This window comes from Schistocerca americana, chromosome 2, assembly GCF_021461395.2.
Source record: "Schistocerca americana isolate TAMUIC-IGC-003095 chromosome 2, iqSchAmer2.1, whole genome shotgun sequence".
Lineage (NCBI taxonomy): Eukaryota > Metazoa > Arthropoda > Insecta > Orthoptera > Acrididae > Schistocerca > Schistocerca americana.
In genome coordinates, this window is record NC_060120.1 from 585,164,459 (window position 1) to 585,741,174 (window position 576,716).

A 576,716-nucleotide genomic window follows, 5' to 3' on the forward strand; every position below is an offset into this window, starting at 1 on the left:
CACTACAAGCAAAACTAGGTCAGGGTGGAAGAGTATTTTGCAAATCTTTATCAAATCAGTGGGCATTAAAATCCGATACTTTTCCTAGTGGCACGGGTACTTTACTTAACGCACAATATCGCAAACAAATCAAATCGTTATGGGGGTGCACAAGAAACTTCACTTAAATGCTGTTCAACCCACATGGCCAAGTTTCAGTAGCCAACATAAACCCAGAAAAATATGGACACACACGATTATTTCTTCCCTATTTTACACTCGCTCACTATCATATGATTATTCATCGTGTACAATATATTTTCAGACCGAAACTACAATTTATCAATGCGGCGGTTGCTCCAACCGACACGTGGCGCGAAAGCAAATTCACAAAGAAAACATACGGAAAATAAATAAAAATCCCCAAAGTATTACTGTAAATGGAAGAGCAGATTAAAATACGTTGAATGAGTGAATTTCAGTTAAGCACAGAGCAATAATGTGACCGTGAGCTTAAGGCACATGGTGCGTTGCCTGAACAAGGCACTAACGTAAGGTCTACCGAAATTCGAGTAAATTGAGAAAATCAATTCCCTTGTGGGGTTCAGTGGTAATTTCGCACCTGATTTCAACATCTGGACTTCATTACAGAGCAGATTTCAGACAATCGAATACCTATGTTAACATTACCAAAACGAGTGCTGCGTCTCCATGTCTGTCCAGCACCACGACCCAGGAACAAGTGCTCTTCCAACCGAATTCGCCTAACCGTTCCGCTTACAAACGTGGTGGGGGTGGCGCGCCAACCTGACAGAGCCAATACGCGCGCCTACGTGTCATCTTTGCCCTGACCTGCAAACTTGGTTTCTGCTAAACTTGTTCACGCTTGGGGGTTGGTACTACCCTACCCCAGAACGACCATTCACGCAGTGTTACAATCTGTGCCTAAAGCTTTCTGCAAGTTCACACACTCATTCATTTCTACCGTCCAGGCCGCACGAAGGAAAGGAAAATGGGAAACGTGGTACACAACAGAAAAAATTCAATAAATAACATTGTTTAGTCCATTCTCTCCTTTTGGACACCAGCTGAGGTATCACCTGCAAGAGAAGAAACTCTTGCTAATAATTTCTGTGTGCTAGCAATTTAATAAAACATTGGAACGGTACAACAAGTTCCGTTTCACTAGTAACGTTTGCAGTGATAATTACAAATTGGAAGTGAGGCTTTCTGTCATTCTTACGGAAGCCTTTTGCAGGATCTGTTGAGCAATTTCAAAAGGTTTTCGACTGCTCCAAGTGTATAAGAGAATGTTGTAAAAGTGTATAAGAGAATGTTGCTAGTTATATAGCATAACTACAGCGGAAACGAGATCAGTATACGGTAAAGGTAGGGGTTCGAATCCTGGCATAGCTAACACGTTTAATCTTTCAGGAAGTAAAAGGACATGCAAGGCAATACATGCAGGCGTTGGCTGTCTTTGCGTCATGCAAGTTGTAAGCGACAAGTCTCGTTAAAAATATTTATTGTGTTTGAATCATTGTCTTCGAAAATCAGAAACCAGAAATTCAAAACTATCAGTCACATTTCCTTACGTTGGGAGAATATTATCTTGAATGCTCGCTCATTTCACAGTCACTCAGTTTTTTAATATTTAAAACACCTGTTAATGTTTTTGTTTATGCTACATATTCGTTGATGCAGGGAACGCAAGGTGCAAGGGACGCATCCTTGCAAGTAGCATCTCCTGATAGTATTTCCTGGTTTCGACGACAGTTGCCCCACGTCTACGACCTGCAGAATACTTCCCATCTATGGCGCGGCAACTGGTGTAGGAGACCCACGAATAGAGAAGAAACATTTTTGCGTGGCGAATTTCTGTTCTTCTCAAACGTCGTATAACCGATGAATACCAAAGAGGCGCCCGCCGTTCTCTCTTCTTGCACTATTCCCAGCCAATTTGCGAACTCGCGTAAGAGTCTGTATTACATCCTGTGCCCTGCGGGAGAACAAGAGATGTTTACACATTGTCTGTTCTCAGTTCCGAAGACTATACAGCTGCAAAAAATACGCAACATGTAATAACAAATATTCTTTGCTGAATAAAACTTATCTCAGGAAACACTGCGTTGGAAATGGAAGTCGTTGCACGCCAGGTCGAGACGCTGTCAATAGAACGCCAGTAGACGTCACACTAGAGCAGAGTCTCAAAGGAACTTCGCAATGGCGACACAGGAAGAGCACTTATTTGTTTCTCCAGCTCTGAAAGGAACAGGTTCTTTTTCAGGCAGTTCAGTTAAACGGATACATCAACGCGCCGCCGACATTCGAGGTCATCAGATGGTAAAACCTTGCCGTCTAAAGGACGGCAGAAATCTTCGCATCGATCTCATCAGATATCTTCCAGTGTCTATAATATATCATTGGCAAATTCCTTACATATGAGCGCAGCTACCAATCAACATAGAAGAATACAATGCAAATTTGTTCGAAATCATTGGTGGTCGGAACATCGATGAAAGTGCTGAAACCTTCTGCAGAGATAATGTAACAACAACCCTTAATCCCACATCTAACGGTTTTAGTGGCACCTTCCGGTAACATGGAATCGTGTCAACAGTTTTTCATCAAGTGTGGCCAACTTTCCGCTCATGTGGCCACGTCTCCCTCAGAACTGGCGGTCATACAAAATGCCCTGCACCGTGTGTGCACCCTGTCGGGTCTACCTGGCCAACTCCTTCCTCTCTCCCTGGAAAAAATAGCAACTGCTTCCACGTGCACTGATGAGCAAAAACATAATGGCCACTTATGTAAATTGCAAGGGGAGTAGGAAGAAAGGGAAGGATTTAATGATATTAGCTGCATCGGGACTTTGTGCTTACTCAGCGGCGACGTAAGAAAATGTATGCCAGACCGGGACTCAAACCTGGGAACTCCTGCTTTTTTTTTTTTAAGTAACCATCCCGCGCCGAAAAGGAGGAGGGGGGTCAAAATAGGCAGGTTCAAATGGTTCAAATGGCTCTGAGTACTATGGGACTTGAAATATGAGGTCATCAGTCCCCTACACTTAGAACTACGTAAATCTAACTAACCTAAGGACATCACACACATCCATGCCCGAGACAGGATTGGAACCTGCGACCGTAGCAGCCGCGTGGTTCCGGACTGAAGCGCCTAGATCCGCTCGGCCACCGCGGCCGGCCGAAGTGGACAGGGATCGCAATCCGAGGCCTTGGTCCCACGTCCCGTTACCACCCTACAGGAACTAAGGAAAGCGTAGGGAACGTGGAACAGAGGTATAATGAACATCGTTTATTTATTTATTTTCCTCTTTTGTCAGCATTAATACCACCGAGAATAACAGTAAACCGACGTCGAGAGGAGTAGGGCGCAGCAAGACGTCAGCCTCATTGCGACTATCAGCGTATAGTTTTTCCGAGAAGAACATTTCGATGACGGGAGAATATATCGGTTCTATGTGTGAAAGAGGTGGTGATCGACTCCTCAAGACAGGAAGACCCCAGCTCATGTTTTGGGGTTAAAGAAGACACTGCAAGGGAAATTGGAGAAAAATTGTCTGTATTTTGGATTGCTGACAACTGCACAATGGCCTTCATTGAGGAACTGCCAAAAATCAAGGATACTTTCCTCGCCATCAGAAAACAAGTAGTGAGCTGCGTGTCCACAAATCCACCTCACAGAGTTCGTCTTCGCCTGCGCGAAGTATCCCGCGTCCGGGAAGAGGAGCAGTTGAGTAGGTATCTGATGAGGAGTCTTACGGGTAATCAAGGACAACATCTGTCATACCCAGACATCTTTTTCCGATCTGCACACCAGGCAGTGCTCCTCTGTGTCCAAAACATCACCCGCTACACACAGCGGGGTGCCAGCGAGATGCATCCTGTGAAGGCGCGATCGGCATACTTGCTTCCCATTGACAGTAAGGAACCATGCAGACTGGTCGTCAGTGTCAAGATAACGAGCGCATACCGATCGTCAAGCGGCACGACGGTCGACGTGTGGCCGGCCCCTGTGACAGAGCGGTTCTTGGCGATTCAGGCCGGAATCGCGCTGCTGCTATGGCACAGGTTCGAATCCTGCATCGGCCGTGGATGTGTGTGATGTCCTTAGGTTAGTTAGGTTTAAGTAGTTCTAAATCTAGGGGGCCGATGACCTCAGATGTTTTTTTTTTTTTTTTTTTTTTTTTTTTTTTTTTTTTTTTTTTTTCCAACGTGGGGAAGCTTCCCTTCACCCACATTCGGTGTCCTATGCTACTGAAGGAAACCATAGATCGCCTTGGTGGATGTCAAGTGCACAGTACGGACGTAGGTCAGTTCGAGCAAAAAGTGAAAGAAGGGCGGCGGAACTTCTGAAAGCTGGATAGGTGCTGAGAGAGTAGCGCAAAGGCATCAATCAATAGGGTGGTAAGGCACATAGGACAACAGCGCCACAACGCAATGTGAGAACCAATGAAAAGGCCTTCTGCTCTGTCAGGCACATAATACAGACGTAAACCGCCCCTGCACCACGGGAGGGTGACGATCTCGTACCTTATCTTGAACAGCAGGCCGTGGCAAACAAATTCCGCTAGCATGCGTCTGGCCATTGTTGGCGGAATAGGAACTGTCCGTGCCACGTGGAGTACATGACAAATGGTTCAAATGGCTCTAAGCACTATGGGACTTAACATCTGAGGTCATCAGTCCCCTAGACTTAGAACTACTTAAACCTAATTAACCTAAGGACATCACACACAACCATGCACGAGGGAGCTCATGGCACCAAATATTCATTTACATATTGTGTCCTATGCAGAAGATCAAGTGCTCCTAAACGGTGATCTAAGAGCCCAGCTCGTCGTTGGGAAAGAAGGCGTCGGCGGTTCAGAGCAATAGTTCGCCGCGGATCGCTTGCGAAATCGAGTCCTAAGAATCGGATACTATCAGCTACACGCAAAGGAGCAGCACTGTCCGCAGGAAGCTCCGCACCTATAGCCACGGCGCGGATGTTAAGGCAGCTACCAGAAGCTTCGCCGTAGGTGGAACACATGGCAGTAGCTCCCTGACCTCAGCACCGCTACGAAGAACGATGTTCGAGATTCTCTGCATAAATAGTGCAGCTGAATACATGGTCACTGAGAGACACCGCAGAAAGGTGTTGACGAAGTCCGCAATGCAGCGGTCTCATGGCAAAAGCATACAACAGTGAAGAGAGCCGGCAGCCTTGACAAACTGATCGACAGATCGAGAAGTGAGACGGCCATTGCAGAGTACACGAGACGTAGCTTCAGAAGGGGACGCAGTACGGCGTCGAAGGTAGTACCCGACCGATAGCCTGGCCGAACTCAAGATCTGCTCTGAAGTCCAGCCATACGATGAGCGTGAGCAAGCGCGATTATGTCCCCACAGCGACCGAGGGCAGTGCTGATGTTATTGGATCCACCCGAAGAAATTTGATAGGGGGCAACCACGTACCGAGATGTCCGTTTATCCCGCGCAACCAACAGCCGGGTAAAGATCTTTGTGTTGCTGTTGAGTAACGTCAAGGGGCGGTAATAGGATACCAACGAGATTCCCCCGAAGCTTGTAGATGTGAATGAGGAAACCATGGAGGACGCCGTCTGGTGACATAATGTCCTGACTAATTTCCGTCCACAGTGAGGCCAGAAGGGGACGAAACGTCCTATAAAACTCCAGTGGGAGGCCGTCAGGATTGGGCGACCTGTTTGTACAACCCACCTGGATAGCGTCATCGACTTTGTCATCCATGACGTTAGCAATCAGATCCATGATCGCATCCACAGGAACCGAGCTAAAGGAGAGTCTGGAGACCGCCGTAACTGTGGCACGATTGTGACGTTGTTCAGAGTACAGCATAACATAATGTGATGATATACAGGACATAAAATCCGCCGGCCGAAGTGGCCGTGCGGTTAAAGGCGCTGCAGTCTGGAACCGCAAGACCGCTACGGTCGCAGGTTCGAATCCTGCCTCGGGCATGGATGTTTGTGATGTCCTTAGGTTAGTTAGGTTTAACTAGTTCTAAGTTCTAGGGGACTAATGACCTCAGCAGTTGAGTCCCATAGTGCTCAGAGCCATTTTTGAACATAAAATCCCGTCTGAGGCCTGCGATCATTTTTGTGTAAATAATTGGCATCCAATGCTGTACAATCGCAATAAAGTCATGAGATATTCAATTGACTCTTTTATTAGAACATGTTACGCGTTTCGGGATTACACCCATCTTCAGACATCACGAACTTCAATTCCTTCCTAACCAACTAGGCGTACAGCCTTGACAGCTCAAAGAAAGTGTGCAATAACATATGACTGTAACTGCGACACAAGCAGTTTTGAAGCAGAGCGATACCACCACATGGAAAATATAGCGGTCACATCAAAGAAGGTACGGCAGTACTAGTATCGATAAACACTGCTGCTTCCACTGCCGGAGGCAAATGAGTAACTCGTTCAGATAGTAACTGAGGGAGCAATAAGGCGCCACTCGATGGTGAGAAAATGCCAAAAAGAAAAAAAAAACGGCATCAGTGCGAGCCGGCCACGGCTCAACCTTAGGCCACTGGCATTGTCGAGGGAGATTCCGAATTGACTAAATCGGCTGAGGTCGTTGAGAGGGAACCCCGGCGTTGCTTCAGATGCGGTAGCACGGCTCATTTGGTGCGCTCTTGCGTTCAACCCCGCACTCCTAGAGCCAATAAATGGGCTGGCCAGCGACCTCAGGATCGAGCCTTTAAACCTTGGTGTACCAGTGTTGTCGCTCCCTCATCACCACCCTTGCCTTATATTTGTTCTCGAGTAGGTGGGGAACCCATCTGCGCTCTTGGATTCTGGTAGCTCCCTTTCACTATTAAGCTTCGAATGGTTTCTTGAATTTGGGCATCTTATGAAACTTTGGTCGGTCCCTTCTCCAGTGCAGAGATGTCGGGTGGCCAGTAGCCAGATGTTGCCTCCGCATGGTTGGGTCCAGGGGGGTATATCAGATGGGGATTTTTCCTGGCCTTTATCATTAGCCTTGGTCGAGAAGTTGCCTTTTGATTTCATCGATAAAACTGGGTTAGTCTTGGATTATTCTGGGCGCACCTTCTTCTTTAAGTCTGCTCCTGCGGAGCAGTTTGGTTTTCGTGAATGCGCTAAACGTTCTGTGCGTCGAGATGTCGGCATCCTAGCTGTTGAGGTTGTGACTAATGAGTTGGATCTCGCCCATCCCTCCCCACATCACGCCTCTGAGTTACAGGATTTGCTACAGAGGTTCCCGGAGCTTTTTGTGATAGCTTGGGGGTTGCCAATGTTCTTAATTACCATATCCGTCTATCTGACGGTATTCCTGTTAGGCAGTCCCCATATCGCCTCTCACCACCTAAGGTCAAGATACTGTGAGCTAAAATATCCAAAATGCTTGCGCAAGGGGTTATTAGGCCTTCGACATCTGCCTATGCTTCTCCAATATTCCTTGTCCCTAAGAATCAGGGGCGGGATTTCAGGCCTGTTGTTGACTACCGGCGCCTGAAAGCTAAGGTTGTCCTCGAGTCTGTTCCTCTGCCTGATCTTCATAACCCCTTTACTTGGTTTGCCGGTGCTAGTTGGTTTACAGTTCTTGGTTTGAACCATGCCCATTATCAGATTCTATTAGCCGAAGAATGTAAACATGTTACTGCATTTCGTACTGATTGGAATCTATTTGAGTTTAACAGGGTTCCCTTTGGTTTGGCTACTGGTGCAGCAGTTCTTACTCGTTTGCTGGATAATATCATTGGGAACTTGAAATTAGTGAGTGTGTATAATTATTTGGACGACTTGGTTATTTATAGCCATTCGTTTCAGGACCATTTGGAGAATATCCAGCAAGGTTTTTTTTTTTTTTTTTTTTTTTTTTTTTTTTGAGATTACAGGGAGCCGGGTTAACTGTTAAACACAGTAAATTGACGTTAGCCAGGCAGAAAGTGTTCTTCTTAAGTCACCTAGTGTCACGTCAGAGTATTCTCATCGACCAGGAGCGAACTAAAGTATTACGAGCTCTGCCTCCACCCACTAATTAACTTGGAATTGCTAGGTTCATAGGCATGGCCAACTATTTTAGGCGTTTTGTCCCTAATTTTGCTCAGTTGGCGGTCCCCTTAAACTAATTGCGCCGGAAAGGAGTGCGTTTTCAATGGGGACCTGCCCAAGAAGCCGCGTTTGCGCACATTAAGGCTGCTATAGCCAACCCTCCTGTTCTCGGAGTACTGGACTTTAATAAAAAGTTTATTGTTCAAACTTACGCATCTAATGCCGGTATTTCGGCTGTCCTCCTCCAGGAGTTCGAGGGTCAGAGGCAGCCATTAGCCTACGCGCCTCGTCGGTTAACGGGTGCCGAACTTAAATATTCGGTCTATGAGTGCGAGGCTTTGGCCGTTTTGTCCGCAATGGAGAAGTACCGCTGCTACCTTGAGCATCGGTTATTTCAGCTAGAAACCGACAATCAGGCATTGAGCTGGGTGTTAGCCAGGCCACGTAAAACTGGCCTTATCAGCAGGTGGGCAGTACGCATTTCTGCATTCAATTTGAAGTTAAACACGTGAAAGACACTGAAAATGTCCTTGCGGATGTCCTCAGTCGTATGTTCACTGAATCTACACCTAGTGAGCACATCCTGCGGACAGAGGGAGGCAGTCTTAGTTGCAGCGTGTTAGGTGAGATTCCTCTTCTATTTGATGATGTTGCTCAGCATCAGGATCAGAACCCTACTTGGACACCCGTTAAGCAACGCCTCTTAGCTGGGGAACTGTCGGATGAGTACGTTATTAAGAAGGGCATTTTGTGTAAAAGGGTGGGACGTGCTAAGCACTTCAAGATCTGTTTGCCAGTAGCTCTGGTGCACCCGGTTTTTCCGTTATTTTCATGATTCACTGGTGAGTGGGCACTTAGAAACTTATAAGACCTTACAAAAAATTAAAGAGCATCTGACTTGGCCCTCCATGGACCGTGACGTGAGAGAGATGGTTTCTCGGTGTCGCACGTGTAATGTAGCCAAACCTAAGAATGCTCTTCAACAGGGTCTGTTGAGATCTGAACGCGAATCCTGTCCTATGCACAAACTCTATATCGATTTTGTAGGGCCCTTACCTCGTACTAAGAGAGGTAATCAGTACGTATTGGTTATTATCGATGCGTTTTCGAGATTTACCTGCCTCCTTTCGAGCTGTAGTGTGACTGCTAACACTACTATTTCGATGTATCTAATGTTTTCAGTGTTTTTGGACCCCCCAAACAAATAGTGATAACGCACCCACCTTCCTTTCGGCTCCCTTCAAGGCATTCTGTTTTCAGAATGAAGTTAACCATATCACTACTACGCCGTATAATCCACAGGGATCTGTTGCGGAGAGGGTCAATCGAAAGCTTAAATTCGCTTTGATTATTTACCATCAGAATACGCCTAGTCAATGGGATTCTAGTTTGCCTTGGCTTAGTTTTTCTTTCAATACCGCCAATCATGAGGCCTTAAATCTACTCCCGCCTCCTTGATCCTTGCCTATTCTGTTAAGATTTGATTCGGACGGATAACACCCCTCAAGTCGTCAGAGAAAACTGGAACCATGCCAGACATAATATAGTCAGGGCCCATAATAAACAAGCTGAGCGCTATAATCGTAATCGGCGAGCCTTTAGGGGAAGGCCAGGAGATCAGATCCATGTCCATAATTTTCCGGGGAGGAGGGTGCGAGTCGGAAATCTTAGTAAATTAACTCCCCGGTTTTTGGGGCCTTGCACCATTGTGCGTATTTGCGGCCTGGTGAATCTGCTAGTTAAGGATAACCGCACTGGTAAGCAGTACTGGGTCCACCTTAGCCAAGTTAAATCTGGTTAGTCCTATTGTCGAGTTAACCCCCCCCCCCTCGCCCAGGGGTTGGTGTTTGAGGGGGGCAGGTTGAGCCGTGACCGGCTATCGCTGATGCCGTTTTTTCTTTTTGGCATTTTCTCACCATCGAGTGGCGCCTTATTGCTCCCTCAGTTACTACCTGAACAAGTTGCTCACTCGCCTCCGTCAGTGGCAGCAGCAGCGTTTATCGATACTAGTACTGCCGTACCATCTTTGGTGTGACCACTATATTTTCCGTGTGGTGGTGTGTGTGAGGAGTCAGTCGGTTGCGAGAGAGCAGGGGGAAGTCACCACAGCATGTGGTCAGGCCGGGGCCGCTGGTGGCGTGCACGCGCGGTCAGACTTGTGAGACACTAGCTGTGGGAGCTGCAAGTTTCGTCGTCCACTGAACCTGCATACTGGAGTTGAGTAACCAGTTAGCCTGTTACTAAACCTCAACTGCTGCGACATCTCTTCGTTCATTGCCAGTTGTTGCTTCCTGGGTCATTCCTGCAAGCAGCAACATTTGGTGTGCTGGAGTCGGCAAATTTTGTAGCCGTCTTCCTGTATAGTCTTTAACTATTGGGATGATTCTAACTTATTAGTGAAGTGCACTAGCGGTATCTTCTGCCTTGTGGCCGTTAACGTTCCGGTTACCTGCCCTGGTCGTTAGCGTAGTTTTCTGGCAGTGCGTTTTCCTCGACATGTTGATGCTGCCTGGCATGGCATGTAGTTCGACAGCTTGATATTGCTTTCCTTTTTTTTTTCTTTGAGTGGTTATTGTGCCTTGAGTGTGTTTAGATGCCTATCATCAAGACGTAGTGCTGCTGCGATCTCCGTCCTCGCTGATATTTTCGGTTGTCGTGCTGTTGGTTGGGTGGAAGGGAATTGATTAGGTTGTTGGTTGTTTCTTCAGCCGTCCTTACGTCGTGCTGCCACCCGATTGTTTAGTGTTATGTTTGGCTGCCTGTCTGACTTATCCTGTTATTAGAATTTCCTCTCCAGGCCGACCCTGGGAACTCTTCTGAGCACCATTGTTCTGTTATTTGGGATTGTGTCCTTCTTTTGTCTCAAGTACTGTGCAAGGCCTTCAGCCATGTATTAATTTAGTTCGTGTTAATGTTCAGTATGTGGCATTCAGCCTAAACTTATGTAAAATATTTTAAGATACGGCCTTCAGCCGTCTGAAGTAAAAAAGAAAAAAAAGAATCATCGTTTGAAAATTTTCTCACTATCTTAATTTATTATCCAGGCCTTACGTCTCGACTCGTTCTGTGTTCAGTATATGGCCTTCAGCCGGACTTTATATCAAGTACTTTAAGATACGGCCTTCAGCCCGCAAAGAAAAATCATTTGGAATTTCAAACTTTTCGTCTCTATCTCAATTTGTTATCCATGTCTTAAGCCTTGAGTTGTTCGTTGTTCAGTATATGGCCTTCATCCGAACCTTATGTATAATATTTTAGGATTAGGCCTTCAGCCTACTTAAATTAAAATTTGAAAGATCTTTGTCGAAAACATTTTAAAATTTCGTTACTGGAGTTCTTGTTATCCAGGCCTTAAGCCCTCAGTTCTTCTACTTCGTAACTAAGGCCTTCAGCCGTGTATATTCCTTAACGCAATGTTAATAACTTGTGTTCTGGCCTTCACTTGTATTGTTTCTGAATTCTTTTAAGGGCATGTGTGATTAAGTGTTTTTAGCAAATAAAGTCTGTATGTTTGTGTAACTAGCGGCAACTGATTTGAGCCCCTTTCCACAACAAGATCCGCTCTGTCCTGCTAAACCAGATTTCACACAGTCCATGTTCAACCATAGAAAAATTGTACATTGGACTTCTCTTAATGAAGTATTCGGCTTACCATCACAGGTATTCGTTCTTTCCATTTCTCTGACTCGTCGCTAGTGCCAGCCTGTGTTTGTTTTTCTGCATTCCAACACTGTTAAACACAACCATATAAAGTAGCGTAGTCTGTCATAGATTTAAGAAAGTTTTGGAAAACATAGCTGAGAAAGCAAATTTTTTCATGTGAAAATTCTCAGAGCTTTTTAAACTAAAAAACATTCTACATCTTTATTCTTCATGTCTCCATATTTTTCTCTCAACATAGTAACCCTGGAGAATAATAATTTCTCCCAACGAGAGGCCCATTTGCCGATACCGTCAGTATTGAATGTTTGAATTTGTTGACGGTGCTACAACCTCACCTATGGCTGCACCGCCTCATCACTATCAAAGTGAAGTCCTCGAGGGTGTTCTCTAAGTTGTGGCAACAGATGAAAATCGGATGGGGCCAACTTGGGATTGTATGGAGGAAGATCAATGACAGTGAGTCTAAGGCTTGGGATTGTTGCAAATGTCGCAGCCCTCGCATGTGATCTAGGATTGACATGCTGAAGGAAAGGGTGCCCCACGTCTGGACGAACTTTTCGAATTCGAAACTCTATTACAGCACGCTACTTCTCACGCACCGTCATAGTTCCGTCACGCACTGCAATGTGATATTACACGCTACAGTTCGGAGCCTTTAGCGGCATAGGGCTGCAAATATGTAAACGTGAAGAGTAAAGTTTTTCTTAAGCATGCTTATTTGCGATTGTAATCTTACCTTCCCACACGTCACCATTCAATTTCTCTGTTTCTAAAAGTTTCGAAAGCTTCAAGAGGCGTAAGATATACAAAAGAAAAACTTTTTACTTACCTTCATTTTCTTTTCAGGTTGTTGAGTGCAGTTAGTTCATCCAGGGGTACATTCTTGCGGCTGAAAGCATGATTTAACGTTGTGGGTTGCAGATGACTAAATAACTGATGAAGTACTATCTGTTGCTATGATTTTCTTTTATTTTATCCCATTCTTTTATATCACACTGATTTCATTATCTCCATTTTCATAGAACCATCAATTACATTCTTGTAGACAAAATAAAAAAAACACGTCTGATTCTGCTAGTAACTACTTTCTACGGTACTCACAATATTCCAAAGAGTTTACAAAACAAAGGAGTTTACAAACTTTCTTGACAAAAGAAGAATCATCACCAAGATATAACATTATTTTATAAATGAATCCAGAAATAAACTTGATAATTTAGCGTTAGATTGTGCTATCAATAATATGAATCTACAATATACAAGATATTCAGTAATTTCAAATATTTTTAAAGGAAGATACTTTTAACTGTACGTACAGAATACTATCAAACTGATTTATTTTTACGTATTTTAGCCCGAAACATAACTCATCGTATACAAAATCATACGAAGTTCATTCACTTATACAAGAATCGATAGTATACATGGTATCGCCGCGCGGGGTAGCCGGGCGGTCTGGACGCTTTGTCACGATCCGTCGTCTGCTACCATGGCCCATTAACGCCATATTTAGCCGCGTTTTTCTAGCGGATATCTCCGCGGTACACTTTAAACGCGGAATCATAGTTGGAGGTAGACGCATGGAACATTCCATTTCGAAAATCGTCAGGGAACTCAATATTCTGAGATCCACAATGTCAAGAGTGTGCTGAGAATACCGATGTTCAGGCATTACCTTCCACCACAGACAACGCAGTGGCCGACGGCCTTCGCATAAAGACCGAGACCAGCGGTGCATATGTGGAACTGTCAGTGCTAACAGAGAAGCAACGCTGCGTCAAATAACTGCAGAAATAAATGTGGGACGTACCACGAAGGTATCCGTTAAGACAGTGCGACGAAATATGGCGTTAGTGGGCTATTGCAGGAGACGAACCGACGCGACTATCTTTGCTGTCAGCACGACATCCATTTGAGCGCCTCTTCTGGGCTCGAGATCGTATCGGTTGGACTCTTGCACATTGACTGCCTCGTGAGTTAAGTATAACTCACAGGAAGTTTTCTCTTCGGGCCACGTGAAGTAAATACAATTTCCATTTAAAGCTAAGTGGTGCAGTTGTAACTCACAAGAGCGTGCTGTGACTCGGTGTTATAGTAGGATATGGCCCCAGTAACAAATCACGTTCGTGGCCTACGGTTTTCAAGAGCTCAGGAATAGTTATTGACATTTGAATTCGTGTGTTATATATGGGAGAGCCAGTCCTGACAAAACTCTACCATCTGGTGAGCAAGATGTATGAAACAGGCGAATTACCCTCAGACTTCAAGAAGAATATAATAATTCCAATCCCAAAGAAAGCAGGTGTTGACAGATGTGAAAATTACCGAACTATCAGTTTAATAAGTCACAGCTGCAAAATACTAACACGAATTCTTTACAGACGAATGGAAAAACTAGTAGAAGCCAACCTCTGGGAAGATCAGTTTGGATTCCGTAGAAACACTGGAACACGTGAGGCAATACTGACCTTACGACTTATCTTAGAAGAAAGATTAAGGAAAGGCAAACCTACGTTTCTAGCATTTGTAGACTTAGAGAAAGCTTTTGACAATGTTGACTGGAATACTCTCTTTCAAATTCTAAAGGTGGCAGGGGTAAAATACAGGGAGCGAAAGGCTATTTACAATTTGTACAGAAACCAGATGGCAGTTATAAGAGTCGAGGGACATGAAAGGGAAGCAGTGGTTGGGAAGGGAGTGAGACAGGGTTGTAGCCTCTCCCCGATGTTGTTCAATCTGTATATTGAGCAAGCAGTAAAGGAAACAAAAGAAAAATTCGGAGTAGGTATTAAAATTCATGGAGAAGAAATAAAAACTTTGAGGTTCGCCGATGACATTGTAATTCTGTCAGAGACAGCAAAGGACTTGGAAGAGCAGTTGAATGGAATCGACAGTGTCTTGAAAGGAGGATATAAGATGAACATCAACAAAAGCAAAACAAGGATAATGGAATGTAGTCTAATTAAGTCGGGTGATGCTGAGGGGATTAGATTAGGAAATGAGACACTTAAAGTAGTAAAGGAGTTTTGCTATTTGGGGAGCAAAATAACTGATGATTTTCGAAGTAGAGAGGATATAAAATGTAGACTGGCAATGGCAAGGAAAGCGTTTCTGAAGAAGAGAAATTTGTTAACATCGAGTATAGATTTAAGTGTCAGGAAGTCATTTCTGAAAGTATTTGTATGGAGTGTAGCCATGTATGGAAGTGAAACATGGACGATAAATAGTTTGGACAACAAGAGAATAGAAGCTTTCGAAATGTGGTGCTACAGAAGAATGCTGAAGATTAGATGGGTAGATCACATAACTAATGAGGAAGTATTGAATAGGATTGGGGAGAAGAGAAGTTTGTAGCACAACTTGACCAGAAGAAGGGATCGGATGGTAGGACATGTTCTGAGGCATCAAGGGATCACCAATTTAGTATTGGAGGGCAGTGTGGAGGGTAAAAATCGTTGAGGGAGACCAAGAGATGAATACAGTAAGCAGATTCAGAAGGATGTAGGTTGCAGTAGGTACTGGGAGATGAAGGAGCTTGCACAGGATAGAGTAGCATGGAGAGTTGCATCAAACCAGTCTCAGGACTGAAGACCACAACAACAACATATGACTCACATGGCTCAGTCGTATTGGACTTTTCTTCTTTTTATTATTTATTTATTATTTAGTTTGACATATTACTTACACAGTAGATTGCAAATCACATAGACTTAGTTTTATTTACATTCTGTAACTCTAATTGCAACAACAATGAAACTGAAAAATTTGGGTCATTCCACTTTGTTTCTCTAACACCTGTATGCAACGTGCTTTATTAAAAACTCTCTACGCAAAAATATGTGCCACAATTCTTACATTTCCATGCAGTTTGTTTGCATTTCTTGACAGCTTGCTCTCGTCCAAATTCATTCTTACTTTTTTCGTAGCACACTGTTCATCTAAGTCTGGCTGCTCCCATGCAGGTAACGCGGTGGCTTTGGTGAGAGATGTGTCAGGCTCATCGGTATCTTCTGTATGGAGTAGTCTCAAAGTCACTTCCTCTTTGAATTCTGTCATTGAGACCTTTCTGTTGTTGATGCATCGGTAAATCACATGAGCGTTTACCAGTGCTGACCCTGTCAACAATTCAATTGCAAGCCTCCTGTACCATTTCACACCCCGCCTTAGACAATGCGAGTAAGACTTATCTATAAAAGACTTTGACTGATTATAGTCAATTATCATTGCTGGTTTTTTCTTTGTGCCCTTCCTGGTTTGATCTTCTGCTTCTTCTTCTCCATGAACAGTACTCAGCATCAGAACATCCCTCTTATCTTTCCATTTCAGTACTACTACACCTGTAGTACTTTCCTTTTCTCTGTGTTCCCCCTTCTTCAGTTTTGTCTGTACAACATCTTGAGGATTCAGTTTACCGTTTGATCTTAGAGTGCCAACTAAATGTGTTGATTGTTCAAGAAGCTGGTGTGCTTGATGAACACTTATGTGAAAATTGTCTGTATATAAGATTCTGCTCTCAGTTAGTAATCCACTCATCAGGCTTATAACAACAGAAGTGGAAAGAAGAACACCAGGAGTCCCACAGTAAACTTTCATATTCCAGGTGTAACCACCCTTTAGACAAAGTTTGAACAACTTAATTCCGAATTTATGGCGCTTATTCTCTATATACTGAATGAAATTTAGTCTTCCTCGAAATGGCACAAGTGTTGCACTTTGAAATCTCTGCAGTAATTTATCAATAAGAGGTTGAATTTTGAATAAGCGGTTTCCCGGTGGGCACTGGTTGTTATCGAAAAATGCGACATACGTAAAAGCAGTTCAAAACGATTGCGTGACATAACATTTCTTACATTGTTGAGATAGAGCATATTTCTTGAGCAATAATTTGGAATCCTTGGTTTTACATTTAGTGACATCCATAACAAAAATCCTAAAAATTGTTCAATTTCAACTTTGCTGACATCAGCCCTCTTTTTCAGTCGTGAATTAACAGTTACTGAATGACTTTCTAAGACTTGTTTTGCTTTCAGATTAGTTTGTTGAGTCATATATTCTAAAATTTCATCAGTTACTAAATATTTGAAGAAATCGTATGGTGTCTTGCTTTTGAGAGTTAGTGCAACAGAAGCATTTACACCAGAACTTGAATGAATAAATGTATAAGTTTTTCATATTTTTACCCATAACTGGCCACCAGACAATCTCATTAGAATTTGTTCTAAGTGTGCCATTTTCATCTCGTCCGCCCCCAGTAGCTGAGTGCTAGCCTGCACGGTAGCTCAGTTCAGTTCCGTTTCAGCCGCGCTCGCGAGTGGCCGCTGTTAACTGTTGCGCTGCACTTCAGTGTTTACATCGCTGTACTTGTGCTTCGCCGAGTGCCGTCCGTCCGTTAATCTCCGTGTTCGTTCCTGTTTCTTGTGATCTGATCGCTCTTTCTCGTCTTGCTGCTGCTACTTGGAATTTCGGTTGTTTAACCGAAATTGCTTCGCTGGATTAACTATGGCAACAAACCTCAGGAAGAATACTCTGGTATTTGCTTTTGACAAGGAATCCCGTCCTGTTCAGCCAACATCCCTGGAAATAGATGACTGGATTACACAGGTAATTGGTCTAAATTCTGAAACCATTCATACCTGGCAACTGGATCAGGAAAAATACTGTGTTTTTGTCAAGTTAATCAGTGCTTCGACTGTTGATAAAATGTTACGAAAGTGGGGCTATGAAGTAGATTTTGTGCATAGAAATGGTTATAAAAGTAAGGTTTCCATCTATAGAGCGGACATTCATTGCAAAACCGTTCGTGTCTTGAATCTTCCCATTGAAATTGAAAATGATAAGATTAAGGAAGCTCTTTCAAACTACGGAGACGTTAAATCAATTGCAAATGAAAGATGGTCGCCTCGCTTTAAACTGCAGTGTTTTAACTGGGTCCGCTGTGTAGAGATGGACGTTAAGACGAACATTCCGTCTCACATAACTGTTTGTGGGTATAAGGCACAAATTGTTTATACAGGTCAGGAAGCTACATGTCATATATGTAACGAAACCGGCCACTTCAGACAGGAATGTCCGCGGCGAACTGTTGTTCTTAAAAGTAATTTGATACAGCGTCAGAAGCTTACCTTAAATGATCTGTTACCAAAGAATAGCCCGTAACAACTGGTTAAGGATGTTAACGCAGCGGGCCAAGCTGATGTCTCCCTTCACGATAAGTCAATTTCCCCCGTTAACAACAAAAGGAAACCCTGTTGCCACTACTCGTGAAACTGAAACGCAACCGAAAAAACGACCTCTGGAGATAACTGATAGTTGTACAGAGGACGAGCTGTCTTGTCCCGCTCACTCACTTCGCAAGCAAAAACAGTGCGATGAGGAGGCAGAGGAACCTGAAGGCAAAATGCGAATGGAAACTAATGAACAGAAAGATAATACACATACGGTACCAGAAAATGAAGAGGGTGTAAGCAGCATTAATTTGCAAGAAACAACACGTGCAGTTGCCGATTGCAAAGATCAGAATTTATCTGTTAATAATCAAATTCAGGGAGAGGTTGCAAAACTGCATTCTCCATTTGTTTCCCTCGATCAGAAAGTGATTGAAATTAATAAAGAACGAGGAAGTGGTGGCCAAACTGAAATCACGGTCAACACCTCAGGGCAGGCGCCGGCAACCGAAATTGCGAAAGCGTCTGCTGCTGCTCCAGATAAGCCGCGAAGTAAAATACCGACGCAACCAAATGAGAATGTAGCTCGTAACCAAGGGAAGGGAAAATCCGGTAGGGACGACCCAAGCCCAAAGAATGTTCGGTCCGAAACGGTCGTATACGAATCACTGGAGGAAAAATCAGAAAGTTTACCAGGAAATCAGTCTGCTTGCGTTACAAGAGAAAACATCAGAAGTAGAAAAAAACGGGACAGTAACTAATAAACTGATTAAAGTGTTATTCCATGTTCAGCCTTCCGAGAAAACTGTTACAGCTTAACTGAATCCTGAACCACAGGAAACTAAATTAGTTCATCAAAACAACTACATAGTGACAGCACAATGACGCAGTCTTATTCTGTCACCACTATTAACATAAATAAAATCACGACCGGTTTGAAATTATCGGCCCTTAAGGAATTTTTGTACGAATCCGCGACTGATATTGCCCTGTTACAAGAAGTTCTAATTTCGGATTTGGTAATTCCCGGTTTTGTCAGTTACATAAATGTGTCTCCCGAAACAAGTGTTGGAACAGCTATTTTGGTGAGGGAAGGGATTACAGTAAGCGAGGTGGAACGACTGGAATCCGGAAGGGGAATAGGACTAAATATCTATGATGTCACTATCATCAACTTGTACGCCCCTTCAGGAAGTTCTCATCGAGCTGACAGGGCACGTTTCTTCAAAGATGGACTGTTAAGGAAATCGCCAAGACAGTTATTACTTGGAGGTGAATTTAATTGTGTTTTAAATCGAAAAGATCAGTTACCTAATTTTAATTTCTCAAGTGAACTAAAACAACTAGTTACTGGTTTAGAATTAAAGGATATATGGGAAATCAAATACCCCTCCACTGTTGAGTTCACTTAGGTCACGGCAACATCACGTAGCGGAATTGATAGACTATATATTTACAAAAATCTTGAAACTTCCGTGACAAAAGTAGAAACCATTCCTACGTACTTTTCAGACTATTCAAGTGTCTTAGCTTGCATAAATCTAACAAGACAGCCGGTTCGCCGATTCAAGAATCAGTGGAATTTGAACACTTCCTTGTTAGTAAATCATGATTTAGAAGATCTGATTAAAGAAACATGGGCAATATGCCTGCGAGCCCGTAGTAGATATGCCACTGCTATTGACTGGTGGGTTAAAATAGCAAAGTCAAAGTTGAGGAAAGTTCTTATTCAATACAGTGCCCAGAGCGCAAGGGAAATGAAATGCACTATAGAGTATTACTATTCTGTTTTGAGAGATCTATATGATCAAGTCTCTGCAGGTTCCTCACTTCGGATAGCAGACATCAAAAAAGTCAAAGCCAAGTTACTTAATATCAAGAGAAGTCAAATGGAAGGGTTGAAAATAAAATCGAAGGCAAATTCGGTGTCAGAAGATGAAACTACTTCCCTATATCATTTAGTGAAGCATACGAAAAACAGGAGAAGGACTTTTATTGATGAAATTCGAACAAAACACGGTACGATTTTCAGAACCCAGCAGGATATCATGGACGAGATTTATCGCTATTATTGCGAGCTATGTTCTGTACATCAAAGTAGAGATGCTTCCTTGGAAGAATTCCTTGACATCCTAGCCCCACAGCTGACAGAAGATGACAACGAAAATTTTCTCGAGGTTGTCAGTAAAGAAGACGTGTATTAGACTCTGTGCGCCTCACCACCAAAAAAATCCCCAGGACCGGATGGTCTGCCAGCAGAGTTTTACATCCGTTATTAGCCAATAGTAGGTGCGAAAATCACGGACATTGTAAATGAGGTTATTCAGGGTAAAATAATTCCGGTTGAGTTTAAGGAGAGTAAAATTGTTCTGGTGCCAAAAAATAATGGAAACAAAGATTTAAATAATTTTTGTCCAATTTCACTGCTGAATTCTGATTATAAATTAATAGCCAGAATAATAAACAAGAGAATTTCATGCCTTACAGATAAAATTATTTGTCAACATCAGAACTGTGCGCAAGGCAGAACCATTTTTCAAAATCTAGCGGAATTCAGAGATATCATTGCAATAACTTCTGTAACAAATATAAAGTGTGCCTTATTGTTTTTAGATTTTTATAAAGCTTTCGATGTAGTAAATCATGAATATCTTCTACAGACATTGAAGAAAATAGGTTTCAACGATAGGGTCATACAGTTGATTAACAACATAGCAACTGGAATAAATGCTAAAATAGCGGTGAATTGTCAACAATCCAGGCCGATGCAAATACAACGAGGTGTTCCTCAAGGAAGTCCTCTGTCCATGTCGCTCTTCGCCATTTCGCTGGAACCTTTCCTCCGACATGTCCACGCTAGATTAAAAGGCTTAACATTATCAGGAAATAAAACAGTTACAAGAGCCTATGCTGACGATATAGGGGTCATTATAAGGAATAATGACGAGGTAACCACGCTAGCAACAGTGATTGATTCGTACTGTAGAGCATCTGGAGCCAATGCAAACGAAAAAAAAAGTAAGATTTTAAATCTCAGAGGTTTTGATAATATCAACGTCGAGTGGGCAAAATTAGTCCGACAACATAAAACATTTGGGATCACCCTGACAGCATGCCCTATGAAAATGACGGCTTTAAATTGGAAAGTTGCAGCAGATAAAGTGCAAGGAGCCATTGTAGAGAATTTAACTCGATATATGAACCAAGTTCAAAGAACACAGTATATCAACTCATGCATCCTTGCTAAGGCTTATTACACTGCCCAGCTGTTTCCAATACCGAGAATGATAGCGAGGAGAATAATGTCCAAAATCACCAACTTTTTGTGGAGAGGTGAAGTGTTCAGAGTACCTGCTAAAGTAGCCACTTTAGATCCTAAAAATGGTGGACTAGGATTAACTGATATAACGGATAAAGCCTCTGCTCTTTTTATCAAAAGGCAAGTTGATTTAATAAGAGACTTGCGAGAAAGCATAACCAGCCAGCTTTTCGAGATCATTAAACCTCCAAGCCTGCTTCCCCCGATTAACGTGCAGAATATCAACAGTCGCTTACAGCACGTGAGGATTTTCTATGTTGAGTTTAGTTACGTCAGTGTCGAACTCAGGCAATCCCGACACTTAACATCGAGAGCCATAAGGCGGGAACGAAAGAAAAGCGAAGGAAGAAACAAAATAGAACGACAGTTTCCAAACTTTGAGTGGACTGAGATTTGGAAAAACATTAGTTCTAATGTGCTCACGTCTAATATAAAAACGTCATGGTACAGGACAGTTAATAACATAGTTAGCACCAATGAAAGATTGCACGCAATCGGACTCTGTGAAACAAATTTGTGTCAACAATGCCATCTAGTTGACACAGTAATTCATAGATATACTTGCAGTGGTCACATGAATAGTTGGAAGTGGAGCCGGGAGCAAATAGCTCTGATTACAAGAACATCCCCTGAGTATATATCGCTGTCATTGATACACAGGCCTGAAACACGCTATTTCCCAGAAGCAAAAAATAACGCTGTGTACTGGTTGCTGGAAAATTTTGTTAACTTCGTCCTTAACAAATTAGGATCCGATAGCATCATAGAGTTCAAGGTACACATGCTGTGTGCGTTCCACAAAATTAGAAGCTATTCGAATCATAAGAAAAAGTTCGGTAATATGTTAAAAATTGTATTTGAAAGAATGGGCATTGGTTAATATAAAAAAAAAGACTGTGTTGACAGTGATGTATTGTAGTTACCTTAAGGATACTATTTAAGATTTTACAGTATATTTATGATGTATGCCTTTTCTACTTCAGAGAGTGGTTTTTGAAATTTATAAGCTAATGTACAGAACTTATGTGATATTGAGGTTTAGTGTCTAATAGTGTCAAAACACAAAACATTAAAGGTGCATTATTGGCTCGTACTAGAAATTTGGAAATAGACAGTTTTTATAGAAATGTCCCTGTCGATTGGTTAAAACCATAAGATTCTATTTGATAAATGTAATATTCAATGGCTGGCACATTGCCCTGTTCATTTTTGCACTGTGATGTGTGAGTCAGTTTCGCAGTGAAAGACTGATTATATAGATCTGATCACTTCAGATACTTAAGGCTAGTCAACTTTATTATATATCTCCTTTCTGCCATTCTCAAGTATTTCAGAAATTGTCTAATATGATTATTAAATTGTTTAATATTTAAAATTATCCCACCAACTTGCTTACATCCATCTTAAAGAACTTATGCTTCTGTAAAGATTGCAGCTCATGTAATTCAAAGTGCAGATTTTACTTCTTCAGGTTGAAGTATGAATGTCTTTAAAAAAAAATTCTTGATGTTTAGCTTAATTCTTTCGGGTAATTAGTCAGTAACACAATCTTCTGTTGTCTTTCCTTAACGTCAGCGTAATTGAAATGATCAAACCGTTTTGTTTAAATAACTTCATGTATGTATAACTTAGTATGTATCTGGAATGTGTAACATTGTTTTCTTTTAATAAATGTTTTATTAAAAAAAAGCGTGTTCGGTCAGAGGGTTAGCTTCCTCTGTAATAAAAAAACTGAGTTAATCGATCAACAACGAACTTAAACGGATGTCTTACGACGTCCGCCCCGAGCAGATACAACGAACAAAATCGAACAAAATGAGATTTAATAAAAAAAATAAAAGTGGTCAGCGCGACGGACTGTCAACCCTAAGGACCCGGGTTTGATTCCCGGCTGGGTAGGAGATTTTCTCCGCTCAGGGACTGGTTGTTGTGTTGTGCTGATCATCATCATTTCATCCCCATCGACGCGCAAGTCGCCGAAGTGGCGTCAAATCGAATGACTTGCACCAGGCGAACGGCCTACCCGACGGGAGACCCTCGTCACACGCCATTATTATTATTTTCATCTTCAGAACTTTCTGATATTACACATACTTAACTGAACCTGAATCAACTGCAGTAGTTATGGCGCTAACACGGTTAGAGTTGCGTTGTTGCCTGGATTTTACAGCTGTGAAGTCCGGTTCTTTGATTATATGTGGACATAAAACTCTTCTTCCCACCTTCACTGATGTGATTCCATCATCAGAACTTCCGGTTTCGCTTCCGATCTCCTCTGGTAAAAATTTGTCTGGCCTATCACCAAATAAAGACACAGAACCTTCATCACTTATGTCCATAACTTCATCTAAAACTGCTGTACATGCCTTTGTTTATCTTCACAACTTGTGCTAGACTTTTCTTCTGCCACAATATCACTTGTTACGGAGCAAACAACACTGAATAAAGACTGTAGCAACAATGCGGGAAAGCAATAATGGAACTGTACACAAAAAATGCTGTGGAATGAAAAACTGACGAGAGTACAAACCTAAAATTATTAGCGACATAGCAAATGACACACCTGGTACCTTCACTCTGGGGCCATGTGAATCATATGTAACTCACACAAAAAATTTAAAAAAATGGTACTAAAATGCCATATTTTCATTTTATTTGCACTTAACAAGTTTACTTGGAGCAATCTAAAGCAGGATATTGAAAAAAAAAGTAAATGGTCCCTAGGGGTCGGCAGCCCAACTATATCATGGCAGTCAATGGGCTAGACTACTAAAAAACCGTGCCCGGCACACATGAGTTCCTATTTCAGTTGGTAAGAGGTGACGGCATGTTTCGAGAGCGGCTCAGATCCCATGGGCACAAGTTGTCAACAAGGCACTAAGCGAGCTGGTGGTGACTCCATAATGGCGTGGACTGTGTTTACATGAAATGGACAGGGTCCTCTGATCCAACTAAACTGATCGTTGGCTGGAAATGGTTATGCACCGCTACACGTTGTGCGGTCATAATCACGTCGGAAACCTTTTCACATGAATCTCCTGAGTACAAATGACAGCTCCGTAATTGTTCTGACATTTTTACATCTACATCTACATCGATACTCTGCAAATCACATTTAAATGCCTGACTGAGGGTTCTTCAAACCATCTACACAATTCTCTATTATTCCAATCTAATATAGCGCGTGGAAAGAATGAACTATATCTTTCCGTACGAACTCTGATTTCCCTTATTTTATCGTGGTGATCGTTGCTTGCTATGTAGGTCGGTGTCAACAAAATATTTTCACAGTCGGAGGAGAAAGCTGATTGGAATTTCGTGAGAAGATCCCGTCGCAACGTAAAACGCCTTTTTGAAAATGATTTCCAGCCCTAATCCCGTATCATTTCTGTGACACTCTCTTCCATATTTCGCGATAATGCAAAACGTGTTGCCTTTCTTTGAACTTTTTCGATGCACTGCGTCAGTCCTATCTGGTAAGAATCCCACACCGCGCAGCAGTATTCTAAAAAAGGACAGACAAGCGTAGTGTAGGCAGTCTCTTTAGTAGACCTGTTACATTTGCTAAGTGTCCTGCCAATAAAACGCAGCCTTTGGTTAGCCTTCCCCACAACATTTTCTATGTGTTCCTTCCAATTTAAGTTGTTCATAATTGTAATACCTAGGTATATGGTTGAATTTAAGGCTTTTACATTAGATTTGTTTAACGCGTAACCGAAGTTTAACGAGTTTCTTTTAGCACTCATGTGGATCACCTCACACTTTTCGTTATTTAGGGTTAACTGCCACTTTTCGCACGATTGAGATATTTTTTCTAAATCGTTTTGCAGTTTGTTTTGATCTTCTAATGACTTTATTAGTCGATAAACGACAGCGTCATCTGCAAACAACCGAAGACGGCTGCAGAGATTGTCTCTCAAATCGTTTATATAGATAAGGAACAGCAAATGGCCTATACCTTGGGGAACGCCTGAAATCACTTCAGTTTTAGTCGATGACTTTCCGTCAGTTACTACGAACTGTGACCTCTCTGACAAGAAATCGCAAATCCAGTCACATATCTGAGACGATATTCCATAAGCACGCAATTTCACTATGGGCCGCTTGTGTGGTACAGTGTCAAAAGCCTTCCGGAAATCCAGAAATATGGAATCGATCTGAAACCCCTTGTCAATAGCACTCAGCACTTCATGTGAATAAAGAGCTAGTTGTGTTTCACAAGAACGATGTTTTCTAAGCCCATGTTGACTGTGTGTCAATAGACCGTTTCCTTCGAGGTAATTCATAATGTTCGAACACAATATATGTTCTAAAATCCTGGCGCATATCGACGGTAACGGAATGGGGCTGTAATTTAGTGGATTACTCCTACTACCTTTCTTGAATATTGGGTGACCTGTGCAACTTTCCAGTCTTTGGGTACAGATCTTTCGTCGAGCGAACGGTTGTATATGATTGTTAAGCACGGAGCTAATGCATCAGCATCCTCAGAAAGGAACCTAATTGGTATACAGTCTGGACCAGAAGACTTGCTTTTATTAAGTGATTTGAGTTGCTTCACTACTCCGAGGGTATTTACTTCTACGTTACTCACGTTGGCAGCTGTTATCGGTTCGAAATCTGGAACATTTACTTCGTCTTCTTTTCTGTAGGCATTTCGGAAGGCTGTGTTTAGTAAATCTGCTTTGGCAGCACTGTCTTCGACAGTATCTCCATTGTTATGGTGCAGAGAATGCATTGATTGTTTCTTGCGGCTAACATACTTCACATACGACCAGAATCTCTTTTGATTTTCTGCCAAGTTTCGAGACAAAGTTATGTTGTGGAAACTGTTATAGGCATCTCGCATTGAAGTCCGCGCTAAATTTCAAGCTTCTGTAAAAGATCGCCAATCTTGGGGATTTTTCGTCTGTTTAAATTTGGCATGTCTGTTTTGTTGTTTCTGCAACAGTGTTCTAACAAGTTTTGTGTACCAAGGAGGATTAACTCCGTCGTTTGTTGGTTTATTTGGTACAAATCTCTCAATTGCTGCCGATACTATTTCTTTGAATCCAAGCAACATCTGGTCTACACTTATATTATTAATCTGGAATGAGTTAAGATTGTCTCTTAGGAAGGCGTCAAGTGAATTTTTATCTGCTTTTTTTAATAGGTATATTTTTCTCTTATTTTTCGAGGATTTGGGGATTACAATATTCAGTCTCGCTACGACAATCCGTCTTCACTAATCCCTATATCGATTTGATGCTCTTCATTAACTCAGGATTATTTGTTGCTAAGAGGTCAGGTGTGTCTTCACAACCGTTTACTCCTCGCCTGGGCTCATGAGCTCACTGCTCGAAATGATATTCAGAGAATGCGTTTAGCACAATTTCGGATGATCTTTTATGCGTACCTCCGGAATTAAACATGTATTTTCGCCAACATATTGAGGGTAAATTAAAGTCACCACCAACTATTATCGTATGAGTAGGGTACATGTTTGAAAAAAAACTCAAGTTTTCTTTGAACCTTTCAGCATCTGTATCATCTGAATTGGGAGGTCGGTAAAAGGATCTAATTATTATTTTATTCCGGTTGCCAACAATAACCCCTGCCATACTAACTCACAGGAGGTATCTACTTCAATTTCACGACAAGATAAACTACGTCTGACAGCAACAAACACGCCACCACCAACCGTGTTTAGCCTACCTTTTGGGAACACCGTTAGGTTCTTCGCAAAAATTTCGGCTGAGCTTATATCCGGCTTTAGCCAGCTTTCAGTGTCTATAACGATTTGAGCATCAGTGCTTTCTATTAGTGCTTGAAGCTCTGGTACTTTCACAACAAAGCTACGACAATTTACCACTGTTATACCAATGGTTCCTGTATCTACGTTCTTCCTGTGTTCATCCTGCACCCTTTGTGATTGAAGCCCTTCTTGTGTTTTTCTGAGACCCTCTAACCTAAAAAACCGTCCAGTCCACGCCACACAGCCCCTGCTACCCGTGTAGCGGCCTCCTGCGTATAGTGGACACCTGACCTATTCAGTGGAACCCGAAACCCAACCAGCCTTTGCCGCAAGTCGAGGAATCTGCAGCCTACACGGTCGCAGAACCGTCTGAGCCTCTGATTCAGACCCTCTACTCGGCTCTGTACCAGAGGTCCGCAGTCGGTCCTGTCGACTATGCTGCAAATAGTCAGCTCTGCTTTCATCTTGCAAGCAAGACTGACAGCCTTTACCACTTCTGTTAGCCGCTCGAAACCAGAGAGAATCTCTTCTGATACAAAGTGACACACATCAGTGGTACCGATGTGAGCAACCACCTGCAGTTGGCTGCATCCTGTGCTCTTCATGGCATCCGGGAGGACCCTTCCCACATCTGGAATGACCACCCGGTATGCACACGGAGTGCACATTGGTTTTCTTACCCACCTTGTCAGTCAAGTCCCTAAGGGGCCCCATAACGCGCCCAACGTTGGAGCTCCCAACTACCAATAATCCCACACTCTGCGATCGCCCGGATCTTGCAGGTTGAGTGGTTTCCTCTGAAACAGTCCCTGGCCATACGGCCAGTGTCGGTTGGTCACAGTCAGTGTGCTCCGTGCCGCCGTTGGATAAGCAGCTGCAGCAGCAAGTCTTATACTCCTAGCTCACTCATTTGCTACATAGTTTAATTCTTAATTTCTTTGCGTGTTTTTGATACTTGCATTGTCTAATTCATAAATTTCTGGCGTATTATAGTATTTGAGAGTTGTAGCATCGCGTTTTAGTACCTGAATAGTGTAAATTCGCGTAGTCGTTTGTCTTCTGTTTTTGTTTTGAACGGCCAGTGTCGGTTGGTCACAGTCAGTGTGCTCCCTGCCGCCGTTGGATAAGCAGCTGCAGCAGCAAGTCGTATACTCCTAGCTCACTCATTTGCTACATAGTTTAATTCTTAATTTCTTTGCGTGTTTTTGGTACTTGCATTGTCTAATTCATAAATTTCTGGCGTATTATAGTATTTGAGAGTTGTAGCATCGCGTTTTAGTACCTGAATAGTGTAAATTCGCGTAGTCGTTTGTCTTCTGTTTTTGTTTTGAACGGCCAGTGTCGGTTGGTCACAGTCAGTGTGCTCCCTGCCGCCGTTGGATAAGCAGCTGCAGCAGCAAGTCGTATACTCCTAGCTCACTCATTTGCTACATAGTTTAATTCTTAATTTCTTTGCGTGTTTTTGGTACTTGCATTGTCTAATTCATAAATTTCTGGCGTATTATAGTATTTGAGAGTTGTAGCATCGCGTTTTAGTACCTGAATAGTGTAAATTCGCGTAGTCGTTTGTCTTCTGTTTTTGTTTTGAACGGCCAGTGTCGGTTGGTCACAGTCAGTGTGCTCCCTGCCGCCGTTGGATAAGCAGCTGCAGCAGCAAGTCGTATACTCCTAGCTCACTCATTTGTTACATAGTTTAATTCTTAATTTCTTTGCGTGTTTTTGGTACTTGCATTGTCTAATTCATAAATTTCTGGCGTATTATAGTATTTGAGAGTTGTAGCATCGCGTTTTAGTACCTGAATAGTGTAAAATCGCGTAGTCTCCTTCCGCCGCCGAGCAGTGTGTCAGCAGTGCGCAAGTAGCAGCATTACTGCATTTACTAGGCAATCTTGTATTTTAATAACCGTTTAAATTTTGTGTCGATTTGTTTGCGCTCTCTGTAGATTAGTTCAGACGTTCTTTGCACAACAGTTTTTAGCATGGATAGGGACTGCAACTGCTGTGTTCGGATGCAGGCTGAGTTGGCATCCCTTCGCTCCCAGCTTCAGGCAGTGTTGGCTTCGGTCACACAGCTTGAGGCTGTTGCCAATGGGCATCACTGTGGGATTCCGGATGGGGGTTTGTCAGGGACGGCCAGCTCGTCCCACGCATCCACCGATCGGACTACGACTATGGTTGCCTGGGATGCTGCCCGCATTGAGGCTGATCCCTCACCTGTGGTAGAGTGGGAGGTCGTTTCAAGATGTGGCAGGGGGCGAAAGACATTCCGGAGGGCTGAACGGAAGGCCTCTCCAGTTTGTGTGACGAACCGGTTTCAGGCTCTGTCTCAGGCTGATATTGATCTTCGGCCTGACATGGCTGCTTGTCCTGTTCCAGAGGTTGCCCCTCAGTCTGCAACATCCGGGCGGTCGCAGAGGGTGGGCTTACTGGTAGTTGGGAGCTCCAACGTCAGGCGCGTAATGGGGACCCTTAGGGATATGGCAGCAAGAGAGGGGCAGAAAACCAATGTGCACTCCGTGTGCATACCGGGGAGAGTCATTCCAGATGTGGAAAGGGTCCTTCCGGATGCCATGAAGGGGACAGGGTGCACCCATCTGCAGGTGGTCACTCATGTCGGCACCAATGATGTGTGTCGCTATGGATCCGAGGAAATCCTCTCTGGCTTCCGACGGCTTACTGATTTGGTGAAGACTGCCAGTCTCGCTAGCGGGATGAAAGCAGAGCTCACCATCTGCAGCATCGTCGACAGGACTGACTGCGGACCTTTGGTACAGAGCCGAGGGGAGGGTCTGAATCAGAGGCTGAGACGGTTCTGCGACCGTGTGGGCTGCAGATTCCTCGACTTGCGCCATAGGGTGGTGGGGTTTCGGGCTCCGCTGGATAGGTCAGGAGTCCACTACACGCAACAAGCGGCTACACGGGTAGCAGGGGTTGTGTGGCGTGGGCTGGGCGGTTTTTTAGGTTAGATGGCCTTGGGCAAGTACAGAAAGGGCAACAGCCTCAACGGGTGCATGGTAAAGTCAGGACATGCGGGGACCAAGCAGCAATCGGTATTGTAATTGTAAACTGTCGAAGCTGCGTTGGTAAAGTACCGGAACTTCAAGCGCTGATAGAAAGCACCGAAGCCGAAATCGTTATAGGTACAGAAAGCTGGTTGAAGCCAGAGATAAATTCTGCCGAAATTTTTACAAAGGTACAACGTTGTTTAGAAAGGATAGATTGCATGCAACCGGTGGTGGAGTGTTCGTCGCTGTTAGTAGTAGTTTATCCTGTAGTGAAATAGAAGTGGATAATTCCTGTGAATTATTATGGGTGGAGGTTACACTCAACAACCGAGCTAGGTTAATAATTGGCTCCTTTTACCGACCTCCCGACTCAGCAGCATTAGTGGCAGAACAACTGAGAGAAAATTTGGAATACATTTCACATAAATTTTCTCAGCATGTTATAGTCTTAGGTGGAGATTTCAATTTACCAGATATAGACTGGGAGACTCAGATGTTTAGGACGGGTGGTAGGGACAGAGCATCGAGTGACATTATACTGAGTGCACTATCCGAAAATTACCTCGAGCAATTAAACAGAGAACCGACTCGTGGAGATAACATCTTGGACCTACTGATAACAAACAGACCCGAACTTTTCGACACTGTATGTTCAGAACAGGGAATCAGTGATCATAAGGCCGTTGAAGCATCCCTAAATATGGAAGTTAGTAGGAATATAAAAAAGGGAGGAAGGTTTATCTGTTTAGCAAGAGTAATAGAAGGCAGATTTCAGACTACCTAACAGATCAAAACGAAAATTTCTGTTCCGACACTGACAATGTTGAGTGTTTATGGAAAAAGTTCAAGGCAATCGTAAAATGCGTTTTAGAAAGGTACGTGCCGAGTAAAACTGTGAGGGACGGAAAAACCCACCGTGGTACAACAACAAAGTTAGGAAACTACTGCGAAAGCAAAGAGAGCTTCACTCTAAGTTTAAACGCAGCCAAAACCTCTCAGACAAACAGAAGCTAAACGATGTCAAAGTTAGCGTAAGGAGGGCTATGCGTGAAGCGTTCAGTGAATTCGAAAGTAAAGTTCTATGTACCGACTTGACAGAAAATCCAAGGAAGTTCTGGTCTTACGTTAAATCAGTAAGTGGCTCGAAACAGCATATCCCGACACTCCGGGATGATGATGGCATTCAAACAGAGGATGACACGCGTAAAGCTGAAATACTAAACACCTTTTTCCAAAACTGTTTCACAGAGGAAGACCGCACTGCAGTTCCTTCTCTAAATCCTCGCACAAACGAAAAAATGGCTGACATCGTAATAAGTGTCCAAGGAATAGAAAAGCAACTGGAATCACTCAACAGAGGAAAGTCCACTGGACCTGACGGGATACCAATTCGATTCTACACAGAGTACGCGAAAGAACTTGCCCCCTTCTGACAGCCGTGTACCGCAAGTCTCTAGAGGAACGGAAGGTTCCAAATGATTGGAAAAGAGCACAGGCAGTCCCAGTCTTGAAGAAGGTTCGTCGAGCAGATGCGCAAAACTATAGACCTATATCTCTGACGTCGATCTGTTGTAGAATTTTAGAACATGTTTTTTGCTCGAGTATCATGTCGTTTTTGGAAACCCAGAATCTACTATGTAGGAATCAACATGGATTCCGGAAACAGCGATCGTGTGAGACCCAACTCGCTTTATTTGTTCATGAGACCCAGAAAATATTAGATACAGGCTCCCAGGATGATGCTATTTTTCTCGACTTCCGGAAGGCGTTCGATACAGATCCGCACTGTGGCCTGATAAACAAAGTAAGAGCCTACGGAATATCAGACCAGCTGTGTGGCTGGATTGAAGAGTTTTTAGCAAACAGAACACAGCATGTTGTTATCAATGGAGAGACCTCTACAGACGTTAAAGTAACCTCTGGCGTGCCACAGGGGAGTGTTATGGGACCATTGCTTTTCACAATATATATAAATGACCTAGTAGATAGTGTCGGAAGTCCCATGCGGCTTTTCGCGGATGATGCTGTAGTATACAGAGAAGTTGCAGCATTAGAAAATTGTAGCGAAATGCAGGAAGATCTGCAGCGGATAGGCACTTGGTGCAGGGAGTGGCAACTGACCCTTAACATAGACAAATGTACGAGGTGTATTCAAGTTCTAAGGCCTCCGCTTTTTTTTCTAATTAACTACTCACCCGAAATCGATGAAACTGGCGTTACTTCTCGACGCAATCGCCCTGCAGACGTACACATTTTTCGCAACGCTGACGCCATGATTCCATGGCAGCGGCGAAGGCTTCTTTAGGAGTCTGTTTTGACCACTGGAAAATCGCTGAGACAATAGCAGCACGGCTGGTGAATGTGCGGCCACAGAGAGTGTCTTTCATTGTTGGAAAAAGGCAAAAGTCACTAGGAGCCAGGTCATGTGAGTAGGGAGCATGAGGAATCACTTCAAAGTTGTTATCACGAAGAAACTGTTGCGTAACGTTAGCTCGATGTGCGGGTGCGTTGTCTTGGTGAAACAGCACATGTGCAGCCCTTCCCGGACGTTTTTGTTGCAGTGCAGGAAGGAATTTGTTCTTCAAAACATTTTCGTAGGATGCACCTGTTACCGTAGAGCCCTTTGGAACGCAATGGGTAAGGATTACGCCCTTGCTGTCCCAGAACATGGACACCATCATTTTTTCAGCACTGGCAGTTACCCGAAATTTTTTTGGTGGCGGTGAATGTGTGTGCTTCCATTGAGCTGACTGGCGCTTTGTTTCTGGATTGAAAAATGGCATCCACGTCTCATCCATTGTCACAACCGACGAAGAGAAAGTCCCATTCGTGCTGTCGTTGCACGTCAACATTGCTTATCAACATGCCACACGGGCAGCCATTTGGTCGTCCGTTAGCATTCGTGGCACCCACCTGGATGACACTTTTCGCATTTTCAGGTCGTCATGCAGGATTGTGTGCACAGAACCCACAGAAATGCCAACTCTGGAGGCGATCTGTTCAACAGTCATTCGGCGATCCCCAAAAACAATTCTCTTCACTTTCTCGATCATGTCGTCAGACCGGCTTGTGCGAGCCCGAGGTTGTTTCAGTTTGTTGTCACACGATGTTCTGCCTTCATTAAACTATCCCACCCACGAACGCACTTTCGACACATCCATAACTCCATCACCACATGTCTCCTTCAACTGTTGATGAATTTCAATTGGTTTCACACCACGCAAATTCAGAAAACGAATGATTGCATGCTGTTCGAGTAAGGAAAACGCCGCCATTTTAAGTATTTAAAACAGTTCTCATTCTCGCCGCTCGCGGTAAAATTCCATCTGCCGTACAGTGCTGCCATCTCTGGGACGTATTGACAATGAACGCGGCCTCATTTTAAAACAATGCGCATGTTTCTATCTCAATCCAGTCTGGAGAAGAAGCATCGGAGGCCTTAGAACTTGAATGCACCTCGTAATGTATTGCGAATACATAGAAAGAAGGATCCTTTATTGTATGATTATATGATAGCGGAACAAACACTGGTAGCAGTTACTTCTGTAAAATATCTGGGAGTATGCGTGCGGAACGATTTGAAGTGGAGTGATCATATAAAATTAATTGCTGGTAAGGTGGGTGCCAGGTTGAGATTCATTGGGAGAGACCTTAGAAAATGTAGTCCATCAACAAAGGAGGTGGCTTACAAAACACTCGTTCGACCTATACTTGAGTATTGCTCATCAGTGTGGGTTCCGTACCAGATCGAGTTGACGGAGGAGATAGAGAAGATCCAAAGAAGAGCGGCGCGTTTCGTCACAGGGTTATTTGGTAACCGTGATAGCATTACGGAGATGTTTAACAAACTCAAGTGGCAGACTCTGCAAGAGAGGCGCTCTGCATCGCGGTGTAGCTTGCTCGCCAGGTTTCGAGAGGGTGCGTTTCTGGATGAGGTATCGAATATATTGCTTCCCCCTACTTATACCTCCCGAGGAGATCACGAATGTAAAATTAGAGAGATTCGAGTGCGCACGGAGGCTTTCAGACAGTCGTTCTTCGCGCGAACAATACGCGACTGGAACAGGAAAGGGAGGTAATGACAGTGGCACGTAAAGTGCCCTTCGCCACACACCGTTGGGTGGCTTGCGGAGTATAAATGTAGATGTAGATGTAGACCGTGGAAAACTAAACTATTCAGATAAACGGACGATTGGCACGTGCTGCGCAACTCTACTGTAGACCCTGACGAAAACGCACGAACTGCGTCTAGTAATACGCTGATATTCAAAAACCTAACTACCGAAGCACTCAAGTGAAACTAAATAATTTGCCCCTTATTAGGAACTTTTAATATGTCACAAAATCGGTTTACTTTCTGACGCAAACGAAAACGCGAGAACTGTGACTATTAGATGTTAAATTTACACGCAGAAACTCAAGAAACTAAACTATTAAAGCACACAGATGATACAATAAAATTCGCTCCTGGTTAGGAACTCGTAAATGACACAAAAGCGTTTACTTCGCTGTTGCTGCGTCTGTCTCGGTCGGCTACTGCTGCCTGACTCCACCTATGTAAGCGATACTACCGCCATCTAAGTATTCGCATATATCTATCCCACGACTTTTGGCACCTCAGTGTATATTCGTGACATGGATATTACTTTTAGTTTCAGATAAATGTAATATTATTTTTTTTTTTGTAATGGAGCCGCACGGGAAGTAATTACCTATTTTTGTCCAACCAAGCGAATCTGCAAAGACATCATTGTCGGTAGGACGTCTGTATATGGTATTTCAAAAATAACGTTACAACTCTAAAAATTCATATAAATTTATTGAAAAAAATATAGAGCTGGGTTTAGTATTACTCTGTAGGGAAACATATCAAGTTTTTTTTTTACCTTAAACTAGAGATGTAGGTGACTTCCGTTGTTTATCCTGCCGCCGGCCAGAGTTGCCGAGCGGTTCTAAGCGCTTCAGTCTGGAACTGCGCGACAGCTACGGTCGCAGGTTCGAATCTTGCCTCTGGCGTGGTGTGTGTGTCGTCCTTAGGTTAGTTAGATTGAAGTAGTTCTAAGTTATAGGGGACTGATGATCTCAGATGTTGAGTCCTATAATGCTCAGAGCCATTTGAACCATTTTTTGTGTATCCTGCACACATTCCACAGGAAGTCAATTTCTTCCCAAACTCGCTGTAGCATTGCATGTGTAACTTGCTCAGTGGCGGCGTAAATTCTTGCTCTAAGTTCAGGTAGGGAAGCCGACACGGGAAGCACAAACGTGATATCTTTGACGAATCCCCATAAGAAAAATCGAGTGCTGTCATGTCTGGGGAATGTGGGGACAACACAATTGGCGCAACACCGCCAATCCATTGACCTGGACGGCGGTCACTGGGAAAATCCCGAACGTCAGCCACGTAGTGGGGTGATGTACCATCTTGCTTGAAGTAAACATTTCGTTCTTGGTCATCGTCATCGATCTGTGGTATGAAAATTGTTGTAACATATCCAAGTACGCTATCCCATTGGTGGTTCTCTCACGGAAAAAAGGGACCATACACTTTGTTCTTGCTCAATGCACGCAAAACGTTCAGTTTAGAGCTATCACGAACGTGGTGCAATGTTCGATGTGAATTTTCACTGTCCCAAATCCTACAGTTATGTGTGTTAACCTTGCCACCTACGTGAAAGGTCGACTCGTCATAAAAGATGATTTTGTCCAAGAAGCTTTCATCCCCATGTAATCGATTTAACATATCGTCGCTGAAGTTCTTGGAGCAATTTTATCACTGTCTTTCATTGCTTGTGCGATTGTCAATCTGTACGGTTTCAACTGCAAACGGTGTCTCAACACCCGCCAAACTGTCGTATGTGGGATTTATAGTTCACCAGATGTACTTCGGATCGATTTCGTATGACTGTTGACAAAACGTTGTCTCACTCGCTCAACTACGTCGTCAGACGTGTTAGGACGACCAGATAATTTCCCATGTCTAACCGAGCACCCTGTGCTTTACAAAACATTTATGCGACTCATAAATTGTATGCCTATTAGGAGGATCTTTAGCGTACTTGGAACGGAAATTACGCTGAACTGTGTCACCGACATCGATTCTTCAAACCAAAACACAGAGCAATTACGCTCGGGTTCAGTGAAAGCAGATATCTTAAACTCAACTGCCGCTGGCCCTCCTTATGGTGTGATTCGGCACTAGCAAACTACTTGAGACCAAACTTGATGTATTCCCCTACAAATTGACACTACTATCACCTCTGTAGGTACTATGAATTAATTTATATGAATTTTCAAAGTTGTAAAGTCCTTTTTGAAACACCCTGTATTTAAGAGACGAAGCAGAAACTCGAACCGGTCATGAACGGGACTAAAAATACCCCGTGGCGTGATACTAGCAACTCTCATGACGTAATCTTGGTTCAGGGATATCAAAGAAAACCCAAACAAGAATTCCTACTTCGTCCCTACTGAATGTGACTTACGCAATTTTTTGGACCACCTCTGTCTGGACTTGTGGCCGGCTCATGGTTTCAACCTGTCTCGAGCGGACCTGGCATGGATACGAAGCTTGACCGTAAATGCAACGACGCAAAGAGAAGGTATCTGCTGCAATAATTTGTCGCTGAGGCGTTCTTTAAACAGTGGCCCTGTGACATGTCTCCGGGCTTCCAGACGGATATTACAGTCCTTTGGTGTTCTGTCCAGACAGAAATTTCCCTCTCCCCGCCCCCCCCCCCCACCAGTCTCTCTTTCTCTCTCTCTCTCTCGTGTTCTCCCTTCGTTCGCTCTCCTGCTTTGTGCCCGCTGCCCTGCAACCAGACCGACAGCAGTTCCCGTCGAAGAGCGCTGCGGCGAGACCTCTGTTTTTCTCTGCTTTTTATTCGAAAGCTTTGAATTTTTATAACGTCGATGTAACTCCAACGATTTTCTTCCTTTCACAGCCAAGGTGCATACGACCCATTTCAGCAAGCACGGAAGCGAAAAAAGAATGAGTCAATGAATTGTGATACCTCTGGAAAAAATACTCTAACAAACATACTTCTGGTATTATACCGCGGTTTTAAGTTTCCATCTTTTCAGCGAAAACATTCACTATGAAAAATCGCTGTAGGCAAGACAAAATTATAATTTCCCCGCAACTCTGGTTCTGTACATAATATTCTGCTTTCAGAGGACAACAGCGGTTTTCTTTCTGGAAAGCTGTGAACAAGCAACGGTTTTTCATTAGAGAAAATTAAGCTTGAAAGTTCATACTGAGTGAAAACTTATTAGACCCCATTATACTCAGACTGAAGACCTCCGTGGCGTTCACAAAGGAAAAAATACAGAACATTGAGTTTTATTGTAGCTTGGTAGTCCACGTCTAAACAGTCTCGATAATTAAATATTGTCACCTGTATTTTCCCGTCATTCGTTCGTATGAACAAATTCTGATGAACTGTGGGAAATTCACACTAGAGTATAAAGCGAAGTTATTTTTAAAATTTATGGAATTCGAAACAATATCTGATTCTAAAATTTTTCCTTAAATTATTACTGCGTTCGATCTAACAGAGCACTACCAGAAACGCTTGTCTTTGTAAACTGTTTAGCAGAACTTAAAAAAAAAAAAGGTTTGAATTCAGTCTAGGCACCATCAAGAAATGTAAAATCACAGTAGAACTGTGATAAATGTAAGTGGCACCCTGAATATTGGTGAGAATTATGTAGAAAACTAGATTAAAGTACAGGCTTTCATGTACAAATAAAATTGCTAAGAAAAATCTAGTTGTTTTATTTTTATTTGAAATGAATTCTTTCTTAAAAAACACGCCTCGTATGAAAAGCAGCATTGATCATAGATCAAAGTAATGTGCTATTTTCCGGTAGGTGGTATGTTAAGGATTCCGAGTTTTTAAGGTGAAATAATTTTTATAATAGTTACCAACCATTCGATTAATGACATATTTAATAACACTTTTCTAAAGAAACTTCCAAATGATGCTTTCTAAAATGACGCAAAACATACACCATCATCCAACAGAAGAAATATATGATGTTAATTTTTTAATAATAATCTACACGTCACATATTTTAAGTATAAGACCAATAATTCTACAACTGTGACCTTTTTATCGTAAGCACACGGAGCATAGTTTCATCCTGTTGTCTTTAACTTGAATTTATCGACGATTTTCATTTCCATTTCGCATGTTTTCCAGATTTAATTTCTTTTTCACTATGAACAGCAAGACACCGAAAACATACAGCAGGTAACTGTAATACGCCAATGTAAATATGAACAAAATTAAGGAAACTGGTATTGACCAACAATAACATGTACTAAAATGTCCAAAATATCGCATCCCAAGTATTGCGATCTATATACGAGCTGTTCTACGAAAAGGAACACAGAATTTAATAATGAAACAAATAAAGGATACCGTCCTGCGCCAATCACTGGTATATAGAATAAAATATGTGTTTTTTGTATAACCGTTCATTGTTCATTTTCTTTCGAGTTACATAAATGCGTTATTACTATTTAATCCGTGGAGTTACCAATATTTTACCCATACTCGATACTATATTTGCTATTTAAATTTACGAAAATTTGCATATTTTTTCTTACACACTTTTCTCAAAAGTGTATAATTTTTGTAATAATTCTTTATAAATCCATCCTTATTATTTATTGAAGTCATGAGCGAAGACAATACTTTTTCAGAAGTTTTTGTTAGTGTGATACTCCCGAAAAAACACAGGCACATGCAACGCCATTACGCGTTTCTCATACTCATAATGTGTATCAGTTTTCTTCTTTCTTGCCTTGCGCACTATACAATTTCTGGATGGAGTTTTCAGATGGGACTGGAGAGATAAACCTAAGAAAACTTGAAAACGGTTGCTTACAACTCGCAAAATATCGAAAGAAATCGCGTGTGTTATACACCACTTAACAGATCGATTTCTCAGATTTCCAATGCTATGTAACTTGTTATGCTATCTGTTAACAGAGAAGAAGAAACACTAAGAAGAAGCTGTAGCTGCTCGACCCGTTTCACGACCAGCATGGAAACAACAGACTTGAAACCTGCGGCCGAGCCAAAGGATTAAAGACCAAATACTACTCCCCTGAACGGTTGGAAGGAATCGGAAGATATATACCATCTTCAACACTGTACACTACTCTTAGGTGCATCCCACATTTCCCTTTATTCTGTTTTAAACAAAGACATTCCTTCCATGCTGTAGATCGCAGGATTTTGAAGAAGAAAACGCACAACACTCATGTAATGTTGGCTACATAGCTTCAGGCGAAATGTCTCACCAGGTCCTAGTACTTGGCAAGAGATACTATTGCTCTAGGTATTTTTATGTGCTCCCTGTGTGCTCAGAACTAAAAAGAGTGACGTAACGCGATCGACGGGCATACTAGAGACACTGTCCAACACACCTGTGCAAAACGTCATCGGATTTTCACTGTGGTTTCCATTTCGCGACGGATCGTTCCTTACTTTCCGAATAACCCTCGCAGTTTTATTTGGGTGAGAACGTTATTACCAGTTTTTAAATTGATTTGTTCTACTAAGGGGCCCATAAAATAACTTATTTGTTCTTTCTTGTATCTTTCATTTGCTTCCAGTAGTTTTTTTATTTTTTCCCTAAGTTTTTCTCATCTTTCTTCTGTCCATATTGCGCCTTCTTTCTCTTTATTTCATCTAGGAAGACCTTAATTTTTTTTTTTGGCTCTGAACTTTTCTCTTTCTCCTATTTCTCCTCCGTTATTTCAATTTCCTTCAAGTCTGCTTTAACTTCTTTGATCCACATCACTGTTATTTTCAAGATTATGTCAACAAGGTAAAAATTCTATTTGTTACTCTTTTTTATCTGGCCTTTTTAAGTGTCCATAAAAATAATTCTTCTTCACCTCATTGTGCTTGATATTCGTTTTATATTTTCATAGAGCTCTTTATTCCTTCTTGATATCCATTTGGCTATTGTCGTATTTTGGTCCCAAGATTTTACTGATTATTTTCCTTTCCTTCTTTTCTGTATTATCTATTTGTTTGTATTTAAAGAAAGAAATTAAGGGTACTCTGGTGCCTAATGATGGTGTTGTAGTGCCAGTATGTTGCTTTTCTGGAAATGGATTTCTTGTTATACAGGTTTTTTATTAATTGAAAAGCCATTTCCATTTTACTCGCTCTCTCTAAGTTACTTTATTTCCAAAGCATTTGGTTGTATTTTCTCACCTAGGTATTTAAATTCTTCAGCTCTTTTTATTCTGCCACAGTCAGTTTCCATGTATTGTGGTGCCTAGTTTGTATCTATCACATACCGGTACATTGTTTCTTCATAAGATATACATGTACCTGCTTTTGAAGCAGTCTCTTGTAGAAGATTTATCTGGATTGTTGCAGCTTCCATAGATTCAGATAAGAAGGAAATATCGTTTGCAAAAACAATTCTCAGATTATACCCTTTTCTCGCACTTGTGATTTTTAAAATTCCTTCTTTTTCCGTTCTTTTCCTCCATTTCCTAGTTACATGTGTAACATAGCGCTAAACGACTAAGCAGGGTACGATCATACTGAGTATTTTCGATTTCTTCGGGAATATTTGATTAATAGAAAGCAGTTTGCGGATGATATGTGCTTGGTAGTATCATCGTTGGGCGATCACAAAGAATTGCATACAGACAGACACATTTCCAAATTTTGTAATGAATGGTAGCTCTCTTTGAATATGCATACATGTAAAATAATGCCTACAACATAGAGAGAAATAGTATAGTAACTGATTACAAGATCTTCTTGAATATGTCATTTCGTGTAAGTATTTACTTGTGATACTAAGAAGCGATATGAAATGGGATGATCACGTAAAATAAGTATCAAGAAAGGTGCTCGGAAGACAGGCTTGTTGGACAGTTTCTGGAAAAATGCGGTGGGTATGTAAAGGACACTAGTCCAACCAATTCTTGAATACCGTCACATTGTCTGGTGACCGCATCAAGTAAGCGTGACAACAGACATAGAACAAATTTAGGGACGCGCTGCTGTCCACACGAAAGTGTAACGTAGATGGGAATCCTTGAAAGAAACACGATGTAGTCTTCGCGAAACTTTATTGGGTGATTTGATAGAAACCTATAGTCGAAGAAGACTCTGCTACCAATATGTTGCAGTCATCGAATATCTTGTGTAGCGATCAGGACAAAAAACGAGAGAGTAAGGTGCGTACGGAGGCATATATACAGACTTTTTGGACGGTAAATCATGCAAAATATTGTGAGACTGTAAACTGTAGTGACTAAAACGTGGAGTTCGTTCTGGTAGCGTACTGAAAATATACTACCTGACGAAGAAAGGCGAAACACCCAGAAGGAGAGGATAAACGAAATGAGACCTCTGTTTGAGAGCCTGTATAATGTTATTTCAGTGATTATACAACCGAGTCAGATTTGTAAAGAACGTGGCAGTATGGGTCCAGTTATCAGTATGATGTTGCACCCTGTCTGGCCTGGATTCATGCATTGAATCCTTTGGGAAGGATATCATAAAGACTCTGTATCTTCTCATGGCACACGTTGGCCCAGACCTGTTGTAATAATTGGAAATTGATATCATGGATACTGCTATTGGGATGGACTTCACGTAAGAGCTGGTCTCACACATGTTCTATGAGTGATCGAAGTGGGGTTTTTGCAGACCATGGGAGTACCTCAACACCTCGCAGACAGCTCGCAGAGACACATGTCATTTGTAAACGAGCATTGCGCTGTTGAAAAACGGCACCATGACTCTCTCGGTTAAGAGGTAAAACATTAGGACTAATGATATCCGTGACCTGCAGTCAGAGTTGCCTCAATCATTACTAGCTATGACCAGAAGTCGTAGCCGCTGGCTCATCACGACGTGACGTTAAGAGTCACATCACGCGACGCCATTCATCAGCAGCCTGTGCTTCCCAGTCACAGCACGACTCCCAGAACAGATGATGAATGGCAGCTGGCTCTAACTGTTGAAGAATGTGATTTAATGCGAATGAGTTGGAAGGACAAACCTGTGATCTCCAGATACAGTATTGCTAGTGTCTTGCTTGGCACAGTACACTCGTGCAAGTATTTGGGCGTAACGTTGCAAATCGATGTGAAGTGGAACTAGCACGCGAGAACTGTGGTAGGGAAGGCGAGTGGTCGACTGCGGTTTATTGGGAGAATTTTAGGAAAGAGCGGTTCGCCTGTAAAGGAGACCGCATGTAGGAAACTGGTGCGACCTATTCTTGAGTGCTGCTCGAGTGTTTGGGATTCGTACGAGGTTGAAGGAATACATAGAAGCAATTCAGACGTGGGCTGCTAGATTTGTTACCGGCAGGCTTCAACAACACGTAAATGTCACACAAATGCTTCGGGAACCCAAATTGGAATCTATGGAGGGAAGGCGACGTTCATTCGTTCATTATGAGAAACACTACTGACAAAATTTAGAGAACTGGTATTTGAAACTGACTACCAAACCATTCTACATTGTGCGTAAGGACAACAAAAATAAGATACGAGTAACGAGGGCTCGAACGGAGGCATATAGATAGTCGGTTTTCCCTCGTTCTGTTTTCGATAGTAACAGCAAGGAAATGACTGGTAGTGGTACAGCGTACCCTCGGCCACGCACCGTACGCTGTCTTGCGGAGTATCTATGTAGTTGTAGATGTAGATTTGTGTTGTCTTGTTAACAACATCCTAGTCCGATGCTGCTAGTCTCCGACAAGTTGTGAAAGATGGCTCAGAATACTGCAGGGAACTCAGTATTTGTTCTCGAATGGCTGGTGGAGATATGAAGGGATTACGATGTTCTTGGTGTACAATATGGCCGTCATTCCTTCTGGTGGTCAGACTTAGTCGATCGGAACCGTGATGACGAGTAGACTTGCCCTCACATTCCCATGCAGTTGGTCAACAGGCCGTTACCACATCCTAAAGCTCCCAGATCTGAACATTGCGTGATTCAATCACCGAGGCCCCTTACAAACTTTCTAAGATGCTACACCTTGCATCATAGTGTCCTTCACAGCTATCACTTAATATCTGACGCTCTTCAAGCTCTTTACATATCCTATCGGGTCTGGTAGCAACACTAAACAACACTAACGCTCTCATGCGGCCGTTCAACTGTTACAGAGAATCGCAGCTCTAATCATTACACTGACAGGTCTTCTGGGTCAGGCAGCGTATATAGGCCGCATTCTGCATTAAGTACAACATTCATAGACAGGTACAGAAGTATGTAGATACTTTCAACGCTCTAAATAACACTACCGTTTCTCACCAGCGACGAGACATAACCTCCCTGCTACAGCGCTGTCTGCCAAATAGGTAATAAATGTGTAGGTTACAAATACATTCAACGATGAAACGACGTAAAATTGTTGCAGTCCATCTGATTATGACGCCATGACCATCGAAACGCGTAGTGATATTGAAAATGAAAACAGAAGTTATCGAGCAACTTTATCTTTCTCTTGGTCAGTACATGAGTGGTATAGAAAAGAAAGTTGATAATGTTAGTATAAAACATCCACCGGCAAGTGCTGTACATTAGCTTGAGAAATACTTGTGTGGATGTAGATGCAGAAATGCATGTATACTATTAAGGCAATATTTCATGCGGAACTCAGTGGTGGCTCGTAATCACATTCTCAGTTATTTTGCAAATGGCTTGTTTTCGATTCCATTTCTTTTGGACCTTCAGCCATATATTAATTATGATTTTAAGAAGCGATACCTCAGGTATGATGAAATCGATAATATTAAAGCGAGTCAATTTTTGAAATTTAAAGAACGGTATGACTAGGCCACCAAAAGCTCCTGCAAAACATACCTCTTCAGGGACAAGTAGTTTCTGTCAAGCAACCGTATTCAAGTGACGTGTGTATTATAAAACCGTCTAAGAAACAGAAAACGTTAAATAATTACAGTGTATCATTATAAATAGCGGATATTCAAGGATTAACTTTACATTAGGTTAAAGGAAGGTTTCTACATCCACAGGCGCCCGCCATACGACATCCCCCTATACGGCGCGGATTCACCGGTTGCATAATCAGCAGGCGCGGCCATTCGACACGGCTGATAGCGAGCACCGTCTAAAGACGGCACCACAACCAATGGAACTACGCCGTGCAACACAAGTAAAGAACCACTTAAATCCCGTAAACGTCTCCCTTTCCGACTTATAAGTTCGAAATTTAGCTCAAAGATGCGAACTACCTTTCTCTGTAATGAGGCAAAAGCTTGGCGCCCTGCGACGTCACCTTCGGGCACGGCGGGAATTCAGACAGCAGCTGACGACACGTGCGAGAGAAAGGGCCAGAGCTCAGAAATTCATTCGAGAAGTAAAGTGAGTACAACCCAACAGTACAGTGGACCTCCAGGAAGCTATCTCGAAATACAACGTGGCGGACATGGACTCGTAAGATGAACAATCATATCTTAATTGCACTGTCAGGTTGCGGATTTAGTTGTTGGAAGCTACGTATTCTAAGAAGTTATTTGTGTTCAGTTACACCAGAGTTTTACGTTCCATTTGAGCGTTCTGTTAAATAGAGTTATGGTACTTTGATTATTTATTCGTGCAGTCATCATTGACACTACACTAGCCCAGTCGTAGTAAGATGAAGTGCTACTGAACGAACAGACAAGTCAGTGATTGTCTGTGGAGGAATGGCAGCCATTTTCTCACAAGGGCCAAAACCGGAGATGGTAATGATGATGGACCCAGGGGTCTGGAACGAAACTGACGTTCTAACCATCCCAAACGCGATTCATCGGATTCGGGTCGGGAGTCAGGCTTGGGTGTTCCGTTTAAGCAGTGTTATTGTCCACAAACCATTGACTTACGATTGCTGCTGTATGACAGGGTGCATCGTCATGCTGAAACAGTGAGCTTCACCGAAATGTTGCTCTACTGTACCCAGTACAAAAAACTGTGAAATATATTCATGCTCTTCCACATTTAGCGTTTTCTTAAGCGCAATAAGGGGAACTCACCCTAATAGTGAAAAACTGGAACTTCTTTATTTAAATAAGTGTGTCTGTACTTAAATTGCAGACTGACTGAGAAGATGAAACTTCTACGTTATTTGATTCTGAAACAGCTGAGTAAAACTGAACGTGCTGAGCCTACTTTCTCTTTACTTTCTCTTGTCATGTCAACACTGACCCCCAATAATCTAGCGCAACGCAATCTGATGCCTCAAAAGAATTAGAACCTGACTTCAAATAATTAATAAAAAAGAATGGCTCTGAATAAGAAGCAATCCTGACAATAAACTGTACACTTCATTAAGGACTTACCCCACAAAAATCTTCATTACGTGAACTACTGCAACAGAGTGAGCGTCAATACTACCAGCAAAATAGAAGATTCTAACTATTAAAGCCACTAAGTACTAATAGGCATGTGGTTAGCAAAGGAAAGATTTTGTTGCAAGCCAAATAATGTATTTTTTACCTTAATAATGTGACATCCATTTCAAACACGAATATAAATCGTCAGTGACATTCAGTAAAAAGATATATAATCATGAATAATTTTCAATCTCCAAGTCGGATACTGCCAGATCGTTAGCCTACGCTAACAGTTCAGACCTCTACCCTCCATCAATGGTAACTTCTCACATTTAATATCCATCACTGCTGGCTGTTCACCTCCAACTGCTCAACAGTACTTCCATCACTGCTGGCGACTAACTTCCAACTGCCAACACTACCGGCGATTAACTTCCAACAACGAGTCCGACCAGCCACAGAGTCTCTCACAAAGAAAGCGCAGTCAGAGATGCAACGCAAAGCGCTACACAGCGCTGCCAACACAGAAGCAGCCCACTTACAAAACACCCCCATAACATACTTGACTATTGAGACTTTACGTGATGCAGGCAACTTTCTCCAGGCATTCGCCCTTCTCCCGGACAGTCACAGGGTATATCGTGATTCATCGCTGCAAATCACTTATTTCGAGTAGGCCAGTGTCCAGTGGCGTATCTTTTTAGCCTGCCACAAGCGTCGCTTAGGTCTGTCTACGGATGTGTGTAGAATAGGAGGAGCTGCCCACCGTTGTACCACAATCTTGTTAATATACTGTGCACAGTCGTTGTGCTCGGCAGATTGCTGACAGCACTAGGGAACTCACAGTGATTCATTCCTATAATTTTAAGTGATGTTTAACAACCATCCTCTGCAATGTTTCACGGTTCGTCCCCATCAGTACATGAGATCTCTTTTGGTCTTGGTTTAGCCGTGATCGTTCCTCCGCGTTTCCACTTCACAGTCACATTACCATCAGTCATCTTAATCAGCTTTAGAGGTGTTGAAATGTACATGATGTATTTATTTCTCAGGTGACGTCCATGACCAGTTCTCGTTGGAGGTCACTGAGCTCTCGTGACAGACCCATTCTGCTGCTATTGCTTCTACACTGACAACACAACACTCCCCACGCCCTTTTATACTGACGGGTCCGCCTATTGTGACATCTAGAGGCCATACTCTTTTGATCAGATAATGTAATTATACACATTATAGATGTACACCTATCTAATATGCGCCGGCCGCGGTGGTCTAGCGGTTCTAGGCGCTCAGTCAGGAACCGCGCGACTGCTACGGTCGCAGGTTCGAATCCTGCCTCGGGCATGGATGTGTGTGATGTCCTTAGGTTAGTTAGGTTTAAGTAGTTCTACGTTCTAGGGGACTGATGACCATAGATGTTAAGTCCCATAGTGCTCAGAGCCATTTGAACCATCTAATATGCCTTTCACTTACACATGCATCCATTATCTTACACATTTTTCCGTTAGACACTAAGCGCTCAAATCGACAGTTCGCTTTCATATTGGAAAGAGTGTATTGCCTTGGCACAGTTTTCAGACTTTCGGTTCTAGCCGGCTCTGTATTAGGAGTGTAATAGACTGTATTTCGTTATTCTGTTTTTAAGAAATGGCTTCCACTTTTATGTGCTGCAGTCTTTTTCTGAAATTTCAGAAACTACTCCGAAAAATCAAGGTTTATCCAAACATAAAAACGTATTGCAAGTTACAACAGGGTCATGTGCCAAGGAAAAAATATTATACTGAAATTTAAAAGCAGTAAAATGTTGTCAGTACTGTATTCAGTTCTATATCTGTTACGCTGTTACTCTACCACACAACAATAAACAGTAAATGAAACCAAATTAAGCACAGGCAGTATCAACATCTTGCTACCAGTTAAATATATTTTGGAATTCAAGCTTTTGGAAACTAACACAAATTTTCATTTCAAGAGGGATAAAATTATTAAAACATTAATGAAACTCGTTTAACTTGTAGGTATCCCATGTTGCATGGTGAGACATTTTTTTAAACATACCAGACAATGCACGACTGATGACGTATGGCTTTACTATCCACAAGTTATACAACTAGTTTTAAAAAATATGTAGAATATTGCTTATAATAATATTATGTAACTGAAGAATTAACAATATCCCCCCAAGTAGCTTTAACATATAATACAGCACTTAAATTTGTAGAACTTTAAATATTTACAAATGCTGCGCAAACCACAACCTCGTAACTAGCAACAACAAAAACTGTCGACAATGCGGAAATTGTTTATGGCGGACTCTAGTGGGCATTTGTTCACGTGATTCTAAAATCAGTCACTAGACTGAACTACCGACCAAAAAACATCAACTATTTCTATGTGCACTATCCTCAAGAAACAATGCTCTCCACTACTATTTGTTGTAGATTTTTGTTGATTTGTAGATGACCTATAAATTGTCGCTTAACCGGAACTGGTTGTTTGTGAATAAACACTCCCTGTATCATGATGCTGTTCTTTCAGTACATGGAAGCTGTGCAGTTGAGTTTACGGAAAACAATTTTTCGAAACCTAAATGATTGATGCATCAGATACTCACAAGTGAAGGCCACGACGTTCGGATAATGAATTTATTTCAAACTTTGTGCATTTTCAGTAATGTATTAGGACAACATAAGGTACAAGTAGTAACGCGTACTGCTTAGGCAGTTTCGAGGAAATCGCAGGAGCAGATTCAAACTCTGCGGCTCTGGTCACGAGACGGCGGCGATCAAGCGGTTACCGTTCAAGTTCCATAATCGCCGGGTCACTAGATCGAGTCGCCCGCGTTTCTTTGCTTGTTTCTTAAATGTATACTTTTTCAACAGTGGTCATATTATTTCATGTAAATCAGATTTGAAAGTTTTTTTTTTTCAGCACTGGCCATATTATTTCGTGTATACGACATCTGACAGGTAATATAATGCAGAAACACGTTTATCTGTAAGAAATTTTATACTGTACTCTGTGGTAGAGATTTTCAAACCATTCGAACGTTGAGTATTCGTTCTTATTACATTATCAATGTTTCACCGCTAAGCAAGACAATTGCCGAATGAGGCGTGTCTGTGTGTCTGCAGGTGTAAGCGTCCAGATACAAAGCAGTTCTGCACACCTTAGTTCACTGTGCGTATAAGCGACTTCGTAAATCACAACAGGCATGCATGTTCGAGAAAAGTTTACGCGTTTGGTAGTTTACTTGTCGATAGTTAAAAAATATAATATTTTTTGTAATAACTAAAATTAGTAAGGAGCCGAATAACATGGAACTTAAATAAAAGTGCATGCAATACACGTTTTTTTTTTTTTTTGTTAAATTCGGTTTGGAATGTCATATACAGGCTAAACATTAATATAATCGACAAACTTCAGGGACGAATACCTGACTAGAAATGGAGGAAAAAAGGACTAGTGAACATGTATCCGGAAATGCATCATTGCCGCAGTAGATGGCACTGACGAATGACACTTCTTCTCACGACATGCCCTGTGTTCAGTGTATGTTGCAGGCTGTGTGATTGACGCATCGTACTGTAAGAAGCAGAATGGTCCGGTATTCATTAAGGAAACAAGCCGAAACGGCCGTGTACGTCGAAGCAGATGGAAACGGTCGAGAGGCAGCACGGCTTTACCAAATAAAGTATCCTAATAGACACCAACCACATCATACAGCATTTCAGGCCCTTTTTGGGCATTTGTGTGACAGTGGATCCTTTCAGACAAATGAAAGAGCAGGTAGACGGTGGACTGTGTGTACGCCAGAGTTAGAGGACCAGGTTCTAGATGATATTGAGACGAACCCTATTATAAGCTCCAACCAAAAACAAAAACAAATATCGTTCTCTACAGCAGAGAATCACTTCACGGCTTCTACCTCACCGTCAGAATCGCAACGCACTGCTGCATATTCAACAAGTAAATCTGCCCTTGCGATATTCTCGAAATTACCTAAGTTGTATGCCTTACTACTTGAGTATTATTTTGTCCTAAAGGAGTACTGAAAGTGTACAACGCTTGAAGTAAATCCGTGATCCGAACGTCGTGGCCTGCCCTTGCCGGTCGCAAGAAAGTCAGATTTGTATCCGAAGCTGTGGAGTTCGCAGGTGAATACAACTGCCGCCAACGACCGCCTTCTCTGTTTCGCAACTCCACTAGAGAGAAGTGCCGTCGCCCCACACCTCGACACGCCCCTTCCGTCGCCGCTGCCGCCGCGCCAAACCTCTCTCCGCCCTACAGCGGCGAGCGCGCCGCAGGGCGACGGCGGCGGCGACGACGACGACGTCGGCGGCAGAATCGTTTGCAATTTGCCTCACGTCACGAGGACGAGAGGCGACGCGGAATTTATGTGTAATGGCTAACTTCGCGAATCCCCGGAGCCGACGGCGACGAGCGGCGCGAACCAAGTTGAGCGCCGCAGAGGGAAGGCGAGGTAAGAGAGCAGCGGCGAAAGGTGAGAGGGAGGCCGGCCCGCTCGCGCACACGGCGCACGTCGCGGCAGAAGCAGTCGCGCCCTCCCCGCCAGCCGCGGGACATGCGTCTTGATATTAGCTTTGCTATCTGTGAAGTTTTACCCGCGCGCGAGCCGCCTTAATACCGACCGGCGCGACGCGGTGGCGTCCCGGGGACGCAATTGCGGAGAAGCCGGCATACAGCCAGCCAGCCAGCCAGCCAGCCGGCCCGCTAGAGCCGAGCTGCAGCCAGATAAGGCTGCCCCAGTGGCCACGTAATAGCCGAATATTAAACTCCCCGGGCGGCCCGGCCCGGCACCGCCAACGCCACGGAAACCGACTGGGCACTTTTCCTCTGCTGCACCGCTACAATAAAATTATATTACTTCGTCGCCGAAAGCGGCAAACCCCGTCTCCTCGCGAAAAGCCCGCAAGGGTTCCGAAGAAGCGGTCTCCTGGAACTGCTGCACTAAAGTTGTAATTTATGGGCCCAGAATGCAGTCCCTCTCTCTCCTTCACGCGCGCGTCGCTATTCTTACGCTGTTCTTTCGGGTAATGAAGGTGGGAAGGAGGCAGTAAGATTACGATCCTCACTGGTTGTTGAACTACTTGAAGCAAGTTCTGGTCTTATTGCTCCATCACGATCTAGAATAAGGCCACTTGCGCGGTATCGCCTTTTGACACTCTTGTCTCGAAGCAGTAGCAATAATGCACTGTTTAGAAATCTTCAATGCTGTTATCTCATTTTACAAACCCAGCACGAGGTATGCTAATTACAGCGCGCTTTTTTGAAACTTCCTGTCAGATTAAAACTATATGGCGGATCGGGATTCGACCACAACTTTGTTATCCAGTGATATCCAGTGACCTCCCTCAGTACCCGGAATTTGCCGATAGCTTTCAATTAGCCGAGCGGTCTAGGGCGCTGCAGCCATGGACTGTGCGGCTGGTCCCTGCGGAGGTTCGAGTCCTCCCTCCCTCGGGCATGGGTGTTTGTGTTTGTCATTAGGATAATTTAGGTTAAGTAGTGTGTAAGCTTAGGGACTGATTACCTTAGCAGTTAAGTCTCATAAGATTTCACACACATTATAACATTTGACAGCTTTCAGCTATTTTCCAAACTTCGCAGACGCTACAGTAAGAGAGCATTGCCTTCAACGGCAAGGGTCCGCGTTCAAGTATGTCCACCCCACAAAAAAAAAGTTCAAATGGCTCTGAGCACTATGGGACTTAACTTCTGAGGTCATCAGTCCCCTAGAACTTAGGTCTACTTAAAATTAACTAAGGACACTACCCACATCCATGCCCTAGGCAGGATTCGAACCTGCGACCGTAGCGGGCGCCCAATTCCAGACTGTAGCGCCTAGAACCTCTCGGCCACTCCGGCCAGCTGTCCACCCCACAGTTTTAATCCCTTACACTCCGGTTTTTTCTTTTTTTATTGTTATTTCATCCCCTTTACCCCATATAGGCGGGGCATGGGCTGCCAGTGGTACAAAGTGCCGCTCTTCAGCTTAAACCACTTAAAGACATTAATGAAGAACTGACAAACACATATTTATCGATGTAAAAATTTAGATATATTTTAAGATACATTGTAGAGATGATTACATACATACAGACTGGTTATCTTCCGTGAAAGTATAAAAAGGAAATAAAAATTCTGACAGGTAAAGGTAATATGACAAAGATGGACATTTAAAACCTTAGAACGCAAATGAAACGGCGACGTTCGTTAACAAGAAGCACAGCACTTTGTAGGATGAATAAATATCGAAGTGGACTGGATTTTATTACCTGCGAGAGGAAGTCGGTTGAAGTTGCATTCGGATAAGATGTGAAGTTTGCGTAGGCTTAGGGACGGTGGGGCGTGTCTGCGAAGGCGCGGCTGAATACCGGGTTTGGTGACCAGAGGCGACAGAATGGGGTTATTGGAATCCTACAATGTGCATATCTATATCTGTCTATATATTCAATACTGTGAAACAATGCTCTCTGTCCGTTTTTCTGTTTGAACATGCTAATATCGAAACCTCCGAGGTGAATCTCCATGGGGTTTCCTCGGGTAACTTGAGTGTGACTTGCGACAACGTATAGGTTTTATTTCATCAAAATCGGGTAATGGGTAAAAGATATCGTAATCTGCAGTTTTCTCTACAATCGTCTGCTCAGCTTGAAACTCTGAATTTTTGATCATCACGTTGTAGTACGCCAAAGAACCAACAGCTGACGATGTTAGTCTCATAGCAAACCAGAGAACCAACAGATCAAGCTGTTAGTCTTCTCATTTAACTCGGTGACAGATGCATTTTCGGAAGCGCCACAAGCTTATTTTAACGAATGAGGATTAACACTAGTATGTGGTTAAGATATACAGATTTACTGATTTCGCTTTGTGTATTGAAACCTTAATCACAACGATCTGCTTCTGTCGATAGGTTTCATACATTTTATTTGCTAGGAAAACGAATTTTTTAAGTTTCCATTACAAAAAATGGCTCTGAGCACTATGGGACTCAACTGCTGTGGTCATAAGTCCCCTAGAACTTAGAACTACTTAAACCTAACTAACCTAAGGACAGCACACAACACCCAGCCATCACGAGGCAGAGAAAATCCCTGACCCCGCCGGGAATCGAACCCGGGAACCCGGGCGTGGGAAGCTAGAACGCTACCGCACGACCACGAGATGCGGGCTTTCCATTACAATCTGGGCGCCTGTTCATTACATCTCGGTTTCGTTCTGTTTACCAATAAATGTGAAACTCGCTGTGGCTCTTAAACATCAGGCTTTATCTCGATCTTTGGAAACTTCTTCCGAAAGTGAGGAGCAATGTAACTTTGACCGAAAGTGTCATCCATTATGCCGCTTAATGTCCTTCATCGCCGGCCGCGGTGGTCTAGCGGTTCTAGGCGCTCAGTCCGGAGCCGCGCGACTGCTACGGTCGCAGGTTCGAATCCTGCCTCGGGCATGGATGTGTGTGATGTCATTAGGTTAGTTAGGTTTAAGTAGTTCTAAGTTCTAGGGACTGATGGCCATAGATGTTAAGTCCCATAGTGCTCAGAGCCATTTGAACCATTTTTTTTGTCCTTCATCGTGTTCGATCTTTTAGAAAAATAACGAAAACAATGAAAAACTGGAGCGGTTGCATATTTTTCTTTTTCATGATAATCGAGAATTTATCCTCAGTTTCAAGTGCATTTGTTTATATGAATATTTTTTGGTGATGATTGCATTTGTCGTTTCCTGCCTCTCTTGCACTGTATATGTCGTTTTTGAGTCTATAAGGTACTATGCCACCTCCATTACACAGAATGTCACACACAGAAATCATAACTTTCACTACTTGTTTTAGTAATCAAAACATGCATATTTTGGCAGTCTGCTCTTGGAAGTAATGTGGTGTAGAAGCCTTGTTTGCGTTCCACCAGTGGAGCTGCTCGTAAGCAGGTGTTTATTCCCTAGGTGTCGCAAGTTGTTAGGCAAACGTTCTAAATATGGCACATTGCGTTAGACAGGCTGCTATCAAAATCCTTTTTAACGGGATCACGCCCAACCACAAGCATAAGAGGCTGAGTGACTCCTATGAGATGATCTGTGTCTGGATCTTCTGGACACCAAGGGCATCAGTTTCTCAACTAAGACCAGCATCGTTCACATTAAGATGATAAATGCCAAGGTGTGCACAACTGTGGTGAACTAATTCAGGAATTCACTAAAGTTCAAACATTCGTATGGTCACATCAGGCAGTTACAGTGAACAATGCGGGTCTAGGCTTGTGCACTCTTAAGGTCTTTGACGTGTACAGTGGTGTCAGGCAGATGAAAATGGATTTGACAAAACATGTAACGTACTACCTGGTGATCTGCAGTTGCGGCAGTGACATACGATGGTCAACCGTGCACATGTTCTGGCTCTGGCAAGGAAGACCATATTAGGCTGGTGCGTATTCAATGGTGACTGATGCAAACTCGATCAAATAATGGATGTCACCAGCAACAGCGACGATCTTCCCCGTCACTTAGGTGGAAGTGTCGACTACAGCCCCTATGGACGATGAAATCACCAATCAGCTGTGGGTCCTGACGTCCTGCGAATCCAATGGGGAAATGACCCAGGTCACATTGTCTCCTCAGGTGACAACAACTATGCAACAAAACCAACCGACATCACTGGGTGAAAGTCAAGAAAAGTGGATGTCGACAACAAGGCCATGCCAATTTCTGTCTTCCTCACTGGTGGAATGACAGCTACCGAGCAACACCCAAAATTCAAAAGGGAAGCTCACTCCACAAACAACTAAAGTCTCGCAAACGTAAAAACCAACGGCGTGCGCCTTCCGGCGACTGCCTTCTCTGCACGAAAGAACAGGAAGGTAACAGCATCTTGGAAGACACGAAGGACACGCCCAACATAGGGACGAGCCGACCTGACATCTTCCACGCTCCTCCAGACCTGCTAGTCACAACGCCAAAAGAAGCTGACCCTCCATCAGCTGACCGTTAGAAAGACGTACGGGATCCGACCTATGGAACTGCAGCTGGAAACTTACTGTACGTGGTAGAAAAGGGAAGTAGATGTGGGTTATACCCAGTGTACCCATATCAGTCTGGCGACCAGGTAAGTGGCAGTGAGCCAGCGGCGCTTTAGTGACTATATCCCATTCCAGAATGAAATTTTCACTCTGCAGCGGAGTGTGCGCTGATGTGAAACTTCCTGGCTGATTAAAACTTTGTGCTGGACCGAGACTCGAAATAGTAATCTTTGCCTTTCGCAGCCCAGCGATCTACCACCTGAGCTGTCCACGAACGACTCGCGCCCCAGCTTTACTTCCGCCAGTACTTCGTCTCCTACCTTCCAAACTTCACAGAAGTTCTCCTGCGAACCTTGCAGAACTAGTCCTCCTGTAAGAAAGGATATTGCGGAGACATGACTTTACCACAGCCAGGGGATTTTTCCAGAATGAGATTTCCACTCTGCAGCAGTCCACTCATATGATACTTTCTGGCAAATTATAACTGTATGCCGGACAGAGACTTAAACTTGGAGCGTTTGCCGTTCACGGGAAAGTGCTCCGAAATATCCTTTCTTCCAGGAGTGCTAGTTCTACAAGGTTTGCAGGAGAACTTCTGTGAAGTTTGGAAGGTAGGAGACGAGGTACTGGAGGAACTAAAGCTGCGAGGACGCAGCGTGAGTCATGCTTGGGTAGCTCAGGCGGTGTAGCACTTGCCCTCGAAAGGCCGAGTTCGAGTCTCGGTCCAGCACACAGTTTTAATCTGCCAGGAAGTTTCATATTCCGTTCTACCGACGTCCATGACGACTCCGCCTGAGGCAGAGACAAGGCAACAAAGTTTTTGGCTGACAACAATCAACTTCAGTACTAGCAGAATGCGCCATAAATTCTTCATGCTGCATACATGCCTGGACATCGACATCACTGTCCTGCAAGATGTCCACGTAGCCAGGTTTCTTGCCCTATTCAGTTGCACAACTAAAGTCCCTCACGCTTTACCCAATGGCAGCGGCTTCGCCGTCCTATTTACATAGTGGCTGGTAGCCAATTACATTCGATATCTCCTCAACGCACAGGGCGTGGCCGCCAAGGAGAACAGAGTTCTACTCATCATGCTCATAGAGTGCAAAAATGCGACAATAGGTGCTGTTTCACGTTATCGGCATGGAGGACGGTACACATCTCAACACGCAAGGGGACAGCCGAGACTTTTCATGAACGTCATGCTCGACTGTATTCGGCGTGGCAACCAGATCCGGCAGTTATTGCAGACGTCTTATGGTGGATCAGTGGCACTGGAAGTGCAGTTAATAGAGGACGTGACAGAAAACGATGTGTCAGATACCATCGAAGGGGAGCGGCCAGCAAGATCCTGGGACCAGATAGACTCCGTTTGGAATGTCTTAGGGCCTTTAAGCACCTGATGGGTCTTGTTGGACAGAGATGTGTCAGGAACTGGTGTCTCCAGATTTACCATCACCCGTAACCTTCTTAGAAGGATTGATAGTGCTTATTCATAAATGTGATTGTGGTTCCCGTATCCATGATTACTGACCCCTGACGCTGTTGAATGATGACATGAAAATCTTCACCAGATTGATGGCTACGGATTTAGCAGGATCAAGCATCCTTGGGGGGCGGGGGGTTCCTCATAACTTACTCGCAGTTCCATGGCAATATAGAGACATGATAATGCTGGCAATGTTTTAGGACGGACCAGATGCGCTGGAATCCATCGACTTAAGTTCACCGAGTTGAGCACCGATTCTTGACTGCAGTTCTCTGGAACGCGCAGTACCCAAACCACTTCATCAAAGTGGTGACGCACTTATTTAACGATGCATCATCGAGGATGCTCGATAACGGCCGTTTAAGGGCACCCATCCAGATTCATCAGTCGATGCGGCAAGGTTGCCCATTATCAACACTATTACACACCTTGGCCCTAGAATCTTCGTTAGGTAGCCTGTGCCACAGACTGAGTGAAATGACGCTCGGCACTGTCACCTTCGGATGCACCGCATATACCGACGGTCTGATGCTTATTCTCTTTGGCGCTGATGATATGAAATTCGCCATGCAGTGCATCACGACCAACGCGGCAGCCTCAGGTAGCAGCATTAACGTCGAAAAGTCAGTCGCAATGTGTATCGGGGTAGGATTTCCACACGAAAGTGTCACCCCCTTTCGAGTAACCGACCAGATGACACGCTTGGGTTCAGACTGTGGTATCAACATTCGATACCACACTTGTTAGGGCCTGCAGATATCGACCGCTGTCCGTAATGGATATCGCTGGACCCGCGAGTCGCGACTAGCGCCGCTAGCGCCGTTCGGGGGCTTGTGACAGTATCTGGCGAGCTCTCGTCCTTTTTTGCTCAGGACGTCAACTAGGAATGTAGCATAGCCTTCAGCTGATAGGAAGCAACCTCTTAAAAGGTGCTTAGTCAGGTATGGCATAAGTAAAGCCTCTCTAGATATCGGTTTGTAATTATATGTATGCAGCATATGAAGAAGCCTGTAACACAAGTTAAGTACAATTCATTAATTTTTACCAACGACTACTAATTATTTCGGTCGTTGCAGATACAGACTACGCAGCTAGCTCTTTACCGACTTCACTGCCAAACCTGCAATATATGTTTCTATTTAGCATTGGCCGCCTGTCATCATAACTACTGAGGAAGAGAATCATAATACAGTGATGTACGCCGTATGACGATCCATAATTATAGGCGCCTCATGCACCAAATTAGAGCAGGTACAGCATATCACCAACTGTAGTCTTTTAACATCCTCCAGAAGACATACTATGCTAACGTCTGCCTAGCGTCGGCATCCCGCACATCGCACAGGCACTTCCCGTTACGAACCCAATGGCCCGCAATATTATGACGACTCTCGGCTACTTCGTTAGCACAGGAATGTTTTTCAAAGTTCGATATAAACCTCTCACCAACGGCAGGGGAGGACTAGGGCTAGTAAACGTTTACGACAGAGCCGTAGCCCTGTTTAACAGTTCACAGTTACGGTTACGGCATCGCTGCCCCACCAGCCGCACAAGGTCATCGCTGGAAGCACAAGCGCCAGCCTTCCTCGAGTCCCTAGTGTCTTCACAAACCATCCCGGCAGCATTATTCTACCTCATACCTGGGGCGTATCTACTTGCAACATAATTGCACAAGCGATACTTTCCTGGCTCCAGCCTTGACGACAGCGAAGGAGATCTATTGGGTCCTGTAACAGAGACGGTAACCGAATGTGGTGGAAACGAAATATCCCAGCATGCGATGGTATGTCGAGTGATGGACAGTCCACGCAGCTATGCTCGATTCTGACATTCAGTACACTTGGTATATGACAGTGAATAGAAAACAGGCCACACAGGAACGCCTGCATATAATCTACATGGTGGAGTCCCCCAGTTGCGTGCAATGTAATGTGACTTAAACGTATGAACACCGCCTTAGCTGCGGCGAGGCTGCGGGGGTCTGGTATTTCGTCAACCAAATGGTGCCTTTTATGCTGCGGGCACATGTCACCACCCAAACTCGTCTTGTTGGAGATGTACTATCCAAGGACCACGACCAACGTCATTATGTGGATCCGAGGCCATGTGGCTATTACTTATTCAGTGCCGGCCGCTGTGGCCGAGCGGTTCTAGGCGCTTCAGTCCGGAACCACACGGCTGCTACGGTCGCAGGTTCGAATCCTGCCTCGGGCATGGATGTGTGTGGTGTCCTTAGGTTAGTTAGGTTTAAGTAGTTCTAAGCCTAGGGGACTGATGACCTCAGATGTTAAGTCCCATAGTGCTCAGAGCTATTTCAACCATTTGAACGTATTCAGTGATAGTGCGTCGGATGTGCTTGATTTTAAGAACTACTTACAGGAACGGCATTGCATGATACCTAGGAACCCCAAGAACCCGAATATAGACAATATTTTCTGAACTACCTCTCGAGTTCGCTACACAACCTGCTGCGTAGCTGAATTATCCACGGCAAGAGACGATCAACATGTTGCAACGCAGAAGACTTACAACAAACAACGGTGACCCAACAAAAGGTACGAGAAGATACATTTGGATGATCTGGCAACGCGAGGACCCTAAGTACCACTTTCAAACGGAGGACGGAACCATCTTTTCTCTTCTATCTTCACGGCTCGACACGACGTCTTACACATCGACTGTAGAAAAAATCCTGCTTCTGGAACGCATTTTGTCTGTTCATTTCCTCCTCAACCCATATTTCCCTCCTTCTTCCCTTGAGTGAGAAGGGGGCACCATGGTCAGGCCATGACAGACGATTCCTGCCACTCTGCCACCTGACCCAATCTCAAAGAAAAAGTTGTCAGAGTGGCTGACTACCATACGAAGACCCCGGATTCAATTCTCCGTCTAGACAGGGAGTTTTCCTTTTGACTTTAACGGAGTCTACACAACCTCATGATGGCAACAGAGAAGTTACTTCAATGAGGTCTACATAGCCGACAACAGCAGGGAGAACCCCTCCATAGCGCACCCAAATGAGGCCATTGGCTACAAATGACACAACGGTCGGTCGACTGCGATTGGCTCATCTGAGGCCAAAACGGCAGAGTTTTACTGTTCTTTCTTTTCCTATACCTGTACGACTACGTGTACGGTCGACCAAGATTATGAAATTTATATTGCGGTAACTTACAGATCTAACATTGCGGGTCAAAGTTGGCTAATGTGTTATCATCATGGTGTGCTAGTGAAAAAAAGGAACGTTAGATTTTAACATCTCGTTGACTTCAAGCTCTTTATAAGCGAATAAAAGTCACACAATTAAGATAAATATTCAAGAAAACTGGCTTTGTGCCGAATTATCCCACCATTAAAAGACAAAGGAAAATCATGGGAATACTTAAATCTGGATCTCTGATAGGCCATTCCGTTCCCGATCTTCCTGAAAGGTAGTCCCTTGTACTAACTTCCATGCCACGTATATTTGTAGACTTTCAGGTCGAGAATAAATTTCTGTAAAATTCATTTTGTTGTACAGCCCAGAAAAATACTATGCCATCTTTTACGGTGTTGTTTTTTCTTTTGGCATTCTCACCTCAAAACCGATTGTAAGTCATAATATTAAGTATTTCTGTCTGATGCTACGGTTCGGCTTACCTTTAGACGAAGAGATGTCCGAAGAACGTGAATCGAATTCGTCCTCCGATATCGAAGTCGTTAAGCTGAACTTACAGCATCCTCACACGAAGGAAAGATCATCTAGACTTGCTGACCTGAGCGCAAGCTCCAGGCATCTTAGATAGTTGACATTTTCAGTTAGCTGCAATCTACATGACCATTCATTTCCTCGTTCCTCGTGAAACAGTAATTTTCATTCTGTACAACATCTGCCTACTGAATATGTTGCCTCCTCTTGTAGCACCACATTTCAAATGTTGCCATTATCTGCTATCTCGGTTTTTCAGTGATTAAAATTGTACTTCTCTACGTTACTGTGCACCAGGTGACTCTTTTAACAGACTCCCTCGTCATTCCAAAGTTATTATTCCTTATCATTCGACTACTATTCCCCCATGTTAATCTGCTTGTGATTGCACAGATCCTTCCGTTCTGCTTCTAGTAGTAGGTCTTCCGTTATTTGCATGTTTATCTGGTAGCTGTTCTCGTTTTATTATTATTCATCACCCTTGTTGTTACCTTCTTCTTGTATTCTTCTGAGCCCTAATTTTTTGCTGCCTAGCCTTATCATTCTGTTAAATAGCTCTTCAGTGCCTTCCTTACATACAGATACCATTAAAACTGCCCCCTTATATACCTACTGCTGTTGTGAAATTTTCGCTTCACATCCGTCATTGCTTCTTCAGTTGTCAAACTAATTAAGTGTCAATGAGCTGCAGTCTTGCAGTGAACACACTACTTTTTAATATTTATAATGATATTGGCGTTTACTCAACCGTAACTGCTGGGGTTTACAAACGGATATCGAACTTGCTTTTGACCCTACCACCACCTTAAAGAAGAAATTGATGCATGAAGTCTCCCAGCCAACAGAGAATCTTAGCAAAGAGGCACAATGCAACGTGCAGCCATTGCAGCAAGTAAAGCCAAATGGATACGAATTTCAGAATACTGTTTCCAAGAACTCAATGACTATTTCAGAATAAACAAACCTGCTACAGCAAGAAATATCAAACATCAGCAAAAACAGGGCACAATGTTACAATAGATTACGAGCTTTTCAGAGACGAACTTAAATATGACAGTTTATATGAAATGGAAATATTCATTCATAATCAAAACTGGAAAAATGAAGTGATAACTTACAAGAACTCACAGCTCTTCAATAACTTTGAGTGCTATTGCGTTATACAGTCAACTATGATCGACAGTATATTTGGGTCTACATTTTCAAAACACTATATGTTTGTCTTTGCATACAGCAAATAATTTATATTCTCTCCGATCCTCACACAATTTGCCTACCAGCAGCAAAGTCGTGTATAAGATGTTATATAAAGACATACATCACCAATAGCGAAACAAGCTATGTTTTCATCACGTCAACGTTGTTGTAAAGAACAATACACAGCATATTTTTAGTGTAATGTAGTAGATTTTAGTGTAATTGATGAGATTACGACAAAATACAGAGAGCCACAGTGACAGAAGAAGGAGGGTACACAGAAAGAGGACAACACATCCTAATTATATTTTACCTCAACGTGTGCTGTGGTCGGCTTATTGAACGAAAGTTAAACACGTCTGAGGCAGCGTTTTTTTCGTTGCCTGATCTCTCGTTAGTAAATATATAAGTATCAGTTACTTTGTTTTTATTACATGTATTACTGTGTTAACGACACGTTACCCGATCTGTCGTTGACACAGAAATATACTTAATCAAAACATAGTAACTGATTACATATATTTTTGTGTTACCGACAGATCAGATAACGAAACAAACGTTGTCTCAGACTTGTTAAACTTTCGTTCAGTCAGCAGGCCACAATAATACTAAAGTAAAATCTATGTATCAGCTAAGTTCTTGTAACTCCGTATTTCCCTATTGCTATATTTACCTAATCATGTGGTCTTATCTCCGAAGCATGTTGTTGTTGTTGTTGTTGTGGTCTTCAGTTTAGAGACTGGTTTGATGAAGCTCTCCATGCTACTCTATCTTGTGCAAGCTCCTTCATCTCCCAGTACCTAATGCAATCTACATCCTTCTGAATCTGCTTAGTGTATTCATCTTTTGGTCTCCCTCTACGATTTTTACCCTCCACGCTGCCCTCCAATACTAAATTGGTGATCCCTTGATGCCTCAGAACATGTCCTAACGACCGATCCCTTGTTCTAGTCAAGTTGTGCCACAAACTCCTCTTCTCCCCAATTCTATTCAATACCTCCTCATTATTTGTGTGCTCTACCCATCTATCTTCAGCATTCGTGTGTACCACCACATTTCGAAAGCTTCTACTCTCTTCTTGTCCAAACTATTCATCGTCAATGTTTCACTTCCATACTTGGCTACACTCCATACAAATACTTTCAGAAACGACTTCCTGACAAATCTATACTTGATGTTAACAAATATCTCTTCTTCAAAATGGTTCAAATGGCTCTGAGCACTATGGGACTTAACATCTGTGGTCATCAGTCCCCTAGAACTTAGAACTACTTAAACCTAACTAACCTAAGGACATCACACACATCCATGCCCGAGGCAGGATTCGAACCAGCAGCGTAGCAGTCGCGCGGTTCCGGACTGAGCGCCTAGAACCCCGAGACCACCGCGGCCGGCATCTCTTCTTCAGAAACTGTTTCCATGCCATTGCAAGTCTACATTTTATATACTCTCTCCTTCGACCATAATCAGTTATTTTGCCCCCCAAATAACAAAACTCCTTTACTACTTTAAGCGTCTCATTTCCTAATCTAATTCCCTCAGCATCTCCCGACTTAATTCGACTACTTTCCATTATCCTCGTTTTACTTTTTTTTATGTTGATCTTCATCTTCGTCATCCTCCTTTCAAGACACTGTCCATTCCTTTCAACTGCTCTTTCAGGTCCTTTGCTGTCTCTGACAGAATTACAATGTCATCGGCGAACCTCAAAGCTTTTATTTCTTCTCCATGGATTTCAATTGCTACCGCGAATTTTTCTTTTCTTTGCTTTATTGCTTGCTCAATATACATATTCAATAGCATCGGGGATAGGCTACAATCCTGTCTTACTTCCTTCGCAACCACTGCTTCCCTTTCATGACCCTCGACTCTCACAACTGCCATCTGGTTTCTGTACAAATTGTAAATAGCCTTTCGCTCCCTGTATTTTACCGCTGCCACCTTCAGAATTTCAAAGAGAGTATTTCAGTCAACATTGTCACAAGCTTCCTCCAAGTCCACGAATGCTAGAAACGTAGGTTTGCCTTTCTTTAATCTATCTTCTAAGATAAGTCGTAAGGTCAATATTTCCTCACATGTTCCAATTTTTCTAAGGAATCCAAACTGATCTTCCCCGAGGTAGGCTTCTACAAGTTTTTCCATTCGTCTGTAAAGAATTCGTTTTAGTATTTTGCAGCCATGACTTATTAAACTGATAGTTCGGTAATTTTCACTTCTGTCAACACCTGCTTTCTTTGGGATTGGAATTATTATACCAGTAAGCATGTTGTGAAAATAAAATGATTTAGGCAAGGTAACAAAGAGTTCTGAAGCCGTCTCAATAAAACATGTCAATAATCTAGTTGTTTGCCCTTATATTAATTCAAAGGATGTGTTGTATTTGTGTACTTTTTTGGTCTGTACGTCAGTTCTTCAACGTTATTCACTACAAAAACACATAGAGAATTAGGAAAACCAGTTCGAGTTTTAAATAATCTGATACAATAAAAATGTGAAGAAATGAAAAGATAAAATGTCGAGGATATTATGCCTCTTGTTCATAATTTGAACTGACTTGTGTACACCGTTCGCCAAAAATGGTATGTAATTGGAAAGCAAGAAATTTTGATCAATATAGGAGATACGTGTGTTTGCGTAAAATTTTGAATCCTATCATAATCACAGAAAGATAGCAACGCACACTGATCAGCCAGAACATTATGACCACCGACTTACTACCGATACAAACCCGTCCGGGCAATGGCAGCGTCACCTGGCGAGGAATGACTGCTAGTACAGATAGTAATGGCACGGAAGCTCGGCACAGGTATTTCGGAGATTGCAAGAGTTTTCGGGTGTTAGAAGAGTGCTCTGGTGAGTGTCTTCAACACGTGGCGAAACCAAGGTGAAACCACGTCCAGAAGTCGGGGTTGGTCGGCCAGCCCTCGTCACAAATGTCAGACGTCGCTGGTTGGGCGGACTGGTAAAACAGCACAGGCGAAGAACTAACAGCAGACTTAATTCTGGTCAGAGTGCAAGTGTGTATGAGCACAGAGGGCACTTAACACTTCTAATGATGGGCCTCCGCAGTCGATGAGCCACGCAAGTGCCAATGTAAACACCACGACATCGGCAACTACGATTGCAATGGGCACTGACCATCGGCACTGGACGTTGTCGCAGCGGCAGATCGTTGCAAGGTATGATGAATCCCAAGACCTTCTTCATCATGCCGATGGGAGGGCGCGAATCCGTCGTCTTCCAGGCGAACACCTCCTTGACACCTGTACTGCGGGACAGAGACAAGCTGGTGGCAGCTCAATTATCCTTTGGGGAACATTCACGTTGGCATCCAGTGGAGGTCATGCAAGGCACCACAACTGTCAAGGAGTATCGTACATGACCACCATGTTTCTCGACGGATGTGGCATTTTTCAGAAACATTATGCGCCGTGTCACAAGGGCAGGAATGTTATGAAGTGGTTCGAGGAACACAGAGGCGAGTTCCAATTGTTGGGCTGGCCCCCAAACTCACCAGATCTGAACCCAATCGAACACATCTGGGATGTGATTGAACTTGGCGTCAGAGCTTATTGGCCCCATTCCCCGTAATTTACGGGAATTAGATGATTGCTGTCTGCAGATGTGGTGCCAACTCACTCCATGCCACGAAGCGTCGCCCTTGTCATCCGTGACAAAGGTGAACCCGCTATTAAGAATTTGGTCATAATGTTCTGGCTGATCAGTGTACAAACACGTGTTAATGTCAGTAAAACAGTTTACTGCGTCAGTCACTTGTTTTTCTTTCCAACTATGCGTTTTGACCGTTCACAGCCTCAACTTCAGGTGGAGAATTGTGTTTTCAAAGCCCTTGAGTTTTACTTATATTTAACAACAGTCGCAGCCGTCACGAACCCATGCTTTGTGGGCATACGATCTAAGCACATGTTAGTGTAACACTGGCATGTGACGTAATTGTCTTCAAATTAATGTCGAGTACAGTTCATGTGTAGGAAATTATTATCACAGTTTGCTGTAAAACAACTTCGCACTTCATTCATCAGACACGCTGCTCATTTCCCATCAATGACCAGTCGGTGTGTGATCACCAACAGCTAAGTGTGGAACATCAGAAGGACTATTGTGCCTGTAACATCAGCCACATAAAATACTGAAATTTACGTTTTGTAGCCAGCCATGGACGGTGACGACTTCACGCAATGAGGGTGGTCGCCACTTGTCTCCAGCTCTGCCACAGACCATCGTCGGCTGCTTTACTCGAGTGACATGGAGGCATTAGCAGCTTTCAGAACCATGAAAAAAGGCACAGGATGAGGCGTGCCATACATCCATAATTTTTGTTCCATTGCAATCTTAGCGCAGATCACAAACATCAGTATTCACAGCTTAATAGCTCTAAACAAAGTTTTAGCATCCGTAACACCATCACTGTTCGTAATGATACTTCGGTGTTTACTTGTAGTATAACAGTTATGTCGTGTAATACCACTGGCCCGTATTATTATAGAAATTAAAATTCGTTTCGCATATTAATATTACAGCAATCATAGCAGAAAGTAGCACACAATGATAAGACTTTATTCACAATAATTGCGACATCAATGGGTGTCCATAACTATCATCATTCTTGCCATCTTCTGCCCTTTTCTTGGTCGTTGCACCACTTAGTTATAAACTGTGCCGGATACCACCTTTAGGGCCTTTCTGCGTTTGTATGTTACTCCATGTTTCCTAAGATACTGAACTATTATTTAATTAATGGACTATAATAATGGTTAAACTGCGCTACACAAAGCTAGTTTCATGTACAGCGAGATAATGTTTAGCAGAACGAATGTTCATCTACAGCCGCATTGCACAACTACAAGCAATCTGCATTTCATGTGACTTTCATCTTTTTTATTGCCTAAGTAGTGCTGTATTACTGACGTGACGTTTCTTTCTTGGCCTGATGGTCGCCTGAAACCATTGCAATAGCATTAACCAGGCGCTGGCACAAGCTCCTGGTTTGCGCGAGTGATTCTGTTTATTTTATGTTTAATTTTTTTCTGTCACTGATTCTACTGTTGTCTGCTCCCAAATCATTTTCTATTTATTTCGCCTTCATTATCCACATTTCTTCAATGAAAATTGCTTCCTGTCATACTCACCAACATTCACCCTGCGCTTCCTACATTCTTCTCGTTGCTAAAACTCATAGACGAATGAACTGTTAATACGACAGTGTTACTCTGAGTACAAACCGTGTACAGAATATCGTATCCGGTCGACGATAGTGGGAAAAATATGGAGTATTCCAGTTCTGAATAAAACCGACCTGCCTTAAAAACAAAGGTGTTACATTCCATATTGATCACCCCTCGTACATTAAAACCATAAACTATAAGCGTCCGTGAGGCATAGCTTCCACTTTATTATTAAATGAGGAAAATTCACTGATGCCAATATTTAGCAAACTTTGGGAAATATTCACCACATGACGAATATCAAATGGCTAAACTTTCATTAAATTCGGAATTTATGTCCGTTATCAATATCAGCACAGGGAATGGCTTCCACATGCACGAACACTTTTGTATCTTGAGAAATTTCTTGGCATACACGAAACACATGCTGCAGCAGTTGAAATAGATTGCTAGGATGGAGGCTGGTATGAAAGTATGCTTCTTCCCATTGCGTCCCAGATATGCACTGCCGATGTCAAATCAGGAGACCTCGTAGGCCGGGCTAGGGATTTGTAGTATCTAATGCCTTGCGAGGTTTTCCATTGTCCTGCTGGCACAGAGTGATTCCCTGATGAAGTTACAAACTTCAGCTAAGAGAGCATGGGACAGAAACGACAAAGACGAAAGTTATAAGCGAAAATCGTTATGATGCCTCCGATAGTGGACCTCTGCTACTACAAGCTCTTTGCTTTACACGTGGCAATATGGACCAAAACAAGAAGAAAAGTCTAGTAAAAACGGGCGCTGATATGCACACCTTAAGATCTACAGGTAGATTTTTCATCCTTGCTGCTGTGAAACAAAATTCTTCTGCTGAACAAACATTCATAGCTGTTAAGATATGCGTTTCAGGGCTCATCCTTACCACATATTTTTTTCTTCTATTGGTCCATACTACCTCCTTCCAAAATATGGAAAGCAAAGAGTCCGCAGTAGGGATATGTGAGTGGCTCGAAGACTTATTACCTGATAGAATCCAGTATGTTCTTCTCGACGGCAAGTGTTCATCGGCGAGTGTTCATCAGAGACAAGGGTATCGTCAGGAGTGCCCCAGGGAAGTAAGCCATTATTTTTTAAATACATAATTTATCTGGCCGAGAGGTAGGGCAGCAATTTGCGGTTTTTTGTTGACGATGTTGTAGTGTACGGAAAGGCGTCGAAGTTGAGTGAAGTAGGCTGGTACAAGATGACTTACACAAAACTTCTAGTTGGTTCGATGAATGGCACCTAGTTCCAAATGTAGAAAAATTAAATTAACGTGAATCAGTAGGAAAAACAAACCCGTTGTGTTCGGGTACTGCGTTAGTAGTGTCCTGCTTGAAAAAGTCACGTCGTTTAAATATCTAGGGGTAACGATGCAAAGCGATATGAAATTGAACGAGCATCTGAGGAATGTTGTAGGGAAGGTTAACGGCCGACTTAGGTTTATTGGGAGAATTTAGGGAAAGTGTGGTTCATTTATAAAAGAGACTGCATATAGGACGCTAGTCCGACCTGTTCTAGAGTACTGGTCTAGCTTTTGGGATCCATACAAGCTCGGATCAAAGGAAAACACCGAAGCAGTTCAGAGATGGACTGCTAGATTTGTTACGGGTCGGTTCGGTTCGAACAACACGCAGATATTACGGGGACGCTTCAGGAATTTAAATGGGAGTCTCTGGAGGGAACGCGATTTTATTTTTTATTTATTTATTTATTTATTTTTGGGGGGGGGGACACTGTCGACAAAATTAGAGAACCAGCATTTGAAGCTGATTGCAGAACGATTCTACTATCGCCAACACACATGTCGAAGACATGACACATTTCGAAGATAAGGTACGGGAAATTAGCTCTCGTACGGAGGCATATAGATAATCGCATTTCCATCGCTGTATTTGCGAGTGGAGTAGAGATAAAAATGACTAGTAGTGGTAAGGGTACCCTCCGCCACGCACCGTACGGTGGTTTGGGGATTATGTATGTAGATGTAGACGTAGGAGGTCCATTGTCAGACGAATCAAAACGACTTTTGCTAATAACTTGCGATTCAACCTTGGTGGGCCAGGGGTCCCTACCTGAAATTGATACTTCATTTCCTAGTCCATCGTCCCCGAAAGTTTGAAACATCATCGGGGAATGACGTGTATATGCTATTTAATACCCAGGTCATGAACTATGCGACAACAGAGTTACTATTCTTGCCACAAATTGGCGACACCCAGCCCCGTTTCAAAATTTACCAAGTCAGTCCTGGTGTCACATTCAGGAGCTCCCCTTGTTATTATTCGAGCAGCTGGCGAGAGACACTGCTTCGTGTGACCCACCAGCAGGTCGGCTGTCGACACGTTATTGCCACAAACAGAAACGTGACCACTGATGCCACTGGCTGTACCTAATGCAACTATATGTTGTGGTGTACTGCCAGCGGTAAATGATGCATGGGTACTTGAGATTTCAGTCCAGTTTCAGCAAACTGTTTCCAACGGTATGTAATGGCACTGTCTCTAACTTCTATCTGGAAATCAGTTGTTGTCACCCGTCTAACCCTCGTAGCCAGAACAGTCCTGCAGTCTTCTTGTGGAGTAGTATTTCCGGTAAGGCCTATGCTGACACTACTTGCCGCACTGCGTCCGTCTCGTCCCCATTTGCTATGCAGTCATTGCGTTACAGTCAGTTGTCTGTTTGATCTGTCAATATGATCCTTCAATGACTCTCGCGCCACTTACTGGACCTTTGCCCAAGTTCAAAAGACAGGGGTAAGCTGCAAGTGCAAGTCATTTGAACATGCTATGGTGCGATCTTCACACGAAACAATTAAGTAATCTTAGATACTCCCAATAGCCAACATGTATTCACATCACTCTTCATCTGTAGAAATGATCTTCTTACGTATGTACTTAAAATACTGAAAATTTGCTCGCATTAGTCAACATATCCCACAGGCACAGAAATAATGGAGCATTGGTTTGGTATGGGCAAGGTATTCACGGTGTAACTCCATTCCGTCAGTGTACGTCATTTCTAACAGTTCTCTTTCAGTCTTTCCCAGTGAAAATCAAATGAAATTGTATGGTTACAGAGAAAGTTTCAAATCTCAAACATGTATGAAGTATATAAGCAGACTGAAGAGACGAATGAAATTCGTACGAATCCACAGTCTCCTGCTCACTAGGCAGATGCACTAACCACTACACCACCTTGGCACAGTGGCTTTGCTCAACTGCACCGGCTACTCTAGCATCCCTCCCAACTCAGTCCAAGTTCTCCTTCAAGTCTCAGACCATTGGTTTCCCTTGGTGTATTGGAATAGCAAAATGGTTCAAATGGCTCTGAGCACTATGGGACTTAACTGCTGTGGTCATCAGTCCCCTAGAATTTAGAACTACTTAAACCTAACTAACCTAAGGACATCACACATATCCATGCCCGAGACAGGATTTGAACATGCGACCGTAGCGATCGCGTGGTTACAGACTGTAGCGCCTAGAACCGCTCGGCCATACCGGCCGGCTTGGAATAGCACATCAGCGTCGAACGAAATGGGAGATCCAGCCTGAAACCCAGGCATAGGAGCTTTCATCAAATGAAACTATGGTTCCAGAGACCTTTTCAAGTCTCAGGCATCTATGATTTATATATGCGGACCGAAGGGACGAATGAAAATTTGTGGCAAGACCGGGATTCGAACCTGGACATCCTGCTCTCTAGGCACAGGCGCTAACCCTGGCACATTGTAGGACTGAGCTGACTACCTTATCATGCTTCTCTCCTCATGCAAAAACTGGAAGAGAAATAGAAAAAGAAGATATTCAGTTTATGTTATTTTCTGTTTGCTTGACTTTACCTCCGTAGTTCACATGATGACCATGGCACTGCCATATAGAGGACCTGAGTTCAGTTCTCAATACTTCAGTACTACCAGGGTATTTTTCCTTTCGGGAGGGCTGAAATGGGGACTATTCATCCTCCCGATGCTGAGTGAGAAGTTACTCGAATGGGTTACTTGAATGAGAAGTAGCGGCTCTAAGGTCTGAAAAGCTGACTAGGGCTAACACAGCGCAGTTTTGACCCCAACCCGCCCCCCGCCCCCACTTACCCCCACAACAAATATAAATGACGCCATTGGCCGACGATGCATGTGGTCGATTGGGCCCTATTGGATTGTCTGGGGATACGATGGAAGAGCTTTTTGTACTTGCTTGACAATCAAGCTGAGCGACAATGTATAGTCATGCATTTGATCATTTGCAGCACCACCGATATGGCTGAGTTGCAAGAGACTAACAGGAGGATTGGTGGGAGAAATTATGAACTGCATTGTTCGTGGAAATAGCCATCTAGACGCCTGGAACCCAAGCATAGGTGTTTTAATCAAACGAAACTATACAGTTCGAGTGACTATTCCAAGTCTCAAACTTGTATATATGCAGCCTGAAGCGACGAATGAAAACTTTTAGGCTAAGGCATGAGTGGTAATTTCGATTCAGGAATGAGGTGTGCTAGGGTAGTCCGTGTAGTTGCGCGTAAGCCACTGTGCTAGGTTGGCGTAGTGGTAGGCTCTTCTGTTCACTGAGCAGGAGACCTGTGTTTGAATCCCGGACTTGGCATAAATTTTCATTTCTTTCTTAAGTCTGCATTCATGTCATACATACTTGAGACTTGAAAAGGTCTCCGGAACAATACAGTTTGCCGGCCGCTGTGGCCGAGCGGTTCTAGGCGCTTCAGTCCGGAACCGCGAGTCTGCTACTGTCGCAGGTTCGAACCCTGCCTCGGGCATGATGTGTTTGATGTCCTTAGGTTAGTTAGGTTTAAGTAGTTCTAAGTTCTAGGGGACTGATGACCTCAGATGTTAAGTCCCATAGTGCTCAGAGCCATTTGAACCATTTTTTGAACCATACAGTTTCATTTTTGTTTCAAGTAATCTTAGATATTCGCAGCTGCCATTATGAACTCAGTCCTCTTTTCATCTGTAGAAACGGTCTATTCAAGTATGTACTTGTTGTTGTTGTGGTCTTCAGTCCTGAGACTGGTCTGATGCAGCTCTCCATGCTACCCTATCCTGTGCATGTTTCTTCATCTCCCAGTACCTACTGCAACCTACATCCTTCTGAATCTGCTTAGTGTATTCATCTCTTGGTCTCCCTCTACGATTTTTACCCTCCACGGTGCCATCCAATGCTAAATTTGTGATCCCTTGATGCCTCAGAACATGTCCTACGAACCGATCCTTTCTTCTCGTCAAGTTGTGCCACAAACTCCTCTTCTCGTCAATTCTATTCAATACCTCCTCATTAGTTATGTGATCTTCCCATCTAACCTTCAGCATTCTTCTGTAGCACCACATTTCAAAAGCTTCTATTCTCTTCCTGCCCAAACTATTTATCGTCCATGTTTCACTTCCATATATGGCTACACTCCATACGAATACTTTCAGAAACGGCTTCCTGACACTTAAATCTATACTTGATGTTAACAAATTTCTCTTCTTCAGAAACGCTTTCCTTGCCACTGCCAGTCTACATTTTATATCTTCTCTACTTCGCCCATAATCAGTTATTTTGCTCCCCAAACAGCAAAACTCCTTTACTACTTTAAGTGTCTTATTTCCCAATCTAATTCCCTCAGCATCACCAGACTTAATTCGACTACATTCCATTATCCTTGTTTTGCTTTTGTTGATGTTCATCTTATACCCTCCTTTCAAGACACTGTCCATTCCTTTCAACTGCTCTTCCAAGTCCTTTGCTGTGTCTGACAGAATTACAATGTCATCGGCGAACCTCAAAGTTTTTATTTCCTCTCCATGGATTTTAATACCTACCCCGAATTTTTCTTTTCTTTCCTTCACTGCTTGCTCGATATACAGATTGAATAAAATCGGGGAGAGGCTACACCCCTGTCTCAATCCCTTCCCAACCACTGCTTCCCTTTCATGCCCCTCGACTCTTATAACTGCCATCTGGTTTCTGTACAAATTGTAAATAGCCTTTCGCTCCCTGTATTTTACCCTTGCCACCTTTAGAATTTGAAAGAAAGTATTCCAGTCAACATTGTCAAAAGCTTTCTCTAAGTCTACAAATGCTAGAAACGTAGGTTTGCCTTTCCTTAATCTTTTGTCTAAGATAAGTCGTAAGGTCAGTATTGCCTCACGTGTTCCAGTATTTCTACGGAATCCAAACTGATCTTCGCCGAGGTCGGCTTCCACCAGTTTTTCCATTCGTCTGTACAGAATTCGTGTTAATATTTTGCAGCCGTGACTTATTAAACTGATACTTCGGTAATTTTCAACACCTGCTTTCTTTGGGATTGGAATTATTATATTCTTCTTGAAGTCTAAGGGTATTTCGCCTGTCTCATACATCTTGCTCACCAGATGGTAGAGTTTTATCACGACTGGCTCTCCCAAGGCCGCCAGTAGTTCTAATGGAATGTTGTCTACTCCAGGGGCCTTGTTTCGACTTAGGTCTTTCAGTGCTCTGTCAAACTCTTCACGCAGTATCGTATCTACCATTTCATCTTCATCTACATTCTCTTCCATTTCCATAATATTGTCCTCAAGTACATCGTCCTTGTATAGACCCTCTATATACTCCTTCCACCTTTCTGCTTTCCCTTCTTTGGTTAGGACTGGGTTTCCATCTGAGCTCTTGATATTCATACAAGTGGTTCTCTTTTCTCCAAAGGTCTCTTTAATTTTCCTGTAGGCAGTATCTATCTTACCCCTACTGAGATAAGCCTCTACATCCTTACATTTGTCCTCTAGCCATCCCTGCTTAGCCATTTTGCACTTCTGTCGATCTCATTTTTGAGACGTTTGTATTCCTTTTTGCCTGCTTTATTTACTGCATTTTTATATTTTCTCCTTTCCCCCAGTGCTGTCAATTGTTCCCTTATGCTCTCCCTGAAACTCTGCACAACCTCTGGTTTAGTCAGTTTATCCAGGTCCCATCTCCTTAAATTCCCACCTTTTTGCAGGTTCTTCAGTATTAATCTACAGTTCATAACCAATAGATTGTGGTCTGAGTCCACATCTGCCCCTGGAAATGTCTTACAATTTAAAACCTGGTTCCTAAATCTCTGTCTTACCATTATATAATCTATCTGATCCCTTTTAGTATCTCCGGGATTCTTCCATGTGTACAACCTTCTTTTTTGATTCTTGAACCAAGTGTTAGCTATGATTAAGTTATGCTCTGTGCAGAATTCTACCAGACGGCCTACTCTTTCATTTCTTACCCCCAATCTATATTCATCTACTATGTTTCCTTCTCTCGGTGGTGGTGGTTAGTGTTTAACGTCCCGTCGACAACGAGGTCATTAGAGACGGAGCGCAAGCTCGGGTTAGGGAAGGATTGGGAAGGAAATCGGCCGTGCCCTTTCAAAGGAACCATCCCGGCATTTGCCTGAAACGATTTAGGGAAATCACGGAAAACCTAAATCAGGATGGCCGGAGACGGGATTGAACCGTCGTCCTCCCGAATGCGAGTCCAGTGTGCTAACCACTGCGCCACCTCGCTCGGTCCTTCTCTCCCTTTTCCTACTCTCCAATTCCAGTCACCCATGACTATTAAATTTTCGTCCCCCTTCACTACCTGAATAATTTCTTTTATCTCATTATACATTTCATCAATTTCTTCATCATCTGCAGAGCTAGTAGGCGTATAAACTTGTACTACTGTAGTATGCGTGGGCTTTGTGTCTTTCTTGGCCACAATAATGCGTTCACTATGCTGTTTGTAGTAGCTTACCCGTACTCCTATTTTTTTATTCATTATTAAACCTACTCCTGCATTACCCCTATTTGATTTTGTATTTACAACCCTGTATTCACCTGACCAAAAGTCTTGTTCCTCCTGCCACCGAACTTCACTAATTCCCACTATATCTAATTTTAACTTATCCATTTCCCTTTTTAAATTTTCTAACCTACCTACTCGATTAAGGGATCTGACATTCCACGCTCCGATACGTAGAACGCCAGTTTTCTTTCTCCTGATAACGACGTCCTCTTGAGTAGTCCCCGCCCGGAGATCCGAACGGGGGACTATTTTACCTCCGGTATATTTTACCCAAGAGGACGCCATCATCATTTAACCATACAGTAAAGCTGCATGCCCTCGGGAAAAATTACGGCTGTAATTTCCCCTTGCTTTCAGCCGTTCGCAGTACCAGCACAGCAAGGCCGTTTTGGTTATTGTTACAGGGCCAGATCAGTCAGTCATCCAAACTGTTGCCCCTCCAACTACTGAAAAGTCTGCTGCCCCTCTTCAGGAACCACACGTTTGTCTGGCCTCTCGACAGATACCCCTCCGTTGTGGTTGCACCTACAGTACTGCCATCTATATCGCTGAGGCACGCAAGCCTCCCCACCAACGGCAAGGTCCATGGTTCATGGGGGGGAGTATGTACTTAGAGTACTGAAAATTAACTCGCATGTGTATGAAATTTTAGTCAGCACATCCCACAAGCACAGAAATACTGGAGCATCAGTTTGGCACCGTAGCGTTCGATCAAAGTATTCATGGCGTAACTTCGTTCCATCAGTGTACTTCATCTCTAAGGGCGCTCTTTAAGGCTTTCCCAGCGAAGTCGATCGTTTCCTAGTTTCCAGGATTGCCGTCGAGTTAATGCTGTTATTTCCCTTCCATAATATTTCGTCGACTTCCTCAGTTGTCATCCGAACGTTTTTAGCGCAGATGTTGTTATATGCAGACGAAAAGAAATCGCAACACCAAGAAGGATGTGCGACGTACACGAAAGTTGGTAGAGGTGTTTCTGTATCTGTAAGATGACGTATATTCAAATTTCACTCCAATCGCATAACAGAATGGCGCTAGTAGTGCCGCTAAGAGGATACAAATCAAGTTTGCTTTAAATACACGCTGTCATGGTCGTGAGCGTTAGTTACCTTCGAGATTAGACGTGGTGAGTTGGTGTTAGTCAACAATGCCCTTAAGGCGCCGATGGCCCCATCATCAGTACCCTACTGAGTTCGAACGCAGTGATTAATACGCTCAACCCCGCATTGGGGAGCACGACGGTTCAAACCCGCGTCCGGCAATTCAGATTTAGGTGTTCCTTGATTTCCCTAAATCTCTGCGAGCAGGTGGCTGGATGGTTCCTTTGCAAGAACGAGACCGATTTCCTTCCCCAATCTTGACGCAATCCGAGCTTGTGCTCTGTCTCTAATGACCTCAATGTCGACGAGAAGTTAAACCCAATCTTCTTTCCTACTCTCTCTCTCTCTCTCTCTCTCTCTCTCTCTCTCTCTCTCTCTCTCCCTCTCCCTCTTTTATTTATTTACTTTTTAACCAATTCGTGTAATGGCTAAGAGAATAAGAGAAAGTGAATATTCCTTCTGCGGTACTGGAGAAAGACTTGGCAGGAATTCTCAAGAAAACCGGTCTTCAAAAGGCCACATGGTACTACCGAGAGGAAGGACCATCGTGTAAGGCGTGTGGCTCTCGCGCATAGTACAGCAGCTGCAGCAGCAATTTGAGCAGCAGTTGGCGCCGCAGTGACGAAACAAATTGCTGCAAATTACTTCAAGGACAGCTGCAAGGTAGACGTCCTGTAGCGTGCATTCCACTGGTCCCAAAACACCGCTATTTGCCACTTCAGTGGCGTCAAGCGAGAGATCACTGGACAGCACGATGGAAATCTGTTGTGTTTTCTGATGAAAGTTGGTTCTTGCCCGTGCCAGTCATGGCCGTGCGTTTCTTAGTAGGAGACAGCTGAGGGCCTGCAATCAACCTGACTTCGTGCTAGACACATGGGACCTACACCTGGAGTTACGGTTTGGGATGCGATTTCGTGTGACGGCAGGAGCACTATAGTGGTTATCACACGCATCCTGAGTGCAAATTTGCGCGTCAGTCTGGCGCTTCAAGCTATTGTGTTGCCATTCATGAACAGTATTCCAGGGGTGCTTCCCAACAAGATAACGCTCGCACACATACCGCTGCTGTAACCCAACATGTTCTACACAGAGTCGACAAGTTGCCTTTGCCTGTTCGATCACCAGGTCTGTCTCCAATCGAGCACGTATGGGACATCGTTCGACGAAAGCTCCAGCGTCATGCGTAAATAGCGTTAACCGTCCCTATATTGCCCGACCAGGTGCATCAGACATGGAACTCCATCCCACAAACTGACAACTGGAACCTTTACAAAACAATGTATTCACGTCTGCATGTTTGCATCTAACATTCTGGCTGTTCTTCCGGCTATTAATGTAGCAGCATTTTTTTTTTTCAATGACTTATCTCGCGCTTATATTAACCTGTGATCTTGCAATGTTAGTTACTTAAATAAACGTATTTCTGAACTTTCATAGGATCTTCCTGCTTTATTTCGCGCTCATAGATAAGGCTGTATTCGGCGGCTGGCAGCTGTGTCTCGTACTTCGATTCATTACATCTTTGCCTAATATATAATACTGTATGTCAAAAGCAATCTGGCAAAATGTGAAAGTCACGGCTAACGTGCTTGAAAAAGCAGACTCTACATAGCTCTGCAGCGGAGTGTGCGCTCATATGAAACTTCTTGGTAGATTAAAACTGTGTGCCGGACCGAGACTCGAACTCGGGACCTTTGCCTTTCGCGGACAAGTGCTCTACCAACTGAGCTACCCAAGCACGACTCACGCCCCGTCCTCACAGCTTCACTTCTGTCAGTTTTACATAGCCCTTTCCCTGCAGAAATGCACAGAGACCGATTATCTCTTTTAAGAACTTTCTATTTCGTCATCATAAACCTTCCCACTGATAAAATCAGTTACGCCCTTTTTTATAGCCACAATTTTCATCTCTTACATTCGCTGCTGTTTCATTAGTAGCGTGAACCCATATGTCATCATCAGTAAGAAATCGTCCCAAAAAGTAAGCTAAATTCTTTTCGAAATGGCCGAAACTTTGATATGCAATTCCGTTTTACATTAGTTCAGCGTTTACATATCCGGCACCTTCCTTACACAAAGATTTCGCTTAGTTCACTGTACATGTAACATCTACTGTACTTTTCCCTCTTACACACCTACGTTATTTGTTATTTCATGCATATCTAAACACTGATCGTCCAATACTGTACTGTCCACTTTCTAAGCGTTTTCGTATGTGGTTGTAATTTTGGGACCCCCTGTAAGTGAGTCGTTCGCTACAGAAGATTGACAACATTTCTCCTTCCGACTCGTACTTCACCGCAGTATATTTGAAAGTAGACTCCTTACATAAATCTTCACCCTCTTTGGATGTGTTTTCTGTTGCCGGACAATAGCCCTAAACTTTCCATACGTCGTCAACAATGTGTTTACACCCTGCACTCGTACATCCATTATGCATATTCCCGTTAGGCGTCGGCGGATAGGTGCGATATTGCAGTGCCTCTGTTGTTTCAGAAGTAAGATGCAATTGCACTGCGCTTCCGAGCAATACAGGCATTGCATTATCGTACAGTACTACAGTCTGAACAAAACTATTTCATTGATCCATTTCTCGAGAAATTTATTACCTTCTCTTATAAAAGAACTAATCGAATCGAGCTTTGTTTAACTGATTACGGATTTCTGTACACATGTTTCGTTCATTTAATTACTACAAGTGCCGTAATGAAGGTGAGTCTTCGTCCGATGTGGTACAGCCCAAAGTAGGCCTATACATTAACAGGCAGAAATAATCACTGTAAAGTATACTAAAAACCACTTTCGTCTCCTTCTCTTTGCTCACCTTGATTATCGTGGGAATTCCTTCCAGATTATGTTTTCTCCTAGTAGAAAAGCAGCTTATTTGAAAAAGACTTTACTCTTCGACTTACAGTTGCTGTGTTTACCTAATACTTCATCTCGAACATTTACTATACCTTACACAGACTGCAATCAGCGACCTATATATTGGTGAGACCTGTCTAACATGAACAGTTTTTTTAACCGTAATATACATCCTTGGCTCAATAAGCCGAGTGACTTGCAAAGTTCTCTTTTACTTTTGTTTGCAATATTTTAGGGTCTCTTATCTCGTGGCTGATGTCTGCTGCAACAATGTTAAAGACCTTTCCACAAAAAAAAGCTCTATTCTGAACCACAGACATGAGAACATAATTTATGTGGAAAGTATTTGTAGTTCTAATATTTTGGTTATCATTCACTCTAAATTCACTTTTCGGTCGCAGATTCGAATCCTGCCTCGGGAATGGATGTGTGTGACGTCCTTAGGTCAGTTAGGTTTAAATAGTTCTAAGTCTAGGGGACTTATGACGTCAAGTCCCATAGTGCTTAGAGCCATTTCAACAATTTTTTTAAATTCACATTTACTATTAACCACAAATGTTAATAGGCAGCAAATATATTAGCGCTTGAACATGTCCTTGCACACTGCAAGAAGTTCGGTGTTTTCCAAGTGGAGAGCATCCACATACTACTGCTACTACCATTTTTTTCCATCTGGATGCCTAGAAATTTCTCTCAGATTCATTTAATGTGTGCTCTTTTATCATTGTCCTGTTGCCTGGAAAATTCTTTCGTTAATTGGGAATTACATACTACGAAATTTTGTAAGATAAAGCGTTACCCTGTTTTGCTGTAAGTATGTTCCAGCATTCTCTTCGTTGTATATCGCATAGAAGTGTTTGGACCTAGTTTATTCGAATTATCAGCAAGCATCACAGTTTTGAAGAGACTTCCAATGTCTTTAAAAATCATTCACGTACGTCAAGAATAGGAGTGGTACAAGTGACAACCTTGAGTAATGCTGGATTAGTGGTGTCCCGCCGGAAATTTAGTTTTATTACTGTAGTAACATTTGTTAATTTGTCGTTCTGTGTTCAGTTATTGAGGTATGTCTCCAGTCATCGAAGGTTTATGTTTGTAATTCCATTTAAGGATGTATGTTAGCCTTTAAAAAGTTTTACCTGTCTTTAGTGAAAACATAATTACAAACCATCTTCAGTCTACACACAAACAGAAAACAGCGAAATTTCCTGCTCTTTTATCGTGCCAGCTGGCGCCAGCTGACTCCCAGTGTTTACTCATTTAAGCCAAATTGAGCCTCGCTGGTTTTTATCGTCCACATTGCTACATTTTTATTTATTTTTTGTTTTTATTGCAGAGATTAAAAACTCTAATTTAGACAAATCAGAAGATAACTGACTTTTTTCAGAAATCTGGATTAGAGTTAACTGCTGCAATCCGTTTATACCATTCGTTCCGGATCCCACTTCATAGCCCGTAAATCATGCCTGAATAACGACCCATTAATTAGTCGGCGATCATAGCATTAAGCGAAAATAAATGAACAACGAGTCTGTAAGTGACCGCAGAATTTATTAACCGTGCTGTTCGATGTTATCTGCTGCGGGAACAAACCCCTCTGGCAAATGCAGACACAGTGTGACGACATAATTATTGTCGCTTAAAACAATATAAAACATTCCGTCCCAGCAGTGCTGCAAATAAACGAAGCCCACTGAGTAGACTGAGAGCACGGTACACCGCTTTGTTATCTAGCAGGAGAGCAGCTTATGCCACGTTAACCTTCAGTCGACGCTGAGGTCGTTAGGATCGGTGCCTAAGCATGGACTGGACAAGAAAGGGAAAGGAAACTATCCGCTCTCTTTTGAAAGGAATCAGCCCAGCTTTCACCCAAAATAACTTATAAGAGCTAAAGAGCTACAGAAAAACTCATGACCAAACTGGAATGTCAATCACATACCTACGGAAGACCTGCAGGCCGAAAATTTTTAGTATAAGGATTCGCCTTTGTTCTGCCAACTGACTTCCCAAACAGGGCGGAGGAGCGAAGGATGTTTCAGACCTATCTCTTGTCCTTGGTGTGGGAAACTTCTCCTAAAAGGTGGAAGAATCAACAGTCAGTTATAAGTATGCTCAAGGCAATGAAAACCCCTGCATTGAAGACACATGAACTCTAACCACAGGGCATGTGGCCTGTAACTGACAAAGTATCAGGATGATATTTCCAGCGGCCAAATATTCCAGATTAATCCTCCATTCGGATCTCTGGCGGGGGATTGCCAAGGGGGAGGTGATCGTGAGAAAAAGAACGAATAACCAACGAAAATGTAACATTCTACGAGTCAGAACGTGAAGTGTCACAATAAAAACTGTTAAGACATCTTCCATGCTGCGCATTCGAATGGCACTTGTCTGCCTCTAAGATCTGTAGTCACTTATCCGTCTGCTGGGGTAGTACATCTCTGCTTTGGAACTGTAAGTTATATCTTATCAAATCGTACGAGCTTTGATGGGACTCATGCCAATAGGCAAAATTGGTGGCGAAATTGGTTCGTGGGGCTCAGTAGCTAGCAGATGAAGACACACACTTCTCTTCCAGCTGGCGTGACGAGGAACTCCTGTGTCTGCCTCGTAGTATAGACACTTAACATTGTGATAGTGAATTGGGAATATTCAACCGACTGTTTCTGGGTTATGGTGAGATGATTACTGGCTCGCACTCTTGCGCTACATTTACGTGATTGTACGTTATACGGCTTTCCAGGCTATAGTTCTTATCGTGATACATTCTGCAGTCGAGTTCAACATGGGAAATGTAAGGTCTTCGTTCACATTCTGCAGTCGACCTTAACATGGGAAATGTAAGGTCGTCGTTCACACTTCAAAGAAGACGTGCGATCAGCATACAATTTTATTAGAGTCATCTAACGCTTGAAGTGGTTTATCTCATTTCTCTTCGACTCGTTAAATAATATTTCGGCCGTTAATGAAGTCGTGCGGCGATTTTCTTCCGTCTGTTGTATCCGAATGGTAATGTAAAGACATATAAGCCATTGAAATGGACTTGTGTGTGAAATATGGTATCTTGTATTTAAGTATCGAACATCATAATACGTGTGAGCGTAATTTAGGATTTTTTCCAGTTTAATTTTTCAGTTAATAATGATTCAGACTTCCATATGTGTTTACTGATGAACTGCCTTACCGAAATGTGGTACGTTAGTTCTGGTTGCGCGTAAAGCCGTAAAGAAATAACCTGCATTAAAAAGAGATTACTGTTTTATTAAATTAAGTTGATAACACAGTTGAAATTCAAGTCGCCAGCCAGCGAAGACGTCGACATGATTTATGTTGCCACAATGGCTTAGGGTTTTTCAAAATGGAAGTTGTTGTTGAACACAGAAAACAAAAACATTCGAATAGCGAATAGCACGTATTGCATTTAAAGAGGCAATTATTTCACGTGAACAGTTAGCAGCTGCGTGAGGTTTAGTGTAAGGATTATTCACACTTCAAAAAAAAAAAAAAATATTAGCATCAATTCGTTTCCGAGAGTTCCGGAAACTGATGAGATTCTTGAAGTTTTCCCGGCGTATTGAATGATCGATGAGATTTCGGAAAAATCTTGGCCCCAGCGAAAACTTTCTGGGATTCTGTAATTAAAGAATCTGTGGAGATAGGCCTAGTGCAAAATCTTATAAATCGTGATGGCAGTTTTCAACTCGACAAGGCTTGGGACCCGGTGGTATCTCTAATTTCCTCTGAGAGAAGACATTTTATTCATAATGACACGTCTGGCGACATCTGACGTTTGTTTTTAGCGACGCAGGCGCAATCCGACAGAGGGCGGACATGTAGTTTTCACCTTTACGCATGCACCGGGGCGCCACAGCTTGAACAGTAGCTCCAGAGGACGCGGATTTCAATAGAGGACGCTCCTGTGACGCAGGCCAATGCGCATGCGTGTTCCCGCCAATTTTTTGCTATAAAGATGACTCCGGGAACTTGCAGTCTCCAGTGACGGACACTCACCTGAAGATGGCTGGACGATTGCCAGCCGAAATACCGTGGCAAGAAGTCTACATGGTTCAAATGGCTCTGAGCACTATGGGACTCAACTGCTGTGGTCGTAAGTCCCCTAGAACATAGAACTACTTAAACCTAACTAACCTAAGGACATCACACACATCCATGCCCGAGGCAGGATTCGAACCTGCGACCGTAGCGGTCGTGCGGTTCCAGACTGTAGCGCCTTTAACCGCTCGGCCACTCCGGCCGGCGAAGTCTACATGATCCGGCTGCAATCCCGAAATCTCATCGATCAGTTCCGGGAACCGTACATAAAATTGGAATAGAGGTCAGCATAAACATCATTTCCGACCTTTTTATTGCTCATGAAAACCGCATATTGCATGTTGTACCACCATACAACGAGACATTCAGAGTTGGTGGTCCAGATTGCTGTACACACCGGTACCTCTTATACCCAGTAGCACGTCCTCTTGCATTCACGCATGCCTGTATTCGTAATGACATACTATCCAAAAGTTCATCAAGGCTCTGTTGGTCCAGATTGTCCCACTCCTCAACGGCGATTCGGCGTAGATCCCTCAGAGTGATTGGTGGGTCACGTCGTCCATAAACGGCACTTTTCAATCTATCCCAGGCATGCTCGATAGGGTTCATGTCTAGAGAACACGCTGGCCACTTTAGAATAGCGATGTCGTTATCCTGGAGGAAGTCATTAAGAAGATGTGCACGATGGGCGCGTGAATTGGCGTCCATGAAGACGAATGCCTCGCCAATATGCTGCCGATATGGTTGCTCTATCGGTCGGAGGATAGCATTCACGCATCGCACAGCCGTTACGGCGCCTTCCATGACCACCAGAGACGTACGTCGGCCCCACATAATGCCACCCCAACACAGCAGGGAACCTCCACCTTGCTGCACTCGCTGGACAGTGTGTCAAAGGCGTTCAGCGTGACCGGGTTGCCTCCAAACACGTCTCCAACGATTGCCTGGTTGAAGGCATATGCATCAGTCGTCGGTGAAGAGAACGTGATGCCAATCCTAAGCAGTCCATTCGGCATGCTTTTGGGCCCATCTCTACCAGACTGCATGGCGTCTTGGTAGCAAAGATGGACCTCACCATGGACGTTGGGAGTGAAGTTGAGCATCATGAAGCCTATTGCGCACAGTTTTACTCGTTACACGACATCCTGTGGGTGCACGAAAAGTATTATTCAACATGGTCGCTGTCGGGGTTCCTCCAAGCAATAATCCGTAGGTAGCGGTCATCCACTGCAGTAATAGTCCTTGGGGGCCTGAGCGAGGCATGTCATCGACAATTCCTGTATCTCAGTATCTCCTCCATGTCCGAACAACATCGCTTTGGTTCACTCCGAGACGATTGGACCCTTCCCTTGCTGAGAGCCCTTCCTGGCACAAAGTAACAATGCGGACGTTATGGAACCGCGGTATTGACCGTCTAGGCATGGTTGAACTACAGACAACACGAGCCATGTACCTCCTTCCTGGTGGAATGACTGGAACCGATCGGCTGTCGGACCCACTCCGTCTAATAAGCGCTGCTCATGCATGGTTGTTTACATCTTTGGGCGGGTTTAGTGACATCTCTGAACAGTCATAGAGACTGTGTCTGTGATACACTATCCACAGTCAACGTATATCTTCAGGAGTTTCTGGAACCGGGATGATGCAAAACTTTCCTGATGTGTGTAGTTTACGTTTTGACATAGTTAAAGCTTGTGAAACTCTTTTTAAGTATTCCGTTGAGTTTTGCGAAAATTCTTGCCACTATGAAAGTTAAAATTGCTTTTATTCACACAAGAGGCCGATGTTGTACAAAAGAGTAATATTTCAGGGCATAAAAACTGGGTCATAGTCTCTTAAGAACTCAATGGTTAAAACAGAAAGTGGTGGTAGGCTTTCAACTGGCGTTCCCTTCCAGGATTTCTTACTTTCAAGTATCTTCTAATTTATTCTGGTGATTTTCCTTGTCTATTTTCACAGGACATTTTTTTTATTTTATGTAAATTCTGTTAGTGTATTGCTAAGATTAATACTTTGTCCCAGAATTCTGATTTTTCTTGATGTTCCTTACGTGTAACATCCATTATTTGTGGATGTTTCATTGCATGCAATCGTTATTTTGCTACGTAGTTGCTTCTTAACGCTTGTGAGATTAATACATGCATCAAACAGCTTCACTGAGAACAGAGTTAGTTACTTTTAACAGGGCTAACCATTCATATTTGCTTATTAATTAGTTTAATACCGAAATACCTCTAAGGTTTCTAGCTTATTTTTGGCATTTAGTGAAAGTGATGTGAGCTCTCTTTTTATACGTGTCATACTTCATATTTGTACACTGGATACTTTTCAAACAGAATTATGCAGTAGTCGATATGTTACACCACAGATGTTCTGAGTACAAGCAAAATGGTCTTTGGTTGTCAGTAGCATTGCCATTCTCAGTGAAGCATTCAGACAAAAGTAAGTGAGAGAGTCGGGTGTCGATTACGCTGCTGAGCGGCGTGGAAAAGGCTAACACAGAGGATGTTACTTTTATGGAAATATAATTTTGTAAAGACTGGTTTGAAAAGCGTGAAGATATTCAGGTGATGTCGTTACACTGCTTCCTGTGCATAATTTATCTTATGCTTGAGAAAGGCAAAACTTTAGCAATATTTTTCTTTATTGGTCTGAGTCAGTTATTTTGATTGTCGAGACGTGATTAAGCAAAGTCACGTGCTCACATAGCTTGGAATCAGAGTCACAAATTCACCCCTTCCTTCGCCGTTTCAGCAACGTATTATATATCAGAGTAATTTTAGATATAAAAAAGTGAATTTTATGAAGATGGTTGTTAACTGTTAAGGAATCAGAGTTTCACAATACAGTTTTTGAATGCTAGTCTCTTTTCAGTGATTCAGTAAGTTTAGTTTCTTCCACTGTCTCCTCACGAAAATGTGGTTTTATAATTGTATGTCGCCACATTGCACTGAGCAGAAGACAGTCACTTAAAACATAAAACATAACGTACACAGCATAGTTGCTTTTCCTTGCATTGCATTCGGCAAAGTTTTTCTTTAGCTGGTTTTCCGCTGAGCTATATTTTAATATTCATCACTTACGAACAGTACCGTGTTCCCATCGCCACAAGGAAAGTCATGAAATTTTGTTACGGCCAATTCAACATTAAAGTCAGGATGCAATAAGTTCATTTACAGGTGTGAGTTGTATTTCAAAATTATCATCAGTGTCAGTTTAGTTAAATTTTAGTTCAGATTTCATTTCTCTGTCAGCTTATCTTTTTCTTACAGTACAGTGTTACATGTCCGATGCGCACCATTAATGTCTGGAGTTTTACTTACTCAGCCTACAAACGTAAGATTTACTGGGTATTTCACAAAAGCATTTTGGACATTTATTCTTTCAAATTTCGGTTTGTAATTTTGTGTAGAATTTTTATTCTGTTAGTTTGTATGTTGGAATTATAAGATACTCACTATGACGTCACACACTGTAGCACTGCTCACTGCGCTGTACAACGTACACATTCACAGGATAGCTTATTTAGTGCAAAGTTTTAAGTTTCCAGTTACGAGTATTTTTGTAATAGCTCTATATGATACTGTCATATAGATTCAGATGAATTTGGCGACTTTTTTTATCAGATAGCTTTTACGTAGGCACATCACTTGCCTTGTTTATCTGCAATTTCTGTGATTACTGTACCTCAGTTGTGAAGCTACCATGAAATAAGGTTTGTGTATGTGTCTTCCATGTTCTCTCTATTGGATTACTGAATACAAGGAGGTTTCCTGAGTGTTTGCTGCAGTTTAACTACAGACTGGTATTGTCTCCCATAGAAGGTCAGCTGCAGTTTGAAAATCTTGAGTAGAGAAAAATTTTAAAAATCAGTAATATTTCAAAGCGGATTTTAACGCTTTTGTGCAAGTGAAATGATAACCTTGTAAATTTATTAACATTTTCGTAGTGGCAATATTACATGGGACTCAAATTAAAGCATTATGATTTAAGGGAGCAGTTAATTTCACTAAGGTTTCTATGAGAAAGTTGTGTGACTTTTTGCCGCCAGTTCTGCTTCAGATCAGCAAAATTTTTGGTTGGGTTGCCATCTTCTTTTCTTAGTACAGTGCTTATGTAATTGGAGTTTAAAGAATATCCTGAAAAAAACGTTTTTAATGCAACAGACTGCAGCCTATGAAATTTGTTATGTGTCATGTAACATGCAATGGTAATCTTTGCCTAGAAACATGTGAGACAGAATCCACGGATGGTAATTGTACAGTGTTAAAAAATATCTCTAGCCAGATACATTCAGTTTTTCTGTAAGACACGCCGGCCGTTGTGGCCGGAACCGCGCTGCTGCTACGGTCGCAGGTTCGAATCCTGCCTCGGTCATGGATGTGTGTGATGTCCTTAGGTTAGTTAGGTTTAAGTATTTCTAAGTCGAAGGGACTGATGACCGCAGATGTTAAGTCCCATAGTGCTCAGAGCCATTTGAACCATCTGTAAGGCAAATGACTGAAAGAAGGAAGTGCCGACTTCACCTTATCTTATTTTCTCTTATCTTGGGTATGGGAAGATGAATAGATGAGTTTCCGATCCGTATATTGTGTAAATCGTGCCGTTTACATATTTAACGAAGCAAGTCGAATCTTCAGATTTTTCTTGATGAAGTCTGGTTATACATAAGTTACCACTTTCGTGTGGGAATAATAGCAATCTTTTACACTATCAATTAGCCTTTAGCCAGTGACGAAGTGCAATAACCAACAGGGCTCGGAAATATCGTGAATAAAAGGAACTAAAATAATTAACATAGTTATTGCTTGACGTGCATTAGTTATCTAATTAGACAGTGCCAACGCATTTGCAGCGTGTCTTTCTCGAGGCAAACCGTTAATCATTGCATAATTTAGCAAGGTTTAAATATTTCTCTTATTTTTGATCTGCCAGGAGGAAATACGTTACAATCGGCAGCGCGCGACTGGGCGAATTGCATGCACATGTATTACGTATAATCTCTTTATTGCGTGAAATGCCTTGACGCAACGCCTAATAAGAGGAAAAACATGCAAATTAATCCTAGGAGACGAAATAATAAAAAAGGAATATCCATTTGTATTTCCTTGGAGAGAACATAATTTCAAAACAAGTAAATGGTTTTCCGGCAATCACCGCAAAAATATCAGGTAAGCACATCCTTGCTTTATCTCATCCGTTCACATACCAAGAATTTCAAGGTTCCACAGTGGACATATCAAATAACGTCAATAATTTTGCTAATGTGAAGTTCTGAGAATTTTAATTGCAACCTTTGTCGAACTATCGTGGATCGGGACATCAAGATTTCCGTTATTTCATTTCCTGCAGTTATAATGCCGGTACGATCTTGGTTTGCTTTGTAACGTGGCGTGCCTCTTCTCGAAAGTTCAGAAGGAATTTCATTATTGCCAACTACGTAACTACTTAAACTCACGCAAACCCAGCTTGAGTTACTAACATTAGTTTTGAAAACTATTAACTGTGTTATGACGAAAATCGGCAAATTGGACAATATAGATCCGTACAAGAAGCACTAAACTAAGAAAACCTGTAAAACGGCATTATGGAGGAGCCGAATGTTGAAATTACAGACGAGGCAGCAACTGAGACAGAAGTACAAGTACTTTTGCCCCCCCCCCCCCCCTAAACGAAGCAATTCAGAAATCACTTGCACATGCATGCTACATTAAATTAAAATAACTTCGCATAAGAGAAATCATGTCAAATTAAAACATTAGCCGAGCTATGTAGACAACAATAGTATCTAATGAAAAATAATTTTGAACGTTCAGAGCTCAGACTTGCAGATGAAAGAGAATTTTGATCAGTTCGTGAAGGAACAATCCGATCAGATCAACGCAAATTTCGCGAGAATGTGTCCCGACGTACGACCCTTAAAAGAAGGGTGTAAAAGTATCCCGCACACAAAAAACAACCATCAATGAAGTGGGTGCATTGAAGATGGCGAAAACCACGATGGAAACATCACAGCTTCAGCTCACAACTGAATTTCAGTGTTTAACTTTGGAGCAAGAGGGTAAGACGAAAGAAAATTTTGACAGGCAATACCAGGAACTTGCATATGGCTTTTTGTCCTCGTTAAGGTAGCAACAGACGCACATTAACTGAATAGCGTACTGCTGCACAAAGTGTAGGCCAAGAAGTGCGGTGCGAGTGTAGCGCCTATAGTGATACAGCAAAGAATGATTTAACACTAATAAAAACTGAGGTAAAGTGGTAAATAACGCTGTGGCGTGAAGAAGTAAACGCTCAGGTCAATAGCCTGCAGCGAGGAATAGCAGCGACAAAGTGCTGTGCAAACTTGTCACCCATAGGTAAATCCGCGAGTGATGCATTTGGAAATGCCCCTTTATATGATCAGCAGAGTAGAGAGGAGACGGAGTAGGTCAGTACCTACACGAATATTAAATTGATCATGTAGGGACAGGACCGACATTATCTTCTATGCTGCTAGAAGAATGTCTTTTAAAGTATAGATAGTTTCAAATGTTTGTACTACAGAAAATGTCACCTCACCCGGTTTTATTCAAAAGAGAGTTTAGGGGATGTGCAATCCCAAACACGAAATGATCAGCAAAAGAGTATATTCATCACAGCTTATTTACGAAGCCCTTACAAAGAATTCGAAAGAGGTTTCTTTAACAAGTATTCGTCAGTGTCTATAACAAGAAACACGACATTTTAAGAAAATACTTGAAGCATTATTTAAATAAAACGAGGTACTGGACAACCTGTTATGGAAATGCAGTACTCTTTTCCAAAAAACATGTTATAATTAAAGGACACAAATACAACATGATAGTATTCCCAAATGTTATATTGCTCATCTACTTACACCATCCCGTGAACGAAAAGATAAATGTGAAGGCGCAAATAGGAAAAAAATGCACTGGAAGGTGGCTGAGATATCGCTTTCACCATTAATAGTCCCTAACTGGCACTGGGTAAACCACATGCCCACTGTGAACTAAGGCCCCAATATACTATGTCAAATCATACAACAACGAATAATTAAATCCATTGCTCCAACTGCAACGAGAGGATGAGTCATGGGAACGAAAGATCAGGCAACCTGTGACTACACTGAAAGAATGTGTATAACAAAGAAAATGTAGCGGCACCACCGTGTAAGATAGGAAAAAGTTAGATTCGCTGCAATATTTCTGGTCGCACAAGTTACATCCAGGTGCAGGCCTGTTCACAATAACTTACGCTTACCAGAACCGCTGAAAAGAGTAAACGCATCATTTTGCATGGCGCAAGTGACAGGCAGTAGGGGCCCACTCGCCCAACCTAGGTGTTATGAGTACGTGACTCAAGCGGCAAGTTAGCAAAACAGAGGTGCACAGCCGCATATAAATAGGTGCCGGTTTTCTAAAGTGGGGTATTCAAGTGTGGCAGCTCTCCTGGTTCGACCCTCCTAAAATGTAAGATGAGATAGTGAGCTGTAGGAATTCGGTTTACTTTTGTAGTTAAATGTTTTGTTTCTGTGGGATTTTATAGGTTGAAATGGGACTAACTGGGAACAAAAGAAACAAAATGGCAGAGTCAGGGACGCGAGGTGTATCGGAACCAGAAGTGGTACCGATTTTTTTTGGAAAGGTGGCACAATTGACAGCGGACAATACACAGTTGAGAAGTGAATTATCATTTAGGAGTGAGCGGGTAACCACATCTGATCAGTCGTTGTTGCCTAGGGTGCCGCAGCAGGAGATTGATCCAGATGCCGTGAGTTTGATTATTCCATTTTCTGGCAAGGCATCTGAGGATGTGCGATCGTTTGTGGAGGACTTGGAAACTTCAGCTGTGATGAATGGTTGGTCTGATGAACAGTTGTTACATGTAGCCATGAATAGATTAACAGATGAAGCGAAGACTTATGTAAGATGTACTCAGACCTTAAGGAAGGCAGGACAGTCGAAGCAGTTGAAAGAGGGGCTTTTACAGAGGTACAAGAAACAGAATAGCGCTCGGTACTTTAGGGAGAGGTTGAGTACGATCACGAAGAGACAGGGGGAGACAGTAGAGAAATTTGTGGACAGAATAAGAGAAATTAACGCGTATACTTACGAGTTTGGACAGAGTGATGAAGCGAATGGTGTTTTGTTGCAGGAGGCCGAGCAAAGGACACTTGAAGTATTTTTGAAGGGGCTACCGGCGCATGTGCCGCGGAATGTGCGTGAACGGACTCCGAAAGATTTGTATTCGGCCATTCAGCTGGCAATCCAATATGAGGAAATAGACATGGCAACGGGGGTACATGATAGGCAAACAGTGTTTACAGCGGGTATAAAATGTTATGAGTGTGGTCATACATGATGTGTAGAGGCACTGTACCCAGTCACAAAGGAATAGAGGAAGGGGTGGAAATCAGCAGTGTGGAGGATGGAGAAATGGAGTTAGTAGAGGTGGACAACCGTTAAACGGCAGAGGGGGCCCAAGACCTACCTAAGGGAGCACCCATTTAATTTTAATGCTACAAATACGTATGCTGAGATGGAATGTTCAGTGGTAGAATCCATAGGAGCTAAGAAGTTCAAGATTTTGTTGGACCCAGGGGTGCAAGTGTCAGTGGCTACTAAGAGTTTAATGGGATGAAGGAAGTTAGACCAACCACATTATAGGTTGCATGGAGTGGGGGATAAGGAGGTCACACCTTTGGGGTCAGTGACGGGGAAAGTCAGATTTGATGCACGCTTGGAGGCTAGGGCTACAACATGATCCTAGGAGTAGATTTCTTGCACCAACATCATATCAAATTTGACCTTGGACAACGAATTGTGGAACTTGGTGGCATGTTATTTCAGCTAGGAGAAACTGTTGTCAATGCCGAGCTGTTGCGAGGGGCAGTCAACGTAATGAACAAACCAATTGAGCTGCGTGCATTAGCATTAAGGCTTAATTCGTATGAGTCTGTGTCTGTGTCGCTTTGGGCACGTGTATAGTCAGATCTACCTGTGGCTACGATATGTGTTACTGAACAATTTGAGGATAATGAAGTTTTGGATCCATTAGGTTGATTTGTGAAACGTATTGTACACGTACAAGAGGGAAACGATGGGCTAGTAGTCCCCGTGAACGTGGATAATTTTAGCGCTGTAGACGCGAATTTGGGAAAAGGAGTTCAAAAATGGCTCTGAGCACTATGGGAGTCAACTGCTGAGGTCATTAGTCCCCTAGAACTTAGAACTAGTTAAACCTAACTAACCTAAGGACATCACACATATCCATGCCCGAGGCAGGATTCGAACCTCTCGCGGTTCCAGGCTGCAGCGCCAGAACCGCGCGGCCACTTCGGCCGGCGGGAAAAGGAGTTTTAGTAGCGAATTTTGAAGTACCAGGTGACGAAGACTGGTGTTCTAGAAGTAAGCGTAGCGATCAGTCCCTAACTGTCGATAGAGCTGCATTGCATAACAAAGTTAAGCATCTGAAAGAAGCAGAAAAAAGCATGTGGAAGAAGTGTTTTGGGAATTTAACGATTTGTTTTTTCCGCGAGAGCCGTTAGCAGCAACTCTATTCGTTCAACATAGGATACCAACAGGAAACGAAACTCTTGTTTACCTTAAACCATAAAGAATACCGAGGTATTTGCAGCTGATTGTGGAGGATTTCATTGATCAGCAACTTGAGGACAGTATTATAGAGCATAGTCATTGTGCCTAAAATATCTATAGATGGAACTAAGAAATACAGGTTCTGTTTTGACTACCGATACCTCAATAACAAGACAGTAACGAATGCATACCCCATTCCAAACATATCGGAAACTTTGGATCACTTAGGGCAGTGCCAGTACTTTTCTACGATGGATTTGACAAGTGGTTATCATCAGTTAGAAGTGGCTCCAGAGGATCGTCTAAAAACTGCTTTCTCTGCTCCTGGAGGACATTAACAGTACATCAGAATGCCATTCGGTTTTAAAAATGCTCCAGCAACGTTTCAGAGGTTGCTAGACAGTGTGTTGAGGCGTTTGAAACCACGGCAGTGTCTTGTCTAGTTGGATGACATTATAGTGTTTTCAAGTAGTATGGAGCAGCATAGACAGCGGTTAACGGAAGTCTTCATGAGGTTAAGAGCAGCTCGTTTGACGTTGAGCCTGGCGAAGTGTCATTTTGCATTGGAAGAAGTGAAATATTTAGGTCATATCTTCAGTAAGGATGGAGTGCGATCAGATCAGAGGTTGGTAGAGGCTGTAAGGGGTTTTCGGGAGCCGAAAATAGTTAAGGAAGTGCAATCATTCGTCGGAATTTGCAATTTCTATAGAAAGTTCGTGAAGGGTTTTGCAGATTTAGCACAGCCATTGATGCGATTGGTACGGAGGGGTGTGAAGTTTGAGTGGACAGAAGAGAGTCAGAAAGCGTTTGACAAACTGAAAGAAGTGTTAGCATGAATTCCAGTTCTTGTGTTTCCAGAATTTCAAAAAGGAATTTATTCTAGCATGCAATGCATCGAATCAAGCATTAGGGTGTGTTCTTGGTCAGGAAATTGATGGGAAAGAACATCCTGTAGCCTATGTGTCTAGGCGGTTGAATGCATCAGAGAGGAATTACCCAACAACACTGAGGGAGATGCTTAACGTAATCTAAGGAATCACATATTTTAAATGTTATTTATATGGGAGAATATTTCGGGTACTGACAGGTCATTCTATGTTGAAGTGGTTGTTGGGGTTGAAGGATCCGTCCACTAGACTCGCTAGGTGGGCTCTGAGGCTTAGTGATTTCGATTACAAGGTGGTGCACAAGACTGGGAAGTAGCACGGATATGTGGATGCATTCAGTAGAAAGGTGGCAAAAGTAGAAATCATAGGTTATGACCTAGTAGTATGGTAAGAATTAGAGGACACTGAAAAATGATTGTAAATTGTATTGGACACAGCCACAATTTAATATGTATGATGGTCTTCTGTGCAGGGAAACGAAGATAGGGCCAAAGGTAGTAGTGCCAGCGAAGCTGACAGATGAGGTTTTAAAAGAAGCACATGATCACATGTTATTTGGTCATGGTGGGAGTAGAGCGATGAATAGGAGAGTGGTGGAGAAATAGGAAAGCAGATGTGGGTCAGTATGTCAAAAATTGTATACCATGTGCACAGAGATCAGATTTGAGTTGGAAACGTATACAGCTAGAACGATTGCCGGAGGCATTTTCTGTGTTGGGAATTGATGTCTTAGGACCTTTCGGTCAAACACTATCGGGGAACAGATTTGTTCTGACAATAATAGACCATTTTTCGAGAAATGTGGAGATGGTGGCTATGCCAAATCAATCAGTAACAATGGTCACGCAAGCACTAATAAACAACTGGATTTTGAAGTTTGGTGTACTGGAGGCAATAATTGCTGACCAAGGAACCTACTTCATATCGGAATTAATGAAGGAACTGTGTAAATTGTTGAATGTAAAGAAGTTGAGGACGTGCGCATTGCATGCACAGGCGAACGGAAGGACAGAATGGGTACACAGAACAATCGGGAAGATGCTCAGTTTTTATGTGGATTCACATCACTGTCAGTGGGACGAGTATTTGAAGCATATTGTATACGAATACAATCCAAAAATCCATACCAATACCAGTTTGTCTCCGTTTGAGGTAGTGTAGGGGCGAAATATGCCGTCACCATTTGATTTAGTGAAGTTACAGAAAGGAAGGTACAGTGAGTCGCTACGTCAATTCACGAGGACAATTCAGGATGTTTGGAAATAGGTACAAAAGGCGAATACGAAGGGTTTGGAAGCGTAGGAAGGTGCAGTAAAGCGGAAAGGAAGTTTCCCGCAGTATAGATTGGGGTAATGGGTAATGCTGTCCAGTGCCTATACGCAAAAAGGGATAACGAAGAAGTTCGTCACGAGGTATCAAGAGCCATACCAAGTAGTTGAAATCACATTCCCCATTAATGTTAAACTTCAGCTGCCAACTAGAACAACAATAGTACACATTGGGCGGTTGCAGTCATTTACGGGTTGCCCGGATGTGGTTCCAGGCGTGTCACAGGAAGGGAAGAGGAAGAAAGAGAGAGGGGGGAGAAGTGTTAAGCGCAGGTAGAACCAGGAAGATAGAGTACAGCATGATATACCATATACTTTGTGATCCAAATAGTAGTAGAGTATTTGTAGTTTTTTGTTTTCTTGTTATGTATCATTGGGTTTGTGTAGATTAATTAGGCATTGTATTTCATATGTTGTACTGTATGTGTTTTAGAGTATTGTGAGCCTGCTGGGGACAGCAGTCTTTTTGAAGAGGGAGGTAGGGTGATTGTGATCTCTGTCCTCAGGTCACTGAAAAGGGGAGCATTGAGCAGGTTTGTAGAAGTAAAAACTAAGGAGATATTGCTGTTCTCGGCAGTTAACAGCTGGTACACCAAGATGACAAGAGAGGAATTTCGGATCTGCCATAGAGGGAAGGTAACGGCATGTCAAGCCAGGGTGATAAGCACCAATCTGGACACATGCACGGTGCAGTTATTTTTAGCCAGGAGGAAGGAAATAGACTGTCCAAGGGACATCGTGGAGCCAAAATTGAGCTTGTAACAGGTTGGGATGCATTGGATCTTCTCCAGCTACGAAAATTTGATAGTAGTAAAAAATGTTCAAATGTGTATGAAATCTTATGGGACTGAACTGCTAAGGTCATCACTACTTAACCTAAATTATCCTAAGGACAAACACACACACTCATGCTCGAGGGAGGACTCGAACCTCCGCTGGGACCATGATAGTAGTAGCAAGTTGTTTTGAGCAGGGAATATTTGCAGAAGCAAAACGCATAGAGCTTGAGGGGAGCGGAATTTTAATCAATGAAACTGCGTGTAACATAATAGGATCAACCTTCCATCTGCCAGCATCAATTTCAGGAGCCACGCAATTGAATGTTACACAGCCACAGCTGTATTGGCGAGAAGTAACTTTATACTTTGCCAAGGCAGAATCTGACCTTGTCTAACGAAATTCTAGAGTCTGGTCTGCTGAGATCTCTAAACCATTTCAGAGCAAGAGAGGCGCATATCAGCCAAACAGCTTGTGGAGCAGGTCTCTCAATATAGGGAAAGGCAACGACAAGTAACGATCGTTTTGAGCACCTCTGTGCCAAGTGACATCGCAGCCTTCACTTCGTTATGTGCTGTTTTCATTCCGATCAGGTGAAGAGCCAATTCCAAGAGTGAACCAACGGTAGTCCAAATCCCAGTGGATTGGATACCGAGCGCATCAGATGGGTAGGTAAGGGGTTGATCGAGCATTAAGTGGAGTGGTCATCCAGTAAGGAATTTTTTACATTTTGTCCCATGTCATGTGTTTAAGAGGATAGACCACATGTAAGTTTTCTAAGAGTGGTAGTAAATATGTCATAAATACGTGCCACCCCAAACAATTTAAGAGTAGTTAGAAGTCAACCTGGGGACCAGGTCTTTCGAAAGAGGGGAACAATGTAGCAGCACCACCTTTTAAGATAGGAAAAAGTTAGATTCACTGCAATATTTCTGGGCGCAAAAGTTACAGCCAAGTGTGTGTCTGTTGACAATAAGTTACACTTACCAGCAGTTGCGAAGTAGAATAGAGGCCACAGGGGCGACAAACCACTGAAAAGAGTACACGCAGCAGTTTCCATGGCCCAGTCAGAAGAGGCCCACTTGCCCAACCTAGGTGTTAGGAGTACGTGATTTGGAGCAGAGCATTAGCAAAACACAGGTGCACAGCTGCGTATAAATATGTGCTGGTTATCTACCATGGGGCATTCAAGTGTGGCAGCTCTCCTGGATGGCGAGACATGTCACATCACCAGCTACATGCAGCAGTAGATGGGGCGCCAGCGCTCCAGTCCACGGCAGGTCACTGGTTCGACCCTCTGAGACTAACGTGGGATCCGTAGCGAGCCATCGGCGGGCCACTCGACGGCTCGCTACCACGGGCGGTCTTTTTGGCTCCTGACACATGCTGGAGGCATCCAAAGGCGAGGGCCGCAGATTTGGCTGTCAGATCGCAGGTGCTTGTTGTCGCCCATGATCTTAACCAAGATGGCAAAGAAGCATGCAGCGGGACGCCTTGCGGCTCCCAGCGAGCGGCCCTGAGGCGACGGGGATGAAGGTCGCTGAGTTGGCTGTTGGCGCATCCTGGCGTCGTCAAAACACTGCGACTGTACACGGCCAGAAAGTCGCAGTACGTTGCACGGGTTGCTAAGGTAGCTCTTCCACGCCAAGCTGTTTTGCAGACAGCGAAGTGGCGTCCTCGGCATTGCAGGACCCTGTGACGCAGACAGAGAGGAACGCAGCACTGTAGCTGAGAATAATAACACTTGAAGATCATGGCCGAGTTTTAACACGGTGCATCCCGACAGTTTAAATCCATTTCCTATATTTCTCCACCGCATGCCAACATCTACATTGCGATTACCACCAACAGTTATCCCACATTTCTGTGGGTAGTAGTAGGATAAAACGTGGAAAAATGGCCATGATTTTGTCAACTACCAGTATCGAACCCTGATACACAAAAAACATTGGAAATTTTCTTATATTGCTTTATATATTCTTGAAAAAAGTAAGACTTCGTTCACATAGTTGGAAATTTCAAACTAACCACGAACTTTTTAAAATTATGTAACATCTGGCTATATCGCCCATGTATCAGGGATAGATTATCAGCTGGCAAAACGCTTTTAAAACAAGGAGGAAGTCGCATATGAAGGGGTATCCAATAATTATAACATGTTTTTGTTGAACTGCTTGTTACAGGTAGGCTTTGTAGAGAATATCATGGGAAATCACACAAGTCGTTCCTCATTGGCTGAACCCAAATAGGAACATGGGCCGATTGCAGGTTTTGGATCAAACCAGATTTTTGTATTTCGCTCTAGAATTTTCTTTTAGTATTAAAACCTATAGATCCTTTTCTGACTGGATAACTGTAATTATTTACTTTGTTAGTAGCAATTTCGTGTTTTCCTTACTCCATCTTTCTTTAGCAGAACTAGTCTTGGGAACATACTTAGTTGGCATCTGAGAAAAAAGAATTCTCGTCAAAACTGAAAATTAAACAAAGCTTTACGGGTTGGCTAACTGTACCAAAGTTGGTATGGCCATCTCTCCCAGGCTGCAGGGAGCGTCATCAATATGGTGGACGAGGACTCAGAGAGAAATTACATGACGGTATGCAGCTATGTCAATATAGCTTTGAAATGTAAATTTCCGAAACTGCTCACAATCTAACTTCCGTGAAGCGGAAAAGTATTGATATGCTATATAATATCAAGGAGAGTGAAACCAATATCGTGAATAACACTTCCTTTCAGTTGAAATAAAGAGTAGAGGGAAGTATCAATGTCTCACTCGCGACAAAGACTCACTATCAGTTCACCGGGATCGCTGGAAACCGGGTAGTTGGAAAACCACGCAGCTATTGGCCTCCTCCCCCTATCACTGTGGATGCGCCTGTTTCACTCTATTATACTACTACAAAATTCTCCAAAATCGATGTTCGTCGTTATTGAACGTATTCTGCCAGAATTAAAAGAATTGTGTTAGTGAAATTCCAACCTTGTCGCCTCGTTGATACATCGTTAATCCATTAAATAACAGGAATTTCCTTCGCGGATGAACTAGTATTCTAGCTACCAGTTATCAAGTTAAATCTGCAAGGACGGACTCAAGCAAAGAACACTTACTTGCTGCTTCACGGGCCAACTTGACTATTTCGTTACCTAGCAGTCCGCTTGAGATTTGCAATTATGGAGTTGCGGTGCGCTAACTTTATTTGGCGTGTGCCTGCCGCCTGATGCGTATAACAGCGCTACATTTCTGAACCGCTCCGCCAACGCTCGTGAATGGCCGTTATTAAGCCAGGAGCTCTCGCACTCCGTCCATTAAAATGCCTCTGCTGTAAATTCTGCTCCCAGCAGTCGGAAACGAAGCAGCAGGCCATTATAGAGAGGAATACGCGACCACTTAAGTGAGCAGACACAGTCAGTATTTGCGCGTGGACCATCCTGAAGTTTGCGGTTTTGTATACGAGACTAGTGCTGTCCGAATTTATTGCGTCTAGTATGCCGGGTAATACCGATTAGTATGGGTCTCACAGAGTTCAAGGCAAAACTGTGGCACTATCAGTTCATTAAAAAATAGTTATAGACTAAAATATTCTGTCTGATTTAAATATCTGTAATATTGTGAGTGTCCTGTTCCCTTCTACACTGCACATATACTCATGGGGGTAGTATCGCGTAGAAAAGGTATAAAAGGACAGTGCATTGGCGGAGCTGTTACTTGCACTCCGGTGATTCATGTGAGAAGGATTTCGACGTGATTGTGGCCGCACGACAGGAATTAACAAACATTGAACGCGGAATAGTAGTTGGAGCTAGGTGCATGGGACATTCTATTTCAGATATCGTTAGGGAATTGGATATTTCAAGATCCACAGTTCCATAATGTGCCGAGAATACCAAATTTCAGGCTCTACCTCTCACCACCGACAACGCAGTCTTCACTTAACGACCGAGAGCAGCGCCGTAATCGTAAAGTTGTCAGCAGTAACAACACGCAACACTGCGTAAAATACCTGCAGAAATTAATGTGGGACGTACGACAAATGTATCTGCTAAGTCACTGCGGCAAAATTTGGCATTCGTGGGCTATGGCGGAAGACGACCGACGTGACTGCCTTTGCTAACAGCACGACATCGCCTGCTGCGCCTCTTCGGGACTCGCGACCATATCGGTTGAACCCTAAAGCACTCCGTCTTCAGGCCACAAGTGGCCCATCGGGACCATCCGACCGCCGTGTCGACCTCAGATGAGGATGCGGATAAGAGGGGCATATGGTCAGCATACCGCTCTCCCGGTAGTTATGATCATTTTCTTTGGCCGGAGCCGCTACCATTCGGTCAAGTAGCTCCTCAATTGGCATCACGAGGCTGAGTGCACCCCGAAAAATGCCAACAGCGCGTGGAGGCCCTGATGGTCACTCATCCATGTGCCGGCCACGCCCGGCAGTACTTAACTTTGGTGATCTGACGGCAACCGGTGTATCCACTGCGGCTAGGCCGTTGCTGTTGAACCCTAGGCTACTAGGAAACCGCGGCCTAGTCAGATGAGTTCCGAGTTTAGTTAGTTGTAGCTGATAGTAGGGCTCGAGAGTGGAGCAGCGAAGCCATGGACCCAAGTTGTCAACAAGGCATTGTGCAAGGTGATGGTGGCTCCATAATGATGCGAGCTGTGTTTACATGGAATGGACTGGGTCCTCTGGTCCAACTGAACAGATCATTGACTGGGAATGGTTACATTCGGATACTTGGAGACCATTTGCAGCCATTCGTGGACTTCATGTTCCCAAACAACGATGTCATGTCAAAGGGCCACAACTGTTCGCAAGTAGTTGGAAGAACATTTTAGACAATTTGAGCGAAAGATTTGGCCATCCAGATCGCCCGACATGAATCACATCGAACGTTTACGAGACATAATCGACAGGTGAGGTCGTGCACATCATCCCGCACATGCAACACTTTCGCTGTTATGGACGGCTACAGAGGCAGCATGGTTCCATATTTCTCCAGGGCATCTCCAGCGACTTGTTGATTCCACGTTACGTCGAGCTGCTGCACGCCGGCAAAAGGAGTTCCGACACGATATTTGAGGGTTTTCGGTGATTTTTGTCACCTCTTTAATGCAGATTTATTACAATATTGATTACGGATGATTTTATCCAGCTACTACCGAATTTCCGCTTCAAAATTTTGAAAGAAGCGGTCTCCGTTCTGCTCTGGCTTTCCAGAATTACTAATAGTTCTTATGCTGCAGGAAAGGAGAAAGAAAATTTGTTTCGATTGACGTCTAACTTGTACGTGAAATATCACTGTGAATGAGTTTTTTGCATGTGAGAATGTAAATACACGAAAGCAGTATGCTATGATGCAGTACCGTAACCTGAAATGAAGAAGTAAACGGTTGGCGCAATTGTGCCAATATGTACTGACAAATGACACGTATTAATGCGGTGTGTACGTAATGCAATCCTGCATCACTTACCAGTATTATTTTGCTCTGAATCATTACAGATGCTACACTTGTAGTAAACAGGGGGTGATTGTATGGAGGATGACCAGGAGTGGCACGGAAGCTTTGCAACCACAGGCCTGTCATTGCTAGACGGCAAAGCTGTCACTTCCACAGCAACTGGGGACTTCAGTTCGTCGTAGCGCAGCCAATTAGCATGAAAAATATGAAGATTTTACACACAAAGGTTCCTCGTGAATCACTCTACTTATTACTGAAAATTAGATAAAAAATCTTACAGTAGTTTTTGGGATTTTTGATAGATTACGAATGCAATGTAAATTTTCAATAACCATAAAAATTATATGCTATAAATAAAAGTTAAAAATTTTCGTATTTTGTTTTTCCTTTATTTGTAATGTGAAACCTAGCCTCTTGTCAAATTTCATGATTGTACGTCAATGGGAAGTATTTCTTAGGTTTTGATAAGTAAGTCAGCGAGTATAAAAAACTGAGAATATCTTCTTAGTGCATTTATTTAGAAACTTAAATTCCTTACACCACCAAGGAACGGTAGATCTTAACATGTGAAATAAATTTCAGCTTCATATATCTAACAGTTCCTGAGAAAAAGGGTCTTAACATTTGAACAGACGGACATACAGACTCACGGACAACGATGTAATCCTACACGAGTTCCGTTTTTACCGACTGAAGTACGGAACCCCTGAAAACCAGTGGATGATATCATGAAGCTAGTTCGAGCCTTTCGGGCTTTTACCTCCAACTTCTCAATAAATTTCGTTACAAAAAGTACAATTTTTAGCACAGTTAAGTCCAAGAAACGTCAGTTTTTGAATGTGGTACATATTTTAAAAATTTTAGAAAAACCTATGACACTCGTTTCCAATGAAATTGCTGATGGTTCGGGTGTGTAATACTATTAATGCGAAATGTCAGCGAAAAGCGTCAGACTACTTAAAAAATTTACGTACTGAATCGGAATACAATTGATCTGCTATTAACTTCTGTAGAAAATCTGTCACGAGATGCGTCTTTTGACTCAGAATAAACGTAGACAATTTCCAGCTTCATTACAACGTAAATATAAGAATATAGCGTCAATCGGAAACGTAGCGGTAAGAGGAATAACATTAGAAATTCGAAGATGGTGTACTTTTCATTTGATCTCGGTAGCTAAATTTAAGAGCTTGACCTCTGTATGTCGGAAAGATACTACTGAAATTTCACAATAAAAATCATTTTACTCACTGTATCTAAACGAAATGAACTGTAACGGAGAAAGAAATAACACTAAATTCGCACAGTTGTAACATAAAGCTTATCACTGTGAGGAACGGTGGGAGCCCGGTAGGTAAACAAAACTCTCTTTAAAAAGATGCAGGACTTGCAGTGACACCAACCCACTGTGTCTAGTCCGTTAGACGAAGAAGAAGATGCCAAAGAACGTTAACAATGTTGTCTCGTTATATCGACGCTGCAAGATCTTACGTTATGATGACGTACTCACACAAACTATTGCAAAGCAGCTGCCCCTCTCCGCACTCCCCTATTCCTTATAGCAAAACAGTTTCACAGACCGAAATCGTACCCCGCTCAGCCAAGCAGAAATACTTGTTAAGGCAGTATTATTGCGGAGAAAGCTAGAGCCCGTTAAGGATACTGACTATCAACACGCGTTCTTAAAGCTATACCTCGCGAAATCTTATTATTTCGGCGTTCACAACAAACTAATATGATTTCTCCGTCTGTCTATCTATCTCAAGTCCTCGGTACTCTTTTGTACACTACATCAAATCATCGGCTGATGTACTACTAGAAGATAAGCACGCGTAGTTAAGTATTGCCCGGAGAAGAATTAAAAATTTTCTTAAACGGAATGACATTGTTACTGAGGAACCATTCTTTACATTAAATTGTAAAACCTGTTATGACAAAGTGATATTCCTCTCCACTGGCAGTCATTCATTCATACTCGCTCTGTGATTTTGTAATAGACCTCTGACTATAAATAGCACAATAACCCCAAATATTTTGCGACATCATTGACTGAACAAGAATAAGATGTCTAGCGGTCTAAGCGGGCAAGCAGACAGCGCTCTAGATCAAGGCCTCTTTTAATCGATGCCACAGCCGTGGAAATTTTATTGTAAACGTTGGCGAGCTTACAAAGTTCTAGATATAAGCTGCTAGTATATTTTTGTAATACTTGACTATTTATTTATAGAGCATCAAACAATCAGGTCCATAAGAGACCTTGGAAATTTACAGTGGTGACACTGTGCGACGTTAACCATAACTGGACAACAGGGATACACGTGACGTACATCACATGCTAACAGGAGATCTTGTAGCTAAACTGCAGCAGTGTTTCTGGTCACACGTCGAGCGTGTAGAGGCACTTACCGCGAGAAGCGTTTGACTCGCAGTATTCGAGCAAAGAAATACGACACATTAAATGTATTTTGATAATGTGCTACAGCTACCTCTATATCAATAATGTTCGTGGCAGAGGGTACGATCGGATGTATTAGGTTGTCTTCACTTTTGGGTTGAGTGTGGAGTGCGCGTAGAGTGGCTGTTTAAATGCATTTGTGGGACCTGCAATTAACTCTTAAAGAGTGTGGCGGTGCACGTTTTTCAGCTGTGCGGTCTTCCGTTAGTGATACCTATGAACATCCGTGTTGCTCTTCGATGTACGGGTTGAACATCCACTGTTACTACTATTCAATACGGGTCTCGCACACGTGAGCAATGTCCTAGCACGGATCACGCAAGTGTTTTGTACGCAATCTCATTTGTAGCTCTCACTAACGAACCGCCATCCGTCACATGCTTTAATTACGATTAAGACTGGTGACCATTCCATTCCGTATATCCACAATTCATTATAAAAATGGCTATGAGCACTATGGGACTTAACATCTGTGGTCATCAGTCCCCTAGAACTTCGAACTACTTAAACCTAACTAACCTAAGGACATCACACACATCCATGCCCGAGGCAGGATTCGAACCTGCGACCGTAGCAGTCGCACGGTTCCGAACTGAGAGCCTTAACCGAGAGACCACCGCGGCCGGCAAATCATTATAATCAGGAATTTGTATGAGTAGACTGACTCTGGTTATGACTCGCTGATATTGTAGTCTTGAAATATTAGGTGTTTGCGTTTTGTGACGAGAACAATTTTAAATTTCCGAACATTTAAGCAATTTGCCAATCTTTACACCAACTTCAAATGTTATGAAGATCTGACTGGATATTTGTGTAGCTTTTATTTTTGAGATAGAACTTCAAAACAGTTAACTGCATCGTCTTCAAAATAAGATAAGTATCAAACTATAATATGTAAGATAAACAGCGCCTAACTGAATCACTGACAAATTAGAGGCCGTCCAAAGTCAGCGCAATGTGGGCCAACAGTTCAACGTCGACAGTAGTGCTATTTAAGGGGTGTAAAAAAACATTCATGATTCAGGAAGCATTGTGCAGCAAGATAGGTGAGGTCGACCATCAGCAACATATCTGAAACCGTCCAATCAGCATAGCACCTATCCTGGCGTGAGTACTCTTGGCAGACCCCGCGTCTCAAAAACAGGTTGTTATGTACATTCGCCGATCCACCCTGATGTATTCCTTTACCCAAAACACCGCGCGTCTGGATGAATGTGGTATTTTTCAGCGTAAGTAGTAACGACAGGTAAGCGTCCTGCGCATGTACCAGTTGTGTTTTAGGCAAGATAGTGATTGTCTCTGTTAGTCTGGCGCTTGCTTTGGACACGTTACAACCCTACCACTACTTAGGAAAAATGGCGATATTGCACTGAAGGTGTTTTCTTCTGAGGTGTCGTCATATTGTGAGCACGTCAGTTACAGATGCATGAAGGATGAATTAAATTAAAAATGACTAAATTACGGATTATTACCGGCAATGCCAAGTGCAGTTCGATACCGTGTGTGATTATGTGTTCGTTGTACGAGCTTGAATGTGTTGTGATGTTATTCTATTGAATCTTACACTCTTGTTGTAAGTTATAGTTCGATTGCTGTCTATTCTTAATCTATTTCTTCAGAAAGACGGTCCTTTGTACATCTTAACCTAAATTTTCTCTTAATATGATTTAGCTTGGATGTAATGTAACACATGCTTTTGGCTACCACATAAAATTGAAATCATCTGTCTCTTCCAATATCGCTCTTTTTACTAGTATTTATTAGAGTTCTTCGTGTGACTGAAGCTTTTATATTTCGTTTTGCTTTTTGAAAGTGTCCCCAGCATTAGTAACGCGTGAAAACCACATCTAATTCACAGTGACATAACAGATTCTGTTGGGCGCTAACTTCCATCAAGTAATTCTGCAAGCCAGGTATGTGAGCCCTGTTCAACTTGCTTTTAGACAGTTTCTTTGAAAAGTATTCTGAATTACACTACCAGTCAAAAGTTTTCAATCAGCCCTGATAAAAAGATAAGCTTTATTTCAGTATAGAAGCTCGTCGTAAACACAATATAGACCAACAAAATAAGTATGTTCTCTCTCTGTCATTAAATACAATGCAATATGGTTTATATTTTGCCGTTTTAATGTATGCACCTCTTTCCCCAGAAAAGCTGCAGAAACACTTGGAATTCTGGAGATAAGATTTTGTTCCGGTTTTTCAGTTATTGTAGCCCAACATGTCTGTAAATTATTCCGTAGATCTTCAACATTAGATGACCTCACTTTTTCTGACTTCCCTGTCAATTTCACCCCATAACAGTTTAATGGGATTTTAATTCAGGTGACTGATTTGGCCAGATCATGTTCAATTCACCACAATTCTCTTTCCTATTGAGGTAGGCTCCGCACAATTTAGAAGCATGTTTCCGATCAGTTTCCCGCTGCAGAAAATTTCCGCGACCAGTAAATCTTCCCAGATGGAACTGCTTCATTAACTTTTCTGTGACATCCTTCCTTCTTAAATTCCTATTGATTCTCACTGAATCACCGATATTATCACCTGCAAAACATTCTCCTGCCATGAACGATCCTGCAGCATCCTTCACCGTAGGCGTAACATACTTACTCTTACTACCCGAAGATGGTGTATAAATAATTCAGACGTAGATTCATCCGTGAATAATACCAATGCAGTTGCTGCACGTTCCAGCTTTTATGTTTCTGTACTCTTTTCAGTTTGTTCACCTTATTTCGTTTTCGTAATAGAGATTTTTGGACCGCTATGCACGCCTTTAAACCTTGTTGACGAAGAAGGCGTGGCGCGTACACTCATATCTCACGGACAGGAGTTTCAACACCGACGTTCAGGGCAAACAATCGACACGACATGGTATCCAGGCAGGAGTACCCCAAGGAAGCATCCTAGGGCCCGTACTGTTTAACCTCTACATCAACGACCTCCCAGCTACACACAACACGACGGTGGCAATCCACGCGGATGACACCACCATCCTTGCGCAAGATTGGAAGCCGTCTAGCATTAACTAACGACTACAGACTGCACTCGGAACGGTGGAGCCTTGGCTGGTGAAATGGCGTGTTAGAGTAAACGTCGACAAGTGCGAGGCCGTTCTGTTCACTAGAAGACCGAAGCAACTGCGCAAACATCAGCACTGCAACCCAATAACACTACACACACGCCCAATACGTTTCCGTGAGAAGGTCAAATACCTCGGTGTCTGGCTGGGCAGGACACAACTCTGGGGGGATCACATTCAACACGTGACAAACAAAGCAAACGCGAGGCTCAAACAACTCTACCCTACGCTTAACAGGCGTAGCACACTGAATAGGAGGGTGTCTAGGTCCATGTACGTGACACTTATTCGACCCCTGATGTACGCAGCCCCTGACTGGGGATACGCTGCGCCCACTCGCCTGCGCCGTCTGCAGCTCACACAGAACAAAGTACTCAAAATCATAAGCAACACTCTGCGTTACACACGCATCGCAGACCTTCGTCGGGAATACCGGCTAGATACCATCTTGCAGGTGTTCCAAAAACTCTCCACACGACTGTACAATAACACGAGACACTTGCGCAACCCGTTTATCCTTTCTCTGGGTAACTACGACCACAACCATAGATGGAAGCATAACAGACCAAAGACACTATTGGCTAGGAACTAAACATCTATGGTCCATAGCACGCTAACATGACAGTACTGGCGAGCCCCTGCAACACAGCTACTACTGGTAACCCCAGATGTTCGACCAGCCGAAAAACAGGCAACCGCAGGGAAACCGTATTGTACACAGCACGCAAACCAACCACACACACCCCCTACACTGTCTGTGAGCCGATGTATGACCGATCGCCCACTAATGCACAACGACCTTGAACAGCTGCATGGACGCAGCAACTGCAGAAATCCCCGCAACGAGCTCCAGCAACGACAAAGGTAACGATGAACGATACCTCGCACTAACATAACCACACCTGGCATGCGCTGTCGCAGATAGCAAGCCTCTACTGCCCTTACTACCAGTCCTACTGTCGCAGAGGTTTTTTTCCATTGGCGCTTGCCTTGGCACTTTTTGTCCTCTGCCCTTACAACCGCTACCCTTCGATCGCTTTCGTCCACTTTCTATCTCCTGATGGACCATGTTAATGAGTAATCTTACCCAGACGCATGGATAACATCACAGCCCGCATCGCCGGCCGGAGTGGCCGAGCGGTTCTAGGCGCTACAGTCTGGAACCGCGTGTCCGCTACGGTTGCAGGTTCGAATCCTGCCTCTGGCATGGACGTGTGTGATGTCCTTAGGTTACTTAGGTTTAAGTAGTTCTAAGTTCTAGAGGACTGATGACCTCAGCAGTTAAGTCCCACAGTGCTCAGAACCATTTGAACAGCCCGCATCCTGTGACTCCTGATTAAAAAACTAACATGTTATGCGGAGGTGACAGTAGAACTTTTGGTCTGGTCACCACGTTGATGTGGGCGTGGAGGGGCCCCATCCTTCATGAAGGCGTGGCACTGTTGTGACAGAGATTGGAGCTGCCTCCACAGTAATTACTTCCTCGCGAATTCCAGGCACGAATGCAAGTCCCCTAACGTTTAGTTTTTCTATATATGAACCGATATTCCCTGTATGATGTTACTCGGGGACTTCCAGGTCGGAAACACTTGAACAGGCACCAATTCGCTCGATCCGCTGCAATGTATACACAACTGTAGAGTGGGCTGCCTCAGCTTTTGTTGCTTTCGTCCCACTGCAATAACCTTCCTGATGCAAAGCTACGATTACAGCGCGTTTTTCAATTCCAAACTCTTGTTTAGTCCCGTTATGAGGTAGTATAGTATGACTCTAACCAGGCATACAAACACACTGCTAGATCTACACAGAAAGCTGAACGAATAAGGTCTATTGGAACGGAATAATCTCACGTAAAGGCACATCTGTGTTGTTGTGGATATTCATCAGCGCCTGTCTATGCGAACAGTCTGTCAAATACACAACAGAGGCGCTACTATTTACTTGTTTACACTTGTTTTGTCACCAGAACAGGGAGATGAAAGAATATTCAAAGAGAAATCTCTGTTTTAACCATAGATCCGTATTTCTGACAGGTGATGGGAAACGTTTGACTTGTAGCGTGTCTGAAATATGAGAGTCGACGCACAAGGTCTAAATATCTCGACACTAGTTTGTTTCGTTGAAAGGATAAGGCTGTAATCAATGTTAACAAATTAAAACAGCTATAAACATGCACCGGTAGCTTTCGAAATATTTTGTCCTGTAGTAAATATTCATTCTCCGCGTACCTTCCTACGTTTTGTTGAAACAAGATCTTTTTTTTTTTTTTACATAACGATGAATAGTGACTCACATTTCGATACGAAAATTGTACAATAAGGTCAACTCGGCACGCAACGTGTTTAACAGATAGTAGTTTGAAGTGCGGAACACACTCACTTCATCATGTACTCAGTGATATTTTGGGAATAAAGCTCCAGGTAATATCTTTTAGGTTGTTAGGCAGAAACATTTACCTCTCAATTTCTTCTTAACAATCGACGTTTCGAGCCCTCTGCTGAGATCTTCTTTAGGATGTTCAGGTGTTCGCGATTAGCTGTGCACTGTGTGAGAACGATTTTCTTCGATTTATGTGCATTACACGTAATTTCCTTACGATATGAGTCAGATACGTGCCTTTGTATCGAGCGCTGATAAACTTTACTAATCGTGCATTTCACAAAGGTTGCTTCACGTCACAGGAAGACAAAGGAGAACAGCATGCAGATGGGCGTCCTAGTAATGCCCCATCACAATCCCTTTTCATTGGTCCAACTCTAGGGATGTGTATATATGTGATCAGTCACGAAATAGAAACGAAAGTGAAAATCAAAAATGTGTAATTTGCAACATTTAGCTACACCTTCCAGATACTTCTCTACATAGTCGCCACTCACATTTAGACATCTGTCGTAGCGTGGTACCAACTTTCCACTATCCTCGTCATATAAGGTAGCCACTTCCCTACGCTAAACGTTGTCTGTGCCACAATGCTGTCGTCATAGCCAGCGATTCGTGTGAGTGAAGAGAGGGAGCCAAGACTGGGCTGTATGGTGGATGACGAAACACTCACTTGTAGTGAGCGACATGAAGGAGAAAACTCATGTCAGTTATGTTATGGGAGCTGCATGAAATCAGGCGAAACCCTTAGTAAACACTTAACATTTGGTGGGAGACACTACTGTCCTAGACATCTTTACGTGCTCACTGTGCACTCAGAATGAAAAGTGCGACGTGATAGGATTTTGAGCCTACTAGAGACACTGCGAAACGCAACTGCACAGAGTTTCACTGGATTTTCGTTGTTGTTTTAATTTCGTCACCTGTTGGGGGATGAAAAAATAATAGCCCTCATACATATATTGATATTATGGTAGCAATTTCAATGTTTCTATTTTTTTAGTCCTTTTATCTTCATGCCACTCCGGCTCAATCCATTTGTTATTATTTGCGTCCAAACTTAGCCAGAAATGTAATTTCGCAGCAGATTGAAATTGGGTGCTGGACCGGGAGTCGAAAGTGGGACCGTTGCCTTTTGAAACAATTGCTGTATCGAGTTAACTATCCAAACTCATTGTCCTTGAATAATATTTTGTTCCACTGAGTCATAAGAAAAAATGGCCTACAGCGCCATTGGATAGAAGATAAATATTCATTTGATTCCTAAGACACAGTAATAATGACGCATGGCTACTTTGCCACCTTAGCAATAACGTCACAAGCCACCACAATGAAGGAAGCCGCCTCAGCTGATGTTGGGCGTTTTAGAATCGTTGTGAAGAGTGTTCAGTTTCTTAGGCCAGTTACTAAAAGTGCGAATCTGATTATTCTATTCTATTAATTAGTACAGTGGCGACAGTGATTATGCTATGTTGTAGCGGAACAGAATACAGGGTGACAATTGTTGAACTATATGAAATAAAATCGTCATAATTTCAGAATGGTTTGCGTTAGACCGTTCAGACTGTACTGGTGCCGACGAGAAATGATGGGAATTAGTACGTGAATATGGTTTGGTTTAGCGACGAAGCCCACTTTCATTTGGATGGGTTCGTCAGTAAGCAAAATTGGAGCATTTGGGGGACTGGGAATCCGCATTTCGCGATCGACAAGTCTTTTCACCCTCAGCAGGTGACTCTGTGGTGTGCAGTGTCCAGTCATGGAATAATCGATGCGGTATTTCTTGACGGCACGGCGATTACCGAACGGTAGGTGAAGGTTTTGGAAGATGATTTCAAAATGGTTCAAATGGCTCTGAGCACTATGGGACTTAACTTCTATGGTCATCAGTCCCCTAGAACTTAGAGCTACTTAAACGTAAATAACCTAAGGACATCACACACTTCGATGCCCGAGGCAGGATTCGAACCTGCAACCGTAGCGGTGGCGCGGTTCCAGACTGTAGCGCCTAGAACCGCTCGCCCAACCCGGCCGGCTAGATGATTTCATCCCCAATATCCAAAGTGACTCTGATTTCGACAAGATATGGTTCATGCAAGACGGAGGTCGACCCCATCGAAGAAGGAGAGTGTTTGACGTCCTGGAAGAGCACTTTGGGGACCGTATTCCGGCTCTGTGGTACCCAGAGAGGCCACTGGCATGGGCCTCGATAGGCCACCATTTTCTTCGGATCTGATCACAAGCGCCTCCTTTTTGTGGGGCTATATTAAGGACAAGGTGTACAGCAATAACCCCAAAACCACTACTGTGTTGAAAACAGCCATTCAGGAGATCATCGACAGCATCGATGTTCCGACACTTCAGCGAGTAATGCAGAATTTCGCTGTTCGCCTACGCTGCATCATCGCCAATGATGGTAGGCATATCAACATATCAAAACCTAAATCCGAATATCTGTAGTGACGTTTACGTGTTAAATAAAGTGTGTGCACGCCGTAGTTTGTAACTAATTCACGTTTTTTTCGTATACTTCAATAATTGTCACCCTGTATCTTTGTTTTGTATTGAACTATGATAAACAAACTTTAATGAAGTTTCACTGCGGGTTTTAACCACTTAAAATCGTTTCAAACACAAAATGAAGCCGCAGACCTGTAGCTTTGGGCAGACAAACGAACGGGAATTGTGGACTTGAGAATATGCTGATGGGGTGTACGTCAGAGTGCGCGTGTAGGTGACGGCGTGACAGCAGGCCGCAAGAGGCGTCGGGACGCGTCTGGGCGCGCCGCGGCTCGTTAAACTCGAGACTGACGCCGAGTACGACGCCGAACTGACGCCGGCGCCGCGGCGCCGCGTCCCAGGCTTCTCGTTAGCCCAGACGGAGACGGAGACGGAGAATTGCGACCAGAATTGCTTCCTTTAACTTTTAATTAAACTCTCAGCTGTGCTGCCCTCAATCACAAATTGTTGCTGCGGGCACGGGTCCGTAATTGGTTGACTGCGCGTCGCACTTGCAGGCGCTGCGCGCCGCAGCACGGCACAGCACAGAACTGCAGCTCGCAGTCCGGGGAGCGAAGGCGAGGCACGGCGGCGGCGGCGGCGGCGGCCTTAACGTGTCTGCAGAAGGGGCGCGGGGCTGCAACTCCGCTTTAACGGCGCCCTCGCCGCGTCGATTGCCACCACTTGCCGCTAATTTGTCTGGATTGCCGGTAGAAAGCGAGCGTCTCTGTTTCAAACAGCCGCCCAAGAGCAGTATGCTCTCGCCTCGCACAATCAAATTTTACGAATACGTGAGCAAAGTAGGACAGAAAGAAAGACAAACTCATTCTCACCTCCACGTTAAATGTTTCTCGCGAAGAAGAAACAACACAGGTTTCAACATCAAACCGTTCAGGAACTTTGAATAAATTCCTTTTGCATATTGGGTGGCGTAATTTTCAGACTAAAACTGGCTGAAGCGTGGGTATTAAACAGTTGATTTTAGCGCATTCAGAAACTTATACTAGTCTTGACCACTACATTTATTTATTAGTTTTGTTATGTATCACGCGTTTCGGCCTTACGCCATTCAAATGGTTCAAACGGCTCGGATCACTATGGGACTTAACATCTGACGTCATCAGTCCCCTAGAACTTAGAACTATTTAAACCTAACTAACCTAAGGACATCACACACATCCATGCCCGAGCAGGATTCGAACCTGCGACCGTAGCGGTCGCGCGGTTCCAGACTGAAGCGCCTAGAACCGCTTGGCCACTCCAGCCGACCCTTACCCCGTCCTCAAACGTTCCACAACAGAAATGCATTAAAGGGTATCAGTGATAATACATTTATACAATTATATTAAAGGTACTTCGTACAAACGAAAGAAGCAAGCACTCAGTGAAAAACGTTGATAAAATACAAGGTATGCGCATCGTAAAAAACAAAGACTGGGACAACCCAACAAAATGTTCGTAACACACTCTTAGGTAAAACGAAACTGAATTTGTCAAACATGGATACAAAGTATCTTGTCTCAATCACCTGACGACATCTGAGTGTAAATTGACTCACTGTTGGTATCGAAGTATTAGATGAATAAGCCCCAGTTGGGAGTACTATAAGACGTGAATGAAAATTTTTTGTTTTAAAATACAGAAGTTCTGATACAACTGATCTGTACAGTCAAGTTTTATAAGACAAATAACGTTCTGTTACAACTATTACACAACCGATTTTATTATCTAAGAAATATCCATCTGGTGTAAGGAGACTGGCGAAAATTATCACAAGATGGCGTCAATGTACGAAAATGTGATTAAAATAAGTGAAGTCATAGCTGTTCATTAAATTAATAATAAATGACAAAAAGTGCGTAATTTAACTTCCATTAAGGCATACATACAAACTTTAAAATCCATGTATTGGTATTCCAGCCATAACATAAAACACAATTGACATAGTTACACGCAAGATTACAAATGGTTCAAATGACTGTAAACACTACGTGACTTAACATCTGAGGCCATCAGTCCCCTAGACTTAGAACTACTTAAACCTAACTACCTAAGGACATCACACACATCCATGCCCGAGGCAGGATTCGAACCTATGACCGTAGCGGTTCCGGACTGAAGCGCCTACAACCGCTCGGCCACCGGAAGAGCATTTGGTATCTAACAATTTTACAGAGATAAGCATCAATGTATAATGTAAAAAACAAAGTGTAATACATCTAAGGATAGGAAAATACCGGAAGAGTTTGTATTTAATATGCAACTTGCGGTTATAATTTTCGCAAGTCTCTTTACACCTTAGGGATATTTCTTACATAATAAACTGGATAATGTAATAGATATATTAGAATTTTATTTGTCATTATAACTAGACTATATTAATCAAATGTCTAGGTATTTCTATATTTAAGAATATAATATTTCCATTAACACCGTGTAGTACTGTCATTTGGCGGGTTCTCGAAGTATTACTTCGATGCTTGCAGTGACTTAGTTTGCACTCAGATGTCATGAAGTAATGTGGACCACATACTTTGAGTACATGTCTGACAAATTTAGTTACGTTTTACATGAGTGTGTGTTACGGTATTATAGTGAGCTGTACCTCTCTTGAGTTTATACGGTGTGCATTTCATGTTACTTTGTCAATATTTTTCACTGAGCGTTTGCTTCTTCCGTTTGTACGAAGTACCTTTTATGTAACTGTACCAATGTACACTGATACCCTTTCATGTATTTCCCTTTTAGACCCTTTGAGAATGGCGTGAGGCCGAGACGCGTAACACATTATAAAATTAATACTTAAATACAGTGGTCAACACTAATATCAGTTTTTCTGTGCACTACAGGATGGTCGCAACGTATTACGCGGCTTTTATGCATTTTCTGCTGAAGTCGTCTTTAGACTCAAGATAACTCTGCTTTGTATCCAAAACTATTTTTAGCAAATTGATATGTTTTTAATGCAGGACACGAACCTGTTTAATTGCCTTATTTTTCATCTTTTATTTGTGTTTCATTGTTATTATTATTGTTATTTTATTTGTTATAATAAAAGACAATTAAAAAGCTCTGTCTCATGCATTTAAAAAAAAATACGTAACAGCTGTTGACAGTCGCATTCAAAAAATTTTCAAATTCACACTAATCATGGAAACCTATGCACGTTATTCACCGAATGTTCAATATATTGAAACAAGCTTTTCTCAACCACTTTTTATTTCATGATTAGTGCATGTATGTTCTAACAACTGAAACAAAAAAGTAAGATTACATTTTTATCAAGTATTGACACTGAGACAAAAAACCGTCACCTCAAAAAGAAGTTACGCAAACTGGTCTCAAACTGGTATTAATACAGGTGTCGACGGAAAACACAAAATTGTAAAATTTGGATGAATGTGCAGTACTGCAGCGTAGTTTCACCGCGGAACAGTTTCACCAGGGAACACATTGTTACCAGGGTGCGACGTTTTAGCGAATTTCATTCCTTGTATTCACTTGCACAGTAAGTATGCCTCGTAGACAGTCGCCTGAACGATATACGCAGATGTGGATATTTGAGAGAGGACATATAGCTGAGCTCAAAGTAGACACTTGGACTAATGGGCGAATCGCTCGACATTAGAATAGGAGCGTTGTCACTATTGCATGATGTTGGTAGCAATATCTGAAACACGACCGAACACATCGTCGAGAGCCGGCCACTGTGGCCAAGCGGTTCTAGGCGTTTTAGTCCGGTCGCAGGTTCGAATCCTGCCTCGGGCATGGATGTGTGTGATGTCCTTAAGTTAGCTAGGTTTAGGTAGTTCTAAGTCTCGGGGACTGACGACCGCAGATGTTAAGTCCCATGGTGCTTAGAGCCATTTGAACCATTTTTGAACATCGTCGAGAAGGAAGCGGCCAGCCTACAGGGTCGATACAACTTGAGGACGGAACAGTCGTCAGATAGGCACTCAGAGCCCCGGATTCAACATTATCATCGATGCGACATGCAACTGGTGCTTCACTGACTGCAAGGACCATATTAATGGGCGGCTCACGGAAAGGAGGCTGGGATCACGAGCCCCTGAACTGATTACCAATTACCTCTGTACACCAACAAGCCCATTTGCAGCTGTGTCTGGCTCATTCGAGCTGGAAAGTAATTGACTGGAATAGAATTGTTTTCAGTGATGAGTCTCGATTTGAAGTGAGCCCCGATGACGAGAGAAGGCACGTTTGGAGACGCCTCGGACAGCTGCAGGATACCAGCCTGACTGTCGCCCGCCACACAGCTCCAAAACCAAGAGTGATGGTGCGGGGTGCCATTTTATGTCGTAGCAGGATCACTTTCGTTGTCATCCGTGGCATTCTTACTGCACAGTGGTACGTCGATGATCTTCTATGTCCCGCTTTGCTGTCCTTCATGGCAAGTCAGATGTTTCAAATGGCTCTAAGCACTATGGGACTTAACATCTGAGGTCATCAGTCGCCTAGACTTAGAACTGCCTAAACCTACGGACATCACACACATCCATGTCCAAGGCAGGATTAGAACCTGCGACCGCAGCAGCAGCGCGGTTCCGGACTGAAGCACCTAGAACCGCTCGGTCACAGCGGCCGCCCATGGCAAGTCATCCTGGACTTACATTTCAGTAAGATAATGCCCGCCCGCACACGGCGAGAGCAATCTATCGCTTTTCTTCGTTCTTACCGAACCCTACCTTGGCCAGAAAAGTAGGCGCATCTGTCCCAGGTTGAGAACGTTTGGAACATTAAGGATAGGACCCTCCAACCAGGTCGGAATTTTGACGAGCTAACGCGACATTTGGACATAATTTGGTACCAATCGATGCCTAGCCGAATAACTACTTGCTTAAGGGCCAGAGGTGGCCCACCACGTTATTCACTTGCTCAATTTGTGAAGCTCTTCCTCTTGAATAAATAATATCATTTTCCTGAAATTTTAATACGTAGTTGGGTTGGCTGTATACGTGCGTATCTATCGATTTCCGTCCCATTCGGATAATTCCTTCCATCGGCGTTTTTTCCTTATAGTGTATATTTTTAGTGGCACTCCATAGCAGTTGACTGTGTGCGGCAGAACGGATAATAATACAACTGTGCCTCATTGCACAAATATATGTACCCTATTTGACACACCGACTGCTGCATGCTGCCTTTTGATTCGCAATCTCCAGCGGTTAAATATTTCTCTCGTAGTCTAGCGGTGGTGTACATTCGTCGCTGTCGATCCAAATTAAACGTCAGTAGCAAATGTCCTTGTAAGCGCACGAAACAACTAATTCCAGAACCGTCATAGTTTGTTTACTGATAAAATTCTAGAAATTTTACTAATTGCTGAGTGTTGATCATAAAGTCCATATAAGGTGAAGGATCGTCACTAATAATCAAGAGTTTCTTAAGTGGGCATAATCAGAAAAAGTGTCAGCCTATAAACTGCATCGCACTTGCTGAAGTTCTAATTCTCATGCGGAAAATCGGCCAAATTCTGAGAAGACCAGCTGAGAGGAAAGGTGTGGACCTCCTACTATGCTTAAAATCATTTCACATACCCTTTCATAATTTTCTTTCCCTGCGCTATTACTGCTAACACACTGAAGCGCCAAAGAAACTGGTATAGGCATGCGTATTCAAATACAGAGATATGTAAACAGGCAGAATACGGTGCTGCGGTCGGCAAAGCCTATATAAGACAACAAGAGTCTGGCACAGTTGTTAGATCGGTTACTGCTGCTACAATGGCAGATTATCAAGTTTTAAGTGAGTTTGAACGCAATGTTATAGTTGGCGCACGAGCAATGAGACACAAAATCTCCGAGGTAGCGATGAAGTGGGGATTTTCCCGTACGGCCATTTCAAAATGGTTCAAATGGCTCTGAGCACTATGGGACTTAACTTCTAAGGTCATCAGTCCCCTAGAACATAGAACTACTTAAACCTAACTAACCTAAGGACATCACACACATCCATGCCCGAGGCAGGATTCGAACGAGCGACCGTAGCGGCCGCGCGGTTCCAGACTGTAGCGCCTTTAACCGCTTGGCTACCACGGCCGGCGCGGCCATTTCACGAGTGGACCATGAACATCAGGAATCCGGTCAAACATCAGATCTCCGACATCGCTGCGGCCGGAAAAACATCCTGCAAGAACGGGACCAAGACGACTGAAGAGAAACGTTCAACATGACAGAAGTGTAGCCCTTCCGCAGATTGCTGCAGATTTAAATGCTGGGCCGTCAACAAAGGTCATCGATATGGGCTTTCGGAGTCGAAGGTTCACTCGTGTACCCTGCACGGCACAAATCTTTACTCCTCACCTGGGCCACATCGGGGCGAGGCCACACCGAATTTTTGAATTGAATCAGTTCAGAAGTTGTGACGTGTAACTTATTGTTCCATGACAGTTCGTCCCGTTAGACACTCCAGATGTGAGAAAATGAGGTAAGTTTGCTTTTAACTACTTACATGTAACTTATCTGATGTGTTACTTGAACCGTTGTAAGATGTAGGATTTGAAAAGAAGAATCAACGAATTACTCCTTGACCCTACCTCACTTAAGTTTTACTTTGGCGTGGCAATAATTGAAACAGCTGATCCTCTAAATCAATATGGTGCACTTGTCAGAAAATGACCTCCGTAGGTGTTTTGAGGTAGATCCTCGTAGTTCGAAAAATATGACGACAATTGTTCAATGATAATCCCAGCAGAAGGTGGCATTCAACACATATTGCGTAAGATTATCTCATCTCAAGATATGGTTCCGCTCTCTAAAATAAAGATTTACACAAAACTTTCTGCCCGCATCTCGTGGTCGTGCGGTAGCGTTCTCGCTTCCCACCCCCGGGTTCCCGGGTTCGATTCCCGGCGGGTTCAGGGATTTTCTCTGCCTCGTGATGGCTGGGTGTTGTGTGCTGTCCTTAGGTTAGTTAGGTTTAAGTAGTTCTAAGTTCTAGGGGACTTATGACCACAGCAGTTGAGTCCCATAGTGCTCAGAGCCATTTGAACCATTTTTTCGAACAAAACTTTCTGACAAAGCATTGAAATCTGTGCTTCTAACGTCTACACCCAATAAAGAACTGATGGAAGAAGACTTCTTGAGTAAAGAATAGCTTGCTAATGAGGAGGACAGACGTTCCAAAGAAAGAAAACAGTATTGTAAAGAAAAAGCACGACGTAAGCTAGATTACATTAGATCAATGCCAAGAAAAGGAAGAAAACAGATCAAACAGTTAGCTGATTATTCTTCAAATTCAGATTCGGACTTCATCCACCATGTCAGTAGCTCAGATTACTAGGGACTTATTATTTGACGAAGAAGTGTCTCAAGAACAAGAAGAACAAGAGCCTGGGACTTCAAGGAAGAATCGGAAGACCTAACAAAGTACACAAGGCTACCTAGACATCTCAGCCTCAGTAACTGAATCCTTTCGGGTTACCGTAGTAATATTTTTGGGGAGAATAAAGTAAAGCACTATGAGGCTTTAACCCATCTGGTAATGTAAAATCCCGCAATTTTTATTGTGAATTTCTCTGTAATTAATAATCATACGTAGCTGAAATTTGGATGGATTATCGGTAACAATAAAACCTATGACTTCAGTATGACATCGCGACAATATCTACCCCACACTGACCACTAAATTAGGAAAACTAAATATTGCGGGGCTTTACCCTCACCTACCCACGTCAAAACGAGCGTGCGCAGCACCTTGACATCCAAGTACAGACCAAAATGAGTGGACAACAACAGATCCGCTTTGTATAGTTTAGCCGGCCGGTGTGGCCGTGCGGTCTAGGCGCTTCAGTCCGGAACCGCGTGACCGCTCCGGTCGCAGGTTCGAATCCTGCCTCGGGCATGGATGTGTGTGATGTCCTTAGGTTAGTTAGGTTTAAGTAGTTCTAAGTTCTAGGGGACTGATGACCACAGATGTTAAGTCCCATAGTGCTCAGAGCCATTTGAACCATTTGTATAGTTTGTAAATCTAGTGAGCGAACACCGGGCTTTCTGGGACTCACGCTGGGATTCGGCAGTATCAGGGCAAGCCATTCGGTACACGTAACAGGTAACGTTTCTCACCACTAAGTAGAATTTCAGGTGACGCCCTCGTCGCCATGGAATTCTCAGCATAAGCAGTCTGTGGCAGTAAACCCTCGTGACGCTTGGAGTCGAAAACGTATAAAACTGTGAAGATCTCCCAAGATACAGTTGGTCCCATCGCTTCATTGGCAAGTATTAGTTTATGGAATGTGGTGTGCTCTTTTCCGAGCCCAGGTTGATCCTCGGGAAGCATAAAGCGCCTGAGGAACAGCCGACAAAAGACGTTTAACAGCGTCTGCAGTAGGTTAGTAAGGCAACTAGCTCTCCGGCAGGTGCACATTATGCAGCCTTAGATACGACCACAGTGTACGGCGAGAATCTCAGTGTGCTTCCGTCTTAGTGCTGACGATACTGTCGAAAGCAACCGTCAGACTGTGACAACACACCGTAGCATTAGGCCACGGTAGAACTGGGCATGATCGTATCAATGACTCGCTCAGCCACATCCTCTGCAGCTAGGGATGCCACGTCATGCTCGGCCACATGATCGATGCCTCCAGGACGTAGATAGACTTGAAGTTACCACTGAACACGTTCACCAGGGAATCCGCCTTTGATTACAACTCAACTAAGGCATCAACACACACAAGGAACTGTGGCATTCTCAGCGTGCGCCGCACGAGAGTCTTTACACCCTTCCGCACCGAGTCATGGTCCACTCGAAAGTGGTTACCGCACCTGTCCGCTCACTGCTTCTGTGTACCCACATAGCCGGCTTTCTTTTATGAAGAAGTCTGCTTGGCATTCGCTCGATGTTAGCATTCTTTGTCAGTTGCCGCTTGGGACAAACACAATTCTTTTCCGTTACCGCATCTTAAAGATGAAGGTGCGGCAATAGTTATCATGAACTGTCTGGGAGGCGGGTAGGTAAGACATTTCCTCACTGCGGCGTTGCTCTTTCTGAAGGAAGGAAGGTTAGAGTTTAACATTCCGTCGACAGTGAGGTCATTAGAGACTGAGCAAAAACTTGCATGAGGGAAATATTAAGAAGGGAATCGGCTACGTGCTTTCAAAGGAACCATGACGGAAAACCGAACTCTGGATTGGCGGAAGCGGATTTTTAACCTTCTTCTACCTGAACGCGAGTTTTATATGCTAACCACTGTACCGCCTCGTTCGATTTGCTTTTGCAACTGACGCCAGCACGCCAGTATTGACATGAAGAAGAACCGGAACGAACTGTGGCACAGGTTTTGGGTGCAGATTACAACATGCGAGCTCGCAAGAAAATTAAAACCTTGGCGCTCAATAACACAAATAATAAATTCAGGAAAGTACTGACACAAAGAATAAAACAATATTTCACCCAGACACAAATATAATAATTCTTAACTCAGATAGCCAAAAATAATATAGAACAGAACTTATTTCAAAAGCATATAATGTTACTCAGAGAAAATAATATTGCTTGGTCTAGATAAGCTAAACCGGCAGTCTCCAACTGAAAATGACAACTTGTTTAAGCCCGTGAATAATTTTGCTAAGTGGGCCCACTGACCCACTAAGACAAACAACCGACTTACTGTAATATCTGCAATCTACAACCATTAACTAACAAAATCTGACAGACCAGCCCCAAAAGACAGCGCAAATATACAAACCACCACATGTACCATATTAAAAGGCAGCAGAATACACAACTCGTCAGTATTATACAGTCATGGAACTATCGTCTCTGCATGTATACACATTCACAATCTACATTCTTACACCAAGAAACTACCATGCAGTTCTGCAATTTATTCTTCAACGCCTCACTGTGCTTCTGTACAAACAAAAGAGACGCAAGCCAACTTCGTCTATAGAGACGATCACTGTCACAATGTAAACTATAGTCTAATTAGTATTACTTGATAATTGGAACTACCTTCCTCCAATCAGAGCACACAACACCACACCCAAATTGATCGTCATTAACAAACTGCCACAGACAGCAAATCGTCATTGTTCTCCTAATTCCTTGTCTGGCTTTTTTCTGGATGTGTTTGTACCTCGAACTCTAGGTCTCTATTACTTCATATTTCATCAGACGTAATAACTACACCACAAACAACACATCTGGAACGATGGTAACAAAATACGCATGTTTCGTATGCAGCAATAGCCAACCACTATTGGATCCTTTTACACAAGACGCGATTCAGGGTCAAGTTTACATTTATTACCGCCGCAGAGATCAGCCTACAGTAGATAAGTTTCACACGACACTGCGTGAGGCTGAACCTTCTGAAGGCAGCAGATCATCCTTGCAACTGGTCATGTAGAAATGTAAATATGATACCATAACGTGGCGTTCTACTGTAGCACAGTGGTTAATGTACAATCCTGACGGGCAGTAGAATCGGTGTTCGAATTTTTACGGTGTTTTAATTTTTTTATTTGTAAATTTTTATCAAAATGACTCTGATTATTATTATTTCCAATTGATTGGTTTAAAGGTAGTTTTCTTTTAATTTTAAATCTTTTGTGCTATCATTTTCGTAACCGTTCTCACTTTGTTATTTGCTCTTATTTTTTCTTCCTAGCCACGCGGGCTTAGGCGAGCGGTCTGGGGCGGTGCAGTCATGGACTGTGCGGCTGGTTCCGGCGGAGGTTCGAGTCCTCTCTCGGGCATGGGTGTGTGTGTTTGTCCTTAGGATAATTTAGACTAAGTAGTGTGTAAGCTTAGGGACTGATTACCTTAGCAGTTCCATAAGATTTCACACACATTTGAACATTTTTTTTCCTATCACCCATTTTTTGTTTGTAATTTGCCTTCCTCACCTACAAAATGCAAGAGCACACCACCTGTTATGCGGCTCCAACAGTGATGTCTGCATCCGGCTGGCCACACCTTGCATTGACCACTGGAGGCTCCTGCTGCATTAGGCTGTTTGGTTCCACGGTGGTCTCTGGTCCAATACACTGTGCTTGGCCACAGTCAATGAACTCACTTGTTACCGACTACGGCCATGCCAGGGCGCGCCACCCATGTTGCCACTGAAGCTCTTAAACGTAGACTAGTTTCCTTCCTGTCACATTTCCACAGCTGAGATCAGCGTGGTACTGGCCCCACGACTTGCCATATAATACATTTACTTTCTAGCGTGTGTTTAGTACCACACACATAGAGGTGTCACATACTGGGCAGGCGGGAAGAGGATCGTAAAGCGATATTTCAATTTCACACTATCCGGTCGCTATCAAAAAGCCAGGGAAAGAGAGAACAGCTGCAGAACACTCCCGCCCAATATCTCTACTTAGCTGTGCTTACAAGCTATTGGAAACAATGATTCTAAACCGAACCCAAGATCAAATTAATGCTATGATACCACCTGAACAAGCTGGATTCAGACCTTATAGAAGCTGCTGTGAACAAGTGCTCTCCTTGACAACTCACATAGAATCTGAATACCAAAAGAAACTTAAAACTGGAGTAGTGTTCATTGACCTGTCAGCAGCTTATGACACGGTGTGGTGCGAGTGCCTATTATTGAAATTATTGAGAGCAGTACCTTGCAAAACTCTAGGCAACCTCTTAAGTAACATGTTAAGCAATAGGCGGTTTAAAGTACATCAAGGAGAAGAGAAAAGCAGATGGCATGTACTCAGTGACGGATTACCCCAGGGCTCTATTCTTGCTCCAGTGTTATTCAACCTCTACACAGCTGACCTGTCGAATTTGACCTGCCGAACATTACAATATGCAGACGACCTGGCAATTTTATATCAGAGTGAAGACCTTTCTGAATGTGAAGAACTGCTAACGAACAGCCTTACTAAACTTTATGAGTATTTTGAGACATGGGGACTGAAACCAAATGTTTCTAACACCGAGGTAAGCGTGTTCCACCTCTCTAATAGCCTTTCATCAGCAAAGATCAGTCCACAGTTCGGCCCTCTTGGTACAGTCAGATACAAGGAAAGCCCAAAATACATGGGAGTCACTCTGGACAGAACTTTAATATACAAAAAATACCTTTCCAACTTGGTCAAGAAGATACAAACACGAGTGAACCTTGTGAGAAAGCTGGCAGGCAGTACATGGGGAGCAACCACATCAGTCCTCTGAGGAGCATCCCTTGCAATGGTATACTCTGCAGTAGAATACTGTGTACCAGTTTGGCTCCGAAGCGCCCACGTAGTGAAAGTAGACGTCCAACTGAATTCAGTTATGAGAGTAACTAGTGGTACAGTCCGGTCTACACCTACTTGCTGGTTACCAGTGCTTTTAAACATCTGTCCACCAGACCTCCGTCGAAAGGATACTCTTTACAACCTCTGTCAGTAAGTTTCTGTCCGCTGCTCGTGGTCATGCAGTAGCGTTCTCGCATCCAGCGCCCGGGTTCCCGGGTTCGATTCCCGGCGGGGTCAGGGATTTTCTCTGCCTCGTGATGACTGGGTGTTGTGTAATGTCCTTAGGTTAGTTAGGTTCAAGTAGTTCTAAGTTCTAGGCGACTGTTGACCATAGATGTTAAGTACCATAGTGTTCAGAGCCATTTGAACCTTTTTTTTTTTAGTAAGTTTCTGAAAACAACTCGATCCCTCTTCATGATGAATTGCTGTCACTGCCCAGGAAACTCCTCAAATCTAGAAGACCAGCATGTGAAATGGGGGTACAAGTGCTATTCACAGGATTCGATCAGGACGCCGAGTGGAAACGTGAGTGGCAAGCTACAAGAACCAGAAACCACAAACTTGTAAACAATCCAACAGCTCCAGTTCCAGGCTTCCACCAACCAAGGGAAGTGTGGGTGCAGTTAAACAGATATCGGATTGAAGAGGGTAGATGCAAATATAACATTCACAAGTGGGGCTTTTCAAGTGACAGTGTGTGTGACTGTGGTGACATCCAAACAATGAGCCGCATTGTGAATGAATGTTCAATCAGACGCTCTCCTGGTGGCACTGAGAAGCTCCATCAAGCATCCCACGAGGCACTCCACTGGATCGAGTCCATCAATATTCGAGTGTAGTCTGAGCCGTGTAGTGTATATAATTTCACATGTTCATATATATATATATATATATATATATATATATATATATATATATATTTCTTTGTTTTGCTAATGTTTGTTACTGTAATTGACGCATACGATAATAATAATAATTTCACGACACAAGGCTGTAGCCATGACATTCCTTCCATAGAGTGGCACATTATCTATAATTCGTTAATACGCCACAATTCATTGTAAAGTGTATGGAAGAGGGTATGTCACACCAATAGTATCGATTTTCTGTATTATTGCGTTTGCGTACTGAATAAGAGAAAAATTGCTGCCCATATGTCCCAGTAAATGACCGAATCTCTCGTTTATTCTCGTGATCCCTATGCGATATATACGAAAATGGTTGCATAATGATCGCACGGTCCTCGAATAACGGTTCTCCAAATTTACTCAATTTGGTTTTACGAAAATTATGTCGTCTGTCTTGCAAAGATTCCTAATTAATTTCCGAGAGCATTTATGTTTCACTTTGGAGGGTAACGGTTTGTATTGCTCAAAGCATTTTTCCACATGCGTAAGTAGCTTTCTGAACCACAGTCACTTGGTTCAAATGGCTCTGAGCACTATGGGACTCAACTGCTGAGGTCATTAGTCCCCTAGAACTTAGAACTAGTTAAACCTAACTAACCTAAGGACATCACAAACATCCATGCCCGAGGCAGGATTCGAACCTGCGACCGTAGCGGTCTTGCGGTTCCAGACTGCAGCGCCTTTAACCGCACGGCCACTTCGGCCGGCACCACAGTCACTGTTGCCTGAAGAAGAGGAAGTGGCCCATCATGCTCAACTACAGCACCATTTGACCGCTACATTGTGTAACATACAAGAAGTGATGTAAGTTAAACAGCGGGTGCAATTTCACACACATTTAACAGGACTGCATGGCATGCAATCTCACGCTCCTCAGTGACATGGCGACTGCAATGAGATGAGTAGCGGAACAAAGCCGACGTCAGCAACTCTGTATTGTTGCAAAATTTACTCAAGATGGCAGCCCTCACTGGGGGGAGGGGGAGGTCATCCACCACATCTCTCTGGGGGGTAGATGTGCAATGTCCAATTGTTCACATCGTCGCCTTCATTCCCTCACATCCACTTTGCCTCCCCCCCCCCCCCCCCGCCCTCTGCTCGCTCACTCCGTCTCTCTCCCTCTTGCAAATTAGCAGTAAAAGACTCAGTCTGTGATGAGCTGCTTGTGAGGAAGAGCGTAAGGTATTATTATTTATTCATTAATTTATTTATTTCGAGTCCGCAGCTCGTGGTCGTGCGGTAGCGCTCTCGCTTCCTGCGCCCGGGTTCCCGGGTTCGATTCCCAGCGGGGTCCCATAGTGCTCAGAGCCATTTGAACCATTTATTTCGAGTTTCGGTGGGAAATATGTACTTGGTGGTGTTATCCTGCTGCTGGATGTCCTCTACACATTCCTCTGACTCCCACCCCCACTTCCCACCGCTCCCTGCCCCCACTTGTGAATTGGTGGGAAAAAGGCTGGAATTTAGTAAGTGTTTTACCTGTTAACATCCAGGTAAGGACTGCTTCCATAGCCTGCAGTGTGGAGAATGGAAGGATGTGTTAATGGATGAGGGTAGGGGAATATGGTTCAGTAAATAATGATAATGTAGCAGTATGGGCTGATGATTCATTTCACAATTGATAGAGCCTACTGCCTGTGCTGGAGCTGTTCATGTTTTTAGGAATGGCCATTGAAACCACAGTGAAGGAGAGAGCTTTATCCAATTCCACTAACCCAAGACTGAATGATCCAGAGGTGCTCACCTTGGTGTATGGGATTCAACTGAGGATGACTAAAAAGGGTTTTTCTCCTCTTTCAGATTGTGTGTGTGTATATTTTAATCTGCTGTGTGCTCTTTTCCACAATACCACTGTTCTACAACCACTGCCAGAAGAATTGCCTCCTACCGATCTTCAAGTGTATAGCTGATGAGAAATGACACATGGTAAGAGGGGATAGGACAGCAAACTATCACTGAAGCATAGGAAGAGTAGCCTACCGATCTACGAGTGAAACAGCTGCTCAGGGAGTTGCACATACACACAAACATACATGGTAAGAACGGGCAGGATAGCGAACTATCACTGACGCTTATGAAGAGTTGCCTTCTACCGATCTACAAGTGAAACACCTGCTAAGGAACTTGTACACAGAAACATGGTAAGTAGGGATAGGACAGCAAACTATCACTGAAGTGTAGGAAGAGTTGTCCCCAACAGCTCCTGCAGAACTTGGAAACACATACATATGTGGTAGGAAGGGATAGAGCAATGTAGGAAGGCTAATACAAACTACCACAACTGATGGAAAAGGCTTCACTGCTGTAATTACACAACGGAATTGTCGTGAAAAGAAAAGCATCACTGGGTCATAATGCAGCACATATATGGGTAATTGAGAAAATCTTATCCAATAACACAACTACTGGAAAAACCGACCCTACAGTATCTCATCAAGTAGTTGCACATGTGTTCACCTCAATGTATGGATACAGACTAAACATCTTAGGACCAGGCTCACCTCCCCTCCCTTCTCCCTGTAGGTAAGGGATACCTGGTTTCCAGGCCTGTTCTACCTTGTCACTGATGGTACAAAAAGAGATCCATCAGCTGGCAGTGATGAACTGTTTCCAGTCTGTAGAGACCAGTCCCAGATGGGCAGAAGACTCAAGAACAGGACATTTCCTGCAAGCCATTAATCGTATTTCTCAGAAAGGCTGGCCTCCTTGGAACAATAGAGAAATACCTCACTGAAAAGTCAACAGCGGCTTGCCTTCATGCGTTCTGGAGGTGCTGATACTGTCTGAAAATGGTCCTTGGCTAAATAAAATCAGCGCCATGTAGGAAAGACACTGAAATAATATGTCCCACATAACTGAGATACACATGGATATTTACAATAGTCATCCCACAGTATGTCAACCCACCCACTCGCCGCTGCATGTGATTATTACGCGTCATCTCCCACATTTATTCTTCAGGTAAATTGCCTGAAGGCTGTCTGGTAGAGGTTTCAGACACTCCACTATACTGACTAACAGCTTTGTGTGTGCATGATCTCGTAGAGTGTGGGAGGATGAGATTCTTACCGCACAGACGGGAGAGGAATAGATGGTGGAGGAATTTTACATGGATCACTTGCACCTCATGGGGTAACACACTGCGTCATTACCTAGAGTGTTGCAGATCTTAGCAGTTCAACCACTGTAATATCAGCTAATTTATATTCAAAAAACGACTAAATAAACAAAACACTCATATGCTGCATTAAAAATTACCAACCTGTAATCTCCAGGTGGGATTCTTATGCTTGCTCCAATGAATACATTACTCACTGACCTCATCTCACATTGTAAGGGGGTGTAGTATTACGCTTTTAAAGAACTCTTATTGCAACGGAGCAAATAATGGATATAGTACTAAATCACTGAAATCTCCATTTCCTGTAGGGTGTGACTTATGACTGATATAACGAAATATTGTACTGACATACCTCACCTCAAATCGTGTAAAACCTGAATCCTTATTTTCTAAAAACATGTACTGTGATGGCAACATTGCTAATAGAGGATATAGTACTAAAAATCAGTAAGTGTTACCCCAACCCGTGGAATGAACTTACGCTTCCTACAATGATTATTGTCCTGAGGACATTGGATCTTGCACTGAATATGCTACAAAATAAGCACTTAATACCATCCAACAGTCCTTAAACACACACTATGTGATAAAAAGTATCCGGACACCCACCAAAAATATGTTTTTCATATTAGATGCATTGTGCTGCCACCTACTGCCAGGTACTCCATATCAACGACCTCAGTAGCCTTTAGACATCGTGAGAGAGCAGTATGGGGCGCTCTGCGTAATTCACGGACTTCGAACGTGGTCAGGTGATAGGGTGTCACTTGTGTCATACGTCTGTACGCGAGATTCCCACACTCCTAAACATCCTAAGGTCCACTGTTTCCGATGTGATAATGCAGTGGAAAAGTGAAGGGAGACGTACAGCACAAAAGCGTACAGGCCCACCTCGTGTGTTGACTGACAGAGACCGCTGACAGTTGAAGAGGGTCGTAATGTGTAATACCCAGACATCTATCCAGACCATCACACAGGAATTCCAAACTGCATCAGAATCCTCTGCAAATACTATGGCAGTTACGCGGGATGTGAGAAAACTTGGATTTCATGGGATAGCGGCTGCTCATAAGCCACACATCACGCAAGTAAATGCCAAACGACGCCTCGCTTGGTGTAAGGAGCGTAAACATTGGACGATTGAACAGTGGAAAAATGTTGTGCGGAGTGACGAATCACGGTACACAATGTGGCGATCCGACAGCAGGATGTGGGTACGGTGAATGTCCGGTGAACGTCATCTGTCAGCGTGTGTAGTGCCTACAGTAAAATTCGGGGGCGGTGGTGTTATGATGTCCTCATGTTTTTCGTGGAGGGGGCTTACACTCCTTGTTGTTTTGCGTGGCGCTATCACAGCACAGGCCTACATTGATGTTTTAAGCATCTTCTCGCTTCCCATTGTCGAAGAGTAATTCGGAGATGGCGATTGCATCTTTCAACACGATCAAGCACCTGTCCATAATGCACGGCCTGTGGCGGAGTGGTTACATGACAATAACATCCATGTAATGGGCTTTCCTGCACAGACTCCTGACTTGAATCCTGTAGAACACCTTAGGGATTTGATTCTTCAATTTCTCCAGGCGTATTTTATGACGAAATAAATCTCGGGTGAACAGCCTTGTATGAGTGTGCACACTCATACCAGGCTGTCACCCTAGATTTATTTCGTCACCTTAGGGATGTTTTGGAACTCCGACTTCGTGCCAGACCTCACCGGCCGACATCGATACTTCTCGTAAGTGCAGCTCTCCGTGAAGAATGGGCTGCAATTCCCCAAGAAACCTTCCAGCACCTGTTTGAACATATGCCTGCGAGAGTGGAAGCTGTCATCAATGCTAGTGTACATTCAGCTAGAAAGTTCCACACGCTATGGTGAGCAGAAGACCTCACCAATAACGGAAAGCTGACCGAACCAAACAACAATCAATATTGAGAAAACAATAATCAATGTTGAGAAAACATTGATTGACAGATGTGTTTTTTTGTGTGTATATGTCTGAAGAGAAGAGAGATTTAATTCTCTTGTAAGTGAGCAACTATTAAAAACGTACAACAGCAACGGTTATATTACACTACGAGTGCATCTCGCCCTTGGTTCGACAGGAAGACGAATCATTGTAATATCATAACACAAATATCGAAAAAGCTTCCCACCAAAACACTGCATGTGTCTTCACCTCAGTGTTTGGACAGAGGCTAAGTAGCTTGGAAGTGGTGTTACTTACCTTCCTACCTTGCCTCCTCCCTTACTCTCCTCCCCCTGTAGATAGAGGTACTGATTTTCCAAGCCTGTTCTGTCATGTCGCTGTTGGTGCAGAAAGAGTGCCCCCTGCAGGTGGTGTGCTTTGGTCGCTGTTGGGTTGTCAGTGGCATGCTGTTGCCAGTCTGCAGCTGAACCCTCACATAGGTAGTGGTTCTGCCTATCCAGGACTCTTCTATCCTCTCGCTGATGGTATACAAAGAGATCCAACTGCTGGTGTTGCTCTGATTTGGTTGGTGTTGGGTTGACAGTGGTGTAATCTTTCAGGTCTTCAGAATTCAAACGAATTTCTAGGAAATGTTTACCTCTGCAACAACAGCGAATTACTTGACTATTCGTCATGGAACGGGCAACAGCATGCTACGGCTCTCGGCTACGTCTCGCAGTGGGTAGAAGCAGCACTAGCCAAAGGGTTGGAGGTTGTGACTGGGCGAGCGCAATGACTGGCAGCCATTGAGGCCGCTGCATGCGGCCGCTATTGAGTACATCTACATCTACATGTACGTGATTATTCTGATATTCACAACTAAGTGCCTGGCAGAGGGTTCAATGAACCACCTTCAAGCTGTCTCTCTACCGTTCCACTCTCGAACGGAGCGCGGGAAAACGAACACTTAAATTTTTCCGTGCGTGCCCTGATTTCTCTTATTTTATCGTGATGATCATTTCTCCTTATGTAGGTGGGTGCCAACAGAATGTTTTCGCAGTCGGAGGAGAAAACTGGTGATTGAAATTTCATGAGAAGATCCCGTCGCAACGAAAAATGCCTTTGTTTTAATGATTGCCACTGCAACTCACTATCATGTCCATGGCACTATCTCCCCCACTTCGCGATAATACGAAACGAGCGGCCCTTGTTTGAACTTTTTCGATGTCATACGTCAGTCCCACCTGATGCGGATCCCATATCGCACAGCAATACTCCAGAATGTGGCGGACAAGCGTGGTGTAAGCAATCTCTGTAGTAGATCGGTTTCACCTTCTAAGTGTTCTGCCAATGAATCGCAGTCTTTCGTTTGCTGAATCGCAGTCTTTCGTTTGCTCTACCCACAACATTATCTATGTGATCGTTACAATTTAGGTTATTTCTAATTGTAATCCCTAAGTATTTAGTTGAATTTACAGCCTTCAGATTTGTGTGGCTTATAGCGAAATTAAGTGGATTTCTTTCAGTACTCATGAGAATAACGTCACACATTTCCTTATTCAGGGTCAATTGCCACTTTTCGCACCATACAAGTTTCTTATCTAAATCATTTTGCAATTCGTTTTGGTCATCTGATGACTTTACAAGACGGTAAATGACAGCATCATCTGCAAATAATCTAAGAGGGCTACTTACATCGTCTCCTATCTCGTTAATATAGATCGGGAACAATAGAGGGCCTATAACACTTCCTTGGGGAACGAAGGATATTACTTCTGCTTTACTCGATCACTTTCCGTCTATTGCTACGAACTGTGACCTTTCTGACAGGAAATCACGAACCGCTGGCGCCGACCACCTTGCTGTCGCCGTCTGCTTCCAGCTGCCTCTCATAGCCCGAGCACGTACACCTGATGTCTGTGGAAGTCAAGTAAATAAATTGTCATGTGTGTGCGTATTACATACATTTCAGATGCATGAATATCAATACAGACCAGCAGCTTTCATCTATCTATTGATGTATTTTACACCCAACAGTAAGCTGCAGTACGCTTCCATCCCCCCTCGTTATTTTGTAACATCCAACTGAGTAAAATTACGAACTGAGTCTATGATACTGTTTTTGATGACGGATGAGCAAACTGCCGACGTTGGACCTCTATAACAATCTTTTTTGTCGTTTTTTCCTCATTTTTACGTATTTGAACGCATGTTACCCACTAATTTGAGTTCAAGTACTCTGGTCTCGACGACTTCTCATGTCAAAAAAATGTCTCGATCTTGTGATACTATCGGCCAATGACATTGCAGGATGGTTCTCAGTTTCTGTATCATTTCTAAAAAATCCCCTCAAATACTTTTCTAGTGGTATATACATGTGGTCATACCGTAATCCCTGTTACACTGCCTATATCACATGGCACAAGCACTGTTTCATAGTGTGAGAAACACCTTATAAATTCGATAAGATTTTAATACGATTGTCTATCTCTCCCTATGTGGGTGGGAGTATTCTCCCATTCGTAGCATAAAGTCGGAAGTTGAAATATCTCATCAACACCTTTGATGATTACCACACCAACAAACGTATCATATTCACAGCAGGTCTCTGTCCTGCATTTCGAAATGAGCTGCCCCATCGTTGAACCTATCGGCCGCAGCAGAACTTTAGATGGTCTCTCTGTCTCTGTCTTTGAACCTCCCTGCAACATCATCTCCGATTTGTCTAACCAGAAGTAAGAGGGCAGTATAGGCACCACATTCGATGTCTCATGAAGGAACAGAACGATCTGATTTCCATGTGGTTAATACATTTCGATAATTTGCTTTTGGAAAGAGCATAACACCGCTTCCAAACTCGGACAACTGACCGATGCTAGTGGTATACACTGGTATTCTCAGTCCAGTACCATAACTGCCGTTCTGCAAAGACAGTAGATAAGATCCTGATACATCTGAAAGTGTTGTGGTGAAATAACAGGAGGTCAAGAAGAAGAAAACACATATGGTTTAAGCATGATAAAGCTCCAAACAGAAGGAGTTTAAAATATTTTCGTAAATCATTTATGCTATCAATTCTGGAGTATTGTTCTTGTGCTTGAAGTCAACGCCAAGAAGGTATCGGGGAGAGAGAAATGATCGTAGAATATAAACATACACTCCTAAGGCTACACGCTTCTGCACTATACTATAACGTTAAAGCAGAGTGGTTTCTGATACATAAGTCGTGGTCTGCAATGTTGTTAGTGATATGTTGGTAAATGGGCCAACACCTTGTAGATATAGGAGGCCGAAATGCACGCTATCTAACGCAGACGGGCGTGAATTCTGGAACAGGATAAGTAGTGAATTGTCATAAGAAAAATATGCAGCTCTTCGAATACTTATCTTTTATTCTTTGATGTGAATACAGCATTCTTGATGAGACATTTCATACGATAGTTATCAAACTATGTAAGGCTAATGGCGCCTTGCTAGGTCGTAGCCATGGACTTAGCTGAAGGCTATTCTAACTGTCTCTCGGCAAATGAGAGAAAGGCTTCTTCAGTGTAGTCGCTAGCAATGTCGTCCGTACAACTGGGGCGAGGGGCGAGTGCTCGTCCGTATCTCGAGACCTGCCTTGTGGTGGCGCTCGGTCTGCGATCACACAGTGGCGACACGCGGGTCCGACATGTACTAAATGGACCGCGGCCGATTTAAGCTACCACCTAGCAAGTGTGGTGTCTGGCGGTTACACCACATTCCTCCCCCGCAAATCGGTGAACGGTCGTGTTATAAGGCTTCCGCCCGCCGTGGGGAGGACCCCATGTTGACGTATGCGATGAGGTGGGGAGCCTGACAACAGGCGAGGCTGTGCCACCCGCACCCGGCCATTCGGTCCGAGGGGAGCTAGGAAACGCCTGAAAACCTACTCCAGGGTGCACGTCAACATGCGGTGTATGCGCCCGTAAAGAGACAGGAGGGGCCGAAGGGTCGACCTCCATTGCGTCGGGGTACCCGACACGCGATGACGTCATGTGGTCCGGAGTGGGCAAGAGTTCCATGGCGGAGGACAGCTGGGCACGGGAAGCGATCGGCGGCGCGTGACCCAGGGAGGCGCTTGGCGGCTGCAGCGAAGCGTCGAATGCGGGCGGCGCCGGCGGGAGAACAGGCGGCGGCGGCGGCGGCGGCTGCTGCGGCGGCGCGTCGCCATGGGGCAAAATGGAAGGCATCGTCGGTAACACCTGGGGATGAGGCGAGCCAGTAGATGGGTCCCCAGGGCGCTGACCGGACGGCACCGTCGCTGAAAGCAGACGGGGAGCGACAGAACCCGTGCGACGACAGAGGCGCAGCTGATTGAGATGCCGACGCACCTCACCAGAGGCCCCCAAAACCAAATACATCGCGCGGCCGAGGCAGCGAAGAATGCGCCCTGCGAGCCAACGCCGTGAACCTCGATAGTTGCGATAAAATACAACGTCGCCTGGAGCAAAAGCAGGACTCTGCCGCTGCACAGGAACCTGAGGCGGCGGATGCAGCAAAGACATCAAGGTTCGATGAGGACGACCGTGGAGCAACGCAGCCGGCGAGCGACCATCTCGGGGCTGAGAGCGATACGATGACAAAAAGAGCAACAACGCGTCCTCCCGAGAATGCGACTCTTTCAACTTTAACATCTGTGACTTGAAAGTCCGGACCAATCGTTCAGCGGCACCGTTTGACTGAGGCGAAAACGGCATGATGTTGAATACCATTGGCCTGGCAGAATGACTGAAATTCTGCGGACATGAATTGTGGGCCATTGTCGGAAACAATAGTCTGCGGAAGACCTTCAATGCAAAAGATAGCAGACAACGCTTGGATGGTGGCAGAGGATGTCGTGGAAGACATCCGGACAACAAAAGGAAAATTACTGAAGGCGTCTACCAGAACCAACCATCGAGCATTCCAGAATGGACCAGCAAAATCGATGTGCAAGCGTTGCCAAGGGGAAGTGGCTTTTGGCCATGCAAAGACTTTCCGCGGCGGTGCGGATTGTTGTTCGGCACACGCCATGCAAGAAGAACACATATTCGTAATCGCAGCATCGATTCCGAACCATGTACAGTGCTGACGAGCAAGTTGTTTCGTTCGGACTATACTCCAATGTCCTTGGTGAAGAAGCCGTAAAACAGAGGACTGTAACGAACGTGGGACCACAACTCTGGACTGATCATTATCAGAACGCAACAACAAAACACCACGTCGAACAAAAAGTCTCTCCTTATGAGCAAAAAATCGGCGAACCAACGGATCCTCGATCCGAGACTTTGACAAAGGCCATTGCGTAGCAACAAAACGCAAAACGGTAGCAAGGACCGCGTCAGCAGCTGTGGCTGTAGCTACACGACGAAAATCAATCGGAAACGATTCGACCACTTCATCGGTTTCCGAATCAAGGAACATGCAAGCAAGTTCGGAAGAATCGAATACTTTATCCTCAGCAACAGGCAAACGGGACAACGCATCAGCGTTTCCGTGCTTAGTAGTGGACCGATACAAGATATCGTAGCGGTACTGCGAGAGGAAAATAGACCAGCGAATGAATTTCTGCGCTGTACGCGGAGGTACAGGCTTGTTCGGATGAAAAAGCAATGTCAAAGTTTGTGGTCTGTGATGATGGTAAAGTGACGACCATACAAGAAATCATGGAACTTAGTAACACCAAACACGAGAGCTAAAGCTTCTTTCTCTATCTGGGAATAATTTCTTTGCGCAGACGAGAGCAATTTGGACGCAAAGGCAATAGGGCGATCATGCGACCCATCTTTGTGCGCAAGCACACCACCGATCCCGAAATCCGATGCATCTACCATCAACAAAAGGGGTTTCCGGGGATCGAATAGCGTAAGGCAAGTATTAGAAAGCAACACCGATTTCAACTGGCGAAAGGCGCGTTCGCATTCCGTCGTCCAGACGAACGGAACACCCTTACGGCGTAAGCTATGAAGCGGAGCTGAAATAGAAGAGGCATTGCGCAGAAAGCGATGATAATAGTTAATTTTACCCAACACACTCTGTAGCTGTTTCATATTCTGCGGCGAAGGCAAATCTTGTATGGCACGGAGGTGCTCGGGACTGGGATGTATGCCTTGTGCATTTATGACATGTCCCAGATATGGTAAGTCACGAGCAAAAAACACACATTTGTCCTTCCGCAAGCGAAGACCATGTTGGCGCAATACCTGAAATAATGTTCGTAGGTGTGCTAAATGCTCGTCTGCCGTCTTTCCGGAGACCACAATGTCGTCCAGATAGTTCGCAGCAGTAGGGACCGACGCACAAACAGTTTGTAAATATTGCTGAAACAATGCAGGGGGGGATGCACACCCGAATGGCAGTCTTTTGAAGTGGTACAAACCAAGATGCGTGTTAACCACCAAGACGCGCTGGGATTCGGCGTCCACTGGGATTTGCAAGTACGCATCTGCTAGGTCCAACTTGGAAAAGTATTTACCCGGGCACAGTTTATCAAACAGATCTTCCGGGCGGGGTAAGGGAAAAGTTGCAATTACGAGTTGTGGATTCACTGTTGCCTTGAAGTCCACACAAAGTCTCAGTTTTCCGGAAGGTTTTGGCAAAATGACTAAGGGTGAGGCCCAGAGAGAAGCTTGCACACGTTCAATTACACCTTGTGATTCTAAATCGTTTAATGTTCTTGCGACCTCATCACGCAATGCGTGGGGAACATTGCGCGCTCGGAAAAATTTCGGTTGCGCGTATACTTTTAGTTCCAAATGTGCTTCATAGTTTTTAGCGCAACCAAGGCCCGGTGCAAAAATGTCTGCAAATTCTTCACACAGACGAGAAACACTGTCTGAAGGCACAGTCTGGTTCACTGATAGGACCCGATTTACAATAGACATGTTAAACAACTGAAATAAATCTAAACCAAACAAGTTCACTGCAGTAGAAGAACGTAAAATGACACAAGTTTTGTTTGTCCCTTGTATGTTGCAAGAAGGCTGCACTGTCCGAACACAGGAATTTTCTGTCCTGAATATGTAGTTAGCTTAACATTTGCGGAACGCAAGGGAGGTTTGCCCAGTTGTTTGTACGTGTCGTGGTTGAGCAGTGAAACTGCAGCTCCGGTATCGAGCTGGAATGGTATGACCTTGCCATTAAAGTCCAAATCTACAAAAAGTTTATTGTCCTGCTGACGACAAGAGCGACTGCCTCGTGCAATTTGAACTGATACAGGCACAGCATCACTTGCTAATTGTGATTTCCGGCGACGTCGACGCACAGTATTTGTGGGACGAACACAGTCACTGTTAGAGAAAGTGGCACTGGACGGGGTGGAAGTAACTACATGAATGTCCATGGGCGAAGGTCCTCGAGCCTGAGTGTCCTTGGTTCGATTCCGGCGCGAAGCAAAGGGCCTGGAATGGTTGTGATTGTCTGATCTGAGCTTTTTCTGGCAAACACTTTGAACATGTCCTTTCTTATTAGAGAAAAGGCAAATAGCTTGGCGTGACGGGCAATTTGCACGCGAATGTCTAGTAGCACACCGCGGGCATGATTTCACTGCATTTGCGTGCTGGCGCGGCACACCTGGTCTAGAGCGTGGTGGCAGCTGTGCGGACGTGTGCGAGGGCAGTTTACCAGGCCGCGCAGCTCGCCCGGAGGGCCGGTTAATGTTACACACTGCTGGCGAAGTTTCAAAAGAGTCCTGAGCACAGTCAAGTGTGTCTTGTCTATCTAATATGTCTGTCTATCACTTGCTGAAGGGAGGGATTAACTAGTTTCAAAATCTGTTCCCGTATGCGAACATCAGAAACGTTCTGTGCAATTGCATCACGTACCATTGTATCTGAATAAGGAAGGCCACAGTCACATTCAAACGCACAATTCCTAGTAAGGCCTTGCAATGTTGCAACCCACTCCCTATTAGTTTGACCGGCCGTACGTTTTGTACGAAAGAAAGTATACCTCTTTGCAACTACATTAACTGTTTCTTTGAAATAGGCGTCCAATGCCGACAAAATTTCGTCATAGGACAGAGTTGCTACGTCGCGTCGGGGAAACAATTTCACAATCACACGGTACGTTTGCACGCCGACACAAGACAATAAGTGAGGCTGCCGCTCGTTACCTTGAATTCTGTAGGCGGCGAGATGAAATCCAAACTGGCGTGACCATTCCGTCCAGGATTCGTGCGCCGCATCAAAATTGCGAAACTGCGGTGCAACTGCATGTTGTGGCTGCGGTAGCGGTGAAGCGGCGGCTGCTGCATCGGTTTGAATGGCACGTTGACCCTGGACGAACTGTCCAAGGGCATCCAATAACGCTTGCGTCTGCTGAGTCTGCAAGCGATAAAATTCGGACAGTACATCTGGCGAAGCCATGACACAAGTAAATGTAAGCAATTATAAAGAACATGTTTCCCTCGTCGCCAATGATGTGTTGGTAAATGGGCCAACACCTTGTAGATATAGGAGGCCGAAATGCACGCTATCTAACGCAGACGGGCGTGAATTCTGGAACAGGATAAGTAGTGAATTCTCATAAGAAAAGTATGCAGCTCCTCGAATACTTATCTTTTATTCTTTGATGTGAATACAGCATTCTTGATGAGACATTTCATACGATAGCTATCAAACTATGTAAGGCTAATGGCGCCTTGCTAGGTCGTAGCCATGGACTTAGCTGAAGGCTACTCTAACTGTCTCTCGGCAAATGAGAGAAAGGCTTCTTCAGTGTAGTCGCTAGCAATGTCGTCCGTACAACTGGGGCGAGTGCTCGTCCGTATCTCGAGACCTGCCTTGTGGTGGCGCTCGGTCTGCGATCACACAGTGGCGACACGCGGGTCCGACATGTACTAAATGGATCGCGGCCGATTTAAGCTACCACCTAGCAAGTGTGGTGTCTGGCGGTGACACCACAGTTAGTACTCCATTGCAGGAAGTATATTACCAAAACCTGACTACATGCTCACAGCGAATTTTCTATCTCATTCATTATGGTGACAAACTTTAAGATGATAAAATTACTACCTTCCACACCAAGAAAAAGAACATATGTAGTGCGGAAATGGTGTACTTCGCATGCATCTTCGGTCTCAAGGCGAGGGTAATGAAATAAGTTCTCTACCGGTTTGGGGTACATGATTGCTCATGCATACGTTGGAAGTCCTCTGACGGCTGTGGTGAGGGGAAAATTTGCTGTTAAAGTTTGTAGGTAGACAGGGCGCGAAGTCCCACTCAGAAGAAACTAATTGTATACGACTTGAACGCAGGTTGTACGACACAACTGACAAAGTTCGTGAAAACAACGGAAAAAGTGGTTAAATGTGCGATAAATGATTAGCCACAACATCTTTCTCTCTCTATAATCCATCGTCAGTCTACCTCATCACAAGACCTCTGAACCGATTACTATCTACTTTCTATCATGCTTTAATCCAGACCCATGTCAATTTTGAGGAAGGCGAATCTCTTTTTTGGGGAAAGCATCCAAGACAGCAGTCAACTTGCGTGTACTCCTATTATCTCAGTAGACATTGCAGAATGTCGTTAAAACCATGTATGAACTATTCGGCAAGGTATGTGTTAGTTGACATCGCATGATTGTGACTGGTAGAGACTACAGAGAAGCACATTGTAAATACCGTTTGTTATAGTTTAAAACATTTAAACAGTCTTGAACTGGCTCAAACATGCGATCCATTCTGTAGCTGTATATTGCAGTTCCCAAGATGTTAATACAGTGCTCTTTAGCTAAGGAGGACGTAAAGTTTATCGAAGTCACATGTGTAGATAGTTTCATACTGCCGTGCCCAAGAAACTGATATAGACATGCGTATTCAATGACAAAGATATATAAACAGGCAGAATACGACGCTGCGGTCTGCAACGCCAATATAAGACACCTGTTAAATCGGTTACTGCTACTACAATGGCAGCTTATCAAGATGGGTCGCAGGTTCGAATTCTGCCTCGGGCATGGGTGTGTGTGATGTCCTTAGGTTAGTTAGGTTGAAGTAGTTCTAAGTCTAGGGGACTGATGACCTCAGATGTTAAGTCCCATAGTGTTTAGAGCCGTTTGAACATTTGGATTTGTGACAGCCGGCACACGAGCGATGGGACACAGCATATGTCCTGAGACGTACGCAAGGTTAGACTGGCTGGCTGAGCGAGAGGCAGGCGCTTAAGTACGCCGCTATTGGCCGCTGCAGCCACGTGTTCCACTGCGGCGCCCTCACTTTAATTGCCGGACAGGTGGCGCGCGCCGCCACAACTTACGGTGCGATGGTGCAGAGACCTCTAGGGATCTTCGACGTCCATGACGTCTGGCGGGGATTCAAATTCTGCGGCACGCGGTACCGGATATATACTCATATTGCTAACATAAAATGTGTGGCTTGATTTTATACGGGTAATATTCGTCAATATTAATAAACATAAAAGAGCATCACACCAATGTTACATTACGTTAATGTTTAAGGCAAAGTTTATTTCGAAACACTACAAGTGAGACGTAAATTAGAAAGTGATAAACTTCGGTCGTGTGCTTTTATCATCATTCTGGAATACAGCGCTTCTACAAGGAGTGTATCGGTCGTGGCCCGCCAATGCCATGGTCTCCGAATCCCTTCGAATTGAACACGTTTAATTTACAGTGATCAGCCAGAATATTATGACCACCGAACTGCTGTCGATATAAACCCGTCCAGGTGATATCAACGTTACCTGGCGTGGAGTGACTGCTCGTAAGACACATGCGCGGTGCATGTAGTATAAACGAGTGTGCTGTCCATGTGTAGAATAGGGAAGACGCGCCATCTATTTGAGTTTCACCGAGGGCGGATTGTGATGACCTGGAGGCTCGGCACGAAAATTTCGGAAACTGTTCGCTGAACGCTGTGGTGAGTTTCTTCAACACGTGACGAAACGAAAGTGAAAAGACACCCAGACGCCGTGGAGTTGGGCGGCTGCACCTCATTACAGACATCGGACGTCGTAGGCTTGGCCGGCTGGTAAAAAACAACAGCCGACGAACTGTGGCAAAAATAACATCACACTTTAATGCTTGGCAGAGTGCAGTGTGTCTGAAAACAAAGTACACCGAACACTCCTAACGACGGGCCTCCGCAACCAACGACCCACGTACGTGCCAATATTAACACCAAGACATCGGCAACCACGACTGAAATGGATACGTGACCATCAGCTCTAGACGCTGGCGCAGTGACAGAGCGTTGCATGATCTGATGAATCCCGATGCCTTCTTCATTATGCCGATGGGAGGACGCGAATTCGCCGGCTTCTAGGGGAACAGCTCCTTGACTCGTGGACTGCGTGACAGACACAAGCTGGCGGTGTCTCCATTACTGCTCTGGAAACATTCACGTGGGATTCAACGAGTCCAGTGGAGCTCGTGCTAGCCACCATGACGGCCAAGGAGTTTCGTACACTGGTTGCAGACCACGTACACCGCTCCATGACGATCATGTTTCCAGACGGCAGTGGCATTTTTTCAACAAGATAGAGCCAGGAGCGTGATGGAGTGATTCGAAAACACTGTGACGATTTCTCGTTGATCTGTTGGCCCCGCAACTCGCAAGATCTGAGCCCGATCGTACACAGCTGGTATGTGACTCAACGTGGCGTCAGAGCTCATCGCCCCCCTCCCCGGAATTTACGGGAATTAGGTGACCTGTGTGTGCAGACACGGTGCCAGCTTCCTTCAGCGACCTAACAAGGCCACGATGCTTCAATGCCATGACACGTCACCGTTGTTATCCGTACCAAAGGTGTACACACTGGCTGTTAGATTGGTGGTCATAATAATCTGGTTGATCAGTGTAATTGTGTTGGATTACTTAAAAGTTTTGGTGTATTCCCTCTGTTGCGAGTGTTGATAAAAGCACGTAGCACAATGCATTCGGAACACTCCCCGGACTTCTGAACGCGTGTGGGCATCGACAAGGAGACATGCTGAAGCCTAACTTCTCATGTGGTACTTGCGACCGAACCTTAGGGATACTGTTGTGCAATTGCTCTTGTAAACAACAGTCTATACGGACAAACCAGTTGTGTCTTTACCTGTGATTAGTCGTACTTTAGGTACTTGGGATATGCACTCCTCTACTAAAAGAATAGTTCGATGTAGTCATACGGTCGAGCAGCACGCGTCTGCTTTCGTGCTCCGCAACTAATTAGCTGCAAATAATAACATGCAGCTGTGATCCTGCAGTTAAATAGTCTGTGCATTGGCTAGAATTGCGAGTCAATGAAATGTACATAAATACAAAATAAAAGTTAAATCAATAATCGAATAACAAGGGTTCTACTCTAACGTCTGCCATTGATGTAGACAACAGAGAATTATTTGAATAATGTTTATTCGAGAAAGGATATCTCGGATAAACAGGAAGCGGTCCTGCAATATTCAGTTAAAGTAGAGACAAAAAATTTCCCCTGATCAAGCGCAATAAAGTTACGATGAATGCGTCACAAGAAAGGTGGGTAAATCCACAGAGTAAATAGTCAATGAAAATACGCGAAAAAGAAGTCGATTTCGTAATCACAGTACTCGAAGTAGTGTCCAGAATCGTTCTCTTGAGCTCTTTACTCGAAAAGCCCCAGTCACCACTTGACTCTGTTGTCGGTATTACCATTGGCTGAAGGCCATCTCCACGAAAAATTACATATTTCTTACATGTTACAGACACGATCTTATTCGTTTTGACCACTTCGCGGCCTAAACTACACTACTGGCCGTTAAAATTGCTACACCACGAAGATGACGTGATACAGACGCGAAATTTAGCCGACAGGAAGGAGATGCTGTGATACGCAAATGATCAGCTTTTCAGAGCATGCAGACATGAGGAAAGTTTCCTACCGATTTCTCATACACAAACAGCAGCTGACCGGCGTTGCCTGGTGAAACGTTGTTGTGATGCCTCGTGTAAGGAGGAGAAATGCGTACCACCACGTTTCCGACTTTGATAATGGTCGGATTGTAGCCTATCGCGATTGCGGTTTATCGTATCGCGACATTGCTGCTCGCGTTAGTCGCGATCCAATGACTGTTAGCAGAATATGGAATCAGTGTGTTCAGGAGGGTAATACGGAACGCCGTACTGGATCCCAATGGCCTCGTATCACTAGAAGTCGAGGTGACAGGCATCTTATCCGCATGGCTGAAACGGATCGTGCAGCCACGTCTCGATCCCTGAGTCAACAGATGGGGACGTTTGCAAGACAACAACCAACTGCACGAACAGTTCGACGATGTTTGCAGCAGCATGGACTATCAGCTAGGAAACCATGGCTGCGGTTACCCTTGACGCTGCATCACAGACGGGAGCGCCTGCGATGGTGTACTCAACGACGAACCTGGGTGCACGAATGGGAAAACGTCATTTTTTCGGATGAATCCAGGTTCTGTTTACAGAATCATGATGGTCGCATCCGTGTTTGGTGACATCGCGGTGAACGCACATTGGGAGCGTGTATTCGTCATCGCCATACTGGCGTATCACCCGGCGTGATGGTATGGGGTGCCATTGGTTACGCGTCTTGGTCACTTGTTCGCATTGACGGCACTTTGAACAGTGGTCGTTACATTTCAGATGTGTTACGACCCGTGGCTCTACCCTTCATTCGATCCGTGCGAAACCCTACATTTCAGCAGGATAATGCACGACCGCATGTTGCACGTCCTATACGGGCCTTTCTGGATACAGAAAATGTTCGACTGCTGCCCTGGCCAGCACATCTTCCAGATCTCTCACCAACTGAAAACGTCTAGTCAATGGTGGCTGGACAACTGGCTCATCACAATACTCCAGTCACTACTCTTGACGAACTGTGGTATCGTGTTGAAGCTGCATGGGCAACTGTACCTGTACACGCCATCCAAGCTGTGTTTGACTGAATGCCCAGGCGAATCAAGGCCGTTATTACGGCCAGAGGTGGTTGTTCTTGGTACTGATTTCTCAGGATCTATGCACTCAAACTGAGTGAAAATGTAATCACATGTCAGTTCTAGTATAATATATTTGTCCAATGAATAACCGGTAATCATCTGCATTTCTTCTTAGCGTAGCAATTTTAATGGCCAGTAATGTAACATATTACAAGAATATTTATATAAACAAATGTTATAAATATTTGGTCCCACTCAGATCATTCACAACAATTACGAATAAAGAAATGTTCATAAATAAATAAGCTTATATTCTTGTGCAAGTGCACTCACGTTAAATGACAACGGATTTTCGTGAAATATATTATTTAAACAGTTATTAATGCTCTTCTTGACAGAGGCGTCTTTTGGTTCTCACCTTAATTGTGGTATCTAGTAACACATGTGATTGAGTGCTTTCAAATTAGCACATTTTTTCAATAGTACTTGTAATCAACCTCTGAATAAAGTTACTAGCAAAATAGCAAACAAATAATTACACAAGTATGACAAAATAGAGGTACTGATTCTGCGTAAATGTGGAGAATACGGTTTTCTGACGAACATTTGCGTAACAAAAAAGATATAAAAGATGTAATTAATCACGAAATAAAATAGAAACAGATGAGTGCTCTTGTCTGCGATATTGTATACTGAAATCAGATGAAGTATTTGAGCAGTCTGTTGATTCAGAGATTTATAACGTAATTCTTTATTCACTGTGAGATATTAAATTTTGTTGTTTTAAAGATACTGAGATACTGTGCACTTAATTTTTCTGAGCCTCTGATGTATTCGGATTTACATTAATATTTGAAGTGAGTTATTCTCGAATCTCAAAGACCTGTAACCCAGCCATCTTTCACCTCGCCTAACACCCCCTCATTTTTGGTTCATTGTCTCCTGCACAAAGGCCAGGAGAACACCAGCCGTCCGAATTCCCCGTACCGGAGACATAAACCCGCTAGCGTTCAGCAGTGCAACAATTTCATCTCTCTTGAATACCAGTCCTAGGTCGGTGAATAACTCGCCCACATACTCTTAAAGTTACATACTTTTGTTGGAATATGTTTGTCCTCAAGCGCATATGTGCTGTCTGGATCCTCGAGGTCTCTATTATAGGACCGTAACGTGGCAACTCTTTTTGTTACCCCACCGATGTAGCACATAAACAAGTGACGGTAAATAGGGTAGAACGCTCCGTATTTTTGGGTTTATATATTGATAAAACCCTGAAGTGGAAGAATCATGTTGCTGAGCTTCTAAATTAATTTCAGCTACTTTTGCTCTTTGTACAGCTGCTAATCTTGGAAACAAACGTTATCGACTTCCTGAAATATTTTGCATGTTTCCACTCACTGTGCGGAACAATGTTCTGGGGTAATTCATTACTTCGAAAGAAAGTATTGATCGCACAAAAGCGAGCAGGAAGAATAATATATGGTGTTAATTCACTGATGTCATGTAGATTCCGATTCAGAGAGCTAAGTATTTTGACTGTGCCGTCACAATACATATATTCGCCAATGAAATTCGTCATAAATAATCCATGCATGTGAATTAATCAAAGGGCGAAAAAATATATCAAGCAGTGACACTGAACAGATTTCTGATGAAGGTGGAGCAACCAAGAAATACACTGCTCATTGGTCGCTATCGTGGTCGCGAACTTCCATTGGGGCAATGGACCTGCACCATGAAACTAACCGCAGCCTGAAGAGCAATGGACACCACGGGAGGCAAGTATGTGTATGTGTGTTTGTGGGTAGGGGGTGTATGTTCACGATAAACGCCTCGTGCTCCCCCGCAGGAATAGTATTAAAAAATATCGCCGCTTTTGTTTTCACAGTATGATCTATTCTTTCACAGAGCAGAAGGAAAAATTCATTATAGGTTGCTCTCTGTTGATTAAAAACTCAGTGTTCAGCTGGATTGTTTCTTTCATAAATGCTTCGACCAAGGGGAAAGGCAATCTTCAAAAGACGGAAAGGGTTGATTACAAATGTTTGGTAGCTGTAGCAGAAAAACGAAAAATAGTTTTCAAAGCGCTTTTATTTACGTTTGTATGCTACTCCGGGAATCTAGAAAATACGTTAGTTGTATAGAAAGGTAATAAGCGGTTCTTTTCTGTTGTTGTTCGGTATAGACGGAGTATTACACCCCTTTTACTCAGGAGTCTCTATAGCCTTGAGCTGTATGTGTCGTTCTATAGACACTCAGTTAGGAGCGTTTAGCTTACTAATTCCATTCTTGCAGGTGTTTGTTTGCCAGGTAAGTTTATTATATCGTTTGTGTTTCTCGTTATCCTGAGTGTCATTTAGAATTTCTGTTAACCTAAATTGGAGATGTTTCAGCCCAGTTTTGTGGTACTAATGTGTTTCTGTTAACCTAAATTGGAGATGTTTCAGCGCAGTTTTGTGGTACTAATGTCAATTCATTAAATCATCGTAGGTGGCATGGTCCGAAAATTTAAATATGACTAATACTATATAGTAGAGTTGGACAACACGATTCTTTTTCCAGATTCGATTCCTACGATTCAATCTCACATTGTCTGCGATGGCACGATTCTTACGGAATGCAAAAAGTTCCACATCTTACTCACAGATGGCAGGACATGTCTGAAATTGTCAATGGGGTTAGGATCGAACTGTGTCATGATAAGATATGCCAGAAATAGTTTATTTATGAGTAAACATGCATATGACGTTAAAAGTGTGATTCTCGATTTATACGTGTAATGCCTTAATTGATGAAAGATCACGTTTGATTTGATTGCATCTATTGTTTTATTTCAGTATACCAGGAAAGAGGAGTCGATTTGTGCGAAAGGTGGTGCAAAATTACGTGGTATGCCAGTTTGGTTGTGTGGCTTGAACGTGTGTAACTACAGACGTCTGTTTTTTAGTAACAAAATCTAGCAGTGAGGCAGACGTGGTTTGGCTCATATCATCCTACGTTTTTCTGTGCTAAGATGGCTTTCCAAGTCCACATCACCCTTGTAATTCATAACGCAGCTGACAGCCCTCCCACACAGCAGATTTAGCTTAACTTTCATTTCTTCTAAATACAAACTATAGGTATTTTGTTTTTAATTTGTCTGAGAACGTGCCGCTGTCACTACTATTTACGTGAGAAGACGACATACTTCTGAACAGTAGGATTCAATCGTATACAGCGACATTACTTCACTAAAATTTAATATGAATCTGAACACGATAACATTCGAAAACTGGAACTTGAAATTATTAATTAAAAAGCTTTTGTTTAAAGATGGTATTACACGGCAATCCACCAAGAAAGGTATTGGTTAGAGAGCCTATATTCTCTCTATATAGACTCTGTAATATTGGTCTAGTGCGACAGCCATTTAGTGGCAGCACTGGTGGAACTAACAGAATTAGCAAATGAGCAGTGAAGTAATGTCGCTGTATACGTGTGTATCCTACACTTCAGAAGTATGTCGTCTTCTAACATAAATAGTAGTGGCAGAAGCATCTGGCGGTCGTAATTATTCGGCACGACTCGGCATGATCGGAAGTTGCCTTCGAAGCATAGCGAACTAAGAATCGATGAATCGTTGGAACTTGGAATCGTCACGACTTGGAAACACGCAATCGTTCTTACGATTCTTTTGAACGACGATTCGTCCGTATCACGATTCGATTCTTACGATTCTTTATTTAGAGTCGTTCAAATGAACGACTCATTCACGAATCGCCTCAACTCTACTATATAGAAATCAATGGTTTTCTTGTGTTAAGTAACAATTCTTGTTAGATAATCTTTGTGATTCTCCGCAAAACATGTCTCATATAATTGTGATATCTGTAGCTACGGAGGAAATTTCATACACACTAGAATTTCATAAAAAACTGAATGTAAAGCTTGACTGGTGTTTAAAAATAGGCTGTGTTATACCTGACAGTAGGTCTTAGCGTACACCAGAATGTAATGAAAAAAGGTCATCCACTAAAATATTATCTTTGATTACATCGATAGTCTTTGACCAGCAATACTATTACAATATCTTTGCGCTATATTATCAAGTAACGTAAATCCTTTCATCGATGCCTTGCGTGTATCTGAATTTCGACGTGACGAAGGGCCCACAATACTTGTAAGTAGATTTACGAAAACATTATACTATTATATCTAAATTCCAATAGATATTTTTTTCCTTTTGTAGAGAAAACATAAAATGACGACTAAAAGGAAGGAGAGGGAGAACCTCGCACACGCAGTTGTCACATTAAAAATATTTAAACACTGCTAGCGCTCGAAACTAGGAAGAATTTGTGGAAACACTATGTTGTGCGCAAAACGAAACTGCTGCAGTGGTAGTGCTATTTAAATCATCATTGATACGGCTGCAAGCGTTCCAAAATGTGTCTTCTTTGATAAATAAAATCGATTCTTCTACGGTCGTGGACGTCTTACGACGCAATTTCATTCCTTTCCACAGTTAGTGTGGACGCATATAGACCACTAGGGGAACGTGAGGTATAGTGGCAAGGGCGAGAAAAGTGGCCATTGCATAATATTCCCTTGAACGGTGCTGTTGCCTGCCAAAAAGTGGTCATACTACTTCTAATATAAACCATCATTGTTGTCAGTGAGTATGACAGAGGAAATTTGTTTCGATATTTTTTAGTAAAAGCTTTTCTGATTTTCGGTCATCTGATGTAAAGTAAGTCATTTATATTATTCTTCTTACTTTACTTACAGGTTGCGTATAACTTTTTTACAATATGAATGTTTTGTTGTTGTTTCTTTTGGTTTGATAACTTCATGTGTGACGAAGCGTCCGACCGGGAAAAACGGCCACACTACTCGTCGGGAAAAGTGGTCAAGATTTGTACCCAAATAAAAACAAGAGTTACAAAATTTTAAAAAACACAGCCCTCAGTCGCGATCACAATTAATTTGTGACCTAGGTTTCGGTGTCACAAGGGACACCTTCTTCGGACAAGAGTTAGTTACTTCCGTATATCACTCATAATACTACAGATCACACTGACATAAACCCTTTTCTATGAAAATCTATCATCCATCATTCTATCCCTTTGTGACGATTTTGAATTTATCAGTTTGTGTAATTTGCAGTCACCTCTGTCCTGTTTTATTTTGTCTAATACAAAAATCAATTTGTAAACAGTCTTTTGCAGCCGCGAGGCATTAATTCAGGTACTAGGGCATCAAGACGCCTAGAATACACGTCGGGAAACCAGAGCGACGAACTTGGGACCCTGTCGCAATGGCGCGGACCAAGTTACCCCTCAGCCGCAGAAAATTGGTAAGCATCTACTCTGAAGCCTCCAAAAAATGCCTATAGTTCTAGTGTATTATTTTCTTTCTCACTTAGAAATATGTGGTGTGATATGTTTTAATATGTAGACTCAAAGACTGTAAGCAGCAAGGTTCTAACAATAACCATAATTCAGTGAAAATTCGGTTTCCCTTCCCCTACACGCTCAAGCACCAATTTGCAATTTTAACACGCAGAGGCAAGTTTCAGTCCCTTTTACTCAGTAGTTTTTCGAAGTCCGGTTGTTGGTTAGAGCACTCGTGAGTGTTAGCTTTTGAGACCTCTTGTTTCTGTTTTCAACTAATCTTCAGTATTGATTATCGTTCTCTTCGTTACCCTGTCCAATAGACGGAATAATTTGTTTTGCTAGTAAAAAGGTCGTTATAGTAGAAAATAAACTGTGGAGCAGATTTTTCGCTATAGATAATTGTGATGACCTTTCTACGACATCTGGTGGTTACAACGCCGAACCATTTACTTAATTAGGTATATTACACTCTTGTCTCAACAACAGAAGTAGCTGACGATTCAATTCTTGAGATCCAAAGTCTGTAAGAGGTAGGAACGTCGTTGTAACGGAGCAAGTTTTAGTGACACATTTTGTTGAGAAAGCTATTTTCGTTCATGTGTTCAATGATTTCACTTCAGAAAGCAAGTCGTAAGATCTGATATAATATAATTGTTAAAGCGGAAATAGAATTTTACCGAATTTATTGTCACATATCTGTTTATCTTCCTATCAGCCCTCAGTGGTCCAGATATGTTCATTTGAAAACGGCAATTTCCTACGAAATTCTTTCCCGATAGCGTTCCTCTTACAGTTGAGAATGATTCAATTTATCAATAACTCTGTCATTATCATAGGAATATGTTTCTTCAAAATTAGGAACATTGTTGCTAAAGTTAATCCGGCTTTCCTCAGTGACTTTTGCCCACATTAAAAGCTTTTCATTATTGAAGGCCTGTTGTAGTTGAAAGTATGTTACTTTTGAACAACTGACTCCATCAAAAGGAATTGGTTTTTATGTGCAGAACTGTTGTTCACGATCACACTAATTTCTCTGTCTCCGCACGACCGTAAGCGGTACTACTTGTCAGAATACGCTGATTAGCCAAAACTTTATGATCACCTGCTTAATAGCTTGTTTGTCTGTATTTGGAACGAAATACATCATAATTCTGCGTATCATGGATGCGACAGCTTGTTGGTAGATTTGTGGAAGTACGTAGCCTTAGATGTCTACCCAAAGATCTTGTAACTCGCGTAAATAACAGACTGCTTGCTGATTTGCGTACGCGGCGGTGACGCCCGATAGTAACACAGATGGGTTCCATAGGATTTACATCAGGCGAATTTGGTCCTCGAGACATCAACGTGAGTTCACTATAATGCTTCTCAACCATTGCAGCACGGTTATGACTGCGGGACGCGAACAGTCATAGTGCTGAAAGACGACGTCAAGAAGACATCAAGCATGAAGGGATGCAGGTGGTTCGTAGCAGTCAGCGTGTCTTCCATTACTGCCACAAGTCCAATGAAAGCGCAGGAGAATTGCTCCCACACGTTTCTATTGATCGACTGTCGAGTCTAAATTGTCCGTGCCCACTGCAATCGTAATTCAGGATGTCGTTTAGTCAACATGCTAAGGGCGATCTGCTGCTGAGCTTCACGTTCAACAATGTACGATGAACGATGTGCTCTGAAACACTTTTGCGTGCACCAGCATTATGCTCTTTGACAGAGATGCCATAGATCATCAATTGTCCAACTTTACAGAGCAGACAAGCCTCCGAACCACAAGTTATGTGAAGAGACGTGGACTTCCAACTATTTAGCGCCCAGTGGTAGTTCCACTGTCATTCCTCTTTCCATAGGTGCTCACGACCGCAGCGCGTGAACGTTCGTCCAGCTTCGCCATTTTCGAGGCACTCTTTCATAGGCTCTGCGTAATAATAATCTGTCCTTTGTCAGAGTCGCTTATCTCAATGAATTTTCCCATTCGCAGCCCACATCTTCACTAGTGTGATCCACTATCCATGTCTGCTCTGCTTACATAATTTTGTTACCGCAAGTGCCCGCAACGCCGCCTCCCGGCATTCAGTGTCACGGTGGACAGTGGTCGTAATTGTGTGGATCATCTGTGCGTATGCAACATTACAGAATAATTACAGAATATGTACACTGTGTGATCAAAAGTATCCGGACACCCCCAAAAACGTACGTTTTTCATATTATGTGCACTGTGCTGCCACCTACTCCCAGGTACTCATATCAGCGACCTCAGTATTCATTAGATATCGTGAAAGAGCAGAATGGAGCGCTCCGCGGAACTCACGGACTTCGAACGTGGTCAGGTGATTGGGTGTCACTTGTGTCATTCGTCTGTACGCGAGATTCCCACACTCCTAAACATCCCTAGGTCGACTCTTTCCGACGTGATAGTGAAATGGAATCGTGAAGGGACACGTACAGCACAAATGCGTACAGGCCGACCTCGTCTGTTCACCGACAGAGACCACCGACAGCTGAAGAGGGTAGTAATGTGTAATAGACAGACGTTTATCCAGAGACCATCACACAAGAATTACAAACTGCAAGCACTATCACAGTTAGGCGGGAGGTGAGAAAACATGGATTTCAGGGTCGAGCGTCTGCTCGTAAGCCACATACCACGCAGATAAATGCCAAACGACTCCTCGCTTGTTGTAAGGAGCGTAAACATTGGACGATTGAACAGTGGAAAACGTTGTGTGGGTTGAGGAATAACGGTACATAATGTTGCGATCCGATAGCAGTGTGTGGGTATGGCGAATTCCCGGTGAACGTCATCTGCAAGCGTGTGTAGTGCCAACAGTAAAATTCGGAGGCGATAGTGTTATGGTGTGGTCGTGTTTTTCATGGAGTGGGCTTGCACCCCTTGTTGTTTTGCGTGCACTATCACAGCACTGATGTTTTAAGCACCCTCCTTGCTTCCCACTGTTGAAGAGCAATTCGGGGCTGGCGATTGTATCTTTCAACACGATCGAGCACCTGTTCATAATGCACGTCCTGTGGCGGAATGGTTACACGACAATAACATCCCTGTAATGGACTGGCCTGCACAGAGTCCTGAGCTGAATCCTATAAAACACCTTTGGGATATTTTGGGACGCCAACTTCGTGTCAGGACTTACCGACCGACATCGATACCTCTCCTCAGTGCAGCTCTCCGTGAAGAATGGGCTGCCGTTCCCCAGGAATCCTTCCAGCACATGACTGAACGTATGCCTGCGAGAGTGGAAGCTGTCATCAAGTCTAAGGATGGGCCAACACCATATTGAATTCCAGCATTAGCGATGCAGGGCGCCACGAACTGAGTCATTGTCAGCCGGGTGTCCGGATACTTTTGATCACATAGTACATTTAGCCACATCGGTTGAACGAATTTTTTTGTCAAATTGACCATGATTGAAAGTGTACCAGGGCAGTCTTCATCAGAATAAAAAAAATGTATTGATTACCTAGAAAATATAATGATATGGCTTGAAAACAATATTCTTAATACGATTACTTCCATAAATTACGTACAGACAGAATGTACTTACATGTAATCACACCATGGGTGAAAAACGTCTGAGCAAAAGTGCTCTCGTTAAATAGAGAATATCACAAGAATAAAAACAAACGTTAAAAATTCAACATTTTTGTCAACTGGATAAAATATTCCAGGGAAATACAGTGGCAGCCCCAAGGTCGCTTAGGGCCAAGAGCTGCATCAACACAGCCGCTACTGTCAGACTAAATGGCTAACAGGCCAAGGCAACCACGAGATGTATACGAAAACAGATACGCTCCTTCTAACAAGAAGTAATCGAATTACAGACGCAAGTAGATGAGACATCGCAAAAACAATTTTAAACATTATAGGTAACAAACAGGAACAGGTGTGTGAAATTTACAACGTAACATATTTTTAATTAGCGGCTCTATAACTTGAAAAAAGTTTTTGTTGCGTAATTGCAATTGTTCGTAAAGAATGCGACCGTCCTTCAGAGATAGGTGTTTAAAAATTTCTAGCTCTTCTAAGATGTTAAGCCTAAAGCCTGTTTTCTCCGAGTGCTAGAACTGGACGTCTTTAAGACAATGTTCTGTGATTAACGAATGGTCAACGAAAGTTGTATTGTGAACATTGGTGCCTTTTTTGTCTAGAATATCTTCCTTGAATTTTATCGAAATATTACGGCCAGTTTGCCCTATGTAATAGGCGGGACAATCGCCGCAAATAATTTTATAAACACCAGAATTCTGCAAATGGGAAAGCGTAGGTTTTAAGTTGTGTATAATGTTACTTTTTAAAGAGTTATTAGTGGAGGAGGCTACTCTACAGTTATATTTATTTGAAGCAGAAATTGGATCCAGAAATGGTATAGGAAAAAATTTTTCTTTTTATTAGGTTCCTTATTAGAAAGGCCTGGGGTGGTGATTCTCTTATTGGATTTACTACTAAAAGTATCTACTATAGAATGGTCATAGCCATTATTGACAGCAGTAGTTTTAATCAGATTGATTTGAGAATCGAGATTTTCACTAGAAAGGGGGTGGAGGTGGCTCTATGAATAGCTGAATGAAAAATGGTCTTCTTATGAGAATGTGGGTGTACTGAAGTGAATGGTACAATCTGATCAGAACTGGTTTCTTTACGGAAGATATTGAAGCTAATTTTGTCGTCTACTATCGTAAGAGTGAGATCTAGAAAGTTTAACAGCCGGAACAAATTTTCACGTTCACAAGTGAAAGAAATGTTTTCATGAAACTCGTTGAACATATTGAAAAGTCTATCAATACCGTCGTTAGACCCTTTGTAAATGATCAAGATGTCATCGACTTATCTAGTGTATGAAATAATGCCTACAGCTGATGCTGACAAATTATTGAAAAAATTTTCTTCAAATTAATTAATGAACACATCTGCAAGGATTCTGCAAAGGGGTTCCCTATTGCAATACTATTTAGTTGTTGATATAGTTTTCCATTGAAATCAAAATAATTTTATTTCACTAAAATAGGAAGTAAATTCATAAGATCGGTGATTTGCCCATCAGATAAGTATTTTCTGAAAGAACGTGACTTTTTTTCTACTATGTATAAGGTTGCAAGTACTGGCACATTTGCGTAAAGATTTTTAATATCAAAAGAAAGTAATTTCGTATATCTATCACAGTGAACGTCTTTAATTTTACTAACTAAATCTCGACTGTTGGAAACAGAATAACTACTATCGAAAACGAACGATTTTTTCAATAAATCTTGCAAGAATTTGGCTAAGTCGTGATAGGCACTGTTCATACTGTTGGAAACTAGGCGGATTGGATGGTCTTTTTTATGGACTTTAAACTGAGCTCGTAACTTAGGCGGTTCAGGATTCATTTTGACTACCTGCTTTTTTTGAAAAGTTTTAAGAAGAGATTTGGTTTCGTTAATTGCGGTTCTGATTTCTTTCTGTAAAGTTGGCGTGGGGTCCTCATGTAGCTAGGAAATATCGTAAACAGCCTTCGTGGTCAGCGTGGGTGACTTCCATGAGGAGTACACGGGTTCACTTCCCAGAACTCCACAGCTACCACGGATTTTTCCTTGTGTGGAGGACTGGAACGGGAAAGGAGGGGGGGTGGAGGGGGTGGGGGGGACGGCGGCTCTCTTCATACTCCCGATGCCGCTTGAAAAACTACTTTAATGAGAAGTAGCGGCTCTTTGGTCTTCAAAGCCGACGAGAACGCCTGGCAGAGCGGTGTGTTGACTCCACGTCCCTCCATATCGCATCCAGATGACGCCATTAGCTGAGAATGACAGCTGATCAATCGGGCCCGACTGGCCTGCTTGAGGACACAATGGCTGAGCTTTCCATACTTGCTTGACAATCAAGTTGAGCGGAGCTATATAATCATGGAATTGACTATCTGAAACACCGTAGACATAGCTGAGATGCAAAAGACTAACATAAAAATTTCTGAAAAAATTAGGAACTGTAATTGTTGGTGGAAATGGGTATCTAGCATACCTGTATTTTTCATTAAAACACTCAGTATATAGATAAGCTTCAAAATCAGAAATTATCAGTCTGGATAATTTTACAGTAGTGGTACAGAGTTCATCCACTCGTTGTCAGCATTCGAACAACAGTTGATACTGCAAGCACACCAGAAATATTCAGAACTGCCTAACTCAGCACATGGTGGCCGCACAAATACAACGCCCTCAGCCCAGGTAGCAGCTATAGGTGGTACCGACTTAGAATAGGAAAACTTTCACTGACGCAGATTGTTTGAACACCACAAAATACTGACCGCATTATTTCTTTGCAGTGTGATACACAAAAATATTTCATCACCGTCCCTGTATCCGATAGTCGTTTGAATAAAATTTACTTCTACTCTTATTTTTGAAATACAAGCATGTGGGGAACAGGAGGAATATTATAGAGTGGGGAAGAGTGAATGTAAATATGAAAAATATGAAAAAATCAAGTTTAGGGTGTGTGTGGATGTGTCTAAAATTTCTTGCGAAAAGAATTAGTCGGAAGTAATAAATTACTGATACGGCGGTGTTACTTTACGAGCAGTGAAAAATAAGGTTCATTATGGGTGATTGGGGGGGGGGGGGGGGGGAGTACGAGCGAGAAAAATGTCGAAAATGTTTGAAATTGTGTCTTAAATTTGTTGCAAGTAGCTTATTGATGTCATTCTCATACACCGGATTAACATCTTTTGGGTATGTCTGCGTGATGCGCTACGGTACTTTTTCATCCCCAACCGCGCCCCTTTGAGAGCTACGTGGTTTCTACCGTCGCAACACCCCCTCATAGATAGCAAGTGATATTTGTACCATGTTTGATTGAAATCGATCCAGTAGTTTAGGAGGAGAAGTTGAATTTACATATATACGTACGTACATTTTTATAAAGTATAGAGATTTTGGGATATACAGACAACAGCTTTAACCCGGTTGTGCACTGAGTTGCGCTGAGCTCCAACAACAGACACGGGGACGTCATTGCAAGGTGCTTCAACTCTGTGCCAGAGGTCATACATCTTAATGGTGGCGCGCCAATCTCTCGGCCACCCACAACGCGTGAGCATGTTGGATAGCGTGCAGACAGTCCGGCTAACAATCGAATCGTATTCTCTTTACAAACATTGAAGACATATTCATTATACGAAAACGAGGAAAAAAGTCTAATAAACATGGGCTCTACGAGTAAAATGCTCACCTTAAGAGCAATGAGCACTTGTTCGTCTACGACACTGGGAAACACATCACTTCTACTGTAGGCTCTCCGCTTTCCATACTCTGGGTGGACGTAGTGTGAATAACAACAAGAGAAAAATATCCAATAAACACGGACTCCAAAATGCACATCTTAAGAGCTATGAACACTACAGTGTCGCCCGCATCTCGTGGTTGTGCGGTAGCGTTCTCGCTTCCCATGCCCGGGTTCCCGGGTTCGATTCCCGGCGGGGTCAGGGATTTTCTCTGCCTCGTGATGGCTGGGTGTTGTGTGCTGTCCTTAGGTTAGTTAGGTTTAAGTAGTTCTAAGTTCTAGGGAACTTATGACCACAGCAGTTGAGTCCCATAGTGCTCAGAGCCATTTGAACTACAGTGTCCGCCAGTCACAGAGTGACAAGTCTCTCATCTGCTGAGATGAATGTCTCCAAATTTGCTGCCATCTACTGCCGAACACTGGAACACTCGGGCGGCCGCCTCTGGCCTCTCTCAGGTGGAGCGTTGTGATTAGGGTTGGGAAGAGCTGTATATCTCGAGACGGATTTCAACGTTGGAGACAGGGAGTTGGTGGGAGAGGATGGATAAGGCATGAAGGTTAATGGAAGGTGGAATATGGATGTTGTGGCCCAGCACGGTACCTGGATTGGTGACTAATGGGGGAATAATAGGTGCTGGGACTGGGTTTTGCGATGAGTCGGATCTGAATGTGCTCTTGAAAGAGGAGAAGTTGTGGGAAGTGGATGAGTTGGTAGAGGATGCGGAAGGCGAGGCGGAGTGCAGGTCTTTCCATGAATTCAAAGGACTTATAGAATTTACGCGAGGCAAAGGTCCCTGCAATGTTAAGGTAGTTTAGGATGGGGCGGATGAAGGACTTATAGGTGAAGATAATAGTAGAAGGATGTAGACCCCAGGTGCGACCTGTTAGTAGTTTTAGCAGTTTTAGTCGGTTTCGGGTTTTGTATTGGATGTTAAGGAGATGTGCGTTTCATGTTAGCTTTCTGTCGAAAGTTAGTCCTAAATATTTTACTGTGTTAGTCACAGAGATAAGTTGGTTGTAGATCGAGGGATGGAAATCTGGACGACGCAAACGCCGAGTGGTGCGACCAAAGGTGGCGGCTTGGCTTTTCTGAGGATTGACTTGAAGTTTCCACGTATTAAACCACTCGAGAAGCAGATTCAGGTGGCGTTGGAGGGAGGCATGGCAGAGTTGAAGGGCCTGATAAGTGGCTAGGCAGGCTGTATCATCAGCACGCTGGGGTTGGCGGTTTGGGAATGTCTGCAATGTACAGGAAGTAAAGGAGGGACGAAAGGATAGAGCCTTCAGGCACGCCTCCAGTGAGATGAATGATGTTTCTTGCGTCCCCCCCCCCTCCCCTCCAGACACGCTTTATAGACCCTCCACTGCTAGTGCTGCCACCGGCCATCTGTGAGGGATTATTTCACACTGAGGTCGAACATAGATGGTGGTGAAATTAATGTGACTCAACCGTGTATTACTTCACTATGAGGCTACACCTCAGATAAATGTCAGAAAGTACCTTGACCTAAATGGAAATTACATTAGACATTGACATAAAAGTTTTCTGTGTATCGTACCGTGTCTTAATGTAAAAATCTCTACTCAAGAAAGCAAAGTTTCGGCGACTGAAACCGTGGACGAACCGTTGGTTCCTCCAGTTGTCCTTTCCTTCTCTCTCTTTACGGACTCTTATGCAGCACGATACTCAGAGAACGTTTGCGTCAACTGACCATTGGCCGCGGAAGCCTACGCAGTTATACATCAGACATATGCATTTGGGAACTACAGCTCTGGTATGTTACTTATACACGACGAGGGTTTCATTTTTCTCATTGGTCCGTTGCAATAGTGGCCCAAATTTCGTTTTTGTACAGTTTCCTGCATACAAAAAATATTTCGCTTCTCACTTCATGTTTTGCGAGTGTGTTGTAGCTGAAGATCCTACCATAGCTATACTCAGTTTCACACTGCGTAGTTAGCATGTCTGGAAAGGTTTTTCATTGCACGGGGGGCGATAAATTGTTTACTTGCTTAGCTATCTGATTTACTCGTTCTGGGTGAAGTCACCTTGCTTGTACTACTTATAAACAACGCCTAAATAATATTATATACGATTTGTAGTGTCATTAGCTAATACTGCACTGTACGCAAAATTTAATAGCTTAATAAATCAAAACCATGAAGAGCCGGGTTGCCTGTAAATGAATCGCGCTTCATGAAATTCGTAGAAATGGTGTGCATTTTGCTTTGGCGTTTCATGTACTTGATTACAATCCTCAGAATTTTCCATCAGCAATTCCGAGAATGGAAATTGCCTGACATTCTGCAGTATATTCATGACTGCGACCAGACATTTCAATTCCAAGGCAATCTGCACATAATAACTGATTACCAGCTACTCCTGGAACACACATATAGCCGCAGGCGTTACACTGGTAAAACCTGTATAGAGGTAAATACTGACCACAGTATTTAAATTCATAATGACATTGGAATTTATCTGCGGCTTGTATCGAATGCAAATCGTGTTTTTAATTAATATTTGTTCCGCTGTCGGATGACACAACGCTTTTGTCTAAAAATTCCATTACCTTCGTTCACACGAAATTTCTGGTCTGGGGAATCATGTGTAAAACAACACAGAAAACTATAAGACATTCAAGGCCATAGAACACAGAAAGCTTAAAACTGGTGTTGAAATGTTTTTTTTTCTATAATCATTTCGGCAATGACAGTGTAATGATGGACACGTCCCTCGGTATTTTCTCATTTGCTTCTTTTTCTTTCTTTCATTTCCGCATTTCTTTCATTTTCATGTCCCTTCAGTACATCTCGGGCCTCTCAGAAAGCTATTGGCCTCATCATTTTTGTTCGAGTAAACGTTATTCACTGTTGAGAACTCTTTATCGCTAAATTCTATTTCTTGATGGATAATAGAGAATCGGCGAAGAACGGTTACACATCCTATTCTGAGGCTGTGTTACATGCTCTCATGCAGACGTTTCAGCCTTCGGATCAAGAGTATAAAGGATGACTTCAAGCTTTCTTGTCTCCGGTCTTTATTACTTCAGAGGTGGAATCGTGTCCCATTTTTTAGGTTTCCAAAAAATCTGTGGGCATCCTGCAATATATACCCAGCCATTTCCTACACATCATCCAACAATTTTTTTCTCGTTTGAACAGAATGGCAATAAAGAGACATTCAAGCATCACGCTGTGAGACTGCTGTGGATTTTTGAATCTTCACTTCCTTTTCGGTCATCAGTCTTCAGATTGGTCTGATGCGGTCTGCCACGAATTCCTCTCTTAATCTCAGAGAGCACTTGCAGCCTACTTCCTCAATTATTTGCTGGATGTATTCCAATCTCTGTCTTCCTCTACAATTTTTGCCTCCTACAGTTCCCTCTAGTACCATAAAAGTTATTCCCATCATGTCTTAACAGATGTCGTATCATCCTGTCCCTTCTCCATATCAGTGTTTTCCACATATTCCTTTCCTCTCCGATTCTGCGCGGAATCTCTTCATTCCTTACCTTACCAGTCCATCTAATTTTCAACATCCGTCTGTAGCACCACATCTCAAATGCTTCAACTCTCTTCTGTTCCGGTTTTCTCGTAGTCCATGTTTCACTACCATACAATGCTGTACTCCAGACGCACAGTCTTAGTAATTTCATCCTCAAATTAAGGTTTATGTTTGCTACCATTAGACTTCTCTTGGCCAGGATTAACCTTTTTGCCATTGCTATTCTGTTTCTGATGTCCTCCTTGCTCCGTCCGTCATTGGTTGTTTTATTGCCAAGGTAGCAGAATTCCTTTACTTCATCTACTTCGTGACCATCAATCCTGTTCTTAAGTTGCTCGCTGTTCTCATTACTGTTACTTCTCATTACATTCGTCTTTTTTCGATTGTCTCAATCCAAAATCTGTACTCATATTAGACTGTTCGTTCCATTCAGCAGATCCTGTAATTCTTCTTCACTTTCACTCAGGATAACAATGTCATCAGCGAATCGTACCATTGACGTCCTTTCACCTTGAATTCTAATTCCACTCTTGAACTTCTCTTTTATTTTTATCAATGCTTCTTTGGTATATATATTGAACAGTAAGGACGAAAACTACATCCCTATCTTACAACATTTTTAATCCGAGCACTTCGTACTTGGTCGTCCACTCTTGTTATTCTCTCTCGGGTGTTTCAGATATTGTATATTACCGGTCTCTCCCTAGAGCTGACCCAGATTTTTCTCAGAGTTTCGAATATCATGCTCCATTTTACATTGTCCAACGCTTTTTCCAGATCGACAAATCCTATGAACGTGTCTTGATTTTTCTTTAGTCTTGCATCCATTATCAACCGCAACGTCACAATTGTCTTTCTCGTGCCTTTACCTTTTCTAAGGCCAAACTGATCGTCATCTAGCCCATCCTCAATTTTGTTTTCTATTTTTCTGTATATTATTCTTGGCAGCAGCTTGGACGCATGATCTGTGAAACTGATTCTCGCACTTGTCAGCTCTTTCAGTCTTCGGAATTGTGTGGATGATATTTTTCCGAAAAGTCAGATGGTATGTCGCCAGATCCATACATTCTACATATCAATGTGAGTAGTCGTTTTGTTGCCACTTTCATAAATGACTTTAGAAATCCTCATGGAATTTATCCATCCCTTCTGCCTTATTTGATCTTAAGTCTTCCAGAGCTCTTCTAATACTGGAGCCCCTATCTCTTCGAAATCGACTCCTGTTTTTTCTTCTATCACATCAGACAAATGTTTCCCTCATAGAGGCTTTCAATATAATATTGTCACCGATCGGCTTTCTCCTCTGCATTTAATAGTCGAATTCCCGTTGCACTCTTCATGTTACCAACCTTCCTTTTAATGTCAGCGAAGGTCGTTTTGACTTTCCTGTATGTTGAGTCTGTCCTTCCGTCAATCATTTCTTTTTCTATTTCTTCACATTTCTCATGCAGCCATTGCGTCTTAGCTTCCCTGCACTCCCTATTTATTTCATTCCTTAGCGACTTGTATATCTTTTTTCGTTTGTTTCCCGGAACATTTTTGTACTTGATCATTTCATCGATCAACTGAAGTATTTCTTGTGTTACCCAAGGTTTCTTCGTAGTTACCTTTTGTACCTTTGTTTTTCTTTCCAGCTTCAGTGATTGCTCTTTTTAGAGATGTTCATTCCTCTTCAACTGTACTGTCCACCGAGCAAATCCTTATTGCTGTATCTATAGCCTTAGAGAACTTCAAGTGAATCTCGTCATTCCTTAGTACTTTCGTATCCCACTTCCTTGCGTATTGATTCTTCCTAACTAATGTCTTAATCTTCAGCCTACTCTTCATCACTGCTAAATAGTGATCTGAGTCTATATCTGCTCCAGGGTTCGCCCTACAATCCAGTAACTGATTTCGCAATCTCTGTCTGGCCATGACGTAATCTAACTGAAATCTTCCCGTATCACCTGGTATTTTCCAAGTATACCTCCTCCTCCTGTGACTCGAGCATTCGATATTACTAGCTGCAATATATTACAGAACTCAATTAGTCTTTCTCCTCTCTCATTCCTTGACCCAAGCCCATATTCTCCTGTTACCTTTTCTTCTACTTCTTCCCCTACAACTGCATTCCAGTCCATCATGACAATTAGACTTTCATCTCCCTTTACGTATTGTATTACACTTCCAATATCTTCACATATTTTTTATATCTCCTCATCTTCAGCTTGCGACGTCGGCATGTATAACTGATCTATCGTTGGCGGTGAAGGTTTGCTGCTAATTCTGATAAGAAAAACCCTATCACTGAAGTGTTCACAGTAACACACTCTGTGCCCTACCTTCCCATTCATAGCTAAACCTTCTCCCGTTATACCATTTTCTGCTGCTGTTGATATTAATCTCCACCCGTCTGACCAGAAATCCTAGTCTTCTTACCATTTCACTTCACTGGTCCCTAATATATCTAAACTGAGTCTTCTTTGCATTTCCCTTTTCAGATTTTCTAGTTTCCCTACCACGTTCGAACTTCTGCTATGCCGCGCCCCAACTCGTAGGACGTTATCCTTTCGTTGATTATTCAATCTCATGATCACCTCCCCCTTTTCAGTCCCATTCTAAATCCGAATGGGGGACTATTCTGGAATCTTTTGCCAATGGGGAGGATCATGATGGCACATTTTCAATTACAGCCACATGTAGATACGCGTTACGAGTCTTTAATGCACTGGTTTCCATTACCTTCTGTATCCTCATGCCGTTGATCACTGCTAATTCTTCCGCCTTTAGAGGCAGTTTCCCACCCTTACGATAAGAGAGTGCCCTGAACCACCGTCTGCTCGTCTGCCCTCTTTGACAAGGCTGTTGGTAGAATGAGGGTGACTTCTTATGCACAGGATGGAGCAGCATGGAGAGCTGCATCAAACGAATCTCAGGACTGAAGATGACAACAACAACATCTTATGCCTGAAGTCTTCGGCAACCAATGCTGATTACTAATCTTCACTTAGGAGTCAGTAACTTTTTCGACTGCTACAAGTCCCTTACGTTCTGAATCATAATGAAATTCATGTATTTCCTAGTCCAAACCGTATATTTGCTACTAAGAAGCAACAGTTTGCCCTAATGATCCGATGGCTAAAGGACTTTCCGTATAGTACCTTTGCACCAATTAACAGCAGTAGACCAAAGTGTTGGGATTTAAATTTACTTTCTTGAAACTAAACACAGCTCATTGTCGGTTAGACCGTCAGTGAGAGCAGCACCGCTAGTTCCTGCTACTAATAAGGCAGTACACCATTCGCTTGTTACATATTTTTACGAGCTTCAGACAGGAGCGACTGCAGTAATAGACAGGAACTGTGATTGTTGTGTACAGATGCGAGCTGAGTTGACAACCCTTCGCTCACAGCTCCAGGCTGCTTTGGCTTCCATCACACTGCTTGAGGCTGCTGCCAAGGGGCGTCACTGTGGGGGATCAAACGCAGGGATGCGTGGGACGTCAAGCAAGTCCCACGTGTCTTCCGATCAGTCCACTGCTGTGGCCACCCCGGGTACTGCCTGCACTGAGGTTGACCCCTCGCCCATGGTCGAGTGGGAGATCATTCCAAAGTCTGGCAGGCTGCGAAAAACTTTCTGAGGGGCCAATGGTAGGGCCTCTCCGGTTCGTTTGACGAACAGGTTTCGGGCGTTATTTGTGGCTGACGGTGTCTCTGAGCCGGATGCAGTCCCTATTCCAGAGGAAACTTCTGGGCCCGCAACGTCTGGGAATTCACAGAGGATGGGTTTGCTGGCAGTTGGGAGCTCCAACGTTAGACGCGTAATGAGGCCCCTTAGAAATATGGCTCCCAAGGAAGGGAAGGAAGCCAGTGTTTATTCCGTGTGCATTCTGAGGGGAGTCATTCCGGATGTGGAAAGGGTGCTTCCGGATGTCATGAAAAGTACAGGGTGTAGCCAACTGCAGGTGGTGGCTCGTGTCGGTACCAATGACGTGTGTCGCTTTGGATCAGAGCAGATTCTGTTTGGTTTCGAGCGGCTAGCGGATATGGTAAAGACTGCCAGTCTTGCTTCCGAGATTAAGGCGGAGCTCACCATCTGCAGCATCGTCGATAGAACCGACTATGGTCCTTTGGTGCAGAGCCGAGTGAAGGGTCTGAATCAGAGGCTCAGGCGGTTCTGTGACCGTGTAGGCTGCAGATTCCTTGATTTGCGCCATCCGGTGGTAGGTTTCTGGGTTCCGCTTAACAGGTCAGCAGTCCACTACACACAGGAGGCGGCTACACTGGTAGCGGGGGCTGTGTGGAAGGGACTGGGCGGTTTTTTAGGTTAGAAAGGGAACCACAGAAGAGACGACCGTCTAAAACTGGGCAGGTAAAACACTGTAAGGTAGTTGTAGAAACGTTTGATATTGTAGTTGTAAATTATCGTAGCTGTGTTGGGAAAGAACCAGAACTCCAAGCCCTAATAGAAAGCACTGAAGTTCAAATAGTTGTAGGTACAGAGAGCTGGCTAAAGCCAGAAATAAGTTCAGCTGAAATTTTTTCAAACGATCTAACCGTGTTCAAAAAGGATAGATTAAATACAGTTGGTGGTGGAGTATTTATTGCTGCCATAGGTAGTTTGCCTTCTAGCGAAACTGAAGTAGATAGTTCGTGTGAAATAGTATGGGTAGAGGTTATACCTGACAGTCGCACTAAACTATTAATTGAATCGTTTTATCGACCCCCCAACTCAGAAGATATAGTTGCTGAACAGTTCAAAGAAAACTTGAGTCTCATTTCAAGTCATTACCCTGCTCAAACAATCATAGTCGGTGGTGACTTTAATCTACCCTCGATATGATGGGAAAATTATACGTATAAAGCCGGCGGCAGGCATAAAACGTCATCCGAAATTGTACTGAATACTTTCTCAGAAAATTATTTTGAACAAGTAGTTCATGAGCTCACTCGAGGCGTAAATGGTTGCAAAAGCATCCTTGACCTTTTAGCAGCAAATAATCCTGGACAAATAGTGAGTATTGTGACGAAAACAAGGATTAGCGACCACAAGGAGTTGCTGCTAGGCTGAATACCGTAGCACCTACAACCATCAAAAAGAAACGCAAAGTATATCTATTTTCAATAGCTGATAACAATGCTCTTAACGCCTTTTTAAGAGACTGTCTTCACTCTTTCCGATCTGATCATGTAAGTGTAGAAAAGTTGTCTAATGTTTTCAAAGAGTAGTATCGACAGCAATTGAGAGATATATACCACATAAATTAATAAGTGATAGTACTGATCCCCCATGATACACAAAAAGGGTCAGATCGTTGTTGCAGAAGCAACGAAAAAGGCATGCCAAATTTAAAAGAACGCAAAATCCCCAAGATTGGCAAAGCTTTGAAGAAGTTCGAAATATGGCACGTGCTTCAATGCGAGATGCTTTTAATAATTTCCACAATGAAATTCTGTCTCGAAATCTGGCCGAAAACCCAAAGAGATTCTGGTCACGCATGAAGCACACCAGTGGCAAGATGCAATGAATACCTTTACTGCGCGATAACAACGGTGAAGTCACTGATGACAGTGCCATTAAAACAGAGTTATTAAACAGGGTTTTCCGAAACTCCTTCACCAAAGAAAACGAAATAAATATTCCTGAATTCCAATCAAGAACAACTGCCAAGATGAGAAACATAAAAGTAGATATCCTCGGAGTAACGAAGCAGCTTAAATAACTTAATAAAGGCAAAGCCTCCGGTCCAGATTGTATACCAGTCTCTCAGAGTATGCTGCTAAAATAGCTCCATATTTAGCAATTATATGCAACATCTCGCTCATAGAAAGATCCGTACCTAAAGACTGGAAAACGGCTCAAGTCACAACTATACCCAAAAAGGGAAGTAGGAGTAATCCGCTGAATTACAGGCCTATATCACTAACATCGATTTGCAGTAGGCTTTTGGAACATATACTGTATTCGAACATTATGAAGTACCTCGAAGGAAACGAGTTATTGACACATAGTCAGCACGGTTTCAGAAAATATCGTTCTTGTGAAACACAACTAGCTCTTTATACTCATGAAGTAATAAGTGCTATCGACAGGGGATGTCAAATTGAATCCATAGTTTTGGATTTTCAAAAGGCTTTCGACACCGTTCCTCACAAGCGTCTTCTAACCAAACTGCGTACCTACGGACTATCACCTCAGTTGTGCGACTGGATTCGTTATTTCCTGTTAGAAAGGTCAGAGTTAGTAGTAATAGACGGAAAGTCATCGAGTAAAACAGAAATAATATCCAGCGTTCCCCAAGGAAGTGTTATAGGTCCTCTATTGTTCCTGATCTACACTCCTGGAAATTGAAATAAGAACACCGTGAATTCATTGTCCCAGGAAGGGGAAACTTTATTGACACATTCCTGGGGTCAGATACATCACATGATCACACTGACAGAACCACAGGCACATAGACACAGGCAACAGAGCATGCACAATGTCGGCACTAGTACAGTGTATATCCACCTTTCGCAGCAATGCAGGCTGCTATTCTCCCATGGAGACGATCGTAGAGATGCTGGATGTAGTCCTGTGGAACGGCTTGCCATGCCATTTCCACCTGGCGCCTCAGTTGGACCAGCGTTCGTGCTGGAAATGCAGACCGCGTGAGACGACGCTTCATCCAGTCCCAAACATGCTCAATGGGGGACAGATCCGGAGATCTTGCTGGCCAGGGTAGTTGACTTACACCTTCTAGAGCACGTTGGGTGGCACGGGATACATGCGGACGTGCATTGTCCTGTTGGAGCAGCAAGTTCCCTTGCCGGTCTAGGAATGGTAGAACGATGGGTTCGATGACGGTTTGGATGTACCGTGCACTATTCAGTGTCCCCTCGACGATCACCAGTGGTGTACGGCCAGTGTAGGAGATCGCTTCCCACACCATGATGCCGGGTGTTGGCCCTGTGTGCCTCGGTCGTATGCAGTCCTGATTGTGGCGCTCACCTGCACGGCGCCAAACACGCATACGACCATCATTGGCACCAAGGCAGAAGCGACTCTCATCGCTGAAGACGACACGTCTCCATTCGTCCCTCCATTCACGCCTGTCGCGACACTACTGGAGGCGGGCTGCACGATGTTGGGGCGTGAGCGGAAGACGGCCTAACGGTGTGCGGGACCGTAGCCCAGCTTCATGGAGACGGTTGCGAATGGTCCTCGCCGATACCCCAGGAGCAACAGTGTCCCTAATTTGCTGGGAAGTGGCGGTGCGGTCCCCTACGGCACTGCGTAGGATCCTACGGTCTTGGCGTGCATCCGTGCGTCGCTGCGGTCCGGTCCCAGGTCGACGGGCACGTGCACCTTCCGCCGACCACTGGCGACAACATCGATGTACTGTGGAGGCCTCACGCCCCACGTGTTGAGCAATTCGGCGGTACGTCCACCCGGCCTCCCGCATGCCCACTATACGCCCTCGCTCAAAGTCCGTCAACTGCACATACGGTTCACGTCCACGTTGTCGCGGCATGCTACCAGTGTTAAAGACTGCGATGGAGCTCCGTATGCCACGGCAAACTGGCTGACAATGACGGCGGCGGTGCACAAATGCTGCGCAGCTAGCGCCATTCGACGGCCAACACCGCGGTTCCTGGTGTGTCCGCTGTGCCGTGCGTGTGATCATTGCTTGTACAGCCCTCTCGCAGTGTCCGGAGCAAGTATGGTGGGTCTGACACACCGGTGTCAATGTGTTCTTTTTTCCATTTCCAGGAGTGTATATTAACGACAGAGGAGACAATCTGAGTAGCCGTCTTAGATTGTTTGGAAATGATGCTGTCATTTACCGTCTTGTAAAGTCATCAGATATCAAAACGACTTGAAAAATGATTTACATAAGATATCTGTATGGTGCGAAAAGTGGCAATTGGCCCTGAATAAGAAAAAGTGTGAAGTTATTACATGAATACTACAAGAAATCAGCTAAATTTCGATTACGTGATAAGTCACACGAATCTGAAGGCTGTAAATTCAACTAAATACTTAGAGAATACAATTACAAATAACCTAAATTGGAACGATCACATAGATAATATTGTGGGTGTTCGGCAGAACACTTAGAAGGTGCAGCAGGTCTACTAAAGAGACTGCTTACACCACGCTTGTCCGCCCTATTCTGGACTATTGCTGTGCGGTGTGGGATCCGCATCAGGTGGGACTGACGGATGATATCGAAAAAGTACAAAGAAGAGCAGCTTGTTTTGTATTATCGCGAAATAGGGGAGATAGTGTCACAGACATGATACGTGAATTGCAGTGGCAATCATTAAAACAAAGGCGTTTTTCGTTGCGACGGGATCTTCTCATGAAATTTCAATCACCAGTTTTCTCCTCCGATTGCGAAAACATTCTGTTGGCATCTACATACGGAGAAATGATCATCACGATAAAATAAGAGAAGTCAGGGATCGCACAGAAAAATTTAAGTGCTCATTTTTCCCGCGTGCAGTTCGAGAGTGGAACGGTAGAGGGGCAGCTTGAAGGTGGTTCATTGAACCCTCTGCCAGGTACTTTATTGTGAATAGCAGAGTAATCACGTAGATGTAGATGTAGATTGTTTGATTATGGTTCTATACTCTTCTGAAACAAACACATGAGTCATATCTGTTGATTATTTCCTTATAATTATGCACTAAAATTTCCGTCGTTGTGGCGAAATGTAAGTCGTCAGGCAAAGAATGCAGTGTGAAATATCTCCACGTAAGGGACATTCTCCATTAAACGGGAGCGTCTTTGAAAAGAGATAGGTAACACATTTTCATAAGAACGGCCTCTGTTAACATACGACATATCTGCATAATACCGAACCACTGGACTTTTACCCCATCTGCCATATATATACTACAAAAAATATATTCGGGAGGCACGGGACTAGCGCAATTTCTACAGTCACAGCCTGTTAAACGCAGAAACCTCCATTAATGCCATTAAACCTGTTACAAAAAAGAAAAACAGAAAAATCGAGTTTATGTGGTTTCTCTGCAATGGCGTGGTTTTTATTTTTGAAGTTTGATTTTTTTTTCTGTAGCCGCAGTTTAGTTCTACTGCTCTAAAAAAATTGTTGCATGTACAGGTAGTTCGAGCTCAGTGGGGGGGAAAGTGATACGTCCATGTTCGGAGAAAAAGACGTTTTTGAAGTACATTTCTGCAGGAGAATGTTGAGGACTAGACGGGTAGGTCGAGTAACTAATCAGGAGGTGTTGAATCCAGTTGGAAAAAAGAAACATATTTATTACTCAACTTGTTTAAAATATGGGATCATTTGATACGAGACATCTTGGGGCATCAAGAAATCATCACTTTGATAGTGTATGGACGTGTGGGGGAATTAAAAATGTAGAGGCGTACCAAGGATTGAATACAGCATGCAGGTTACAGTTATCAAGAGATCAAGATGCTTGTGCAAGATAAACTAGTTTGGAGAGCTGCATCAAGCCAGTCTTCGGACTGAAGAGCGTAACAGCAACAACAACAGGAAAAGGGTATGTGTGCCTCTAATCAATGAAATCGAAAATGATCGAAATATCACCAAAAAATCTCATTTATTTTTGGTCTAAGACGTATTGTACGAAGTAACTAATTAACTTATATTTACAGAATATTATCTATCTTCCCGATAATAAACTAAAACTACTAAAACATTTTTAAATCACCTTGTAGGTTACAGGATTGCTCGACTATATCCTTTACGCATGTGTTTCCAATGATAATTATCATCCGGTCAATGTGTATTGCCTGACAAAATAGTGACATACCCAGAGGTGGAGGTGGAACGAAATCAAACTTCACGATTTGAGAAAGTGTGTGATGTTATTTCAGTGACTACAAAATCTAGTCAAATTTACAAAGAACTTGGCAGTATGAGCCCGCTTATCAATATTATGACGTCGCATCCAATCTGGGGTGGAAAGATGCACTGATTTGATTGGGAAAACAGTCGTCAAGCAATTTTATCCTTTCCAGACGCAGTACGGCTGACAACTGCTGTAACTGGTCCTTGATATCCTGGATAGCTGCACTAGGACAAAGTTGAAGTCCGAGCTGGTCCCACACACGTCCTGTATGACAAGCATTCCCATGTTGAAATAATGGCACCTCGATAATGCCGCATGAGAGATAACACGTAAGGACACAGGATGTCCGTATGTATCGTTGTACCGTCAGGGTTCCGTGAATCACTACTAGCCGTAACCTAAAGTCATACCGGATGATCCGATACACCATGTCGCCAGGTGTAATAACGCTATGTCTCTCCAAAGCAATGGAAGAATGGGACCTCTCCTCTTGTCGCCGTCAAACTGAGCGACGATGGTCGTCGGTGGTAGTGACGAACCATAATGCACGTTGAACACAATGCAACGCCATTCATCAACACTTCATGGTTGCCACTGCAGAAGCAGTTGTTTGTGTTGTGGTGTTAACGTCTACCTATGCAGTGTATGGTAATTCCCTAGTTCGGTTGCTGCGTTGTGATGACACAGAAAGCAGAGAGTCTATTACATGTTCTCGGGTGGCAGGTGCAGGTGTAGAGAGGTTACAGTATGGTTGGTGCACAATACGGCGTAGTGGAAAGGAAACTTGACGACGAGAATGATTGCTCCCACGTTTGCGGTCCAGCGACGGGCAATGTCATATCCGATTGTCCTATAACTCTGGATATCGCACCACTCGACCAGTCAACCAAATCGAGCCCCACAATGAGGCCTTTTTGTTTGTTTTCTTCTTCAAACTCTGTCAGGTGCTGATAACGCTGTCTCACACGGGTACGACGCATCTCCATGTCCTTCACAGTGACCATACAATATCTGACGTTCTTCACGCACCTTATATACCCCACCAGATCTGATAATAACGAACAGCACTAGTGCACTCTCGTGGCCGGTCTACTGTCACAAACAATTGCAATTCCTTTCATTTACATACGACCGATGGTTTGCGAGTGTACGAAGTTACGCTGACATCCGACAATGTTTTACTAGCGCTTCACGTTTATTGTCGAAGTTTGTAACATGAAATGTTTGGAGAACTTGAATGAGAATCCTTCGCGGGATGACGAAGTGCTACTAGAGAAAGCCAGTTAGATAAATTTAGAGAACCAGCTATCGAAGAAGACTGTGTGACTGTTATTACGCCAACATCGTATGTCCAGCACTAGGGAATATGAGAATACCGCAAGAGAGATTAGGGCACGTGCAGAGGCAGACAGACAGGCACTTTTACCCTCGCTCAATACGTGAATGACATAGGGCAGAAAATCGATAATATTGGTACTATGTACCCACTGCCGGCTCTGTACAGTGTCTTTCAGAGTCTACAGGATGTTTCATTGTCTTTGCATCAAACGCCTAGGTGTGATGGATCACGTCTTAGGGGGAACAACTTTTGGTTGAGACAAAATGTTCGCTGACACTTCCTCGCAACGCTAGACCTCTTTTATTAGCTAGCTGGACGAATCGATTCCACAGACCGAACGTGAGGAGAGGGGCTAGTGTAATTGGTTAATACAAACCATAAAAAAATGCACGGAAGTATGTTTTTTACCACAAACCTACGTTTTTTTAAACGAAACCACGTTAGTTTTGTTAGCACATCTGAACATATAAACAAATACGTAATCAGTGCCGTTTGTTGCATTGTAAAATGTTAATTACATCCGGAGATATTGTAACCTAAAGTTGACGCTTGAGTACCACTCCTCCGCTGTTCGATCGTGTGTATCGGAGAGCACCGAATTACGTAGGGATCCAAAGGGAACGGTGATGGACCTTAGGTACAGAAGAGACTGGAACAGCACATTACGTCCACATGCTAACACCTTTTTATTGGTCTTTTTCACTGACGCACATGTACATTACCATGATGGGTGAGGTACACGTACACGCGTGGTTTCCGTTTTCAATTACGGAGTGGAATAGAGTGTGTCCCTACATGTCAGGCCAATAGATGTTCAACGTGGTGGCCATCATTTGCTGCACACAATTGCAACCTCTGGCGTAATGAATGTCGTACACGCCGCAGTACATCTGGTGTAATGTCGCCGCAGGCTGCCACAATACGTTGTTTCATAACCTCTGGGGTTGTAGGCACATCACGGTACACATTCTCCTTTAACGTACCCCACAGAAAGAAGTACAGAGGTGTAAGATCAGGAGAACGGGCTGGCCAATTTATGCGTCCTCCGTGGCCCGTGTTTGTTCCAACACGCAACTGAAGGTCGGAGGTTTCAAGCGTCAACTTTAGGTTAGGAGAAAACTGGTGGCTGAAATTTCATGAGAATATTCTTCCGCGACGAAAAAGTCTTTATTTTAATGATGTTCACTCCAAATCCTGTATCGGTTCAGTGACACTCTCTCCCCTATTTAGCTGTAATACAAAACGTGCTGCCATTCTTTTAAATTTCTCGACGTACTCCGTCAATCTTATCTAGCAAGGATCCCAGAGCACGCAGCAGTATTCCAAAAGAGGACGGACAAGCGTAGTGTAGGCAGTCTCTTTAGTAGACCTGTTACATTTTCTAAGTGTCCTGCCAATAAAAGGCAGCCTTTAGTCAGTCTTCCCCACAACATTTTCTGTGTGTTCCTTCCAATTTAAGTTGTTCGCAATAGGGACATTAGGAACACCTGTTATCATTTATCGAAAACTGTAGGTCCTTTATAACCTGGTTAGTAGATCCTGCTAGTTTGACGTGATCTATCGGCCCTGGACGTTTGATGAGGAGATGTAGACATAGTTTCTCGACTTCGCGCCGTCCTTCACGGCTAGTGCTGCTCCGCCGGAGCGTCTGATCTCGGACTCTCCTCGTAGGAGCGCGCAAGTATCGGCCAAGTTGGGAGCCACCAAGACACGGCCACTGCACGGCTCCTGACGGTCCTCGACCGGCCGCAACTAGCGGCTAAGTTGTGCCGCGGCACCGCTCTAGTTGGCTGCGGAGATCAGCTGCACCGGGGGTCGCCCAGCGCCCATTTGCGGTGCCTGCCATCCGCCGCACACCCTGCCCCCTCCATGGCTATCCACTGACGCCGGATTCCAGTACCGGCTCGGCCGTGGGCCTCTGTGTTCCGAGATCTCCGAACCAGAAGTCGTTAAGCCCGAGCTTAATTAACCCGAGTAATAATCCCGGGGATTCCCGCGAGAGAATAGCGCACCGGCGCCGCGCGCTGGCGCCAGCGTTTAAGTGAATATCGGACTCACGGAAACCGAAACGACACGGCCCCGCTAGCGCTTAATGTGACGCGCCGCTGTGCCGCGCCCGTGAGGGGCGACCGCGCAGGCGCAGCCAGCGCCGCCACGGCACCGTGTCTTCCGCTGTACTTTCTCCAGACGTGATGGCGAGACTATCCAGAGTCTACTTCGCCGCCTGCCTTGCGTATGTAGATAGCGAAGGTAATCCGCTTACATTGTTACACACGGTGAAGCGTTTAGCAGTATTTTGTCTCAAGTCGACCCGCGCTGCGTCTTCTGGGAGCACTTCGCTAGATGAGACGGTTGTCGTTCTCAAAATAATCAGGAACTGATGTTTCCCTCTGTAGACATGACCACTGCGAAAATATGGGCAAGAATTGCCTATAAAGTACAGACACTTAATTTGTACCAGTGCTACAAAAATTGGTATCTCTTCCAGTATCCAACATCCAGCTAAGTCAGCTTGAATTACCGGCTTCTTTTAACCATAGTGTCAGCTATGACCTTTGTGTGTTGAGGAACAGATCATGTGAAGACAGCATTGATGCTGTTGTTTTCATCCGATTTTTCGTGTACGTAGCGAAGAGAATTACTATTATGTGGTTGAACTTAACGTTCCACTTAAGGGTGTATAAATGAAATACGAGTAATATTAGTTTTAAGGCACTCATAAATCGATATTCTTTGTGGTTCGTTTGATAAAAACTTTCAAGAAAAAAATGGGACGTTGTCTATAATGTATCGCTACGACTCTCCGATAATGTTGGAGTACAGTTCGATAAATTAGATCGTATGATAAGTTTTAAAAGTGCTTTTATAATTATCAGTGCAGTATAATGTTTAGAAACAATGTGATGAATTTTCTGATGTGTCCTATATTCCAAATGGTTCAAATGGCTCTGAGCACTATGGGACTTAACATCTATGGTCATCAGTCCCCTAGAACTTAGAACTACTTAAACCTAACTAACCTAAGGACATCACACACATCCATGCCCGAGGCAGGATTCGAACCGGCGACCGTAGCGGTCTCGCGGTTCCAGACTGAAGCGCCTAGAACCGCACGGCCACACCGGCCGGCGTCCTATATTCCAACATAATTAAATAATTGTTTAGCTTGCATTGTGGCAACGAAGGAGTTATGCAAAGTGGAAAAATTTGGAATTCTGTCGTAAGGTCTCATGGGACCAAACTGCTGAGGTCATCGGTCCCATGCAAAGTGGAGCACAGGTGAGTTGCATTTAGATGGAACAGTACATCTAAATGAGGATTATGGAACAAATAAACGTGCCCGCTTGTAAAATGTGCCTAAGCTACAAATAAGAGTCATGCCGAAAATAAAATCCAGAATGTAAAGAGTTTTTTGGCGCGGTAAAATTTTTTTTTGTGCGAAGTTGAAAACTAATTTAAAAAGTGTATTCTTACAGTTGAAGAGATGATGTTCGGCTTAAGCATGTCGGACGTAAGAAAACTTGCGTTAGAGATTGCAGAAAAGAATGGACTGCCCCATAATTTCAAAGCAGAAGAAGCCATGGCAGGTAGAAAATAGTGGTTGTCCATCCAAGAAATATCGCGTAATCGAAGGGAAATTACGAAACCTCTAAACAAAACTCTCAAGGCTTAGCCTAGGAGCCTGTGAGGTGAGGAGTAGTCCATGCTAAAAGAGATAGCTAACCGAAGCAAAGGGAAACAAATCTGGAGCTACAGTCCCACCAGCCAAAAGGAAGTATATTGGAGACTCTGCGGGGAAACCACAACAAAAACTCATTCGTAAAACAGAGAAATGGTTTGGCGAGTTGTCCGAGAAAGAGCGAATGAAATGATCAGATGAAAGAAATGCAAAATGTGGATTCATAAAAAGTAAGCATGATAGGAAGAGAAGAGAAAATGTTATACTGCAATGTCTGCAAACAGTGATGCAAGAGCTAAAATGTGGAACATACTCTTAAACTTAAGCTATATATCTTTAACCTAAGGGACGTGGTTTAAAAAGGTGGCACGATTTATGTACTCGCTGGTGCAAAAAAGGAAACCAAATTCCTAATTTGTACCACTTAAAGATGTTTAGAAAATTAAATGTAGTGTTTGTTTTGTAAATAAAACTGCCTTTTCTTTCTGCAACTTTACAAAACAAATATTTCTGTGCTTGCTGCGGAGGATGGCCACTCAAAAAAACTTGTTAAATGTAGTGGGTTTATTTTTCTCATAATTTCCAACCAGGTAGCAAGAAGAACATCTGGCAGTTGAGAATGGCATTGTAAAAAATTTGTAGCTTACTATTGAGACTATAATAAATAAAATTTCAAAAATAGTCGAGTTTGGGTATTTCTCCTCTATACAGTCGATTGTCTTCAGTTAAAGGTTTGTGTGGCTACAATGTACGCCATCGATGAAACTGAGGGAATGCCACTCATTTATTAGTTAGCAGAACAGAAACTACAGTAATGTCTTCTCATTGACAATTCGTTACAAGCAGTGCTGCACTGTATTACTCGAACGATGATCAGCATTTCTACCTTTTTTTCGTTGCTGTACATTCATATCTCACAACCTTTCAAGTGAAGGCGGTTGACTGAAACATCGTCGTGCACTTTACTTTATCTTTTAATTTGTTTACTGCCACTTTCGTCAGCTGGACGTGTTACGTTAACCCAGAAACCTGCACTGTGTGCTGGTACAGGAAAGTTAATGTCAGTTTTGTGTCACGCATTTTATAAATCATGTTTACGTGAATGGTGCTCTGTGGTTCATATTTGGTTAGGTCTTGTGGAAAGGAAGCAAATTACTCAATTAAAAATATAGTTTACTCTTTCAAAGAGACTCACTGTTGATGATGTCCTCGTCAGAAACAAATGTACGAGAAAGGCAATCATGCTGTTTAATGACCCACTGGTTGCCCAGAAACATTTTTTTATACATATTTTACTTTATTTCTGGACAAAAAGTTGTTTGAGGTGGTCGATGTAAAACGGACGTTACAAGAGGTAGTCACTGAGTTTTAATTCTCACCTCGAAAATATACAGTTTCGTATACAGGTACATGTAGACACTGAAATCTCCGCACCACAGTACCGCAGAATGCTATCAAAAGATACAAAATTAAATACTGTAGGCAATTTGTAAAGTGAAGTATGGTGCGGTATGTCGTTTTTAGTAGCAGCGAAACTGTTGCAGTTATTGAGAAAATGTGGTAATCAACTGTGAAATAAAGGAGAGACACGGCAATAACACTAAACAAAACCGACGCCTAAAACTGTGGTGATTCTTCGTGATGAATCTGTGCTGTAATGGACTTTAATAGGAAACGAAATAGTTGATCATCTACCGCCGGTCCATGGTCCGTGACGGTGGCAGATAAGTGGGATGACATTTGGGGGAGAACCAACAATGAAGTTAAGCAATAGCCGATATATCTGCATTGTGGGAGACGACAACGGTATTGATATCTCAAATATTGTTATATCTCAGTTGAACATTTTGAAGTGGATTACATGTTTAGATAGCTCAGGATCGTCTTTGAACCGTATCATCTTCATCTTTGCCTAGGTGTGGTGTGTCGTCTTCCGGAGCCTTGGCTTTGCTCTGCCGCGATTGGTCCGTTTGCTTTTAAATTTCGGAGGGCGGTGCGTTCTGTGGAGAAACCTGCTGACGACGAGAGTATCGAGTGCTGCTGCCAAAGTGAGACGGGGAGTTTAGTTTCCGGTTGTGTGGCAGCGCAATGTTGCGGGAAAGGTGGTATAACTTCCTGTGAACGCACGTGATTGCTACGAGCGTGTGTACTCGGGACAGCGGCAGTCGTTCTGGACGGGCTGTGTGATAAGGAAGCTTGGAGTGGCAACTGTTGACGCGGCGTGTCCGCGTTGCTATGGCGGAACTGGGGCGATTGACATAACTCGAGTTGCTGCTGGTTGCAGCCTGTTGCCGAGTGCTTGTCTGCCTTCTGGACTAACGGTGAGAATTTCTTGACTTGATGTGTCTCACTCAATTTCTGCCCGTGTCGTCGGTTGTGTTTTGCTCTAAGGTCGTGTGCCATGGTGTTTCGCAATTTTAGTAGGCTCAGGCGTGCCCGAAATCCCGATTCAATGATCTGCTGTTATATTGTCAAGTGTAACTATCACTAGGAAACAGTGTTAACTCTCTGTGCCTTAATAATTGAACCTAAAATATTATGTGTGGTTGAAATTTTATTCTGACTCAAGTGCAATAACGATCTTGTATTTTACAATTTGTTGAGTGCTATTATTATTTAGTTCTGGCCGTCACAATTACTAAGTCGAAGATTTACGAAGGCCAGTGGGCGTCATTAACAGTTCCTGCTTAGATAGGCGTTATATTTTGAACCATGTGTTCCAATGTTTAGTAATTTTTATTATATGTGTTATAGAGAGGTTTTGTCATGCCCTACGTGGACGATTCGCCACGTTGGTGAAGTTTCTAGTTGTTCTGCTGGTCTGTGCCATATTGCTAAATCAGGCAGTCCAAAATGGTTCAAATGGCTTTGAGCACTATGGGACTTAACTGCTGAGGTCATCAGTCCCCTAGAACTTAGAACTACTTAAACCTAACTAACCTAAGGACATCACACACATCCATGCCCGAGGCAGGATTCGAACCTGCGACCGTAGCGGTCTCGCGGTTCCAGACTGTAGCGCCTAGAACCGCTCGGCCACTCAGGCCGGCAAAGCAGGCGGTCCTAGCACAGCTGAGTGTAAATTTTTCCTAGTGGTGAGGAGCACAGGCTGGTTTTAACTGCTAACTCACTTACTTCAACCATTCTCAAATATTTATTACTACTAATATTCAGGCCCTTCAGGCCGAGTGGCGACGTCACTACCCCTTTTTGGTTATTAATTTTATCTTGTTGGCTTGTTTCTTTAAAAAAAACCTTTGATATATGAATTTCTCTTTTGGTCTTTACTGCTCCTTTGGACGAAGTAAATTAACTGTTGGTTTTGCATTCTTGTAGCATTATCAAAACAGCATTTGTGGTTATATTTGATTGGCCCTTCTGGCCGAATGATTAAAGTCATTCTTTTCAGTAACTTATTGTATTGGCCAATAATTAATCAAAAGTGTTGGGTTCTTCAGACCGTGATTATCTTGTTATGTTGAACCTTAAGGTTGTCTTTCTGACATTACAGTTGCGAATGTTCAGCGGCCCTTCAGGCCTGGAGTTTAAAACATTTTATTGTGTTTTGTGATATATATATATATATATATATATATATATATATACCAGTGAACAAATGTTTTTTTAATGTTTAATAAAATTAAATTGTGTTTGAAACTGTAGCCTCATTTGGGTCTACGCTTTCACTCCCTGCAGCCTTTGAGCTCTGCTCACCTTACGTTTTGGTTAAGTTTTCCCATACCACAACGTATCAGTCTTCAGATATAAAATGAAGTGAAACTATATATGTACGACCTAATATTTTACAATAAGTGGAAAAAATAAGTGTGCACGTATATAGAACTTACCTAAGTAGTCATGTCAACAACCCATCTTATCTGTTCAGAACCACATATAAGAGTACTGAGTTTTGCAACTGCTGTAATGTTTTAAATAGGTATGTATTAGAGGTAGGGAGATGGGAGAGGGAGGGGGAAGAGCAAAATGAGGCTGATTGAGCGAGTGTAAAGGAAGAAGGGAGGGGTGATGGGGGGATGTCATGAGTTTAACAAGAGCGATCTTGCTAAAATTATGGAGCATATAATTATATAACAATTCTCGTTAAAATACTAATAGTATAGAACATGGGTATGTAAAATGTAAATGGCATAAAATAGTAAAATTATAAAATGGAACGAGAGGGACTAAGAGTGGGGAAAGAAGACCAGGGCGCGGGGGGACGGAGGGATATTAGCAAGGGTGTTCTGGGTTTGAGAAGAGAGGGTCTTACAATAAAATGGCAAAAAGACAGTTACGTAAAAATCCTTCTGTTAAGCTACCAGAATGGATCCACATCCAAGCTTCATTCCTGCCAGTATCTCTCTATCCCCGCTTCTTTCCAGGCTTCACACAATCTGTACTGTCCTTCATATAAGAAATGAGACTTTACACTCTTAATGGCACATAACCTTAAGTGTATCTAAATTGCATGGAAACATGTGTCTTCTGAGAAAATGATCATAAAAGAATTCTTGCATTTCAAGTGTGGGCATATAGAACATTGCTACAAATATTGTAGATTGAAAGAAGAACTAACGCTCAAATTTTAAATTAAATGAATGTAGAAACGAGGATTTCCAACGAATTCTGTCAAGCAATCATCAGACACTTTGGACACATAATACAGAGACAAGAAGGCGGAAAAAACTGCCTATAACAAGTAAATTAGTGGTCAAAAACCATAAGGAAGAACTGGAGGAAGTGGTAAGACCAAACCGAGCAGAATATTACATATAACTTTAGGTAATTTGGCTGAAAGGCGTAAAATCGTTGCCACTAGAGAGAAAATGCTAATAAAAGTTTATGAGGAGTCACGAACTTTCAGCACTGAATCGGCGGAAGAAACATAATCGATTTCTCTCATTCATTTGAAAACATATGCAGAAAAAAAAGGCAATGTGATGGCGTGCACTGTTTTGAGCTTTTACACTGTCACCTCACTGGCATAGCTCGCACAAATAAATGTTAGCAGATTCGCGCCGATACAACATGGACTACAGAACAAACTTAGCGAACAAAATATTATACATCCACTTTAAAGAGGACAAAAATGGCTCTGAGCACTATGGGACTCAACTGCTGAGGTCATCAGTCCCCTAGAACTTAGAACTACTTAAAACTAACTAACCTAAGGACATCACACACATCCATGCCCGAGGCAGGATTCGAACCTGTGACCGTAGCGGTCGCGCGGTTCCAGTCTGCAGCGTCTAGAACCACTCGCTCACAGCGGTCGGCCGCCTTGGAGGGCTGTAAATTGTATAGAATTGGTACTAGGCGATCATGTGACCAGAGTCATGGTAGTGAAGTGTTGTGTGTGTGTGTGTGTGTGTGTGTGTGTGTGTGTGTGTGTGTGTGTGTAAGTCACTTGTATGGAATCAGCGCAATAAGGTGTGACGAGGTGGAAATGTGACAGAATGGCAGAAAGGATACACCGGTTTTGCGTAAGACCATGGCATCACCGTGAATAAAGTTCCTCGATTTGCGGTGTATGGGCAGACTCGGAATGTCCACCGTGTCTACAGGGAATGAGATATCACTGGTAGCCATGTAAAAGAGTGCTCGTAAAGAAGGTTGTAACCGGCCAGGAACAGGGACGAGTGATACATCTTCTCAATGATGATTGGTTTGAAATCCGACAGGAATATCTGCTTCAGTAAATGCTGACGATTTCAAACGATTTCCCAGCAAACATTGCGGACGAAACTGCATACAATGGAAAGACATCTGATGTCGGATGCCTTTCCAATAGGCCATTGCTCACAGCGGCAGACCAAGCTGCAAATCTACAGTTGTTTTTTTTTCTTTTCCTTAATCAGCTTCTGCATGGTTTGATGCGGCCCACCACGAATTATACCTGTCCCACTGCAACCGTTTCATCTCACAGTAGTACTTGTAACCTACGTCCTCCGTTAACTGCTGGACGTATTCCAATCTCTGTCTTCCTCTACGGTTTTCGCCCTCTCCAGCTTCCTCTGGTACAATGTATGTTATTCCCTGATGTCTTGAACGAGGCTATATCATTATGTAGCTTCTTTCTGTTGAGTGTTTTCAGTGTATTCCTTTCCTCGCAAATTCTGCGGAGAGCCTCCTCACTCCTTACCTTATCAGTCCACCAAATTTTCATCATTCTTCTGTAGCACCACATCTCAAATGCTTCGATTTTCTTGTGTTCCGTTTTTCCCACAGTCCACATGTCACTACCATATAACATACATTCTCAGAAGTTTCCTCCTCAAATTAAGGCCTATATTTGACACTAGTCTTAGACTGTTTCTTATTTCCTTCTTGCTTCTTCCGTCACGCAAGATTTTGCATCCAAGGTAACAGAATTCCAACACCCTTCTTAATCCGAGCACTTCGTTCTTGGTCTTCCACTCTTATTGCTCCCTCTTGACTCTTGTGCATATTGTATATTACCCGACTTTTCCTATAGATTACCTCTGTTTTCAGAATTTTGAACATCTTACACCATTTGAAGTTGCTGAACGCTTTTTCCAGCTCAACAAAGGCTATGAACATGTCTTGATTTTTCTTTAGTCCAGCTTCCATTATCAGAATGGCCTCTCTGGTGCCTTTACCTTTCCTACACGCAAACTGATCGTCATCTAACACATCCTCAGTTTTATTTTCCATTCCTCTGTATATTATTCTTGTCAGCAACTTGGATGCATGAGCTGTTAAACTGATTGTGCGATAATTCTCTCACTTGTCAGCTCTTGCTATCTTCGGAATTGTGAGGATGATGTTTCTCCGGACGTTTGATGGTATATCTCCAGTCTTATACATTCTACACACCAACATGAATAGTCGTTTTGTTGTCAGTCCCTCCAATGATTTTAGAAATCTCGAAGTAATGTCATTCAGCCCTTCTAGCTTATTAGATTTTAGGTCGTCCAAAGCTCTTTTAAAATCTGATTATAATACTGGATCCCCTACCTCTTCCCTGACAACTCCTGTTTCATCAACTGTCACGTCATTAGACAAGTCCTCCCTGTCATGGAGGCCTTCAGTGTACTACATCAACATCCACATCTACATGGATACTCTGCAAATCACATTTAAGTGCCAGCCAGAGGGTTCATCGAACTACCTTCACAGTTCATCATGGTGATTGTTTCTCCCTATGTAGGTCGACGTCAACAAAATATTTTCGCATTCGGAGGAGAAAGTTGGCGACTGGAATTTCGTGAGGAGATTTCTCCGCAACAAAAAACGCCTTTGTTTTAATTATGTCCATCCCAAAACCTGTATCATTTCAGTGACACTCTCTCCCCTATTTCGCGGTAATACAAAACATGTTGCCCTTCTCTGAACTTTTTTGATGTACTCCGTCAGTCCTCTCTGGTGAGGATGCCACACCGAGGAGCAGTATTCTAAAAGAGAGCGTAGTGTAGGCAGTCTCTTTAGTAGATCTGTTACATTTTCTAAGTGTCCTGCCAATAAAACGCAATCTTCTTTTGGGCTTCACCACAACATTTTCTTTGTGTTCCTTCCAATTTAAGTTACTCGTAATTGTCATTCCTAGATATTTCGTTGAATTTACGGCCTTTAGATTTGGCTATTTTATCGTGTAACCGAAGTTTAACGGATTCCTTTTAGCACTCATGTGGATGACCTCACACATTTCGCTATTTAGGGGCAATTGCCAGTTTTCGCGACATACAGATCATCATCATCATTTAAGACTGATTGTCTTTCAGCGTTATCTTTTCAAAATCGTTTTTCAAATTGGTTTTGATCTTCTGATGACAGATTGTCTAGCAAATTGTTTGTACAGATAAGGATGGTAGCACACTGAGTTCATTGAAAAAATTTTAATGCTAAACATAATAGAGGAAGAAACACCAAACCAAATGCTGGGGATAAAATGACACCAAAGAATAAGAATACCACTGTCACAAAACTGGCAACTGATTTTAATATGCGTCTACAGAATACTGAACCAACTGAAACAGTGTGACAGGAAATGCATGAACAAAGAATTCATACTATCAAACGTTCTTCAAACTGGGTGAACCAAAAAAAATGCTCCTGAGTTCCAGGTTGCAGAAGAATTTGGCTTGCAACCAAGGGAAACATGCTAGATGATCGGATAAGTCTCATCATGGTACATACAGATAACACCAGAGGAATCATACAATCTAGAAATTGACCCACTTAAACTAAAATGGTAAAATAGTATTTATATGCGTAATTATTTGAATGTTAGTACTGATAACTAAATGTGGTAAAATACACGTATCAGAGCAGTAGTTTATTTATACAGGATGATTGCCTCGTTTCGGTGTTGGCAGATGCTGCCAAATGGAAGAACGAAGTATTCCATTATATCAGCTCAGTGACGCGCCTTTAACAAGTACATATTTGCTGTCGACTCGAAGGAAAGAAAATACTGAATGAGTGAATCTGCATGGTACAGCTATTTCACAAGCACCACTAAAGTGGTCAACTATTGTTCCAACTAACAACAAGTACTCAATGGTTTGGGTAACAAAGAAGCCGGATTTGTGATTTACTAAATCTAATTCTAGACACAAATTAAAAATGTTAGTCTATGTTCTGAAAGTGACCGTAACACTGACTGGGTTATTAAGCTTGGACTTGGCCCAATAGATACACAAAATTTGTTTACAATTTTATAAATATTTGATCAAGTTAAATAAAATTTAAATCGAAAATTAAGATCTTGTACTCCATATACTCGACTATACCAAGTCTTACAAAACCATTCTTCACCCATGGCTTCATTACAGAGCTATTAACGTCATAATTGATATCCTTATCCCCATAGTACGCATAAATGAATTTACGTCATTCATATCAATCGCGTAAGTGGAATCTGCTGTCCATGTCAATATCTGCCGACCAATAGATTTAATGGACGGAAACCACTACAGCCTCTCCATGCCAAGTCACTGAGCACACTACGTCCATCGTATCTGACAGCTGCTTGTTGAGTCCTACAATGCTGATAGCTGAAGCGTCGACATCCCTCGAGTTTCTGCCTACGCATCAATATTTTCACGCAAACAATCGTTCATGTACCTACTCGACAACGCCCCTACGCAGTTGTATTTTCGCGATACAACAGCGTAGTCTCCTTCACGTCGCATTAAGAATCTTGTAGTCGTTTTACAGTATAAATTTAGTATACATTTTGCGTGAGTTTCTTTAACAGTTTCACACAAAAAACTCACATAATATCTCTCTCTCTCTCTCTCTCTCTCTCTCTCTCTCTCTCTCTCTCTCTCTCTCTCTCTCTCTCTCTCACTCACACACACACACACACACATACATAACTCTAATTTTTTACTGGGGTAATAGAGAACATAGTCGTCTTAAAAAGATTTTTTTTCTTGATTTATACAATCCCTGGTTCCGATCGGTCTTTTCGGGAGGTTTGCATTAGTTACCAGGTGTACGTCACAATTGCAAATCCTGTCTCAAAATTTGGGAAATATTCTGGCTCACATCATACTGAGATAATTGGCAACAGTCGAGAAGTCAGATTAACATTTTACTGCCTCATCTTCCAGAACGTTCGCTTACCAACTTCACAAAGGGGACGTATGTAGCGCTGCTAGCGCTACGGTGCACTTCGAAAGTGAAATACTTTCTCAGGCGAACAGACTTTGTACCTTTATAACTAACCATTTCATTTCTGCAGATAGGCTACTCTAACTGCCATGTATAATCTATATAATATATTCCATTGTTTATAGTATGTGACAAGTTGACACTGTGTTTCGGAACGTTCGAGATCCGAACCAGCACGCCTGCCCTAGTTGCAGAATACCTACTGTCAATTTTCTAATGGGTCGTGTAAGATCTACTCGGTTGACGTAGCTGTCAGTGCACTGGCCTAGAAGGCAGTTGTGCTGGCTCTCATCCCTGTCGCTCCGACGCAACGTTTTAACTTTAACTTGTCACGTATAAAGCAATCTTCGTGCCAGATAGTCTGCTAAGAGTAAAAGAACTACAAACCCCCTTTAAAAGCAATTGGAGTAATTACACATATTTGGTCAACAAGCCAGTCCATTGCTCAAGTAACATTTCACACACATGTCTTTCCAGTCTCCGACTCTTTGCTATACTTTTTCATTCCATACTTAATACGCCAACTCAACTTTTTATACTGTCCTGTAGTATTTCATTTCGAACACCCACGACCTTTTCGTCTCTCATTTGAATCCCGTTTTATCCATTCATTACCGAAGATCACTTCGACAAATTTAGAGTCTGAGAGAGTTGATATGCTAGCCAAATTTGTCAACATAGTACGTGAACAGGAACGGTGGTATTGCAGATCTCTGGGCACACAAAATTTGCAACTCGCAAATGATACGTGTGTCAGTAAATACAATTATACACCGCTTCACTGTATATCTTTTTCAGTGAGCGGCAGTGTCGCACGTAAAAGAATACTTTTCTTTAACGAAGAAGAATAGAATAGATGAAGGCAATTCGTTCCTTTGCCAAGGAAATAGTCGATTTCCTTCACCGTCATCCATCCAACCCAACTTGTACTGGACTTCTAATGAATTCGTGACCAACGAGTCGTTAATCCCTTACCGTCCTTCCTACTCTTTAAAATCGTATAAGACCGTAGTGGTCACTATGCAAGATGTGTGTGAGATGGGACAAATCTCTTATGTGTGTGTATAGGCCTATAGGCTTTCCAGCTTACAGTTTGACAAAAGATAGTATCAAACTCTTAAAAAGTCGCGGTAATTAGTATTACCACCCGCCTTCTCTTCTACGTCTACATGACTACTCTGCAGTTCACATTTAAGTGTGTAGCAGAGGGTTCTTCGAACCACCTTCAGGCTTTCTCTCTGCAGTTTCACTCTCTAACAGGATGTCGGAAAAATGAACACTTAAATGTTTCACATTGACGATGATTTCTCCCTGTGCTGAATGGTAACAGTAAAATATATTCACATTCAGAGGAAAAAGTTAGTGATTGATATTTCGTGAAAAGATTTCTCCGCAACGAAAGACGTCTATGTTTTAACGATTACTACACCGACTAGCGTATCATATCCGTTACACTCTCTCCCTATTTCCGATAATACAAAAAGAGCTGCACTTCTTCGAACTCTTTTGATGTCCTCTGTCAATCATATCTGGTAAGGATCCCACACAGCACAGCAATACTCTAGCAGGGGACGAACAGAAGGAATGTAGGCAGTCTCTTTAGTAGACCTGTTGCATCTTGTAAGCGTTCTGCCAATAAAAAGTAGTTTTTGGTTCGCCTTCCTCTCAACAGTATATGTGTGATCGTTCCAATTTAAGTTGTTGAGACTTGTAATTTTTAGGTATTTAGTCGAACTGACAGTCTTTAAATTTACGTCATTTACCGTGTGATCAAAATGTAACGGATTTCTTTTTTTATTAACGTGAATGACCCCTCACCTTTTCTTAGTCATGCAATTGCCACTTTTAACACCATACAGGTATCGTGTCGTAGTATTTTCCCATTTGTTTTTGATCTTCTGATGCTTTGTTCGACGGTAAATGACATCATCTGCAAACAATCTAAGAGGGCTGCTCAGATTGTATCAATTTTTTATACAGAGTGTTACAAAAAGGTACGGCCAACCTTTTCGGAAACATTCCTCACACACAAAGAAAGAAAATATGTTATGTGGACATGTGTCCGGAAACGCTTAATTTCCATGTTAGCGCTCATTTTATTACTTCTCTTCAAATCACATTAATCATGGAATGGAAACACACAGCAACACAACGCACCAGCGTGATTTCAAACACTTTGTTACAAGAAATGTTCAAAATGTCCTCCGTTAGCGAGGATACATGCATCCACCCTCCGTCACATGGAATCCCTGATGCGCTGATGCAGCCCTGGAGAATGGCGTATTGTATCACAGCCGTCCACAATACGAGCACGAAGTGTCTACATTTGGTACGGGGGTTGCGTAGACAAGACCTTTCAAATGCCCCCATAAATGAAACTCAAGAGGGTTGAGGTCAGGAGAGCGTGGAAGCCATGGAATTCGTCCGCCTCTACAAATCCATCGGTCACCGAATCTGTTGTTGAGAAGCGTACGAACACTTCGACTGAAATGTGCAGGAGCTCCATCGTGCATGAACCACATGTTGTGTTGTACTTGTAAAGGCACATGTTCTAGCAGCACAGGTAGAGTATCCCGTATGTAATCATGATAACGTGCTCCATTGAACGTAGGTGGGAGAATATGGGGCCCAGTCAAGACATCACCAATAATGTCTGCCCAAACGTTCACAGAAAATCTGTGTTGATGACGCGATTGCACAATTGCGTGCGGATTCTCGTCAGCCCACACATGTTGATTGTGAAAATTTACAATTTGATCACGTTGGAATGAAGCCTCATCCGTAAAGAGAACATTTGCACTGAAATGAGGATTGACACATTGTTGGATGAACCACTCGCAGAAGTGTACCCGTGGAGGCCAATCAGCTGCTGATAGTGCCTGCACACGCTGTACATGGTACGGAAACAACTGGTTCTCCCGTAGCACTCACCATACAGTGACGTGGTCAACGTTACCTTGTACAGCAGCAACTTCTCTGACGCTGACATTAGGGTTATCGTCAACTGCACGAAGAATTGCCTCGTCCATTGCAGTTGTCCTCGTCGTTCTAGGTCGTCCCCAGATCGCGAGTCATAGGCTGGAATGTTCCGTGCTCCCTAAGATGCCGATCAATTGCTTCGAACGTCATCCTGTCGGGACACCTTCATTCTGGAAATCTGTCTCGATACAAACGTACCGCGCCACGGCTATTGCCCCGTACTAATCCATACATCAAATGGGCATGTGCCAACTCCGCATTTGTAAACATTGCACTGACTGCAAAACCACGTTCGTGATGAACACTAACCTGTTGATGCTACGTACTGGTGTGCTTGATGCTGGTACTGCAGAGCAATCAGTCGCATGTCAACACAAGCACCGAAGTCAACATTACCTTCCTTCAATTGGTCCAACTGGCGGTGAATCGAGGAAGTACAGTACATACTGACGAAAATAAAATGAGCTCTAACATGGAAATTAAGAGTTTCCGGACACATGTCCACATAACATCTTTTCTTTATTTGTGTGTGAGGAATGTTTCCTGAAAGTTTGGCCGTACCTTTTTGTAACACCCTGTATATACTGGAATAGCAGAGGCCCCACACCACTTTCTTGGGGAACGCCGGATACTACTTCTGTTTCACTCGATGATTTTCCGTCGATTGCTACGTACTATGATCTTGCTGACAGGAAATCACTGATAAAGTCGCACAACTGAAGCGATACTCCACACGCATGCTGTTGGATTGGAAGTGTGTTGTGAGTATCGGTGTCAAAAGCCTTCTGGAAACCTAGAGATATGGAATCAGTTTGAGATCCTCTGTCTATAGCACTCATTATTTTGTGCCAGTAAAGAGCTAGTTGTGTTTCATGAGAACAGTAGTTTCTGAATCCGTGCTGACCGTTACCCTCGAGGTAATTCATAACGTTCGAACCCAGTATATGTTCCACAATCCTACTGCATATCGACGTTAGCGATACGGGTCTGCAATTCAGCGAATTACTACTGTTTTCTTTCTTGACCCTGGTGTGACCTGTTTAATTTTCCAGTCTTTAGGTACGGATCTTTCGTCGAGTGAGCGGTTACAATCATATACATATGATTGTTAAGAATGGGGCTATTGTATCAGCATACTCTGCAACAAACGTTACTGGTATGCTGTCTGGACCGGAAGACTTGCGTTAATTATGTGCTTTAACTTGATTCGCCACACCGAAGACATCTACCTCTAAATTACTCATGTCGGCAGTTGTTCTCTGTTCGAATTTTGTAATGTTTGCTTCTTCCTCTTTGATGAAGGAATTTCGGTAATGTTAGCATTGGTTCAAATGTTCGAATAGGACATAACTGTTAAGGTCATCAGTCCCTAAGTTTACACAGCACTTAACATAAATTATCCTAAGGACAATCACACACACCCATGCCCGAGGGAGGACTCGAACCTTCGCCGGTACCAACCACGCAGTCCGTGACTGCAGCGCCCTAGAGCGCTCGGTGAATCCCGCGCGGCTGTTAGCGTTGGTATCGCGCAGTGACAATATTGAGTGTGTTCTTTGAATTTGAGTTACATCTGGTCTACACTTAAATAGTTAGTTGAGAAGGAATGGAGACTCTCTTAGGAAGGCGTCAAGTTAACTTTTATCTGCTGTTTTTGAAATAGCTACATTTTGCGTTTTCTTTTATGAGTTTGGATATTGCGATGGTCAGTCTCGCTACAACGACCTTGTGGTCACTAATCTCTGTATAAGTCATGATGTTACCTAGTTGTTCAGGGTTATTAGCTGCTGAAAGGTCAAATATGTTTTCGCAACCATTTACACTTCGAGTGGACTCCTGAAGCATTTGCTCAAAATGATTTCTGACGAAACCGTTCAGTACAACTTCTGACGAAGTTTTATACCTATCGCCGTCTTTGAACATGTATTTTCGTCATCATGTCAAGGGTAAATTGAAGTCACTACTAACTGTAGTTGTATGCACTGAGTACCTACTTGAGATAAGATTCAAGTTTTGTTTGAGCTGTTCAGCAAGTGAATCATCTGAGTCGGGGGGTCGGTGAAAGGAACCAACCACTCTTGTTAATTTATTCTGGTTGTCAAGTATAACCTCTATCCAAACTAAGCCCCATCCACTATCCACTTTAATTCGCTAGAAGATAAATTACTTCTAACAGCAAGAAGGACGCCGCCACGAATTATATTTAATCTCTCTCTTCCGAACACGCAGTAGTTAGCACACTGGACTCGCATTCGGGAGGACGACGGTTCAATCCCGCGTCCGGCCATCCTGATTTAGATTCTAGGTGATTTCCCTAAATCGCTCCAGGCACATGCCGGTATGGTTCCTTTGAAAGGGCACGGCCGACTTCCATCCCCGTCATTCCCTACACCGACGAGGCCAATGACCTCACAGTTTAGTCTCTTCCCCCAAAACGACCCAACCCTTCCGAACAAGATCTGTTATGTTTCTTGCCAGGCCATGGAACGTTTCCTTTCAGAAATTCGAAGATAGGCTAACCGGAATCGTTCCTGAAATCTGAGAAGGTTTCTCGTTTTCACTGTCGATAGTTGTTCATGATTTGGATTTGCTGCTCTTGCCTTGGCCCTTATTCAGACCTTTACGGAATACTAGATCGCTTTGTTCGAGTTTAGATTATTTTCTAGGTCTTAAAGCAACGAAATCGGAAAAATGGTTGTTTATGTTAGCAGTTAATGAAATAGTACCTAACACTATCTCAGAAGACAATAAAAGCCAGAATGGCAATGAAAGAAAATCTTGAGGAGTTGCTAGATAGGTGTTAGCTTTCAGTCTTCCTCTACACAGCTTTTTGGCTGCGCTACCCCAATTCGTGTCGTCACGAGAGACTGAAGCAAGGAGGAGAGTCCTCGCGGGACACTAATAAAAATTTAATTTGGAAAGTTTGCCAGAGTGGCCGTGAGTGGTCGGCCGCCGTATTACTTTTTCGCGGCTGCTTACTTTTTCCCGCAGCTGGGAAATATTGTTAGGGGCGGGCGCGCTCGCCTGCTCCTGCTGGGCCAAGTGGCGGCCGGCCACTCGCTCCTAATTCACTCGCCACAACCCGGCGGCGCGGCAGGGAGGGCCTAGGTAGGCCGAGCTAGGGCGGCTGCAGCTGTCTCAGGCGCTCCGCCGATGTCCAAACACTTTCACCGCGTTTCAGAGAAGTGTGACGTGCCCGGAGCCCTCTTTTCTCTTTTGAGGCAGCCTGTCGCGTGTTTCTACTACGGCTTGCCCCTTCCGACCTACACACTTATTTTCTTTTCTTCATGCATTTATTTCATCTGGCAGAATTAGGGCATCTTGGCCGTTCCTTACATCTGACCACACATATTTAGTCATTCAGTATTAAAATTTTTATAGTGTACGAGCAATATAATAATAATTAGCTCTATAATTAGCGCAGGACTTCGACACACTGCTAAACTGTGATAAACCGACGCAGAGTGTACAGTTCGAGAAGCCAGAACCTAGCCTCGATTCCAAAACCCAGACCCACATCGTGAAAATAATAAAATCATTGAAAAATAACAGCTCACCTGAAGAAGACGGATTGATTTCGGAAACCTGGAAATGAGACTCCGAAAACATTGCACCCAAAATACACAGAATCGTCGAAAATATATCAGAAACAGAAAAGTTACCAGAAGAATGGAAGTGAGCCCTAATACGCCCCCTCCAAAAGAAAGGAGACAAAACAGACCCTAATAATTACAGATGAATTTCACATGCAAAATTCTGTCCAAAGTTCTGTTAAATCGGCTAGAGTCTCAAACAGTTCCACGGATAGGATATGCGAGGAGGGTTCGGGAAGGGAAGATTATGCATTGAACGGATCTGGTGCCTGAGAAAAATATTTTCGTCGACTTGAAGAAGGCCTGCTACTCCATGGAGAGACAACACACTGGAAGAAATCAAGGTGCACAACAAGACCGAAATCTAATCCAGGAAACATTAACAAATATAACATCCAACGTAAAGTTCACAGAAGAGATCACAGAATCATTCCAAATTAAGACAGGAGTGAGACAGGGAGATTGCCTGTCACTCAATCTGTTTAATTCGGTTGTGGAGAAAATAATCAAGCCATCAGACAAAGAAGTCAATGAGGTAAAGATGGGAGACACAAGAATAGAAACTTCCACATAAAATGTTTGACCTTTCGTGATGATACAGCCATCATAACAAATAACAGAAAAGAAGCCAAAAAAAGCTATAGAGACACTACACGAAATCTTGGCCAGAAAAGGGCTCCAAATTTCGTTTGAAAAAATGCAATACATGGACACAAAATCCGCAGAAAGACATCCACTAGTAAATGATAACTCATGTAGAAAGTTTCAGATACCTAGGAGAGATTATATAGAAACGGGACTGAACACGTGATCCAATAAATAAAGGCTCACAAAACTACAAAAACCATACAGACTTACATGTAATCATTACAACAAAATAAGTATTTCCATCAGTGCCAAATTAAGATACTATGGTACATTAGTCTTACCAGAAACCTCGTGCGCTTCAGAAATAACAATAATCAACGGAAGAACTAAAATCATAGAGATAGAAAAACAAGAGAGGAAAATTCTGAGAAAGATCTATGGTCCGGTTCAGAAAAGGGAGATCTGGACAAAGAATCCAACAAAAGAAATGTACAGACACAATAACAAAAAACATCAGGGAAAGGAGGACAAAATTCTACGGACACATACACAGGATGAGCGAAACAGTCTGACCAAGACGAGTTATAATATTACGACGACTAATACAGTGATAACCAACTCGGTACAGGAAACATGGAAGACCTCAACGAACTCAACATTTCCACGGAAGACATGACAGACAGGGTAAAATACAGAGGAAAAAATCACAAAACAGAAATTTCAGCGATAAGCCCAAAGAGAAGAAAACAGAAAAGAAGTGGGCATAAGAAAGGAAGGAGAAACACAGTGTATATACGAGAGGTTTTTGGGAAGGAAAGATACAGAAAAAAATGCAATGAAAGTTTATTGTGTTCCAGCACACTGTTTAATGGTGGATTAACGATAGTAATAATATGTTATTGTTGTTATCTACAGTCCACAGACTCGTTTGCGGATGATCTCCACGTTAGGATGATCTCCACTCTAAGATGATCTCCACACTAGTCTGACCTGCGCAAGCCTCTTCGTCTCAGAGTGCCTACTAACCTACATCAATTTCAGTCGGCCTACTGTACTCAACATTGGTCTTCCTCGACAATTTTTAGTACACGCATTTCCATCCACAAGCTAATTGAACGTTCCTAAATGCCTCAGGATGTGTCCTATGAACCAACCATTCTCTTACTCATCTTGTGCAACAAATTTCTTTTTTTCCCTGATCCTATTCAGTACTTCCTCATTAGCTATTCGCTCACCATTTCATTTTTAAAGTTCTTCTACACCACTTCGTTTTAAAATATGCATATCATCCACGTTTCCCTTCTATAAAAGGTTACACCCCAATGTAAATACCTTTAGAAAACGTTATCTAATACTTAAATTTATATTCCCTCGTAACAAACTTCTCTTTCTCATGAGTGTTCTTCGTGTTTTTGTCAGTCTGAAGCGTAGCGCCTTACAAAGTGCTTATTGAGATAGCACGTAACAGGCGTGGAGTTACGAGCTACGCGCATGACATGTGGAGTCAGGTGCCCGAGTGTATGTAGTTTCTATGCGATCTGGTAGAAGTCACGAGCTGACGGACGCTGTCTGAGCTGCAGTCAAAATACTGTCATTTTTATTTGCAATTCTGTTTGTTTAATTTGCCATTTGTTTGGTAATTGCTATTATAATTGTGCTTAGGTATGAGAGTGAATGAAAGTTTGAATATGAAATAATATTTTATGTAAAGTTTTTATGCTATACATTGAAGTAATTGGTCTCATGAGGGATGTTCGAGAATGATGTGCGGCTTAGTCATTCGTACAAGGATATTTTCTATAAACTATTTCGTCATTTTACGATACTGGGGAAATGAGATTACGATTTCGGTAAAGTAGTTTTGTTAAGAGGGAGTTTGTGGGTTTTCAAAATTTGTTTATGTTCATTTACTGCTCTGATTCAGTGACAAATTTCGATTGGTTCTGCACATGCGCGGCGACTGGTTTTATCCGACTACATTCCAGTACCCTTGTTTTACTTTTACTGAAGCTCGTCTTATGACCTCTTTTCAAGGCCTTTCTGTTCAAATGTTCACCCAAGTCCTTTTTCATCTCTAACAAAATTACTACGTGATCGGCAAAGTTTAGTTTCTGTTTGTTTCTTCTTAACTTTAATAGCCTTTCCAAATCTCTTCTTAGTTTCCTCTACTTCTGGCTTAACATACAGACTGAATGACATTGAGTATACGTTACAATCCCTCCCCACTGCCTCTTCAGCTACTACTTCCCTTCCATCGCTTTCGACACTTGTAACTGCAGTTCTACATAACATTGTGCCCCTTCTATTTTATCCCTTGTACCTTCAGAATTTTGCAGCAAGTATTCGAATTAACATTGTCAAAACCTATCTTTAAATTTAGGAATACTATAAACATACATCTGCCTTTCCTCAGTTCACCTTCTAAGATATGTTAACTATGTTTCGTTCTTCTCGAAGCAATTCGTGTCAGTACTCTGCAAAAACGATGCATTTAACTGATTATTATGTAATTTTCACACCTATCACCATTTGTCTTCTTTGGAATAGTTATTATATATTATTCTAGAAGGCCAAGGTTATTTCGCGTGTCTTTTATATCTTCTGCACAAGTAGAATAGTAATAATAATGGAAATGAATATATGAAATTTAAGAAATGTTAGTCTTATTAGCATTGTGTTAAATAATTTCCCCAGTACCTTCACACTGAATGGCTGTGACAATTAACACACTTCATACGTCGCAGACGCAGTGCAGACTCAATTGTTGCTCCGAGATGACTGGTTTCAACAGTCCTTTGCACCCATGTTCTGATCTTCTGGAACTTGTTCTAAAATATCCATGTTATATTACATAAAGTCAAATCATAAAAATCGCTCCCCACGTATGCATGTCTTGATAAGAATCCAGTCGATAAAATACACACAATTAGTAAAGTGAACAAAAATGGTAAAAAGATTTTGAGAGTCATGTTCGTCGCCAACTTACATGGATGATACGAGAATTTTAAGCGTGTGCTTTTGCCATTTGTGTGCACTTTATCAAATGTTTGTATTTTATCGACTGGATTCTTATCAAGATATGTATACGAGGAGTGTGGCTTTTATGCTTCCACTTCACCTTACGTAACACGGCGATTTTATAGGAAGAGACAGAATATCAGATGATGGCAACATAAGACTGTTGAAACCCGTCGTCTTGGAGCAATATATCTGCACTGCGATCGCAGCGTATGAAGTGTGTTAACTGTCAACCATACCGATCGCCCCACAGCACAGCACATGTACATTACAAAACATTGAATGTTTTCAATTACATGTGACAGAAGTAGCTGTACAGAAGGAATGAAATGAGGAGATGAAATTGAATTGTCAGAGAATGACCAATAAATAATAGGTTAAGATTAGCAGATGTAAAGAATAAAACAGAAATACATGGAGATGAGATAAGGGTAGATAGTTGAGAACGTGACACAGAAGGTGGTTTCCCAGTCGACAGAAGGAAAACAGCTACAGTGTGCCGACAGGGAAGTTATTGTTGTTGTTGTTGTTGTTGTTGTGGTCTTCAGTCCTGAGACTGGTTTGATGCAGCTCTCCACGCTACTCTATCCTGTGCAAGCTTCTTCATCTCCCAGTACGTACTGCAGCCTACATCCTTCTGAATCTGCTTAGTGTATTCATCTCTTGGTCTCCCTCTACGATTTTTACCCTCCACGCTGCCCTCCAATACTATATATACCGATGGTAAAAGATCGAGTTTTAATCTCCTCTTGAAAGCAGAATGAAGATTAGAGATTAGATTTTCTTTTATTTCCAATTGATCCATAGTGAGGAGACCCTCTGGGATGTGAAATATGTCAGAAAACAAGAATACGCAATAAATATGTACAAAATTAGAACAGATATGCTAATGTACCTTCCAGAGATCCTAAATGAAACTGCCCTTCTGAATGCAAAATCGGTTAAAAAAAAATTAACCATATTTACATGTACAATGACATAAAACTTATCACCACATATTAAGTGTTCAATACACTTAGGTGCATATGGTAATTCTTAGGCTACTGTAGGCACACATCATCTAATAAAAAAAAACATTTTGAAGCACTTATTTATAATGATCGCATTACTGCACTATATTTGTAGAGAAGTAAGATTGTATGCAATATTCACATTTTCTGATATTATTGATAACACACATGCATCAGTTGGTTCTGCTAAAAAATTTATCGATGGAGTGGAAGGAATTGGCCACCAATAAATCCTTTAAACTCTTCTCAAAGTAGTTAAGTACGTTCTAACTGTCTGTGTAGATAGCCTTCTCAATATTGGAAGCACTTTAGAAATGCGAATTGTGACTTGGATGATATTTCATTTGTGACCAGATGGTTAGGAAGATGACTGTAAACTGTCTTATCTAAAATTTTTGATAAATTGGGCTAAATTGAACCTGGAAGAAAATTTTATGGTATTTCTTTATCGCCTTTCTTATGCAAAGGCTTAACGTCAGAACATTTCAACCATTCAGGAAATGTTACATTGTCAGAGGCACACTGTTTAATCAACTTTATTAACATGTTATATCCACTAGATTTTTTGTTTTGTTTTAAGGATTTCATGGTGGACATTACTTCTGTTGGTGTTGTGAGGGTCATACTCATATTATTGTAGTTGTTTGTAGTGACTAATGTGAGATATTCCATGGCAGCATCTACTGAACCTGACAACACCATCATTTCAGTAACTGTTATGAAATGCTTGTTGAAAAGTTCAGCGACACTGCATATATTTGCTACCTGTGTATCATTTACTCTTAATGCTATGTGATCCTTTCATGTCTGGTTCTACCAGTCTCTTCATTCACTCTACCCCACACTGTCCATATTATGTTATTTGATGTGACTGTCCTTTTCTGATATTGCATCTGCTTTGATGTCTGTACTGCTACCTTCAACACTTTGCAGCATATTTTGTAATGATCATTTACAGTAGAGCTGTTTCTGACTGGTAGATACAGTTTCCTTTTTGTCTCACAGCATATCTTTACTCCTTGAGTAAGGTATACCTTTTTCATAGTCATTGGTTTTATCTGCATTAGTTTTGGGGGAAACAATTTCCAAATAAATTAAGGACATTATTAATAAAGTGTTGTATTTCTTATTCATGCTATGAGCATTACACACACAACTCCAACTCATATCTCAGACAAGTTTCCTTCCTGACTACACTCTTGAACTTAGATTTAGTAGATTTTATATCCTGATCAGTATTAACATGTAGCAGGTGGAACTGCAAGTCATGGTTTGAGAGGCTACCTATTTAGGTGTCATAATATAATTCTGTTCATTAGACGTTTCTATAAAAATATTATGGATGCCATCTTTGAGCCCTTAGCTGTTCTAGTTAGAAAGTTAACAATACGAATTAAGTTGGAAGACAATACTAGTGACTGCAATAAGTTCTAATTGGAAGAGTTTTCAAGAAAATCTACATTAAAATCACCAGCAACCGCTAATTACGTCTTTTTTGTCGTTAAATAGGCCAATAGAGCTTCAAAGTGATTTATGAATAAATTAAAATTACCTACTGATAGTTGGTATACAGTTACTATTATGAATGATTTATTATGAAACTTTACTTCTGTAGCACATGCTTCCATAAGCTGCTCTAGGCAAAATTTGTGTCTACGTTATTAAATTTATGGCAAATCCTGATTGATGTGGCATCTACTTCTTCCTCCATTTCTGCCTTACAGAAGTGAGAAGTTAACCTAAATCCTGCAACGCTTAACACATATATACCAGAGGTCACATGATTTTCAGGTAGGCAGATTATGTCAAATGGGTTAGATAATTCTAATTCATTAATGCAGATAAGAGTCCTTAATCTTACTTCTTGGTAGTAGAATATTTTGTTGCACTGCAGGCAGTTGGAATTCACACTGACTGAGATAAAATGGGGTGGAAATAAAATTTCTGCTGATTGGTTAAAATTTTTAACCAGCAGTTGTGTTTGGTAATGTGCCAGAAGTATGCTGTTTAGTTTCTTTCTCAAACTGAAAGTAAGGACATCACACACATCCATGCCCGAGGCAGGATTCGAACTTGCGACAGTAGCGGTCGCGCGGTTCCAGACTGTAGCGCCTAGAACCTCTCGGCCACTCCGGCCGGCTTCGCTTCAATCCTTAACTCTCTTAGAACATTACTTCCTTCTGTTCTCCTACCCTAAAAAAACTGCTTCTCCAACACCTGTAACCATTGGTAATTTACCACTGATGGCAATGCCTCCCCCATCAAATTTCCTGCTATTAGCCCAGCCAATTTGCCCTTCCCTTTCCTCTTGAGGTATAGGCCATGCCTGTGATAACCCCACGTACTGAGAGAATCAACAGGAACCACGCCAACATGGAAGCCCAAAGCCGACGCAAGTAGTCGTTCCAACTACAAATTAAATCTCCTGACGGAAGAGTTCGAATGTGGTCGGTCATGGAGTCCCAGAACAGACACAGACGCCACACTGGTATGTGTCGATGCTGATACAACCATTACCACGTCACATTCTGTATTGGACCGAGGATCTCTGTCAGTACTGGAACCACGCCCACCCATAATAACCACAATGTCTTCCTTGGTAAAGTCTTTACAGATTGAACATGAATCCTTCCTGCAGAAGTTGGCCTACGCTTCTTGCTTGAGAATTACCTAACAACAGAAGTTTATTTCCCTACATTCTTACTCAACATTCAATTGAGAGTTTGTAGTGACCTGTCCACATCTATCTCTGCCTGAGGCTCACCAGTTTCTAATTGAAGCGAAAGGTCAAACTTAAGAGTTACATGCACCGCAAAGCTGTCTGATGAAGTTCTAAGCCTGTTCCTTCTGTTACCTGTTGCCACTTCTCACCTCTCTTTATCGTTCCCCTTCCTTAAGCTGTCCAGATCTTTCATAGGCTGATACAACTCTGCCTGAAGGGCAGAGATTTTCTCCTCCTGTTCCACTATCTTCCTGTCCCTACTACATAGCCTACAGAACCACTGAAGAGTCTCGACAATTTTCCAGTTCGCACGCCACTACAGTCACGCCAATGGAAAAACTATTGCATCCATCACACTAAACCCAACACCAATACTCTACGACGAGTCAGACTCATTTCACTGATGCACCAAATAAACTGGTATAGGCATGCGTATTGAAATACAAGAGATATGTAAACAGGCAGAACAAGGTGCAGCTGTCGGCAACGCCTACACTATGTGATGAAAAGTATCCGGACACGTGACTGAAAATTATATACAAGTTCGTGGCGACCTCCATTGGTAATGCTGGAATTCAATATGGTGTCGGCCCACCCATTGCCTTGATGACAGTTTCCATTCTCTCAGGCATACGTTCAATCAGGTGCTGGAAGATTTCTTGGGCAATGGCAGCCCATTCTTCACGGAGTGCTGCACTGAGGAGAGGTATCGATGTCGGTCGGTGAGGCCTCGCACGGAGTTCCAAAACATTCCAAAGGTGTTCTGTAGGATTCAGGTCAGGACTCTGTGCAGGCCAGTTCATTACAGGGATGTTACTGTCGTGTAACCACTCCGCCAATGGCCGTGCATTATGAACAGGTGCTCCATCGTGAATTGATCTTTAACAGTGGGACGCAATAAGTTGGTTAAAACATAAATGTACGCGTGTGCTTTGATAGTGTCAAGCTAAACAATAATGGGTGCAAGCCCCCTCCATGAAAAACATGACCACACTGTTACACCACCAGCCTCCGAATTTTACTGTTGGCACTACACACGCTGGCAGACGACGTTCACCGGGCATTCGCCATATCCACACCCTGCCATCGGATCGCCACATTTTGTACCGTGATTCGTCACTCCACCCAATGTTTACGCTCCTTACACCAAGCGAGGCGTCGTTTGGCATTTACCTGCGTGATGTGTGGCTTATGAGCAGCCGCTCGAGCATGAAATCCAAGTTTTCTCACCTCCTGCCTAACTGTCATAGTACTTGCAGTGGATTCTGATGCAGTTTGGAATTCCTGTGTGATGATCTAGATAGATGTCTGCCTATTATACATTACATCCCTCTTCAACTGTCGGTGGTCTCTGTCAGTCAACAGAGGAGGTCGGCCTATACGCTTTTGTGCTGTACGTGTCCCTACACGCTTCGATTTCATTATCACATCGGAAACAGTGGACCTAGGGATGTTTAGGAATGTGAAAATCTTGTTTACAGACGTATGACGCAAGTGACACCCAATCACCTGACCACGTTCGAAGTCCGTGAGTTCCGCAGAGCGCCCAATTCTACTCTGTCACGATGCCTAATGACTAATGTTGTCGCTGATATGGAGTACCTGGCAGTAGCACAATCCACCTGCTATGAAAAACGTATGTTTTTGGAGGTGTCCGGATACTTTTTATCATATAGTGTATATAAGACAACAAGTGTCTGGCGCAGTTGTTAGATCGGTTATTGTTGCTACAACGGCACGTTATCAAGATTTAAGTGAATTTGAACGTGGTGTTATTGTCGACGCACGGGCGATGGGACACAGTATCTCCGAGTTAGCGATGAAGTGGGGATTTTCCCGTACTACCATTTCGCGAGTGTACCGTGAATATCAGAAATCCAGTAAAATATCAAATCTCCCGCATGACTGCGACCGGAAAAAGATCCTGCAAGAACGGGACCAACTACGACTGAAGAGAATCCTTCAACGTGACAGAAGTGCAACGCTTCCGCAAATTGCTTCAGATGTCAATGCTGAGCCATCAACAAGTTTCAGTGTGCGAACCATTCAGCGAAACATCATCAGTATGGGCTTTCGGAGCCCAAGGCCTACTCGTGTGTCCTTGGTGACTGCACGACACAAAGCTTTACGCCTCGCCTGAGCCCGTCAACACCGACATTGGATTGTTGATGACTGGAAACATGTTACCTGGTCGGACGAGTTTCGTTTCAAATTGTATCGAGCGGATGGATGTATACGGGTATGGAGGCAGTCCATGGACCCTGCGTGGCAGCATCCGGCCGCGGTGGTCTAGCGGTTCTAGGCGCGCAGTCCGGAACCGCGCGACTGCTACGGTCGCAGGTTCGAATCCTGCCTCGGACATGGATGTGTGTGATGTCCTTAGGTTAGTTAGGTTTAAGTAGTTCTAAGTTCTAGGGGACTGATGACCACAGATGTTAAGTCCCACAGTGCTCAGAGCCATTTGAACCATTTTTGAACCTGCGTGTCAGCAGAGGACTGTTGAAGCCGGTGGAGGCTCTGTAATGGTGTCGGGCGTTCGCAATTGAGGTGATATGGGACCCCTGATATGTCAGACATGACTCTGACTGGTCGGACGTAAGTAAGCATCCTGTCTGATCACCTGCTTTCATTCATGTGCATTATGCATTCCGACGGGCTTGGGCAATTCCATCAAGATAACGTAACACCCCACTCGTCCAGAATTGCTACAGAGTGGCTGCAGGAACACTTTTCTGAGTTTAAACATTTCCACTAGCCACCAAACTCCGCAAACATAAACATTGGTGAGCATATCTGCGATGCCTTGCAACGTGGTGTTCAGTAGAGATCTCCATTCCGTCTTACTCTTACGGATCTGTGTACAGACCCGCAGGATTCATGGTGTCAGCTCGCTCCAGCCCTACTTCAGACATTAGTCGAGTCCACGCCACGTCGTGTTGCGGCACTTATGCGTGCTCGTGGGGGCCCTACACGATATTAGGAGGTGTTCCATTTTCCTTGGCCCTTCAGTGTATTCCCGACTTTCGTACTGTATCAGTCACTCTGTAGTGGCACCTCTGTACGGCGTGGTGCGTGTGTGGTGAAGCCGTAGAGGTGGGAAACCAGTGCTCTGAACAATTAAACAATATAACTCTGTTACATCTTCAATTCTACATGAGGCACGCACACATCTCACCGTCCAGGTGCAGCTGATGTCGGGCGCTAGGACGGCGCCCAGCGATGCTGTGTCAGGGAGGGGTGGCGGAGAAGGCCAGGCCACGACCAGTTGCGACAGTGGCGTTTCCCGGCGGAGCGACGTGCCCGGCGGCGGCGGCGGCGGCGGCGGCGGCGGCGCTGTTCTTCGCTCTGCGACGGCGGAAGTGGCTGTATGCAGGTCTTCAACAGGCGGCGGATAGCGAATAGCGTTTTGACGTCGAGCCCCTCCCTGGTCCTCAGTATCGACGGCAGCAGGCACTGACAGCATGCCAGTGGGCTGTGGTGCCATGTCCTGTGAAGGAACCAGTGCGGCGCCGGACGCAGTTTGGTCTCGAATCAGTGGCTGCTACTGGCGCTGCCTGGCCATATCGCGGTCCGGCGGTGCTGCGGCGTCGTGGTGCGGCTACACAGCGATGACCGAGTTCCAGTATTGAATGATTTCCTGCCCTCAAATTCACCATCATTTACACTCCGTTACTGATTATTTGTTTCTCTAGCGCCTGGCGTCGAGTCACACTGCCCATAACTAAAAGACAATGTAACACCCCACTGGCAATGGGGTGTGATGGCAACGACCTGCTTACTACATCGTTCTTTGTTGCGCGGGGCCGTTTACCATTGTGCTCAGCTATCATCGCTTCGCAACTCACTTGCATCTGTTACTGTGCCCGACATGTCGACATAGTGTGGCTGACGGCCAACGTTGTTATCGCAATACTCCACAGCGACCTCCACGCTACTTTTAGTCACTTACACTAAAGATTTAGTACTTTTACCTAAAACAGTGGATAGTGCCACTACACTGCTTCCCTCCATGGAGAAGACTTAGTCACTCGTGTCTTACTCCGACCCATTACTCTACTTTGATTACAACTATACTCTTCATCTGTACAGTTAACCCAGCCTGTCTATTCATATTACAAAGTACTGCATCAAATAAGTCGATCAATCTGTCATCTCTTGCCCTGGGAATTTAGTCTACGGGAACTTGTATTTCCCCTGGACCGGGTTTCCTCACACTACGTCGCCTCAATGATAAATCTACTATGCAGAGCAAAATCAGCATTACCATGGTTCTAGGAACTGTGACACTTAAAGCCACTGATGCTTGACGTCTCTTATTCCGATACTACTCTACATGCTGTAGCGTTTGTTCCGCAGTCATCCCCCTTCTTGGGCCGCTGTCGTTTGGCTTAAAGAATGTCCCAGACCTGGCTCCCAAGTATCGTGTAGGAAAGCAAGGTTCTGTTTGTATAAGATCTCTAATGGTGTGTCTCATTAAATAGAGTAACTCCCGTTGTAGTTGCTGGTAAATGAAAAGTAGGTCCACAACTCCAAACGTTTTGCCCCCATTGAGTTTCCCTTGCTCATAACAATTAGCGACCACCACCATGTCACTGAACACTGAACAGCCGTGCTCTCTGAAAATAAAGTTTCGGCTCAGTCACCTCCTGTGGACAAAGATTTTCACCCGTTTTTCCCTTAAATACTTGCGTGATGCATGTCTCCCTACTCACTATAAGGTTGGTTGGTTGATTCACTTGAGGAGACCAAACAGCGAGGTCATGGGTCGTATCAGATTAGGGAAGGATGGGGAAGGAACTCGGCCATACTCTTTCAAAGGAACCATCCCGGAATTAGCCTGAAACAACTTAGGGAAACAGCGGAAAACCTAAATCAGGATGGCCAGAAAAAGTGTTCGAACTGTCGTCTTCGCGAATGTGAGTCCAGTGTGCTAACCACTGCGCTACTTCGCTCGGTACTTACTTTAACTTCGCGAGCTAGGCGTATGGTGATCATCTTGTTTTGACATTCTTGGAGTTCACCCGTGCTCACCTCCACGAGTCGGGCCCCGTCTTCTGCTAGTAGTAACACCCCTTCTTCCCTTACTTGCATAAATTCCCCAACTGTCGCTAGCTTCACCGTATAAGTCTGCTGTGTACGAAACCCAAATACTTCTTGTTTCCCAGCTACTGATATTTTTAACGATACGTACAATCGCGCACTGTCTGTTACTGCGCCCACTGCGGCACTACGGTAGTAAAATGGTAAGTTCTGACTTCTCGGTTCCACTACTAGTTGCCACGCGGAGTGACCGCGCGGTTAAAGGCACCATGTCACTGATTACGCGGCCCCTCCCGCCGGAAGTTCGAGTCCTCCCTCGGACATGGGTGTGTGTGCTGTTCTTAGCATAAGTTAGTTTAAGTAGTGTGTAAAGGACCGATGACCGATGACCTCAGCAGTTTGGTCCCTTGGTAATTCACACACATTTGAACATTTTTCCACTACTAGTTGTAGTTCAGATGGTAACTCTTTTTGCACCTTCCTCAAACCCTTCAGAAATTGCTCTGGTTGAAGTAAGACAGGATGTAATTGACTATATAGTGCCATATGGGCTGCCCCCTGCAAATTTGTTAACTTGACCATTGCGTCCCCGATGGTATCACCTAGCAACTGCAATAACATTGGTAAGGATAACCTTGCATCTAACATCTGCATACGTGCTTCCATTGACTCCAGATTCCGGCTCAGGATGTTAGCCGAGGTTCTGGCATAATCCTCAGCTTCCTCTGTCAGCTGGCAGAGCATGATTGTGTTGTTCAGAACACCGTTCTCTAAGTTCATGATTTGCATGGAATGCCACTCTACAGTCACGTTATTCGCTTATGCAATCCCTCTTGCAGCTTCTGTCGTTTCATTCAATTTGCTCACATCGTTTGCGTTTTCTGTCCCAAAGACTCTCTTTAATACTGTACTCCCCGCGTCGATTCATCTCCTTTTTACTCTCCTAAGCTCACGCAGAGCTACTCCAACCAACTTTTTCATCTGCCCCTTTATTTGAGCGTGTGCCCCGAGCAACTTCCTGTGTTCCTATGGTACCTCTCTCTGCTTCCCACTGTTAATCTCCAAAGCTTACATCCCTGAAAATACTCATTTCAGCCTCCAGATTTCATATCGTAGCTCCCAAACATTAAATAGTAGACTTAAAGACTATTTGCGGCTAGAAAACACCACATCTGACTGTCTGGAAAATAACACTCCACAAATGGTTCAAATGGCTCTGATCACTATGGGACTTAACATCTGTAGTCATCAGTCCCCTAGGACTTAGAACTACTTAAACCTAACTAACCTAAGGACACCACACACATCCATGCCCGAGGCAGGATTCTAACCTGCGACCGTAGCGGTCACGCGGTTCCAGGCTTAAGCGCCTAGAACCGTACGGCCACACCGGCCGGCCTAACACTCCACCGTTCAGGTGATGCACTTGCAGTCCCGTTACTCTGCCCCCGGTGAAGACGTACAGTCTTGCCAAAACTAGGATTCTTCTTCTCCTTCACTTGGCAACCTGAGGACTGGGATCATTATCACCTCATCTCCTCCAAGAAGCACGCAGTCTCTGAACAGTGATCATCTTATTGTTCTCCTGATAAGATTACCGCCAATAAATACATAGGTCTGCCCCTACTACTATCAACATTACGTCCTACACGACACGTCCAAATAAACTGCAAACAAAATCGATACACATAAGTACTCTCTTGACCTTAATGTGCAACGACTCTGAGGTATAAGACTTCCCTCTCCCTTTTCTCACCGTCTCGCTTTTTCCCTTATATATCCTTCCCTGCCCTTACTAGTTCTCTTGGAATCGCATCTGGCGCACTCTTGAATTGTCGCAGACGTCCCACATGTACAATCGTCCTTGTTGGCAACTGGAACTTCACATCTACCATTAACATAGTTTTAATGACTTGTTATCGGCCCTGGTACTGTGTTAAAAACTTCTTTATCTTTCTCTTCGGGGTATATTGACTCGGCTTCACCAACCACTTGCCCACCTTATACAGCGGTAACGTCCCTACACGCCTCACTGCCTCTTCCCGTTCTCCAAAGCCTTCGTATTTGCTCTTTGTACCCTGTTCCACACCGCCTTTACTTTTCTTGAAAAATCGCATACTGCTCCTCCATTTCTGCCATCCTTCTGACCAATCATGTCGACAGGTGACATCTTTTGCCATACACTGCCGCGAATGGTGATAACCCTGTTCTAGAATGTATTTTAGAGTTATATGCATTTACAACAAAAGCTAGGAATGTATCCCACTCTGAATGATTTGAATCCATGTAGTAACTAAGCATTTTTCCAATTGTTTTATGAACTCTATCTGTTATATCCTAGCCAGTAATGCCACCCGAGCCCGCTGCCAAAAAGGTTGGCAGCATCAAAGTCCGGACGCCGTCCGCATAAGCAGCGCCAGCGAGACAGGAAATCGCCGCAAGTCTGCGCACGCCACCACTGGCTTCTGGTTTCTTAAGCGCTGGAGTCGCGAGCGCTAGGACAGTTCTGTATTCGCCGCCCAGTTGTATACTCGCCACCGAATTGTGTACTTGCTAGTCAGTTGTGTGTTCATCGCAGCAGAGTTGTTGTTTGTCGTCAGCCGACGCTGACCTAGCCGCTCCGACTCGAACTAGACAGATTTCTGTAGACACGGAGCTCACTACTGTGTTTCTGTATCTTCGTTAATAAAGATAAGTACCGACTTTTATTTAATCAGAGTGTTTGGGTTTTCATCTTTCTGTTCACTGTTCCAGCGGACCGGTCGGCCCGCTATTAAAAGTGTGGCGGTGACTTCGTAAGCCGTTTCTACAGCGAATTGCTTGTCGCTACGAACGCCGCCACAAAACTGGCGACGAGGGCTTCCGAACTCGTGAGCAGGGCTGGTTCAACTTGTTTCTGGTTATACTAATTATAGCGATAAAATTTTGGGGGCTGGTTTAATTTGTGTTCACTATGTCTGCCGAATTACAACAGTTGATCTTGTTACAGAGTCAGCAAATACAAAGTTTGGTGGAAGCAATCGCCAAACAAGCGGCTAATCCTCCAACACAAAAGGAACAAGCACAGGCAGCACCACCTTTCCGTGCTTTTGATGCATCAAGAGAAGAATGGCGAGAATATTTCGTGCAGTTGCAGGCGCACATGACAGTCTACAAAATCACGGGTACTGAGCGGCAGCTTTATTTAATTTCCACTGCAGGCGTGGAAGTCTATCGACTACTTTGTAAGTTGTTCCCGGAATCCAAGCCAGAAGCTTTAGACTATGACGTTGTTGTTAACAAGCTTGCTGAGTATTTCGAGTCGCGAGTTCATGTGGCAGCAGCCAGATTCAAGTTCTTCAGATTGAAGAAACTGCCACATCAATCTAATAAGCAGTGGTTAACAGATTTACGGGGCCTCCCCCGTTAGTGCCGATTTAATTGTGTGTGTGGAGCTTCCTACAGTGATGTCATGTTACGAGACGCTATTACTCAAAACATTGCAGATTCTCGTATTCGTGCTGCTATCTTAAAGTTGCCTGACCCGTCATTAGAGACTGTGATGAACATCATTGAAGCCCAAGATACTTTTGACTATGCTGAGTGTGAGTTAGATCAGCCATGTATTTCTCAAATTGCCTGTGCTAAGCAAGTTATGTCACGCCCGCGGCCCCACCGGCAGAGTCAGACTGTAAAAACTAGCCGGCCGCGTCATGTTAAACACATTCGTCAGCCGCGTGTGCAAAATGATAGAGTTAAGTCTTGCCCTAAGTGTGTTCTTGCTCATCCTCATGAACGTTGCCCGTTAAGAAACGCGGTTTGTCACTTTTGTCAAAGGAAAGGACACATCCAGACTATTTGCGTAAACGCAAGAACAATTCTAGTGCTGCCCAGCCCATGGATATTCATGTTCTTCAAAGCCAGCCCGCCCAGAAGGTCGCGTTTAAAGACTCTTCCACGGTTCGTGTGGGTAATAAACTTGTTCGCAATAAGCCACCCACCCAGCCCTCTGCTATGCGACCCAGGCGTAATTCAAACGCTGTAAAAAGTAATGTACAGACTGCAAGTGAAGCGGGAGTTGTTGTTCCACCCGCCCAACCGACGAGTTGTCGTAAGCAGCGATCACGCGCTAAACGCGCTGATTTTGTGTCTTCCGCCTCCACTGCACCGATCCAGAGACAGTGTAATAAACTGTTTGTGAAGCTACGCATCCAGGATAAGACCTTCAATTTTCAATTAGACACTGGTGCGTCTGTGACTCTCATAAATAGTGCTACGTATGCGGCTATCGGCCGCCCTAAACTTTCAGCGGCAAAACATTCTTTGACTACTTATAGTGGAGAACAAATTCCTGTGTTAGGTGTATGTAGCGTGCCAGCCACATTCCGTGGCAATACAAAAACAGTTTCATTCACAGTGCTCCGCGCTGCAGACAGTGTAAACATTTTCGGATTAGACTGTTTTGACTTGTTTGGCCTGTCTATCCAAGACAATGTGTTGCAAATTAATTCTGTTGTTGTTCCTCAAGACAGCATAACCGATTTGTGTAAACAATACAGTGACATATTTAAAGACGAACTAGGTTGTGCTGCGAACTTTGCCGCTCATATTACGTTAAAAGATAATGCTCAGCCTCGATTTTTTCGTGCTCGTCCAGTGCCTCACGCCCTCCGGGCACCTGTAGCAGATGAACTTCGTCGTTGGCAAAACAACGGTGTTATTAAACCCGTTTCAGCGAGCCAGTGGGCTTCTCCCTTAGTTATTATAAAGAAACCGTCTGGCAAGTTACGTTTGTGTGCTGATTTTAAGTCGACAGTTAATCCTCAGACTGTCATTGATTCTTTTCCTTTGCCTAGACCGGACGAGCTGATGGATAAGTTAGGGGAAGCTCGTTTCTTTTCCAAAATTGATCTCCGTGAAGCATATTTGCAATTGCCCCTCGACGAGCAATCACAACAGTATTTTGTCATAAACACGTCGTTGGGGTTGTTCCGTTTTCTGCGTTTGCCTTTTGGTTGTGCGTCAGCTCCAGCTGTTTTTCAGCGTTTTTTGTCACAACTTCTGGCTAATGTGCCATCGTGTTGCAACTATTTAGACGATATTGTTGTGTCCGGTCGGACGCCTGCTGAACATTTCCGTAATTTGGAGTGTTTGTTTACAGTGTTGTCTCAGGCAGGCCTACATTGCAACATTGATAAATGTTCATTTTTCCTTACGGAGATGGAGTATCTGGGACATGTTATTAATGCTCAAGGCATTCATCCCTCCCAGTCACATTTAGCAGCTATTCGTGATTTGCCCGCCCCTCGCAATCTGCATGAATTGCAAGCAGTTCTTGGCAAATTGACATATTATATTAGGTTTATACCTCATGCATCACAGATTGCTGCATCGTTGCATCGTCTCCGCCGTAAGAATGTTCCGTTTGTGTGGTCAGCTGATTGCCAATCACCTTTCAGCAGCTTAAAGAGGCTTTATTGAATGATCGTTGTCTGGTCCATTACGACCCTAACAAGCCTCTGGTGTTAGCTTGTGATGCCTCTTCTTTCGGCCTCGGTGCTGTGTTGTCTCACCGAGTCGGTAACACCGAACGTCCTATTGCGTTCGCATCTAAATTGCTAAACAAAGCTCAGTGTAATTATAGCCAATTGGACAAGGAAGCGTTGGCTATTGTGTTCGGTGTCACAAAATTCCATCACTACCTCTATGGTAGACCATTCTATTTAGTAACAGATCACAAGCCCCCTGACGTCACTGTTTCATCCGTCTAAACCAGTTCCTCAGCGGACAGCTCAGAGACTACAACGTTGGGCTCTTTTGTTATCACAATACCAGTATGAGATACTGTATCGCCCTACAGCTCAGCATGCAAACGCTGACGCGCTTTCTAGATTGCCGATTGCTGCGGATGATGTCTTCGATTCCTCTGACGACTCTTGCCATCAGATTGACGCCGATGAGCATCAATCCCTCCGGGATTTTCCGATTGATTATCGTCAGGTGGCACATGAGACAGCTACGGATCCTCATCTGAGTTTTGTTCAACGTGGTTGGCCGTCCAAGGCAAAGGACATATCGGATCCTGTGGTTCGTCGCTATTATCCGCAACGTCATCTGTTGTCTGTTTCGCACGGAGTTTTGCTGTTACGCACCGAGAATGACCAGCTTCGTGTAGTGGTTCCCCAAGTGCTCCAATCCAAGGTCCTCGACTTGTTGCATCAAGGTCATTGGGGAGTGGTCCGCACCAAGCAGCTTGCCCGCCGTCATTGTACATGGATCGGCATTGATAAGCAGATTACGCAGATGTCTACAGATTGTTCGACGTGTGCCGAACACCAAGCTGCTCCGCCTCAACGCTATTTTGAGTGGGCACGCCCTGCCGGTCCCTGGCAGCGAGTACATATTGATTTCGCTGGTCCATATTGGAATTCTCGTTGGCTCATCGTGATAGATGCATTTAGTAATTTTCCGTTTGTTGTGCCCATGCAGTCTACAACGTCTGCACAAACTATACAGGCGTTGACTTCAATTTTTTGTATTGAGGGTCTTCCGGAAGTTTTAGTGTCTGACAATGGTCCACAATTTACCTCTGCTGAATTTGAAAGTTTTTGTTCTGCCAATGGCATTCGCCATGTTCTTACTCCGCCGTTCCACCCTCAATCGAATGGTGCAGCGGAACGTTTTGTCCGCACATTCAAGGATCATATGGACCGCCTTCGTGCTACGCACTCTCGTCAGCAGGCCCTCATCACGTTCCTGTCGTCGTACCGGACCACGCCACGCGACGGCCCTTCGCCTGCGGTGCTTCTCCACGGCCGTCGTCATCGCACCCTACTACGGTTGTTGCACCCCCCGGATCGACCCGCCGCTTCTGAGCATCGCACGCGTTTTCAGCGCAACGACGCCGTTTTTTTCAGAGTTTATCACGGTCGCCGTCGTTGGGAACGTGGTACCGTGATAAGTGTCCAGGGTCGCGGTTTTTATACTGTTCAAGGTGCTACTGGGGTGCACAGGAGGCATCAGAACCAGTTGCGCCGCGCTGGCCGCCCGGATTCTGCCGCTCGTTCTTTGTCCACAGATTTGGTCCGCGGCGGGTTCCAGCCGCGCCTTCCGACTTCGCTGCCGCCCCCAGGGCAGCAGCAGCAGCCGTCGCCGCTACCACGCCGACAGCCCGTCCCGTTGATGCCTCCCGCGCAGCTTCATCCGGGAGGCCCCAGGTGGTCGCTCCGGCGCCTGCGGTCCCTCTTCAGTCGCCACCGCCTTCGGAGCTGATGGACTTCGACCCCTCAGCCGGGCCGCCTTCCCAAGCGGTGGCTGTGCAGCCTGTCCTGCAGCCGCTTTCCTTGGGCACCCCCAAGGAGTCTGACACCGCAGCGCCTTGTCCGGCGCCCACTCAGCAGCCGTCGACGCAGCGTCAGGAGATGCTGCCTCTCTTCGTGGGTCCCGACTCCCCGTCGCGTCCAGTACCAGAAGCTGCGCCCGTGGTCACAGGCGTGCACCCTGACCTCGGTTTTCAGTCGGTGTTTCCCGAGGCCCCGCGCAGCCAATGCTGGGGTGCGGACCGGGGACTGCCACCGACAACAGTCTCCGCCCCGGTCTCGTCCGCTACGCCTGCGGCCAGCCCCTCCCCCGCCGTCGACGCTCGCCACGTCATTATTCAACGACGGTGCGGCGATTTGGGGGGGAGGAGTGTTATATCCTAGCCAGTAATGCCACCCGAGCCCGCTGCCAAAAAGGTTGGCAGCATCAAAGTCCGGACGCCGTCCGCATAAGCAGCGCCAGCGAGACAGGAAATCGCCGCAAGTCTGCGCGCGCCACCGCTGGCTTCTGGTTTCTTAAGCGCTGGAGTCGCGAGCGCTAGGACAGTTCTGTATTCGCCACCCAGTTGTATACTCGCCACCGAATTGTGTACTTGCTAGTCAGTTGTGTGTTCATCGCAGCAGAGTTGTTGTTTGTCGTCAGCCGACGCTGACCTAGCCGCTCCGACTCGAACTAGACAGATTTCTGTAGACACGGAGTTCACTACTGTGTTTCTGTATCTTCGTTAATAAAGATAAGTACCGACTTTTATGTAATCAGAGTGTTTGGGTTTTCATCTTTCTGTTCACTGTTCCAGCGGACCGGTTGGCCCTCTATTAAGTGTGGCGGTGACTTCGTAAGCCGTTTCTACAGCGAATTGCTTGTCGCTACGAACGCCGCCACAAAACTATCTGTCCTTCCATTAGCTTGATGATGTAGTGGGCTAGTCCTCAACCTCTTCACTCTCAGCATCTCACAGGTCTCATACGAAATTCGTCCCCTGGTCTGTTGTCATCGTCCGTGGCACACCAAACTTCAATATCCAACCATTAACCAATGTCTGTGTGATTGTGATTGCCAACTGATCCGACATTGGCACGAGAAAAAGGATCTGTTACGGTCAGCACAAAACGATTACCTGCAATGCAAGTGCATTCACCCATTTGGGTGAGTGGTCTTAACATGTCCGCCCAATGAAACTAAAGGGTTCTGTTGCTCCTGGCAATGTTTGTAACAAAACCTGCTTCTAACTCAGATTGAATCTCTGTGCAGAATCAGCATAATTCTTGACGTACCGACCCGCATCACCTTCTTTCCTTCCCATCAATATTTCTATGCCACCCTTCTCTTCGTCGCCCTGCATGCCCCATGGCCTGACAAAATGTGATCATGCAGCTTACGCAATGCTTCAGATTTTAACTTGGCCAGCACCACCACTCGTGGTCCTAATTTTGTCTCTCTGCACAATAATCCATCATGCATACCAAATTGCTGATGTTTGTTATACTGCCTACGTTCTTCGTCGGTATTCTGTGCTGCTCGTCATTCTGCAAGATCGTGGCCCAGCGCTTGTATTACCGTTAGCTTTCTGCTTAGCCCATCCCCATTACCGTGTTTCGTTCCCAGTTTGTGGATTACTTTGTACCCAAAGTCACTGAATTTCGAGGACCATCTTCTTTATTTACTAGACGCATCTTTCAAGCCTAGTAACCACTTTAAAGCTGCATCGTCCGTTATAACCTTAAACGTCTTGCTGTACAAATACAAAAAAAGTGTGTTATTCTGTGTATCAGACTAAGCATCTCTCTCTCTCTCTCTCTCTCTCTCTCTCTCTCTCTCTGTTGTACAGTAATTTCTTTCTGCGACGGTCAATTGTCTTGATGCATAGGCAACCAAGGAACATAATTTGACTGTTCGCATGAAAATGTAAACTCTTTCTGATACTCTGGAACCACCAAAACTGGACTGGATGTCAACACATTCTTTAACTCAAGAAATTCTCCCTGACGTTCCTCCGACCACACGTACTTAATCCCTTTCCATATCAATCGCATAAGCGGGCTTGCAATATCCGCAAATGCCTTCACAAATCTCCTATAATAATTCTCGAGACTGAGGTGAGATTGCAACTCCGTAGTAGTTTGTGGTACTGGAAAATCTTGCACTGCTTGCACAAATCTCGGATCAGGCATTATACCATCCATACTTATGACATGGCCCAGACAGTCAACTTACTTCAGTGCAGAGCGACATTTTTCACTGTTAAGTGTGAGAGGTTCTGCCCGTAATCTGATGAACACTTCTTTTAGACGTTGTCCATGTTCCTGCATATCATTTGAATCGAAGATTATGTCATCAATATACACTACGCACTGGCGTGATCTCAATCCTCTCAACATTCCGTCTAACAACCGTTGGAATGTCGCCGGCGCATTTTTCAACCCAAAAGGCGTCCTCCTATATTGATAGTGTCCCCCATTTGCTCAAAAAGCTGTTTTTGATCTATCTTCAGGGGCCACTGATGGCACCCGTTCTTTAAACCCAACGCCGAGAGAGACTTGCTTTTACATAGACTATCTATGGTCTCCGTGATATTTGGGAATAGGGTACGCATTTTTTTGTAGTCTTGCTATTCAAGTAGCGATAATTACAACAAAACCGATACTTCTGCAAGTCATCCATAGAATTCTTAGGTATGATTGCAATTCCAGCCCCCCCCCCCCCCCCATGCATTTCTTTCCTGTGTTATTCCGTCAACTGTTAGTTGATCTATTAACTCTTCTGAAATTGGTTGCAACCTTTAATTATGGTCTCCGCTACACCAGTGCTTCATTTCCTGTTGGAATCCTGTGTTGTGTTACTGAGTGGCAGGCCTCAGCCCTCTAGAGAAAAACAGATCCTGGAATTTTAGCAACAGGTTCTCCAACTGTGCTCTTGCTGATCCCTTGAAATGCTTCAGTTTCTCACGAAATGCAGTCCTAGCAGCCTCCTGTGCCCGTTATAGCTCACACATTTTGTGTGGCAATCTTCCTCATCTGGAATCTCTAGCGTAGTAGTAACATTCCTTTCATCAACTTTACGTCTTCGGCGCCAAAATTATCCGCATTGACGGGTACTACTTTCACCTGTCCCTCTCCTGTATGCGTACAATACTATGTTTCACCAAACAGCACACCATGTCAAATACTTTACTACCCTCCAATCGTTCTATTACACAAACCATACCTACTGGTAAAATTCGGTTCCACATTCACTCATAGTGATTTTCCGGCGCCTTCCGGCACACAATCAAGCGAATCAATTCTTAATGCTATTTGTCGCGGTTTAACTGGACTGTCTTGTAAACTAGACACTCCTCGCGTCACATTACCAAGACCTCGAATTGACTGATGTCCTGTCCTCATTTTTATTCACTTACAGCATATTTGTTCCTCTAAAACTTGATGACTAGTCACGTCGCCCATAATACACTCGCTCGAGCGTGGTGACAACAACTCGTTGACTACATCGTTCTTTGCTGTGCAGGGCACTTTACCTCTGCACTCAGCTATCCTCGCTTCGCAACTCACTTGCACATCTGTTGCTGTGCTCTGCATGTCAACATAGCATGACTGATGGCCAGTGCTGTTACCGCAATACTCTTTGGTGGCCTCCATGGTACTTTTTATCTGTTTACACCACAGAATTATTACTCTTACCTAAAATACTGGGTAGGGCCACTTCAGTACAAACAAATGGGATGTAAAGGTGTTATTTGTTCCACCAGCTGATGACATGTGGTTGCTGCAAAACGAGGCACAAGCATGGTGTGAGCTGTAAATGGTTTCTTAACAATAAGACAACTGGCAGTAAAAAACAGCAGATTCTCATACTATTTCATACTTGCTCACTCACAAAGTGCTGATAAAAGTAAACATTTCCTGCACTGCTTGAAATACCGTAAATTTATGATTACAGACCTTCGCACATGAAGATGTCGTCTATTAGCTGAGACACTATCCACAAGTTCTCTTCATGTCCACAAATGGTAAAGCTTTTCTTGAATACATAATTATTTGAATATCAGGTTGAGAGTTAGGATGCTGAGTTGGGAAAAGTATTCGAAACACATTAATTGACACTTCCACAAAATATACACACTTTTGGCATATATTTGGTGTCATAGAAGAACGAAATGAAATATTCGGGCAAGCAAACAGTTATTAAAATATGGTTTTCTTGAAAATGGAACATATTTACTGGGAATTACAGTCAGAAAAGTGCAAACTCTAAATTGAAAAAATAATTGAAAATGAATCTGGAATTTCTTGTGACATTTTACTACGACAAACAAAATTTTCTCGTAATGAGATAAGGATAAAATAGGAACAAACTCAATAGGTAGTAATCAGGAACGTATATTGTGATAATTTATTGAAGAATAGAGAGGTGGAACTTGTTAACTTAAGCTACAAGTTCTGCTTCTCATAAACTGAAAACTATGGAGGCAAGAGAAACAGATGGAAAGGGCAATTACCTTCGGAAGGTATCTAGGCAAATAGCAGAAGGTGTTGCAAGTATGAAGAAAATAAACTAAAATAAAAAATTAAAATCGGAAAACAACAACTAAAGAATAGACAAGTGTTTCAAGTAACAATGAGTAGGACATAGTACAATGTTCTACATAAAACATAAATATTCGGAAGTGTATTCCAAGGATGAGATGATGCAATGTAAATCTGATAAGACGATTAAAAATAATAACGTAACTTGCATAAATATTATACTTCATTCATTTAATATTGCATAAAAGCTAACAACAGAGAAAATACTGTATAATTATTCGATTAATTTTTGAAATGTTTAAATAGTAGAAAAGTTAAATAAGAATGGAAGCAGAGGCTTTCGAGCAATAACTATGTGGCGCATTATGCTATTCGAGATATAAAATAATTAAAGGCTCTTGAAGGTTATGATGCTTCGAAAAAAATTGAAGTTAGAGAAAAAGTAATTGTTAAAATTGTTTGCCGAACATCAGTGCAGGAAGATAATTTCCCCAAAATGACAGAGCGCTGCAGTTATTCTACTTCACGGTAAATTAGTGAATCAACACATCAAGATTTATAAACCTATCAGTCTCCTTTCCACCATATACCTTCTTACGTAGGATAGGTATTTAACAGCTGTGATTGTATCTAATGATTGATCATCAAGGGTATAATGTAACTAGCCCTATTTTTAACTATTACCGCTTGCTTTACTGTCGGAATGACGTGTGGAAGATGTTTCCTTATTGACGTACTTTTACAAAATATTGGAAAAAGTAATGTGCTCAAGAGTAGACTCACACATAAGAAGAAACAAATTACTTAGCGTATCGCAATTTGGATTCTAGAAGAGTTGCTAGATTGAGAATGTTATTTATACATTCACCCAATTCACCCACCAAATATTACAAGCCTTACATAATAAAACATCGGTAGTTTATATTTTTTGTGATCTTTCCAAGGCATTATTATGCAGATTATGCTACATTCTTAGAAAAACTTAAGTTTTATAAACTTGTTGGCTTTACACACAACCGGTTAGAATCATACTTAACAAACAGAATGTAAAAAGTTCTACTGGTTAATTCAAACACTGCTGGAAAGGTAGAAAATTTCAGCGAATGGGGAAAAACCATAACAGGAGTTCCACAGAGTCCAATTTTGGTGTATTCCTATTCCTTATATATGTGAATGACCTTCCACTTAAAACTGAACAATCAGAACTGTTAATTTATGCTAATGATACTAGTGTTTCAATAAATCCCATTAGAGAAAAAGCAACAAAAGAGGCGGTAATGATGGTTTCAAAGAATTATTAAGCTATTCTCTGGAAATGGACTCTCTTAACTTTGAAAATAAACGCCATATTCATTTCTGTTCAACAAGTAGTCGCAACAACAATCGATGTAAAACATGAACAGGAGTCAGTAAATAGGGCAGAATCCACCAGATGTTTGGGTGCACATATTCATGAAAATTTGAACTGGAAGAATCATATTACTGAGCTTCTCAATCAATCAAATACAGTTACTTCTGCACTTCGTATAACTACTGGTCTTGGACACATACGAATCAATCTTCTGTGATATTTTGCATATTTCCACACAACAACGTCTTATGGAACAATTTTCTGGGGTAACTCGTCATTGAGAAAGGAAGTAATGATTGCACAAAAGCGAGCAGTAACAATAATATGTGAAGTTCACTCGCTGTTTTCATGTAGGTACCTCTTCGAGGAGTCAGACATTTGAACAGCAACCTCACAGTTCATATATTCGTTAACGAAATTTGTAAGAGGTCTGCTAGATCTTGCCTAACGATAAACGCATTTTTGCCTCCCAGAGGTCAATGGCAGGCAAAATCGACTGTCAAACGCCGCTAGTGCTAATTCAGTGTAGGGTACGTTGAGTTCGAGATTGGAGTCCGCTGAGTTGAGAGCCCACCGCCGTAGGTTGACCCTCAGCAAAACAATACGGATTCGTGGCAAATGACACTCATGATAAGTGCTTTACAAAGGTATGTTCGCGTTCGATTCATCCGCGCCGGCCACCTTTAGGATTGTAGTGAGGGTTGTGTGTGGTGGTCATTGGTACAGTGTGTGAAGGAATACTAGTACTTTTAAACTGTGATGACATTACCCATAACAAGAAGTGTGTTACAAAAGTAGTGTCAGCCTCGTATTGTGTGTAAACGGAATACATAAGTCAAAAATTGTAAAACATCTTGGCTTTCGTTACTGCAAAACGCTTTGTCATTGAGTGAACATTGTTGAGCAGCCACACTCTGATTACAAACGTCGGCCGGAGTAGTCGTGCAGTTCTAGGCGCTACAGTCTGGAGCCGAGTGACCGCTACGGTCGCAGGTTCGAATCCTGCCTCGGGCATGGATGTGTGTGATGTCCTTAGGTTAGTTAGGTTTAATTAGTTCTAAGTTCTAGGCGACTGATGACCTCAGAAGCTAAGTCGCATAGTGCTCAGAGCCATTTGAACCATTTGATTATAAATAACTCGAAAATCGGCTAAATCCGATTAGCATTAATCTGTTAGGTCAGAGTAACATCAAAATTAAAGTTAGTCTGCTGTTTCGGTTAACAACAGTCGACGTCGTACTAACCGAGAGCGTAGCAAATTCATCGTAAATAATCCATCACAATTTTAGGAGAATAGTAACGTGCAGACCTATAATGCTAGAGTAAACATGGCTCCAGGTACCTATTATTAAAGTTGCCAGTGGCTTAGAAAGGCGCTCAACATGGAGCAACAAAGTTTTTTTATCACTTGTCCAAAACATAAAATGTCTGGCAGGTAACAAGCACTTTTTAAATCTGGCCTAAAATCATTTCTCCTGGAGAACTCCTTCGATTCCATGGACGAATTTATATTTAAAAACTGATCGCTTGCAATACTAAAGGAAAACTGTTTTTTAAGTGTAATTGCATGAGCAGAACTGTGTGTTCATTGACGTTATCACAAAACATGTATGCATATACCGTAGAGTAATTCGTTTCACACCTTTTCGGTAACAGAATAGTTCAAATGATCTACTGAACATGCAACTAATTAACTACCTTTGGCTTTGATGTGTATTTGAATTAATGTGCTTCCATCGTCAAATAATTCTTTGTGTCGACCTTGGCCTTTTATTTGCTTACTCTGCAGTTTCGATCTATCAGTGGTGTGTTAATGAGATATTCAGTGAGATAATGAAATTCTGGCTCCTTTGTTTGTCTTTCACTTCTAATTAATCCTGTACTTTCGAAATGTTTGCTGTGAAGTCCGATCTAGTATAGCAGTTCAGTTAAGAAAGAATACAGTCCTTCCAATTTTAAAACTCGTTCAAGAAATTAATGCAATTTAATAAAGCCACACTGTCACATGTCCACTGTTTTATTGTGTGATATGCCAACTAGGGTGCGAAAGTGGGTAACCATCCTGTTTAATTTATTGATTTGCTGCACTTTGACGACGGTGATGTTAAAGTAGTTACAAATCCAAATTGAATTTATTGACTTTCCTGTAATTTGCAAGCGTATTCTGCGTGCCAGTTTGTCGAAGAGGGGGGGGGGGGGGGGAGGGTTTGGATGAAATTATGCGTATCACCGTTTTTACAAACTTGTTCATTTTAGACTCTGACGACAGAAAATGTGATAATACGCAAAACATTTCATCTTGGAAAGGGACAGATTAGTTTGGCTTGTTGCACCTAATCGCGACTCCAAGAAGGCATTGTGCGACATTAACGAAACTTAGTAGGCAAGTTTCTACATCTGGAAGATGATGCCTGTCCTAATTTGACGCCAGTTCCGTATGACTGACCCTAGTACCGGCACTATAATGTAAATCAGGTTTACTTTAAACACACTGTAGCTTCCCCCTCACTTATCGACCTTAATGGCAGTGAAAAATTAAACCGCGTTTGGGAAAAGCAATCGTAACCGAAGTTAATCTGTCGGTAAAGAGGGAGGAAAGGGTTCCATCTAAATGATCGGAAAAATGCAAATGAAATTGGTGGAAATGAATTTTGAAAAGGGGTAAAGTTAATAAAGAAAGTAAATTTGCGGTCGTTACGTTAACAATTAATTGGCGTTAATTAGATATTTGAGATTTGGGGTAAATTACGGTCGCCAGTCCCGTGGACAACGACTATAATAACTGAAAATGAAAGATTAATGCACATATATGTAGCACTAAAAGCGTGGCAACTGAAGGTTGACACGTGTTGTGTGAAAACTGAATGTTTGTCAGAAGTAATAAATTTCGCTCTGACTTAATTTTGCAAAAGAATTAATAAAACCGGAACATTGAAAGTTAATTTAGTGACTGAAATTAATAGTGAACTTTGTTTCTGAAGCACGACGAAATTCAATTAAATAAGGTTAGTCTTGGGCTACCTCAACAATCATTTGAAAAGCTACTTGAATCTACGAAATTTAGAAATAAGAGATTTAACTTTGAACTTGAATTAAATGAATCTGAACAATTAACAATAGTAACATTTAGTACGTACCAAGCTGAGCTGCAGTCGCAGGTAAGCTAAAATATGGTAACAAAACTCGAACTCTTAATTTGTGATTGTGTAATCTAAATATTGTAGCCAGCTATGAATACTTTAACTGAACATTGAAATTAAAGCTGTGGAATGGAATGATATTACTTTAATGCTGGCGTTTGAATTTCAACGACACTCGGGTTCATTCCGGAAAAGGAAGGGATCCTGCTTGGTAAAGCAATTGGGAAATGAGCAACAAAGGTTCATGGTAAGATGCTGTAATTTTGTGAGGCAAATGGGACAATTTTAAAAGCTGAGGACTGCCATACAGTTCTAAAACTTTACATGCTTCCAGTCTTCCTTGTTGGTTGATTGAAGGTTTGAAGTCGTCGGTCGAGTAGGTGGCGACAATCACTCATTGTCGGCCGTAGCTGTTACAGAAGTTGGATGTTGGCGCGCCTTCTTCCCGACACGGTCTCCAGCCGAAACTGGCTCTTGATGTGTGCCAGCTAACGCTTCCCGTCCGCGACACCATGTCAGAAACTAACATAGCAAGTCGAGCGCAATTACATGCTGCCGAACCCCGAAAGCGCGGCAACTCGCGGGAGCGTCACACAACACACCTGCTCCACCGCACTACTCCAGCCAGACTCCCTCTGCACTGCCCGCGCTCCACGCGGCAGAGTTAACACTACGAAAGATCCTAAACACTTCGGTTCTCCACACGACCTATCGATGTATTCGTTCGATAGCATAGCTATCCCTAGGCAAGACCCAGCGTAAAAATACAAATAGTATTTACAAAACAAACCAATTATACATCGACATATATAGTAAAACAATAACAATATATAAAGACACAGAAATGTCATATCTTCAGGTAACAAAATAAGGAAAAAATTTATAGTACAATAGACGGAAGTAGGAGGACATACATTTCCGGGGTTACAACACGCTGTAACGGTCGTGAGCGTTAGTTATCTTTGAGAATGGACGTGGTGAGTTGATGTTAGTCAAGAATGCCATTAAGGCGACAAAGACGCAATTATAAGTACCTTACTGAGTTTGAACGAGGTCGTTTAATAGGCCTACGAGAAGCTGGATGTCCCTTCTGCGATATTGCAGAAAGGCTTGGTAGGAATGTGGCCACTATACATGATTGCTGGCAGCGGTGGACACGAGAATGTTCGGTCGCAAGAAGACCAGGCTCCGGACGGCCACTTGGCACTGCGGAGTGGGAAGACTGCCGTGTTCGGCGATTGGCTGTGGCACATCGTACTGCATCTGAAGCAGCAATCCGAACAGCAGCTGGCACCGCAGTGACACAACGAACTGCTGCAGATCGGTTACTTCAAGAACAATTGGGAACCAGACGCCCTAGCGTGTGTTCCACACGCCCCCACACCACCGCCATTTGCCATGATGGCCGTGCGTTGGTTAGGAGTCCTGTAGAGGGCGTGCTGTCAACCTGTCTGTGAGCTGGGCACACTGGACCAACATCGGAAGTTACGGTCTGGGCTAAGATTTCGTATGACAACAGGACCACTCTCGTGAATATCCCATGCACCCTGACTGCAATTATGTACGTCTATTCTGTGTTTCGAACTGTTGCGCTGCCATTCATCAACAGCATACTAGGGAGCGTTTTCCAATAGGATAACGCTTGCCCACATTACGTTGTTGTGGCACAACATGCTCTACAGAGTGTCGACGTGTTGCCTTGGCCTGCTCGATCACCAGACCTATCTTCAATAGAGCACATATGGGACATCATCGAACAATTCCAGTGCCATCTATAAACAGCATTAACCGTCCCTGTATTGACCGACCAAGTGCAACAGGCGTGGAACTCCATCCCACAAACTGACATCCGGCACCTGTGCAACACAATGCATGCACGTCTGCATGCTTACATCCAACATTCTGGCGGCTACCCCGGTTATTAATGTACCAGCATTTCACATTTCCAATGGCTTCTCTCGCACTAACATTCACTTCTTATCTTTCAGTGTTAATTACTTAAATATGTTACCATGATAAATGTACTCCCGAAATTTCATGACTCTACACTAATTATTTTTAGTGTTACGATTTTTTCCGTCAGTGCCTCACTGAAGAATGAAACTACAATCAACCACACTTTCTGAAAGAATGGTTTATTTCCCAACAGCTAGGCCTAACATCAGATGGCATTGAGGATTTCTAGTACAAAATGAAATTTTTGTTTGGAGTAAAAATGTCACATTTTGTGTAACAACACAGAAGTCTGTTTCGACATGTGACGTGTTGAAGCATGAGCTAAATTAAGAGTGTTGTACGTTGGAATACTTCTCAGTTTTTCGTCTAGCCGTTTCTTATGCCCTTTTAAAAGATGACATTCATTTTTCGTGTGCTGTAGTCTTTTTCTGAAATTACAAAATTTACTGTGTGAATGTAACGTTTTTTTCCAAATGACAAAATATGTTCCAAGGCACAATACCGTCGGTACCTAGATATAAATATTATATTGAAATTTAAAAGTACTGCAGTGGTAAAAATCTTGTCAATACTGTATTTAACAGTCCGGCTATTGCATCATTACTATACTGTACATACCAATACACGTCAGTAAGTGAAATCAAATTAGGTAGACGATTATCAAAGAGCAATTACACTGATAAGCCGAAACACTAGGACTACTGCCCACCGCCGCGGTGGCGTTGCGGGCACGTGACGCGGTAACAAGACTATGTTATAGAAATTGAAGGTGGAGAGGGGAAGAAAGGAAGGGAAAGGGGAGGGATCATTGCTATCAGGTGCATTCGGACATCAAGTGAAATCGGCGGCGACGAGTGAAACTGTGTACCAGACCGGGATTCCAACCCGGGATATCCTGCTTTCTAGACAGGTGCGGTAACCACTGCGCCATCCAGGACACAGTGTTGAAGCAACTGCACAGACTAACTCGGCTCCCCTCACGGCCGATTCACACTCCCATCGAGCACCACCTGTCCGCAATACCTGTGCATTTCCTCCATATTCGCTCTTCTCAGATTCCCACAGGAGGTCGGTCGTATTATATCAATGTGTGGGGGTCTGTTATTTCGGACATTTCCGGAAGTCCAATTTTAAAATCATTAAAAAGTTTTAATTTCGTTTGCCAGTATCCCATATTCTGTGGTAAAAGACCTCCCTTTTCGAGGTACTGTCTGGAGCAGGACCGATGAGGTATGGCTTCGCTGTCCACACGTTATACAACTACTTTTAAAAATATATAGAACTTTCCTCACCATAAAATTCAGCAACTGCAGAATGAACAACATCTTCCGACCAAGTTCAATACAATACACAGAAATTAAATATGCGTAACTAAAATTATTTTCGGATGATGCTCAAAACACAATCTCATGACCAACACAAAGCAGTAGGAAATGGCGCGAATTACTTATGCTGATCTCTAGTGCTCATTCCTTCATACCCTTAGAAATAATCGGTCACAAGATTGAAACACCGACCAGGAAACATAATGTATTACTAGGTACACTGTCCTCAAGGTTCAACACTTTCCCCTAAGATATGAAGTCTTGTTCTTCAGTGATATTTGCTGAAACAGCGATGGTGACATCACACCATCAACTATAAAATAATGTCGTTGTTAAGTAGTTTATGTAGTATAAGATCACCCTATGTTCCCATCTTTGTATTTGCAAATTAATTAGAGCATTTGGAATTTCGTTTACAATACTTACATGATATTTCATATTCAGATATCTACCACTATCTTTAATTGTTCTTTGATAAAGACTATAATATAGAAATGAGTGTAATATGAGTTTTGTTAATAACATTTCGGAAATTACCATACGGAGAACGTTCTGCTGTAGATAATGTACTAAAATTAAAAAGAGAGAGAGAGAGAGAGATAATTGTGAAAACCACAACGCTGTTATTGTAGATGCAATTTAATGGCTACGACTGCTTTCGTGGCTTCATAAATGCATCTAAAATAGAAAAAATGAACACAAAAATTGAAGTACCGATTTTTAACATTAATTGTACAAGGATATCAACGGTCCTTATGTAATTCGAAAGGTACTTCTTTGTCACAGATGTAGCCCTTTTGGGGGGGGAGGAGGGTTAGGACGCCAAACGGGCCAACTTGGATAAGGAGAGGCAGCATAGGACATTTTTAATTTCCACTGTCTCTACTTTTACAAACAAATTCATAAAACTTTGTCAACATGACCAGGAAGGATTCAGAATTCACACTCATAGCAGTAGAAATTCAAAAACATGACAAAATATTTTTTTTACATGTGAAATTTCATAATTTTGTCACTTACTATTGGCTGCATTTGTTGCTGTAGGCACACTTTTCTTCATAAGTAAGAGAGATTCTTCGATGAATTTTGCACAGCGTACAAACCATACTTATAGGGTATGAAACTCTATAATTTCCCAAATCTATTAAAAACTGTGTACGTGATGACTGGGTGTTGTGTGATGTCCTTAGGTTAGTTAGGGTTAAGTAGTTCTAAGTTCTAGGGGACTGATGACCATAGATGTTAAGTCCCATAGTGCTTAGAGCCAAAAACTGTGTAAAACTTGAGAAAATTATCTATAAAATTTGAGTTTTTCTAAATATGAAATTTAAAATGTAACAGCTCATTCATTTTTTCATAAATGAAACAAATTCTAGAGTTTCATATGTTTTGTGTTGTGCAAAATTCATCCAAGGATCTATCTTACTTATGAGGAAAAGTGTACATATAGCAACAAATGCAGCCAATAGTAGGTAAAAAAAGATGAAATTTCAAATGTAAAAAATTATTTTGTTATGTTTTTGAACAACTACTGCTATTAGTGTGAATCCTGAATCCTTTCTGGTCATGATGACAAAGTTTTATGAATTTATTTGTAAAAGTACAGACAGTGGAAATTAAAATGTCCCGTGGTGCCTCACGTCCTCCAAGTCGGCCCGTTTGACGTCCTACCCCCTTAAGAGTGGTAAAAGGAAGTAGAAGCTTTCACATTCATAATACTGGTGTTACAGTCTCTATCACGCATTGAAATATCCAATTCCTGAACATCGAAAATTGAAGAGCTACCAACCTCTGCCCTGCGCACCGATCAGGTGCTATAAGAGAAATGACGCACGAAAGTAACAACATTTTGTGAAATTGCACGCTGGGGGCTTTTATGTTTACATGATTCATTTGCAGTAAAACATACATACCAGGCAGCTACAATGCGACAGCTGCTAGGTCGATGATGATCTCAGCAGTGAAAATCAACGTGTTGTAGTAACGAAGTCTGTAAATAGCGTTGTATATCGGCGTCGTTATTTTGCTCACTTTTCTGTAAGAGTAACTGTGTGGTCGTCTGCTGCCATTACCAGAAAATTTGAATAAGTTTCTAATTTTTAATTTCTTCATTTGGATTAACTAGGACTGCCCTATTACGCGGAAACTATATTTTTTTTAGTGTATGTTTAGAAGGAGAATGCTAACAAGTCAGAGTGAAAGACGCAGAGCTAGAGAGACGCAATTTTTACGATATGCAAAATTAATTACACAGGGAAGCCAATGAAACTCATATAAATCGAAAGGAACTTTGCCGTAGATGTGCACGAAAGAAAAAAAAATCATATGTATACATAGCCATTAGGAAAGGTACGAAGTAGACACACACACATGAGAAAAGTTTTCCTTTGTCTCTGAAATTGCAACCAGCTCGTACCGAGCGGAACGATCAGGTGCTACGGTAGAAACGACACACAAAAGTAACAACGTTCCGCGGTGTTGCGTTGCAGGTAGTTTGTTTGCAGTAACACGCGCACAGCGGACAGCTACAGCAACTGGTACGTCATTGATGTTGTCACCAGTGGAAAACGAAACGTAATAACGAAACCGTCAGGCACAACAAACATTGTTTATTAGCGTCGCTTTTTCACTTACTTTTGGCTTCTAAGAGTAAACGGAACAAATTCTGTGTTCGTTTGACACTGTCACCACAAAATTTATACTGTTCCTAATTTTCAATATCTTCATTTTGAAGAGCTACAATGTCCCTTATTATAAGGAAACTAGATTTGTTTCGGTTTATACCTCGAAGAAGTACATTAACGTGTCAGACTGAAAGACAAAGAGCTCGAGACACACAATTTTTGCGTAGAGAAAGTAATAAGAACAACGCAAATTTTCATAACGGTATTTTTATTACCGTTCTGAAAGATACATTAAATGTGGACTTGACATAATTTCAAATAATTTTGAGAAATGTAATTGCTTTTTGATGAATTTACAGTCCAGATCTTGTAACGAAAATCATTTCGCGTCTGAGGTGACTTCACGCGATACAACGGCATTCACAGTGTGTTGTTATAAAAGTTAATTTGGCTCCGTTAACACAGTATTTATTTTTCAACGCAGTGTATCAGAGACTCTGTTCAAGTGATCGAATAGTTAACGAGAAATCAAAGCATTGTTTCAAGAATACATGTAGCTGTAATGCAGCATTTGCCACGGATGAAAGCTGGCTTAAGCCAGAGATAAATTCTGCCGAAATTTTTACAAAGGTACACACGGTGTTTAGAAAGGATAGATTGCATGCAACCGGTGGTGGAGTGTTCATCGCTGTTAGTAGTAGTTTATCCTGTAGTGAAGTAGAAGTGGATAGTTCCTGTGAATTATTATGGGTGGAGGTTACACTAAACAACCGAACTAGGTTAATAATTGGCTCCTTTTACCGACCTCCCGACTCAGCAGCATTAGTGGCAGAACAACTGAGAGAAAATTTGGAATACATTTCACATAAATTTTCTCAGCATGTTATAGTCTTAGGTGGAGATTTCAATTTACCAGATATAGACTGGGACACTCAGATGTTTAGGACGGGTGGTAGGGACAGAGCATCGAGTGACATTATACTGAGTGCACTATCCGAAAATTTCCTCGAGCAATTAAACAGAGAACCGACTCGTGGAGATAACATCTTGGACCTACTGATAACAAACAGACCCGAACTTTTCGAATCTGTATATACAGAACAGGGAATCAGTGATCATAAGGCCGTTGCAGCATCCCTGAATATGGAAGTTAATAGGAATATAAAAAAAGGGAGGAAGGTTTATCTGTTTAGCAAGAGTAATAGAAGGCAGATTTCAGACTACCTAACAGATCAAAACGAAAATTTCTGTTCCGACACTGACAATGTTGAGTGTTTATGGGAAAAGTTCAAGGCAATCGTAAAATGCGTTTTAGACAGGTACGTGCCGAGTAAAACTGTGAGGGACGGGAAAAACCCACCGTGGTACAACAACAAAGTTAGGAAACTACTGCGAAAGCAAAGAGAGCTCCACTCCAAGTTTAAACGCAGCCAAAACCTCTCAGACAAACTGAAGCTAAACGATGTCAAAGTTAGCGTAAGGAGGGCTATGCGTGAAGCGTTCATTGAATTCGAAAGTAAAATTCTATGTACCGACTTGACAGAAAATCCTAGGAAGTTCTGGTCTTACGTTAAATCAGTAAGTGGCTCGAAACAGCATATCCAGACACTACGGGATGATGATGGCATTGAAACAGAGGATGACACGCGTAAAGCTGAAATACTAAACACCTTTTTCCAGAGCTGTTTCACAGAGGAAGACCGCACTGCAGTTCCTTCTCTAAATCCTCGCACAAACGAAAAAATGGCTGACATCGAAATAAGTGTCCAAGGAATAGAAAAGCAACTGGAATCACTCAATAGAGGAAAGTCCACTGGACCTGACGGGATACCAATTCGATTCTACACAGAGTACGCGAAAGAACTTGCCCCCCTTCTAACAGCCGTGTACCGCAAGTCTCTAGAGGAACGGAGGGTTCCAAATGATTGGAAAAGAGCACAGATAGTCCCAGTCTTCAAGAAGGGTCGTCGAGCAGATGCGCAAAACTATAGACCTATATCTCTTACGTCGATCTCTTGTAGAATTTTAGAACATGTTTTTTGCTCGCGTATCATGTCATTTCTGGAAACCCAGAATCTACTATGTAGGAATCAACATGGATTCCGGAAACAGCGATCGTGTGAGACCCAACTCGCCTTATTTGTTCATAAGACCCAGAAAATATTAGATACAGGCTCCCAGGTAGATGCTATTTTTCTTGACTTCCGGAAGGCGTTCGATACAGTTCCGCACTGTCGCCTGATAAACAAAGTAAGAGCCTACGGAATATCAGACCAGCTGTGTGGCTGGATTGAAGAGTTTTTAGCAAACAGAACACAGCATGTTGTTATCAATGGAGAGACGTCTACAGACGTTAAAGTAACCTCTGGCGTGCCACAGGGGAGTGTTATGGGACCATTGCTTTTCACAATATATATAAATGACTTAGTAGATAGTGTCGGAAGTTCCATGCGGCTTTTCGCGGATGATGCTGTAGTATACAGAGAAGTTGCTGCATTAGAAAATTGTAGCGAAATACAGGAAGATCTGCAGCGGATAGGCACTTGGTGCAGGGAGTGGCAACTGACCCTTAACACAGACAAATGTAATGTATTGCGAATACATAGAAAGAAGGATCCTTTATTGTATGATTATATGATAGCGGAACAAACACCGGTAGCAGTTACTTCTGTAAAATATCTGGGAGTATGCGTACGGAACGATTTGAAGTGGAATGATCATATAAAACTAATTGTTGGTAAGGCGGGTACCAGGTTGAGATTCATTGGGAGAGCGCTTAGAAAATGTAGTCCATCAACAAAGGAGGTGGCTTACAAAACACTCGTTCGACCTATACTTGAGTATTGCTCATCAGTGTGGGATCCGTACCAGGTCGGGTTGACGGAGGAGATAGAGAAGATCCAAAGAAGAGCGGCGCGTTTCGTCACTGGGTTATTTGGTAACCGTGATAGCGTTACGGAGATGTTTAATAAACTCAAGTGGCAGACTCTGCAAGAGAGGCGCTCTGCATCGCGGTGTAGCTTGCTCGCCAGGTTTCGAGAGGGTGCGTTTCTGGATGAGGTATCGAATATATTGCTTCCCCCTACTTATACTTCCCGAGGAGATCACGAATGTAAAATTAGAGAGATTAGAGCGCGCACGGAGGCTTTCAGACAGTCGTTCTTCCCGCGAACTATACGCGACTGGAACAGGAAAGGGAGGTAATGACAGTGGCACGTAAAGTGCCCTCCGCCACACACCGTTGGGTGGCTTGCGGAGTATCAATGTAGATGTAGATGTAGATCATTTCTGCGGCTAAAATTTCAGGCAAGTTAAGATATATGACATTTGCTAACACAGATCCGACGCAATTGGTCGATTTCCAGTCCTTCAGAATTGTTACGTAATAATCGACAAACGTCCTTCACTTTAGGCTGCAAAAGCTATGATGAATTTCCATCTGTGATTTTCGATTTATACAAGTTTCACGAAGCTGTATAATTTAATTCTTCATTGGAATATAGAACTACCTTTGATTAAAAAAAGTGGAGTCGTATGGCATTAATAGCTGGAAGGAAAAGGACACGTTCAGCTGCCTAATCGAAAAGGTTTTCCTTATCCTTTGCGCCCGCAGGTATCTTTCCTTCGAGTAGTATGAGAGCTATGTGCGGAGGTGTATCTGATAAATGTATTTGACTGTGTGTGTGTGTGTGTGTGTGTGTGTGTGTGTGTGTGTGTGTGTGTGTGTGTGCGCGCGCGCGTGTGTGTGTGACTGTATGTTTGTAGTGTAGAGTCATGTTCGTGCTGGAAATGATAATAGGAGGGGTAGGGTAACATCCTGTGCCGGCACATAGCCTTCTCCTCGTAAAGAGCAACAAGGGGAGCCACCGAGTTTAAGGTTCCCTCCAGAATGGTAGATCACCATCAACAGTGGTCCACACACATCATACGATAGTTATTGTGTAACTGCAACAAGTTAAAATGGGCGTTCGTCATCATTTTAAGCTGAGATTAGCTTCTTAAAGAAAATTAGCAGACTTCTAAATCAAGATACCACACTGTCCAATTAACGTAAATGTTATCTAAGGGAGGAACAGCCATCTACACATTCACGGCTATTGTTAACTAGAAACTGACAGAAATGCAGCTACTCATCCCGTTATATATGCTACTCGTATGCCAGAGCGCAGTTTATGGTGAAGCACAATACGGGGAACTTTAACAAAGCCCAAAGCTTCAGGGTCTGGCGCCATTGTCTAGCGCTGTTACATGGAAACGTTGACACTGCGCATTATAAACTCCCGGTAGGAGACCTCTTGTGCGTTGCTGACAGTTCTGAAGTCTATACTTTAACGAACGATGTGGAGCAGATATCTGCTGAATGGACTGTCTTTCAAGAGGAACTGTGTTTAAACTAGCGTGCGGCCATGTATATCTAGCGCTCCTATGCTTTACTCACTTCGACTAAGGTAAATCCCGAGATAGTTGTTTTCAAAATGCGAGGTGCAATTTCTGTTGCAGTCTTCGTCCAATGTGATACTGTGCTCCACTTATAGTGGCTTCTTTAGTTAAGGGTCTTGTATTAAATCTTTACATTTAAACTTCTTGGACATGCAGAATTATGTATAGTGTAGTGCGGAAGAATACAATGCGCTACAACTCACAATGTCTAATTTTAGTATTATAAAGCAATAACTTATCAGTCTGGTTGAGAGAATTCTCAGGAAATAGTGACATCATTTGTAACGATGCACTCATTCCACAGTACGGTGTTTGTACACCTGGTTTTAATAGTGCATCATACGAGCGATTTCAATACCAGAGCACTTTAATCACAAAGATTTTCCAATCGCTGGCCTTACTGGACATTGGATAGTACATATTCTCTAATAAACCGTTAAAGTTTCCGATTTTAGCTTAATACCAGTAATGATTAATAATTTCTCTTGACTCTAATAAATTATAATTTTTATACTTTATAAGTATTGGTCTAATTTTCTGTCGTATTCGTATGCGATGTGGCACTATTACATGCTTGATGAAACTCAAATGATGCAAGAACGCCTTCATTCCCTGTTTCCATAAGCTTTTATGTCAGTTTCCACATACGCTCTTTCACTGAAGACCAAACATATAATTTCACCACTGAAACTTCCTGGAAGATGAAGACTGTGTTTCACTGGGACTATCACTGCTAACGAGCCTCCCTCACCGCTTGACCTGCCAGAAAATATCAAATCAGCGCTAATTACACTGAAGAGTTTATATTCTTTTTGGAAAATGATTATACACTGAACCGCCAAAGAAACTGATACAGGCACGCGTATTCAAATACAGAGTTATGTAAAGGCAACGCCTATAAGAGACGACAAGTTTTGACGCAGTTCTTAGATCGGTTACCCCTGGGAGAATGGCATGCTATCAAGATTTAATTAAATATCAGCTCGGTCTTATAGGCGGCGCACCAGCGATGGGAAACAGCATCTGCGAGATAGAGATGAAATGAGGATTGTCCCGTACGACCATTTCACGAGTGTAAAGTGAACATCAGGAATCCGGTGAAACAGCAAATCTCCGACATCGCTGCGGCTGGAAAAAAGTTCCTGCAAGAACGAGACCAGCGACGACTGAAGAGGACCGTTCAAAGTGACAGCAGTGCAACCCTTCAACAAATAGCTGCAGACTTCATTACTGCCCCCTCAACAAGTGTCAGCGTCCGAACCATTCAACGAAACATCATCGATATGGGCTTTCGGAGCCGAAGCTCGTGTACCCTTGATGACTGCACAACACAAAGCTTTACGCCTCGTCTGAGCCCGTGAACACCGACGTTGGACTGTTGACGACTGGAAACATGTTGCTTGGTCGGCCGAGACCTTTTTCAAATTGTATCAAGCGGATGAACGTGTACGGGTATTGAGACAACTTCATTCATCCACAGACTCTGTATGTCAGCAGGGGGCTGTTCAAGCTGGTGGAGGCTCCGTAATGGTGTGGAGCGTGCGCAATTGGAGTGATATGGGACCCCTGATACGTCTACGTAGATACGACTCTGACAGGTAAAGAGATGGGGCCCCTCCACGCCCGCACTAACGTGGTGACCAAACCAAAAGTTCTACTGTCACCTCCGTCAACATGTTAGTTATCTAATGGGTGGATCACAGGATGCTGGGCTGTGATGTTATCCGTGCCTCTGGGTAAGACTACGCATTAACACGGTCCATCAGGTGATAAATAGTGGACGAAACGCGAGTGAGGGTAGCGATTTGAAGAGCAGAGGGGAAAAAGTGCCAAGGCTCGTGCCGTGGGAAAAAAACCTCTGCGACAGTCGGATGTGTAGTAAGAGCAGTAGTGGCTTACTAGCTGCAATAGTTCATGCAGGGTTGGATTTGTTAGTATGGGTATCATGCATCATTACCGTGGCAAGCGATGGCGATATATCCCAGTTGCTGCAGCCGCTACATTCCTGGAACAATCAAGATCGTTATATAGTAGTGGGAGATCGGCCATAGATCATCTCACTGTGTGGGGGATGTGTGGACCTTGTCTGCATGCAGTGTACGGTACGGCTTCCCTGCATGGTGCTGGATATCCAGTAATGGCGTCTGATTAACAGAGGCTCACCTGTACCGTTGTGTTTGCGTGTTCTTGGCCATAGATGTTAGGTCCATACAAGTATGTCTTTTGGTCTTTTATGTTTCCATCTATGGTTGTGGTCGTAGTTCCCCAGATTCAGAATAAACGGGTTCTGCGAATGTCTGGAGTTTCTGTATAGTCTTGTGATGAGTTTGTGGATTACCTCCGTGAGAGTCTCAAGTCGGTATTCCCGGTGAAGGTCCGCGATGCGTGTGTATCGTGGAGCATTGCTTATGATTTTGAGTACTTTGTTTTGTATGAGCTGTAGACGGCGCAGGCGTGTAGGTGCAGCGTATCCCCAGACAGGAGCTGCGTACGTCATCAGGGGTCGAATAAGTGTCATGTACAGGGACCTCGACACCCTTCTGTGCTACGCCTGTTGAGCATGGGGTAGAGCTGTTTGAGCCTCGCGCTAGCTCGGTTGGTCATGTCTTGTATGTGGTCCCCCCAGAGTAATTTCCGGTCCAGCCAGACACCGAGGTATTTGACTTTCTCGCGGAAACGTATTGGACGTGCATGTAGAGTTATTGGTCTGCAGTAGCGGTGTTTGCGCAGTTGCTTCGGTCTTCTAGTGAACAGAAAGGCTTCGCACTTGTCGACGTTTACTCTAACACGCCATTTCTCCAACCAAGGCTCGGCCACTCTGAGTGCAGTCTGTAGGCTTGACGTAATGTTTGATGGTTTCCAATCTTGCGCAAGGATGGCTGTGTCATCCGCGTAGATTGCCATCGTTGTGTTGTGTGTGGTTGGGAGATCGTTTATGTAGAGGTTAAACAGTAGGGGCCCTAGGATGCTTCCCTGGGGTACTCCCGCATGTATACCGTGTCGTGTTGATTGTTTTCCCTGCGCGTCAGTGTTGAAACTCCTGTCTGTGAGGTATGAGTGTATCAGACGCACCAGCCCGTCGGGGAATCCCGCGTCGCTGAGTTTGCGAATGAGGCCGTTGTGCCATAGACGGTCGAAAGCCTTTTCGATGTCCAGGAACACCGCCCCTGTAGCTTTGTTTATGTTGAAGCCATGTGTTATATGTTCAACGACCCGTAAGAGTTGTTGTGTTGTGGAGTGGTGATTCCTGAAGCCTAATTGCTCCGGTCTCAGGATGTCATTTGTTATGCAGTGCCTAGTGATGCGTTGAGAATCACCTTCTCAACAATCTTACTGTGCGAGCTCAGAAGGCTGATGGTAATTTTGTGGGAGGCTGTGGTCTTTCCCCGGCTTCCTGAACATCAGGACCTTGGCCGTATTCCAGAAGTAGGGGAAATGTTGGTGTTTTAGTATGGCATTCGTTATGTGTGTTAGGTACTCAGTAGCTTTATCCGTGAACTCCTGGATGACACGGTTTTGAATGCCATCATGACCAGGGGCTTTCCTAGCAGCGGAATGCATTATAGCCCAGGAGACTTCGGCTGTGCTAGCACGTCGAATGTCGTCGCGCGATGGTTGGGCTAGAATGCGTGTAATCACTTGATCAGTAGCAAGTGTGAACACTGGATCTGATGGTACCAGGTTCGGTGTGAATGACGCTGCGAGTGTGCGAGCCATTAGTTCTGCTTTCTCTTCTGCTGAGTATGCAGGTCCGTCAGTCCCTTGAAGCGTTGGGGTATATATTTTCTCCCTGGTGATGTGTCGGGCTAGTTGCCACACGCCAGGTCATGCGGTGTCCAGCCCTTCGAGTTTTTGGATCCACTGTTGTGATCTATGTGTTTGTATTTTATCCTGTATGATGCCCTGTAGCCTGTTAATGTGCCGTTTGAAGTACTGACGCCTAGTGCGCTGCCATTGTCTCCTGAGGCGATTCCTCATTGATATTTGGCCCAGGATTTTCTGGGGCAGGGCCGCACTGTGTTGTTGTGAGGTGCGATCAGGTATGGTGCCTGCCATTGCGTCCTGGACGGCGTTAGTGAGGGTTTCTACTGCCTCGTCAATTTGTGCTGTTTCGTTAATTTCGTGTATGGGTGGGATGTGGCTATCGAGCGTTTCCTTGAACAATGTCCAATTCGCACACCCATAGTCCAACATCTTGCGTTGTTCTATGTGCTGCAGTGTTTCCTCAATGTATAGTATTACAGGTTGACAGTTTGAGGGCAGATCCTGTCTGTTCTTCTGCATCCATTCTGACGAGCAATTCCAGCAGGACAATGCGACATCCCACGCGTCCAGAATTGCTACAGAGTGGTCCCAGGAACACCCTCCTGAGTTTAAACACTCCTGCTGGCCACCAGACTCACCAGACATGAACATTACTGAGCATATCTTGGATGCCTAGTAATGTGCTGCTCAGAAGAGTTGTCCAGCCCCTCGTACTATTACGGATTTACAAACAGCCCTACAGGGTTCTTGGTGTCAGTTCAGTCCAGCACTACTTCAGACACTAGCCGAGTCTGTGGGATCCTGCCCACTCGTCTCTTATACGGCGCCTAAAGGATGCTGCTTTCTCTGATAGCTATACAACAATTCAAGCAAATGACGTTAATAATTTTTGTTATTATAAAGAAGATTGGCAGTACTTAACTTTGGATTTACAACGGGTTGTTGCAAGCGATGGTCGACATGCAGACAGTCAGTGTCCTTCACTATATACCATGTCCATGTAAGTAGTCACATTCGCTCATAAGCCACTGCTATCGTTAAGATCTCTGCTCGTCTTGGCCTCTCTGCTGGGGTCCGTCTTCTACTGTCCGGCCGAGGCTGGCAGGAACGGCGGCTATATTCTCTTCATGCAGAGGCCGCTCCTGTCGTGGTGCGGTCCTAGTCAGGTGACTATGACCTGACGTCGTTTCACAGCCTTCTCTGCGATAACGTTCCATGCTGACATCCGGCGCTAGTGGGATGTGGCTATCGAGCGTTTCCTTGAACAATGTCCAATTCGCACACCCGTAGTCCAACATCTTGCGTTGTTCTATGTGCTGCAGTGTTTCCTCAATGTATAGTATTACAGGTTGATGGTTTGAGGGCAGATCCTTTCTGTTCTTCTGCATCCATTCTGACGAGCAGTTCCAGCAGGAATTCGTTTTGCGGCACTTCTGCGTACTTGCGTAGGCCGTACACGATATTAGGCAGGTGTGCATGTGTGTCTACTAATTTGTATTGAAACTGGTTCATTATCAGCACGAATAACCGTTCCTTGAATCTGCAAAGGTATTATCATCAGTATATGGATTGTTCTTGTAAACTTCTTTATATCACATACAAGTACAAGCATGTTCCAGGAATGTGAAATTACCACTTCCCATGCCTTCACAATGTCTCACACAGACCTGTTATTATTTATCCGTTACTACAGGCAGTCAGTCGATGTTATTCAAGTTTCTGCAAGGATAGCAAAGCAAACATCCTACAGCAATGTAGATATTAAATTTATTATTTCTAGCCTTCAGTTCCTTGGTGAAGTGTGTTTTGTGTATCACACACCATAGATATAAGCAAAATTGTTGAAAATACTATTCAGTAACACTCTCTCTAAAAGCTGATGCCCAAACGTACTATAATATCTAGTACAGCAGTGGTTGTTTTCTTACAGATATTTAATAATGATTTTAAAATTATTTTTGAGTAATTTTGTTAGAGTTTTGTATAATAATATTTATCGACGAAAAGTTAACTGTTATCATATGGAACATATCGAGTGTTAGGGAGAAGTATAAGTGCAGATATTTTTATTGGTGAAAGAGGGCACTGTGTTGAACAACATTACACCAGTATTTGTTTCTTTTGCAGACTGATAATTACAGCTGTTAGGAGTAGTATGTCTTTATGTTGGTTAGTAACTCCAAGTACATGTGGCAAGTTATTTTCCTCTGGGCAGCTGGTGAGGTGTTGAAGTGTGGATACTTGGACGCAAACAATTTAGTCTATACTGACAGGAAAACTGTTAGAAGCAGAGAAAAAAGAACTAACACAATGAAGTGGAAACATATTACGGTATTAATGATCACAATATATGAACTTTTACCTTGAACTCCCTGTGTTATGCACAACATTCCTTCTGTCAGAATAAGCTCGCGTAGAGGATAGTAGATAACTCTGTACAGCTATGGCTCTTCAGCGTATAAGCTGTGTCTATGTCACATACCGCTGTAACCTTTCTTCCAGACGTGCTAGATCTGCAAGGTATGCAGGAATACTTCTGTGAAATTTGGAAGTTAGAAGAAGAGGTACTGCTGGATGTAAAGGCGTGAGAGCGCTTCATGAGTCATGCTTGGATAGCTCATTTGCTGAGCTTTTGTCCTAGGTTCGAGTCCCAGTCCAGCATGCGGCTTTTTTATGCTAGAAAATTTCAAATCACCACAAGTTTCAAACTGTCACACCCTACGCTGCAGCGTGAAAGTTTATTCTGCAATTTCATCATTGTTTTCGAAAACGGTGTTATTACATAGCCTGTGCAATCAAATTGTTTGCAATGAAATTGTTCCAAATGGGCGCTCATTTACTACGTGTAGGGCCTTTCTGCAGCGGCAACACCGCAGACAGACTATCGATGCGGGTTGCTGGCTCCGCTTCGAAGTCTGTCCGGCCCAAGCGTGTTTTTCCCAGCAAGTACCACAGTTGACAGCAAACACGTAGGTGCGGCCACGGTCCATAAGAGGGCATCAACCAACAGCAGAGGAAAGGGGGGCGACGTCCGTCGAACTATTCTTGGCGATGAGGTGTGTGCAAATAGTCCCGGAAATACCCTTGCGCCCGGGGCTAGATAAGTCAGCGCCCGGCCGCTCAGTGGGCAGTTCTCGACTCGCCGAATACGGAGAAGATAGGCCCGTCAAGCGGTGTGCCACCTCGACCATCCTCTTTGCCGCAACAATTGTGATACATAGCTTCCGTCGTGTTAGGCTAGCTACCAGCTGCTAACAGCCGACTTGGTCGTGGAACAGTTGTACGGGTATAGAGTCGATGGGAACTGTGACTGTAGGAATTAGTTGTTACTTGCTTGATCCGCAGAATGGATCTTTATTGTATTGTTGGTTTTGAAGAGTGTGTTTTCTGTTGGTGGTTTATTGTAGTTTCCTTAGTAAATAAGTTGGCAAAAAGAGTTGGTTCTTGCTCTTAGATTTAGCACAGACGATGTGTGTTGTGCACTGGGAAGGAAATGAATAAGCTGTACAGAGTTATCTACTATCCTCTACGCGAGCTTATTCTGACAGAAGGAATGTTGTGCATAACACAGGGAGTTCAAGGTAAAAGTTCATATATTGTGATCATTAATACCGTAATATGTTTCCACTTCATTGTGTTAGTTCTTTTTTCTCTGCTTCTAACAGTTTTCCTGTCAGTATAGACTAAATTGTTTGCGTCCAAGTATCCACACTTCAACACCTCACCAGCTGCCCAGAGGAAAATAACTTGCCACATGTACTTGGAGTTACTAACCAACATAAAGACATACTACTCCTAACAGCTGTAATTATCAGTCTGCAAAAGAAACAAATACTGGTGTAATGTTGTTCAACACAGTGCCCTCTTTCACCAATAAAAATATCTGCACTTATACTTCTCCCTAACACTCGATATGTTCCATATGATAACAGTTAACTTTTCGTCGATAAATATTATTATACAAAACTCTAACAAAATTACTCAAAAATAATTTTAAAATCATTATTAAATATCTGTAAGAAAACAACCACTGCTGTACTAGATATTATAGTACGTTTGGGCATCAGCTTTTAGAGAGAGTGTTACTGAATAGTATTTTCAACAATTTTGCTTATATCTATGGTGTGTGATACACAAAACACACTTCACCAAGGAACTGAAGGCTAGAAATAATAAATTTAATATCTACATTGCTGTAGGATGTTTGCTTTGCTATCCTTGCAGAAACTTGAATAACATCGACTGACTGCCTGTAGTAACGGATAAATAATAACAGGTCTGTGTGAGACATTGTGAAGGCATGGGAAGTGGTAATTTCACATTCCTGGAACATGCTTGTACTTGTATGTGGTATAAAGAAGTTTACAAGAACAATCCATATACTGATGATAATACCTTTGCAGATTCAAGGAACGATTATTCGTGCTGATAATGAACCAGTTTCAATACAAATTAGTAGACACACATGCTATTAGCACTTAATAAAATTCTTTTCAAAATTATTTAGCGAATTGAATTAGCAATAGTAACCGAACAATTGCGTTCAGGTTTACTGAAAATTTATTACTGGTACCAGAATATACAGGGTGATTCAAAAAGAATACCACAATTTTGAAAATTGAGAACTCTGCAAAGATGAAAAGGCGCTGAAGATGTACAAACTACTATATGAATGTGGAATAAATACTGTTCTGATATAAGAGTTGGTGACCATTCGATGGTCACAGATCTGAAGGATATTTTACGTTAAAATCTATAAATTACTGGGTGGTTTATAGCGGACGGGAAAATGCTTTGTAATGGTTTGATTCTTATTTCAGTGCAGAACAGGATTACATTAATGGCAACATGCCTAAGTGTTCAAAGTATCAGCAGTTATTGTTCCCTTTTTTCCAACATTCATCTGTAGCACCACGCTCAAAATATTCCGATTCTCTACTGTTCTGGTTTTCGCACCTGCCACCTCTTGCAGTCTTCGGAATTACGTGGATGTTATTTTTCCGAAAGTCAGATGGTATGTCGCCAGACACACCAACGCGAATAGTCGTTTTGATGTCACTTTCTACAGTGATTTTAGGAATTCTGATGAAGTGTTATCTACCCCTTCTGCCTTATTATATCACAAGTGTTCCAAAGCTCGCTTAAATTCTGATTCTAATACTGGATCCCCTACTCTTCTAAATCGTCTCGTGTTTCTTCTCCTGTCGTAAACGACAAATCTTCCCCCTAAATGGTTCAAATGGCTCTGAGCGCTATGGGACTTATCATCTGAGCCGGCTGGTGTGGCCGAGCGGTTCTAGGCACTTCAGTCTGGAACCGCGCGACCGCTGCCGTCGCAGGTTCGAATCCTGCATCGGGCATGGATGTGTGTGATGTCCTTAGGTTAGTTAGGTTTAAATAGTTCTAAGTTCTAGGGGACTGATAACCTCAGATGTTAAGTCCCATAGTGCTCAGAGCCATTTGAATCATTTTTTAACTTATCATCTGAGGTCATCAGTCCCATAGAACTTAGAGCTTCTTAAACCTAACTAACCTAAGGGCACCATTCACACCCATGCCCAAGGCAGGATTCGAACCTGCGACCGTAGCAGTCTTGCGGTTCCGGACTGAAGCGCCTAGTACCGCTCGCTCATCGCAGCCGGCAATCTTCCCCCTCAGAGAAGCCTTCAATGTACTCTTTTCACCTATCCGCTCTCTTGGGGGAAATGAAGCCTCCAGTTGGGTTTGAGCAGTTGACGTGTGTGTAGTGGTGGTGGTTTAGAAAAGATAAATCACTTCGACGGATCAAGAGAAACTAGACATGCTTCTCTTCATGGAGCCTCTTCTTTACTTAACTGAAGTAGCAAGGCACATCTGGTATTTGTACCAATGATGAAACCGTCAGATGTTGTTCCCTTTCTGTGGTCCCTGTTCCTTGCTACCACTTCCCAACTGTCTTCACCCTTCTTCCCCCTTAACCCCATCAACTCCTCGCTAACACTGTCCAGTTCAGCTTTAAGGGCTCTAAACTTTACTTCTTGTTCAGCTATTTTCCTATCCCTTTAGCAAACTTTGCAATACCATGGAAGCGACTCATTTACATCCCCAGTTCCCATGCTGCTACATCCCCCCCCCCCCCCCCCCCAGTGTAACCATCTGTCATAACAGCACCATAGAATGCCAGAACTAACTTTCTTACGATAGCTCAAAAACTTCACTGTCATGATTGTTCGTAATCTTTTCCCAAAAAATTATATGAAGATTAACAGTAATATTTAATGAACTACAGATCACAAGAGTCTCTAAAGTTATGTGCAATAATAATATATGTGTATACTATTAACAGAGTCACGTAATGCACTTAAAAGAGCGTTAAAAATAGTGTTAAAACCTGTACACCTAGAAAATTAGGCCCAAGATCGAGTATGCGCTATATGGACTTTAACGCGTTTTGAAAAGAAATAAAGGATAAAACTTAAAATCTTTAATTCGCAGAAGAGGTACGAATACTAAATATATATGTAACGAAAGCAACTTAAATTTTTCACCTAATACTTAAGCAAACGGCTTAATTTTGTTTGAAAACCTACGTCTATAATAAGCGGACAATTTTCTGTACAGGTTACGTAACTCTCGGAACCGACGTGATGAAAACTTTTTTTTTTTTTTGATGTGTGTATATAAAAGCGCTTAGGACTGGTTTCCTTTTTCTTATGAGAAATACTTTGAAACAAGAGAAACCTTCAATAGACAGTATGAAACAGGCTCTAATTAACTTCCTTACGGTCTAATATTAACTTAATTGACTTTTCTTTCAGAATTAAATATTTATCTTCAAGAGCTTAATATTCAAGCCTGTGTGGTCTGCGCCAATAGGACAGAATTTGACACGATATCGCTCAGGAGGAGCTCCAACAACAAACTTCCTCCATCAGATCCAAGCCGAATAACTGTTTGCATCAGGCCCAGAGGTGGACCATCGCGTTATTGACTTGCTCAATTTCTTAAGTTCTTTGTCTTGAATAAATCACCCACTTTTCTGATATTGTGTAAGTAGGCTGTTTAGGTTTTTATGTTGGTAACGCCACGTAGTGCTCTGTATGAAAATCGCTGACTGCGCTGTGGGCATTCTGTGGCTGGTTGGACTCATTGTTGGAATATTCGCTAGTGTAGTGTTGGGCAGTTGGAGGTGAACATCGTGTAGCGTTGGGCAGTTCGACGTGAGCCGACAGCAGTGGTTGGTGTGGGGAGAGAGATGCCAGAGTTTTGAGAGATTACTATGAGCGGACGATCTGGACGTGTGTCCGTCACAAAAAGGAAATTTATTTAATTGGATGTCACAAAATTATATAAAGTTAGAAACTTTTATTTAGCTGGATGTATTGGCGCTCGCTGTATTGCAGTAGTTCGAGTCACGAAGATTTTTGTGCGGTAAGTGATTCATGAAAGGTATAAGTTATTGTTAGTCAGGGCTATTCTTCTGTAGGAATTACTGAAAGTCAGATCGCGTTGCGCTAAAATATTGTGTGTCAGTTTAGTGATGATCAGAATAAGTAAAGAGAAAACTGTCTTAGTGCATTGAGTTTTGCTCAGCTGTTTGAAAATCAAATAACGTAATAGTTTTTCCAGCACTGTCATTCTTTACATTCAAAGGAAAAGTTTCATAATTGTAATCACTTCTTTGTCTGTAGATGTACGTAGCATAATTCGCATAATTCCTTCGTGGTACGTCTTTTTTTATATACACACATCAAAAAAAAAAGTTTTCATCACGTCGATTCCGAGAGTTACGTAACCTGTACAGAAAATTGGAATAGAGATCAACATGAACATTACTACCGCTCTTTTTATCGCTAATGAAAACCACACATTGCGTTGTTGTACCACCATACAGCGAGACCTTCAAAGGTGGAGGTCCAGACTGCTGTACACACTGGTACCTCTAATACCCAGTAGCACGTTCTCTTGCATTGATGCTTGCCGCCGGCCGTAGTAGCCGTGCGGTTCTAGGCGCTACAGTCTGGAGCCGAGCGACCCCTACGGTCGCAGGTTCGAATCCTGCCTCGGGCATGGATGTGTGTGATGTCCTTAGGTTAGTTTGGTTTAATTAGTTCTAAGTTATAGGTGACTGATGACCTCAGACGTTAAGTCGCATAGTGCTCAGAGCCATTTGATGCTTGCCTGTATTCGTCGAAGCATACTATCCACAAGTTCATCAAAGCACTGTTGCTCCAGATTGTCCCACTCCTCAATGGCGGTTCGGTGTAGATCCCTCAGAGTGGTTGGTGGCTCACGTCGTCCATAAACAGCCCTTTTCGATCTATACCAGGCATGAACGATAGGGGTCATGTCTGGAGAACACGCTGGCCACTCTAGTCGAGCGATGTCGTTATCTTGAAGAAAGTCATTCACAAGATGCGCACGATGGGGGCGCGAATTGTCGTCCAGGAAGACGAATGCCTCGCCAATATGCTGCCGATATGATTGCACTATCGGTCGGAGGATGGCATTCAGGTATCGTAAAGCCGTTACGGCGCCTTCCACATAACCAGCAGCGGTGGACGTCGGCCCCACATAATGCCACACCAAAACAGCAGGAAACCTCCACCTTGCAGCACTCGCTTGTCAATGTCTTAGGCGTTCAGCCTGACGGGGTTGCCTCCAAACACGTCTTTGACAATTGTCTGGTTGAAGGCATATACGACACTCATCGGTGAAGAGAACGCGATGGCAATCCTGAGCGGTCCATTCGGCATGTTGCTGGGCCCATCTGTACCGCGCTGCATGGTGTCGAGGTTGCAAAGTTGGACCTCGCCATGGACGTCTGGAGTAAAGTAGCGCATTATGCAGCCTATTGCACACAGTTTGAGTTGTAACACGACGTCCTGTGACTGCACGAAAAGCATTGTCCAACATGGTGGCGTTGCTGTCAGGGTTCCTCCGAGCCATAATCCGCAGGTAGCGGTCATGCACTGCAGTAGTAGCCCTTGGGCTGGCTGAGCAAGGCATGTCATCGATAGTTCCTGTCTCTCTGCATCTCCTCCATGTCCGAACAACACCGCTTTCGTTCAGTCCGAGACGCCTGGACACTTCCCTTGTTGAGAGCCCATCCTGGCACAAAGTAACAAGCGGACTCGATCGAACCGCGGTATTCACTGTCTAGGTATGGTTGAACTACAGACAACACGAGCCTTTGTACGTCCTACCTAGTGGAATGACTGGAACTGATCGACTTTGGGCCCCCATCCGTCTAATAGGCGCTGCTCATGCATAGTTATTTACATGTTTTGGCGGGTTTAGTGGCATCTCTGAACAGTCAAAGGAGCTGTGTCTGTGATATAATATCCACAGTCAACGTCCATCTTCAGCAGTTCTGGGAAACGATGTGATTCAAAACTTTTTTTGATGTGTGTACCTTAGAGCGTCGACGTCTGATACATGTTACTCATAATCTGCATATTAGCTCCAAAGGGATTGCGAGTGCTTCTGGAATAAGTCAGCCAAGCGTGGTTCGCATTTTACTCGCAGACAACTGCCATCTCTATCATGCGTCACTTCAGCAGCAGATTAAGTAGGGGGATTGCTGAAGACGCATGGAATTCTGATGTGACATCAGAATAGGTTTTTTCTTCAAAGAATTCTCTTCACCGATGAAGTTACAATTCTAAATCATGGAAAGCTGAGTGTAAGAAATATTCATTATTGGGCCGCTGAGGATCCGCTTTCTCTGTGGCAAGGTTGGATATCAGAGACAGCGGCAAACAGATTTGGTGCGGGGCTATTGCAGAAATGTGACTGCTCATTATCTCGCCGTAGAAGCCTTAATTGGTCAAAGATAAGCGTAATTTCTTACCGGAGGAAGTACCACTTAGAATACCCTCTAAGACGGAGAAACAACGAGCCACGAAGGAATTATCCGAACGGTGCGGAAATCGGTAGATGTGATGTACATATACAGAGAAGAAACATTTACATTGTCAGAAAAATTGGATAATTTCTTCAAGAGAAAGTGCTTCACAAACTGAGCAAGTCAGTAACAGGTTGGGTCACTACTGGCCCTTATGCAAGCAGTTATTCGGCCTGCCAATAATTAATAGAGTTGTTGGATGTCCCCCTGACAGATATGGTGCCAAATTATGTACAATTAGCGTGTCATATCAATAAAACTCCTAGTTGATTAGAGGGCCTTGCCCGTAATTCAAATGGCTCTGAGCACTATGGGACTCAACATATTAGGTCATAAGTCCCCTAGAACTTAGAACTACTTAAACCTAACTAACCTAAGGACATCACACACACCCATGCCCGAGGCAGGATTCGAACCTGCGACCGTAGCAGTCCCGCGGTTCCGGACTGCAGCGCCAGAACCGCTAGACCACCGCGGCCGGCGTGCCCGTAATTATCCTAACGTTTTCAACTGGGGAGACATCTGGTGAGCTTGCAGGCCAAGGTAGGGTTTTAACAAGCATGAAGACAATCAGTGGAAATTGTCATTTTAGTAGGCGGGCACTATATTGCTGGCACCCATATCACGGAAGAAGACTTGCGACACGTCTGTCAATCAGTCCCAATATGAAAAACTGCAGTAGTGGACCAACCTGTTACTGACTTGCTCAGTTTGTGAAGCACTTCCTCTAGAAGAAATTGTTTTTTTTCTGACAATGTAAACGTTTATTTTTCTGTACATGCACGTCTATCTACCGATTTCTGGTCCATTCGGATAAATCATTCGCGGATATACGCACAGTACGTGGCATCAGCACTATGGGTGCCCGAATCACTAATAGCTTGTGGCTAGGAAAGTGCTCTCGCGAAATTTTCCTGTTCGCTGGAAAGGACGTAAAGGCGTTTTCAGCTGACCTACACGTTTGCTTCGTTTGACAACAGTATACTTTTTCTCTGGAATAAACTAGCAGAGGATTGAAAACATCGCATTGTTACAGCATGTGCAATGTTATCGAAGAATTCTCTTGTCTGTCCAGAAATCCTTGACTTGACGACTGCAAACGTGTATTGTAGTTTACTGTTGACATTTAGAACACTTGTTGATATAAATGGAATTTTTAGGAAGTTTTTTGTAACCACATTTTTATTATTTCCTTCTCATTATTTTTGCTGATGTACTTTTGCAATGTAAACGCATATAGTGACATTATCTCATGATGTGAGCTTTTCATTTAACAATCTTTGCACCTCAGCTACTTGTTTTATAAATCTGTCCAATTTCTGACGTGAACGTTTCTTCAAGGCACTGATAGAACTAAGAGTAGAACTGTTGCCGCATTTAGCGGGTGAATGATTCCTAGGTGCCACGTCCTTTGTCTTTCAGTTGGTGTGTCAGTCCAACCGCATGTAGCTAAGTGTTTCACGTTTTAGTTTTAAATTAAATTTTTCTCCACTATACCGCTTTCGTAAGTCGTCTTTCTTAGGTGCGTCAAGCTGGAGCACCACTTTATTCTGATATATAGTATCCTAAAATTCCTCATAAGAAGGCAGTCGATCTCATATCCAAAATACGTAAATTTAAATTTCTAAGTAACTTAATTTCTCCAAAACTACTAACAGGGTTTTGAAGAGTAACCCGTCGTTGAATTTCTCTCTTTCAGAAATATGACACTAGTAGCAGAAGGTACTACAGTTTCATTTGAAAAAGCGGTGTCGATACCGATATCTCTGGAATTAACAAGTCTATGAAGAGATACTATACGTCTTTTACCGGGGAATTTTCCTCGTTTCAATAGGGTGAAGACAGAATTACGATGTGTGAAATGCTTCAGGAAATATCTGAGGAAAACAGCTCAGCTGAATCACTAAGTATGATAATATACTGTACTACCTATTTTTAGCTTACGTCGTGTACGTGCAATAGAGAAATGCAAATTAAGTTTAAAAAGGGCAAGTTTCACCTTAATTTATTTAAGCACCTTTAATGACTAAGAAACACATGTAAGTACTACGACATAGATACATTGAAAGTATTGCCTTTAAGTGAGGATGTATATGTATTTCCTGCTACTGAATACGTACCGTACGGAAGCGCGGGGGGTAAAAATCGTAGAGAGAGGAGCAAGAGATGAATACAGTAAGCAGATTCAGAAATATGTGGGTTGCAGTAATTACTCGGAGATGAAGAGGCTCGTACAGGAGAGAGTAGCATGGAGAGCTGCATCAAATCAATCTTCGGACTGAAGACCACAACAACAACGACGTCTAAAAGCGGAAGTGAGCTCAATATCGCGATTTTTCGCATTAGACGATATTTTTTCGTGTTCAGTGGATTTGAAACTCGGTAGTTGGATGTAACTATTGACATCACACAGCTCACATTCCGTTTTGTTTGTGGGTATGTTTCTCCGATGTCATTTTTCTGTTGTTTGTCATAATTCATAGAATTTGTTAATTGTAAAGTTTTGATTTAGACAGTTGTTGTTGTGAGTATATATTAAGTCATTATTATTCAATTCTACTGCTAGTATGTTAACATACGTCTCAGTATTAGCAGAGTTCAGTTCCCACGATACATTAAAAACACGCCTACTCTCTATTCGACATGTTGCCTGGTGATATTTTCATTACATATGTGGCTACAAAGGGGTGTGCACTACATTACTGGACCTCGCCACTCTAAAATTAGTCTGAATAGAAGCTTCGTGTGTGTTCTTTCTGCAGAAGGCCCTGTCTGAAGTTCAGAAGATGGTCCCTTTGCAATTGCTCTCGACCACGCGATATCAGCCCGGCTCTGCTCCAGAGCACTTCGATCTCCTGCCCTGAGCGTATCTCACCGATATCTTCAGGCAGAGAGCAGTGAGATGGAGAAGTCCTCTCCCTCCAGCGACCTGGCACATCAAGACTTTCTCCTGGCAGGTATACTTCGAGTGTACTGCACACGTAAAATCGATGTATTGTCGCTATGAGCCTACTGCGAGAATGTGTACAGCATTGATACCATTCGAGAATAGTTGCAGTCGTGGAGAGAGAAAGAGAGAGAGAGAGAGAGAGAGAGAGAGAGAGAGAGAGAGGGACAAGATATGTTTTCCTGTTGTCTGCTGCGTAACTGATATGACGCTCGTCGCTTTGAGCACTTAATGTAAGTGGATAATTATTAAAAAGTTCTTCATAGCGCTCATATCGTAAGCCGTATTCGAAATATGTTTAATCTAAATCCATGTACAGACACCTGGATTTACGTTCCTCTTAGTACCGTTAATTTTCGTTTTAGTTGGTAGCGTTGTGCACTAGTGATCGTTATGAATTCCGTTTGTTCCGTTAATTTACGTTCCAATTGGCAGCCCTGCGCCCGCGAGATCGTTGTAAATTTTACTGCTGTAAATAATTAAATTATTAATTGATTACAAGCTTTTTTTGTAAATATAATAGGCATATAAGCGTAGTTTCAGTAACGTACGTTTTATTATCGGATTAAATAAGGTAAAACGATGTGAAAAGTGCATTTTTTCTTTTCTCGCCAAAAGTCGAAAACTTTGGCCAAGTTTTATGTGCGAGAATAATATGAGAAGAATAGCATAAACTTCTGTTTCATTACATCTGTCCTTTCTCTTTCATTGTAGCTGACATTAAAGCTTTATAAAATCAATCAGCCATGTATGGCAAGTGTGGATGTTGCCACAGATTTGTTCGACAGGAACTGTTTTGCGAAAACTGAAGGTTGAGACTTTACTGTTGCGTTGCAGCTGAGTTAGAAAATGGGTTGCTCAATGAGGATCTTCCTTAGCTTTGTACATCATCCCAGGAACACCGAAAATGGAGGAAGAGGAGGCGAAGATTTGTGCCCTTCAGGCAGAGTTCGAAGACGCGAAATTTGTTTCACGACAGTTGAAGGTCAAAAAGCGAATGGGTGCTGTGAAAAGCCGGCAAGCAAAGGGCAGACGAGGGAAACTTTTTGTAACAAATTCCAATGTCAGTTAAGCAACAGACTTCTTTTTCTACCAGAATTAAAGAAAGAAGTGCCTATGAGGCAACGGAAAGATCTTATGAAACGTATAGAACAGGAAAACAGGAGTCCCGCGTCTTGGGAGCAGCCAAGGGGATATAGCTCATCAACTACATGGGAATTTAGGTTCAGGTTTCGAGGTAATATGTTTAGCAAAACCAAGTGCTATTCTTAGCCAGCTAACAGAAGACGTAGGTCTAATGTGTAAATATTTTGGCAAAGGAGATCAGGTGTTGATACTGGGGGGAGCTGGTGTTCTATTTTCTCACATCAGTCTTCTGACCGCCAGCCTCTTCGCCTCAGAGTAGAACTTGCCCCCAATGTCCGCAATTGTTACCTTGAAAATTCCAGTATCTGTCTTCTCCACAATTTTGCTCTCTACAGCTACCTCTAGAACCGTGGAAGTTATTCGCTGAAATCTTAACATTTTTCTGTCACCCTGTCCGTTCTTTTTTTGTAAGTTCTCCATATGTTCCTTTCCTCGCTAATTCTACGGAGAACCTTTTCATTTGTGCTCATATCAGTCCACCACATTAACAACACCCTTCTATAGAGACACACCTCAGCGACTTCGACTCTCTTGTTGTCGTTTTTCCCACAGTCCATGATTCACTTCCATACAATGCTGTGCTCCAACATACAATCTCAGAAATTTCTTCTTCAAAACTGAGACCGATATTTGATACTAGAAAACTTCTGTTCACCAGAGATGCTTTCTTCGCCTGTGATAATCTGCGTTTTATGCCATCCTTGCTTCTTGCGTCTGTGTTATTGTTGCTTCCAAGGTTTCAGGATCCCTTCACTTCATCTACTTCTTGCTCCCCTATTTTTATGTTCAGTTTATCGCTACTCTCACACCTATTGCTCTTCATTACTTTTATCTTTCTTCATTTTACACTCAGTCCATAAATGGTTCAAATGGCTCTGAGCACTATGGGACTTAACATCTGAGGTCATCAGTCCCCTAGAGCTTAGAACTAGTTAAACCCAACTAACCTAAGGACATCACACACATCCATGCCAGAGGCAGGATTCGAGCCTGCGACCGTTGCGGTCGCGCGGTTCCGGACTGAAGCGCCTAGAACCGCTCGGTCACAGCGGCCGGCCTCAGTCCACAGTGTGTACTCACTACACCGTTCATTCTATTATGAGTTTTTCCGAAACTGACGTGCTACCCACTTATTTATTTAAAGAAGGATACCTCACAAAGGCAAAATATGAGCAACGCAATTAAATATGCACAAATATGAGTTATTACAATGCTTGTGAATCCCTTTAGTACTGTTCTGTGGAGTCCTTCTTTCTGCCAGAAAGTTAGACGAGCTGCCACGGGACATTTAAGTGCAAGGGCACGATACAGGGTCGTAAATGTGTTTCTCTCTGAAATCTGTGTGAGAAATGGTGTTAGTCACAGCTGTAGGCCAACAGAAGGCTGGATTGTACCGAGGCTCTGACAAGTGAGACCGTCCTGACAAAACGAGGAGACTGTGAAACTTTAGGGTCATGAGGAGCCTTAAGAATATTTTTAAACTCATACGAATCTGTGGGATGGCAAGAAAATGACTTGCTCCGAAAGCGAAAGCCGATGCTGTGGCGAGAAGGAGGGAGCTAGATGTTCTGAACCAGGGACTCTGACTGGTTCACGAAAATTATTTTGGTAGCCGGGAGAAGAGCTTGCTTGTGTGTAGATGTCATCCCTTCTCATTGCCTACGATGGAAAAATCACGCTCTTTGGTGGAGAGTACTCCAAATTTCTGCCACACTATTAGAGACAATTTACATCATTGGTCAATCAAGTCAAAATGCATAACTAGAAAGAATATGATGGTGGGTGAACCAACGTTATTTCTACAACAGTGAGCAGAGAACACGTATACTTTGCGAGCTCAGCAGAGAACAGTCTTGCTTTGGGAGCCCAGTAGAACCGTCTTCTCTGGGCACCTAGTAGCCATCTTTGCCTCTGTCTTGCTGAGTTTGGACTCTGTTGCAAAATGGATGCATGTGCCATGACTAGACTCAGAGTCCACAGCCACTATGGGACAACTCAACGGGTATGAAGAGAATGTGCAGCAGTTGCGCATGTCGTGATGAGGGGCACAAACTTGCTTATTTGGAGATTTATTTGGGTTAACTGAATCCACAATGCAGTTCTCTTGACTTGCTATACGCTTAGGGGAGGGAACTTGTGTTTGCATATACACTCCTGGAAATGGAAAAAAGAACTCATTGACACCGGTGTGTCAGACCCACCATACTTGCTACGGACACTGCGAGAGGGCTGTACAAGCAGTGATCACACGCACGGCACAGCGGACACACCAGGAACCGCGGTGTTGGCCGTCGAATGGCGCTAGCTGCGCAGCATTTGTGCACCCCCGCCGTCAGTGTCAGCCAGTTTGCCGTGGCATACGGAGCTCCATCGCAGTCTTTAACACTGGTAGCATGCCGCGACAGCGTGGACGTGAACCGTATGTGCAGTTGACGGACTTTGAGCGAGGGCGTATAGTGGGCATGCGGGAGGCCGGGTGGACGTACCGCCGAATTGCTCAACACGTGGGGCGTGAGGTCTCCACAGTACATCGATGTTGTCGCCAGTGGTCGGCGGAAGGTGCACGTGCCCGTCGACCTGGGACCGGACCGCAGCGACGCACGGATGCACGCCAAGACCGTAGGATCCTACGCAGTGCCGTAGGGGACCGCACCGCCACTTCCCAGCAAATTAGGGACACTGTTGCTCCTGGGGTATCGGCGAGGACCATTCGCACACCGTTAGGCCGTCTTCCGCTCACGCCCCAACATCGTGCAGCCCGCCTCCAGCGGTGTCGCGACAGGCGTGAATGGAGGGACGAATGGAGACGTGTCGTCTTCAGCGATGAGAGTCGCTTCTGCCTTGGTGCCAATGATGGTCGTATGCGTGTTTGGCGCCGTACAGGTGAGCGCCACAATCAGGACTGCATACGACCGAGGCACACAGGGCCAACACCCGGCATCATGGTGTGGGGAGCGATCTCCTACACTGGCCGTACACCACTGGTGATCGTCGAGGGGACACTGAATAGTGCACGGTACATCCAAACTGTCATCGAATCCATCGTTCTACCATTCCTAGACCGGCAAGGGAACTTGCTGTTCCAACAGGACAATGCACGTCCGCATGTATCCCGTGCCACCCAACGTGCTCTAGAAGGTGTAAGTCAACTACCCTGGCCAGCAAGATCTCCAGATCTGTCCCCCATTGAGCATGTTTGGGACTGGATGAAGCGTCGTCTCACGCTGTCTGCACGTCCAGCACGAACGCTGGTCCAACTGAGGCGCCAGGTGGAAATGGCATGGCAAGCCGTTCCACAGGACTACATCCAGCATCTCTACGATCGTCTCCATGGGAGAATAGCAGCCTGCATTGCTGCGAAAGGTGGATATACACTGTACTAGTGCCGACATTGTGCATGCTCTGTTGCCTGTGTCTATGTGCCTGTGGTTCTGTCAGTGTGATCATGTGATGTATCTGACCCCAGGAATGTGTCAATAAAGTTTCCCCTTCTACATCTACATCTACATCTACATTGATACTCCGCAAGCCACCCAACGGTGTATGGCGGAGGGCACCTTACGTGCCACTGTCATTACCTCCCTTTCCTGTTCCAGTCGCGTATGGTTCGCGGGAAGAACGACTGTCTGAAAGCCTCCGTGCGCGCTCTAATCTCTCTAATTTTACATTCGTGATCTCCTCGGGAAGTATAAGTAGGGGGAAGCAATATATTCGATACCTCATCCAGAAACGCATCCTCTCGAAACCTGGCGAGCAAGCTACACCGCGATGCAGAGCGCCTCTCTTGCAGAGTCTGCCACTTGAGTTTATTAAACATCTCCTTAACGCTATCACGGTTACCAAATAACCCAGTGACGAAACGCGCCGCTCTTCTTTGGATCTTCTCTATCTCCTCCGTCAACCCGACCTGGTACGGATCCCACACTGATGAGCAATACTCAAGTATAGGTCGAACGAGTGTTTTGTAAGCCACCTCCTTTGTTGATGGACTACATTTTCTAAGCACTCTCCCAATGAATCTCAACCTGGTACCCGCCTTACCAACAATTAGTTTTATATGATCATTCCACTTCAAATCGTTCCGTACGCATACTCCCAGATATTTTACAGAAGTAACTGCTACCAGTGTTTGTTCCGCTATCATATAATCATACAATAAAGGATCCTTCTTTCTATGTATTCGCAATACATTACATTTGTCTATGTGAAGGGTCAGTTGCCACTCCCTGCACCAAGTGCCTATCCGCTGCAGATCTTCCTGTATTTCGCTACAATTTTCTAATGCAGCAACTTCTCTGTATACTACAGCATCATCCGCGAAAAGCCGCATGGAACTTCCGACACTATCTACTAAGTCATTTATATATATTGTGAAAAGCAATGGTCCCATAACACTCCCCTGTGGCACGCCAGAGGTTACTTTAACGTCTGTAGACGTCTCTCCATTGATAACAACATGCTGTGTTCTGTTTGCCAAAAACTCCTCAATCCAGCCACACAGCTGGTCTGATATTCCGTAGGCTCTTACTTTGCTTATCAGGCGACAGTGCGGAACTGTATCGAACGCCTTCCGGAAGTCAAGAAAAATAGCATCTACCTGGGAGCCTGTATCTAATATTTTCTGGGTCTCATGAACAAATAAGGCGAGTTGGGTCTCACACGATCGCTGTTTCCGGAATCCATGTTGATTCCTACACAGTAGATTCTGGGTTTCCAGAAATGACATGATACGCGAGCAAAAAACATGTTCTAAAATTCTACAAGAGATCGACGTAAGAGATATAGGTCTATAGTTTTGCGCATCTGCTCGACGACCCTTCTTGAAGATTGGGACTATCTGTGCTCTTTTCCAATCATTTGGAACCCTCCGTTCCTCTAGAGACTTGCGGTACACGGCTGTTAGAAGGGGGGCAAGTTCTTTCGCGTACTCTGTGTAGAATCGAATTGGTATCCCGTCAGGTCCAGTGGACTTTCCTCTATTGAGTGATTCCAGTTGCTTTTCTATTCCTTGGACACTTATTTCGATGTCAGCCATTTTTTCGTTTGTGCGAGGATTTAGAGAAGGAACTGCAGTGCGGTCTTCCTCTGTGAAACAGCTTTGGAAAAAGGTGTTTAGTATTTCAGCTTTACGCGTGTCATCCTCTGTTTCAATGCCATCATCATCCCGTAGTGTCTGGATATGCTGTTTCGAGCCACTTACTGATTTAACGTAAGACCAGAACTTCCTAGGATTTTCTGTCAAGTCGGTACATAGAATTTTACTTTCGAATTCAATGAACGCTTCACGCATAGCCCTCCTTACGCTAACTTTGACATCGTTTAGCTTCTGTTTGTCTGAGAGGTTTTGGCTGCGTTTAAACTTGGAGTGGAGCTCTCTTTGCTTTCGCAGTAGTTTCCTAACTTTGTTGTTGTACCACGGTGGGTTTTTCCCGTCCCTCACAGTTTTACTCGGCACGTACCTGTCTAAAACGCATTTTACGATTGCCTTGAACTTTTTCCATAAACACTCAACATTGTCAGTGTCGGAACAGAAATTTTCGTTTTGATCTGTTAGGTAGCCTGAAATCTGCCTTCTATTACTCTTGCTAAACAGATAAACCTTCCTCCCTTTTTTTATATTCCTATTAACTTCCATATTCAGGGATGCTGCAACGGCCTTATGATCACTGATTCCCTGTTCTGTACATACAGACATGGGACAATGAATTCACGGTGTTCTTATTTCAATTTCCAGGAGTGTAATTTTCTGGGCCTGATATTTCTGACCTGGTCTTTAATCACATTGATTAGTAGCATTACAATCATGGACATTTATTTAGGCACTTTTAATCACGTTATTCCCAATCCCATTTCTATCCAATTCTGACAAGGTCTTTTGCGTATCTCATTGAATCATTGTGCTTTCTACACTGACTTAAATTCAGGCCATGTTTTTTAACGAATTTTTGCATTTTTGTAGTAAACTTAACTAGAGTGTGACCTTTAGTTTCATTCGGTAGTTAGGTGAAACTCTTCTTTAATCTTGCTATCATACATTTAAGATGTTCCTGTCAAAAAAAGATCTTTTTCTGTTTCCTGTAGGTATACTTTCAGACATTTGTTTATTGAAATCATAAATAAAGTTATAATTTAGGTAGTTTAATGTATTAATCTTTCAAGTTGCATAGTAGAATAGTACACCAATGCAATAATCGAACATTATAATTCTAGGCATTGATGTCACTGCACGACGCCTAATGCAATGTAAGCTGTTTGTTGCAAGTAAATTTTTCATGCTTAACACATTTCACTTAACTTACGTTATCAGTTTTTCCACATAGATTTCGTATGTCGTCCTCCTTACTCCTAGGATTATTTTCTTCCGATATGGAGAGTGCACATTCAAACTATGTTCTCCTCTCTACAGCTACTCTTGCAGCATTTCTTCTTGGGGGGATGTCCTCGTCTGTTCATATCCCCCTCAATTAGCTCCTTGCCAACAGTTTGTAGGAGTAGTCTTCTTTGCTGTAAGGTGTTTGCTTTCCATTGAGGGTAAGTTGCCTTGCCTTGCATAGCACCTAAAAGTTATATGGAGATATGTGGATGATATTTGGGAACACAAGAACAGGTTTGTCTTCCTCTTTATTGCCACCATCTTGTCTAATGTGTCCACAGTTCCTTTTGTAGCGTTGTAGTCTAAAATAATTTGAGGTTTTCTCTTCGTGCCAACACTGACTTTTGCATCTTGGTGCAGTGCGCTTTGCACAATAACACATTTGCTTTTATTTTGGGTGCATGATACAAGCGTTGTGTTCTATTTAAAGCAAATCTTTATGTATAATTTTGAGTCCCACTGAATTGCAATAGCTTTGGTGGGATGGAAGACTTGTTTTTCTGCACAGTTCCAATCATTGTGATATTTCTCCTGATCAGCTTTTGTCCTAGCTCGTAGGAGGTGAAAAAGTTATCGCTGGTAATGTTGTTCTTTTAAACCATAACACAAGTCAGTTACAACCCTAAGGCCTTGATTCTTTTCAGGGATACTAAATGGTCGTTTCCCAGTATATTGTTTAATACTCCACATAAAACTTATTTCATTGTCACAAAGTACTCAGAACTTGAATCCATACTGAGACTGATTTCTTTGCAGATACTGGCGAAAATAGTACTTTCCGTGAATGCAACATGCTGTTCGTCAACTGTAACAAACGTATTGGGACTGTGTAATTTAGGTCATCTCTACCCATTTCTCCTAGAAATCCCTTATAGTTGCAAACTTATCTTGTTCATATCTTTGTAGTCTTATCTCACGGTCATCAAGCTGGATAACTCTTCATTTATTTTTCAATGTTTCTAGTGACATTGCAGCTCTGAAAAATGGAAGACCTTTGCACTCACCTCATCAACTTTCACTAGGCTCATTATGTGACTCAAACTACTGCTAATAAAAACAGAGTTATATAAGCATCTAGGTCAAGAACATCTAATTTTTTCCACATAACTCCATACAAACACATTCCTTCGTCATTAGAATGGGTTAGTATATAATTTTTTCAATTGATTAGGAAGGAACAATTTGGAAGCTAAATATTCATTTGTAATGCAAAAAAATGGCATATCTTGTTGTTCGTGGGGTCAGCTGAATTATATTACACACTGCATGCTGTCCCAGTTGATGTAGGTGTCCTGCCTTCCATTCAACTGATTTATCCTTTGATACCATAATTGCACTGCTTACTGTTTGCTGTTCTGGGGTATTATTTGCTCCTCCTAGTGAGGAAGAAGTGCTGCAGGCCGAAACACGATCTTCATCCTCTGAAACTACTTCATCACTATTAGATATGTTCATCAGTATGCCTGCTATTTCGTCATCTTGCAGAGAGCCCATTATCTTGAGAAAAAAACTTACAAAATATATGAATTATAAAGGTAGAAACCTAGTGGCTGAGTAGAAGTGAATCACTGTACAAACTGATTTGGTTGCACGTATAAACAATGACTCACATTCCCTTTCCTTCCTTTCCACAGAAAAAGACATTCTATTGTTCGAAATAACAATGACTTCACTCTTTTATAGCCATATTACTGCTCCATATACGTTCAATTGTTGGCAAATGGAAATTGTCAGAATTTGATGTAATAATGAAGATTAAAATACACAGAGTCCAAAAAGACCCGAACAGCTTGAGAAGTACCATTTCTGTGGATGCCAAACCAAAGCTCCAAAATAACTTTTTCTTCAAAAATTCTTCTGGCTCAAAATAGCCCCGAATATCTTACGGGGATTAATATACTGTGTGAGATATGGACCCATGTTATCTTGTTTGGTAAAACCATACCTGTTGTCACTCGGAATCGCGGTAGTTTCCGTTGTGTGACGTCTTCGTTAGCTAATTTCACATGATTTCGTGGGAGAGGTGATCTGTTTACTGATTAGGTCACTGGCTACAGAACTTACCAGCATCGTAGGGGTATGCTGAGCACGTAAGCATAGTCTCACAATTCCATTCACTAGGCCTTGTAATTATTCTTTACTTTCCCTGAGGATAGCAATTTCATCAACGACTCTAACTTGATCTAAAGTCGTTCAAAGCTCTGCCAAACATTGCCCTACTATAAGATCACATATATCTTCCACTGACGTGAATTTTAATCCCACTTCCGTACCTTTCTTTTATTTCCGTCATTGCTTCTTCAATGCATAGACTGAACAGTAGTGGCGAAAGACTGCAGCCCTATCTTGCACACTTCTTAATCCCAGCATTTCTTGTTGTTTATGTTCCAGTATTATTGAGTTTACTGTATATCACCTGTCTTTCCCTCTGGCTTACACAAACTGTCCACAGATTCTGGAACACGCTGCAGGATTTTACATTGACAAATACTTTTTTTCTGGCTCCACGAATCGAATTACTCATAACTGCCTGATGCTTTTAACTTTCCGATTGTCGTTTTTCTTTTCCATGCCTTTGTATATTATTCTCATCACCAACATGACTGAATTGTTACGTTGACTGTGTTATAATTTTATCACTTCTCTGTCCTTACTATCCTCGGGATTGTGTGGGTGATATATATTCGAAAGTGTGATGTATTACCAGTCTCATAGATTCCACAAAGTAACTTCAATAATTGTTTGGGTACCATTTTTCCCAATGAATTTCAAAATTTTCAAGAAATGTTATGCAAACATTCCACTTTCTTTGATCTCAGGTCTTTAAAAGTTCTTTTAAATTCTGCCTCTACTATTGAGTCATATATATCTTCCATCCAGGCTAAGATTTCTCTTTACGTCACATCATTAGACAGTTCCTCCCACTCGCAGGAGTCTTCAGTGTACCTGTTGCGCCTAGCTTCTGTCTGCTCTTTAGTAGTGGAATTCTCTTTGCACTTTTAATGTTGACACTTTCACTATTACTTTCAGTGAAGATTGTTCTGACTTTTATTTATGCTGAATTGGTTCTTCTTACGACTATTTCTTATTCGATATCGTCACATTTTTTCCTGCAGCCATTCAGGTTTAGCTCTCCTGTTTTTTTTTTTTTTTCTATTTAATTCATTCCTCAGTGACTTGTACTGCTGTGTTCCTGTCTTAGGCTTGTACATATGCTTGAATCTCCAGCTTTTTTTAATTGCCCATTTCAGAGATTTCCATTCATCGTCAACTGTACTGCCTACTGTGATATCCATTATTGATGTATGTACAGCCTCGGAGAAATCCAAACGCATCTCATCATTCCTTTGTATTTCACTATCTCACTTCTTTCCACATTCATTTTTTTTCTTTCTTATTTTTCTTAAAGTCCAGGCTACTCTTCAAAATTACAAAATTGTGATCTGAATCTGTATCTGCTCCTGGTTACACTCTGCAATCTACTATCTGACTTCGTAATCTCTGTTTCGCAGTGATGTAATCCAGCTGGGGTGAAATTTGCAGCGATAAAACTTCTGACGATCTACCCACGAGAATAAAATATCTGACGATAGCGCGAATGAGTTCAAATTTAGATAAAGATATTTTTCTTTAAAAACTCCTTCTTGAATAAGAGTAATTATTTATATAAAAATCTGTAAATAGTAAGAATGTATCTTATTTATATTATTTTAAATATATTTTGTACGCATATACAGATCGATGTCGTAACGTAAATCATAAAATTGATTTGTAGAATAGATAACTAACCGACTAACTAACTCATTAAATCACTTCTGATGAATGCCAGGATGGTTCCTTAACAGGCTTGGCATACTCTCTTATGGGTGGCCGGTATGCCGGAGCTTTCGAGCACTATAAACATACGTGAATGTAGACTGAGTTTAAACGATGGGAGCCAACTGACGGGTACCGCATTCGAGAGAAAAAGAGATACCTCAGTTCATACCATACACACGCACAGAGCCTCGCAACTTGATGTTAGGAGCTTCATTTAGGTAAGTGCAGCAACACCAGCATTGTGTAGACTATCTTGGGGGAAACACCAGGGTAATGGTAATTAGTTTTTCTTATTGTACTGTGACGGAAAAAAATGCCACATCATGACCGACCATGTTTTTGAAGTTAAGACATTGGTGCCAGAGTGACTCATAACATTGTTGGTTTCTACCTTTTTCACTTATGTCCAGTTGAATTACCTCTTTGTCACTGATCTTGCCACTGATGAGACGATGAGCCTATCATTACTTTGTTCCACCCGTTTGGTATTCTACATGGTCTATCGAATTCGTGAGTAATTCAGCAGGTCAACATCAGTAAAAATTACATCTTACAGTGATACAGATATACTTTCCACATTTTCGATCAAGTGTTTCTTGACGACAAATGTTCATCATGAAAGCTCCTAGAGCCATCAATAGTTTTGAAATCGTTTGACCATCATCTCGAAGAAGATATTAAGGAAAGTTATTAATCAAAATTGTAGAATTTTCTTCCTATCTACGTAATATTCATCGGTAGAGTGACAAGTGATACATACAGTGATAAACAATGTGTTTATGACGGCGTGGGTTCGAGCTGATTTGTACAGATTCAGTTAAGAACTGATAAAGGTACACTACTGGCCATTAAAATTGCTACACCAAGAAGAAATGCAGATGATAAACAGGTATTCATTGGACAAATATATTATACTAGAACTTACATGTGATAACATTTTCACGCAATTTGGGTGCATAGATCCTGAGAAATCAGTACCCAGAACAACCACCTCTGGCCGTAATAACGGCCTTGATTCCCCTGGGCATTGAGCCAAACACAGCTTGGATGGCGAGTACAGGTACATCTGCCCACGCAGCTTCAACACGATACCACAGTTCGTCAAGAGTAGTGACTGGAGTATTGTGACGAGCCAGTTGCTCGGCCACCATTGACCAGACGTTTTCAGTTAGTGAGAGCTCTGGAGGATGTGCTGGCCAGGGCAGCAGTCGAACATTTTCTGTATCCAGAAAGGTCCGTACAGGACCTGCAACATGCGGTCGTGCATTATCCTGCTGAAATGTAGGGTTTCGCAGGGATCGAATGAAGGGTAGAGCCACGGTTCATAACACATCTTAAATGTAACGGCCACTGTTCAAAGCGCCGTCAATGCGAACAAGAGGTGACCGAGACGTGTAACCAATGGCACCCCATACCATCACGCCGGTGATACGCCAGTATGGCGATGACGAATACACGCTTCCAATGTGCGTTCACCTCTATGTCGCCAAACACGGATGCGACCATCATGATGCTGTAAACAGAACCCGGATTCATCCGAAAAAATGACGTTTTCCCATTCGTGCACCCAGGTTCGTCGTTGAGTACACTATCGCAAGCGCTCCTGTCTGTGATGCAGCGTGAAGGGTAACCGCAGCCATGGTCTCCGAGCTAATAGTTCATGCTGCTGCAAACGTCGTCGAACTGTTCGTGCAGATGGTTGTTGTCTTGCAAACGTTTTTATCTGTTTACTCAGGGATCGAGACGTGGCTGCACGATCCGTTACAGCCATGCCGATAAGGTGCCTGTCATCTCGACTGCAGGTGATACGAGGCCGTTGGGATCCAGCACGGCGTTCCGTATTACCCTCCTGAACCCACCGATTCCATATTCTGCTAACAGTCATGGAATCTCGACCAACGCGAGCAGCAATGTCGCGATACGATAAACCACAATCGCGATAGGCTACAATCCGACCTTTATCAAAGTCGGAAACGTGATGGTACGCATTTCTCCTCCTTACACGAGGCATCACAACAACGTTGCACCAGGCGACGCCGGTCAACTGCTGTTTGTGTATGAGAAATCGGTTGGAATCTTTCCTCATGGCAGCACGTTGTATGTTGTAGGTGTCGTCACCGGTACCAACCTTGTGTGAATGCTTTGAAAAACTAATAATTTGCATATCACAGCATCTTCTTCCTGTCGGTTAAATTTCACGTCTGTAGCACGTCATCTTCGTGGTGTAGCAATTTTAATGGTCAGTAGTGTAGTTGAAGAATGGTAGACTGAGCTGAATGACCGATCTGATGTCTCAAACCTATAAGCAAGAAAAGAATTGCTGACTGTAATCAGGTCCCCTAAATGCTACCTTAGACTGATCTTGTCTAGAGTCAATCAGATTAGATCAGTTGTTCATTTCACGTACCCTTACTTCACACAAGAATTAGTAGTCTTATTTTAAACATTTATTCCTGTGATGTTTTGTGAAGTTCCTTCAATCATGTGCAGGAGGTCAAAAGGCTTACAAACTAATAGATTTAAAAATTAATAGATTTACAAATTAATAAAACAATGTCACATTAATGTAAATATTAACATCATTCTAAGCGTTTGTCATTCGACATCTATAGCTGGATTATAGCTACGATTTACAGCACGGTTTCTAATACCACATACCCACCTTAAGTTAGGCCGTCGTGTCTGTCTTGTATTCTCTCCTCGGGTTGAGATGTGTACTTCCTTCGTGATCGACCATCCATTCGCCTACTGTATGTCCCGGCCTTCTCCGTTTAACTTCCATTGCTTTCGTAATTAAGCCTTCCGCTCCCGTCTCTTTCCGGATTCACTGAAAGTAAAACTGCTTGTTTTCCCTCCCCTCAGCACTAATCTCAATAACTTCGCTGAGAAACATTGATGCTGAAATGTTTTAAAATGTGTGAATCAATGCCATATTTCAAAATAATAGTATACCCTGACTGTGACCTTAAACATCTATACGTATTAAAGTTCACGTAACAACATCTAGACTATTCTAGCGAAGTATCATCTAGGAAAAAATTCTATTGTTTATGAACACTGACAATATTGCAATACTTGCGAAGTGCAGAACTGACAGTATTCAATATTTTCCGTATGTACTTCGTCGCATAATTATGTTAGTCTGGGTAATAAGTTTTCGACATAGTTAGTGCGAGGATCCTCTTCATGTCTGCTGCATTATTTATTTACACGTTTAAGGAGATAATTGGATGATTCATCTGGCTAGTAGTTCGTCTCCCCACATTCCTCGTACCATAGAGGGTATGCGGCGAGACTATTAACTTTTGGAGAAAGGATGTAGCTGACAGTTCGACTCAACCAGAATTTCAGGGAGAAACTGGAATGAGATTAGGTGTGTTTATATTCTAATGAAGCACACTTTGCGATGCGTATTTTTTGAAATTCAGACGTTTTGCCGGAATGGGTCTCCATCAAGGATGTCTGTCTTCCGCGGAAATTGTGTAGCATAATATTAATGGTTCATAGCATCTTCTTTACAAACGTGCGTTCGTCAATAGCGGGTATTGCCCGAATTAGGTGCCTTCGAGTTTTTGTGTAGACTGCTCTTGCTACTATTGTTGACTTTGAACGCCGTGTTGTTGATTCGAAACACAGTTATTTCTTTTTTATTTTTAAATGTGAACATTTTTAGGTTAGGCTTTACCCTGACTGTTATTGACATTAAATGAAACAAGTTTACTGTTACCAGTTACCGTTGACTGGTAACAGTAAACTTTTTGTTTCATTTAATATTTCTTTTTTACTGAGACGCAATAGAACAATGCTAATTATCTATTGAATGCTTTCGAATTCCCACCACAATATGTAGAACGTGTTTTTGGACTCTGACTATTTTAGCTTGCTTCAGTGACTATCCCAAGTACGTTTATGACACTACAAAATGAAAGTAGACAATGCTTAGGAGCTTTGATCGTTTTTTTTTTTTTCACTTTCGCCCGATATTTACAGTGCAAACAAATACTTGTTTAGGTGTTTCACTATTTCTGTGATACGCTAATTTCGGCTGGATCTATTATCGAGTTGTAATTCCTAGAATTTAATGCTGTTTACCTGTTCCCTCTGCACGTTCTCATGTTGTATGTTGAATCAGTTCTGCTTCAAATCCCTTATTAATGTAGCCTACATAAAATTTCGATGCTGTTTTATAGAAAACTGACATTTTGAGACCGCGGATGTTTACAAAATCTTGCAAAGACGAAGAGAACATGCAGTCAATGGTAATGCTATTTATTTACACAAATAGTACCATTACATGTTTCAAACCGAGATGCTCATCTTCAGACTGTTGTTCATGCCTAGATACACATTTATACACGGTCCTGTCACATTAATGTTACCATCGCCTATGTTCGACGTTAGCATCCAACAAACACTGGCAGATTACAGATGGCAGCACTAGCTCCGGAGGGTATATAAGGGGTGTCGAGAGAACACGAAAAACAGTGCAGTCGTTGTCGTATTGCGGAAACAGAGTGATTTATCTGTCGTCCGGAATGGCGTGATCATTGAGTTTCGGGACAAGAGTGGAAGCATTTCCGAAACGGCTAAGTTTTCAAACTGTGCGCGTGCCATCGTGGTTAGAGTACGCTGTGCGTGACAAAATGGCGATAACGAAAACGGGTGCCGGGGCATCTGTGGTGCACGGGCTATAGGTGATACGAGTGAACGATAGCTGCTGAAATGTGTCGCGAGAGTAGGTGCGCAATTGTTGAACAACTGACCGCCCAGGTGAGCCAAAGAACGAGCAACAGTATCAACGACTGTGGCCCCGCAGCAGGCGTCTGATTCATGCACCCATGCTGATTACTGTTCTTCGACGACGAAGGCTGGAATTTTTCACGCCAATACCCCAACTGGACGTCCACTAAGTGAAGACAGGTGGCCTATTGAGACGAACGCCGTTTCATGCTCCATCGTGCTAACAGCAAACACGCTGCAATAATCATCGGGAGGACCCAAGCCGAAGAAGGGAGCTTTATGATCTGGGGAATATTTTCGTGGCATTCCCTGGGTGATCTCGTCATTATGGAAGACAGAATGGATCAACATAAGTATGCATCTATCCTTTGGGACCATATCCACCCCCACATGCAGTTTGGTTTTTCTCGGCACGATGGCATCTGTCATCAGACAACGCAATGCGTCACACAGCTCACAATGTACGTACGTGGTTCGAAGAGCCCAAGGACGAGTTTGCCAAACTTCCCTGGCCATCAAACTCCCCGGAATCTATGGGACCACGCCTATTCGCGCCATGGATACTCATCCGAGAAACCTAGCGTAGTTGGCTGTCGCAGTGGAGCCGGGATGACTGCACATACCTGCTGGTACCTTCCACAACTTGGTTGACTCTATTTCTGCACATTTCGGAAGCGCCTGTCCTGCAAGATATAATTATTCGTGCTTATGACAGGTGGTCACATTAATGTGACTGGACAGTATGTTTGAGGTTGAGATTAGTGGCTGTTAGGTTCCATTTGCATCTGTTAAAAAGCTGAATATTTCTCAGAATCTGGTGACGTAAGCTTAATGCTATTTTGTAGAAAACTGACAGCACCTGTCGCAGTAAGCTCAATGCCATTCTGCAGAAAACTGACAGTTTTCGATAAAATACAGGGTGGTCGGAAATTCCCGTTACAGACTTCTAGGACTTGTAGAGGAAAGTAAGTACATCGTATTTTGAACAGGAATCCACGTCCGGAAACGTCATCCAACGAGAGTACAGAGCGTCAAAATTATAGGTGCGGGCGTCTGTAAATGTACGTATACACGGGGTGATTCCGTGATTATGTTACAGACTTTATAGGATGATGAAGAACGATAAATGTATTAATTTGAAGTAAGGAGCCCTGTACCGGGAACGAACGAGTCGAAAGTTATACACGAAAATCGTTCTGATACCTCTGACAGTTGAGTACATGTACCGGTTCTTGTGTTGCGAAGAGTGTAGGGCTGGTAACTTTCAGTGGTGGTAGTGTGGACAAAAACGAGAAAAAATGTCCTATAAACGTGAGCTGTAATGTGCGTACGTACCTTAACAGCTGTGAACACTTGCTCAATAGAGGAGATATGTTTCACATTAGCGAAAACGAACGAATGGTCATAGCCCCTCAGGTATGCAATTTAGAACCCACGTTTATTGGACATTGTTTCTCGTTTTTCTCCACACTACCACCACTGAAAGTTACCAGCCCTACACTCTTCGCAACACAAGAACCAGTACATGTATTCAACTGTCAGAGGTATCACAACGGTTTTCGCTTATAAATTTCGACTCGTTCTACATCTACATCTACATCTACATCCATACTCCGCAAGCCACCTGACGGTGTGTGGCGAAGGCTACCTTGAGTACCTCTATCTGTTCTCCCTTCTATTCCAGTCTCGTATTGTTCGTGGGAAGAAGGATTGTCGGTATGCCTCTGTGTGGGCTCTAATCTCTCTTATTTTATCCTCATGGTCTCTTCGCGAGATATACGTAGGAGGGAGCAATATACTGCTTGACTCCTCGGTGAAGGTATGTTCTCTAAACTTCAACAAAAGCCCGTACCGAGCTACTGAGCGTCTCTCCTGCAGGGTCTTTCACTGGAGTTTATCTATCATCTCCGTAACGCTTTCGCGATTACTAAATGATCCTGTAACGAAGCGCGCGGCTCTCCGTTGGATCTTCTCTATCTCTTCTATCAACCCTATCTCGTACAGATCCCACATCGGTGAGCAGTAGTCAAGCAGTGGGCGAACAAGTGTACTGTAACCTACTGCCTTTGTTTTCGGATTGTATTTCCTTAGAATTCTTCCAATGAATCTCAGTCTGGCATCTGCTTTACCGACGATTAATTTTATATGGTCATTCCATTTTAAATCACTCCTAATGCGTACTCCCACATAATTTATGGAATTAACTGCTTCCAGTTGCTGACCTGCTATATTGTAGCTAAATGATAAGGGATCTTTCTTTCTATGTACACGCAACACATTACACTTGTCTACATTGAGATTCAATTGCCATTCCCTGCACCATGCGTCTATTCGCTGCAGATCCTCCTGTATTTCAGTACAGTTTTCCATTGTTACAACCTCTCGATATACCACAGCATCATCCGCAAGAAGCCTCAGTGAACTTCCGATGTCATCCACAAGGTAATTTATGTATATTGTGAATAGCAAGGGTCCTACGACACTCCCCTGCGGCACACCTGAAATCATTCTTAGTTCGGAAGACTTCTCTCCATTGAGAATGACATGCTGCGTTCGGTTATCTAGGAACTCTTCAATCCAATCACACAATTGGTCTGATAGTCCATATGCTCTTACTTTGTTCATTAAACGACTGTGGGGAACTGTACCGAACGCCTTGCGGAAGTCAAGAAACACGGCATCTATCTGTGAACTCGTGTCTATGGCCCTCTGAGTCTCGTGGACGAATAGCGCGAGCTGGGTTTCACATGACCGTCTTTTTCGAAACCCATGCTGATTCCTACAGAGTAGATTTCTTGTCTCCAGAAAAGTCATTATACTCGAACACAATACGTGTTCCAAAATTCTACAACTGATCGACGTTAGAGATCTAGGTCTATAGTTCTGCACATCTGTTCGACGTCCCTTCTTGAAAACGGGGATGACCTGTGCCCTTTTCCAATCCTTTGGGACGCTACGCTCTTATAGAGACCTACGGTACACCGCTGCAAGAAGGGGAGCAAGTTCCTTCTCGTACTCTGTGTAAAATCGAACTGGTATCCCATCAGGTCCAGCGGCCTTTCCTCTTTTGAACGATTTTAGTTGTTTCTCTATCCCTCTGTCGTCTATTTCGATATCTACAATTTTGTCATCCCTGCGACAATCTAGAGAAGGAACTACAGAGCAGTCTTCCTGTGTGAAACAGCTTTGGAAAAAGACATTTAGTATTTCGGCCTTTAGTCTGTCATCCTCTGTTTCGTTTCCGATACAGGGGTCCTTACTTCAAATTAATACATTTATCGATCTCCATCAGCCTGTAAAGTCTATAACATCATCACGGAATCACCCCGTGTATACGTACATTTACAGACGCTCGTGCCTATAACTTTGACGCTCTGTAGTCTCGTTGGATGACATTTCCGGACGTGGGTCCCTATTCAAAATACGATGTACTCAATCCCCTCTACAAGTCCTAGAAGTCTATAACGGGAATTTCCGACCACCCTGTATAGCTATCCTCTCCAGACACAAAGAAATGTTCACGATTTTAAATCATGAAAAGGAAATCTAAGAAAGTCTAACTTCGACATTAAATATAGATGTGTATCTAGTAGTGAACAGCCGTCGCTGGATCAACCTGTCGGTTCGAAACCGGTAATGGCCCTATCTGGGAAAATAACTAGCGTTGTCAATAGTCATTGGTTGCCATTTTCTTCTTTGCAATTAAAAATTGCATTAGCGTCCCTTTGTAGAACTATTTTTCGCTCTATTTATGTCTTCTGCAAACAAGGCGGCTGCCGTGGCAGGGAGGGGGAGCGCTGAGCAAAGCGCTGGCGGCGGCTGCACTGTGTGCTAGCTGTGCGTACCCTAATCGACTAGTATCTGCGCGCCGCAGCCAATAGCACCCCGTATAATCACACGCGTGGCTGAGCCAGCCCGCATCCCACCTTGTTCTCGCAACTCAGCTGCCCGTCTCGGTTGGGCTGTGTTGTGTACACTACAATACGCAAATGACGAACCGGGAGCCCGCCGTCGGGCGCGGGGTGGATGGTGGGGAGGGCGCTGGGTGTGGAGCGGAAGCCGTCTGCCTGCGGGATTGTCACTGGGTGGCGTGGCGTGGCGCTGCTGCCACTGCCACTGCCGCACTCGCGCGTACGCCGCAGAATTACCCGGCCTACGGCGCTGTCACAGATCCTTTTAGAGAGTTAATAACGACCCCAACGAGCTGCCTGGCGCTGTAATCGCGGCGTTTCTTTCTCATTATGAGCTGGATATACTCTGCCAAATGAAATGAAGCTATTTTATGAATCATGACATCGTCGCGATGAAGAGAAACACCAATCCAGGGAATGTTGGCTTCTAATTCACTTTTAATTCCGGTGTTTTATAGTCAACATACATCAGTTGATTGTCGATTTCCGCCTGTGACGACTATCTCCCGATCTGTTTCAAGATGTAAAAGTATAACTACAAATAAAAAGGAAAATCAAACAGATGAAGAAATGTAAGTACTTAGGTTAATGGATAGAGTGTGAGACAGAAGCCTTTGCGTCACGGATCAAATAGAGACATTTATACCAAATAAATTAACAAACGACGGAGCTGATCCTCCTTGGTACACAAAACGGGTTAGAACACTGTTGCAGAAACAACGAAACAAACATGCCAAATTTAAACAGACGCAAAATCCCCAAGATTGGCGATCTTTTACAGAAGCTCGAAATTTAGCGCGGTCTATAACAGTTTCCACAACGAAACTTTGTCTCGAAACCTGGCACAAAATTCAAAGAGATTCTGGTCGTATGTGAAGTACGTTAGCAGCAAGAAACAATCAATGGCTTCTCTGCCCGATAGCAATGGAGATACTATAGAAGACAGTGCTGCCAAGGCAGAGTTACTAAACACAGCCTTCCGAAATGACTTCACATAAGGAGACGAAGTAAATATTCCAGAATTCGAATCGCGAACAGCTGCCAACATGAATAACGTAGAAGTAAATATCCTCGGAGTAGTGGACCAACTTAAACCACTTAATAAAAGCGAGTCTTCTGGTCCAGGCTCTATACTTAACAATGATACACAACCGTTCGCTCGATGAAACATCCGTACCCAAAGACTGGAAAGTTGCACAGGTCACACCAATGTTCAAGGAAGATAGTAGGAGTAATCCACTAAATTACAGGCCAATATCGTTAACGTCGATGTGCAGCAGGATTTTAGAACACATATTGTGTTTGACACACAGTCAACATGGGTTTAGAAAACATTGTTCCTGTGAAACACAACTAGCTCTTTATTCACATGAAGTGTTGAGTGCTATTGACAAGTGATTTCAGATCGATTCCGTATTTCTGGATTTGCGGAAGGCTTTTGACACTGTACCGTACAAGCGGCTCGTAGTGAAATTGCGTGCTTATGGAATATCGTCTCAGTTATGTGACTGGATCTGCGATTTCCTGTTCGTAGTAACTGACGGAAAGACATCGAGTAAAACAGAAGTGATTTTGGGCGTTCCCCAAGGTAGTGTTATAGGCCCTTTGCTGTTCATTATCTGTATAAACGACTTGGGAGGCAATCTGAGCAGCCGTCTTCGGTTGTTTGCAGATGACGCTGTAGTTTATCGACTAATAAAGTCATCAGAAGATCAAAACAAACTGCAAAACGATTTAGAAGAAATATCGGAATGGTGCGAAAAGTGGCAGTTGACCCTAAATAACGAAAAGTGTGAGGTCATACACATGAGTGCTAAAAGGAACTCGTTAAACTTCGGTTACACGTTAAATCAGTCTAATCTAAAAGCCGTAAATTCAACTAAATACCTAGGTATTACAATTATGAAAAACTTAAATTGGAAGGAACACACAGAAAATGTTGTGGGGAAGGCTAACCAAAGACTGCGTTTTATTGGCAGGACACTTAGAAAATCTAACAGACCTACTAAGGAGACTGCCTACACTACGCATGTCCGTCCTCTTTTAGAATACTGCTGCGCGGCGTGGGGCCCTTAGCAGATAGGACTGACGGAGTATATCGAAAAAGTTCAAAGAAAGGCAGCACGTTTTGTATTATGGGGAAATATGGAAGAGAGTGTCACAGAAATGATACAGGATTTGGAATGTACATCATTAAAAGAAAGGCGTTTTTCGTTGCCACGGAATCTTCTCACGAATTCCAATCACCAACTTTCTTCTCCGAATGCGAAAATATTTTGTTGACACGACCTACATAGGGAGGAACGATCACCACGATGAAATAAGGGAAATCAGAGCTCGTACAGAAAGATATAAATGTGCGTTCTTTTCGCGCGCTATGCAAGATTGGATTCCGTAGAAACACTGGAACACGTGAGGCAATACTGACCTTACGACTTACCTTAGAAGAAAGATTAAGGAAAGGCAAACCTACGTTTCTAGCATTTGTAGACTTAGAGAAAGCTTTTGACAATGTTGACTGGAATACTCTCTTTCAAACTCTAAAGGTGGCAGGGGTAAAATACAGGGAGCGAAAGGCTATTTACAATTTGTACAGAAACCAGATGGCAGTTATAAGAGTCGAGGGACATGAAAGGGAAGCAGTGGTTGGGAAGGGAGTAAGACAGGGTTGTAGCCTCTCCCCGATGTTGTTCAATCTGTATATTGAGCAAGCAGTAAAGGAAACAAAAGAAAAATTCGGAGTGGGTATTAAAATCCATGGAGAAGAAATAAAAACTTTGAAGTTCGCCGATGACATTGTAATTCTGTCAGAGACAGCAAAGGACTTGGAAGAGCAGTTGAATGGAATGGACAGTGTCTTGAAAGGAGGATATAAGATGAACATCAACAAAAGCAAAACGAGGATAATGGAATGTAGTCGAATTAAGTCGGGTGATGCTGAGGGAATTAGATTAGGAAATGACACACTTAAAGTAGTAAAGGTGGTGGTCGAAGTAGAGAGGATATAAAATGTAGACTGGCAATGGCAAGGAAAGCGTTTCTGAAGAAGAGAAATTTGTTAACATCGAGTATAGATTTACGTGTCAGGAAGTCATTTCTGAAAGTATTTGTATGGAGTGTAGCCATGTATGGAAGTGAAACATGGACGATAAATAGTTTGGACAAGAAGAGAATAGAAGCTTTCGAAATGTGGTGCTACAGAAGAATGCTGAAGATTAGATGGGTAGATCACATAACTAATAAGGAGGTATTGAATAGAATTGGGGAGAAGAGAAGTTTGTGGCACAACTTGACTAGAAGAAGGGATCGGTTGGTACGACAGGTTCTGAGGCATCAAGGGATCACCAATTTAGTATTGGAGGGCAGCGTGGAGGGTAAAAATCGTAGAGGGAGACCAAGAGATGAATACACTAAGCAGATTCAGAAGGATGTAGGTTGCAGTAGGTACTGGGAGATGAAGAAGCTTGCACAGGATAGAGTAGCATGGAGAGCTGCATCAAACCAGTCTCAGGACTGAAGACCACAACAACAACATACAAGATTGGAACAATAGAGAATTGTGAAGGTGCCAGGTCTGCCAGGCACTTAAATGTGATTTGCAGAGTATCCATGTCGATGTAGATGTAGATAAAAGGTATCAGCGTACAAACCAATGAAAAGTGTCCGCAAGAAGAAACAAACCTCCATTAATGCCAAAGACGACATTTCCGCACAGTAATAACATCAGAGGTCGTACATGCAACAGAATGTCTTGCTAGGAACAGGAAAGGTCCGACAGAGAAATTAGAGGAAAACGAATCTTGAGGAATATCCAAGGCCCAGCCAAGGAAAATGGTGGATTCAGCCAGTGACATAACCACGAACTCTGTCACATGTATAAAACATAACAGACATCATTCGTAGGAGGCGGGTTGTCTTCTGTGGCTCCAGTGACAGTTGGAGGATACAGAATGACTTAGGGAAGCCGAATGGTCTCCTTTAGTTTATTGAGGGAATTTTGGGAAAGTGTGGTCGCTCTGTAAAGGAGACCGCATATAGGACGCTTGTGTGGCCTGTTCTTGAGTATTGCTCGAATGTTTGGGATCCACACCAGGGCGGAAAAGGAAGGCATCGAGGCAATTCAAAGGCGGTCTGCCAGATTTTTCACTGGTAGATTCGATCAACACGCAAGTATTATGGAGGTGCTTAGGAAAATCAAATAGCCACCCAGGTGGGAAGGTGACATTCTTTCCGAGGAACGTTACTGTAGAACGATCATACTGCCGCCAACGTAGATTTCGCATAAGGATTACGAACGTAAGGTAAGAGAAATTAGGGCTCTTACGGAGGCGTATAAACAGTCTTTTCACGTAGCTCTGTTTGCGTGTGGTACGGGAAGCAAAATGACTAGTAGAGGTACAGAGTACCCTCCGCCACGCAGCGTACGGTGGCTTGCTGAGTGTGTAAATAGATGTAGATTGCCCGTTTGAGTCCTACAAGGTTGAGCAATTTGATCTTCCGCTACATTAACAATAAAAACAAGGATAACAAAAATGGTTCAAATGGCTCTGAGCACTATGCGACTTAACTTCTGAGGTCATCAGTCCCCTAGAACTAAGAAATACTTAAACCTAACTAACCTAAGGACTTCACACACATCCATGCCCGAGGCAGGATTCGAATCTGCGACCGTAGCGGTCGCCAAGGATAACATTGGAGGATATACATGAATGCATTCAGTTCAAAGAGAATCTCCAAAATCACCCATGTTTCCAAAAATAAAAACAAAAATAAAATGGAAACAGAAAAAAATTGATCGTGCTGCCGAACGTATTAAACATAAACTTGATAAACAGAACTGATACTTGAGCAAACTGTGAAATTATCGCACTGGCCAGAGAAGAGGAATGACTTGCGTAACTAAGAGTTGTATATGGCAGTTGAATATGTAGTCTGACTAGCAGTATGCAGAAATACACTCTTAATGCACTCAAGGTGAACATTTCAGACGTAACACCCCGGACGCGAGGTTCAACACCTGAAAAGTATTCTGAGGACCAATGGGTTCCATGCCAGTAGCATAAGAAACTTCACGAAATCTAGCACTCGGTGAAGTGAGATATCAGAAGAAGAAATGTCGGCTACGGCCGTTCTGCCATACATCCCCAGGACGATGGACAGAATCGGTCGGATACTGCGCAAACACAGTATAAGATTGTTTTCAAGCAACCAAGAAAATCAAAGGTTGTCGCGCAAGGAGAGGCCAGTATGTTGGGATTACGGATTTACTTTAAACTTTGTACACCTTTAGTAGGCCATTAAAACAACGTAATGGCAAGTAGTAAGATGCACTTCCCTGGTAATTCCGAGAAAATCGCAAGAGATGTCTTACGCGTCTGGTATGTGCTTTATCTGTGAGGAGAGAGCGTACCGTAGAGTTCATGGTAGTGAAGTGATTAGCGTTCACGCTTTGCATGAGAGTCGTGGACGAGGCGACAGATCGAATCCTGCCAACACTTATTTTTTTCATCACTGGTCACATTATTTAATTATATGAAATTTCAGAGGTAATATAATGAAAAAACCTCATGCATTTTCATTCACTTGTAGTGAATTTCATACGTTGACTATTTACAATTTTTATTAAATTTTCAAGGACGAGGAACAGGCTTGGAAAACCCCAAGTCAAAACTCGATAAATAACGATGCGAATGACGTTATTCACAATCAGTTACATAGTAAGTCGCATTGTACCAGACCACAAGAGCAATGTACAATTCTCGTCTGATGTGCTCTCGATATCATACGTTGCAGGATGGTATTTGTCATACAGACGAGGAAAACATAAATTGAAACGGCATTTACTACATCGAATAACTGCTGTTTTCCCGCATTTACAGGGAATGTTCAGAGTTTCTAAGAGAAAACACACTTCCTTGATATTTTGAAACATTTCTCTTTCTTCCAGTAGTTTGGATGCAAACCACGCATAACGCAACATTTCGGCAAATGTTGTGCTGACAATTAGTGATGTACAATGGAATGGATTTTAATAGCATCTTCACGACAAGCCACTTCTCGTAGTTGTCAATCAGAAATGAACAGTTCTGATTGCGCTTGATAAAGTCTTTTATTTACCGATGGAAATAAACGTTGCATAGTTGGTAAATCGGGACACATTAACTATGTAAGTAATCAGTAAAGATGGCATCGTATAAATCAGGATTCGTTTGACCCCCTCCCCCACCCCAAGAATCTATTATTAGGAGGAGAGATTCCTTTCTCACGCAAGGAAGAATGACGCTGGTTAAAAACGAACTGTTGACCTGTGTGGTAAGTTTTCCAAATTTCGAACAATTTACAGCGTTATTTTGAAAGTCTGTCGTCAATTTCTTACCAATTTCTTGAACTTTTGGGCCAAACATTCCTGTGGCCTCTTGCAAACACAAAAAAACTTGTGGTAATAACTCACGAGCCATCATTATAGCGTGTTCTGTAACCTTGTTCATATCGCGCGGTTTAACAAACACAATTTTTGAATTTCTTTCAGCGTGTTTGCCGTCTTAAGTTGACTGGTACTAGAAACCTGTCTGGTCTATGTTAACCACAATCTTTTTGTCGAAATTAGGGATTGTCTGCAGTCGAAACTTTCTCGTGGGCTCCAGAGTTTCTTCCGAACTTACAGATTCCCTTTACTCACGAATGTCGTGATCTTACTCTACCGAATTCTGTGCCGTTGTCTGAATTTTTAGACCACGATAGTGATGCTTTGAAGATGAAGTCCTCGGACTGAACTTTTCCTGTAGCAACCAAAGCCCGCTGCTGTAAAATCCTTGTTGTTACACGAAACGTAAAAACAAAGTTGCATATCATTGTCATAATCTGTTGTTAAAACTCAGTTGCTGTAGATAAAAAAATGAGATGAAAAGTTCACACAAAATGTAACTTAGTTGCTGATGATTTTTGCAAACCTCCGCGAAGCAGTCATTGGTCCTCTAACCAATCAGTGAATATTTATCAATCGCTAATCCTGCACTTTTTATGTTTCTTTCCCATCTCTTCAAATGTTCCTTTCTTTTTAAACTTCGAGACCCTTTCCTCTGGAGAGTTTGGAGATTCCACGTGTTGTCTACTTTTGCCAGTGTCACTACTTTTATTTTTGCCTCTGTCTGAATGTATTTGGTTTTTGTGTTCTTTTAGGCTAGTTCAAAATCCTCATTGTCCGAAATAACGTCATCTTCACCAAATAGGCCTTCTTCCTCTACTTCGTCGGAATGAATTAGGTCCTCGTCAATAATAAGTCTCTTACCTCCTAACATTTCGACAACAGAATCGTAAAGTACTTCCCCAATCGCCATTGAATCTGCAGGTATCGTCAGTGATTGCTCTGTATCAGTAAGGTCCGCTTCTTGAAGAAGACTTTCACAGTACACGAACCCATCTTTTAACAGACGTTTTGTAGCTGCATTATGAATGGAATCATCATGACGTTCATTATCTGCAGCAGGTATTCGAAGAACAGCGAGTCACTTTTATTTTTGTAGTGCAAGTGTAAATTATGAGATGTTAAAAAAATCTTCACCTACACTATTCTTCTTGCTCCATTAGCAACGTCTCACCCCTACAAAGGTTAACTGCCAAATGAGGCGTGCCTCTGTGTCTGCAGCTCGAAGCGTCGAGGGGCAAAGTAGTTCCGGGTACCTTACTAGATTGTATACATAAGAGATTTCACAAATCACGACAGGTACACATTTTCAGGATAACTCAATGCGTTTCTTCCTATAATTATCGATAGTAATAAATATTTTTGTATGTTGGGCTCCATAAGGTTCCCTTTCTGTGCAGCGACAGTGGAATACAAAATTATGAAGAATGTAGCAACCAGTCGCGGAAACATAATTTATTTATCTTGTTGCAAATCGATTTTGACTGATATCAGTCATCACCGGTGCTAAAACAAATACAAGAAACAGGGCATAAACAACAACTGCTTTAACAAACGAAAAATTGACAATTAAACATAGTTACATCAATTGCAAAATATAAAGATGTCTGAAACTAAAATTCAAAGTCATAACATACCATTTTTCCAACCCATACTTGCCATAAGTAGAAGTACTGTTCTTGACATGCTTCTATCTTGAAGTGACACATCGTAGGTCAACACTACAACAAGACATCATGAGGTGGTGCTACGTTGCAGAAAGCGCCCTCTATGTAAAATACAAAAGTAATGTAAAATACAAGCAATAAGGAATACATCACATTACAAAAAAAATTATACAGTGATGGTAATTGATAATACCAATTTAAATAATTACAACAAGTGAAAATGTCTGAACATTGTTTGTCAGATGATAATAACAAATTACATATATACGTGAAAACTACGATCATCAAAACTGTAAGAACAGATAAACTCGTTAAAAACATGATTACATTCACACAAATTTAGGTAATGAAACTTATTTGTCTTAATGACGAAACCGAATAGTGCTTTCAATGGTCATCTGCCGTCCTATAAGCGAACTACAAGTGCATCCAAAGCACATTTATGTTACTTCCAATAGATGACGCTATGTTACTGAATGCACAAAGCCAAAGTTGAGAGTTCAGGTAAGAATTACAGTACGAGATAAACAATCGTATTACTTAAATAATGCGATTAACAAAGTGTTGCACATATAAAGAACCATATATGGGAGGATAACGACTTCAGATCTACTACGCGAACTATAGCCTCATGAACAAATGTACCATACGCCCTTATATTTGTCATGAGTATGGTGGTAACCGTCCTCTCCCCAGGGCCCCCATTTTCCTCACCCCTCCTTCTCCCAGAGCGGATTTTCCTCCTTCCCTCCCTGAGTCCCTGCACCCCCTCTTCGGCTGTTTTGCTCTCCCGTCCCGTCCCGTTCCGTCCCTTCCCCTCCCAGCCCTCCTCGGCGCGTCCCCCACCTCATCCCCCTTTCTCTCCCCTCCTCCTTCCCTCCTTCCCCTTCTTCCCATTTCCCTTTCCCCCCTCCCCCCCCATGCAGATCCACCCAGGTTTTAATTCGGTAACAGTGTGCTACGTGAGTGTTGTGTTTCGGTGCCGTTCTACAGTGTCATTTCGTGATGTCGGTTTTAATTGTGTGCTCGACCTGTTTCTTGTCCATGACAGATCCTCGCTACGCCGCCCATCATGTGGCTGCTTTACTTGTTCTACGGACTTTTATGCTCCGGCCGTACTTTGCCTGGTGTCTTTTAATGTAGTTTGTGGTTTTTTTGTGTAACATACTTTTTTAGATTTTTATCTCCGATTTACAGTACCACTTTGTATGTCTTATTTGCTTCTGTTCCGCCATTTTTGTTTCTATAGTCAGCCATGTTATCTCCTTTATATTATTTTTAAATGTCTTCCTGTCTATTTATGTCTCTTGGCTGAAGAGCAAAGACTGCCATATCACTGCCGCCACCGACGATAAAATAGGTGCTCAAAAGTCAATCACAAAACAACAGGAGCAGCACACTCAAAATATGTAAAACCAACTCTTAAAACCGAAAACCATTTACCATTTAACAACCACTTCTTGAATCAGAATGGCTCAGTTTAGGTGCGAAAATTGGCAATTGCATCAGATTCCACAAAATACATATTTTATTTAAAAGTTAATACATATAAGGAGATACAAAACCATTTATAAAACCAAAAGTTAAAATTGTAGAATAAACAGAGGTCACTCGATGTAAGGTGACATAAACAAACATCAGGAAGAGAACAACACAACATACTGTATTATATCTTTTTTTGTGGCAGTTTACTAACACACAGCGTCACTGGTTCAGATCTGGTCCAACTGTCTCGGTGGACAAGTGAAAGGGGACTCAAAGCAACAGCTAAATAGCAGCCGAGCATAGCACATCGAAGGTGTGGTGGTGGAACTTTAAGTTCCGTGCCACCCTCTAATGGTGGAAGTACAGAGGAGGGGTGCAGTAATGCGCCAACTCTATGGTCAAAAAAAAAGAAGAAGTACCTGGATGAGAACAGGCCACTGCTAGTGACTATACGAAAACGGAAATAAAAACGTGGTCGTATTGGGCCTATCGTCAGTCATAGTCCGAATCCGAGTCCTCCACAATGGTGAGAGGAATGGGGTGTTGGTACCAGCAATGTCGAACTGTGGTGCCGATGGTTTGGAGCACTGCGACCATTTGTCTCCTCATGCAGAGTGAAAATCATGGTGAGCGGAGGGGCGTGAATACTCCACCTGAGAACTTCATTCTGTAGGCGCTGGAGCGTTAGCATCCGGGACTTACTAATCGTGGCCCACGCAGAGGAACCATATGTTAGTGAGGGTAGGACAACGGAGTGATACAGCCAGAGCTTGGTGTCCAAATTCACCTCTCGGCTGGAGAAGAGCGGGTACAAGGCCTTTATCAACTTTAACCCTTTGTGGGTGACGTATTCGGCGTGGCGGTGGAAGAAAAGTTTCTTATCCAACCAGACCCTGAGATACTTGGTAGCTTGCGCCCACGGTACCCAGACGCCCCCGATTGAGATGTTGTTGTGGAGTATAGGGTGCCGTTTAGTGAAATACACAGCCGACATTGAGGACCATTTTATTGGAGTGACACCAGGTGACTGTTGTGTCCACTTACCTTTGGAGGCGAGCAATGAGGTGATCAGGATTGAGGTCGGGAGTATAAAGTGCCGTGTCATCAGCGTATTGCGCCAAATGGCAGTGATGGAGGACAGGCATGTCATTGACATAGATATTAAAGAAAAGAGGGGACAGCACACAGCCCTGAGGGTACCCATTGACATGTGGCGTAAACTGGAGCACTTTCCTCGCTGAGCAGCGAGGAAGGTCCTCTGGTGAAGGAAATTATCCACGATCTTAACATAGATGTCAGGGATGGGCGTTTGCATCAGCATCTTATACACTAGGTTGTCCTGCCAAATCTTATCATAAGCATTCTGCACATCCAAGAAGACCGCTGCCGTCAAAAAGCTGGAATTAAAACCCTTGCTGATGTGCTCTGTGATCCAGAGAACTTGCAGTTCAGTGGACGGGTGTGAAGTAAACCCAAACTGTTCAGGACGGATTGTCCCGGCTGCTGCCAGAGGATGGGAAATGCGGTGGAGTATGAGAGACTCCAGGACCTTTGCCATGGTGTTCAAAAGGCTGATGGGCCTGTTGTTGGTAGGTACCATAGGGTCTTTAGAAGGCTTTGGGATCGCAATAAGCTTTGCCTGCTTCCACTGTGGAGGGAAGAGGCCACTCTGAAGACAACAGTTCAATATCTTGCTGAAAAGGACTATGGGCTTTCGCGGTAGGCGAGAGAGATATTCGTTGACGATCCCACCCAGGCCAGGGGCCGAATTACCTCGTTTCATCTGGAGGGTTCAGACCACTTTTGATGTGGACGTAAGGCGAGGGGCTATAAGTGGTGGTCTGTGTTGGAATGCAGCTACAGCCCTCAGGATATCTTGGTCATCCTGGAGTTCATCTGGCATGGGGTCCAGGACGAGCAGCTGGGTTTGAGCTTCAAAGGCGTCAGAGTTTCCACCACAGAGAGGCAATCATACATGAGACCAGCGGCCATCTGGATGGGGTGGTGTGTCTGCAAGGTGATACGATGCAGGGCTCAGACGACAGCCCAGTCTGATTTATGCTGGAGGAGAAATTTGGGACGGCCAGAGTGGCCGAGCAGTTCTAGGCACTACAGACTGGAACCGCGCCACCGCTACGGCCGCTGGTTCGAATCCTGCCTCGGTCATGGATGTCTGTGATGTCCTTAGGGCAGTTAGGTTTAAGTAGTTCTAAGTTCTAGGGGACTGATGACCTCAGAAGTTAAGTCCCATAGTGCTCAGAGCCATTTGAACCATTTGAGAAAGGTGGGCATCCTATCCTCCCACTGTTCCGACTTCCAATCCGCTAAGCAGCGACCGAACTCCCAGTGGAGCTGCTTCATGCGACATTTGTCCCAAGGGTCAAGGTATTGCTTCCACCAGCGGTGGCAGCGGTTCTTTTGGATTTTCAGTTCATGTAAAAGTGGAGGTAAATCATCCTGCAACGCTAGTGCCCTAGGAACATGGGAAGTAGAGACTTTTACCGCTCACTGGATTTTCGTGGTGAGTTAGTCAACCGCACACATAAGCTTGGCAGTGGTTGTCAGGTCTAAGTCCAGCTGGGTGTTGTTGAGGATCCTTGCAAAGTTGGCCCAATCAGTACCCATAACAGTAGAATGGGCGTCAAAGGACAATGCAACATCGGTAAGATGTAGAAGGACCAGGTCATGGTCAGAAGTTAGGTCATGTACTGTTTTGAAAGAAAACTGTGCAACAACGTGTTTAAAAATGGCCACATTCAAAACATACTGTTGGCAGTTGGAGCGGACTGGTATGTGCATAGGAGTGTGCGGCCCATAGATAGACAGTGCCAAGGTATCTTCCAGCTCAAGGTGGAGGAGACCTTTGGGATTGGCGACACGAGAATGCCACGCTGGATGTTTGGCATTGTGATCAGCCCCAATGATAAGCTTGTCAAATGACGTCAGCTTGCGGACGTCGGCCTCAAGGAGTGGTTGGTTGGGGTTCAAATAAGCTGCAGCAAATGTGATGGCCCCAAGGCAGGTGGAGACAGTGACAGCTGTGGCCTCTATTCAGTCCAGTGGCTCAAGAGCCTCTTGGTTGTGGAAAAACGCCCTGTGGAGGAACAGGGCTGTGCCTCCACCATGGCAATTGAACTGGTCAGTCCGATAGCAGACCATGCTGCGTAGGCGAAACTCGTCGGTCGGCTTAAGGTGTGTTTCAGTAACAAGGAGAATGTACAAATGGTAGTCATGTATGAAGGTGTTGAGTTCAGTCTTCATCCGTTTGATACCATTGGTATTAAGGATGCAGATGAATAGATCCCTAGGGGGATGGTGGTCGTGTAGTGGGCGAACCATCATTATAATAAGATCTGGCTGAGCCCTTCAACCAGGGCGATGACCTCTATGAGCCCATCCTCCGACCGATGGATTTTTTGAGCCATATCACGAATAATCGCCCTGACTTTGTGAAAAAGGAGAGGACCTGCAGGATTTCTTGCATGTTGTCCCAAAAGGATGTATCTGCCTCCTCAGCTGGGGGTATTTCTCAGTTGCGTTGCTGGACCCTGCAACGAGCAGCCACAGGAGTTGGCGCTGGCGGAGGAGGTACCACCCCAACAGTTTGAGCCACTTAAATAGGTGGGTGTGAGGATACTGCAGCTGGTCGTTTAGTTTGGTGATCGATAGCGGCCGCCACAGGAAATGGACGAGGAGCAGGAGACCGAGCCACGTCAGCAAAGGCGCGCATGTGGGATGGAGCCAAAGGGAGTTCCTGTGGTGTAATTGCAGAAAGAGGCAGAACATCCCCCATCAGAGGAACCTCAGTTTGGCCATGGACAAGGGGGAAGTGGTTGAGATCTCCTGTAGGTGGAGGTGGCCGATTCGACCGAGGTTGCTTCCTGGGAGGGCAGGAAGACTTAAGCACCTTTTAATACGCAGGGAAGCCCTTCCAGGAGGCCATGTGATGGGGTCATGAGAAGTGCCCTGACATCTGGCACAGGTGGGCTTTTCCGAGGCTGGGAGGGTGCACATCTCTGACGCATGTGGACCTGCACACTTGACACACTGCAATGGTAAGAAATAGTAATTAGCAGTGTGGCGCAAGCACTGGCACCTACTGCAAATGGAGGGCCCAGCGTGGCCTTCATAGGATTCAATGCACGCTTTAGTGCTCAGAAGATACCGGATTTCGTAGATCCTTTAAATATCATCCCTACTAGAGAGGGAGACCACATGTGTGGGCAATGTGATTAACCTGTGGGTCTCAGGGTCCCTCTTGCTGTAGTGATGGACCAAAGGGTCCGTGAAGTTGAGATGGAGCAGTTCGCTCCTGACATCCACTTCTGTAACTTCAGGTAGCAAGTCTTTAATGATAATTTTTGTCTTTCTGTCACCAGAAATTTGGTGAGTGTAGTAAGGCATTTCCCGCGATTTGATGCAGTCAAGGACAACAAGGTAATCGTCTTTCCTATCAACGAGATAATGGACATGGTCCTTCTGAAAGACAGCCCGCAACTGCCCACTGATGAGGTGTTGTAGTTCAGCGTTCAGCTTTAGGTAATTCTTTGGATGGTATACCAGAATTTGAGGGATTTTTTTCCTTCTTCGGTTGTGCAGACGGTGGAGCCTGAGAAGCGGGGCTAGGAGATGGACCCACGTCCATGGCATCATCGGGCGCAGCTTCCCCTTGAGAGGGCGCGGCAGATGTGGTACCACTCCCACCATGACGAGCGCATTTGGAGTTTCTGTGACGGCGCGGACCGACAGTAGTGAAGTCTTCAGAAGGCCCATCTGGCCCGGTAGACGCAGCAGCACTCGCTGCGGCGGCAAATTGGTGGAGCGTTGGTGGGGCTGATGGCGCAGCCTTAGAGGAGAGATCAGCAGCGGGACCCATGCCCTTGGCCGAAGCAGGTGCGGCTTCCTCTGGAAGGGTGGCATCTGAGCCGGAGACATCGTCGCTGCGACGAGCATATGCGGACGAGCGGCGGGATGTACGGTGACTGCGTGTTCGGACAGGGGTAGCGGCCTCAGAAGGCCCATTCGGGCGGTGAGAGGAAACGGACGAAGCAACCCGAAGAGGAGCATCCAGGTGGAGGTGAGGTACAGCAGGTGACTGATTCGACAGGGAAGGACAGCCGTCGGGTGAGAGGTCAATCACAAGGCGACCGGGTGAATTGTCAGACGACAACGAGGATGAGCGGTCCCGCATACGGGGGTGCGAGAGAGGCACTCTTCGATCGGTGTCAGTGCCGGTGGTGAGCGGAGATTTTTGGCGGTCCGTAGCCCGTTGGGAGACGGCTGAATGGGCGCCACCGGCAGCACGCTGCTCGATAGTCACCGCAGCGCCACGCGGGGCGGCGGACGAGTAGCCTTGCCGCAGCCTCGAGGGCCGGCCGGTATCCACAAGAAACCCTGCCTGTAACGGCGTAGCCGGGGTAGCATCTACTACAACGCCGAAAAAGTCGCACACCAAAAATAACGCCTAAGAAGGCAGTCACAAATCACGTCGTCTGAAACGATAACACAACGCTGTAGAGAATGCTCTTGAACGTTACGAAAAATCTACGCGCACAATCGCAAGAAAACGTACAGTGAACACTACGGGACTCCAACCCGTTCATGTTTATATCGTTCCAATGTGAACAAATATGAACAATCTTGTGATCACAGAACATCTGCTCAATGCAGCAACCTTACATTCTAATGGCCTAAAATATTCGTTGAAACAACGATTAGCTACGTAAGTTTGCCCGAAAAATATAAAGGCCGCCATATATCGATTAAGGTGATACTGATAACGACATGTCAACCATTAGAAAATGGAAAAGAAGTAACGACATAATCTGTTAATCTAGTCCTTCAGCGAACTAGATCGAACCACTGAGCCCATCGACAGGGAGAAAGCATAGTTATTGATGAGCACACATCATTTCCATAACGGCATATGGCGCTCCAAGGTAGTAGAACCATCAAGTATGGTGTGTATTTTTTGCCTAGCTAAATGGATGAAAAGCTATTATTTTTCATTGCTGGTAGAATGGGTAAAATCATGCTCGATTACATACGCTCGATAAGCGGCAAAACACCAGTACTTATGAAGAAACTGCGAAAAAGAACCCGCGATATACGGAGTAAATGTCAAGGTTAAACGGTAGTAGGATGTCATAAATGTCATTCATATTACAAACCCGCATCCTCTCATACACGTTCGTCTCACGCTCCTGGAACGCTAATCACTTCACCACCATAAGCTCCAACGTCTGATACCTGCGCACAGGTACAAAAGCACGTACTGGACGCGTAAACCTTCTATTATGATTTTCTCGGATTTGCCAGCGTAGTGCACTTTACTACTTGCAAATTATGTCGTGTTGATGGCCTAATAAAGATGTATAAAGATCGAAGTAAATCTGTGATCGCAGCGTAGTGGCCTCCCCTTGTCAGATTGGTAAACGACAAATCGGCCCCTGCTCGCGGTGTTGGGAGTGCATCGCATACCCAGCGCACCTACGTAGAAAACTCTGTGTGGGATTCACTGGACGTTCCATCGACATCAGGAGCACCATACGTAAGCGGCATTCGTATTTGGACAGGTAGAGGAATCGACCGTGACGGAGCACGCGTTCTGTAAGACTGGCCCTCTTATAAGATTCCCCAACACGGATGTTATCGGGATGAAGGAGAGTTAAAACACCCGGTTCTTCACGGAAGCTACAAAAATTTACAAACGTGAAAATAGTTTCAGTAAGAAAGAAGAAGATCTCAGGGTAAACGGATCCTGTATTCCCGTGCTACAGTGAACGGCCGTTGCAGGTTGCAAAGGAAGAACCGCAGTGGTAACAATCAGGGAAAAGCCTTCACACGTTGGTGCAACACTTGCGTAAGTAGGGATATCAGAAAGTATATTACACTTGTCTTCCCACGCCAAGACGCATTGTGAAAAGTGAGTACATGTAAAACGTCTAAACTGCACCCACATTCAAATGGCTCTAAGCACTATGGGGCTTAACATCTGAGGTCATCAGTCCCCTAGACTTTGAACTACTTAAACCTAACCTTCACACACATCCATGCCCGCGGCAGGATTCGAACCTGCTACCGTAGCAGCAGCGCGTTTCCGGACTGAAGCGCCTAGAACCGCTCGGCCACATCGGACGGCCGTAGTGAAATGGTGCCAACAATTTGATCAACGCTGCAAAGATGTGGATGACGGTGATCGTTCAGATCTTGCACCATGGGACTTCTACTTTTTCGGCAAGAACATGTGGTGGGAGATTTTACAACGATGAGGACGTTAATACAGGACTTCTCTAATGGCTTCGTAACTAAAGAGCGGATTTCTATCGTCGAAGAATCGAACGATTGACAGAACGTCGTGATTGGGTGACCACGTTTCAAAATGTATTTGTATCACTTTGAAACGTAAGGCAGCATTCAGTGTATGTTAATTAGCCTGCCATGATAGCGTGTAGATTCCTGTTTACGTCCCCTTGCATAATCTCCGGCCACAGGTTCGACAGCAGCCCGCCGGCAATAAGTGAAGCTTTGGCAATGCCAGTCTCTCTTGCCGGCGAAGTGTCAAAAAAATTGCTAAACAAACGGCAGCTAGAGATCCCGAGACAGAAAGCGACAGGTAATATCTAAACAATTCCCTACGAAAGCCTCACGAATGGTGTACAAAGAGCATAATAGAATAAAATAACACGTTAATTGCGAAGAATCTTGGCCAAAACGAGTGTATATGGCGTAATGGACACAAACTTTCTTATGTGTTGTTAGCTAAAGCTGTCAAAGTAACCAATAAATTTTATACCGTACGTATTCCGTGGAGGTGAAACATAGGTTTATTACAAAATATTCTTCACTCGTTACAGCTAAAACTACGTCTACACAGATACTCCGCAAACCACCGTAAGGTGCGTGGCGGAGGGTACCCTGCACCATTACTAGTCATTTCCGCCGTCCGGGGTGGCCACGCGGTTAAAGTCGCTACAGTCTGGAACCGCGAGGCCGCTAAGGTCGCAGGTTCGAATCCTGCCTCGGGCATGGATGTGTGTGATGTCCTTAGGTTAGTTAGGTTTAAGCAGTTCTAAGCTCTAGGGGACTGATGACATTATAAGTTAAGTTCCATAGTGCTCAGAGCCATTTGAACCATTTGAACTAGTCATTTCCTTTCCTGTTCCACTCGCAAACAGAGCGAGGAGAAAACGATTGCCTCTATGGCTCCGTGTGTGAACTGATCACTAATCTAATCTTAGTGGTCCTGACGCGCAATGTGTGTTGGCGGCAGTAGAATCGTTCTGCGGTCAGCTTCAGATGCTGGTTGCCTAAATGTTCTTAATAGTGTCTCTCAAAAAGAACGTCGCCTTTGCTTCGGGCATTCCCATTTGCGTTCCCGAAACCATCCCCGTAACACTTCCGTGTTGTTCGAACCTCCTGGTAACAAATCTAGCAGACCGCCTCTTAATTGCTTCGATGAGTTATTTTCGTTACTGACTGTCGTTACTGGTGTAGTCACCACACAGAAAGCTTTACTGCTATCGTGGAAAGGCGTTGGTATAGTCGTGAACTTGAATGCGCGGTTTAACGATTTCTCTTTCCTGAACACATTTTCATCTTCCACGTATTGCTGAACAGTCACTGTAGCTACACTGGCGTTAATGGTAACAGCTGAATTTGTAAAAACTGACTCGTTATCATTTCAAACTAGTTCAGAACTGAATCGTCACGCCACAGCCCCACGGGCAGGCGCGGCAGTTCATTTGTGGCTCTGAGCACTATGGGACTCAACTGCTGTGGTCATAAGTCCCCTAGAACTTAGAACTACTTAAACCTAACTAACCTAAGGACATCACACACATCCATGCCCGAGGCAGGATTCGAACCTGCGACCGCAGCGGTCGTGCGGTTCCAGACTGTAGCGCCTTTAACCGCTCGGCCACTCCGGCCGGCTGTTCATTTGTACGGCGCTTGTCCTCTGCAGCGGTTAAGGCACGGAAACAGATAGCGCCGCGGCAGCAGGCAAAAGCCGCGTTCAGGCCACTTGCCATAGCGTCCGAAAGCCCCCATTAAGCGCTATGGGCTATGGAAGTGCTGCTGATTTGCCGTACGGAGGAATACTATCGATTCCACCAAACTCCGACACGAACCATATGCGGGAAGGAAACCGTGGCGAGTCACTAACGACTCCGCAAAGAACAGGGTATTGGAGGGATACGAAAACTACCGAGTTGGCGCGAACATGCGCTATCGTAGAAAAGCGAGTAACGAAACATTTCCCCTACTCCGAGTTCACTGACGGTAACGAGTTAGAGGAATACGAAAAGTACTGAATCGCCCATGGGAGGGGAGGGAAAGGGGGGGGGGGAATGAACTGTTTGTGGAGAAGAAATCTTGCGAGTAACAAAACGCTTCGGGCAGTAACGAAACAGTACTTAGAGTTTCGTGAAATACTCGTTACTCACCAATGAAAAAACGAAATGATCGTGTGGCATTGACGGTCGGGAGGTCCCATTCAGGGAAGTTCCCGGCCGAGTTGCAAATACTATTTCAGACGACGCCACATTGGGCGACCTGCGTGCCCGTGACGATGAAAGAGACAACACAATACCCAGTCTACGAGGGGAGGAAACCTCCAACCCGGCTGGGAATCGAACCCGGGCCCGCTGCATGGTAGGCAAACACGACACTACACTTTTTTTTATTGATTAACGAGGAGTGGACCAGTTGGGGGCTCAAGGGATCGAAATCCGAGGCCTGGCCACAGTGCCCTTCTCACCGCAATCGTGCCTGTGGAGCACAGGAAAGTGGGAGACACGGTAATTAAAAGGAGGACTTCGTCGTCGTTGATTTATTTTCATTTTTTGTTGTTCTCATTTTCGCTATTATTATTAAGAAATTATGTGGAAGATACGTCATCCACGTAGGGAAAAACTGGGTGGAGGAAAAGGAAAAGAAGAAGAAAACATAAATAAAATCCGCGCATTTTCTGCGCGCTCTCCTGTCCGCGGAGGTCGGAGGTAGACTGTATCATAAGCTGCTTAAACTCAGACACCGCGGGACGGGTGATAGGTGCCCTCAGCTCCAGACACCCCTCATCTTAGTGGAGGTCTAACAGAAACCCTTCAAGGGTAGTTGACATATAGTGTTTGGTAACGTGGCGTGTGTTCGACCGCTGCATGGGCCGTTCGTAAATGGGTCCAGAGGTATAGAATGGATTTAGGTCCCTCACGGACTAGGTAACCGACCGCTCGCCCTATGACACACATAATGGACTATATTTGGCGGCGGGAAAATGTTTGTCCTCCTGGTACAGAAGCATTCGTGGTGCGATGGTGTCTGGTGGTAGTCGGAGATAGCGGGCAGTGATTTGCTGCACGAATCGCCACACGTTGTGTGAAGAGGCGGTGGTCATCAGTGTCGAGTTGCTGCCAAAGGAGACAAAGAGGGGAATCCTACAAACCAATGTTGTGGAATCGCTGTTTTGTGGCAAATTTCCTGTTGCCTATGGGATACCACATTGCCTGGACATCTGTTGGGAGGAAGGGCTTATGGATGGAATTCCATACTGTGGGCCACTGGACGGAGGGACGTTTGGTCTCCATCACATTACGGGGAACACGGCACGAGAATAGACTGTAAAAATCCTTGGTCCTGGGCGAATGTGTATCTGGGAGACTGGTATTCGTGTAACTGTAGTCGACGAAAAAGGTCGAAATGTGAGACAAGTGAGGCACAATGTGGCCGACAGACACCGGTGGTGATGTGGTCACAGGCAAGACGACCTCAAGCAAGCTGCGTGTCAGAGATGTGCCCTGCCCAGTTCACTGTCTTCTCATGCTGCTCATATACAAGGTCGCAGCTCGCGTAAGGACGTTGACGAATCCGAGGCCACCGTCCCGTGAGAGCAGGGTAAGTGTCTCATAGCGGACTTTAAACATGGAGCCAGCCATAAGATAACAGCCAAGGACCGCTCGAAGTTTGCGCCCGATCTCCGTCGGCAGTGGGAGAACCTGAACAATGTGGACCAGTTTTGATGCCACATAACGATTAAGAAACTCAACACGTTGAAGAGTGTCCTGACTGCGCAGTAGGTTCTAGCGGATGTCGTTGCGGATGACGTGTAAAAGGCGACAGAAATTCGTTGCCACTTTGCGTGTGACAGTAGGGGTGAAGGTAATGCCCAGGTACCGGAACGTCCTTAAAAGTGGCAGGGTTGCCACATCACCTTCCTGGAGTCCTTGTCCAACGTACATTGCAGAAGTTTTGACGAGATTCATGGCACTGCCAGCGGCAGTCCTACAGAGTGTAAGCAATTCAAGGACTGCTCGAGTCTCAGAGCTGGAGCGGATGAGGAGGAGGAGGTCATCAGCGTATGCCCGACAGTGTAAAGTGTGTTGACGAAGGCTGAGGCCTGAGAGCTCGGTCGTCAGGCCCCCAATGAGGGGCTCTAGGACAATGGCATACAGGAGGGTAGAGAGGGGCCACCCTTGCCTATTTGGATGGTGGATGGGTACCGGTCCCGCTAAACGTCCATTGACTTGGACTAGTGAATTACCACTGCTGTAAAGTCGCCGGAGGACGTCGATGAATGGAGGGGGGATGCCTATCCGGGCTGCCACCGAAAACAGGAAACGGTGAAACGGTGGCGCACTTTATCGGAGGCACTATAGAAATCTATAGCGACGACCGCTGCACGGAGCCTGCAGGCCGCCACCATCGCAATTACTTCGAGGCATTCTCCTGTGGCAGTCTGTACATTCACCTGCCCCAAGGTTTGCTCTGAGGAGAGGCTATGAGGGAGTATTGTCCAGAGACGCATTGCCAGAAAGCAGGCGAAAGTCTTGTAATCAGCGTTGAGTAGGGTGAGCGGTCTACATATAATGACCGTCGAACCATAAGCTGGTTTGTGGACCGGAATGACGATGCCCTCAACAAAGGCGGTTGGGATTTCTTGGTCAGATGTCATCAGTTCTTGTAACACACCGTCCACCGCGTTGCCATGTTTCCGGAAGGCTCGGTAAAACTCAATCGGTAAGCCGTCAAAGCTGGGCGATCTGTTGACTACACCCTTATCGACTGGGTTGTCGATTTCGTCTCGCATGAACGCCACTGTCAAAGTATCTGCCTGTGTGTGGTGGAGGTGCGCGTGACGTAATACAAAACGGTGTCATCTGTTTCGGTATCAGCATCTTCTTCCCTGCAAGTACGACTGTAGTGTTCAACGAATGCTTGAACGATATCATTCTGATTTGTCACCTGTGTGTCCAGAGTGTCGATGAGCTGCCAACAACACCGTCGTTCGTCGGACACTATATCATGCTTGAATGGAATTTTCAGTCTCGTATGATCGTGTCGCCGCATCCGTATCACCACTCTTTCCAATATGCGGCAGACAGCGGAATTATCTTCGCCTTATTTCTTTGCCATTCCAACTGGTTGTCTGGGGTTGGCGGCTGAATATCCAGGTCTCAGAGAATCGCATAGTAGAAGTCTATGTTCTTGCGAGGCCAGTCGGCTTGCTGGCAACAAGTCAGGTCATGCAGATAAAAAGTATTTAGTTTCCATGCGCACGATTGCACCTTACAAACTGGGACGGAAGGAGGACTGTGCACATGTACGTGCAATGACAGGAAAAGGCAAGTGGCCAGCGTTCGGCGCTCCGCATCGCAGATCGAAGATTCTGTGAGGCACATATCCCATCTAGACGGCTTGCGGAATGACTGGTAATAGAGGTATGACCAGAACGGTCGCCATGTTGGACTTCCCAGGTATCGTGAAGCATGAGGTCCAGCACTATTTTAAGTAGTTCCTAGCATGTAGTATAGTGTGGAACTTGATCTTCTGGCTACAGAACGCAATTAAAATCACCTACTGAAAGGCAGTGATCGTATCGCCCTAAAAATAGTGTGAGAGGGGGCCGATGTCCTCAGAGGGAACCTGGGCCCGTTCACGTCGTTGGTCGGTACCCAAAGCAGCGTGGACATTAATGAAACGAGTTCCCATGGCAGTGAGTGCCATGCCCCGAGCTGGTGGAAGGAGAGCGACATCGGTGACAGAAATCCCGCCGGCCGGTGTGGCGCTTCAGTCCGGCACCGCGCGACTGCTACGGTCGCAGGTTCGAATCCTGCCTTGGGCATGGATGTGTGTGATGTCCTTAGGTTAGTTAGGTTTAAGTAGTTCTAAGTTCTGGGGACTGATGACCTCAGATTTCAAGTCCCATAGTGCTCAGAGCCATTTGAACCAACAGAAAGCCCTTCGCGGTCGTAGATGGCCACTTCACAGCCCATGGGATCACTCGCGGAGGCGTGGGCGGTATAACCATTGATAACGGGGCGACTGGCGAAGTGAACTTCCTGCAGGAGACCGAAAGCAATATCAGAAGCTCAGAACATATCCAGCATAAGGCGGATTTTCACCCCATAACAGATGTTGTTGGTTGGTGTTGATGGTTCTATCCCATATGTCTGATGGCGGACTGCTGGAGTCTGGTCCACTCTGGCGTGGGTGTTGTGGTTGGACGTCATCTCGCTCGTGCACAGGGGGTTCTGGGGAGAGTATGATTAGTGGAGCTGGACCGACGGCACAGGGTCCCGTAACGGACCCTGCTCCTCGATCTCCTCGTTGTGCCATTCCGTGGAGGCGGGCACCGGTGTCTCGTCCATTTTGTCTTCAGAAGTTGGAGTAGTGGTTCATGGTTTAGGTTCGGCTGTGCTATGTCCATTAAAAAGTTCAGCGTCTTCATGGTGCGTAGATGGGGGGATGAGGGAGGGGGGCGCAGACACACTGGTGGACGTAGAGGCGCTCACGTCGCCTCCTTCGGCAGTGGCAGATTCGGGTGCGTCGTTCGGGTCGACGGCGGCCTCGTCCTCGACCTGCTACATCGGGATTTTCACTTCCTCTCGCAGAAAATGCCCCACATCGAGTGCTTCGGATCGGGAATAATAGTTACAGAAAGTAAATCGGAGTGTAGATTTACGGTAACGGTTCGCCATGCATCGTAGACAGTAAGCCGGCACGTAAGCAACGGCCGTCAGAATGTAAACAAGGCGAGCACGCGCTCCGCACACGGAAACACTGGCGTGTCCGCTCTGTTGCCCTGACAAAGGCAGGCGAACGCTACTTACCAATGAATAAATATGACACGCAAGTTCCTTAGTCAGACATAGAACACCCGTTACAGTCCATTATAGCTTTAATACAAACTTTTCCCATGGCACATCAGCAGCCGTGCAGCTCTTTAATTTAGGTTTACCAATGAAAATACTGATGATAAAAAGTGACAAGCGTATTCATATTTCATATAACCGAAGTTGAAAACAAATGTTAAACGAACTGACCTTATATATACGTATTCCTATATTACAAATACCAGTTTTCGTAAGTTTCTTAAATTAAAAATACAAGGTTTTGATACTGCCTCTGTTGGCTGGTCGATTTCTACAGGGTTGTTTCACTGTAAAGTTGCTATTTGCTGACAAAAAATATATGTACGACAGTGGATTAAGAACATATAATAGCGGAATTACTACAGATCATAGCCTGGGGTTTCCCCTACACAAAACTACCATTCAACATAGCTACCGCGCATTGAACTCCGTCGCCAAAACCACTTTGGAAAAATACGGGGATTACATCTTGACCCATTTTTCTCACAATGATTTCAAAATCACTGATTGTGGACTCTAACGCGTGTTTTTCCTCGAATCAGTTCATCAACACGTCCTCGATTGGCCTCTATGACAAATGCTGTCGGCCGGCCGCTGCGCGGTTTAACTGCAATGTCTGTTTCTCTTTTACCAAACTTCCTCACCAAACGTCGTACATTGCTGACGTTTATTACAGTGTCCCTACACTGTTTCTTGTAGGATGAAGTTAAAGAAGCTTTAAAACCATGGATCAAGAAACGAAATCCAACATTTTTCCGAACTGGTGTTGGCGCCTGGGATCAACGATGGTGCAAATGTCTACAAGTGCATGGTGACGATGTTGAACGGTAGTGTTGTCTAGAGGACAGTATCAAATTTTTTTGTGACACAGAAGGGATTACGTTCTGGTTCACCGTTAAGTAAGGCTGAACGTCCCTTCTACACCGAAGAACCAAAGAAACTAGTACACCTGCCTAATATCGTGAAGGGCCCCCGCGAGCACTCAGAAGTGCCGCAACACGACAGCCATGGACTCGACTAGCCGACTGGCCGAGCGGTTCTAGGCGCTACAGTCTGGAACCGCGCGACCGCTAAAGCCGCAGGTTCGAATCGAGCCTCGGGCATGGATGTTTGTGATGTCCTTAGGTTAGTTAGGTTTAAGTAGTTCTAGGGGATCGATGTCCTCAGAAGTTAAGTCCCATAGTGCTCAGAGCCATTTGAACCATTTGAGCCATTTGGACTCGACTAATGTCTGAAGTAGTGCTGGAGAAACTGACACTATGAATCCTGTGGGGCTATCTATAAATCCGTAAGAGTACGAGGGGTGGAAATCTCTTCTGAACAGCTCAGTTCAAGGCATCCCAGATATGCTCAATAATGTTCATGTCTGGGGCTGGGGAGTTTGGCGGCCAGCGGAAGCATTTAAACTCAGGAGAGGGTTCCTGGAACCACTCTATGGCACTTCAGGAGGTGTGGGGTGTCGCATTGTCCTGTTGGAATTGTCCAAGTCCGTCGGAATGCATAATGGATATGAATGGATGCAGGTGATCAGACAGGATCCAGAATGAGATTTTCACTCTGCAGCGGAGTGTGCGCTGATATGAAACTTCCTGGCAGATTAAAACTGTGTGCCCGACCGAGACTCGAACTCGGGACCTTTGCCTTTCGCGGGCAAGTGCTCACCATCTGAGCTACCGAAGCACGACTCACGTCCGGTACTCACAGCTTTTTTTGGAAGGTAGGAGACGAGATACTGGCAGAAGTAAAGCTGTGAGTACCGGACGTGAGTCGTGCTTCGGTAGCTCAGATGGTGAGCACTTGCCCGCGAAAGGCAAAGGTCCCGAGTTCGAGTCTCGGTCGGGCACACAGTTTTAATCTGCCAGGAAGTTTCATATCAGACAGGATGCTTACGTACGTGTCACCGGCCATAGTCGTATCTAGGCGTATCAAGGGTCCCATATCATTCCAATCGCACACGCCCCACATCATTACAGAGCCTCCACCAGCTTCAACAGTCCCCTGTTGACATGCACGGTCCATGGATTCATGAAGTTGTCTCCATACCCGTACACGTCCATCCGCTCGTTACAATCTGAAACGGGACTCGTCCGACCAGGCAACATGTTTCCAGTCATCAACAGTTGGTCAGTGTTAACAGGGCTGGCGAGGCGTAAAGCTTTGTGTCGTGCAGTCATCAAGGTACACGAGTAGGCCTTCGGCTCCGAAACCCCATACCGATGATGTTTCGTTGAATGGTTCGCACTCTGACACTTACTGATGGCCCAACACTGAAATCTGCAGCAGTTTGCGAAAAGGTTGTTCTCATGCCACGTTGAACGATTCTCTTCAACCATCGCTGGTCCCGTTTCTGCAGAATCTTTTTCCGGCCGAAGCGATTTCGAAGATTTGATTTTTTGCCAGATTCCTGATACTCACGGTGCACTCGTGAAATGGTCGTACGGGAAAATCCCCACTTTATCGCTACCTCGGAGATACTGTGTCCCATCGCTAGTGCACTGACTATAACAGATGTTCAAACTCACTTAAATCTTGATAACCTGCCGTTCTAGCAGCAGTAACCGATCCAACAACTGCGCCTTTCTACCAACTTGTTATACAGACGTTGTCTGTTTACACATCTCTGTGTGTGAATACGCATGCCTATACCAGTTTCTTTGGGACTTCAGTGTACTATATCATTAGAGATGGAATACAAACTCAGATTACGAAGGTACGATGCAGTAATTCAGCCGTGGTCGTTTTAGGTATCGTCTTGGTATTAACCTTCAATGACGAAGGGGAACCACAGAAAACACGAGCGGTTCTAGCCGCTCCAGTCTGGAACCGCACAACCGCTACGGTCGCAGGTTCGAATCCTGCCTCAGGCATGGATGTGTGTGATGTCCTTAGGTTGGTTAGGTATAAGTAGTTCTAAGTTCTAGGCGACTGATGACCACGGCAGTTAAGTCCCATAGTGCTCAGAACCATTTGAACCATTTATGGACTGAGTGTAAAATGAAGAAAGATAAAACTAATGAAGAGCAATAGGAGTGAGAGTAGCGATAAACTTAAAACTCCACTCCAGGATGCAAGTGTAATGTCCAAACCATGCGGCGTTAAAAATTTAGATGGATTAGGTATCCCTATCTGAATAAATGTTTATTAAGAACGTGACGGGACAGGTTATGAAAAACTGTCCCTTAGCAGTATGGCTTCAAGTCACGGCTGATAGTGATCAAGGGAAATCTGACAGCACGATGGTACGCCACGGACATCCTGCTTCCTCTCATGTCACCTCTCATATGACATAAAGTGGTGTTATTTTATATCAAGAAAATGCTGGTTCGCTCATGGCATGTGTCACTATGAAGTGTCTCTTTGATAAAGAGATATTTCTGTGACAAGCCAGACCCTCATATCTGTTCCCAATAGAACATGTGTGGGACAAGCTCGGAATTCAGTAGCATTACAGTGCCTGTATCCTGCATATCAAGGATGTTACAACAGTCAACTTATTTAGATCAGAGCAGGCATTAAGGTCACAGGCGGTGCTACGTCTCACTGATATGTGGGCTCATACTACCAAGTTCTCTGTAAATTTCACTGGATTTCGTAATCACTGAAATAATATCACATACCCTCTCAACTTATGGAGCTTCATTTTGTTTCCTACTCCCCTTCTTATTAATTCATTTTTAATTTATATCAATATTTTGCAGACATGACTTATTAAACTGATGGTTTGGTAATATTCACATCTATCAGCACCTGCTTTCTTCGAATGGTAATTATTAGATTCTTCTTGAAGTTCACGGTTATTTCAGCTGATTTCTATTTTTTTTTTTTTTTTTTTTTTTTGTTTACTTGGTGGAATATTTTTCATGGCTGACTTTCCAAGGATCTCAATAATTCGAAGAAATGTCGACACTGTCAACTTAATTCCAATTATACTGCAGCTTAAGTAACAGTGGTCGTCACCAGCAACAAGTGGCGCAAACCCGTACGTTATGTTGAGGAAATTGTTTTTGGATGTGAGCAGTAGTTACCTTCTGGCTGCTGTCTTCATATCTCTAACTCTGGCGCTCTGGAACGCTGCCGTTAAAATTCAGAGAAAAGAAATATAAATTTAAAACTTTGGTGGTGACATTGTGTGAGAGACACAAAATGATTAAAAAATCGTATTAACTGAGCGGATAGTCTCTTAAAAAGAGGTTCTAAGATGATGAACATATATAGAAGTACACAACGTCGAAGGAGTGTAGTCTAAATAAGTCAGATAATACTGAAGAATCAGATTAAGAAATTAGACCCAAAAGAAGTATATGATTTTTTACTATTTAGGCAACAATATTTGGTGTGTAAATTTACATGGTAATGAAACTTATACAGTTGACAATAGGGGTAAGAAAAGAACAAAGCTCTTAAAATGTGATCCTACAGAAGCAAGCTGAAGATTTTATAAGTTAATCGAGTAATTAATGAAGAGGTTCTTGAAAAAGGAGATGCCACGTTTTCTGCCCCTTTCTTGTGGCTGCAGTGACTTGAACAAGACTGTAAACCTAGATCCTCCCTTCCATAATTCGTTATAAAGATGTATAACTGCATTTCTAAGTTCCTCAACTAAATACACTCCTGGAAATTGAAATAAGAACACCGTGAATCATTGTCCCAGGAAGGGGAAACTTTATTGACACATTCCTGGGGTCAGATACATCACATGATCACACTGACAGAACCACAGGCACATAGACACAGGCAACAGAGCATGCACAATGTCGGCACTAGTACAGTGTATGTCCACCTTTCACAGCAATGTAGGCTGCTATTCTCCCATGGAGACGATCGTAGAGATGCTGGATGTAGTCCTGTGGAACGGCTTGCCATGCCATTTCCACCTGGCGCCTCAGTTGGACCAGCGTTCGTGCTGGACGTGCAGACCGCGTGAGACGACGCTTCATCCAGTCCCAAACATGCTCAATGGGGGACAGATCCGGAGATCTTGCTGGCCAGGGTAGTTGACTTACACCTTCTAGAGCACGTTGGGTGGCACGGGATACATGCGGACGTGCATTGTCCTGTTGGAACAGCAAGTTCCCTTGCCGGTCTAGGAATGGTAGAACGATGGGTTCGATGACGGTTTGGATGTACCGTGCACTATTCAGTGTCCCCTCGACGATCACCAGTGGTGTACGGCCAGTGTAGGAGATCGCTCCCCACACCATGATACCGGGTGTTGGCCCTGTGTGCCTCGGTCGTATGCAGTCCTGATTGTGGCGCTCACCTGCACGGCGCCAAACACGCATACGACCATCATTGGCACCAAGGCAGAAGCGACTCTCATCGCTGAAGACGACACGTCTCCATTCGTCCCTCCATTCACGCAACGTAGCCCAGCTTCATGGAGACGGTTGCGAATGGTCGTCGCCGATACCCCAGGAGCAACAGTGTCCCTAATTTGCTGGGAAGTGGCGGTGCGGTCCCCTACGGCACTGCGTAGGATCCTACGGTCTTGGCGTGCATCCGTGCGTCGCTGCGGTCCGGTCCCAGGTCGACGGGCACGTGCACCTTCCGCCGACCACTGGCGACAACATCGATGTACTGTGGAGACCTCACGCCCCACGTGTTGAGCAATTCGGCGGTACGTCCACCCGGCCTCCCGCATGCCCACTATATGCCCTCGTTCAAAGTCCGTCAACTGCACATACGGTTCACGTCCACGCTGTCGCGGCATGCTACCAGTGTTAAAGACTGCGATGGAGCTCCGTATGCCACGGCAAACTGGCTGACACTGACGGCGGCGGTGCACAAATGCTGCGCAGCTAGCGCCATTCGACGGCCAACACCGCGGTTCCTGGTGTGTCCGCTGTGCCGTGCGTGTGATCATTGCTTGTACAGCCCTCTCGCAGTGTCCGGAGCAAGTATGGTGGGTCTGACACACTGGTGTCAATGTGTTCTTTTTTCCATTTCCAGGAGTGTATGTAGCAAAGATGCTAATGTCGTTACTGTGCTCTTCAGTCTGAAGATGGTTTGGTACAACTGTCCATACTATTCTGTCCTGAGCAAGGCATTTCATCTCCGAATGACTACTGCAAACTACATGCGTATAAATCAGATTAAAATATTCAGCTCTTGGTCTATCTCCACGATTTTGACGCTCCCCCTTACACACAAACACACACACACACACACACACACACATCTATTCTTCATCATTCTTCTGTAGCACCACTTTTCAAAAGACTCTAATCTTCTCTTGTCTACACTGTTTATTCCATGTTTCACTGTCACACATGGCTACACTCGAGACAAATAGCTTGAGAAAAGACTTCCTAGCAGATAACTCTATATTCCATATTTACAAATTTCTCTTTTTCAGAAACGCTTCTCTTGCTGTTGCCAGTCTACACTTTGTCCTCTGTACTTCGGCCATCGTCAGTTATTTTGCTGCCCTAATAGCAAAATTCATCCATTACTTTCAGTGTCTTGATTCCTAATTTCAGTCTCTTGGTACCACCAGATATAGACGTGCTACATTCCATTATTCTTATTTCACTTTTTGTTGATATTCATCTTATATCCTCCTTTCAAGGCAATGTCTATTCCGTCCAACTGCTGTTCCAAGTCCTTTGGTGTCTCTCACAGAATGTCATCAGGAAAACCCCAAAGTTTTTATTTCTTCTCGATAACCTTTACTTCCTACTCCAAATGACTTGTTAAATTGATAGTTCGGTAATATTCACATCAGTCAGCATCTTCTTGCTTTGTAATTAGAATTATTATTACATTAAGATAATATTCAAGATGCGTATATCATCTGTGAAAAAAAAAATCTGTACAGTTATCTGCAACAGTTGGAGGCTAGTCATCAACATTTACTAGAGAAACTAGCGGCCTAGTATCCACCCCTGAGCAAAAACCCACGTTCCTACAACAGTTGGATGCTGGCTCGCCGGTCGGAGTGGCCGTGCGGTTCTAGGCGCTACAGTCTGAAGCCGAGCGACCGCTACGGTCGCAGGTTCGAATCCTGCCTCGGGCATGGATGTGTGTGATGTCCTTAGGTTAGTTAGGTTTAATTAGTTCTAAGTTCTAGGCGACTGATGACCTCAGAAGTTAAGTCGCATAGTGCTCAGAGCCATTTTGATGCTGGCTCACTTCTGTTTATGTGGCACTCCACAGTAACATTCTACTTCCTTTGGCTCAAATAAAACTAAAACACTGATGCCCTCACGATCTAATTAAATAACCGATACACTAAAAAATTCAGCATTATGTAACTTTGTGCATGCGGGGCCTGGAAGCTACTACTTTACATCGTATTCGAGCGCTCTTTTCAGATGAACGTAATAGAGGGACTGCGCTGTATCCGAAAGCTTGGCTTTCACGAGTCTTAGAAGACTCTTCGGATACGTCTGCTTTAAAACCAGTTTGTTTTTTAGTGTATGCTCGTCGGTTTTCCTAGCGCAGATAGCATGTATGAGAACTGCTGATCTGAGTGTGCGCATATGTAAGTGGCGACGGCCAGAGAACCCGAGAGGCGGGTGCGCCTCGGCTAATGCAACCCGCGCTACGCCGCAGAGCGCTAATGGAAGTCGCTGCCGCGTCGCCTGGCGACGGAAGTGCTGGAATCACTTCCGGGCCGCCTCTGCAGCAGCTTCTCCAAGTGCCAACTATCGCGACTCGTATTCTGGCGAATTCGCTAAAAAAAGAGGATTTCTGTCCTCTCAGATTTGTCTGAATTCGTTATGTAGGTACATTTACCGAAACTATGAACCCTTATCACACCTGTGGACTGCTACATGAGGAGAAAGGACACCATGTTAGAGGTTAAAATCCATTCACTATTAAGATAATTAGCACTCTCAGACAGTGTACATCTCGCCTTCGGTTTTAGTGGAGGGACCGCCACAGCATTTGGCTTAAGCAATCTAGTGAAAACACGGGACAAACTAAATAAATACTTACTAGATGAAGCTTCTACCTGTGACCCCCCCCCGAATACCAACTGAAGAGTATATTTCCAAATTAACTTATGTCCATTAAATAAGGAACAGCTTTTTTTAATTAGGTCATTAGTACTCAATAACAATGTTTCTAAATGAAGCGTCTGTCATTATGATCTACCTGTGAATGATGGAAACTGTGTTACTAAAATTCTTGATCTTTGGAAGTACGGGTAAATCGTTCGTGTCTTATGGAGTTAAGACACTCTGACACTAAAAGTACGTTCTTTAATATTTTTCCCTATTTTAAGATAATGAAAATATTGTATTAAATAATAATTAGTAGTATAGTTAATTACCTTAAGTGAACAGGATTAATGAGTACAGCTTATAGTACTTCTGCACAGTAACTTATTTCAACACAACTGCGATTAATCATAGGAATGTTAATCTGATTCCATGCTTTCATTGTCACCGTCAGAAATGTTAAGGCATTGCGAGGTGATCTGATCCTACACCTAGTTTGGAAATTAAGTTTTGAGCATCAATTATTTTTCTCGTTTCGGTTGCTTTCCAAATGAGAATTCTCGTACATTGATGGAAGAGCACCCTTTTCCTCTTTTCAGAAGACTATGCTTGCACATACCTACAAGACAGGAACACCCATGCCTGCACTGGACTTCATTTCGATCGATAATGAGAACCTTCATATCAGTGAGTCTGAAGCCCTTCTGTGACTAAATATATGACTTTGCAAGATCTTTTCAATAAAAATAGCCGTATGCACTACCCATCACATAAACCTGATGTATGTTTTGGAAAATCAAATCATAATCTTCTTGCACAACGACTGTTTCCATTTTCCTGAGCATTTTCTCTAAACTGCTAGAAACTCGAACAGCATGTAAATAACTGTGTCCACGTACAGGGTAAGTTACTTCAAATGTTGCACCATACTGTTAGGAAAGTTTTCTAAGCATACACAGTATGATATAGTTTTTTGTCTTGAGCACCACATCCATCATAAAACCAATCAATATTTCTTATGTGTTTGTTCTCTAGACAATATCGAAATAAAAAGTGGCACACAGGACTAGTTACTTCTTAGCTGCTTCTTTGAGCAACGCCTTCGGACCACCTAAAGAAATGCGTATAATTCAAAGTTTGATTCGATTTCCTTCCATAATGGCGAACTAAACCTATATAATATTGCCATACCTGACAAGCATAGAACTGTTCCCCAAACGATGTTCGAATCAAAGGCTGGTTTTGGAGAGGTCAAACAAAACATGCAGAGATTTCATGGACATACGGTGGTAAGTTCCTATGGGTCCAAACTGCTGAGGTCATCCGTCCCTAGGCTTACACACTACTTAATCAAACTTAAAATACCTTACGCTAAGGACGACACACACACACCCATGCCCGAGGGAGGACTCGAACGTCTGACAGGGGAGCCACGCGAACCGTGGGAAGGCGGCCTAGACCGCGTTGCTACGCCGCGCGGCTCACGGACAGATTCACTCAGGAGTTTGTAGAACTGTTTTTTGCCCTCTGCGCATCAAAAGTGTGTTCAAAAACTATTTCCTCATTTCTTCGTTATTCTCTCACTTCATTCTTTGTAACCTATCCTAGCAGCAACTGCAGACATCTATAATGGAGTCCCAAACCCAAGGTTGTAGTCAGATGGTTCAAATGGCTCTGCAAAACTATGGGACTTAACATCTGAGTCATCAGTAGCCTAGAAATTAGAACTACTTAAACCTAACTAACCTAAGTACAGCACATATATCCATGCCCAAGGCTAGATTCGAACCTGCGACCATATCAGTTGCGCGGTAACGCACTGAAGCGCCTAGAGCCGCTCGGCCAACGCGGCCGGTGGTTGTAGTCACTAATGAACACTTTATAATACAAATGGCAGTTACACGTCTTTGCATCCTTGTCATATTTATGTTCATCTAGAAAAAAGTTTCACATTTTTCACATGTTGAGCTCTGCAGGTAAGTACACTACTGGGCATTAAAATTGCTACACCACGAAGCTGAAGTGCTACAGACGCGAAATTTAACCGGCAAGAAGAAGATGCTGTGATATGCAAATGATTAGCTTTTCAGAGCATTCACACAAGGTTGGCGCCGGTGGCAACACCTACAACGTGCTGACATGAGGAAAGTTTCCAACCGATTTCTCATACACAAACAACTGTTGACCGGCGCTGCCTGGTGAAACGTTGTTGTGATGCCTCGTGTAAGGAGGAGAAATGCATAGCATCACGTTTCCAACTTTGATAAAGGTTGGATTGTAGCCTATCGCGATTGTAGTTTATCGTATCGCGACATTGCTGCTCGCGTTGGTCGAGTTCTAATGACTGTTAGCAGAATATGGAATCGGTGGGTTCAGGATGGTAATACGGAACGTAGTGCTGGGTCCCAACGGCTTCGTATCACTAGCAGTCGAGATGACAGGTATCTTATCCGCATGGCTGTAACGGATCGTGCAGCCACGTCTCGATCCCTGAGTCAACAGATGGGGATGTTTGCAAGACAACAACCATCTGCACGAACAGTTCGACGACGCTTGCAGCAGCATGGACTATCAGCTCGGAGACTATGGCTGCGGTTACCCTTGACGCTGCATCACAGACAGGAGCGCCTGAGATGGTGTACTCAACGACGAACCTGGGTGCACGAAAGGCAAAACGTCATTTTTTCTGATGAATCCAGGTTCTGTTTACAGCATCCGTGTTTGGCGACATCGCGGTGAACGCATATTGGAAGCGTGTATTCGTCATCGCCATACTGGCGTATCACCCGGCGTGATGGTAAGGGGTGCCATTGGTTACACCTCTCGGTCACCTCTTGTTTGCATTGACGGCACTTTGAACAGTGGACGTTACATTTCAGATGTGTTACGACCCGTGACTCTACCCTTCATTCGATCCCTGCGAAACCCTACATTTCAGCAGGATAATGCACGACCGCATGTTGCAGGTCCTGTACGGGGCTTTCTGGATAAAGAAAATGTTTGACTGCTGCCCTGGCCAGCACGTTCTCTAGATATCTCACCAATTGAAAACTTCTGGTCAATGGTGGCCGAGCAACTGGCTCGTCACAATACGCCAGTCACTACTCTTGATGAACTGTGGTATCGTGTTGAAGCTGCATGGGCAGCTGTACCTGCACACGCCATCCAAGCTCTGTTTGACTCAATGCCCAGGCGTATGAAAGTCGTTGTTACGGTCAGAGGTGGTTTTTCTGGGTACTGATTTCTCAGGATCTATGCACCCAAATTGCGTGAAAATGTAATCACATGTCAGTTCTGGTATAATATGTTTGTCCAATGAATATCCGTTTGTTATTTGCATTTCTTCTTGGTGTAGCAATTTTAATGGGCAGTAGTGTATTTTCTATGTAGTGTGTGAAAAGAATAGATTATAAACATAACGCATTTACTTTTCCTGTGAACTGAACACTTTATGTAGCCTTTCTTTTTCATTTAATTTTATTGACCTGAAAGTAGAAAGTGATATTTGTAGCTTAAGGTAACATTATAAAATTCAGAGGCCTAGGTTAACTCTCAAAGTTCCACTGCATTTTAATAATTTAGGCCTATTTATAAAATTACGTAAGAATAATAAATTAAAAATTGTTAACCTTACCTTCTTTCCTGCTATAGTGTCCAGATGTACACTAGAACGATTGTATTTGTGCATGTATCAGTTCCTTGCTATGATGTGCTCTTTTGTTTCATCGTTTTCCACTTGCTCTTCCCCCTCTTGGAACACCAATTTTGAACTGATAAGCAGCAAAACGTTGGACACGCTCAGTATCAATCCTAAGAATGCTGCTAAAAGTTGCACAACAGATTTTTAAATTGACTCCCACAGGACTTTCAACAAAATATCTAACGGAGAACCTCCTCTCCCTCTTGCCTTGGTTACTCCGGCTATGTGCAGTTTCGTCTATTGAAATATTGTTAGTTATGAAGTTATCTTCTTCCACTTTGGTAATACTATCATTATAAAATAAACTGTGAAATCGCATTCTGTTATCCTGTAATAACAGTGTGGTAGCGCTACACCCATCGGGGTATTTACAAGGTACGTATTTTCTGTCTGCTACCATCACTTCCACATCACCAGGCCTTCTCATTGTTTCTACGCCATTCTGATGGACTGCGTTTTCTTTTCCTCATTTCCTCATTGTTACTGTAATATAACATCATTAGAAGATCCCACAATTCACAATAATTAGCTCTACAAGCGCTGCATACCACCACACAGCACAAATAACTAAAGCAGCTATTACTGCGACGTAGTTCACGTGACTTCAAGCAACACCGCCATTGGCAAGGCGGAAATACACTCTAAGAGAAGGAAAAAAAAACCAACTCACTACGAAGGAATTACCCGATTCGGACTGCAATCATCAGATGTAATGTACATGTGAAAACTTCCATCAAAAAAGATTGCATGTCACAATTTCGTGATTTTTCAGGAAGTAACAGTAATTGTTGTTTTCCTTTGGCATAATTTATTTATACGTTTTATTATTATAGTCAATTGATGCATTATGTATTATAAAACAGCATATTTTACAGTAACTTACATAAAAAGGTACGTTAACTTTCGTGTAGCTTTTTGTGTATGAGCGTTGCATATCATTTACAGGTACCTTGTGGAATAAAGCTATGTATAAAAAATATGTCTTCATCTTAAATGAAAAAAATAATGAAAAGTATTAACAGAATATATTACCTAACATACTGAAATAATACAATCTATTGATTTAATTAAGCTCCAAACTAAAAAAAACTAATTCTATACATGACAAGAAATAATAACAGAGAAAAATTAAACAAAGGACAAAAAACTAAACTGTTAACTCGTAAGATAAGTTCACATAAAACTCCCTCTATTGTAGGCCAAAATATTTACATATGTCCAACTAGTGCCTCACTTTCTCTGCCCATAGAGGAAGAAATTGTCTGCACAGCAAAGGAATTTAGAACTGACGGAGGACATCGAAAAAGTTCAACGAAGGTAGTTTATTTTATATGATCGCGAAATGGGGGACAGAGTGTCACGGGTATGATAAGCGAGTTGGTGTGACATTCATTAAAACACAGGCGTATTTCATTGTGGAGAGACCTTTTCACGAAATTTCAGTCTCCATCGATTTCCTCAAAGTGTGAAAATGTTTTGCTGGCACCCATCTACACAGGGAAAAACGACCTTGCAACAAAATATGAGAAATCAGAGGTGGCACTGAAAGATCTAAGTGTTCGTTTTCCTCGCGTCCTGTTAGAGGGTGGAGCGGCAGAAAAACAGTCTGGAAGTGGTTCGATGAACCCTCTTCAGGCACTTAAGTGTGATTTCCAAAGTAGTCACATAGATGTAGATGTAGGAGAAAAGAGTGAGTGACTTTATCACTAAGACGCAGATACATTGAATTTGGATCATCTGCATTGATATTAAACTATGTAACTAGTGATTTTCAGGTTTGAGTCACACTTTCTATTTCCTACAAGAACATAGGCAGGAACAAAGTTATTCTGGCTGTTTGTATTTAAACAAGCTTCAAATATTACATAATTCTATTCATACGTAATCATTACATCCATCACTCTTCTTTTTTCAGATTAATGGAAAGGAACGCCCCAAAACAATAAATTTTTTGGTACATCTTTGTAAAATATTCCGTTAAAATAAGGTAGTTGCACAAAAGTGTCATTGTCCCGTTGTTTTTTTGTACAAATCAACAGCGAGACCATACAAGTTGAAGGCGCAGGCAGCCGAATTTTACGACGAAGGAATTTCCAAGCTCGTCCATCGCTACGATAAGTGCCTTAATTTAAATGGCAACTATTTAGAAAAGTAGTATTTAAGTGTGGCTTTCATCTGTATATAATAAAAAAAATTCCAATACTTTATTTATTTTTAATTCCAAAACGTAATGTACTTTGTGGATAGCCCTCGTATTTGAGGGTGGCTTCAAATGATTGCAATTTCAGACAAATTGGATGATTTATTCAAGAGAAAGAGTTCACAATCGAGCAAGTCAGTATTTGGTTCACCTCTGCCCCGTATGCAAGCACTTATTGAGCTTGGCATTGATTGATAGAGTTGTCGAATATCCTTCTGAGGGGTACCGTAGCAAACTCTAAATATCGAGCTGGTTGGAGGACCCTGCCCATAATGTCCCATGGCTTGCTTTTACTCCAGTCAGTGAGGCGTCAGGCCGAAGTTTTTGGAGGCGCCCCGAACAACGGATGGATACCAACCTGACTCTCGCCCGTTTTACGGCCCGACAACTAAAAGTGTTGGTCTGTCGTGCCATTTCTTTTCATAGCGTGGCAGCTTTGGTAGTCATCAGTAGCACGATATTCTACATCTTGTTTTCTTGGCCTTCATGACAAGCTATACTACTTGTAGAAGTGATGTGCACCGTTTTGGAAAGAAAAGGTTGTCAATGCGATAAAAGATATATATGGGAATGCGAGAATTGTGTTAGCTCTTTTTTTAAAGTGGATATGTCACTTTGTCTTCAATTACTAGTGCTGTTCTTAACCACAGTGCCATCTCAGTCGGCCTGCTGAGTGTAAGATGGTTTTCATTACTGATATTTATACCGAAGTTAATGTGGGTATTAATGTTCCGAGTGTTTATATTAAGTCTGATCTTTGAAACTTTATGATACTAACTACAATAATACACATGATTGTGTACAAAGTTTTAGCTAAAACTGGTCGTAATGGGATTTGTAGCCACATATAATGCGACGATAGAAATATTTGTCAAATGTTTCAAAAAGTGTTAGCGAAAATGTTTAATGTTGCCGCTGCTATTTTTTGTGAACAAGCACTTTAAATTTTTAGCGTAGCGCTTTAGGAACCACAGAACACTCGTACTTTAATTAGTCATTATGGAATAAATAGTAAGGCACAAAGTACTGCAGTTACTACCACTGGATATTCGTGGAGTTTTTTGGTCTCGATTTCTTGAATTTCATTAATATAGTATTAAAATATCTCAAAATACCAAAAGTTGCCACACATAACGACTTCCAAAAAATGATTACTGGCACAACGTAGGCAACATAGTTTTCCATACTACTCACGGCAGCTTTGCCATTATGCCATCCTGTGAGGTATTATGTAATACCTGTCGCCCTGCACGCTTCAGACAAGCAGACACAGCACTGAACTCTACCTGGCGCAACGTCAGAGCGTGCGTACGACTCACTTCCGTAGATAGTTGGTGCATACTGGGTCGATAGCTTCCTGAGATATGCACAGCGATATTGTACCAGATAGGAATATACAGAAGCAGGCCACAAATCATTGCTTTACTGGAAAGGCAGCTTCGAAGAACAGCCGGTGAAATTACCATCACACCCCAAAGAGCGAGGCAATAAAATCGGACAGCTCGCTTGGATAAACAGAGAGATGTATAAAAAAAATGGTTCAAATGGCTCTGAGCACTACGGGACTTAACTTCTGTGGTCATCAGTCTTCTAGAACTCAGAACTACTTAAACCTAACTAACCTAAGGACATCACACACATCCATGCCCGAGGCAGAATTCGAACCTGCGACCGTAGCGATCGCGCGGTTACAGACTGTAGCGCCTAGAACCGCTCGGCCACCCCGGCCGGCAGAGATGAATCCTTCCTCAAGAAAAGCTACCACGCGTTGCGGAGGAGGGATATTAAGACCTGGAGATCTTCTCCCGAATAATATTGGGAGTAACGAGAACCAATGAGAATGAAATGGGGGTGCCTTGCAGCTGACAGCAACAACATGTGTCATTTCGGAGAAATCCATACTGCACCGCATCTGCTACAATACCCACTAACGCGAATTGCTGTACTAGTGACCCAATACAAGGAAACGCAAATTCATGCAACTTGGCCAAATACTGGGCTGATACAATAAAACAAGTTTATAAAACACAGAATGTTAGACAGTATGTTTTATATTGCTTCACATGCCCTTACACTTGTCACACTTTATTAGTGCATATACTATACTAGTGTGCATTCCTGACACAAAATAAAAAGTTCTTTAATAAGTCTGCACAAGAGCAGTAGCTATCTTTTTACTACTTCCTGTCCTACTTGCAAGTTAAAAATAATATTTAGTGAAAGACTGTAGATGTCATCTGTTAACCTATGACCCGAAATAAGACTCAAGAGTGCAGGTGACATGTAACACACAGAAATGAACAAGGAAAATTACTATCTCGATAGTCTTTATTACAGTACTTCCACTCAGTATGACGCTTCTGCCTCAACTGCGCTGCCAGTTTTGAAACAGTGTTTAAAAACAAATCTGATAGTACTTCAGAAACACTTCCGAAATCTCTGAAACTGCATCTGATGGCAGTTTCTCCCTTGAGACAGATTCTTCAAGAGACTACAGACAAATCAGTGCTGACTTCAGTTGTAATTTACGGTTTAAACCTGAATAGCTCTTCCATTCTGTAGCAGGATATAACCTACTAAGAAATTTTCTCACTACATGAAAGAGAGTGCCGCATGAACTCAAATCCAGACCGATGCTTTTCGTTCCGTGATGGAATCGGTACTGTTCCATTGGCAGCCGCATTGCATTTAACTTTCTGGCAGTTGCGTCGACTGATTTCACCGAGGCACACAGAGGACGCCATTGTCCCTGCTCAACCAAAAGGAGCAACGGCACGCGAGACCGCGGATACTCTTGGGCGGGTCAGACGGTGCGTCGTCGATCAGTCGGCAACACACGTGACCCCAGCTGGATAAGAGGTCTAACTTGGCCTGCCGATTACGTTGCGTGTGTTGTTGAAAGTGGTGGGGCTCCAACACTACAATTACGTCGCCATTAGCTGTGAATAGCTGCTAGCGAAGAGCTTTTGCAGATCGAGTTCTAGTGAGTGTAGAATTGCTGAGGGCAATCTGCGCGTTTATTAAAAGCATGCTAATACTAGGGTCAGTCATAAAGTAATGCCTCCTAGTTGTTTCTCCTTAAGTAAGGTTTAAGGGAAAAATTTGAACTCCACACTATTCCGCAAGGCTTTTCTCCAGTCTACTGAGTAGTAACTTGCTGCGTCAACAGATGTCAGCACTGCAGTCGCTTGCAAAATGGACGACAACGCTGTTCGTATTAGACAGCGTTCTCTGATAGAATTCTTGAGTACGGAAGGCGGGACGCCCATTCACATTTATGAAAGACTGAAAAATGTGTACGGTAATGCAACAGTGATACATCAGTTCTGTTGGACGATAGGTAGCTGTAACGAAGCTGAAGTGCAAAGACCGTTGGCTGACGAAACCCGAAGTGGCTGATTGGTGACAGCAGTGACTCCGCGCTCTGGAATACACGCCCTTCTCGGTAGATTGATCAAGTCTGTGGAAATGATGGGAGACTATACTGAAAAGTCATAAAGTAATTGTCAGTGTTTTGATTTTGAACCTATTTAGTTGCAAATCCTCGAAAAATAAAAAAAATAATAGGAGGCGTAACTTGTATGTGTTATTTGGTGTTTTGGAAAAATATCTGAACGAACTGGTTGTGAAGCTTGATTTCTAATGTTATATTTTCTTAATTTTATTTAACTAGTGACAATAGATGATTCTATTCCGTTTTTCAGTGGGCCTTAGCTCCGGGTAATGATTGTGAAAAGTTGTTTTTTGTAAGAAATATTTTGAAGGATAACCCATGTAATCGATCCAGTCTTACCACACATCCGTCGCTCCGCTACACTTTTCATGGCCAGTACCCCACCATCCACCGACTAGATACTAAATCAGGGGGTTTCCTGGAGAATCGCTGAGGTAAGGAGACACCAGAGAAAGGTACGGAGGATGGTGCATACTTTGAAGTCTTCATGGTGTGGTTCGATGAATATTTCACTAACAGAACCCATTACGTTACGCTGGACGGGAAATGTTCTACAGAAATCGATGTGACCATAGGCAGCATTGGACTGTCGTAAGAAAATGCTGAAAGTGTTAGATGAAATTTCCAATTAATGTAATGAATGTGGGTAAATGGGGATAAAGAACAACACAATATCCGATTACAAGATTGGCAACGAATATCTTGAGTACATTACATCGTGAAGTATGCAGCAGTAACGTTAAGAAGCGATGTGCAGTGATCATGTGAAATCAATGAAGTCAGCGTTAGGTAATACGGAAAGAAAATTTACATTTGTTGGAAGGTTTCTGGGAAAATGCAGTGCATCCTTAAAGGAAATTACATGTTTGAGGAAAGACCAAGTTTACTGTCTCACCGCCTGGAGTCCTTCCGAGGTAGGCATACAAACAGACATCAAACTGTTGCAAAAACGCGATGATACAATCTTAACAGTTAGGTACAGGCCATACCAAAGAGTGTAAACTGTATAATAAAAGCTGAAATAACGGTAGAACGATGGACTACGTGACAATAATTGCACTATTAGCGTCTCTTGAATAAATCACACTCATTCTCTGGAGGTATTTGACCGCATCTAAGGCGTATAAGCAGAGAGATTTTACATAATTCAATTGCAGGAAATTATAGTTATTTACTAAGTGCAGCTTATTTATTTATTCGGTAGTTGCATACAATTTTGAAACCAATCTTTTACATTATGTCAGCAGTAGTGCCAAAATAGTAGTGAACATGAAATTCTATAAACATTTTCTATGTTGCAATACAATTTGCGCCCTATATTTTGCATTGAGTTATCTACAATAACAATTGCACTCAATAACGTTCACATTTACAATTATTCATTTGTACTACTCAATATCATTTACAGGCATACAACATGCCAAGATTTTAATTCTAAAGGAAATGTAAAAAAGGAACAAAATAAAACTGGAAAAAGACTCATCGTAGTGGACTAAAAATGATGTGCCCTCTGTTATGTGTGAGTATCCATCAATTCTTTACTTAAAAGTCTACCACCTGTGATCGCGGAGGCACCTGGTGGCTTTTCTCGTTACCGCCTCCTGATTCTCTTCAGTCAGTGCATACTGGAGGTATGTAAAAGTGGGACGTCATGGAGAATAATACATCGTTAGCTTCTCTTCATTTCATCATCCGCGGTTGATTCGTCTTGGTTTTAAAAATTTTCTGCTAATGTAGAAAATAATGGTTCAAATGGCTCTGAGCACTATGGGACTTAACTTCTGAGGTCATCAGTACCCTAGAACTTAGAACTACTTAAACCCAAATCACCTAAGGACATCAGACACATCCACGCCCGAGGCAGAATTCGAACCTGCGACCGTAGCGGTCGCGCGGTTCCAGACTGTAGCGCCTAGAACCGCTCGGCCGGCGCTAATGTAGACGGAGTGGCTTTTCGTACAGTGAAGGATGAGCAGGAATATTAGACTGAAGCTGTTTACACATCGTCTAGCTGAAGAGAATCAGCGACTGTGCTTACTACATCATAAACTGTAACGGGTGTTTTCCAGGCTAGAAAATCCGCGAAAGACCTTAACATGTAAACCAACAGCGACAAACGGTTTTCGTTTTCCGGAACATGCATCGCATGTAAACATACTGATACACTGATTAGCCAGAACATTATGACCACCGACCTACTATCGATATAAACCCGTCCAGACGATAACAGAATCACCTGGCGAGGAATGACTGCTAGACACACCCACGGTGAATGTAGTATCAATGAACATGCTGGTTGGGCAGTGTGGTAAAACAGGACAGGCGGGAAACTGTGGCGGAAGTAACACCAGACTCAAATGCTTAGCAGATTGCAAGTACGTCTGAACACACACGGTTCCGAACAGTCCTAACGATAGGCTCTGCAGCCGTTAACCCATGCGACTTTGGCGCAGTGGCACAGCTTTGCATGGTCTGATGAATCCCGTCCTCCATTATGCCCATAGGAGGGCGCAATCCGTCGTCTTCCAGGGGAACAGTTCCTTGACGCCTGTACTGTGGGGCAGAGACAAGTTGATGGCGGCTCCATTATGCCCTGGATAACACTCACGGTAGCATCCATGGGCGCAGTGGGGTTCGTGCAATGCACCACGACGGCCAAGGCGTATCGTACACTGGTTGAAGACCACGTACATCCCTTCACGACAATCATGTTTCCCGACAGGGGCTGTATTTTTCAGCAAGATAATGCACCATGTCACAAGGTCAGGTGTGGTTCGAGAAACACAGTGGCGAGTTCCAAGTAATGTGCTGGCTCCCAAACTCGCCACATCCGAACCCAATCGAACACATCTGGGATGTGATGGAACGTGGCGTCAGAGCTCACTATCCCCGCTCCGGAATTTACGGGAATCAGGTGACTTGTGCGTGCAGACGTGATGTCAACTCCTTCCAGCGACTTACCAAGGCCTCACTGCTTCCACGCCACGACAGGTCCCCGCATTTATCCGTGCAAAAGGTGGACATATGGGCTGTTATGTAGGTAGTCATAATGTTCTAGCTGATAAGTGTAGGTCTTTAACGCTGTCTAACCAATACACATCTTAATATATTTTGAATTCTCTGTCATACACTCCTGGAAATGGAAAAAAGAACACATTGACACCGGTGTGTCAGACCCACCATACTTGCTCCGGACACTGCGAGAGGGCTGTACAAGCAATGATCACACGCAAGGCACAGCGGACACACCAGGAACCGCGGTGTTGGCCGTCGAATGGCGCTAGCTGCGCAGCATTTGTGCACCGCCGCCGTCAGTGTCAGCCAGTTTGCCGTGGCATACGGAGCTCCATCGCAGTCTTTAACACTGGTAGCATGCCGTGACAGCGTGGACGTGAACCGTATGTGCAGTTGACGGACTTTGAGCGAGGGCGTATAGTGGGCATGCGGGAGGCCGGGTGGACGTACCGCCGAATTGCTCAACACGTGGGGCGTGAGGTCTCCACAGTACATCGATGTTGTCGCCAGTGGTCGGCGGAAGGTGCACGTGCCCGTCGACCTGGGACCGGACCGCAGCGACGCACGGATGCACGCCAAGACCGTAGGATCCTACGCAGTGCCGTAGGGGACCGTACCGCCACTTCCCAGCAAATTAGGGACACTGTTGCTCCTGGGGTATCGGCGAGGACCATTCGCAACCGTCTCCATGAAGCTGGGCTACGGTCCCGCACACCGTTAGGCCGTCTTCCGCTTAATCCCCCAACATCGTGCAGCCCGCCTCCAGTGGTGTCGCGACAGGCGTGAATGGAAGGACGAACGGAGACGTGTCGCCTTCAGCGATGAGAGTCGCTTCTGCCTTGGTGCCAATGATGGTCGTATGCGTGTTTGGCGCCGTGCAGGTGAGCGCCACAATCAGGACTGCATATGACCGAGGCACACAGGGCCAACACCCGGCATCATGGTGTGGGGAGCGATCTCCTACACTGGCCGTACACCACTGGTGATCGTCGAGGGGACACTGAATAGTGCACGGTACATCCAAACCGTCATCGAACCCATCGTTCTACCATTCCTAGACCGGCAAGGGAACTTGCTGTTCCAACAGGACAATGCACGTCCGCATGTATCCCGTGCCACCCAACGTGCTCTAGAAGGTGTAAGTCAACTACCCTGGCCAGCAAGATCTCCGGATCTGTCCCCCATTGAGCATGTTTGGGACTGGATGAAGCGTCGTCTCACGCGGTCTGCACGTCCAGCACGAACGCTGGTCCAACTGAGGCGCCAGGTGGAAATGGCATGGCAAGCCGTTCCACAGGACTACATCCAGCATCTCTACGATCGTCTCCATGGGAGAATAGCAGCCTGCATTGCTGCGAAAGGTGGATATACACTGTACTAGTGCCGACATTGTGCATGCTCTGTTGCCTGTGTCTATGTGCCTGTGGTTCTGTCAGTGTGATCATGTGATGTATCTGACCCCAGGAATGTGTCAATAAAGTTTCCCCTTCCTGGGATAATGAATTCACGGTGTTCTTATTTCAATTTCCAGGAGTGTATATTGATGTTACTATAGTAAGTGAAATATTAGTAAATTACTATTTCTCGATTTCTAAATCCAAAGGGATTCAATATACAGTAGCACTGTAGAGAGTACATATCTCTGAAGCGATAATACCAAAATTTATCAGTTCTAAAATTTTTTGTTTCAAAACGGATTCTTAATTTAAGGGTGTTTCAAGGATACAAACTTCCTGCATTGCTACAAAATTTGGACTCTCGTCTAAAACATGTACAACACTGACTCCGTTAGGGAAGGAACTTTCTTGTGAAGAATTAATAAAAAGCTCAGGACATAGTAAATGCGACACAACATTATCGAATCTTCCTCGTACCGTGGCCCCATTAATAAATTTCATCTAGAACACGAACGCGATGTAGCGCGCCCGCTAATGGAAATATAACCGTACAGAATTTATGTCCAACACATTAGCGTTACAGCTCTCTCCTCAATGAATGGATAGGTTAGTAAATCATCATTTCATTCATTTTCATTAGCTATGAACTGTTGAAATGTCTCCAGTACGACAAAACACAAGCTACTTTTCAACAGTTACATTATATATATATATATATCTGAATTTTATTTGCATTACTACCTTGACGCTAATTCCTTTCCCTACACAATTACTTGTTTATTTGCAATTACTCTTTGGTTTGATTTATGAGTATGAATATCCTAACTATCAAACCATTCTACAGAACGAAAACGGATACCAGTACAGACTCTTAACTACAGTAAATATCACAAATGTTTGAAGAAAGCAATCTAGATATGGATTGCTTTTAAGACGATGTATCAATAGCTGCAGGCGAAAAAAATAACGATCTTTTGGTTACATTAATGAAAGTTCGCAAGTAAATAAAACTCTTCATATATTTTGCGAACTTTTATCAAGCATGCTGCTGCAGTACCTCACGAGTAATAACAATAATAATAATACTGCAGCACGGTTATTGTGTACGTTTGGTAATAAAAGGACAGAAATGAAAGTCTCTGGTAATCCATCAACAGCAGTGGGAGAGCAGCCGGACATCATATAGTTATAATCAGAGTGTTGTAATTTCATTATCATAATACTAATATAACCAGATAGTAATAATTTCACTTTACATCTTTTCTAAATCTAAAACACATAGTAATACTTTTAGGACATTATTATATCATCTCATGTAGGCTACAATTTCAGTTTACATCTTTTCTACGTCTACAACGCATGGGTTACATCTTCAGTACATACTTTCATAATTAGTAATCTTCTGCAAAATCAGTTTTAAATTTCCTCCTGCTGCGCACATAACAGCTGGGTAGCCATGCGTTCTCCACGCTACTTTGCACACTTCATCGTTAATAGTCTTTAACGGTAAAAGACGATGACTGACAATTACAGAGTAGACAATGACAAATACAGAGAAGAAATTGAATGACAATGGTATCAAATTATATGCTGAACAATCAGTTTATCGATATTTCTTGGTTGCTGATGAGTGTTTCACATCTTCCGCTCTACACATTACGCGTCGTGTTGCAGTTTTGAGAGCATATATTTTTCATTTCAGTCCTACTAACTCTGTATTTATCTTCTATGATAAATAGTTGTTCATGAAACACACTTTCTTTTCATTGACAAGTTAACGGAGAAATCCGAACTGTCAAACCACCTATTTCCATCACTTTAACTAACATTATCTTGAGAAAGTACAAAGTTAAACACAGTTAATACAGTTGCTTGCATAATATTCCGTAATAAACTTGTCAGTCAACAAAACATACTGTGGTGTTTTCGTGCATCGTACAAAGATTTTGCCCGGGGCACATGCAGCGTCGAACTTGCAGTCGGTGTTTTTAACCGTTTATTGCGGCACGTGACGATGGGCAAAAACCCGAAATGCATTTTGAATAACAAAAAATACTTTAGAAAGTGGCTGTTTGCTTTATTTCTTAAAGTAACATACTAAATATTAGACATTTGCATGACATTAAGTTCTCCGTTTCTGTGTATGACATTTTAACAATTTTTGCCTCAGTTTTCTTCAACATTTAAATTTAAAAGAAAAGTCTTACAAATATCTGAAATAGCTGTATGTACAGCTAAAGGTCTGAGAAAAAGATAAGTCTACTTATTTCAATAGCAACCAATTTTTCCTTAAATACAACACTGCATATGTACCTTCACATTCCCCATTTTTTGAACGTTCTGCGTAGTTCTGCCAAAAAACACTGTCCCTTATTAGTTTCAAAATATTCTTTTTGAAATATTTTCTTGCAGTCATACTTTTCTCAGCATTGCTACCGATGTATAGTTTAATCCAGGGAGCTCGACGATTGGTTCAAATGGCTCTGAGCACTATGGGACTTAACATCTGTGGTCATCAGTCCCCTAGAACTTAGAACTACTTAACCCTAACTGACCTAAGGACACCACACACATCCATGCCCGAGGCAGGATTCGAACCTGCGACCGTAGCGGTCACGCGGTTCCGGACTGTAGCGCCTAGAACCGCACGGCAACCCCGGCCGGCAGCTTGACGAAATTGTAATATCTGGTATATTTTGCTTAGAATAAAATTATTGTTCAGGCACTGCTTTAGATTTCTGTAGTGAATCACATTTTTTAGTCGCATAATGTGGAAATCAGATTCCTTGGAACTCATGGACTGTTGATGGTGAGAACACTTTCTCGGGGTATCATAGTAGACTGGAGTGAAGTTGATGGCTATGTTCTAGATACGCACGATCTGTTTCCACACATCTATCTACTAACCTCTCCAGACGTTGTCCAGTGGTTGTGGTAATTGCGTAATTGTCTGAGGATACGCAGGCTGGACTGTCAGCGCAACATGTGGCGCAGCTGACGTGCGTTGGCAACGTAAGATAGACACGTAATGAGCCACTGTCATTTATATAACACAAAATGCCCCTGCTAACCTCTCAGATACAGATACCTGCTGTGATGGGTTTATAGTATCGGCTGTAGAACTCTGACCATATGTTCAAAAATTGAATATGATTTCTCGGTATCTGTTTCCAAGCTCCTGTGCAATAATTTCGTCTTTCGACTTGTAAATGTCACCTTTGGGGCTATCTTTCACCTGACAGGATGTTTCTCCCATTCTGAAATTGTCTTCCACTTTATTTTCCGCAACCAGCTTCAAGTCATCATCCCCACTTCCTGAAGTTCCTCTTTAATATTTATACGCCAGTTATCGCGTCCCACACATTCCGGCTGCACTGATGCAGATGATTCGCTGTCACCATACCATGCGGGTTCTGCATACTGTCCTACAGATGACTGTTTTGAAAGTTGAAGATACCAGTCTGCGTAAAGGTGGCCTCACCTGTGAATAAGATGACATAAATCCCGGAATCGTGGCTGTCTGGTGAAGAAAACAGTGACAAAACTGTTCGCTGCAAGTGATAAGGGAGGCAACAATTGTCATGGATAACGTCCCACACGGTCGTCTTGCTTACCCTGTACTGGCGGGCCAACTGCTTGGTACCGAGAGCCGCGTGGGATTAGCCGAGCGGTGTGAGGCGCTGCAGTCATGGACTGTGCAACTGGTCCCGGCGGAGGTTCGAGGGTTCGAGTCCTTCCTCGGGCATGGGCGTGTGTGTTTGTCCTTAGGATAATTTAGGCTAAGTGGTGTGTAAGCTTAGGGACTAATGACCTCAGCAGTTAAGTCCCATAAGATTTCACACACATTTGAATATTATTCATTTTTTTTTTTTTTTTTTTTTTTTTTACCAAGACGGCTGTCTCCTTCCACAGTGTTAATCTGTTAATCATGTTTTCCTCCAAGTCTAGTGTCCGAACATTTTGGGTACGTCCTTCATGATTTCCTGCTCACTGAAACGACTCTGTCTCAGACAAAGGGCAAGAAACTGTTGCAGACATTGAATGGTGTGGTTGTTGTCAGCGGGAATATGTCTCCTGATACAATCTTGCTGTCATTTGCCTTTCCATAAGTAAACACCAGGTCGACCAGCTCTCGATTCTGACACGGAACCATTGTGTTCAGCGCTGTATCACATCCACTACAAGGTGAGTCAGCAAGAAAAGTGAATCGGACACAACACTACCAAATACTGTGGCAGGAGAAGGAGGAATTGCACCACCTTCTAGGAGCTAACCATGCATACTCTAACTGTGGCTGCGTCGTGCAGCTTCTATTAGATCGCAGTCTCTGTAACAAACTATGATTGAATAAATGGTCTCCAGTTAATGGCCGATTTACTTCAATTTTGTAGTCAGATGACACAATGAAGAAAATTAATGAAAAATTTAAGTGGCTAACAAACGAAATATATCATGGTAAACTGACTGTAATTCCTGCCCCGAGAATAAATTACAGCAGCAATACCCGTCTTGGAGAATAATACCATCAGTCGTTAATAGATTGCGGGAAGAGCGAAAACTCGAGAATTTGACAGAAATGTGATTGAAAACCCTTATTTATTGATTAGTGGCCGTTGTTACGTATGATACATACTCTTGAAGAAATTTTAATCCCTGTTTCACAGCTATTTTTATCATTAAAACCCACAGTGCCATAGAAACGGTAAGGCAGGTCGTGGATATAGTCCTTACAAAAGTCACTAGATCGTGGGCCGATCAAAATATGGAATAGAACGCGAGATTTTCCGAATTGTAACGCAAACTCTTTGAACAGTTCAAGTCGTGCTCAAACACAGCCCTACTGCAAACAGTGAAAACTTAGCTGAAACAACAGAAGTTACATTTAAATAGACTGCAGTCTCGCATGCGGCTTGCGTTCGCTGTATCAATAAGGCACAGGGCATATCACTTCCTGTGGCAAATATTAAACATATCTGGCAACGCCGGGAACTGCAGCTAGATATAAATAACTTAAAGTAATTCTGGACCTGTTGTAACCATGTGTCACAAACATAAAAACCGTTTACAAGGTTAACTTATACATAACCTATTACTGCTCTCAATGTGTCCTAGAAATATGAATTCTGATTTACGGTCCCCATTTTGAACCAGAATAGGAAGTAATCTTATTGAAGATTGTTCTTATTCCTGGTAGTGATTCCGTGAGCTAAGCTATTATTGAGAAAGAGAGAGATCAGTTGCAAAACATTTCATTAAGGAATAGATATGAATAGTGGCAGTAGTTAGTAAAACCCAATTCTTTTCAGTAAAGTTCTGCTAAACATTCTTGAAATCACAAGTAATTAGAATTGGGTACTTCTGGATCCGGGAAACGTTGGATATCCTTGATTAGCTATCCAAAAGTATAACGCCGTATGACAGATCACATGTACAATAATACCAGCGAAAAATTTTCATACTGGAACAAAACAAAAGCCAATACGCTCCTTTTTACAAGACACGGACTGAAAACTGTGGGGTACCAGCTGCGTCATTCTACCTTCTTCAACACCTTTAGAAATTTTTCCAAAAATTGTAGCATGCGAAATATTCGCACTCTTTTTAACATGCAACTCATTTCTCATCCCTACAAGCTCCCCTGACTCTGCTCGAACACACCCACTAGTCCATCGCTGTGTCACTCATATCCAATCACTCCCACCTCCCCATTCTCACTCACTCATTCAGCCCAACTCATCGTCATTATCTCTTTACGACTTTCCAACTATCACCGTCTCCTTTTCATTGCCTCAGCCTCATTCATTCTGTCTTACTACTACTGTTTCGTCTCACTGCCACTGTCTCCCTCTTGCTCTCTCTTACTGCTACTCTCATCCTTTCCTTTCAATTGCTGCTGTCTCATCTCACTGCCATTATCTCCCTCTTCCTCGTTGTCGCAGACTCTGTCTTTCATTATCATTGCCTCTCACCGACCTCCACTTTTCCCTTCTCTTCATTCCTCTCCCATCGGCATTGTCTCCTTCACTCTTTTCCTAGACCTGTTCAGTTACTGTCAACTGTGTTCCTCTGTCACTGTGGCCGCGAGGGATTAGCCGAACGGTCTAAGGCGCTGCAGTCATGGACTGTGCGGGTGGTCCCGGCGGAGGTTAGAGTCCTCCCTTGGGCACGGGTGTGTGTGTCTGTCCTTAGGATAATTTAGGCTCAGTAGTGTGTAAGCTTAGGGACTGATGACCTTAGCAGTTAAGTCCCATAAGATTTAACACACACTCTGCCACTGTGTCCCCTTCTTCCTCCAGACTGCCATTGTCTCCTTTTCTCTTTCTATGCAAGAACCAACGTCTACTACCTCTCAGTATTTTTACTTCTCCGCCTCTTTCAAATGGCTCTAAGCACTATTTGACTTAACATCTGAGGTTATCAGTCCCCTGGACTTAGAACTACTTAAACCTAACCAACCTAACGACATCAAACACATCCTTGCCTGAGGCAGGATACGAACCTGCGACCGTAGCAGCAGCGCGGTTCCGGACTGAAGCGCATAGAACCGCTCGGTCACAGCGGCCGGCTCCCGTCTCTTTCCCACTGCCACTCTCTCCTTCTTTCTCAGCATAAAAAAAAAAACAGGAATATGTTCACATGCCAAAATTTTTAAAGGTGCTAAGGAAGGTACAATGAGGCAGCTGGTACCACACTTTTCACTCAGTCTTTTAAACAGTAATGTATTCGCCTTTTTTGTGCTCAGATAGGAGGATTTTCCGCTTTTCCTAATGCTTTCCTTGCTACTGCAGGGCATGTTACTCATGTGAAAAGAACTTCATGGGTTAGTAAAATTTTGATTTTGTTTGCGTGAAACTGAATAACACAGAACTAATTTTACACTTGAGTTCGTATTTTATGAGCACAAAAATTTTGCATGTGTTTCTGTACTACAACATGGGGGTCTCAGAAACCTTCTGATGACAACGGAGACATTTTCAGCTTATTTCTTTGTGCTACGTCAGTTTATAAACTACATTTTATCCTCACACCGGATTTTACGTTTACATTTTCCGTGTATAAGGTATCAAGAAAATTTTTGAGGTCGTTCAAAATCAGGATCTTAGAAATATATATATATATATATATATATATATATATATATATATATATATATATATATATATATATATATATATATATATATATATATAAGTTAAGCCATTTGCTGTGCATTGCCGTCCTTGAATGCGCGGCTGAGCTTTGGTACCCAAGAACCATGTTTCTCGAGTTTTCTCAGGAACCACCCAAGAACTAAATGATGCTTCTATAAGCCCCTTAAGGCCCACCCTAGTCTACATATAATACAAAAAGAATAAATCAATTTGCTCCATTTCCCTGAGCGGGAAGGAGTGTGTAACATATAAACTTGGACCCAGTGCTGAAGGACAGCGACGATAAGACGACGCTTCTGTTGGCTATACACATGGTCCCTAGTCCAGCGACTGTTCAAACCACTTGACCGTACCTTACTATTACCAAAAGAACCCGTGGTATGAGACCCGGAAAAATCGCGTTTTTATATGCGGCGTTTCGGAAGATATTAGGCGCCGCATGCTGTCGCATGTGTACCGATATGCACCAGCCGCAATTCTTCATCATTTCAAATTAACGTCTAGGCAATAACGCTATTCCATCCCATTTCAAAGCACTGAGTACGTTGTTATCACACAGTGCGAACTATGAAAGGGCTCTTGTAAATATCTTGTCTGTTACACGCAACGAACTGCTCTTAACTGCGTTAAATTATTCAGCAAAAGGGCTGATGCAGAAAGCAGCAGAATGTGTTTTCAAAATGTAAAGGTTGAGCAAGACGATGATATGCAAGTTAAGGAAGAAAGGAAGCATACAATATCGAAGGGAATGAATGTCTGGTATATACAACGTGCTCAAGTATTCTATTAAAGATATGTTGAAATGGACTTTTTGGAATGAATTTCTGGGTACTATAAAAATTACAAGGAAACAAAAGGATGACGTAATCTGCTTTTCTCGAATCGAACTTTTTGTGGTGACCCTTCCAGATTATAATGTTACTTTTTGTGGTGACTCTTTCAGATTAGAATGTTACACGTGGCCTAGAAAATAATTTCACAAAAAGAGCGCCAGGAGTTTTTGTACGTTATCAAGATGTCTTTCTCTCTCTCAGTTGGTATAAATTCGTTCAGTTTCCTTATCTGAAACTGTAAATTTGTAGAACTCTGTGTGTGTGCCTCTGACTCGAGTAAATAAATTTGTGTATACGAGCCTATAGTAAATAGATTTGGTCTGTCACCTATGAAAAATTTTATTTTATGATACGTCTGACAAAGCTAGTTGATTTAGAGCTGCCAGATTTAAGAAAACGTTTGCAAATGCTTCCAAAAGGAAAACTGTGTGAAAATCTTAAGTCATATATTTTCTCATAACTAACAAAATTTTAAACAGTTATTCAAAATGACAGTCACAGTCGCATTATTTATTTTGCCGCCAACCGGTTTCAACCCGCGATGGGGTCATCTTCAGGGCAATTTGATTATAAGTAAATTAATCGATGTTTATCTCCACACAACTAAGTCGTCTAAAAACAAAATTTTAAAGATCTCGTACAAAGTAAAGGCCATTAACTTCGTAGAAAAGTGTTAATTAACTACCATCTTTGATCCAAAATGGCGAGTATAGTCTGTAATGAGATTTTCTTTGCTGGGGAATTTTCTCTTTGTATTGTGTCTATGCACGAAATCACTTGTACTTAACCCAACAGAATTAGCCATGATATTTTGACAGGAAGCATAAATTATTTTCTGAAATATGCTTAAGATTATTATTACTTAACATTCTCATTAAAGTATAATTTCTTTTCTGTGCTTTTGCATCACTATTACATGCACAAGCTGGCAGTATAATCGCATATAATGTGTACATTACTGCACAAATAGAAACGCAGCTAGACCAAGAACTTGACGACTACAGCTGCGTAATGATAAGATTAATTTGTTATGTGACAGTCCAGTGATGATTCACGTCATTTCATTAATTAATTATGGAGTACTTCCTTTAGGCTTCAAAAGAAAAATTTCAACTCGTTAGTTCAAGGATATAATGTGACTGTAGAAACAGAAGTATTGCTCTTTAAGTTGAGAGTAGAGGCATCAACGTCGGAAACAGTAATTTACGTTTATTCTGTGTGTGAAATGGAATGGCCGAGAAGCCCCACCTGGGGAAGTTCGGCCGCGAAGTCCAAGTCTTGTTTCAGTCAACGCCCCATTGGGCGACTTGCGCGCCGGTGATGAGGATGAAATGATGATAAGGACAACACAACACCCACTCCCCTAACGGAGAAAATCTCCAACCCAGCCGGGAATCGACCCCGGGTCCCCTTGCATGGGAGACGAGCACGTTACCACCGAGCTAAGCAGGAGGACAGTTTATTGTGAAAGTTGTTAAATCATTTTGCGCAACAGTGCTTGCTTTCAGCTGGCGAAGTGTAAGGCGCATTAAAAATATATTGTCATCAATAAAGGAATAAAATGTAAGTTCACGGTACTTCTGTCGATGAGAACGAAAGCAGGGAAACCGAATATACAGAGTTATGTCTTTGGGTAACTCCTGTTTATGTGAGGGATTTTCATTTATAAAAGAAATCAATTATAATTATCTGTGTGGGTCACACTTCAAGGGGTCTATTTGAGGAACTATGAGTGTTGATCACAACCTCACAGTGCATTTATTCAGTGATGGAATTTGATATCAGTTTATCACTGAAGTATAAGCGTAATGTAAGTACCGACAAGAACATGCGCATTGAGTTCTCGTGCGCACACAAATACGATTTACAGGAACTGGTGGAATGAAGGACATTTATAAGCGTCTAGTCAGCATGGAGGTCACTAAGCACAGCATTACCTGAGCGGTGCAGGGATAGAGGAAGGGAGTATACTTGCTCTTTCTCAGAAATTTCCTCGATATTTCCGCGCAGAGATTTCCGTCTATCACGTGAAAAGTACATTTGGTAGGCTGGATTGGGAAAAATGACTCTGATAATTCGGAATAATAGTTGAGATAATTTCTACACCTTCTTCTTGGTGTTAATCCCGTCTAGTACGGGGACTGATATGCTCAACATTTGGAAAATTTATTTAACTTAGATCGAGTTTCATGTCTCATTGACTACTCGGGACAAGTGAGTCTACTGCAGCGCGCCTGTACTGTTCGTCGTTTTCGTTTACATGTCAGAGCAAAAAAATGGCTCTGAGCACTATGGGACTCAACTGCTGAGGTCATTAGTCCCCTAAAACTTAGAACTAGTTAAACCTAACTGACCTAAGGACATCACAAACATCCATGGCCGAGGCAGGATTCGAACCTGCGACCGTAGCGGTCTCGCGGTTCCAGACTGCAGCGCCTTTAACTGCACGGCCACTTCGGCCGGCTGTCAGAGCAAAGTTGCGTGTGTTGTGTGACGAGTCTCCTATGTATTTTGGCAACTGAACGGTGAAAGTAAGATTAGGAGGATTTCTCCTTTTTCGAAAATATCGAAATATAGTGTAAAATGTAGGAATAAGCAATGATAATAGAATCTATTAATGACCAAAGCAGCATTCATAGTGGAAGTTCTTCTCAAAGCTCGTGTGGTGAGTTCTTTACACCCCTGTGAAGTAAAGGAATTCAGTCTCATCGAAACATTTCAAAACATATGCATTTATTTTTCGAAAAATACACATATCAAAATAAAGTTTTGCGTCACCCCAGTTCCCAAAACTGCTGAACACAGACGTTGACTGTGGATATTGCTTCAGGCACAATCACTTTGACTGTTCAGAGATGTTACTAAACCCGCCCAAATATGTAAACAACCATGCATTAGAAACGCCTATTAGACGGAGGGAGTCCGACAGCCGTTGAACACAGACGTTGACTGTGGATATTGCTTCAGGCACAATCACTTTGACTGTTCAGAGATGTTACTAAACCCGCCCAAATATGTAAACAACCATGCATTAGAAACGCCTATTAGACGGAGGGAGTCCGACAGCCGACCAGTTCCAGTCATTCCACCTGGAAGGAGGTACACGGCTCGTGTTTTCTGTACTTTAACCATGCCTAGACGGTCAATACCGCGTTCGATCGCGTCCACATTGTTACTTTGTGCCAGGAAGGGCTCTCAACAAGGGAAGTGTCCAGGCGTTTCGGAGTGAACCAAAGCGATGTTGTTCGGACATGGAGAGACAGGAACTGCCGATGACATACCTCGCTCAGGCCGCCCAACGGCTATTGTTGCAGTGAGTGACCTGTACCTACGGATTATAACTCGGAGGAACCCTGACAGCAATACCGTCATGTTGAATAATGCTTTTCGTGCAGCCACAGCACGTCGTGTTACGACTCACACTGTGCCCAATAGGTCGCATGATGCGCAACTTCACTCCCGACATACATGGCGAGGTCCATCTTTGCACCCACGACACTGTGCATCGCGGTACAGATGGGCCCAGTAACATGCCGAATGGACCGCTCAGGATTGGCATCAAGTTCTCTTCACCGATGAGTGTCGCATATGCCTTCAACCAGACAATCGTCGGAGACGTGTTTGGAGCCAATCCGGTGAGGCTGAACGCCTTAGATGCACTATACAGAGAGTGCAGCAAGGTGGGCGTTCCCTGCTGTTTTGGGGTGACATTATGTGCAGCCGACCTACGCCGCTGGTGGTCATGGAAGGCGCCGTAACGACTGTACGATACGTGAATGCCATCCTCCGACCGATAGTGCAACCATATCGGCAGCATATTGGCGAGGCATTCGTCTTCATGGACGACAATTTGCGTCCCCATCGTGCACGTCCTGTGAATGACTTCCTTAAGGCTAACCACATCGTTCGACTAGAGTGGCCAGCATGTTCTCCAGACACGAGCCCTATTGAACATGCCTGGAATAGATTGAAAAGGGATGTTTATGGTCGACGTGACCTACCAACCACACTGAGGGATCTACGCCGAATCGCCATTGAGGAGTGAGACAATGTGGACCAACAGTGCCTATATGAACTTGTGGACAATATGCCACGATGAATACAGGCATTCAACAATCCAAGAGGACGTGCTACTGGGTATTAGAGGTACCGGTATGTACAGAAATCTGGACCACCACCTCTGAAGGTCTCGCTGCATGGTGGTACAACATGCAATGTGTGGTTTTCATGAGCAATAAAAAGAGCGGGAAGGTATTTATGTTGATCTGTATTCCAATTTTCTCTACAGGTTCCTCAACTTTCGGAACAGAGGAGATGCGAAAGTTTTTTTGATGTGTGTATATACTTGCAAACTCATCAAATAAAATGTAGAACGAAGCAGATATCGACTTCTTGCTTCATACTTTGTATCTTGCTTTGGTCCTTAGTGCTAAATAACATCGACTGTTGACTGTTGAAATAATTTTCATTAAAACACGTTTATCTATTAGCGTTCTTATCTTATGCATTGTCTAGGTTTTTCTCTGTAAAGATTTAAGTGCCCCATTTGCTTTTGGATATGTTGTCTCTCTCTCTCTCTTGGAGGAGAACACTAGTAGGAAAAAGTGCCAGGACCTTGTGTAACTTTTCAGTGAAAACAAAGCAAACAACGCAATGTAGTTTAAGGAGACACAAAAGCACAAAATACATTTCTGTAATAGGCGCGAGCTCGGCCAGACTAGGTTAACTTCCGATGTTAGCAGATGCCACCACATCCGCTGTTTGTGCGCATGGTCAGTGTGAAGGATACTTGGAAATTTAGGAGACCACACTCGGCAAAATCTATAGATTACTGACGTAATAGACACACGCTCATAATGGTTGGTTGCTGACACACGCAGGAACGAAAGGCACATGCACTTCAGGTAGTTTTGCCCAGAAAGTGGCTAGTGTAAAACGGAGCTAAGATGGGGAAGTCGTGTGCGTCACTTTTGTGTGAAATGCGTGCAATCATACTTCAACTGTTTGCTTATGGTATTTTCTGAGATGGAAAATGGGGACCAGCTGAGGGTGGGAAACCACATTCCGTCTGGCGAGTGCCCCATAGAATGTCATTAACGCACCGCGCTAATTCGACCCAGGTCTGCTTCGCCTTCCTGTCCCACAAGTTAGCGCGCTGCGCGTTACGCTATAACGAGCAGGTCTGATAATCTCTGCACCATCTGACTTGAATTTTAATACTAAATCACGCTAATACCGTATAACACTGACGCTAGCCTTTATAATACCATTAATTAGAAGACAACCTTCTTTAGGTATCCCATATTCAGCTGAAGACATACGTTGATGATCAGATAGCATAAGGTTAGAAAAGTGCCTGAATGTTGATGGTACATTTCAGTCGCTTTTAAATACAGCCCCAGTCACTTTTATATAACAACAAATTATTTAAAGGGCCAAACAAGATGTGCTAGAATGCCTAATTGTTTGTCAAACGAGGGGCGTAGGTGCAGCCCTCTGAACGGGCTGTCGCCATCTTAGGAGTGTACTCATCAGAAGATTTAAAAGAGGGAACAACAATTGGCCATCGAGAACGATGACATTAATATCCGCGTTCGAGTACACAGTAACATGATGCAGTGGGTCAAAGTCATGGCATGGAAAGCACCAACAAAACATCGCAAAACCAGTTTTTGTTTTGAAACTTCCTGGCAGATTAAAACTGTGTGCACGACCGAGACTCGAACTCGGGACCTTTGCCTTTCGCGGGCAAGTGCTCTACCATCTTTTTTTTTTTTTTTTTTTAATCTCATTTTGCGCGTTTTCGTTCGTTTTATCTGCTCGGTGCGGACGTCGCGAGACACCCGTTTATGTTCGTTATTGCTCGATTAACTCAGTTTTTTTGTTACAGAGGGCAGCTAACCCTCTGACCGAACACGCTGAGTTACCATGCCGGCATCCATCTGAGCTACCGAAGCACGACTCACGCCCGGTACTCACAGTTTTACTTCTGCCAGTACCTCGTCTCCTACCTTCCAATCTTTACAGAAGCTCTCCTGCGAACCTTGCAGAACTAGCACTCCTGAAAGAAAGGATATTGCGGAGACATGGCTTAGCCACAGCCTGGGGGATGTTTCCAGAATGAGATTTTCATTCTGCAGCGGAGTGTGCGCTGATATGAAACTTACTGGCAGATTAAAACTGTGTGCCCGACCGAGACGGGCACACAGTTTTAATCTGCCAGGAAGTTTCATATCAGCGCACACTCCGCTGCAGAGTGAAAATCTCATTCTGGAAACATCCCCCAGGCTGTGGCTGTGTCTCTGCAATATCCTTTCTTTCAGGAGTGCTAGTTCTGCAAGGTTCGCAGGAGAGCTTCTGTAAAGTTTGGAAGGTAGGAGACGAGGTACTGGCAGAAGTAAAGCTGTGAGTACCGGACGTGAGTCGTGCTTCGGTAGCTCAGATGGTAGAGCACTTGCCCGCGAAAGGCAAAGGTCCCGAGTTCGGGTCTCGGGCACACAGTTTTAATCTGCCAAGAAGTTTCAAATCAGCGCACACTCCGCTGCAGAGCGAAAATCTCATTCCAGTTTTTGTTTTATTCGGAGCATTGACGACGTGCAGCCTTATTTGCCGCTTTGAGCAATGAACTTTTGAGAGCTATCCGACACCAAATGTTCAATGCAGGAAGATCCCTCTCACAGTGATCACTGGTAAACTAGTTGAGGTGGACCTGCATTCAATGATAGCTGCTATCGCTGCCGTATATCGTAGCTGATAAGTTGTGACACTCGTCTCCGGTCCCTGAAGTTAAGACTTTTTGTGGCATGGTACGCGGTTGCGTATAGTATACTATTCGTTGTAGACACTTTGGAGAGTTCGCGATGACACAAGAACCTATCAGGCAACATTATCTACGGCAGGCGTGGTTAAGAATTCGGCTTACGAGTCGTACCCTGGCACGACCGTCATACAATAATCTATGACATGTCAAGAGTGTTTCTTCTCTTGTCATCATAAACCACGGCCAGAGGACAAGGAACTGTGCACCACTGTGTTTTATTTCTATGTGTACGCCTACGTATCACACTTCCTCGTCCTATCTATACCTCAGTGTGTGTGAGGGTACGGTATGACAGTATAATGAAATGTAGGTAGGTGATGGATTAACCCAAAGGTGAGTAGAGAACAGCATACTTCTCACAGCAAAGCATGAGAAAGCTAAGCACAGAGTTCGTCTAAGGTAGCTCTAAAAAGGTCGATTCGGACGAGAGTAAAGGGCATAGACTGGCCTTCAGCCAATAGTAGACCAACAGATTGAATAAGAGACCATTATCTCCGGAAAGTGTCAGTATTCCGACACTACTGCTAGTGGGATCGAACGGAAGAAAAAAATGGTTCAAATGGCTCTAAGCACTATGGGACTTAACATCTGAGGTCATCAGTCCCCTAGACTTAGAACTACTTAAACCTAACTAACCTAAGGACATCACACACATTCATACCCGAAGCAGAATTCGAACCTCCGACCGTAGCAGCAGTGCGGTTCCGGACTGAAGCGTCTAGAACCGCTCGGCCACAGTGGCCGGTTCGAACGGAAGAGATGTGCTGTAATTGAGCTTCGGTTGCTATGTGGTAAGATGTTGAAGATTAGCTATTTCATTGTAGATATGATTCGCTATGAGTTATTTAGGGTTGATTTGGTTAGTGAAATGTCAAATGCCTGTGCGATGATTATTATTTTGGCAGAATACGATGATGGAAATGAGCGTTTGGCGTCATTAGTCGGGAGGCCCCTTACGGGGCAAATAAGATGATAAGAGTGTGGTAGTTGCAATTGTCTTTGTACTAGTGCTGACCATCAGTCTTGCCCCTTACAGGACGAGCTTCAGTGTATTAAATGATGTTATTTGCGAAAGCGTGTGTAGATATTTCTTTGGTTAAATAATCTTGTAGAACTGAGGTACTGTTTTGAAATAGTTTTCTTTTTAATTGGGTCTTGGCCACCAGTTCGCGTCATTCCTGGTATGGCTCAGAAACTGTGGAAAATATATAGGTTTGAAAAACGGTTAATGGTAGCGAATACTCAGGAAAGGTAATAGAAAGTGGGTTACATTGCTTTTAGTTAATCTCTGGACGAATTCGCAACAATTTCTTCGTAGCTTGTGCCTGCGCCACGTGCTCAGGCACGTGGTCACGCAACGTCCGAAAGAAAGCATTAAATGTTAGAATATCATGATTGATTGTTTCATTGTGGTCAGAGTTTATCAGAGGTAGCCTGAATTGCGTGATAGGTATTTTACTCAATTAATTTGAGTGTTAGTTGACTCTCTTACTGGTTCATGGAGGATGCATTTTGCTGCCCACGTGAATACAAGTGGTAGACAACGTCTTGAACAAGGCAGTCAGCTAATAACATGTATTTAAAGTAATGTGGAACATTTTGATACTGATTTTGTGGTTTTTTTAATTGGTTTGTTTGTGTGGAAGAGATAGCCACGTTCTTAGCAAAGATCCAAGTGGTACCTGTCTCCATAGTTTTATTTTTACTGTCCCCCTCTTTCGACATCAGTAACAGAATCTTGACGGCCTCCAGCCACGTATATGGGTGCGAATTTTTTGTGACTTCAGCCAAAAGTGCATAGTGACCCTCCCCGTCTCCTAACGACACACGCCATTCGTCCAATTGACAAAATATTTTTATATTATTATTAGTAGTAATCAAAGCCTCCGCTTTGAACGTGTATTTGCTCATTATTTCAACCTTTCCCACAAGCTGCACGAGCTTGTGTAAATAATGCACACTGAGGCACCTTTTATGCAGAGATTTCACTGACGTAGGCTAACGCAGTTAGTTTTATCAGTAGCGTGCGGCTGCTTGCGATGCGCGTATCTGTGAGTGTCACCACATGAAATCGTTGTGAAGTTCTGAGAGCGTTTCTCCCTCCTGGCTTCCTGATACTGTGACCAAGGGTAATTAATGAGTATGAGACGATTAAGAGAAGTTCATTTACTAGTAATTCAATCTAATTAAATTTTACGTTATTCCGATTGAAAAACAACGTCGATTAAAGTCCATGTAGTTCAAAGTCAGAGATATTGTTGTCTGATACAGTAATAGAAGCTCATTCATTTTACTTACGTTTTGCTCGTGACAATTCCTAACCACCTCTTTATTAATTGGGTGACGCAAATCGAATATAACTTCCATAATAAAAAGAGTAGCCACAAAATTAAATCAGATGAAACCAGGTAATTTATAAAATTCCGATAGCCCAACTTAGTGTCAGCTTGGTTAGCGGCTTGTTTCAAGCAAACGTTTACCTACCTCTGCGCTGAATGTGTTGGTTGAAAGTGCGACTAGCGTTATCCGTTGCATTTCCTAACTTATTAATTCCATAAATCATGAAAAGTAATTTAAAGTCCGGCCATTGAGAATAATTGAACAGAATCTTTGCACCGCAGCCTTATCATACGGTAAGAACCAAAATTTTCTCTTAAAAATGCCTAAGAATACTACAGAGATAATAATGACGGCAGCAAACAAATTGCTTCATGTACTTGTAACCAAACCAAAACGAAAATAAACTTCAACAACAGACCACGATGTTAGCCGAGCAACATTTCCTCCAACACCTCACCACGTTGAGCGTGAGAAAGGGGGGGGGGGGGGGGGGTGGGGGGGGGGGGAAGAAGTGGAAACTGTAGTCGTACTGTATACGCCATGTCTTTGTATTTGACGTTTCTCAAATACATAAATCATAAATAAAACAAATTGTCAGTATTATTTAATTATTTTTGGCTCGCTGAAGACATAATTTTTACCTGGTACTGAGTGTCGGTATCCGGACAGACGCAGAGAATCCCACAGACTTCCGCTCATTTAGTTTTGCAATCAAAATAAAGTGTTTCACATATTTATGTTGATCGAAAAATTGTAGCACTTTTGCAACCTCCTTATCAAGACGTGGAAACTCTACCTGAGGAAAACAGTGAAGACGCACTGGACAGATTTAGAGTAAAATTATTTGTCTTTAAAATTGGTTCAAAATGGTTCAAATGGCTCTGAGCACTATGGGACTCAACTGCTGAGGTCATTAGTCCCCTAGAACTTAGAACTAGTTAAACCTAACTAACCTAAGGACAGCACACACATCCATGCCCGAGGCAGGATTCGAACCTGCGACCGTAGCGGTCTCGCGGTTCCAGACTGCAGCGCCAGAACCGCGCGGCCACTTCGGCCGGCTTTAAAATTGGGATTAGAGTACAGATCATAGTTACTTCTGCACATGCTCAGGCGCAGTTTCAACTAAAACGGCAAACGGTCTCAGAAACAGCACTAAAATAGACGTGAGATTGGCAGTGTTCTCAAAACGTTCAGGAAACCATCCTGGTAATTTTTTCAAGGCCTCAATGAATTCTTCAAACCTCGCATTTTCTTCAACGCCATTGAGCTTAGGAAGCTGGACTGAGTTTTTTGTCAGAACTTGTCCCTTCTAAATTGTGATTTTTTTAAGTGAATCCCCACCAAATCAGAAATAACTTGTTTTTCACCTTGCAGTGTCTTAGTGGACAGTGAAGTCTACTTAAAATTCTAAGTCTGCAATTCATTCTGGATGTTCTAATTTTCTTTCATTCACTCCTTTTTTCCTGCATAAATACAACTATTGTGGTTTTTAAATTGAACGATCATTAAAGAAATGCCGCGTAACGTAAGCAACATACTTTGCAGTAATATATAGAGTTACCATGCCCTTCGTTCAGTTCCATCGAAAGTGTTGAAACTAACAGTGGAACAATGCTTACGATTCCAAAAATTTTACTATTCATACCATCAATTTCTTCACATGTTCCATGCCTGCAAATTTAGCACTAAGTGCTTCTTAACGCACAAAACAATGAATGCAGTCTGTCGATCGCTGTAACTTTTTGCTCTTTCGTTATCAAATAAGTCTTTAAATTCTTCCCACATTGCGTTGTAATGTGGTCTCGTAGCAAATTTGCAGTATCTGTCGATTATGCGACTGCATAATAGATTTTGAGAATTCTCATCCTTCTTTTCTCTTATTACCATGCAGTTTTAAAGGTTTGTGACGATAAATTGCTAAACTGCATCTTTTTGCGCAAACAGGCACTGGAATCGTGAACGTCCTTCAGACCACGAATGAAAGGCGAAGTGTCAACTGCGCTGAGTCCATGATTCTGCCGAATTGAAGAGGATTGTTCTGATCGGAAAATGCCGAACTGCAATACCAAATGAAATGTTGTGATGTGTTGGGTACTAGCGAGGAAAAAAAGGCAGGGACATTAGGGATTAACGTCCTGTCATTAGAAAAAGAGCATAAACTCGGACTTTTTCAGGGAGGGAAAAAGAAATCGGCCGTGCCCTTTCAAACATACGATCCCAGCGTTCGCCTGGAGCAAGTTAGAGAAATCACGGAAAATATTAATCAAGACGGCTGGACTCGAATTTGAACCGTCATCCTCACGTGAATACGATTGCAGTGTGGGGTGCTTCCAAGAAGGACCTAGCAAAGCCGAGTCCTCGGCATGTACACGCTCTGCGCATGTGGCACTGGTACGGTTTGACAGGCAGTGGCAGGTCCTGGTATACGGTGTAGTCACTGCACGCCCAAACACGTTAGCTCCTTTCTACCATTCTATCACGTGTTCGCATCACTCTATCTCACTGCGCTAATTCTACATACTCAATTGGCGCGTAGATGTTACTACACTGTCATGGCTTACGTCAAAATGTTGAAATGTGTGTAAATTCCTAAGGAACTAAATTGCTGAGGTCATCGGTCCCTGGACTTACACACTACTTAAACTAATGTAAAGGATGAGCCACACAGTAGGAGAATTTACTTTATTATATGAACTTTCAAACGGTAACTTCATTTTTCCATTGCGGCCAAGCCACAGCCAGCAGTGTTAGCTGCCTGTAAATCGTTTCGTCCCACGGTTTAGTAACAGGAAGTCAGTACCAAGGAAGGGCACGTTCGCCACGCGCCTCTCTCATGTGCTTACGATGTAACGCCGCCCCAGGCGTCGCTTAGCAGGCAACACTCTGGAAAGCCGCGTGGTGCGACGAATATACCCGGCCGCCCGTCGCCGGGCCCCCTCTCTTGTATTCTTGCTCCCCCGCGAGTCGGATGCGCGCCCTGTCGCATTGAACATCTCCAGCTTCTCCCAGTACTGCGGCACTGTAGTGAAGTAGAAGTGGATAGTTCCTGTGAATTATTATGGGTGGAGGTTACACTCAACAACCGAGCTAGGTTAATAATTGGCTCCTTTTACCGACCTCCCGACTCAGCAGCATTAGTGGCAGAACAACTGAGAGAAAATTTGGAATACATTTCACATAAATTTTCTCAGCATGTTATAGTCTTAGGTGGAGATTTCAATTTACCAGATATAGACTGGGACACTCAGATGCTTAGGACGGGTGGTAGGGACAGAGCATCGAGTGACATTATACTGAGTGCACTATCCGAAAATTACCTCGAGCAATTAAACAGAGAACCGACTCGTGGAGATAACATCTTGGACCTACCCATAACAAACAGACCCGAACTTTTCGACTCTTTAAGTGCGGAACAGGGAATCAGTGATCATAAGGCCGTTGCAGCATCCCTGAATATGGAAGTTAATAGGAATATAAAAAAAAGGAGGAAGGTTTATCTGTTTAGCAAGAGTAATAGAAGGCAGATTTCAGACTACCTAACAGATCAAAACGAAAATTTCTGTTCCAACACTGACAATGTTGAGTGTCTTTGGAAAAAGTTCAAGGCAATCGTAAAATGCGTTTTAGACAGGTACGTGCCGAGTAAAACCGTGAGGGACGGGAAAAATCCACCGTGGTACAACAACAAAGTTAGGAAACTACTGCGAAAGCAAAGAGAGCTTCACTCCAAGTTTAAACGCAGCCAAAACCTCTCAGACAAACAGAAGCTAAACGATGTCAAAGTTAGCGTAAGTAGGGCTATGCGAGAAGCGTTCAGTGAATTCGAAAGTAAAATTCTATGTACCGACTTGACAGAAAATCCTAGGAAGTTCTGGTCTTACGTTAAATCAGTAAGTGGCTCGAAACAGCATATCCAGACACTCCGGGATGATGATGGCATTGAAACAGAGGATGACACGCGTAAAGCTGAAATACTAAACACCTTTTTCCAAAGCTGTTTCACAGAGGAAGACCGCACTGCAGTTCCTTCTCTAAATCCTCGCACAAACGAAAAAATGGCTGACAACGAAATAAGTGTCCAAGGAATAGAAAAGCAACTGGAATCACTCAATAGAGGAAAGTCCACTGGACCTGACGGGATACCAATTCGATTCTACACAGAGTACGCGAAAGAACTTGCCCCCCTTCTAACAGCCGTGTACCGCAAGTCTCTAGAGGAACGGAGGGTTCCAAATGATTGGAAAAGAGCACAGGTAGTCCCAGTCTTCAAGAAGGGTCGTCGAGCAGATGCGCAAAACTATAGACCTATATCTCTGACGTCGATCTGTTGTAGAATTTTAGAACATGTTTTTTGCTCGAGTATCATGTCGTTTTTGGAAACCCAGAATCTACTATGTAGGAATCAACATGGATTCCGGAAACAGCGATCGTGTGAGACCCAACTCGCTTTATTTGTTCATGAGACCCAGAAAACATTAGATACAGGCTCCCAGGTAGATGCTATTTTTCTTGACCTCCGGAAGGCGTTCGATACAGTTCCGCACTGTCGCCTGATAAACAAAGTAAGAGCCTACGGAATATCAGACCAGCTGTGTGGCTGGATTGAAGAGTTTTTAGCAAACAGAACACAGCATATTGTTATCAATGGAGAGACGTCTACAGACGTGAAAGTAACCTCTGGCGTGCCACAGGGGAGTGTTATGGGACCATTGCTTTTCACAATATATATAAATGACCTAGTAGATAGTGTCGGAAGTTCCATGCGGCTTTTCGCGGATGATGCTGTAGTATACAGAGAAGTTGCAGCATTAGAAAATTGCAGCGAAATGCAGGAAGATCTGCAGCGGATAGGCACTTGGTGCAGGGAGTGGCAACTGTCCTTTAACATAGACAAATGTAATGTATTGCGAATACATAGAAAGAAGGATCCTTTATTGTATGATTATATGATAGCGGAACAAACACTGGTAGCAGTTACTTCTGTAAAATATCTGGGAGTATGCGTGCGGAACGATTTGAAGTGGAATGATCATATAAAATTAATTGTTGGTAAGGCGGGTACCAGGTTGAGATTCATTGGGAGAGTGCTTAGAAAATGTAGTCCATCAACAAAGGAGGTGGCTTACAAAACACTCGTTCGACCTATACTTGAGTATTGCTCATCAGTGTGGGATCCGTACCAGATCGGTTTGACGGAGGAGATAGAGAAGATCCAAAGAAGAGCGGCGCGTTTCGTCACAGGGTTATTTGGTAACCGTGATAGCGTTGCGGAGATGTTTAATAAACTCAAGTGGGAGACTCTGCAAGAGAGGCGCTCTGCATCGCCGTGTAGCTTGCTCGCCAGGTTTCGAGAGGGTGCGTTCCTGGATGAGGTATCGAATATATTGCTTCCCCCTACTTACACCTCCCGAGGAGATCACGAATGTAAAATTAGAGAGATTAGAGCGCGCACGGAGGCTTTCAGACAGTCGTTCTTCCCGCGAACCATACGCGACTGGAACAGGAAAGGGAGGTAATGACAGTGGCACGTAAAGTGCCCTCCGCCACACACCGTTGGGTGGCTTGCGGAGTATAAATGTAGATGTAGATGTAGTTTTGCCAGACAACCACTTTCGGTAGCTTCGCTAGCTATGTTTCGCCAAACTCTACGCTCTGGCTCACCCTCGCCTCCCTAGGCCTATGTAGCCCCTTTCAACATGCTTTCGCCAATAAATGGCCTTTATCTAAAACTTACCCTATTCATTCCATAACGCCCACCGCCTGCCCATACGCCCGTCCTGAACCTCCGGCGGGTGGGACACATAGCTTACTGCAGAGGTGGTGGGTGACATGAACCACCTGGCACCAGCGTTGTGAAGCGATTAGTGTGCTTTTTTAATGTAATGACTAATGTCTAGTCCGGAAAGCTTATGTTCATTGGGATCACACGTTTCAGATCATCATTTGGAATATCAACCAAGACTACTACCGTAGGTGTGTTCATTATTATTTTTGCCGGCCGGGGTGGCTGAGCGGTTCTAGGCGCTACAGTCTGGAATCGCGCGACCGCTACGGCCGCAGGTTCGAATCCTGCCTCGGACATGGATGTGTGTGATGTCCTTAGGTTAGTTAGGTTTAAGTAGTTCTAAGTCTAGGGGACTTATGACCTCAGATGTTGAGTCGGATAGTGCTCAGAGCCATTTGAACCATTATTATTTTTTATCCTTTAATAATTGTAGTTTCCAATAACGGAGATGTGCGAGATAACTGCTCTCTTTGTTCGTAATTGGATCATCCCGAGTTTTTGAAGCGAAAATGGCCAATAGTGCTAGTTTCACGCAAGGAAGCTATTTTATATGTAACGTAGTTGTGCAAGGCAGGCTGTTGTAATTAAGATGCAAAGGGCGACGCTTTTTTTCGTTCTGTTCGGAGCAGGAATAATTATTAGGGTTAATAGCCTGCGTTACGGAGAGAGCAGGCCCTGTCGTTCCACTGCTGAAAAAAATAACGTCGCCGGAGGCCTGCTTTGAGAAACTGCGCATCTGTACGCGGGCGCCACATGGTAACTCGCCGGAGGGCCACTAAAGCAACGTAGGCCTCCACAAAAGAGAAATTAATATTTCGAAGGCCGCAAGGAGGAGGACGACCGGGGTGTGCCGCGCCGGCCGAGCCGAGGGCCGTATTGCGTTCGCGGCTCATTAGCAATTCTGATGGAAATAAAAGGTAAAAGGAGAGCTGCCGATCGACCCGGGCCATCGCACGCGGCGCGGCGCACAGTAATCAGATTTGGGTTCCGGCCCGTGGTCTGGTGTGCCGTGGCGTCGCCAGTCGGCGCGAAGCCCGCCCCCTACTCCTCCCTGCTCTCTCTACTCCAGCAGGCAGCTGCAGCGCCGAACGAGCGGCGGTCTTAAAATGCGAGCCGCTCCGCCTGCGGACCCAGACCGGTCCGGAGCGGAGCGAGGCGGGCGATGGCTTCATTTGAATTTACTGCCGGCCCGGCCGGGCCGTTTGATGAGCCTCCCAGACTGCCAGACAGCCACTACCTGCTGCACCGTTCTAGCGCGCACCAGACGGAGGGGCCGCCCTTCACAGCGTGCCGCATACGTCTGCCTGCACGTGCACATTGGCTACAAAATGGGTAACGATTAATTTACAACGGGCTGTCATCTTTCACTTTTTCTCGTACACTCTTTTCGAGTGGTTATCCCACAGCAGAGCATCCACTGTTGTTATGATTCGGCATTTTCTTTCCTTAGTTTCAACTTCTCTCCTGCTGTCCCCTCAATCACCAGTTAACTTAAATCTGATGTGGTCATGCAGCTGTACGAGTTTTGCGACGTTAGTTCCCCTTAAACTATCCAAATGGGAGGGAAATTAGTAGATACATGTAAGTAGTGGGCTACACGGTTTCTAGGCTAGATAATTTATTCCACCGAATCGAGCGGTTCTAGGCGCTTCCGTCTGGAACCGCGCGACCGCTACGGTCGCAGGTTCGAATCCTGCCTCGGGCATGGATGTGTGTGATGTCCTTAGGTTAGTTAGGTTTAAGTAGTTCTACGTTCTAGGGGACTGATGACCTCAGATGTTAAGTCCCATAGTGCTCAGAGCCATTTTTGAACCTCCCGCCCCCGTCCCCCCAATATGACGTCACCGCCATGCCCCTACCCCATCCCTGGAAATGGCGGTAAATGGTCAGTTTCTGTCCAACTGCCAGAGAGGATGGTTAAGTTAGTGTGCGAGTGTGAGTTATTTATTTTTGGTAGGAAACTTAAGTATAGCTGACTCCTAATTACACATCTGTATGCATAGTACTACACAGTGCACTACGGCTCAAAATTGTCATTATCACACAACTGTCCTGCTGGACAAAAAGATCCACAACGCTAATCGAAACTAGCAGCAGACACACTCAAAATAAATGGTGACCCTACACGGTGTAATGGTTCTTTATTTAGGTGACTATTACGGCACTCCAACCCCAGTAATACACCAGTAATATCGTACTACTTTTCTGCGAAGTAACAGACATATTTTTGTGACAATATTCACATTTGGTTTTATTAATGTATAGGTACTCCGATGTATCGATATATTACAGTGATATGGTTCTTGTGTGCATTCATTTCTGTGAGACTGTCATAATGTTTGACTTACTAGCAACCGTTTTGGCGCGAATGCGCACAGACCGGTCTTTGTTTCACTTTGCAGAAGTTAAGTTGTTATTTCGCTTTGTGAAAGAACAGTCAAGTCTTGTGTTTGGTTAAAGTGGAAATTAAAGATATGAAGATTGATGATGTGATGCGTGAGCAACATTATTAATCTGATTTCTAACCTACTTTGCAAGTGGTGGTATTGTTAGAACAGGACGCTCCCTTCATTTGCAACTCGAAATAAATTAAGAAGAAGTATATGTCAATTTACAAGAAGTTTAATAAAAATGTGGATCGTGAACACCAAGTCAAAAATTATTTCTACCATACCATTGTTCTCATCTGGGATTGTTTGATCATTAAGAATTTCCGGAAAAACACATTTGTTAGGTCTTCAAATATTGCTAAAATACAGATCTGGACCTTCTAACAGTCAAAGTGGAATCACCCTAGAATCAACAAGATGAGCCATAACAACTTCGACGAAATCTACGTGGGAAACCATTCAAGATAAGTGCTAAAATTAATGACTTTTTTTACAGTGACTTCATTATTTCCATTCTGACGTTACCATCCACAGTCAATAACTTTGTTGTTTCCCGATAAAGCGAACACATGCTGCGTGTGCAACATTATTAATCTGATTTCTAATCTACTTTGCAAGTGGTGGTATTGTTAGATGCTGTCCCCTCAATCAAATGGCTCTGAGCACTATGGGACTTAACATCTATGGTCATCAGTCCAGTCCCCTTAATCACCAGTTAACTTAAAACTGATGTACACGCGCAGCTGCAGGATTTTTGCGACGCTAGCTCCCCATACACTTCAAGCCACTTATCCAAATGGGAGGGAAAGCAGTTGATACGATGTACATGTAAGTATTGGGCTAGGCGGTTTCTAGGATAGATGATTTATTCCACTAACTTAACTCCCACACCCTCCCCCCCCCCCACCATGACGTCACCCCCGTGCCACTACCCCATACCTGGAAATGGCGGTAAATGGTCAGTTTCTGTCCGACTGTCAGAGAGGACGGTTAAGGGGGGTAGGACGTCAAACGGGCCGACTTGGAGCAGGAGAGGCACCACAGGACATTTTAATTTCCACTGTCTATACTTTTACAAATAAATTCATAAAACTTTGAAAGAATGATCAGGAAGGATTCAGGATTCATATTCATAACAGTGGAAGCTCAAAAACGTAAGAAAATACATTTTTTTACATGTGAAATTCCATCATTTTTTCACTTACTACTGGCTGCATTTGTTGCTATAGGTACACTTTTCTTCCTAAGTAAGAGAGATTCTTCGATGAATTTTGCACAGCATACAAACTATAGTTACATGCGTATGAAACTCTAGAGTTTATTTAATTCTTAAAAAAATGAATGAACTATTACATTTCAAACTTCATGTGTAGAAAAAAACTCAAATTTTATAGTTAATTATCTCAATTTTTACCACAGTTTATATTAGATTTGGAAAATTCTAGAGGTTCATACACATGTATCTACTGCTTGTATGCTGTGCAAAATTCATCGAAGAATCTCCCTTACGTAGGAAGAAAAGTGTACCTACAGAAACAAATGCAGCCAGTAGTAAGCGAAAAAATGATTTAATTTCACATGTAAAAAAATGGTATTTTGCTACGTTTTTGAACTTCCACTGCTATGAGTGTAAGTCCTCAATCCTTCATGGTCATGGTGACAAAGTTTTATGAATTTGTTTGTAAAAGTATAGACAGTAGAAATTAAAATGTCCTGTGGTGCCTCTTCTGCTCCAAGTCGCCAGTTTGACGTCCTACCCCCCTTAAGTTAGTGTGCTTTATTTGTTTTGGTAGGAAACTAAACAATAGATGACTCCTAATTACACATCTGAATACATAGTACTACACAGCGCAATGTGGCTCAGATTTGTCGTTGTCACACAACTAGTGTTATCCTGCTGGACAAAAAGATCCACAATGCTAATCGAAACTAGCAGCAGATACACTCAAAATAAATAGTGACTCTAAACAGGGCGCTCCCTTCACCTGCAGCTCGAAATAAATTTCTGTGCTCCACTTGAAAATTGACCAGAAAAAGGTTCAGTCCAAATGATAAACGAAACAACCGTCTAAACTGGTACATGCATAGACATTACGGAGAAACGATAACTGCAGTGATGTTAAAAAATATCAGGCAACACATACCTGCTACTAATAATATCACTGTGCTGCACAAAGAGTAACACCATTTCATCTGTAAATGACAGCCGTATGCTGCGGGATATACAAAAATAACAGGAGGAAGCCTTATAAATTACCGGGTGCTTGCGCAGCAGATGTCAAAGGACACTACTACACACAATGCTGACAATCGCGTATTTAACGCACAGTGTGGCATGGCGCAAGGTCCTGGGCTGCCGGGGGGGGGGGGGGAGGGAGGGGGGGGGGGGGGAGTGACACATCATGCTGGAGTGGTGGAGTGGCTTGCTTGAAGCTCTGCCTGAGACGCCCGCAAAACCCGCAGGGCCAAACAAATGATTAGGGTTGTGGAAAGGGCCAAATAAGGTTGGGGCCAGTTTCACCATAAAATTGTAATTTATTGTAATTTAATAACACATTTACAACCAAAGTGGCACATAGCCGAACTTTTAGAACCACGAGATTCAAAATACAATTCTTTCACGGCTGAGATATATATATATCAGCTACGCTCAAAGTCACAAGGGAAAGGTGGACAGACAAACATAAACAAGATGCAATACAAACGGCTGAAGGCCCACAATAAAACTTTCAAGGTTTTAAAATAAATTACCATAACCTTTCAAAGGAAGAAGGCCGCATTGATTCTAAGGCTGAATGCCCACAATTAATTTTCCAAAATCAAGATATCCACGGGTGTACTGCCGGTCTACAGTGTCCAACGGGCACAATATTTCGGCGATCATACATGTCGCCATCATCAGGTGAACTGACGGACTGAGCTCCTGTGAACGTGCCGGCACGGAGATCCGTACGCTATGGCTGCTCAGAGGGAACTGAGTTCGGTCGCTGCGGCGGCCGATTTAAATACCCTCCGCCCGCGGCGCGCTCCCTCCGCTGTCCGCACCCCACGCCACGGTCGCGCGGTGGAACAGATTGCGACGGCGTCTGAGATGACGTCGGTGTGATGGCTCTGGCCGCCGTGGTCGTCACAACTATACGTTTGCTCGATTTACTCTTGATTAACCTAGTCGCTGGTTCCCAAGCCTTGCTAGGATTATAGCCACAGTCACGGTTTATAAGGTCGTCATTGGTGCGAATTTCGATGGCCTCTCTAACAACGCTGTCCCAGTATCTCGACGTCTGTACCAGAATCCTCGTGCGTTCATACTCCATAGCGTGATTTTCCGACAAACAATGTTCAGCGACCGCCGACCGCCGACTCAGTCGAGTGTGCCTCTGGTGTTCACGACATCGATCCTCAACGGTACGCATCGTCTGACCAATATACGACTTGCCACATTGACAAGGAATCTGGTACACGCCGGCCTTCCTCAAACCGAGGTCATCTTTGACGCTCCCCACCAGTGCACTAGTTTTATCTGGAGGACAAAACACAGTTCCGACCCGGTGGTTCTTCAAAATGCGGGCGATTTTCCCCCAGAGTGCGCCTGCATATGGAATAAACGCAGTGCCTACCTCCTCCCTCGTGATTTCATCCATCTCCACAGGTTGTGCTGTAGTGGTTGGGAGGAGAGCACGTTGAATCTGCCACTCTGAGTACCCATTTTTTCTAAATACAGTTCTCAGGTGTTCCAATTCCTGGGGTAGACTCTCTGCGTCAGATATAGTTGCGCGCCCTATGTACTAGAGTTTTAAGTACCCCATTCCTCTGTGAGGGTGGTGGCAGCTGTCTGCGTGCAAATACAGATCAGTGTGCGTTGTCTTCCGATACACCCCACGACCTAGGGTGCCGTCAGCCCTTCTCTTGACCAAGACTGACTGGATATGGAACTTTCGTTTTTTGTCTTATGACATGATCTCGAATACAGCAGTATTTTTGTGTGTACACTACAGACAGAACAACAATGGCTAGCATATGAGCAAGGAAGGAGATAAGCATTTTAATACAGCTAATGTGTGAATTTTAATCCCATCCAGTTTCTTTAGCAGACCGTGCCATTTGCTAGCCAGATACAGCCAACAACTGCCACTGGAGAGCGCTGAGAATGCACCTCACTTTAAACAGCATGTCCTACGTGACATACCACGGGGTATGTTGCCCTAAAAGTTGGCCAAAAGTGCACTTTTCAAAGGTGAGTAACTCCTGGAATGCAAAACTTTCTGCGATAGATGGGGCGTTGCTGAAGCAGTGTTTTCATTGCTCACTGTGCACTGATACACGTATCAGAGGAGTCTGTATTTACGTCTCGTCTTCAGTGAATCTGAAGCTTCTGTACAGGCTTGAAATCACTCTGCGTTTGTGAATGTGTTAAAGTGCGTTTTTAATTTAAGTGCGGTGAAAGTCAATACGGACTCCCAAGATCTCGGTAAGTACCGTTATTTATTATTATTTTCATTCACTTGATTAAATGCTGGTATTAGTAAGCATTGTTTTTGTTACAGTTCAACGTGTGTCCCTGCTTATTTGTTAATAGAATGTGACAGAAACATCATTCCTCTATTACCGAAAATTTTAAAAAGTAGCCGCTGAATAAGTTTGTAAGATTATTTTACGTTAATGAGCTGTCAGCTATAAAAAGTTTTATCTCCAAAATAAATTCTAAAACACTTTGTTTTTATCCCAGGTCAAAATTATGACAAGAAAAGGCTTCTGTGACGTTTTGAAGGGATGATATGAAAAAGAGTTTGAAAAAATAAAGGACTTTATGGAAATTTATGTATTATCAGATCCTATCTTCCTTTATGAAGAAAAGAAATGTTTTAAATATAAACTGCCTTGCATAAAGTCACAATTAAACAAACGATGACTTGCTTCACAAAAACTTGAAAGTACCTTTCTAAAAATAACCATAACTGGCTACAAAGTACCAAACCCCCATGTCGCAAAACTCGAGTCGACACGAAATCAAATTCGTTCGTAGTATTAAGTGAACGCAGTAAAAAGTGTAAGACACAGCTATTGAGAAACAATTTTGAAGCCATTTTATTAACTTATGCCAGTCAAATGGAGTTCCAGGAATCTGGAAATATTGAGAGCTCCAGAATGTTTAAAAGTATTACGTCATCTCCTACACGAGGAGCTAAATCCATAGAAGCATTAGTCACAGAAACTTACAAGCAACAGAACGATATATCCATGTCTTGTCAACCTTTATGGAATCCTCGCTGGCAAGGAAGCATCACGAAATAATCCGAACAACTTATACGAAGGGATATCCCTGTGACAGTGTCCTTCAAGACGCTAAAAACAGTACTACCCTATGACTGAATACTATCGGGTGACTGCCATATGTGCAGAGATTCAACTTCAAGCCTTGCTTAATCACACATGTGAGGGATTAATATTATACTTGAAAGATGTTTTAAATGATCTTCCAAATGATAACGTAAATGCATTAGATCTTATCTATTGATTAGATTGTGATGGTTCACACCTCATTCAATCTAAACTGTTCTGTCATCTTTAGTGCCTCTCCAACTTCTTAGTCGCACGAATAAAGACATAACTGTTAGAAAAATTTCTACACCATCATCTCCTCACTATTGCAGGCCAGTAAGAATTAGATTTATTTATGAAACAGCTGATTCTAATAATGATGAAATTTGTTACATCAACAGGTAAATTGAAACATTATTACAAACAACAACTGGAAGAACAGATGGTGATTTGTCCATCAATCACACATTGCTAATAGCTATTGTAGATGCAACTGTTTATAATAAATCAACAGAGACAGCATCGATAATGAGACGATAATTTTCAATACTTCCTCAGAAGATCTCAAAAATCAAATTAGTAAAAGCAGAACTCCTCAATTTGGCCTAGCTATGCTCCATGCACGAATTAGATTTTCTAATTTTTGTTGCCTTTGTCCTATAACATAAGCATCAAGAAGTGACAAATCCTTTCAAAGGAGCAAAAGAAACATCTTCAAAGGAGGAGAAAAGTCGCACAATGACTGTTTAGAAATAGACTGAAATTAATTGTAGATATTCCCAAGCAAGACCATGTACATAGCTATGATGGAAATGTCAACAGAAGATTTTTTGCATACCTTGACACATTAGCAGAAACAACAGATGTAGATCTGTGTCTCATCTATTTATTCAGGGTTATTCTTGAAGCTATTTCCAGTGAAAGTAAGGTAGACATAAACAAAATTTCTGATTACACTGTTGAAATAGCAAAATGTATGTTGATTTTCAACTATGCCGGTCTATGTCTCTTACTATACAGAAGATATTGGAGCATGGGTCAGCAGTCACTGAACATGCCCTCTTACCCATAGGCAGTTTACAGAAGAAGCATCTGACAACTGCAGTAAGCACTATCATGTGTACAGACAAACGTTTATCACAAGACCGGTCCTTCAAATTGATGAGGAGAAGTTCCCAATAGAAACAGACTGCTCAGTTGAGCAAGGCTGGGACGCATCGTCTGAATAATACACAGCATTGTAGCTACAAAATAAGGAACCTAATAAAAATACCATAATTTTGTTTCATTTCATGTTACAAAATATGCAAAAAAATTATTATGCTACAAATTTGTTCTCTAGGGTCTCACAGCACAGAAAATACCAAGCAACAATTTCGGCCAACTTTTTGCATGAAATACCCCCATGTGCGCAGGCGCTCTCTCCCGCGCGGTTAGTTTTAGCGTACGCCATCGCGTCAACGATTGCTGTCTCATCCCCTGTACTGACGACGTGAGGAAGGGAAGACGTATACGCCGGCCTTTTGTGAATCGTAGTAACTTTATTCTATGGGCTTTCGCATTTAAACAGTGTGTATATTGTATTTCCTGAAGCGGATATTGCGGACCAGCCTAGCATTTGCCTAAACGCATGTTAAAAAGCGCCTGAAAGCTACAGTTCAGCCTTTGTATTAGAAGAATGGTTGTTAAACTGCCAAGCGCATTCAATCCTGATGTGGTGCACCTTGCTCTCTCGCAAGGTAGGGCGCTGTGTGTAGAGCTATGCGAGCAGGTTCACTTTTCCTTGTCCATTGTAGTCTATAAATAACACAATAATAACTTGAACTCAAAAATATATGTATCGGATGGTAAATGAACCAAGTCAAGTTGTCGAGTACATGAGGCAACACAAAACATCTGGAGCAACATCTCAGGATAAAAAATAAAAAAAATTAAAAAAAAAAACAACTGCTCGAACGTCAGGCAATAGCCAAAGGGCGTCCTTTTGTCGCTTCCCTCTCCTTAACTTCTACTTCACTGCCCATAATCACCCCACCTATCTTACTGACACACTAAAATATCTTGAACCAGCTCTCAACCACTAACTAGCGTTCCGTCTCTGTATACCATCTACCGAACAAGCTAATATTACTAAAGCTATTAGCAGGCAATGGAATGAGGAACACATCAATCACACAATACTATGCGCTTACAGAATTATTACTTAACTCATCCTCACCTTTACCCCAAAAATTTAGCGCTCCTCACGTCCCAGTGCGCCCTGCACTCCATCTCACCTTCCACATCCGTCCTGCCTCTTGTACACGCATCCACTGCCACTTGATAACACCCGTGCTCCTTTTTCTTAGAACTTCCTTTACATTCCACAAACACGAAGATTGTAGCCCTGAACATCTCCAGTACGGGATCGCTGTCGGTCCTGTACCAACACGTCCAGCAATTCCCCACACCTCCACACCTTATATCTCAGACCACGGAAGCTTCAGGAGCCACATCCTGACCCACAATTCCACCATGGTTATCTACCCATCGTACAAGCTATAGCCCTAGTCCCCGAATCCACTTCTTAAAGGCCTAGTACCACTGCCAGCCTTCCGAACCACTTTTGCTCCTTCCTGTTCAGCCTCCATTGATACATTCAACTTTTCATGAAGGTGTCCATGACCTAGTGATCCATTAATCTGTATTGTCCTGTTGTCAATCATCCTTCCATTCTTGCTTCCTATCCAAAAATTATTTACTAGGAGCTGACCAAGATAGACTTCCAAAAAGTGTCATTGCCACCATGTTACACCAACCAGATCATCGATATTTCCATAACCATCTGTGTTTTACACTGAATCATCAAACGAAAAAAACTGCATTTTGTTTTTTGACCTGTTAAAACCTATATGCATATATTTTAACATAATTTGGCTAAAGAGTAGCAAATATGGCTGCTATCAGCCCCCTCCTCGAGGGCTGGAGAAATAAAGTGACCAATATAGAAAAAAGAAAAGTATTGCACGAGTGAGGTCAGCCTTGAGTCTCATTACACCGAAAAACAGCACAGATTTAAAAGTGGAAAGGTTTAATATCTTTTCTGTGGGCAGAGGGTTGGCACTAATACTGGTTACCTCACCGATACACTGTTTTGAGTCACTTGAAAAACGTCCATTCGTATGCACGCGTGAAGTAGTTCGTAGTGATTAATTTTATATGTGCTGCTTTATTTTTTTCTCTTTGTCCTGAATGTCCTTCCGTTTCAGGTCGCCCTTCATTATATCCCATAGTTATTCCTTTCATTTTCAGATATTCCCACAGTCACTGACTTGCATGAACTAATCCATGGCATTAAAGCTAAACGTCTGCTGACAGTGAAATTGGTATGTTCGGTATCAAATAGTTAACATTACAAGAGCTCTCATATTTAGTAAGACAATAATGTTAAGGACATAGTATCTGGTAGGCAATCGACAATGCTGTGGAATCAGTTATTGGCGGTAATTAAGAAGAACACTTTCCATTCCAGGAAATGGTAGGATTCTAATTTAATAATTTGGTGTATGTTCGTGTGGTACTTGGAACAGCAGTTAGCTTCCTATTGTTCACTTTACTTACGGAAATGCAGCCGATATTTCTACTGATCCACACCCAGTCGCTTTCAGTGCAAAACAACAGCAAATAAGATCCGTGCAAGGGAATTTAAACCTTGCGTTTGCAAAGCAATTCCGAAAAGATGGCACACCCACACACACACACACACCCACACACACACACACACACACAAACACACACACACACACACACACACGCACGCACGCACGCACGCACACAGACACGCGCTCGCACACACACACACACACACACACACACACACACACACACACACACACATACTTTTAAAACTAGTGTCACTACCGAAGATGAGCGATGTCAGAAGTTTACTGTAGTGACAACTAGTAACCGACAGATGAGGTAGGTCGCATTACCTCTTTCTCTTTGGTATCTGACAATGAGAGAGAGCAGAAATTTAAGCAAAAACTCCTCTATTTATAAGTTACTCGCTAATTTGATTTCAACTGTTTCCTTAGTAACACTATCGCATGTGTATGTGTGTGTGTGTGTGTATGTGTGTGTGTGTGTGTGTGTGTGTGTTTCAGTAATTGCTATCCCTTGCCGGGAGAAACTCAGGTCTCCTCTCTAAGGGTAGATGCGGAGGAAATGTACCGTAGCATGCGGAGGCTGGATAAACTTCGCAGCAGAAGAATCAGATTGCAATGTACGTTGTAGTTTTAGTTGAGACAACGTGACCAAAGTACTGTTCCAAAGTCTTCCAAAGTTGTGCATCATATTAATTCTCCTGCCGCCAATAGCACCAAGCAAAGCGCTGGCCTAGTTCTTGTTCATGAACGGATCCATTACACTCGTCGACTGAGCAGTTTTGTTTCCTGGAATTGTGTCTGATTTATTTAATGATTTCTTCAAAACTTTCGGCCTTTTCTTGGGATTAGCTGGACGATGCTTTATGGTCGCAGTATGACTGTGAATTTCAGACTGTAACTGCCCAACTTGCGACGAAGGTCTAACGTTTCCGTGGCTCTCAGTCGAATACTATGTCTCGACGTTCAGTGATAAATCTCACGGAGAGAGTTTTTGATGATACAGATTTATTCGTGGTAGGCAAAGGTCTAAATTTTTTATCACCGCCAAAGCGTTTGTCAGTGATTAATTTTATAAGTTCTGTTGGACATGCTCTTTTAAACTACATCCTGACGCTGCAGAGGAGGTTGGGATGAAGGATATCATGTGCTGACTAGGGCATATTCACCACAGAGTAATGTTACAGAGCTGAGAGGGTTGCTTTACATTCACTTATAGTTGATCCAAATATTGTTATTTTACTCTAGAACAAGGGCACTGCTACAGTTGTTTTGGACTAGCAGGATTACTTTTTTTGGAAAATACAACCGCCATTAGACTGTAGGAAAGGTTTTATTTCGCAATCTAGATTTCGGGCTTAGTCCATTATTAAGTGGTACGACTGCAGCCGATTAAAGCACAATAAAAGTACAAATATCAACCAAAGTATGAGAAAAATAGCAGGGCAAAGAACTAAATCAAGGTACGGGCTGCATGATTTGTTCTCTTATACAAATCATGCAGCCCATACATTATTTTAACTGTGTGCCTTGCTATGTTTCTGGTACTTTGACTGATACTTGTGCTTTAATCGTTTGCAGTTGCAACATTTGGTAACGGTCTAAGGCCGAAATCTACACTGTGAAATAAAACTTGTTCTACAGTCACATGGCGTTTATATCTTTATAAAAATTCTGTATGACTGTGGCTCCATATAAAAGTAAAATCACTAAGCAGGATTACGTTAAAAAGATGCAGTGCTTACTGTCTGATTCAGCGTATCGCAGGATCGTTGCTGAACCCACAAAAAGGGTTCAGAAAAAGCCTAACAGCCTCCCAACGGAAAGATCCTTGTCACAGGAGCTTATCAATATTCTTAATTCTTATTTTGATCTTTCCCCTAGGTTGTATGATATTCCGTAGGTCCACAAGGAAGGAGTTCCTCTTAGACTATTTGTGAGTATGGTGCTCCGACATAGCATTTAGCAAAAAACGTTGCTACTCTGAAAAGCCCACTAGTAGGTCTGTGGGAGCATGAGATTAAGAACTCGACACATTTCGTACGTCATTAGAGGAAATGCATTTCAATTACTTTAATATTCTAAAAAGCTTTGATGTGGTCCGTCTCTACACTTGCATATCTCTGATTCGTTGCAGTTCATTCAGGTTAATGAACATATTTCGTTATGTTTTGACTTACATTTACGTTTTATGACTCCAGTAGTATCAGCACACAGATGGAGTTACGATGGGACGCCCGTTGTCATCCATTATTGGCAATTTGTTTATGGAAGACTTCGAGGAATGAGCTTTGGAGTCGGAAGCTTTGAACTCTGCATGTTTCTTAGAGCATGTAGGTAATGTTTTAGTTATTGGCCTCGTGGGAGTGATAATTTTAACGACTTATTTCAACATCTGAATTCGGTCCACCCGACATTGCTGTCACAATGGAAGTGGAAGAGGATGTCTGGCTTCCCTTCCTTGATGAGTTGGTCAGGAGGAAGGTTGATGGTATGTTGGGACACCCCGTTTATAGGAAGCCTACTCATACTGACTTATATGTACAGGCTGATAGTTGCCACCGTCTGCCTCAGCGTGAGAGGTACTTCGCACTGTGGCGTTCACAGACAATTTAGAAACTGTGTTATGTAAGAACATAATATATATATATAATAACATTAACTCTCTATCGGTGTTGTGGGGTATGAGGATACCCCCTCCAAATTCTAATGCGCGTAACGTCAGAATTTTACGTGCTGCGAACTTCCGCTGCTCGGTAGCTTTCGTTCAGCAGATATTGAATACAGTGATGCTGAAACTACCAATGAAAGTGATCCTGAACGCAACAGTGAACACGATACTGAATCAGAACTGGATATATCAGACAGTGATGATTGTGAACGAGTTAGAGAAGAAACAAAACAGAACACTTTCTATGGACGCAACCGCTGTAAGTGGTCAACAGTGGAAACTAAGAGAAATGTTCGAACGCCTGCTCACAATATTAGAATACATCTTCCTGGACTCAAAGGGAATGCACAACGTTTTGGCCATCCTTGTACACCACTGCAGGTATGGGAATGCTTTTTTTTTTTTCAGAGGACATGGTAACTGAAGTTGTAACACACATAAATGGGAAAATCAAACAATGTAGAAGTAGAAATGCTGATGAAACCAGAACAGAATTGAGAGATGTTTCACAGATAGAAATTAAGACTTTTATTGGATTACTGTACTATACTGCAATTTTCAGATCCAATAAAGAGAATCTTGAATCCCTCTTTGCTACCGATGGTACCGGTCGCGATATATTTCGCTGCACTATGTTGAAACGGATGTTAGTCCTACTAATATGTCTTCGGTTCGGTGACTCCGGAACTAGGAATGAGAGACTGAAAACCGATTCTGCAGCTGCAATTTCAAATCTATTTAATTCATTTGTCAGAAACAGTCAAGACTGCTACTGCATAGGAGAAATAGCCTGTATAGATGAAATGTTGCTAGGATCTCATTGGAGATACAGATTTAAAGTGTATATGGCATCGAAACCTGACAAATGTGGGCTCAAAATCATGATCTTATGTGATGCCAGAACACATGATCTCCTAAACTCCTATATATACTATGCTGGCAGAGGCAGCCACGGAATGGGTTTGTCACCTGTGGAGAAGAAATTACTGATACCATCATAAAGTGTAATTCGACTGGCCAAACCTGTCCAGGGTACTTGGAGAAATATCACAGCTGACAATTACTTCAACTCAGTAGAAGCTGTTGACGAATTGACAAAACAGAAGCTAACTTATGTAGGCACTCTGAAGAAAAATTCCATTAGAGTTGTTGCCACAAAAGAATCGTAAACAGGGCTCGTCTGAATATGGGTTTAGTAAAGACAAGACCCTTGTTTTATATGTGCCCAAGAAAAATACAGCAGTGGTATTAATTTCATCTATGCATCACTCTAAAAGCACGGATGATGGGACAGGCAAGCCTGAAATAATACTTTTTTTATAACCAAACAAAAGGAGGTGTTGACGGAATAGATCAAAAATGTATGACCTTTTCAACTAGCAGGGGCATCTGTCGTTGGCCAATGGTAATCTTCTTAGGAATTCTTAACATTGCTAGTGTAAATTCATATGTACTTTATTCAGCCCTTATGGACAATAAACCCCTCTCAAGATTCGATTTCCTAAAGGACCTTTCAAGGCAACTGTGTGAGATGTACCCAACACTCTACTCAAAGAAAGACAACCTAGAGACCTCAGAGGTTCTATTCTCAATAATGCATTACCTTCTTCAGTGCAAAATGTTGGTCCAGTGAAACGGAAGAGGTGTTTCCTATGTCCTCGATTATCGGATAAAAGACTGAAGTGGTCTGTATGAACTGCAAACGACATATTTGTGCATCCTGTAGGCACTAAATCTGTGTCGAGTCTGTGTATGAACGAAAATTTGTTCAAGTTCAGGGTTTGTGGAATTACGTTAAATTGATCCTTACCTGATTAATCTTTGTTTTGTTTGATATTTTGGACACTAAAGCACATAACTGAACTGCTCTTAATTTCCAAAGCTATGTTTTAAATTTTTTCAGTAATTAACAGATACTTCGCAATTTGAAGCTGGTGAACTAAGGAAGTATTAATTTTTAAAAAGGCCGTTGTTATGTTTTGATTTTGCAGAACTGTTTTGATGGCAATAAAGACTAACCAGCAATGGGAACAGCCTGTATTTATTACTTTATTATTTGTTTTCAAATGCCTGTCTACAAAATTCGTTAAGAGTCTGGGGTATGTAAATACCCCACGACACAGTTTATTTCATAAAACATTCACGACACCGACTGAGGGTTAATATTTATTTTAACCGTTTGTAGGCCCTTTTTTTTTGGTTAACGTCGTGACAGTCGGCGAGGTAAGAAGATTTTACCTTAACGTACACCTGCTTTGTCGTTAATGAAACACGAAACGCTAACACAAAACATACTTTGCACAACCTTAAAACACATACAGAATGGAGTACAACATTAAATAATATTGACAGTGAAGGTGCAACAACGTGAAATAAAGACTTCAGATAAATTTTTATCTTAATGTGCTTAATTGAGCTTCTCTCCATACAGACGCATGACACTGAGCTCAAAATTACTGAAGATTCGATATGAGTGGAATAATTATTAGAACAGTCGCATTCGCATTTTAACTGTAATGATGCCGGTACTAAATAAACAGAAGAGGACGGAGATAATCCGTGTTCTCTAATGTAACATACTTGAAAAGCAGAATTGCGTCCAGCGACGCTTCTGGAAACGCTGAGATTAATTATTCCTAGTAGACGTATACTAGCAGTCAAAATTAGTTTAGAATGTTGCTTTGCCCCTGATGTGGGGATCCATATAGTTTAACATATCGTACTGAACCGTCAGTAATCATTTAAAACTTATTTTCCAGAGACTTGTACATCAACGAATGATCATATGTTCAAAAGTTTATAAGTATGTCTGGCAGGTGACAGTTCATAAAAGTTTCTCATGGTTCCAACACGATATCACACAACCTTTTGAATAATAGTGTTGCAAGTGAGTGACTTACTGTGTTGTTATCTGGATCCTCTAGGATAAATCTTAGTCAATTCATTAGTATACTTAACACCAGAGAAGTTTGTCCACAACAATCAAAATAAATCAATGCGGCAAGTGTGTGTTTTTTCACCGTACCTAATTAGATTTTCACACACAAAAACAAAATAATAATGTTTAAATGTAGCGAACCTACAAAACAGCACTTAAATATGCTCTTCTTGGCATGAGACCTGCATGAAAAAGACTAAAAACTATCATGCACTGCACTTCATTTAGTGGTATGTGTAAATTCGTTCACAATGTTTATCTGCTCGGCGAGCTTCGAGATTACAAATATTTATCGTCTGTCTCTGACTGGATGTCCTGGTTAGCTGCTCAGTTGGTTCTGTTCCGACAATTGCCCTAGTTCTATAGAAAACTAGCAGCAAACGTCTTAATCTGTCCCTAGACAGACACAAAATTTTCTTCCTTTAACGAGGCACCGGAGTGTCGCATACCAAGCATGTGGTACACGTAATATGTCGGTCAGCTAAATGATGGTGGGTGAGCGTGGTCCTACCTCAAGTATAGCAGGAGAGCATTGTGATCGTGCAACAAACAAAACTAGTAACAAAGGGCGTCAGACAAATAGAGGACAACGGTCTTCCTGTAATAAAATTCTCCATTAGCTTTACAAAAGGAACTAGTTGCAAAATTGTGCAAAATTAATCTAGATAACACATTTGAGTTTGCTGATGTTGCTCGTTTTCTGGGTGCAGTCTGTTACATATCAACTGTTTACATGTTGTAGTCTGTTGTTTATAGCTAGTTAATACGTATTCTGTTTACATTTTATTATGCTCAGGGTGTGTTTAATTAATCCTGTTTTTGCGGCAGAATAACAGCGTTTGTGACTGAACGGGCCGTCGACCTCTGCGAGTTGAGTATTTGCATTGGTTCGCCAAATGTTTACAATGGCGAATGCAACGAGTTCGTTTCTTGTCCATTACAGCTGCGCGACACTAGTATCTCTTTACTAAAACATGGAACAGCAATAGAATCAGACCCATAGTACACTTACCATCCACTGTAAACAAGTCGTTTGCGTTGCTGTAGAACTGGAATTTGAATAACCGACAGTGTACGTCATTATTTAACAGTCAGCTTAATGCATTGAGTACATGTCGCGTGTTCACCGTGTTCGTTCGTGTGAATCGTGTGACTCAACTTTTTCTGAAAGTTTTTACTTTTTTGCGACCACACCATCACGACGCACAATTTCCACAATGTCGCAGTTTGTAGTATTGCGACCACACCATCGAGACATCACGACGCACAATTTCCACAATGTCGCAGTTTGTAGTATATGAGTAAGCACAAGCTATTGGTTTTTACTGTGCAGCGTAGTTCGGCGCCTCATGCAACAGAAACGTAACATCGGCATTGTTCGTCTCTGAAGAAACTCAACAAGGATAACGAGTCTCGTTGTAGAGTGTGCCTCGTCTGTCTGAAAAATGTGGTCAGCACTGTTCAGGTCTGATGATAGTCAGCAGAAGAAATAAATCTGGTGCAGATAGCGTATTAAAAATGTTCACAATGTCACTTCACATGTTGTCCATTCGTCATAAGTTTGTCATTAATGTTCACAGTTAACTGAGAGCCCTATAAAATGTCAGTAATGTATTTAACATGGGTGTAAATGGAGTACTGCAAAGTACCACTGCATCACCTACCATGAAAATATTTACGCAAAAGCACCCCTGTGTCTTTATTCAGATTAAGCAATTTTCAGCTTACAAGGTCTTCATCAAAGTTTACCTGTTGAAAACTGATGACGACCGTGTAAGCCGAAAACTGAATAACCTGAATAAATGAATTCTGTAGAACATAAGGAATATACTGATTTTTTATTTGGTGTTGTTCTACCAAGAAGCGACAAAAGAATCAGTTACCTCCATATATTTACATATACTAAACAATATTGACACTGAAGAAACAACGCACTTGTTTTTTCAGCAACACGGAGAACCCTCCACACAGATAAAGCAACTGACAGAACACAACCTCACATAGGAAATACTCATAAAGGAAGGGCATACATATGTACCTATAGCAAGGAATCAGCTCCCCTGTTTGAATAAAATGACTAAGAGAATTCCAAATCATTCTAACCATATCAGGTATAAGCAAAATTCACTGCTTATCAGAACCTTAGTGTCTTAGGTTGACTTTGTCACTGCACTATACACGTAATTCGTCACATACAGACGTATTTACACACAATAAAATGTAAGCTTAAAGCTTAATATCATATAAAAACTAAGCATCAATTATAACTAACGCATACGCTATTGTTCATATACAACCGACTAACAGTCACTCTTCAGTGCTGGAATTGGAATCTCTTCAAGTCTTTGTCTTCACCCTACAGTGCTCCGAATAAACAAGATGTCTCCTTGGATTAGGTATTGTGGCAATGGTGTACAGTTCAAACACAATAAGTGCCATTTCTGGACCGTTTTAGTTAGCAGAGAGGACTTAGAATTACGCCTCGCGAGGATTTTGTCAGCCGGTTGATAAGTACTGTTCGGCCCCGTTTTGCTGTCAAAATGTCGCTTCCTAAGCCTGGCCTTTTCAGTCGTTGCAATGATGACTTGTCAGATCTTTTCATTCCATGCAGCTGTGTCACGCGGAATCTTAGGAATCAGTGAGTTCCATTCATTCATTCTTTTCTGGCTGAGTTTCCGACAGCTCCCTTGGAGTGCAGTTTCTTGATGAGTGAGGTAAGATGTTATGGATCTCTTCACATTTCCCAAGGTACTGGTACCATGCATTATGTCTTTTGTGGCAGCAAGTACGAATGAATCACTTGAATTCCCTGAATACCCTCGTAAATGGATTTGCTTTGTGATGGAATTTAAAGATCAAAATCTGCCAAATACCACTCTGTTACAGGAAGTCCTTCTACCGGATACTGGTAAAGCTAATACCATTTTGAGACAGGATGGCTTCATACAGTACTGCAATGCCTGTATTAATTTGAATTACGATGCAAAGTTCCTTTGGACATGTAGGTATGTCCAAAGGAATAGACAGTATGGCGACTACAGACGTTATGAAATATGTTAAATGTATTCCAGATTGCGAATATGGACAACCATCAGATGAAGAATTGCCTGACGACAGTAAAAATATTTGCCGGACCAGGCCACGAATCCGGATTTCCCGCTTGTCACCATTTTTTTTACCTTATTTTTCCTCATTAGTGGTCGTTGTATTTGTTCCGTGCGGACGTCCCGTGATGCTTGTTCAAGTTCATCGTTAATCCATTAACTCGTTTTTTTTTTTTTTTATTTACAGAGGGCCGCTAATCCTCTGAGCGAGTACGCTGAGCCACTGTGTCGGCCACCATTTGGCTGTCCCTGCACAACTCACGGCCAGATTCAAACTTCGATATGTCGTCAACCATGGGTCTGGCCGTGAGTCTTGCACGGAGAGTCAAATGGTGAAGTGACCACTCCCGATAAGCGGGAAATCCGGGTTCGTGTCCCGGTCAGACACAAATTTTCATTGTCGTCATTCCATTCTTTAGATGATGGTTGTCCGTTGTCCATATTCGCAATTTTGAATACATCTCTTGTATTTAATGTATAAGGACGACTTCAGGCTGACCAAACCTGGTTGTGTAGTCCAATCCAGCAGCCTTCTCATTCATAACGTCAATGTCCCTCATACAGTCAGTAGTCAGACAGTCTACGACGGGAAACAAGTACAAGATATTCACTTTTCCTAATTTCACCTGTAGCAAGTCTGGGTTTTGACGGGTTTAGACTTGGGGTCAATTTCTTCCATTATCTTACATCCAGTGACAGGCAATGTTAACACATTCTATAGTGCAGTAACACGCTTGCAGAGACGGATAGATATACCAAGGGAAGATATATAGATTATTGGTAGACTATGGTTTTTACCGCAAGTCTCGTTGACAGACCCAGACGGATTTGCACGCCGGAGTATCCAGACGACGAATTAAAACATCTGAAGCACGCTTTTGAGAAAAATGGCAACTCAAAGAAAGAAGTAAGCAGAATTCTGCACCCAAACAACAAAAAGCTTAAGGACAAGTCCGAAAAACGATGGAAGAATACAGTCTCCCTCCCTTTTATAAAGAAAGTAACGGATCAGATTGGAAAGATTTTAAGTAAACATGATATTAGACCCGTTTTTAGACCAACGAAGAAAATTTGTCATGTTCTTCGGTCTGTAAAAGATAAACGCGCTCCTCTATCAGCCAGTGGCGTATATAAAATTCCGTGTACATGTGGTAAAGTTTATGTTGGAACAACAAAAAGAAGCGTAAATACACGGTTAAAAGAACACAGAAGTCTTTGCCGATTAGAAAAAGCAGATAAATCGGCTGTAGCAGAACACGCTTTTCAGCCAGGAAATCATCAAGTGAAGTTTTTCGAAACAAAAATTTTATCTACGACGACGAACTATTACCCACGGCTTTGTAGAGAAGCAATTGAAATATACAAACGTAGGGATAATTTTAATCGGAAAGAAGAGACCATGAAACTTAGTGATATTTGGACAGTAGCACTACAGAATTGCTAGACAGTTTTATCCGTGACGAGATTACGATCGATAGTTAAGTTTTATCTCTGACAAAGATTATCTCTGCATTTCACGTGTAACTCTGGTCACGCCCACTTTCTACGATATATAAGTCGCTCTCAGCCGTCCGACCCGTCAGTTGGCAAGACTCACCGGAGGAGAAACACCCCTCTGAAGATGTCCAGCGCAGCTCTGGACGAAACGTTAGGAGCTGAAGAGTTTCATGGACCACGACCTTACATCCCGGAAGATTTACCAGAAGATATGTCATCCGGTCGTGAAAGCTTTCGTACTATGATGTAAATTTCTTGTTAATGACATCAATGGTCGGAGCATCTTTTTCAGTGAACCATTGAGTTGTTTCTCGTTGCATAGCAGTACAATAGCGATGGAACTGCTCCGTGATTATCGTCTCCAGTTTCGCTGTTACATCCTCTATTTTCCTAGCAAGTTCTGATGGAACACGCTGTCGTGCATGGGCAGATTCTTCCTCTGTGCGGGCAGATTCTTGCTGCTCACGTAAAATCTCTGTAATTTGATTTAATAACTCTACCTTTATGTGTACTTGGGCTTCTTATGACTGTTCGATTTTCGTTAATAATTCTACCATTATGTCGTTTCGGACTGTGAATGACTTTTCGATTTCTGTCAGTAACTCTGTTTTAGTCTACTCGTGTGTTGTTAACACATTCTTCTTGGTCAAGGTCAAGCCTTGTATTTTGCATGGCATCTTATCTATATCGCTAATAGGCACAGCTATAATAGTTCATTTTTCTCTGGACGACATTTCGATAAATTCTTAGTTTAATTAATGTTACCCAAAAAATTGCGCTGCAACTGATACCAATTCTGCAAAAGCAAATAATTCAAAATTAAAGTGCTTCCTGCTCAGGCTGTGGGAATGGAGCAAAAACGTCGTGTCTATGTGAAGCTAGCACCTTTGCACGCTGAATCCCGCCATTACACGTAAAGCAGCAGAACACTTCAGCAGTGGTATTATTGAATTTACAATTCTGGGCTTTCCTGCGCAAAAAGAAATTACAGTTATGCACTACTCTAAGCAGCTGTGTAGCTTTTAATTAAAATGAGAATTCTTACTTTAACTTTTCCAGTGACGGAAGAGCTCGTCATCACACGTCCTTTTGCAGAATTCTCTGGTTGCTGTGTTTCCTGGTATTTGCACTCCGATGTCACTCGTCACTCGTAATTTTCTCAGTAGTTCTGAGCATTAAACAAACAGAAAATGCATGTATCAATACACTTATAAAGGAGTCGCCAATGTGGCGTCTGTAGACGATTGAAAAAAGTACTCTCAAAATATATAAGTAGATGTCATTAACATTACTTATTACAGGGCTGTATTGGCATAACAATGTGAAATAAAGTCTTTACCTAAATGAATTTAACTGACAGATCTTTCTCCACAGAAAAATAACATTAGACGCATGACACTGAGCGGGTATATACATGACAAAATAATGCTATGTCCTAGTGAAATCTATGTGGAATAATTTTCAGAGCAGTGGCACCCGCGTTATAACTATTGATGCTGGTACCCAACAAACAAAAGAAGACGAAGCTAATTCGTGTTCTCTTATCTTCCATAAATGAAAACGAGAATTGCGTCCAAAGGTGCGATTCTGAGTCTTAAGCAGCTACTGTGATTGCAGAGATTAGTTAACTCTAGCAGGCATATAGCAGAAGTTAAAATAAGTTTTTAAAAAATTACAGTTACTTGGTTCAAAGGGAGCACGTCATCCCAGACTCAGAAAGTTTGTCAGCCGAGTTAGCCCATCTAGAGATCATTTTTCATCAGAATGGTTGTCGTGAAAGTCAGATCATACGTGCATTGCGCTGTCGACCCTCCGTGCACCGGCTGAGTAATGAGAATACCGAGGTGGCATCAAAGTCAATGGCATTTTTGGCTTACGTAGGGAGCATTTACAAAATGATTGGTCGTATTTGGCTGAAATATGATGTGAAGTGTGTTTTTCGACCGCTCTCTAAGATAATAGTCCTTTTAGGTTACATAAAGGAACAGCCGAGCAAATCTGTTGCATAACATCGTCTTGGCAGCCGTCATCCTATAGAATATAATAACATGGCAATGCGTGCACTTCCAGCTGGTGGGATGATGATATTAAGAAAACATTTGAAAGTACGTTATCTAGTAATCCCATAAATAGAGATATCGTTTTTATATAAATTACATGTGGAATCCTGATCTCTCCTTTGTCAAAAAACAAAGGAACAGATTATCTAGAACTTCTGACGTCGGTCATCTTTGGTTGTGTGATGGCACTAGTGTTTACAGTGTGTGTGTATGGAAGAGTGTGTGTGTGTGTGTGTGTGTGTGTTTGTGTGTGTGTGTGTGTGTGTGTGTGTGTGTGTTATCTCCCCGGAATTACTGTGCAAACTGAAGTTTTAAATCTCCTTGCACAGCACTTATTTGATGCAGTTTTGCCTTGAAAATGACAGGGTGTGCACCTGTCGAAATATCGACCGTTGTCGAAACGTAACCCTGATCCATTCCCGGAAGTTAATCGAACATTGTATACGCCTGGAATTAGTCAGCTCTCAGATACTTACTGTTTGTGCTTTTCATGTGATTAAATACGTTTTAGCTCTAGTATGTACATAGAGAGTGCTCTAAATACACAGTTGCAAATGTATTAGTGATAGTAATGATGATGATTATAGTAATATTAGTCGATATAGTACTGTAGTATTTGTCTTATTCGTATTTGGGGTGTCGTTAGTTTAAATAAAGTTTAAATAACTGTGAACTTACAAACAGCATTGTGATAAAAAAAATCAGTGCACTGTAGAATAATATATTACGATGTAGAAAAATAAACAAGTAAGTCAATGTGTTGCTCCTATAGATCAAGACAGAAAGAGCTCAACTTCAAAGACATGTTCACTCTGACCACCTAACCTTGTAACAACCAATCACATACTCACTGCGTCATCAGAAGTCTTCAGTTTCAGTGTTGTGATGATGATAACTGGTTAGAGCTATACACAAAATCAATCTGCCAGGACGTTTCATATCAGCGCAAATTCCACTGCAAAGTGAAAACTGCATTCTGAAAACATCTCCCAGGTTGTGGCTAAGCCATGTCTCCGCAATATTCTTTCTGCCACGGGTGCTATTCCTGCAAAAAAATGGTTCAAATGGCTCTGAGTACTATGCGACTTAACTTCTGAGGTCATCAATCGCCTAGAACTTAGAACTAATTAAACCTAGCTAACCTAAGAACATCACACACATCCATGCCCGAGGCAGGATTCGAACCTGCCACCGTAGCGGTCGCTCGGCTCCAGACTGTAGCTCCTAGAACCGCACAGCCACTCCGGCCGGCAATTCCTGCAAGTTTGGCAGGAAAATTTCTGTGAAGTGTGGAGGTAGGACACGTGGTAGTGGAAGTGAAGGTGTGAGGACGGATGGTGAGTCGTGCTTGGGGAAGTCAGTCGGTAAAGCATTTTCATCCCAAAGGCAAAGGTCCCGAGTTCGATTCTTGGTCCGGCACACAGTTTTAATATGCCGGGAAGTTTCATGTTCCAGTTAGATAAAAGTGTCGATCAAAAAGTTTCCGCTACTGCTGCGTATATGCAACGTCGCGTAACACCGAGGTGTGTATATAAGCAGTGACATGCACGCAAGAGATCAGTGTGTCATTTGTAACGTTCGTGCGTTAAATTCGGAAAAGTGAAGCGTACCAACTAATTAAGAACTGCGTCCAAATATCACCATGTTGCTATTATTCTTTTTTTGGCTATAGGAGGATAAACACTGGCGGACATCCATTTGAGGATGAAGAATGTGTATGGGGCAGCAAGTCTGTCGAAACCATCGTTGTGGAAAACTGCGATAAGGGATGCTGCTGCTTCATGAAAACGCACATCCGTGTTTCGCAAAAGGTTGAAATGGAGAAGTAACGCCACCTTAAGTGGGAGAGACTTGAGCACCCACCCTAAAGTCCTGATCTCTACCCAAGCGTTTATCGCGCCTTCTGTTCTTTAAAAAAGGCCTCGAAGGGTCGACGACTTCTATCACATGAGGATGTGCAACAGGCAGTTAAGGACTTGTTTACGCAACAGATAACAGTGTTTTACCAAACGGGTATCTCCAACCTCGTGCGTCGGAGGGATGATCGCCTCAATGCTCAGGGCGATTTGCCTCATTTACACACTGATTCTGGACTGTACGACCACAGAAACTACTTCACGTAGATTTCACGTTGAATGTTAAACTGCAAAGGAAATGTTCGTTATCATTATTTGTACGACAGACCTATTGAAAATATGATTTAAACTCTAAGGCAAAGGTGAATGACCTGGAATTGGAAGCAGGGTAAGTTGGTTGCAACAACTACATTTCTTATAAATTACAAACAGAAAACATGAAAACTTAATGACTAGTGAGAAGATTAGATTGGTGGCTGCTTTTCAGAAGAATATCGGTAAAGTGGAAAGCAGCCAGTAACCTTATCTTCTTTGTATTCATTAAGTATTCGTGTTTCTTATTTATAATTTGTAACGTACGTAGTACCCACATTCCGAAATGTGTATCAAGCGCTAGTCATGATGTTCAGTCGGTTGCCAAGGGTTGCGTATGTGGCAGTATACATCTACAGATACATACATTGCAACATGTGTGTAAAATTGTTTTTAAGATTTGCTGTGACTTGAGACATAAACGTTCAAAGATTTAGTATCGACAGCAGCATCGTTGGCAACTCTTGTTCAAATGGCCCTAAGCACTATGGGACTTAGCATCTGAGGTCATCAGTCCCCTAGACTTAGAACTACGTAAACCTAACTAACCTAAGGACATCACACACGTCCATGCCCGAGGCAGGATTGGAACCTGCGACCGAAGCAGCCGTGTGGTTCTGGACTGAAGGCGACTCTGATATATACATAACAAGACATTACAAGCATTTAGGCGATTGGCAGTTGACTTTCGTTAGTAAACAGAGCTTATAATATTACAGGCTATAACTGTAATGAGACTGACTTTAAATTCAGAACCTGGTAATCAAAAGCGTTAGCTATAACGCAAAGTTGTTTATTTAAACTCTGCCTTTGGCGGTAATGTTATAAGGACCCTGGGCTGAAAATATATCTCTGACTTATTCTTGAAGCTCAAGAATGATTAATAATGCCATTAACTTTCGTTTACCTTAAAAACGAAAAATACAGCTACAGCCCACAGCTGGTAGACTAGCAGTGGAAAGAAATGTAGTTTCCTTGTGGGAGATTGTTGTCAGAAATGTTATCAGACTTCGTGAAAATAAATGACTGCAGGTTCTAATAAATGTAATTAGTAAATGTTAATTAAGCACAAAATGGACTTTGAAATGATCTTGAACCAAACGAAAAGCTTCCTTATTTAATTATTTCGTCTTTATTGCAATTAGTTAACTTCTGTTCGCCAATGGAAAGGTTTTTTAAATGACACAGTCAATGCAAGGAATATTTTTAGACTTTTTTAACGCATATTTGCTCTACACTCAAAAATAAGACTTGCATTAAATAATACTTCTCAACGACAATAGTCATCGAGTAAGCGATACTGAATAAGTGTCCCGTTTTGCACTGATGTATCATATATACAATTAACTAATTAACACTAATAGGCCTGTATTCGTTTTTTACCATAGAACAGAAATATCTCTGGAATGCACATTCAGATGAGCACAACTGATTATGTGTTGTCAGTATAAATTCCATTGTGGTCACGTGATCTCAGGATGATGTAGGTTCGTCCATAATGCATCCTGTAAGTTTTGAATGTCGTTGTATCACCAGCACAGACAGATTCCCTTTATAGGAATTATGGATTTGCTACAGGCGTCTTGTAGGAACCACAATAATTTTCATTTCGTACCTGGAATAAACTGGGCTCTTTGCTTTGAAGAGCAAAATTAACAGGCACCACGTTATGACGCCATCACTTCAGCATGTTATTCGTCACGTCACATCACATCAATTCGTAAGGACCAGTACCGAAGGGCGAAAGTGGGGTTATGAGTCTCCATTCATGATAGAATGACTTCAGACTACGGCATCTGAATTAAAAAGGTAATAAAGCCCAAGTTTATTAACATCCAAAGCGAACTTCAGAACGTATCTTCTTGATCATTTTGGTTTGGTAAAGTTCTGAGAATTGAAACAACATTGCAAAAGATTGACATTTACTTGCTAGCGAATTTATGTACACAGAAATACGTCAAACAATAGCTATAAAAGAACAAGTGGAGTCTGTTTATCTTATACATTATGCTTTCCCGTAAGTAACTAATAACATCATTAACAACTGTATTTACTTCCTTCATTAAAGATGATCTTTTCACTAAAATTATTACGTAACGAAAATTGCTTTGTCAACTTACGTTGTGATTTATATATATTGTGGGGATCGCCTCTGTTCTATTACGAAAAATTTCAATAATTTTTCGCTTTTAGATATCTCTCCTGGCTTATGTGAGAACACCCAATGGAAAAAAATATCCAAGTCATAATGGAACATTTACAGTTTGCCACAAAAGAAAAGTGTAATAAGGAAAACAAATTACGAACAAACAAAAGCTCGAAACCCACTATTATAACATGAGTGAGCACTGAGGAAATAGGTTAACTTACTATATTATCAGTTGACGATACCGCCAAAATTTTCTTCCCAAGAAACCTTGCCATGTCGTGCCATGCTGTGACATGATGTGATGATCCATTGAGGATCTGTGTGAATGCTGTCATTTGAAATGCATTGTGGAATATTTTTAGGTGATGTAACGAGAAGTGACATTACATGACGACCAGTGTGAGTTGATCTTAAACAAGCAGCAGCGTCTCGATCTTAAACAAGCAGCATCGTCCCGAGACAAGTGACGAGTCTAGCTTAACGGTTACCACACGGACTGAATGCAATATTCACTTCATGGAGTAGAAATTTCTCTTTCATTCATCGCATAGTGTCAACATTAAGCTGGAATTATCACGTGATCTCAGGATGATACTGTTTGTTTAAGGTCAGTTCACACTATCCGTCATGTCACGTCATGTCAGTTCATGTCACATCAAAACATTCCACAATGCATTTCAAACAGTAGCATTCACGGCCGTCAACGGACTGTTACATTACGCCACGCAGTGTCAAGGTATCGGGAAGGAAGTTTTGACAATACTGTCATCTGCTAAGTTAATCTACTTTCGTTACACCCAATCACGTTGTAGCAGTGGATTTCGGGCTTTTCTGTCTTTCGCACCTTTATTTTACTATGATGCTTTGTACTTGTGGCAAACTGTAAATGTTCCATGACGACTTGGATACTTTTCCCATGGAGTGCTCTTACACAAGCGACCTCAGATCTCTGAAAGCTAACAAATAATTTTGATTTTACAATAAGAGAACAGAGCCGACTTCCATAATGCATGTAAATAAGAACGTAAATTGACGAAGCACATGCCATTAAATAATATTTTAAGAGAAATTGTCAGCTTTAATGAAGGAGAAAATTATAGTTCTGTATGACATTCTTAGGTACTTAAGGAGAAAAAGATAATGGATAAGGCAAACAGGCTCCATTTATTCCTTTGTGACTATTGTTTGAAGTGTTTGAGTGTCTATATATTCCCTAGAAAATAAAAGTCAATGTTTTGAAATGTTTTTTGACTTCTCAGTAGTTTACCATACAAACATGATAAAGAACATGTGTTACGAAGTTTCCTTGGTCATTAATAAACTTGTTAGTTCCTCTGTTCCAATACTATACTTTGACGTTTCGTATCAAGGATAGTGACCCATAACATCACTTTCACCATTCAGTGTTGTGCTAAGTGAATTGACGTAACGGTACGTGACACAGTGAATACATGCTGATGTGGTGGTGCTGTGATGTGATGGGCGGTGTGTATTGGCCTTTGTGCTTTCCATAGAGTTTCGAAGCTCATAATATTACATTGCGCTTTTATCATTTGTTTATACGTAACTGAAATGGTGATTCACTGTTGCTGCTACAGGTGCAAATGGAAGTAAATGACAGGAGAAAAAACAATGTACCGTATGAATATTTTGATCCACTAAACTGTTTTGGTTGTATTTTGAAAAAAAGATGTTTTAAATGTCATTACGTGCGCAAAATGCGCAGGATTGTTGGGCAAAATCTCTGGCCATCTGCTGCAGTCATTTGCAACAGAGAATTTCATCTTAGTGTTCACACACATAAAAGACAATTGAAATCAAGAGCTTGAAAAATGTTCTATGTAGGAGATAGACTTTTTCCCCTCTTGGTACATTTCTGATAGCTCACATTTGCCTGATATACGGCCAGTTTGTTCATTTGAAAGTCGAATAATTATATTAAATGGTGCCCTCTAACATGAAGAAACAATTATGAGTTTTATGCAAGAACAAAATGTTTCACTTTCGTCTGGAAAGATGTTTTGCACAATATTGAAGAAAAATGATACATTTCTAAGTCTATTTTCTTTACACTACAGAGAACTGAAAGTGAATAAGAAGTTAAATATCTGTTAATTGCTATGCGAAACGAGATCTGTAAAGTAAATAAAAGCTACAAAATATGAACTGTAGTATTGAGTGAATTGTCAGCATATACCTTAGATACATTTTCTGCATTACTCTGGGACACTGTCCGCAGCTCGTGGTCGTGCGGTAGCGTTCTCGCTTCCCGCGCCTGAGTTCCCGGGTTCGATTCCCGGCGGGATCAGGGATTTTCTCTGCCTCGTGATGACTGGGTGTTGTGTGATGTCCTTAGGTTAGTTAAGTTTAAGTAGTTCTAAGTTCTAGGGGACTGATGACCATAGATGTTAAGTCCCATAGCGCTCAGAGCCATTTGAACCGTTTTTGAACCATCTGGGACGCTTGCTTACTTTTGTTACAAAACTGTCATCCACAGACCTAGGCTGTATATTCTGCTTTGCGGATAAATCAGTCGCAGATCAACAAATTAAATGTGTCATAATAACAGGGAACAGAAGGGAGAGAAATAACTCACACACAAATATACACACACAAGATAACAATATAAACATTTTAGTGCAGATTCTTTGTTGGGTTTTGCCTTCTGATTATCGTGATCACCATTACTGATTAACTATCTTAAAATATTATTACTTAAAACGATAGCTAATTTCCTAGTGTGTTGTCATGTTCGCCACTTACCATAAATTTGTGCATATGTGTGTTGGAAAGAGAAATGTGTCACAAATTTTCAATATTCGCAATACATTTATCCAACTGTTTGACTTTAAATAAGTTATACAAAACTGCAACCAGTCATTTTTTTGAATAATTATGTTTTATTCCATGAAACTGTTTTCGAAACTTTTCAGGAAGTTACATCATTATTGCTATTCATGGAATAAAACATAATTATTCAAATAAGTGACTGGTTGCAGTTTTGTATAACTTATTTAATTCAATGTACAATCACGGTTAAAAATATCCGTAATGAATAATCATGAACTGTTTAATTTCTTTCCTACTTGTTAATTTTTCTGTTAAGCAGTGGTAGCTTGTACATAGAATGCGATAAATACTCGTATGTACGTCAGAGTGCTAGCAGCAGACAAAATTATGTGCTGGCGTGCAAATAACAAAAATAACACGAAAGTCGCCAAAAAATTATGAAGAAGGGGGACGTATCGTAGCCAATGTGCAGCAAATTCGATGTTTTTCGTGGCAGTTTCAAAGAAACCGGCCTACTATTAAGTGATTTTGCAATGCCATCGCAGAAAAAAATTTATTCGAACAGACTTGGCAAGTGCCGTGTAAATCCCAAAACTAACTGTGCCTGTCCCCTCCCCTCCCCACTCAAAGGAAAAGAAAAAAACCGAAATGCCCATTCTTTTGATCTTTAAAGGGAAGATCCCAGTCGATACCAAGTATCAAATGCAAATCGACAGTACCTACGAAGGGAATCTGTCTATACTAGCGATATAATGACTTTCAAAATTTGTAGGACGCATTAAGGAGAAGCCTATGACGTCCCGAGATCATGTGATCACGGTGGCAACGTATGTTCACAACACAAAATCTACTCTGCACATCTTAATGCTCACTACAGAGAAATTTATAGTCAATGGCTCACTCCAGAGATACTGCTACTCTCTCTCTTTTTTTTTTTTTTTTTTTTACAAACGATAATGTTAATCATAGACTATAGATAACATAGACTGCACAGACGTCATTTTACTGAAATCAACATCTAAGTCACGTGACTAGGGATACGAAACCGAGCATGTCGTTACGCATTTATAGTGCACAATTTACTACATTTTTGTTACAGATCAAATTTTGTGCTTTTTAATAGATGCGGAAGTGAAGATCGGCGCATAGCTAAAGTGACGAAAATCTCAGTTGTGTAAGTCAATTACTTTAAAATACTTGCAAAGGTATTTCCATTAGTTAATAGTATGAATATTGGTTCTTGATTGTAAAACTTCGTGAATGATTCTAATTTTAAGATTATACCAATACAATCAACATTTTGTAATATATTACGCTTTCTTTATTGATATCGTTCCGGTATCTGTACTGGATTAAGCAAAAGTCGGAAAACATACGTGCGTATTTTGTGTAAATATCTGACATTAAGCACGTAAACGAATATCCTTTCTTAAAAGGGCTTACTAAGGCATTTTACACATATTCTTATGGAATCGTTAGAAAACTAATGCTGCGATTTCCACTTCTACGGAAGCGGTGAACCACAAGAATTCACAGTGCAAAAAAAAAAAAAAAAAAAAAAAAAAAAACTGTCAGTACCTTTCAACTTGACCACGTGTAAGAACGATTACCACTCCTTTATTATCAGGAATTTCTGAGAAAGTAGGTTAACTGCAGTACTACATGCGTAAGAATAATACTGCAGTTTCTTGAATTTTCAATATTATTGCTTGATTTTAGCTATAAATCCTATTAATTTCAAGATTCATAATACTACATGACAATATTGACAGATTTCCACTAGATGTATGTTAGTATGCTTAGTCCTGCTAACTAATTATTTGTGTTTTCGTTGTTTTATGAAACTTGATAATCTTGTAAAGTAGTCCCAAGGCGTGTTAAGTAAATCACACATCCTCGATAGCTGGTGCGTAACAGTCTCCACACTAATTAAGTTCATGTGCTGTTTAGTAAACTGTAACTGATAAGCGTGTAGTAACACTCAGTGCTATGTTTATGTGGTTTGTAAATAGACTTCGTCTACATCATTTCGGTGAAAACCGTGTAAACAATCCACGGAGCACGTTACTCACTAACTAAAGTAGTGACTAAGTGGGAGAAGACAGAACCTCGGAGTTAGTAGCACGAGTGTTGGTGGAGGCCTCTCCCGCCCCACAGTGGAAGCCGTTGAGTGGACTAGCGAGTAGCTGGAGACTGGCGCATCTGCCTGAGCCCTGACCCGGCGGGGAAAGGAGCACTGGGAACGCGGCTCGGCGCGGCAAGCCAATTTCAGCGCGCGGTAGCCGACGCAGAGGCAAGGCAGAGCAGACTCGAGGGCAGTGGGGACTGCGACGGCCATTCGGTGACGGAATCAGAGCGGGGGCATCTCGGCCGGCCCAGAGCCATCCACTCCAGGGCTGTCCGGCTGATGGCCACTCTAGCAGCGCACCTGATCAATACGTCACCCTCGCGGGGCCGCGAGTCTGCCTACGCCGAAGATGGAGGAGCCTGTCCGCCGTGGGGCTCTCCGTTTAGTTTCGTTTTGTCGCCACCCAAACTTCAGCTTGAAACGCCAACGAGATGTGGCGGTGATTACGGGAAGATGGGATTAGTGAAGGCTGAATACCAACCTTAACTGCACATTATATTGAAGTAGTTCAGTACAAATTTTCCTATGCATGTAATAAACGCATTTCAGTCAAGAGCATACATCGTCTAAGAGTACGCACTTTACGTTTCCCTGTCTTGGCTGCACTTGGCGTGAAATTGACAATGGCTATCCGCTGTAACAGTTCTTAGTGACGTTATAAACAAACCTTTTCTGTTGCCCAACTATTATTTCCTACTGCTCAGGTAAGAAGACTTTTTTTCTACTATCGAAAGTATCATACAAAGAACGTCTCTGTTTAAGTAGTTTTAACTTGTCACTCCAGTGTAGTTTAGTGCGTTACCAAAAATCTCGAAAAGCTCTTAACTTGTTTCCTTCAAATCTTCACACGATAGGCTAATAAACATTCGTGTACCCTGGAAATGAAAGATTTGGTTTTCTTTCTCGCAGTCAGTTTTAAATGTAATAGACGGGCATTTAAACCTTTAGACGAACCGTCTAGAACACATTTATTCTTTTTCCTCGTACGTCATTTCAAACAAAGAGTGTATACACATTAATCACAGGTCTGAACAAAATACAGGAAATTTGCATTTATGGCTTATTGCTTGTTATCAGAACAGTACAATGGAACCTGAATCATCTGAATCTTTGTAATCCTTCGCGTCTGCAGATTAAAACAATGCGATATACTGTCATTCATGCTACTATACTCAAAGATTCAGAAGCCGGAGATATCTCTCTCATACCCTGCATACCAATGACTTCAACTGATTTACTCATTCATTTTCAGTGGTTTTAAATTCCCAGTCAAAGTTTAGTTTGCAATAACAATAAACAAGGCTCACGTTCAGAGACAGACGGAGGAAGAGGAGGAAGTGGAAAGAGAGAGGAGGAAGGAGGAAAGGGGCACATGGAGGAGATGAAATGAGAGAGGGAACACAGGGGGTGGGCAGAGAGAGGAAGGAGGAGGAGGTAGACAGAGAAATGGGAGAGTACGAGATGGACACAGAGAGGGGTGATAAGGAGCTTACGACGTTTAACAAAATTCCATATATATTCAGCAGTTGTGAAGCATTGTCAGATTCACTAGTGTTTGTATGAAAGGCATTAATACAAGCCCCTACTGATGACGTGGAATCCCAAACACACAACCCTTGTAGATATACTTATCTTGCGGTGGATGGTTGTCTAGGGTTGCAAGTCCAATTTGTGTCTGATGTGGTCTTAACTTTACACATGACAAACAACTAATTTTGGGTGATGTTAGTTTATCTTTGTTCAGTATAAAAGCACTAATACAAGTGAGTTGCACTGAAGTATCTCGCTGCCACAGTGTTCCAAACTTCATACTAGGCAAACAAGTAGAATATATTCTTGAAAAAATGTGCAACTGTATCTGTAATAGCTTAGGCTCTATACCTTCACCGATATCGTGCAAAGATGAAAACTGGTAACCAGTAGCTGAGGCGGCTGCTGTTATTGTGGTGCCTTCTACCGTCATTCCGAGGGCGTCATACGAGTCCTACGTCAAAATTACGACGTGCCTTGTGAAACAGTCCTAGATAAATATAATTTTATGTTGATGGTAGACTATATAAGCAATTCACTGCATCTAAATGACATTCTGGGTTCCTCACAAAATGTCAGTATTGTTTGCACACGAATCGTCTTTGTAATGTATTGATTGAACCAGACTGAATGGGAGCTGGAAGGGCTAAAAAAGCACAGAAACAAAATTTAACAGCAAAACGCCGAAAGAAAAATAAAAAAGAACGTTATTATTGTACATATAAATCGATTCCGTTTGTTCAAAGAGTTATGAACCTGATACGGTTTTTGTCTCAGCAAATTGTTACGAGAATTATACACGTTTTAATTTATCAATGTTTTATTATAGCTATATAGCACTCCGTATTCGGGCTACAAGTGGCCCATCGGAACCATCCGACAGCCGTGTCATCCTCAGTTGAGAATGCGGATAGGAGGGGCGTGTGGTCAGCACACCGCTCTCCCGGTCGTTATGATGGTTTTCTTTGACGGAGCCGCTACTGATCGGTCGAGTGGCTCCTCAATTGGCATCACGTGGCTGAGTGCACCCCGAAAGATGAGAAACAGTGCATGGCGGCTGAATGGTAACCCATCCAAGTGCCGGCCACGCCCGACAGTGCTTAACTTCGGTGATCTCACGGGAACCGGTGCATCCATAGCACGAACGCCGATGTCTTGATGTTTTCTACATCTACATTTATACTCCACGGGCCACTGCAGTGTAATAAATATGTAATGTACTTAATCGACTGTGAGAAAGCTAAGTGGCAAAGACGTTATCTGAGAGACAGAATATTACTCTCTCTGTGGTTTAATCGTAAGTAAGGGTAACTAGAGTTTTCTGATCGCTTCTTTTGATGTTATGTGGAGAATTGTACAAGAGACACAATAAACCAATATTATTTCATGAGAACAAAGATGAGTGTCACGACCTTTGTTAGTATTTTTGGAAGTATTGAAATAGCATAATTGTTTCAGATTGAATGCGACGTGTACGGGAAGAGACGTGAACAACAGCACTCGAACCTGCAATCTCATGTATGAATAGTTGCTAAAAATATCCAGCCGTCTCTCCCAAGACTCTTCATACGCGCAACAAACAGTAATTCTTTTAACAGACCGAGCGAGGTGGCACAGTGGTTAGCACACTGGACTCGCATTCGGGAGGACGACGGTTCAATCCCGTCTCCGGCCATCCTGATTTAGGTTTTCCGTGATTTCCCTAAATCGTTTCAGGCAAATGCCGGGATGGTTCCTTTGAAAGGGCACGGCCGATTTCCTTCCCAATCCTTCCTGAACCCGAGTTTGCGCTCCGTCTTTAATGACCTCTTTTAACAGCACAATTTTATCACGTTGTTACGACCCTTTACTGCGAGCATAGTACATCGACAACAGACAAACAAAAAATAGACAAACACATAAAAGAATCTACCACACCACCCAACGGTGTGTGGCGGAGGGCACTTTACGTGACACTGTCATTACCTCCCTTTCCTGTTCCAGTTGCGTATGGTTCGCAGGAATAACGACTGCCGGAAAGCCTCCGCGCGCGCTCGAATCTCTCTAATTTTACATTCGTGATCTCCTCGGGAGGTACAAGTAGGGGGAAGCAATATATTGGATACCTCATCCAGAAACGCACCCTCTCGAAACCTGGACAGCAAGCTACACCGCGATGCAGAGCGCCTCTCTTGCAGAGTCTCCGTAACGCTATCACGCTTACCAAATAACCTTGTGACGAAACGTGCCACTCTTCTTTGGATCTTCTTTATCTCCTCTGTCAACCCGACCTGGTACGGATCCCACACTGATGAGCAATAGTCAAGTATAGGTCGAACGAGTGTTTTGTAAGCCACCTCCTTTGTTGATGGACTACTTATAAGTAGTCTCCCGATGAATCTCAACTTGGCACCCACCTTACCAACAATTAAGCTTATATGATCATTCCACTTCAAATCGTTTCGTACTGCTACCAGTGTTTGTTCTGCTATCGTATAAACACACAATAAAGGATCCTTCTTTCTATGTATTCGCAATACATTACATTTGTCTATGTTAAGGGTCAGTTGCCACTCACTGCACCAAGTGCCTATCCGCTGCAGATCTTCCTGCATTTCGCTGCAATTTTCTAATGCTGCAACTTCTCTGTATACTACAGCATCATCCGCGAAAAGCCGCATGGAACTTCCGACACTATCTACTAGGTCATTTTTATATATTGTGAAAAGCAATGGTCCGATAACACTCCCCTGTGGCACGCCAGAGGTTACTTTAAAGTCTGTAGACGTCTCTCCATTGAGAACAACATGCTGTGTTTTGTTTGCTAAAAACTCTTCAATCCAGCCACACAGCTGGTCTGATATTCCGTAGGCTCTTACTTTGTTTATCAGGCGACAGTGTGGAACTGTATCGAACGCCTTCCGGAAGTCAAGGAAAATGGCATCTACCTAAGAACTTGTATCTAATATTTTCTGGGTCTTATGAACAAATAAAGCGAGTTGGGTCTCACACGATCGCTGTTTCCGGAATCCATGTTGATTCCTACAGAGTAGATTCTGGGTTTCCAGAAATGACACGATACGCGAGCAATTAACATGTTCTAAAATTCTACAACAGATCGATGTCAGAGATACACGCCTATAGTTTTGCGCATCTGCTCGACGACCCTTCTTGAAAACTGGAACTTCCTGTGCTCTTTTTCAATCATTTGGAACCTTCCGTTCCTCTAGAGAATTGCGGTACACGGCTGTTAGAAGGGGGGCAAGTTCTTTCACATACTCTGTGTAGAATCGAATTGGTATCCCGTCAGGTCCAGTGGACTTTCCTCTGTTGAATGATTTCAGTTGCTTTCTATTCCTTGGACACTTATTTCGATGTCAGCCATTTTTTCGTTGGTGCGAGAATTTAGAGAAGGAACTGCAGCGCGGTCTTCCTCTGTGAAAAGCTTTGGAAAAATGTGTTTAGTATTTCAGCTTTACGCGTGTCATCCTCTGTTTCAATGCCATTATCATCCCAGAGTGTCTGGATATGCTGTTTAGATCCACTTACTGATTTAACGTAAGACCAGAACTTCCTTGGATTTTCTGTCAAGTCGGTACATAGAATTTTGCTTTCGAATACACTGAACGCTTCACGCATAGCCCTTCTTACGCTAACTTTGACATCGTATAGCTTCTGTTTGTCTGAGAGGTTATGGCTGCGTTTAAATTTGCAGTGAAGTTCTCTTGGCTTTCGCAGTAGTTTCCGTACTTTGTTGTTGAACCACGGTGGGTTTATCCCGTCCCTCACAGTTCTACTCGGCACGTGCTTGTCTAAAACGCATTTTACGATTGCCTTGAACTTTTTCCATAAACACTCAACTTTGTCAGTGTCGGAATAGAAATTTTCGTTTTGATCTGTTAGGTAGTGTGAAATCTGTCTCCTATTACTCTCGCTAAACAGATAAACCTTCCTCCCTTTTTTTATATTCCTATTTACTTCCATATTCAGGGATGCTGCAACGACCTTATGATCACTGATTCCCTGTTCTGCGCTTACAGAGTCGAAAAGTTCGGGTCTGTTTGTTATCAGTAGGTCCAAGATGTTATCTCCACGAGTCGGTTCTCTGTTCAATTGCTCGAGGTAATTTTCGGATAGTGCACTCAGTATAATGTCACTCGATGCTCTGTCCCTACCACCCCTCAGTGTTCCAGTCTATATCTGGTAAATTGAAATCTCCACCTAAGACTATAACATGCTGAGGAAATTTATGTGAAATGTATTCCAGATTTTCTCTCAATTGTTCTGCCACTAATGCTGCTGAGTCGGGAGGTCGGTAAAAGGAGCCAATTATTTACCTAGCTCGGTTGTTGAGTATAACCTCCACCCATAATAATTCACATGAACTATCCACTTCAATTTCACTACAGGATAAACTACTACTAACAGCGCCAAACACGCCACCACCGGTTGCATGCAATCTATCCTTTCTGAGCATTGTCTGTGCCTTTGTAAAAATATCGGCAGAATTTATCTCTGGCTTCAGCCAGATTTCCGTGTCTATAACGATTTCAGCTTCGGTGCTTTCTATCAGAGCTTGAAGTTCCGGTACTTTACCAACGCAGCTTCGACAGTTTACAACTACAATACCGATTGCTGGTTGGTCCCCGAATGTCCTGACTTTGCCCCACACCATTTGAGGCTGTTGCCCTTTCTGTACTTGTCCGAGGGCATCTAACCTAAAAAAAAACCGGCCAGTCCACGCCACACAACCCCTGTTACCCGTGTACCCGCTTCCTGTGTGTAGTGGACTCCTGACCTATCCAGCGGAGCCCGAAACCCCACCACCCTATCGTGCAAGTCGAGGAATCTGCAACCCACACGGTCGCAGAACCGTCTCAGCCTCTGATTCAGACCCTCCACTCGGCTCTGTACCAAAGGTCCGCAGTCAGTCCTGTCGACGATGCTGCAGATGGTGAGCTCTTCTTTCATCCCGCTAGCGAGACTGGTAGTATTCACCAAATCAGATAGCCGCCAGAAGCCAGAGAGGATTTCCTCCGATCCGTAGCGACACACATCATTGGTGCCGGAATGAGCGACCACCTGCAGATGAGTGCACCATGTACCCTTCATGGCATCAGGAAGGACCCTTTCCACATCTGGAATGATTCCCCTCGGTACGCACACGGAGTGTACATTGGTTTTCTTGCCCTCCCTTGCAGCCATATTCCTAAGGGGTCCCATTACGCGCCTGACGTTGGAGCTCCCAACTACCAGTAAGCCCACCCTCTGCGACAGCTCGGATCTTGCAGACTGAGGGGCAACCTCTGGAACAGGACAATCAGCCATGTCCGGCCGAAGATCAGTATCAGCTGGAGACAGAGCCTGAAACCGGTTCGTCACACAAACTGGAGAGGCCTTCCGTTCAGCCCTCCAGAATGTCTTTCGCCCACTGCCATACCTCGAGACGACCTCCCACTCTACCACAGGTGAGGGGTCAGCCTCTTTGTGGGCAGTATCCAGGGCAGCCACAGGCGTAGTCCGATCGGGGGGTACGTGGGACGAGTTGGCCATCCCCGACAAACCCCCGTCCGGACCCCCACAGTGATGCCTATTGGCAACAGCCTCAAGCTGTGTGACCGAAGCAAGCACTGCCTGAAGCTGGGAGCGAAGGGATGCCAACTCAGCCCGCATCCGAAAACAGCAGTCGCAGTCCCTATCCATGCTAAATACTGTTGTGCAAAGAACATCTGAACTAATCTACAGAGAGCACAAACAATTAGACACAAAATTTAAACTGTTATTAAAATACAACACTGCCTAGTAAATGCAGTAATGCTGCTACTTGCGCACTGCTGACACACTGTTCTGCGGCAGAAGGCTAACTGTACTGTCAGTAACGTACAAAGACTATTTATTGGTAAATAGTAATTGAGAAGCAATCCTTAAAGTAAAACTAGTTATGTGAAAGAGGTCTGAAATACCACAAAAGCCTGATAAAAATGTGTACAGCTTTAGATGAGCAGTGTACTCAGCACGATTAGTTCACGGGAGCTGTTTCCCAGAAAACTAGTTAGATCACTTCAAGTAAGAGATGGTACATATTTCTAACACATGTCTGTAAAGCCGGAATTTCTAAAACAGAAACCAAATACGAAATGTTGAACCACGCAAAGAAAGCAGATATTTTCATTATTTTTTTTTTAAATAGATGCAAATAGTTCAGAAGAGAAGCCAAAACAGTACACTGGAGAAGCAATGTAGGAAACGTTTAGTGAATCACAGATTAATCTCACGTCCCCGTATGAAGTAAAGAAGATGGTCATAGCTCTAGAAAGTAAAGATGGATAATATCGTTAATAATACATAAAAGTTGTGGCTGTGTATATGCACTGTTCTTTTCACTTACGTAATGCATCGTTAACTGAGAGTATTTTCCCAGGAAGACAGAAACATACCACTGTTAGGCCTTTCCATGGAAAGGGTGACTCCAATTACGTCAATAACTATCATCCAGTGTCGCTCCTTACCCCATTTTCTAATATTTCCAAAATTTTTAGAAGGTAATGTATTCCAGGGTTGTCACCCACATGTGTAGGAATGGGGTAATTAGCCATTGGCAGTTTGGATTTCAGAAATGCCATTTTACTGCGTCAGCTGTTTACACATTTACTGATAAACATTTTGAGTGTTAAAGCTGTGCCAGTTGATATCTTACGTGACTTACCAATGGCATTTGATTGTACCATTCATAATACAGTGGTAGGGAAGTTCTTATGTAGTATGCAGTTCAGAAAATGACTGGTTTAGTTCTTATTTAAGAAACAGAATACAAAAAGTTATCCCAGGCTGTTTGAGTAACGCAAAGAAGCACGGCACATCATCTGCATGGCGAGAAATTGCAATGATTGGCCCACTACTTTTCTTACTTTGTGTTAATGATCTGCCATTTTGCTTAAATCAGCAGGCACAATTAGTCCTGTTTGCAGGTGATATAAGTATTGGTGTAAAGCCAAGCGAGGAAGTATCAACAGACAAAGCAGTAAATAATGTTTCTGTGAAAGTTACTAAATATTTTTTCCATAAATGGGCTAGCTTTAAACTTTGAGAAAATGCAATTCACCCAATTTTGTAATGTCAAAATATCGCAAGTCCTTTTAATCTAGAATATCAACAAGAAATAACAAACATGTTAGAAAATTACTAGTTCTTGTGTGTACATATTGATGAAAACTTAAACTGGAAAATTATATAGTACACCTCCTTAATTGTTAGGTTCAGCCAGTTTTGCCATGGAAATAATTGCCAACTTTGGAGATACAGAAGTTAGTAAGTTAACATCTTTTGTATATTTTCATTCATTGAGTTCTTATGGCACAGTATGCTGGGGTAACTACTCCTTAGGCAAAAACTATTCGTTGTACAACAGACATTAATTAGAATTATGTGAATGGCTTGAGAAACATAAATGTTGCAGGCATCTCTTTAAGCAGCTTTGTTTTGGAACAAAGTACTCGAGTTGTGAGAATTTTTATGGCAATGTAAACACATTTGGTTGGCAATACAGGTGCCCAGATTATTAACAGACTGGACACTTGCTATAGCCGTCGTCAGGTAAGCCAAGAGCTGAACGTCGATCAGTGTCGTTTAACAGCTGTGATGAAGGGAGAATATGGCAATGTAATGTTTGTTGTAAGTGAGTACCATACACCACTCTACAAACTACCAATGGTACTGATTGATGCCAAACTACATAGATAGAAGCAATTATCAGCATACAGCTGTGGCTTTCTGTGACGTAGATATCTTGCATCGATTCGATCATAAACTGGAGAAATTTCGGGGAGGTAATATTCAAGTATGATCTATCGCCCACAGGAGGTTGTCACTTCCATCTAACACAGTACATTGTTCTTCCTGCAATCACCACAGAAAGTTTTACTTCTTCTTTAATCATAATTAATTAAATTGAGGCTTTAAATATGTATCTACCTGCTGATGGGAATATTGAACACGTGGAATATTGAACACATGCACAAGCAAATTAATGACTGCGTCACGTAAAATTAGCCCATAAAATCATTTGGAAAGGAAAAAGCACTTTCGAAACATTGAAACTTGTTCTCTGGAGCAAAGCTACTGGTGGACGATAATTTATAAAGATAGCGTCTGCAGCCCTGCCTTCTTTGAGAATTCAGTCTACGTCTTGAAGAAGGCTGGGTGGGGGAAATATTTTGATATCCAACAGTCCTTCCTGGGCAGTGATATTCGATGACTGTATGAATCCATTTCTACTGAAAGTCTAGCTGTTCACTTTGTGAAAACCTAAACTGGATGATAAGACCGGCGTCAGAACAGCTCGCTGGAAGGATATTGTACTACCACACTGAGTGAGGAGCTTACTCAACTCCTTTCAACCATGTGTTTGGCCCATAGCACTTTTGTAATCTTTCTTTAGATAAGCCCTTCTCCCACATAAAATGCCGTCTCGCCATAAAACTAGATCTTTCCTCTCTGTCATATGAGAGGAATACTTATTCACATGCGTATAAAACATGATCTGTTTGCGATGATGCGAATGGTGATTTTAACTGCAAAAGGTAGGCATACATATACGAGAAGGTCATCGGTTCAAATCAGACGCAGGTGGCTAACTTCTCATTACTTTTATCCTTTTAATTAGTTGAATTCATATCAGAAATATATCCATTTAATTAAATCGCAAACCTGTAATTCTGTGCGAGCAAGGGGAAGAGGAAAAATTAATATCACAGTATTACACAGATGTGTCGTGTGCTTGTTTCGCGCATCAGCCTAATAGAATTTCAGTCATCGTTCATAAAGAATATTGGGAAAATTCGCACGTTTAATGTAAAATCGGTTGATTATACTATTTTCTTATGTGCTACTGACACAGAACTAAATTTAGTTTAATTTGATTTTTCGATAGTACGTACCACCAATGATATGCACGTTATGTTGACTCTGTCAACCTGTATTTTTAAGCGTTTAAATGAAATAGAAAACAATGAACATTTATGCTTGTGCCTCCACCTTGCTGTTGATTGCGTTCATAAGTGCAGTGCTGAACCGCAAATCTATATTTTGAAAATCAGTACTTCATTAATCACAGTTTTTTCTCTAAATATCAACCATTTATTCTTATTTCCCACAGACAAATAGTAAAGACGTCCTACAGACGATACTTGATAGTTTTTAAGTATTTAAGAATTAACCACACATGGACGAAAATCTACTTCAAATCTACTTTAAAGGGGACCAACCGCTTGCGCAAAACCGCCACTAGCGAAGTCACGGCGGAAGTAAAAGAATTCTGCTGTTCTAAGCCAACTAGGTATCATAAGTGGTTTGCAGCTGCTTCCAATTTAAATGAAATAGCTTTTGGAACTCTATTATGGCTGAGAACTGAAGAACAATAGTTTAACTGCTACAGCACATTGAGTGGAAGTGAAATAAGATTACAGCGGGAACTGTAGGTGAAGGAACTGAAAAAATTCCGAACAAGTACTACAGAAGGATGTTATTAATTAGCAGATCGGACACAGTACTATCTGAAAAGGTAACAGAAATATTTGCGAGAAATATATGAAGTATCCTTTACTAGAAGATGGCACAGAGTAAGCGGATACATCGTTTCTTTTTTTTTCGTATGGCTCATAACATCACAGTAAAAATTACAGAAACAACACGATTAAAAAAAATCACATATGTATAAACAGAACAATAAATAACAGTTTGTGTATAAAGACACCACCAATTGTAAATTTACACTCACAGAAGAGCAATCACAAACAAACGTCCAGCTTAGATAATATATAGTCAATTGCCTCTTGGGTCGCCATTAGGACATCCTGTTGGTCACCCTCATATGCCCTAAGTGGGCATTCCTGCACGATGTGTTTGACCGTCTGTCTCTCAGCGCCACAGTCGCAAGCGGCCGAAGGAAGTTTACTCCATCTGTGTAAGGAGTCGGCGCATCTCCCACAGTTGGTTATGATGCGAATAAGAGTTGACCAAACTTGGCGAGGGCAATCAAATCCTTTCGGTTTACTAAAGATGTATGGCATACTGTGGCAGCTTACTGCTGTTCTGCTCTCCCATTCCTCTTCCCATCGGTTATTTATTTTAAAGTTGGTTTGGTGCAGCGCCTGTTCGGTCTTTAGTGGAGGATTCCTAGACCGGAGTCGGTTTCCTTGGATGTCGTGAGTATCTTCATGGATTTGTAATTGAGGGTTGGTCATGATTTTTTGAAATTCTCTAACCAGAGCGTGTTCTCGGCGCAGGTTAGGAGGGGCTATGTTACTGAGAACGGGCAGCCACACTGTAGGAGTTGGCCTGATTGTGTCTGATATAATACGCATTGTTGCATTAAGTTGGCTATCTACCATGTGTGTGTGTTTGCTGTTGAGCCACACTGGGGCACAGTATTCTGCCACTGGATACACCAAGCCAAGTGCGGATGTTCTTAAGGTAGATGCTGTGAAGCCCCAAGTGGTGCCACAGAGCTTCTGCAATGTGTTGTTGAGTGTTTTAAGTTTCGCTGCAGTTTTCGTCAGGTGTTCTTTGAATGTTTGTGTCCTATCTAGGGTAACCCCAAGGTACTTTGGGTGTTTGTTGTGATTTAGTATTTTCCCGTCGAGATATACATGTAGTTCTCTGTTGGCCATTTTGTTGTTCAAATGGAAGGCAGATACTTCCGTCTTTGTAGCACTAGGTTGCAGCCTCCATTTTCTAAAGTACTCGCTGAGAATTCCTAGGTCACTCGTAAGGATATCTTCGGCAGTTTCTATATTTATGTGGCCTGTTGCCAGAGCCCAGTCGTCAGCATAACCAAATTTGCGCGATCTGGTTGAGGGCATGTCAGCGATGTAAAGGCTGAAAAGAAGGGGCGCAAGGACAGAGTCTTGTGGGAGTCCATTATTGAGTTTCATCTGTTTACTTCCCTCATTCCCCATTATTACTTGGAAGGTTCTATTTGACAACATATCGTCAATGAGGTTGGTTATCTTCTTGCAGGGGACGGCACAGATTAATTTCTACATGAGTCCCTGTTTCCAAACTGTATCATAGGCTGCTGTTAGGTCTATGAATGCTGCAGCTACTTTATGTTTCTTCTGCAACCCCGCCTCTATACATGTTGTTAGTGATAGGACTTGATCTGTACAGCAGCGATAGGGACGGAATCCTGCTTGTTCGATAGGGATTTTTTTTAGTATAGTTTGGCCTGTTCTGTTGAGGAGCAGGCTTTCTAGTAATTTATAGACCATACTGAGAAGGGAAATGGGGCGGTAACTCTCTGGTCTATCGCCTGGTTTACCAGCTTTCACGGCTGCGATGATCTTTGCTCGTTTAAGTGAAGGAGGAGTGTTACCCACTTGGAGAATGTCCGTAAAGAACTTAGCCAGCCATTGTTTTGTGTAGGCTCCGACATGTATGAGGAATTCAGGGTGGATACCATCGAAACCCGGAGCTTTGCCTGGTTTAACCTTCTTCAGGGCATTGGTAACCTCCTCGATACGAATATTTGACGAATATTCTGAGTCCATTGCACGGGTCCTTTTTAATGTTTTTAAGGCCTTCTTCACTTTTGTTGTGTGCTTTGTATCTCGTGGGGCTCTAGACGCAGAAACTATGCGGCGTGCAACCTTGCCGGGAGATATTTCGTCCTTTCTATGTTCAGATGGATTCGCGCCTCCAAGTTTACGCAGTAGGGACCGGGCTTGTCGGCTTGACTTCGAAAAGTCTAGATTTTCAGCAGTATTCTCCCATTTTTGCCGTCTAATAAAGTCGATGTTATGTAATAGTTCATCCGCTATTTCCCGGTCCCCATTCGTGAGGAACTCCGCTTACGGGTCATCGCATATCCCAGTCCAACCGGGAATGTATTTTTTGCGGTACCCTCTTGGGATCGCTGTTGTCGCAGAGCTAATGACCGCTCCCACAAACCTCTCATAGCTCTTGCTGGTTGGACGGATCCAGCTCATGGTATAATCAAGTTGTTCAGAGAATTTTGTCCAGTCAGCTTTTGTAAAATTCCACCTTGGTCGAGGGTAAGACCTTATTATCGGGATGGATATACCGATGTTAATAAGCACAGGGCGGTGCTGGCTATGAGGGAAGTCCGTCAGGACCCTTCTAGAGGCTATCAGTGGTTTATCGTTTGTATCCCTCGAAACAAAGCACAGATCCGGGTTATAGTCGCAGTTCCATGCGGCTGATCTGAATGTCCCTCGGTCCTTGGCATCAAAGACCAGATATGTATGTTGTTCCTCGGACCAATCGATCAGCATGTCTCCATTGCTATCATTCGTACTGTATTTCCACATTTCGTGGTGACTATTATAGTCCCCAACGTATATGCTTGGGTGTGGGTGGATCTTTATCACTTCAGCCGGCCATGTAGTAGCAGGAGGTTTATAGATGTTAGTTACGGTAACTTCTCCTATTTTGATGACAACTTCATGGATATCATTTGCAATGGAGGATTCAACTAGAAAGGCGTCCTATATGTCCCCACGCACATATGTCGCATCGCCATAGTGTCTGTCATACGTGGCTCCAAGTAGATGATATCCCAGTATCCTTCCTCTAGCTTCAAGTTGGGCTCTATTTTCAGCATGAGTTTCCTGTATGGCTACCAGGTCAATGTCGTTATCGTGTAAAATTCTCTGCAATCATAGCATGTAAGCCTTCACGGCCGGCGTCTTCATTAATTAAAACTTCCGGGCTGAATTGCCGTGGTCCATATATAAAACTTCTTCTTTTTCCTGACGTTTCCTTGCCGGCTGCGGGCAACATCTTCTGAGGTGAGTTGGCGACTGGCTGCTAGGCACTGGTGGTCCCACTTATATAGAGCGCTTAGATGACACCACCACTCGTCACGTGCTTTCGACTTTATCTCTGGCTAGTGCCATCTCTCTCGATTACAGGTAATCGATTGTCACTTCGTTGGTACAAGGTCGAACGCCATATCTTGTGTAGTTTTAATCCTTCTTCTTTTCTATTAAAATTATTTCCGTACTTGTAGATCTCTATAGCTTCTCTATATACGCGAGTATAATAATGTGGGGTCCTAGCTTTCACGTTTGTCTCACTAAATTTTATTTCGTAATCACCGTCTTTGAAAACGTGTTCCGCTACAGCTGATTTCTCAATCTGTCCCTATCTACAATACCTTTTGTGTTCCGTTAGGCGGGTATTAACACTCCTTTTAGTTGTTCCAATATAAACCATGCCACAGCTACACGGAATTTTATACTCACCTGGGGTAGCTAAGGGGTGTCGTGCGTCTTTCGGCGATCTTAAACTTTCACTTATTTTCTTGGTAGGTCTAAAGATTGTCTCCACTTGAAACTTGGCCAAAACTTTACCAGTACGGTCCGTGATGTTATGAATAAATGGAAGAAAAACTTTTCCAGCCGACGGTTGTTGTTGTCGTGTATTTTCGGACACTTTTCTTCTAGGGTGGAGTGCTCGACCTATTTCCTTGTCAGTGTACCCATTTCTCTTGAAAGCTGTTCGCAAATGGCTTAATTCATCCTGCAAGTAAATTGGCTCACGGATGTTATTAGCTCTGTCCACTAAAGTTTTTATGACTCCTCTCTTCTGCCTAGGATGATGATTCGAATTCTTATGTAGGTAACGATCGGTGTGTGTGTCTTTCCTATATACCTTGTGACCTAAAGTCCCATCTGCCCGTTTAATAACCAACAGATCCAAAAAATTTAGTTGTCCATTACTCTCTTTCTCCATGGTGAATTGTATCCTTGGATTGAAACTGTTTATGTGCACCAAAAAATCACTCAGTTCCTCTTCAGCATGGTTCCATATCACAGAGGGGTCATCCACGTATCGATACCATTTCAAAGAGCTTTTCTTGGCCGACTGCAGCACCTGTTGTTCGAAAAATTCCATAAATAGCTTAGCAATAGCAGGGCTTAGAGGGCTACCCATGGCCACCCCATCAATTTGTTCATAAAACTCGTTGTTATATTGAAAATGAGTCGAGGATAGACAATGTCGAAACAAAGCTATTATATCAGTAGGAAACATATCAGCTATGTAAGAATGAGCTTCGTCAACAGGGATCATGTTGAACAGGGATACTACATCGAAACTGACAAGGATGTCACTTGGACGAACTGTGAGCTCCCTCAGTTTTTCGATAAAATGCATGGAATTTTTAATATGAGTGTCAATTTTATCTATATACGGTTGCAACAAAGAAGCAAGATATCTAGCCAGCTCTTGAGTAGGAGCCCCAATGGCACTTACTATCGGTCTCAATGGGACATTGGGCTTGTGTGTCTTAGGTAACCCATACAGTCTAGGAGGGTAAGCTTCAGTTTCGCAAAGGTATCTTTTATCTTCTGTAGGAATGGAAGAGCTTTTTATTAATCGCTGGGTAGCACTTAACACTTTCGTTGTAGGGTCCTTTTTCAGTTTTTTATAGGTCGTAGGATCCAAGAGGTCACTGATCTTTCTATGATAATCCTCACTCTTCAGCACGACAGTAGCATTACCCTTATCAGCAGTAAGTACAATAAAATTCCTGTCCTCGTTAATCTCCCGTAATGCCTTCCTTTCTCCTACGGATAAATTACTGCTGGGTGGCTTGCCTTTACGTAATATCCTGGCTGCTTCCATCCTGATTTCATCGGCAGAATGCGGTGATATTAGACGAATCCCTCCTTCTATATTGGCAACAATATCTTCCGTGGGCATCTGTGATGGAGTGATGGCAAAATTTCCTCCTTTCGAAAGAACAGAGACTTCCTCCTTGGATAGTTCTTCCCCGGACAAGTTGGTAACTGTATTGGAAATGTCTGTAATCAACGTTTCAGGTTTTTGTAAATGCTCAAACTTCTTCTTCTGCCTATTAGAAGACACTTCTGCACTAAGTTCCATAGATCTAAATGTTAATCTATCCACCTTATTCCAATCACCCAACCGCATAGTATTGCTAATACGTAAATGAAGATTTAACAGTTGACTACTCCACCCTAGAAGAAAAGTGTCCGAAAATACACGACAACAACCACCGTCGGCTGGAAAAGTTTTTCTTCCATTTATTCATAACATCACGGACCGTATTGGTAAAGTTTTGGCCAAGTTTCAAGTAGAGACAATGTTTCGACCTACCAAGAAAATTAGTGAAAGTTTAAGATCGGCGAAAGACGCACAACACCCCTTAGCTACCCCAGGTGAGTATAAAATTCCGTGTAGCTGTGGCATGGTTTATATTAGAACAACTAAAAGGAGTGTTAATACCCGCCTAACGGAACACAAAAGGAACTGTAGATTGGGACAGATTGAGAAATCAGCTGTAGCGGAACACGTTTTCAAAGACGGTGATCACGAAATAAAGTTTAGTGAGACAAACGTGATAGCTAGGACCTCACATTATTATACTCGCATGTATAGAGAAGCTATAGAGATCTACAAGCACGGAAATAATTTTAATAGAAAAGAAGAAGGATTGAAACTAGACAAGATATGGCGTTCGACCTTGTACCAACGAAGTGACAATCGATTACCTGTAATCGAGAGAGATGGCACTAGCCAGAGATAGTTTTAAAGTCGAAAGCACGTGACGAGTGGTGGCGCCATCTAAGCGCTCTATATAAGTGGGACCACCAGCGCCTAGCTGCCAGTCGTCAACTCACCTCAGAAGATGTTGCCCGCAGCCGGCAACGAAACGTCAGGAATGAGAAGAAGTTTTATATATGGACCACGGCAATTCAGCCCGGAAGTTTGAATTAATGATTCTCTACAATACTTGACATTTTGCTTTACTTGTGCCCCCAATGTTGAATTGGCAGATTCGGATGCATGATCCGAGATCCTTAGTCAGTTGGTCCCTATGTATCTTGCATAGTGCTTTGTCTGTCGTTCTGTTTCACTGCGATGTGGGGCAGGAATTCTTCGTTCGGTCTGCCGCCAGTTGTGTATCGTAACTACCACGAATGTCTGCTTGACACTGTAAGTAGACAAGAAAATTTTTAAGGTCTCAGCACTGGGGGCTTGTGGTTACCTGTAGTAACATTTGATGTCTCCCCCATGAGCTTATGAACTTGCCTTACCCACTATTGTTACCCGATGTGTAGTTTTCGAGATGATCTCTTCCGAAACTTTCTAATGGACCACCCTGTATATACAGGGTGGTCCATTGATAGTGACAGGGCCAATATCTAGCGAAATAAGCGTCAAACGAAAAAACTACAAAGACGAAACTTGTCTAGTTTGAATGGGGAAACCAGATAGCGCTATGGTTGGCCCGCTAGATGGCGCTGCCATGGATCAAACGGATATCAGCTGCGTTTTTCAAAATAGGAACCCCCATTTTTTATTACATATTCGTGTAGTGCGTAAAGAAATATGAATGTTTTAGTTGGACCACTTTTTTCGCTTTGTGATAGAGTGCTTACTACTGTTTACAACCACTGTGGAGTACTGGACAACATTCTGGAAGTGCGCTACAAAGACCAGCTATGATTTGAATAAGCTGCGACTGCTAGAATTCTTATTGCAGAACACGACAGTTTTCGCAAATTAAATCAGCATCTTCAGATGCTTATGTGCATACAAAGATATAAAAGAATTTAACCATGCCAAGAAACAAACAAATAAAGGGAACAAGGTGTGTGTCTACTTACAGTCAAAAGATCAAGGTCCTATTTAAACCGGGTGAGCTCATTCCCAACATTTATGTCCAGGTATTGAAAACTTCTGACTCACAAAAGTGCAAGCGTCTATGATAAAATGTATGGGGGCTAAAACCTAAAAAAGAACCCAGTAAAAGAGTCCAAATATGCACGTAGTAGCTCCTTAAACAAATTATAACAAAAAATAATTAAAATATATAGCAATAACGCCGCGCTTCTAACATTAAAAGAGAACACTACTGTCACACTCAACATCCATTGTAGACAGCCTTGGGAGTAAGCGTTGGTGTTCCCGGCGCCAACTAAGCGCTATGTGTTGCGAGACTTACGCGGAGAGCAGCGCATGTACAGTGTCGCAAATATTATGTAAGCAGAAACGTTGACCGAATTATTGGGGACTGGCTGCACATTTTCAATTACCAAATTGCAATAATCAGAAATAATATACTCTGTTTATGGATTCCATATGTCAGAATTTCCCTCCCCCCCTCCCCCCTCCCCCCCCCCCTCCCACCCCCCAATGAACGATGGACCTTGCCGTTGATGTAGAGGCTTGCGTGCCTCGACTCAACTACTGAGGTCATTAGTCCCCTAGAACTTAGAACTAGTTAAACCTAAATAACCTAAGGACATCACACACATCCATGCCCGAGGCAGGATTCGAACCTGCGACCGTAGCGGTCTCGCAGTTCCAGACTGCAGCGCCAGAACCACGCGGCCACTTCGGCCGGCTGGAGGGGCATCTGTTGAGAGGCCAGACAAACGTGTGACTCCTGAAGAGGGACAGCAGCCTTTTCAGTAGTTGCACGTGCAACAGTATGCATGATTGTCTCATCTGGCCTTGTAACATTAACCAAAACGGCTTTGCTTTGCTGGTACTTCGAACGGCTGAAAGCAAGGGGAAACTACAGCCGTAATTTTTCCCGAGGGCATGCAGCTTTACTGTATGGTTAAATGATGATGGCGTCCTCTTGGGTAAAATATTCCGGAGGTAAAATAGTCCCCCATTCGGATCTCTGGGCGGGGACTACTCAGGAGGACGTCGTTATCAGGAGAAAGAAAACTGGCGTTCTACGGGTCGGAGCGTGGAATGTCAGATCCCTTAAGCGGGCAGGTAGGTTAAAAAATTTCAAAAGGAAAATGGATAGGTTAAAGTTAGATATAATGGGAATTAGTGAAGCTAAGTGGCAGAAGGAACAAGACTTCTGGTCAGGTGAATACAGGCTTATACACTACTGGCCATTAACAGTGCTACACCAAGAAGAAATGCAGATGATAAACGGGTATTCGTTGGACAAATATATTATACTAGAACTGACATGTGATTACATTTTCACGCAATTTGGGTGCATAGATCCTGAGAAATCAGTACCCAGAACAACCACCTCTGGCCGTAATAATGGCCTTGATACGCCTGGGCATTGATGGCGTGTACAGGTACAGCCCATGCAGCTTCAACACGATACCACAATTCATCAAGAGTAGTGACTGGCGTCTTGTGACGAGCCAGTTGCTCGGCCACCTTTGACCATACGTTTTCAGTTGGTGAGAGATCTGGAGAATGTGCTGGACAGGGCAGCAGTCGAACATTTTCTGTATCCAGAAAGGTCCGTACAGGACCTGCAACATGAGGTCGTGCATTATCCTGCTGAAATGTAGGGTTTAGCAGGGATCGAATGAAGGGTAGGGCCACGGGTCGTAACACATCTGAAATGTTACGTCCACTGTTCAAAGTGCCATCAAGGCGAACAAGAGGTGACCGAGACGTGTAACCATTGGCACACGTTACCAGCACGCCGGTGACAGGCCAGTGTGGCGATCACGAATACACGCTTTCAATGTGCGTTCACCGCGATGTCGCCAAACACGGATGAGACCATCATGATGCTGTAAACAGAACCTGGATTCATCCGAAAAAATGACGTTTTGCCATTCGTGCACCCAGGTTTCTCGTTGAGTACACCATCGCAGGTGCTCCTGTCTGTGATTCAGCGACAAGGGTAATCGCAGCCATGGTCTCCGAGCTGATAGTCCATGCTACTGCAAACGTCGTCGAACTGTTCGTGGAGATGGTTGTTGTCTTGCAAACGTCCCCATCTGTTGACTCAGCGATCGAGACGTGGCTGCGCGATCCGTTACAGCCATACGGATAAGATGCCTGTCATATTGACTGCTAGTGATACGAGGCCGTTGGGATCCAGCACGACGTACCGTATTATCCTCCTGAACCCACCCATTCCATATTCTGCAAACAGTCATTGGATATAGACCAACGAGAGCAGCTATGTGGCGATACGATAAACCGCACTTGCGATAGGCTACAATCCGACCTTTATCAAAGTCGGAAACGAGATGGTACTCATTTGTGCTCCTTACACGAGGCATCAGAACAACGTTTCACCAGGCAACGCCGGTCAACTGCTGTCTGTGTATGGGAAATCGGTTGGAAACTTTCCGCATGTCAGCACGTTGTAGGTGTCGCCACCGGCGGCAACCTTATGTGAATGCTCTGAAAAGCTAATCATTTGCATATCACAGCATCTTCTTCCTGTCCGTTAAATTTCACGTCTGCAGCACGTCATCTTCGTGGTGTAGCAGTTTTAATGGCCAGTAGTGTAAATACAAAATCAAATAGGGGAATGCAGGAGTAGGTTTAATAAAGAATTAAAAAATAGTAGTGCGGGTACGCTACTACAAACAGCATAGTGAACGCATTATTTTGCCCGAGATAGACATGAAGCCCACACCTACCACAGTTTATATGCCAACTAGCTACGCAGATGGCGAAGAGATTGATGAAATGTATGAGGAGATGAAAGAAATTATTCATGTAGTGAAGGGAGACAAAAATTTATAAGTCATGGGTGACTGTAATTCGATAGTAGGAAAAGGAAGAGAAGGAAACGTAGTAGGTGGACATGGAATGGGGGTAAGGGATGAAAGAGGAAGCCGCCTGGTAGAATTTTGCACAGAGCATAACTAAACATAGCTAACACTTGGCTCAAGAATCATTAAAGAAGGTTGTATACATAGAAGAGGCCTGGAGATACTGGAAGGTTTCAGATAGATTATATAATGGAAAGACACAGTTTAAATTGTAAGACAGTTCCAGGGGCATATGTGGACTCTGACCACAATCTATTGGTTATGAACTGTAAATTAAAACTGAAGAAACTGCAAAAAGGTGGGAATTTAAGGAGATGGGACCTGGATAAACTGACAGAACCAGAGGTTGTAGAGAGTTCCCGGGAGAACATTAGGGAAGGATTGACAGGAATGAGGGAAAGAAATACAGTAGAAGAAAAATGGGTAGCTTTGAGGGTTGACATAGTGAAGGTAGCAGAGGATCAAGCAGGTAAAAAGACGGGGGCTAATAGAAATCCCTGGGTAAGAGAAATTAATATTGAAATTAATTGTTGAAAGGAGAATATATAAAAATGCAGTAAATGAAGCAGGCAAAAAGGAATACAAATGTCTCAAAAAAGAGATCGACGGGGAGTGCAAAATGGCTAAGCAGGGATGGCTAGAGGACAAATGTAAGGATGTAGAGGCATATCACGCTAGGGGTAAGGTATATACTGCCTACAGGAAAATTAAAGATACCTTTGGAGGAAAGAGAACCACTTCTATGAATATCAAGAGCTCAGAAGGGAAAAGAAGGAAAAGCAGAAAAGTGGAAGGAGTACATAAAGGGTCTATACTAGGGTGATATACTTGAGGACAATATTATGGAAATGGAAGGGGTTGTAGATGAAGATGAAATAGGAGATATGATACTGCGTGAAGAGTTTGACAGAGTACTGAAAGACCTAAGTCGAAATAAGGCCCCGGGAGTAGATAACATTCCATTAGAACTACCGACAGCCTTGGGATAGCCAGGCCTAACAAAACTCTACCATCTGGTGAGCAAGATGTATGAGACAGTCGAAATACCCTCAGACTTCAAGAATAATACGATAATTCCAATCTCAAAGAAAGTAGATGTTGACAGATGTGAAAATTACCAAACTATCAGTTTAATAAATCACGGTTGCAAAATACTAACGCGAATTCTTTACAGACGAATGGAAAATCTGGTTGAAGCCGACCTCGAGGAAGATCAGTTTGGATTCCGTAGAAATATTGGAACACGTGAGGCAATACTGACCTTACCACTTATCTTAGAAGATAGACTGAGGAAAGGCAAAACTACGTTTCTAGCATTCGTAGACTTAGAGAAAGCTTTCGACAATGTTGACTGGTATACTCTCTTTCAAATTCTGAAGGTGGAACGAGTAAAATACAGGGAGCGAAAGGCTATTTACAATTTGTACAGTAACCAGATGGCAGTTATAAGAGTCGAGGGGCATGAAAGGCAAGCAGTAGTTGGGAAGGGAGTGAGAAAGGATTGTAGCCTATCCCAGATGTTGTTCAATCTGTATACTGAGCAAGCACTAAAGGAAACAAATGAAAAACTCGGAGTAGGTATTAAAATCCATGGAGAAGAAATGAAGACTTCGAGGTTCGCCAATGACATTGTAATTCTGTCAGAGACAGCAAAGGATTTGTAAGAGCAGTTGAACGGAACGGAAGGTGTCTTGAAAGGAGAAAGGTGCAAGGATTATCATCGTCAACATCATCATCAACAAAAGCAAAACGAGGATAATGGAATGTAGTTGAATTAAGTCGGGTGATGCTGAGGGAATTAGATTAGGAAACGAGACAATTAAGGTAGTAGATGAGTTTTGCTGTTTGGGGAGCAAAATAACTGATGATGGTAGAAGTAGAGAGGATATAAAATGTAGACTGGCAATGGCAAGGAAAGCGTTTCTGAAGAAAAGAAATTTGTTGACATCGAGTTAGATTTAGGTGTCAGGAAGTCGTTTATGAAAGTATTTGTATGGAAGTGAAAAAATGGACAGTTAATAGTTTGGACAAGAAGAGAATAGAAGCTTTCGAAATGTGGTGCTACAGAAGAATGCTGAAGATTAGATGGGTAGATGACATAACTAATGAGGTGGTATTGAATACAATTGAAGAGAGGAGAAATTTGTGGCGCAACTTGACTAGAAGAAGGGATCCGTTGGTAGGACATGTTCTGAGACATCAAGGGATCACCAATTTAGTATTGGAGGGCAGCGTGGAGGGTAAAAATCGTAGAGGAAGACCAATAGATGAATACTATAAGCAGATTCAGAAGAATGTAAGTTGCGGTAGGTACTGGGAGATGAAGAAGCTTGCACAGGATAGAGTAGCATGGAGAGCTGCATCAAACCCGTCTCTGAACTGAAGACCACAACAACAACAACAACAACAAACATTCTTTTCATTTCTCAGTCAGTCTTGTCACTCTCTTTTCTTTTATGTCCATTAACAGTGTTTTATAACCGTCTTATTCCTGTCCGTCTAATTCCTATCCCTTCTTTCATGTCCATTGTTGCTAGTCTTCAAAATTTTAAGCTGCCACCCTGTAACAGGTGTGTATTGTAATCAAGAAGAAATGTAAAATTGTGTTTCGTTTTTTCTGCCTCTTGTAATTACCTTCTGTTTTCTAATGTTATATGTTAGGTGTAATCTATAACATGGCTGCATAAGTAATGCAATGCGAAGTACATATACAGAATGACTAATCAGATGTAATAGAGGGCCTGATGGCCATAAACCTTCCAGGTAAAATAAATCAATAAATATACAAACCAATAAATAATACCCCATCTTGTGTTCTCTATGTGCACCCACAGATCACCAACAGAGCTCACTGAAGGATTGTAGTCAATATATTGCCTACCACTCATAAACAAAGACTGTTTTCAAGCAGATTGTACGTAACTCTACATATATTTGATCAATAAGTATGCCAGCCACAGGGTTCATCTTCCTGTTGCAACCTCTCACGCTCGTGGCTTTCGGAAACTGGAAACAATGGAACGCATGTCGCCAATGTAGCCAGCAGTAGCTGGTTACCAACCGCCAACGTACGTCGATTCAAACCTATTGCAGAGTTCCAGCTTCAAATGAACAGTGTCAGAACTGTGGACGAAGCCACATGGTGTGCTACAACTGTATGGGTTAGATGACGATCATTCCGTTGTAACTACAAGTGATCCACTTCTTCCGATGACTGACACCCACAAATCATTGTTGTTACAGTAAACCCTACAGAGACGAACTAATGTCTTGGTATCACAACCCCATTAAAAAAAAGTAGTAGCCCTTCGTTCTACGGCACCCTTGTGTTGATATTTGTCCGTTTGACTTTGATTAATCATCACTGGTACTGTCATCCAAATTTTCATTTCGTGTAACACATCCATAATAATAGAGCTAGATGAAAAATTGACCTTTCAAGTTGTAAAGTCGCAACTATTAAATGCCTGCAGATTTTTGCAGTATGTTTGTTACGTTATGGCAAGCTGTTTTGTGAACCTGCAGTATATAGTAGCGTTCGGTGGCGGCCGGCATGTGACCTGCCATATGCGTCATAGCCCTACCTGTCGCTAAAGTGGACTGTGAGAATGCTCACTGTGGCACGTACTAAAATCACTTATTCACCTCACCTAAGAAACTAAATAACTACTTTAAATATTAGCTATTGTATTCCAAATTTGGTACATGACGTTTTGTTATTCAGATGAGCTTTGCGTCGAAATTGGTACCGCTACCTATAATAGTTTCAGAGGTAAGAAAAAAAACCTATTAAAAAAGTACCAAACTGACGCTTAAGAAAATAAATTCAGATATTAATAATAACAGTTTATATTTCTTTTGTTATTTGAAAACAGTAATAGCACTCTTAGTGTGCTGATTTAATTTATAAAGATTTTCAATTATAAACTTTTCCAAATTTTTCATTCGTAATGGAAATAACAGTTTAAAAGTTAATATTTATATTTTATGTTAGGGTGAGAGTAAATGAGAGTGAGTGTGAGTGTGTATGTGGGACATACGTCAAATTTCAATTATATATTTGTATTACACCTTACGTAATTCGCAAGTGTTATGCCACCAGTATGTCATGAAAAACTGTGAATCCCTCTAACTGGCGGAGCGTTTGCTTTTGTAATAAGACAGCCAGAAAGGCAGTAAGAGAATGATCATTTCTAAAGTATATTCCAAGCGTAGTTTTCTCTTAATTTTCGTTTTGTTTAGTTCAGTGGAACATTTTTAATATTTGTGGTATGAAATGATGTAGATGCATCTGCAAATGTTGATTGGAGTAAAGCAGATTGAGCGCGAATATGATCATGAAGGATTAATCTGATTGGCCGTTCGTTTTGATCAACCAATGATAGTAAAGTCTTTCCCGCACGTTGCGATGTGTTATATGCCCTGAAAGCAACGGCATTCAGTCAGTCATGGACTAGCTGCCGGACGAGAAGTACGTGTTAGATGTGTCCGAAAAATTATTTGCAAAATGAAGAAAAGACTGTTATATCGCGTTCGGTTTGTATCGCCGTGCAAGCAGATGCAGTTACGGACAGTTCTGTGAAGTTTGGGAGATTTTGGAGTGTTTGTTGTATAGAAAACAGCGTGTGAAACTATCGGCCTTTGTAAAGAATTCTGCGTGGCGTGTTCAGTACGCATGTACAGAACATTTTTGGCGAGCATCTTCATTTGAAGAATCCACTGAAAAGGACCGAGTGTGAAACTCATTTCGTAGCAGGGTATTGACTATTAATCTCGTAATATTTCGAGTTGGACTTAGCACATTTCTGGCTGTCTTGCATGTGACATAAGCTGCCTGAACTAGTAGTGGATGTGCCATCGACGTAAATGTGGGCTTGTTGACACAGCAGATAAAAGACAATAGCCGGTCACGGTGGTCTAGCGGTTCTAGGCGCTCAGTCCGAAACCGCGCGACTGCTACGGCCGCAGGTTCGAATACTGCTTCGGGCATGGATGTGTGTGATGTCCTTAGGTTAGTTAGGTTTAAGTAGTTCTAAGTTCTAGGGGACTGATGACCACAGATGTTAAGTCCCATAGTGCTCAAAGCCATTTGAACGATGCAGTCGTAAGTATGGACGATGGTTTTCTTCAACGCTGCTTTTAACATAGTCTGCATAGTACCTACGAATGCAGAGCAACAGATGGTGAATGAACGCTATACTGTGGTAGGTGGACATTAATTTTGCAGCTTGCTTCATTCAGTGCTAGCGATCAAGAGTCGAGCCGCCCCGACGCAAAGTTAAACAGGAAAGGACAATGATTATGTACTGTGTATTGAACCAGAGACCTAGAACTGACGGAGAAGCTTCGTCCTGCTGTAGCCTTCAGTGCTTACAACCCCACAACAGGCCACAGCAGTCCACCCCCACCCCACCACCGCCCCGCACCATGTTATTGTGCGGTTGTGCGGTTCGGCCCCCAGTGGACGTACCGTACCCCCCCCCCCCCCCCCTCCCTTCCCCGGGAACGTCTCACACCAGATGAGTGTAACCCCAATGTTTATGTGGTAGAGTAATAATGGTGTATGCATACATGGAGAAAGTATATGCGCAGCAATCGTCGACGTAGTGTAACTGAGGCAGAATAAGGAGAACCAGCCCGCATTCGCCGAGGTAGATGGGACCGATACACCGGACCTCGACACTAATCAGCGGACTCGTGCCGGGGACCAGCACGCCTTCCCGCTCGGGAAGCTGCGCGTTAGACCGCGCGGCTAGGAGGGTGGGCAAAAACAGGACAATGATACTTCTATGCCATTTCACTGTAGTTTTAATCACTTATTGCACCTACACTGTCTTTACATCTCTACTGTCTTTGAGCTAGGACGGGCTGTATATTGACACCTCGCTCGAGTGAACCGGAGAGGATGTGAAAAGTGGTAAACTGGCCTTCACTTTGTACCGGGTGGTTGTAATTAAAGTGCAGCTACTCACGGAGGTCCAGGGTTGGCTGTACTATCGGATGGCAGTGAAACCTGGTAGATACGTTAATGCATTAATCCAGAAGCGGTTTGCTCTGGGGAAAAAAATAGTTCCAACTTTGGCCATCTGGTGCAAATCTGGAGCTGTACACAGTCTGTATGACGGTATGACTCTCATTTGACAGCGTGGCTATCGAGAAGAGAGATCGTGCGCTATTAGTGCTACGTTTTATGTGAACGGCAGCAAGTACATTGCTGCATTTTGACAGTATCGCAGTCTGAAAGGTCCGCAACTTGTGGTCTAGTGGCTAATGTTGCTGCCTCTGGATCACGGGTTCCCGGGTTCGATTTCCGGTCGGGTTTGGGATTTTCTCTGCCCGGGGAGTGGGTGTTTGTGTTGTTCTCATCATTTCATCATCATTATCGTTCATGATTGTGGCTGGACTGGATTGCGTAAAAATTTGGAGTTTGTACAGGCACTGATGATAGTGCAGTTGAGCGCCCCACAAACCAAACATCGTCATCATCATCATCATCACCTTCGCCGACCGGAGTGGCCGTGCGGTTCTAGGCGCTACAGTCTGGAGCCGAGCGACCGCAACGGTCGCAGGTTCGAATCCTGCCTCGGGCATGGATGTGTGTGATGTCCTTAGGCTAGTTAGGTTTAAGTAGTTCTAAGTTCTAGGGAACTGATGACGTCAGAAGTTAAGTCCCATAGTGCTCAGAGCCATTTGAACCATTTGAAGTGCTAGTACTCGTGCACCATCACGAGAATTGTTCATCTCATGGTCAACAATACAGAAAGTATTTCGGTCTTTTTTAAGCCCTTACCCGTACAAGATCCAGAATGAGCAGCAACTGAAGCCTTGTGATCCACTGCAGCATTCTGAATTCAGAGCCCGCTCTTCAGTTTCTGGTATGGATCAAAGTTGATGATGTATTCCGGACTATATTGTATGGAGTGACAAGGCACATTTTACACTACAGGGTGCAGTGAATACACAGAATCGCCGAATTTGGGGAACTCTTAAATCACGTGTTGTGCATGAAGAGACATTGCACCAGCCGTATGTGACTGTGGTGCCGATTCACATGCATCTTTACACAAGGGCCGCTCTTCTTTTAACAGAATTCACCAAGAGACTCGACAGCCACCCCAGAATTGCTGCCAAGTCTTCGAATGAACCACTTGTGAAACGCTCTTAATTCACAACGTCAAGGAATATATGTATGACAATATCGTTTATTTTCAGAGGTGAATATGGGGCCTGAAGATTGTATAGTGGAATGCCAAAACTGGTAGTCAAAAAGAAAAGAAAATCTCATTTACATGGCAGTTGGCGAATTTCGTTGATATTGACAATTACTTGACCAGCTGATGTCCCCTCTCTATGATGGATCAACAGGGATATCCACAAATGGCGCTATATGCACCTGTAAAATTATATCATGGTATCAAACATAGTTCGGAAGGTATGATGTTATAAATACTGAGATACGTGAAACAATCCTGCATTTTTCATTATGTTTAAATTTATTACTTCTTGGTACTAACTCTATTCGCAAAACACTTTGCAGGGAGTATTCACATATGAAGTTAAATGTACCTACAGAATTATATCATTGTCTGGCACACAGATGAGAAGATATGATGTCATAAACAGTGAGATGCATGGAAAAATCCCGCATCATGTATGAGGCTTTAACGCATTTATTCTTTACTACTGATACGCTCCTACAGTCGAGTCAACTTAAGGAAACCGCTGACACCTGGCAGCGCTTTCAACTGCGAAGCGCTAACGGCTGTAGGTGAAAACAGTGGGCGTCTGTAGAGTTATGAAGAAGCGTTGCCATAGAAACGTTCACAAAATTGTGTTGTAGACACAGAAGGCAACTGCTCCCAGAGTGAAAAGAGTGTCCCGGGTCATTTCACACCGAGTCTACTGCGGGAGTAGACCTACACATGCTTCGTTAGCGAAATGAATACCTGAGCAATGCCGGGTTCGTCAGCTAGTAAATAACATAAAAAGGCTTTCTTACATTTAGAAGTACACTTGAAAACAGAAGCTAGGAGCCGATTCGTGCCTCAGATATTTATAAAGTCGAAAATCGAAAATACACAGTAGAATAAAAAAATGGTTCAAATGGCTCTGAGCACTATGGGACTTAACTTCTAAGGTCATCAGTCACTTAGAACTACTTAAACCTAACTAACCTAAGAACACCACACACGTCCATGGCCGAGGCAGGATTCGAACCTGCGACCGTAGCGGTCACGCGTTCCAGACTGTAGCGCCTAGAACCGCTCGGTCCACAGTAGAATAATTACAGTGGCCATGTAAAATTTTATCTTTACAGTGTAAGAAGTAATTAATTGATTACAATATCCCCTTGAATGGCCGTGACATTATTGTTAACTCCATTAATCTACTACTCAAGGGGTGTACCGACACAATATAGTACATAGTAGTAGTTACAGGATTGCCGTCCATTGGCCGTGAGACGTTACCTTATCACCCGTGGATGTTGTTATCGTGAATAATACAAAACAATTAATTCAGAGGACATAATGTTCTTACCATGACACTTGTTTTATCATATTATTATTATATATGGTTTATTACTTCGCTAGCAATGTCAGGTGTCATGTACTAGTTTGAATGGCTGGAAACTACTGTGCTCCGGACGAATTACATAAACAATATTGCGTCCCCATCTGGGCATAGTCGACAAGAAACAGTAGAAAACTGCGGCAGGTTCTTCAGACGTTCGTTTTTAAGATAACTTAAGTGTTGTTACTGTGAGAAATCGTTAAAGAATTATAGTTTTGAAACTAATTGTGATTTGTACACAGTATATCAATTCTTCTCGTAGTACTCTATCATTCCGTCGGCACCAGTATAAAATGAGAAAGTTTTGTTATTGTTTCACAAATTTGGATGGAACAGTTTATCAGAGGCTGTGTCATTGTACTGGCTGATGTTTGTAGTTAATGATGATGGACCCAAGGATCTTGTTTAGGTGACGTCGTCGCCTGGCGTAGTACCCATATAAATGATAAGGTCCTCAACAAGGAAGGTAATTATCGCAACAGTAGGCTGAGGATATCCTGCCGACTTTTTTGTTTCTCAAGATTGACTCATACAGCACCGCTTCGCCAGGTTACATAAAGCAATTGTACAGTGGAATTACTACCACGTGGAGTATCACCTACGCAGGTTATACTGAAAGGAAATAGTTCTTTAGGGTGCAAGTAAAATTTTTCTTTGCATTAATACAAATGACAACACAGGCTTACAACATACTGAAAGTATTCGTGTTATACATTGGGGATCTTTTTGTTTTTCTTGTATAAAGCGTCGTTCTTCGTTTTATATGCTGTGTCAAAACTATTTAAGTTCGTGATGAACGATTACATGTAGTTAAAATCACTCCTTCAGTTGATATCCACAACATCCACATTTTTCGAATCTCAGTCAAGCAAGTCTCACTGTTTGTAAACATGTACTTCAATACAATAATGACCAAACACCGAGCTTTCGTAGCAGCATTCGGGACTGGCGCCCAGCCTAGAGGCGGTTATCTCATGCCACCGGCTCTCTAACTCTTGCGCGTCGAAACAGTGCGATCCTTGTTGAGTGTGCGAACAGACGTCGCATCCCATACTTGGATAACACCATCATCAATCTGCAGCACAGCAGAAACGGATGGTCTTTAGGTGAGTTCATCCCTGTTAAGTTCTAACTTTCGTCGTAAGGTGTGCACTGGCAGTTCACCCTGACACTGCGCTAGCTTGACTGTACCACCATTGGCAGCGATGTGTTCATCACTAACACCACTCTCCTCACATGCTGACTAACACAGAAATCTTGTCTTTAGGAACCGGGTTCACATTAACACAATCTGTTAGTTTCGTATTTATAGTCCAAGCTGTTGTCTTATCCGAATGGATTCAAAGTTTTCGTAGTATAACATATCTTATTAACATATTTACAAAGCAGATGCATGTCTCTTGACATAGGAATCATCGCCATTTGAAAACAGATTAACTATTTACTTCCAGTTTACTAATGACCAATTTCTGTCTAAATCTTGCCTCCTCAGTTACTGTTCATTCTTGTACTGCATAATAGAGGCTTAACTAATTTGCAGTTTTGAGTATTAACTTCACTCATTTAAAGTAACATAAAATTTTACTGGCAAAACAAATAACTAAAGATATAGCACAAATTAAGAGTGCGTAATTACATTTAATTTGTATTTAGCTCAGCGAGTGACTTCTGCTGGCTTTATACGTACCTTATTGTTGTGATAAAAATAAATAGGTTGCTCATTTACTTAAAGTAAACTCAATTCAATTTTTCAATAATTAAAAGTAAATTGTTTGCCTTCTTCAAAATTTGCACTACGTTATGCTGAGGTTACTGAAAATTATTTGTTACGAAACAAAGTTTCAGTTACAGTAAGTCATTTATTTAACTAGCAACTTCATTTAACTTTACTTTGAAAATTTAGTACTTCAGATTAAGTAACTGCAACCTCAGTGCCTTATGATTCACTTATTTTCTCGTGAACTGTTGTGTTGTGGAAAGCGTGACAACCTTCTGTTGTGACGTCAGTGATTATTTGCTTGATTTTCTTTGCCATTACCTTTCTTAAGGTTCTGGATATTCAGTGCCTTAGTCGACTGGCGACCGTTTAATTATCCCTTTTTTGTTAATCAGTATTTTTTGTATTAAATATTACGTGGTACTCTTTTTCCCCGTGTGTGGTTCGTATACGATTGCACTTTTTTCCACTATTTGAAAATTAAATTAGGTTTACAATAGATTCTTTCTTCAAATGGGTCTGTTTACCCTTTCCTCCTACTAACCGGTATAATTTTCCTTTGGTAACAATAGACTTACTCACTGTAAAATTTCATAAGGCTTACGCGATCACGGTCAGTTATATCGTAATCCAGTAGGCCGGTTAGGAAGGGGGAGATTACATGTAGCGACGCTAGTGACAGGAAAGTATCAATGTGGTATTGTTCTTGGCACGAATTTTGCATTGTGCGGATTCGAAGTGACTTAAACTCTTTCGTTGCGAATAAAGTCGTACACGCACGGCAATAGTAAGTAAAACAGGCAACAAGATGAACATAAATGATAGTCATAATTTGATTGTACTTAACGGGGAATAATCGGTAGAACAAAGGGGAACGCTCGCAGCGGATCCCATTGCTTAGGACCCGGTGGCTAGCATCACAGACACTACCACTGAAACACAGGAACTGAGGAAAATGGAATTCCTGGCACTGGCAGATGCCACGAAATTCGGAATAAAAATCAAAACCGAATCCATTGACCCTGGATACGAGGAAGCCGTTAAGAAAGAACCAGAGATAGAGTCGAAATCAATAATATCTAGAAATACAAACGATTTGTTGAACATGTTCATTAGTGAAATTAATGCTCAGTCCGAATCGCTTAATGCTTAATCCAGACCAAATAACAGTAGAACTGATGCACAATTAAGTAAAATGGATGATTAGCCCAAAGCAATCTTTATTCTTAACAATAACATTGCAGTTGTTAACACGAAAGCAGATGAAATCAAGGAAGAAACAATTACAATGAATACCGAAATTGGTCATCTTGAGCAGGACATGACAGAGGTACAGTCAAAAAAAAGGGAGCAGAAAAAGTCGTTTTCAGACAGAAGTAGGGAGGCTCGAACAGAAACTGGGACAGACTGTTGATCCCATTATTGAAAATAAAGTAAATGAAAAAGAATTTGCGCGAAGAGACGATAGGGAAAAGGTTACTAATTTGCAAAGGTTAGTATCACATGTAGATACTAGTGTGAAGAAACATAGGTGTGATGAGAAAAAGAGGGAAGTGGAAACGATACCGAGTAGTTACAAAAGTAACCGAACTAGAACAGAAATTAGACAAAAGGCTGCACTATGTGTCATGTGACGCACATATTACTGAAATCCTTGCGAAGGAGGAGCGTTTCGATCCCCTCAAATAACAGAGTGGATTGCACGCTACCGATTTCAGTAAAAATTGTGAAAGGGTATTTCCTGAAGCGTGGACGGATAAGAGAAAAATTAACGCTGTAATCGACGTGCTAGCGGGCGAGGCTATGTGATGGGGCGTAAACCTCGATATCGTAAACTTGAGCTTTGAAGAATTTGATAATGCTTTCTTGAAAGAACATTGGTCAGGGCAGAAGCAGGAGAGTGTATGGCACGATTTCGTAGTGTCAAAATCCTACGACACAAACTCGTGCGGCTCAGTGAAAGAATTTTGCGAAAATTGGATCTGCAAATTAGAAAATTTGCGTGATCGACTTTCTGGGAGTTGTAGAAGAAGCTTCCAGGTGATTCCAAGAGGTAGTTAGGCAGTAGTTACAGAACAACTACTGCATTCTTAGGAAAGGTCGAGAATGAAGACAACTGGCGAAATAACCTTGATAATTTTAAGAGACGTGGTAAGAGCAACAATCAGCACGAGGGCAACAACTATAATAACAATAACCATGTCAATAACGGTAATCATCACCATGCTAATAATAACTCACACCACAGTAACAATAAGAGTCATAGTGGGAAAATAATAACAGAAGTGACAGATTCCAGTATCAAGTGAATGTGGTACGTGGTTCTCAGCAGAATGACAGTAGGCGGGAGCAAAAGCAGCCGTTGCGACAGCCAGATAGAAACGGGCCTGTCGTACTTAATCGGGGAAACCATTAGCCGCGCCGGTTTAGGGCCCATCGGGCGGGGAAGACCTAGGCGGCCCAGGAGAAAGCATGGACAATGTCGCCATGACAGATCCGAATGGAAAAATCGGCGATGGGAGAATGTGCAAAAAGACAGAGCGAGTAACGCACCCACAATAACAATAACTGAAAATGAAACGGCATCGACAAAGCGATCACTGTCCGTAACAACGATTAAAATAAAGTACCGGTCATTGAGGAAGAGGCGGCCGCTGTTAAAGCAACAACAATACTACAGGCTCCAATACAATGTGATTCGCTGCGAAGTTAAAGAAGCCGATATGGGATAAAACTTCCGTTATCGCGCAGGGCAACGCGGAACGCGAGAAGGGATGGCTAGGTAAGTTCGGTCGGATATAGGACGAACTGAAGAATTTCAGAGGATTGTATGGTAGGTGTGCTAATGGGAAGAGCGGACAATATTTGACGCTTCTCAACCCACATGAAATTAGCGTTTACGAAGAAACGGAAAGCTCTGTACAGAAGAGGCAGCCTTGTCCAAATGTTGTAGTGATTGAAATAGCGAGCCTCAACGAAACCCAAGGCCAAATTTCTGAATAGGGGCAAGACGAGTTTGCCGTTGGTGATCGGGTACGACTAATCGAAAGCCACGTAGATTACAACATCAACGAGATTAAGGCTGACGTCATACACTCAGACGAGAGTGGTATGTGTTGCGTGAGCTCGGGAGAAGAATTAGAAGCTGAAACAGATCACATTTCTCCAAGAAATTTGGGAGATGATAGCCATCATTCTGAGGAAAATTTCTTTTCCATTACCTTTCTTAAGATTCTGGGTATTCATTGCCCTAGAAGGCTGGCGACCGTTTAACTATACCTTATTTGCTAATCAATATTTTTTGTGTTTACATGCTGCCCTTTTCCTCCCTGTGCGGTTCGTGAGCGCTTGTTCTATATTCCACCATTTCAAAATTATCAGTATTTAAATTAGGTTTGTAACAGATTCTCCCTCCAGAAGGGTCTGTTGTACACTTTCCTCCTCCTAACCGGTATTATTTTCCTTCGGTAACGATAGAATTACTCACTGTAAAATGTTAATTATAGTGCATTTCAGTAGGTTGGTTAGGAAAGGTGAGGTTAGAGACTACATTAAAGACACATAACGTATATCCACAGGACATGTGGCTTGTAATGAAAATTTGTCATGACGATCTCTCCATTAGCAAAAAATTCCAGGCTAGTCCCCCATTCAGATTTCCGGATGCTAGGAGTTTTGAACATGGTAAGGAAACCAGAAAATCTGAGAAGGTATATGCTAAGGCGCAATCTAGATATAATGGGAATCATTGAAGTGAAATGAATAGAAGACGTGGATTTTTAATCAGGGGAGTATAGGTTAATATCAACAGCAGCGGAAAATGGAATAATGGCAGTAGGATTCGTTATGAACTTGAAGGCAGGGTAGAGAGTTGGGTTCTGCGTACACAATAATGATAGGATTGTTCTCATCAGAATCGACAGCAAACCAAAAACGACCACAACAATTCAGGTATACATGTCAAAGTCGCAAGCAAAAGACGAAGAGGTAAAGTATATGAGGATACTGAACGAGTAAAACAGTACGTAAAAGGAGATGAAAATCTAACAGCCATGGGGGGACTGGAATGCGTTTGGTAGGGAAAGGAATACAAGAAATGGTTACAGGACAATACGGGCTTAGTAGGGGAATGAGAAAGAAGAAAGACTAATTGAGATCTACGATAAACTTCACCTAGTATTAGCAAATACTGTCTTCAACAATCACATGAGAAGTAGGTATATTTGGAAAAGACCAGGAGGTATGGAAAGAATCCAGTTACGTTGCAATGTGGTCAGGCAAATATTTGAAAATCAGATATTGAACTGTAAGGCGTACACAGGAGCACATATATACTCAGATTAGAATTTAGTAAGGCTGAAGAGCAGGCTGAAGTTTGAGACGAGTCAGGAAGAACCAATGCGCAAAGAAGTGAGTTACGGAAGTACTAAGGAATGACGAGATATGCCTGAAAGTCTATGAGGCAATTGATAATAATAGGTAATGAACAGTTCAGTAGACAGTCCAGTTGAAGACCAAAGCACACATCTAAAAAAGACAAACAGAGAAAATGTAAAGTAAACCGTAGGTACATATAAGGTAACTGAGAACGAAGCATGGATAACACAAGAAGTACCTCAGTTGGTCAACGAGAGAAGAAAGTACAAAAATGTTCAGGGAAATTCAGGAATGCGGAAATGTAAGTCACTTAGGAACGATATAAGTAGAAGTGCAGGGAAGCTAAGGCGAAGTGGCTGCATGAAAAATGTTGGACAGACAGACTCAGCGTACAGAAAAGTAAAAACAACTTTCGGTGAAATTAAAAGCTACGGCGGTAACATTAAGAGATGAATGAGAACTCCACTGTTAAATGCAGATGGGGGAACGGATAGATGGAAGGATTACACTAATTGTCTCAATGAGATGGAATACTTGTCCGAAACATGCTGGAAGATGGAATATTAGTTGGTAGGGAAGAGGTAGGAAATCAAGTATTAGAATCAGAATTTAGAAGAGCTTTGGACGACTTAAGATCAAATTAGACGGAAGCGATTGATAACATTCTGGAATATATGTGGCTAGCGATATACCATCAGACTTTCGGAAGAACTTTGTCTATACAATTCCGAAGATAGCACAAGCCAACAAGTGTGAAAATTGTCGAACAGTCAAACTAACAGTTTATGCGTCCAAGCTGCTGACTCGGATGATATACAAAGGAATGGAAACAAAATTCATGGTGTGTTAGATGGTGATCAGTTTGGCTTTAGGAAAGGTAAAGGCATCCAGAGAGGCATTTCTGACGTTGCGGTTGATGATGGCAGCCAGACTGAAGAAAAAATCAATTAACGTTCACAGGACTTTTTCGACGTGGAAAAAAAGTTCCACAGTGTGAAATGGTGGAAGATGATCGAAATTCTGCAAAAACAGGGGCACACTTTATGGAAAAACGGGTAATATACAATATTTTCGAGAACTAAGAGGGAACAATAAGACTGGAAGATTAAGAACAAAGTGCTCAAATTGACTACGGATGTAGTCTTTCGCCCCAACTGTTCAGTGTACACATCTAAGAAGCAATAACGTAAATAAAAGAAATGTTCAAGAATTTGATTAGAATTCAAGATGAAAGGATATCAATGATAAGATTCGATGATGATGCTGCTTTACTCGTTGAAAGTGAAGCATAATTACAGAGTCTGTTTAACTGACGAAGAGTCTAATGAGTACTGAATATGGACTGAGGGTAAGCTGAAGAAAGTAATGAGAAGTAGCAGCAATGAGAATGGCGATAAACTTAACATCGGTATTGGGGATCATGAAGTAGACAAAGTTAAGCAATTCTTCTAGCTTGGCAGCAAAATATCTCATGACTGACGGAGCAAGGAGGACATAAAGAGCAGACTAGTAGTGTCAAAAAGGACATTCCTGACCAAGACTAGTCTATTAGTCTCAAAAACATAGACCTTAATTTGAGGAAGAAATGTCTGAGAGTGGACGTTTGGAGCACAGCATTACATGGCAGAGAAACGTGGATTGTGGGAAAACCGGAACAGAAGAGAATGAAGCATTTGACGTACGGTGCTACAGACGTATGTTGAAAATTCAATTGACTGATAAGGAATCTGATTGCTCTCAGAAAAATCAGCGAGGAAAAGAATATATGGAAAACACTGATAAAAAGAAGGGGAAGGATGATAGAACAACTGTTAAGACATCAGGGAATAACTTCCATATTACTAGAGGGAGGTTTAGAGAGTAAAAAGTTAGAGGAAGACAGAGACTGGAATACATCCAGCCCAAAATTGAGGATATAGATTGCATTTGCTGCTCTGAGATGAAAACGTTGGCACGGAAGATGAATTCGCGGCAGGCTACATCAAGCCAATTACAAGATCGCTGTAAAAAATATGTGTGGGTTGTTGGTCGTAGTTTTCCATACGGGACTGCCACCGGTTGTCGTAGCGGGTATTATGATTCCATCAACGTGCGTCACCATTACCATGATATCAGTTAACATTTCATTTCTTTCCATCCGAATTCTGGGGAGGGCAGTCTGTCTGCTGCACATTGCGTGTGGGAGACGATCCCAATTGTGTGACTAACTTGCTCGATGCTCTCTTGTCTCGACATGAGTTTACCACCGGCGTGCCGTGGAGAGTGTTGTTCTGTACGGCTATTGTGATAACTGTTGAAAGTAGCATCCTCTTCTATGAGGTCCAGATAGCCTAGCACAGATATAAAATGTTCAAGATCGTTCTCAGATATGGGGGCCAGTTCTTTTCTGAGATCAAGTGCTAGTCAGCCTTTGATGTTCTGAGACCGTCAAGATTACGAGATGTGTGAGAAAAGTAATGTGACTATGTCTTTATCTACCAAACTTTTTATTTTTTCAGACAACAGTATTGTCTCCTTCAGAATAGTCTCCTTCGGCAGCTACACACTGGCGGAGCCGTTGATCCCAGTCTTGGTGCAGAGAGCCTTCAGTTGATAGGGCCTTTAACATGTCGGTCACATTCTTTTCAACGTTCTCCGGGTTCCCGAAATGACGTCGTTTTAAGACATTTTTCGATTTCGGGAAAAGAAAAAAATCACAAGGACTCAGATCAGATGAATTAGGGGGCTGTGGAACAACAGGAACGCCTTTTGAGGTCAAAAATTCGTGGAAGTGTCCATGTGAATGGGGCGTTGGCATGACGCAGAATCCACTTCTGTGGAATATCTGGTCTCACTCGATTCACCCTTTTCCTGAGGCTTTGTAAAACACTTCGTTGACAGTTTGCGGGAGAAAAAATTGTGTATGTACAATATTCCTACTGTCAAGAAAGAAAATCAACATTGTTTTGATCTTCGATTTGCTTATTCGAGCTTTTTTCGGTATAGGAGATGTCTTAGTGTACAACTCCTCACTTTGCTTTTGTCTCAGGATCGTAGTAAAAAATCCAGGATTCATCACTTGTGATCGCATGACTGAACTATTTGTGGTCATTGGGAAACCTCTCAAGAACATCAGCGCATATATTTCTTCGCTTCTGCTTCTCGCCAGTTGTGACGGTTTCCGGCAACATTTCGGCACAAACCTTTTGGATGTGCAAAATTTCGGTCAAAATTTGATGTACTGCGTAATTCTTTTAAGTTTAACAGGTCACCCATCGTCTTGATTTATAAACGTCGGCTGATATCACGAGAGCACGCACACGTTCGACAGTTTCGTCGGTTTTTGAAGTTGAAGGTCTTCCTGAGCCAAATTCATCTTCAACGTGTTCTCGGCCTTCCAAAGATCATTCGCGCCAAGGAAGTGTGCTCTTGATAAGGAATGTTCCTCACACATGTATTTCCCAAGTTAAACACCAAACTTCATGGTATAACATTGCTCTTAATTCCGCTGTTCCATTTGCGTAACACAACAACACCAACGTCACTGAAGGCGCTCTCAATAATCACGTAATGGCTGTACGGAGCTGAAACTCGGAATGGACATCTGGAAGGGACGAACACACTAGTCTACACAAGTAGAAGAACACAACATTGCCAGATAGGTCGCAGTGTTGTCAGTCTCATTAATTTTCTCACTCACCTCGTAGATATTTGCATGTCGCAGTATCTTTTACGATTTATTTATGTATTTCTCAAAATAATTGTGAAGGCTACCCTGTTTGCTGTTAAAAGGGCTATGGATTAGAGGCCTCATTTTGTCAATACTTCGTTAAAAATGCTTGCTCAAATTGCTCCTAATCTTGACTGTTCTCTGCAGTCTCTGTGCCTTGTGTGAAATCTGTGGTTAATTCTTTGTCTGTCAGCTCGTGACCTATACGGTACACCCCTAAAAGAAATTGTGAAACCAACGGGGTGGGGGGGGGGGGGAGAGAGACCTTTCTTATCCGGTACGAACGCCTCAAATTAAGAGTTATAGTAACTTTTGTAGTAGTAACTTTTGTATAGCACGACACATGACAATTATGGTTCTGCCCGCATCCTGTACAGTGCTCGGCTATGCTGTAGCCTGTGCTATTTAAACCAATGGCATACCTTTCGTGGTAGACTGTGGGGCTGATTACCCTCTACCTCCACAACAGAGGGTGAGAAGTCACGTACCTTCTGTTTCACTGTCATCAGTTCTTGTTGGGTACTACTACTTTGCGAAGAAGCGTTTTCTCACCACTTTGGTGGGTCTTTGTCCATCGCTGTTTTAATTTGCTGAAGCTCCGTGTTCATGATCTCTCCGGAAGGGCCTCCTTGTGACAGCACTTCACTCGCTGTGTGTTGTACAGTCCATTGTAGCTCCGGATTTGAACTTTTATTAATTAGTGTTTCCCTCTTCTAAATCCACTCGCTGTAATCTTTCGCTGCAGAGAAATACTGTACATTTAAATCTAGCTTGTAGATAGACTCACTGGTCCGAAATTGTTCGTCAGACATTAGTTTCATTGTGTCGGGTAGATTCTTGTATTCATCTATGAATGCAGTGACTTCAGTGTTTAATGTGCCGCATTGTGAAAACAGATTTGTAGTGACAGTCAAAAATGGCTCTGAGCACTATGGTACTTAACATCTGAGGTCATCAGTCCGCTAGACCTTAGAACTACTTAAACCTAACTAACCTAAGGACATCACACACATCCATGCCCGAGGCAGGATTCGAACCTGCGACCGCAGCGGTCTATATCTACATCTACATCTACATTGATACTCCGCAAGCCACCCAACGGTGTGTGGCGGAGGGCACTTTACTTGCCACTGTCATTACCTCCCTTTCCTGTTCCAGTCGCGTATGGTTCGCGGGAAGAACGACTGTCTGAAAGCCTCCGTGCGCGCTCTAATCTCTCTAATTTTACATTCGTGATCTCCTCGGGAGGTATAAGTAGGGGGAAGCAATATATTCGATACCTCATCCAGAAACGCACCCTCTCGAAACCTGGCGAGCAAGCTACACCGCGATGCAGAGCGCCTCTCTTGCAGAGTCTGCCATTTGAGTTTATTAAACATCTCCGTAACGCTATCACGGTTACCAAATAACCCTGTGACGAAACGCGCCGCTCTTCTTTGGATCTTCTCTATCTCCTCCGTCAGACCGATCTGGTACGGATCCCACACTGATTAGCAATACCCAAGTATAGGTCAAACGAGTGTTTTGTAAGCCACCTCCTTTGTTGATGGACTACATTTTCTAAGCACTCTCCCAATGAATCTCAACCTGGTACCCGGCTTACCAACAATTAATTTTATATGATCATTCCACTTCAAATCGTTCCGCACGCATACTCCCAGATATTTTACAGAAGTAACTGCTACCAGTGTTTGTTCCGCTATCATATAATCATACAATAAAGGATCCTTCTTTCGCGCGGCTCCAGACTGTAGCGCCTAGAACCGCTCGGCCACTCCGGCCGGCGTCGTGACAATCATCATACCATTTTACTGTAAGGTTAAATCTGAGACAGTGATGCTTAAACTTGTTATTTGAGAAGAAATTTTATCGAACTTAGTTTATATTCCACCTTTAGTACATATTTCGTTACTCAGAGCTTATATTTCACTTTTAGCCCACATTCCATTATGTAATGTTGTTACCTGAAAAGACAGTCGATCTGATATTTGCTTTAGCGTATCTGCTGAATCGAGAGGCTGAGCAGTACTGGTATCGGATACTTGGCTAGTGGCGCGACAAACAGTAGGTTTAAACGTTTCGTTTTCAGCATGAGATTCAGTTTCGCGTGTTTCATGTACAGCCATGTCAGCATACGCCCTCTCATGGGCACTAAATTCTGTGTGTGAATTCGGGTTCCATATTAGATAACCTCCAGATTGTCACCATAACACTAAAAGATTACTGAAGTCAAGTATATTGATTTACATAATCCGTATTAATATCAGCACAAAACTGATTCGTTGAGCAATATGACATAACTGAGATGAAACAATGAAATATTACTGTGTCGTTAAGCGTCTTTGCGACATTATTTCAACCATTTTGCACAGTTAAGTTGCTGATACTTTCTTAAAGCTATATACTATTTTCTATGAGAACAACTAAAGGTAAAGATACACTCTGCGGTGAAGCAAGGAAAAAAAATAGGCAATGCGTTCCTTAACTTTTCTTTTACAGCTTAGTATTGTCATCGAGCATGCAGTAACTATATAATTATCCAGTCTTCTTTTTGTACTATTGTCCTTTTTATAGTCCTTCTAATTAATTTCTTCCGTTCTATCAATGTTTGTCACGCACTCTTTTCATGAAAAAGAAAAAAGGATGGTTATAACAATACAAAGTGTTTTACATGTTGTGTACATAAAATTTATACATGCGTAGTATACATGTAAACGTGATCCTGTCACCATGTAGGCAGTTTAATGTATCCCAACAAAATTTTAAAAAATGGGAATGGAATTGGAATTGACTTGAAATGCTGATGTTGCGTTCTTCCTTAAACGAATAGCTCGGAAGTCGGGATGCATCACAACGACCACAGCAGAGCAAGGAGAGATACACTAAGTAATTTTCATTTTTAGTGATTTATCCTACTGATGTTCGAATGAACCGCATTTGTTACCTGCTTTCGTAGTCGTCGGGTTCACATTCTTTGTTGGAGAACGTTTTGTGACAGTGGACCGTTGTAGCATGAAGTACAATGCGACGATATGTTTTGTATTATATTGTAAAACATTAATCAGACTTCGAAAAGAAATTTATACTGCAAGGTTCGACTTTTGTATCCTGGAAATCTGCACATAACGGGGCGCAAATCAAAGCAATCGCTTGCCAACGTAATTAAAACCCAAGCAAGAAGAATTTCTTGACATTTCATTAACAACAGAATCTCAAGTAATATAAAAGAGCATTCTTATATTTTGATAGACAGGCGAAAACAAAAGCTAGGGGCCGATTCGTGCCTCAGATATTTATAAAGTTGAAGTCGAAAATCCTTAGTAACGACGGCTGTAGTATAATTACAAGTGGTAATGTACGATTTTATTTTTGCAGTATAGGAAGAAATTCATTAATTGCAGTTGGTAGCGCACTTGCCTACAAAAGGCAAAGGTTCTGAGTTCGAGTCTCAGTCCAGCACACAGTTTTAATCTGGCATAAACTTTGATTTACGTTCCTTTTTGGAGAAACGTTAGGAACGTGACAAAAGGAAGTTAAAATATCTTCCTATAAGTGGCAGGGCATTCAATTGTGAACAGGGTAGCTTTTTCCATACGGAGAAACCAGTAACAGAGAATGGATTTGCGAATGTTTCACAGAGGGGCATAGCTAAAGTATTAGATAAGTCAGCCGCTGAGTTTCGATCTTGATGATATGACCCGGATTTCATCTACAGATTTGTAACCTCAGCATCTGTGTACTTCCACGTATTCAGTCTGTGGGCTAAAGCTTGTTCCTGCCACATGTATCTTTGTTGGTGTTTCATTTGCATAAACGTTAGCATAAGACACGCTCTATATTCGCTTGAGACGAATCTCAAATATTTCTAATTTCTGTGGCTGCCTTGCTTCATTTTATCTCTCAAGCCAGTGAGTCCCAAACCAAGCCAGATACTCGACATGAAAGTATTTTATGTGACATGAGTCGGTTATTGACTCGAAGGATTACGAAATTGTATCCATGCCAATACTTCTGCACATGGTTCATATCACAGCTGTACCATTGGGTCAGTCTTATGTTGTATGTAATGATTATTCATACGTTATCCAACAAGCTGACATGATCATTACTGAAGATAATGCAATAATAAAATCTAATGAAGACAGTTCAGTAACTGAAAAGATAAAAGAGATTTTGTAAAAAATTACTAACTGCTGCTCAGAAAATGGCCTCTTACTAAACTCAGATGAAACACATTACATTGATTCTATACTTCATAGGCCCTAACAGCGCATCCTACTCCCCCCTTCCAGAAAATAAGTCACTAGATAGAAGCAAAATACTTGGATGTGTACGCCGATAAGAACGAGAACTGGGATCTAAACGTCGAAAATCAGCAGTTTTTGGATTACAGATACTAGCAGACTTTAGAGCTGGTAATATCACAAAGTTGATGTCATTTTAAGACAATGACAGCTTACGCCAAATCGGAAAATGTTAATGAATACAATACTAGAATGAGAAATGACTTAACTACCGATTACTCGGCCTTAGTGCGACACATTTTTTCCACACTTACCCATCCATCAAGAGGGTGAGAGATACTTCGTAAAACTAACTACAATTGTTTACTCGTAACCAATATAAATATGTGTGTGTGTGTGTGTGTGTGTGTGTGTGTGTGTGTGTGTATTTTTCGTATAAAGCCTAACTCAAACATCCAGATTGCTGTAAAAGTCAGTCATGTAAATGATCAGTACATGGCCATATTTTTCACTCAGAGCATGTCATACCGTGAGATCACAATTATGGTCTGGGGAAAGTGCAAATGACGGATTAACTTAAGATGCTGCGTACGGATGGAGCGATTTGCTTTCTCGTGGACACTATCACAATATTAAGCTGGTTGCTATCTTGAGGGTCTTTTAGTGATAGGTTGGTCTAATTAAGCAAATACAAAACAGCTAATTGCTAATGACGAATACGATCTATGGGCTACTGACTAACAATGGAAGTGTGCTAATTTGAAAGTCCCATAGTCTGTTGGCGCTCTAAAGAGGTGACTGAAACTTGCTTATCTTCAAACATATTTCGAGCAATAACACCATCGAAAGAAAGGATGTCTTATAAAGAAAGTGCGCATCCTTTCGTAGGAGTGAAGCTTGTTAGACATAGCACCCACTTAACGAGCAAACTTTAGGTGATAACATCCGAGTGCCACTTAGAATTTTAGTGTTGGAGGGAGAAGACATAAAACCAAGATGAGCCCTGATGCAAGCACTCTGCCAGACCTTGTTGTTAGAATCTGCTCGCATTTTCTCTAGAGACCTTCATGTGGATGTTACTCGCACAAAAACTCTTTGCTGATGATCTAAACCAGATGACGTAATTCAAATTAAGTGCGACTTTCAAATAATTATGGAGACTATGATGATTATGATTATTATGACGATAACAACAGAAACAGCAAAATACTACTGAGTTCAAAGCTGTATTATTTTTAACCAGTAAGTGTATAAATGGATAACATTTGATTTATTAAGAAAATAAAAAGACCGCATTAAGCACTGTGCCAATAAACATTATGTAATAAGATGCGTAGAAAAAGAAACAGGACAGACATGAGAGAGAGAGAGAGAGAGAGAGAGAGAGAGAGAGAGAGAGAGAGTGAGAGGGACAGACAGAAGATCAGAGCGTAATCGAAGAAAGTGAAGTAAAAGACAGGAGTTCCATGAGATTTAACGGTTCCAGAAAGAGGGAAGCAAAGACAAGAAAACGAAGATATAAAAAAAGAACAATAAATGACCTAGGACAGACTACTTTAATTTTTAACGCAAAAAGCCTATTTATATCTTTACTGACAGAATGGCGCTACTGTGGTTAGAATGAAATTTAGTTTTCTGCATCCCACAATGTAAAACTTACTTAGGCAGTCGTATAGTTCGTACCACTGGCAGGTCGTTAGTATGAAGTGAATGCTCAATGTTACAATCACAGTACGGGACAAAAAGGCTTGTATTGAGGTAATGTGTTTTTGATAACAGAAGCCTGTAACGGGACATCCTCCTCTAGCATTACATTTCCTCAACGGTACTTGTCGGTACCAGTATTATTTTTCGAATTTTACACAGGTCAGTATTATCTCAGTTGCTTTTCTGAAAACTTACATATAGTTTTTATACACAGTATGTTATGTTTCAAGCCAAAATTCATGAAAAGGAATTACTTTTTAAAATATTTTAGTTTCGACGTTATAATCGATACGTACTAGTCCCGAATGTGCGGTCAAAATTATCTTTTATAAACATTTGAAATTACCAGTTATCGACACACTTAAAATTTCTGTTATTAATTACGCAATCCTGTACTGTTCGCTATGTTTATTTCTGAATTCATTTATGAAAAAATAATCGAAATTAGTAATGTAACGGAAACTAGTAGAAATTCACTTGTTAAGAAAAATTGTAAACCCTCTGGAATATAGTTATTTCCTCAGAGTGTGAGAGTTGTAAGCTTCCTTCTGATGTGATCGGACGTATTTTTGTTTGAACAACGTAATTCGGCTTTGTATGTGAAAAATCAAAATACTGTATGATATATACTGTATATGTGAGAAAATATGTTTACGTAGAAAATTCTGCAACAACAATCTTCAAATTTATTTAGTTCAGACAAATCGTGAGGACCGGATATGAGATTTTCAGTTTCAAGAATCAGATTCCTAGACAAGAAGAACTGGAGCCATCTCAGCATGACAAGCTAAGTAAACTTTAAAGTTTATTGTAATCTTCAGTCATCTCAAATCTTCAGAAAAGACTTTGCTTATTAATTACTTGGACAATAGATGGAATCAGAAAGGAGAGGGAGATTACAAGCTCTAAAAACCGATACAAGAAAACGAAGACTGAAGAAATACAAGTAAAAGAGAGACTGACGAAATTTTTATAAACAAAAATGACTGCACTACCATTTACTGACCCTGATTCTTGAAATACAATATTATGAGTATTTTACTTCATGCAAACGACGCATCAATACTACACAAAACTTACGTCCTACAGCGTGCACTTCACATTTGAGCCATCTGTGTAAACAATGTCCTGTTAAGACCTCTAAAATCAAGATTTAAAGAGTTGAATTTCTGTCGTCAGTATCCAGTCTGAACCAAAATCACTGAGTACGCCAATTCTCTGTGAAATTCTGAAGGTAGCAAGGATAAAATACAGGGAGTGAAAGGTTATTTACAACTTGTACGGGAACGAGACTACACTTATAACAGACGAAGGACATAAAAAGAAAGAAAGAGATGAAAATGACGTTAGCTGGGTTGTAGCCTATCCTCTATGTTATTCTATCTACATACTGGCAGACAGTACAGGAAACCAAGGAGAAACTTAGAAAGGGGTTTAAAGTTCAGAGAGTAGAGACAAAAACTTAGAGGTTTGCCGACGACATTATTTTTCTGCCAGAGACGGCGAAGAACATAGAACAGTTTAATAGAATGGGTAGGTTCTTGAAAAGAGGTTATACAATGAAAGCCAAGAAAAGTACAGCAAGAACAATAGAATATAGCCGAATTAAATCATGTGATGCTGAGGGAATTTGATTAGAAAAAACATCATTTAAGGCTTGAGTTTCTTATATTTGGACAGAAAAATGACTGACTATGGCCCAAAATGAGGGGATATAAAATGCAAACTGGCAAAGCAAGAAAATCATTTCTAAAAAAGTGAAATTGGTCACTTTCGAATACAAGTTTACGTGTTACGAAGTCCTTTCTGAAGGTAGTTCGTTTTGAGAGTATGCCTTTACTGAAGTGAAAAGGGGACGATAAACAGTTCAGACAAGAGGAGCATAGAATATTTTGAATGTATTGTGTTACAGAAGAATACTGAAAACTAGTGGGTGGATCGAATAACGAACGTTGCGATACTAAATCTGTTTCCGGAGATAAGAAATTTATGACTCTACTTGATTAAAATTAGGGACTGGTTGATATGAAAGAACCTAAGGCAGCACGACATAGTAAATTTGATAACGGAGGAAAGTGTGAGGGTGGGAGGGAGGTATACATATAAGTTTTGGTGAAAAATCTGTGCTAGACCAAAGTAGGCAGCTTCAAACTAATGTTCGTTGCAGAAGTTATGAAGTGACGAAGAAGCTTGGATAGACTAGACTAGTGAGGAGAGTTTCGCAGACCAAGCTTAGGACTGAAGGCCACATCAAACAAACGAGTTAGGAACTAGTACTGTACTGTTGTTCAGGTATTTCAGCTGTCAAAGTAACCTGCACAGTATTAAAGATCTAGATGTAACACTAAATGTTACATTTTAAAATTTCAAGCAAGTGGCATTCAGCATAAAATATTTCAGTAATTAATACAATTTTTAAGCAGCTTGTAGCGGCATTTTACAAAAAAATGACTTTTCAGCAACCTTCTGTCTTCTAAAAGAACATACAACTCTCATTTACCAAGGTCAGTTCATCCCTCTTCCTCTGTATTTAGCTAACTTCACCCCCACCCTCTCCTGACGGTGATCGGCACTGCCCCAGCGAATCGTCTGGGTACAAAGAACCTCACACATTTGCACAGGAATGTCTTCTGGCTGTTCGCCCTCCTATTACGCAAGTGACTTACAAGTTACAGGGCGTTGTTATTGCTTATAACGAATTCTAATATCGGAATATGACTATAATTGATCCATCCAGGTGATTAAGAGAAGGTCGTCTAAGAGACAAGAAGTGTAAATGATTAAGTATGATAACGTCATAATGAAGATATACCGAACCAGATTCTTTAAATTGTACTACAGGGTGTAGAAAAAAATACTGATTTCAGAAGAACTTATTCCTGAGAACGAAGACTTTGCGACGGCTCTGATACGTAAAACATTCTCGGTTTTCTTGCCGCGTCAATCCTGGATAAAATCTCAAACTTTCGACGATGAGATGACGATAAAGGCTGTCGTCGAAAGCTTGAGATTTTATCCCGAATTGACGCGGCAAGAAAAGCGAGAATGTTTTACTTAGGACTTATGCTCAAATCAAATGTTCAAATGCGTGTGAAATCTTATGGGACTTAACTGCTAAGATCATGCTAAGGTCATCAGTCCCTAAACTTACATACTACTTAACCTAAATCATCCTAAGGACAAACACACACACGCATGCCCGAGGGATGACTCGAACCTCCTCCGGGACCAGCCGCACAGTCCACGACTGCAGGGCATAAGACCGCTTGGCTAATCCCGCGCGCCAAGACTTACGCCTTCTACATGTTATTCGTAGGCGATTTTTATTTTCAAAAGATTCAACGTATCTTTCAATGGCATATTTTACATGTGCACGTACATAAATCTTGTTGAACTTTTTACAGATACATTTAAGATCAGTGTCTCCGTTTATCTTTCGACAATGTTCCAAGAGGTCTACTAGACGTTCGTGAAACATCAAGACGATAGTTAAAGTCGTCTTATATATTCAGGAGATGATCACTATAAATCAAAACTGGTTATGAAATGAAATATAACACTTTAGCAATCAAATACTGATTTACAAGAAGATGTTATTGCATCACTGATGAAAGCTGTTGTTGTCAATAAGTGTGTGTGTATTCCGTCGATTCGTCGATGTTGTAATCGAGCACAGAAGGAGCAGAACACTCGAAGACAGTCGGTATCTACTACTACTGATAAAAAGGAACAAATCCGCTAATCCTGTATAAACTGAGGCAATGCTAGTGCTTCAGACACCCACGTTTCCCACGTAATCAGTTCACAGACTGCTATACGCTGTGAGATTGTAATCTCAGAAGCCCTGTTAATGCGCTCCGTTGACTTCAAACCACCGCCTTACAATATTATAGTAGTGCACTACGTATTACAATACCATTTAACAGCAAAGGATACGCGCAATGTTGTCCTATGAGCTCCTGTTGACAGTGTCCAACATCGGTTGACATAGAACAATCAGAGGCACAGTTCGATGATCAAAACGCATAATAATGCGACGATTAATATAGATGTGGTATCATGGTCTCGGGAGAGACGCATGTTCTATACAAAAACATAGTGCGGCCTTCTTGGCCACAGAGGACACGTATTGTCGCGGTAGCTGAGAATACATTCGATATTTTCTTGGTGTAGTTGCACGTGATCTCATTTTTATGGATAACAACAGCGGTCCCCGCAGACCTTCCCGTATTTGCGAGTCGCTGGAGACGCGTAAGGACACGGTGAAGATGCAGCGGCCCGCGTATTATTGTGGGATGCGAGGGGCGCCCTCTGGAGACGTGTTGCGCAGAGCCGGCCGCCGCCTCTCACCCTTGGAGACCGGAAAATGCATTGATCGACGATCGATATATATATATATATATATATATATATATATATATATATATATATATATATATATATATATTGTTGTTGTGGTATTCAGTCCTGAGACTGGTTTGATGCAGCTCTCCATGCTACTCTATCCTGCGCAAGCTTCTTCATCTCCCAGTACCTACTGCAACTTACATCCTTCTGAATCTGCTTAGTGTATTCATCTCTTGGTCTCCCTCTACGATTTTTACCCTCCACACTGTCCTTCAATACTAAACTGGTGATCCCTTGATGCCTCAGAACATGTCGTACCAACCGATCCCTTCTTCTAGTCAAGTTGTGCCACAAAGCTCTCTTCTCCCCAATCCTATTCAATACTTCCTCATTAGTTATGCGATCTTCCCATCTAATCTTCAGCATTCTTCTGTAAAAGCCCAAAAAGCTGTTGACAGATTTTTCCTTTTTCTACATTATACTCCAACAAATATTGGGATGGACATGGACAAAAAATTTTAAACATATGTGGTATATAAATATATATGTAATACATAAAAGGAAAGCAGTTGTAAGCTAAAATCTCGAAAACATTTTGACCAATTTACTTCAAATTTTACACGATGCTATACTCACATTTAGATGGGCATGGGCTATATATTTTTTAAAACTATAATGTACAAATATTCTATAAAAACCGACTGAAAGAAAGAAAATGGTGTGCTGTGAAATTATATGGTTTTGTTTTCTTTCTCGCAGTCAGTTTAAACTTACATATCAGGGCATGTAATATGAATCATCCGAAACTTCGCAATCCTACCCATTCACATATTAAAACTGTAAGAAATACTGTCGTTGGAGGTACGATCCTCACTGATCCAACTGATGGAGACGTCTCCTCTGTACCCCTTATACTCATGGTCCAAACCGATTTACCCATTCATTGTAAGTGACTTAACTTCCCAACTGAGGTTTCATTTTCAATAACAATAAACAAGTTTCAAGGTCAGAGAGAGGAAGCGGACATGAACAGTGGGGGGAATGGGGAGAAAACGGACAGCGAGAGAGCAAAAGGAGGAGACAGATAGAGAGAGGAGTGAGGAGATGGAGATGGACCAAGAGAGGGAGAGCGGGAGATGAACAAGGAGAGTGGGCAAGGATGTCTCTGTACGAAAAGCAGTCTAATTTTATCTTCATTACTACACAGTCTGAAGAAAAACAAACCTCTGTATGAATAGCAGTTAGTCTAATTTTAACTTCAGTACTACAGAGACTGAAGAGAGACAAACCTACGTTTATAGCGTTCGTAGATGAAGAAAAAGGTTTTGATAATAATGTTTTAAATGTTCTCAGTGCACGCGTTGCGTTAGTCAGTACGTTTGTAAAAAATCATTGAATGCACGAATGTGCGTTCCACATATCCAAGTACAATGGGTCTGAGCCGTGGTGCGCCTTTTCTGGCACACTAGCTCTTTGGGGGGCTATTGATTACCCGGCTCTACTACGATCTTTGCCCCTGTTGTGATGTGGCGGCGGGTATTTGCGGTCGGGGAGTTGGTCGTGGGACTCGATACGAGGCGCTAGCACGTGCTTGAGGGGACGAAGGAGCAAAACAGGCGGGATCGACCAGCAGCGGCGCGGCCGGTCTACCTTGCAGGACGGTGCCGAGTTTGTGGTGCACCTGCCTGATGTCAACTCCGGGCGCTGCTCGTCACCTTGCTGTGGTACCTGTTTTCTCGGACAAGACCATTTCCTCGAGACCATCTCAAACAACGCTCTCCATCGGAGGTGTAAGTTTTTTTGATGACTTCGTTTCGTGGAACCAGTTGCGTTGTAGCGACTGTCACTTGTTGGTTGGTTGCCCTAATGTTTGTGTTGTTGAAGTAAGAACAGCTGGCAAGGCGTGTGATCGCAGGGAGACAAGACCATTTCCTCGAGACCATCTCAAACAACGCTCTCCATCGGAGGTGTAAGTTTTTTTGATGACTTCGTTTCGTGGAACCAGTTGCGTTGTAGCGACTGTCACTTGTTGGTTGGTTGCCCTAATGTTTGTGTTGTTGAAGTAAGAACACCTGGCAAGGCGTGTGATCGCAGGGAGACAAGACCACTTCCTCGAGACCATCTCAAACAACGCTCTCCATCGGAGGTGTAAGTTTTTTTGATGACTTCGTTTCGTGGAACCAGTTGCGTTGTAGCGACTGTCACTTGTTGGTTGGTTGCCCTAATGTTTGTGTTGTTGAAGTAAGAACAGCCGGCAAGGCGTGTGATCGCAGGGAGACCAGCAGTCACTGCCGGCCGCGGTGGTCTCGCGGTTAAGGCGCTCAGTCCGGAACAGCGCGACTGCTACGGTCGCAGGTTCGAATCCTGCCTCGGGCATGGATGTGTGTGATGTCCTTAGGTTAGTTAGGTTTAAGTAGTTCTAAGTTCTAGGGGACTGATGACCACAGAAGTTAAGTCCCATAGTGCTCAGAGCCATTTGAACCAGCAGTCACTACTTCCTTTAAGGAAATCAGCGTCCCCAAAAGACTGTAAGCTACTGAAGATATTAGGTCATAGTCTAGTTGTAATTTTCTGCATACCAAGCTTACACTATTGCCAGTAAATTGCAGACCTATGTAAGGCAATTAAAGTACACAAAACGTAGTTTGTGCTGAAGTTGTGCATTTGAATAACGTAATATTATCTTGAAATTATTTCCATTACATCTTTGTACACATTTTCAGCCTTAATGATGTGTGCAAATATTCGTTGCCTAACTATGAGAGTGTAAAAATCTGATATTTTAGTCGTTTGTTCAAAGCACTTAATGGTTTTTAAAATTATATGATTATTTATTGGTTCTTAACTTATATTAAATGATGTTTTCTTGGTGTTTGCCGTGTTTTCTGCGGTCTGTTTGTGTTCGTTTTTCTGCGAGTTGGGGTGTGTGGGAGCGGCGCCACGTTCTGCTTCGGTGCACAGAAGCTGTGACGTGTCATCTAATGGGAAGTGACTCCCGGTTGGGCCCCGGCGTTTAGGTGTTGTTTTGGACGGCTGGTCTGCTGCTTCCGGCATTTTAAGTTAAGTCACCCTTTAACCAAGGCAGCCTGGCGTCACTGCCCATTTGATAAAAATTTAACATCTATCATGAATTTTAAAAAAAATTAATTTGCATGCCAATGAATTATATTAAGTGTAACGTTTTGTGGTGGTTGTGTTATTGCTCCAAAGATTTTTATCTCAGCCACCCTTTTAAATTACTTCAGATTTATTGTTCATTAAGTAATTCTCATTTGTTGCTTGCTTGAGAAGGAAGCCATTGGTCATTTTGGAGATTGTTTTAAGACGACCACGTGTTGATTATATGTTAGCTGCTTTTATAGATGTGGTCTTGAATAAATTATTGATCTACTAGTTGTGTTTAAGGAGTGACATTATAGGGGCCTTGACCTTCTATGCTAATCCCGACTTCCTAAGTCACAGGGTCGATTTCAGCCAAACTTGGTGCAAATATTTGTCACTCCCAGGAAGAATCATGGCTGAGTTAAGAAGTACCTGCCTTCTGTAAGTGTGAAAAGGGGCTGCCGTAGAAGCATAACTCAGGAAATTCTGGATCAATTTCAACAAGATTTTATGTATACCTGACTCATTATTTATGTTATTTGTATAAAAAATACTGTGCGGGTAATACACCTCTATCACCCCTAGTATAAGGGGTGAGTCGCTGTATTAAGAAAAATATTTGATAAAGAAGGATCATAGTGTCGAACCAATAGTTTTCGTGATCACTAGTCTCATTCGTGTCATTCCCGATGACGGTTCACCCTTAGTGGTGGGGAGAGAGGCTAGGGTGGAAATACAGTGACATATCATTATATCATTAGGTCTCCGTGATTCTTGGACCAATTTCTACCAAATTTGGGACAAGCATTATTTGTTTCTACAAAATAATATCTATGACAGTAAGACGCCCCTTGTAAACCATTGTCTGAGGATGCGGGTGAAAATGGGTACCACAAAAGCATAACTGAAGAACACCTGAAGAAATTTCAACAAAAATTTGTAAATATGTGACTTATTGCTTGAATAAAAATACTGTGGGAGCAAGATAACATTACTAGCCCTATGGGTGAGTGAAGGTATCAGAAGACTTGATGTAAAAATGTTCGATAACGACCAGTGGGTATTTCTTTCCTACATGTAATTGGCTTGAAATGCTTTAAAAGTATACAGTCTGTATCTTAATTGTTTTGCTCAATGTCTCGACTAGTTTTTAGAGTACTGCTTATAAATTGAAATAAAAGCTGCTTCCAGACATCGAGACGCTTTTGTTATTTTGTAGGTTGTACTGAGAAATAACTGTACAGAAAAATATCTGATACGTTGCCCGGTTTACGAGTTAATTAGCAGGCCGTTACACCAGCAAATTCAAGTGGCCCGTAAGAAATGGTGTCGCCAAACATGTACATGGTGATTATAATTAAAGTTAAACTTGCAAAACGCTGTAGGAATAACACCACAAAATAACAAAAAATGATTGCGAGTCAATGAGAAGTAGAGAGATGAATTACTTACACTATTACGACTGAAAAAGGTATCTGCTGCATATTCACACCCGAAAAATTGAAAAATTATCCATGATTTTTGCACAATTTTTACCAAGGAAGAATTACAAGTTTCTCAGGATTCAGAAGAAAATATTGGGTGAAATTCACTGTAGAGCCAAACGAAATATGTGCAAAAATACGTGTGAACATATATATATGCAATTTTTTTTCAAGCGGCCAGCGAGATACATTTAGTAAGAGTTGTTCTCACAGCGTAGTTGATAGCGCGCGAGACTGCTCAACATTTGGCTTGGTTTCGATCCTTACTACTGTCCCATGTCCGATTTTTGTATCGCTCTGCTATCCGGTTTTATGACACCAAACGAAGTACAGGGTGATTGTAATTAAACTTTCAAACCGCTGTAGAAATAACACCACTGGTCAGAATGACGTCAAATTGCAACGGAATATTATAGGAGAAGGGGCAAAAGGTATGGCAGAAGAAAAATAAATAGTTACTAAATGTAGCAATAGATGGTGCTGTACGCATCATAATTTGATAGTGATCGATTACAAATGACAAATGAATCGTACAACAGTGCCTAAGGTGTACGTTTGACGTTAAACGAACTGTACTACTCAGTGTGCATGGGTGTACAGGTGTGATACTGTTAGTTACGTAAACCGATCCACCACGGCAAGGTCATATCAGATGCATAAAAATCATCAATCAAAATCAAATCGGATTATTAATTTCCGTGTGACTGCCAAAAAACATGTTTAATATGCTGTCCATCGTTTTCTGCAACAAGTTGGAATCGAGAAGCAGCATATTCCACAACTGATTGAAAAGTTTCCGGGGTATTCAGAATGTGTTGCGCAATGGGTGCATTCAGTGCAGCTAAGTTTGCAATCGGAGCACTGAATACAACATCTTTCAGACAGCCCCACGGTCAGAAGTCACACGGATTTAGATCAGGTGATCGGGACGGCCAGGCTGTAGGCAAATGGCGGCTGATAATTCTAGCATTTCCGAAATGGCGGTTCAGCAGCTGCTTATATGTATTTTCAATGTGCAGATGTGCGCAATCTTGCAAAAAAAATGATCCCATCCACACATCCACGCTATTGGAGAGCTGGAATGATGTGGCTGCGCAAAAGAGACTCATAGCGCTTACCAGTGACGGTACAGGTAACAGGACCGGAAGGACCTGCCTCCTCGAAAAAATATGGCCCTATGATAAATGATGCCGTATACCCACACCACACAGTGACCTTTTCATGATGAAGTTGTGCTGGTTGATTTGCATGTGGATTTTCCGTTTCCCACATTCGACAATTATGTGTATTGACATATCCTGTCAGATGGAAGTGGGCTTCGTCTGTCTACAAACTCTTCCACGGCCAATCATTGTCCACTTCCATGCGAGAAAGAAATTCTAAAGCGAAGATCTCTCTTGCTGGCAGGTCAGCAGGAAGCAACTCGTGCACATAGGTAATATTGAATGGATAGCTAAGAAGGAGGTTTCGTAGGATTTTTCGCACCGTGCTCACGGGTATGTCCAATGTTCGGGCAATTCTCCATGCACTACACGTTTTCACACCACCACTCGTCTCCTTTTGCATTGCTGTGGCCACTGCTTCCACTGACATCGAATCAATTTGTTTCCTCCCTCTACCAGGTTGCACACAAAAAGCACCCGTCTTTTTTAATTTCCAAATCATTTTCTCCAGACCCACGGCAATCATCGGACCAACGCCTATTTTCAAACCCCTTAGTGTCCGGAACTTCTGCAGAGCGTCGTGTGACCAGTCAACACTGTTGTAATACAGCTTTACAAGCAGAGCGCGACCCTGCATTGAGGCAGTAATGGCAAACGTCGCAGATGCGAAAGGGGGAAAAGCCGTGCACCCGGCGTGTTTATACGAATTTCAATCGATCGTACGCATGACAGGTATTTCCATTTACGTATTCTGACGCATACAGCGCCATCTATTGATCAATTTGCATAATTATTTTTTCTTCTGCCATACGTTTTCCCCCTTCTCCTATAATATTCCGTTGCAATTTGATGTCATTCTGACCAGTGGTGTTATTTCTACAGCGTTTTGAAAGTTTAACTTTATTTATAATCACTTTTTTCAAGTTTGCTGACACCATTTCTTGCGGGCGGCTTGCATTTTCTGGCGTAACGACCTGCTAATTAACTCGGAAACGGCGCAACGTATCGGATATTTTTCTGAACATTTATTTCTCAGTACATCCTACCCTACAACACCCTTAAAAGCTCTTCACGTACTTTCTGTCTATCCTGTGTATAGGCAGGTGAAGTCGCGGACGTAAAGTTAGTTGTCTCTAAAGATTTGTCTTCATCAGGAAAGCAATTGACTGTCAAATAAGTAACAGGATCACGCAGATATAAGCGATATACGAGGGCTGTCCAGAAAGTAAATTACGATTGATCGCGAAATGAAAATCACAGTCAAAATCAGAAATGTTTCATTTGTAACAGTTAGCTACACCTTTCAGCTACTTCTCTACGTAGTCGCTGTTCGGACTCAGTCATTCGTCGTAGTGTTGTACCAACATTCCAATACCCTCATCATAGAAGGCAGCCGCCAGTGCTTTCCGCCAATCCTCTACGCTGGCCTAAAGCTCGTTGTCTGTGCCAAAATTTTGTCTTCATAGCCAGCGGTTCGTTTGAGCAGAGATGAAACTCAGTGGGAGACAATTACGGGCTGTATTGTGGGTAACCAAACATTTACAATTGAAACGTTGCAGGAACATCTTCATTGCCCCTGCAGAATGACGCTGAGAATTTTCTTGAAGAAGAAACCGCACTACAGTTGTGTAATGTAGGTTGCATAGCTTCAGGGGAAAGTTCTCACCAGGCCCTCGTACTTGGCGGGAGACACTATTTTCTATAACATGTTTACGCACTCACTAAGAGCTCAGGAATGAAAAGAGCGACATAATTCTACCTAGAGTCATACTAGAGACACTGCCCAACACATCTTTGCAAAGCTTTATCGGATTCATAGTCGTTTCCATTTCGCGACCGATCGTAACTTACTTTCTGGACAGCCCTCGTACTACCCATTGCAACTAGAAACTACACTGGCTCCAATGATGACGCGTCATCTGCAGCGTATTTCTTTTTCGTAACGATGAATAATACGGAATATACACCTGTAGGGTTTCTCGGTGTCACGTGTCCGCTTCGACACTTTACTGAATGCGTAACCCCTAACTGCTTTAATGTTTTTGAAAAACTTGTTGATTTCCACAGCCTCATTGATGGCTGAGGCGCAATAGATTGAGCTGTGGACTAGAAGCCGTTTCTGCTATAACGGTATCTCGTACTTATGCGTTAGATGTCTGCACGTTATGTGTCTCTGATGTTTGGTACAGCGCCGGAAAGCAGTTCCAATAGACTATCTCAAGTAGTTATTGCTGTCCTCACTAAGAATACCGTAAACACCAGGAACTTTGATGACATGATTATGATTCACAGGATGCAACATCTCTGAGATTCTCAAACGGCCGAAAGACGATCTTCATTTCGTGTCTGTCCAAGATACGTCTTTTTACTTGAAGTTTCTCCATAAACGGAAGGAACATCGTGTGCTGATCTTCTACTATTTTACTGGATTTAGATCATCGCTTTCTGGAAAGTGCTAACTTGATTTCGTATATCTGATAGTCATTATTTCTGTGATCAGATGACTCCTTGATGCACACTGTTCAGCGCCGTTATCTTTTGGGCAGGTTGACCGAAACTGTGCCTGTTGAAATACCTGTCCGTGTGGATTTGTTTGCAATACACGGAGTTCAAATGGCTCTGATCACTATGGCACTTAACGTCTGAGGTCATCAGTCCCCTAGAACTTAGAACTACTTAAACCTAACTAACCTAGGGACATCACACACATCCATGCCCGAGGCAGGATTCGAACCTGCGACCTAGCAGCAGCGCGGTTCCTGACTGAAGCACCTAGAACCGTTCGGCCACAACGGCCGGCGATACACGGAGTGCCCCAGTCGACCGTCTAACTTCCGCTCAATACGACGACTGCGAAGGATAGCTTTTCTTCCTTCGGCCTTTTCCCGTTAATATTTATGTTGCGATGTATACTCCTTAAATATTCAGCGAACTGCTGCAATGTTCCCATGCCTTGCGCTGAAATCAGAAAAGGCCCTCCTCATTTTTAACTTTAATGCGAGACTGTGTAGCAACTTTTTGTGGTGCTCGTTTTCCGGAGTAGTGACTGGATTTGTCTTTTTTAAACCTGTGTTACTGTTGCAGAGCGTGAATTAGTCGTACAAAAGTAGTGACAGTTTGAACCCTGTTTTATTGGTCAAAACAAGGCTAGCGACCCTTTTTATTACACTGATTTAAATGTAAGGCACTGCGGGTTCTGCCACCAAACTACGTCAACTATGACGTCATCGTTGAGTCGTCGGATTTCTCCACATCGTCCCCCCTACAAGTAAATCTGCTGATCAATACGTAGCGTAATTCATCTCGCATACCACACGTTGGTTAGAGAGTATGGATTCTGCCTGCAGATGCGGAAGGGACTTCGCATGACGCCACGGAATTAGGTAGGCAGTGCGGGTTCTGGCATCAAACTACGTCAACTATGACATCATCGTTGATTTCTCCACATCGTCCCCCCCTCCACGTCCCTGACGTAGCCCAGTTTACCTGTGTATTAAAAGGGAGAAAATTCAGATTTCGGGGGGATATTCAAAAATTTACGAGAAATTCAAAAATAGCAGTGTTTTTCCCCCACTCGTATGATGCCGCTGAAGAAGTTGAGCTGTTCATAAAGCCAAGATGGCGTATTATTTTGCTGGTGTGAAATTGAGTAGGCTAAGTGTATTCTGGCGCATTAAGTAGGTCCCCAGTGATGTCATTGATGAGTCGTCAGATCACCTACTGCCGCAATCTTAGTATGGTGTCAGAATCCGAGATGGCTGACCAAGCCTAGGTGTTACGACAAAGGTAATTAACTTGCCTGCTAGGAAGCACCCGGACCGAGCGAGGTGGCGCAGTGGTTAGCACACTGGACTCGCATTCGGGAGGACGACGGTTCAATCCCGCGTCCGGCCATCCTGATTTAGGTTTTCCGTGATTCCCCTAAATCGTTCCAGGCAAATGTCGGGATGGTTCCTTTGAAAGGGCACTGCCGACCTCCTTTCCGTCCTTCCCTAATCCGATGAGACCGATGACCTCGCAGTTTGGTCTCTTCCCCCAAACAACCCAACAACCCAACAGGATGCACCCAGCCCTGGAGAGATATGTAAAGCTACTTATAGCAGTCATGTCATTTGTTCTAAGTGTGGAATCCCATTCAGCGTGTCCTACGTTAAGCAATCCGCCTCTTACATCACCATTTACACAATAGGCACGCTTAGTTCAAAATGGCCAAAAAGTATCACACAGCATCGTGTTATTTCAGTTCAAAAATCTGGACCCCACATTTTCACCAAGTCCAGCTGTGCTACACTTCAGTAATCTTCTCTCACTCCTCTGACATAGGACTTTAAACAATTCTACTTCGACACCGCTTACCGTAAGTTCAAAATGGTAAGAAAATCCATTTACCCCAAGTTTAAAATGATAGGAAGTCTGTCAAAACTATAGAGCACTTGTCACAACTTGAGGACAGAGTAACCCACTGATACGTCATGTATGGATATCATTGTCACGTATAGTAGGAATAGGATGGGGACAATTGCGCCGTTATTTAAACAAACGCGACACTGAGAATGGCCTCTTCCACAAAGTTTAAAATATGTTGATGAATACCACACTAAAAAGGTGACGGCGCTATACGTAGCCTTCAAACTGGCGTCCGTAACGGAGATGCGTTCGAAGCAGATAGCTGTTGTCGAGTTTCTTTTGGTGGAAACCAGAGCACTGCAGACATTCATAGGCGCTTGCAGATTGTCAACAGAGACCTGGAAGGGAACAAAAGCGTGGTGACTCGTTGGGCCAGGCGTCTGTTACCATTGCAACAAAGTCACTCAGACCTGTCCGATCTCTCGCGTGCCGACCGACAGCACACAGCTGTGACTCCTGCAATGTTGCAAAGTGCGGGCATTCTCTTAGGGGGTGACCGACGGATCACGACCAAACACCTCGCAGCAGAACTGGTGTCTCTGTTGATAGTGCTGACACTGCCTCGATAGCTGAGTGGAAAGCGCGGCCGAATGCTGTGCAAAGGGGCTCGAGTTCGATTCCCGGCTGGGTCGGAGATTTTCTCCGCTCAGGGACTGGGCGTTGTGTCCTATCATCCCCATCGACATGCAAGTCGCCGAAGTGACGTCAACTCAAAAGACTTGCACCAGGCGACCGGTCTACCCGACGGGAAGCCCTAGCCACACGACGTTTCATTTCACTCGTCCACCAGTTGAAGTACTCAAAAGTATGTGACCGCTGGCTTCCTCGCCGCCTAACGGAAGACCATAACGAACAACGAAGGACCATCTGTGTGGAATTGCTTGCACTTTATGAGGCTGATCGTAACAATTTTCTGCCGCACATCGTCCCAAAACGTCATTGGAATGTTCTTCCTCATCCACCCTGTAGACCGGATCTCGCATCTTCCGGCTTCCACCTGTTTCGCCCAATGAATGATGCACTCCGCGGGAAGCAGTCGGGGATGATGAGGAAGTTATTGGTGCAGCAAAACGCTAGCTCCGATGTCAACCAGTAAAGTGGTACCATGCGAGCATACAGCCCCTGTCAAAAAGGTGGCGTAAGGCTGTCGCATTGAACGGAAATTATACAGAAAAATAGAATTTTTTAACCAAAAGGTTGAGGAATAATATGGTGTATTGTAAGCCTGAATGAAAGCGACTTGCTTTCAGAAAAAGTGTTGCATTACTTACTGAATGCCCCTCGTAATTATGGTAAGCAGTTGGCACAAGACTTTTTCGTAACAACTATATATGAAGATAGGTTTCCACCGAAATAGGTAAGATTCATTGATTAGTTTGTCAGATATATGTGACAGCCTAGGAAAGAAATATACTGAGACAAGGGGAAGTATACTCCGCGATGCTCTCCATAATATGTTTCAGAGTAAGAATGTAGTTGTAAATGTAAGTACGTTCGCCGAAACGAGACATCAGCAGATGCGTCTACATATTTTGTAGCCAGATTTTTGCAAGCGTGATACTTCCAATGGCTCAATTTCTGCACGACGGCACAGTTCCATGTAGCCATCGCCAACAACCGTGCTTCTCTCAAGATTGTAGCCTTAGCAATTCATCCAGCCACACTTCACTTCCGCGCGACTGCTACGGTCGCAGGTTCGAATCCTGCTTCGGGCATGGATGTGTGTGATGTACTTAGGTTAGTTAGGTTTAAGTAGTTCTAAGTTCTAGGGGACTGATGACCTCCGATGTTAAGTCCTATAGTGCTCAGAGCCATTTGAACACTTCACTTAAGAGTCGCCCTAAATAGCGCGCAAACGAAAAATTCCTCGCAAGTTGATTGCGATTGCAAAGTGAAGGGGAAATTGGATGACGGACTTCAATTAAGCTATGTTATTTTCTCTGCGAAAAGCGAGAGTAACAGCTTTCTAGCTCTTTTATTAGGGCCGCGCAGCTGCCTTCCAGCTCGGCAATCAGTTTCGGAATTCTGCGATAGCTTTTATTGCTAACGGTTCGCTCCTCTGAGGATTCCTTCATATAACGTGAAAACCGATGAGCATCGAGCTTTTGTGAGTGATTCGAATCTGCTCTGTTGTAGAGCACAGTTTGCCATTAAGTGTAGAAGAATGTATTTGTACTTATGCGAGAGATGAGTGAACACATGAACAACTGTTGAAGGTGTAGAGGTAAAGATGTGGCCAATCTGAGCGCTATGGGACTTAACAACTGAGGTCATCAGTCCCCTAGAACTTAGAACTACTTAAACCTAACTAACCTAAGGACATCACACACATCCATGTCCGAGGCAGGATTCGAACCCGCGACCGTAGCGGTCGCGCGGTTCCACACTGAAGCGCCTACAACCGCTCGGCCACTCCGACCGACTTGGGATCTGGGTTCGTTTCCCGGTCCGACATACAATTTATTTTAATCTGTCATAAATCTTGTTCTCTGCTAAAAACAAGAGAAATGGCACCGCACAATAACATAGAACAATTAAGAGATCTCCTTCGCACAGAATAAGTACTAATTCATTGTCTCCGAGAAAACTCAGAATTTTAGCCACTTTTTGGTTCAATTCGCGTGTTGGAAATTTCACCGTCTGCAAACGGAGATCTGAACTGACAGCCGGACTTAGGAAGTCAGGTAACCACGGAATATTGCACTTGGACCTGACCACAATATCAAATAGCGAGTAAAGGTAGGAATTAATTTGCGGTCCTGATGCAAATTTAGACTTAAGGATAAGGAAAGATGTAAGAAATTAGAAAATATTTCAGAGTTATTTTGCGGAAGCTTGGGCAACGTTTATAGCCTGGACTACTTGAACTGACAGCCCACCCGTTTAGCCGTGCGGTCTAACACACTGCTAACCGGGCGGGAAGGCGTGTGCCGCCCCCCCCCCTCCCCCCCCCCCCCCCCCCCCCCCCATGAATCCGCCCGGCGAATTAGTGTCGAGGTTCCGTGTGCCGGCCAGTCTGTGGATGGTTTTTAGGGCGGTTTTCCATCTGCCTCTGCGAATGCGGGCTTGTTCCCCTTATTCCGCCTCAGTTACACTATAACGGCGTACTGTCTCCACGTACGCGTACACAATAATTAATGTACCACGCAAACATTTGGGGTTACACTCGTCTGGTGTCAGACGTTTCCTGGGGAGGGGGGGGGGGGGGTCCACTGTGAGCCGGATCGCACAATAACCCTGGGTTCGGTGTGACGCGGCGGTGGGGTGAGTGGACTGCTGTAGCCTGTTGTGGGATTGTGAACCACTGAGGGCTACGGCGGGGACGAAGCCTCTCCGTCGTTTCTAGGTCCCCAGTTCACTACAATATAATACAGCACTTGAATTGACAGTCGAGAAGTTAAACAATAACAGGACGATCACTGTTAAGAGCATTCATGCATGGTAGTTACTGTAGCATCATTCTTTTAAATTGCAACAAATGAAATGAAATTTGTACGTCCTCGTATGTGTACTGTCTACAGTGATATCGGCCTGCATGCGACAGCATGCATACCTGTACGAGTGCGTTCAAAGACGTAGCACATAAAAACGGGATTTTTCAGTGCTAATACCTCGGGTTCCATTGATGATTAAAAAAAAAGGGTCAGTATTGAGCAATTTGGATAGCTCTTGGGCTAAGGACTATTTGTACACAAGAGAAGGGTCGTCTTAATGTGATTATCCTACAGTACAGCGTCGAAGTGTGAATGTTACACACTTCCTCCTGCTTAGGCAAATGGGGCAATTCAGTTGGTTCTTTTTGCATTTTGATGTGGTCACGGCGGACTAGATGGGACATATGGGGGTACTATTAGTTCATTGGCGGTTCCTCGGAAAACCCCACAAAAAGAGTTTTCTTTTTTTTTTACTACATTTTCTCCATCACCTGTCGACCAAACCCCAGTCGATAATTCTAAGATGGCTATGCACAGCAAGTGGCTGAATTTTTTCCGATACACTCGTAAGATCCCAATCTCGGAACACCAACAAAATTTTCTCGATAACTTTATCCGTTTCCAAGATACAGAGGTTCAAAGTTACACGTCTACACATAAAATTCGTTATGAGGAGAAATCTAAATATACATAAAAGAAGAAAATTGCTCAAATTTAACGTTATACTTTATAGGCATTTGTCTAGAAGAGACAGTCCTCCGTCTTCAAAAATCTTTATTCGTTATCGAGAAAAACCCCCAAAAACTAGTTTTTTTTCTTTTCTTTTTGGGTACCAAAATCCAGCCAGGGATTCCGAGACAGCTACGTACAGCAAATGACTACAATTTTTGCGATGTACTCCTTGGAACTCAATCTCGAACAAACTAGAAAAATTCCTTCATACTTTTAACCGTTTCCGAGATATAAAGGTTCAAAGTTACCCTGCTTGGACGCGGTCTGTTCAAAAAATTTCGTAACATGCGTAATTTCGCGCCAATAGTGTGATGGAGTGAAATGCGGTTGGCATCTCTGCACACGCAAGTGTTTAATGTGTAACTGCCGGCTGTTGTATTGTTATATATCTGTTAGTTGTTGTTCAGCGCTTCATTGAGTAGAATGTTGTGTGCCACCGTTTGCGAGTTTCGAGACGGCAGAATTACAGGAGCTACGCGTCTGCATTAAATTTTGCGTGAAACTAAATAAAATGTGCTTTCCGCTGGTGATGGGGGGCACGTACGCAACCTTGTTATTAATTATTTTGCTTTCGGTTAAGAAATTTCGTTTATTTACAACGTGTAGAATACTTCATAATTACATATAATAACACCAGGTTGCCTATTACTCTTTTCAGCATCGCTAAAATAGTCTTTACAGGAAGGATATATAGTCCCTGATAAGTCGATTTCCTTTACAGAAAGATTTTACATTCCTGACCTAATCTTTGTGTCAAACATCTTGCCATAAAGTAGCAGATATACGATTCTATGCATCATCTTTGATACTCATGAAGTCTCACTGACCCCAGTCTTGCAAGTAGTCATGTGGGACCAGTCATAATAATTGGTTTAACAGTTACCACTTTAAGTTTTATGGTCCAATTGCCGATATGATATTTGTTTGCCAAAATGCCTTATTTATATTTCGATTAACCTGCTTTCCATATGCAAATGGTAATTAAAAACAGTTTCATACGACGATAGTGTAATACGCCTTCCGCTGACTTTAAATATCATGTTATGGTTCAAGTCAGCGGAACAGCCTCCATTGCACAAAGAACATGTGACAGCGTATGCAGAACTGCTTTATGATACATTTTCCACCGATAACTTCTACACAGTTTGAGAACTGCCATTCCATTCGAAAGTCAACGATAATACGTAACTAGTCACTGGTTGTTGGTTCATGAAGGGATACATGTCTCATTGAAAATGCCACAAATGGCAGAGTGGCCAAAACAGTAATTCAGCTGAATTCCACTTAAACATTTACTGACAGTCGCCGTAAGAAAACTGCACTCAAGTTGTAACTTTTCCATAATATAAGATTGTTCGCACTTAGTAATAGATATGCATACACGAATACCTCATAAGTTACATGTGCTACAGGCTGTATTAAACAAATATTCTGGTTATAAATACGCAACTGACCTACCAAATCAAAGGTAATGTTATCTGCTGCTGGGTTGCATTAATAAAAAATACAATTCGTCTCACTATTTTTTTTTTTCTGTGGTTTTCAGCCTGAAGACTGTGTTGATACAGTGCTCCACAGAAGTCTATCCTGTATTAGCCTCTTCATCTCTACGTAACTACTGCATCCTACATCCATTCGAATCTGCTTACCGTTGGCAAGCCTTGGTCTCTTCCTCTACAATTCAGCCTTCATTACCAAACTGACGATTCCTTGTTGGGTCAGTATTTGTCCTGTAACTAATCCCCTCTTTTAGACAAGTGGTGCCATAATTGCCTTCTCCTCTTCAGTTTAATTCAGTGCCTCTTCTTTAGTTATACGAGCTACATATCTAACCTTCAGTATACTTCTTTAGTACCACATTTTAAGAGCAACCATTGTCTTCTTGACAGAACTGTTCATCGTCCACGTTTCACTTACATACAAGGCTGCACTCCACACAAATACCTTTATAAAATACTATCCAATCATTTAAATTTATATTCGATGTCAATAAATCTCCTTTTCCAGAAATGCTTTCCTTCCCCCCCCCCCCCCCCAAACACGATAAATCAGTCTAATCTAAAAACCATAAATTCAACCAAATACCTAGGTGTTACAATTACGAACAACTTAAATTGCAAAAAACACATAGAAAATGTTGTGGGGAAGGCTAACCAAAGGCTGCGTTTTATTGACAGGACTCTTAGAAAATGTAACAGACCTACTAAGGAGATTGCCTACACTACGCTTGTCCGTCCTCTTTTAGAACACTGCTGCCCCGTGTGGGATCCTTACCAGGAAGGACTGACGAAGTACATCGAAAAAGTTCAAAGAAAGGCAGCACGTTTTGTATTATCGCGAAATACGGGAGAGAGTGTCAGAAATGATACAGGATTGGGGCTGGAAATCATTGAAAGAAAGGCGTTTTTCGTTGCGATAGAATCTTCTCACGAAATTCCAATCACCAACTTTCCCCTCCGAATGCGAAAATATTTTGTTGGCACCGACCTACTTAGAGCGGAACGGTCACCACGATAAAATAAGGGAAATCAGAGCTTGTACGGAAAGATATAGGTGATCATTCTTTCCACGCGCTATAGGAGATTGGAATAATAGAGAATTGTGAAGGTGGTTCGATGAACCCTCTGCCATGCACTTAAATGTGATTTGCAGAGTGTCCAAGTAGATGTAGTTGTAGATGTAGATTGGCAGTCTGCCTTTTATATCCTCTCTACTTCTGCCTTCTCAAGTCAGTGAAGTTAGAACTGCACTTTGGTTTCCATACATGTTCTAGATAATCTCCTGTCCCTGTGTTTTATCACTGATACATCCAGAGGTTCAAAGAATGTCTTTCAGTTAAGATTGTCAAAACCTTTCTCTAAACATAAAAGGCCTTTCTTCAGTCTGTCTCCTAAGCTAAGTGGTAGGATCAGTATTGCTTGCGAGTTCAGACATGTCACAGGACTCTTACATTGTGCTCATGTTAGTTTGTACAGCCTCCTCCCCCCCCCCCCCTACTCTCCTCTCTACATATTACTTCTGTGGTGTCTTTCCCTCTTGTCGCTAATATGGTTGCAGAGCTCTCGGAATGCTATACAACAATTTCAAACAAACAACATTAGTAGTTTTATTTCCAGAAAAGCAAATTAACAATACTTTTACTACATCAAATGCTGCTGGCGAGAGGCGACATGAAAATAACACAGTTATATCTATACACCTAGTCCCATGAAACACTTGATACGGATCTCACAGTTGAGCACTAATCACGTTGCAGACTCGGGCCGATCTTGTGCGGCCGAGGTTAGCATGAGCTGCGTTTGTATGCAGCTGTTGCATGTGGCGCGCCTGGTGCAGCGCGGTCCGATTCCGCGCACCATTGGCCGCCGATTCTTCACTGCCTTCTCTGGTCTTTCGTTTCGCCTCTTCGTTCCGGCGTTTATGGTTACGCCAGAACAACTTCCACCTCCTAGACTTCTCTTTTTGCTTAGTTCTGGCTTGCAAAATGAGCTCTTGACAGTTGCTTCTCTTTTGAACAAAGTTTTCTTTCCTGATTTTCTTATTTAGCTTCGGCCATTATATTTTCCAAGTGCAAAATCGCAGTTATGATTTTGGACTCTGTCAACGTCATTTTTTAGACATCTCTTTTCCCTATGAACTACTTTCTTTGCTGCATTTTTATATTTTCCCTGCTGTCAATTAAATTCAATATATCGTGTTGTATTCAAGGTTTTCTACTGTACCGTTTTCCCATTTACATCCTCTCCTGCCTTCACCACTTTCTCTCTCAAATGTATCCATATTGTAGTGGATTCCCTACTCTGTTTCAGTATCCACTCATATTGTAGTGGATTCCCTACTCTGTTTCAATCAGTCGTTGCCTAGTGGTCCCTTTAAGATTATTGAAAAACTCTGGATCTTAACTTATTCGGGTTCTATCTCCTTAATTTGCTACCGTTTACTGTCTCGTTAGTTGTAAGCTGCAGTTCATTACCAGTAAGTTATTGTTGCTCTGTGTCTGCACCGAGAAATGTCTTACAATTTAGAATCCAGCTTCGAAAACTCTGTTACAAACATGCATCTTTCTTTAATCATTCTTAAGCAAAGTGTTGGCGATAACTGAATTATGCTCTGTTCAAAATTCTTTCGGTTGGTTTCCCCTTTCATCCCTTCCCCGAAGCCTATCTTTTCCTACTATTTTCTCTTCCTATACCTGCTACCGAATTCCATTCTCTCATCACATTTAAAATTTTTGTCTCGCTTAACTACCTGAATAATCTCTTTTACCGTACATTGTTTCAACATGTTCATCATCCGTGGCGTAGGTAGGCATGTAAACTTCTGTAACTGTGGAGTCAGTGTTAGCTTTATGTCTATCTTGGTAATGATAATGTTAATGGCAGTTTAGAGATGGAGCTGGGTTTTGTGATAGTACTTCATTGGTAGTTTCAATAACTGACACTCACTGAGGGGTTAGAATACATGATATTAACATAACTAACATTGCGGATCAACTGTGAGACATTTTCAGATACAAATAAATGATTACCACGTAACACTTAATGTACTATCATTATAGTAAACTGCGTTTACATACTGGAATTTGCAGTACTAAAAGCTGTTATGAAAGTTACAATATGTTTCTGTTCTGGGGCGATCGGTTTTCTAAATGAAACAGTAAACAGTTATGAACAGTAATCATCACATCTGTTTATGTTGAATGAATAACAATGTTCAAATGTGTGTGAAATCTTATGGGACTTAACTGCCAAGGTCATCAGTCCCTAAGCTTACACACTACTTAACCTAAATTATCCGAGGGACAAACACACACACCTATGCCCGAGGGAGGACTCGAACCTCCGCCGGGACCAACCGCACAGCCGATTACTGCAGCGCCTGAGACCGCTCGGCTAATCCCGCGCGGCCGGATGAATAATAAAATGTTTGAAAGTGTATATCGCTAAGAAAATAAAAAATTGGTATGCCTTCACCCAATTTAGTCTTTCTTTCATGTAGGTTCACAGTATAGTTAATCAAACGCACCTGGAGTTTAAGAGGATCTCGTCCCATACCTCAGTAGCGGTGCGTCATTGGCTACCGCTAGCGTATGCCGCTTTCAATTCCGCGACCCACTGCGTCACCGCGGCAACGCTTGCGGCTGCCGTTACCGTGAGCCGCCTTGTAGTGGGAATCGGCCTTAAGATGGCCTAACGGCGTCGCTTTGATCGGAGATTATCTTGATGAATAGGGTTTTGTAGCCAAAAGACTGGGGAATAATATGATGTATTGGAATCCCGAACAAAACCAACTTGCTTTCAGAAAAAAATGTGTTGCATTAATTATTGAACCCCCGTTGTGTGTATTATATTGGTGCAATTGAAATGCCTAACTCCTTGAAGACGTACTGACGTGATGACCATGGGTGCACAAGACATATTATTCTTATTGCTCGCTTTTGTGCCATCGATATTTTCTGTCTAAGTGATGCGTTACCCGAGAAGATTATTTCGTAAGATATTATTGAGTGGAAATATTCAAAATATGCCGGGAGGCTGATTCGTTTGTTTCCAAGTCTAGAAATTACACGAAGAGCAAAAGTCCTGCGCTTAATAGTTTCAGAAGCTCAGTAGTTTGTTTATATATAAGCGATAGCAGTGGACGTAAAGTTGAACCCTGTGGCACTACCTTTATGATTTCCTGCCAATCACTAGACTTTTCTCTCGTTTCAACAGTGTTTGAATTATTCAACAAAGCATTTTGCATTCTATTTGGTATAGCAAAGTAGGAAAAATACAGTCTTAAATTGTTAGGTGATTTGGAGGTATACAGAGAGTGAAGTTTAGTGCACAGAGCTTCTATCTCAGTGAGTCTTGCCCGATTGGGCATCGAGCCAAACTGAGCTTAGATGACAGATACAGATAAATCATTCCGTGATCCTTGGACTTCAACTGTCGTGACTTGCGAGTAGTGCCGTGTCATTGCCTCAGTAATCCACGTTCAGATGTTTCCAGTGGGTAAGAAATCTGCAGAAGTTCCTCGCCAGGGCAGTAGTCGAACACCCTCTGTATCGCAGTAGGACAGTTCGGGTAACATGCGGTCTTTTCATCTTGTTTAAAGACAACGTCATGGAAATGTCGAAGATTGGGCACAACCACCGGCCTTAAAACTTCAGGAATTACCAACTATGCGAACCAAAGGTGGACATACTGTGTAAAAATAAAAAAATGGCTCCCAATACCACCACGACAGTTGGCGACAATATATGACGATAACGAATGTAATCTGGTAACAAGACAAGCCTCCACTCACGGATTTGTCCACCGTGATGATATGCCCAGGAACGAGACTCGTCTGAAGAGACGACTGGGTGACATTTCTCTACCCAGATTCGTCATTGTGTGCACCACTGTCGGTGAACATTCTCGTGCTGTAAACATGCCCGCATTATCCTTATGTGTATTTTCCATGCAGACAACAAGCGCATTTCCTTATTCGAGATTTACATGCCGTGGATATATAATCCTGTACAGCCAAGCGTATAGAATGTCCATCGTCATAGACGCTCGGTGGCGCTCGGATCCTGCATGGTGTGAAGTATGCTCTTCCTGAATCCATCGATTCCATATTCACATGGCAGTTGTGGGATGAACTCATCCGCCCCGTTGAAACCCGCTTCGATCTGTGCCACTCTGTTTATATTTAAGATCACTAATCGGGAAACAATTCATTTCGAACGTCAGCGAACGGCCCAGAGCTCCTTAATGCAGTTCGTTTTCTTACTTAACTTCGTTCATCACAACAGATGTTTTCAGAGAGCCAGCAACAATTCAAATAATGAAACCCAGCACCAGTTACGTATTTTTCCGTGCTTACCATGATGCGCTTCGAGTATTTATTCTCATTATTAAGTGCTTTTAACTATATAAGCAATTTGTGTGATGTTTGCATGTGTGTTTATCTGCCTTTCTTGCACTGTAGTCGTCTTTTTGAGGTTATACTATAGTCGTACAAAACAAAGCTTGGAATGTTTTTATATAGAAACACCGTAGAATTTTTGTTTCTCTACTTTTTGTCTACCTTTTGTCTACGTACAGCTACTGTGCCTCCTCCCTAATAATTAACACACATACATATCACTCATACTTACGAGAGTATGGCTTCGCAAAGAGTTTGGATAGAGTAGAGGTGTCATGTTTTCAGTATATTAAATTATTCACAAACCAGCATAGAAATATCCAAAGGTTTATTTTGTCAAATTTCCGATATCTCATTGCGAGAAAGGCAACACAAAAAAAAGAACGTACAGGCACGCACCATCAAAATACTTATGTAAACAAAAGTACTTAACAATAGGAATAAATTTTCGAAACGACTCGCCCAAGATGAAACAATACGTAACTGGTGCAGTGTTTCATTATTTAAAACATTATTCCCCCAGCGCGCCTATTTCCTTCTAACAAAAATATGCAGTGATAAAAAGAAACTCAAACTTACACGACACACGTTACACTAACCACTTTACATGACTGCTAACTAACAAACCTATTAAAATATTTAACTAAGAGTTAAGACTATCTGCTTCAACAAAATATCCAGGTCATTACATGACTGTTAACTAACAAACCTATTAAAATATTTAACTATGAATTAAGACTGTCTGCTTCAACAAAATATCCAGGTCATTCAATAAAATCTACATGTCTTATTTATCTACCTGCACCAGACTAACAATTCTCGCTTCGAATTAAAAGTATTCGCAGTTGCGAATACGTTTAGACGTCAGCTGCAGAATGAATGAGTGACACAGAAAATTTGTGCAGGAGCGGGACTCGAATCATGATTTCTCGCTTATCGCGAGGCGTCACCTTAGCTCCTTTTTAAAAAAAATAAATTATATATACTTATCAGACTATCAGTAACACCTCTCGATGTTTTGCTTTAAACAACACAAAGAAAAATATTACGAGTAACAGAATATTATCAGATTCACCGAGAAAAATATGTAACAGGAAAAAAGGAGAAACGACCAAGAATCAGCGGTCTGACAGCCCAACGCCCCGACCGTGTATCCCTCTCTCTCTCTCTCTCTCTCTCTCTCTCTAGACAATACTGAAATCTCTTCTCTCAACGGACTAACCCTCCAGCACCACACAAAGGATTGAGAAAAAAAAAATATATATATATATGTATATATATATATATATATATATATATATATATATATAGGGTGTTACAAAAACGTACGGCCAAACTTTCAGGAAACATTCCTCACACACAAATAAAGAAAAGATGTTATGTGGACATGTGTCCGGAAACGCTTAATTTCCATGTTAGAGCTCATTTTAGTTTCGTCCACCTACGCTCAATGGAGCACGTTATCATGATTTCATACGGGATACTCTACCTGTGCTGCTGGAACATGTGCCTTTACAAGTACGACGCATCATGTGGTTCATGCACGATGGAGCTCCTGCACATTTCGGTCGAAGTGTTCGTACGCTTCTCAGCAACAGATTCGGTGACCGATGGATGGGTAGAGGCGGACCAATTCCATGGCCTCCACGCTCTCCTGACCTCAACCCTCTTGACTTTCATTTATGGGGGCATTTGAAAGCTCTTGTCTACGCAACCCCGGTAACAAATGTAGAGACTCTTCTTGCTCATATTGTGGACGGCTGTGATACAATACGCCATTCTGCGGGGCTGCATCCGCGCATCAGGGATTCCATGCGACGGAGGGTGGATGCATGTATCCTCGCTAACGGAGGACATTTTGAACATTTCCTGTAACAAAGTGTTTGAAGTCACGCTGGTACGTTCTGTTGCTGTGTGTTTCCATTCCATGATTAATGTGATTTGAAGAGAAATAATAAAATGAGCTCTAACATGGAAAGTAAGCGTTTCCGGACACATGTCCACATAACGTATTTTCTTTCTTTGTGTGTGAGGAATGTTTCCTGAAAGCTTGGCCGTACCTTTTTGTAGCAGCAAAAGGTTATATATATATATATATATATATATATATATATATATATATATATATATATATATATAATTTTGAAATATGTGAAATACAAAAGCAAAAGTTCCACAACCGTGAAACCGAACAATTACCTATTATCACAAAAAGCAGGACGGTGTGTTGGGAAGGGTTCCCGGTATATTACAGTGCCGTAATCATCCAATCCCCTGGCGATTAAAAACAAGAAACAGTATATTGGTAAATGAAGTACGATAACGCAGCATCCGCCACCACTCCCAGTGAGCGGTAACCGTGTACTGCTGATAGGTACGAGGGTCGAGATCGTTCTTGCATCCCACTACATAGTGAACTAAATGTCCTAAGGGCCGTATAATCGTATTGGGTTTTCTCGGCTGGAATAGGAAGAGTCTGGACGTAGAAGGATATCAGAACTACTTAGGCTACCGGAGCACACCGCCAGGACCGACCCAAGCTTCCATGTATCACAGAGTGTCTACGTCCTACACTCGCACAGTTGCTGTGATTCCCGCACGGGAAGACTTTCATTATTATCGTAGCGGCCTTGTCTAGAAATGACATAGTATCTCCAGACACGCCATAGTACATCGTATAACACAGAAACTGCAAATACTATTTTTTGGTTTTCCTGGCAATCCACAAGACTAAGAGCAAAGAGTGGATTGATATTGAAATCATAAAAGTATTTTAACAAACGCTATGATACGTAACACTTCCTTTGTTATCCTTCCTTTTTAATTTAATTGGTCGTAACCTTTTGCTGCTACCGCGCACTGCAGAGCAGGATCAGAGGATAAACGTCTGTATTTGTGTTCCAGACATTCCATTCTCTCTTTATATAACAGCAGCCGCCGTTCGTTCCTTCCTGTTCTCTATTTTCCTCAGTCGCGAAAAATTGCTCTCCACCGTAGCCGCCTTCCAGGTTCTGGGAGTGGACCGGAGGTACTGATGGATGGAAGTTCCCAGTGGGTACGACAGGCACGCTCGGCTGGCGCTTACGCCACTGCTCTGCAGGCGGATCTGGAGGTCCAGGTTCGATACTCGGTCCCGCAGACTGTATTAACTCGTTAGGAAGTTTCGTTGTAGTACACACATCTCTTGCAGATAGTAACTTTTGTTCTGAAATGCAATATTTACCGCGGCTAAGAAAATATAGACTCCCCAAATTATGGTACAGCATCCGAACATAATAAAAAATTCGAAGCTAAGCGATATCTTATATAAACTGCATTGTTATTTCCACCCAATTGCAGGTGATTCACTGGGTGTACGAAATTTGTATGTACAGTTAAGGCAAGATGTCTGGTCCAGAATGTGTACCAATCAGGTTCCTTTCAAAGTATGTGATACAATGGCTCCATACTTAGGCGTCATAGAAAACCACTCGTTAGTAGAAAGAGCTGTGCCCAAAGACAGGAAAGTTGCACGAGTTACACCAATATCCAAGAACGGAAGCAGGACTAATCCTCTGAGCAACAGACCCATATCACTATCACTATTTGCAGCAAGAAGGAAGGAAGATTGCGTTTAACGTCTCTTCGACGTCGAGGTCATTAGAGACGAATTACAAGCTCCTGCTGTGTCAAGGATGGGGAAGGAAATTGGCCGTGCCCTTTCAAAGGAACCATTGCGGCATTTGCCTGGAGCGATTTAGGGAAATCACGGAAAACCTAAATCTGGGTGGCAGGACGCGGGTTTGGATTGTCGTCCTCCCGAATGCGAGTCCAGTGTTCTAACCACTGTGCCACCTCGCACGCTGACTTGTAGTAGGATTTTGGAACATAAACTGTGCTGGAACACTATGAATTACCTCGAAGAAAACGATTTAATGACAAATAGCCAACACGGATTCAGACAATATCGTTGTTGTGAAACACAACTGCTTATTTATTCTAACCAAGTAATGAATACTATCGACAGGGTACGTCAAATTGATCCCAAATTTTTATTCTTCCATAAAGCTTTTGACACCGTTGTTTTCAAGCGACTTTTAATCAAATTACATTGTATCGTCTGAGTTTTGCGATTGCATTCCTGATTTCCTGTCAGGAAGGTCACAGTTCGCAATAATTGACGGAAAGTCATCGAGGGAAACAGAAATAGTATATGGCGTTCCTCAAAAAAATGTTATGCTCCCTGTGCTGTTCCTGATATGCATAAACGATTTACAGACTGTCTGATCAGTCCTCCGAAATTGTTTGCAGATGATGCTGTCATTTACCGCATCGTAAAATCATCAGATGGCCAAAACAAATTGCAAAATGGTTTAGGCAAGATATCTGCATTGCGCAAAAAGTAGCAACTACCTGTAAATAATGAAAAGCGTGGAGTCATCCACATGAGCACTGAAAGGAATCCACTAAATTTCGGTTACACGATAAATCACACAAATCTAAAGGCGGTAAACTTAACTAAATATTTAGGGATTACAGTTACGAATAAGTTAAACTGCATTGATCACATAGATAATGTTGTGGGGGAAGCAAACCAAAGACTACGAGTTAGTGGCAGAGCACTTACAAAATGTCTCAGGTCTACTAAAGAGACTGCCTACACTACGCTTGTCCGCCATGTTATACACTATTGCTGTGCGGTGTGGTATCCACATCGGATTGACGGAGGACGTCGTAAAAGTTCAAAGAGCTGTTCGCTTTGCATTATCGCAACATAGGGGAGAGAGTGTCACTGATATGATACACGAACTGGGGTGGCATTCATTAAAATAAAGGCGTTTTTTTTTTTTTGCTGCTGCAAGATCTACTCGTAAAACTGCAATCAGTAACATTCTCCGCAGAAAGTGGAAATGAAATCAGAACTCGCACGGAAATATTTAAGGTTCGTTTCTTCCGCACGCTGTTCGAGAGTGAAGCGTGAACGCTCTGCGATTTGCAGAGTTCAAAAATGGTTCAAATGGCTCTGAGCACTATGGGACTTAACATCTATGGTCATCAGTCCCCTAGAACTTAGAACTACTAAAACCTAACTAACCTAAGGACATCACACAACACCCAGCCATCACGAGGCAGAGGAAATCCCTGACCCCGCCGGGAATCGAACCAGGGAACCCGGGCGTGGGAAGCGAGAACGCTACCGCACGACCACGAGATGCGGGCTGATTTGCAGAGTAATCATGTAGATGTAGATGTAGGTGAACAATTTACAATTCCGAACGGCTATTCTTCAAATTATACTTACTGTGTGCAACTTTCAGACAATGTTCAAGGCTGTTTTCTGACTGTTCTGCTACCAGGACATGTGTAAGGGAAAACATATGGCCCAGCCACTGATTGCATTCACTTCTGCCGAATGTTAAGGAGCGAAGTAGGATGAACCACTATGTTCCTCCAAGTGGTCTCTCCCATTTTATTTCTGAGTGTTGGTCCAACCACTTTTGTGACTATATCGTATTTAGAATATATACGCACTCTGCCAAACTGTGGGATATGAAGTGTGAGTAGTTTTTTAAGAAAGTGTTTCGACACGACACATTGTAGACATTCTCGAGGACACGGTTAAAGCATGTCTTGGCTTTTCGCTCCCAGACTTCAATTCTTGCAACAGTACGACTCTAACATTTATACAGAATTTATACGAAAATTTCGGAAACAAATGGTAATGCAACAACTCTTTTATCGAACATTGTGATGCATAACATCGCAGGAGTTGATCAAAATATCTACTGTGTATGGTACAATAAGGCAGCAAAAAATGGCTCTGAGCACTATGGGACTTAACATCTATGGTCATCAGTCCCCTAGAACTACTTAAACCTAACTAACCTAAGGACATCACACAACACCCAGTCATCACGAGGCAGAGAAAATCCCTGACCCCGCCGGGAATCGAACCCGGGAGCCCGGGCGCGGGAAGCGAGAACGCTACCGCACGACCACGAGCAATAAGGCAGCAGGGAGTGTCTCACGCGCTGGAGAACCTCCAGAGATCGGCATGCATTTACGTCTGCATATGTGGGCATCATCTTCGGGATGTGCTTTTCCATTTCACCCCTGTCTTCAAACGCTTCACAGCGTGTAACGATCACTTGCATTTAGATTAACCGTGGCAACGGTTCCGTCTTCGTTGTTGTCAAAGCTGAAAAGATCACAGTGCTTTAACCGCTGATGGTAAAATAGTCCTCTGCCAAATTGGTGCTAAACCTGTAGGATGTACGATGAAATATAAACCTGAACAACATTTACGGAGCAGTCTACATAATAGGAATAAACAACGGATTTCTTAAAAGTAACAGGTACTACTTACACAGTAGAAGTAATAGCCTGCATAATTTTGCAGTGAATTTTGCAAAGAACTGTGTTTCGACTGGTTGCAGGTAACATACCCTGGAACAAACTTCAGATACCTGAATTTAAACATTTCTTGCAGAAATAACTCAAAAGCAAAAGTCCCGACGAGTCTACTCTCAGGAAGAATTTCTTGGATTCTTGCTGTGTTAACATATTAGAAAAAGTCAGCGCTGACATTGCAAATCACCTACATGGATTTCTGCTAATGAACCGACTGATGCTGTAAGCCGTTTCATCACTGATCTAATAGTGAGCAGGCTTGACTCTGAGGCTGCATTTAAGCCCTATTTAATTTACCCCAAGCCTTTGGAGGCAACAAATATTTCAACAATTTCTAGACTCATTAAAAATGGACTTAAGGTATTGTAGTCAGATGGCGTAAAAGAAGGGAGGGTCTTACTGATGTGCATAGATGCAGCTCCGTACATGTTCTAATTGGAAAAATCGCTTATGTAATTTATCCAGACATAGTACATGTTACATGAATGGCTCATGCATTGCCGCGAGTGGCAGAGACAGTTAGACGCCAGTTTCCAGAAGTGAATATACTGGTATCAGCAACGAAGAAGGTTTTATTAAAATTTCCTTATCCTGTAGAACGCTACAAGCAGCAACTACCTGATGCAACTCTGTCTCCGTAGGCAGTTATAACAACGTGGGCAACATGGACTGAAGCAGTGATTTTCAACTGCAGTCACCCTGAAGCTGCGAAGTTACTGATGGAGAACTTTTCTCCTAATCCTGCAATGTCTGTGAGTGAATCAAATGGTTCAAATGGCTCTGAGCACTATGGGACTGAACATCTATGGTCATCAGTCCCCTAGAACTTAGAACTACTTAAACCTAACTAACCTAAAGACATCACACAACACCCAGTCATCACGAGGCAGAGATAATCCCTGACCCCACCGGGAATCGAACCCGGGAACCCGGGCGCGTGAAGCGAGAACGCTACAGCACGACCACGAGCTGCGGACCTCTGTGAGTGAATCCTCTCTGCACTCAACAGTTCTAAACTGCTCAGTTCAGTTTCATATATCGCGAGTCACTTCAGCAGGCTTCCCAGCAGTACCAAAAAGCTGGAGACTTCACGTATAGCTATCCAAGAGGCTGTGGGAATAATGGAATATGCAGTTCGGAAGGTCAGAGTTGTACAATGTGAAGTGGTGGATGTAGTTTCCAGCAAATTTCAATCTGTGCTGAAAAAGAGCCCTGGATACTCAAATCTTGTTGCTTTGTCTCGCTTATCTAAAGGTGAAATTGCAGAAGCCCCTAAGAATATTATTCCTACCACAAACCCTCTGTATAAATATGCACTTCTTGCGAAAATGAGCGATCTTTCTCTTGTCGGACAGACTACTGCGTATGGCAACAAAACATTTGCAGAAGTATATTATGATAACTGTGCATCCTTTCTCTAGTGCATTTTAAATACTTGAATAGGAGACACTTCAGTGTTTTTAGCAGAAGTGAATTGTTTAAGAATTAACATAGATATTTGACTTCCTACCTGTGAACCTATATTTTATTGCGAACAAATAAAATTTTGGATTTTACATATAATTGCTTCATTATATATTTGTTTACAATTTCATCAATTTTTGTTACATGTTTATGTTCATATTTCTTAATTTCATACTACATAAAATTCAGGCTCTAATTATAGCTTTCGGAACAGCGTACTTCTTCTGGACTTGACTAGCAACAGTGTCGGATGTCGACGAATGAATGTCGTATACTTTCCCCTGTGCCTGTCTTCAATTATTGTCATCACAAACCAGGGAGTTTCCCACACGTTTGCTGTATCAGAAGTTGTGGCGATATTGAGCACTTATAATGTGATTTAAAACTCAGAAAGGTGCTGTATGTACTATTACTGCTGTATTTTCTGTAAGCAGATATAGATACTAATATGACAGTTATCTGAGGAACCCAGTATCCAAATACAGGGTGGTTGCGTTAGAATGTCATGTAGCTTTTGCTCAGTCGTCTTCTGAAACCACAGAGGTAGTTACACCGTTCGTCCAAAAAGTTCCGGGACTGATTTTATTCCTGACGTATAAGCGTCGTAGAGGGTAATAACGAGAGCGGAAGACGGAGATTGGAATACATCCAGCGAATAATTGACGACGTAGGCTGCAATTGCTACTCTCAGATGAAAAGCTAGGCACAGGAAAGGAATTCGTGGTGGGACAGATCAAACCACTTAGAATAGTGGTGACTCAAGGAAAAAAAAGAATAAAGAAACGACGTCACTTCAAAAATGGTTCAAATGGCTCTGAGCACTATGGGACTTAACATCTGAGGTTGTCAGTCCCATATAACTTAGAGCTACTTAAACCTAACTAACCTAAGGACGTCACACACCTCCAAGGCCGAGGCAGGATTCGAACCTGCGACCGTAGTAGCAGTGCGGTTCCGAACTGAAGTGCCTAGAACCGCTCGACCAAACGGCCGGCAAACGACGTCAGTGCAGCAACTTTGAGATCAGCTTAAGGGGAGTTGAAACGCCTTATCCCGACAACGTTAAATTTAGTGACTTGGCTTCCCTGTATTTCAGGAACCACTGTAGTCATCGACATGAAACTTTTACAGGACATTAAACTGTATGTTCCGAGTCTACTGAACGACAATAATTGCATTTCAGCCACTGCTTTCGGAAATACAGCTTTTTATTACAAGGTTAAAATTTTGTGTACTTTTTTGTACGTTATCTTAACTAATTTTAATTATACGTAACATTATGTTCTTCATTTAGTTCAGTAGACTAAGGATATGTATATTATTACTCCCTGAAAATCTGAATACTCTATTCGAAGTGGTTTCTGAGATTTAGGGAAAAATGCAACAGAAAATGTAAATTTTCAGGAACGGCATCTAAAGTTTCAAAAGAGTGTAACTTACTTAGTATATGCTTATTTTGTTTTGTTTTCTGTCACTCGGAAGCCCCCTGCACTATACTGTACATACCCTCTTGACCTTTTTCCAAGTTTTTTGTTCTTTTCTTCTTCCTGGACTCCTTAGTGGCCAACTGTGCTGCATACTGTGCTTTATCAATTCGAACCTTGTCCATCCGTTCAAGTTCTCCGATGCAGTTTGCTCCAGGATTAATTCCCATATGCTGTAGCACTTTCACCCTAGAAATTTTGCCATCATTAAAAGAAATAACAGCATCACTGATCCCCCACTTTATTGCCTTCGTTCCAACAAAACCATTTTTTTGCAAGCAAGTCCTAGAAGATTATTGCATGACTCACTGGGATTTTTAATCTGACCATGCAGACACTTCTTCAGTAATTCAGGATTTGACAGGACTCTGTAAATAGGTTTTAGGATATCCATGACTGCTGCTGGGATGGAATGTTTATGGCTGTATGAACTGTTCGAATACTGGGTATTGCGGTAATTGCGTCATGAAGCAGGTCCAGGAGGGCAAAGGTGGTGTACTGGTTTTTCTTCAGTATACCGTTTTTTCATCAGTCAGCAATCTGTGGAAGAAGGTAGCCCATACTGCCGACTTCATTTTCAACAAACCATCAATATTATTTATAATGGGCATCCCATAATGCTGCTGTAGTTCATCAATCATTTTGTCTGTCAGCCTGCCTCTTATGGTTTTACCATCAGAAAGTTAAATGCCTCTCAAACTTTGTTTCAACTTCCTCAACCTGGTGCCCATCCTCTTCTGACCATGACCAACATATTCCAGTTTATAACACAGCAATCCACAGTCTTCTATATAAAAAAATTACCGATTTTATTAGATCTTGAAGTAATACACATAAAAATTTTAACATTTTCAACCGGTGTAGATTATATTAAAAAAATACTTCCCATGTGAGTTTATAAGTGATATGTATATCATTTTATTCGGAAAATTGCAAACTTTATAATGAGATAAAAATCCGAAACTATGAAAAAAAAAATTTCCTTCCAACTCCCCTTAAACTAACGACTGTGAATGACAAACGTTTATTAGACCAATCAGTAGTGAGCACGCACTTTTGACTAGTGGACGTGCGGCCGTAGCGCGTCTACGTTGTTGTGAAACATATCGCACAGGAGCAATAAACTGAGCGTCTATAAAGCAAGTGTTCAAGACATTCCTCAGATTGCTTTGAAGAAAAGTGTGTGGAAAGTATGTTCCGCGCACCTTGACTCCCGAATAAGATCAATGACGGGTGGGCACCTGCCGTGAGTTGTTGAAGTAAAAAACACGAAACATCTCTTTCCTGAAAAATCATCGCGGGTGACGAAACTGTTCAAACCCAGTATGTTGTATTCGACGACGAATGTTAATCAGAGACAAGAGCAACGTCAGGAGAGTCCCAGGTAAGTATTAAATGACCGCTATTATTTGCTATAATCACACATAAATGATCTGGCGGACAGGATGGGCAGCAATCTGCGTTTGTTTTCTGATGATGCTGTGTCGAAATTGAGTGCCTGAAGGATACAAGACGATTCATACAAAATATCTAGTTGGCCTGATGAATGGCAGAAAATGTAGAAAAAGATAGGTTAACGCGGATGAGTAGGAAAAACAAACCCGTAATGTTCGGATAAAAGATTAGTAGTGTCTTTCTTGACACAGTCGTATCGTTTAAATGCCTGGGCATAACAAGGCAAAGAGATATGAAATGGAACGAGCATCCAGTTATTGTGGTAGAGAAGGTAAATTATCGGCTTACGTTTACTGGGAGAGTTTTAGGAAAATTTGGTTCATCTGTAGAGGATACTACGTGTAGGATGGTGGTGCGACCTATTCTTGAGTACTGCTGGAGTGTTTGGGATCCGTACTACGTAAGACATAGAAGCAGTTATTGTGGTAGAGAAGGTGAATTATCGGCTTACGTTTACTGGGAGAGTTTTAGGAAAATTTGGTTCATCTGTAGAGGATACTACGTGTAGGATGGTGGTGCAACCTATTCTTGAGTACTGCTGGAGTGTTTGGGATCCGTACTACGTAAGACATAGAAACAGTTCAGAGGCGGACTACTAGATTTTTCACCACTAGGTTCGAACAACATGCAAGTATTACGAAGATGCTTCACCAACTCAAATAGGAATCCGTGGAGGGAAGGCGAAGTTCTTTTGAAACAACACCATTTAAAACATTTAGAAAAGTGCTATTTGAATCTGACTGCAGAAGGATTCTACTGCCGCCAACATACATTTGGTGGAAGGATCACGAAGCTAATATACAAGGAATTAGGACTCATACGGAGCCATATAGAGAGTCCTGCTCTCGCTCTATTTGCGAGTGGAACAGGAAAAGAAATGACTAGAAGTGCTACAGGGCACTCTCCGCCACGCACCGTGTGGTGGCTTGTGGAGCATGTATGTAGATGTAGATGTACCACAAAACCATACAGTGCAGAATGGGTCTCCGATGATATGACAAGACCTAAGGAGGTCCGAATAGGGCGAGCCTCTTGAACAGTTTCACATGGCTGCAACACCCTTACAAGGGTCTCAGACTGTTTCTGAGCACCCTATATGTTTATCCTGACGAGATTAGCACTACTAAGCTCATTTTTACGTATAAGTAGCCTTTATTCGTATTTTACATAGATTCTTCAGAAGACAATTGTTATAAGAAGTCTTACTAGTATGGAACACGACACATGGACATAGCTGTGGCATAAACAGTGGTAACACCAAAAGCTACAGCTATCTTTGGTGATAAGCTGAGTAACAAAGATCAGGCCGACTGATTTAAAGACTAGAGGTTCTAGGCGCTTCAGTCTGGAACCGCGCGACTGCTACCGTCGCAGATTTGAATCCTGCCTCGAGCATATATGTGTGTTCTGCCCTTAGGTTAGTCAGGTTTAAGTAGTTCTAGGGGACTGATGACCTCAGATGTTGAGTCCCATAGTACTCAGAGCCAGAGCCATTTAAAGACTGTGGCAGCAACGTACGTTTTAGGTGGGGTAGAACGAGAAGAAAATCATGTTGTAACACAAGAAATGAGGAATGAGAGGGAAAGAAATTAGCGTGGTTGCCTGAGCAATGAAAAGAGAAGGAATTGTAACTGAGAAAAGATATGTTTACTTTTCTGACAGAAACACAATATGCACTGACGGAAAAAAAATCACACATCAAGAAGGACTTGTGCGATATAAACTAAAACTGGTAAACGTGTTTCTACATATGAAAGATGCTATTTATTCAGATGTCGCGCCAGTCGCATAAGAGTGGAGCTGGTAGCGCTACTATGACGATGTACAGAGTGATTATAATTAAACTTTCAAAACGCTGTAGAAATAACACCACTGGTCAGCATGTTGTCAAATTGCAACGGAATATTATCGGAGAAGAGGGAAAACGTATGTTAGAAGAAAAAAAATAGTGTGAAAATTCGGCATTAGATAGCGCTGTATGTGTCAGAATACGTAAATGAAAACACCTGTCACGCGCACGACCCATTGAAGTTGGTATAAATACGCCGGATTCACAGCTATTCCTCCTTTCACGTCTGCAACGTTCGCCATGACCGTTTCAATACAGGATGACGCTCTGCTTGTAAAGCTGTATTGCAACAATGATGACTGTGCACACGTCGCTCTGCAGGAGTTCCGGACACTGAAGGGCTTGAAAAAAGGCTTTGGTCTGATGACTGCCCTGGGTCTGGAGAAAATGATTCGGAAACTCGAGAAGACGGGTTCTTTTGGTGTGCAACCTGATAAAGGGAGGAAACGAATTGATTCGACGTCAGTGGAAGCAGTGCTCACAGAAATGCTGGAGGGGACGAGTGGTGGTGTGCAAACGTGTAGTGCACAGAGAATTGCCCGAACACTGGACATACCAGTGAGCACGGCACGTAAAATCCTACGAAACCTCCTTCTTTGCTATACATTCAATATTACCCATGTTCACTAGTTGCTTTCTGTTGACCCGCCAGCAAGAGAGATCTTTGCTTTAGAATTTCTTGCTCGCATGGAAGTGGACAATGATTGGCCGTGTAAGATTTGTGGACAGCGAAGCGCACTTCCATCTGACAGGATATATCAATACACATAATTGTCGAATATGGGCAACGAAAAATCCACACGCAAATCAACCAGTACAACTTCATCCTAAAAAGGTCACTGTGTAGTGCGGGTTTCTGGCATCATTTGTCATAGGGCCATATTTTTTCGAGGAGGCAGGTCCTTCCCGTCCTGTTACCTGCACCATCACTGGTAAGTGCTATGAGTGTCTTTTGCACAACCACTTTATTCCAGCTCTACAACTGTGTGAATGTGTGGATCGGATCATTTTTATGCAAGATGGCTCACTTCTGCACATTGCAATTCTAGTTAAGCAGCTGCTGAAGCGCTATTTCGGAAATACTAGAGTTTCCAGCAGCCATTTCCCTACAGCCTGGCCGTCTAGATGACATGATCTTAATCAGTGTGACTTCTGGCTGTGGCCGGGCGGTGTGACTGATCGGTTCTAGCCGCTTCAGTCGGTAACCGCGCGACCGCTACGATCGCAGGTTCGAATCCTGCCTCGGGCATGGATGTGTGTGGCTGTCCTTAGGTTATTTAGGTTTAAGTAGTTCTAAGTTCAAAGGGACTGATGACCTGAGATGTTAAGTCCCATAGTGCTCAGAGCCATTTGAACCATCTTATTTCTGGCTGTTGGGCTGTCTGAAAGATGTGTTCAGTGTTCCGACTGCAAACTTAGCTGTATTGAAGGCACGCATTGCGCAACACGGTCTGAACGTGACCCCGGAAACACTTCTATCAGTTGTGGAACATGATGTTCCTCGATTTCAACTTGTTGCATAAAACGGTGGACAGCGTATTGAGCATGTTTTGCGCCAGCCACACGGAAATTAGTAATCCGATTTGATTTTTATTGATGCTTTCTATCCGTTTTTTTGGCCTCAGGACAATTAAAAACGACGTGTTGACGCTTTATATGCGGTGTTTGGAGTCAGGACAGTTAAAAACCGATGTGATTGATACTTTTTATGTGGTTTACGGCCTCTGGACAGTTAAAAAACGATTTTTCGCATCCGATGTGATATGATCTTGCCGTGGTGGATCGGTTTACATAAGTAATCACACCTGTACACGCATGCACACTGAGTATTACAGTTTGTTTAAAGTCAAACGTACACCTTAGGAGTTGTTACATGATTCAGTTGTCATTTGTAGTCGACGACTATTAAATTATGATGCTTGCAGCGCCATCAAAAATGGTTCAAATGGCTCTGAGCACTATGGGACTTAACATCTATGGTCATCAGTCCCCTAGAACTTAGAACTACTTAAACCTAACTAACCTAAGGACATCACACAACACCCAGCCATCACGAGGCAGAGAAAATCCCTGACCCCGCCGGGAATCGAACCCGGGAACCCGGGCGTGGGAAGCGAGAACGCTACCGCACGACCACGAGATGCTTTTTTTTCCACAAAGGATGGGGCCCCTCCACGCCCGCACCAACGTGGTGACCAACACAAAAGTTCTACTGTCACCTCCGTATGCATGTTAGTTTTGAATCAAGGCGTCACAGGATGCAGGCTGTGATGTTATCCATGCGTCTGGGTAAGACTACTCATTAACATGGTCCATCAGGAGATAGAAGTGGTCGAAAGCGATCGAAGGGTAGCGGTTGTAAGAGCAGAGGAAAAAAAGTGCCAAGGCCAGCGCCAAGGGAAAAAAACCTCTGCGACAGTAGGACGGGTAGTAAGGGCAGTAGCGGCTTGCTATCTGCGACAGTGCATGCAAGGTGTGGTTGTGTTAGTTCGAGGTATCGTGCATCGTTACCTTTGTCGTTGTTGGAGCTTGTTGCGGCGCTTGCTGCAGTTGCTGCGTCCCTGCAACAGTTCAAGGTCGTTGTGGATTAGTGGGCGATCGGTCATAGATCGGCTCACGGACTGTGTAGGGAGGTGTGTGTGGCTGGTTTGCGTGCTGTGTACAGTACGGTTTCCCTGCGGTTGCCTGTTTTTCGGCTAGTCGCACATCTGGGTTTCCAGTAATAACTGTGTTGCAGGGGCTCGCCAGTACTGTCGTGTTAGCGTTCTATAGACCATAGATGTTCAGTTCCTAGCCAGTAATGTCTTTGGTCTGTTATGCTTCCATCTATGGTTGTGGTCGTAGTTACCCAGAGAAAGGATAAACGGGTTGCGCGAGTGTCTCGTGTTATTGTACAGTCGTGTGGAGAGTTTTTGGAATACCTGCAAGATAGTATCTAGCCGGTATTCCCGGTGAAGGTCCACGATGCGTGTGTAGCGCGGAGCGTTGCTTATGATTTTGAGTACTTTGTTCTGTATGAGCTGCAGACGGCGCAGGCGAGTTGACGCAGCGTATCCCCAGACGGGGGCTGCGTACGTCATCAGGGGTCTAATAAGTGTCGTGTACATGGACCTAGACACCCTCCTGTTTAGTGTGCTACGCCTGTTAAGCATAGGGTAGAGTTGTTTGAGCCTCGCGTTAGCTTTGTTGGTCACGTGTTGAATGTGGTCCCCCCAGAGTAGTTTCCTGTCCAGCCAGACACCGAGGTATTTGACCTTCTCGCGGAAACGTGTTGGGCGTGTGTGTAGTGTTATTGGGTTGCAGTGCTGATGTTTGCGCAGTTGCTTCGGTCTTCTAGTGAACAGAACGGCCTCGCACTTGTCGACGTTTACTCTAACACGCCATTTCACCTGCCAAGGCTCCGCCGTTCTGAGTGCGGTCTGTAGTCGTGAGTTAATGTTAGACGGCTTCCAATCTTGCGCAAGGATGGCAGTGTCATCCGCGTAGATTGCTACCGTCGTGTTATGTGTAGCTGGGAGGTCGTTGATGTAGAGGTTAAACAGTAAGGGCCCTAGGATACTTCCTTGGGGTACACCTGCCTGTATACCATGTCGTGTCGATTGTTAGCCCTGCACGTCAGTGTTGAAACTCCTGTCCGTGAGATATGAGTGTATGAGACGTACGAGCCCGTCGGGGAACCCTGCGTCACTGAGTTTGCGTATTAGGCCGTTGTGCCATAGACGATCGAAAGCCTTTTCGATGTCCAGGAACACCGCCCCAGTTGCCTTGCTTGTGTTGTATCCGTGTGTTATGTATTCAACGACGCGGAGGAGTTGTTGTGTTGTTGAGTGGTGATTCCTGAAACCGAATTGCTCCGGTCTCAGGGTGTCGTATGTGATGCAGTGCCTGGTGAGTCGTTTTAATATTACCTTCTCAACGATCTTGCTGAGCGCGCTCAGCAGACTGATGGGTCGGTAATTTTGTGGGAGGGAGTGGTCTTTCCCCGGCTTCCTGAACATCAGTACCTTGGCCGTCTTCCAAAAGGCGGGGAAGTGTTGGTGTTTGAGTATGGCATTCGTAATGTGTGCTAGGTAGTCTACAGCTTTGTCCGTGAACTCCTGGAGGACACGGTTTTGAATGCCATCGTGACCAGGGGCCTTCCTAGCTGTGGTATGCATGATGGCCCATTTGATTTCTGCTGTACTAGCTTGTCGGATGTTGTTGCGCGCTGGTTGGGCCAAGATGCGTGTGACCTCCTGGTCCGTATCAAGTGTGAATGCTGGGTCTGAGGGATCCAGGTTCGGTGTGAATGACGCTGCGAGTGTGAGGGCCATCAGTTCCGCTTTTTCTTCCGCCGAATATGCTGGTCCGTCTGGCCCTTGTAACGTGGGGGTGTACAGTTTCTCCCTGGTGAAGTGTCGGGCTAGCTGCCACACGCCAGGCCGCGTGGTGTCTAGCCCTTCGAGTTTCTGGTCCCACTGTTGTGTCTTGAATGTTTGTATTTTTTCCCGGATTATACCCTGGAGCCTGTTAATGTGCCGTTTGAAGTGCTGGCGCCTGGTACGCTGCCAGTGTCTCCTGAGGCGGTTCCTCATTGAGATTAGGCCCAGGATTTCCTGGGGCAGGGCAGCACTGTGTTGTTGTGGCGTGCGGATTGGTATGGTGTTGGCTATTGCGTCCTGGACGGCGCCGGTGAGGGTTTCGACTGCCTTGTCAATTTGGGCTGTCTCGTTAATCGCGTGGGTTGGTGGGATGCGACTGTCAAGCGCTTCCTTGAACTGGGTCCAATTCGCGCGCCTGTAGTCTAACATCCTGCGTTGTTCCATGTTCTGCAGTGTTTCTTCAATGTATAGTATAACGGGTTGGTGATTTCGGGGCAGATCGTTTTCAACGACAACGTTGAGTGTCGTTGTTATGCCCTTGATGAGGGCCATGTCTAGCACGTCTCGCCTGTGTCCCCTCCGGTAGGGAATGTGCGTCGGTTCGGTCGGCGCTAGTGTGATGTAGTTTCGTCCTAGTGCATGTTCGTATAGTTTCTTGCCGTTGGAGTTTCGTATTCGTGAGTTCCAGTCCGGGTGTTTTGCGTTAAGATCTGCAGCGGCTATTACGCGCGGTGATATGTTGAGTATTGTACTGATGTCGCGTGTTTTGATGTTTTTAGGGCTGTTGTATACTGACACCAGTGTAGTGTAGGCTCCGTTGAACATGACCCTGACGGCGGTTGCCTCTAGTTTTTCAAGTCCAGGGAGCACAATGTTTGTGTGTTCTATGTCTTTGTGTATGATGATGGCTGTTCCGCCGTGACCGGAGCCGTCCGGTCGGTCGGTACGATAGACGCAGTAGCCGGTGAAGTTTAGTTGGTTGCGTGGTTTGAGCTTAGTTTCGCTCAGCAGTGCGATAAGGACACCCTTACGCTGCATGAGCGCGGCGAATTCCGCCCTTTTGTTATTGATCCCGTCTGCATTCCAGAACAGGATCTGTGTCAGTGTCTGGTTGTTTGCGATGGGGGCGGGGTGTGGTGTGTTATCCATGTATGTGTGTAAACAGTGTGGTGAATGCTGTTTGTATGGCAGCCCAGTACTGCCCGGGTTGGGCAGTCGTGAGCTGTGTAAGGAGTGTGGCGACGGCCGCCCAGATCTTGTGAAGGATCTGGGTGGTCGTGTGGCGGGGGAATAGTGTTTCCAATAAACCCCCAGATGTTGTGTTGGCGTTGTGTGTGTCGGCCTGTGGCTCAGTTGTGGTGTTAGCGGCCGCTGGTGCGGGTGTTGGCGTTATGGATGGGCTGGCGCTTGTGTTGTTGTTGTGTGGAACATTTTGTGGTGCCTGTGTATTAGATGTGTTGGGGGGAGGAGTAGTGTGTGTGCTGGTGTTGCTGGCTTGCTGACTGTGTGTCTGTGTGTCATTGTTTTGTTGTCGCTGGGTATTCTGTTGTGGTGCGCGCGTGTTCCCGCTCCTGTTTCCACGTGTTCGCCTACGCCTTCTCTGGGTTTTCGGTTCTGGGGCTCCCTGTGTTAGTGTGTTTTCATGTGTGTCATGTGTAGGTTCGCAGGCAGTGGCTACAGGGGGTGGGGTCGTGTTGTTTCTGGGGGCTGGTGTTGGTATCGGTGTGGGTGCAGTGTCGTGTGTTGGCTGAGACAATTGTGTTGCTGTCGCAGCGGTTGTGATAGGTGTGTGTGCTGGGCGCAGAGGTTCCGCGGCCTGCACTGCTCCTCCAGGGCGTGTAGCCATGGCGAACGACACTCCGTTCCTGACAGGGTTTGGTGCGGGCCTTGGTCGTGTTATGACGTTGGGTGGCTTCGACTGTTGGTTTTTGCGCCTCTGCGCCTCTCTGTATACGTTGCAGCCCCTGTAGTTGGCCGCATGGGCTTGGCCACAGTTGGCGCAACGGCGTATGTTTTCATGTATTAGTGTGCATGCGTTGGAAGCGTGATTGCCAGCGCATCCGCGGCAACGGGGTGCCAGGCCGCAGCGGAGGCCCGAATGACCGAACCGCTGGCAGTTGTTACATTGTTGGGGGACTTGTGGCGGTTCGTAGATTTCTACCCTTACGTCCATCCGCAGAAGGCTTTTTATCTGGAGAAGGCCGCGGGAGGCGGCCGTATCGGCCATCTCAACCAGGTAGTGTGGTAGACGGTGGTGGGAGCGGAAGCCTGTCATCCTGGAAGCACTTTTGCAGTCGAATCCAAGGAAGTTAAGCGCCGCTTGTACTGTGTTGTTTGGGGTGTTGGGGTCCACCCCCTTTACCACGTACTGCTGTGTCCGTTCTTCGGCGGTCCTGTACGTATAGTGCTCGATTTCCTTTTCTTTGAGGAAGATAAGGAGATCTTTATATTCACTGTTAGTTGATACGTACAGTGAGGCCCTATCCCCAGAGTACTTCGTGTGTAGCGTGCAAGGTGAGTGCCTTTCCGCGAATGTTGTGTTGAGGACGCTGAGGTCCCCGTAGTTCTGGATTACGACTGGGGGAAAACCAGTCTTCTGTTGTGTGGGCGTAGCTGCGGTTGGTGCTTGTGTGGTGTTGCTGACCGCAGGTCGGGTCGTGTTTGTTGTTGTATTGGCGTTCCTAACATGAAGCGCGGGTTTTGGTGTAGGTAGCAGCGCCTTTCGGCTACCTTGCGAGTGTGGTTGCTCGCTTGTTTGCGTGGTGTTTCTTTGTTTGCGTCGTGGGCCCTCCATCTGCCAGGGCCCAGTGTAGTGTTGTTCTGTGTCCGCATCTGCGGCTGCCGGTTCCGCCGTTGGAGTCGGTTGCCGCAGTGGGACAGTGGTGCATGAGTCACCAGATGCAGGTGAATGTAATGTTATGTGCAGTGTACTTGACCGCGTGGGGGACTCACTTGTGCCGCAGAGGTCGGTTATCAATCGACGCTGGCTCAGCAGTTCCTGCGCTTGCGCAGCGATCTGCCGGTCCTTGTCGGCCAACACCTCCTCAACGGCGGCAAGCGGGACGCTGACGTCGAAGGGGGACAGCCGACTCTCGCGCCTCTTTAGCTGTAGCCTTGCTGCGGGTTAGGGCGGGGGAAACACCGGCGGAATCTGCCATCGTGTGTTTGCAGGAGCTTTATTTGGTATGGGTGGGCACGACAATTATGCTTTTTCTGAAAAGAAAAGGCTAATAGTAGGTCCTACAGAAGAGGGGGAATACCCTACGGCCTACCGTGCGCCGTTGGTGCAGTGGCGCGGCACCTAAAGGAGGTGCGGAGGAAGAGAAGTGGCCTACAGTACGCGGGGTGGTCCGACGTGAACGGGCCCCTGGCACTGATCAACCCTAACAAAGAACGAGAGAGTCTCGCTAGGTTTGTAACCGAAGTTACGGGTTACTGTGAGTCAGTGACTCTTGACGACAATAGAGCTTCTCCGCGAGCTACGCGGCTTCTCGACGAAAGGGAGCAAGCTCAACCTTCCGCCGATCCACCGAGCGCTACTGGCGCCTCGAAAGGAACTCTCTGTAGAGCAGAGCGGTCAGCGAGGCCTAAACCCCAATAGCTACCGTTGCACCGGCCATCACCGGCTGAGAGCTCCTTCCGCTACGACGGCAGGAGCGCGTCTTCCTGCGACCACGAGATGCGGGCGCAGCGCCATCTATTACTACATTTTGTAACTATTTATTTTTCTTCTGCCTTACTTTTTCCCCCTTCTCCGATAATATTCCGTTGCAATTTGACGTCATTGTGACCTGTGGTGTTATTTCTACAGCGGTTTGAAAGTTTAATTATATTCACCATGTAAATCAGCTTTACTTTAAATAGACGCTGAAACGCCTGTGAGCCTTAGCTACCTTTGAGACTAGACATGGTGAATTGATGTTAGCCAAGATTGTCTTCAAGGCAACAAAGTTGCATTAGCAACACCTCATTGAGTTTGAACAACGTTGTGTAATAGGGTTACGAGAAGCTAGATGTTCCTTATGCAAATCTGAAGAAACAGTTGGCAGGACTGTAGCCGCTGTATATGATTGCTTGCATCTGTAGTCACGAGAATGAACGGTCGCAAAAAGATCGGGCTCTGGGCGCAAGAGGGAAAACCGTCGTGTTCGGCGTATGACTCTGGCGCATGGTACCTAAACCTGCAGCAGCAACTGGAGCAGCAGTTGGCAACACTGTGATACAATAAACTGCGACAAATGGGTTACTTCAAGGACAGCTCCTAGCCAGACCCCAAACCACCGTCATTTGTGACTTCAATGGTGTCAATCTAGAACTCGTTGGGGAACGGGGTGTACGTCTACTGCATTTTCTGATGAAAGCTGGTTCTGCCTCGGTGCCATTGATGGTCTTGTATTGGTTAGGAGGAGGCCAGCTGAGGGTTTGCTACCAACGTATCTGCGTGCTAGGCACACTGGACCTACACCTGGAATTCTGGTCTGGGGTGATATTTCGAATGACCACCGGAGCACTCTTGTGGTTAACACACGCACCCTAACTGCAGATCTGCACGTCAGTATGATGATTCGATCTGCTGTGACGCCATTCATAAACACCATTCCAGAGGGTATTTTCCAGAAGAATAACGCTCGCCCACATAGTACTGTTGCAATCCAACATGTTCTACAGAGAATTGACATGTTGCCTTAGCCTGCTCGATCACCAGCTGTGTCTCCAATCCAACACATACGGTACATCATCGGGTGACAACTCCAGCGTCATCCACCATTGACTGTAACTGTACTGACTGACCAGGTGCAACAGGCATGGAACTCCAACCCGCATCTGACATCTCGCACCCGTACAACACAATGCATGCACGTTTGCATGCTTGCAGTCAACATTCTGGTTGTTACACCGGTTATTAATGTACCACCGTTTCACATTTTCAATGGCTTACCTCGTGGTTACATTTACCCGTGATCTTGCAATGTTATTCACATAAATACGTTACCTAAATGTGGACCAGAAATTTCATTTTTTGAAATGGGTCTACCTTCCCATTCCGATATGAAATTTCTTCCTCATGTCAGCATCCTCTGAAGAGGTCTTTTAGCTCGAATTTTTAACTTTATGGACTTTATACTGTTATATTTATACCCAGTTCCAGTAGCAAACTACCTTTTATGAAATTAGTACAAATGAGTTTACTAGCTCAGATTAAATTTCTCTCTCTCTCTCTGTCTCTCTCCCTCTAAACATACGCTTATTTTATCCACGGTGGGTTTAGAACGCAGGGAATGTTTTCGGAAATATCGCTGAAAAAAAGTAAACTTAAACCAGCCACATGTTTATACTTCAAGATTTAACCAACGTTACTAGTTCCGGGCCTAGGTCTATCATCAGACGGCAGCGAGGACATATAAATTTCACATTCTTGTCTTATACACTGAAGCGCCAAAGAAACTGGTATAGGCATGCATATCCAAATATAGAGATATATAAAGGGGCAGAATACGGCGCTGCGGTCGGCGACGCCTATGTAACACAACAAGTGTCTATCGCTGTTGTTCGATCTGTTACTGCTGCTACAATGACAGGTTATCAAGATTTAAGTGAGTTTGAACGTGTTGTTATAGTCGGTGCACCAACGATGGGACACAGAATCTCCAAGATAGCGATGAAGTGGGGATTTTCCCGTACGACCGTTTCACGGGTGTACCGTGAATATCAGGAATCCGGTAAAACATCAAATCTCCGACATCGCTGCAGCCGGAATAAGATCCTGCAAGAACGGGTCCAACGGCGACTGCAGAGAATCGTTCAACATGACAGAAGTTCAACCGAACCATTCAAAGAAACATCGTCGATATGGGCTTTCGGAGACGAAGGCCCACTCGTGTACCATTGGTGACTGCACGACGCCTGGGCCGTCAACACCGACATTGGACTGTTGATGACTGGAAACATATTGTGTGGTTGGACGAGTCTTGTCTCAAACTGTTCTTTGTTTAAACACTTCCTCTGGCTACCAAACTCCCCAGACATAAACATTATTGAGCATATCTAGGATACCTGGCAACGTTCTGTTCAGAAGAGATCTCCAACCGCTCGTACTCTTACGGATTTATGGACAGAACCGCAGGATTCATGGTGTCAATTGCCTCCAGCACTACTTCAGACATTAGCCGAGTCCAGGCCACGTCGTGTTGCATCACTTCTGATGCTCCCGGGGGACCCATACGAAATTAGGCAGGTGTACCAGTTTCTGTGGCTCTTCAATGTATATTAGCAGCTGAGAGGATAAGCCATTTGTTAACACTCCAACTTTGAGATTTCGTGACATGAACTGTGCAGTCCTGTTGCACCACTTACTCTTGAAAATTTTTCTCTCCCCTATTTCTTAAAAGCCGCAATGTTTATACACAGTGATCATTTAAAATGATAGCATAACTTGAGAGCAAACCGAAATAATGTTAATAATATTGTATTCGAAGTGTTTTGTTTATAATTAACTAAAATGTAATTTAAATTGTTGTACTATAAATTTATTGAAATCGTGTATGAAATTAAACAAACTTTTCCAAATTGAATATCAGAACATGCAGAACATGTAGCCCATTTTTTGATGTATGTAACTAAAATCATCTCATGACTTTTAATTGTTATTCTGTAAACTTTACATTCAATAATGTATTCGATTGTTTTGTTTTACATGAGAGGAAGTGGCCCATGAGCCTCGAAGTCAGTCTTCATTACTGTCTTTCGGAAGCTGTCAGGCGGCCCATGTATATTCCACTTATATACTTGATAATCAGTCACAATATGTGACAGTAAAAGTGTTATAATCTGTCTTTTATTTCAAAATGAATACAACAGTAACGCAGAATTTCAGGACTTTCTGAAGCAACAACCCCCGAGGATATCAAAGCTGAGTATCTCATCATAGGGAGCAGCTAAGTTATTATGTGAACTTTCATGAACTGTGGTTGAAATTTTCTAGTTTTACTCGTCTTCGTACTTGAGAATGGTGAAGACCCAAACTATTAAGTTGCTCCGATGGTATGATTGAGAATTAACTATTACCACTGTCCGACTATAGTCAGAACTTGAGAAACTGTATATTTTTCCTCACTCAGCGTCAGTGATATTTAAAATGCTTCCCTCGTCTCACATTTAAGTGTGGCATTTTATGTCGTATATTAATTATTTTTTGGTCTTGCAATTTTCTCCGTCAGTGTATTTTAGTTTTTTAGAGGAAATCTGTGATGTCATAATGAAGTACTGCAACTTTTTCTTAAATGAAACAAGGAACTGAATTTTGCGCTAGGTTCGGAATAACTTCTTCCAGAGGCGGAGAGCAGAAATGTTGGTTTTGTGGATTAGAACAATTAAGACAGCAGATAAGTGAGATGTTGCGTTGTGATTATGATGAGACGTCAGGCACCTAACCTCTGATGTGAGGTACTGGCGTGTACGCACAGTAAGGAGCTACGAATTAGGGTGTGTGATAGACACGTAACTTGCCTGGCGCAACCATCCTAACTGGGCGTACGAAGCAGTGACCTGGTCAACCAGGCGGGTGTCGCAGACGTAAAGCACACAAGCACACATTGTTAGATCTCTATCCACACTGCTCGTGCCTTGGATTACACCGCAGTAGTAGACGTTCGGTAGAGCATGTGATTGCAGGAGCTTCTGTTTCACATACAGCGAAAAGATGCTCCGAAACTTTTGGAGGGAAGACTTCTACCTGCACTTGGCGAAAGTATCTTTCGCACAGTTGAGGTGCTCATCGAAAGTTACACCCAAGTACTTCGCCGTTTTTTGATACGGTATTTGAATACTGTCCTGAAGGACAGTAATTCGTGACCAGTTGATTCCTGATAGCATATTAAAATTACTTGGGATTTATTCGTACGGAGTTTAAGTTCCAAATTTTTCACTCGTCTGAAAACGAAAGACGAATCGTCATTCATCTAGACGATGGCAGTGTTGATATCTTCATGCTGGCGAATTCACAGACAGAAAGACTCTTTATTAGATTATAACAAAATTTCAGCGATTACTTCCATAAAATATCGAGGAATATGTGTATATAGCAGTTCGAAGTGGAACGACCACATAAAATTAATCGGGAGTAAGACAGATGTAAGACTGAGAATCATTGGCAGTCCATCAACAACGGAAGTACACTGCTGGCCATTAAAATTGCTACACCAAGAAGAAATGCAGATGATAAACGGGTATTCATTGCACAAATATATTATACTAGGACTGACATGTGATTACATTTTCACGCAATTTGTGTGCATAGATCCTGAGAAATCAGTACCCGGAAAAACCACGTCTGGCCGTAATAACGGCCTTGATACGGCTGTGCATTGAGTCAAACAGAGCTTGGATGGCGTGTACAGCAGCCCATGAAGCTTCAACACGATACCACAGTTCATCAACAGTAGTGACTGGCTTATTGTGACGAGCCAGACGTTTTCAATTGGTGAGAGATCTGGAGAAAGCGCTGGCCAGAGCAGCAGTCGAACATTTTCTGTATCCAGAAATGCCCGTACAGGACCTGCAACATGCGGTCGTGCATTATCCTGCTGAAATGTAGGGTTTCGCAGGGATCGAGTGAAGGGTAGAGCCACGGGTCGTAACACAACTGAAATGTAACGTCCACTGTTCAAAGTGCTGTCAATGCGAACAAGAGGTGACCGAGACGTGTAACCAATGGCACCCCATACCATCACGCCGGGTGATACGCTACTATGGCGATGACGAATACACGCTTCCAATATGCGTTCACCATGATGTCGCCAAACACGGATGCGACCATCATGATGCTGTAAACAGAACCTGGATTCATCCGAAAAAATGACGTTTTGCCATTCGTGCACCCAGATTCGTCGTTAAGTACACCATCACAGGCGCTCCTGTCTGTGATGTAGCGTCAAGGGTAACCGCAACCGTGGTCTCCGAGCTGATAATCCATGCTGCTGCAAACGTCGACGAACTGTTCATGCAGATGATTGTTGTCTTGCAAACGTCCCCATCTGTTGACTCAGGGATCGAGACGTGGCTGCACGATCCGTTAGAGCCATGCGGATAAGGTGCCTGTCATCTCGACTGCAGGTGATACGAGGCCGTTGGGATCCAGCACGGCGTTCCGTATTACCCTCCTGAACCCACCGATTCCATATTCTGCTAACAGTCATTGGATCTCGACCAACGCGAGCAGCAATGTCGCGATACGATAAACCGCAATCGCGATAGGCTATAATCCAACCTTTATCAAAGTCGGAAACGTGATGGTACGCATTTCTCCTCCTTACACGAGGCATTACACCAACGTTTCACCAGGCAACACCGATTTAACTGCTGTTTGTGTGTGATAAATCGGTTGGAAACTTTCCTCATGTCAGCACGTTGTAGATGTCGCCACCGGCGCCAACCTTGCGTGAATGCTCTGAAAAGCTAATCATTTGCATATCACAGCATCTTCATCCTGTCGATTAAATTTCGCTTCTGTAGCACGTAATCTTCGTGGTGTAGCAATTTTAACGGCCAGTAGTGTAGCTTGCAAAACACTCGTTCGACCAATAGTGGAATGGTGCTCATTATTCTGGGTTTCTGTACCAGACAGGACTTATAGAGGAAATAGAGAAGATCCAAACAAGAGCAGCACATTTCGTTACAGGTTCATTTAGTAAGAGCAAAAGCGTCACGGAAATGCTCAGCGAACTCCAGTGGCAGACGCTGCGAGAGAGGTGCTCTGCATTACGGTGTGGTCTACTGTTAAAGTTCAGAGACCGTACACTCCTAGAAGCGTCAACCAATATATTGCTTCCTCCTACGCATATTTCGAGAAAAGACCATTACGATAAAATCAGGAAGATTCGAATCCACACAGTAGCTTCTCAGCAATCGTTCTTCCCGCGAACCATATGCGACTGGAACAAGACACAGGGAAGACACAAGGTGTCTTCTGCCACACGCCTTAACTTGGCTTGCGAATTATAGATGTAGACGTAAATGCAGACGTAGACGTAGAAGTAAAGCTGGAACTCGTCCCCACATAAATGACAGTTACAGGACAGAACCAACGAGTGGCCATTGACGTACAACGAGAATGACCCTGGACTGAACCCCATGGCACACCTGAGAGAACTTGTCCCCATCAAAACTTTTCATTTCCATAGACCACACGCTGCTGTCTGTTTCTCAAGTAGCTTTCAAATCAGTACAGCCCGCTGTATGAAAGTTTTGGCTGTCGCATTTTGCTACTCAATGCGTCAGAGCTATTGACGTCAAACGCTTTGCTGCAGTGTAGTATTGTTAATATTGTGGATATTCGTCGTCTAAGCTGAGTTTTAGCAAGTATTCAGTTTATCTTGAACAAAATGTTATTGGGTTTTGGATACAGTAATGAAAAACACTAATTGGTCGCAAATCACAATATGGTAGTGGGTTTTTTTCCTTAGCGATAGGTCGGGTGAAATTTGCTTTCCGCTGGGTGGGACATATACCAATCACGAAAGAAAAATTGAATATCTATGTCAAGCATGGTCCTAAGTATTTTCGGTCATGGCTATGCTGATACCGTTATGTCTTCACAAAGGTTTACCGTTATTACTTTCCTTATTGTGTCTAATGTAACATTTATTAGATGGAAAGTGTCTGTATTAGGTATGTTGTCTGTGGGCCTTTGCGAAAGATGGTGGATTGACTGAGTCTGAAAAGAAAACTGATTCATTTCATCAGCTGAGAGCTGGAAAACAGTTTTATATTTTGTATTTACGACACCACCGCTACGGAATTTCTTCCGCACAACCGCGACTCTGATGTTGGCGTTAAGATGTAACAAGAATGCCTAATTTTGTCATTCAGGACTAATTTTTTACCCTGCTTTTCAGCTTTCTGTGTCTTAGATCATCATTGATTCTTAATTAAGTTGCCGTAGTCTAAATGCAACTGAACTACGTCACGATACACATTCGTGAAGTTGTGAGCCTTTCATTTACTTGAACTAGAGATATACGCTCATTTCACTGGTGGTCAGGTGTTATTAGAGCAGTAAAGTCACAACGGTAGATAGCGAAACAAAGCTAACATATTATTATTTAACGAGTCATTGCAAACGAGAAACACTCCGCCAACAATACTGATCAATCTCTGAGCGTTCGTGGCTATACTTCGGTTGCACACTCTACAGCAAATCGATGCATTAAATTTTCATCCTCCCCGAGTGATATTCCACACGAAATAAAAAAAAATGATGTTCCTGATCGACTACGTGCAGTGAAAGACTTACTGAAAAGGATATAATTTCGAGTCGAAAGATATCGTCGAATCCTACCAGAAAAACTGCATTAATGATCCATATTCTACACATAATCTCAACTGACAACAAGGCTAAAGTGAAGAACGCAAAAGACGAAATTCGTTAAGTATTCTGTTGTTCGGATCATGAGGAAGACATAACATCATCAGTGGCGTATAGAAAGGTCTGCTATTTGCGTTCATATTCATGGCTTTGCTCTTACAATATACTTTATGACTTTAATAGAGATAAAAAAGATGTAATGTTAATACTGACTCAAATCTGAGTAAAAAACTTATACATTATGAAAAACACATTTTGAGTCATTAACTTTTTCTGTTTTTTCTTTTTTGTTTTTGTTTCTGTTATTTCCTTCTTCTCTACAGTAAGTGTCATCGATTCCGTCGCAGAAAAGAACGGGGTACAAGGCTCGGTTTTTGCACTCGAGTTCTGTTTGCATTAAATCTACACAGCGACCTACTTCTTCACGAAATATTCTCATCAGTGTGCATAAGAAATAAGTGCTTTGGAGGAAAGTCAAGATTTTCCATTAAGAGCCCGCATCAGACTAGCCAGCCACAGAATGAAAAGAAACTGTCTTACTTTGCAGTAAAAACTCCCGGAGTCGTTATGTCCTGATCTAAAGTAAATTGTGAGCCAGGAAGTGCTTCCAGAGCGCGCCAGTCGGCCCCCAAAGATTTTATTTCGCCCGAAGTTTCTCCTCGAAACTCTCATTCAATTATTGTCTTCAGTCGGGAAGAAACATTCCCGGCTCTGTGCAGAGACCACTGCTCTGTGTCACGAAATAAATTATTCTGAAACGAACCAAGTGTCGTAAAGGACATTACACTTTGTCACTGGGAAGGCAGTGTCTCGATCCACGTCCACTGGAGTTCGTGCAACTATTTAAATGTTGCAAACAGAGATTCAAGCCAGGGTTCTAAACACGACGTGACTACAAGGCTATTCCATTCGTGCACCATTACTTCAGTTCACCTCTCTTGTCACTTCCACTTTTTAGTGGAAGGCCTGGTAGTATCGAAAGCGTGTGGCATTGAACAGGAGCTCTTTTTGAAATCCAGCATTACTGACAGCATCTGTCATACCATTGCTGTGTGACCTATGGAGGAGCAAGACCAGTCACGGGATTTTGAATCTAAAAGACGGTACGGTTTGGAATGACAGCAAGGTATCTGTTCCTAGTGAGTTTTTTGCTGCACGGACTAAACTTTTGAGTGTTCTATTTTCTTTACAAGTACGTAATATTACATTTTATTGTATCTTTAGATTGTGGGCTGGAATAACGTGTAGCCCAAGTAATAACAATGGGAATTACAGAGTGATACGTTCGGGCTGCATCGGACAAATCAATTTCGGCTTGTACTTAACCTAACAGATAGAGTAAAAACTTATATTTTGACAGCTTATTTTTTTAGCTGATGGAAAAGTCAGGACATTAAATGGATTAAAATAACACGGAGAAAGCCAATTCTTGAAATGACTATCGTTGAAAAGAGTTAGTAATAATCAGTTCCAAGAAATAAATTAAGTAATAAAAGGTTGCGGGAAAACAAAGAGGTGACCATGAAACCTGTTTCAGCAAATAATAAGTTTATCCCCGGAAACATTCAGTGATAGACAGGTAACAGATTTTGATAGCCAGTTTATGCCTTTGAGTAAAGAACACCTCTTAAATCTAGTGAACAAATGTGAGGAACAATAAAATAGTGCACAATTTCAGGAATACAAAAAGTAGAGTCGGTGAAAGCTTTTGCTACCATTTTCTAAAATGACCAAGGACATATGAATCCATGAGTTTGCAGTGAGCAGTAGATTTCAGCAAGTCACAAGTTGACATATTCTTTGACAGACTAGATGATTTTATGGACGAACTCAAGTTTATAACCAGCTACGATCCAATTAAAACTTTTTTCAACAAAGATAATGTGTTTACGCATTGCAGTTTCATATCCGAGACAACTCTCCAAAATTCTGAACGACCATAATGCAAATGGTGCAATCAGCAGTCGCGAGGCAGTGTGCATGTCGTGCTTGAGTGTTGTTTAATTGAGCAAGTCTACTGTGTGCTTAAATACAAACAAGCAACATGTTTTCACGCATGCAGAATACCCAGAGACGTTGTTTGTCTACAGCTACTGTAATGATAGTGCCCTTGTGAATGTGGCAATACCAGAGACGTTTCTCTCAGCGACAAACTCACAGTGCCAGAGTATTTGCCAGGATTTTTCAAACTTTATGCGAATCCAGAACAGTACACAGTATACACATAACATACAACGTAAGACTGTCCAGTCAGTTGAGGAAAGAGAAGACATCATTGCCGTGGTACAACAGAGTCCCATCACCAGTACACGGCACATTAGCAGTCAGCTCGATATTCCACAAACGCGAATGTGTGGTACGTTACATTCTGAGGGCTTACACCCATGTGAAGCTTATGCAACACCTGCATCCACCGGCATCCAGGTGACTCAATTAGCAGATAAGAATTTTGTAAATGGTTGGCTGTACACAGAGACGTCATGCAATACACTTGATTTACAGATGAGGCTACATTTACACACAATGGTATCATGACCACCCACAATTCACACACATTTGCTATGGAGAATCCACATGATACTTGTGAAACAAGATTCTAAGTTAGGTTCTCACTGAACATCTGAAGTGATATGACTGATGACCTGGTGAAGGGCCTCTGTTTCTACTAAATCCCATGACAGCAACAGCATATGCACATTTCCTGATAGAAAACCTACCTGCACGTTTGGAAGATGCGACATTAGAGCAACTACAGTAAATGTACCTGCAACATGATAGATCATCGATTCACTGTAGAAGACAGGTATCCCAGTATCTGAATAACACATCTCTTCAACTGCGAATTGACTGTGTTGTTGTTGTGGTCTTCAGTCCTGAGACTGGTTTGATGCAGCTCTCCATGCTACTCTATCCTGTGCAAGCTTCTTCATCTCCCAGTACCTACTGCAATCTACATCCTTCTGAATCTGCTTAGTGTATTCATCTCTTGGTCTCCCTCAACGATTTTTACCCTCCACGCTGCCTCCAATACTAAATTGGTGATCCCTTGATGCCTCAGAGCATGTCCTACCAACCGATCCCGTCTTCTGGTCAAGTTGTGCCACAGACTTCTCTTCTCCCCAATCCTGTTCAATACTTCCTCATTAGTTATGTGATCTACCCATCTAATCTTCAGCATTCTTCTGTAGCACCACATTTCGAATGCTTCTATTCTCTTCTTGTCCAAACTATTTATCGTCCATGTTTCACTTCCATACATGGCTACACTCCATACAAATACTTTCAGAAATGATTTCCTGACACTTAAATCTATACTCGATGTTAAGAAATTTCTCTTCTTCAGAAACGCTTTCCTTGCCATTGCCAGTCTACATTTTATATCCTCTCTACTTCGACCATCATCAGTTATTTTGCTCCCCAAATAGCAAAACTCCTTTACTACTTTAAGTGTCTCATTTCCTAATCTAATTCCCTCAGCATCAGCCGACTTAATTCGACTACATTCCATTATCCTCGTTTTGCTTTTGTTGATGTGCATCTTATATCCTCCTTTCAAGACACTGTCCATTCCATTCAACTGCTCTTCCAAGTCCTTTGCTGTCTCTGACAGAATTACAATGTCATCGGCGAACCTCATAATTGACTGTGACACACCCATTAACATCACACGACCTAGCCCCATTACGGTTCTGTTTATGGGGCTCGTTAGAGGGGGATGTGTATGTTTTGAAGGTGGATACGTGTGAAGAACTTGTCACTAGCATCGCCGATGCTGTTGTCCACCAGGAGTTTCGCGGTTCTTTCGTTAGTTCGTGCGTGGCACACATGGAGTCCCAAACTACTGCTACCTGTTCTTCCTTCCTGGGCTGCATTTCCTTCCCCATCCCACTAGCTCCCTGTCCTCATTCCTTCCCTTCTCCCACCTCATTCCCCTCTCTCTGCATTCTTACTTATGTCGATTTGGTAATCCATCTGTATTTTTTGTATTCCTTCCAGTCTTTGTTCTCCTTGCCTTTTCCTTCTCATCCTTCCTTTTAGGCCTTTTAGGTCTCCCTTGGCGTTTTGATATCCACGTCTAAATTTTCTCTCCATAATGTGAGCAATTTTGGGAAGAACTTTCTCTTTCTAGCATCTACAGTGTGGATTCCTCTCCCCCCCTCCTACTCCTCTTCCTTCCCTGCTGTAGACCCCCTGCCCCCGACCCACTAGGTCACCAGCACATGTAGCCAGTTTGTGTGGTGGGGATTTATGTACTCTGCTGGCTGAGACCCTTGACGACACAGGGGTCAGACTTCTGATACCTGAGCTGTTGTCTCGTCATGGAGGCCAAGAAGTGGTTGCTTATCATTCTGGAGCAAGGGAAGCAATGTCTGCTGTACCAGACAGCCCTTGCTGTGGCTGGGTTGCACCCATGGGGATAGCTCCTGATCGGAATGGGTGGTGTCAGGGCAGATGCTTTGCATATGAATCATATTAAGCTCCGCTGGCCGTCTCTTCAATTGGTAATGGATCATTTAATGCTGCTTCTTATGACGCTGCGCCCTTCTCTTCGCTGGCTATCCCCTGGGAGGAGGGCAAGGTTCATTGCCTTTCCCCACTACCTGGTCTGCACTGGGACTGACAGGGACACGTTCACCACCACCAAGCCGTTATTTCTTGTGGACAATATCGAAGATAAGTTTGGGGAAGCGGATTCTCTCAGTAAGATTCGGCCGAGTTTGCTGTTGATCAACACTTCTTCTGTTGGCCAGTTCCCAGCTCTTGATGCATGTGACCATCTTTATGACATCATATTGTCCATTACTCCTCACCAGCCTTTGAATATGGGTCAAAGAGACATTTTTCATAGAGCTCTCATCCTTGAAACTGATGAGGAACTTCAGTGCAGTCTTGAATGACAGGGTAATCATTTTGTTTGGCGTGTTCAGAAAGGTCCCAAGGACAACTGCACCAGTACCAGCTGCTTTATTCTGGCATTTGAGTAAGTCAATGTCATATGTTTATCGGTGTGACATTGTGGGGTCATGGGCGAGTTGTGGCGCCCTGGAAATATTTTAAGTTCGGAGTTCGTGGCCACCGCTCGGACAGCTCGGCAAGCCGCGGCTCGTTAGCAGCTGCGTGATGCCGCATAACGGCCGGACTACGTGGTCCAGGCGACCGCCTGGCTGGGAATTCCACGGTGACGCTGTGTCAATGAAGGAGAAATGCCGGGAGTGCGAAAGATGGCGGACTATGTGAAACCACAATGGCGGACATTGCACAGTTCATGTAGAAATTAATAGTAGCCAGATGAATCATGATACCTCAAGAAGAAACATGCACAATACCATTATTTGCACGACGATACTGATGGTGTAATCAGATTTTCAATATCTTTATTAGTTTCAAATTTAGTATCTGACAATAAATTATACAAGTAACACCCAGCAACAAATTTCCAAAATCTAAACGGTTCATCCGATTTTGTTAATCGACGTGTCTTTAGAAAGCTATTAGTGTAAACCTAAATTGGTATAAATTACAGGTATGTAACTTTAATAGTACATGAGTTATTGGAGGTCAAAGTACTCCACAGTTACACGAAAAAAACGGTAGCAGCATGCTTATAAATACATTTATTCGTCTATGTCTTTGTTTATATCCGATATGTAATATTCATGAAGAAATTGGTCAAATATGTGCTGTGTTTAGAAGGCACAGAGACATTAGGTTACAGGCCTACTTTGTTTCTATTCCTGTGATATATGTTTATTTAATTTGTTTATGTATTTAATAATGTGTGTTAGAGCGTGTTTATGATCCAGCCGTAGGAATATTTATTTAATTTCAAGTTATTTAAATGTAAATCCAGTATTTCGAATGTGTTTCATTATGTTTGTGTGGTTGCATTGGCTTGAAGAGATGGCGCGAGTGCTCTAGCCAATGGGGAGACAGGATGGAAGCGAGTTCGGGAGAGAGGACGGGGGAGTACGGCACAGGACGGGTCTTAGGGCCCTTCCTGATTTTATTCGCCAGTTCCTGTCCCACTGGTCGGTTTGAACTTAGGTTGACACTGTTTTCTGCTCCCAGAAGACCTAGGAGAATGACCTTCCACGAGGCTTCATAAAGTGTCCTTCATTTTCTCATTGTTATTAATGGACTTATGGCTCCACTACACAGTTGATCACATTTGCTCTGTATGTGGATGTTATTTAGTATTTGGGATAGCCCCTCACTTGGTGAACTCTGTGGAATGACAGCCATCTGGCACGCTTCCATGTGTACACTCTCTCCTCCTGAGCCAAGAGTGATGCATTTTTGTCGCCGTGCTACAGACCATCCTGAGCTGGAGCTCTACCTCGATACCTAACACCTGACTGTGGTGCCCCAGCTCCGTTGCTTGGGTCTTCTTCCTGACAACAAGCTTACTTGGTTGCCCCATATCCTTCTTCTGAAGACTGGCTGCTATCATAAACTCAATGTCCTTCACTTCCTTGTCCACACCTCCTGGAGAGCAGATTGTTTGACCCTTCTCTGCCTATATTAGACAACTGTCGTGATTGGGACTATGGTTGTCAAGTTTATGGATCAGCTTCTCCAAACATGCTGCTCCTCTTTAAACAGGTTCACCTCCAACCTTCCTTGTGCCAGGTTTTAGTAGATGACCCTTCCATGGTTACGTCTGTCTTCAGTTTTCTTCATGAGAGTGGTTTACCTTTCGCACAAGTGCTGTCGATGGGCTTCTTCTTGATGCTGGGATCCCTTGCCTTTTGATTCACCGGTCCCAGCTCCTGGTTTCCTGTGCCATCACTATCCAGCTTCCCCTAGTCACCCCTCCTATTCTATTCTTTATATCATCCAGACACTGCCCACTATTAGTTAGGTTTACTGGTTGCACTCTGCCTCGTTTCTCTCTGTCGCTATTTCCATCAGCCCTGAATGTCCTCTTCCCCACATTCTCTGCCAATCCCTCCTCCCCCTCCCCCCCTTAGTTAGTTCTTTGGAGGTGCCATGTCACTGACTGCGCGGCTCCTCCCGCCGGAGGTTCGAGTCCTTCGGGCATGGGTGTGTTTGTTGTTCTTAGCATAGGTTAGTTTATGTTCGTTTAAGTAGTGTGTAAGTCTAGGGACACATTTGAACATTTTTGACTTCTTTGGACCCAGTTTGGATGGATCTCTTCCAAGGTCCTGAACCCTCCATTGTTTGTTTTGTCCATTCTTATGGGAGTTTCAGGATGCCACTGTTGCCACTGATGGCTCTAAATCTAACAATCACTTGGGATATGCCATCACACTTTCTGTTAGCACGGAACACTATCTCTTGCCTGCCGTGTGTAGTGTGTTGACTGTGGAACTGATAGCCATCTATTGGGCCATCAACTTTATGAAACGGTCCTCCCATACCCGTTTTATTATGTATGTATGTATCCAATGAGTGGCCTTGAGGCTATGGTTCAGTGTTTTCCCCATCGCCTCTTGGTCTCTGCCATCCACGACTTTCTATCTGATCTTGGCGATGCTGCTTGTTTGGTTGATTTCCTTGGCGTTTCTGGCCACATGGGTATCCTGGATAATGAATTTGCTGATCGTCTGGATTGGATGTTGGGTAGCCAGCTATCCACCATTCTCCATTATCCCTCTGAGGACGGATTTGCAGCCTTACGTAAAATCCCTTTTTGCTCAATCGTGGGCTGACTCTTGGGAGTCCAATAAACTTCATGCAATCAAAGAGACTCCCACCACATGCATTCTTCCCTCTGCTTCTCCTAGCGGGGATCTTCCATTCTCTGCCGTCTTTGTATTGTCCATACTAGGTTGACCCATGATTTTTTACTTCACAATGAGCTGCCCCACCTTTGCTAGAAGCAGTGATCCATATTTTGCTGGACTGCCTCGTTGTTTTGGCCCTTCACACTAAATATGGTGTCCTACCTTCCTTGTGTCAGGTGTTAGCGGACAACGCTTGTATGGTTATGTCTTTCTTCGGTTTTCTTCATGAAACTGGTTTGTCCTCTCAGGTTTAAATACTTCAAACTCCCTTTAGAATTGGAGTCCATCGATTTGCGTTGGCGTTGGCGGTGGTTATGGAGACCTTGGCCTTGCCTCCACGCCAGCCTGGCTTCTCCCCCCTTTTCCCTACGTTTTGTCTGGTCTTTCGGACATTTTTCCCCCTTTTCTTGTGTCTTCTTCCCCTAGTGTTGTTCCTGTTGTGTCGTACAGATATCAGGACATGTCAGTGGCTGTGTGGGGCCCCAACGCACGTAGCATTTCTGTGGTGGCCCTGCTCTCACTATACCCCTCCATCCCACCCCCCACCCCCTCCTTTTCTTTCCTCTTTCTACTGCACAGACGTCCCTTTTACTTCTTTGTTTGCCCTTTTTCCGTTTGACTGGACTGCGCTGTTTGTGTTGTTCTACCCCTGGTTTCTGCCACCTTCGATCATGGAACTGATGATCTCACTCTCTGGTCCTCTCCCAGCAAACATGCAACCCTTCTGCCCACTGGGATGATGTTCGATGTGCAACACAAAATATCCTTCAGTGAGTTCGCAAGTGCATTGAGACGGGTGGGGTACTTATTGGACACCTCTTGTAGAGTGTCCCCACCATTATTCTGTCCACCACAGCGCCTACACAATATTTCGGTAAATAATATTCACATTTGTCGTCATATTCATTCATGGAAGTGTGTAGGCTTCAAGCCGCTCCAGTTCTGAAATCATCGAAAATCGGACACGTGTTCATTGGACGTAATCGGTTTATTTTCACATGTAGAGTCACCTTGCAAATTATGTGACATTCTGTCTGAATCACCCTCTATAATGGTTGAGGTACACACCGTCAAGTTACACGCTACAAGTTGGAGCCCTCTAGCGGCAGAGGGTTTCAACGTGCGTCAGTGGAGTGGGGAACTTGACGAGGTATTATGCATGATATGTAATACCTAAACCGGAACTGAGAACAGAATTAAAAGTTTGAAGACATTACTTTTCAGGACACCCTCGTGCTACAGCCACCTATGTATCGTTTCCGAAGGGATCGCTAAAACAAGGTTAGACTAATTACAGCGAACACAGAGGCAATTCAACTGCCAACATTTCCGCCTACTATTCGTGAATGTAACGGGAAGACATCCTAAAATGTGACCTAATGGGAAGTACCCTCTGTACCCAGTTGACTGTGGCTCCCAATGTGTGGATGTATATGTAGAAAATTACACTACGATTCTTCGAAATATGTTTATTCAGAGATTAGATTCTTGTCAATGTAGCGCACGGACATGCATATCATTGATCTCCAAACAATAATAAACATAGCATAACTCTGAAGTTGAAATAATCAGAAATATCTCGGAAAATTAAGAAACTGCATAAGTGCATTCCCGATGACTATTCTAGGCAGTGAAATGATCTGATTTACTGGTCATGTAGACAACTACATGTTTATGCACTTTTAACCTCCTCGTTCCCTCAGTCCACACATAGTGACCTTCGTTCCTTCTTTTCTCCCCCTAAGAAGGTATAGTTTTCCGCTTATAGACCGATGGTCCAAGAGTGTGGACCTTCTAGTTCTTAGGTTTAAAAGCAGGACGCAAGACCTTGCGAGGTATGATTCGAGTATTAGTTTACAGTTGGTCGTACGGAGATACTTTCTACTTCTACATATAAAAAATTTCTGTAAATAATTTCCCTAATTCTTCTAGATGATGTGAGTTCATATTTGTGTAAATTTTTTTCGTTACTAAGAAATAACCCATTTTATGAGGTCCTCTTACGTGAACCTCAGATAAAAACGGAAATATCGTGTGGCTAGGGCCTCCCATCGGGTAGACCGTTCGCCTGGTGCAGGTCTTTCGATTTGACGCCACTTCGGCGACCTGCGCGTCAATGGGGATGAAATGATGATGATTAGGACAACACAACACCCAGTCCCTGAGCGGAGAAAATTTCCGACCCAGCCGGGAATCTAACCCGGGCCCTTAGGATTGACAGTCTGTCACGCTGACCACTCAGCTACCAGGCGAACAACCTCAGATCATAATGCATATCTGCTAATTTCATTTTGGTCTTTGGCGATGGAATACTTTTGTTTCTACACTCTACAGCAAAACATGAAATATTTACTGATGAGCAGTTAGAAGCTAAAATTATCTGATTGGAAAGATGACGAATTCTCGTTTCTGACTGAAGGTTGTCCTGCTGAGCCTGATGAAACTGTCTAGTAAACAATAAGAACGTTAAGTAGTTGTGTCAGTAGTTAGGAGAAGAGGACGTCTTTGTTCAGTGAATGCCTCTGACGGTGAAGATGTAGATGAAGTAGAAAGTGTGAATAAGAAGCCAAGAAGAGTTGTGCTGCAACCATTTGCAGGAATTAAGTTTGAAAATGTAGGCCAACTTCCAAAATTTGTTGAGTCAAGGAAGCCCTCAAAATGCAGGGTACCTGACTGCATTTCCAAGATAAGAGACATGTGCATCAAATATGCAGAGTATTTATGTATTGTGAAAAAGAATTGTTTTGAAACTTATCATAAAAGTACCGTAAAGACTTCTTCACTTAAGAACAAATTATTACTTTCCAAGAATTATTGTATAACAGTCATTTTCTTGCATTTGTGAAGCTGTTTTAGGGCATCAACAAAAACCTCTGTTGGAGGTTGTATACCGCTGTCGGTGATTTGGTGTTTTACCGGATTCCTGATATTCATGGCGCACTTGTGAATTGATCGTACGGGAGAATCCCAACTTCATTCCAACCTCGGAGATGCTGTGTCCCATCGCTCGTACACCAACTCCAACTCCACTTTCAAACTCACTTAAATCTTGATAACCTGCCATTGTAGCAGCAGTAACCGATCGAACTACCCCAGACATTTGTTGTCTTATATAGGCGTTGCCGACCGCAGTGCCATATTCTGCCTGTTTACATATCTCCGTATTTGAATGCGTATTCCTATACGTTTCTTTGGCGCTTCAGTGTATGTATTGCTCAATAAAATGTTTTTGTTGAAGCTGAGGAAAAGGAAATCATAAGCAAGAGCGACTTGAGATCCTCATTTGCTGACCTCCATTTGTGCCTTAGTGAATTATCAAAAAAACATTTCATTTGCATTTTGTCATGTTTGTTTATTAGATTACTGGAAAATATGCAAAGAAATATTTCCTGCGTTTTTTTAATCTCAGGAGTGAAGGGGTTATATTAAAAGTGAGTGAAGTAAACTATATCCCGGCGTGACAACGTTAACCCTACTTAGACTAAGAGAAAAATGATTTCTAGTGTTGAACGTCGGGTGATAAACATGTGGGAGGAAGACTTAAAGCAACTTACGCACTTACATCAAATTGCTTTAGTTTACCGTCTCTTGCAAGCTATTTTTCATCTTCCATTATCATTGTATCTTCCTATTATTTGCTGATTAGCATGTTATTATTCCTCAATCTATTTTGTCTTCTGTTCCCTCTGACACCATAAGACCAAGTAACGTGACACTCCGATATTTGAATGTAGTGATAACAGCAATCTGGATTAGAGACTAAAACAGCGCTTCGAAATCCTACCTACTGTAACGAAGGAAGCAGGAATTCTCAGCGTCTGACAACTGCAGGGCAAACACCAATAGCCACTCAATGAACACCAACATTGCTACGTGCCTTTTTCCTTATTGGTCATCCACACTGATGTTAGAGACATAGCAGTCGATAGGCTGAAGTAATCAGCAAATCCAGTCTCTAAGAAACCACTCCATCTTTCGCGTGAAGTGTGATAGGGAGCAACAGAAAATTCAAATAATAATAATAAACGGACAGGCTTTGATGGCCGTTCCTAACAATCACGAATTCGCAGTGCCTCATCATTCGGTAACTCTGTTGTAGGTCAAAGCAAAACATGATCATGTTTCTCCTAACATCACGACTGTCGTTGCCTTAATTGTTTCTGACAGCAAACCATTAAATATGCTTCATTCGCATAATCTCTAGCATGAAATTAATGCGAGATACGTTAAAATAATCAGCCTTTAATCTTGGGGCCGCAGAGAAAAGACAGGTTAACGACTGAATGCAATACACACTCGATTATTAGGCCTCTTCATAATAATGTGCTGGATCCTGTGTGTAGCAAATTGTACAATAGCAATAAGTCACGTAATTATACACACTGGCAGTAGGTAGATCTAAAATAATTACAAAAGTTCTAAACAGATACGACATTTAACTACTTTAAGCCAGAGAAAATTATAATTTAACGACAACTTACACAGCATGTCCGTTCGCAACAGACTACGCGAGGAAGACAAAGAAGCGTGGAACACATCGCGCTCTGCCTTACCGCAGTGGATACACCGGTTCCCCTCAAATCACCGAAGTTAAGCGCTCCCGGGCGTGGGCGTGGGCGGCACTTGGATGGGTGACCATCAAGGCCGCCATGCGCTGTTGCCATTTTTCGAGGCGTACTCAGCCTCGTGATGCCAATTGAGGAGCTACCCGATCGAATACTGGCGGCTCCAGTCAAAGAAAACCATCATAGCGATCGGAAGAGCGGTGTGCTGACCACACGCCCCTCCTATCCGCATCCTCAGATGAAGATGACTCGGCGGTCGGAAGGTGCCGATGGGCCAATTGTGGCCTGGAGACGGAATGCTTACACAGAAAACAAGAGAAAATTTTTGCCTACTGATTTCTGGTGCGGCAAGAGGCTATTTCAATATCGATGGTAATCGATAAATTTTGATTACAGTGTCAAAGAATACAATAGTTATTATTATTACAATTCATTGAACAACTAGACATTGTGTGGGATTATTCTTCTTACTTATGCAGAAACTATTATAAGAAAAAACATATGCACAAGAGACTGGCTCTTTACAAGCAGTAATGAAAATGCATTCTTCCTTCAAAAAGTAACACTTCAGTGTTTCCTGAATTTATACTAAGTGTCCCGTAAATTACAGCGAAAGAATAGTTAGAACTGAAAGAAAGTTCACGGTTCAACGGCTCATCGACAACGAGATCATTATAGGTGGGGCTAAGCTGGTATTGGAGAGGATGGGTAATAAAATAAGGTGTCTTCTATTAAACGACGAAAAACCTAAATGTGATACCAATGTCGTAAAAAAGCTGCTAGAGGCGAAGCAGTCACAGAGCACCTCGCACTATAGAAAGATTGAATTCCTCGATCAGCGATTTGTCACTGATCCTATCAAAATTACTCCTCTGACATGTCTGGCAGTACAGCGGCCATGTGTGCCGCTTAGAATTTCTACCAAGGATTTTTTTTGTGTGCGTGTGTGTGTGCAATGAGCAGAGACCAATGCACCCTCTGGTGAGCTACCGCCTTTACTAGAAATGTCCTCCGCTGAAAAACGTGCAGAAGATCCCAGGCACCTTCATTAATCACCGCCACTGGATCTCGAATTCGCGCTGAAGCTGCAAATCCTTTCTCAGGGGGAATAAGCGAAATCTATTCTATCCACTGCGGCTGGTCGCGGCGGGGCCTAATGGATTTCGTAGGAAATTTTACGTGGATCTAGGAGCACTATAAATTATGAGTTTTACGTCTGCAGATATTTAATGATGTGCTTTACTAGCGGTACAACACGGCCCCACTTAGTAGAACATTAACACATTCAGTAAGTACTATAGCATCCATTGAGCAAAAGTGCTGCAGACAAATTAAAATGTATATGCACTTCAGGCCACTGATGTCTTAATATATTGAGGCGAAATGCATCTGGCTAAACAAATATTACCATATTTCAGTTGCCTACAGACGGTGATAACGTAACAGTTATTTATAAAATATTTACTTTTAGAGTCCGAGTATTGACCGATATTGCATTCTGCTTACATACGGTTGCAATAAAAACTTTGTTTACAATCACTGATTTTTGTTATATGTGTTTAGGTATTTAAAAATCTTTCAATTAAAAATGTGTAAAGCGTGCACTGCATTTACGTTCTAATTCATAAGTTTGATAAAGCTGTTAATACGTTCCTTGACTTCTACATGGCAACTGATGCTGTTTCACACTGACAAGGTACACGACAAAATGAAGACCTTTCATCAAACAGAATTCAGTACGTCTGCCTTATGACAACCAAGAGTGCAAATACCGTTACAGTTTACGATATATTAGGGTAACGTAAATGGAGGTCTAGTAGAGTAGGCTGGCTTTTAAAAGTATTCAAGATTTAATTTTATTTCGGTTTCCAAGTTTGTCGGGTTTTCAATAGTGTTATCATTTTCTCTTCATATGATTATTCGACATTTCCTAGGTTTTCAGTCTCTCCATCATTGTTTAGGATGGCATCTCTGAGGCACGCAGCCACAGTATGTACAATCACATGCAAGATTAGACACATCTTCACGCTGCAAATGTTTATTATTCATACAGTATACATGATCGATGTCAAAATACACATTACATCATCGGATGTACCTGTATACAATAAAAGTATCATAAACAACCACCTAAAAGCGTATTATTTCTCGTATTTGAGAATAAACTATAATCCGAAAAAATCTAATACCGAGATAACAAAAAATAATACATCGCTACCATGTTACATACATAAGAAACGAAAATTATACATATACAGTGCCACCTCAGTGTGACAAAACATAAATAAGTATTTAAAATACCTGGATAAATGTTTCCACGAATTATTGCAACCAGTCACCTTTTGTTTTATTCTTCAATTTTTATTTCCCGTAACCGGTTTCGAATCGCACAATTCATCATCGGATAGTACATACTTATAGAACAAAGCGTGATTGATTGCAGTAATTTGTGGAAAACTCTATTCATTACACTCGCAATGTTCAACATCCATAATGGATACCCGAATAGACAGAAAGCCAGAATTTGTTTGTGCTGATAGTAACAGCAGGCAACGAGCTAAACATCAGCAAATTAAAAAGCATCTCCCTAGGGTAAGCATCGTTTGAAAATTGTGTATATATGCAACTCCAAACAATCTCCTTCATTATTTCATTCCCATCACCCTGAAGAAACTGAAAATTTTAAATGGGTTTTTTTCTTTTTTTGTTGCACTCCGTCGTCGGGCCACGAGTGGCCTACCGGAACCATCCGACGGCCGTGTCATCCTCAGAGGAGGATGCGGATAGGAGGGGCGTGGGGTCAGCACACCGCTCTCCCCGTCGTTATGATGGTATTCTTGACCGAAGCCGCTACTATTCGGTCGAGTAACTCCTCAGTTGGCATCACGAGGCTGAGTGCACCCCGAAAAATGGCAACAGCACATGGCGGCAGGACGGTCACCCATCAGCGCTTAACTTCCGTGATCTCACGGGAACCGGTGTATCCACTGCGGCAAGGCCGTTGCCTTTAAATGCCGCTGCAATACTGAATGTTTTCACAAAATAAAATACACATGGGGAATTGTATTGGTTATAAAATAAAAAGCTTATTTACTGTTCAAAATATTTGCAAGGGTGACAGAAGAGATTTGTTCGTGAAGACTACCAGGGGTAAGCGTATTTTTGCACAGCGAAATAATGTATTGGTGCAACCAAAGAAGAATTAAGACACATTCACTGGTAACGCAATAAACCATAGAATGGAGGAGTGCTGAGAAACACCCAAGTCCAAGGCACTGGAATGTCAGGTGCCAATGTAGCAAAACGATGCCATAGGAAGAGATGTTCTGTCACGTTGGTGACCACGCACAATTGCGCAAGAATACCTAAGTTGGACCCAAGAGTAACTGTTCAGTGTACATATGCTCCAGACTACACCACCAACAGCCCCTAAATATAAACGTAGGACATCACAGAGAATTTAGAAAAGCTGACCAGGTGGGAAAAGTAGGGCAAGTGATGTCATTATTGCCTCATGTCAGCATGGTGAGTGCGGGCCTGTTTCATACACATACTGCTCTTTTGCAGTGGAAGCATTCTTAGTTGGAAGAGAGTCGTATGCCGGTCTAACTGTCTACACAAATACGAGTCTTTGCTCCATTTTCTCACAGTATTCGTATAAGTCTCTTTTCTGATCGTCCCTTCTCTGTTTATGTTATATGCTAGTATTTCATTAACAATATGATATTATTACGTGACTGATACAATATTTGAAGATACTTTTCTTGGAACGGCGTGTTGGAGGGAATAAGAGCCCCTCTACTCGCCTATGCTGCATTCTGGTGGCTACGCCAGCAGAGAGTGCAAATTACTTACCTCAGTAATCAACTGTTTCGCTTCATTCACTATTTGTCTATGTTATTAATTTCACCCAGAATGGCCACAAGAGTATTGTCACTTAACCATTTTCTTTTCAACGACTTTAAATTTAACTTTTTTCATTTCCTAAATTTATTACTTTTTGTCACTGTACTAACTTATATACTTGGTAAGCCCACTATAAATTTTACCTATTGGATTGTTCAGTGCATTGAATTCTCTAGAATTTTATAACTGGCGAATATTTGTAGACAGAGAGTAGCGACATGTAACGAGCTTACAACAAAAACATATGTTGTGGCTACTCTACTGCAGTTTGTTTTGAACAGCAGCGTGATTAACAGCAGTATGATGATGATGGTTTGTGAGGCACTCAGCATCGTGGTTATCACCGCTTGTACAAATTCAGAATCTTTCCATCTACAGTCTCGCCACTTTCCGAATGATGATGAGATGATAAGGACAACATAAACTTCCAGTCCCCCGGCAGAGAAAATCCCCGATCCGGCCGTGAATCGAACCCGGTACCCCGTAATGCAGAGGCAGCAACGCTAATCACTAGACCACGAGCTGCGGGTTTAACAGTAGGACTCTGCCGGCACTGTGGTCTAGTTTCTACAATATTTTAAAAACAACGTTGGAAGAAAATCTCAACAATAAGAAGGAGTTTTGCGACGTAAACGAAAGCTGGTAGTCGTGTTTCTGCTTATGAAAGATGATGTCTGTCCCAATTTCTCGCCAGTCGCATAACAGTTTCGCTTGTAGCGCCTCTATGGGGATGCAAATCAGGTTTGCTTTAAATACGCGCTGTAACGCCTGTGAGCTTTAGTTACCTTTGAGATTGGACATGGTGAGGTGATGTTAGTCAAGAACGTCTTTAAGGCAACAAAGATGCCATTATCAACACCTCACTGAGCTTGAATGACGTCGTGTAATAGGGCTACAAGAAGCTAGACGTTCCTTCTATGAATCTGCAGACAGAGTTGGCAGGACTGTAGCCGCTGGGCATGATTGCTGGCAGTGCTGGTGACGAGAATGTACGGTCGCACGAACAGCGGGCTCCGGACGGCCACGTGGCACTACCGAGAGGGAAGACCTAAAGCTCGGCATATGGCTCTGGCGCATCGTAAAGCATCTGAAACAGCCATTTGAGCAGCAGCTACCACCACTGTGGCACAAAGAACTGTTACAAATCAATTACTTCGAGAAAAGCTTCAATCCTTGTAGCGTGGATTCCAGTTACCCCAAACCACTGCCATTTGCGACTTCATTGGAATCAAGCGAGCGCTCACTGGAGAGCAGAGTGGAGGTTTGTTGTGCTGATTCTACCTCGGTTCCAGTGATGGCCGTGTGTTGATTACAAGATAGAGGGCCTGCAACCAACCTGTCAGCGTGCTAGACACATTGGAACTGCACCTGTGGAACTACAGCTGGAGTTTCGTATGACAGTAGCAGCACTCTCGTGGCTACCCCACGCACTCTGACTGCAAATTTGTACGTCAGTCTGGTGATTCGACCTGTTGTGCTGCCATTCATCAGCAGCATTCCAGGGGGTGTTTTCCAACAGGATAACGTTCGCCCACATACCGCTGTTTTAGTCCAAGATGCTTTACGGAGTATGGACATGTTACTTTGACCTGCTCGATCAACAGATCTAGGATGTCAAATTAAACACCTTTTAGCTGTCAGTTTTCTACCTTATTTTATTAGGCAACCAGTTCGACGCTTTATTAAGCCATCTTCAGGTCCCTAACCGACGTCTAGGAACAATCTACCTCGCTTGTGATCGAAGCAGGGGCCATCAATACAGGTATTAGTAGATATCTACTTGCTGTAGTGACCACTTCGAACATCACCCGCCAAATGTTAGACAAAGATGGCTAGAAAGGTGGACATAGAGAGAGATCTGTCCCCAACTTAGCGCATACGGGACATCATCGAACAACTCCAGCATCATCTACGAACAACATTAACTCTCCCTGCATTGACTGACCTGGAGCAACAGGCATGGAACCGCATCCCCCAAACTGATATCTGGCTCACATACAACATAATGCATGCCCGTTTGCCTGCTCGCATTCAACGTTCTCGTGGTTACCCGATTATTAATGTACCAGCATTTCACATTTGCTATGGTTTATCTCGCGCTTACATTAACATGTGATCTTGCAGCGTTAATCACTTAAATGTGTTACCTACACAAATGTATTCCCGAACTTTCATTACTCTATATTAATTATTTTTTGTTGTTGCGATTTTTTTCCGTCGGTGTACGTGAGACACTACTAAGCTCATGATGTGTGTATTGTGTGACGATGGCACTACTGGCCATTAAAATTGCTACACCACGAAGATGACGTGCTACAGACGCGAAATTTAACCGACAGCAGGAAGATGCTGTGATATGCAATTGATTAGCTTTTCAGAGCATTCACACAAGGTTGGCGCCGGTGGCGACACCTACAACGTGCTGACATGAGGAAAGTTTCCAACCGATTTCTCATACACAAACAGCAGTGGACCGGCGTTGCCTAGTGAAACGTTGTTGTGATGCCTCGTGTAAGGAGGAGAAATGCGTACCATCACGTTTCCGACTTTGATAAAGGTCGGATTGTAGCCTATCGCGATTGCGGTTTATCGTATCGCGACATTGCGTTGGTCGAGATCCAGTGACTGTTAGCAGAATATGGAATCGGTGGGTTCAGGACGGTAATACGGAACGCCGTGCTGGGTCCCAACGGCCTCGTATCACTAGCAGTCGAGATGACAGGCATCTTATCTGCATGGCTGTAACGAATCGTGCAGCCACGTCTCGACCCCTGAGTCAACAGATAGATACGTTTACAAGACAACAACCATCTGCACGAACAATTCGACGACGTTTGCAGCAGCATGGACTATCAGCTCGAAGACCATGGGTGCGGTTACCCTTGACGGTGCATCATAGACAGGAACGCCTGCAATGGTGTACTCAACGACGAACCTGGGTGCACGAATGGCAAAACGTCATTTTTTCTGATGAATCCAGGTTCTGTTTACAGCACCATGATGGTCGCATCCCTGTTTGGCGACATCGCGGTGAACGCACATTGGAAGTGAATATTCGTCAACGCCATAGTGGCGTATCACCCGGCGTGACGGTATGGGGTTACACGTCTCGGTCACCTCTTGTTCGCATTGATGGCACTTTGAACAGTGGACGCTACATTTCAGATGTGTTACGACCCATGGCTCTACCCTTCATTCGATCCATACGAAACCCTACATTTCTGCAGGATAATGCACGACTGCACGTTGCAGGTCCTGTACGGGCCTTTCGACTGCTGCCCTGGCCAGTACATTCTCCAGATTTCTCACCAATTGAAAACATCTGGTCAATTGTAGCCGAGCAACTGGCTCGTCGCCGGCCGAAGTGGCTGTGCGGTTAAAGGCGCTGCAGTCTGGAACCGCAAGACCGCTACGGTTGCAGGTTCGAATCCTGCCTCGGACATGGATGTTTGTGATGTCCTTAGGTTAGTTAGGTTTAACTAGTTCTGAGTTCTAGGGGCCTAATGACCTCAGCAGTTGAGTCCCATAGTGCTCGGAGCCATTTTTTTCAACTGGCTCGTCACAATACGCCAGTCGCTGCTCTTGATGAACTGTGGTATCGTGTTGAAGCTGCATGGGCAGCTGTACCCGTACACACCATCCAAGCTCTGTTTGACTCAATGCCCAGGCGTATCAAAGCCGTTATTAGGGCCAGAGGTGGTTGTTCTGGGTACTGATTCCTCAGGAGCTATGCACCCAAATTGCGTGCAAATGTAATCACATGTCAGATCTAGTATAATATACAATCGCACCAAAAAGTATTGGCACACGTGCGTATTTATCGTTGCTGGTTACAAACGCCGCACTTTCCGGTACACAGTACATGTACGTGCTACCTCACATACCAGACATTACAATTCTGCCCATAGTGCCTACCATTAACAAAGAAATGCAGTGTTATGGGCAAACACGTATCTCCTCTGCACACAAAAAGTATTGGCACAGAGCATGGCATCTCGGTATATTGCTGGGTTTTCAGGTACCGGAACGCCATCTGCTGACACATTAGACACTGCGTGTTGTTGACGGCCCGGTCGCCAGTATGTTGCTGTAGTGCGCGATAGTGGTCAGCATGGGGCCGAAGAAGAAGGAACATTCAGTGGCGTTGCGTGAGAGAGTGGTATTGCTCCATTCACAAGGGAGAAGCTATCGACAAATCGGAGCAGAGGTGTCTGTGAGCTACACCACGGTAAGAGCCATCATTCAGAAATATAAAGAGACTGGAACAACAGTGAATAAGTGTCGTCCTGGACGTCCAAAAGTGCTTACAACCCGAGAGCGTCGCCATATCATCGCACTTGCTCGGAAGGAACCTGCTACAAGTGCAGCAACTATTGCTGAGATTGTTCAGACAACGTCCGACAAGACGGTTAGTGTTCAGACTATACGAAATGTGTTGAATGAGGCTGACATGCATGGACGTTCTCCCAGGAAGAAGCCATACATTTCGGAAATTAACCGGCAGAAACGCCTGCAGTTTGCCAAGGACTACATCAGCAAGCCGATGGAGTTTTGGAACACTGTGATATTTAGCGACGAATCGAAGTTCAATGTGTTCGGATTTGATGCAAGAAAGAAAATTTGGCGCAAGCCGAATACGCACCTCGACATCAAACACATGCATCCCACAGTCAAACACGGTGGGGGCGGTATCATGGTCTGGGGCTGTATGGCGGCTTCCGGCGTTGGAAATCTAGCTGTAATTCACGGCACAATGGATCATATGAGATACATTGACGTGTTGCGAGGTAATTTACACGCTAGTGCACAGAAATTGGGCCTTACTGGGGTGTTTCAGTTCCAGCAAGACAACGACCCAAAACATACCGCCATGAAAACCCGGGAGTGGTTACTGTACAATGCCCCCAGAAGGGTTCTAACACCACCTCAGAGCCCTGATTTGAACCCCATTGAGAACCTGTGGGCTCATCTTGACACACAAGTCAGAAAAAGGCGTCCGTCCGGTAAAAACGACTTGGAGAAAGTGCTCCTGGAGGAATGGTCGAAAATTACCCCTGATATCACCCGGAATTTAATACAAAGCATTCCTAGGCGTTTACGTGCTGTTATAGATGCTAAAGGGATGCACACTAGCTATTAGATGGTGAACATCAATGAAGAAAACGAACACACTGTCCGATTCATATGCGTGTGCCAATACTTTTTTGGGTGCAGAAGAGCGATGTTTTTTTTCATGACACTGTATGTTACTTTAAGGACAGGTGATTTTGACATATTTGTAAACTATGTAATGTAAGGTGTCACATGTATGGGTTCTGTTCTGAAATATATGTTTCGTTTAACCTACAACCACTAAAATGTAACTGTGCCAATACTTTTTGGTGCGATTGTATTTGTCCAATGAATATCCCTTTATAATCTGCATTTCTTTTGGTGTAGCAATTGTAATGGCCATAAGTGTAGAACATGTTGTAAAATAGACGTGCCTCGTCGTATTGCTAGTGTATGTTTTCACATCTACGAAAGTAACACTTTTCAATATAGCATAATTTATTGCTTCAGATGTAAACTGTCTACTAGTTGTATTTCATTTTTCCATGTTTTGCTGCAGATCTGAAGATGGTCACTGCTGACTGAAATCGGCAGTGTAAGGACGAAAAGTTTCGTGATCATTGATGGGAAGAAAGGAAATTCGTTCTGCTTACGAATAACCCTGTGCTGCTAAACTCTGGTTCCGTGTAACCGCGTGGGCGCGCCAGACGCGACGTAGCCTGTCCCCGCGCAGGTGTCGCGTGTTATTGTGCGGGCCGGCGGCTGGGCGCGCGGGCGCTTGTGATTAGCCGCTGAATAATGCATGGCCGTAATTGCAGGCGCCTAATTGCGACCGACCTGATTGCTGTTATCTGTGACGCCGCGCCGCGCGGCTCAAAGGCAGGCCTGCAGCCGGCGCCCGGAGCCCCTGGGGCGAGTCGGCGCGCGACTTTATGTGGCCGCGGGCCGCCGCAAACACTGCCTAATTCACTGCCCCGACCGTGGCCTGATCCAGCGGGTAAGACACGCGGACGCGGTGAGACGATGAATGGGCCGGCGGTAAGCGGCTTTCTGCTGCACATGTGTAGCCGGCGCCCCTCCAAACTAGGGCTCAGTCCGAGGCCCTTCCGTTTGAGCTCCGATGATGAGAGCCCTCCATTTTACACTCCCTGCTGTTACGCCCTTCAAAATGAAAAACATGTGCGGACGGAGAGCGCCGTAACTGAGCTGTACGAGATGCTCTGAAGAATGAGCGCAGGCATCCCGTGTAATAAGCCACAACTCCGCTTTGTGAACAAAGGCCGAAAAGAAATCTAATTAAACGCGGGAGGGTGTGTACGCCCCGTAAAAAACATTTTTAGCACTCCTCCATCACCCCGCTTGCGCTTTGTATTTTGTAATATAAACACATTCTGTAACAGTAATACACAAAATAGTGACTATAGTAAAATTATTTTGATTTTATGTGGATGAAATTACACGTATTTCCTCTGAATGTAGTATCCTAATCTTCTTTAGATAACTACTAGCTGAGTACCCACAGTGATCAGATATGTACTTATGCTAACGCTCTATTAGCCCATCTCCTCTTCACCCTCTTCCGGTCCATCTCCTCCTTCACACATTCTGTCTCTCTCTCTCTCTCTCTCTCTCTCTCTCTCTCTCTCTCTCTCTCTCTCTCTACCTCCCTTCCTCTCTCCACCTCTTCCACCCCCACTCTCTGTCCATCTCCTATCTCCTCCTGACCCTTCTCTTCCTTCCCCCTCTGTACATCTCCTCCTCCTCCTCTAATTACATCACCTCTCCCCTCTCTTCCTCCATCTTCTCCTCACTGCTTTCTCCATTCATCACTTCCTCCCCGCCGGCCTGGTGGCCGAGTGGTTCTAGGCGCTACAGTCTGGAACCACGCAACGGCTACGGTCGCAGGTTCGAATCCTGCCTCGGGGATGGATGTGTGTGATGTCCTTAGGTTAGTTAGGTTTAAGTAGTTCTACGTTCTAGGGGACTGATGACCTGAGAAGTTAAGTCCTGTAGTGCTCGGCGCCATCTGAACCATTTGAACTTCCTCCCCTCTCTGCCCATGTCCTCCACCCCCTCTCCCTATTCATCGCCACCCCCTTTCCTTTCTCTGTCCTTCTCCTCCTCCCCCTATTAACGTTCATCTCCTCCTCTGCCTCTCTCTCCCTATCTCTTCTTCTCTCTGTCTCTGTCCATCTCCTATCTTTCCATTCTCTGTTCATCTCCTCCTCTCCGCTACAGTCTGGAGCCGAGCGATCGCTACGGTCGCAGGTTCGAATCCTGCCTCGGGCATGGATGTGTGTGATGTCCTTAGGTTAGTTAGGTTTAATTAGTTCTACGTTCTAGGCGACTGATGACCTCAGAAGTTAAGTCGCATAGTGCACAGAGCCATTTGAACCATTTCTCTCCTCCTCTCCCCTCTTTCTGTCCATTTGCCCCTTTCCATCACTCTGTCCATTTCCTCCCGTCTGTGCCCGTCCCCCTCCCCCGGGCAGTCTCTCTCTGTCTCCTCCCCCACCCTTCTCTCTCCACGTACGTGGCTCACCCCAATATGAGGCTGGTGGTTCTTGCGTCACAGCATCTCTTTCCAGATTGTAACTAACATGTGTTCGAAATTCGGTTGAAATGGTTTACGATGAGCCTTTCACCCTTGGCTTCGCCTGCACGCTCACGTGTCAAATACATTTAACATATTTCACACGTATTTGTACACGTATTTTACCTGTATCTTTAACGAATAGTGCCCTAATGATTCATTTCCACATTTTTCAATCTTTATGGCGTCATATCTTCTGAACTATGTGCTGTACAATGATATAACTTTGTAGGCACATTCAAATGTGTTGCGAACAATGTTAGTAGTATAGAAGTAATAAATTAAAACGCCCTACAAGATGAGGCAGTTTTTAATGTATCTCAGTATTTGACGTCATATCTCCTGAAATGTGTCATACAATGATACAAGTTTTCTGGCACATTCAGTGGTGTATGTGAGTACTGTCTTAAAATGTGTCGCGAGTATAGACAGTAGTAAAGAAGTAATACATTAAAACGTCATATTCACGTGACAGTTTTATAGCATGAAGAGTGAAAATGTAGTAAGCGATAAACTTTTTACCATTCATTATTTTGCAGGGCTCATCAGCGAGAAAAGGTTTGAAATTATATGTAAAGTTTGTTGCATGTCTCGAAGTACCTTAAGACTCGCATACTGGCTGAATGAAGTATGGGAATTCCCGCGTCGTGGGCTACACTGTTTTTTCACCTCAGCTTCATCCCTCTTACAAGTGGGTGGGTCATACTCCCACAGTGTTTATTTCCATGCAGTAAGTGATATGTATACCAAGATTGTTGAAATTGATCGAGTGGTTTGGGAGAAGATACATACATACATCCATTTTATAGTATTCATGGATATTCTACCGCCATTGCACATGTAAAATTAAAATTGACCAGAGCTTCAAGACCTAACAACTTCGACACAAAGAGTTTAGGGAGAATACGAAGCGGCTTGAGACTTGAATGGGAATTTTGACTGAGGAGGGAGACTTGATAGGGTAGGAGTGAGTGCAGTTGTCCGCAGCTCGTGGTCGTGCGGTAGCGTTCTCGCTTCGCGCGCCCGGGTTCCCGGGTTCGATTCCCGGCGGGGTCAGGGATTTTCTCTGCCTCGTGATGACTGGGTGTTGTGTGATGTCCTTAGGTTAGTTAGGATTAAGTAGTTCTGAGTTCTAGGGGAGTGATGTCCATAGATGTTAAGTCCCATAGTGCTCAGAGCCATTTGAACCATTTGAACCAGTGCAGTTGCGTAAAAACATTGTACCGGTGTAACGCAGTGGTTAGTGCATCCCGTTACTGAGCAGGAAACCAAGATTCGGATCCCTTCTTAGTTACAAATTTTCATTCGTCGCTTGAGTCTGCATATATACAACGCAAAGAGGATAATTAACTGTCTTGCCAAAAGCAAATTCAGATTGTTACGTATAGTTTGCAACACAGTGGGAACAAATTGGTGTCTAGCGAATATCGTAAACCTTCGGTATATTCTCTGAAGCGTTTCGTCGTATGATACCTTGCGTCTCCAAAACGTTTCTTTTGTATGCCATAGTCGTCGACTTGTTCGTGTTCTGTTAACAATATGACCAGGCCTTGTATATGATAGCTTGAATGGTGCTCTTTACTAGACCTTTATACGTCAGTTGGGAATGGTGGGTCTGTTGAACATCACTATACTGGAGTTCTGCTTTGGCCAGTGACAAGAGAGTCAGCGCTGGTTGTGTGAAGATTTTGGTGGCCGACTGATCTGTGACAGTTCCGTTCTCATTGTCGAAATCAACGAACTTGTTTCAAAAAGATGCAACTGAAAGAAATATAAAGGTTGTCGTAGCTCTTCTGTAGCCTGTCTAGGCGTTTAGGTTAAGTTGGAAGGTCGTTGTTTGGAAGTGAGTTGGTAGGACGAAACCACCACGGTTTCATCATCTTTTATTCCTCATATATACATTCTATAATTATATTTACGTCCCCGATAAAAACCCTCATGTTCCCAATGTGGTCTGGATTTTCATCTTCTTAATGTTTTTAAGGCGTTAATAACAAAAATATCCGCATCCGAAAACTCCAATTCCCGTGGTATTCCAATTAATTTCTTGGATTCAGTTATGGTAGTATACTTGTGTTGTTAGTAATGTCACCCACTGGTCTTTCTACAGGCTCGTATCTTTGCTATTGTTGATGATTTCATCGGTCTGTAGGAACGGTCGCACAATCTACTAATCCTCAAATTTTCGTAGTAGCAAATCGCACTATCGCACTATCTTGGTTTTTAATAACAGAGTGACTGTAAGCACACAGGGTGGGGCAAATGAAAGTGGCCCAAAGAACAGATTCCAGGGTACAAAGAAACACAGCAAAGGAAAGGAAATACGGTATTAATCTGGCTGTGGTAGACGTTGAAACTGACCACCATTCATCTCCTGGCACTCTTGGGTCCTCGTCAGCAAGTTGCTGAAGGCGGATCGAAGCTGTACTGCTGGAATTAACTGCAGTCTCTTCCGAATTGTTCTGCTGTAGTTCTTGAAGACAATAGGATTGTTCCGTTACACCTTAGACTTGAGTGCCCCACACACAAAGTAATCGCACACTGATATATCAGGTGATCAGGGTGGGCAGCTAGGGCCGCGTACAGACTGAGCTCTGCTAACAACTCTGACAGGCGTGAATATTATGTAAATCTGCTCCAAGGTGAACGGTGTTGATCACGTGGCGGGCGTTCACATGGTGTGCGCATCACGGGGTGTATTATGTGCGCACATTCACATCCAATCGTATACACTCGTCAGGGCCACTTTTATTCGCCCCACCCTGTAAGTATTGTGCAGGAAACAGACTCACTGTGGCAATAGTTGCTTGTCATTTGAACCACGGTAGGCATTCGGTGACCTGCTGACCCACGTGACCAAGATCCCCGGTAACGTTAGTAGAGAGTGGATTTTCCTGAATTCTAGTTGACTTTCAAGTGGTTGCGCAACAGACCCTGAAACATTTTTGGAAATTTCTCGTTGTTATAAGCTTTAGACTTTAGAGGGTTTTTCACTGCAACACTAAGATGTAAATAATAATACTGAGGGATTTAACCTGACTGTAGTTCAAAGTTGAAACATGTAATTAATTGAAGATGGGACGGAAACTACTACTAGCAATCCATGTCTGTCCATACGTCCCTAGTATCGACGCGCATCAGAGAGATTTGTCCGCACCGGCTAGGAAACGGGCTGAGATAATAAAATTCGTGAGTGGCGCGAGCAGTAGATGATCGGCGACTGACAGTGGAGGTAGTCGCGTGTGCGAGCGACGGGCAGAATGACCCGCCGATTTGAAACACAACACAGTGCTGATTGGGCCCTGGTGTGCGAAGCGACAGAGAGGAAGCGGCGGTGGGCGTCACAGTCGTGAAATGCAATTTGGGTGATGCGGCAGGGTCCTGCCGCAACCTGCTACGCGCCGAGGGCAGCGGGTGATGTTCTAAGTAATGTTTCTTTCACTGACCAGTGGAAAGCTGGTTACATGGTACGTAGGCATCACATGGTGTTTCTTTGTTTATCTCTTTGATTTTGGTTTAGGAACTGTCGAAGTGTTTAGTGTACAAGAATTTTATTTGAACAGCCAATACAAAACTGTATCGCTTTGTATCTGCCACAGTGTGTTAAGCACAAGTTAATATATACACATCAAAAAACGTTTTGCGTCACCTCGGCTCCGAGAGTTGCGGAACCTGTACAGAAATTTGGAATAGAGACCAACATAAACATCATTTCCGCCCTTCTCATTGCTCATGAGAGCCACACATAGCATGTTGAACCACCATACAGAGAGACCTTCAGAGGTGGTGGTCCAGATTACTGTACACACCGGTACCTCTAATACCCAGTAGCACGTCCTCTTGCATTGATGCATGCCTCAATTCGTTGTGGCATACTATCCACAAGTTCATCAACGCACTGTTGGTCTAGATCAGGGCCGGCCAGAAATTCTGCACGCGTGCGGTGCTCCTGCACATGTGCAACTTCCGGGCCACAGCGTGCACGCCGCAGCCGTCAGCGTTCATGTAGTGCATGTTTGTACCCACAGATGTCGCTTTATCCACTTGCTGGGATACTCTGTACCGGCGCATTCTAGTGCTCTTTCCACAGCTTGCAAGCCAACCATGGGAAGGAATTTCGCGTATTAAACATTTAAAATACTGTCACAGTCTACTCTTTGAGACGTCTACTTTTATGTTAACAGTTTAACCCAGTAAGACAAGTAATACAGTTAACAACCGTGGGTTTTTATTATGGCAGCTTGACTGACAGCACGTAAATACGAGTTATGTTTTTGATCTATTTAAGAGAGAGAGCACTTAGCGACTTCCAACGAACCTTATTCATGATTTCAAATAACATTAAACTAATTCAAGGTTTCCTATAACTAATTCTCGGTTCCCTCAGTTACACCCACACAATTTCTGTCTCACTGACCTCTGAACAAAATGATAACCGCAGACCTGTCGATGATCGCCTGTTATTTCAATACCATTATTGCTACATCTTTCATCAACTCCGTCTGAAATCTGCATAATAACCGACAATTAGATGAATGTCACGTTTTATCGAGTTCAGCTGAGCGTAGTCCTTCACACATTAAAAAAAAACTTAAATGGAAGTATACATTGGAACAATCGGTTTAATGACCAACTTTCCTGATAATAATGTAACATGGAGCAGAATGAGCCACTAATGCACAGTTAGTAAACAATAATTTTTAATTATGAAAGGAATAAATCCAAACACGTTTATCACTGGTCATGAGAAATGATAATCGAGTTGATGTGTCTCATCCATTTTCTTAAGGACATTTAATTTTGCTTGCCGTTCTTCACTCTTGAGTACACCACACTCGTCTTTGTGATATGTTTTGTAGTGTCTTTCAATTGAAAACTTACGCTGGCCGCCTATTATTCGGCGGCATAGCAAACATTGTGTTTCCCAGTCATTTTTAAACGACTGAGAACATAGATCTCCTGTCCTTTGCTTTTTCACAGTGCCTGCCATTTCTCAGTATTTCTCTGTTAAGGTTACGGTTACCAGGAATAAACGAGACTGGGTATGTTGCGCTCTTGCTTGTACCACATAGACAGGGGAGTGGAGCCGCCGCCGTTCATTTAGGACATATGTCTAATAACAGATGTCGCTGTTGCTCGCTGTCGTACACGTGCGCACATGTGCAGCACTTCCGCACGTCTGCACACTGTGCAGCGTTTGGCCGGCCCTGGTATAGATTGTCCCTCTCTTCAACGGTGACTCGGCGTAAATACCTCAGAGTGGTTGGTGGGTCACGTCGTCCATAAACAGCCCTTTTCAGTCTATCCCACGAATGTTCGATGGGGTTCATGTCTGGAGAACATACTGGCCACTATAGGCGAGTGATGTCGTTATCCCGAAGGAAGTCATTCACAAGATGTGCTCGATGGGGTCGCGAATTGTCATCCATGAAGATGAATGCCTCGCCAACATGCTGCCGATATGGTTGCACTATCGGTCGGAGGATGGCGTTCACGTATCGTACAGCCGTTACAGCGCCTTCCATGACAACCAGAGGCGTACGTCGGCCCCACATAATGCCACCCCAAAACATCAGGGAACCTCCACCTTGCTGCACTCGCTGGACAGCGTGTCTAAGGCGTTCCGCCTGACCGGGTTGACTCAAAACAGGTCTCCGACCATTGACTGGTTGAAGGCATATGCGACACTCATCGGTGAAGAGAACGTGACGCCAATCCTGAGCACTCCATTCGGCATGTTGTTGGGCCCATCTGTTCCGTGCTGCAAGGTGTAGTGGTTCCAAAGATGAACCTCGCCATTGACGTCGGGAGTGAAGTTGCGCATCATGCAGCCTACTGCTCACAGTTTGAGTCGTAACACGACGTCCTGTGTCTGCACGAAAAGCATTATTCAACACGGTGGCGTTGCTGTCGGGGTTCCTCCGAGTCGTAATCCGTAGGTAGCGGTCATTCATTGCAGTAGTAGCCCTTGGGCGGCCTGAGCGAGGCATGTCATCGACAGTTCCTGTCTCTCTGTACCTCCTCCATGTCCGAACAACATCGCTTTGGTTCACTCCGAAACGACTGGACCCTTCCCTTGTTGAGAGCCCTTCCTGGCACACAGTAACAATGCGGATGCGATCGAAGCGCTGTATTGTCTGTCTAGGCAAGGTTGAATTACAGACAACACGAGCCGTGTACTTCCTTCCTGGTGGAACGACGGGAACTGATCGGCTATCGGATCGCTCCCGCTACTCATGCGTGGTTGTTTACATCTTTGGACGGGTTTAGGAGTTCTGGGAACCGAGGTGATGAAAAACATTTTTTGAGTTGTGTATTTGACATTTCTTGCAAGTTAAAGAATACATGTCACAGTGTGTTAGCGGCTGAAAGTTTCTTTTGAATAGCCAGTATGAGGTTGTATCTGTTTTGAGAGTAACTGCCACCATGTGTTGGTGCACGCAATTGTGTTTTAACAATTCTTATAAGTTAAAGAATAGATTGCACAATGTGTTAGTGGCTGAAAATTTCATTTGAATAGCCAGCATAAGACTGTATCTGATTTGAGAGTAACTGCCATATTGTGTTAGCGCAACTCAATATATTTCAACATTTGTTTCAAGTTAAAGTATAAATGTCACAGTGTTTTAATTGCTGACAAGTTCATTGGAACGGCTAGCACAAACCGTTGTTTGGCAGTAGTTGTCACTGGGTGTTAGCTCCTGTTAATGCATTTGAATGTGTGTCTCTAGTTAGAGAATACGTGCTACCATCTGTCAGTAGTGGTTAGCGCATTTGATGAGGACTGCTTAAGGCTGTTACTGCTTTAACAGTAACTGCCCTTGGCTACAGCGTTCGTAAATGCAGTTGAATTTTGCTTCTTGTCGAAGTACGTCCAACATTATTGATGATCGGACACTTGGCACGGCGTGTATACACCGGTTCGTTCTTTGAAGGCAAATGTTCGAGTGAACTGCTGCCTGTAAGGTCGTTGAAAATTCAATACATTCTTTTCAAGAAAGAGTAATTGCTGATGTGGGCTTTTTTTTTTCATCATCAGTCTTCTGACTGGTTTGATGCGGCCCGCCATGAATTCCTCTCCTGTGCCAATCTCATCATCTCAGAGTAGCACTTGCAAACGACGTCATTAATTATGTGCTGGATGTACTGCAATCTCTGTCTTCCTCTACGGTTTTTGCCAACTACAGCTCCCTCTAGTACCATGGAACTAATTCCCTTAATTCCCTGATGTCTTAACAGGTGGCCTATCATCCTGTCTCTTCTCCTTGTCGGTATTTTCCACATATTCCTTTCCTCTCCGATTTTGCGGAGAACACCCTCATTCCTTACCCTATCAGTCCACCTAGTTTTCAGCATTATTCTGTAGCACCACATCTCAAATACTTTGATTCTCTTCTGTTCCGATATCCCCACAGTCTATGTTTCACTGCCATATAATGCTGTGCTCCAGACGTACATTCTCAGAAATTTCTTCCTATGTTTGATACTAGTAAACTTCTCTTGGCCAGGAATGCCCTTTTTGCCGTTGCTAGTCTGCTTTTGACGTCCTCATTGCTCCGTCTGACATCGGTTATTTTGCTGGCTAAGTAGCACAATTCCTTAACTTCATCTACTTCGTGACGATCAATGTTAAGTTTCTCATTTCGGCTACTTCTCATTGCTTTTGTCTTCCTTCAATTTACTCTGAATCCACATTCTGTGGTCATTAGATTGTTCATTCCATTCGGCATATCATATAATTCTTCTTCACTTTGGATAGCAATGACATCAGCGAATCCTGTCATTGATATTCTTTCACCTTGAATTTTAATTCAACTCCTGAAACTTTCTTTTATTTCCATCATTTCTTCTTCGATGTACATATTGAACAGTAGAGGGAAATACTACATCTCTGTCTCACACCCTTCTTAATCCGAGCACTTCGTTCTTGGTTGTCCACTCTTATTATTCCCTCTCGGCTTTTGTACGTATAGTGTATTACCCGTCTCTCCCGGTAGCTTACTCCTATTTTTCTCAGCATTTCGAACATCTTGCACCAATTTACGTTGTCTAACGCTTTTTCCAGGTCGCAAATCCTATGAACGTGTCTTGACTTCTCTGTATTGTTGCTTCCATTATCAACCGCAACGTCAGAATTGCCTCTCTGGCGCCCTTACCTTTTCTGAAGCCAAACTGAACGTCTTCCAACACATCCTCAATTTTTTTTCCATTCTTATGCATATTATTCTTGTCAGCAACTTGGATGCATGAGCTGTTAAGCTGATTGTGCAATAATTTTCGCACTTGTCAGCCCTTGTAGTCTTCGGAATTGTGTGGATGATATTTTTCCGAAATTCCGGTCGTATGTCACCAAACCCATACATTCTACACACCAGCGTGTATAGTCGTTCTGTTGCCACTTCCTCCACTGATTTTAGAAGTGCTGTTGGAACGTTATTGGTCCCTTCTGCCTTATTCAAGTCCACCAAAGCTCTCTTAAATTCTAATTCTGGATCCCCTATCTCTCCTAATAGACTCCTGTTTCTTCTTCTATCACATCGGACAAATCTTCCCCCTCATAGAGGCCTTCAATGTACTCTTTCCACCTAAACACTCTCTTCTCTGCATTTAACAGTGGAATTCCCGTTGTACGCTTAATTTTACCACCCTTGCTTTTAGTGTTTTGATTTTCCTATATGCTGAGTCAGTCCTTCTGACAACCATTTCTTTTCCGATTTCTTCCATTTTTCATGCAGCCATTTCGTCTCAGCTTCCCTGCACTTCCTGTTTATTTCATTCCTCAGCGACTTGTATTTCTGTATTCCTGAATTTCCCTGATCGTTTTTGTACTTCCTTCTTTCATCGATCTACTGAAGTATTTCTTCTGTTACCTTTGGGTTAATGCCCGTAAATTGCATTTCGAGGAAAGTCTTTTAATATTCTAAAGTGTTTAATATTCAGCATGTGTTGTTTAGCAAATACTAATTTCTGGAGTGACGTAGATCCCGTAGTTCTTAGCTGGCATTTAAAAGAAAGAAAAGGTAGTTTGTGGGATAGCGCCCGTAAATTTATTTCTTATTCAGTATATGTTAATTTGAACAAAAGTAGGTGGCCGAGCTGAAACTGGCGTGAGATCGACAGAAAATAGATTTTATTTGCCTCCATGCTTTTATTTGCGAAGTTTCAGAATCGCATTTGCAGCGCGTTATCGAAATCACCTGGAGACAATGCATTGTGCCGGAATTTCCACCTGTAACTCCACGTAACTAGCCCTGTTAGTAGCATACACAACCCCGCCTCAGTAAGAGAGGAAACTGAGAAAAAAAATTAAAATGTCTATAGAATTATGATTTTTAATGTGAAGGAACGCAGCGGTGATACTCTCGTTACACACAAGTTTAGGTTCTGGGGAATTGTAATTGAGCACCTAAACGGGAGCTATTTGCGTAAATTGTTATCTATATTGTTTTTTAAAACATTTCCTTTATGTGTTATTATTATGTTAAGGTCAATAGCAGTGACTTTTAATAGGTAGTTCCTCTTACATCGACGTGAACACATTATCGGAAAAACTGCAATTGCGTATCGTACACTGTCCAGTAATAATAAAGATTAAATACCATAAATTGATCGAAATTAATCTGAAATTATTTTGTCTAAACACTTACGTAAGTGCTAGCGCTTTAGAACCGTTCCTAAACAGAAATAATTTAATTTTCTTAGTGATAACCTTTTAGAGCAGCTATGAAACACTATTACCAATACACCTGTGAGATCGCTCTTTAACGTAAGTCACAGACATTAAATATACTCGCTTCCCTATCGAGAGTTCAGTAAAACCACAGTAAAGGTTGATATATTTTACTACCTTCCTACTAAAGCGTGCTGCCTTCACCAAAAATCCAAAATATTTTTCAAATGTATGAATTTTGATTGATACAGTTAGCGATCTTATTTATTTTTACGGCAACACCCGTCTATAATATGTCTCTGTCTTTATGCATGGGTGTGTGTGTTGTCCTTAGCGTAAGTTAGTTTAAGTTAGATTAAATAGTGTGTAAGCCTAGGGACCGACGACATTATCAGTTTGTTCCCATAGGAACTTAGCACAAATTTCCAATTTCCCTAATTATTGTATTATGATTGTATCACCTAAATTATCTTGAAGTGAAAATTCTTTAAGTCATAAATACTTCGGATTACCTGTCTTGCGTTCATTTGTCACTCAAGAATCTCAAACTTTGTCTTGAACAAAGACCGCTGGCGTGGGTGTTCCGGTAACAATCTTCAGACTTCTACAAAAATCTAGAACTCCGCTCGGCAATAAAATAATTTGGCATCCACCAAAACTTAATTACATATCACCTCAAATACCAAATAAATCGCCGGCCGGTGTAGCCGAGCGGTTCTAGGCGCTACACTCTGGAACCCCAGCGACTGCTAAGGTCGCAGGTTCGAATCCTGCCTCGGCCATGGATGTGTGTGATGTCCTTAGGTTAGTTAGATTTAAATAGTTCTAAGTTCTAGGGGACTGATGACCTCCGAAGTCAAGTCCCATAGTGCTTAGAGCCATCTGAACCATTTGAGCCAAATACATCCAATACATCCACAGCTGTTACTCTCTGCCTCAAGGAACGCCTTCGTCAACTTTTACAATTAATCGCAGCACCCACTGTTATAGGCGTGCTACAAATACACCATAACCAGAACCATTACTCAGATAGCTTCAGTCAGACTACTGAAGTCAAACATTACTTCTTCGATCCACGATTCACAATCCACAGAAAACTCGTAACCGCACTAGAAGACAAAACTTAAACCCACACTCAGCTAAATGAAGTACGCGTCACTGAAATAATTCTCCAGAATCAATCGAGGAGCGCAATAAAATTATTTCCGGTCATTGATATCTATCCCAACAACCGATGCTGCAATCTTTCACCGAAATACAGACACTTTCATTCATACTTATAAAACTGCGGAAAATTCCAACCTGTGAAATAAATCGATACAACCGTGCGATTAATTAATATTGATAGGTAACCGCATCAGCTCAAGTTATTGAACAGACAGTAACTACATATCTGGTCCTTCCGACCCTCTACACACAAAATTAGTTCCTGTTAAGTGTCTCTCACCGCTACTCGAAAGTAACTCGTTTCCTCGGGCGTAAAACCATGCTGAACCACTTAGTTGACAAAAGTATGGCGCCACAACTGTTTCTTAAAAATTATTAAAGAGCGACATACAGCCGTTGGTCGTTGTCCTGGCAGCCAGCTTTTTGCACGATAGTCTCTGGCTCCAGCGCTTTACCGTGGTCTCTTAACCGACGGATGATCGTTGCCGCCATTTCCTGAACATGCTGTACAAGGTACTCGACTATCTGCACAAATACACAAGACATACATTACATACAGAAAAATAAATTACACTGCCAAAACGTGCGAAATCATTCTGTCCCAGCACAACGGCAGCGAGCGTCCCTAATACCGTGGAAGACAAGAACATTTCGCAACTTTCACGCTCTTTACTTACACAGGGCGTCCCAGGGAACCACCAACAAGTTTTTTCGACGGGTTCCTTACTCCAAAACAAGAAAATGTTTGGTTAACATGGGCTCATCCGAAAGACTCTCCACACTTGCCTTCAAATCTGCTAACAAAGTATACACCATCGTGAACACACATGCCCCCATAGTGTAAAGAACAAAGAAAGGGTGGGAGGTTTTTGGGACCAACTCGATGATGCTGTGAGAAAGTGCCAGAAAAAATCAATGTCCTACTTATAGGGGACTTCAAAGCCCCGAGAGGAAGGAGAAGAAATACAAAAAAAAAAAAAAAAATTGGAAACTATCCAGCACAAAACAGGATAAACCAAAATGGCCTCACACTGATACAATTATGCCAAGCATGCAATATGATCCTGAAATCCAGGTCTTTAAAAAGCTGCCTTGAAGACACAAAACATGGGTCTCACCAAATCCACACCTAGGTGAATTCCAACGTGATTGTGCGGCAATCAAACTAAAGTTCCATATGAAAATACAAATGTCAAAGTCATGAAAAATCATCCTAAAAAGGAAAAACGGAGCCAACAACCCCAAAGAAGGTAATACACTCCAAGGAGTTTCCCCTGGTGACTGAAGACATGCAAAACCAAAACTGGGATCAAATAAAAGAAAACCTAATAAGGAAAGCCGAACAATTAGCTCCCATAACCAAAGCCAAAAAACAAGCTTCATGGACAGAAGAATATGACAGACTCCTTGAACTAACAAGAAAACCATGGCAACAGTGGCAATACAGAAAAATGGACATAACAGACACAACTTCTTAAACATAAGAAAATTAGTGAGCAAAAACATCAAAAGAATAAAAAAGACTAAGAAGAGCAATTCGTCTTTCAGATCAATGAAGACTTCATCAGAAACAACACAATAAGATTGTTGTTGTTGTTGTGGTCTTCAGTCCTGAGACTGGTTTGATGCAGCTCTCCATGCTACTCTATCCTGTGCAAGTTTTTTCATCTCCCAGTACCTACTGCAACCTACATCCTTCTGAATCTGCTTAGTGTATTCATCTCTTGGTCTCCCTCTACGATTTTTACCCTCCACGCTGCCCTCCAATACTAAATTGGTGATCCCTTGATGCCGCAGAACATGTCCTACCAACCGATCCCTTCTTCTGGTCAAGTTGTGCCACAAACTTCTCTTCTCCCCAATCCTATTCAATACTTCCTCATTAGTTATGTGATCTACCCATCTAATCTTCAGCATTCTTCTGTAGCACCACATTTCGAAAGCTTCTATTCTCTTCTTGTCCAAACTATTTATCGTCCATGTTTCACTTCCATACATGGCTACACTCCATACGAATACTTTCAGAAATGACTTCCTGACACTTAAATCAATACTGGATGTTAACAAATTTCTCTTCTTCAGAAACGCTTTCCTTGCCATTGCCAGCCTACATTTTATATCCTCTCTACTTCGACCATCATCAGTTATTTTGCTCCCCAAATAGCAAAACTCCTTTACTACTTTAAGTGCCTCATTTCCTAATCTAATTCCCTCAGCATCACCCGACTTAATTAGACTACATTCCATTATCCTTGTTTTGCTTTTGTTGATGTTCATCTTATATCCTCCTTTCAAGACACTGTCCATTCCATTCAACTGCTCTTGCAAGTCCTTTGCTGTCTCTGACAGAATTACAATGTCATCGGCGAACCTCAAAGTTTTTATTTCTTCTCCATGAATTTTAATACCTACTCCGAATTTTTCTTTTGTTTCCTTTACTGCTTGCTCAATATACAGATTGAACAACATCGGGGAGAGGCTACAACCCTGTCTTACTCCCTTCCCAACCACTGCTTCCCTTTCATGTCCCTCGACTCTTATAACTGCCATCTGGTTTCTGTACAAATTGTAAATAGCCTTTCGCTCCCTGTATTTTACCCCTGCCACCTTTAGAATTTGAAAGAGAGTATTCCAGTCAACATTGTCAAAAGCTTTCTCTAAGTCTACAAATGCTAGAAACGTAGGTTTGCCTTTCCTTAATCTTTCTTCTAAGATAAGTCGTAAGGTCAGTATTGCCTCACGTGTTCCAGTGTTTCTACGGAATCCAAACTGATCTTCCCCGAGGTTGGCTTCGACTAGTTTTTCCATTCGTCTGTAAAGAATTCGTGTTAGTATTTTGCAGCTGTGACTTATTAAGCTGATAGTTCGGTAATATTCACATCTGTCAACACCTGCTTTCTTTGGGATTGGAATTATTATATTCTTCTTGAAGTCTGAGGGTATTTCGCCTGTTTCATACATCTTGCTCACCAGATGGCAGAGTTTTGTCAGGACTGGCTCTCCCACGGCCGTCAGTAGTTCCAATGGAATATTGTCTACTCCGGGGGCCTTGTTTCGACTCAGGTCTTTCAGTGCTCTGTCAAACTCTTCACGCAGTATTGTATCTCCCATTTCATCTTCAACTACATCCTCTTCCATTTCCATAATATTGTCCTCAAATACATCGCCCTTGTATAGACCCTCTATATACTCCTTCCACCTTTCTGCTTTCCCTTCTTTGCTTAGAACTGGGTTTCCATCTGAGCTCTTGCTATTCATACAAGTCGTTCTCTTATCTCCAAAGGTCTCTTTAATTTTCCTGTAGGCGGTATCTATCTTACCCCTAGTGAGATAGGCCTCTACATCCTTACATTTGTCCTCTAGCCATCCCTGCTTAGCCATTTTGCACTTCCTGTCGATCTCATTTTTGAGACGTTTGTATTCCTTTTTGCCTGTTTCACTTACTGCATTTTTATATTTTCTCCTTTCATCAATTAAATTCAATATTTCTTCTGTTACCCAAGGATTTCTACTAGCCCTCGTCTTTTTACCTACATGATCCTCTGCTGCCTTCACTACTTCATCCCTCAAAGCTACCCATTCTTCTTCTACTGTATTTATTTCCCCCATTCCTGTCAATTGCTCCCTTATGCTCTCCCTGAATCTCTGTACAACCTCTGGTTCTTTTAGTTTATCCAGGTCCCATCTCCTTAAATTCCCACCTTTTTGCAGTTTCTTCAGTTTTAATCTACAGGTCATAACCAATAGATTGTGGTCAGAGTCCACATCTGCCCCTGGAAATGTCTTACAATTTAAAACCTGGTTCCTAAATCTCTGTCTTACCATTATATAATCTATCTGAAACCTTTTAGTATCTCCAGGGTTCTTCCATGTATATAACCTTCTTTCGTGATTCTTAAACCAAGTGTTAGTTATGATTATGTTGTGCTCTGTGCAAAATTCGACCAGGCGGCTTCCTCTTTCATTTCTATCCCCCAATCCATATTCACCTACTATGTTTCCTTCTCTCCCTTTTCCTACACTCGAATTCCAGTCACCCATGACTATTAAATTTTCGTCTCCCTTCACAATCTGAATAATTTCTTTTATTTCCTCATACATTTCTTCAATTTCTTCGTCATCTGCAGAGCTAGTTGGCATATAAACTTGTACTACTGTAGTAGGCGTGGGCTTCGTATCTATCTTGGCCACAATAATGCGTTCACTATGCTGTTTGTAGTAGCTTACCCGCATTCCTATTTTCCTATTCATTATTAAACCTACTCCTGCATTACCCCTATTTGATTTTGTGTTCATAACCCTGTAGTCACCTGACCAGAAGTCTTGTTCCTCCTGCCACCGAACTTCACTAATTCCCACTATATCTAACTTCAACCTATCCATTTCCCTTTTTAAATTTTCTAACCTACCTGCCCGATTAAGGGATCTGACATTCCACGCTCCGATCCGTAGAACGCCAGTTTTCTTTCTCCTGATAACGACATCCTCTTGAGTAGTCCCCGCCCGGAGATCCGAATGGGGGACTATTTTACCTCCGGAATATTTTACCCAAGAGGACGCCATCATCATGTAATCATACAGTAAAGCTGCATGCCCTCGGTAAAAATTACGGCTGTAGTTTCCCCTTGCTTTCAGCCGTTCGCAGTACCAGCACAGCAAGGCCGTTTTGGTTATTGTTACAAGGCCAGATCAGTCAATCATCCAGACTGTTGCCCTTGCAACTACTGAAAAGGCTGCTGCCCCTCTTCAGGAACCACACGTTTGTCTGGCCTCTCAACAGATACCCCTCCGTTGTGGTTGCACCTACGGTACGGCTATCTGTATCGCTGAGGCATGCAAGCCTCCCCACCAACGGCAAGGTCCATGGTTCATGGGGGGGGACAATAAGATTATTAAATAAAAATAATCTAGTAAAGTCCACCGACCCTACAGCTCCAAGACAAAAACTAAAATATTGTGCGGAACAGCAGGAATAATTATAAAATATTGGCGGAATATTTCAGTACTCTTTTCAACTGTGCAGAACGCATTGAAAAAATGGACTTTAAGACCTTAACAATAACTGACCTTAACTCTGCAAGCATCCTCCCGGAGGAACCACAGACAGTCATTTCAAATCTCAAAAACTATAAATCTCGGGCGAATGCTAAATCACAGCTGCACTTTGGGAAAAGTTAACAAAAAGTCCATAGATTCTTTCCGTAACGTCTTTGAAGAAATCTGGACAAATGAAAAAATCCCAACTGAATAGCCGGCCGGACTGGCCGAGCGGTTCTAGGCGCTACCGCAGGTTCGAATTCTGCCTCGGGCATGGATGTGTGTGATGTCCTTAGGTTAGTTAGGTTTAAATAGTTCTAAGTTCTGGGGGACTGATGACCTCAGAAGCTAAGTCCCAAGCTCAGAGCCAACCATTTGAGCCCAACTGAATAGTCTCATCCACCCACTCTACAAGAAAAGATACGAAACAGATCCCAACAACTACAGAGGGGTCTCACGCCAAGACGTAACATACAAGATATTCTCTAAAATCCTACTAAACAGCCCAAACTAGACCATCAACTTCGAGAATAAGAAGCGGGTTTCAGGAAAGAGAGATGCTGCGCAGAACAAATCCTAAACCTCAAACACCTCATGGCCTACCAAAAAACAAAAGCAAAATCATGTGATATCACTTTCATTGACTTTCAGAAAGAATGCGACTCAGTAGATCGGAAGTTCCTCATCTTTATACAAAAAGAATTAAACCTAGACAGTAAAATCACTCACTTCATCAGAGAAACCATTATGAAAACATATTCCATAGTCAATTCGAGGGAGAACTCTCCCACTCTCTTAAGATAAAAAATGATGCACGATAAGGAGATAGACGGTCTCCACTGCTATTTAAATGCACCCTAGAAAAAGTAGTCAGAGAGAGGAACACGAAGATGCTTAGTGTAATCCGACTAGGAACAGAAAACAAAGACCTCAAGGTGAGTTGGGCTAGCCTTTGCAGATGATACGGACCTACTAGCCGAGACGTGGGAAGAAGCCAAGAAACAAACCCTCGAACTACAAAAACAAGCAGAAAAGGAAGGGCTCAAAATCGCCTTTGAAAAGATCGAGATAATGATAAACGTAAAAAAACACTATAATATTTTAAAGTGGGAGGACACAAAAATTGAGATCATCAAATAATTCAAATATCTTGTAGAATGGATCAGCTGGAATGCCCTCGAGAGAAAGGCAGTTTAACCTAGAAGTACAATTGGAGGAAGGCACAAAGAAGACAGACTCAAATACACTCCTGGAAATGGAAAAAAGAACACATTGACACCGGTGTGTCAGACCCACCATACTTGCTCCGGACACTGCGAGAGGGCTGTACAAGCAATAATCACACGCACGGCACAGCGGACACACCAGGAACCGCGGTGTTGGCCGTCGAATGGCGCTAGCTGCGCAGCATTTGTGCACCGTCGCCGTCAGTGTCAGCCAGTTTGCCGTGGCATACGGAGCTCCATCGCAGTCTTTAACACTGGTAGCATGCCGCGTCAGCGTGGACGTGAACCGTATGTGCGGTTGACGGACTTTGAGCGAGGGCGTATAGTGGGCATGCGGGAGGCCGGGTGGACGTACCGCCGAATTGCTCAACACGTGGGGCGTGAGGTCTCCACAGTACATCGATGTTGTCGCCAGTGGTCGGCGGAAGGTGCACGTGCCCGTCGACCTGGGACCGGACCGCAGCGACGCACGGATGCACGCCAAGACCGTAGGATCCTACGCAGTGCCGTAGGGGACCGCACCGCCACTTCCCAGCAAATTAGGGACACTGTTGCTCCTGGGGTATCGGCGAGGACCATTCGCAACCGTCTCCATGAAGCTGGGCTACGGTCCCGCACACCGTTAGGCCGTCTTCCGCTCACGCCCCAACATCGTGCAGCCCGCCTCCAGTGGTGTCGCGACAGGCGTGAATGGAGGGACGAATGGAGACGTGTCGTCTTCAGCGATGAGAGTCGCTTCTGCCTTGGTGCCAATGATGGTCGTATGCGTGTTTGGCGCCGTGCAGGTGAGCGCCACAATCAGGACTGCATACGACCAAGGCACACAGGGCCAACACCCGGCATCATCGTGTGGGGAGCGATCTCCTACACTGGCCGTACACCACTGGTGATCGTCGTGGGGACACTGAATAGTGTACGGTACATCCAAACCGTCATCGAACCCATCGTTCTACCATTCCTAGACCGGCAAGGGAACTTGCTGTTCCAACAGGACAATGCACGTCCGCATGTATCCCGTGCCACCCAACGTGCTCTAGAAGGTGTAAGTCAACTACCCTGGCCAGCAAGATCTCCGGATCTGTCCCCCATTGAGCATGTTTGGGACTGGATGAAACGTCGTCTCACGCGGTCTGCACGTCCAGCACGAACGCTGGTCCAACTGAGGCGCCAGGTGGAAATGGCATGGCAAGCCGTTCCACAGGACTACATCCAGCATCTCTACGATCGTCTCCATGGGAGAATAGCAGCCTGCATTGCTGCGAAAGGTGGATATACACTGTACTAGTGCCGACATTGTGCATGCTCTGTTGCCTGTGTCTATGTGCCTGTGGTTCTGTCAGTGTGATCATGTGATGTATCTGACCCCAGGAATGTGTCAATAAAGTTTCCCCTTCCTGGGACAATGAATTCACGGTGTTCTTATTTCAATTTCCAGGAGTGTAATTCTTCTGGTTCTGCATTACAGTGGACTTTCGTAATCGGTTTCTCTTTTCAATAATCGCATGAACGCCGAAAAGTGGTATTAAAATAGATGATTTGCGGAACAGAAAAATCAACTTAAATGGCTCAATTGAGGAAAGGAAAGAGCTACAGGTGGTGGTGGGAGCAGGGGAAGGGGGAAGAGGGGGGGGAGGGAAAGGTGACTTGTACGATTGTTTTATGGATTATGCTATAGACGTTGCTCCCCTTTTAGTAGCAGTTTATCGTAACTCTCCGGGACAACGAAAGTTTCCAAATGATTGCAAAAAGACGAAAGGCAAGTGACAGACGTCAGATTATTGTGGAACTAGCGGACCTATCGGTTTCATATACTTATACGGATGTGGTGGCATGACCTTCTTCTTCTGTGCGGATGCAAACATATTCCCCGAACTCTTACGGGACTTGGTAAGAATATCTTCGATGAGTAACGAGTTTGTTGGGGTGGGACACCACGAATGTAGTGTGTTGATATACAAGGTGAGAATGTGGGTCTCGCGGGAGGCGTGCACGAGATAGTCCCTGCAGTCGCGCTATTCATCTGCGTCTGCCATGTAAGCAGGAGATCCCGAGTTCGAGTCCCGGTCGGGCACACATTTTCACCTGTCCCCGTTGGTATATATCAACACCCGTCAGCAGCTGAAGGTATTAAAATTAATTCTAAATTCTATCGGTCTTATGTGGGTACCACCGAGTATCCGCGGCCGGACTACTTGTCTGACGTAGCGGTACTAAATTATACAGACGAACATTTCTCTTGTGTCAGTCTATTTTAGTGGTGTGCACGTAAGAAGGCGGGTGGTAGGATGATGCGCAGTGGCAAGGAGCAGTGTACCACGCGAGGCTCCAGCCAGTAGCGCCATTCTAATGGATAAATCTGCGTTAATTTTCGTGTAGGAGCCGAGCGACCGCTCCGGTCGCAGGGTCGAATCCTGCCTCGGGCATGGATGTGTGTGATGTCCTTAGGTTAGTTAGGTTTAATTATTTCTAAGTTCTAGGCGACTGATGACCTCAGATGTTAAGTCGCATAGTGCTCAGAGCTAGCCAATTTTCGTGTAAGTTTAGGTACGGTGAAGTTATTTAGCAACTTTACTGTTATTTAATTGCAGCATAAAGCATATGTGACAGGTATTACCTTAAGGAGCGACACAGATAGTTCCCAGCGTATACAAACTCTCCTAGGGAGTGACAGACGCAGAGGCAGTGGCCCAACGTAGCGCCTACCCCAGCGTTGTCAGTAAGCACTGGGTGAAGTGTTACGTGTGGGACGGAGACACAGAGCAGCTGGCGAGGCCGCCAAATCTTATCCTTCTCTCTCTGCACTGAACGCTTCACGGAACCACCTTCTTGCGTCTGTACCACTTTTGCGAAATCCGTATCAAAATCCCTACAATAATTGCAGAGATCGGCCGTCACAAACAGACGGAATAACGTGCGAGGGACTTTAGTTCATCACAGTTCAGCCAATTTGCACAAAATATTTATAAATTATATACACAAACTTTCCTTTGTCACTTAGTCTATCTACTATTGAAATCAGTATAAAGATCCGTACAGTATTTCCTGAGATTAGCTGTCAGATGTAGACAGAAAAATGCGGCAGGAGACTTGTGTAAGAATTGTGAAACACGTACTAGTCTCATGCAACATGATTTTTGATGCACAAAATTTCCTATGTACAAATCAACATAGATAGGGTAACTAGCAGTCAGTTCGTCTGTAAGGTCCTCAGTAAAGTAGATAACATTGTTATTGGAATCAAGACTTCCTAATAGACAAAATTAAACACATGGTTTTTAATGAGTGGAACAGTCAGACGAGAATAAAGGCTAGGCAACTGCTATTAACCTATATAAATGATCCGATGAGGCTGTCGGTGCATGCACGTTATTGTGTATAGGAAAGTCCAAACGCCAGGAAATGGTAACGAAATATACAAAGAACTGCAGGGGATCGACACTTGGTAAAGGATGATTATATCTAATTTGTACATCATTAATTTTTTTATTTAACTGTAATCCAATTCAATGTATTCCGTAAATACGTTGTTATTTTCTATGTAACACAAATGTTTGTATCATTCCCATATAATGTATATGAAAACGAAAATATTTTGGTCTGATAGCAGAAATTTTATCTGTCCAAATTTTTTAAGACAGAAGCAGCAAATGAAAGTGATTTAATTGAAACTGGCACTTGGTAGTGCAACCATTGGCAGAAGGCATCTGTCGTTTTATTAGTTGAAAAGATTGGAATTTTCGCGGAAATGAGACAGTTTCCTTTATTGTAATAATCAGAAGATGTAACATGGAGAAGAATACGACAGTACTGAGACAGTGGAAGCAGTTTTAGAGTACAGAAACCGGCGAAACGACGAAGTAGCCAGCAAATTTTTATAGCAGCAGTGTTGCAGTAAAATACCAAAATTTAATAGGAGACCACAGTTGTTGTCGTCCTCATCGACAGAGAAGGGAAGACACAAGAGAAAGAAGATACAACAGACAAGATTTCAAAAAGTTAAAATTAAGCAGAAGTTCTACACAGAAGTACCGAAGATTATCAAGACCAAGAAGCAAGACGTCGAAAGTACGACAAGAGACTAATCATCAAAAAATTCGAGAATACACTGCACCAGCAGTGACTGGATATGAAATAGCTACAGGCAGTATTTCTCCTGAGAGACAGAGTGAAAGTGTGAACTAGGACAGGGATACAGACTGTATTATAGAACGTCACTGCTGTTAATCTTTTGTGCTTTAGAGGGTGAACAGTAATGATTTTACTACTGTCGCATTACTTGCTGTGAGGACCTTGAAAGCGACAGATTAATAAAATTGATGCTACACCACTAACAATATATTGTTACGTGGGCATCCCTCTTGTGCATAAAAACTGTGTCTCTATATAATCCAAGCACATGCCTTTCCAATTCCCTTTCTGATTCGTAAAATTTGGATGGCTGAACAATACACCAGAGGAGCAGTGGAAATTATTTGCATTTTCTAAATTAATGTGTTCATTTACAAGATAGCTTGCCACAATCTTATTACCTTTCTGTGAACCGCCGAACATCTGACGCTCTACAGCTCCTACAACAGTCATCTTCCGCAGAAGATGTGTCTCAGTGTATTTCTCTAGTGACAGTCGTAACTACGATACTTCAGTGACTATTCAACTCACAAGGGGAGGCCAAGACCTTTGGATCGCGGATTTACTTCTAACTTTGTACATTTTACTAGTCAATTAGGACAACACAATGCGCAAGTAGTAAGGGTACAAATTAAGCTAATTCGAGAAGATCGCGAGAAAAGTTTTAAGTGTCGAATATATATTCGTACTTTGCAACTCTAACCACGTGGTGGTGGCTGTCAAGTGGTTAGTGATCAAGATCCGTAATAGCCGGATTTCTGGATAGAGTCAATCTTTTTTTTTTTTGCATTGATTTTTTAATGTGTATTTTTTCCAGCACTAGTCATATTATGTCATATATATGACATTTTAAAGGTAATATGATGAAAAAACACCTGTATTTGCATGATTTTTTGTTGCATTTCAAATGGCATTTGGCTGTTTGCTAATTTTAATTATTATAACAAATACTTATTTATAACTGTCGGCAAGTAAATGACCAAACGCATAAAGTTTTCCAGAAAATGTATACCTTCCCCCATTTGCGAAATCCCTTATGCCGGCTTTGCACCAAGACGCTTCGACCTGCTGACATAGATTTCAGTGACGGGCGACAGGCTTGGTTAGCCGAAGTCAGACGTCGATAAATAAAGGTGTCAATAATATTATTCAACTGTACAACGAGTTATAATATGCCGTAATATAAGGGTAGTGTAGGAATAATCGTCGGCTATGCTCTCGAGAACCAATACGTATGTGCGAATTTCTAGGAAACCACAAAATTTGTGATCTTACTGCAAAAATGGAGGTTACTCCCGATTCTTCGACTACTGCCGATAATGAATGTCAGGAAGATTCAATGCTTAGTGCAGTTGCAAATCGTCAGTTAACATGCGTTTGTGTACTGCACCTTATTCGCAAATCACAACTGCCACACACTTCCAGGAAAACTTCGTAAGTTTCGTTGGTTTAGTTGTCTATAATTATAAGACTTGTTGTTAATTATAAGACTTGTTGTAATAATTACAATTAGTAAACAGTTAAATAACATTGCTAATTCAATAAAAATTCACTCAGAGACGCGTATATTTTCGTTACATTGCCTTTCATATGTCATGTACATGAAATAATATGACAGTGTTGAAACAAATATGCATTAAAAAAATTGAACGGGGCTCGATCCATCGATTACGGAGCTTGAGACGCTAGTAATTATTACGTCATGCCTCGCCCTCCCCCCTCCCGTTAGAAAAAAATAGTACATTACATAACAGATCTTGTGTATATATTAACGACGGTGAAGAAGTCCAAACTGAATAAGTTATTCCAGAACAAGAGTCAATATATTACATTTCACATTCAGACACAGAATTCTCTCGTAGTCAAACATATTGTCTCACTGAAACTTCCTAGCAGATTAAAACTGTGTGCCGGACCGAGACTCGAAGTCGGGACCTTCGCCTTTCGCGTGCAAGTGTTCAACCAACTTTTGTTTTTCTCTTTTTTTTTTTTTTTAATTGATCTCATTTTGTTTGTTTTTGTTCGTTTTATCTGCTCGGGGCGGACGTCGCAAGACACCCGTTTCATTTCGTCGTTGATCCATTAACTCAGTTTTTTTATTACAGAAGGCAGCTAACCCTCTGACCTTCTGACCTAGTTACCGTGCCGGCTACCATCTGAGCTACCCATGCACGACTCACGCCCCGTCCTCACACCTTTACTTCCGCCAGTACCTCGTCCCCTATCTTCCAAACTTTACAGAAGCTCTCCTGCGAAACCATGCAGGACTAGCACTCCTGAAAGAAAGGATATTGCGGAGACATGGCTTAGCCACAGCTTAGGGCATGTTTCCAGAATGAGATTTTTACTATGCAGCTGAGTGTGCGCTGATATGAAACTTGTCTCACTATTCAAATTTTACACTGAAATCACTTACACGAAATAATGGTCGTTACAGTAAAGGGCCAATCGTGTGATACTCGACTGGCGCATTCGGGTCTTGCCTCAAGGATCCTCCTTATGCCCACCACTATCTAATCGCTATGTCAATGGCGTGCCAACTGTCAGAAGGATACAAATTGTCAATCTGCCGATGATGCGGCTTTTCTCACCAGCGGCAGACATGTTCATGCCAACATTCGACGCCTTCAGTGCCAACTAGATGTCACAACCGCTTGGTGTAAAACCAACAAAGTGCAAGTAAGTCCCGCTAAGACGACAGCCATCTATTTCAGCAATGCACGCCCCTCGATGCCCACCAACTTGAGACGGCATGGGCGTGGAACGGTGACATACTTAGGGGGCTACTTTGGACAAACACTTCTTTCTCCATAAACATGTTGACCTTCTCAGGAACAAAGCTTTTGATATGGCCAACAAACTACTTCCTTTTTTCAAGAATACTGATCTCAGTACCACAGCAAAGCTTCGATTATATAAAGCGACGGTGCTCTCTAGATACTGTACGGCAGCTCAGTCTAGGGTCGTGCCAGTCCAACACAAATTGGCCTCTACAAGTTTTACAAAATGTAGTACTCAGATGAATACTTCGAGTCAGCCTCTATAATCGCAGCGTTGACTTCCACGCTGCCCTCCATGTGGATGCAGTACTAGAAGAGTTCTCAAACGGAGGACGACCTTGCGTAACGAAATAGATACTTCGCGTGACTCGGTGCACCATATAAGAACTCTGGGCAGGACAATACCCCTCCCGTGGCATCGGTATAAGGTAGCACGTTCCTTGGTACTATGATATCCGAAACCATTCCACCAACTGACGGTGTCTTACGCACTGATACACTGACCCTAAGAAGTTGATCCCCAACGTTTGATCATGATAAAGTGAAACGAAGCCTCTAATTAGCTTCCACCATGAAGTCTGAATCGTCGTCAATGGTGGCACTTCGATTTACATGGTGGGAAACAAAAACTTTCAAGCAAGTCGAAGCGGCAGCAGACAGCATCGTTACTATTTCAATCAATTTCATAAAGGTACAACCAGTTTGTGTATCTTGTGTTAATTGATGTAACAACTTGACAAACACGATTTCTTATTCCACAGTAATAATTTTATGTTAGATATGTCATTTTACCGTTTCCATCCGATCTTCACTTTTATCTACAGACAGCTCCATAACTTTGATAATTCAAAACAGTTAGTGCACAATAGAATCCACCATAATTACATTGCATCACAATCAGTTAGTTGAAACTGAGAAGTAACTTACCGGTCTGAATAGTCGTAAAAATATTATTGTGATTTTGTAGGTGTACGTGTTTTAACTAAATATGAATCTGTATCAGGAACTAAGCCACCTGTCCCAGGCAATGCTAGAAGTGAGGCTAGGTGCGAGTAGTGAAGGAGAAATATATATCTACTACTGAATCGTTATGGCGAGACAGTAGCAGGTTTGGAAGGGCAGCATTCCTACAAAAGGAGTAAATCAGGGTTATTTAGGCAATTAGAAGGTATACCCAGCGAAGAAGTGAGAGAGGAACATTTTAAATCTTGTTGTCGATATTTTTCCAATCTAAAGTTTAATCCCTTATTTCCTTTATCGCTTCTGCCCTGCTTCACGTCCTTTGTAATCCAAGCACTACTTTTTTCTTACACCATTCCTAGTGTTCCATGTTGGTTCTTGTACATATTATCTGTATTTAACTACAGCAATAACTAATTTTCTGAGTATTTCAAATATCTTGTACCACATTACGTTTTCGAATGCTTTTTCTAGGCCGAAAAAATCCTATTCAGGTTTCCTGATTGTTCTTAAGCATTGCTACTATTAATAGCGTAACTACCACTCTGGTACATAATCCCAAGTGGATCGTAATCCTAGATTTTCCATTCTATCTTTTTACGTATTACTAGCGACACAGCCTGGCATAGCACAGGGAGAATTAAGCATCTGCGGCCAGACGAGTTGTCTAGCGCAGCGTGTTTCGTTTACGGCCACTGAGTGAAGTCATGAATAAAGTTCAGATAACAACGTTACTTTAACAAACAATACTTTCATACAGCTTGCAGGCACCGAACGCTAGGAAAGTTATCTGGAGGCATAAATGTAATGTCTTCCACACTGAATTGGCGTTTGGAGTGACATCTCATGGCACTGATAGGAGCACATGGCGGTGTAAAAAAAAATGGTTCAAATGGCTCTGAGCACTATGGGACTCAACTGCTGAGGTCATTAGTCCCCTAGAACTTAGAACTAGTTAAACCTAACTAACCTAAGGACATCAAAAACATCCATGCCCGAGGCAGGATTCGAACCTGCGACCGTAGTGGTCTTGCGGTTCCAGACTGCAGCGCCTTTAACCGCACGGCCACTTCGGCCGTCCCATGGCGGTGTAAGTAATATGTTTACAACCAATGTAAATACTGTATGCGAATCAGGGTGTATGTATGTGTGTGTGAGTGATTCAATACGTATCGGGGGCTCACTGAGGTGGCACAAATAAAAGAAAAAAAAACACGCATGATCTGCAAGTTTAGCTCGTGTTACAGCACTCCTTTTGTGAAGCTTAGCACCCACTGCGATGGAGTGTTGAGACTCGTTGCCTCAGTTCTTTGTCGTGAATTGTTTATAACAGACTTCTTCGTCGTGCCACGCAAATAGTTGTTTTCACGTCTAGGTTTGATTTACGGAAAGCAGGAAGCTGAAATTACAGTCATTTGCTGAGCTGCTGAAAGGAACTTCTGTGCGTCAACGAAGCAAAGTTGCTGAAGCAGTTTTTTGCAAAGGTTTTGCTTCTAGTGTAAAAAATAAGACACAACACATTTTAGAACCACATGTTTTTGATATCATTTGTTCTTGAACGATTGCGAGGAAGTTATTGGTTAAAGATATTTGATTATTTGAAATTGTAAGTCACGTATCACAGCCTGATGATAAGGTGGTTATCATTCCGTTATTGGTCTTATTTGTTACGATATTTCAAATCTGAGTTACTCACTGCCTGTATAATAAGTCGCTGCCGGTTGTTCGAGGAATATGTAGTGATTTAAGAGTGCGAACTGCGACTACTAATCTGAGGGAAGCAGAAATTTGCAGTCTGAAACTGTCGTCATGTTACAAAATGCGTCCCTCAATCATCTGTAGAAGTATTTCGAAATCTTGTGTACTCACGTACAAGAGGTTTCTGTAGTCCATTGAAGAACATCGTACCCATGTCTTTATGGTCTTTAAAAGGCTTAAATCTCTTTGGTGATTCGCTTAACAGTCTTTTGTATAGTTTGAAAAGAAAGCTGGAAGCCGAATGTTCAATCATCTTTAGCACTGCTGCAAAAACTTTGTTTATATAAACGAAGCTAAGTTGCACCCCATGTTGAAACAGATTTTTGGAAAACGTTCTACATGATGCATCTAGACTTAAAAATCAGAGATTTTGGATTTACACGTTTTTTCTCTATGCAGCTGTTCTGAAACGACTGCAATCGATTGGATGTCACTTGGGCGCTTGTATGTCGCTAACCAGTTATTCAGCTGGGTAAAGAGGAGATGCAGTGTAACGTCGTATCTGAGTCACGTTTTGTTTCTGGTGAATCTCCACGTTATTGTGAGGTCAACAATAGATTAGAAGACAGAGTAAAAAAAAAGTGATCCAGTCAGGATTCAACCCCACAACCCCTCGGTTTCCAGCCACACATTCTAGTGCTAGGTTACCACACCACGTGCGACTTTAGTCACGCTTGCTGCACTCTCGAAGCACTGCTGTTGTCTCAAGTTATGGCGGCTGTTCTCTAGGTTGTCATGGCATCATTTTCACAACATGAATTTACTATAACTGAATTTGTAGCCGTAGCGTCGTTTTCACAACATAACATTAGTTCACTGTCCGCCCTTGGTAGCTGAGTGGTCAGCACGACGGAATGTCGTACCTAACCGCCCGGGTTCGATTCCGTGCTGGGTCGGAGATTTTCTCCGCTCAGGGACTGGTGTTGTCCTTATCATCATTTCATCCCCATCGACACGCAAGTCGCCGAAGTGGCGTCAACTCGAAAGACTTGCACCAGGCGAATGGTCAACTGTCGGGAGGTCCTAACCACACGGCGTTTCCATTTCCATTAGTTCACTATAAGTGAATTTGTACGAAATATTCATAAATTATATACACAAATCTTCTTCGTGAATCATTGTATCTATTAGCGAAAACCGGATCAAAATCCCTGCAGCAGTTCTTGAAATTGGCTTGCACGCACAGATAGACGCGAAAAGGCTACTTCAGGTTATATACATGGCCCAGTCACAACGATGTGATGTTCGATGTCAACATGGAATAACACAGATGGCAGGTGACACAACTAGCTGTGGAGGCTACATAAAACATGTCGGAGGGACGCAGACAACAGTACAGTCGTTGTCGTAATGCAGATACGGAGCGATTTATCTGACGTTGAAAAGGGCATGATAATTAGCTTTAGGACCATGGGTGGAACCATTTCCAAAATGGCTAAGTATGAACTGTTCACATGCCGATGTGGTTAAATTATACTGTGCACGGCAAAATGGCACTATCCAAAACTGGAGCCAAAGCAAGTATGGGGTGCACCGGGCCATAGACAACGACGACTGCGGAGAGGTGTACGAGCGAATAATTGAGCAACTGACTGCTCAGGTGATCCAGGGGGCTACCAATGGCGTCTCCCCAACGACCATTCAGCGTATGTCGCTGCGTACCGGCCTCCTGAGCAGACGACTGGTTCATGCACCCACGCTGATTGCTGCTCATTACCAACGAAGGCTGGAATTTGCACGCCAAATATCATAACTGGAGGTCACTGAGTGTCGACAGGTGGCCTAATCAGATCAATCACCTTTTACGCTCCATAGAACTGAAAGCAAACACCCTGCAACAATCGTCGGAAGTGTCCAGGGGGTGATCTCGTCCTTCTGGATGGACAATGGATCAACACAAATATGCTTCTATTCTTGGGTATTATGTCCCCCCCTACACGCAGCACGATGGCATCTAACAGTAGGACCAATCATTGTGTTACACAGCTTGCAGTGCATGCGCGTGGTTTGATGAGACCCTCGATGACTTACCGTATTCCTTTGACCACCAGGTGGTTATTCCCGTTTATGACAGGTTGCCACATTAATGTGACTGAACAGACTCAGTAACTTCGATCCATGAGCTATCTAGCTGATCACTCGATGCTCCTCACATTTCTCTGCTATTACTGTTTTCGGGCTTGTGTGAATGACACTCTCCTGCAAGTCTGACCTTGTGTCTCTAGTATCACAGATTCCACACATAAACTTTAATAACTGTTTGCTTCCAACCTACTTCGAAGCTCTTAGAAATTCTACAGGAATCCTACTAACCACACTGTCTTGTTTCATTGTATGTCGTCCACAGCTCTAGCCAAATTCAGTCTCTAATCCTTGATCCTCTATACTCTCCAAATCGACATCTATTCCATTACCTAGCGTGGTGGTGCAGTAGCAATACACGACTCGTATTCAGGAGAACGTCGGTTCTGATACCCCTTCGGCGATTCGTATTTAGGTTTACCATGAGTCCCATAAATCCATAAATCTCTTAATGTAAATGTCAGGATGGTTTCCTCAAAAGCACGGCCGATTACCTTCACTAGCAATCCGTAATTCCAGCTCGTGTTCCGCCTCTAATGACTTCGCTGTTGACCCCTAATCTTGTTTCATCTTCCATCACGTTGTCAGGCAGTTCCTCCTGTTCATAGAGGTCCTCGATGCCTTCTTTCCAATAACCCTCTATCTCTTCTTTGTTTAGCACCGTAATTCCTCTTGCACTCTTAAGATTGACATGTTTGCTTCTAAATTATTGGAAAAAGGTGCTGATTTTTCTACAGGCTAAACATGTCTGTCCGAAATGATTTTACGATCGACTTTCAATACATCATGCAAAGCATTTTTTCTGAAAGCAGGTTGATTTTATTCAGAATTCCAATGGGCATGTGATTCTCCATTCTTTTGGGTACAAACCCATCTTTTTCAGCACAAACTCTATTCAATTTGACGGTCTTAACGCCACCTTACTGGGAGGTCCTTTATGCCCGTGTGGCATCACTCGACTGGTCGACGTCGAAGCCATTGTCATCCTGCATCAATATCCTCCCTCATAAAGCACAAGCAATTACACACAGATGGTCGTTCGTTGCTCTTTATGGTCTTCTGTTAGACGGCGGGGAAACCAGTGGGCATACATACACCATTGAATACCAGAAATGATGGAGGTGTGTGTCAGTACACATCACGTTGAGCAGAGAGATAGTTGTGATCCGCTGATTATCTCGAATGAGAGTGTTCACACGTTCCAACATTGCAAGCGTAACAGCTGTGAGCGGCCGGCCGGACGTGGGAGATCGGTTAGCTTTGCGCGACGTTGTTGCTATGGCGACAGACGCCTCGCCCAATGGCTCACCGGGATTTTGTTCACTTCCAGGTCTTCGTAGACATTCTGCAAGTGTCTATGAATATCTGCGATGCTCTTGCTTTCCTGCAAAAGAACTTCAATAATAGCTCTCTGCTTGGAATGCATCTCCGTTACAGACGCCATTTTGAAGGCTACATATAGCGCCCCCACCTATCGGAACTTCACGAAACTATAGAGGCTGAAGCTGGAATATTCCGCGATGCCACATAACAAATTTCGTATTTTTTTCATCCGAGAAAAAACTGTGTTGCATTACTTACTTAACGCCCCACGTACAGTGGTTATGTATGCAATGGCATACAGGGCGTATCGTTGTTTATAGAGGAAACTGACAGTGGGGAAGAATACGAAGTAGAAGCATGAACGTCCCACTAGTTATTGGCCCACAAACGAATCATTTCCGAGAACATTATGACTGTGTGTTTCTTACACACCTCTTGGTTCAAATGGCTCTGAGCACTATGGGACTTAACATCTTAGGTCAGCAGTCCCCTAGAACTTAGAACTACTTAAACTTAACTAACCTAAGGACATCACACACATCCATGCCCGAGGCAGGATTCGAACCTGCGACCATAGCAGTCCCGCGGTTCCGGACTGCAGCGCCTAGAACCGCACGGCCACCGCGGCCGGCCACACCTCTTGACTTCAATATGAAATATTCTTCTAGTTAATACAAATGGGTTTGAAATTTAAAGTTTTCGATTAAGTCCCCCATATAAACTAAACTCCGTCCAAACAGGCCTCAAGAAGCCCAGAGGTACTGACCGACCGCCTTGTCATCCTCAGCCGATAGGCGTCATTTGATGCAGATATGAAAGGGCAGTTGGTCAGCGCACGACTCTCCCGACCATTGGCAGTTTTCGTGGCCCGTGTCAGGGCTTCGCAATCAAATAACTCCTCAATTTGCCTCACAAGGGCTGAGTCCATCCCGCTTACCAACAGCGCTCGGTACATCCGGACGATCACTCATCGAGGTGCTAGCCAAGCCAACAGCACGCAACTTCAGTGATCAGACGGGAACAAATGTAACCACAGCGGTAAGGTCGTTGACAAATCTCCCTTGTAAAAACTAAAAACTGCTTTAACATACCCCTTGCTACAACTTACTGTACGCTCGTGCCTGTTAAAGGTGGAGTTTCCCAACTGTAGTCGTCGCATTAGGATGAAATATTGCCCTCACGCCCGTAGATATTCTCGAATTCTGTCAAACACCCCTAGTCTTCTCGTAAATCCTGAAGAGGCCGTAAATTCACTGCCCCACAACGGTATCAGTGGGACTGCTGTACACTTTCGAGGTGACCATATGCCATGGGAGATGTTTGACGGTGTTAACGAAAGGTTTACAGTGAAATCACTTTTGTGCTAACTATGACAATAAACATCTCATTTTTGGACTGATTTTTAATGAAAAGTTTTTGCTTCTATCATCGTATATTGTCACCCTGTCAGTTTTCGTTACTACTTATGATACACACCGTTTAGCTTCCGTTTTCAAGTGAGGCATCAAAAGCTTCGTTTGCTCTACGCCCATGGTTTTAACCTTTTAAAATCCGTAGCTCCCCTGACCTATATTGTTTCCGTCACTGTCCTTGCAAAAACTGAAATAATTAATAAAAAATGTTGCGAATGAAATACCACTACCTGAATGCGACACCTGAGCTTTGCTTCTTCTTACACAACTTGTCACGTGATACAGATACCCCCAGTTCCTTCTCCTTACAATGTCTTGATCCGTACTTGGTTTCAATGACAGCCACTACTGAAAACCCTCTTTTGCAAAACCTTCATGGCTTTTTTACTCAAGCACGGAAACTCTTTCCTTACTAGATACCAAAATGGAGGCAATGTCATTGATGATACTTCACTTTTAGTGAAGAATTTATTGAAGTTCTATCAACTCTTCCTCTTCAGCAGTACTGAGCTTCTGAGTACAGAATCATCACTGAAGATATTCTGAATCCACTAAAACCTATCACATTTTTCAGGAAAATATTTTGCAAAATAAATATGGAATTCAAAAAAAATGTCCTTCGAGTGTGGAAAAAATATTTGAAGAAACGCCTATCTCACTGTCGTTAGTAAAAAGGCTGTAGGCTGGGAAAATAGTCAATTTCTCCTTTTTCGTTCAGTTTTCTCTTCCAAAGAAGAAGCTCTTTTTGAAAGACGATGTTTTGTCTATTAGCTGAATGAAACGAGTTGCACTTCTTTGCGTAGATTTATTCAATGGCTTTAGATTTTCAAACATATCACATAAAGTAAGCAACCTTTAATAGCGGCGGACTGTCTAAAAGCACTTAGCGCTGATATGATTTTCTTATTTCGTGTAAGAACAGATGTCTCGCCTGAGTTCAAAATGCGCGGTAATACATTTTCCCCGGAAAGCCAATGAGTGCTGCTGTAAAATAAGAGAGATGTATCTTTTCCCCTCATGAAGCGACACATTTTTGTAAAAAGTATCTGGCTTTCTGAAGACGAGTTTTAATAAAGTTTGCCAGATTTATCACAGTTTGCGGTGTTTGATTCAGATCAAACTGGAAATGTTGCGAAGCAAGTGCTTCTCTACCAATAATGCAATGAATCGACATAATGTCAGGTGCTTTGCCGCAGTTAATTGCTTGTAGACCACTGTAACGCCCTGACATAGATGATGCACCAGCAGTACACATCAACACCGTGAATACCGTAAATTTGATTTTCTGCCGCGAAATTCTTCGCTATTTCTAAAAAAATTTTTGTCTGTCGCACCTTCATTTAGTTCCTTACAAAAAAAGATCTTCCATGATTTCGTTGCTTTTCTAATCAACAAATCGTACGTAGCAAATTAATTAAGCTATCAATAGGTTCATCAAACTGCAAATCAGAATCCCTCCATCTAACTTTTTTCTATAATTTGTTCATGAAGATCCTCTCCCAAATCGTGAATTCGATCACTAATTGTAGTATCAGACAAACGAATAGACACAACCTGTTTTTCCTTTAAGTCTTCAAACACAGATCAAACTGATGTCAACATCACACGATAGGATTAGTTCTTCTGCAGTCGTACGGGCTTTCTTACAGTTTGCTAATCGGTAAGCTTTATTTTAAGGCACTACAAGTGCTTTTTTTTATCCTTTTGGCTGTTTAGAAAACACTGTTAACGCTCTTCATTGCTCACAAAAGTGCAAATGAAACCAAAATGTAAATAGGTACCGTCAGGCGCCGTAATATTTTCTATACCTGCGTTTCCTTGTCATCCTCAGCAAGTTCTCGCTTTTTATTGCCACTTGACTTAAAAACTTTTCCATAGTTTGTCGCCTTTATGAACTTTATTAAAGAGGTCACGATATACGAGGAGTGTTTTTTAAGTAAGTACCGTTTTGAAATTAAAAAAATACGTGCTATGATATCTCAATAATTTTATTTTTACATGAAATCCTGTACGTTAATCTACGCACTGACGCCATTACAGTCTGATTCTTTCTTGTTTACTTTGTGTACTGAGTGTTTAAGATGCCTCCGATAATCGTGAGTCCCACCGACTGTGAGGCACGGGCTGTTATAAGATTTCTTAGTACTAAAGGCCTAAAACCGGTCGATATTCATAGTGTGATCTGTGCAGTTTACGGAGAAAACATTATGAGTGATGGAATGGTAAGAAAGTGGGTGAGAGCATTTAAAGATGGCCACACAAATGTGGATGATGAACAACGGAGTGGGCGTCCTTGGTCGTTAATGAAAGTTTGGTGCAGGAAGTGGACAATAAGGTGAGAGGAAACAGACGCTTTACGATTTCCTCCTTGCGGGATGACTTTCCTAATGTTTCTCGTAGTGTTTTGTAGGGCATTATGACCGAGCACTTGAGTTACCGAAAATTTTGCGCACATTGGGGACCGAAAATGTGCACAAAACCAAACGTTTAGACAGTGCATTGACTTACCTTGAGCGGTACCACAACGACGGTGACGATTTCTTAAGCCAAATTGCTACGGGCGATGAAACATGGGTGGCCTACGTCACACCAGAATCAAAGCAACAGTCCATGGAAGTTGAGCAAGGGCATCGTTTTGCTGCAAGACAATGCCCGTCCGCATCTACATCTACGTCTACATGATTACTCTGCAATTCGCATTTAAGTGCTTGGCAGAGGGTTCATCGAACCACAATCATATCTCCCTACCATTCCACTCCCGAACAGCGCGCGGGAAAAACGAACACCTAAACCTTTCTGTTCGAGCTCTGATTTCTCTTATTTTATTTTGATGATCATTCCTACCTATGTAGGTTGGGCTCAACAAAATATTTTCGCATTCGGAAGAGAAAGTTGGTGACTGAAATTTCGTAAATAGATCTCGCCGCGACGAAAAACGTCTTTGCTTTAATGACTTCCATCCCAACTCGCGTATCATATCTGCCACACTCTCTTCCCTATTACGCGATAATACAAAACGAGCTGCCCTTTTTTGCAACCTTTCGATGTCCTCGGCCAATCCTACCTGGTAAGGATCCCACACCGCGCAGCAATATTCTAACAGAGGACGAACGAGTGTAGTGTACGCCGTCTCTTTAGTGGACTTGTTGCATCTTCTATGTGTCCTGCCAATGAAACGCAACCTTTGGCTCGCCTTCCCCACAATATTATCTATGCGATCTTTCCAACTGAAGTTGTTCGTAATTTTTACACCCAGGTACTTAGTTGAATTGACAGCCTTGAGAATTGTACTATTTATCGAGTAATCGAATTCCAACGGATTTCTTTTGGAACTCATGTGGATCTCCTCACACTTATCGTTATTTAGCGTCAACTGCCACCTGCCACACCATACAGCAATCTTTTCTAAATCGCTTTGCAACTGATACTGGTCTTCGGATGACCTTACTAGACGGTAAATTACAGCATCATCTGCGAACAACCTAAGAGAACTGCTCAGATTGTCACCCAAGTCATTTATATTGATCAGGAACAGCAGAGGTCCCAGGACGCTTCCCTGGGGAACGCCTGATATCACTTCAGTTTTACTCGATGATTTGCCGTCTATTACTACGAACAGCGACCTTCCTGACAGGAAATCACGAATCCAGTCGCACAACTGAGACGATACCCCATAGGCCCGCAGCTTGATTAGAAGTCGCTTGTGAGGAACGGTGTCAAAAGCTTTCCGGAAATCTAGAAATACGGAATCAACTTCAGATCCCCTGTCGATAGCGGCCATTACTTCGTGCGAATAAAGAGCTAGCTGCGTTGCACAAGAACGATGTTTTCTGAAACCATGCTGATTACGTATCAATAGATCGTTCCCCTAGAGGTGATTCATTATGTTTGAATACAGTATATGCTCCAAAACCCTACTGCAAACCGACGTCAATGATATAGGTCTGTAGTTCGATGGATTACTCCTACTACCCTTCTTAAACACTGGTGCGACCTGCGCAATTTTCCAATCTGTAGGTACAGATCTATCGGTGAGCGAGCGGTTGTATATGATTGCTAAGTAGGGAGCTATTGTATCAGCGTAATCTGAAAGGAACCTAATCGGTATACAATCTGGACCTGAAAACTTGCCCGTATCAAGCGATTTGAGTTGCTTCGCAACCACTACGGTACCTACTTCTAAGAAACTCATGCTAGCAGCTGTTCGTGTTTCAAATTCTGGAATATTCCATTCGTCTTCCCTGGTGAAGGAATTTCGGAAAACTGCGTTCAATAGCTCCGCTTTAGCGGCACAATCGTCGGTAACAGTACCATCGGCACAGCGCAGCGAAGGTATTGACTGTTTCTTGCCGCTTGTGTACTTTACATACGACCAGAATTTCTTCGGATTTTCTACCAAATTTCGAGACAATGTTTCGTTGTGGAACCTATTAAAGGCATCTCGCATAGAATTCCGTGCCAAATTTCACGCGTCTGTAAATTTTAGCCAATCTTCGAGATTTCGCGTTCTTCTGAACTTCGCATGCTTTTTCCGTTGCCTCTGCAACAGCGTTCGGACCTGTTTTGTGTACCATGGGGGATCAGTTCCATCTCTTACCAATTTATGAGGTATGAATCTCTCAATTGCTGTTGCTACTATATCTTTGAATTTGAACCACATCTCGTCTACATTTGCATAGTCAGTTCGGAAGGACTGGAGATTCTCTCTTAGAAAAGTTTCTAGTGACACTTTATCCGCTTTTTTAAATAAAATTATTTTGCGTTTGTTTCTGGTTGATTTGGAAGAAACGGTATTGAGCCTAGCTACAACGACCTTGTGATCACTATTCCCTGTGTCAGTCATGATGCTCTCTATTAGCTCTGGATCGTTTGTGGCTAAGAGGTCAAGTGTGTTTTCGCAACCATTTACAATTAGCGTGGGTTCGTGGACTAACTGCTCGAAATAATTTTCGGAAAAAGCATTTAGGACGATCTCGGAAGATGTTTTATGCCTACCACAAGTATTTTTGCCAACATATCGAGGGAGGGTTGAAGTCGCCACCAACTATAACCGTATGAGTGGGGTATTTATTTGTTACGAGCCTCAAATTTTCTCTGAACTGTTCAGCAACTATATCATCGGAGTCTGGGGGTCAGGAGAAGGAGCCAATTATTAACTTAGTTCGGCTGTTAAGTATAACCTCCACCCATACCAATTCGCACGGAGTATCTACTTCGACTTCACTACAAGATAAACCACTACTGACAGACACAAACACTCTCCACCACCAATTCTGCCTAATCTATCTTTCCCGAACACCGTCTGAGACTTCGTAAAAATTTCTGCAGAACTTATTTCAGGCTTTAGCCAGCTTTCTGTACCTATAACGATTTCAGCTTCTGTGCTTTCTATATGCGCTTGAAGCTCAGGGACTTTCCCAACACAACTACAACAATTTACAATTTACGCATGTGGCGAATCAGACCAAAGATCTCATCATATCTTTTCGATGGGAAACTCTACATCATCCTACATCTCTACACGTCCGATCTTGCGCCCAGTGACTACCATCTGTTCCTGCACTTGACGAAACACCTGGGCGGTCAGCGTCTTCAAGACGATGACGAAGTCAAAACAGTGGTGATGCAGTGGTTAACAAGTCAGGCGGCAGGCTTCTATGAGGAGGGTATTCAAAAACTGGTACAACGCTATGACAAGTGCCTCAATATTGACGGAAATTATGTAGAAAAGTAGATTAAGGTATAGGCTTTCATGTAGAAATGAAATTATTGAGATATCTTAGCACGTTTTTTTTAATTTCAAAACGGTACTTACTTAAAAAACACGCCTCGTAATAAAAACTGGTTGAAAACACAAGTTACTGCTGGTGCAATAGTTTGCCTTCGATATCAAGACTTCTTACATCGGCTGACCAAGAACTACACTTATTCTTCCGAGGCCACATGGCTGACACCAGAAATGAAATTTACCACAACTGTCCTCTTTGCCACTAACTATGAAGCAAATCGACGCGGCCCCAGGCGAATACCACTGCTCTACGCGAAAGAGTTTCGCGCAACAATTGCGTGAGGGTACTCTTGCCTCGTGCAAAAGTACAGTAATGTGTATCAACTCACCTTCGAATCTATTATTTGTGTCTATATCAGTTCATCAAATTATCTCCTACACACATTACTTCGAGATACACGTGCATTTGCATAGCAGATCGTCTGATCGTAATTTACAACTTTAATGGCACACACTGCCCACAGCAGTTAATGTCCCGTTTCCCGCTAACGACAGGGAAAACTGCGCTCGCAGTTCTGTGTAGCACCGTGCACAGGAAGACCACAGCGCGAAGGCGTTTCCGCATCTATGAACCAGTTACGGGGAACGGAACAGAGAAGGCGGGAATTGCTGCCACTCACTACTTTAGCAGACGGCGAGAGTGGCCGCGGAAGTTGGACGGACGTGTTTGCTGGCTCCATCGATTACATCTGCTTGGCGCACCGAACGTGTCCGGCGAGGGCCGGCCGCGCGAAAGAACTCTGCCCGACATCCGCTGAGAGCTGCGCCCCCCTTCCCCTCAGCTACCACCACACACACACACACACACACACACACACACACACACACACACACACACGCACGCACATGCACACACATACACACGCACATTCTCAGGGCCTGCTGCGAAAAACGTGCCAGTCGCCCCCCCCCCCCCCCCCAACACACACATTCTACGGGTCTGCTGCGAAAAACGTGCTCGTCAGTAGAAGCCGGCCACGTCAGCCTCAAGGTGGTGGTCGCTGGCGGACCGACAGCCCACCAATGCTTTGCTCTCCACAGCAGCAGGCGAGGCACGCGTGGATTACTTGTTATCCGAAAGCTTATATTAACCTTCTGCAGTTGTTCGGACAATGCTGATAGTAAATTTAGTATCTACTAATGTTGTAGTCTTCAGTCCAGAGTCTGATTTTATGCAGGTTACCACGTTCGTCTATTGTGTACAAGGTTTCTCATCTCTGTATTAACTGCTGCACTCTTCATCCGTTTGAACCTCCTTCCCTTATCAAGTGTCGGCGTCCCCCTAGAATTTTTATAACACACACGTTTCTCCCCATTATCAGACTGAGGATCTAGTAACGTCTCAGGATATCGCCTATCAACCCATCCCCTCTTTCAGTCAAGTGATTCATATATTTTCTTTCTCCCTAATTCGTGTCAGCACCTCTTCATCAGTTATCCTCCTACCCATCAAATCTTCAGCATACTTCTGTATTAGTCACCTCAACTACTTCTGTTTCCTCTTGGCCGATCTGTGTCTTACAAGCTTAGACTCCCGCCAAATATCTTCAGAAAAAACTTCGTGTCATTTAAAATTATATTCTGTGTTAAAAAATTTCTCTTTTTCATACATGCTTTTCTTCCTTTTACCATCCCATATTTTACATCGTCCCAACTTCGATTATCGGGAATTGCCGCAGTTGATACACTGGGTCCTGTCAGATCACCGAAGTTAAGCGCTGTTGGTGTGGCCTGGCACTTCGGTTGGTGACCATCCAGACCGCCATGCGCTGTTGCTATTTTTCGGGGTGCACTCAGCCTCATGATGCCAACTGTGGAGGTACTCGACCGAATAGTAGCGGTTTCGGTCAAGAATACCATCATAACGACCGGGAGGGTGGTGTGCTGACCCTACGCCCCTCCTATCCGCATCCTCCACTGAGGATGACACGGCGATCGGATTGTCCCGGTAGGCCACTCGTGGCCTGAAGACGGAGTGCTACTTCGATTATCCTCAGTTATTTTGCTGCACAAATAGCAAAACTTCTACTATTTTTAGTATCAATCAAATGTTCATCTTTCGGACTTGAAGCTCTTGTACTTTCGTGTTCGCAGCTAAGCTTAGTGGATATCAGGCCCGCCTGTTACGCAAAACACTGTTTAACCTGTCACTAAAAACGTGTTTCAGCACCTCTATGTCATCTTCAGTGGGTTTTCCTTATTTAAAACTGTTAAATGCGAACATACACTGAGGAGACGAAAGTCATTGGATATCGATATGCACGTACACTGAGGTGGCAAAAAGTCGTTGGAAAGCGATATGCACAAATACAAGAGCCTGTATTATCGCTTCCACAATGTATGAAAGGGTAGTGCATTGGCGGAGCTATTATTTGCACTCAGGTGATTCGTGTGAAAAGGTTTCCGACTTGATTATGGCAGCACCACGGGAATTACCGAATTTTCATTGCGGAAAAACAGTTACAGCTACACCCATGGGACATTCCATTTCGAAAATCGTTAAGAAATTTAATATGCCGAGACTCACAGTGTCAAGAGTGAGCCGAGAATACCAAATTTCAGGCATTCCTTTTCACTACGGACAGCGCAGTGGCCGATGACCTTAACGATCGAGAGCAGTGGCGTTTGCGTACTGTTGTCAGTGCTAACAGACAAACAATGCTGCATGAATAGCCGCAGAAATCAATGAGGGACGTACGACGAATGTAGGACAGTGCGGCGAAATCTGACGTTAATGGGCTATGGTAGCAGACGACCGTCGCGATTGCCTTTGCTAACGGCACGACATCGCTTGCAACGCCTCTCCTGGACTTGTGACTGTATCTGTTGGATCCTAGACGACTGGAAAATCGGACCTGGTCAGATGAGACCCGATATCAGTGATAAGAGCTGATAGTAGGGTTCGACTGTGGTGCAGACCCTACGAAGCCATGCACCCAAGTTGTCTACTAGGCACTGTATAAGCCGGTGATGGCTCCAATAATAGCGGAAAAAGACGAACACCTATACCTTTCCGGACGAACTCTGATTTCACTTATTTTATTATGATGATCGTTTCTGCCTATGTAGGTCGACGTCAACAAAAGATTTTTACATTCGGAGAAAAAAGCTGGTGATTGAAATTTCGTCAGAAGATCGCTCCGAAACGAGAAACGACTCTGTTTTAATGATTTCCACTCCAAATTCTGTATCATGTGCGTGACACTATCTCCATTGTTTCTCGAAAATACAAAACGTGCTGCTCCTCTTTGAACTTCCTCGATGCACTCAATTGATCCTATCTCTTAAGAATTCTATAGCGTGCAGTGGTACTCCAAAAGAGGACGGACAAACGTAGTGTGGGCAGTCTCCTTAGTAGATTTTTTGCACCTTCTAAGTGTTCTGCCAATAATCGCCGCCTATGATTCGCTTTCCCCACAACATTTTCTGTGTACTCCTTCCAATTTAAATTGTTCGTAATCGTAATTCCTATGTACGTAGTTGAATTTACGGTCTCTAGAATTGATTGATCTATCGTGTAACCGAAGTTTAAAGTATCCGTTTTAGCACTCATGTGGATGACCTCGCACTTCTCATTATTTAGGGTAAATTGCCAATTTTCTCACCTTACAGATATCTTATGTAAATCGTTTTACAGTTAATTTTGATTTTCTTATGACTTCACTAGACGATAAACGACAGACACGTAAGCAAACTACCTAAATGACTGCTCAGATTGTCTCTTAAACAGTTTATGTACATAAGGAACAACAGAAGACCTATAACACTACATTGAGGAATACCAGCAATCTCTTCTCATTTATTGGATGACTTTTCCTCAGTTACTATAAACTGTGACCTCTCTGGCACTAAATCACTATTCCAGTCATATAACTGAGACGATATTCCATAAGCACGCAATTTGATTGCAAGCTGCTTGTGAAGTACATTGTCAAAAACCTTCTGGAAATTTAGAAATACGAGGTCAATTTGAAATACACTGTCAGAAGTACTCAACACGTCGTGTAAGTAAAGAGCTAGTTGTATTTCACAAGGACAATATTTTCTAAATCCGTAGTGACTGTGTGTCAATAGACCGTCCTCTTCAATGTAATTCATAGTGTTCGAACACAATATATGTTCCAAAATACTGATGCATATCAACGGTAATGAAATGGGCCCGTAATTTAGTGCACTACTCCTGTTCCCGTTCTTGAATACTGGTGTAACCAGAGCAACTTTCCAGTCTTTGGGTACGGATCTTACGTCGAACGATAGATTGTATATGATTGTTATGTATGGAGCTATTGCTCCAGCATGCTCAGGTATACAGTCTGGACCGAAAGACTTGATTATATTAAGTGATTTAAGTTGCTTCGCTACTCTGAGGATACCTACTTCCAAGTTACTCATGTTGGCAGCTGTTGTTGATTAAAATCCTGGAATATTTACTTCGTTATCTTTGGTGAAGGAATTTCGGAAGGTTGTGTTTAGTAACTCTGCTTTGGCATCACTGAGATCGATAGTATTTCCATTGCTATCTCACAGAGAAGGCACTGATTTTGTCCTGTCGGTAGCAAACTTTTTTGTACTTGGATTTTCTGTCCGGTTTCGAAATAAAGTTTCATTGTGGAAACTATTATAAGCATCTCGCATTGAAGTCCGTGCTAAATTTCGAGATTCTGTGAAAGATCGCCAATCTTGGGCATTTTGCGTTCGTTTAAAATTGCCATGCATATTTCTCGTTTTTTCTGCAAAAGCATTCTGACCCGTTTTGTGCACCAAGTGGGTCATCTCCATCGTTCGTTAATTTGTTTGGTATAAATCTCCCAAATGCTGTCGATAATGTTTTTTTTTAAATCTTGTCTACATTTACATCGTTAATATGGAAGGAGTGGAGATCGTCTCTCAGGAAGACGTCAAGCAGATTTTTATCTTATTTTTTGAATAGGTACATTTGTCGTCTATTTTTGGAGGATTTGGGGGTCACGTATTCAGTATCGCCACGACAATGCTGTGTTCACTAGTCTCTGATTCATTTTGGTGCTCGTTATTAGCTCAGGATTGCTTGTTGCTAAGAGTTCTAGTGTGTTTTCGCAACCGTTTACTGTTCGAATGGGCTCATGAACTAACTGCTCGAAATAACTTTCAGAGAATGCGTTTAACACAATTTCGCACGATATTTTATGCATACTCCAGATTTAATCCTTTATTTTCACAAGCATATCGAGGGTAAATTGAAGTCACCAACTATAATTGTATGAGTCGGGTACGTGCTTGAAATTAAACTCGAGTTTTCTTTAAACCTTGCAGCAGCTGTATCATCTGAGTTGGGAGGTCGGTAAAAAAATCCAATTACTATTTTTTTCCGGTTGCCAAGAATGACGTCCACCCATAATAATTCACAGATATTTGCTACAAGATAAACTACTAACAGCAACAAATAAGCCACCGCAAACTGCGTTTAGCCTATCCTCTGTGAACATCGTTAGGTCCTTCGCAAAAATTTCGGCTGAACTTTTCTCCGGCTTTAGCCAGCTTTCAATGCCTATAACGATATGAGCATTAGTGTTTTCTATTAGAACCTGGAGCTCTGGTACTTTCCCAACACAGCTACGACAGTTTACAACTGTTATAACAATGGTTCCTAGATCTACGTTCTTACTGTGTTCGACCTGCACTCTTTGAGCTTGAACCCCTTTTTGTTTTTCTCCGAAACCCTCTAACCTAAAAACCCACCGAGTCCACGCCACACAGCCCCTGCTAACCATGTAGCTGTCTCCAGCGTGTAATGGATTCCTGACCCGTTTAATAACTGAACCGACCGTTGACTGGACATGGTTCCCTTCGGCTACTTGGAGACCATTTGCAGCCATTCATGCATTTCATGTTCCTAAACTGATAAGGCATGTCCATTCAAATACAGAGATATATAAACAGGCAGAATACGGCACTGCGGTCGGCAACGCATATATAAGACTAGTGTCTGGCGCAGGTGTTAGATAGGTTACTGCTACTACAATTGTAGATTATCAAGATTTAAGTGAGTTTGAACGTGGTGTTATAGTCGGCGCACGAGCGACTGGACACAGCATTTCCGAGGTAGCGATGAAGTGCGGATTTCCCATACGATCAATTCACGAGTGCACCGTGAATATCAGGAACCCGGTAAAAAAATCAGATCTCCGACACCGCTGCGACCGGAAAAAGATCCTGCAAGAATGGGACTAACGACGACGTAAGAGAATCGTTCAACGTAACAGAAGTGCAACCCCTCCGCAAACTGCTGCAGGTTTCAGTGCTCGTCGATTAACAGGTGCCAGCGTGCGAACCATTCAACGAAACATCACCAATATCGGATTTCAGAGCCGAAGGCCAACTACTGTACCCTTGATGACTGCACAACACAAAACTTTACGCATCGCCTGGCCCCGTCAACACCGACATTGACTGCTGATGACTGGAAACATGTTGCCTGATCGGACGAGTCTCATTTCAAATTGTATTGAGTGGATGGGCGTGTACGGGTATGGACACAACCTCATGAATCCATGGACCCTGTATGTCAGCATGGGACAGTTCAAGCTGGTGGAGCCTCTGTAATGGTGTGGGGCGTATACAGTTTTAGTGGGACCCCCGATACGTCCAAATACGACTCCGACAGGTACCTGAGCATCCTGTACAGGTACATAAGCATCCTGTCTGATCACCTGCATCCATTCATGTCCATTGTGCATTCCGACGGAGTTGGGCAATTCCAGCAGGTCAATGCGTCACCCCACACGTCCAGAATTGATACACAGTGGCTCCAGGAACACTCTTCTGAGTTTATACACTTCCACTGGCCACCAGACTCACCAGACATGAACATTATTGAGCATATCTGGGATGTCTTGCAATGTGATGTTCAGAAGAGATCTCCACCCGTCATACTCTTACGGATTTATGGACAGCCGTTCAGGATTCACGTTGTCAATTCCCTCAAGCTCTGCTTCAGACATTATTCGAGTCCATGCCGCGTCGTGTTGCGGCACTTCTGCGTGCTTGCGGGGACCTTACACGATATGAGGCAGGTGTACCAGTTTCTTTGGCTCTTCAGTGTATATTCATATATTAATATCTCTGGACTCTGGGCATAGGATTTTACAACAATAATATGTGAATTAATTCATACAGAATATTACCAATGCGTTTACATTATTCGGAAGAATTTATAAAATTTTTCTTAATAGACTTGTTATGCAAACACTCGTTGTCACTTTTCTCCTATGCTACAGTTTGAACGTTTACGTATTTTTGGAGTACATGGAGAACATCCTCTCTGGCACATTCTTTCTCAGGAGTGCTTTTCCAGAGATACGCGTGGGAGGAAAAGAAGAGATGTACAGAGTCATCGAACATACCCAGAACTGACGAAATAAATCTCGGGTGAACAGCCTGGTGCTGATGGCAGCAAGGTCGATTGTCGAAATATTGTGTGCTTTGTACATTCACACCAGGCTGTTCACCCGAGATTTATTTCGTCATGAAATACACCTGGAGAAATTGAAGACATACCCAGAGCTCTTTAAAAGAGAAGTTTTAATAATTAAACTTCGAACTATTATATTTGAGAGTAACATTAGTAATAATACAAGTATGATACTGATAATGATAAACACTTAGCATTTGGTTAAAGTTTATAATGTGCTTTAAATGGGAATGTGTCGCCATATCCTAATAGTGGTAACCATTCAGACCTTCACCTGGAATGTTTATGTAAACCGTCAAATCACAAATCAAGATGTCTGGTTCCAGTTCATGCATCTGCGCGAATGTGAGTGCAATGTCTTACCACTTTCAAATGGCTCTCAGCACTATGGGACATGGGACTTGACATCTGAGGTCATCAGTCCTCTATAACTTAGAACTACTTAAACCTAACTAACCTAAGGACATCACACACATCCATGCCCGAGGCAGGATTCGTAACTGCGACCGTAGCAGTTAAGTGGTTCCGGAATGAAGCACCTAGAAGCGCTTGGCCACCGCGGCCGGCGTACCAGCTACCTCGACAACAGAAATGAGGGTGAAATGCTTGTGGTACTCTGAGCAAGTTCCGTCACTCATTTCACCTGACTGGCATAGTAAAAACGATGAAATAGCAGTAGAAAATTATTTACTGCAGTTGGCCAACAATTCTTTCTATATAAACGTGGTGTCTGTTCTTTCAGACATGCCCGAGAGAACAGACACCGTTTTTGATCCAGCAGCCACTATGAATGAGGACACAAGTTGATACAGACATTGGCTGAGAGCAGGCATCGATTGAAATCAATGGGGAAAGTTGAAAAGTTGTACCGGAACAGGTTTCGAACCCGGCCATATCCAAAAGAACCAACCACACACACACACAAACACACACACACACACACACACACACACACACACACACACACACACGCACGCACACACAAACAAAAACACACACAAACCAGTTAGAACCCATATGCTGCTGGCATGTTTTGTGGCCGCTTCCCGCTGCCGCAGCGGTTCACCGCGAGCAGTCCAGTATCAACGACAGCTTCATTCACTCTGTGTTAAGCACTGCAGTAACATGCCACGCAGAGGCATACAACACTTTTACGGAGTCAGGATAGTGGCTTTACCTTCAGCAGGTCATACACATCAAGATGTTGCCGATCAGTTACATGTCACTCAAAGTGATGTGTCAAAGGTGTGGAGAAAGCACAGAGAGACGGGAAATGTGAACGATAGACTTTGCAGAGGTCGTCCTCGTATGACAACACCAATGCAGGGTCGTGTCTTCAACTGTTAGCTCGCAGGTGCCCAATATCAACTGCCAGAAACATTGGAAATGACTTCTCCCGTGCAACAGGGATTCGTATCTACCAAACAGTGAGTAGAAGATTGCATAAGGGTAGTCTTCATTCCAAAATACAGAACCGCCGCAGTCGAAGGACCTGGACTCTTGCACGTCAGCATTTGGCCATGGCAAAATGAAGAAATGTCATGTTTGCTGACCAGACCAGGATTTGTTTGCGAACGGAAACTAGACGTGCCAGAGTTTTAAAAGCGCTAAACAACACCAGGAACGCCGATACGTTCAGGAATTCCAACCGTTTGCAGGAGGAAGTCTGTTGTACTGGGCGGCATTAATAATGGGACGGCGGATCCCTCTCATTCCCATCTACGGCAATTTAACTGGTCCCCAATACCTCCAAGAGGTCCTACAAACGATTTTAAGGCACTACAGACTTGAAGCCGGTGACAACTTCATCCTAGTCGATGACCATGCAAGACTGCACCATACTGTAGCAATGTCTCGGTATCTTCAAAGATGCAACATCAACCGACTGCATTAGCCATCACAGCCCCAGACGTGAAAGCAATTGAGCATCCATGGGACCTGTTGAAGGCGACCATTGCACGTGACATCCACGTGACAATCTCGAAGACCTCACTAAAGCTGCCGTTGAGGAGTGGAACCGCTTACCCCAGGATAAACTTGATGGCCTCGTTCAGAGCATGCTTCGCCGGTTGGAAGAACTCATCCGTGTGTGAGGTGGATATACTAAGGACTGATAATGTTTTTGTTTTCATGATGTATGCTTAGGAGAGGGCCTGATTTGTCTCGTAATGATTTTTGTAATTACCATCGCTCTGTTTTCAGAAGGGGTTATGCGTGCTATATTAGTAAGGTTTTGTACAAACTTCAGTGGGTGTACTGTAAGAAATCATCGTAGTAAACTCCATGATATTCCAGACTTTTGTTCAGTATGTATGCACAATTAAGGCGAGCCGGCCAATGACCTCTTCGTGCAGGAGCATACCAGGCTCGAAATCTCAGGGAATCGACGAAAGGCCGCGAGTAATAAGGATAATGCACTACCTTAGTAGTGTGTGGATAGCCTGAGAATTTGGGTCTGACGGGAGATGTGCTAGGGTAGTCCGTGCTGTTGAAAGGACCCCTGTTGAGGCGACGCGGCTAGGGCGCGATCGCCAGTTTGTCTATTAATGCTTTCTTATATGAATGTATGTGGGCTCCAGTGTAAGCAGTCAGAATCTTATACGATCTGCAACGGGCGAACTGTGTCCCGCAGACGTACGTCATGACCATACGGCGTGACTGGTGCGTCTAAAAGTAACGGAGACGCGCTTACAGAGTAGTTACATTCTCTGTATCTATAAAAATTAATAACTGATCTAGAAGTAGCCTGAGGAACTTCATATTAGGTACACAACCTTCTATTGTGTAAAGGAACAATCTGTCAAAATCTGAAATCAATAACTGGCATAATTTGGGAGTTACAAAAAAAAAGGTCAGTAAAAACGTAATTATCCGACACTTAAAATAGTTCACCAACTGTGACTATTTAAAAAGATATGATAACACCTTCAGTGTTTAGAATCATATTTGGAAAGTTCTCATTTTAGAAAAGCTTTCGTAATTTTGCTGTAGTAATAACTTTAAAAATTTCAAGTAGATATTTATGTTTTGTGTTAGGGTGGGTGTGAAAGAGAGTGTTCGAGTGAGTGTATGTGGGACATTCGCCAATATTAAATTTTCAGTTTGTAATTCTCTATAGGAACTTGCAAGTGTTCCAGCTTTGTATCGTGGGAACGAATCCATCAGTGGTTCCCCTACTAGTGGATGACGGATGTCCAAGCATGTTTGAATATGTGAGAGACAGCCAGAACATTCGCGACTATGTAGTTAAATTTCAGACGTGAAGTACAGCTTAAAGTTTATTTCATTTTATTTGTTGAACAAGAGAGTTTTGAGTTGCTTATTTTAATGACGTCAATGAGCTGAGAGCAGTGATTGGTTCTTGTTAGATTTTGGCGCGAGCAGCGCCCTGAAAGTCAGTTCTGATTGGGTGTAATTCTGTACAGCCAACAAGATGTGAGACGGTTTGCCACCTAACGCATGAGATGGAGGGGCTTGTAGAGGCAGAGAGAGAAGAAGGAAGTGGTGGACTAGTTTTCGAAGGAGCCGGACGTGCTGAAAATGTCCGCACGCATTATGTGTAAAATGAAGTGATACTGTGACTTCGGTACAGTGATAAAGGTAGCTGGTGTTTACCATTAACTATTTGTGAAATTTTAAGAGTCGAAAGATATTTTATTCTGGAGAAAATCACGTGTTTAAACTTTGAACTAAAAGCATGCCGGTACTAAGTAATTTTTTTTACTGATTATTTAGGGCGAGCAAGAACTTTATTTAAAGACAACCACTGAATGCCGAGTGCAAAAGTAAATAGCAGTTTATTGACTGTGTTACTCTCGTAATTGATTTCGGAATTGGATAGGAAATGTTCTGGCTGACTGTGGCGTGGACTGTGAACAGGAACTTTAATGATTTGAACACATGTGGGCTGATGATCTTGCTTAATAGCAAAAAAAATCCTAATGCAAGTTTAAAAGGACCTTTGAACTTAGAAATTTGAACAGAAATCCATTTCCGATTTATTCTTTAGAGTTCACAAGAATATTTTCAGCTTTTTGTACTTATAGCGGCCTCCGACGTGTAGTTATGAAATCTCAGTTTCTCCAACACTGCTTTTCTGAGATCTCTTCAGTAGCTGCAGTCAGGAGTTACGTGTGCAGATCTGCAGCAGTATCGAAGTAGGTGGACAATTCATGTTGCAGAACCGCCGTCGATATGCGAAAGAGCACGTTACGTCGCACGGTGTCCGGATGACGTAGTGGTCAAAGCTTCTGCCTAGTGAGCAAGGGACCACACATTTTCAACGTTCCCCATTCATTTCAGCCAACGCCCGCTCTCAGCCAGTGTGTCTGAATTCTATCCGTAATTACGCCATTTTACCATAGTATCTTTTTTCCAAGAGCGCTAGTCCCGCAAGGTGTCCAGGAGAACTTACGCTTAGCTTGGAAAGCAATAGAATTGTGCGAGGAAAAGAAAACTTGGGTAGATTTGGTGAGTCATATATGGACAGCTCAGGTGGTAAGAAGATCACCCAGTCTTCGTCCACTCTTCGTCACATGGCATATACCTAATCGATAGTCCAATTCTGGCCACACACAAACCAGCATGAACAGCTGCAGCGGTGTGGCGTCGGAAGTCTGTGAGTCCTGTGCCGGAGGTGAAATATATACGCCAGCCGTGAAGTAAGTAAAATAAAGTAAAGTTGTATGGCACGAATCTCACAAGAAAAATTCGCAAGGTATCAAGTCCGGCAGCCGCAGTGGGCACTCGACTAGAGTCAGGTCAACAGCCGCTGCTACCGGCGGTGGCCTCTTCCATCGGCTGTTTTCCACACTAACTTGCCGGCACCACGATGAGAAACAAAAAGATTCGAGGGCGTGTCTTTCATGTACTGTATCATTTGATACGTTATGTTTAGCCATCTAGCTACATCGATTTTTCGCAATGTGTCATGTATTTTTATAATCATCCTGCATATATTGTACACGGTAGGAGACCTATTACACTTCTATGGAGAACTCAAGATGTTAGTTTCACGTCTGACTCAACACCATATTGAGTTTCGTCTGCACGGGAGTTTGGAATGCAGTCATAAACGTCAGTTATACGTGAATTCGTACACTATTTGATCAAAAGCAACCGGACACCCCAAAAAACATATATTTTTCATGTTATGTGCATTGTGCTGCCACCTACTTCCATGTACTCCATATCAGCGACCTCAGTAGTCATTAGACATCGGGAGAGAGCAGAATGGGGCGCTCTGTAGAACCCACTGATTTCGAACGTGAGCAGGTGATTAGTTGTCACTTGTGTCATAATTCTGTACGCGAGATTTCCACACACCTAAACCTCTCTAGGTCCACTGTTTCCGATGTGATAGTGAAGTGGAAACGTGAAGGGACACGTACAGCACAAAAGCGTACAGGCCGACCTTGTCTGTTGACTGACAGAGACCGCCGACAGTTGAAGAGGGCCGTAACGTGTAATAGGCAGACATCTATCCAGACCATCACAGAGGAATTCCAAAATGCATCAGGATCCACTACATGTACTATGACAGTTAGACAGGAGGTGAGAAAAGTTGGATTTCATCGTATAGCGGCTGCTCATAAGCCACACATCACGTCGGTAAATCCCAAAAGACGCCTTGCTTGGTGTAAGGAGCGTAAACAGTGGACGACTGAACAGTGGACAAACGTTGTGTGGAGTGACGAATCGCGATACACAATGTGGCGATCCGGTGGCAGGGTGTGGGTATGCCGAATACCCGGTGAGCGTCATCTGCCAGAGTGTGTAGTGCCAACAGTAAAATTCGGAGGCGGTGGTGTTACGGTGTAGTCGTGTTTCTCATGGAGGGATATTGCACCCCTTGTTGTTTTGCGTGCCACTACCACAGCACAGGCCTACACTGATGTTTTAAGCATATTCTTGCTTCCCACTGTTGAAGAGCAAATCGGGGATGGCGACTGCATCTTTCAACACGATCGAGCACCTGTTCGTAATGCACGGCCTGTGGCGGAGTGGTTACAAGACAATAACATCCTCACAGTCCTGACCTAAATCCTATAGAACACCTTTGGGATGTTTTGGAACGTCGACTTCGTGTCAGGCCTCACCGACCGACATCGATACCTCTCCTCAGTACAGCGCTCCGTGAAGAATGGGCCGCGATTCCCCAAGAAACCTTCCAGCACCTGATTAAACGTATGCCTGCGAGAGTGGATGCTGTCATCAAGGTTAAGGGTGCGCCAACACTATACTGAATTCCAGCGTTACCGATGGAGGGCGCCACGAACTTGTAAGTCATTTTCATCGAGGTGACCGGATACTTTCGATCACATAGTGTATTCCAGTCACTAACAGGGGGACCACGGGTACTGATTTCGTACAAATTTGTAGTATACGCAGGACTTCGCTAGGGATGAATGTGGCAGAAGTGTGAGCTCTAGGTGGCGCATGAGCCATTTACGTCAGCACAGTTGCCATTTAGTCGTTGGTGCAGTGGAACGAGTGCAGAACGGTAATCCGACAGTCGTGGGGTCGAGTCTCTTTGTGGAAACTCTTCTTCTAATTTTTGCGTTATTTGCTTTGCAAATAATCCGAAATTATGGTCAGAATATTGTGTTTATTAATATTTTCATAAAAAGCTTAAAAAGGAAAGGCAAAGAAATATCAGATATTGCAAATAAATTTCCCAGAAAGCATTCTACTTACAGAGTTCAGGAAGCCTCTGCAATTAACTTTCCAAGAATGGATTGTAATTAAAGCCTATAGGACTTCGTATTCCGTTAGCGCTTGGCAGCTACAAGCGAGCAATAGGTTCCCGTTGTAGGTAAAAGCGAGCCAGCGATAGAGTAAACCAAATCAAATTCCGAGAAGACTGCATCACCAGATACCCTCGCCAGTATCTGGCGAAATGACGCGTCCCGTGTGGTTTACTGCCAAATGTGTGATGAGAGAGAACCTACCACGAACTTAAACCAACGACGTTTCTCTACAGATAATTTAAAACGACCATGAAACAATATAAATGCAGCGTTTATAAACGTGTACAAAATGCCGAGACAGTTACTGCTTCCCTTGTTTTTAAAATGAACGTCACCGCAAAATGGGCAAATCATCAACTGTAAAGTAATAAAAGTCTCTACCTTTATGTACGAAGTTCTGTTGTACATTAGACAGTATCTTCCTGGAAATTTATTTTCAATTCCAAATTTACCTTTGCCTTCTTTCGTGCCTTTTATTAACCTTTTAATAACTAAAATTTACTAAAGCATTATTTTCGTTTATTTACAGTGTAAGTGACGTTAAAATATAAAAAAAAAATTTCGTTGTAGCGTCATGATCCTGCGACACTAGTATTACCGTTCGGGACTCTTCCTGTTGCGCCAACTATTAGCCTGTGTCAACGTTCCCTGGAAAGCCTTTGCGTCGCCCGACGTGAACCATAAATGCTTTACTTTCTAAACGCTTTGCCATCTGTAGCTCCCACTTCCATCACTTTCACTTCTAATCAATTGCCGCATATACTACAATTTTGGTCGAAATCAGAGCTGACGAGTAGGTGCGTTTCCCTTGTAAGCGATAGTGCGCAACTGTTACCGAATGGCCGGCCGCAGTGGCCGTGCGGTTCTAAGCGCTCCAGTCCGGATCCGCGCTGCTGCTACGGTCGCAGGTTCGAATCCTGCCTCGGGCATGGGTGTGTGTGATGTCCTTAGGTTAGTTAGGTTTAAGTAGTTCTAAGCTCTAGGGGACTGATGACCACAGCAGTTGAGTCCCATAGTGCTCAGAGCCATTTGAACCATTTTTGTTACCGAATGCCTTCCGGAAATCACAGAACTTGGCGTCTACGTGGACATCGTTGTGTGTCACGCTCTGGATCTAATGAACGAACAAAGCGAGTTGTTCTTCAGGGCTGCTTGCGAATTTTTAAGGGGGAGATAACTGTTCTCCAAGTAGCTCATAAAAGTCAGCACCGCTACATCACGCATGTCTAGACTCGGATGTATTGCCCCTCCCAAAGGAAATTCCACGTGCCATTCTTGAAAGAGGTTGATGTATAGCCTCAATATGCGAGAAATGCGTAAACCTCAAAAGAGTGAGAACTGCCAAACTTGCCTTGAACTGTACATTCGCCCGACATGTCATCCATGCCACACATCAAAGATATGCTTGATCCTCTGTCCTAATGGTGCTCCAGCAACTGCTGTTGATGGTTTGTGGTCCACACACACACAATTTGCCGGGTAGGAGATTTTTCACAAACATATCCAGGCTCTACGATTCCATGCCCTGCCATTTACGGGCCCTGACTGCAGCATGTGTAATGACACCGCACTAAATTGGTTCAAAATGGTTCAAATGGCTCTTAGCATAATGCGACTTAACTTCTGAGGCCATCAGTCGCCTAGAACTTAGAACTAATTAAACCTAACTAACCTAAGGACATCACACACATCCATGCCCGAGGCAGGATTCGAACCTGCGACCGTAGCGGTCGCTCGGCTCCAGACTGTAGAGCCTAGAACCGCACGGCCACTCTGTTCTGGTAGACCATTGAAGAAGTTGAAGCGCAAGAGGTGCCTAGACTAAAATTGTGACTGCGATTAATACGAATGATCCTGATCGTGAACTGGAACTGAAACAAACTACCACAATACACTGCATGAGCACAGAGTGAAGCATTCGGGAGGACGACGGTTCAATCCCGCGTCCGGCCATCCTGATTTAGGTTTTCCGTGATTTCCCTAAATCACTCCAGGCAAATGCCGGGATGGTTCCTCTGAAAGGGCACGGCCGACTTCCTTCCCTAATCCGATGAGACCGATGACCACGCTGTCTGCTCTCCTTCCCCAAACAAACAACCAACCAACAGAGTGAAGTAAGAGAAATTCTATTCTAAATGTTCCCAGTGCCAACACTGAGAAATGTTCACCACATCTTTGTAGGAAACTCGAGATGTAGTGCCCAGTGTGCCTCGGCGTTGGGTCGGACGTTAGAACTGTTTATATTTTTTAAAAAATATTGGGAGTCCGATGTATCAATATTTAAAAAATATCATTACCGGACCTCGGTATATCAAAAGTACCGATATCTCGACGGAAAAAAATATCGACCTACCGGCCTATAAAAATATCGGCTGCACTTCGTAAATATACGGCCTATTTTTGAGCTGTAGCTGACCGCTGTGGCCGAGCGGTTCTAGGCGCTTCAGTCCGGAACCGCGCTGCTGCTACAGTCGCACGTTCGAATCCTACCTCGGGAATGGGTGTGTGTGATGTCCTTGGGTTGGTTAGGTTTAAGTAGTTCTAAGTCTAGGGGACTGATGACCCTAGATGTTAAGTCCCATAGTGCTCAGAGCCAATTTTTTAGAGCTGTATATTTAGGTGTTGATTTATCATTAGATATGCTGTACGTCAACATGCTAGGAGCCTGCCTATACCCCTTAGAGCAAGAATTGAAATGAAAACGACGCAGGTTCACACTTGACGATAACCACTTTGCTAACAATGGTGGCTGCATAAAAGTGGCACAATAAAAGGTGTCCGAAGAGCCCATCGTTCGGTTTCCTCACCTATCGGATTCGTCCAGCACACTTCGTGTTGACTTCCTAGTTTTTCATTTTTGCCAACGCCAGCGACGTAGAAGTTTTAGTGTAAAAACAGCGTAATGAAGTTAAACATTGCAGTTTCTGTCGGTAGCGTCTAGTCCGATTACGTCAGCATTTCCCCTCACACGTCTCCGCCCGCCGCAAAGACCAATCTTCCAATCTAGATTTTTCTTCATCATTTTCAGTAACTGTTTTTGACGAACCCTGAGGTGAAGAAGTAGTACACAAGTCGTGTTAAAAATTATTTTTTAACGCAACTGGTTGGCTGTATCATCACATCGAAAATCTTGTTATTCCATTCCCCCCCCCCTCCCCCCCCCCCCTCTTTAGTGCAATCGGACTTCTTTGTGGCACCTACCTTGGTTCACATAGTCAAAGAGAAAGCCTGGGCGTGATGAAAGCTCAAAAAGTTGTTCGACTCCTTCACACAGTGAAAATAATATTATGTTCAAATATTTCCAGAAAATTGCGAAAAAACATAAAAAATATAGAAATATCGGCCTTCGATGTTGTCATTTCGATATCAATATATCGAGGAATAAGAATTAGCCGACATATATTGATATGTTTCGGTGAAACTATCGCTATATCGGTATATCGATATTTTATCAACAGCCCTATCGGAAGGCAATCTCCTGTTCTCATTCACACCCACCTTCAAGCCCATAGTCCAAGCCCATACTCCAAATCCAAAACCAAATCTCCTCCTCAGTTCACAACTGAAATTCAACACACTCCTCTGCAATTCCTGACTAAATATCTCAGCTCCTCAACTACACGCAAGTCTGCAGAAAGCTCCATGTGAAGTTTGCGCCAAAAAGGTAAAAACCGCCAATTGAGAACTCAGAAAGCATTCCCGCGTCCATTGCGCATCACTTCGTGTGCTGTACAGCCCCCCTCAATAATACGGAATAAACTGTTCCTCTAATCTCAGCACAACTCGAGGCATAGAGCAGGCGCCTGCCACAACGATTTCTGATATGACGGACCACGTTCCGATCAGCACACTGTTATATTGCACTTGCAAGAGACAGCTCAGCCTTGTGCGTCTACGTGACTTTAAAAAATACAATTAATTATCGTAGATGGACAATGGATCCACCCTCTTCAGTGCGGATCCACTACTACGTCTGACCTGCTGAGAGAATCTCAGAGTAGGGAGCACGGAGGAAATAGACAGGGAATGCGGATAGGTGGGAATGTGCGTCGTCCGTGTGGCGTGCCGAGATAGTTCGCGCAGTTGCGATTACGCGGTGTCCCGGTATGAGCAGTGGTTAACGCACCTGCCTAGTAAGCAGGAGACCCTGTGTTGGAATCCCGTTCTAGTACATATTTTTACTTGTCGCCGCTGATTCCACGCCATGTCGCGATGCAGCTGACATCAGTAATCCCCTCCCTTGCCTTTCCTTTCACTCCACCTCCATATTCAATTTACATGTAATGTATCATAGCTGCGGATTCCGCGTGGTGCTGTTCTTTTGGACATTTCCTAAGGAACAGACACCTCGCATTCACATAACTTTAAAAAAACGTCGCAGCATTGCGGCCTCCAGCAGACTTTCCCTGAAAGGAAGATTCCCCGGAAACGATATGAAGGCCCCTACCGAAATGGAGGCATGCCCTTCGCCTCTGGCCGGGGGCAGTTCTTCTCCCACCTTCCGACGAAACTCGGCGTTAAGTTGCAAAACCGGGTTTTTCTCTGTCTTCAGGGACAATACGAATACACCATGTTCCTGCGTTGGGCTCTTCGCTCCCTGCGTCCAGTGATTACCTATGGCTCAGGCCGAGTTCTCTGCGACAGTTCCCGCTGTGCGAAAGTGCCACCCCGGGTCTCCACTTCTCTATACCTGCAGTGTGCCGTATTCTGCGAACCGGAACCATTAAGCCTCACCTGCCGCAGCCATGGCTGTTTGAGCAAAACAAGCGCTCGTCTCCTCCACCCCAAGTAACTCCATGTTTCTAGCTGAATTCAATATTCAGCGTTGCAGTCACCCTCAGCACTCTCTAATAGTTTAACTGACCATAGCTCATGTAATTATCAGTTCGACTGCGTAAATAATGTCGAAGATATTTTGATAGAAAGGACCTGCGATCTTGATACCTCCAACTCTTACCAATCAAAGCAAAAGAGAACAAGCTACACTGAGACGCGCACCGTGAAACAAGATGAAGTGCCCTTTGGATAGGGGAGCTTAAGCAAGTGTACCTACAAAGAATCAAGAGAATCTGTGTTTCAAAGAAACCAAACTTCCGTGACTAATGTAACAAGACTTAACGTGGTCCTACTTGGCTTCAGCGAACTAATAATAATAATAATGCACTGATGGAAGTGGAAAATGTCACATGACGAACTCAAATGGCTCTCAGCACTATGGGACTTAACATATGAGGTCATCAGTTCCCTAGACTTAGAACTACTTAAACCTAACTAGCCTAAGGACATCACACATATTCATGCCCGAGGCAGGATCGAAGCTGCGACCGTAGCAGCAGCGCGGTTCCGGACTGAAGCGCCTAGAACCGCTCGACCACAGCTGCCGGCTATGACGAACTCGTTGACTTTATTCTACCAAACTAATACTCTAGTATTTCCATTTATACAGAATTCACAGATTAAAATTTCATACTTATACGACCTATTTCTACTGTTTTCAGTATAGAAAGAAACATTCGTACGCGTGAAGAATAGAATGAATACATGATGCCTACTGGGATTGTCTAAGTTATTGGAACTTTTCCAATAGAGATTTCAGAGCATCATGAGGAGAGGAGATGCATGTGAATCTTATCGGCGTCTGTAGAATTTCAAGAAAGGTCGAATCACTTAAGTGAGAGTTTCATAGTGACAGATCGCAGAGTCACTCGACTTAGAGCAGTTATTGCAGAACGAGTAGTAATGAAGTCTACTCAGAACAATAGTGCAGCAAGAAGAGTGGGCACGGGTCTTCCAGAAGGGCTACACCACCAATGATCATTCCGCTGGCTAATACGGAAAGATGGATGGTAACATTTGAAATCTAGGCAGATGTTACAGACAGCGTGTCACCACGAATCGTCGGGAAAAAGAGTACTGGAAGCTTGCCTGAAATTTCAAGTTTCCATTCTTCGTTTACCGTTGACATCATACCACTTGCAAGAATATCAAGACCTCAGATGGAAAACCAGTTCTAAGCGAGGAAGGGAAAGCAGAAAGGTGGAAGGAGTATATAGAGGGTCTATACAAGGGCGATGTACTTGAGGACAATATTATGGAAATGGAAGAGGATGTAGATGCAGATCAAATGGGAGATATGATACTGCGTGAAGGGTTTGACAGAGCACTGAAACACCCTAGCCGGAACAAGGCCCCCGGAGTAGACAACATTCCATTAGAACTACTGACAGCCTTAGGAGAGCCAGTCCTGACAAAACTCTACCATCTGGTAAGCAAGATGTATGACACAGTCGAAATACCCTCAGACTTCAAGAAGAATATAATAATTCCAAGCCCAAAGAAAGCAGGTGTTGACAGATGTGAAAATTACCGAACTATCAGTTTAGTAAGTCACAGCTGCAAAATACTAACGCGAATTCTTTACAGACGAATGGAAAAACTGATAGAAGCCGTCCTCGGGGAACACCAGTTTGGATTCCGTAGAAATGTTGGAACACGTGAGGCAATACTGTCTCTACGACTTATCTTAGAAGAAAGATTAAGGAAAGACAAACCTACATTTCTAGCATTTGTAGACTTAGAGAAAGCTTTTGACAATGTTGATTGGAATACTCTCTTTCAAATTCTAAAGGTGGCAGGGGTAAAATACAGGGAGCGAAAGGCTATTTACGATTTGTACAGAAACCAGATGGCAGTTATAAGAGTCGAGGGGTATAAAAGGTAAGCAGTGGTTGGGAAGGGAGTGAGACAGGGTTGTAGCCTATCCCCGATGCTATTCAATCTGTATATTGAGCAAGCAATAAAGGAAACAAAAGAAAAGTTCGGAGCAGGTATTAAAATCCATGGAGAAGAAATAAAAACTGTGAGGTTCGCCGATGGCATTGTAATTCTGTCAGAGACAGCAAAGGACTTGGAAGAGCAGGTGAACGGAATGGACAGTGTCTTGAAAGGAGGGTATAAGATGAACATCAACAAAAGCAAAACGAGGATAATGGAAAGTAGTCGAATTAAGTCGGGTGATGCTGCGGGAATTAGATTAGGAAATAAGACACTTAAAGTAGTAAAGGAGTTTTGCTATTTGGGGAGCAAAATAACTGATGATGGTCGAAGTAGAGAGGATATAAAATGTAGACTGTGCATGGGGGCTTAATTAAATAAAATGCAAATATTTTTAATTTTAGTAGCTGACTGTCCGGTTACACAGTCTCGTAACCGGTTGGCCCTGACTAGTTTTACTCCGCAATCTGACTGCGTAGAATAACAACAAAGAATGAAACGAAATTTCCGTTAACACAATTAATTAATTAAGTCCCCAGCAACTATGAAAGCTACGAAACAATAACTACGGAACAACAAAGCACGAGTGTAACTGTTCTGTGTGTGGAAGTGTGATTCAACGTACACATCTGGCACGGTTCTTCCTCAATAAGACAAGATATTTTAAATACCATTTACACTGAATTAATTAAATAAAACTGAAATACTATAATTGCGCATAGAAACCCGAATTACAGTCTAATACATGAACACAAGCCAGATGCTTTGTTGACTCAACCTGTGGCCAAGAGACATTGTTAGTTAGGAAAAAATAAAAAAATGTTTTTTACCTTCATATATTTTGACTAAAAATACACTCTGATCATTACAACATCTCCATTCGAACAACATCTGCTGTCTAGCCCATCAAAACAACTGCACACGACATGGCCTCAAATAATACACCTATCAACATCCTCTCAGCAAAGCACTAACCACCACAACTTCTGAACAAGCACTGCCAGTGGAGGCCGCGGAATAAAACTCTTTGGCGCAATCTCTGGCGCTGTGACTCAGTGTAGCCACCTTTCATATGCCCCTCCTCCACGGGCTAGAATTTGACGGTATTTTTGCCAGCATTGGTGGTGAAAATACCACCAAATTCGTCAAAAAAATACAGACAAAAATAAAAGATAATATTAATAAGTAAATATCACATAACTAAATAAATTTTGGCTTTGCACTGACCCTTCAATAACCTAATATATTAAATACAGTAAGGAATACAAATGCTTGCATACATGTGATTTTACATAATAGTTTACACAAGTATCATGTGGTTAAACAATTCAATCAATAGTGTCAGCAATGACGAATAGGTGCAGGTAAGAGTCTCATAACATTTCATAAACAGTAAGTACACAAAAAATCAGTTTACACAAATATTCACATAAAATCTTGTCAATAGTTCTATAAACAAGTAGCACTCCTCAGAGTAGTTGACAGTTCCAACAGTAACACCCAGCAATGGTCAACAGTTGCAAATAGCAGTCTCATAACATTTCATCAGCAGTAATTAAACATCTCCAACAGTGGCACCCAGAAATGGCGAGCAGGCGCAGACACCAACAAGTGACATCATCTCAGTAGAAGCAGTTCCATCAGTGGCACCCACCAATGTTGAACAGGTGCAGACAGCAAGAAGTAACATTATTTCAGTAGAAGCAGTTCCATCAGTAGCACCCACCAATGTTGAGCAGGTGCAGACACCAACAAGTGACATCATTTCAGTAGAAGCAGTTCCATCAGTGGCATCCAGCAATGTTGAGCAGGTGCAGACACCAACAAGTGACATCATTTCAGTAGAAGCAGTTCCATCAGTGGCACCCAGCAATGTTGAACAGGTGCAGACAGCAACAAGTGACATCGTTTCAGTAGAAGCAGTTCCATCAGTGGCACCCAGCAATGTTGAACAGGTGCAGGTAACAGTCCATAATATTCACTATCACTAATCAGACAGTTCATCAGAGTTTATCAGCAGAAATTAAACATTTCCAAGTGGCACCCATCATTTTGAACAAGTGCAGGTAACAGTCCACAATATTCACTATCACTAATTAGACAGTTCATCAGAGCTTATCAGCAGAAATTAAACATTTCCAAGTGGCACCCACCATTTTGAACAAGTGCAGGTAACAGTCCATAATATTCACTATCACTAATTAGACAGTTCATCAGAGTTCATCAGCACAAATTAAACATTTCCAAGTGGCACGCATCATGTTGAACAAGTGCAGGTAACAGACCATAATATTCACTATCACTAATCAGACAGTTCGTCAGCAGAAATTAAACATTTCTAAGTGGCACCCATTAATGTTGAACAGGTGCAGGCATGAACAACAGTTTGAATGCACACACAATTGCTTTTACAAAATTATTCTCAATGCTCTTACACTAAACATACAAATTATAACAAACACGCAAATGATATCAGATAATTGTCATATTAACTATTACAATACACAAATAACAGTAAACCTATAATATTTATGGGTGTCAGTGCAAGCCACAACAAACAAGTAAAATAATATTTAGGAGATAGGTCGGTACCAATTATTTGGGATTAGGAAAGGAAAACACACAAAACACACTCACTCATCTTTCATCCACATATTAAGTACTACTGTGTAATTGAATAGTGTTAACTGTGTAAATGCAATTCTATCAAAATTTGATGTTCAACATGTGTATCAAGTAGTAGTGGCACAGTGTATAACAGTCAATAATAGTTGGTCAACGTCATAGTCATCACGTCAAGACCAATGTTTGTCAAGCCAAATCAAAATCTACGGTTGCTGAACAACTGTCAGTGTGCCAAGATATGCAATTACTTCATCTCTCAAAAAAAAAAAGTATATGCTGCTCATTGATTTAAAAAAAGTGTGTGTGTAAACAATCTTCCTTCTACTTCTACCAACAAAAAAAAAAAAAAAACTATGCTCCTCACTTACTTTACCTCTTATCCACCAAAACTCCAATAATCATCAGCATCACATAATCTTAATACTTCAATAGTACCTCTTACGTCGATACATATAAACCTTATCATCAATATCATTTACCTTACCTCTTGTCCACCAAAACTTCAATAATCATCAACTTCACACAAACTCAATACCTCAATAATACATCTCCAATACGTCGACACATATAAACCTTATCGCCAATATCATTTCACTTTCATAACAACTCTATCCTCTAGTCAGACTCCTCGAACAAGTACAGATAGAATCATAGTGCAAACTTCAGTTCATCATCCCATACAATCCGAAGACACAATGTCCACACACAACCTCTGTGTAATCCAACTGGCCCAAATCTTCTACTCATTATGAATTATAAAGCACATTTTGGTTACCTTGTCCATCATTAAATAAAAGAAATGCCTACATGACCTCTAACAGCCTTTAGTTTGAATAACTCTCAGTAAGTAAGTACGAGTACGGAGTGTGAATGATCGTAATATTTCACAGTGTGTACACCACTTTAAGAATCATGGCAATACGGAAGCAAACATGTGGAGTATTTCTTGTGTCAAGTGTCACTTGCTATTTCAATTGCTCACAAAGAATGCAGTGTAATAACTGTCGATGGTCTAAACCTAGTGTTGGTATGTCATGTCGTTAGCTTCCTTCCTATTAGCATAAATTTATACAGCTTCCATAAAACCTCCAGCTCATGTGACTTCAATGAAGTTTCTTGTACCAATGTCGTTCGTAGAATTATAGCAGTTCATTTTCTTATCTTAAAATATAAGGCACTAAGCGTAAGCTAAACATGCAACAGCGAGTAAATATACCAGTAGAGAACAGAATGTCAACAAGTGGATGTGGCACAATCCCTGCAACGAGGCTCTGCCAAGCAAACAATCTATAATTAATACCATAGTGTGACCTAAACTGCATGTTCGTACACTGTATATCAGCATTTCTATATACCAAATTAAAGAGTAGTTATGACAACAAAACAGAAATGTGTAAATATGCAATCCATACGCAAAGCAGCAAATATATATCTTACATAATAAACAGGTCATTAGCAACATATCAGCATAGGCAAATAAATGTTCATATGTAATCTTAATAAGTAAACATGAAGGCGCAAGCAGATAAATCACAAAGTATAACTTACATACATCACCATATCAGCACAACTAATCAGATGACAATTATAATTTAAATAAATAAGCACAGCAGGCACATAATAAAAAAAAATTACATCAGTGAAAAAGCAGAGCAGCCAAGCGATGCATAATATACATAAGTAACAACCCTGTTTATTAATCAATCATTGTCAAAATCAGTTAACACAAAGTATAAATCACGTAATCGCGAGCAGCAAATTACGTCTAAAGTACGTACCTAAGTGGAAATATGTTACCTGAAAAATAAACTCAATTAATAGTTACCTTTTTAGTTTATTACTTTCTTCTTCGAAATTACATTCTTCCGGAAATTTTCTCGATAGCAAGTCCTCTTAACGTCGGACACACACAGAATTTACCTGAAGTTCTTAAATATTTTATACAACTGTATCCTGGAAAATACTGAATGTTAATAACATAATTTATCAAGTCACTATAGCTTTATACTGAATGTAATCGGAGAAATTAGACTGTGTATATGTTTACGGCTGTCAGTGCATTCGCACTGAGCGCTCGATCAGCAGTAGGTACGCGTGACGTAGGAAGTAATTGTTTGCGGTCAACGACTGCCTTGTGCGCCGCGCAGACTTGACTGTTGCTTTGAGTATGTGCCGCCGCCGGAACACGGCGTGGTATCCTTGTATTCTCTGCATGTTTACGTATAACTGTTGGTTTCTCGAAAGTATATCATTCCACAAAAATTTTAACGTTCGATATGTGATGTATTCCCTTAGAGCGCCGAGATTTAAGAGTTTCTACTTCGACAGTGTTATCACGAATAATTTTGCCAACTCTATATGGACCGTTATAAACAGAACAAATTTGCGACACAAGCCTTTTCCTTTGTGAGACAAACGATGAGACTTAATTAACACCTTTTGACCAACTGACAAGGTTTCTAAACGACCAGGACGTTTAGCTGATTTCTCTCTTCTAGCAGCCGCAGATGCAATATTTTGCAGAGCCAGGTTCATAACTTCAGAATGCCGCAGTTTCCGTGTAGGCGGAAAAGGAACGATTTCAGAAATGCAATTTGTCGGTGCTTTATTTTTTAATATCAATATAGGCAGTAAAGAAGTTGAATCATTAGGGAGTTCATTCAGAATGTTTTGAAAAATATGAAGATACTGATCCCACGTTCTGTGATTCTGATGACAATAAAGTCGGCACAATTTATTGATTTCCTTCATCCATCTCTCTGAAGCATTAGATTGAGGGTGAAAAAGTGAAATGAAAATTGGTTTAATCTTACGACGCCGTAGAGTACGAAGCAACATTTTAGAGCGAAACTGCGATCCATTATCTGATATAACCTTATCAACAAGACCCACTTCTTTAAGAAAATGTTTGATGAAAGCATTACATACTGAACGAGCTGTTGCTTTGCGTAAAGGTGTAAAACACACATATTTTGATGTTAATTCCACTGCTACCAAAATGTACGCAAAACCATTAGTAGAACGAACCACAGGACCGAACAAATCGACTGCAGCCATCTCCTTTAATTTCGCTGGAATGATAGGAAACAACGGTGCTCTGTGAGAAATAGTTGGCGGCTTAGCCTTTTGACATAATTTGCATTTGGCAAGAACAGATCGAATACGTTTTTCCATATTACTGAAGCAGCAATTTTCTCGTAATTTATGAAAGCATTTTCTGGGACCAAAGTGTGCATAACTGAAATGTGTATACATTATTAATCGTATCATCAATCGCGTCTCTGTATCTATTGTCGTTGTCATGAATGAACACATTATCGTCATAATACTCAGCGAAAACATCAGAAGTAAGAAACCTTAAACATTGTGTGTCTGATTCAGATTTTGTTAAACACTCGAAAAATTTCATACATTTCGGCATTCCGGGAACAGTCAAATTCACACTTCCTTCTTTAAAGTTTAAAATTGCCTTATGTGTGTTAAGAAACTCCATACCTAATATAATTTGTGTATTGAGTAATGGAACAATAATAAAATTAGCAGAAAATTCGTATCCTTGACAAATGAAATTTAGGTTGGTCTGTTGTTTGACTTCCACACTTTTTCCAGAAATAGCTCCTCGAATTGTAGTTTTAGAAACAGGTAACACAGGACAAGCAATAGTTCTTACACATATACGAAAAACTGATTCACTAATAACATTCAGTGGGCTCCCAGAATCTAAAACCGCAGTGAACTTATTCTTACCCACACATACTTCAATAACAGGATGTAAAAATGCGTCTACATTATTTTCCCTTTCGTCTAGCAAAATGTCTCTCACGTCTTCCAGGCGTACGTAGTGTAAAGTCGTAGTGTCATTACTTTCTAAACCGTCTATATTGCTGCCAGAAGCGGAAGCTACAAGTCATTGTCGATTGTTTGCGTCACGTCTTTGATTATTCGCGTTATTTCGCGGATCAATTTCTACGATTTGCACTTGTCTCTCGGAATTTCTGTCACGCGGAGGATGCCAATTAGGTCCCTCCTGTCTGTTAGATGTAAATTGTTGGTTGTGTCTGTTATTAAAATTTCTATTTTCCTGTCTATCTGCATGACTGCTTCTTGTGTAATTTCGACTGTCACTTCTGAAATTATTGTTATATCTACTACCCTGATTATTTCTGTAGTAAGAATTTCTATTATTGTATGAATAATTTCTGTCTTGATGATACCGATTACTGTTTCCGTATGATTGATCATTCCGGTAGGAATTTCCATTATTGTAATTGTCTGTGTAATTTCTGTTAGAACGTCTGTTATTGTCATAAGGCTGGTATCTATTGTCCTATCTGTTTCGTCTGTCATTCTCAAAATTACCCATATAACGTCCGTTCCGATCATTATCCCTTCTCTCTGAAAATATACTGTGATTAACGTTACTGAAAAAATTACAAGAAGTCCCGTCGTCGTTGTCATACTCAAGTTCTTGTAGCAAAGTCTTAAAAGTCTCAATGTCGTCTTTACATCTTCCGGCTAAAGCAATTTGTCTTATGGATTGTGGCAGCTTAGTTAAACAAATGCGAATTAATTCAGTCGGGCTATAAGGGCTGGAAAGGAACTGATCCTTTCGAATCATGTCTTCAAAGTATTCTGCTGGCGTGCGGAACTCAGACTGTTTAAATTTACGCTGCATAATAAGACTGTGTTTGACTCTGTCTTGCGTGTTTTCGGACCAATATGCCGATAGAAATGCATGATAAAAATCATTTAAATTATTACAATATCTAATAAGTGCGCGCATCCGCGTCGCCGGTTCGTTTTCTAAACATCCACACATAAATTCCAGTTTGTGACTTAGTGGCCAATTTGGTGGAAGTGCGTACATAAATTGATCTAACGATGAACATGGATGTATGTCATTCTTAGAATTGCGAAAGATCTTAAATTTCTGAACAGTTAAAAAGTGTTTATAGTCAAAGTTTTCGCCTCGTGGCGACAAAGACCTACCGCGTCTGTCCCAGTCCCAATGTCGATTATTGTCAAGTTCGCGCGCCTGGCGCGCTCTTGTTGCTTCTCGTAAATGAAATATATTATTTTCTTCGCAGCCCTCTGCTATCGGTGACTCCAAATTTCTTCTACCGTCTTTTCCTACGATTTCGCTTTCAATTTGTTTGACTTGCTTTCGGAACGCCTCAAATTCCCTTTTAACACGTTCGTTAATTTTCCCTGATTTTCAACATGTTTATTTATGTTCTGGTACTCTTCGGTTTCCGCAAATGGCAATGGAGCTGTATCATCTGAATCTCTGTCCCCATGTAAACTAAGATTTGTCAATTTATCTGAAATCTCCTCAACTCTTTCCGATAAGTCACCTATTTTTTCTTTCTGTTTATTTACGTCTTACGTAAGTGTCGCGACTCGGGTTTCAGTATTGACACATTTAGTAGTTAACTGTTCATATTGTTGTGTTAGGTTATTTATTCTGTCATTTGGTACGAATTCCTCGATTCTCTCAAATATTTCTTCCTTATCGTGTGCACGTTGTAAATTTAGCTCTGAACATTTTTGTACTATCACGCGATCTCTTTCTTCCTGTTCTCTATCCTGTTCCTTTTGTCTAATTTCTATTGAAATTAATCTATTATTGTGAGCATTCAAAATCAGTTGTACTTCTTCTCTGATTTCTTTCTTTAATTCATCTTTCATATTTTTGAAACATGTCCCTATTCGTGAGTCTAACCGTGTTTCCATTGTTTCCATCTCTGTTTTAATTGTTCCTATTTGTGAGTCTAACCGTGTTGCCACTGTTTTTAATTCAGATCCTAACTGTGATCCCAGTGAGTGCAACCGTGTTTCCATTGTTCCCATCCGTGATCCCAAATTTAATATAGCACCCATCAACTGCTCCATATTAACTGGTTCGAAATTCTTTTCGCCCCTAACATTTCCCGCAAAACCAGCTTCCTTAGTCGGCCGCTGTGGTCTAGCGGTTCTAGGCGCGCAGTCCGGAACCGCGCGACTGCTACGGTCGCAGGTTCGAATCCTGCCTCAGGCGTGGATGTGTGTGGTGTCCTTAGGTTAGTTAGGTTTAAGTAGTTCTAAGTTCTAGCGGACTGATGACCACAGTAGTTAAGTCCCATAGTGCTCAGAGCCATTTGAACCAGCTTCCTTCGTCATAGCTGTAAAGCTATCTGTGTTCGATACTATTCCAGAATCTTCTGTCGTTAATCTTGTATTCTGAAAATTCATTAATTGTGAAAAGTTTTGAACTGGTTCTGGACTATTTTCCCTGCTTATTAAATTGTTTTCTACTTCATTATTCATCATACTGTTCTCCTGTGTTGGCGAGTTCGCCATGTCAACAATTTCGTCATTCTCTCCATCATTTTCGCCTTTTTCATCGATCGCGTAATCATTTACAAAACATACAAAACTCGTCACTATACGAAAATTACACACAATATGACACTTTATCACCAATAATACCATTCACACGAAATGCTTCCCTCAAACACGATTAACGAACAGTTGAAATCTTCATAATTGCACAAAATTGTCAAACGCGTATACAAGACATCAAAAATTAAATTCTGCAAAAATACCATTAGAAGAAACACAAGACAACTACAAATGTTCACTACCAAATCTACATATGCAATATAGACTACAATTACTAAACTACAAATTACTACAACAATACTACTGTCTGCTATTTTTACTATCAAAAGAATTCCAAGGGACGATCCGAAGCAGCGGTCGCCACGTGCATGGGGGCTTAATTAAATAAAATGCAAATATTTTTAATTTTAGTAGCTGACTGTCCGGTTACGCAGTCTCGTAACCGGTTGGCCCTGACTAGTTTTACTCCGCAATCTGACTGCATAGAATAACAACAAAGAATGAAACGAAATTTCCGTTAACACAATTAATTAATTAAGTCCCCAGCAACTATGAAAGCTACGAAACAATAACTACGGAACAACAAAGCACAAGTGTAACTGTTCTGTGTGTGGAAGTGTGATTCAACGTACACATCTGGCACGGTTCTTCCTCAATAAGACAAGATATTTTAAATACCATTTACACTGAATTAATTAAATAAAACTGAAATACTATAATTGCGCATAGAAACCCGAATTACAGTCTAATAAATGAACACAAGCCAGATGCTTTGTTGACTCAACCTGTGACCAAGAGACATTGTTAGTTAGGAAAAAATAAAAAAAATGTTTTTTACCTTCATATATTTTGACTAAAAATACACTCTGATCATTACAACATCTCCATTCGAACAACATCTGCTGTCTAGCCCATCAAAACAACTGCACACGACATGGCCTCAAATAATACACCTATCAACATCCTCTCAGCAAAGCACTAACCACCACAACTTCTGAACAAGCACTGCCAGTGGAGGCCGCGGAATAAAACTCTTTGGCGCAATCTCTGGCGCTGTGACTCAATGTAGCCATCTTTCAACTGGCAATGGCAAGGAAAGCGTTTCTGAAGAAGAAAAATTTGTTAACATCGAGTATAGATTTAAATGTCAGGCAGTCGTTTCTGAAAGTATTTGTATGGAGTGTAGCCATGTATGGAAGTGTAACATGGACGATAAATAGTTTAGACAAGAAGAGAATAGAAGCTTTCGAAATGTGGTGCTACAGAAGAATGCTGAAGATTAGATGGGTAGATCACATAACTAATGAGGAGGTATTGAATAGAATTGGGTAGAAGAGGAGCTTGTGGCACAACTTGACTAGAAGAAGGGATCGGTTGGTAGGACATGTTCTGAGACATCGAGGGATCACCAATTTAGTATTGGAGGGCAGCGTGGAGGGTAAAAATCGTAGAGAGAGACCAAGAGATGAATACACTAAGCAGATTCAGAAGGATGTAGGCTGCAGTAGATACTGGGAGATGAAGAAGCTTGCACAGGGTAGAGTAGCATGGAGAGCTGCATCAAACCAGTCTCAGGACTGAAGACCACAACAACAACAACATCATGCCATACACAACTGTGACTTACATAGTGTACAGACAGAGTGAACTGAGACGTTGAGTGGAATTCTGTAGTGTTCAGCGATGCCTCGTTTCTGTTTGTGTTGGTCAGATCCTCGACAACATGTCTCTAATCGACTGTGTGAGTAGTCACAAGAAGCACTGATTCTCGAGACCACACCTCTCCAACTCCACGAATAATGGTGTGTGTGGGGAGGTGGGTGGGAGGGGGGATACTGGCTATGACATAGGGCTGATTTGGTTACTGTTGAAGAGATTGGTTGCTCCCCAGTTTATGGCAACAACGTTAAATCCTCTTAGTATATTCTTCACGACCAGTATAGCAAATGGAATACTGCAGCAAAATAATGCAGCACCTACCACTGTAGCTTACACCAAAATGTTGAGGAATGTTTAGATTCTTGAGTGCCCTGCCCAGTCTGCTGAGAAGTCATCCATAGATGATGTATGGAATGAGATAGGAAGACGTATTACTACATATCAACTTACAATCAGAAATCGTCATGAAATGGCAAAACATGTTTTTTAGGCATGGTAAGAAATCCATCAAATGACATTCAGAGGCTGTTTGCTTCCATGCCACAACTAATACAACAGGGTATTCGCGCCATTGCGGGACACGCATCATACTGATGTGGGCGATGATATCAGTTCCGAATGGAACGACAGCTTAGTCATTTAACACCCGTTATGTGATGAACATCACAAATTCAATATGCAAGGTGATTCCGTGATGAGACTTTCATGGATGATGGAGAAGGGTAACTGTGTCAATTTGAAGTGTAAGAAAATGACCATGTCGAAAGTTATAAGCAAAAATCTTTCTAACGTCTTACAGGGGACCTCTTCTACTGCAAGCTCTTTGCTTCTGTGTTTTGGGAGGAAGTGGTGTTGTGGTCTTAGGTCCGAAGACTGGTTTGATGCACCTCTCCACGCTACTCTATTGCAAGACTTTTCATCTCCGTATAACTACCGCAACCTACATCTTTCTGCACCTGTTTACTGTATTCATCTCTTGAGCCTCTTCTAAGATTTTTACCCTCCACATTGGTGATCAATTCATGTGTCAGAACGTGTCCTATCAAACGATTTCTTGATCTAATCAGGTCGTGCCACAAATTTATCTCCCCAATTATGTTCAGTACCTCCTCATTACTCACGTAATCAACCCATCCAAACATCAGCATTCGTCTGTAGTGCCGCATTTCAAAAGCTTCTATTGTCTTCTTGTCTAAGCTGTTTGTCGTCCATGTTTCACTTCCACACTTGGTTACACTTTATACAGATAATTCCAGAAAAGACCTGCTAACACCTAAATCTATATTCTACGTGCCACTGCCAGTCTACTTTTTATATCCTCTCTACTCCGACAATTATCAGCTATTTTAATGCCCAAATAGCAAACTCATATAATACTTTAAGTGTCTCGTTTCCTAATCTAATTTCCTCAGCGTCACTTGATTTAATTCGACTACATTCCATTATTCTTTCTTTGCTTTTATTGATGTTCATCTGATACCTTTCTTCCAAGACACTGTCCATACCGCTCAACCGCTCTTCCAAGTCCAAGTCTGGCAGAATTACAATGTCATCGGTAGACCTCAAAGTTTTTATTTCTTCTCCCTGGACTTCATTCCCTACACCAAATTTTCCTTTGGCTTCCTTTACTGCTTGCTCCCTGAGCAGACTGAATAATATCGAGGCTAGTCTACAAGCCTGTCTCACTCCCTTCTCAACCACTGTTTCCCTTTCATGCGCCTCCACTCTTATAACTGCCGTCTGGTTTCCGTACAAATTGTAAATAGCCTTTAGCTCCTTGTATTTTACCCCTGCTACCTTCAGAATTTCAGAAAAAGTATTCGAGTCAAAATTGTCAGAAGCTTTTCAAAGTCTACAAACGCTATACATGTAGGTTTGCCTTTTCGTAATAAGGTAGGAGTTAGTGTGGACTAAAGGCAACGGCCTTGCCGCAGTGGATACACCGGTTCCCGTGAGATCACCGAAGTTAAGCGCAGTCGGGCGTGGTCGGCACTTGGATGGGTGACCCTCCAGGCCGCCATGCGCTGTTGGCATTTTTCGGGGTGCACTCAGGCTCGTGATGCCAATTGAGGAGCTACTCGACCGAATAGTAGCGGCTGCGGCCCAAGAAAACCATCATAGCGACCGGGAGAGCGGTGTGCTGATCACCCGTCGTCTCCGCATCCTCAACTAGGATGACACGGTGGTCGGATGGTCCCGATGTATCACTTGTGATCTGAAGACGGAGTGCTATAGTATGGACCAAAACAAGAAAAACTGCATAGCAAACACGGGCTCTGAAGTGCACTCGTTCATCGAAGCTGCCTTGAAACAAATCTCGCCCACTGAACAGGTGCTCACGGCTCTTAAGGTGTACATTTTACAGTCCCTTGTTTCCTATACAACTTTTTCTTCCCAAAAATATAGAAAGCAAAGAGATTGTAAAAGAAGATGTCTACTGTCAGAAATATCAGAACTATTTTCGTGTATAGCATTCGACTCGGTCGTTTCCAGACGAGGGTATCTTACCTCATATTGATGCATGTACTTGCTCCTTCATCTCTGAAAGCTTGTAACATTACTACAGAATATCGGAAATATCGGACTGGTATGTTGGTGTAACACCTTCCGTTTCAATCGGAGAATAATCTCTGTCTCTCCCTCTTTCAACGTCGCCTTATCCCGTCTATCGTTTCCCCTCACCCGAGCTCTCTCACTTTTACTCATAATTCGCCATTTAGTGGTACTTTTTCTGGTCATACTTGGTAATGTGCCCTGGACGGAACCATCTCCTACATCAGTTTCTGCGATGAACGCTTGGTAGCCCCCATCAGTTTTCGGGCCCGGAGAGATATGTGACATCGCCAGGGGAGAGCCGCCACAAGAAAACAAGCCTGACCTCGCTGCAGCTGCAGCTCCAGCTCCAGCGGTCCGCCGGCCGTTCCGCTGACGTCTCCAGCCGGCGCTCCGCAGCAGAATTGGACCGCGGCCAGGCTGACGCGCAGTCGGCCATTGTCTATCTGGCCGGGCAGATTTACTGTTATTACCGACAACACATACATTACCGCCTCAAAGGAAACAACGAGGACAACGAAATCGGCCGGCTTACATGGCCCCGGCTCCGCCATTTCTGTGCCACGTCAGGTTCCCGAGCGCCGGCTATTTCATATCAGCGCCGGAGCGGTCGTCGTATGCGCGTCGTTTGCTGCTCTTCTGGCAAGCTTTCCCGTCGCTGTGGAAGATCTTATTATGCAGATAACTTTAGTCGACCATTTAACATCCAGTGAAAATCGTCGAGGCAGAACATAGGAAACGTCACAAGCTTCAAAATTGGGAGCACGGACTGGCAGTACTGATATGTGGATCACTAATTGTTCTTGCAGACTATCGATCGTATCCGTCGACATAGCTTCAGTTATTTGTTCCCCTTGCGGTACAGTTTTAATCACATCGGTTTTTCTCGTTCCGTTTACTCATGAAAGATATTTTCTCACTATTGTACGTTACTAGATAACAGGGTTTCAGTTATAACACCAGTAGACTTACTGTTGTTAATCATTGTGTTAATATAGCTTACTTTACATGAGACCTGTTTCGGAAAGTAATTCTCATTTTCAAGAGGGCATTTTATTGGTGTACAGCGATTTAAATGTGATGCTTGCAGTGTGTAAGCTATTGCATCATTCTGGAAATTTTGTTCTAACGCAAACAACAGAAAAATTCTCTTTACTAACTATTATTGTGCTGCAAATACTTTGTGATCTGATTAATTTTACTTACGAAGATTTAAGTACAAGCCTCGCGATTAGCTGGCCACAGCATACATTACCAGTTTTGTAAATACAGTGAACTTTTCAAACTGCCCGTTCGGTTAAGTTAGATCTTCGTCTCCGCATCCGCACCCTACAGTAGTTGGAAGAAGAATCGACCTTGTGCGTGTTGCACCCATAACGTCTCATTTGCGGTCCGTGTTCAGAAAAGATAATTTTTTGGAGTAGACACTTTCAGATACTTTTTTGGAAATTCAACCACAGTAGTACTGTTTAATATACATTCCTGTTAGATACTGCTTTGATTTTGTGCAATATTTCAAGTTCAGTTGTTACGTCAATGAATTTGTGTCCTCCGTCCAATGTATGTTGCTTATTTCGCTGCTATGGCACAGTTAGCAATATATAGCACTCCATCTTCAGTCCACGAGTGGCCTACCGGGACCATCCGACCGCCGTGTCATCCTCAGTGGAGGATGCGGGTAGGAGGGGCGTGGGATCAGCACACCGTTCTCCCGGTCGTTATGATGGTATTCATGACCGAAGCCACTACTATTCGGTCGAGTAGCTCCTCAGTTGGCATCACGAGGCTGAGTGCGCCCCGAAAAATGGCAACAGCGCATGGCGGCCTGGATGGTCACCCATCCAAGTGCCAGCCACGCCCGACTGGGCTCAACTTCGGTGATCTCACGGAAACCGGGGTAGCCACTGCGGCAGGGCCGTTGCCTTAGCAATATATAAGACAAAAAAGCCAATCACGAAGAAGTTATCCGAATTGGACGGAAATCTGTAGACGTGATGTACATGTACAGACGAACAAATGATTAAAATTTCAGAAAAACTGGTTTATTTGTTCAAGAGAAAGAGATTCAGAAATGTGGTAAGTCAGTAACGTGCTAGTTCCCCTCTGGAACTTATACAAGATGTTATTCAACTTGGCACTGATCGATGGAGTTGTTGGATCTCCTCCTGAGGGTTATTGCGCCAAATTCTGTGCAACTGGCGTTATATCGTTAAAATCCCGAGCTGGTTGGAGAGCCCTGCCCATAATGCTCCAACCGTTCTCAATTGAGGAACGATTCGGCAACCTTGCTGGCCTAGGTTGGATTTGGCAAGCACTAAGAGAAACTGAAGAAACTCTCATCGTGTGCGGGCAGGCATTATCTTGCTGAAATGTAGGTCCTGGATAGTTTGTCATGAAGGGCAACGAAACAGAGCGTCGAATGTCTCGACACACAACTCTGCTGTATGTGTGCTGTGGATGACAACCGAAGGTGTCCTGCTATGAGAAAAAATGGCATCTCCGACCATCACTACAGGTTCCCGGGTGGTATGGCGGATGACAACCAGGTTGGTATCCAACCGTTGTCTGGAGCGTCTTCAGACACTTCTTCGCTGGTCATATGGGTCAATTGGAAGCGGAATTCATCGCTGAAGACGATTATACTCCAGTCAATGAGATTTCAGCCGAAGACGTGTCTGGAGACGCCCTGGACCACTGTGGGATACCAACCTGACAGTCGCTCGCCATAAGCCCCGACAGGACTCAAGATCTGGGTTTGCCATTTCTTTTCATAGCAGGACCTCTTTGATCGTCATCCGCGACACCCTTACACCGCAGGGGTTAGTCGACGATATCCTACAACCCGTTTCGTTGGCCTTCATGGTAAGCCATCCTAGATTTACATTTGAACAAGATAATGCCTGCTCCCACCCGGCGAGAGTTTCTATCGCTTGTCTTCACGATTGCCAAACCCAACCTTGTCCAGCAACGTGGCCGGATCTCACCCCAATTGAGAATTTTTGCAGCATTATGGGCAGAGCCCTCCAACCAGCTCGGGATTTTAACGATCTAACGCTCCAGTTGCACAGCATTTGGCACGATATCCCTCAGGAGGACATCCAACAACACCATCAATCAATGCCAAGCTGAATAACAGTTTGTATAAGAGCCAAATTTCTGAATCTCTTTCTCTTGAATAAGCCAACTAATTTTTCTCAAATTGTAACCATTTGTTTGTCCGTACATGTATATCACATCTACAGATTTCCGTCCCATACGGGCATTTCTTTCGTAAAGTGTCTTTTTTTTGTCTTAGAGTGTACCTACTCTCCACGTTTGCAACGGATCGGATTTGCCGAGTTCACTGTAGTATGTCAGTTCAATTCTCAGTTACCAAGCTAATATAATCCATAATTCAAGAAAGACCTGCGAAAGGGTGCAAACGAGGCTGTGAGTAGTTGAGGCTAGGACACTTTCGCATACTGCATCGCCATTGAAAACTGGACGTCACAGAGAAATTCCTGTCTAACATTATTAAGATAGCAATGTGAAATACACTGAAGAGCCATAGAAACTAGTACACCTGTCTAGTATCGTGTAGGGTTCCCGCAAGCACGCAGAAGTGCCGCAACACGACGTGGTAAGGACTCGACTAATGTCTGAACTAGTGCTGGAGGAAATTGATACCATTAATTCTGCAGGGCCGTACATAAATCCGTAACACTACGAGGGTTCTTCTGAACAGCACGTTGCACGATATCCCAGATATACTCAATAATGATTATCTCTGGCGAGGTTGGTGACCAGCGGGAATGTTTGAGCTCAAAAGAGTGTTCCTGGAGCCACTCTGTGGCAACTCTGGGCAATTGGGGTGTCGCATTGTCCTACTGGAATTTCCCAAGTCCGTCGGAATGCACAATCGACATGAATGGATGCAGATGATCAGATAGGATGCTTACGTATGTGTCACCTGTGAGAATCATATTTAGAAGTATCAGTGGTTCCATACCACTCCAACTGCTCACGCTCCACATCATTACAGAGCCTCCACGGTCCTCTGCTGACATGCGCTGTCCATGGATTCATGAGGTTGTCTCCATACCCGTACACGTGCATCCGCTCGATACAATTTGAAACGAGACTACTCCTAGCAGGCAACATGTTTCCGGTCATCAACAGTATAATGTCGGTGTTGACGGGCCCAGGTGAGTCGCAAAGCTTTTTTTTCTGCAGTCATCAAGGGTAGAGGAGTGGGCCTTCGTCTCCGAAAGCCCATATCGATGATGTTTTGTTGAATGGTTCGCATGCTGACACTTGCTGATGGCCCACCATTGGAATGTGCAGCAATTTGCGGTATGGTTGGACTTCTGTCACGTGGAACGATTCTCTTCAGTCATGGTTGGACCCATTCTTGCAGAATCTTTTCCCGACCACAGCGATGTCGGAGATCTGATGTTTTACCGGTTTCCTGATATTCGTGGTACACTCGTGAAATGGCCGTACGGGAAAATCCCCACTTCATCGCTACCTCGGAGATGCTGAGTTCCGTCGCTCTTGCGCCGACTATAACACCACGTTGAAACTCACTTAAATCTTAATAGCCTGCCATTGCAGTAGTAACCGATCTAACAACTGCGCCAGACAGTTGCCTTACATAGGCGTTGCCGACCGCATCGCCGTATTCTGCCTGTTTACATATCTCTGTATTTGCATAAGCATGCTTATACCAGTTTCCTTGGCGCTGGAGTGTAGATCCGTCCTTCAGCTCCATTAAAATGCCATTAATTTGCGCTAGACGTATGTACGCATTTCTCCTACTGAAATACGAGAAATAAATCTTTCAGTGCAAATAAAACTTTCAATTTCTAGCGGAGCGCTGAACGTACAGAATTTATCTAATGGATTAAAAATCTGTACATTTTCAAGACTTGGACCTTTACCCTGTATTTGTAGGCAAGGCACTTTGCCAACCGAGTGAACGTCATTTCTGACCGAAGACTTCATTCTGCCAGTACCTTCTGTTACAAACTCAGGGAAGCTCTCGTGGTTACTCTGGTAGACCAGCGCTCATAGGAGAGAGATAATATGGTACAAAATAGATTAGTCACATCCTGTGCAGTAATACACGCTGCAATAAAATTCTGCATGTGCCGAACATGGACTCGAAGCTGGACCTTGCATTTCACGGAAAAAAGCTGCCAAAAGAAAATCAAAGTGCTTTCACCATTGGGCGCACTCGTATTGCTTACCCTATAAAAGGGCTGTAGCCAAAAAGCAAAACTCTCAAGTTCGAGTCCCGAACTGGAACGCAATTTTAGTATGTCCGGTGGCTTCGGTTTTTGTAACTCTTTCAGAGGAATGAAAATTGGCTGTCAATCAGCAACTGAACTCAGGCCAGGTGTATGCAGTTACATTGAGAAGACGACTGTAATCCCGTTCATTCGACTTTGTTCATTTTCTGCTGTTGCAGCACGTACATTTTTAGCGTGGTGACTACCATGCTGACGATAAAAAGAGCTATTACGTATAGTTATCAGGATATATTTAGCAGGATATGTTCTATGGAAGGTAGATCGGTTTAGAAGTTTCTGTCAGACGAAAGTAGCATAGATGAAAGAGAATAAAATACGAGAACCAGTCGATGCTCCTCTAGTTCACGTATTTGGAACCTTCTCGTAACCACTTCTGTCATCAAGCCGTCGCAATCCTACACAGATCACCCTCAACAAATACCCCACTCCAGCTGTCATTCTAAAACTGTCAGCGTGGTCTGCAAGGCTGGTTGTAGGTCTGTTTCCACCGCTCAAAATTCGGGCTTTTCCTGATCTAGACATGTTTTATAATTCTCTTGCGTTGTCATTTCGGTCCATCATCACCCCCGGGTTCCAGGGTTCGATTCCCGGCGGGGTCAGGGATTTTCTCTGCCTCGTGATGGCTGGGTGTTGTGTGCTGTCCTTAGGTTAGTTAGGTTTAATTAGTTCTAAGTTCTAGGGGACTGATGACCATAGATGTTAAGTCCCATAGTGCTCAGAGCCATTTGAACCATTTTTTGAAATTTCTTCAGTTTTAATTTGCAGTTCGTAAAACCCTGTTTAATGCGGTATTTGGAATACGCCTGGAATATGATGGATTCTGCCTGACTTGCCTGATGCACTTTTTACACTATGTTGATTGTACTCGAGAGAGAAGAAGATAGAGAGAGAGAGAGAGAGAGAGAGAGAGAGAGAGAGAGAGAGAGATTCTAATTACTAGCCAGCCGCTGTGGCCGAGCTATTTTAGGCGCTTCAGTCCGAAACTGCGCTGCTGCTATGGTCGCAAGTTCGAATCCTGCCTCGGGCATGGATGTGTGTGATGTCCTTAGGTTAGTTAGGTTTAAGTAGTTCTAAGATCTAGGGGACTAATGACCTCAGATATTAAGTCCCATAGTGCTCAGAGCCATTTGAATCATTCTAATTACTTACAAGCTACAGTTTCTTGTAGTTGAAATAGTCTGTCGCAGATCTATACATTTTTTACTCGGTGTGCAGAAACTGCGCTCGCAGAGAAGTGCTAAAAAGTGGGACTAGGGCTGTGTTACAAAATCTAAAATGTGACACAGACGGAGCACAGGAAGCAGCGCTCATAGGAAAGAACCACAACTTGTCCTTCTCAGTCGGGCACATATACATAAAGCTAACTTATGAGGAAGTGTTTGCATTACACAGATTTGTTACTACATACGACTTTGCTAACAAATGGTAATCTATCGCTACCGAATTACTAGAAAAGCGTCTTACAGTCTTAACTTTCACTGTTGACGTGGGAGGGGTAATAAAAGGGTTATTAACAATGTGAGTCCGCAGCTCGTGGTCGTGTGGTAGCGTTCTCGCTTCCCGCGCCCGGGTTCCCGGGTTCGATTCCCGGCGAGGTCAGGGATTTTCTCTGCCTCGTGATGACTGGGTGTTGTGTGATGTCGTTAGGTTAGTTAGGTTTAAGTACTTCTAAGTTCTAGGGGACTGATGACCATAGATGTTAAGTCCCATAGTGCTCAGAGCCATTTGAACCATTTTGAACAATGTGTGTAATGGAGCAAGATTAATAAGTAGAGCATTGTTTCAAGAAGAATAGAGACTATTTGTAAAACGTGTATTGCGTGCTAAAGGAGTAACAAAACAAATAAATGTAGACAAATTGTATAATTTAAGGACACTAAACGAAATTCGAGAAAAGAAGGCGGAGGTAGGATTGCAAGAATACTACAAAAATGTTTGAAATTCCATTTTTCTAAGATGGTTTAGAAGATTATCTATTGAAGATTTAGGTGTCTGGTAAGACAATAAACGTCACAAGTAATGAAAAGATTCGCATCGCATAGAGAACCCGGTACGTGAATGAATAACAAGGATTAGAAGGCGATAATGAGAGATGTGGCACGTCAAGGAATGATATCTTTTTCGAGGTGCTGAGGGAATCGCAAAAGGATGATAAAAATTGGATGAATAATTCAAAAGACGGAAATAAAGACGAAATGAAGGGGGAATCGCATTACAAATGTCAGAAACTGAAAAGAAAATGGAGGGAGAATTAGTACGAAGTGAAAAAATTGCATAAGAATGACTGGATCTTAAACACAGGTAGGACGTGTGTACGTTCTGGACCTATTCCTCAGTTAAGGTTTAAGGTCAATAAGTAGCGCATATGATAGTCACTACTGGCCATTAAAATTGCTACACCACGAAATGAAGTGCTACAGACGCGAAATTTACCGACAGGAAGAAGATGCTGTGATATGCAAATGATTAGGTTTTCAGAGCATTCACACAAGGCTGGCGCCGGTGGCGACACCTACAACGTGCTGACATGAAGAAAGTTTCCAACCGATTTCTCATACACAAACAGCAGTTGACCGGCGTTGCCTGGTGAAACGTTGTTGCGATGTCTCGTGTAAGAAGGAGAAATAGGTACCAACACGTTTCCGACTTTGCTAAAGGTCGGATTGTAGCCTAGCGCGATTTATCGTATCGCAACATTGCTACTCGCGTTGGTCGAGATCCAATACCTGTTAGCAGAATATGGAATCAGTGGGTTCAGGAGGGTAATACGGAACGCCGTGCTGGGTCCCAACGGCCTCGTATCACTAGCAGTCGAGATGACAGGCATCTTATCCGCGTGGCTGTAACGGATCGTGCAGCCACGTCTCGATCCCTCAGTCAACAGATGGTGACGTTTGCAAGACAACAACCATCTGCACCAACAGTTCGACGACGTTTGCAGCAGCATGGACTATCAGCTCGGAGACCATGGCTGCGGTTACCCTTGACGCTGCTTCACAGACAGGAGCGCCTGCGGTGGTGTACAGAAAATGTTCGACTGCTGCCCTGGCTAGCACATTCTCCAGATCTCTCACCAATTGAAAACGTCTGGTCAATGGTGGCAGAGCAACTGGCTTGTCACAACACGCCAGTCACTACTCTTGATGAACTGTGGTATCGTGTTGAAGCTGCATGGGCAGCTGAACCTGCACACGCCATCCAAGCTCTGTTTGACTCAATGCCCAGGCGTATCAAGGCCGTTATTACGGCCAGAGGTGGTTGTTCTGGGTACTGATTTCTCAGGATCTATGCGCCGAAATTGCGTGATAATGTAATCACATGTCAGTTCTAGTATAATATATTTGTGCAATGAATACCAGTTTATCATCTGCATTTCTTCTTGGTATAGCAATTTTTAATGGACAGTAGTGTATTTTTGACTGATTTGATGAAGACTTCATAACAAGGTAATAATTAATTCTTTGTTTTAGTTTACGCGAGCTGCTGCCTACGATGTAATACATATTTTGTAACACCATTTCTTTGCTATTCTTGTTATGATGAGAATATTATTGTAAAGCGGGCCGGCCGCTATGGCCGAGAGGTTCTAGGCGCTTCAGTCCGGAACCGCGAGACGGCTACGGTCGCAGGTTCGAGTCCTGCCTCAGGCATGGATGTGTGTGATGACCTTAGGTCAGTTAGGTTTGAGTAGTTCTCAGTCTAGGGACTAATGACGTCAGATGTTTAGTCCCATAGTGCTTAGAGCCATTTGAACAATTTTGTAAAGCGACTTTTTTAAAATTGTCAGTTCACCTTTTAAAGGAATCAGCATTAACGTAATTTACGACATCATCATCCATTCCCTAGTCTTCGTCATTCAAGTGGCTCAAATGGCTCTAAGCACCATGGGACGTAACATCTGAGGTCATCAGTCCCCTTTTGTGATTCACTAGATAAAGTTTAACCACTGCAATTTTAAATGCAGACACATTACGTGGACTCATTGCACACGGAGTTCACCTGTAGTTAATTTGCCGCTCAGTAAATGAGACGCCCCCTTTTAGTAGCTTTCAGTAGCGGCAGCAACACCAGTTTCCAGAGATCAGTTGCCCGAGCCGTTATTCATTGCCACAGGTCACACAAAAAGAGAACGTCCTGGATATGAAAAGCTTTTGTTGAACACGATGAACAGGCATACAGAGACCATGTCGAAAAGGCTGACTCCTTCTCTTCTACGAGACGAGTTGCCCGGAAGTGAATTTTGTATAATTTGAATTGTTTCATTTTCAAAAGTGTTTTGATTCATGTCCTACTTTTGAGTTGTAAAATAAAGCAGTAAACAAAGTTAAAAAAGTAAAAAAGGGTGGGCGATGACCGAAGAAATGTTATACCGGGTGAACAAAAAGTCAGTATAAATTTGAAAACTGAATAAATCACGGAATAATGTAGATAGGGAGGTACAAATTGACACACATGCTTAGAATGACATGGGGTTTTATTAGAACCAAAAATATAAAAACATTAAAAAAAATTCCGACAGATGGCGCTTCATCTGATCAGAATAGCAATAATTAGCATAACAAAGTAAGACAAAGCAAAGATGATGTTCTTTACAGGAAATGCCCAATTTGTCCACCATCATTCCTCAACAATAGCTGTAGTCGAGGAATAATGTTGTGAACAGCACTGTAAAGCATGTCTGGAGCTATGGTGAGGCATTGGCGTCGGATGTTGTCTTTCAGCGTCCCTAGAGATGTCGGTCGATCACGATACACTTGCGACTTCAGGTAACCCCAAAGCCAATAATCCCACGGACTGAGGTCTGGGGACCTGGGAGGCCAAAGCATGACGAAAGTGGCGGCTGAGCACAGGATCATCACCAAATGACGCGCGCAAGAGATTTTCCACGCGTCTAGCAATACCTTTTCTTTGTTCTAATAAAACCCCATGTCATTCCAAGCATGTGCGTCAATTTTTACCTCTCCATCTAGATTATTCCGTGGTTTATTAAGTTTTCAAATTTATACTGACTTTTTGATCAGCTGGTATAACGTAAAAAAAAATTGGCAGAACACCAAAGGTACCGAGTTCGAGATTCGATTCAGCTCACAGTTTTAATCCTCCAGGAAGTTTCCTGTCAGTTCACTCTGTGCTGCAGAATGAAAATTTCATTCTTTTGAATCATAGTTACTTCGATACTTCGATAGAGCGGAAACTTAACGAATTTGTGTTGGTCGTGTTATATTATGTAGGTTTAATCTTCATAGCGAGAGTGGAATGTGGTAGCGTCCACCGTTACCACAAGTTCTCCACTTGTCCGGCCGTATGTTATCGCACTGCAGCTGGTCCGGCAGTAAACACTGTGCCGCTTGTTTGTCCAGTGCGCCTGGAGAAGTCTGCTGGCCGCCGTTCCCAGAACGGCTCCCGCCGGATATATCGAGCCCTCCCGGCACGGCGCGGCTGGCTCCGTCTAATGTTTTCGCGATCTCTTATCTGGGCGCGTGTTTTCGCTCGCCGTCAGGCATCTGCCTTATCTCGCTGCTCCAACTGCGGCGGGCGCCGAGCGCCGGGTTTCCTCGAGGAACATATTGGGATCGCCGCTGATAAGAATAATAAGACAAAAGTTTGTCCAGCGCCGCGCGCAGTGTGGAACTGCTAGCGCAGGCTGGACCCCGGCCGACATATGGCCGCAGCAGATCTGCGGGTTCTCTTGCAGACCTCGCAGTTCCGCGGCCAGGGCTATTTTCTGTGATAGGGGCTGGAATGATTCCTTCCAGTTGATTCCCTCCACTAGAAACACTGTACGAATGGAGCACGCCGAGGCACTTGACTATAACTCTTGCGAGTGTGGGTTCACAGTGCAAGTACCTAATTCCTTCGTTCCTGATATCAGAATATAGCCGAACAGCTCTCAAACAATGCAGAAAGCATGCACGAACTCATTAAAAAATTTCTATTGATAGTTGCAGTTAGCTAACAAACGAAACACTGTATTAAAATTACATTAGATTGCCTCAAATATTAAATATCGTGAGCTGTTCCCATTACTTTTATATGTAGAAAATTCCGTTTATTGCAGTGCAGCTAAACATATTTGATACTATACCTCACCCAAAAGACCAATATTATTCAACGCAATGAAGTAATTATTTGGACTATTTGTGCGACTTACATTTATTCATAAGCCGTCACACAACAAAACACGAAAATCGAATAAAATTATCGCCTCCAGAATATTGCAACGAACGATCGAATCAACCCCTACTTAATCAAATCAAAATGGTTCAAATGACTTTAAGCACTATGGGACTTAACATCTGAGGTCATCAGTCCCGTAGACTTAGAACTACTTAAACCTAACTAACCTAAGGACATCACACACATCCAAGCCCGAGGCAGGATTCGAACCTGCGACCGTAGCAGCAGCCCGATTCCGGACTGAAGCGCCTAGAGCCTCTCGGCCAGAGCGGCCGGGCCCTACTTAATCGCGTTGCGTCTAGTCGAGTAGTGATATGCCATATTCCCTACAAATATGCTTCTTCTTACAAGTGCGAGAATTATCGCACAATCAGCTTAACAGTTAATGCATCCAATAAATCGAAGAAAGATGAAAGTTATGAGAAGTAGCAGAAATAAGAACAACGAGAAACTTAATACCAGGATTGATGAAGTATCTGAAGTTAAGGAATTCTACTACCTAGGCAGCAAAATAACCAATGACGGACGGAGCAAGGATATCATCAAAGGCTGACTAGCAATGGCAAAAATGGCATTCCTGGCCAAGAGAAATGTACTGGTACCAAACATAGACCTCAATTTGAGGAAGAAATTTCTGATAATGTGCGTTTCATGCACACCATTGTATGGTAGTGAAACATAGACTGTGAGAAAACCGGAACAAAAAAAAATCGAAGCGTTTGAGATGTGGTGCTACAGAGTGATGTTGAAAATTAGGTGAACTGATAAGGAATGAGTAGATCCTACGCAGAATCGGAGAGGAAAGGAATATCTGGAAAACACTGATAAGGAGATGGGACAGGATGATAGGACATCTGTTAAGACATCAGGGAACGACGTCCATGGTACTAGAGGGAGCTGTAGAGGGCGAAAACTGTAGAGGAAGGCAAAGATTGGAATACGTCCAGCAAATAATTGAGTACACAGATTGCAAGTGCTACTCTGAGATGAAGAGACTGGCGCAGGAGAGGAATTCGTGGCGGGCCGCATCAAACCAGTCACAAGACTCCTCTTAACATTGCACATTCACAAGATACTCAGCTCTCTGTCATACGCCCGCACACATTCCTCGCTAGCCACATGCCGCGTCCGTCACACAACACACACTTACTGGAAAAGTGCTACAGTGCCCTATTAATCACTAGTAAAATAAGTGTTTAAAAATGTGCTCCAATATAAAAGCTTTCATTGATAAATAAACGGCCAAAATATGGAACTTCTCAAGCCGCATGTACGCACAGCCAATATAGCATCCTGAGTGTATACCCTTAATATTACAAGAAGACGTTTGATTGCATGTTTTCCATGGTGTTCCCTATGACTCATTTATAGCGGGTCATCAAGTTTTTGTTGCCTGTATCACACACAAACGAATTTGAGATTTTACACAGGACTTAAGAACAAACTTTCATTTCTTCATTTATGATTCTCTTCTGCGCTGTAAACAGTTAAATATGAATCACGTTACACATCATCATTACTATACGAAAGAATATGAAGACTGCCATTTATGTTTGAAAAAATTGTCATAGTGACAATGATGCGACGTTCTCGGAAAATTTGGAAATTTGTGGTAAGGTCTTATGGGACCGAACTGCTAAGGTCATCGGTCCCTAAGCTTACACACTACTTAATCTAACTTAAACTAACTCATGCTAGCCGGTCGCTGTGGCCCAGTGGTTCTAGGCGCTTCAGTCAGGAACGGCGCTGCTGCTACGGTCGCAGGTTCGAATCTTTCCTCGGGCATGGCAGTGTGTTATGTCGTTAGGTTAGTTAGGTTTACGTAGTTCTAAGTCTAGGGGACTGATGACCTCAGATCTTAAGTCTCATAGTGCTTAGAGCCATTTGAACCATTTTTTAACTCGTGCTAAGGACGAAATACACACCCATGCCCGAGGGAGGACTCGAACCTCCGACGGGGGAAGCCGCACCGACGTTCTCGATCATCTTTCCTGATGAGCTACCTTGAGGCAAAAAGATTATTGCGTAACATTTAGCATTAACTGCTCGCTATTATAAATCCAAGGACGCCACGTTCAAACGGTATGCAAAGAAACAAGCGGTCATTTCATTGGGAATGCTTCATGAATGTACCACTTTTGCTTGTTTCATTTAGTCTTGGAAAACACAAACAGCGGACTGCCGTTTAGTTTCCAGTTCGTGCTGATATTTACAAGTTTCTTCTCTCGTTACGATGTCGTCTACAGACTTTTCATTTCCTCGGCATAATTTTTTGAGCGTTTCCTTGCACCAGATGATACGAAACCAAAAGTGTGCGGAATCCGTCGCTAACAGATCATTTTCACAGGTAGATGTTTATGCAGAATAAAATATACTTCAGTCTTCGATGTTCCTAAGTATGGCTCTGTCTTGTGCTGTTTCACATACCGAGTTCTTTTAACCATGTTGCGCACACCATCGATATACAGGGCAGCGCGTAATGCTTCTACCAATTGCACTTGGCAAACCCGACCACATCCGCGTTCCGTGCTTGGCATGCGTACATCGGTGAATAGGAGGGTATCAGCAGAGGTACATACATTCGGCTTTGAAGCTCCGCACGGCATCAGCGGAACGGGAAGGCTGCTTTACTTCTACCCAAGCCAGTTTAAGTCCAACTCAAGCAGGATAAAATAATCTTGCTTGTCAGCCTGCCCATCTTCGCGCTGTGCTACGCTACGTAGCAGTTGATTCTGTATGCTTTCATTGTGGTATTATGAGTGGGGTTTGGCAGTTGATGAAAAATCATTTTTTTTACACGTCACAAGACGAGGCTCAATTAAATACATATTCATTTTGGGTCACTGTAGACCAGAAAACGGTGGATTTTTGTTTGTCGTTTTTTTTCTTTTTTGGCGTATTTTGGGGTTATTTAGTTATTTCGATATGAACGGTTTTCTCTGCAACTTCATCCTCCTTCTCCTAATTTTGGCTATTCTCAGTTCCGATCATCATCAGGTCACCTCCAGTAAAAGTTTTCTGTAGTAAACAGAACCCTATCTGAAAGTCGAGATCTGTTACACCTAGGAACCTGAAGATGTCTATTATATTGCAATGCCAACTAAAGTAAGGCTTTGAAAGTCTTGTTTCTGTAACCTTAGTGCATCTCAGCCAAATGTGTCGCCAGTAATACCAATTTTATCACTGTTTTCGGATCCGCAGAGTTGATTCTAAGTGGTCCAGGTAGTTCATTCTACATTCACCAAAGGCATTTTAGCAAACATGAAGTTCGTTTTTCATAAAATGTTAATCCAAAACGTACACGCCTGAAAGAGGAATCTTTACTTTCATACTAAACTACGGTGCATACCTCCAGAATGTGGTTTTTAATACCCACTGACCATATTTTTTCCTATTACGGTCGATGTTTGCCCTAAATTTGGAGAGAGAATATACTTCTAAATGGCCTCATGTCCCTACCACACATTTCCGCGCACTCGTTGGCCACTAAGTCCTTGTCCTCTTCCAAGATATTTACGGAGTGAGGGACTGCTGGTCATATTTACAAGGAAGTAGTAACATACTCGAGGTTCCAGAATAATCGTTTAATAACTTATTACACAATTTGCATTACGAGACACCTACAAATGTTTTTGAAGCTGCCCCATAAACAAATGAAAACTTTTCCGCTGGTAGATTTGGGCTCTTAATTTCTCCTCGGTCGCCTTTAAGTTTGGTTTGGTCATTTTGCTCCTCCTATCGTTGTAATAAATAAGCTATAATTAAACATATTCCTGCCTGTTCTGTTGTCACGTTGGATTGATAGCGCAACCTGTTGGCAGGCGGCAGTAGGCTGATCGGGTGCCGTGAAGATTGCCACACTTGCTGAAACTCAAGTTGGGCTGCTTTCACCACTGTGCTTCAATACACATACACTCTTGTGTCTCCGTTGCGGCAGGTTAAGCTGCTTTGATGGTTGCGGGGGAGATAGGGGCAGGCAGGCTGGAAGAAGAACTTGCACACCTCTGGGAATCCGGCAGTTAGGAAGACAAGGAGCGGTGGTCTGTGCAGCCGCGAACTGCAGCGATAGAAGTCCTAATCTGAAGTGGTTCTGCCACGGGGGCTCACCGGACATAGCGGCGAAACTGTAATGATCGCCATTTGGCTGTACCCGACAGGCACAGCTTTCTCTGGTGTGTCACACAGCAGAGGGCCACTGCTTGTGATTTGAACTGGCAATCACTAGACGGGGGAAGAAGTGTTCGAACGTGTGAGTACCTGGAACGAATGGACCTACTACTG

General features: G+C 43.0%; 1 pseudogene; it reads left to right on the forward strand.

Moving 5' to 3' along the window:
* The first annotated feature begins 560,329 nt into the window (after positions 1 to 560,329).
* LOC124597078 lies at positions 560,330 to 560,447 on the forward strand (annotated as a pseudogene).
* The last annotated feature ends 16,269 nt before the right edge of the window (positions 560,448 to 576,716 follow it).